This window comes from Typopeltis vanoorti, chromosome 12, assembly GCF_054136105.1.
Source record: "Typopeltis vanoorti isolate ZY-2024b chromosome 12, IOZ_Tvanoo_1.0, whole genome shotgun sequence".
Taxonomy (NCBI): Eukaryota; Metazoa; Arthropoda; class Arachnida; order Uropygi; family Thelyphonidae; genus Typopeltis; species Typopeltis vanoorti.
Window position 1 is genome coordinate 67,359,015 of NC_143560.1, and position 424,653 is coordinate 67,783,667.

Here is a 424,653-nt window from a genome sequence, read left to right on the forward strand (position 1 = left end):
ACTTAAACAAATGAGAGAAGATGGATGATTGATTCATTTTGGAGTGCTATAAAAGATCAAAATGCACAGAGCTGATCAAATCAGTAATCAATAGACCAAATAAAAAGAAAATACTCATGAATATAATGGCTTTCATTATATCTGGTACCCTCCTGCACTTAAGAGTATATATGCTGGTCAGTCAACGATTGATGCTCAGCCATTCATAACACATTCATTCACTTTTTTTTTTATTTACTGAGTAAATAACATTCATTATATAATATAACTTTCTCATTATTCCCATTTTCATGCATAATTGTGCATAAATGTGCAGCATGCATAATTTCAGTTAAGTTAAAACATGCTACGCCACTTTATTGATCAACACAATAGTTGTTTATGCATGCATGTGTAGAATATTTCCAAGAAAAACTTATTTCCCAGTTTTTCAAATATAGTTTCTTTGTTAAGTACAAATATCATTCATCAGAACAATTGATTCCCACATGTGTGGATCATACTAACACTAACAGCATTGTACGTAAACGTACCTGCTTATTTTGAATTACTGCCACAGCAGTAAGGCTATGAGGTGTATTATGTCTGTTTATTGTGTATTCTGGCAAGTTTGTATGTTTTGCAGGATGAATAAGTTTCAAGAGGAAAAAACACTGCTACCTTCATGTGAGAACTGGTAAAGATGCCTTCACAATAGGCTAGGTTACAACCCAAAACCGATTTGCCAATTTCTAACTTTATTTATTAAGAAGGATGGATCATTTTATCGAGATGTGTGCAGAATCATGATTCAAATAAGTAGCTGAGATATCTGTTGGGGTAATAATGACATTTGGAATTAGTTTTAATTACAGTTAAATACTTATCTGATATTGATACTTATCTGATGTTGACAGTCTGTAATCCAAAGTCCACTTAATGGTCTGTAGTAGAGGTCATCAAATGGCATATTGCAAAATATACAAAACCAGCTGAAGAATACATTCATTTGAGATATAATCTACTGACCTTGTGATATTTTAACCATTCATAATCAGAACATTTTGGAAAACTTTTCCAGAAAAAAGATGCATTTTTCTAATGCTTTGCTTTCCTTTACAATATAAATGTATAATTATTCTACTTAAGTAAATAATAAAATGAATTAAATCTTTTTTGTAAATGTTTTTTGTAATATATTGATATGACATTTTATATTTCTGCTGCTAAGGTTTCTGGACTTCAGTTGATTATTCGTAATATGGACCAAAAAGAAAACTAATTGTGATCTTTGGCTTGCAAATTCTTAGGTAGTAGATCTAAAGTTCTGATTGATGTATTTTGCAACTTTGAAGGCATAATCTTGCATTATGGTTAGGTAGACTTTAATTTGTTTTTGAATTAAACAAATTGTTAGGCTAGAGAAGGATGGGCAAAGGCCAAGCCTTTCTACTTCCTTAAGCTTTCAACCAAAATTTGATTAATAGAGCGCATGGTCTTCTAAATCAGACTTGTTTTTTTAAGATTCATGCAATCTTTAATTTTCCTGATTTTTTAATTCGGCAATAAAATTTGAGAATAATTAATTGTAAAGGTTCTGGGTTTGTTTGATCTGACTTAATGTTGGAAGGAACTGCTCAGTTTTGAAAGGATGAGACTTGGCCTGCTATTCAGGGAGCTTTATGTGTATCATTGCTTGTTCCTTGTATATGTTTAGTACTGGTATAACGTGTTCGAATGTGTAATTCTTGTCTTAATAATAATTATAGTTGAAGAAAACAACAGAATAGTATAAAAGTGAGTCCACAGATTGTTTTATTGTAATAAGGCTTCTATTTTAATCTTCTGAAACCATATTATATAAATGTTTTTGAAATACCTAGGCTATTTTTGTTAAAAACATGACATTATTAATGTTACTGGAAAATAGAGGTAGTAAGTATTAACCCATTCCTTTTTTGGTTTTATTCTATTGCTTTATTTGGAATTTTTCAATGCATTTTGCTACCAATAGGTATCAAAATGTATTGCTACCTACCGATGGTTTTATGCTGGCCAAAAACCGTGTCGATTTTGAAGTAGAGATGCTTTGCCTCCCAAGTTGTCTGCTGGATTTGCTGTCTTAATGGCTATCATTTTATGATGCAGTCTGGTTATTCCAGGATATGTGGATATAACATGTGCATTGAGTTAAAAGGCTCTTTTTATTCAGCATATGAAGTATTTGATTTTTTAAAAAAAATTACACTTGCGTGCAACATTTGTAATTGGAATATATTCATTTGTAGAGAATATAATTCCCAAAATAAATGTTGATTAAAAAAAAAATGAGTGATATGAAGTAGGGGCCTCAAGAATTTTTAGTTGTACAGCAGTACCTTGCATAGCATGATTTTGAACAGTGTGGGTTTCACTAAAGGCACGGTTATAAGTTTTAACAGTACCGTGCATCACCAACATTCCGACTCTACTAGAATAGTATACTGTAGTGTTTAGTATACCACAGTAATAGTTGTATCGATACATGCTTCAGTATTTATTTATATTTTATTTTATTTATATATTTAGCATTATTTCAGCTTTGATGTAGCAAAGTTGTGAACACGCTACAATTTTTTTTTTCTTTTATTACATATGACTATCTGTTTATACACAGTTATGGTGGGAAGAGGAAATGCAATGAAACTTGTGAACTTAACAAAGATAAATGGCTAACACTAGAACAAAAACTTTAAATTTTTGAGTGCAACAATAATTAATAGGAAAGATCAAATCAAAACGCATGGAAGAGCCATAGTATCTTATATTACAAAAATTATTGTTAAACAAAAATTCTGCAACAAATAATAAAATGAACATCTTTTGATGATATGAAAATTGCAATCAGAAAAAAATTCCATTAATTCAGATGATATTCAAACTAAAGCAATAAGTCTCTATATGACAGTAAAAGAAAATGAAGATAAAGAGGAAACTTTTTCAGCGAGTTGTGGCTAGTGTTATAACTTCAAAAGTTATTTTTTATAACTTTAATTTCTGTTGCACTTGTAGTAAACAAATGCATGATTATTGTTTTTTTTTCCCTCATCAATACTGTAATTGTCTGTTTAGAATGCATTACACTATAACATTATAATAATGTTTGAAACAGTGTGGTTTTGCATAGCACGGAACTTTTTCAGCACCTCTTAACTGCACTATGCAAGGTATTACTGTATGTAGATTTTTAAAGTATTGTACCTGGCAGCTATAATTTTTCGATAATTGAAATTTTGCTACCAAATCATGCAAGTCAAATTCTGCAGTGCTGAAATTATTGACACTAGATGCTTAAATTCATATAAGTAATTTTTTATTTATTGCCTTGTCATTCTTTTTAATGTGAATTATTCTTGAATATCAGGATTTTTATGTTTATTTGAATTTTCACAGTACTGTTTATTATTTATTATTATTATTTTTTTTTTTTGTTTCTCTGTTTGTTGAGTGTAAATTAATATTAGCCCAGTCAGGTTTGACTTCCTCACCTGGCCATTGCTATTTAAGTGCAGTTTCAGCTCTTTAGCTGAAATGCTGCACTTAACATATTATCTAAAGGTGTGTGGGACAGCATTGGCCTATAAAAATGAGCTAAATGTTGTTATCTACCGTTGGGTCAAGGGTTTTTAAGCATTTTTTCAAAGCCATCTACTGAACCAACTTCTTATATTTCTCTTTCATTTCATCTGCAGACTTACTGACTTGTGTTTTCCATGAACTACAACCTCCAGCTGTTTGTTTTTTGGGGGGAGAGTAGGTTTCTTCCTTACCACTTGCCCATACACACGAAAGCTTTTGCACCTTTTCCTATGTTTTTTTTTTATATTTTGAAATAGTTTTGTAGATTGTAGTTGCTGCTTAGACTATTTGTGATTAGAGAAAGAAAGTTTTCAGAATTAGAAGCATGAAGATATGGGTTTTCTCTCTTGCTTGTTACTTCCTTTGTCTATTGTAGTCTAAGCATTTGCACAATAAAATAGTCTCAAGATGCTTCACTATTAACTCCCGCTTATTATCATGAAAAGTAATTTGGTAATTGTGATCTATAAGCAAAAACTTAAAATAAGCCAGATTTCAATAATATATCTCTGTTTAAAGATACAAGCAAAAAATATTTGCAACAGAATTATTTTGCTATTGCAATAAAATGTTGCAATATTAATTATATATATGAAATAGATATATGATAAAGAATGTATAAATAAATTAAAAGCAAAAATTCATCTCTAGTATGGGAAACAAATGTTTTTAGTAACTGAGCAAACATTTTTATCTGCTAGAAATTGCATGTTTTGAGTAATAAATTTGTAATTTTGTTTAGTTAAATATTACATAAGTGATCACTGTAAGATTCATAATGAACAGCTTTTTAATCAACATTTTTTTTTATTAATAGTTGAATGAATTTTCATAATTGCCATTGCAATATATTTTAATAAAAATGTAACAGAACTGTAAAAAAGTTAAATGAAACAAGAAATGTGCATTGAAGAATACAAAAGTTTTGCTTTGACACTCATGGAATATGGTTTACTTTGTTGTATTTAGTTTCAATCAAAATGTATTTTGAGATTGCATATCTGTATCTAAATTTCTGATAAAAATTGTAAACAAAGTAAATGGAAAATAAGTGAGCATCATGGAAGAAAATTGAAAACATGGTTTATAAACCACTAAAGGTATGACGAACAGTACTCAGAAAGCACAGTCATCATATTTGTTATCAGGTGGTTATAGAATGATTTCATTTCAAGGAACTTGTTTTAATATATAAATTTGGCATAATAAAAATAAACACTTCGACCTTGTTTGCTGACTTGCTTATTGGCAGTTAAGTTTTGAGACAAGTTTTATAGATTTGACTATTTGTGGTGTTTAGTTCAAGGTAGAAAGTATTCAGAACTAAGTGTATAAGGCATGGGAATATGGGTTTTCTCTCTTGCATATTAGTCTAATGTTTCTCGACTAAAACTTATTGTGACTGAGTCAATATTTAATTTTTTTTTTTAATGATGCAGCTCTAAAATGCTTTGTGTAGCAGGCTAAGATAAAATATAACATTCAGTACTGTTTTTGATTCTTGATTTCAGCTAATAAAATGATTGTGATGATTAACATGATTGTCTTAGATATTCATATGGGAAAACTAACTTTGCATATGTACATTGCTTAATTTATTTCAGAAAGTGCTAAAGATAATGAAAATAATTCTTGCAGATATTTAATTTTGTATTGGGTTCAAGACTTCAGGCCACTGAAAAGATTGGCATTAGTCTGTGGTTGAGAAACACCAGACATTATCAACATTAATTTCTTGCTTCTAACTTTACATGAATCTTGTTATGTGTAGTAAATATATCATTTAATGGAAAAGAGTGTGAAGCATAAAATATCCATTCAGACGATGTATACCCTGTAGGAATGTTTATAAACAAATTCAGAAAGCCCAAAAAATTAAAATAATTTTATTAATTTTTTTTTTTAAAACACAATCTTTTTAGCCAGTCAGGCACACTGTTCAATGATAGTTCTCAATTCTTACTTACTGTCCTCTTCCATCGGGGACGGGTTGAGTCTTCCACGTTTACACAACAACCTCCAGGAGTCTCGGTTTCTTGTGTGGCTGGTGAGCTGTCTATATGTTTGTAATCCAGAGTTGACCTTGATTGTTATCTATTTAGTTCTTGGTTAATATTAGTTAATTAATATTTCTTTTCCTGGTTTCCAAAGGTTTTCCGTTTCATCTGTTTGAGTTCTATTTATTTCTTCAGTTATCTTATTTTTTAACTTTTCCATGTGGAGTTTATCAATTCTATTTCTTTTATACTTCACTTGGAATTTTATCTGCATCGTTGCAGAGAGGAGTTCATGGTCTGTAACCAGATCTAGGCTTTTGAGTGTTCTTACGTTTTTGATTGAGGTTTTCCATTTACTTCTAATTAGGATATAATCTATACAATTTCATATTTCTCTATCTGGTGAGGTCCAGGTGTATTTAAAACTAGATCTATGGTAAAACACAGACCTAGTTTTAGGTCTATGTTTTACCATAGACTTAAAACTGAGATGACAAGGTTGTTTTCTTTGCAGAAAATGAGCATAGTTTTTCCCCTTTCATTTTCAGTTTCAATTCCAAATTTCCCCATTACATCTTTTAGCTCTTCTCTGAAAGTTCCAATCTTAGTGTTGAAATCTCTGATTATGAGTAAGATGTCTCTGGACTTTGTATCATCTGTTTCTTTTTGGAGATCGTTGGAGAATAGTTCGATGTCTTCTTCACTGTGACTCGCGTCCGGTGTGTAAATCTGGATAACCTTTATGTGTAGTCCTTTTTCTTTGGCTTTTAGACTAATTCCTATTATTCTGGATGAGAGACCTAATATCTGTTACACTTGCAGTAAGATTTTGTTTTATTAGGATTGCAATTCCTTCTCTATGTACATTGTCTCTTTTTCCTGAATAGAATAATTTGCCCTCTGGTATGTTTAAGCATCCTTCTCCTTCCAGTGAGTTTCTGAGATTCCTATGATATCCCACTTTATCCTTTTCAGGTCCTCTTGTAGAATTTGGAGTTTTCCTGCTTTGTATAGAGAGCTGATATTTACAGTAGCTGTATACTTATCACATTTTGCTTACCACATAGACGATTTCTCACCAACACTATGTGAGGCTCATGTTAGCGCGTTGGCTACCCCTCTCAATTCTTATATGGTATTATATATGCTAACATGTTGTTGTATGTAGGATTTAAAAAAAAAAAACAAGAAAGAAAGAAAGTTTAAATTTAAGCTAATCTTGAAATTTTTCACAACTGGAAAAATCTGTTAATGACCCATCAGTAAGTAACTTAACTGAGTTTTGCATAGTGTCTTGTCATCATTTAGTAACACAGCCTTAATTAAATAAAATATCTTAATTTTTTGGGGTGAATGAATTAAACACTAAGTGCATTTTCCTCCTTGTCTAAATACTTGGATATTACATGCTTAATTTTATGCAGAATACATATTTATAATAGCACAAGTTTAAGAAAAATTTGTTTTAATTAAAGTTCAGCAAAGCTTGCCACTGTCTGTCTTATCCATAAATGCCTTTTATTATGCTTCATTTCCTTTCAAATTGCCATTAGGTATAAAAAAACTAAGGAGTCTCCATAGCTCAGTCAGTAGTGAGCTAGCTGTTCCCATATGTAGATAGTAGTTTTTTTTTTTTTTTTGCTTTGAGGTTGTTCATTGTTCTTCTGGCCTTAGTTGTTTCTGCTATAATTGCAAAATACCACATCCAAAAACTAGCCATTTGGCATAATTCTTAAACATTGAAACCCAATTATTGATAAGAGTTAGGTTTATTTGATAAACCTACTCTTATCAATTTCATAAATATGATACTTTTCACAATTTTCATATATAATTTCATAAATATTCAAAAACATAATTTTATGGAAGTAAATAAAATTCCTAAACATTTTTCATTAATACTCAACTTCTAGACAAGCATGTACATTTTTTTTTTCTCCAGCATGATGTGAACTTCTAGCCTTTCTTCCCATTACCAATATTTGCCTCTTGTCCAAGAGATTAGTTGCTCATATTTGGTAGTTCTATCTAAAATTAGGTTAATTAGTTATCTGTATTCCACTTCACTCTGTCAGATAGTTATGTTACATGTATCTTCTATAGATATTTTTAGTTATTGTTAGAACTTACATCAGTAATTTTTGTCCACTTCTAATCACTCAGCATACAAAAAATCCATTCAGAGTTCAATTCACGGAATAAAATTCCATTTTTCTTCTTTTGTGGCTTACAAATCATCTGCCTTAAAGTATATATCTGTTTTCTTAAAACATTCTTGCAAATGAGCAAGTTTCTGAGTGATGGATGATAATTTCAGTATATTACATGAAAGTTATTCTAAAGTATATCTTGTTGTTATCACATATTAAAGTGGAAACACTCAATTACTATTTTTTATTTCTCACTTTTAAAAAAAGAAATTGTATATAGATTCGAGCAAATTAAGATTTTTTTTTTTTTGGGGGGGGGGTTTAACTTAATGTTACTTCATTCAGTTACGCTGACTTTTAAATAGTCATCAAGAGATTTTAAAATCATATGGTAATTTCTAGCAGGATTATCTTTTTTAAAATTAAATATATTTGTTCACTTTGGGAAAACAAATTATTTTGTTTTTAAGGGAATATTATGAATTGCTGCATTGCGATAGTTGGGGGTGGGTTTGATACCTGCAGGTGAAACTTTTTTCCTTTAACATCTTCAAAAATATGAAGAATGAGAATAGATTGACAGACAAAGAGCAGGAATTGTTGAGTTACTGTACTGTTTAAATTCTGCCTGATGTATTCCATATGAAGCCCCTCCCCATCTCGTTCTTAATTATATTAAGCATGTTGTTTTCCATTGGACCATGTCTATATTGGGACTAGATGAAATTTGTTTTTAGCCAGATGGGCTTGCTGAAAATATTTCAATCTTCAGTTACAAGAGAATTATTAAGCTTACAGAAATATTTTTGAGTTTAGTGAATAATTAAATATATAAAATGTCACTAAATTTATAGTATCTTCCTCTCATGTAAGTGAAACCTTTGAAAATGTCCATTTTTATTTATTTACTCTTTTATGATACTGTAAACCTGAAGTACAATTATTAACCTTTTAAAAGCATGAGATTATGTGAAAAGTTATGCCATTACATATATGTGTGGTATTAAATTTTGTTATAGATTCATAAACTATTCTCAGAGAGGAAAGAAAATAGAAATGTGAGCTGTGAATAGTTTCTCTTATTTTTTTTTGTCTGACATTGTTATTGTTGCTTGAAATTTTAATTTGAGAAAAGTGTGTATATAATTTGAAGTTATTCCATTTGAATTATATTAAATCAGTTTATTATATGTTTTTTTTTTCTGTTTTTCTGATATGCTTTTTCAAAAAGGGCACAGCTCAGCTATTTCTGATCCTTTTTTCTTAATAAGGTGGGATTTGTGTGTGTGGAGAGAGATGTTTACTGGCATGCTAATGTGATTACTTGACTTTAAGGAAGTAAATGTCTTGATTATGATGTTACACTGCCCTTTTATTATTATTATTATTATCATCAGCCTCTTATTCCTGCACAGCTAGGGGCCAGTAGCTGAGAATTATAAAATGTGCGTTCTGTAATTTTTATAAGTATGGTTTAGTATTTTATGTCATATTTAGTATGTTCATAATTATTTCAATAAGATTAGTAATATGTATATAAATTACTGTTTTTGTTTTATTTACCATTGGATAGAGATATTTCTGTTATACGTCATCTGCAGATCAGTGACACTCCTTGTATGTGATCTAGGCTAAGGTGTTATATGCTAACCCATGTTAGGATTAAAACCTGAAGGGGGAGGGGAAGGATGCACATAAATTTTAATACAAATATATAGTGGCCTGTAACTCAAAATTTCATTTTTAATGCACATAAAATATTCAATAATAATACCTGTGTATTACTTTATTTTGATACTGTTTGTATTCCTTACAAAGAAGGCCATTAAATATTTGCTTAGCATTTCTTGGTTTTCTTTAATTTTACTCAAAAAAGAATAATTACATTAAAAGAATGAAAAAAAAAGTTGTTTTTTAAACTACAAATAGAATTTTCAGTATAGTTTCTTGGTCATAACTGTAACTGTACATCTCAAAATGAGAACAGAATTAACATTTAAATATGAGAATTCATGTGGAATATGAGTTGGTATAAGTATGTGGAGAGGTTGATTTCTAATGCCATTAGTCTGATGCATAGAGCAAATTTAGAAAAGTAGCATATACAAGAAATGATGGTTAGGATAGTAAGGAGTTTTTAGCAAGATTACATTGAAAACATTGAAAAGTTTGAAGTAGTTATTGTTGTTAGACTGATGAATCAAAGCTTAGAGAGGAGAGGGGGGGGGTAATGGATCCTTTGTCTGGAAGATACAGCAGTATATGCAAGATCTTATTTGTTTCATTCACAAAATCGAATAATCATAAAGTCCTAAGAGTATGCTTGCAGACTGACTACCTGCCTACCTCTGATATATATGAAAGACTACAAGCGACAAAAGAAAAAGTTGGTCTTTCTGAGATTGTAGGAATGTTGCTAACTTGTAAGCAGGATGGAAGGAAACTTGCAGGTTTACAGCATGCAGAAGACTGGACAGATGTAACACTGGTAACATGACGCTAATGTCTCAAACCAGGCATCCAAAGGTACCAAGCCCCCTGGATCACTTGCAGTAACCATGATAAAAACACAACTCAGAAAACTCCATGCTGGCTTGATTGTCGCCTGGAATAACAAGGATTGTGTTGCTTGTTTGGGAGGAGGGAAAGCTTCAAAAAATAAGTTATAGTCCCCTAAACAACACTCTCAAGATTTGTTCCTTAAACATAGGACTATCTAAATCCTATGTTTATAGGATTTAGATAGTCCTGAAGTCATTGGAAAAATAGCCAAAGACAAAATGATTGACGTCCTGGCTCTCCAGGAAATCCACGTGCCCGACACAGCTCTCAATAGACTAAAGATCCCAGGCCTAATTCTTGTGTCTTATAACTGCCATCCCAAGCATGGCCTGGCAACCTACATCCAGCCTGGTCTCAAGGACATAATCCAACACATGGCTGATGCAGAATATTCCATAAGTATTAAAATTCAAAATACCACCATCACAATCCTGGCCGGACCAGATGGACTGGCCACCACCTCACCCTGCTATCTATGTTGGTGACTTCAACCCTCATCACACCATGTAGAGCTATTCCTCTAACAACCAAGATGGTGATAATCTAGTTAACTGGATGGATAGATATAACCTGTATTTGTTCTGTTCCATCTGGCTGAGTGAAGAGTGCCTTCTTGCTTGGCATTGTAGATCAAATACAGGTTATATGTATCCATCCAGTTAACTAGATTATGTCTCTGAAGATCACCCTCTGCCAACAACCAGAACCATCCTCAACAGATTCTGTAACAGCCAGTATTGTCCTACACTAATAGAGACAGGTACATCAATCCCAATCATCAGCGGAACGTATTTGATAAGCAAATTGTGAAGGACAACACATCTGTGTTGTCCTTCACAGAATTTGATAAGCAAATTGAGCAAATCATTACAGCAATGCCACCCACCCCTAATTGCTATTCCAGATTTGTCAAACTAATCAAAACCACAGCCAAAGCCTCTATTCCTAGAGGCTACAGAAAACAATACATCCCATGTTGGAGTAGGGATATCGAGGAACTTTTAGCAAATATGAATAAACTGAAGATCCAACTATTGCTAAGGAGCTCATAACAATGCTTGACATAAACAAAGGAAAGATGGATCTCAACCATCCATGAACTTAACTTCACACCAAATCTAGCCAGAAAAGCTGGTCACTTCTGAGAAAATTAGGGGAAGTGGGCAGAACCAACAACATACAACCCACCAGAGATAACTCCTGATCAAATGGCTAATCTGAAAACCTCCAAGATAAGTCCCAGCTCTACCAGTAAAATAACTGTGTGACCTTCCATCAGAAAAAAATCTGAAGATGGCCTCTGATCTTCCTTAACTTGTACAGCTAGTTTCTCTTGAAGAGGTACAGGAAGCCTTAAAACTCACCAAGAATGGCGAGGCTGCAGGAGTGGATAGTATCCTCCCTGAGTTTCTAAAACATCTCAGCCAATGAGGTCAAACACGGCTGGCTGCCCTTTTCTCAAAAATTATAACTGGAAAACTACCAAAACTGTGGCAGGAAGTCAAAATAATTGCTGTGCCCAAACCAAGGAAAGATCCATATAATGTCAAAAATCTATGCCTATCTCGTTGCTTTGCTCCACCTTTAAGCTCTTTGAACGAATTCTCCTTAAAAGAATTTCATCACTCATCGAAAGAGCACTCCTGATTGAACAAACTGGCTTCAGGCCAGGAAGAATTTAAATTCTGAGTCACTTTCATCCACCTAACATCAGCTTATGACACAGTCTGGATCAGGGGCCACCTAAAGCTAAGAAATATAAGGTGCAAAACTACTCTCCAGCTTTTTGAATCCATTCTCTTCAACAGAAAGATCCGGGTCCATATTGGTGGAAAAAAGAGCAGGCCCAGATTCCTCTACAACGGTCTTCCACAGGGTTCTGTGTTATCCCCTTTACTATTTAACATCTACGTGTCTGACTTACCACATACCAGCTCAAGCAAATATGCCGATGATCTCGTGATCCTACATCAGTCTACCTCCTTTGCCAACCTGAAGCAACCTTGAACACAGATCTGAACATCCTGGAAGTGTACTTCAAGCAGTGGTACCTGAAACCAAATCCAACAAAAATTATCCACAGCATTCCACTGAACAATGCAGAGGCAAATCTACCTCAACCTCTCTCTTTCTGTGGCAAAATGGTAGAACATGAGCCTCACCCAAAATACCTTGGAGTGAGCTTGGACAGAAGCCTAACTTGTAAAAGGCACATCACCAACCTGTCCAACAAAATTGAAACGAAATAATATCATCTCACGGCTTGCTAGAACAACTTGGGGTTGTGGTGCTGATGTCTTAAGGTCATCTGCACTAGCCATTGCATTCTCTGCAGCAGAATACTGTGCCCGTGTCTGGGAAAGAAGTGCACACACACACCAACATTATAGACACCCAGCTAAACTTTACCATGTGCACAATTAGTGGGACACCGAGAAGTACCCCTCTCCTCTGGCTGCCTGTCCTATCTAACATTGCTCCACCAAATATACAGAGAAGATAAGCCTCGATTAAAGTATTTAATAAAGTAATGAGCAACCCGCTCCCGTCCCTGCACCCAGACTCTCATAAATCCACCTAGTCTTTGCCTAAAATCAAGAAACCCTTTCTGGTCTGGACGAACTCCCTTCAGCTGCCTTACCATCAACACCTGACATGTGTAGAGAACACTGGTCCAACATTCTTCCAACAAATGGTTTCCTGGTTGAAGATCCTTGCTCCACAGCCTGGTTTTGCCCTTCCTAGGAAGATTTGGTCATCTATGAATAGGATCAGAACTAACCAGGGCAGATGTGGTTACTACTGCATAAATGGAGACTCAGACCACCCTCATTCCCCTGTGGCCCAGATGATCACTCATATTCTGAATAACTGCCCAAGGTGCAATTTCATGGTGGTAGCCTCCAGGACATCCACGAGGTGACAGATGAGGCCCTGGATTGGCTTTCTGGTCTGGACATTGACCTGTAGCTGCTTTTGCCATAAGAATAAATAAATAAAAAAAATCTCAGAAGTGAGATCGGTTATAATCGTTCTAAAGAAACATGGAATTAAGAAACAAAATTTAATATTGATCATTCTTCGAATGATCAATATTAAATTTGCACAAAATCGTAAAGTGTCATGCTGCGAAAGAAGCAAATATTAAGAAACAAACTGGGGCTCTTAATAAATTTGTTAAACTATTAAAATATTCTGATGCAGATTGTAACCAACTCGATACATCAGAAATCAGTGTTGAAGAACCGTGCACATCACCCAGTTTACATGAAAGTACTATTGCAACTATTGACCAAGATAACAAGACGCATGATTTAAGTGAAAAACAGTTAGGAGAAGATTTAGTTGTAGTTGACCATGAAACTAACACGTTGTTAGTCTCTGTAAATTTAGAAGATCCAGGTGAATGGTGAAATATTGATGAAAAATTATGAGTTGTTTTAATTGAAATGGGGCCTGTTCAAAAGAAATATATATATCCCAGAGATATATATATGGTCGTAAATTTGACGACACGTATTATATTATAATAGAAAAATGGAAAACAGGGAGCTCGTGCCAAGAACATGGCTCATTTATTCCGAAACTTTAAATTCTGTTTTTTGCTTTTGTTGCAAACTTTTTGCACCTACTGAATCAAGTAGTCTTGTAGAAGGTTATAACGATTGGAGAAATATAAGTACAACTTTGCAAAGACATGAGACTAGTTTAACACACATGAAAAATTACTTAAAAAATTTAAAAAACAAAACTATGCTTTGAGTTTGGTAAAGCATGATAGAAATGGAAAAGAAACATTGGACGAGTGTTTTAGAACGCTTGATTGAAATTGTAAAATTCCTTGGTAGCCAAAATTTAGCTTTTCGCAGATCATTTGATAAATTATATGAAATGAATAATGGCAATTTTTTTAAATTAGTCGAACAGTTTGTGAAGAGTACACTATTTGAGTAAAGACAGCCAAAATGAAATATTGGAAACTTTCAGTAATGTAATCAGGGATACAATTTTATTATCAATTCGAAAATCTAAATATTATTCCATAATTTTAGACTGCACACCTGATGCAAGTGACCATTATTATTCGCTTTGTTTCCTGTGACAATGGAATTGTCAAGATCAGGGAAAACTTTTTAGGTTTTGCAGATATATCGGATTCCACAGAACGTGGTTTATGTGGAAAAATGGAACATTCCCAATGAAGACATGCGAGGTCAAGGGAGGGTATGACAATGGGGAAAAAATATGGGCTCCAAAATTTGCTTTTGAACAAAAATCCTCGAGCTTTTTATGTGCAATGTGCTGCTCATACTCTAAATTTAAGCATTTTACAAGTTACTAAGAATTTAGTAACTTGTAAAATGCAAGAATTTTTTTAAACTTTAGTTCAAATAAATTTCAACTGTAATTAAAATTCATTTTAATTTTGTTAGCGCTTTGGGTCGGTGAGAAGGCTATAATCGCTGTATTGTTATATTCAACGACTAAGGTGAAGTGGCTTTATCAAAATTCGCTTTAACTTTTGAGAATTTTTTGAATATTTGGGGTTTTTAACGATTATCCTGCCTAATCAACACCCCTGGTTCGTTACATTTAGCGAACCAACGTGTGGCTGTTCTGTCAAAGAAATTTTAAAGAAATTTAATTTAAAAAAATTTTAAAGAAATGCGGAGAACCGACCAGGGCTTCTGACCTAATGTCCAATCCTCACCTTCTCGTGGTGCACCCTGTTGGGTATCTACTTTGATACTGAACGAACGAGGATGGGCTGACAATTTGGGATTTAGCCGACCAAATTGTATTCTTATTGGTTAAACCAAAATAAAAAATGATGGTACAACATGACAAAATTTCATGCCGGCTGGGGCGTCGCCCGGTTAAACAAGGCCCCCGTTGTTTTCGCCAGGGAACCAGGGCGAACAGCGAAAAGTCCGCTACTGGAACAAATCTGAAAACAAACCCCAACTCAACATCACCAGAGTTAAAGATCGGTACTATCAACGTAAGAAGCCTGAATGGCAAAGAAATGGAGCTAGCTGAGGAATTAGATAAGTACCAGATCGACATAATAGGGGTGACTGAAACAAAAAAGACCAAAACTGGTGAGATCTTTCTGAGCAATAAATACAAAATGTTATATTCAGGCAATGACAATCAAGGAAAAGAAGGAGTAGCCATAGTATTCAACACAAAATACGAGGCTAATCTTGAATGGCAGTCAGTCTCAAGTAGAGTAATGTGGGCAAATATGAGAATGGGGAACTGGACAATGAGACTTATTTGTGCCTATGGTCCCACAGAAGGTTCTACTAAGGTAGAAGTGGAGGAATTTTTTGAGGCTTTAGAAAAAGCAACTGACACAATGAAAAAGGAAAAGTTGGTCCTTGTTGGGGATCTAAATAGCAGAGTAGGAAATGATTGTGAGACATACAAAAATATTTTGGGAAAATTTGGAGAAAAGAGCAAAGCTAATAATAATGGCAAATATCTGTTGGATTTCTGCTCAGGACATGGACTGGTTATTACTAACACCATGTTCCAACATAAAAATGTGCACAAATTCACATGGAGAGAAGAGGCTAAGAATAAGAAAAGTCTCATTGACTATGTTATTGTTGATAGTGATGTTTTCTCCCTGGTGCAGGACACCAGAGTGTACAGAGGATTTGAAATTGGAAGTGATCACTATTTAGTCATGAGCAGGATAAAATTGAATTTCATATTGAAAAGAATAACATGTAAGAAAGTTTTAAAGCGAATAAAAGTTGAGCAGCTCTCAGATGTGAACTGTAGACTAAAATACAGAAATATTATTGAAAAGAAAATGAAAGTGTTTGAGAACAGGAATCAAACCTTGGAGATTCAGTGGCAAACTCTGAAGGAAACATTGATTGATTCTGCCAGAGAGGCATGTGGTGAGGTTGTGTGCAAGGATAAAAAAATCAGAACTCCCTGGTGGACACAGGAAGTTAAAGAGGCAGTGAAGGAAAAGAAGAAAGCATATCAAAAGTTCCTGGCAAATAAGTCAGCTTTGTCTCTTACAGAATACAGAGACAAATGTAAGAAAGCTAAACAGTGTGTAAAACTAGCTAAACAAAAGTCATGGGAGGACTTTGGTAAGAATATAGAAAATAAATATCAAGAAGGTGGCAAAATATTCTGGAGGTTGTTGAAGAAGCTTAGGAATGGAGGAAAGAGTGCTATAAAAGTAATTAGAGATGATAAAGGTGAAATGAAAACAGGAGAAAAAGATATCCTTGAAGTATGGAGTAATTACTTTGAAAAACTGCTAAACGAAACAAGCAGTGATGACAGCACAGTGATAAAAAACACTGACCAGGCATGCAGTCAGGAATACATATCCATACTTGAAGTAGAAAAAGCCATCAAAGGCTTGAAATGTGGAAAGGCAGCAGGAGTAGATGATATTCGACCAGAAATGCTGAAGTATGGTGGTATAAGAGTCTTACAGTGGCTGCACTGCATAGTTCAGAAAGCCTGGACAGAGGGACAAATTCCTGATGATTGGAGTAGAGCTCTCATAGTACCCATATATAAAAAGGGAAATAAAACTGAATGTGAGAATTACAGAGGTATTTCCCTACTGAGTGTTCCTGGCAAGATCTATGCAAGTATACTTGAGAAACGGTTGAGAAGAATTGTGGAAGAAAAGCTTGGTGAAGAACAAGCTGGATTCAGGCCAAATAGAGGCTGTCAGGATCAGATCTTCACTTTACGACAAATAGTCGAGAAAGCATGGGAATATAACAAAGATCTGTATTTAAGTTTTGTCGATTTGGAAAAGGCATATGACAAGGTGCCAAGAGAGAAGCTATTCAATACGCTGCAGTTATATGGTGTCAATGGAGCATTATATCAAGCAATACTTAGTCTTTATTTGAGTTGTGAGTCAGCAGTTAGAATTGAAGGAAGTACAGGAAGATGGTTTAATGTTAAATCTGGTGTGAGACAAGGATGTACATTATCCCCTCTGTTATTCATTATCTATATGGATCACATTATGAAGGAATGTGGTATTAAACCTGATATCAAAATTGGAGATGTTAATGTCAGCTCTTTGCTTTATGCGGATGATGTTATACTTCTAAATAAATCCACTACAAGTCTGCAAGATTCTCTGACTAAATTGAATAGCTGTTGTAATAGATATGGTATGAAGGTTAGTAATAAAAAGACAAAGACAATGAAAATAGGCAGAATCATTGAAAATGTCAACTGTGTTGTGAATGGAGAACCTGTGGAACAAGTAAAACATTTCAGCTACTTAGGCACAATTTTTACTGAAGATGGTAAACTAAATATAGAAATAGACAACAGAATCAGCAAAGCTGGTATCGTGGGAAGTCAATTGAATAAATTCATATGGAATAAGAAAGAAATTAGTCGGAACACTAAATTAGCTGTATACAAGACTGTGTTCAAACCAATTTTAACTTATGGATCTGAGAGCTGGGTCAGAAGTAAAACACTTGACCAAAGACTAGAGACCGCAGATATGAGAATCCTGAGAAAGATTAGAGGCGTGAACAGATGGCATCAATGGCAATATCATATTAAAAATGAGGATATTAGGAAAGAACTTGACATTGTCAGCATCCAGGAATGCGTTAGCAGAGCTAATCTCAGATGGTATGGTCACTTAAATAGAATGGGAGAGGAAAGATTAGCAAAACAAGTGTTCTCTGCCAGGTTGGCAGGAAAACGACCCAGAGGAAGACCAAGATATAGGTGGATTGATACGGTACAAAGTGCCTTAGACGATAGAAATATAAGATCTGATAATGTTGGAGTCTTGACAAGTAACAGACTGATTTGGAGGAAAATTGTAGATAGGAAGTTAGTAATGATGTAATTTTTTCATATAGTACTGTCATATCCTGTACACCCCTTGAGGGTACATGGCAGGAATTTGATGATGATGATGATGATGATAAAAGAACCACACATGCCCGGATTGTTACAGGGGCACTTAGATAGAAATTGCATGCGGGTGGCAAAGACCCTAGCACCGGTTTTGTATATATATATATGAGAAACTAAAATTCTAATATTTTCCAGACTGGAAAGATGACAGAAATGATATCTGATTGTCTTAGGTTAAGCAAACGTAAGAAAGGAAGCTGTTATCAACATGTAATTCCAAAATGAATTTGAATGTTAAAATCTTTGGAGGAAAACATATTCTGACAAAAAATATAAAATATTATGTTTTTTTTTCTCCAAGGGCAAGCTACTTGAGATTTAACTTTCTGAAGACTGGAACAACTGGTCTCCATCTGTTGGCTATCACTAATAGTGAGCCCAGCTATCAATGACTCAAGGGACTTTTGAGGGAAATATTACAGCAGATGAGTACCACTATCTTATGGCCCTAAACCTTATGCACGAAATGTGACTTCTATGGTTGAGTTTTTTTTTTTTTTTGAGAGCTTAAAAACATGACGTACAAGGAAGGCAAGTCTTACTTGCCTATGTCAACAATTGATTAACTTGGAAACCAGCTTAATAACAACCAAGAAAAGTTCCTACAAAAACATCATCTACATAATGGAACAATATTGACTGTTCAAGTGTACTGTTCAAAGTATTCCATATGGTGGGCAGAAGTAGGAAAGAATGGAGAACTCTTGCCATTCCATCACTTTGTCCATAGGCTTTTCTGAGATAAAATATAACCAGTGTTGTTAATGGCAAAATCGCAGCCTCTGTAGGTCAGTTGGTTTTGACAGAGCCCTTTGGTGGGAAAGACCCAGGTTTGAATACCATCTATGATGTGAAGAACCTTTATCAGGTCTGATATTGAGACCACATTTTAAGGTAAATAACGAATTTAATAAAAATAAATTTGTTATTTACCTTTATTTATAGTTCATAAAAAATTATAAAACAAAAGACTAGAAACAGTTAATTACGCATATTAGATGTTATCAGAGCTTCACAGTTGGTACATACAAATAGGTAACCACAATAAAAATGTAAAATTCATGAATGTATGTGTGTGTTGGAACACTGCTTGTTGTCATGTTCTGTGGCATTGCATGTATCATATCCTAGGTTCATGGCATTTTTAACAAATTCACTCTTGACTTGTAAGATTGAGCTTTGATTTTTGTTACATTGTGCTAGTATCCTTAGCATTTGCAATGCTTTCTTGCACTTTCTTGTAAAACAATTATGATCAATATAAGGCATTTTTGTTAGTTGCCAAACTACTTGCTGGCTTGTGGAAGTTGTGTGGGATGTCAAGCCTAATTTATGCTGTCATCTTTTTTCACTGTCTTTTATGTGTTCAGACATGCAATCTCCCCTGACCTTCCTGTTTGGCCTACATAGCAAATGCCACAAGAGTAATGAATCTCATAAAGCCTTGTTTTCTCATAGGATGATGTGGAGGTTTTGGTGGATGTAAGAATCTGGAGATTTTATGCAAAGGTAAAAAATACCACTTTAATGTTGTGTGATTGTGTTCTTAAAATCTTGTATAAGTAAAGGAGGCGTATTAAGAATTTTGTTGAGCACTTTGAGTTCATAACCATTAAGTGCAAGGTTCTGTTTTGGGTAGTTCTTTTAATTGACATGCTGTATCTCGTAATGTTTTAATCATGCTTATTTTTTGTAATGGATGATGGTTTGATGTGGCATTTAAAAATCTTCCCTTGTAGGTTTTCTGTATAATTAAAGGATAATCTTTTTTTCTTCTTTGTTTATTTCAACAAAGATATCAATGAACAGTAATTTGTTGTGATCTTCCAGTTCAAGAGTGAATTTTATATTGGGATTCAAACTGTTGAGATATCTTTGAAATTGCTACAGTCAGAGGATGAGTCTCAATAGATCACAGTGTGGTGGCTGTTCTTCTAAGCATGGCACCCAGACCAGTGCCCAGGTCAGTTTTGGATGACTCAGTGCCTGCATGTCACACCTAAATGGTGTGGTGTAGGAAGCAGTGGATGCATAGTCTCAATGGCTGCCTTAATGCTTCCATTCTAGTGGCCTCATTGCCAGAGTGATCGCACCGTAACGATATGAAAGCAACTCTGGCTAGCACTGCCTTTTAACACGCAAGGCATGAATAGTATCGGTGCAGCGGTTAGACGGGATTCTGACTTAGAGACGTTCAATCATAATCCCACAGATGAGCTTTGCACTACTGGTTACTTGATCAAGCACATGTACCAAGTGTCCGAACCTGCAGTTCCTCTCGTACTGAGCAGGATTATTATCGCAATGATTAGTTTTAGTTCTCAATGCATTTGTGCTCCATGAACCTAAAGGCGTTTAGTTCTCAATGTATTTACCACAGTATGACTATTAGCCATACTTGAGACTACTTATAAATTCTAGAGACCTGTATTATTAAGATCACTGTCAGATTTTCGTAACCTCACTGATGCCAGGTCAGGGCCAACCATGGTTAGGCCAGTCGAACTTGTACCTATTTCTGTTTTTGTCTTTATTATTATTATTCCTGATACCTCCAAGGAGTCCGAAGACTCATCGTGGGAGGACATCTACAACTATCTCTACACCTAACCGCTACTACGAATCATCTCCATCAACGCCATCTACCGCCCACCTCCAACACAACTAGTAATTTTTGTCTGTAAATTGCGTGTGTTCTGAAGGGCCGATTTGTATGTATGCGGGATGAAAAACCCGAGTTTCTGGGAGAAAAAACCCTGCTACCTCCGTATGAGATCGGCTAACTCACCTTCGAATTGAAATCGACCAGATAAAGATTCCTCCCGTGGCGACGAGAATCGAACTTAGGCCTATTCCAATCGAAGGGCGCAATGTACCGTCGTTCTTCCAATTGCGCTACGGAGGCGCTTTTAGTTTGCCAAGAACATGATCATGGTTCTTTTTCTAACCCATCTTATTATAACTTATGTACTGCCTTATGTCTAATTTAATCTATCTTATTTCTAATAGCTATACCCCCACTACTCATATGCAGGAACCTTATTTTCATTTTATGTATAATTTTCAGAGTAAATCATTAGTGGTGGATTCATCCTGTCTAGTGCACCAATACAGTTTAATGAGATCACCATCGTTAGAGAGTTAAACAAGAATTTCCACCAATTACTGTGCTGGAGTAGGACTTAGAGTTTGAATGGAGTACATCACCTCCTTGAAGAACTAACAATGATAGCCGATATATAGTTATCACTAGATAGCTGATTCCCTACATTCAGCACGTAGGTGTATGAGTGGGTTAGCAAATTCCCATGTTTCTGAGAGTAGCACTCAGCATTTTCTCTACAGGATCCTCGATAGATCCATTGTTACTGAGCAAATAATGAAAATATCGTCATTGTAATGTAAACAAATTTTTGGTTTATTCTGATAGTTTTTGACTGCATTTGTTTAAAAAATTTTCCATAATCAGATTGGGTAAGACTGGAGAAATGAGGAGAATGCCAAGTCCTTTTTGTTCTCAATATTTAAACTGAAATATGGAAAGTATTTAACTGCATTGCTACTGGCTGATTTATGGGATATTATTAACAGATGTTTACATCCAACAGACCCATAGTGGTTTCCAATAAAAAGCAATATAATTTGCTAAAAAAAAATGTTTAACTTGCAACAAGAAAAAGAAAAACATCTAGATCATCGAAAGGTTGTTATCAATCTTTCTTCCAAAGTCTTATCTAGAACCAAAGAAAATCTTTTAGTGAGAGGTTTTAATTTTGACTTATTATTACGGGTTACTCCATGGAGTCCTTAGACTCGTTGTGTGTGAAAGGAACGCATTAATGGAATATGTTAATGCAGGGAGTGTTAAGGATTTTAAGATTCAGTATGATAATATGTTGTCAGAATGAACCTGTTGACCCCATGGATGGTGCGATGATAACAATAATGCCTTCAAGTGTAAATTATTATTACGATGCACTCCATGGAGTCCTTCCTCATTGAGGGAGGCCCTAACCATCATGCCAAGCACTCTCCAACATTTGCGCAGTGTCTGTCATTCTTTGCTCTGAACTCATTCACAGTCATGGTACCCACAACACACACTGGCAACCTATTCCATACATTCACCAGTCTCCAAGCAAAAAATCTAGCTCTAACACACTTGTGAGCAAACAAAGTTTGCGCCTGAAAATATCTTCAGGACTGGGATAAGGTGGTACAACACCGGGCAACTCGTTGCAAAGGTAGAGCAAGCTAACATCACTCCTATCTCAGTATCTTCCATAATGCAAAACACATCTCCTTGTGTTTTGCATTATGGGAGGGGCCACTACCCAGACTAGTTTCGACCTTAATTGAGGTGTCTTCAGTGGGAGCCAGGTCCAAGCAGAGATACTAGGCAGAAGCATTAGCATGGTCATCTCTACCTTTAGGAGTTGCCAAACAGTGTGCCACCTTTTTATTAAATTACTCTGGATTTAGAGAAAGATGTTGAAAGTTTATTATAGTCTAACCAAGTGAAAAATAAACTTTTAACACACTTGCTAACTACACTCATGCTCAGTTTCCAAGGATAGCCCTTAGTTCTTCCACCACCAGATCTGCTTCTTCTATTAATCTTGTAAAACCCCCTTCAGTAAGTAATGTCATAATCATATCACCCCTTTTCTGCCTGTCAACCAATTTCTGTAACTCACAAATTTTCAACCTGTTCTTGTAAGGTTCATTCCAGAGACCTGACACCATTTTGGTCACTTGCCCCTGGATCCTCTCCACCTTTTCCTCATTGCCAAGAAACCCAGATGACCAGATCTGCACAGAGTAGTTAAGATAAAGAGGAATAATAACTTTCTTTGTCTCTGCTCATCAAAGTATTCTTCAGTAACCAAGTATTCCGATGAGTTTCTTTATCCAATTTTGCTATGTGCCCTCTAAACTTCAACTCCCTATCCACCAACACTCCCAAATCTCTGGATTTGTCAATTTCCTGGAGTACATTTCCATCAATGTGGAATACAGCTGGTTATCTTTTCATCCTAAAATGCATAACTTTACACTTTGCCACATTAAACTGATATCCATTTTCCTTTTGCCCAGACTGCCAGTCTATCAAAATCATTCTGCAAAATTTTAACATTATCTGTATTAACTATGGTCTACCCAATTTTGCATCATTAGGAAACAACTGTCAGTTCCTTTCAGATTCCTACCTATATCATTACTGTACAAATTAAACAGCAGCGTGCGGAAAGGCTCATGTGTTCGTCACACATGTTGATTGTATTTTAACGGTATAGATGTGAACACAGATTGATAAGAAAATAACTATTTATTAACTTAAATGCTAATACTTCACTGATATTATATCCAGCATCTTCCGAGCACACAAACAAAGTTTGTTACAGTAGCGAGACAACTGCAATCCGGTGTAACAGTGGGACTAGTATGAGTAATTGTAGCGTTGCAACACAAAGACTAAAGTCCTAATTAGGTACCATCTAAGTTTAAAAAAAAAAAAGAAAAAAAGATTAATTTGGTCTTAGGATGACTGTCTCCCAAATCTTTGGTAGATTTATACAGCCAAACTTGTTGAGATTTGGAGTATGTTTCAAGGCTTCTGTTGATTCCAGGAACAACCTCTGACGTGTAAAAGCTTCTGTGCAGTACTTTTGTTTTTTTTCAATTGATCCTGTGTGCAGGGATATCCAAAGCATGGTCTGCCAGACCCAACTTGCCATAGTGAAAGTGTGCCGGATATATTTTTTGTGTTCACTTTTTTTTTTTTAAAACTTAGACGGCACTTAATTAGGACTTTAGTCTTTGTGTTGCATGCTACAATTACTCATACTAGTCCCACTGTTACACCGGATTGCAGTTGTCTCGCTACTGTAACAAACTTTGTTTGTGTGCTCTGAAGATGCTGGATATAATACCAGTGAAATATTAGCATTTAAGTTAATAAATAGTTATTTTCTTATCAATCTGTGTTCGCATCTATACCGTTAAAATCAAATCAACATAAACAGCAGTGGTCCAAGAACAAAGCCCTGTGTTAGTCACAGGCCTTCTTCTGGACACTACTCCTGAATAAACTACTTTCTGATATCTCTTCATCAACCACCCTCTTATCCACTTCGCCACCCCTATTTCCATCCACATGTGCTGTAGTTTATTGATTAGAATTCCATGTGGTATCCTGTCAAAGACTTTTGCAAAGTCCAGCAGCATTACTGTAAATCCATTACCTTTTTCAAACTCAGCTGTCACTGTATTATAACACATGAACAAGTTGCTGAGGCTTGACATAGCCTTCACAAAACTGTTACCCCCCCCCCCCACACAGTATTCTATATCTGTCTATCCATGCCTGTATTTTGCTCTTGACTTACTTCTCTAGTACTTTGACAAACAACTCCTGATATGCTGATCAGATGGTAATTTGCCACATCAGTCTTGAAGCCTCCTTTATATAATGGAACTATTTTCCCCTCTTTCCATCCCCTTGGGACTAACCCAGAGCTGAGACTTGATTGAACAATATGGTCAACAATTTCCTAGCACCTTTGCGTAAAACTCAAGCTGGTATACCATCTAATTCCATAGCTGTATTCACATCAAGGTTCTGTCATATGTTATGCACCTCCATTTCATTTACCTCAGTTCCTATATATGTCTTTCTCATTACTGCAATATCTCCACCTGGATGATATACTCAGTGTTCACTTAGTAATTCTACTATTTTATCTGATTCATTTACCTCACCATCATCGGCATTCATTAAAATCGTTCTGCCATAAACATTCTTCCTTTTACTTGCACCATATCAAAAGAGCTGTTTGGAGTAATCTTTATCCTGTACTGCCAATTTCCTTTCATTCCTGCTACGCATTCCTGCCTTTCTTACCACATTAGTTACCCTTCTGGCCAGTGCTTTGTACTGCTTATGTGCCTGCTGGTCACCTTTCTCCTTGAATTCCCTCCACATTTTTTTTTTTTTTTTTTTTTTTTTTTTTGTAGCTCCAGCTTAATAATGATATTCATCCATTTTACTCTCCTTGAAATACTCCTTTACCACTTCCCATGCACAACATCCAGTCTTTGCAGTTTCACATCCATGGTTCTGATCCAAGCAATTTCCTAAGCTTGTCATACTTACCAGCCCTGTAATTCCACATATATCCTTTCTTAACTGAAAATTATACACGATCGGCCACCTCCCAGCTCAAGACCATATGATCACTCTCATCAGTTGGTGACGATGTGGTTATATTGGCTATAGGCAAATTCTCTGATGCAATGACTACATCTAGCACTCTCAAGCCCTTAGTATATTTTATCACATGCTGTCTCTGGTAATTATTCCTTAGTAACTGCAAAAATACCATTTCTTTCCTCAGATATGTCCTCTCCTCCTCCTTCCAATCCATGTTCCCATAGTTGAAATTCCCCATAATAATTACCTGTCCTCCACTCGAGTCTATAAAAGATGATACATACGAGCATCAGCTGGTATGCATCATCTTTTCCATCCCGTTTATAGAAAACTGTATATTTTGTTCTGTTGGCCTCTATCTCACATCAAATAGCCTCAAATGTGCTATTTTCACTGGCCTGAGGAGGGCTCAATCCATCTTAAGGGATGGGGAGAGCCCATGTGAAATAAATTGTTCATGGCAGAGTTGGGGGCAGGAAACTTAAAGAGCAGAGACAGGCAGCTCAAGCGAGAGATTTGTGCACAATTCCCACACAGGGAGTGCCCAGATGCTAAATTAAGTGTAGCTTTGGCAGTCCCTCCCCTCCTGGCATGCTGCTATACTCTGACTTTCCTCTAGTACCTAGCATGCAGAAACTGCTTTACCCTCAAATAGAGAAAGTACTAGCTTCCTAATTAATAACTGTGTTGAGCATTCTCAGGAAGGCCTTCACCTGCAATGCATTAGGGACAACAACTTACTCTGGAGATGAGATTCTCATGCTGGAGGCTTAATGAGTAAAGAAGTATTTGGAAAGGATTAAAAATACTACTTAATTCTTCCAATATTTTGTCTCAGTCACAGACATCTTGAGGGAGTATGATATAAAACTTGCAACACAAAACTAAGGGAAACACATGGGTTAAAGATGAGTCCTAACTGAGGCTTTTTCTTTGCCATCCTTTCTGAATATTTCTCTTGGAAGAACAAAATTAACAATGAGAGGGCAGCACTATTTGTTCTCTCATTTCTCTGCCAATTTTTCCATTGGAAGATTTTAAAAATAAGCTCTTGACATCAGCCCCCCCCCCCCTATCTGGCTAAAATAACTAAGATGATATGTTCTCAATGGAGCCCAATGGCCCATACACATTAAAGTCTTTCCTTTATCACCTCAGTAGTCTACATCCTAGAATCTAATTTGTGATGGAAAATGAGACTGATAGTTTAGCTTTCCTTAGATAACTTAATAATATGCCTTCCTAATAATGACCTCTCCTTCACAAAATACAAGCAACCTAGATACATTCACAAATTATCTCATCATTCCATGCTTAACGATATGGTATCATAAGAACTCTATAACCAATAGTGCCTACAATCTTTGTTCCAGTGAGGCCTCTCTTACAGCAGAACTCAACCATATATACCACAACACATTCCTATCTAATGGCTACATTTCCTACAGAATCAAAAAAAATAAAAAATAAAAAATAATAATAATATTCCATCTTTCTTCCATTCCATGACCTTTCTTCATAAGGATTTTTTGCTATCATTATCCTCTACATCTGAGGCATATCAGAAAAAAAAAAAAAATCCAAAATTTTAAAGATACAACCTCTGCACAGCTTGAAACTAACTACCCTTATCCATTCCTCTAAGGACCAACATCATCATCTTCTCTCTCATATTCCTAGTATATATATAGTCTCCTGTTCCTGCAAGTTGATTACTATGCAGACAAGATCAGCCACCCATCAGCTTAGAAGAATATAAAAAATATGTATGCAATCATGACTATGGTCAGTCAGGTTTTGCAGTCTGTGCTTTAGACACCATATAACCAATTAGGAAAAAACATCATGTTCCATCACAGCAAGTTTTGAAGAAAAAGAGTATTTTTAAAATCTGCAGTTTCCCCCAGCATAATCTGAATAAATATGGATGCATGAAATCCTTCGAGATTACAGTTTACAACCGAGGTCTCCAACATGCACCCACAGAGGGTGACCCACTTAGTTAAGACTCTAGTCTTACATCCACGTGTTTCACTTAGTTTTGCATTGTCTTTGTATGGGTGTTTCAAGCTTCATGTTATGCTACCTGAACATGTGACTGTGACAAAATACTGGAAGAATAAAGTGTTTATTAATCCTTTCCCAGTGTTGTTTTATTCCATTAAGCTTCGAACATGAGTTCCTTCCAGCACTTAAGCCTTAACATATACACATGCATGCATGGTTTTTGAAGATGAGACTTCACAGCTCCAATAAGCAAGACAGTGGTATTTCACCAGGCAATGCAAAGACACTGTCGCCTATGATTACCATCTGCTCCTCATAGTTCTCCCCAACTTTGCATCACCTTCAAAAAAACTGCATATCTCTATTACTCCCAGTTTCATTGTCATATGAGATGAACAATAATGGTCCTAAAACAGTATCCCACTTCCCCATATATAACTTGTTGATACCAGACCAAAAATTACTTATCCATTTTACCTAACCTGATCCATTTCAGTTTAGTTACTAACTTGTGTGACAATCTATCAAAGACTTGCAAACTCTAAATATACTGTTATATGTGTCTAGTGCATTTGTTACCTTATAATGTAATATGTAAGTAGATTACTAAACATGATGTTCAAATTTTATATATATATATATATATATTTTTTATTATTATTTATTTTTTCTTTACTGCACTTAAACATTTGTGCTATGAGTATTGGTTTCTTTCCAGCATCTAATTTTATTCGTCTTCAAAGAATAATTAGTTTTCCAAAATAAATCTCATGTATATATTCACTTATCTTAATTCCAAAAATAAGATAAGTGAATTATCTTATTTTTGGAATAAAATAATTCACTTATCTTATTCCAAAAATAATATCAAATTCTCGTGGAAAGACTTAGACGTTGGTTATGCATTTTTTGCTAAGTAATTTAAGGAAATTACAACGTCACTTGGCATTCGTATAGTGAAGGTATGTAAGTTCTTTTCACTTAAACTCTGATATCATCCAGGTATAGCTACTCACTGATGAGACCTCAAAAAAGGTTGAAACCGGTCTGGGTAGTGACCACTCCTCATAATGTAAAGCAATATTACATCTCCTAGGAGCTGTGTGTTTTTACATTATGAGAAAATATCAAGGATAGTGAGGGAGCTTGCTCCACATTTGCTTCGAGTTGCCTTGGTGTGGTACTACCAGATGGTCCCTTATGCTTGGATTCGCTGATAGTTCATCAGCATGAAACTCTTAGATCGTAGTTTTTGATCTTAGAGTTTTGCATACTGGCTGTGAAATAATAAGGGATTTCTATCCCCTTAATTTAATATTTGGATGAATGAACTTAGTTAGTGCAATGATATATGATAGTGTTGTTAGGTGTTCATAACTGTATATGATCTTGAGTGGACCATGATGTGAAGGTCTAGACATTGAGAAATTAATATTTTTCTCCCAAACTGTTGAATAAACAACAGTTTTAACCATGAATGCTACATAACACTTAATACTGAAGGAAATGTAATTGTATTAACATTTTTACAGTCATTGACTTCTTATTTTAGTCATCTTATTTTATTGTCCTAATCAAAATAACTACATGTAAAATTAATACTAAAATAGTTATTTTCATCTGATTTTAGTGGAAATGAAAATTGCTTGACAATATATCTTCAAAGTCATACTATTAATTTTCATCAATTCTCAAGTTATTTCATACATACAAATAGATGGGCATTATTAAAGATAATGTGATGTAACATTTTTGATTCCTCTATATACATATATATTTATTATTTATTTTTTTGGTATGGTCATGGGCTATTCCTGATGTTTTCACCTTCCAACTCAAAAAAGCAGAATATATAAATTGCATGTATAACACATTCATGGAGTCAAAAGGCTTAGTATATGTATGTGTGTGTGTGGGGGGATCACAAAGTCATGCACATAGCTCATGCAATCATACATTAAACATTCACTATTTATGTGATCACCACACTGTCAGACTTTGCTCCACACATGCCAATCACTCTTCATGCAAAAAAACTGCTGCTATTTCTTTACACCTTTCTTATACAGCTTCCAGGGATGATCTCTTATTCTATCCCTGTGTGTTAACATTCTATGAAAAATCTGTTCCACACTAGTCTTGTAACAACTTTTACTGACTTATGTCTCAATCATAATTTTCAAACTATATAAAAATATTTCAAAGTTATATAATTTATAGATCTGTAGAAGGATGAAATATCTTTGTACAGTTTTAAACTTTATATAGTTTAAAACATAAATTGGTAAGAGATAGTAAGAGGTTTTAAACTTTATGTTGTTTAAAAATTCTTGACTTATATGTCTCAATGATAATTTTTAAACTATATAATGAAATATTATCTGGTTAGTTTCTTAGATGTACTGAAAAAGTTAAAACAAATCTGCTACTTTGGTGGAAATTTTTCTCATCATTTTCTGTTCAGTTCCAAGTTAGTCACATAATATTGTCAGATTTCATCTAAAATTATTCCAGTTATGCAGATATTAATCTGGATAACCAGATTTGAAATTCTGCTTCACTCATTTATGTTGCATTCAGATTTACCTTTGTGTCAGGTGGTTAAATGCAGAAATTTCCTCAGGTTGGATCCATGTGATCTGATCTGGATTTCTTAAAGGAAGCAAAAAGAAAAAGAGAGATTAGCTTGAAATTTCTCTTTTCTATTATTATCAACCAATATAATTACCATCCACTGGAGACTGAACTTCATTTAGTAAAAAATCATAATTTTGATGTGATATTTTGAAAGAGTTTATATTCTTCTTAGGAAGTTGGGTCCAGTCTTGAATTCTATTTTTTTGCATATTTCATTTTGCTTTGTCCTCTTATTTTAGCCGACAAGATTGCTGAGCAGTTGGTGTATCCATTCCCCAACCAACAGGCCATAGGTTTTAAAAATAAATTTTGAATACATAAGTTTCTGTGGTTTATCAGTTCTGGAAAAAAAAAAAGCTTTAGGTATTTGAGACCACGTTTTTAGATAAATAACAAGTTTAATAAAATAATAAAATAAACCTTGACAATGTGAGTCATCAGACTTACATCGTCAGGGTTAGCAAAAAAGTTATACATGACAAAAGACTAGAAACAGTTAATTACACATATTAGATATTATCAGAACTACGATTCATAAATACAAGTAACCAAAATAAAAATGTTAAATTCATTACTGTATACATGTTGGAACACTGATAGTTGTTGCTGTCATGTTCTAAGGCAGTGTTTCTCAACCTGTGGTCCGTGACGATGGGACAGGTGGTCCGCAGGCAGACTTCAATTAAATAAATATATATTTTTTAGTTATCCAAAGAAATTAAAATTGAATAAGTAAAAATTATTGAAATCAAATGGAGACAAAAAAAAACAAAACAACAAATAGCATCAGAATGTTCAAAGGCAGAAGCCATAAAACTATATTGTTGTTCACTTCACTCCTCTTATTACTCATCATTCTGGTGCTACAATAATTTGTAGCAGCAGAATGATGAATAATAAGAGGAGTGAAGTGAAACACAATATAGTTTTATTGCTCCTGTCTTCTCTTGCTGTTTTGTCAGATTTGAAGTGAACATGTGTTATCCACATTTCAATCAATTGCTTGTTGTTTATTGGTTTTTATTACTGAAGGTTTTCCTCCTTCAACCAAGACTCAGTATACCTTCAGAAGTGCTAAATGATACTTGGACAAAGTGTGTCGTTAGTTAACCACAGTGTTTATATATTTATATATTTTTCAGAAACGTTTTTTAATAATGGAAAAGTGGCTTAGAACTAGGACTTTGAAAAGAAGAGCAAATAAAACAGCTAATGCTTACCCTAATTGTGATACACGTATTGTAACGGCGAGTAAATCTGATACTATTAAAGTAGAAGAAACACACAGTTCAAAGAAAAAAATACAGTAGGAAATATTACAGTTCATATTCGTAATTCGGGTTTACTTGGTGTGGAGATGAAAGTGAACAGAAACCAATATGTGTTTTGTGCTATGAAGTGTTGTCGAACGAGTGCATGAAACCTGCGAAACTTCGACATTTAGAAACTAAACATTGTGATGTGAAAAATAAGGAAATTGAAAAACAAAAAAAAAAAGCCAATTTCAGCGATGCTTAGTGACATTAAATCATGGGAAAGATGTAGTTTCGACCATGGGTTCGATTAATAGCAAGGCACTGGAAGAATTATCTAAGAGATTAACTTAAGAGATAGATGGAAGCATCTATCTCTTAAGTTTGCACATAGCGAAAACAGGGAAACCTCATTCAATCGGGGGAAAATTTACTATTTCCAGCTATAAAAGATGTGGTAAAAACTTGTTTGCTAACAAGTTACTAAAATATGTTGATTTGACTCCTCTTTCAATGACACTATAGGTTGCAGAATTAATGATATTGGCAAGTGACGTAGAATCTTATTTAATCGAAATGGTTAAGAAGAGCCCTTATTATTCATTACAAATAGACAAGGCTACTGATGTTAGAGATGATGCGCATGATAACAATATTCTGTTTTGTAGAACTGTCACCCCAAACAACTGGAGAAGAAATATTTCCCACTCTCAATAATTACATAATACACAAAGGGATCCAGTGGGAAAAATGCATGGGCTTCTGTTCGGATGGCACTCGCACCGTTACAGGCAGGCATAGTTGGGGGTTGTTTTTATGGTCAAGGAAGTGGCTCTGTATATGAATCAGGTATATTTCATACATAGGGAAAGGTTGGCCTCCAAAGGAATGCCGCCAGAATTTAAAACTGTGCTATACAACGCTGCAAAGCTAGTTAATTTTATTAAGGCTCGACCGTTAAATAACATTATTTTCAGTACTCTGTGATGAAATGGGCAGTGATATATACAATTTTGCTTCATTCTGAAATTCGCTGGCTTTCCAGGGTCAAAGTACTAACAAGATTATTTCAATTAAGGCACGAAGTTTTATTGTTTGTAAATGAACGTAATTCTAATTTTGCATAACTCCTTGTTGACAAAACATGGTTATCAACACTCCTATCTTGCAGACATTTTTTTCGAAATTAAATGAACACATGTTGTATCCTAGTCCACGGCAATTGGATTTTTTATGAAAGTAGACCAAACTTGGTATAGGATTGAGCTTTTGATTTTTGTTACATTGTGTGGAGATCCTTAGCATTTCAGAGGCTTTCTTGAACAATTATGATCAATATAAGGCATTTTTATAGATATTCTTTCTGGAAAATTTTCCATGTTACTCTTCTAAATAGGTAAAATAGCCATAAAAATTAATAAGGCATTTTTTTTGTTGCCAAACTAATTGATAGCCTGAGTTGATGTTAGTTGCATGGTATGTCAAACCTGATTTATGCCGTCTTCTTTTTTTCATTGTCTTTTACATGTTCAGACATGTGGATCTCTTCTGACCTTCCTGTCTGGCCTACATTATAGCAAATGCCACAAGATCAATGCCTAGTTTTTTAATGGGATGATGTGAAGGTTTTGGTGGATGTAAGATCCAGGAGATTTTATGCAATGGTAAAAGAGCCACTTTAATGTTGTACTCACTGAGCAGTGTTGCCACCTTGTCTGTAATATTCTTGATTATAATGTCTGTAATATATGATTACAATCTTAAAATCTTGTTTAAGTAAAGGAGTTGTCAGAAGTGTATTAAGAATTTTACTAGTCTTTTGTTCACAACCATTGAGAGTGAATTTATGCCTCAGATAGTGTAGTTCTTCATTCCTGTTAATTAATGAACTGGACATATTGTATGCTATATCTCGTAAGGTATCAATCATGCCTCTCATTTGTAATCGGTCACGATGTGAAGTGGCATGTAAAAACATCCTAGTTGTGGTAGGTTTTCTGTATACTGAAAAGGTCAATTATTTTTCTTCATTTATTTCGACAAGGATATCAAGGAATGGTAAGTTTTTGTGATCATCCAGATCAAGAGTGGATTTTCTGTATGGATGCAAACTATCCAGATAATCTTTAAAATGAATGAAGTCATTCACTGTTCCTGACCAAACAATAAAAATATCTATGTGACATAACCAAGTTTTTGGTTTCTTGTGATAATTTTTGATAGCATTTGTTAAGAGATTTTCTATAAAGAGGTTGGCCAGGGGTGGAGATAGAGAGAAGCCATGATATGTCTTTTTTTGTTCCCAATATTTGTCTTGAAATACAAAAAAAGGTGTTTTCCATATATAGTGTTTGAATAGTCTGTATCCTGTGGGAAAAACTTTACAAACAGATCCACTGTATCATCCCTAGGTACATTGATGAAAACACTGACTACATCTGAACTTGCTAACATGTTTGCTCTATATTTATATCTTTTACTTTTTCAATAAAATGTAAAATCTATATTTATATCTTTTACCTTTTCAATAAAATGTAAGCTATTCTTCATACATGATTCTATCTTTCTTATGTGTGAAGCTACCAGGTTCGACAGATACTCTGCCAAGTTTGCCAGAGAATCTCCCCTCTATAATTGGCTGTAATGGAATGTCTTTTTTGTGTATTTTTGGTGCACCATAAATTCTTGGGACTAATGGATGTTTTGATGATGAAGATTTTTTAAATTCTATTTGCGAATTAGATAATTAGCATTGTTCCAACACATATGCAGCAATTAATTTACTTTTTTTTTTATTCAGGTTGCTTATTTTGTATGTACCAATTGTGAAGTTCTGATAACATCTAATAAATAAATGTTTCTAGTATATTTTTGTGTATAACTTTTATACACAAAATTTTATATTCGTGTATAAATTTTGCTAGTATCCCTGACAACTTACAAAACTTGTAGGGTTATATTTGTTTATTTTATTAAACTCATTATTTATCTAAAGACATGTGGTCTCAATACTGGAAGCCTTCTACAAGAATATATTTTATTTTCCTCTAATGTAATTTTTTCCCCTTAAATTAATAAAAAAAATATAAAGAAAAAATCCCTTAGCCATCTAAGGGAATAAAAAAAAAGTATTATTTGATTTTATTATTTATTGATTCAGGATTATAATCCTTAAGGGAGAAGCCTGGATGGACAGCAACACATGGCATAGAGACAGTGGATGCTGGAAATAGTAGTGAATGATGTATTATTATTATTATTGTTCTGGGAAACTCCAAGGAGTCGACAGACTCATCGAGGGAGGCCCTAACATCATGTCTGGAACAACTATTCAACATTCACACAGTATCTATCATATCTTGACTTGAACTCATTCACAGTCGTAGCACCCACAACAGACTCTGGAAGCTTATTCCACTCATTCACCACTCTCCAAGTGAAAAACCTAGCTCTAACACCCTTGTCAACCATGCTCTTGCCCAGCTTCCATGCATGGCCCCTAGTCCTCCCACCACCAGTCATATTTTCAAAAATATCTTCTGGATCAATCTTATAAAAACCCTTCAGTAATTTGAATGTCTCAATCATATCACCCCCTCCTTTGCCTATCGTCCAATTTCTGCAACCCACAAATCCTCAACCTATTCTCATAAGGTTCATTCCACAGTCCTGCCATCATCTTGGTCACTCGTCTCTGGACCCTCTCCACTTCCTCCCCATCACGAAGAAACCCTGGTGCCCATAACTGGGCACAGAAGTCCAGATGGGGTCTTATCAAGGCTCGATACAGAGGAACAACAACTTGTTTGTCTCTGCATGTTAAAGTATTTTTCATAAGCCAAGTGATTTGGTGAGCTGATTTAGTCAATTTTGCAATGTGCCCCCTAAACTTCAATTCCCTATTCACCAACACTCCCAAATCCCTGGCCTCATCAATCTCCTGGAGTACGGTTCCACCAATGCGATATACTGCTGCTGTTCTTTTCACCCCAAAGTGCATAACCTTACACTTTGCCACATTAAACTGACATCCATTTTTCCTAGCCCAGTCCTCCAAACTATCCAAAATCATCCTGTAAAATTTTGACATCCTGTGCACTCACAATTGCTCTACCCAACTTTGCATCATCGGCAAACAAGTGAACACATCCTCTCAAATCCTTTCCAATATCATTGATGAACAAATTGAAAAGCAGTGGTCCAAGAACAGAGCCCTGCAGCACACCACTGGTCACAAGATGTCTTTTTGACTCCACTCCTGAATAAACCACTCTCTGGTATCTCTCCCTCAACCACCCTCCTATCCATCTCACCAACCCTATATCTATCCCCATCTGCTCCAGTTTACTGATTAGGGTTCCATGTGGTATCCTATCAAAGGCCTTGGCAAGGTCCAGTAGTATCACTGTAAACCCATTACCCCTATCCAGTTCAGCCGTCACTGTGTTATAAAACGTGAGCAAGTTACTGAGGCATGATCTACCCTTCACAAAACCATGTTGTCCCTAATACAATATCCCATTTTCATCTATCCAATCCTGTATTCTTTTCTTGACTAATTTCTCTAAGACCTTGACAATGATTCCTGATATGCTAATCGGTCGGTAATTTACAACAGCAGTCTTGGAACCACTTTTATGCAGTGGAACTATTTTCCCCTCCTTCCACCCGCTCGGGACTAACCCGGACCCGAGACTCAAATTAAACAAAATGGTCAAGGGTACTGACAATTCTTTAGCTGCTTCTCATACTACACAAGCTGGTATACCATCCAATCCGACGGATTTATTGACATTGAGGTTATGCAATAGACTACTCACCTCCACTTCATTCACCAGAATTCCCGTATAATCTACTGGTTTATTCGTTTCTGCAATGTCACCTCCTGGATGATATATTCTTGCAAAGTGCTCACTCAGTAACTCAGCTATCCCAACTGATTCAGTTACCTCCCTACCATCGGCATTCTTTAAAATCATTCTGCCATGTACATTTTTCCTTTTACTTTCTACATATCTAAAAAACTGTTTAGGATTCTCTTTAGCCTGCATGGCCAATGTTCTTTCGTAATCCTTTTTTGCTTTTCTTACCACACTCGTCACCCTTCTGGCCTGCACTTTATACCGTTCATGTGCCTGCTGGTCACCTTTCTCCTTAAATTCCCCCAATAGTTGTTTCTTTTTTTGCAGCTCAAGCTTAATGGTGTTATTCATCCATTTAACCCCTACTTGATTTATTATTCGGACTCTAGGTATACAGTCAGCCATTGCTTCATGCAAGCACTTCCTAACTACCTCCCATGCACTATCAACTTCTAGTCCTTGCAGTTGTACATGCCATGGCACTGAGCTAATCAAACTCCTAAGCTTGTCATACTTTCCCGCCCGATAATTCCACATGCACCCTGTCTTAATTGAAAATTCTACACCTTTAGCCACCTCCCAAGTCAAGACCCTATGATCACTCTCACCGATTGGTGGCAATGTGGTCATATTTGTTACAGCCAAATCCTCAGATGTAATTACTAGGTCAAGCACTCTCTGACCCCTAGTATTTTCCATTACATGCTATCGCAGATAGTTATCCCTTAATAACCGCATAAAATCCAATTCCTTCCTCCCGTGTGTCCTCTCCTCACTCCAATCAATGCGGCCATAGTTGAAATCTCCCATAATAATCACCCTCTTTCCACTCATTTCTTCTATTTGCTTGTGCGTACTGTCACCACCATCTTTTCCATCACCTGGTCTATAGCAGCACCCAATTGTATATTTAGTTCAGCTAGCCACAATCTCACACCAAATTGCCTCAAATGTGCTCTTTTCTCTATCCTGCAATTCAACTTCTATTCTCCTTGGCTGTAGCTCATCAGCTATCATCAACAATACTCCCCCCCCCCCATTTTATTCTCTCTGTCATTCCTGAACACACTATACCCATCACATTCAATCCCACTAGCTATATCATCTACAGTCAGCCATGTTTCACTAATACCAATAACCTGTGGTCTGGAAGTGCCAACCATGGCCAAAAACTCTTCCTTCTTGTTCCTAATACTCCTAGTATTAGTGTACATGAATTTAAGACCCCCATTAGCCCCAACCCTACCTTGATGCCTTATATTAACTATCCCACTCTGGTTTGTTGTCCTTATTTGCTCTAGCATATTATATTCATTCTTACATTCAACTGCCTCCCTAAGGACTGTATATCTACTCCCCCCCCCCTTAACAAATCTAGTTTCCCTGAATTTGCACATTCACTACATTCAGCAACACTCTCTCAAGTCTTCTTACACCATAACCATTCAAATGCAGGCCATCCATCTTATATAGATCCTTTCGCCCATCAAACTCACTCCACACGTTCACAAATTCCACACCACTCGTCATACATAACCCACGCATAAAGTCATTCGCAATCATGGTCCTCCTTTTAAACATTTCACTGTCATACCGTGGCAAAAGACTAATCATTCTAACTCTCTCACTCTTTTCTTTTGCTACCTCAAACAATTCATTCAGGTCTTCTATCATTTCCATTTTATCTCCTTTCAAATCATTCGTACCTGACACAACAATCATTTCTTTCACCCTTTCCTTTTGCTCTCTAATAGACTCAGTTACGTCCTTTATGGTCGCACCAGGTTGGTACGATTTTGTCAAATCCTCTACTAACACACCTCGTACTAACGAGTCTCCATACAGCACTCTATCCTTCATTTTGTTCATGTTCACATTCATACGCCTATTTTTCCTGTCATACCTTTTATTACTGGTTGGTTCATTCAGTCGACTTTTGTTCATGCACTCTAGCTGCTGTTTTGCCCTTTCTATCGCACCATTCAACAACGCGATCTCACTCAATGCATCTATCTCATCTTTTTTTATTCTCTGAGAAACGATTAATACTATCATTCACACTCTCATAATTCTCATGTACAACCTTGCCGTTTCTTGTCATATCGCTATTTTCTTCATTCTGAAGTTTGACAAAATTATCACACTCACGATCCGAAATACACTTCAATTCCTCATTCTCCCTACATTTTCTACACATATTCAATCCTTTATTGTCATCTATCCACACTCCGACCGCACTTCGCAAAGCGTACATTTCACAGCTAGTACACTGACTCATTTCTTTTATACTACCGTTCTTTGATAAAGATGGCGAACCATCATTACTGGCTGCCATTTTCCTTCGTACAGGTGCCATAATTATTGCAACATGTTTTATCAAATAATAAGTTATAACACACCAAAAACACACAAATAGACAAGTATGAAGATGATCAGCATAGAAATGGAATAGATTGGAATGTGGATGGGGAAGTTGAGACAACAGATTATGGTGTAAGCAGTGATAAGGTAATTGGGCAAGTGTGGTGGGTAAATCACAACCACTACTAACAGGAATAGAAGGATACAGTATTTTTCACGAGGATAGAAAGGACAAGAAGGGAGAGGGGAGGGGGATGCTGATGATGATAGGGGAATTATGGCCACATTAGGTAGACATGAAAGAGGGAAATAGTGGCAATGGTTATGAGGGTGGAGGTTGACAGGAAAACATATTTAGTGGGATGTTGCTATAGACCAGGGAATGAAGAAGGTGATGATGAAGAAATGTATAAACAACTTAGGTTAAGTGAGCATATGTGGCAAGTAGAAGGAAGAATATTATGGTAAGATGATGACAGAAGTATAATAGTAACTGCTGCAGAAGACATTGTTGAGGTATTAAGTGATCAATTTATAAGGGTGGAATCATGAGGAACTTAAGTGTAGAGTACATAGGAGAAGATGGCTTAATTGTGAGTGAGCAGGAGGCATTTGAGGAAATAAACTTAATGTCAATAATGATAGGATTTGATAACGTATTACCATGCATCTTAAGGGAATGTACCATTAATAAGAGTCTTGCAACAGCACAGGTTCCAAGGGAAGTGGAAGGAGGGTAAAATTGTTCCACTGCATAAAGGTGGTGATATGGTTGTAGCTTCAAATTATAGGCCAATCTACAGTTGTGGAAAGTACTCGAGAGAGAGAGAGATTGGTAAGAAGTAGGATACAGAAATGGGTTGATAACAGCAGTATTCTCTGTGGTTATCGGCATAGGGGGGTTTGTTAAAGGAAGATCATGTTTTACTAACTTATGTACTATAACAAGGTGACAAATACCTTGGACACAGTAGATGCATATATAGTGGTGCACAATAATGCATACGAGGCCTTGATCAGGCCTCATATGGATTATTGTGCATAGATTTGGTCACCAGGTTTTCATGGTGATGAGATTTGTTAGTAACAGGTCCAGAGAAGATTGACAAAGGTGGTCAGTGGTCTTTGGAATCTGTACACATTTCAAAGGACAGATTGACAGAATGTAAATTGCAAAGCCTCCTGAATAGGAGGAGGAGGAGGAGTGGGAGGGACATAATTGGGACATATAAGCTAATCAGGGGTTGTTATCAGGTTGATATGGAGAGATTTTTCATAGAAAGGGAGGCGGGGGGGGGGGGGGAGAACAACAGGCCATACCTAGAAACTGTATAAGGAGGGTGTGAGCAGAGGAGTGATGAGAAGGTTCTTTACATGGAACGAATGCATTGCCTGAGTGTGTTGTGAATGTAGACATTGAATCAGTTTAAAGCCCGGTTTGATGAGTCTTGTGTGCGATAGTGTACCTCCTAGAATGAGTCTCTGACTCGATGGAGGTCAGATGATGATGATGATAATAATAATTTTAAACTGCATATGTATAAGTACCAAAATTAGTAAAATACTTTTTTAAAAAAAATATTTTATTAGGAATGTTTATTTATATGCTAATAATATACAATTTATTAAGTATATTAATTAGTTAACTGAATTAAGAAAATTTAGAACTTTATTACTTCATTGAGTTAAATATTAATATTTGTGATTTACATAAATTCATAGTGACCTAGTAGTGTAAAGAATCAACAGTGTTTACATCTCTCCAGAATATTGGTTCAGTGGTCCCATACACAGAGGTAAGGCTTAGATGGAGGTCCTGAGAGGCAACGATTCAGCTCTTTGCAGCCAGGCGGTGCCCAATTCTACCAAGGAAGGGAAAAAAAAAGTGAAATGACCACTGTTCAGTGCATCTACATTATTAATATCTATTGAAAATATATAGAATACACCTCTTAAAAGAAATGAAAACTGGTTTTGAGGATAACACAAAGTGCAAATACCTGGGATGTTTGAATAAACTTATGGCTTTTATTTATTTCTTCTTTTAGCTTTAGAATGCTTTTTTTCCAGAGTTTTGGATAACAATACAGTAAATTGAAATTTTCATTTCTTTTTTGTTTATCCCCCCTCTAAAAAACAAACTGATGTTTGTTTTTTGGAGAGGGATAAGTTAACTCCATATATTTAGGCATACTGTAGGGGTAAATGATTGTCAATTTTCATTACTTGATATGAGGTCATCACCCTGTTTATTAAAGGCCTGAAGGGATTTGGAAATAAAGTTCCATATTGAGTCACTGCTGGCCTGGTTGGCCAAGTGGTTAATGTATCTGCTCTAGTCACCCCATTCATTACTTCTGTTATTAATTTTATTGCCTTCTCTATATCTAGGTTGAAAAGTAAGGGTGACAAAGCACAACCTTGTCTTACACCTTTCCTGTATTCATATCTTTATTTATTATTTAATTAGCCTGTCTCTCCAGTCTATTCCAATTTCCTTCAATATCTGCATAAGCTTGTTCCATTGTACATTATAAAATGCCTTTTCAATCTATACAGGTGTTGTATGTAGCTTTATTTCAATTCTTTACTTCAATTCTTCAGTCTATTATTAGGCTAGTATTACTTCTCTAGTTCCTTTACCATTCTGGAATCTAAATAACATTCAGTATCTGATTTTATTTTATGCTTTGCTATTATAGCTCCGTAACAGGCCACTAGGCCTAATACATGAAAGGAAGAAGAAGCTTTGCTATATTTTGTGACCTTTAAGACATGATCGAGTAGGATTTCTATTATTATTAAACAAGACCTCATGGAGTCAAAGACTCATCTAGGAGGTCCTTTTATCTCACACACATCTCATCATACCGTGTCTTAAACACATTCAAACTCCTTACAGACACCACACTCTCAGGCAAGGCATTCCAATCACTCACAACTCTGCACGAAAAAAACCTGCCTCTCACTCCCTAATCACACCCTCTTTATACAGTTTCCAAGGATGACCTCTGGTTCTCCCCTCATCTCCCACTATTCTCTATAGAACTTCTCCACCATTGATACTATAACAACCCCTTACTCTATCATATCTCACCTCTTCCTTCTCTCCACTAGACTGCAAATTACATCTTTTCAATCTTTCCTCATACTCGACATTCCAGAGGTCAGAAACTACCTTAGTCAGTCGCCTTTGGACCCTTTCCAACATCTCTTCATCTTTCTGAAAACCAGGTGACCAAATCTGGGCACAATAGTCCATGTGTGGCCTAATCAAAGCCTTATACAATGGAACAAGAAACTCCCTACTTCTACACATCAGTGTCCTCCGCCCGCATCATTCCCAGAAGTCTTTGTGTTGTCTTAGCAATTTTGGTGATGTGTCCCCTAAATTTTAGATCCTTATCCACTATCACCCCCAGATCTCTTATTTCCTCTACTTCCAACAATATATTCTCACCAAGCATAAATTCTGCATCCCATCTTTGTTTTCCAAATTTTAAAACCTTACATTTTGCAACATTAAGCTCACACCCCCATTTGCTTGCCCAATCACTCAATTTATTCAAGTCTTCTTGCAAGGCCACAACATCTTCACTACTCTTTATGGTTCGTCCCAACTTTGCATCATCTGCAAACAACTGAATATCTCCATCCAAATCTTCGCCAATATCATTAATATACAAGTTAAATAGTAATGGCCCTAAAAGAGACCCCTGAGGCACTCCACTAGTGACTTTCCTTTTCCTGGATATTGCACCCTCATACACAACTTCTTGATACCTATCAGATAGCCAGTCTCCAATCCAATGCACTAATCTAATATCCAACCCCATCTGCTCTAGTTTGACTGTCAATGTATCATGAGGCACTCTATCAAAAGCTTTTGCCAAATAGAAGTATATTACTGTGTATCCTTCTCCTCTGTCCAAGGAAGCAGTCATTTTATTGCAATAAGTAAGGAGATTACTAAAACATGACCTCCCTTTCGCAAATCCATGCTGTCCATCAAAGATTATACCATTGTTGTCAACCCAACTCTGGATCCTAGTTCTCACAAGCTTCTCCAACAACTTAACCACAAAACCTGACACACAGATAGGCCTATAGTTTGATGCTTGAGTTCGATCACCTCCTTTATGAAGTGGCACAATCTTGCCCTCCTTCCACTCTTTAGGAACTTGACCAAGTGCAAGACTCGTATTAAAAAAATATGCCAAGGCAGGTGTCAACTCTCTGGCACATTCCTTCAGAATATGCGGTGATATATTATCAAGTCCCACAGCCTTATTTACATCTAGCTTACTCAACTCCCCAAACACCTCTTGCTCACTTACAGTCAGTCTCTCTTCCCCATCATCAACTGCTCTTAATCTCTCCATGAAGTCACATTCACAAGATTGAAAGATCTTTATTAACTGCTCATTAAGTATCTCCAACACACATTCTGCAACAGCTGTCTTTATACCATTTCCTCCAACCAATGTCATCCTTCCATAATCATTCTTTCTTTTGCTGGCTACAATCGAAAGAACTCCCTAGGATTCTTTTTTGGCTTCATTAGCTAACTGCTGTTCATACTTGTCTTTAGCTACTCTCACCAACCAAGTCACCCTCCTTGCCTGGTCTTTGTAGACCTCATGAAATTGGTTACTTCCACTTCTCTTATGCTGCCTCCACAATGCCCTTTATCTCTGTATTGCATGCTTAATCTCTTTATTCATCCATCTCACACCTACCTTATTTAACCTTCTCACCCATAGTATACATTTAGACATTGAATCTACTAAATAGTTTTTGAAAATCCCCTAAGCTGCATTGATCTCTTTTCCAGTTAACACCTCATTCCATGCTACACCCTCAAGCTGTCTCCTGAGCTCTTCAAATCCCCCCCCCCCCGTTGTAGTTCCACATATACCCTTTTTTCACAGGGGTCCTTGCACTGCTGGCAACCACCCAGGTAATCACCTCATGGTCACTTTCACCAATTGGTGGATGATTTGACACCTCATTGATAATTACATCCTCCGATGATATGACCAAATCCAAGACCCTTAATCCTCGTGTGCCCTCTGTTACATACTGTCTGAGGTAGTTATCCCTCAAAAACTCAAGAAACTCATTTTCTTTACTTCCAGTTGCTATCTCTTCATTCTAGTCTATATTGCCATAATTAAAATTACCCATAATGATCACCCTTTTTTTATTTGCTTGGCTTATTTGACTATACATTTCACTATCACCACCATCCACATTACCAGGTCTATTACAACATCCCACCAAGTATTTGATTCTATTCACCTCTATCTCACACCATACTGCCTCAAAACCACTGGCCCTATTTCCCTCTTGCATATCTGCCTTGTATGGACATAACTCTTTCTCTATCATCAATAGCACTTCTCTCCCTTTTTACCCCTTCTATCCTCACGAAACACATCATACCTTTCCATCTCTATTCCTGTCAGGATGTCATCCTCATCTAACCATATCTCACTTATTCCGACAATCTTTGGGTGAACAGACGCAATTAGTGCAACCATTTCATCCGCCTTGTTTCTTAGACTTCTAGCATTGGTATACAAACGCAACAACTGATTTCTGGATCTACAGCTAGTTCCACTGATACCATTCACTCGATGTGATCTCTCCATGCTGGACTGGGGCCATTTCCCTTTCTGCTTCTTCATTTTAGAACCCTTTGCAATTCCATCTGTTTCCTTTTGATCCCTGGTCATACCATAACTTTCCTGCCTACAAATGCTCTCACCCCCTCTTGGAGCATCCACCTTTCTTACGCTGTGTACCCCTGTCCACCCTGAGTCTCCCCATTTCCCTGCTCCTCTTGCACACCCATTCTCTCATTTTCTATACTCATACCACTCACTTCCCCATTTATTTCCACTTCTTCAATCTCTCCTGTCTTACTCTCCTGCTCTTCCACATCACTCCCCTATCGATCTGATTCATTCTCTCTATTCACTTCTCTACTTTCCAGCAGCAGTCTCTCTAAGCGACTCACGCCATAACCACTCAAATGCAGTCCATCGCTCCCATACAGCTCTCTTCGTCCCTCAAACTCATTCCACACATTAACAAGCCGTACTCCTATCTCCTCACACATTTCAGCCAGAATATCATTCATAATCCTTGCTCTCCACCTCATTTCACCACAATCATACCTAGGCAACACACTGACTACCCTTCCTGTTACACTATTCTCTTTTATCTTTCCAAGCAGTCTCCTGACATTCATTTTGACATGCTCTTTGTTCTCTCTCAAATCCTTTGTACCAATTAATACAATTAACTCTTTTGCTCGCTCCTGCCTCATATTCAATGCCTCAATCACTCTACTCATTTTACTGCCTGGAAAACATACCTTTGCATTTTATCCTCTAGCACACCTTTAATAACGGAGTCGCCATACAACGCCACTCACTCATCTTTCCTTAACTCTTTCATGCCATCATGATTTATTTTAACAGTTTTGACCTGAATTGTCTTAATTTCATTCCGCATCCATTTAATTTCTTGCTTCATCCAATCCAATTCACCTTCCGAACCTCGCGACACATTCTCTCTATCATTAAATCTTTCTAACTCTCGACCCCCTCTTCTCACTTTCCCTCCCATTCATCCTTCTTTGTTTCCGTACTTTCGGTCCAACATACGTCCAACTTACACTATCATTCTTCACACTTTCACTCTCATTTATCTTTCTTTGTTTACGTACTTTCGGACTAACATACATCCAACTTTCGCTAGCATTCTTCTCACTTTTACTCTCATTCATCTTTCTTTGATTCAGTACTTTCGTTCCAACATGCGTCCAACTTTTGCCATCATTCATTCTTTTTTCGCTATCATTTATTCTTTCGATTTTTTTTACTTGCGATTTATGTATCACACCATTTCTACTTTCATTCATTGTGTTTTGTGGAAAAAGAGGTGGAAAAACTCAATTTTGTGTTTTTCCACCTCTGTTTCGTCCCTTTTAACATCAGTTACGGTTGTCAAATCACTCTTTTTCTTTTTTCCTGATTTTTTTAACATTTTTTCGCCTATCTTTCAAACATGCACTCACGACACAATCGGTACTAGCACTTTCTGTCATCAATTTCATATTCACATTAATCATTTCCTCGTTCAGGTCACACTTCACACACAACCTTCTTCCATCCGTACTAAACATCCACAAATCATTTATGTAATCGAAGGAATACATATAACAGACCTCACACTTAACGAAACGAGTGAAATCTAAATTAAAATCATGGATTGACAATGCCGCTGCAATTTTTTTTTTTTCTCTGCAGGTTATTATTATTATTGTTCCAGGCAACTCCAAGGAGTCGACAGACTCATCGAGGGAGGCCTTAACATCATGTCAAGAACAACTATTCAACATTGACACAGTATCTATCATACCTTGCCTTGAACTCATTCACGGTCGTAGCAACCCCAACAGATTCTGGAAGCTTATTCCACTCATTCACCACTCTCCAAGTAAAAAACTTAGCTCTAACACTCTTGTCAACCATGCTCTTGCCCAGCTTCCATGCATGGCCCCTAGTCCTCCCACCACCAGTCATTTTCAAAAATATCTTCTGGATCAATCTTATAGAAACCCTTCAGTAATTTGAATGTCTCAATCATATCACCCCTCCTTCGCCTATCGTCCAATCTCTGCAACCCACAGATCTTCAACCTATTCTCATAAGGTTCATTCCACAGACCTGCTATCATCTTGGTCACTCGTCTCTGGACCCTCTCCACTTCCTCCGCACCACAAAGAAACCCTGGTACCCATAACTGGGCACAGTAGTCCAGATGGGGTCTTATCAAGGCTCGATACAGAGGAACAACAACTTGTTTGTCTCTGCATGTTAAAGTATTTTTCAGAAGCCGAGTGATTTGATGAGCTGATTTAGTCAATTTTGCAATGTGCCCCCTAAACTTCAATTCCCTATTCACCAACACTCCCAAATCCCTGGCCTCATCAATCTCCTGGAGTACGGTTCCACCAATGCGATATACTGCTGCTGTTCTTTTCACCCCAAAGTGCATAACCTTACACTTTGGCACATTAAATTGACATCCATTTTTCCTAGTCCAGTCCTCCAAACTATCCAAAATCATCCTGTAACATTTTGACATCCTGTTCACTCACAATTGCTCTACCCAACTTTGCATCATCAGCAAACAAGTGAACACTTCCTCTCAAATCCTTTCTTATATCATTGATGAACAAATTGAAAAGCAGTGGTCCAAGAACAGAACCCTGCGGCACACCACTAGTCACAAGCCATCTTTTAGACTCCACTCCTGAATAAACCACTCTCTGGTATCTCACCTTCAACCACCCTCCTATCCATCTCACCAACCCTATATCCATCCCCATATTCTGCAGTTTACTGATTAGGGTTCCATGTGGTATCCTGTCAAAGGCCTTGGCAAGGTCTAGTAGTATCACTGTAAACCCATTACCCCTATCCAGTTCAGCCGTCACTGTGTTATAAAACGTGAGCAAGTTACTGAGGCACGATCTACCCTTCACAAAACCATGTTGTGCCCCATACAATATCCCATTTTCATCTATCCAATCCTGTATTATTTTCTTGACTAATTTCTCTAAGACCTTGACAATGATTCCTGATTTGCTAATCGGTCGGTAATTTACAACAGCAGTCTTGGAACCACCTTTATGCAGTGGAACTATTTTCCTCTCTTTCCACCCCCTCGGGACTAACCCAGACCCGAGACTCAAATTAAACAAAACGGTCGAAGGTACTGACAATTCTTTAGCTGCTTCTCATACGACACTAGCTGGTATACCATCCAATCTGACGAATGTATTGAGAGTGAGGTTATGCAATAGACTACTCACCTCCACTTCATTCACCACAATTCCCGTATAATCTACTGGTTTATTCGTTTCTGCAATGTCACCACCTGGTTGATATATACTTGCAAAGTGTTCACTCAGTAACTCAACTATATCAACTGATTCAGTTACCTCCCTACCATCGGCATTCTTTAAAATCATTCTGCCATGTACATTTTTCCTTTTACTTTCTACATATCTAAAAAACTGTTTAGGATTCTCTTTAGCCTGCATGGCCAATGTTCTTTCGTAATCCTTTTTTGCTTTTCTTACCACATTCGTTACCCTTCTGGCCTGCGCTTTATACCGTTCATGTGCCTGCCGGGTCACCTTTCTCCTTAAATTCCCTCAATAGTTGTTTCTTTTTTTGCAGCTCAAGCTTAATGGTGTTATTCATCCATTTAACCCCTACTTGATTTATTATTCGGACTCTAGGTATACAGTCAGCCATTGCTTCATGCAAACACTTCTTAACTACCTCCCATGCACTATCAACTTCTAGTCCTTGCAGTTGTACATGCCATGGCACTGAACCAATCAAACTCCTAAGCTTGTCATACTTTCCCGCCCGATAATTCCACATGCACCCTGTCTTAATTGAAAATTCCAAACCTTTAGCCACCTTCCAAGTCAAGCCCCTATGATCACTCTCACCAATTGGTGGCAATGTGGTCATATTTATTACAGCCCAAATCCTCAGATGTAATTACTAGGTCAAGCACTCTCTCTGATCCCTAGTATTTTCCATTATATGCTGTCGCAGATAGTTATCCCTTAATAATCGCATAAAATCCAATTCCTTCCTCCCTTGTGTCCTCTCCTCACTCCAATCAATGCGACCATAGTTGAAATCTCCCATAATAATTACCCTCCCTCCACTCATTTCTTCTATTTGCTTGTGCATACTGTCACCACCATCTTTTCTATCACCTGGTCTATAGCAGCACTCAATTGTATATTTAGTTCTGCTAGCGACAATCTCAAACCAAATGGCCTCAAATGTGCTCTTTTCTCTATCCTGCAATTCAACTTCTATTCTCCTTGTCTGTAGCTCATCAGCTATCATCAACAATACTCCTCCCCCCCCCATTTTATTCTCTCTGTCATTCCTGAACACACTATACCCATCACATTCAATCCCACTAGCTATATCATCTACAGTCAGCCATGTTTCACTAATACCAATAACCTGTGGTCTGGAAGTGCCAACCATGGCCAAAAACTCTTCCTTCTTGTTCCTAATACTCCTAGTATTAATGTACATAAATTTGAGACCCCCAATAGCCCCAACCCTACCTTGATGCCTTATATTAACTATCCCACTCTGATTTGTTGTCCTTATTTGCTCGGGCATATTATATTCATTCATACACCCAACTGCCTCCCTAAGGACTGTATATCTACCCTCCCCCTTTAATAAATTTAGTTTCCCTGAATTTGCAAATCCACTACATTCAGCAACACTTTCTCAAGTCTTCTTACACCGTAACCATTCAAATGCAAGCCATCCATCTTATATAGATCCTTTCACCCATCGAATTCACTCTACACATCCACAAATTCCACACCACTCGTCTTACATAACACACGCATAAAGTCATTCGCAATTATGGCCCTCCTTTTAATCATTTCACTGTCATACCATGGTAAAAGACTAATCATTCTAACTCTCTCACTCTTTTCTTTTGCTACCTCAAACAATTCATTCAAGTCTTCTATCATTTCCATTTTATCTCCTTTCAAATCATTCGTACCTGCCACAACAATCATTTCTTTCACCTTTTCTTTTTGCTCTCTAATAGACTCAGTTACATCCTTTATGGTCGCACCAGGTTGGTACGATTTTGTCAAATCCTCTACTAACACACCTCGTACTAACGAGTCTCCATACAGCACTCTATCCTTCATTTTGTTCATGTTCATATTCATACGCCTATTTTTCCTGTCACACTTTTTATTATTGGCTGGTTCAATCAGTCGACTTTTGCTCATACGCTCTAGCTGCTGTTTTGCCCTTTGTATCGCACCATTCAACAACACGATCTCACTCATTGCATCTATCTCATCTTTTTTATTCTCTGTAAAACCATTAATACTATCATTCACACTCTCACAATTCTCTGGTACAACCTCGCCGTTTCTTGTCATATCCCTATTTTCTTCATTCTGAAGTTTGACAAAAAATATCACACTCACGATCCGAAATACACTTCAATTCCTCATTCTCCCTACGTTTTCTACACACATTCTCTCCTTTATTATCAGCTAACCACACTCTGACCGCACTCCATAAAGCGTACATTTCACAGATAGTACACTGAATCATCTCCTTTACATTACCGTTCTTGAAAGAAGATGGTGAACCATCATCACTGACCGCCATTTTCCTTCGTACTGGAGCCATACTTACTAGTAACGTATTTTATCAAATTATAAATTATAAACACCAAAAACACACAAACAGACGCACTAAGATACGCAAGGCAAACAAAACTACACAATATTAAAGTAAATTTATCAACGATAACTGAAAATAACGCTTATCTTATCAGGAGCTTTCACGAACACTACACACTACGAATTCCTCTAGCGGCGACTTCCCGACATAGATTATGTTATAAAACACTTTAGCACACTAACTACACTAATAAAACTACAATAATATACTAAAATTACACAATTAAATCTAACAAAATATTTAATAAATCAACAAAAATCACAAATCTTTCAGGAGCTCTCCAACAGTACGTCTCTTCACCAGCTAGCCTAGATCTAATAATAACGATTTCGTAATTTAGTTTAGGCAAGGAAAAAACCCCCACACTAATAATAGCGGTAGCGTACAACGTTTACAGCCGCTCTTACTTAAACAATTACGCATATATACTTAATTATTCCTAGTAAAACTTATCTGAATCAGGAGCTCTTCAAATCGTGTCCGCAGCGCTTGGCCCACTAGCGCTATGTCACCTTTATTACTAAAACTGTCATCAGTCACCCTCATTCTCCTGGATACTGGAATGTCTATATGTTCTGATATGCAGTATCAGAACATATAGACATCAGAACATATATGTCTGATGTCTGTCTGCCATTCCCCAGATTCATATCAATTACCATTTACTGCAACTTATGCAATAGATTTTTGCAAAATATTCTATCAAATGCCTTTGGGTCCAGAGTAGCATGGTGTAATCATTTCCTTTATCCAGCTCACCTGTCACTCTATTATAAAAAAATGAGTAAATTAGACACAACCTACCTTTCAAAAAGTTGTGCCCCACCCCCATAAATAGTATCATATTCCTGTCCATCCATTTCTGTACTCTGTCATTAACCAACTTTTCCAATTTGCTACGTCTGTCTTGGAGTCTCCTTCATGAAATGGAACTATTTCCCCTCTTTTCATCCCCTTGGGACTATGCAGTTGTTTGCTGATGATGCAAAAAACTGGGGAAGGCCATAGTTGATTAAGGTGATGTAGACATTCTGCAGGGTAATTTAAATAAATTGGTAATGTGGGCAAAGGATAATAGCTGCCAATTTAATATTGCAAAACGTAAGATTATGCACTTCAGGATGAAAAGATTACATACTTAATATCATATTGATGGTACTGGATTGCCGGAAACTAATGAGGATAGGGATTTTTGGGGTGATGGTGGACAGAGAGTTGAAGTTCAGAAGGTATATTACAAATTAACTAAAAGAATTACTTGAATGTTGAAGAACACATTGACATAAAGATAGAAATTATTATTCCTCTTTATAAGGGCATAATATGGTTTCATTTTCACTACCGAGCATAATTTGGTCACCTGGATTTCTTGAAGATGAGGAGATGATGGACAGGATCGAGAGACGAAGCTGGTAAGGAGATTGATATAAAGATGAATAGCATGTGGGTTGTCAGGCAGAAAAGAGGGAACACGATAGAAACTTACAGGGTTTCTGTCACGTGCCCTCATGATAGAGATTTCTGTAAGATTGATACGAAATAAATTTTTTGATATGTGATAAGTAGAGAAACAAAGGGAACTAGGGGTCACCTTTGGAAGTTCTGTAAGAGTGTGGTTGGTAGGGATGTGCAGGTGGAGAGGGGTGAATGACTAGATTGAATTGCAAGAGGTAGTTGCTGAGTGCCCTGACTAAATGAGTTTAAGGACAGGTATGATAGGTATTGTGGGAAATAACGTGTGGGTAATAAGTCCTGACTGCATGGAGATACCCATGTAATAATAACAATACTGACAAGTAGAAATAAAGTATTGAAGAAATAAAAATAAAGTATGAGGCCAGAGACCAAACATGGCACTTTTCAAGTCATTTCAGGTCTCTAGCAAACAGGATGTGGTTTCATATAGTGATAAAGATCATCTATCTTATAAAGATTCAGGTTCTTTTCTTTGTTACTTAATCACCTTTATAATATATAATGTTATATAACTTGGAATATGAAAAGTAAAGTGAAAAAATAAAAAAAGTGAGAAAATAATGAGATAATAAACTGTGAGTATGAAAGAAATGCACCTGTTCAACAATAATTTTGAAGTATGCTGACACTTGGGATATTACTCCATTAGTATCAGGGAACCTAACAATGTCAATGTCCATCACAATGCAATGCTGGCACACAAGATCCCTTAATTCATGTTTCTTTCACTGGCTTTGTTATAAGCATCCAGTAACTAGAACTGTGATTCATCAGACCAGGCAATTTTTTCAATTGATTAAACTATTGTTGGTATTCCTCTACCCACTGTATCTGCTTATTTTTACCTATTTATTTTTAGCCGGCAAATTTTCTGAGTTCCACACTGATAGGCATGGAACTCAGGGAGGTTGCATGCTGCTGCATTCCCTTCCACAACAGTGTAATGCTCTCTGATATGCTGCTTTGGAGATCGCTGTTGTATCATGCTACTGTTTGACTAGCTGTGGGCCATCTATTAGACTTAATGATTCTTGTAATCTCCCACTGGTCTCTCACATCATCAAGCTTTTTTTTTTTAATCATCAATTTCTTGATATGCACTCTTAAGGAGTGTACAGGATACTCTGATAGTATTACATGATGAAGTTCCCATCTACAGTTTTCCTCTAGATATAAGTGAGAAATATATTACAAGGGCTGTTTGAAACGTTTGGTAAAAAAATAAGTTAAACACATTTTTTTTTTTGGAAAAAATCACCTTTATTTCTCAACTTAGTCTCCATCGAGGTCTACACATTTGGTCCTGCGAGTTTCCAATTTTTTTATCCTATTTAAAAAAGTAGGATTTGTCAAATTGTGCAAAATAGTCATTGACAGCCTTGATGACATCCTCGTTCAAAGAAAATTTTTTCCACCAAGCCAAATTTTTAAGTTTGGGAACAAGAAGAAGTCACACAGGGCCAAGTCTGGAGAATACAGTGGATGTGGAACCAATTCAAACCTCAATTCATGCAATTTTGCCATTGCAATGGCCGATGTGTGTGATGGTGCATCGTCTTGATGAAAGAGCACTTTTTGTGCACCAATCTTGAGCATTTTTTTCTTCAGTTCTTCATTTAAACAGTCCAACAATGATGCATAATAGACTGCTGTTATTGTCTTACCCTTTTCCAAATAGTCTATCATGATAATTCCTTGGGAATCCCAAAAAACAGTGGCCATCACCTTCCCAGCTGACAAAAAAGGTCTTCGCTTTTTTCAGTGCTCTTTCACCGAGCATTGTCCACTGTTTTGACTGTTGCTTGGACTCAGGTGTGTAGTGGTGGATCTAAGTTTTGTCTGCAGTCATGAATCAATGTAAAAAAATCCTGTGAATTGCGATTAAATATCGCCAAACACTGCGTTGAAATGTTTTTTTCGCATGCATTTTTGATCAACAGTCAACAGTTGTGGCACCCGTCGCATGCATACAGCTTTTTCATGTGTAATTTTTTGTACAGGATATTATACACCTGCAGCAATCTCACACGCTTTCACTTGGTGGTCTTCCATAATGATACCATGAATTTTGTCAATCATTTCCTTCATAGTGACCTCAGGCGTCTGAGTGTGCTTCATCTTTGATGGACTTATGACCATGTTTAAACTCATTTATCCAAAAATAAACAGTCTTTAATGCTGGTGTAGTGGCCCCATGAACTGCATCTAACTCGGCTTTGATCTGCGTGACTGTCCACTTCTTCAAATAAAAGTGTTTTATTACTGCAAGAAACTCATTTTTCTCCATTTTTATGAAAAATGCGAACACAGTAATTTTAAATTGGTAGTTCATATAGTTTTTGTCTTGTACCTTGTCATAACAGATCTAAAAAACTTGACATAACAACTCCTAATTGGCCAGAATCCTCTTCCCCTTCTTGTTCTCCTCCCCCACCAAAGACATACAACTGGCATTTGGATGTATAGGTAAAGATTTGGATGGAGATATTCAGTTGTTTGCAGATGATGCAAAGTTGGGATGAACCATGAACAGTAGTGAACACGTTGTGGCCTTACAAGAAGACTTGAATAAATTCAGTGATTGGGCACAGAAATGGAGATGTGAATTTAATGTTGCAAAATGTGTTTTAAAATTTGGAAAACAAAGATGAGATGCAGAATTTATGCTTGGTGAGGATATATTGTTGGAGGTGGAAGAAATAAGAGATCTGGGGGTGATAGTGGATAAGGATTTGAAATTTAGGGGACACATACCAAAATTGTGAAGACAACACAAAGGCTTCTGGGAATGATGCGAAGGACACTGACATGTAGAGGTAGGGAGATTCTTGTTCCATTGCATAAAGCTTTGATTAGGCCCCACATGGACTATTGTGCCCAGATTTAGTCACCTGGTTTTCAGAAGGATGAAGAGATGTTGGAAAGGATCCACAGGCGATTGACTAAGATAGTTTCTGACCTTTGGAATGTCGAGTATGAGGAAAGATTGAGAAGATGTAATTTGCAGAATCTGGTGGATAGGAGGAAGAGGGGAGATATGATAGAGACCTACAAGTTGGTAAGGGGTTGTTATAGGATCAATGCTGGAGAAGTTCTATAAAAAATAGTCAGAGATCAGGGAAGAACCAGAGGTCGTCCCTGGAAACTGTATAAAGAGGGTGTGAGTAGGGGAGTGAGGAGCAGGTTTTTTTCATATGATGTTTTCGTATGATGAGCTGTGTGTGTGTGTGTGTGATAAAAGGACCTCCCAGATGAATCTTTGACTCCATGAGGTCTTGGGGTAATAATAATAATAATTTGCTGAATGTTTTTCAGTTGGAATGAGAGAGTTGTATGAATGATAGAAAAGATGAGAATAGGATAAGTGGAAGACAGGAAATGAGTGTCAGATATAGGAATGATAGAAGAGGAAAGAATGGAAACAGCAGGAGAGAGGAAATGGGAGGAATGCAAGGGAGCACAGGGACTAGGGATAGAGTGATGTCCGGAAGGCAGGTAAGTAGGGGAGCACAGAGAGAAACTATTACAGGAGAGATAGAGAGAGAGAATGAGGGATGCATGTGAGCAATCGAGGAATAGGATGGTAAGAGGTGTAATGTATGGGGGACTCAATGATCTGTGGTATTCAAGATAGGATGCGTGAGGAGTGTTTGCCAGGAGGAACGATAGAAAGTGTGGCTATGGCAGTTAAGAGAGGTGAAAGGGATGGATGAGATGATTGTGATGGTGGGAACAAATTACTTGAGTGGTGGTGTAAATAGGGAAGCAAGAGATATGAGATTCTTGCTTGAGGTTCTACGAAAGAAGACACAGAGAGGAAAGATAGTGTGCATGTTGCCTAGGTATGATAGTGACAAGCTGAGCAGAAGAACAGTGATATTGAATGGCATAATAGCAAGAATGTGTCACAAGAGAGGATTGGAATATGTGGATGTTTGGAGTGTGTTTGAGAGCAGAGAGGAATTGTATGCGAGACACTGCTTGCATTTGAATGAAGAAGGACGTAGGCATCTGGAGAGATTGCTGTTCTGAATGAGTCAGAGTGTCCCAGTGTGGATGGTAGCAGGGGTGGCCTCTTGCAGGAATGGATACTCGGGAGAAGGGGGACGACATCACGTAAAGCTGAGCCCAGTGAAGTCTAGAGGGGATAATGCTGGGTATACAAACAATGGCATTTTTATGCTTTATACTAATGTCAGGAGTATTCAGAATAAGGGAGAGGAATTGGGGCACTGATAGCATCAGCTTGGCCAAAGATTATTGGGATCACCTAGACATGGTTGACAGAAAAGGATATAATAACAGGAATAGAAGTTGCTGGGTACAGCATTTTTCGGCAGGATAGGAAGGGAAAGCGTTGTAGTGGAGTACTGCTTATGATAAGTGACGACCTATGTCCTCTAAGAGTGGAGGTTTTGGAAGGCTGTGACACTAATGATTTTGAAAGCATATGGTGTGAGGTGGAGGTGAGCAAGACAGGATATTTAGTGGGGTGTTACTACAGCCTAAGAAGCACAGAGGGTAGGGACTAGGAGATGTTGAGACAGTTGAGCATGGCAAATGCAAGAAGAATGATTGTTATGAGAGATTTTAACTACAGCAGTATAAATTGGGGAGAGAAAGATGCATGTAGCAATAAGGGAATGGAATTTCTAGAATTCTTGAGGGACAAGGCAACATGTAACAGAGGGAACAAGAGGTTCAAGAGTTTTGGATTTGGTTATAGCATCAGAAGAGTTGATAATAACTGAGATAACATCTCTCCCACCAGTTGGAGAAAGTGACCATATGGTTTTCACTTGGAAAATGAATAGACATGCAGGAGTATCAAAGAGATGGGGACATATGTGGAATTATAAAGCAGGTGATTATAATAGTCTTATACATCAACTTGGGGAAGTTTCGTGGAGGGAGGAATTGGAAGGCTGGGATATCATTAGTGCTTGGGAAATTGTGAAGGAATATTTCTTAGCAGCAATGGTAAGCTGTATTCCACGAGTGAAGAAGAGGACACAATTTGGAGTAAAGTGGATGACAAACAATATTAAACAGGAACTGCATGCGAAAAAGAGGCTATGGAAGAGATATAAGGAGACAGGTGAAGAGAAGATGCATGAAGAATATAAAGCACAGGCCAGGGGAGAGTGACTAGTATGGTAAGGAAGGCGAAACTGGAACATGAGAAAAGATTAGCCTTTAGATCCAAGGAAAATCCTAGGGAATATTTTAGTTATATGGCCAGCAGGAGGAGAAATAACTGTGGAAGAATGACATTGTAAGATAAAAATGGGAATATAGTGATTAATGCAGATGACATAGTGGAATTGTTCAATGAACACTTTATTGGAGTATTTCATCCTGGAGGAGTCAATTTGAATACTAGAGGGATAGGGCAGGTTCGAGGTTTAGAGGTGCAGGAGGAGAGTGTGTTCCACATACTGAGTACTGTGGATGTTAGTAAAGCTGTGGGACTGGATGGTATTTCGCCATGAGTTTTGAGAGAATGTGCTAAGGAACTGACAGTGCTCTTGACCTGACTTTTCAATGAAAGTCTTCCATTCCATGGGAAAGGTGCCCATGGAATGGAAGGAAGGTAAGATAGTGCCATTGCATAAGGGAAGTAGCAGGCTGGAAGTGCCTAATTATAGGCCAGTTTGTGTGTCTTGGAGAAAGTAGTGAGGGACCGTATACAGCATTGGGCAGATGAGGGTAATATTATCTGTGAGAGTCAACATGGATTTGTGAAGGGGTGCTCTTGTTTTAGCAATATGATAGCCTTTTATGATAAAGTTACAAGAGCATTAGATGAGGAAAAGGCATACTGCCATTTTCCTAGACTTAGCAAAGGCATTTGACAGGGTGCCACATGAAAAGCTGATATTCAAGTTGCAGCACATGGGTCTGGATGTCAGATTGGTCAGCTGGATTCAGGATTGGCTGTCTGATAGGTATCAGAGAGTTGTGTATGGTGGAGCAGTTTCAAGGAGGCAGAGAGTTACAAGTGGGGTCCCACAGGGCTCAGTACTAGGACCTATATTGTTTAACCTTTATATCAATGACATTGCCAGTGGATTGCAAGGGGATATTCAGTTGTTTGCAGATGATGCGAAGCTGGGAAGGATTATTAGTAATAGTGCAGATGTGGTAGCCATGCAAGAGGATTTAAATAAGCTAGATAGATGGGCAAATGAATGGGGGTGTCGGTTTAATGCAGCAAAATGTAAGGTCTTGAGGTTTGGAACACATCGATGGGAAGCTGCATACTCTATGGGAGGAGTTAAACTGGAGGAAGTAGGGGAGACAAGAGATCTGGGGTTGATGATTGATAGAAACCTGAAATTTAGGGACCATATTGCAAAGGTGGTGAAGGCAACATAGAGGATTGCTGCAATAATGACCTGCAGAGATAAAATGGTTATCATTCCATTGTATAAGACTCTGATCAGACCACACTTAGACTATTGTTCTCAGATCTGGTCCCCAGGATTTGAAGGGGATAAATTAACTGTGGAAAGGGTACAAAGGAAGATAACAAAGATGGTGTCAGGACTGTACAATGTTAGTTATGAGGACTGGCTGAGAGAGTGTGGACTGCAGAGTTTGGTGGATAGAAGGAGAGGTGATATGATTGAGACTTTTAAACTGTTGAGAGGTGGTTACAGGGTTGACACTGGGGAGTTCTTTCGCTTGGTTGAACAGCGGGAAGGAGTTATGAAAGGAAACTGCGAGAAAGAGGGTGAGGAGTGGTTTCTTTACATGGAGGGTGGTTGATCCATGGAATGCATTGCCTGATGGAGTGGTGAGAGCGAGAGCGGTCTTCTTAGAAAGGAGCTCCCACGATGAGTCTTTTGACTCCATGGAGGCCTGAATAATAATAATAATAATATTAGCACACCGGGTGCTACATAAATATCCCAGCAAGAAGGAAGTTTCTATGGTGCCTAAACTGGAATGTCTGGTAAGCTAATTATACCATGCATCAAATCACTCAAGCACATTCTTAATACATTATTACACTGAACTATGTGTACACATGCAAACTCAAAATCCTTTGGTATTTGCCTACCTACTCTATATGGCTTAGAATAAACAACATATGATTTGACGTAACTCAGTCAAATCTTGTGTCACAAATCAATTCTTCACTGTCAGTACATATCACAGACAGGAAGAAAGAGAAAAGGCTTGATATTGACAATTTATTAAATGAAAAGATAATAAATATTCAATGTTCTTCTTTTATAGCCAGAGGCAGGTCTTATTTTAAAAAGAATGGGAGTGAGGAAGTTCTTTGCATGAAAAGTGGCTGGTGAGCAAAATGCATTACCTGAAAGTGTATTGAGTGCAAAAATTGTAAATGGGTTTAAGGTGTGGTTTGATGATATCTTTACATGAGAGTATGGACCTAGTGTAATGAGTCTTCTGACTCCATGGAAGTCTGAAGTTAATAATAATAATAGAAAGAATAGGCAATGGCTGCTGAGGTGAAGGTGGTCTTAGAATTACAGTCTCTCAATTTAGATAAATGAATGCAGTTTTATTTGCTGGAATGAGGAAAATGTTTTGCTGTCAACTTTGAAAATAGCCTTTCAGATTTGTAAGGACCTCTATATATATATATATATATATATATATATAATATATATATATATATATATATATATATATATATATATATATATATATACACACAGACACACACACACACACACACACACACACACACACACACACACACACACTGGTGACCAAAACCTAAGGATGAACACTATTTCTGAGGATTACAACTGCAAATTCAGATGAATCAGCTTGTGGCAATTTTTATAACTGATGATTTTGAGTAGAAAGCATACACATAATTCAAATTTTTGAATCACATGCAAAGGGATCATGTGGTAGCACTCAACAGGATAAAAGGCAAAATGCTGCAATAAGCAAATTATGTTTGAAGGAAGCTCCTTTTTGTGAAGGAATAAAGTTTCAAATTTTGGATGTCTTCTAATGTCTCAAAGACATCAAGATGACTATTTGGGAAGAATTACTGGAGAGCTTGAAGAAAGCTGCAGAATTAATGCTATTGCCAGAGAGATTAGAATCTCACATAGCATTGCATCTAGGCTGTGGGCAACATTTCAAACCAATGTAATGTGTTCCAGATGTTTGCTAAGAGGTCGCCCTTGCTTTACTACAGAGCATGAAGGCAGATTTTTGGTTATAACAGTAAAATGTAACTGACACGCAACAGGGTCAGCTTGCAAGTAGTTGACTTTATTCAACCACAGGCATGCAGATATCTCAACAAACTGTGACAAGATGTCTGCGACAAGTAGGCCAATATGCCTGAAGGTGTGTGGTCTGCATTCTTTTATCCAAAAATTGGACAAGACCAATTAGCTAATGTACTCTTTACAGATGTGTCATTTTAACCTTTCTTCCAATTTCAGATGCCATTTGATCTGGCATGAAAGTGGTACTGCTTTCATGAGAATGTTCTTGAAAGAGATAGATACAGCAGTACTAGAGTCATGATGTGGGGAGGCATTATGCTTAATGGATGCACGGAGCTACCAGTACTGGAAAAAGGGACTATAACTAGTGAACAATATTGCAGCAAATTTCTTCAATGTCATGTTTGATTGTTCAATGGTGTTGCAGGCAAAGAATTCATTTTTATGGATGACAGTGCCACACATCACACTGCACATGAGCAGTGGAGATACTTCTAGAGACCAAGGATATTAATCAAATCGAATCACCAGCATGCTCCCCAGATGTTATTTCCATAGAACACAGTTGGGATGCAATCGGAAAATACATTACTGCTTGAAATTCCCAAAGTTTTCTGTAAGCACTGTACATTAATTCTTTAACTACATCCTTAAGGAAATTTGTAACTTTTGCCAAAAACATATTACAATTTATTTTGTATGAAATTTATAACACATTTTTTATGTGATATAATGTATTACTATGCTGGCAATAAATTAATGTCTGCATTTGGCTGTAGTCATGAAAACTTTTTCATATACAGGCAAAAATGTAGTTCATCTTTAGCTTTTGGACACCATTATGTACACACACACACACACACACATATATATATATATATAACATCCATTTGCATGGATGGGCTAAGGATTAGATCATCTGGAAATCCTGCTCAAAAAACTAAACACAGGCTTTTTTCAAGCTGCTTCAGGCCCCAATAAGCCTAGTGGTGAGCTTGCATCAGGCAATGAAATCATTACTATCTAATCAAGCATACAGTACTGTATAGTACAGTTGTTTTCTTCTATCTAACAGAGAAGCTTAGGTGTTAACGGTTATTCATGACTTATTTTTAACAGTATTAACAACACCAAATGTTGGTGTTGCTAATAGTTAAAAATAAGTCATGTTTTCTTCTATTTGAACCTGTGTATGAAAGGATGTCCAAAGCATGACTTACCAGCCATAATTATGGCAGCATATATATTCTTATGCTCTTCGAGGTAAATATTAGCAATATTCTGTCTGTTAAAAATAGTTTAGGCACATGATACTTTATACAACTCTGGATGGGCCAAAGGATGGATTTTGTTGTTAGGAGAATGAATAAGGATTGTAGGGCAAGCATTACAAATTTTGCTAAATTTAGATTTAATATGGGTGGTATCACAATCTGAATAGTTTTTTACTATATACATATATATAAACGTTTTTTAAAAAATTATTTTCTTTTATATATCAAGCTCATGCATGAGAGATAGAAGAACCTACAGCACATCAGTGTATTGTATGTGTGGTGTGTGTGTAGAGAGAGAGCAAGTGATTATTATTATTATTATTATTATTATTCAGGCCTCCATGGAGTCAAAAGACTCATCATGGGAGGTCCTTCCTAAGAAACACAAAGTCTATCATACCACTCCTTAAACTCATTGACCGTTCTCGCTCCCACCACTCCATCAGGCAATGCATTCCACGGTTCAACCACCCTCCACGCAAAGAAACCACTCCTTACCCTTTTGCTCACAGTTTCCTTTCGTAACTTCCAGGGATGGCCTCTTGTCATCACTCCTTCCCGCTGTTCAACCAAGCGAAAGAACTCCCCAGTGTCAACCCTGTAACCACCTCTCAATAGTTTAAAAGTCTCAATCATATCACCTCTCCTTCTTCTATCCACCAAACTCTGCAGTCCACATTCCCTCAGCTGATCCTCATAACTATCCTTGTACAGTCCTGAAACCATCTTTGTCATCCGTCTTTGTATCCTTTCCACAGTTAATTTATCCCCTTTAAATCCTGGGTTCCAAATCTGAGAACAATAGTCCAAGTGTGGTCTGATCAGAGACTTATACAATGGAATGATAACCCTCTTATCTCTGCAGGTCAGTGTCCTTTTCATAATTGCAGCAATCCTCTGTGTTACCTTCACCACCTTTGCAATATGTCCCCTAAACTTCAGGTTTCTATCAATCATCAACCCCAGATCTCTTGTCTCCCCTACTTCCTCCAGTATAACTCCTCCCATAGAGTATGCAGCATCCCATCGATGTTTCCCAAACCTCAAGATCTTACATTTTGCTGCATTAAACTGAAATCCCCATTCATTTGCCCATCTATCTAGCTTATTCAAATCCTCTTGCAGAGCTGCCGCATCTGCACTACTACTAATAATCCTTCCCAGCTTCGCATCATCTGCAAACAACTGAATATCCCCTTGCAATCCACTGGCAATGTCATTGATATAAAGGTTAAACAATATAGGTCCTGGTACTGAGCCCTGTGGGACCCCACTTGTAACCCTCTGCCTCCTTGAAACTGCTCCACCATACACAACTCTCTGATACCTATCAGACAGCCAACCCTGAATCCAGTTGACTAATCTGACATCCAGACCCATGTGCTGCAACTTGAATATCAGCTTATCATGTGGCACCCTGTCAAATGCCTTTGCTAAGGCTAAGAAAATTGCATTATATACCTTTCCCCTCATCTAATGTTCTTGTAACTTTATTATAAACGGCTAGCATATTGTTAAAACAAGAGTGCCCTTTCACAAATCCATGTTGACTCTCACAGATAACATTAACCTCATCTGCCAATGCTGTATACGGTCCCTCACTACTTTCTCCAAGATCTTAACAACTACTGATGACACACAGACTGGCCTGTGTACTGTATGTGTGTGTGTGCGCGTGGAGAGAGAGCAGGTGATGGTTGGGAAAGAAGTTTATTGACATTTTTCTTGAAAAGTTGGAGGTTGTAGTTATTGGGGACCATTTTATGGAAAGGCAGACGGAACAAAAAAGAGGAAGAGGAGAAGCCGGTTTAGTGTGTTTGCAGTTTGTACTGATAATGCATGTTGAACAGTTGCTGCTCTTATATTAAAAAGTCCAGAAAGTGGTGGAATTATGGAAGCCATTTCAGTGGAACAGTGTTAATGGAAGTATCTCTGGAAAAGACATAGATCTCAAACAGTGCATCTGTGAAACAAAGATTGACATGATGTGTTGCTAGTGGTAATATCTTGGGATCCTAAGGCATGCGCTTATGTTCCAAAGAGGCTAAAACTTCAAAAAGGTAGAATATTTAAACTTTGCTAGTTTAAATCCAGCAAAGTTTCATCAGACTTCATAACTTCAATTATTCCTAACAGGATTACTACCATTAAAAATTAACATGACTAGTATTCTGAGTTTTTGCTTACTCTTAGAGCAAATTAGTTAGAAAGAGCAATAAGAGATCTTTTTGAGATCATTCATGTTCTTTAACAGAATTTTTTTTAACACCTGCTGTTATAGAGTTTCTGAAACTGATATCAGCTGCTTCAGAGACAAGTTAATTTAAAAATCAGCATTCATTTTAGAAATTAGGGACTTTACAACTGTGTTATAAATAACTATTTTAATTTCCCGACGTTTCGACCTTCATATTAAGGTCATCATCTGGAGTATATCCAAATATACAAGGACAAGCTGAGTTACAATTCACACAGTAAGCTAAAGAAACAATGATTTGATCACTGGTTATTTCACTGACATGACCTGTTGAAAAAAAAAAAAATACAGATAACATTACAAATTAATTATTTAGAAACTACATCAAAGCTAAATTCTATTTAAGATAACATGAGAGAAACATTCTTTCTTATAGATAGTTTTCTTACAGTAACAATGATGTCCTATTTTTAGCATTACAATTGTTATATTAGATTTAGGATTCTGGATTATCTACAGTCCTGTTTATTATTATTATTATTATTACTACCCAAGACCTCATGAAGTCAAAGACTCACCTGGGAGGTCCTTTTATCACACACACATCTCATCATACCGTGTCTTAAACACACTCAAACTCCTTGCAGACACCACACTCTCAGGCAAGGCATTCCAATCATTCACAACTCTGCATGAAAAAAAACCTGCCTCTCACTCCCCTACTCACACCCTCTTTATACAGTTTCCAGGGATGACCTCTGGTTCTCCCCTGATCTCCTGCTATTCTCTGTAGAACTTCTCTACCATTGATCCTGTAACAACCCCTTACCAACTTGTAGGTCTCTATCATATCTCCCAACTTCCTTCTCTCCACTAGACTCTGCAAATTACATCTTCTCAATCTTTCCTCATACTCAACATTCCAGAGGTCAGAAACTACCTTAGTCAGTCGCCTTTGGACCCTTTCCAACATCTTGTCATCCTTCTGAAAACCTGGTGACCAAATCTGGGCACAATAGTCCATGTGTGGCCTAATCAAAGCCTTATACAATGGAACAAGAATCTCCCTACTTCTACACGTCAGTGTCCTCCATCCGCATCATTCCCAGAAGTCTTTGTGTTGTCTTCACAATTTTGGTGATGTGTCCCCTAAATTTTAGATCCTTATCCACTATTTAACTTATTTAACCAGATCTCTTATTTCCTCTATCTCCAACAATATATTCTCACCAAGCATAAATTCTGCATCATATCTTTGTTTTCCAAATTTTAAAACCTTACATTTTGCAACATTGAACTCACATCCCCATTTGCCTGCCAAATCACTCAATTTATTCAAGTCTTCTTGCAAGGCCACAACATCTTCACTACTCTTTATGGTTCGTCCTAACTTTGCATCATCTGCAAACAACTGAATATCTCCATCCAAATCTTCACCAATATCATTAATATACAAGTTAAATAGTAATGGCCCTAAAACAGACCCCTGAGGCACTCCACTAGTGACTTTCCTTTTCCTGGATATCGTACCCCCCATACACAACTTCTTGATACCTATCAGATAGCCAGTCTCCAATCCAATGCACTAATCTAATATCCAACCCCATCTGCTCTAGTTTGACTGTCAATGTATCATGAGGTACTCTATCAAAAGCTTTTGCGAAATCCAAGTATAGTACTGTGTATCCTTCTCCTCTGTCCAAGGAAGCAGTCACTTTATTGTAATAAGTAAGGAGATTACTAAAACATGACCTCCCTTTCGCAAATCCATGCTGTCCATCAAAGATTATACCATTGTTGTCAACCCAACTCTGTATCCTAGTTCTCACAAGCTTCTCCAACAACTTAACCACAAAACCTGACACAGAGATAGGCCTATAGTTTGATGCTTGAGTTCGATCACCTCCTTTATGAAGTGGCACAATCTTGCCCTCCTTCCACTCTTTAGGAACTTGACCAAGTGCAAGACTCGTATTAAAAAAATATGTCAAGGCAAGTGCCAACTCTCTGGCACATTCCTTCTGAATACGCGGTGATATATTATCAAGTCCCACAGCCTTATTTACATCTAGTTTACTCAACTCCCCAAACACCTCTTGCTCACTTACAGTCAGTCTCTCCTCCCCATCAGCAACTGCTCTCAATTTCTTCATGAAGTCACATTCACAAGATTGAAAGATCTTTATGAACTGCTCATTAAGTATCTCCACCACACATTCTGCAACAGCTGTCTTTATACCATTTCCTCCAATCAATGTCATCCTTCCATAATCATTCTTTCTTTTGCTGGCTACATATCAAAAGAACTTCCTAGGATTCTTTTTGGCTTCATTAGCTAACTGCTGTTCATACCTCTCTTTAGCTACTCTCACCAACCAAGTCATCCTCCTTGCCTGGTCTTTGTAGACTTCATGAAATTGGTTACTTAAACTTCTCTTATGCTGCCTCCACAATGCCCTTTTTCTCTGTATCGCATGCTTAATCTCTTTATTCATCCATCTCTCACCTACCTTATTTAACCTTCTCACTCTTGGAATACATTTAGACATTGCATCTACTAGATAGTTTTTGAAAATCCCCCAAGCTGCATTGATCTCTTTTCTAGCTAACTCCTCATTCCATGCTACACCTGCAAGCTGTCTCCTGAGCTCTTCATAATCACCCCCTCCCCCCCTTGTAGTTTTACATATACCCTTTTCTCACAGGGATCCTTGCACTGTTGGCAACCACTCAGGTAATCATCTCATGGTCACTTTCACCAATTGGTGGATGATTTGACACCTCATTGATAATTACATCCTCCGATGAGTATGACCAAATCCAAGACCCTTAATCCTCGTGTGCCCTCTGTTACATACTGTCTGAGGTAGTTATCCCTCAAAAACTCAAGAAACTCATTTTCTTTACTTCCAGTTGCTATCTCTTCATTCTAGTCTATATTGCCATAATTAAAATCACCCATAATGATCACCCTTTTCTTATTTGCTTGGCTAATTTGACTATACATTTCACTATCACCACCATCCACATTACCAGGTCTATAACAACATCCCACCAAGTATTTGATTCTATTCACCTCTATCTCACACCATACTGCCTCAAAACCACTGGCCCTATTTCCCTCTTGCATCTCTACCTTGTATGAACATAACTCTTTCTCTATCATCAATAGCACTCCCCCCCCTTTTGTTACCCCTTCTATCCTCACGAAACATATCATACCCTTCCATCTCTATTCCTGTCAGGATGTCATCCTCATCTAACCATGTCTTACTTATTCCGACAATCTTTGGGTGAACAGACGCAATTAGTGCAACCATTTCATCCGCCTTGTTTCTTATACTTCTAGCATTGGTATACAAACACAACAGCTCATTTCTGGATCTACAGCTAGTTCCACTGATACCACTCACTCGATGTGATTTCCATATGCTTAGGATTTTTAGACCATCATTATTGTTCAGATTGGGGTGGTTGATAAGAATCTCACATGCTTCCTTAAATTTGCATTCATACCATGTTTCCATGTGATGTAAACAACTGGTGCTTTTGCAGTCAATTCTATGTAAAGTGTTCAGGGCATGATCAGAAAGGATAATTATTATATTTAATGTGTTATTTTTGTTCCTTTTGTCTAATAGGAATTGTGCATTCTTATTTCTGTAGTATTCTGTTTATTTTATCTGATGTCCCTTTAATGTAAGGAATGGTTATAGTTTTATTATAGTCTGGTTTATCTTTGGTTTTTATTGAAGTTTTGTAAAGAATTTTGTTAATAATGTTTTGGCTTTTTTTTTTTTCTCTCATTTTATCTTAAATAGAATTTAGTTTTGATGTATTTTCTAAATAATTAATTAATTTGTAATTTTATCTGTATTTTATTATTTTTTTTTCACTACAGGTCATGCCAACTGGTGATCAAATCATTGTTTCTTTAGCTTACTGTGTGAAATGTAACTCAGCTTGTCCTTGTATATTTTTATATACTCCAGATGATGACCTTAATATGAAGGTCGAAACATTGAGAAATTAAAATAGTTATTTATAACATGATTGCAATGTCCATAATTTCTAAAATTAATTAAAAAAAAAATGAATGATAGATAAATATGCAGGTTCCTGAGAAGAATGTATTTTTAAGTGGGGCAATACCAAGGCAACTCATGCTGAAAGTTGAACTCTCATAAACTTTTGATCACTTTCAAAACGTTTATAATTTCAGAAGGCAAACCTTGTTTGCTTACTTGGCTGTAAAATATTACTTATGATAAATTTCATAGTGGAGTTGATCAAATACTAAGAGTTTTTGATCCCCCTCCCCAATGTTATATGTGTAATTATTATAGTCAACTTTCACTTATAATGAAAACTGTGATAGCAAACTCATTCATTCACTATAATAAAGTGAGAAACATTTTGGTCTGTATAAATTTGCTATACTTAGATTTGACTGTATTTACTAATTTTCCTTTTATATATAGTTTTTGTCTTAAGGAATATTTTCTTGACTATTAACAACAAAACAAAAAAAAATTACCATTGCAGCTTCATCACACCAGTTTAGTTGTGGTTCTGCATAAACTAATTTAGATTTATGTATTTCAACAATGTGCATTATTGTCTTCATGGCACTTTTGTATTCTGCAGTGTTACTTCTATATAACAGAGAAGAAAAAACTGTTAAGAAATTGGAATATTTAGAAATATAAATCCAAATAACAATTCAGAAAGTTGAATCATTTTATTTGATAATTTGGCAACAACATTTGATTTTTCAAAAATAGTTGAATATAAAATCACATTACATATCGTATATGTTAATCAATTTGATTGATTTGGTATGCAGAGCTCTACGATGCTTAAGAAAACTCTTCTTCTTCTTCTTCTGCAGATTTTCCCACTTAAGTAGGGTCACTGTTTGTGGTGAGTCTCCTCCACAACCTCTTGTCTTACGCTGTAGCCACATCCAAGTTCTTCATCCTCAAGTCCTCCTCCACCATCTCCCTCCATCTCTTCTTTGGCCATCCGCGTTTCCTCCTCCCCTGCACATCCATCTGCATGACCTTTCTTCCCACATACTCTTCCTCCCTCCTTATCACATGACCAAACCATCTCAATCTTGCCTCCTGTATCTTTGCTCCTAAGTTCGTAACTTTCACCATTCCCCTTACATAGTCATTTCTCAGACGATCCTTTCTGGTCACACCACATATCCATCTAAGCATTCTCATCTCTGCTACCTCCATCCTGCTGATGTTATTTTTCCTCAGGGCCACAGTATCCATAGCATACATCATAGCTGGTCTCACAACTGTCCTGTAGATTTTGCCTTTTAGATTGATCGGTATCCTCTTATCGCATAGCACTCCAGCCATCTCTCTCCAGTTCTTCCATCCTGCATCCCACTTCCTTCTCAGCCTCACCATTCTTTCATTGTTGAACCTAAGTATCTAAAGTCACTGATCTTCTGATGACATCTCCTTCCAGCTCAAGATCTGTCTCCTGGTTGCCATCCACATTGCAACACATATACTATGTCTTACTTCTGCTCAGTCTCATACCTCTCTCTCTTCCAGTACTTCCCTCCAACTTTCCAGTTTAGCTGCCACTTCTTCTCATGATTCTGCACACAGCACGATGTTATCTACATACAATATAGTCCAAGGTGTGTCTTTTCTCACCTCCTCTGTCACCACCTCCATCACAATATTAAACAGGAACGGACTTAATGCTGACCCTTGATGCAAGCCAACTGTCACTGGAAACTTTCTCTCTCTCCCAGGCAGAGAAAAAAAATTGTAATTTTATTGTAATTTACAATTTTAATTTTATTACAATAAAATAATTTGTTTTAGAAATTGTAACTTTATTCCTCTGTAATTCTTACAGTCTTGGGCATCTCCTTTACTCTTGTAGATGGGGTGGCCAAAATTTTAGCCTACAAAAATCTAGCTCTCATATCCTTGCAAACCACATTCTCATCCAACTTCTAAGAAGAGTGACCCTCCCCCCCCTCCATTATCTCCCTTTGTGTTGTGTCATGTATGGAAAATTTCCTTCATATACTACAAATGTCCTTTAGTAATTTATGTTTTTACTGTCAGCTCTTTCACTTTTTCTCTTTGTATTCTGGGAAAAATATGAATATATATATATATATATATATATATATATAGGAAGATTGATTTACTTGGTTGATATACAAGGTTGATTAAAAAAAAAATTGAGTGACTAGAAACCGAGAAAAATGAAAACAAAGTTTAATAGCACACCTAGTTTCAGCTTGTATCAGCCTTCTTCAGGTGCACATTAAAAAAGAAATAACCAGCAAAATTTAGAGGAAATAATTGTAAACATCACGGAAAGTTAGTGCATATATATTCAACGTTGAAGTCTGCACATTTACCTTAATAAAGCTGTCTTTCATTGTATACTTTTCGGTTTGTCATTATTTTGTTTTCTCAGAATTAATGCCTAATTCAATTTCTAATGATTTAGTTGTTAGATCTTCTATCATTTCTTTTAACACTTTCACATTGTTTGCAATAATAAGAATATCATCCGAAGATCTTAGGTTGTTTAATTTAATTCCATTAATATTGACTCCTTTATTGGGCCATTCTAAATTGCTCACCATATGTTCCAGTGTTAATGAGAAGAATTTGTTGAAGAAATGATGTCTTCTTGTCTTATTCCTTGATTTATGTGAAATTTTTTGCTTATTTCATTGAGAATGATATTTGCTGAATAAATGTATTATGTCAATATATTGTTATTCAATGCTCATTCAGTGTTATTCAATAATCGCTAAGGGCTTCTATTATTGATGATGGTCTTATGCAATCAAAAGCTTTTTTAAAATCTATGAAGGCCTTGTGAAGAGCAAGGTTGTAGTCATTGTATTTTTCAATAAGCAGGCTTATTGATTGAATATGATCTATTGTACTCAAGTTCTTTCTGAAACCAGCTTGTTCAGAAGGTTGTATTGAATTGAGTCTTGTTTCTGATCTATTGGTTATAATTCCAGTGAAAAGCTTAAAAAAAGCCATTGTCGGTCCCAACCTGGATGAGAAAGGAGGCAGGGGGGGGTAACAACCTTGTGTAAAAACCGGGGTTCAGTTAACCCAGCTGATAGCACCCAGTAAAGGGTTATGCAATAAGATGAAGAGAAGTCAACACCCATTACATTGGATGAAGACATTGAGTCCCAATGGTTGAATGGGAGGATGAACTTACAGTGATGTCTGTCTCCACATTAGGAGTGGCCTTTTAAAATGCTGGCAGAAGCAGAGAAATGCATTTCACATGACATCTGGTATGCATGGGAAATTAGATCATCAAACTCCCCCCCCCCCCTTCAAATGCCAAAAAGATTATAGTACTTAGCAGATATTTCTTCAGCTGCATTCTTCAACAGATAGACCATTGAACTCTGTGAGGAAAGTACTTTTGCTCCAGTGTGTGTTGTGTGCCCATGATTTGAACAGAAAAAGCATTAACAGTTAGGAGTCAGTTTTCTTCATTGTCTTCAAACAGATGTTGATAGTATTTATAAGTCAAGGATGTCTTAATACCAGTCAAATTTGTAGCTAGCCACATTTTCATTCCAAAACCTAAAGATTATACCTATTTTCTTGGTTAGTACAGACTACAAGATCCTTTTTTGCATCATCAACAACAAGCTCAAAAACAGGAATCAGATATATAATCAAAAGCATGACAGAGTTATAGGCCAATCTACTTGGCTGGTAAGTGCAAAAAAAAAAAAAAAAAATCGAATGCAGTTTACTCTTGAAGTAGAAAAGGATCATCATATTAATTTTATACCTCCTTATTCTTCGTCAGCCAGATCTAAGCCTTTAGTGTTCTGTCTTTCAAAAGAAATCGCACCAGACTTATAAAAAGCTCTCTATTGTTAATTCAGTGTTCATAATATCTTATATGATGTCCTTGTTTATCATTATAATATCTATTATAATGATAAACAAGGTGCTAATTGGATTTCATTCTTCAATAAATCTAGATAGATTTAATTCTCTGTGGAGAGTAATATTCAAGCAATAAATAGTCTGATATGTAGTTTTCTGCATACTCTTGAAAATTGTATATATTGGATGAGTGGCAGATGATTATTTTATCTTATGTTTTAGGTAGAGACTGTAAATGATGGTTTGTATAGAAACAAAAGGTATTTGCATACTTTGTCTCTTGCAATCCACATGGAACAGATGCTAGTAGTCATCTGATTGTAGGTAGGCTTATCAGATGACAGCTGTGTTTACAAGGCAAGTCAGATGTATGGTTAGAGGTAAATAAGATAACCTACATTTCTCGGTCTATAAAAAAGAAGACTCATATAGGCCATTATATCCATGCTGAATCTCATCACCATCCCAGTCAAAAGGCAGGAACTACTAAAACACTGGTTCATCGGGCCCACTCCTTTTGTTCTTCAGATGATCTATTACAGAAAGAACTGCAATATATGACTTCTTCCTTTCTATCTAATGGATATAAGAATTCCTTCATCAAAATAGCTTTGAGTAGTTTTAATATGTCTTCCTCTTGAAATACAGAAGAAATATGCGTATTCCTATCCCTTATGTACAAGGCATTAGTGAACGTATAGCAAAAGTTTTAAAACCACTGAATATTTTTGTTGCCTTTCGACCTTTCAGAAAAATCTCCACCTTTCTCACTTCTCCTAAGGACAACCTTCCACATCTTAATTATCCAGGTGTCTACCAGATTCCTTGCTCTTGTGGATTATCTTATTTCGGACAAACAGGAAGATCTGCCTCTATTCGGCTAAAAGAACACCAGTCTTATATTCAATACCTTGAACCTGAACAGTCTAGACTTGCAGAACATGCCATCATCACTAGACATAGAGTTCATTGGAACAAGACAAGAGTCCTTCACAAAAGTCTCTTCCTCATGGAACGTCTTTATAAAGAAACATGTGAAACTCTACTTCACTCTCCTAACTTAAACAGATCCGATGGTTTATGTCTATCCCTTTTATGGGATAGACGTAAACCATAGTACTTTATAAATCAGCTATCTTTTCTAACTTTTTATTGTATATATCATTTTTTTTTTTTTGTTATGAAATTTATTGACCTTTTTAGTTATCTTTACACTAGCTACTTAGGTGGCGCTTTTTGGAATTGTCAGTTATTATTTAATTTAAGCTTAAAATGTACTGAAGATGCCTGTGACACACAGGCGAAAATAATACTATTAAATAATCTTTTTACGTGAGTTTTTCTGTTATTAATTTTGTATTTATATGTCTGCTCATGGTATTCCATTATTAAAACTTATGGTTAGAGGTCCATGTATGTTTCAGTGCATGCAAAGATATGGACTGATATGCCTGATTGTGTAGAGCTTCATCAGCAGGATGTTATGCCACAGCCTTCATTAGATATTTGCATCTAGTTTGGTATGCACCATTTAACTTCCACTATGATCTACTATTACTGTGAGTAATAATAGATCATAGTGGAGAGGTGGGTGCAGTGACATAAGTGAGCTATTTATTTTCCTGTGGCTGGTAGGTAGCAGAGTTAGATGTGCAAAGTGATTTGATTTGGAAATTAGGTGTAGGTGCATATGAATTTTTGGTTGGGGGAGGGGGTATGGGTACCTTGTACTCTAGCAAGTCTAAAAATGGTTTTATGACTGCCACTTTCACTTGTTGGTACAGTGATTTTTGAGTATTTTTCACTTTAGGTTCTTAATTATAATATCTCTAATGATTTCAATTCCTGCTCAGTTTCACATAGAGAAGAGAAAATGCTATCCATTTTTCAGGTGTAATCAATGATGTATCAATTAATAAACAGAGACTGCAGAGCTGGGAGGGATGTCCTTCAAGTGTGTGTGTGTGTGGGGGGGGAGAACTTCTTGGCCTTTCCAGCACTTGATAAAAGTCAGATAGTTACTGATGTATTGGCCATTCTGAGGAGTGCAGGTAGCATGAGATCTCTGGTAGCGTTTTTTTTTTATTTTTATTTATTTTTATTTTTTATTTATTTTTTTTTTTTAAGAATATATTTCAGAATAGGTGAATAGTGGTGTGTGTCACCTGCAGTCTCAAGGAAGAAGATGATTCTGAAAGATGCATTGTTGGTTTCAAGATAGGGAGAGAGAGAGAGAGATTGATCTCTGACACCCTTGTAAAGTCTTTGAGAGTATTGAGTAAGATTTCCAGCTTTTTTTGTTCCATAGGAAATGTGTAACTGCTGACTTAATATAGTGGAGGAAATTTTCAGGCAGCATGAGTATTTTGAGAGAATGCTGGCTACTATCTTGTTTATGATTATCATCACTCTTAAAACGTTATGCCTCTTATCACTCTTAAAATGTTATCCTGGGTAGACTTCAGTTGATTTTGATTAGGGAATTGGTTCTGTTTTCCAGTTCCCTATCCATAATCTAATGCTTTTTTTTTTTTTTCTTGAATTTAATTTTGCCCCTGAATATATTTTGTGTGTTGAATGAATAGTTTAGTTTTTCCTTGCTTTCTATTACAACAGTGATGTGATTGTTATCTGCACATGCTATTAGAGTGTTTTTCCAATGTGAATCCACTACTACTCCTGGCTAGTAGGCTGTTGTGTAATTTTTCCAGGGAGGTTCCATGGCAAATAAGATAGCATATGAACTGTGCAATGTAAATCTGCCCACCTGGTTGGCCGAGTGGTTAGCATATCTGCTCTCCAGCCAAGAGGCTGCGGGTTCGAATCCAGCCAAGGGCATGGATGTATCTGATGGTCTTTCACCTTTGTACATTCATTCATACAATTATACAAACACTCTCCCAAGATGGACTGAGTCATCATGGGAGTAGTAGACCCAACCCTCCCATAATGGGAGAGGTCTTTACCCCGTAGTGGGGAAGATGTAGGCTGAGGAGAAAAAAAAAATAATGCAAATCTGTATGATTTCAAAGCTTCAAAACGATCCTCATGTTCAACTCTGTCAGAAGCTTTTTCTTGATCAAGGAAATTTTTTGAGAAACTACTTAACATTTCCAGCATATTCATACACTTCACTTTTTCTTAGCAGATTGGTCAGTGTGTTTGTTCAATATGCTAGTATTAAATTAGAGAAATATCTTTACCAATGCTATATTATACTGAATCTGCACTGAAACCTGCAAAATTTATAACTAATAAAAAGTGTATGTCAGTTTATATTACCATTTAAACTTTTTTAATTTCATTAGTTATTTAAAAACGTTAAGTATTTAAAAGTTCACCCAATCGGATATTTTTCTCCAGGGTCTCTACCGATATGAAATAGAACTGGATTACTAGTATAATTTTTTTGTTCATGACTTGTTATTCCATCTACTTGTTGACCAGGACAGAAATCAATTCCCTGAATAAGTTAACAAAAACTGGCATTAGAATTGATGTGAAAATCTCATTATAGTATATCATTATACTATATATATACACAGGTATCCAAAAGCATTATTTTCATTATTTTTAGAGTTAAATATTTTAATACTCTTAAGTCCCACATGACTTAAGAGATTCCTACTTCTCTTGAGAGAGGTTGGAATCTGGATGAAGTATATTTATTCTATACCTTTTAATTATCTGGTTCTCACCTGTAAAAGGTTTATTTGTAAACCTATAGTACATTCATACCATGGGAGGGCTAAGATTTTTTTCTTTTATTGATTTTATATATATATATATATTTTGTATTTTTATTTATTTTTACTTAGTCCAAAAACCTTGTTCTAGAGACCAAACATGGAACTTTTTCAAGCCACTCAGGCCTCTAATGAGCAGGTTGGTGTGGTCTCACACCAACCAATGAAATTCATCTTCCACCTAAAGATAATCACAAACATCCATGCTCACAGCAGAATTCAAATCTACAGCATGTTGATTGGAGAGTGGTTATAGAGGATACAGGAAACTTTAGCCAAATATTATTAGTAGTAATAACATCAAACCTCCAGGAGTCAAAAGACTTAATGCAGAAAGTCAACTACTCTGGCATACATGATTATCAAAATGTGCCTTATAAATTCACAGATTCTGTATTTATTTCACATTCACCGCTCTCAGGCAATGCATTCTACTCATTAGATATGCTCTATGAAAATAACCTGCTCTTCACTCCTCTGCTTAACCCAGAGGATAAAACAAGAGACCTTACCCAGACACTGTATAAGGAAGGTCTCTTGTTTTATCCATGTCTCTCTCTATTTCTCTCAACTCTATGGAAAACTCCTCCACATTAATTTGGTAACAATCTTTCACCAACTTATATCAATTATATATCTCATCTTCTTCTATTTACAAGGCGAGCCTCCATAGTTCAGTTGGTATAGATGAAGCCCTTTTGTTGGAAAGACCTAGGTTCGATTCCTGTCCATGACATGAGGAACCATTATGTGATCTCTTTCGACGAAAGGTGAGTTAGCCGATCTCATACGGAGGTAAAGGGTTTTTTTCCACCCAGAAACTTGGATTTTTCATTCCCCAAAACAGGCAAATTATTGTTATAGCATGAAGATAATCACCAATATAGCCAGGTGACCATATTTGTGCACAAAAATCCAAATAAAGCCTTATAAAGTGAACTATCATGTCAGCATTCTTCATGTTATAACTGGCCCGTGAACACACATGGATTACAGTCAGGAATACTTAAGATCCAGCCATTTGCCTGATTCGTCAGCTATGCTGGTCCTGAGCCCTGATAAAAATAGGGGGATTGAGATGGTGACTCCCTAAACGGGGCTCACGGCCATTGTATCAGTGTATATTAAATAAATAAATTTACAAGACTATACAAATTGCATTCACTTCACCTGTCTGCATATTTCAGATTCCAAAGACAACACCATCTTAATTTATCTGAACTCTAAGCTATCCTCATTCCTTTGAAATTCAGGTGATAAGATCTATGCAAAGTAGCTACATGTGGCTACCACATGCAGACCTTGTATAATGGAAACATAACCTCTTCACTTCTACATAATATTAGTGAAGTGCTTCAACTCATTCAATGTTGGAGCACTCATCGTTCATTCCAGCAACACATTTTGCTCGTTCACCATCTGCTAGACAAAAAAATCTGTATTTCACCTCTTTACTTACATACCCCTTTTACAGCCTCCAGGAATGACCCCTAGTTCTTATATTATCCATTATCCCAGGGTTTCTCAAACTCTTCACAGAATAGGTGTTCTCGCAGAAGTTCTAGAATTTGTCATTTTAGTTTTGTAAGCATTTTTCATGAATAAATATTTTATAGTAGAAATATTCTGAGGAGAATAATATTCGTGAATATGTTGAAAAGCTCAGACCCAGAACACCTAATAACATCTGTGTAGCGTTAATTTTCACACATCAAAACCTTTCAACATTTGGGAAAGGGAATACCGCTGTTTATGACGGGTCATAAAAATTGCCTGCAAGCCGATTACAACAATGGATGGCATGTTCTCAAAACTGAATGAAATAACATCTGTGTTGCAAATGTCAGTGACCAATCAGCAAGGAAGTATAAAATAAATTTTTCCACTGAAATTGATGATCAAGATAGTCTGTATCTGGTTCTCAGATCTAGTAATACTGAATACTTTCTTCGCAAGTTTGTACTGCAGAGTGTAAGTGCTTGTTTTGAAACCGGAGTGCTGTGATTTTTTTAAAAGTAATAGGAATACAGATTTAAATTCTAATATGAATAAGAGACAAGGCATTTTGTTTAATTTTGGTATTAAGAAATCTCTTATTGAAGGTGTTTGTGATGGAACAGATAGTGAGTCATCCACCTGAAGCCTACAAAGATCTCCAGGATGTACAAAACGAGGGGAAAACTATCAGCACACAGGAGAAAAAGTCTGCATTCACTCGTAAGTACTTATAATAATATTATAAATATATTTGGTGATCAGAATAGGATATGTCAATGAAAATCAGAAAATTAATTTAATGATGGTTTATTGATGCTTTAATTAAATCAATTAACTTAATTAAAACATCAATTAAATCAAACTCTAATTAATGTTTAAGTCTACTGTTGATGATAGCTGATGTGTTGCAGCCAAAGAAAGTAGTATATCATGATGATAGACATGTGAATGAGAGTTCATTTGAGGCAGTCTGGTGCGAAATAGTGACCAACGCAACCAAATATACAGTTGGATGCTGCTATAGGCCAGGGAGTACAGGGGGAGATATTGAATTCATGCATCAGCAACTTAGTGCAATGAGTGAAGGCTTAGTGATTATTATGGGGGATTTTAATTATGGTGATATCAATTGGAAGGAGAAAATATCACGTAGCAAAAAGGAAATGGAGTTCATACATCTGCTACGAGATAATTACTTGAAACAGCACGTAACTGAAGGGACACGTGGTGTGAGAGTGTTGGACCTGGTTATTGGTTCAGAGGTTATGTGCATAAGTAAGGTGACCTCGTTACCTCCAGTTGGTGAAAGCGATCATGTGGTATTGACTTGGGAGGTTGCAAAATCTGTGGATTTTTCTATTAAGAAGGGGTATGTACGAAACTACAGGTTAGGCAATTATAACAAGCTTCGGAGTGAGCTTGCAGCCATCCCATGGCAGAACATATTGCAAGGGAAAGATGTTAGCAGTGCTTGGGATAAAATCAGTGGGTATCTGAGGAAAGCAATATCAGATTGTGTCCCCATGGTCAGGAGGTCAAACAAGGCAGGCATTAGATGGATGAGCAGTAGTATCAAGCTTGAACTACAAAAAAAGAAAATGTTATGGAGAATTTACAAGGAGAAGGGCGATCAGGACACCCATGAGCAGTACAAGGCTCAAGCTAGGAAGGTTACCAGCATAGTAAGAAAAGCTAAATCAGATTATGAGAAGACCTTAGCCAAAGAGATCAAGGGTAATCCCAAAGAGTTCTTCCGCTATGTGGCAAGTAAGAGGAAGAATGACTTCGGAAGGATAACCTTAGTGGGTGCTGATGGTATTGAGGTGACAAAATCAGATGTAATAGTCGAGTTACTGAGTGATCACTTCTCAAAAGTCTATCACCCAAGTGAGGATATCTCTATACCTATAGCAATACCTAATGTGAGAATTGAAGCTAAAGAATCAGAGGTATTAAATATATTGCGAAACTTAAATGCAAACACTGCGGTAGGCTTAGATGGAATATCAGCTCGGGTGTTGCGTGAATGTGCAAATGAATTGTCAACCCCTCTTACCTGGATATTTAATTTAAGTTTGAACTCTGGTATGGTCCCTAGGGAGTGGAAGTTAGGCAAAGTGGTTCCTTTGCATAAGGGTGGCTCTAAAACTGCAGTATTGAATTACAGACCAATCACCATCTCAGGAGTAGTGGTAAAAGTATTGGAAAAGTTGGTTAAAGACAAAATTCAAGAATGGGTGGATCAGGATATGATACCCTATAGAGGCCAACATGGTTTTGTTAAAGGTAGATCCTGCCTTAGCAATCTATTAACTATCCATAATAGAATAACATCAGAGTTGGACAAAGGAACTGGCTACACAGTGGTACTTCTGGATTTTGCTAAGGCTTTTGACAGGATACCCCATAGAACACTGTTATGCAAATTGGAGCAGATGGGAATGGATATTAAATTGGTGATATGGATAGGAGAATGGCTCAGGGAGAGATACCATAAGGTGGTGTATGGAGGAGCCGAGTCCAGAATGAGGCAGGTGACCAGTGGTGTGCCTCAGGGCTCTGTGCTTGGGCCAATGTTGTTTAATTTGTATATAAATGATATAGGAAACGGCTTAAAGGGAGATATTCAGTTGTTTGCTGATGATGCAAAGTTGTGTAGTGCAATAAAAAATCAAGCTGATGTTGAAAGTTTGCAGGAGGATTTAAATAAGCTGGTAAAATGGGCAAAAGAAAATGGATGTCAGTTCAATGTGGAAAAGTGTAAAGTCTTGCATTTTGGGATTAAAAGATTACCAGCTGTGTACTACATAGATGGAAAGGTACTCCAAGAGATTGATGAGGCTAGGGACTTAGGGGTATTGGTAGATAAGGAGATGAAGTTCAGAGGACACATTGCTAAGGTGTCCAAGATTGCACATAGGATTACTTGGTTGTTGAGGAACACACTGACATCCAGAGATAAAGAGGTTATTATTCCCCTTTATAAAGCATTGATACTTCCACATTTGGATTACTGTGCTCAGGTCTGGTCACCTGGATTCCTTGGAGATGAGGAGGCTGTGGAGAGGGTTCAGAGAAGAGTGACCAAGTTGGTGAGTGATATAAAAAATGCTCCCTACATTGATAGATTGAGAGCTTGTGGATTGCAGAGATTGGCTGATAGGCGAAGAAGAGGGGATATGATAGAAACATTCAAATTACTAAAAGGTTTTTATAGGATTGATGCAGGGGAAATGTTTCAGCTGTGTGATAGTGATGGAAGAACAAGAGGTCATCTCTGGAAATTAAAGAAGAGTGTGGTTAACAAAGGTGTCAGAACAAGGTTTTTTGCCTGGAGGGTGGTGAATGAGTGGAATTCATTGCCTGACTTTGTTGTGAGCTCTTCATCTGTAAATGAATTCAAGAAGAGATATGACAGATATTGTTTTGCTAGTTTGGGTCTCCCGCGATGAGTCTACTGACTCCATGGAGATACCCGTAATAATAATAATAATAATAATAATAATTATTAATTAATAATAAAAATCAGCTAAATTACCAATTAATTATTAATTAATAAATTACAAAATAACCAAGGTGTTCGATGAAAATTTCAGGATTTGTGAAGTGTTCCATCATAGAAAAAGTTTGAGAAACCCTGCATTATCCTATGCAATAATTCCCCTGCATTTGATAGGCTCCTTTCATCAGTTTATACATTTCAATCATATATTCTTTCTCCTTCTATCTGCTAAGCTCTGAAGACCACATTTCCTCAATTTGTCCTCATATCAATATTCCAGAATCCTGAAACAGTCTCAGTTATTCAATTCTGCACTCTCTCCAATGTTTCCCTATCACCAATATAGCCAGGTGACCATATTTGTGCACAAAAATCCAAATTAAGTCTTATACAGTGGAACTATCATATCAGCATTCTTCATGTTATAACAATAATTTTTTGAGTAACTCTAACAGCTTTCGTGATGTGCCTCCTGAACTTCAGTTTCTTATTTACTAAGATTCCCTGCTTCCTCCACCTCCTGAAGCAAAGTTCTTCTAATGTGGTAAACCTCATTCCATCTTTTCTGTGCCAAAGTACATAACTTTAGACTTAGTAACATACAAATTCTTCAGCCCAAAAGTATCAACTTATTCAAATCCTCTTGTAACAACAACACATCAGAATTTCCTGACATTACTCATCCTAATTTAGTATCATAAGCAAACAACCGAATATCTCCTTTCACACTATTAACTATATCATTGATATATATAAGTTAAATAGCCATAGCCCCAGAACAGAACCCTGTGGCATCCTGCTCATCCCTGTCCTTTATTTTTTGGGACACTGCACCTCCATATATAACTTGCTGGCTCCTATTAGTCAACTAACTTTGTTACCAAGCTACCAAATGACTAGTTCCATCCTGCACAATTTCAAGTAGTATATCATGTGGAACTCGATCAAATGATTTAGCAAAATCCAAATAAATCACTGTATAAGCATCTCCCATTTAATGTCACTATTATAAAATGTAACAAATTTACTAAAACATGACAATCCCCTTGCCAGATTTCTGTTGAACAACCAAACCAAATCAAGGATACAATAAGCTGTTTTGCACATTCCCTGATGGTGATATCTGATCCAATATCACAACCATATTAACATCAAGGTTACTTAAAATTCTAAACACTTTCCATTTTTGACCTATCAGTTGTATGGTCTCCTTCCTATTCAACACTACTCTTAGTCCCCCCCCCCACATGAAATACACTAAAAATATACTCATTAAAACATTTCTGCCATATCTTCAGTAACACAGAATTCTCTAGGGTTTTGCTTTGCTACTTCAGCCAATCTCTTTTCATATGCCAATTTCTATTTCCATACAATTGTCACCTTCCTAAGTTAAAGTCCACATGTCAAAGTCTTCCTTGTCAATGCCATAATCCATTGTGATATACTCACAATGTGAATCCTAAACTTCAAGTTTACTACCAGATTACTCATCTTTTCCATTGTCTTCAAAATTTCTCCATTAACCATATACTCTATATTCCATCTTGTAGTTCTTCTGAACTTTGTATCATTTACAAACAGCTGTATATCTCTGGATATTCATGTCTCAATATCATTAACATGCAAGTTAAACAATAATGGTTCCAAAACAGCCTCCTGTAGCATATCACTAGCGACGTTATCTTTTGAGATCCAACTCTTCTATACACAAACAACTGATATCTATCTGAGAGCCAATCACCTTTGCCTAATGAATTCACCTTGTTGTAGTAGATAAGATGAGAGAAATCATGTTAAAATATGATTTCCCTTTAACAAACTTTTCTGCTGACTATCACAGAGAATACTACTGTTATCACCCCAATTCTGAATCCTATCCCCTCATCAGTCTCTCCAACACCTTAGCCACAACTCCAGACACAGACTGCCTATAATATAATATATATCCTTAGTCTGATCATCTGCATTATGAAATGGTACAATTTTACCCTCTTTCCACTCCTTTAAGATTTGCTTTGTTGCAAGACTGTAACAGTAGGTATGATAAGGTAGTTGTTAATTCCCTGGAACATTCTATTAAGATACATGGTGATATTATTATTATTTGACACCTCCAGGGAGTCCAAAGACTCATCGAGGGAGAGTGTGCCAACAGCATTAAATGATTGGTCCCCTTCCAACTACTAACCGCGCTCAAACTTACTTAACTGAACCATTAGTAGCAGAGGCGCTACCAATCAACCAACCTTTGCCGGCAAAGGTTGGTTGATTGGTAGATATTTCGATATTTTGTCAAGTCCTACTTGCCTTATTAACATCAGGATTAATGAATTCATCACATACCTCATGCACTGTCAGTACTCTTTCACCCTAGCTGGCCTGGCTGGCTGAGTGGTTAGCGTATCCGCTCTCCAGCCAAAAGGCTGCAGGTTCAAATCCCGCCATGGGCATGGATGTTTGTGATTGGTTATGAAAATACTAGTGGTGGTGGTTGGCGGTAGATGGCGTGGGTGTAGTTGTGGTTTGTTGGTGGCTTTGAGTGGTACAGAGAGTTGTAAAATAGGTGCCCTCCCTCGATGAGTCCTTAGACTCCCTGGAGGTGTCAGGTAATAATAGTAATTACTCTCTATTCATGATATACCTTGATAAATTGCTTAATCTCAAATATATTCTATGTAGAAATTAGCAATCTACCATTTTCATTCATTACCATCATTCTCCCACAATTATTTTTTTTTTTTAAATATCTGCCAGACATCATAAGAACTGTATAGAATTTTCTGCTCACACTTCACTTTTGCTATCCTTACTAACTTACCAACATTATTTGTGTTAGTATTAATCCAAATGTGCCTTTTTCTTCCAGATTTCATGCTTAATCCTTTCATTCATCCATTTTATTCTTATCTTATTTAACCTTTTCACTTTTGGAATACATACAGATATTGCTGTTGATAAATAGCTCATGATCAATACCTGGGTAGCATCTATCTCCTTTCCACCAAACTGCTCTTTCCATACAATAGCTTCCAGTTGTGTCTTAAGTTTTTCATAATCACTGGACTTGTACCAGGTATATCCTTTCCTCACAGAAGTTCTCATATGATCTTCTACAATCCAAGTGATTGCCTCATGGTCACTCTTGCCAATGGAAGGAAGAATTAGACACACCATTTGCAACCGTATCCTCTGAACTCTTTACCCTCATGTACCCTCTGTTACATATTACGTTAGATGGTTGTCCCTCAAAAACTCAAGAAATTCATTTTTCTTATTTCCAGATGCTATCCTTCATTTAATGAATATTACCATAATTAAAATTACACGATGATTATGCTTCTCTTGCTCACTAAGAAAATTTGCCAATATATTTTTTTGGTATCCGGAGAGTTCATCGAAAAACAGTTTACCGAAAGACAATTCATCGAAGCCAATTCATCGAACAACAATTCATCGAAAAAGCAATTCACCGAATAAACAATTCATCGAAAATCAGTTTATCGAACAACAATTAATCGAAAAAGCAATTCATCGAAAGACAATTCCCCAAAAAAGCAATTCACCGATGAGCAGTTAATCGAAAAGACAATTCATCGAAACGCAATTGATCGAAAAACAACAATTCATCGAAAAATCACAATTCATCGAATATACAGTTCACCGAAAAATGAATTATAAGGCGTGTGGGGGCAAAGATGTGTGTGCAATTTTTTTTTTTTTTTTTTTTTTTTTGTTTTGGATTATTTTGAGAGGTATTTTATATTATTTGAGAGGTATATATATCTTTTTATTATCCTACTATTTATAACTATTATTTATCCTACTTCGTTCGGAAAGCGAATTTTTGGCGGGGCATACTGGTTGCAGTGAATGATATCCACTGAGGCGGGTATAGTTGAGATGTTAAAAGAACATTTCATAAAGGGATTTCATCTTCGTGAAATTTTTTAGCTCATATTCTAACCGTTGATGAAACATGGCTTCGTCACTATGACCCAGAGAACAAACAACAGTCAATGGAGTGGAGACACAAAGGTTCTCCATGGCCAAAGAAGTTTCGAACCAAACAGTCAGCAGGGAAAGTTCTTGCCATTGTCTTTTAGGATATGGATGGTGTAATCCTTACCTTACCTCAAGAAAGGTGAAACTGTTACAGCAGCTCTGAAGGAATTGAAGGAGGTACTGAAGGAAAATCGGTTCGAGAAACTAAGCAGAGGCGTGTTACTTTTGCAGGATAATGCACCTGCTTATGAAATCCAACAGACAATATACGACTTGGGATTTCAATATCTACCTCAAACACCATATTCACCAGGACTGGCCCCAGGGCCAACCCTAGAAATTTTGTCGCCACGTGCAGTAGCATATTTTTCCGCCCCTTCCCCTTAAAAAAAACTATTTTAATGACGTCTTAAAAGCCATGATATTAATCTAGGCTTCAACATCTCTGATCATAAATTCTAAATAGCAGCATTAGCTAATAAAAATTCATACGTTAATGAAAAAGGATCATAAACTATATTTTTTACAGAGAGAGAGAGAGAGAGATTTGCTCTTAATGTGCAGTATAATAAAATGATTCGAAACGTGTTATTGTACTTCGGGATCTTTTAATTTTTAAAGGGGGGGGGACACAAAAATTTTGCACTCAGGCGGCGCAAACCCACGGAACGGCCCTGAAGATCAGTCACTAAGAGTTGTGTAGATTCTAGTTAATTGTTAAGAAAAGTTAATTGCTCTCCACATGTTTACTTGTGGCACCAAATAATGAATGAATGATTCCAGGAAAAACAAAAGTTTCTTTTCCAGGCATTAAAAAATACACAGCCTATATATTTACAAATAAATCAATTGTAAGAATAAATTGCTGGTAGACAGTTTCATTTCCTGATCATGTTATCAGGAAATGAACGTTTATGCTAAGAAAGAAGATATATATATATATATATATATATATTCAAGATACCAAGTAATTTTATATTAACTTTGTTTTAATCCTATTTCCCAAGTAAGCAAACAGACAAGAAAGTCAAGTTTGCGCCTGTAAGTAGTGCAAGTCCAAGGCAACTCTTGGTAGTGCCAGTCGAGGCATAATATATATATATTAGTTAATTAGTTATTAGTATTATACACACTAAGAAAAGTGATCAGAACTTTATCCACCTTTACCAAGAGTTGCCTCGATTGGCACTACCAAGAGTTGTCTTGGACTTGCACTACTTGCAGGCGCAAACTTGACTTTCTTGTCCGTTTGCTTACTTGGGAAATAGGATTAAAACTAAGTTTATATAAAATTATTTGGTATCTTGAATACATAATATACCCAAGTTAAAAAACGTTATATATATATAGTTCTGTAGTACGCAAGTTTACATTACTGAAATACATGAACTTAATTAAGAAAGGAATATTAGCCACATTTTTTTACATAGAGAAAGCAAAGCATTCACTATGAAATTTCTTCACGTACCATGATGCACGGATGTCAAAAATAGACTGGACGTATAAATGCTTGTAATCTTTTTTTGTTTTTACTAAATTTAAAAAATTAAAATAAACATCGATATTTCTTAGGCAACCAAAACGAAACGAGAGAGAGTGTTCGCTATGAAATAGTAAATTGACGGAAAGAAGAATAAACATCGATATCGCCCTATCTAAGTAAACTCAAAGAGACCACACATAAAAATCAGAATTACATTAGTTGGGATGTCTTTCTAAATATAAAAAATGAATTCATTTACGGCGCCATACCATTTTTGCAGAAAATGTTGTGATATTTTCAGCTATTTTGCCTAGTTAAAGTTATGTTTGCAGCTTAGCATCATTCTACATGTCTAGAAAGAGTGATATCTAGTGTTAAGGGAAAAAACAATAAATTGATAATTTCGAATGACTGCACAGGAGCCCTCAACTATCGCGAGAAAGTGCAGTTTCTGTGGACATCTGACCTATGGTTCAAATCTTTGAACGATAGTTGTTTCAGATGTCGAATAAACTGTAGATTATTAAGTGTGTGTGGTGTTTTCGTTTTCTTCCCAACAGTAACCCTACCGGGAGGTTATTTATTGTTTATCGTATGACAATCTACATAAAGTTATAAAAGTACATTTACAAAAATGGGTACAGATATGTAAAAAGTAAAATAAAAAAAAAGTGTAAATGATAAATAATTACAATAAAACAGGCAGTTACACGTTTGACGGACAGCGCACTTATAAGTTAAGATCATGTTCTCTGATCCAGTCTATAGAAGGCGGTGTCGCCTCTAGGAAGTCGCTCCTTTGACCTGTATATGCGCGAAGACTGCACTCAATGCAAATATGATGGATTGATTGGTTCGGGTGTCCATAGTCACACTCCGGTGAGGGAATTTTCCTCCACTTGTACAGAAAGCTTGCACATCTTCTATTGCGTACGAATCCTGTTCACTGTTATCCATGTCTTTCCAATTCCAAACCCGGGATACAGGGGCACGCCGGCCATATGTGCAATGTGTGCGACGCACACAGGCGCCAGGATAGTAAAGGCGCCAAAGAGGAGGAAATACTTTAAAAAAAAACGTTTTTTTTAAGTGATTTTTTTATTGGAGGGGAGGATAGGAGCGCCAACTAAAGTTTTGCACACAGGCGCCAGACACTACTGGCGCGCCCCTGCTGGGATGTTGAGGCAGCAACTATCAAACTAAATTTTGAGTTGAGCATTAGTATTTATGCTCCACACTCGTTTCCATTAATTTTTAGTATTTTAATTAATCATTCTCAGATGTTTATCTTCACGAAGAGTGAGCTTTCTTGATTTCAATCTGTTAAGCTATAGTTTTGATATGTCATTATGTATAGGCAATACAGTATTTCTGAGTACTTTGTCATGTTCTCGTGAACAAGCATCACTTCTTAGATTTGGTGGTATTATGTTGCTTAGCATTGTAAGCCAATAAATAGGAGTTGTTTTAATGGTTCCAGATATAAGTCGCATGGTGCTGTTAAGCTGACCGTCAATTATCAATGGTAGTATAGCTCCTGTATATATTGTTTTCAGGGCTCATTGGCCTAATCCCTCAATCTCAATTTTCAATCTCTTGTTATCCTAGGTATTTTAGCTGACTGGCTACCTCGAGAACTTCGACCTTTGGAAAGACCGTTATGGGTCGTTTTGATTATTTGAGACAGATGTGGAGTATTTTAGTCCAGCGCTTCCCAAACTGTGGGCGCGGCCCCCGGAGCTGTTAGTTTTGTTGAGAAGTCTCAGATATAAGTTGCATTGTGCTGTTAAGCTGACCGTCAATTATAATTGACGGTCAGCTTAATTGTTTATTTATGAATAATTGTTTATATATGAATAATTATTCACTTAAAAGTGAATAATTATTCATGTTGCGGAAAAGGTAGATAATAGATAATATATTATTCATAAACTGTTATTTGTGTTTCTTTCTGGTTTATCTTTTAAAAGTTCTTATATTATCACATTTTTGAAATCAATGGCTGAAATCAACAGTTTCACCATTGAATATAAAGTTGCATCGTAAACGAAGAATTTAAAGAATTTTTGTAGAACGCACTTAGAACTTTTACTAGATAGCTCCAAGCATCACAGTTTTCCATAGTGTCAATAGCAATGGGAAACCTAGGGCATACCGCCTTTTCGCAATTAAGAAAGAAATGTAATCAAAAATTATGAAATTAGCTCAGATTGAGATTTTAATGAGATACAACTACATATCCTATTCTGTGCAGTTAAAAGAAATCGTAAGGAGAACGCTGAAGTTATCACAGATATTTAATATATTTAACATTTAATTTCATTTCCATCTCCTAATGGGGTATTAAGGTTGAAGTTATTTCCATTGTCGAAGTTCCTTCAGAATTCAGAATTTTTGTAGAATACACTTAGAGCTTTCACTAGAAAGCTACAAGCATCACAGATTCCATAGTGTGGCCCATATATTTATTTATTTATTTATTTATTATATTAAAAGCAAGCAGGCCAGAAGAACATATTTAATATTCACTTAGACATTACACAGTCATCGAAGGCTTAGTCCATTCGGCCGAAGCATATTTATGCCACAGATGTTTGCATATGGAAAGACATTAGTGTGAAACCCATAAAATTCAAATGAAGAAACTACACATATGGCATCCTCGAAAACATTTAGTTGTTTAGGAATATACCCTAAGATAGCAGTTTGAGAGCGATCAACCACAAACAAAACAAGAAACCAAAAAAAGTCGCATCACGAAGCTGCAGACAAAAACTCAAAATAATTAACACAAACAGAAATCTTGAATGTTTAATTTAATGCGACGGATTTCACGCCCGTTTGTATCTTATAGCTTGATTTGATTTTTAATAATTTGTAAAATTATTAAAACTACACTTTCAACTTGTGAACTACACTTTCCAGTTGTCATGGCGGATAATCAACAGCTTATAATATAATATATATAATATAGTATAATTATATGTAATATAATATAATAATATATATGTGAAAAGTTTTTTAACTTGGGTATATACTATGTTAAAGATACCAAGCAATTTTCTAAACTGGGTTTTAATCCTTTTTCGCAAGTAAGCATACAGACAGATTAGTGAAGTTTGCGCCTTAGGTAATTTCAGGTTTGAGGCAGCTCGTCGTAAAGGTGAAGTAAGCTCTGATCACTTTCCCTTAGTATCTCCCCTAATGATAATAATCCTCTAATGACCACATGTAATAATCCAAAACAGGAAAGAGAATTGGTATACAAATGCAGTGTTTAAAATGAGTAAATTAAAATGAATAAATAAATAAGGATGCACTAACAAAGATTATCGGGAACTAGAAGACTAGATTTCAGAAAAATAGATAATAAAAAGAAGTATAGAAAACAACAAAAACGACTGTCTTCAGTTTACAATGTAGAGTAATACTGCTTAAGAAACTTGCGGTGTTATGTTTTGAATAGTATTCCAAAATAAATGCACATTATTGCAAAAATTGAAATGTAACATAATGTATAATATAATACGTATAATAATATATATAATATATGTCACTGAATAATTGTATTTCCTTACTAATTCTCATATGATTAATTTATTATCAGTATACGAAAGTTGCTGGTAATTGCAATTACATATGGAAAATAACGGGAATATAAAAGTAGGGCAAGTTTATTACATTATACATATTATAAAAGCAAGAGAAAATGCATCACTACCAGCCTAAGTGTAAATAAGTCACTTAAACTGAATGAAAATGGAAAAGTTATTTGGAAAAAAAAAGTTCAGCAAAATCAGATAACATACATATAAACTATATGATTCATTTACAGTGTAATATCATATCACTGAAAATCAATCCGCGCGGTTAGCCTAGTGGCTATGCGCTTCGCAACCGTACTCCTGGGGAAGGAGTGTCCTAGGTTCGATTCTCGTCAATGACGTGAGGAGCTTAAGGAAATATCCAATTGTCTAGTAAATTTTCTGGAAAGCTCCATTGAGGGATCTTGGGCGTGGACAGCAGGGTTTTTTCCACCAGTTTATCTGGTAGTTTTCATCCCGCAAGCAGGCAAACCGGTCCAGTGAACATACACGGATTACAGTCAGGAATACTGACCCAGCCATAGGTCTGATTCCTCATCTGTTCCGGAGCCCGGATAAAATTTTGGGGGGAATGAGATGGTACCGTACCTCCTCATAAAGGGGACTCACGGCCGTGTATCATCATACGATTATTATTATTACTGAAAATCGATTAGTTTCAATACTTGGTAAATAAATTTGTTGACAAAAATGATAAATTTGTTGGTAATAGGAATTTTTATCTACAATATTGATCTTAGCATAAAGATGATAACTAAAATATTTAAATAATATAAAAAATATTTAAGATGCGCATGCAAATATCTTGTCTAATTTTAGTTCTTGGCTAATTCTCTACAAATGATATGTGTATGTATACTTGTAAATTAATAGTAAACAGTTATGTAAATTGCATAAAAATGAAAAAAAAAAAAATAGAACAATTTCGGCTTACAGTAGAGGTCAATTTTTTTTTTTTTTTTTTTTTTGCATATTCTTAAATAGTTTAAAGTTCCACATTGGGCAGGAATGAAGTCTGCTGACTTGGAAGGTAAGATACAAATTGAAGTACAGGTAACTCTCGTATAACGCGGATGTTAGGTTCCACAAAAATACCGCGTTGTATAAATCGCGTTATGCGAGACTCAAATCACATAGAAAAAGTAGGTTTAGGTTCCCAAATCGTTTTTTTCTTTTTTTTTAAGATTATAAACAATGACATATTCAGGTAATTCATGTAAGTTAAGAAAACATAAACTATGCAACAAATACATAGTAAAAAATTATAAAAATTATAAATTGTATGTATACTTCATAGATGTTCTTTATTTATATATGCAATAGTTCTTATTGTATACTTCGGCTGGTTTAGTTATGAATTCAAGAAGTCAGTAATAAGACCTTGCTTACCACTATGCTACAATTTTTTATTAAGTTCATAATACGGAACTAAACAAATATCCAATTGTCTCGTAAATTTTCTGGAAAGCTCCATTGAGAGATCATTATCCATAAAATAACTTTCTTGCCAAGTCTAATCCTATTGCTAATTTCTTTAAACTGAATTCTTTAACGGACTCATCACAATCATAATCTTTGGCAGAACTTTCCCCGCCATTTGATTCGACGTCATCTTTTAATTGTACCAGTTCCTCCTCGTTTAACCCCCCCCCCCCTCAACGGTCAGGACGTCTATAGGCGTCCAGATAAATCTGGATACGATGAATGCTATCTGTTGAAGTTATAAGAAGTGCAATTCGGCCAGCATATCCATTAGAAGGTGTGATAAACCCTCCCGCTGAAGAGAACAGTTAATGGGATTATCTCACGCTCATAGCTGCATCTCAGTTGTCTATAACAAGGAATGCAGTTCCTCGTTCTATGCTGGGTAACTGAATCCTAGTTATATTGGATAAACTAAAAATATAGAAATTATTTTTATTTTCTCTTTTTCTTGTACAAAGCAATTTTAATGCCTGGACAAAATAAAGGTTCTTGCATAGTTTCTTCATTTAAATATTGCCTTACCTTGGAACACTAATTTCATTTTTATTTATTTTTATTTTTTTGCTAATTTTTTTCTAATCGCTTACTCCACAAAACATTTTCTTTGTTCTCGAAAAAAAATAATTCACGATAGTTATTTGATATATTTGAATTATTTTTGAAAAAAACAGGCTGCGGAGGTTCAAGATTATGTTATATTTTTGTTCAAAATCATGTTTTGAAGATTTCCTGAAGGACGTGCTTGAGCGACTCTGCTTTATAGAGAATAAAATGAAATTCTTTAATCATATCACTAATTTTTTTCTTTATATTGTGATCTTTTTGGTTTCCCTGTATAATTGGTCATTACAAAATGAAATTAAAGGTTATGATTTAAATTGATATGTATGTATTTTCTGCTAGTTCAGATATACTAATTGTATCAGATGTTATAATGGCAAAAATAGTAAGAAAATAATCATTTACACTTTCCTTCCAAAACACAAAGAAAGGACATTGTAAATTCACCCAATGAAAAAGAAAATATTACATATTTTTCTTGTTGACTGATTTTTTTTTTTTTTTTTTTTGTAGTACAAAGAAGAAATTACTGCCCATAAGATGGTAGAATACAAGAGGGCAAAAATCTGTAGATTGATTACATTATAACTAATAGAGATATGTCAGAAAAAAATTATTTATGAAAGAGTTCTAGCATCAGCAGATTTATTAGACGTTATTACTCTTGTATAAATATTTTTTTCTTCCAGTTTAGATACATGGCATTGTTGTATTTACATTAAAATGATTGGACATGTTTCCCCAAGTGATTTACGTTTGTAACAGTTGTTTTGCGAACGATTTATAAAATAAATTCTCTGAAATATCTGCAGATTGAATAAGTCTATAACCCCCCGCCCCACCAAAAAATAAGATTATGCATATGTTCCTTTTCTTTCAAAAACAATTCAAATCTTCTTTTTCAAGATAATTGAAAGAAATAATTTATAATTTTTCGATAATAAAAATGAAACTGATCATTATAAATTAAGAACTTATTTTAGATAAATACTGTATCAGCCTGTGAAAGAAATGTCTATATTTATTTCTATGTTAGGATGTCTACTAATCAACAATTGAAAACAAAACACGACATTCTTGATGTAATTCGCACTACAGCTTGAGGCACTTTAGTGTCCCTTCTGGCTAAGTGTCCTCTCTTCTTTCTCAGTAGCACCCAGAGTAATCTAAGCCTTTACCCTTTTCCTCCAGCTAAGAGGATTACTATCAAATATTTCTAAGACGTAGTATTTCTAAGACGTATTTTACTTCAGAAATAGCAACCAGCATCTGAAGTAGAAGTAAAAATATTTAGATTATTTTAAGAAAAAGAAACAAAAATCTGAACTTTCTACTGAACTTTCTTTTGTGGTATGCATATAAGCAGTTTTACACGTTGAAAAAATAGCATAGTGTTTCTAAAATTTCAAATAATTTCAGCAGACAGTAGAACAGTTGATTTTAGATGGCAAAGAAAGAGTACAGAATTAGAATCTGCACGGTACAACAATATTATTCTCTTATTTCTTTTGTCAAAATGGTAAAATGAAGTAAGAGATTTTGAATACTATCTGGAAACTTTTCAAACCTGTAGAAATTTAGAGTGGTTATGTAATCGAATTGCAGGAGAGAATAAGGAGGGGAGAGGGGCGTAAGCATTAGAAATTCTTCAAAATAAGCATACATTTTGAATCATTCTGTATATGATATCCTTCATATTATATTTTCAACATATCTACAATGGTTACGCACTGGATATTATCGTAATATGCATCCTACAAGAAAAAAAAAAAAAAATATATATATATATATATATACTCTCATATAAATCCAGTATAAGTCTGCTTGCCTAAATAAACTGAATAAATGCTGTATTAAATTTGGTATAACAATCAACAATAAAAAGACGAAATGTGAACTGCATCCTGAATGGAGAACTTACAGAAGAAGCATAATATTTCAGCTATTCAGGCACAATTTTTAGTAAAGTTGGCAAATTTAAAATTTTAAATATGGAAATAGACAACAGAATTAGCAAAACTGGTATGGTAGGAAGGAAAAAGAACAAAGTTTCATGGAATTAGAGAAATTATTCAAAACACTAAAACTAGCTGTATACAAGACAGTGTTCGAACCAGTTTTAAAAAATTATGGATCTGAAAGCTGGTTTAGAAAAAAAAAACACTATCAGTCTAGAGACCGCAGATATTAGAGAGAAAGATTAGAAGCGTGAATAGAGGGCATCAATGGCAATATCATATTAAAAACAATGATATGAGGAAAGAACTCAACATTGCTAGCATTGAACAATTTGTTAATCTCAATACATTAGGTTTTTTTTATTTTATTTATTTATTTTTTTACTGTCAGCAGCGCTTATGTCTTATCAATAATAGAAGATCTCAAAAATAAAAAAATGCTAATATTTTGTTGTAAATCAACTTCTTATAACACAGAGAAGTATTCATTTTTACTCAGGAATTGATAAATTTTTACTACTTCTGTTTTGTCCGATGAAAATGTCCATGTACCATTAAAGAAACTTTCACTTCAACAGATGCTATAATGCAGAAGCCAGAAAAACAGGTGGCTTTGTTTAACACTGAATACGGTAAAAAGACATTTATGTATTGCGATGGCAAATAAGTTTGTTCAGTTTATGCGTTAGTAAAAGTTTACGCCTTTACGAAATTTATCTTCACTGCATTTACTTTTCATATCGGTATCAATGCAATATCATTTCAATTTTCTAGCGAATAACATTTTCAGCGAATTTTTTCTGCAATCAATAGTTCGCGAGATGAATTTTTCTGATTTTTCCTCGCGATGAATTGTTCGGACACGAACATAGCCATATGTAAAAATCGGAAAAAGTAATCATTTGGGAAAATAACTCTTTTACTTAATTATTTATACACAAATATAAATATACGCAAAAGAAGAAATCCATCGGAATCAAATCGGGACTGCGCGGTGGCCACAAGCAGTGGGATACGCGCAGTCGCCATAATGTGGAGTTGCTCCATCATGTTGGAAAATGAGGCCCTACACATTCTCAATCTGGGGAAACACAAATTTCTCTAGCATATTTAGGTATGCCACTCTCGTAATCGTCTCCTCATGGAAAAAATGGCTCAACAATGCGATCATGCATGATCGCATTGTTGAGCCATTTTTTCGAACCAACTCGAAAATTCCAAATCAGAAAACTCAACTTTAAGAAACATCTCATCTCTGGAAAATGGAAGACCACAAAAAAACTTGGCGTGAATGTATAAAAAAAAGTTCTCCATCCTAAACTTATTTTCATCAAAACTGCAGAAACCGAGAAGAGAAAAATTCTACAGCTCATTTAATGAAATTGCTGAAAAGGACTTCAGCATCCTACGTTTATCAAGGATGTCAAGTGCAAAATTTGGTAGAACGAATTTCTTAGCCTATTCCTCCCCTTATTAACTGCAATTACATGTTTTCGAGGTTATTCGGGAGATAAGTGCATGCGGTACTCCTGTCTTCCCTACAGATAAATCGCTAACTGTACAATGAAGCAGGATGTACACTTACATTAAATGCTCTAAAATGCAAGAAAATAATTATTACGTTTCAATGACCGCTTCCATATGATGTCTGTATCATGAGTAACGTTCCACATTGTTACTGAACATTTTCTAAACAATAGTTTGCAAGAAAAATGACTTTTCGATGAATTCTTTCATAATTCATCGAAAATTTTTCGGTGAATTGTTTTTTCGATGAATTGCATTTTCGACGAATTGTCGTTCGATGAATTGTCATTCGAGGAATTGGTCATTCGATGAATTGCCTTTTCGACGAATTGCCATTCGTTAAATTGCCGTTCGGCGAATTGTTTATTCGGCGAATTGCTTTTTCGATGAATTGCTGTTCGATGAATTGCATTCGGTGAATTGTCTTTCGATTAACTGTTTTTCGATGAATTTGCCGGTAACCATTTTTTTTGTCTACATCCTCCATGTTTCCTGGCCTATAGCATTATTCAACTAAATATCTCATCCTGTCACCCTCATCCTCAAACCATACTGCTTCAAAACCACTGCTACCATTTTCTCCTTGTAACTTTGTATGGGAATAATTCTCCTATTATCATCAAGTGCACTCACTCACCTTTCTTGTCTTTACTGTCCTCATGAAAAACATTTTAGATTTCCATTTCTTCCAGCCAGGATATCATCCTCATCCAATCAAGCTTTACTTATTCCAACTATTTTCAGGCAAATAATCAAAGCAACAATTTCACCTCCCTTTCTCATACCCCTGGCATTCATAAATAAGAACAGTAGTTCATTTTTCTTGTTTTATAACCAGTGCTACTCATGCCATCCCCTCGACTGTGACTTTCCCACATGTTTCTGCTGAGTGACATTTACAACCCCTTATTCCACATATCTCTCCAGACTAAACTACTTCCTATGCATCCAAAGTCATTCCATTTCATTTCTATAGATAGGCGTCAGAAGTTTTTTAAGTTTTTTAAGTCTCTATGACTTCTCTAGAGACTTATGACTTCACATCAATTGGCTTAGTATCCTATAATGCAAAAGCACATATCCTTTTGGATATGTAAAATGCTATGTATTATTGGAAAGGGTCACTACCCAGAGCAGTTTTGATCTTTACTGAGGTCTCCTCACTGGAGAAAGACCCAGAAGAGTTGAATTAAGGTTGAATTAATGCTGAAGCCATATATTTCTCATTTTATTCCTTACTCATTAAACTTGGATAATCTTTTATTTAAGTTTGTGCATGAATATCTTTACAACTCAAGAATATAATTTCCTGCATGTTTAATTTGTAACCATGTGAAAAACGTTCTATGTCTATCTAATCTAGAGTATTTTAATAATAATTGATATACTTTTTACTACTTGTATATGAGAAATATACACCTTCTGCACTAAATCAACATTGATATCTCTTCTTGGGTTTAGCTCCACTAGTGACATTTAATAATGTTCATCTTTGGGCTGCTTGCTTCCTGGAAAGTAGAATAGTTCTGCTCAGTGGTAGGTTTTGCCTATCACTGAGTGGAGCCACTAATGAGTTCAGAATTACTCCTGTCCTGGAGTAATGAGCTTAATAGTGGTCCTTATGGGTCATTGTGAGATTCAGAGTGATCTTGTAGATCACTCAAAGTTTTTGGAGGAGCCCCCCCCTCCATCCCACATTTAAACAAAGCTTCCTAGGAAGTAGAGCAGTTGTTCTTTGGTAGGTTTTTGCCTGTCACTAGGTGAAGCCACCGCTGAGTTTCCCGCCCTGCAGTAATTCAGATCAGGAGTGATGACTTTAGTAGTAATCCTTTTGGGTCACTCCCTGTGTTTTAGAGTGATCTTGTAGATCACTCAGTTTTTGGAGTGGTACCCTCACTTTAACAGTACTTTGATAAAAGTCGAAACTGGTCTGGCTAGTGGCTCTTACGATAATGCATCCAAAAGATGTTTGCTTTGCATTATGGAATACTTCAAGTATCTTCATTAAGAAGATATTTCATGTCCAAACTTTGCTTATGCTTGGATCAAAGATTAAACAAGAATATAATTTTTTGGCAAATTTAATTTAATTCCATTCCTATGTTGATTATCCCCGATACATACATTGTTTTCAGAGTCTGCTCTTGTTACATCATGTCTTCCTGCCCACTCTAACTTCCCCCATTTCCTAGTCCATCTTTTTCTTCTGTTCTTACATTCTCATTTCCCACACCATTCTCCTCTTCATTCATAAACACTTTTGTCTTACCTGTTTCACTCTTCTGCTCTTTCACATCTCCTCTGATCCCTTGTGCACGTCACTCGTTATACTTTCTTCTAGCAGTGGTTTCTGCACTTGATTCACATCAAATCTATTTAAATATAATCTGTCTCTTTTATCCAATTCCATTCATTCCTTGAATGCATTTCTACACATCAACAAACTGCACCCTTTTCTCTTCACACACCTGCTAACATACCATTTATGATTTTTGCTTGTCATCTCAAGTCATCATTGTCGTACCTGAACAACACACAAGCAACCCCCCCCCCACTGTTTCTCTCAATAATCACATGATATCCTTTCACACATTCCCTTATGTCTTTAGTTGATTGTAAATTATTATAGATGTAACCTGAACTTGTACAGTATTAACTTCATTTTTTGTTGTCATATTTTTAAACCAGCTCCCTATTATTCATATATGTGGCATATTACTTTAAATATTAGAAATTTTAGAAACTGCCTAATAGGCAATTTCAATATCATTGTATTAATCCTTGATCTGTTGACAGTTTGAACTTTCTTTCAAACCAGGTTTTGGTGTGGTGTAGGGACTTAGTGCCTTTCCAGTTGATTCTGTGACATGTTTGAAGGGCATGGTCTGACAGGCCTTTTTTACCATAGTGGAGGAATTTAATGTGCTGTTTGTGTTCATCTTTTCTTATTGGGAAAGTGCACCCTGTTTCGTCTATGTAGAGTAGATTACAGGTGCACTGAATTTTGTAAATCCCTAGATGGGCAAGGTAGGGAAGGGGATGGATCTTTGGATGAGCTGAGTATACTTTTTAATTTTACAAGAGGTTTGAAGGTTGCCTGAATGTTGTATTTATGTAGTGTATCAATTTTTTCTGATTCCCCTAATGTATGGTATGGCATGCTTGTAATATTTTTTTGCTTTTAATGGTATTATTGTAGAGGATTTTGTGAACTGTTTTTTGTTGTAGCCATTTTTATAAATGTTTGGCTAATAATTTCATATTCTTTCTTCAGCACCTACTTATTGGAGCAAATCGTTAGGACTCTATATTTGAGGATACTGATAACCCCTAGTTTTTGTGCTGGATGGTGGTATGAATTTTTGTGTATGTATTGGTCTGTGTGTGGTGAAGGTTTGTGGTAGACCATGAATGAAAGGTATCCTGAGGGAAAATGTGTGAAAAGTGTGTCTAGAAAAGGAAGAAAGTTATTGTTTCCAATCTTGATGGTAAATTGGTTAGGTTTGTGTTGTTTGTTCAGGTGGCTTAGGAATGTATTAATGTTTTGGGGCTATGAGACCAAATGGCAAAAATATCATCCACATATCTGTTTGTTTAACCTTTATATCAATGACATTGTCAGTGGATTGCAGGGGGGATATTCAGTTGTTTGCAGATGATGTGAAGCTGGGAAGGGTTATTAGTAGTAGTGCAGTGTGGCAGCCCTGCAAGAGGATTTGAATAAACTAGATAGATGGGCAAATGAATGGGGGTCGGTTTAATGCAGCAAAATGTAAAGTCTTGAAGTTTAAGATACATCGATGGGAGGCTGCATACTTGATTGGAGGAGCTGTACTGGAGGAAGTAGGGGAGACAAGAGATCTGGGGGTGATGATTGATAGAAAAGCAAAATTCAGGGAGCATATTGCAAAGGTGGTGAAGGTAACCCAGAGGATTGCTGCAATAGTGAGAAGGATGCTGACCTGCAGAGATAAGAGTTATCTTTCCATTGTATAAGACCCTGATCAGACCACACTTAGACTATTGTTCTCAAATTTGGTCCCCAGGATTTGAAGGAGATAAATTAACTGTGGAAAAGGTACAGAGGCAGATAACAAAGATGGTTTCAGGACTTTTAGTTATGAGGATCGGCTAAGGGAATGCGGATTGCAGAGTTTGGTTGATATGATTGAGACTTTAAAACTGTTGAGAGGTAGTTACAGGGTTGACACTGAGAGTTCTTTTGCTTGGTGGAACAGTGGAAAGTAGTGATGATAAGGGGCCATTCCTGGAAGTTACGAAAGGAAGCTGTGAGCAAGAGGGGGAAGAGTGGTTTCTTCTTATGGAGGGTGGTTGAACCATGGAATGCATTGCCTGATAAAGTATTGAGAGGAAGAACGATCAATGAGTTCAAGAAGTGGTATGATAGACTTTGTGTTTCCTAGGAAGGACCTCCCATGATGAGTCTCTTGACTCCATGGAGGCCTGAATTATAGTAATAATATCGAGCCAGACTTTGGGTTTCAGGCTTGCCTGAATCTAGAGCTTTTGCAATTTTTAAAATTTTATTTTATTCTTTCATCATCTGTATGTTATTATATCTATAAAAATTTATTTTATTTCATTAATTTATATTTGTATATAATTTTTATCTATTTATTTAATTTTTTTCTCACCAAAGGTCAGGCCAGGGTAAACTTCTCAGCCCACTACCATTATACCTTGGCAAAACACAATTTCCCCTCTCACACTATTTTGTTTTGCTGTGTCTTGCAACACTCACAAACTCTGTGCTGCCTCATTAACCCTTCCTCATAAATCATTTGCTCCTATCTGCATGATCAACTGTTCTGCACTTCCTCTCTTCTCCACTCCACAGCTTTAGTTACTCTTCCTATCATTGCTCCTCTCAGACATACTTTTAATACCTTCTCTATTTTCATATCTTTCATCATAGAGCCCTCATATACAGCACTACACTATTTTCTACCATTCCACTGCAATCATTCAATCATTTCACCTTCCTTCTTATGACTCTAATCACCAATCTCTTCTCTAAATGTTCTATCTCACTCTGAGCATGCCTGAATTTGTTCCTCAACCTTGCCATTCTTTCTTCATAATATCTTCACTCATGTTCCTATCTTTCACACCAACTTATTCCCAGCCTTTGTTTTTCTAAAATTCCACTATTTTTTATATCTTATTACTCTCAGCTGTGTCATTCACCACATTTGTATCATATTTGTTATTCCTGATTTTTACTCTGTTCTACTGCTTACATCATTCATGTTACCATTAACTGCTTCTTTTACCAGATCATTTGCCTGCTTTTTCATAACTTTTTTACTGCTCATTTCCTGTTCTTCCACGTTATCTCTCTTTGCTCTCAGATGAGCTCTCATTCTTGTTACATTCTCTCTCTCTACTTAAGTCTTACCTTAAGTCACCAATACATCATCACCCATCAACTTTGTATTCAACCTGCACTTCACACACTCTCCTTTCTTTGCACGTACATAATCCAATGAATACAGTAAACACACCTTGCATTTCACAAGATTACTAAAATCAAAATTGAATTCATTAACAGACAAGGTGACTACTATCTTTTCGATGACTGTCAGTATATGTTGGTCTACTTTTAGAAAACTAAAACAAACACTCACAGACACACCATGCACATATTATAAATACTACAAGCACACAACTTCTACAGAAGCTCTTACACAAATGCATAAAAGCCAACAGTTAAGCAACCAAAAAAACTTATCAGACCTACAGAATTCCTGCTGAAGTATGTATAAGCTTTATGTAAAAACTGATATTTTTGCATAAAATTCTGGAGTTGGTTAATTTTTTTCTCTCTGCTTTCTCATATTCTACATGTTTATTGCATAAAATTTATCATCTGGGGATTTTTGAAATATTGCATTTTGTTCAATTAAGTCAGAACTCTCATATATTACATATAAAATTTATTTAAATTATTGGCTAATTTAATTTGCATTTGCTCAATTTTTTAGACTGAGCCAGAACTCGTTTTGTATATTTGTTCAATTTTTTTCATTTGAGCAAAACTGAACAAATTATTTTATATACTTAGGTAGTTTACTTATATATAGGTAATATATGGCAGGCTGAAAGTGGTCAAATTCTAGGTTTAAATGCTGTTCAGACAGTAAGAACATTTATATGAACTTTTTTAACTGGAGACAAGTTAACATTTATTATTATTATTATTATTATTAAACAAGACCTCATGGAGTCAAAGACTCATCTAGGAGGTCCTTTTATCTCACACACATCTCATCATACCGGGTCTTAAACACATTCAAACTCCTTGCAGACACCACACTCTCAGGCAAGGCATTCCAATCATTCACAACTCTGCACGAAAAAAACCTGCCTCTCACTCCCCTACTCACACCCTCTTTATACAGTTTCCAGGGATGACCTCTGGTTCTCCCCTGATCTCCCACTATTCGCTGTAGAACTTCTCCACCATTGATCCTATAGCAACCCTTACCAACTTGTAGGTCTCTATCATATCTCCCCTCTTCCTTCTCTCCACTAGTCTCTGCAAATTACATCTTTTCAATCTTTCCTCATACTCGACATTCCAGAGGTCAGAAACTACCTTAGTCAGTCGCCTTTGGACCCTTTCCAACATCTCCTCATCCTTCTGAAAACCAGGTGACCAAATCTGGGCACAATAGTCCATGTGTGGCCTAATCAAAGCCTTATACAATGGAACAAGAATCTCCCTACTTCTACATGTCAGTGTCCTCCTCATCATTCCCAGAAGTCTTTGTGTTGTCTTCACAATTTTGGCGATGTGACCCCTAAATTTTAGATCCTTATCCACTATCACTCCCATATCTCTTATTTCCTCTACTTCCAACAATATATTCTTACCAAGCATAAATTCTGCATCCCATCTTTGTTTTCCAAATTTTAAAACCTTACATTTTGCAACATTGAACTCACACCCCCATTTGCTTGCCCAATCACTCAATTTATTCAAGTCTTCTTGCAAGGCCACAACATCTTCACTACTCTTTATGGTTCTTCCCAACTTTGCATCATCTGCAAACAACTGAATATCTCCATCCAAATCTTCGCCAATATCATTAATATACAAGTTAAATAGTAATGGCCCTAAAACAGATCCCTGAGGCACTCCACTAGTGACTTTCCTTTTCCTGGATATTGCACCCCCATACACAACTTGTTGATACCTATCAGATAGCCAGTCTCCAATCCAATGCACTAATCTAATATCCAACCCCATCTGCTCTAGTTTGACTGTCAACTTATCATGAGGCACTCTATCAAAAGCTTTTGCGAAATCCAAGTATATTACTGTGTATCCTTCTCCTCTGTCCAAGGAAGCAGTCACTTTATTGTAATAAGTAAGTAGATTACTAAAACACGACCTCCCTTTAGCAAATCCATGCTGTCCATCAAAGATTATACCATTGTTGTCAACCCAACTCTGGATTCTAGCTCTCACAAGCTTCTCCAACAACTTAACCACAACACCCGACACACAGATAGGCCTATAGTTTGATGCTTGAGTTCGATCACCTGCTTTATGAAGTGGCACAATCTTGCCCTCCTTCCACTCTTTAGGGACTTGACCAAGTGCAAGACTCGTATTAAAAAAATATGTCAAGGCAGGTGTCAACTCTCTGGCACATTCCTTCAGAATACGTGGTGATATATTATCAAGTCCCACAGCCTTATTTACATCTAGTTTACTCAACTCCCCAAACACCTCTTGCTCACTTACAGTCAGTCTCTCCTCCCCATCATCAACTGCTCTTAATCTCTCCATGAAGTCACATTCACAAGATTGAAAGATCTTTATGAACTGCTCATTAAGTATCTCCACCACACATTCTGCAACAGCTGTCTTTATACCATTTCCTCCAATCAATGTCATCCTTCCATAATCATTCTTTCTTTTGCTGGCTACATATCGAAAGAACTCCCTAGGATTCTTTTTAGCTTCATTAGCTAACTGCTGTTCATACCTCTCTTTAGCTACTCTCACCAACCAAGTCACTCTCCTTGCCTGGTCTTTGTAGAACTCATGAAATTGGTTACTTCCACTTCTCTTATGCTGCCTCCACAATGCCCTTTTTCTCTGTATTGCATGCTTAATCTCTTTATTCATCCATCTCACACCTAACTTATTTAACCTTCTCACCCGTGGTATACATTTAGACATTGCATCCACTAAATATTTTTTGAAAATCCCCCAAGCTGCATTGATCTCTTTTCCAGCTAACTCCTCATTCCATGCTACACCTGCAAGCTGTCTCCTGAGCTCTTCATAATCACCCCCCTTGTAGTTCCACATATACCCTTTTTTCACAGGGGTCCTTGCACTGCTGGCAACCACCCAAGTAATCACCTCATGGTCACTTTCACCAATTGGTGGATGATTTGATACCTCATTGATAATTACATCCTCCGATGAGATGACCAAATCCAAGACCCTTAATCCTCTTGTGCCCTCTGTTACATACTGTCTGAGGTAGTTATCCCTCAAAAACTCAAGAAACTCATTTTCTTTACTTCCAGTTGCTATCTCTTCATTCCAGTCTATATTGCCATAATTAAAATCACCCATAATGATCACCCTTTTCTTATTTGCTTGGCTTATTTGACTATACATTTCACTATCACCACCATCCACATTACCAGGTCTATAACAACATCCCACCAAGTATTTGATTCTATTCACCTCTATCTCACACCATACTGCCTCAAAACCACTGGCCCCATTTCCCCCTTGCATCTCTACCTTGTATGGACATAACTCTTTCTCTATCATCAATAGCACTCCCCCTCCCTTTTTACCCCTTCTATCCTCACGAAACACATCATACCTTTCCATCTCTATTCCTGTCAGGATGTCATCCTCATCTAACCATGTCTCACTTATTCCGACAATCTCTGGGTGCACAGACGCAATTAGTGCAACCATTTCATCCGCCTTGTTTCTTATACTTCTAGCATTGGTATACAAACACAACAACTCATTTCTGGATCTACAGCTAGTTCCACTGATACCACTCACTCGATGTGATCTCTCCATGCTGGACTGGGGCCATTTCCCTTTCTGCTTCTTCATTTTAGAACCCTTTGCAATTCCATCTGTTTCCTTTTGATCCCTGATCATCCCATTACTTTCCTGCCTACACATTCTCTCACCTCCTCTTGGAGCATCCACCTTTCTCACGCTGTGTATCCCTGTCCACCCTGAGCCTCCCCGTTTCCCTGCTCCTCTTGCACACCCATTCTCTCATTATCTATACTCATACCACTCACTTCCACATTCATTTCCACTCCTTCAATCTCTCCTGTCTTACTCTCCTGCTCTTCCACATCACTCCCCTCTTGATCTGATTCATTCTCTCTATTCACTTCTCTACCTTCCAGCAGCAGTCTCTCCAAGCGACTCACACCATAACCACTCAAATGCAGTCCATCGCTCCCATACAGCTCACTTCGTCCCTCAAACTCATTCCACACATTAACAAACTGTACTCCCATCTCCTCACACATTTCAGCCAGAATATCATTCATAATCCTTGCTCTCCGCTTCATTTTGTAGAAATGGCACAGCTTTTTCTTCTAGAAACTCAGGTATTCTCTGCATGTAAAACAGACCAACTGGTCAGAGAACACATTCACCCACCCACAACAAATTATAGAAGTATATCATTAAATGCTTTATTATTATTCCAGATAGGGTTAAAAGGAGTCAAGTGTCACAGATTGCTGAGCCTCATATGGACAGAAAGATGGAACAAAATCTTCCCATATTTAATAATAATAATAATAATTATTATTATTATTATCTGAGACCTCCAGGGAGTCAAGGACTCATCAAGGGAGGCTGTAAATTACCCAACCCAGCTATCATACCTTCCCTTAAATTCGTTTACACTAGATGCACTCACTACCCCTAAGGGCAAATTATTCTACTCACTCACTGCTCCCTGGGAGAAAAATGTAGCTCTTACCCCTTTCTTGACTGAGACCAAACTTAACTTCCATGGATGCCCCCATGTTCTCTCCCTGCCTTCCATATAATGAAAAATTTCATCATTTGAAATGCTATAACACCCATTCAAAAGTTTATAGACCTCTATCATAACCAGAGTCTGTAATCCACATACTCAATCTATCCTCATAATCTAAATCCCATAATCCGGATATAATCTTTGTAACTCTTCTTTGCACCCTTTCCACAGCTTCTTTATCCCCTTGGAAGAAGTCGGGAGACCAAATCTATGCACAGTAACCCAAGTGTGGTCTTATCAAAATCTTATAAAGAGGCAAAATTACTTCCTTATCCTTACATGTCAAGGTTCACTTCAACATAGAAATTATCCTCTGAGTTGTATTTGCAACTTTTGCTATGTGACCTTTGAACTTTAAATTCTTATCCACCAATACACCAATATCCCTTGCCTCTTCAGTTTCTTGTAGCATAACCCCGCTAATATAATATGCCGCTGGAACTCTAATCATGCCAAAGTGCATAACTTTACACTTACTAACATTAAACTGACAGCCATTTTCATTTTCCCAGATTTCCAGTCTATTCAAATCATTTTGTAATTGCTGAATATCAGTAGCATCCCTGATTGCCCTGCCTATCTTCGTATCATCAGCAAACAATTGCAAATCTGATGATAGACCCTACTTGAGGTCTTTAATGTATAGATTGAACAATAATGGCCCAAGGACCGAACCCTGAGGTACACCACTGGTTACCTTTAAATCTGGTAGATTCACACCCACTGTATACCACTTTTTAATCTACCAGAAAAATCTTCATTCTCATACTGCTGTTCCTCATCATCATCAATTTCCTGATATATATACCCCCAAGGGATGTTCAGGTTACTATGACAGCACTACATGTTTAAGTTTACATTATTAATCTCCTATTTTCTCCAAATAAGTCTATTACCTTGTGAGCACACCAATATTGTCATATCTAACATTTCGTGCTTCCTTAGAAGCACGAAATGTTAGATATCAAATCCTGCTTTGCTAACCTTTCTTCATCCATTCTATTTAAGTGGCCATACCACTTTAGATTAGCACTGCTGACACATTCTTGAATGCTAATAATGTCAAGTTCCTTTCTAATATCTTCATTTTAATATTATTATTATTATTATTCAGGCACCTCCATGGAGTCCAAAGACTCAATGCGAGAGACCCAATCCATCATACCTCTCCTTCAACCCATTAACACACAAAGCACTCACAACTTACTCTGGCAACACATTCCACTCATTCACAACTCTCCAAGCATTTTTCTGTGGTACCATAGGCACAAATCGATTTCATTGTCAATATCCTCATTTTGAAGTGTGCTCACATAGGTCTACTTGAAACTGTATTCCAATCAAGAAGTTTATCTCCATGTTTGGTGTTGAATGCTATTGTTATTTCTTCCTTTCCTTGATTGTTATAATCCAAATATAACATTCTATATTTATTACTTAGTAATATTTCACCTGTGTTTGTCATCTTTCTTTCAGTAATGCCAATTATGTCCATGTTGTACTTTTCCAATTCTCCTACAAGTTCAATTTCCTTTCCATTAATACTTTTTATAATGGTTCAGATTTTCGGACTACTGTTTTACATCAAAAACAGCAATATCAGAAATGAATAAATAGAGCATTTATATTTAATACACTGAATAAGTTATTCAAAAAAAGTTAAGAAATACATACTTAAAAACATTTAAGCTTAATGTGTAACTTTTTTTTTTTTTTTTTTTACTAGAGTGATTTTAAAGTCTAGTGGAAAAAAGGAATGAAACCTACTGTCTTAAACTGCCATAAAAAGTTTGTCCAACACCAGAAATGTGCCTTATACATGTTATATCTCACTGCCATCAATTCATTGCCTCTGTAATAGAATACTGGCCTGTAAAAAAAAAAAAAAAAAAAAAAAAAAAAAACATAATATAATATAAGATATTCCTCTGGAGGGGGATGAGGGGAAGCAAAAAAAAAAGACTTTATTTGACAATTGAAATCTACAAAGGGACTGGAAAGTTTTGGTAAACACCTAGAACAAAAATGATATTAAAGCAACTGATATAACCGCAAGAAAGATAAAGAACAATTATTACAATTTGATGAAACACGAGGGTTTTAATTATTATGTGACATCTCCAGCATCGGATGATTGATCCCCTTCCCCTTCCTTAAGATATGTTCTTTATTGTGGTTTTATTGTTACTTTAATATCATTTTTGTTCTAAGTGTTTATCAGAACTTTCAGCTCCTCCTCGTATGAAAAATACTTGAAATCTGTTACCGGCTGCATTTCATAGCAAGTTTGTTTGCTCAGCAAATTGAGTTTGTCCATAATACAATTAGGAGGTGATTGCAGTAAAGCAAGTAGCAGAGTGCATTGGGGATGAATGAAATTAATGAACTAACAAAATTAACGTAATTAACATACTCTAAAGTTGAAATGGTAAAGATGGGAATTAGATGAAGTATGTATTACATGGGATTAGATGATTGGACATAATGAAATGGTGCAAAGGAATCAAATAAAAGAGATAATGAACAACTTTACAGATACTTGTTTAAATGGGAAGAGGATTAATAATGATTGTAGAAACAAATTATTTCATTGGACAGAAAGAGAATGTGAGGATGTATATTGTTTTGAACAAGTTTAAGGATATTTCTTTAAATGGGAAAGAGGATTAATAATGGTTGTAGAAACAAATGATTTCATTGGACAGAAAGAGAATATGAGGATGTATATTGGAAGATAATTCTGGAGAGAAGGAAGGATAATAGTATCACAGGAAAGGTAACATATTACCCAGTGTATTACAGTGATGATTTGAGATGTAAGTAAATATCATGGATAACATATTAGCACAACTGTGTGAAGAGAAATTAGTGCAGCTTGTGAAGAATACGATGTACTAAATGAATCTGGGATACAGATGAAACTGTATGAAAATGATAATTTACATTTGAATGGATTTATTGTGAGTCAATTGGAGAGGTTATTTCAGGAAGGGAGAGTGATAAGAAAGGTGAACAAGTGATATGACAGAGTAGGAAACTGACAGGCAAGACTGAAGAAGTGATAGTGAATGAACAGGGAAAGAAGACTGGTGTGAAATCAGTGGGAGGAGTAAGAAATGAGAATGAGAGAACAGGGGAAACAAAGAAGTCACAGAATAGAAAGACATATTTTAAAGAGAATGGATGCCAGAAGCATTAGTGAGTGTGTGCATGGTGATGGTTAATGTATGAATGAGATGGCCAGAGATGAAAAGGGAGTACTCAGGTCTGTGAAAAAATATAGAGTAAGTAGTGATAACAAGAAGAGATCAAGGTTAGTTGTAGAGAAGTCAGCTGAGGAATGTGTAGGACTGGTTATAACCAGAGAAATGTTACTATGTTTGATTATGAATACTAGAAAGTATTAGAAGTAAACATGATAGGAAACTATTGCATTAATTGAGTTAATTTGCTTAAAAATTGTTGTTGTAAGTTAAACATTAGATGAGGGTGATATCCTGACAGGAATAGCGATGGAATGATATGATGAATTTTCATCAAGATAGGAAAGGCAAGAAGAGAGAGGAAAGTGCCATCGATGACAGCAGAGGGCCATGCCTGCACTAGATGGAGACATAAGTTGAAAATAGTGGTAGTGGTTTGATTACGGGTGATTTTAATTATGGAAAAACAGACTGGAATGAACAGATGTCTAGGAACAAGGGAAATAAATTTCTTGAGTTCTAGGCACAACCTACCTGCTTCCTCTAGGCAACATGATGGATAGCACACAAGGAACAACTAGCAAGAATGACTGTGAGACAATTACCAGGCTGATGACCAGCTATGTAAGAACTTCAGTGAGAAAAGGATATTTGTGGAACTACAAAGTTGGAGATTGTGGACAGCTCGAGAGACATCTTGAAGTAATAGTTCCAAATGAACAGTTGGAGAGAAAAGAGATCAACGATGCTGGCAATTTTTCAAGAATTATTTAACAACGGCAATATCTGAATGTGTTCCAAAGATCAGGAGGTTTAATAGGTAGGTGTAAAATGGATGAATGGAGAGATTAAATATGCATCGGAAAGATGAGGCATTATGGAGGCAGCATAATGCAAGAAGTGATAATCAGTTATACGAGGATTACAACACAGTAAGCTAATAATAAATTTAGTTCATTACCGGCTCTTTACTTCATGTAGATCTTACTCTTAAATAAATCCAGTACATCTGCAGGAATCTATCCTTATCTAAACTGAATAACTACTGTAACAAATTTACAATAACATTAACAAATAAATAAAAAATTAACAATAACAAATGCCAGCCTGGTTAGCCAGGTGGTTAGCATATCTGCTCTCCAGTCAAAAGGCTGTGGGTTCAAATCCCGCTGTGGGTATGGATGTTTGTGATTGTCTGTGAAAGTGGTAGTGGTGGGCGGTAGATGACATTGGTGTAGTTGCAGTTCATTGTAATTAAGACAGAGAGTAGATGCCCTTCCTCAACGAGTCTCTGGACCTCCTGGAGGTGTCACGTAATAATAATAATAAAAAATTTGGCATTAAAATCAGCAATAAAAAGACAAACTATGAAAATAGGCAGGCTCATTTTTTACTTCACTTTTACAGATTTCTCTCCTTGTCAATGGTTACCTTTTATTGTGTGGTACTAAGATTTCCTGGTGACCCATTGATCATCATCTAAATTCCTTTCTCTCAAAGTTAGTTAAGGCTTCCCACATTTTCTTCTATCTGGAGGAGATCGATCAAATACTTTTTCTGTCCATCTCATATATAACATCCTTTTGACATGATCACTCATTCCAATGTAAACATTTTCCTTCCAGTCTTTCTACAACAGAAACTAGCCAGTGCATCTGTTCTTTGATGATTCCATTCTGAATTAATAGGATCCTAGAGATATTGCAGCTCATTCTTAGTCTATCCACATAGCCTTTGTTTCTGTTACTGTGTTAGTGACCATCCTTCAACTCTGTGTATCAAACAACTTTACTTTTGAAGATGATCCTTATAATATTCTTTTGCTGTTTCATGTACTTCTCAACTCCACAGGATCCCATTTATCATATACAATGTTCTTCTCACTTATGCAATAATACACTTCTTTCTTCCAAGTGCCAGATTTATGCAATATTGTCCCTGGATATTTAAAGTGCTCAACCTATTTTATTTTTCCTACTTCTATATCCATGTCATAAGTATCTCCTCCCATCAACAAATATTCTATTTTTCAAGATTTATCTTAAGTCCTTTCAATTCACATTTAACTTTTTATTAACTTTTTTAGTTATATATTGTACATCATCTCTGTCTCATGCTATTATCACCTGGTTTTCAATGGGACACTCATCCCTTGACAGGATATATCCTAGACTCTGAGTATCTTCACTAAATAAATTTTAAAAAGGATTGGAGACATTTCACATCCCTATCTTAATCCTCTTGTTGCTGAATTCTTAAATCTTTCATGTGACTTTGACTGTTGCCCAGGCAGAAACTGTCACAGATCTTTATTTGCTTGATAAGTGATGGTTCATCTACTCCAAGGTTCCTAAATATCACAGTATGGAGATTCACATATCAATACGGAGACCCTGTTCAACAAAGAAGTTGCAAAGGATCCAACTAGTTGACCATCTGGCTTTGATCTCCTTTGTTGCTCCTGGCAAACACTTAACTATCTTTGAACCAGAGAAGAAAGGACCTTGTCATGCTTGCATTCCTTGGGGAGCATCATTTTGACACTTGCTTACAACTGTAGAGCATCAGTTCAGACAATGACTTACATCATGAACTGCATTGTATGACTTACATACAATGCAGTTCATGAGCTTTCCCTAGCAGCCCAAGTGAGCATATCAATGAAGGCAGCTGAGTGGATGATGAATTTGGATATAAATTTATGATACAAATGATGACTCACCATGTGACTATATGTAATGGTTTACTCTTATATTTTATATCTTTTGTTCCTTAAGATAATTTGAATTTTAATTGTACCTGCTCTGAACTATGCAATAAATAAAATATTATTATTATTATCATTGCGTGACACCTCCAAGGAGTCCAAAGACTCATTGAGGGAGGACACCTACTCTACAGCTCTCCATCTCCACTCAGTCCACCAACTGTAGCAAACCGCATCATCTACACCAATGTCATCTACTGCTCACCGCCACCACTAGTATTTTCACAGACAATCACAAACATTCATGCCCATGGTGGGATTCAAATCCGCAGCCTTTTGGCTGGAGAGCAGATACGCTAACCATTCAGCCAACCAGGCTGGCAAAAATATCATAGTTGCATAATTGGCTCTAAGTCATATGTCTTTTATAGGTCTATAAAACACCAAAAACCAGATGGAGTTTTAGTCCTTTCATACTTGTCTTCTCCGATATCTAGCCAATTATGAATGTGTTATCCATGCAGGACTTCATCCCCTGTATGTCCATCCTACCATTCCAATATGTTCATATGAACATATTGGAATGGTAGGAATGGTAGATTCATATTTTATTATTCTGTTTAGGAGTCTGCTAATGAATGCAATTATAGTTATTCTGCTATAATTATTTAAATCCAAATGACTGAAATATGTGACATAATTAAATATTTTTGTTATAATTCTAAATATGTTATTATGCCCACTGTTTTTCCATAATTCCATTGGTATTCCACTGAGTCCTGCTGCTTTATCATTTTCAAAATCAGTTCCATCATTACATTACGATGCTTTGACTTCCAAAAAAGCATTTCGGATTCTTCTTTAGAGTGCTTTTTTTTAAAGTAAGCATTTCCAAAAATAATTTTTTACAGTCTTCACTGTTATTACTATATGACACCTCCAGGGAGTCCAAGACTCATTGAGGGAGGACACCTACTCTACAACTCTACCCTACAGCTCATTCTAACCGCAAGTATACCAATGCCATCTACTGCCCACCACAATCACTAGTATTTCCACAGACAATATCACAAACATCCATGCCACAGCGGGATTCGAACCCGCAACCTTTTGGCTGGAGAGTGGATATGGTAAACACTCAGTCAACCAGGCCAGCTTTATGTTCAATATAAAGTTACAATTATTCAGAGAATGAATTATTCTGATTGTTTGCTGTTCTCCAAGCAAGCTTTGCTTTTCCATATCCTACTGTATGCTAAATTCCATAGCATACATTTTCCTACACTTTTCCTTCACAGTAAGTCATACAACCCATTTTGTCTCCAGTTTGAGGACCTTATAACATTCTAAATATCCACTTCCCTTTTGAGAAAATCAGACAGGAACAAACTGAGCATGAAAATCATCAAGATAATTTCTTACTAAAACTCTTCTCATTTATCTATTGCAGAAACAAACCACAATATAGGACAGATAAGACTGACAAGGCAGACAAAGAAGAAAATGCACCATTTCTGACTAGCAGATATCTGGAGCAGTTAGTGAAATTCTTTTAGCTTTCCTGTGAGGATTTATGGATGTCTTAATTTTAAGAGCTATATTTGATCTTCTTCTTCTTCTTCTTCTGCAGCTTCTCCCACTTAAGTGGGGTCACTGTTTGTAATGAGTCTCCTCCACACCTTCCTGTCTTGGGCTGTCACCACATCCAAGTTCTTCATCTTCAAGTCCTCTTCTACCAGCTCCCTCCATCTCTTCTTTGGCCGCCCACGCTTCCGCCTTCCTTGCACATCCATCTGCATGACTCTTCTTCCCACATATTTGTCCTCCCTCCTCATCACATGACCCTTCTTCCCACACATTTGTCCTCCCTCCTCATCACATGACCAAACCATCTCAACCTTGCCTCCTGTATTTTCGCTCCTAAATTCGTAACTTTCACTGTAGGGCTATATTTGTATAAAAATGAAAATGTTTCCAACTATGATAGCAAATAGGACTTTTGCTCTCAAACTATCCAGGAAAAAAAAAGGTAGTCTGATTTCATCTACTAAAAAAATCTCATTTCAAAAAATTAAATACCTTCTTGGCTAACTGCAATGTATGTGCATCTCAGTTACCTGCTCTTTGTTTTTCCAGTGAACAAATTAGAAGTGAGAGATATACCATCGAGTACCAGTCCTTGAGGAAGAGGGAGATCTACAATTTCCAGGACAGTTGGAAACAAATCCATTATTGTTGCTACCTGATCAGAAACCTATAAATAAATCAGTCACTGTAAATGGCACAACAATTTTTCTGCACAACCATTTAATAGTAATTATCATAGCCTTTCAATAATAACAGCTACAAACACAACAAATTTTAAAGTTTGCATACAACATGAAAAAATTACTGACAGTCAATATCTCATTAATTGTTATGCAGTAATTCTTAACTAACTAAATATTTACCAAACTTCTAAGAGTGACCTATTGTTCTCTCCTTTCTTGTCAAGTACTGAAAAATTTCTGCCGCATTAATTATATAACTCCTTTAACAAATTATATTTATTTATCATATCCCCTATTTTCCATTTGCCTACAAGATTTTGTAATCTACATATTTTCAAATCAATCCTCCTGGAAAACATTCTACAAATCTCATCATCTTGGTCACTCACCTCAAGGCACTCATGATTTTTGAATGAGTACCTTTATGAATGATTCATAAAGAAGCATAATCATTTCCTAATTCCTACTTGGCAGCATATTTTTCAAAATTCAAGTGGCCTCAAATATTGAAAAATACACTAGCAATTTTGCAATATATTGGCTGAACTTCCAACTTCATCCCAAACGTCTTGAATTTCTTGCAGTACAGCACCCATCTATGTAAGGTGCGTAATGTTAAATTTAGCCAGATTAAACTGGTAATCACTGTGCCTTGCCTGCCTGCACTTGCAATCTGTTTAAATCATCCTGTATGATCTGATCTCTGCATCACCCTTTATTAGCTACTGTTCTCACTAATTTAGTGTATCCTTCTTTGCTCATTTGCATAACAGTGTTTTGTGTAGTATCTTCTCAAATGGTTTTGCAAAGTCCTGCAGTATCATGGTGTCCTTTTTTACTTCCAATGCACAACTGACATCATTTCCCCTCTTTATCATTTCTACATAAGAGGGTTCAAGACCTATAACATGACACTGCCATATGTGGACAAAACACTGGTCTGCACTTGAATGTGTTTGGTATCAGGATTCTCAAAAAAGTTATTTATTGGTGTGGGATCTAATACAGAGAGTCCGGGAAACTAGATTATGATGGAAGGAATGGTATGACATGTAAGAGCAACTAAGTTATGCAACTATATCCTGCACATATCCACAAGTTTAGCAACTTGTTGGTTACCTTCACAGAGTTGTCGATCATCCTGTTTAACTCTGTCCATAATCACACCCAAGTCCCTGGCCTCATCTGTTTCCTGCAATTCCGTTCCATCAACATAGCACACAGCTTCTGATCTCTTCCCAAAATGTATCACCTTCCACTTCACCACATTAAACTGGCAGCCATTTACCTTTGCCTATACTGCTAGTCTGTTAAAGTCTTCCTGCAGGATCTCTGTATCACATTCATTTACCATTTCTCTTTCCAGTTTAGCATCATTAGCAAAAAAACTGAATGCTTTCTGTCAAATCATTTCCTATATCACTGATATACAAACCAAGTACTCAGCCCTGTGGTACACCACTGGTCACTTGCCTTCTTTTGGATTCAACTTTACCATAAATCACTCTTTGATATCTGTCCATCAGCCACCCTGTAATCCAAATCAGATTCATATCCATTCCCATTTGTTCCAATTTATGCAATAGATTTCTATGTGGAATCCTGTCAAATGCTTTTACAAAGTCTAGCAATATCACTGAGTAGCCATTTCCCCCTTATCCAATTCCACTGTCACTTGATTATAAAAAGTAAGCAAATTACTAAGGCAAGACCTGCCCATTACAAAACCATGTTATCCCTTATAGAGTATCATATTCCTCTCCACCCAGTCCTGAATTCTGTCTTTCACCAATTTCTCCAATATACCTTAACCACTACTCCTGAGATAATGATTGATCTATAATTTACTACTTCTGTCTTGAGCCTCCTTGATGCAATGGGGCTATTTTGTCCTCTTTCCACTCCATTGACATCTTCCCAGTACCAAAGCTTAAATTAAACAGCTTGGTTAGAGGATTGATAATTCCCTTGCACATTCTCATAATACATGGGCCAATATGCATCTAATCCCATGACTGTATTTGTATTGAGGTTCCACAATATTTTAAGCTCTTACATTTCTTCAACCTCTTTTCTCCTATCGTTCATGTCCCCACCCAGATGGTACACCCCTGCAAAATGCTCACTCAGTAATTCAAATATCTGGCTTGGTTCTATTACTTCTCTGTCATTACCTTGATGAACCTGTAGTTTCAGTCAGGATTTCTCCATGACTGCAGGTTGTAAAGAGTCCAGCTATTCCTGTCTTGGGCTTTTCTTCTCCATTTTCTTCCAACTTTCTTAATCATTGGATCTTCCCACCTTAAGGCTGGTCTTCCAGGTTTCCTTTTGGCATCTCTTGGATACCAGTTTGTAACTCTGACTGTCCATCTGTTGTCTCTCATTCTGGCGAGATGTCCTGCCCATCTTCTTTTGCTGTTGTAGATTGTTTTTATTATATCTGTGAGTCCAGACTTCTCCCTGATTTCCATCTTCTTTTGCTGTTGTAGATTGTTTTTATTATATCTGTGAGTCCAGACTTCTCCCTGATTTCTGTGTGTCTTACGTGGTCTATTTTGTTAAAATGCATATTCTTCTTTCTATTGCACGTTCAGTTGTTATTAAGCTTTGTTCTTCTTTTAAAGTTGTGTTCCATGTTTCACTGCCATAAGTTAATGCTGGTAGGATGTGACTATTGAAAAGATGGGCTCTTATGTCCATATCTATGTTTTGGTTGGTAATTGTTGATTTTATTTTGTTGAAAGCTATCCAAGCAGCTCTTTTTCTCCTTGCTATTTCATTTGATATATCATTATTCATTTTTATGGACTGGCCGAGGTAGATATATTCTTCAACTTTTTCGATGGTGTGAAATTCTAGAGTGATTATATGATCTCTACAGTATTTGTTTTTCATCCATCTTGTTTTGTCAGGGTGTATTTCCAATCCAATTTTTTGGCAGTTTTGCCTTATTTTATTCAGCATTGATTCTAGGAGTTTGGGTGAGTGAGATATTAATACCACATCATCGGCGAATAATAGGATATTTATTCTCTGTCATTAGCACTTTTTAAAGTCATCCTCTCACAAGAAAGGTCTCACTCTCACATGCACAGCTCATCATACCTCAACTTAAATGCATTCACTGTCCCTGCACTCACCACTTTCAGGATAACTCACCACTCTCCATGGAAAAAATCTACTCGTCACCCCCCCCAACCTTGCTCACACTCACCTTATAGAGCTTCCAGGGATGACCTCCTGTTCTTCCCCCTATCTCCAGATATTCTATGAAAAATCTCATCCACATTATTCTGGCAATTACTCCTAACAACTTTTATGTCTTGATCATGTCTCCTCCCTCTTCCTTGTATCCACTAAGCTCTGTAATTTGCATTCTCTCAATTTGTCCTCATATTCCACATTCCAGAAACCAACTTAGACAATTGTCTCTGAACCCTGTCTAACATCTCACCATCCTTTTAAAAACCTGGTAACTAAATCTGTACACAGTGACCCATATGCAGCTGGATTAAAGCCTTGCACAATGGAAGCAAAAAAACTTCACTTCTACACGTCAATGTTCTCTGTATCATTACCATACTCTGTTGTATTATCCTCACAATTTTAACAAAATATCCATGAAATTTCAAGTCTCTGTCCACCATCAATCCCAGATCTTTCATCTTCACCACCTCCTCTAAAATATCCCCACCAATCCTATACTCTGCATTCCATCTTTGCTTCCCAAATTTTAAAACATTACACTTCAATATTAAACTGACATTCCCCCCCCCCCCCCACACACACACTTGCCCACTGCAATGGTGTATTTAGGCCTCTTGCAACATCTGCTCTACTTCTCATAATGCTCCCCAACTTTGCATCATCATTTGCAAACAACTGTATATCACCATTTAACCCCTTTCCAATGTCATTTGCATACAAATTAAATATAGTGGCTCCAAAAAACAGACCCCTCAGGTCAGTGGCGCACTCAGGATTTAATCTTGGGGGGGTCGAGTTGAGTAGATGATTTGAGAATACATACTACGTATTGCATATGACCTATGACTGAGCATTTGCAGTAATCACCAATACATGATACTTGTGATTTCCTCTGGCTGGCTCGGGAATAGCGATCGGAGCTTGCTCCACCCTTTCTATGAGTTGCCTCAGCTTGCACTACCTTAATGGATCATGTGCTGCACTATCCAGATATTTGCTTACGCTTGGAATCGCTGAACTTTATATATATAGTTTCTATATTCGGCATGAAACTCTTTGAGTTTCTTATTTGGCTAAGAAACAATATGGGATATAATATCCCTTAACTTAAATAAGTTCATGTCGCCGAATTGAAGCCTTTGGCTCTTCATATAATTAGTAATTAAATACAGATCTTTGTTATATTCTCATGATTTCTCAACTATTTGTCATAAAGTAAAAATCTGATCCTGACAGCCTCTATTTGGCCTGAATCAAGCTTGTTCGTCACCAAGCTTCTCTTCAACAATCCTTCTCAATCATTTCTCAAGTATACTGGCATAAATCTTACTAGGAACACTCAGTAAGAAATACCTCTGTAATTCTCACATTCAGTTTTATTTCCCTTTTTGTATATGGGTACTATGAGACCTCTACTCCAATGATCTGGAATTTGTCCCTCTGTCCAGGCCTTTTGAACTATGCAGTGAACCACTGTAAGACTTTTATACCTCCATACTTGATTATTTCTGGTTGAATATCATCTAAAGATGCTTTCCACATTTCAGACTTTTGATGGCTTTTTTTCTACTTCAAGTATGGATATGCATTCCTGATTGTATGCCTGTTGAGTGTTTTTTACTACTGTGCTGTCACTGCCTGTTTCATTTAGCAAGTTTTCGAAGTAATTACTCCATACATCAAGAATATCTTTTTCTCCAGTTTTCATTCTACCTTTATCATCTCTAATTCTCTTTACAGCTCTTTTTTTTCCCCATTTCTGAGCTTTTTCAACAGCCTCCAGAATATTTTCCCACCTTCCTGATATTTATTTTCTAAGTTCTTACCAAAGTCTTCCCATGAGTTTTGTTTAGCTTTCTTACATTTGTCTCTGTATTCTCTAAGAGCACAAGCTGACTTATTCACCAGGATCTTTCAATATGCTTTCTTCTTTTCCTTCGCTGCCTCTTTAACTTCCTTTGTCAACCATGGAGGACTGATTTTTCCATCCTTGTAGACAACCTCATCACATGCCTCTCTGGCTAAATCAATCAATGTTTTTTTCAGGGCTTGCCACTGAATCTCCAAGGTTTGGTTCCTGTTCACAAACTCTTTCATATTTTCTTGAATAATATTACTATAATATTACCAGTCTATATTACCATAATTGAAATTACCCATAATGATCACCCTTTTCTTATTAGCCAGACCAGTTTGTCTAAACAATTATTTTTCACTGCCTTCCACATTACCAGGTCTATAGCAACACCCTGCTAAACATTTCATCCTGTCCACCTCCACTTCACATCATACTGCTTCAAAACCCCTGTCAGTATTTGCTCCTTGTACCTCCAGCTTAGATTGGCCCAACTCCTCTGTCATCTTTCTTTCACTATGCGTTATTCCCGTTTCCTATGCAGGGTCTGCGTGTTACTTAGATGCGACTTCTTGTTAGTACCACTCCCAACCGACCTGTTGCCTAGTCTGCCGCTGGGGGGATATATTCTTGACTGTATAGGCTATGTTCATGGGGCAGGTTTTGCCTGCTTGTGGGATGAAAAACACCAGATAAACTGGCGGAAAAAACCCTACTGCCCAAGACCGGCTAACTTGGCTATACCTGAGGAAGATCCTCAAGTCTTTGATGGGAATCGAACCTGGGACACTCCTTCCCCAGGCATATGGTTGCAAAATGCAAAGCCACTAAGCTAACCGTGTGGACCCTTCCCCTCCCTTTTTGCTCTGTCCATCTTCATGAAAGACTAGATATCCCTCCATCTCTATCAGAATGCCATCCTCGTTCAACCATATCTCACTTATATAACAATTTTTGGGTGAATGAACTCTATCAATACTTCAATTAAGTTTCCCTTGTTTCAAATACTTTTAGCATTTGTAAACATACACATTAGCTCATTTCTGTTTCTATAACAAGTCCCACTAACCTCACTTCTTGGATATGACTCCTCCACACACCCCATCCATTCCTGTCTATCATCACTGATATTACACCCCTCCCCAGAACTAAATATCATTCCCACATCCTTGACTGTCTTAATCCTTTCTTGTGCACTCACACATCTACTCCTGAAACCATCATCTACACTTTCACACAGACTTCCCCTCATCCACTATGCCATGGCTCTGCTGAAAGCTGACTCCTCAGTTTATCATAATCACCTGCTTTGTAATTCCACATATATCCCTCCTAAAAGAAAATCCTGTATGTCTGGCAGTCTCCAAGGTTAGGAGTTCATGGTCGCTTTCTCCAAGCAGATGTAGCATAGCTAGATTGGTTAATGTTAAGTTCTCTGATGTAATGATCAGATCCAGCACTCTTGAACTTCGTGTCCCCTCTATTACATGTTGCCTCAGGTAATTATCTCTCAGCAGGTGTCTAAATTGAAATCCATAATTGAAATCCTATAAATAATTACTTGACCTGTACTTATGATGCTAATTTGCAAGTGCATGTCAGCTATATTCTCTCTGGATTATAGTAGCAACCAATTACATATTTAGTCCTGCTGGCTTCTATCTCACACCAGATAGCCTCAAATTAAATTAACTGCCCTCTGTGTCCCTTTCCTCCCAATTTACTTCTCCTATTTTTGGCTTTAATTCTTCTGCTGTCATCAGCAAAACCCTTCTGCCATTCCTGTTGCTTCTGTACTCTCTGAAGACACTATATCCCTTGCATTCTATTCCTATGTCCATATCAATTTTGGTCAACCACATCTCACTAATGCCTTAACTTTTGGCCATGTTGTGAAGTAATTTGATGGGTAGTAATTCAAAGTAACGTCATATGTTACTTAGCCCACTAAAGTTAAGAATGTGGGGTGCTACATTTTGCATCATGTGATCACTCTCCTACTTACAAACCTCTACATTGCTTGGACCCATGTTTCCCTGCATCCCTCCTAAACATTCTAGTTTCCCTGATTTTGTACTTCCAAGCTTTCACTGAACAACACTTTCTCAAGACTCCTAACACCAAATCCATTTAGAAGAAAGCTATCCACCTCATATAAAATCCTTCCTTCTATCAAACTCACTCTACAAATCCAAAAACTCCATACCTCCTGTGCAATTTGTGTATCAAAAATATAGAATGCTTCATGATTTTGCATATCATCCTTGGGCAGGGTTATTAAGATTAGTATTGCTTCTCTAGTTCATTTATCATTCTGGAATCCAAACTGATCTTGATCAAAACAACATTCAGTTTTTTATTTTATTCTATGCCTGACTTATATTCAGTATGATCTTTGAGGCATGATTGAGTAAACTTTGTGTTCAATAATTTTTACAGTCTGTTGCATTTCCTTTCTTGGGCACTGTTACCATTACACTTTCATAGAAATCATATATCATTATTATTATTATTGTGATGATTCAAGCCTCCATGGAGTCACATGACTCATTGTGGGAGGCTCACTCTAGAAAACAAATCTATCATGCCACTCCTTGAACTCATTAATCATTTGTGCTCTCACCACTCTATCAGGCAATGCACTCCACAGTTCAACCACTCTCCATACAAAGAAACCATTTTGTATCCTCTTGCTCAAAACTTCCTTTCTTTTCATAACTTCCAGGAATGACCCCCTTGTCCTTGTTCCTTCCCCCAATTCCATGAAATGAAAGAACTCCGCAGTGTCAACCCTGTAATATTACCTCAACAGTTTAAAAATCTCAGTCATATCATCTCTCCCTTCTTCTATCTACCAAACTTTGCAGTCCACATTCCCTCAGTCTATCTTCATAACTAACATTGTACAGTCCATAACAAAGATGATATCCAACTCTGCAGTCTTTCCATGGTTAATTTATCCCCTTCAAATCCTGGGGACTAAATTTGAACACCATAGTCCAGGTGTGTCTGATCAGGGCTTTATACAATGGAATGACAATTCTTTTATCTCTGCAGGTCAGTGTCCTTCTCGGTGTTGTAGCAATTCTCTGGGTTACCTTCACCACCTTTGCGATATGTTCCCTGAATTTCAGGTTTCTATCAATCATCAACCCCAGATCTCCTGTCTCCCCAATAACATATTGTGCACGTGATCAATGATTTCTGGTATTGTTACATTTTTTGGACGTCCTTCACATGGATCATCTTCAAGGCTGGTACGGCCGCATTTAAACTCAGCAGCCCATTTCTTAATTGTCGAAAATGAAGGAGAAGAGTGCCCATAAACTTTTATGAACTTTGAATGAATTTCTTTTGAGATTAAACCTTCTTTTACAAAGAATTTTATATCTACACTATACTCAATTTTATCCATTTCAAGAGATGCAGACAACACTTTTGCTTCGGACAGCTGTAAAAAACAAACTACTTGATAGAATAACTTGCAATTTCACATGGATGATTATGATAGATATACCAACTTAGAAAAAAAAATCTTGCCAACAGTGCTGCCATCATGGTTGAGGCCAAGAACTTTTCGGACCGCCCTCGTACTTTGGACATACTGGTAGATCAGTTCATCAGTAGATCAGATCTACCTCGAAGAACACAAAGATTACCTCCAAAATCATCTGTATGGCAAGTCAGGATTAAGAGACCATGCTCTGAATTCTTTTTCAAATGGAGAAAAACATTTATGTTACATAGAAGTCGTTATAGGTCTGAGAGACTATATTCAACCTCAACAAGTATTGCTGAATAAATTTACCAAAGATCTAGGAGGGTATTATTTTAAGACCTAATAGCTTGGCTTCTCTAAATTAACTTTATGGTTATCCAACCCATAAAGTGCACTGCGTAAATTGTAACTGAAAACATTTCTGTTTTCAGTTACAATTTGAATTGTTTTCCACATCAGCAGAACACATCAGTGCTCTGATGTGTTCTGATGCTGGGTAAAAAACAGCAAAATATTAGTGAGTTTAATAAATGTGTTTTTCCTCTCTTGGTGTTATCTATACTATGAAGCATTATTATGAATGATCAACAAAACCTAATCCTTTCCTCTATTCACTTATATTATTAACTCTGGTTGTTCATATGCCTCTTCTATCTCATGATTTTCCTAATTAGTTGTTGGTGTTAAATTGTGAATGAAGCTATGTTATGTAATTTATTTTTTTTCATTCACATTTAACATTGCTTATTAAATATTAATCATGGCTTATATAAAATTATTTATTATTCCTTAATTGAGAATTACTAATTAAATATTTATTCAAAACTTGACCTATTATTAATTTATAAAATAATAAAATGTATAGAATTTTGTATAACCAAATATATATGATGTATCGTAAAGTGTTATTTTATATTTAACTGTATACGTAATCAAAAAGTTGAAGAAGTAGCTTAAATATTCTGTTGTTCTTATTTATGAAATATTTAATGTTATGTAATCACTCATGTAGTAGTAGTAATACAGCATACATTACATTAGCGAAATGTTTACGTTTAGTCTATTGTCATGGAGACGCACGCGTAAACAACCACGAGTGGAGTAGAGCGTGGCATTCGAACGGTAAGGTGGGAGTGAGGGTCATATAGAATATAGAGAAAAAGGGTAAAGAAGAAGGAAGGTCATAGATAAGATAGAGAGGAAGAGAAGAATTATTATTAAGGAGTGAGGAGAGAGTTTTACGGAACCAAGATTATAAAATCCTCAGGGCAGAAATTTATGAGTATAGTGTTCGGAAGTGAACCTAGTAGTGAAACATAAAGTTTAATGTTATAAGTGAAATCTGCTGTTGTTATGAAGAAAGGTTGATACCGTAATCAGATAAAAGGAAACTGGACAGTCAATGTGAAAATTCTGATTATTTCCAGTTAATCTGGATTACGATTAAATTCTATGTTGCCCTAGGAAAACGTTATATTGATTACTTGGAGGAAGGTGAACTGGAAAAGATATTAGTACCTAATTACTGTTATTTGGAATAGTGAAGTGCGACTTACAGTAATACAGTTTAAACTATGGAGAATATTTGTTATGTGTGTTCCGCTAATGTTAATTAAGTTAATTCGTAAGTGCTCTCTCAATAATTTGATGTATTGAAGAATTTGTCTGGTAAGAGTAGTTGTATAAGTTTTTCTATTCTAGCATTAACTGTAATATATTTCCGATGCTCAAGGTCCGGGAATATTGTTGCTTGGAATATAGCTTACGTAGTTCATTGCCTGCTGTGAATATAAACATTGAGCTGATAGATTTGTGAAGACTGAATAAAATGTGAAATTGTTATATTAACTTGAGATAAGAAGATTTGTGTTTTTAAGACTGTGAACAGTATATGAAAGTTAGAACATTGAATTGGCATCAGTGACCTAAGAAGATGTGTTAAGTTAATTGTATAGTTCCATTTTAAATAGAGTTCTTGTATTTGTTAACCATATTATATATTAAATGTTTTATTTTGTTAATCTAAATATTGTGTTTGCCTGAATTCCTTATTATTGCACCGTTCATAAATATTCGAATCTTGCGGGAACCCCAAGTAAAAATGATAATAAATAATTCGGCCTAATGAGAAGACTGCTAAACTAATTTAGAATTGATCCTACTATTTACATAGACTAATCTAAGAATAGGGTGGTGCAGTATAAATATAAATTTCCCTACTTTTGGATCGGTGATCACTTCGCAATTAGTTATTTTAATTATAAAAGTGACTAAGACTAGATGGTAAATTAGAACACGACAGAAAAGAGTCGTCACGACATTGGCATGTATACTTGAATTATGGCAGGATCCACTTTGGTTGCTTTTAAGGTTATCATCAGTATTCTGCCATTAAGGTGATAAGTATTTTTTATTAGTTCACTCCTCCAATCTTTTCTTAGCAACAAACCTACACTATTTTGTCCTTTCTCTCCTCCACTATAGATGATTTTGTAGCTTCCATTCCAGTAATCACCACTGCCCTTCCATCTTCCATTTTGTTCTTTCTCTCATCCACTAGAGATGATTTTGTAGCTTCCATTCCAGTAATCACCACTGCCCTTCCATCTGGTTTCACTAACTCCTAGAATTCCTACATCTTCCCCCCCCCTTGCTTGTTCTTTCAATTCTTATAATTTTCCTACTTTCAGCAATGTTTTCACATTCCAAGTCCCAGTCTACAGTGGTATTTTTTTTTATATTCCTAATATACTCTTTCTCTCACTAGGCAATTTACTATTTCTTCTCATTTATTCATTATGTATAGTAGATTTACTGTATTTTATGACAAAGATTCTTAGCATCCCTGTCCCATTAAAGAGACACCAGGAATTTGGGGTCATGGTTTGAAGTTTCCTCACCATAGTAGGATACAGTCTTCTAAATCAAATTGGTTATTCCTAATGAACCTCAGCTGGTGACCTCAACAATTATTGTCCATCTCAGCTGCCCAAACTATACCACATACCTGGTATTTTTATAAGGAAATTACAGTGTAGAATATATATATTAATTAGAATAATTTAAGTAATATTTCCAGTATTCCAGAAAAGTCAAATTGCCATCATTAGGTCTCAATGTACAAACTGATGTGCATGCAGGCACTATATTGAGTAAGTAACAATGAAGTAGGGAAACAAAAAAAAGTCAGACCTAAAGTCCTAAGTAGTGCTCCCTAGTGGGCTGGATTAGATGTTCTTGTTGGGTTACTGTTCTGAGGATGAGTCCTTCCTAAATTTTGAACTTAAATTTGTTGATGTTTGGATGGGTTCTTAAGGCTGTGGCAGATTCCAGGAAAAAGTCTGCTTCATTTGTATTTGCTCAGTGAGTATCACATATAAATGTTATTTGTAACATCAGCACAAATTGCAAAGAACATCTAATGTAGTCCACTAGAGGACACTATTTAGGATTTTAGACCTACATTGAGTTTGTCAGTGCATGTCAGTTTGTACATTGTTCCCTATTCATGGTAATTTGACTTTAATAAAATAGCAAAAACAGCAATTAAATAATTATTCTAATTAATATATATTCTGTGTTGTAATTTCCTTAAAAAATACCAATATGAACAATTAACATATAAGCCTGCTCACAACCAAATATGAACCAAAAAATACTAATATGAACAATTAACATATAAGCCTGCTCACAACCAGACCTTCTGCCACAAGGGCAGGTCTGGTTGTACAGGGCTTGTACATTCATCAGAAATGATATCTCATGCTCAGAGAATGCAGTCTTGACCCCTCCATTTGATATACTCTGATCCAAAATCTCCTTACCAAACTTTGTTGCATCCATTGTTGTCTCTATTGCCAGACTGTGATAACCACTCTGAATTCTTTGAAGACCTATCTCTAGAGCTGGATTTTTTAGTCAAAATACTACAAAATAGTGAGATCATCTTCCTTGGGGGAGTTCAATGTTCACAACTCAAACTGGCTTCCTTCTCTAATTCCACTGATCAAGTAGGCACAGGTGCCTATCCCAGCAACAATTTAACATGGACTGCTCTACTCATCCCACTAATACCCTAGACCTTTTCTTAACATGTTCGCTGCCAACTACGAATATACTCGTAGTTGTTATATGAGCCTCACAAGCCAACTACGAATACACTCGTATGTCAAATATCCGTGGGCAATGAGATTACTCGTACTAACCTTGAAGAAGTGAAAGTGCTTGGTGTGTGGAGCATAGCAGTGAACGTGTGTATACTCGTAGTTGGTATAGGAGCCTCACAAGCCAACTACGAATATATACTCATATGTCGATTACCACCGGTGACGAGATTAATCGTACTGACCTCAAAGAAGTGAAAGTGCTTGGCGTGTGGTAACAAACTATGCCCGAGGAGCATGGCAGCGAACGTGTTAAGTTCTCTTTATAAATACACATCGATGTCAGTTCTCTTGTTATCTCAGACTACAACTTCATCTAAGTTTCCTTCATTAAGGAACAACCTTCACTCAACCATTCTCAGTCATATTCAGTTGTTTGCTGATGATGCAGAGTTAGGTAGCGCAATAAAAAATCAAGCAGATGTTCAGAGTTTGCAGGATGATTTCAATAAGCTGGCAAAATGGGCAAAGGTAATGGATATCAGTTCAATATGAAAAAGTGTAAAGTTATGCATTTTGGGATTAAAAGATTACCAGCTATGTACCACATTGATGGAATGGTACTCCAAGAGACTGATGAGGCTAGGGACTTGGGGGATGACTTTTATCACTTTTTTGGAATATCTTGAATGTAGACTTTTCAGTGCTAGAGTAAATGTCAGTTGAGTAGGACATATTGAAGAGGTTATAGTGATATAGGTTTGTTGTTAGTTCTGGAGGCACAATTTTCTTTGCACAATAGGGAGGGCTTCAGAATGTCAAAAAAGAAGTCACCAGAGGCAGATGACTTCTTTTTGACAAAAGATTTCAGATAGGGTGGGGTGAGTAATTCTTGATAAAGTAGTAGATGTGTTGCCTTAGTCCAACATACAACATCTGGAGGAAAAGAGCGATGTTATCTCTCTTTTCCAGGGCCATTAGTCATAACCTTTATCCATCACTCTCTCATATTCAGATGATACCATTGTAACATCACATAAAAACAAGGCTGAATTACAGTGGTACCCATTTGAATGTGAGAATGGTGGACAGAAGTTGTGCTCAATGGCCTTGGTGAGAGAGCAGAAGATTTGACTGCCATTTGAACATGAGGTATGCTTGCAGCAATCTTCCCTTTTCAAAACCAATTTAGATTTATTGATGAGTTTTTTTTTTTTTTTTTTTCCAGTTGTGAGCTACACTATAGGTCAAGTGTGATACCAGAGTTTTGGTCTCGAGCCACTTGTGATTTGACGATTTTTTTTTTTTTTTTTGGGGGGGGGGGGGGGCTGCTTTGGTATACTTGTTGAAGAAACATGGCTTGGATAGTGATCAGGTATTTTGAATGAAAATGGTGGTGGTGGTGGGGGGGGGGGGGTGAATGTCTTCATTCCAGTAATTATTTCTGTTATCTTTGAGCATGCATTTGGACCTGGAAAATGGAAGCAGTAGTTAAACCATGGAAAAGAAGAGTAGAAGTCACAGAAATCATTCCATTTAGCACCCTGTAATGCTAGAAGACATTATTACTATTATTACAGGTATCTCCATGGAGTAGTCAGTAGACTCTTCGCGAGAGACCCAAACTATCAAAACAATATCTATCATACCTCTTCTTGAATTCATTTACAGACGAAGAACTCACAACTGAGTCAGGCAATGCATTCCACTCATTCATCACCCTCCAAGCAAAAAATCTAGTTCTCACATCCTTGTTAACCACACTTTTCCTTAATTTCCAGGGATGACCTCTTGTTCTTCCATCACTATCACACAGCTGAAATATTTCCCCTGCATCAATCTTATAAAAACCTTTTAGTAATTTAAATGTTTCTATCATATCCCTTCTTCTCTGTCTATCATCCAACCTCTGTAATCCACAAGCTCTCAATCTATCAATGCAGGGTGCATTTTTTACATCACTCACCAACTTAGTCACTCTCCTCTGAACCCTCTCCACAACCTCCTCATCTCCAAGGAATCTAGATGACCTGACTTGAGCACAGTAATCCAAATGTGGAAGTATCAACACCTTATGAAGGGGAATAATTACCTATCTCTGGATGTTAGTGTGTTCTTCAATAATCAAATAATCCTCCAAGAAACCTGGAATACTTTCTGCTCATGATGCTGCTTCTCACCCATATAATTTGTAATAATATAAATCTCAAATCCAAATTGCTCACATATTTGGGATAGAGCACCCAAAACCTCTCTAAGATTGCTGAATGCTTTACAGAAAAGGACAATCATTTCAATCAATGACCCCGTACTCTCATAGGTTCACTTCAATCACTCTCACAGACATTCAGTCACTTTCCTACATCTCTTCTCTATAGGTACTTTCATGGACAATATTCTGCAACACATTGCCCACCATCATTTTTCTTCTTTCTTCCAAGACTGTAATAACAAGAGCAGCCACTAGTCTACATACATTTACTGTCCAGCTCCAAATTTATTGAACCAACTACTCTTTCATTCCATCTGCCTCTGGTCTTTTGAACAGCCTCCCTCACTTTGTCTTTTCCAGAGACTATTAACCTTTAACTGTTCAAGAAATATATCAACAGATTTCTTCCTTCTTCTCATCCTCTTATCCACATATAGGACTGATATGCTATTCCATGACCTTTCATGTATAGATCTGATAAAAAAGCTTCTGTAGCTCAGTCAGTATAGATGAGGCCCTTTGTTGGAATGACCTGGATTTGAATCCCATCTAGGATGTGAGGAACTATTATCAGGAATTGAAGCTAAGTTAATCTCATATGGAGGTGCCAAGGTTTTTTTCAGTTTTTCATCCCACAAAGCAGGCAAACTGGTCAGAAGAATACCCACAATTTACAATCATAGTACACAATACAGATGGGATCAACAGCCTTCTAAGATTTCTAAGAAGCCAAGTTATTTGCTGTGATAGGCCATTGATTGATGAAAGGGAAAATGAAAAAAAAAAGAACATTAATAATAAAATAATTCCATCCATCCATCATCAGAGGGTGTGTATGTGTGAAAGAAGATGCACACAAATTCAGAGACATGATATTTAATAATTAAGATTAGACAGAATTACATCAGAATTTTAAAACTAACCTGCCCAGGTGGAATTTTTCCAGGCCACCATGCTATAGCTGGTTCTCTCATTCCTCCCTCAAATGTTGTCTGCTTTCCACATAAGAAGGGTCCATTAATCCCAGCTACATCATTTATATACATAAATGAGTAAATAAAATGCTTGAATATTAATCATAAATATTAAATATGAAAGATATTTAATGAAATGATACAAAAGAATTAAATATGAAAAATATGTGATAATTTATACAGCATCTGGAAATTTTCAAGTAACATATGGCCCAATCCAAATTCATTACAAAAATGAAACAAATGAACTATAATAAATATTTGACTCAGATTGCTAGATTCTAATTTATGTATTTTATAAAACTGCAACTGAAATATTTTTATGACAATGCTGTTTGTATCTGTTGGCATTTGACAGTAAGTGTTATCTGTGTGGTGTGAAGTTGAAATAAACAAGCTAATATATCTGATAGGATGCTGTTATATGTCATGGAATGCAGAGAATACTGATTAGTTAGGCATATAAAAAGAAAGTGATCCTGATGGCAGACTTTAATTACAGGAATATAAAATGGAAGGAGGAGGGTGTATGGGAACAAGGAAAGTGAGTTTGTTGAATTTCTAAGAGATAAATATCTTAAGCAGCATGTGACTGAAGCAACTAGAGGCTTTAATGTTTTGTGATAACTTCACAAGATGTAGTTGTTAATGAGGTGTTAACACTGTACTGGTTGGTGAGAGTGATCATGAGGTGCTTGTTTAGGAAGTGATGAAACAAGAAAAGGTTACTGCCAAAAATGTGTGTGTGTGTATATATATATATATATATATGTGTGTGTGGAAGTATAGAGTGGGTGATTATAGGAAGCTCTGTAGTCAGAGTTTATATATAGAAGCAATATATAGAAGAGAGGCGAGTATTAGGAGAATTGGAAGTGAAGGAAAGAGGTGTATCAGATGTTGGTTGGGTTAGATGTGAATAAGGCTGTGACATATCATCACGTATTCTTAAGGAATGTGCACCACAGTTGGCTATGCCCTTTATCTGGTTATTTAAGGGAAGTCTTCCATTAGGTAGCGTTCCTAAGTGGTTCCTAAAGCATGGTTCTAGGACAGAAGTTTCCAATTATATACCAGTCTGTAGAACTGAGGTTGTGGTCAAGATGTTGAAGAGAGATTGGTTAGGAATAGAATACAAGATTGGATTGATGGACATAGCATTCTTTATGATGGTCAGCATGGATATGTAAAGGTAGGTCCTGTTATAGCAATTTGCTTGCATTTTATGATAGGGTAACGTGTGTGTTAGATAAGGGGGAATCATATACAGTGATATTCTTGGACTTTGCAAAAGCATTTTATAGATTACCACATGATAAGTTGGTGTACAAGCTGCAGTGGCATACCCCAGTGTTCTGTTCTTGGGCCCTACTGTTTAACTTATTTGTAAATGATATATCATTTGGACTGACTGGGGATCTGCAGTTGTTTGCTGATGTTGCAAAGTTGGGGAGAATTATAAGTAGTACTGCTGATGTTAATTCCCTTCAGGAAGATTTGAATAGACTTTTTACTTGGACAAAAGAGTGGGGTTGTAGTTTTAATATTGATAAGTGCAAGGTGTTGCATTTTGGAGTGCAGAAAAATAAGGCTGTTTACTATATTATTATTAATTAATAATATAGTACACAGCCTTATTTTTCTGCACTTCAAAATGCAACAATAAAAGGTTGTGTACTATATCAATGGTGCCGTACTGCATGAAGTGGATGAGATTAGAGATTTGTGAGTGATGTGCAGCCTTTGATAGTGTTGCAAAGGCTGCACATCATAGTGCTGCTAATCAGAAGTGCTCTAACATGAAGGGATAAGAAAGCGATTCTGCCACTGTATAAAGCACTGGTCAGACCACACTTGGACTACTGTGCTCAAATCTGGTCACCTGGTTTTCAGTGTGATGTGGAGACATTGGAGAGGGGTCCAGAGGCAAGTGGCTAAAATAATATCAGAACTTTGGACTGCTGGCTATGCAGAGAGGTCGAAAAAATGTGGATTACAGAGTTTGGTGGATAGGAGGAAAAGAGGTTATATGATAAAGACATTTAAATTAGTGAGAGGATTTTATCAGATTAATCCAGATGAGATTATAAAAAAATTAAAACCAGAGGTCATCCCTGGAAGTTATGTGAGAGTGTGGTGCAGAGGGATGTGAGGCGTAGATTTCTCACATGGAGGATTATCAGTGAATGGAATGCATTACCAGAATGTGTTGTTAATGCAAGGAGTGTTAAGGCACGTACTAAGGCAAATGATGTGAAGTCATTAGCTTCTATATACAAGATACCCTGTCCTGATTATATTTCAGGTGCAAACTTTGTTTCTTACACTTGGATAAAGGATTAAACCAAGTATATAATTTCTTGGTATCTTTAATCTGAAGGAGTATTAAGGATTTTAAGATTCAGTATCATGAATATGTTGTCAGTTAAATAAACCTCCTATGATGAATCTGCCAACTCCATGGAGGGTGTAATAATAATAATAATAAAAGGCAAAAGAAGGTTGCTCCAGTCAATTCCAGACCTCAACTCAATGAATAATTTGAGTTGAATTATTCATTGATGCAGATGCAGTCTAGGAGTTGATGTATAAAATTTGCAGGAAAAGCCCTTTCAACTTATGATAAGAGTAAAGTGTATATCAAGTTTGATAATCCTGATACCATTGAAGAGATATTGAAGTTGAACAGTCACAGATGGTGGATGATGGATAAACAAATTGAAAAAAAAAACCTCATCATTGGATCTTCCTCTTAACATGTTAGAATAATAGCCTCTCAATTAACTTGACTTGGTATCTAATTAATGCTAGGATAAGGTGTTTGGTTTGGTTTGGTTTATAGCTTATTTGGCACAAAAACTACAAAGGTCATACTGTGCCATATTAAGGTTACAACTATACATAAGCAGTTAAATAAAATTGTAAACAATATGCCATTACAAAAATTAGGTTCCACAAAGCAGAATCTACATATAAACAGAACTGCTGCAGAGGGCACAGCAACACACAAGGTTAAAGGTCACAGTAGTACAGAAATTGTCAACAATACAAGTTAATGAACAAAATGCATGTACAAGACACCAATCTATGCACTATCTATGTATAGATAAAATTATAACAAATGTTTTTACAGCACTACATAAATAGGCAAACAGGAATTATTATACAATATGCATGCATAAAAATTAATTTAGCAATGTGGTATCTACATATAAACAAAATTACAAGAAGGTTAAACAAATATGCAAAGTGTCCTATAGCAATACATAATTAGTTGAAAAATAAACTAGTAAATAACATGTATGCACAAAAGTTAAGTTAAACAGTGCGGTATCTACATATAAACAAAATTACTGCCGCATTTATGGCAGTAAATGCTGCAGTAATTTTATGGCAGTACATAAATAGATAACAATACAAGTTAAAAAACGAAATGCATGTACAAAACCAAGGCAAGGAATGCAGTATCTACATATAAATAAGATTATAACAAATGCTATTACAATAGTACATAAAGAGTCAAAGAGGAATTACTATGCAATATGTATGTATAAAATTAAGTTTGGCAATGTGGTATTTACATATTAATTACAACAAGGTTACACAATACAAGATCAAAGGCTACAGAAATACGATTGGTCAAAAATTAAACTAATAAATAATATATACATTAGTACTTAACCCTTGCACAAATATATCACAAAATATAACATATTTTGTAATATATACATACAAAAGTTAAGTGAAGCAATACAGTATTTACATATAAACAAAATTACAGTCAAATGTGTATAAATGTTTGTATAAATTAATTCTTTGTAAAAAATTAAAACCATCATGCAATCTGCCTGAGTGTATATGGCCTGGCCAGATAGGCAAAAATTTCATTCCTCTCTCTCATGCAAAGCGCTGGCACTCCACCAGTGCTCATCAGCCCTCATTAATAAGAACGTGTAAGATGACTGACCTATGCAGAGCCTAGCAAGAACAACTTCCTCTCTTCTCTTTATATGTTGACTAGAATGTATTTGTTTAATTTCAGGTTTAATGTCATATAATTTGTTTGTTAATGCTTTCTGTCATGATGACTGCCATTGAACAATTAGCTTTGATCCTATAATCTGTCGGTAGTCTGTATATGGTACTGGCAAACAGTATGTGGAGAAAATATGAACTGATTTAACAACTGCAGCCTCATTTCCCTTAATTCCAGTGTAGCTAGGAATCCAACACAACTGAACAAAATTAAGGATTTTCATTTTGTGAGACAGGTGTAACAACCTCATAAAGTACTGGATGTGGATTATACATAGGAGAGGAGATAGCCTGTAAAGAGCTCAATGAGTCTGTATAAATTATACACTTTTGGTAGCAGTTTTCTTTTATATGCACAAATGCAAGCTGAATGGCATGTAACTCTGCTGTATAATTACTGCAATCAGGTGGGATCTGGTTGGAGATAGTAATGTCAGGAAGCACAGCCAACAGAAGTATTAGTTCTTGAACTATCAGTATAGATAGGCAAGAAATCAGAGTGTGCTGATCTGTGGCTTTAAACAATTAGAGGTAGACAGATGGAGTATGAGACTTCTGTAGCTGACAAAGTAAAAGGTTGCAGGATGGCGTGCAAACCTGCCATGGAGGGATGCTGTTATGTGACCTGTGATGGATGGAATCCAACCATCACAGGTCACTCTGTCCTGCAGAACCATAAACTTGAGATTCATAATCCAGCTTTGAACGTATAAGTGAATGGTAAAGATGGAGCAATGAAGCTCGATCAGCACCCCACTTAGTAGAAGATAGAGTGCGAAGGAGGTTCAAAATTATCTTGTACTTTTCTCTTAGTTGATAAATATGTGCTAGAAATGTAAGTTTTCTGTCAAAGATGAGTCCCAAGAACTTGGTTTCTGTAGCTACTGGAATAACAGTGCATCCCATTCTTAATTCAGGGTCTGGGTGAGGAGTGAATTTTCAACAGAAGTGTACACAGACACTTCTTTCTGTTTAAAACCTAAACGCATTATTAAGAGCCCACAGAGAAACATGAACAATTGCTTGCTGAAGTTGTCTTTCAATTACACTCATGTTATCTAGGTTATAGAGGTATTTTAATATGGCACATCTCCAGGCTGTGTCATAAGCTTTTTATATGTCAAAAAAACTGATACAAGGTGTTCTTGCTTCAGAAATGCATCTCATATACAAGTTTCTAAACGAACCAAATGGTCTAAAGTTGAACGATGTCTATGGAACCCACATTGTGTATTGGAGAGAAGAATATTGCTTTCTAAATACCAGAGAAGTCTGGCATTAACCATTTTCTCTAGTATTTTACAAAGACAGCTAGTCAGAGCAATGGGTCAATAATTATTTGCTTGTGTTGGATCTTTTCCTGGTTTTGGGATAGCAATGATCATTGAGTTATGCAAAGAATTTGGAAACTTTTCCTCTGTAAGTATTCTATTGTATAATAAGAGAAGGAGATCCATAGAAGATGATGATAGATGTTTTATCATTTCGTAATGGATGTCATCAGGCCATACTGCATTAGGGTGAGATAGTAGGAGAGCCTGATGACATCCATTATGAAATGATAAAACACCTATCATAATCTTCTATAGATCTCCTTCTCTTATTATACAATAGAATCCTTACAGAGGAAGAGTTTCCAAATTCTTTTTAGTTCCTCCTTAACAAATGGCTATTGTATGGTTCAAGAATATTGTTAGAAAAATTTAGCCTTTGTTTCTTTTGCTGTTCTTTCAGAATTAAAAATTCAGGACGATATGAAGCTGTTGCTGAGATTCTGGCAAAATTTTCTCCCAAAGTGTCTGAAATGGTTTTGGGATCAGAAATAACACTTCCATTATGGCCTAAGGTAGACAAACAATGTGTTTTATATTTGCCTTTCATTTTCCGGATTTTATCTCATACAATATTTGGACTGGTCATTGATTAATTGATGTAGTAAATTGGATCCATGATTGTTTTTGACTCTGATGTCTCACATATCGTGCTTTGGCTCGAGCATGTTTGAAGGCTATAAAGTTTGATGTGGTGGGATATCGACGATATATGTCCCATGCTCTGTGTTGGTCTTTTTTGGCTGCCTGACATTCTGGATTCCACCAAGGCTTTGGATAGAGTGGAAACTGAGATGATGTTTTCTGGATGGAGGCTGTTGCTGCCTGGACAATGCACTCTGTTATATACTTTACTGCTTCACTGATAGATATTTGACTGATGGTATTATATTAAATTTTACAAGATGAGAAAAAAGTGTTCCAGTCAGCCTGGTCCATTTCCCTTATAGGTATCTGTGTGGGTGAACATGGTTCCTGTGAAGACATTGTGCAAAGAACAGGAAAGTAATCACTTCCATATACGTTCTCTTCAAGATCCCACGTGAGCAGTGGAAGAATGGAAGAGGAGTAGATTGTAAGATCAATTGCAGAATATGAATGGGTAGGCATATGAAAGAAAGTATCGAGTTTATTATTATCAAGGATTCTTTCAATGATTCGACCTCATTTATTAGTGTTGGCACTGCCCCACAGAGTATTGCGATGACCATTAAAGTCACCTATCAAAAGTATGGGTTCAGGCAGTTTGCAAGATAAGGTTATCAAGATCAATTTCATTTAACTCAGCACTTAATGGTAAATAAATTGAACATACTGTAATAAGAAATCCCACAGAGAAGTGAATCGCTACTGCTTCCAGAGCAGTATTAAGTTGGACATGATGGAAAGGAATATGACTACCCACTAGGATAGCGATTCCTCCATAAGCAGGACCACCTCCAGTTCTGTCCTTGAGGGTCCTCATTGGGTCTTATGTATGTTTCTTGTAGACAGAAACTGAAAGGTTTGTGTTTCTGCAACAAAATCTTGATATCATCGATATTCTGGTGAAATCAACGACAGTTCCATTGCAGAAATTTTCCTATTGTTTTGATTTTATAGACGTCTAGTTTTCGGAAGGGTGAGGGCTTACCTTTGTCATATTTATATTTATCAATTGTTTTGGGGAAGTATGGACGACCAGTATCCATCTCTTCTTCTGGTAGAAGAAGAAATGGATACTGTCTGATGTGTTAGGGTCAGTTGATGAGTTTAGTTTACTTTCAGTGGGTACCGATGTATCCATTTTTTCTGTGGGAGTGTCTGGTAGTTTATCTTTGAGTGATATCTTTGCCATAATTTTTTTGACAAGTGGGTTTTCATCGAGTGGGACATTTTTGGAGCTGTCTCTGGAGTAAGGCCATAGATCATGTGATTGATGCATTAGTGATCATAAGGTGCAGGTATGGTAAAATTATCGGATTGTGGAACAGACATATAAGTTTGAGTTGCTGTTGGTACTTCCTTAATTGTTATCTTCTCAGCAAAAGAGGATCTTAGAGCAGGTGTAATAGTGGCTAGCTTTCTTTTTGCATCCTGATATGTTATGTTTTGCTCTGTTTTCATTCTTTGTATTTCTTTTCATCTTTTCATTTATGACATGCACAAGAATAAGTCGAATGATCTCCCTGACAGTTGACACATTTAGCTTTGTTTGCACAGTAAGATTTGTTATTATGTTCTTTACTACCACACTGGGCACAGGTAGTAGTAGAACCACGATAGACACTTTGGGCATGTCCATATCTCTGACATTTAAAGCATCTCAGTGGGTTAGGGATGTACAATCTAACAGGGCAGCCGAAATACCCTGCTTTTACAGATGTTGGAGGTTTAGGTGTATCAAAAATAAGGATGATGTTCTTGGTTGGAACCAGGCGACCATCCCTATATATCAGGATGCACCTCACACCCATCACTTCTTGATCTTTAAGTTCTGAACACATCTCCTCATCAGGAACATCAAGGAGATCCCATTCTGATATCACTCCTCTACAGGAATTTAGTGTTTTATGAGGTGTTACTGTAATTTCTATTCCACCCATTGTTGTTGCTCTCAGTAGTTTCTCGGAATGTTGCTGACGCAATGTTTCCACAAGGACATCTCCAGAATGCAGTTTCTTAACAGTTTTGGGAGGTCCTGCCAGTCCTCCTAAACCCTTTTAAATAAAGAAGGGTGACATTTTCCCTATTGGTTTTTCACCTGTAGCATGAATGATTAAAAATGTTGGTACATTTATACCGGTATCATATACATTTTGTTTTTTACTTTTGTTTCCATATGCTGTATCTATGGTATCGTACTTGGTTGAGACGTTGTTAGGGCCCCCCTGAAACATTTGAGGATGGAGGATTCATGCTCAAGGAGTTTTTGGTTTGGCTCCAGAGCTCCTCACCCACCACAGAGCCACACATGGACACCCACTGCCTGGCAAGCAATGACTGCACTCAGGAGTGGAATGCCAGGGCTACCCTGGACGCTATACCAGCACTGCAGCAAGAATAGGATCCTGACACCAGACCATAGGGTGAGAGACTTACTGCAACACTGTTGACCCTTGCAGGCAAGCCCACTAGCCGACTGATCCTGGCTGGGCCATCCAGGACAGCCCATCTTGCCAAAGCAAGGGCCAAAGTAGTTAATGCAAGACTACCAGGATCCCCCTTTCCGGATGTCCATGGGTTGCACTGCATGGCAAACACGCCGACAGGGCATTGGATCCCAGTGATGGTAGTCTGGAAAAGGATAGTGAACAAGACTCAGGAGAAGTAGGGCAAAGAATGCGGGAAGAAAAACAAAGGAAAAGAGGAAAAATGAAAAGGGCCAGTACCATCACTGGGAGGTCTCATCCACCACAAACAGGTACCCCACATGAAAGGGATATAGTACTTAATCATACTAAGACATTCTGTTATATTTATGTAGCACTTTGTCATATCTGGCTAGTTTGTCTATTTTGTAAAAAAAAAAAAAAAAAAAAAAATCATGTTTGTAGGAGAAGAAAACATGGCACTTATGTGAAACCACCTTTTTCTTATGGCTTTACAGCCCAAATCGAGGTTTGTCCTCCTAGATTTGTTACTTCCAGTCTTGTCTGTCCAGAACTTACTTCTCGAGCTTGGACATTGCAATATGTTGCCGCTATCTTGACTAACAATATCTATCCATCTTGTTCTTGGTTTTCCTCTTGGTCGCTTGCAAAGAATTTTACTATTTATAACCTACTTAAGAGTACTGTCATTATTATTATTATTATTATGTGACACCTCCAGGGAGTCCAAAGACTCATTGAGAATTTCTACAACTCTCTGTCTCTATCACTCCACCAACCGCAACTACTTTCATCATCTACACCAATGCCATCAACCTACCACTAGTATTTTCACAGACAATCACAAACATCCGCCCATGGCAGGATTTGAACCTGCAGCCTTTTGGCTGGAGAGCAGATACACTAACTACTCGGCCAAGCAGGCCGTCATTTTCCATATGAAAAGCATATTCTGTCTACAGCAACTTTTTGACCTTCATTCAATTAGAAACTGTTCTTTATAGAGTTAATATAACTCATTCTTGTATCTGATCCTCCAGAGACCATTATTAATATTCACTAGGTCAAATATTTTTCTAAGGATTTTCCTTTCAAAAGCTAAAATCAAATTCTCCACCCACACTGGTAAATATCCAAGCTTGAAGCTTGGATATTTATAATAACAATTAGCAAATTATTAATTTATATATTTGTACTTTGGTTCTTCCAATTGATATATTTTATGCTGAATACACATGAGAGAGAGAGAGAGAGAGAGAAAATCAAAAGCTTGATTACCCCCTTTATTCAATTCTGCACTTGTATCATCTCATTTGGTAGGCTCATGATCATTACTCCTAAATATTTAAATTGTTCCACTTTTTTCTATTTGAAGGTTCCCAATTTTCATACTTGTAATTAGATAACTGATTCAGCCTGGTATTAATCATTATTTTGGTTCTTTGTTGATTAATTTTTGGCCCTATCTCATATGCTAATTTTTCTTGTTCCAAATATGTTTCTTCTGCTTTCTGTATGGTTTTCTTGATATGATGTTAATGCTAACCATGTATGCTAAAATCTGAACTGATTTGTTCATTGGCGTGCAAGTATCTACTGGCAACCATCAGAGAATGTATTCTGAAGCTAGGCTAAAACATATTGGAGCTAGACTATCTCTTTGTTTTAATCCATGAGTTGCTGGAAAGGGATCTGATAAATCATTTTGTATTTTAATCTGTGATTAAATCTTGTAAGTCTTACTAGCTTATCTGGTATTCTAAAGTGTATCATAATCTCATATAATTTTTCTCTATTACGATATACTTTTGAATACTGTCATATACTTGATGGAAATCAACTAAAATTTGATGGATATATATTTATATCAGATTCCCAAAATATACCTAATAATTGTTTAACTACACATATCGGTCACTGAATAAGAAACCTTTATGAAAATGTACATAAACATCACTTACACAGCATATATGCACAATATATACTGTTGGTCAAGTGTATTACTTAACCAACACTTAGTCAAGTACATCACCAACTATTTAAGAATGTTACTGGTCAGTAATCATTAATAGTGTTGATCACAATGGGAAAAACAAGGGATCTTTCCCATTGTGATCAACACTATGTGATCATTCGATAAAGGGCTTATTGTGGGTGCCTATCTGACTGGAACCATGATTTTGAAAACAGCAGAGCTGACTGGTTTCTCAAAAGGTGAAATATTCTGGGTGTTTAATCAGTGGAAAATTAGCCCACATTGCTTGTCTAAAAGGTGTAACTGTGGTCCTAAGACAGTCTGTCAGGAATGAGATTGCAATCAGCTGAGAAAGCTTGTATGGACTTCCTGTGTGCAGCAATTGAACAAAGCATTTAATGAAGACCATTTCCGACCCATATCTTGGCGAACTATGCGCAGGGAATTGAAGAAAGGATCACTATCATTGCCACAGCATTAAATAAAAGTTTCTAATTCAGTGGTTGGTATATGTATGTGATAAATTGTAGATTTGCTTTCCCAAAATCTGCCTGGTAAACACCAATTATCTTCTACATAAATGTTCTTCAAAATAGAAGTGAATACTTTGTTGTACATAACAGAGACTGTTATGTACAAAACTGTTTTGTCATTCTTTTTATATATTGGGCAGATCAGACTCTTTCTCCATTTTTTTTTTTTTCATTTACTCTGTTACATATGGTTAAAATAAATTTGTATATGTGTGTTGTCGGAAGTTTTTCCACTTAGTTATACTCTAAATTAAAGATACCAAGAAATTATACACTTGGTTTCACATCACTAAGGCAAGGGATGTGAAGTCATTAGCTTCTTCATATGAGTTGTCCCAGTCCTGAAAATAGTTCAGGCACAAACTTGTTTGCTAACACTTGGATAAAGGATTAAGCCAAGTATATAATTTCTTGGTATCTTTAATTTATTGTATATGTGTATGAAACTGAATAACTTGAAAAAGACTGTAAAAAGGTTCCTTCTTCTCAGGCAAAATTAGAATCCATATTTCATCTAAATGTTAGTGTGTCATTACTATGTATACTTTGAGAGCACTTCGAAACAATCAAATCTTCTAAAATATAAAACAGATTAGAAGTATGCTTTAATAACTTTTAAACTTTTAAACTTTTAATAATATCACATACATCAAAGCTGCACTGAAATTTCTTGCATTATATTTAAAAAAATTGTAACTGTTTAGTATATGATATCATTCTTTACCTAAATATTAATTAAATGCTTAAGAAAATGACTCACCCATAGTTTTGCTTATGAGTGCTGCACCATTATCAGAAGTAAAAAACACAAATGTGTTATTTTCTATTCCCAAAGACCGAAGTGTTTTGAGGATGACACCAACACCATAATCTAATTCTAGAAGAGCATCTCCATATCTGAGTAGGAAAAAAAAAAAGCAAGCATTAAATCCAATCAATGAGTAATTTTGCATAAATCTTGATTTGCAATTTGCAGAGAACCGTGTTTAAAATCGCAGTGGTAGGATATGGCCACCACTATAGTACAACTTCCATAGCATTTTTTCTAATGCTGACAGAATCTAATTAAGCATCTTAATTAGATGCAAAAAATAAAGGTGCATAAAAATTATACCAGAGGGTTGTCGGAGATAATTCCAGCCATGCCTGTTGCAGCATTGCCCACAACTTCACCTCAGACATCAGTCCCAGATACATGGATTTGATGTCTTGTTTTACAGCTTACCCAGAAAGATTTGATTAGATTTAAATCTAGGGACCTTGGTAGCTACTAGATGGTCCCAAACTCAGATGAAAGCTCCTTGAGCCATGCCTGGGTGGTTGCAGCCCAGTGGGTTGGCATTTGTCCTTAAACAGACCATCAGCTGCACGATGTGCAAAAGTCATGAAAGTGTGTAGGTGATCAGCACCAGCACATTCTGGTAGTTCACAGTGTTTAAGTACCTCTCCAGACACACTAAGGGACCTAATGTGCCAAATGCGAAGGCTCCTCAAACCATCACAGAGCCACCACTTCCTTGAACAGAGCCAACCTGGCACAATGGGGCCATGGCCTCATGCTGTCAATGCCACACTTGCACCCTCCTGTCAGCTTTGTACAACTGATAATGGAATTCATCAGACCACACAACTCTGGTCCACTCTGCAGAGGTCCAGTTTTAATTGTCCTGACACCATGTGAGGTGCAATGTCCAATGACAAGCTGTCAACAGTAGTACATGATTAGGGCATCGGCTCCAATAGTGTGAAGAGCACACTGTACCATTTGCTTGGACCTCTGACATTAAAACAGGATGTGATTTGTGCTGTTGTTGCCCTGTGGTTGGTCTGTATGAACCTGGACAGTCTACATCGATCTCAGTCATCAAGGGCATGTGGTTGGTCACCACTTGCTCGCTGGGCACTGGTACGTCTGTCGATGGTATACTTGAGGTAGCCCTTTGATACAGTTACCCTCAAGTACCTCGGGGTTCTTACCACTTTGGTGATAGAATGACCCATCTGTCTTGCACTGATAATACATCCATGATCAAAGTTGCTAAGATTGCCATATTTACCCATGTTCAATAATGCAAATATATTGTTGGGAAGACCTGATATCTGCCTATTTACTGTCTGCATTCTGTTGTTCGGGTACATTTCGCTTTGCAGGGATGGGGGGTGATAGTGACAACTTTCCATCACCCCTATCTCTAATGTTTTGTCCGTTATGTGTGTGTGTGCGCGCACGCGCGCATGTGTGTGTGTGTGTGTGTAATTAGTAAAAACATGGAAAAAAATCCTTAATCCACTCAGAATATGAATGTACTAGGTTTCCAAAAACTTTTCAGGAATGGAAGCCAAATAAAACAACATTTAGGCTTCTTTCTTTTTTCCTCAAGAACATAGAAACTGTTCAGTGTGTATAACACTGGTAAACAGAATGTATTCCAAAAGACATATTTCGGTGATTACACCACATTTTTTTATTATTATTCAGTTCTATAAAACACTGAAATAATAGTTCCCGACAAGTTTCGTAATATCGTAGGATTTACATCTTCAGGGGTAAATAGTATAACTTAAAGTTTAAACAAGAGAATTAATAAATACAAATCATAACTGTCTGGCTATTCATAAAACTCAAATAACAGAATGCAGATATATAACGTTATTCACGTTGAACAATACTGGACGATGTCACGTGTGCTTGTTCTCTTCATACAGTCCGAGCTCAGATTGAGGTAGATTTTTTATTAGAGCTGACCACACTTGATGGAGAATTAAACCTTGATTTTTATTGCATTGGGTTGGGTTTTTTAGCATATTAGCAGCTTCTTTAAATTTTCTTATATAACTGTTGTTTTCTATGTATGACATCGTCGTTTTTTGCCAGAGTACATCGTTTCCAGTGGAAGTGGTATGGAAAGCAAGACCCGTTTTTTTCTCTTTTGTATTGTACGTCTTTTTGGTGTTCAGCCATGCGTATTTCTCCAGATCTTCCTGTCTGTCCTACGTAGCAAATCCCGCAAGAGCAATGGATTTTGTAGACTCCTGGTTTTTTAAGAGGATGATGAGGTGGTTTTGGTGGATGTAGGAATCTTGAGATTTTCTCCATAGGAAGGAAGGCTACTTTTATGTTGTGTTTGTTCATTAATTTGGCTAGCTTGTCTGTAACATTTTTGATATAAGGAAGCGAGATTGCATTTTTGTAATCCTGTTTTATTGTGTTGTTAGCTGGAGGCATTTTAAGGATTCTCTTGATGGTTTTTGTTTCATATCCATTCTGTTGGAGGATTTGTGTTAAGTATTTTAGTTCCTCATTACATCTTTCTTGTGTGCTGGAGATATTGTATGCTCTGTCTCGAAGAGTTTTAATTAAGCTTATTTTTTGTGAAGGATGGTGGTGTGAGGTTGCATTTAGAAATCTTCCAGTGTTTGTAGGCTTCCTATGTACTGAGAAGGAGAGTTTACTTTCTTCATTAACTTCTAATAGAATATCCAGAAAAGGAAGTTTTTTATTTTTTTCTTGTTCTAAAGTGAATTTTATGGTGTGCAAATTGTTGAGATAATCTTTGAAATTGATAAGTTCATCTGTTGTTCCACTGAATATGAGGAAAATATCGTCTACATAGCGTAGCCATATTTTTGGTTTTTTATGGTAATTCTTAAGAGCATTGTTTTCAAATTTTTCCATAAATAGGTTTGCTAATACCGGTGATAATGATGAACCCATGGCCAGCCTTCTTTTTGTTCCCAGATTCTATGTTTATAGGTGAAAAAAGGTATTGTTTATACAATGTTTAAAAAAAGATTCAAGATGTCCGGAGGGAAGAGATCTTCTAGGAGATTCAAAATTTCTTGTCTCGGGACGTTTGTAAACAAGCTGATAATGTCGAGACTTGCTAAGATGTCTGTTGGACCAAAATGTATATCTTTCACTTTTTCTATGAAATGTTTACTACTTTTTATGAAGGAAGATGTTTTTCCTATATGTTGTGAGATCATGTTGGTGAGGTATTTCGCCAAGTTGGAAGTCGGTGAATCTCTTCCATCTACTATTGGTCTTAAAGGTATATCTGTCTTGTGGATCTTTGGAACACCATATATTCTTGGTATCAAAGGATGTTTTGATTGTAAGCATTTTTTAAGTTCTTCTGTCCAGAGAGGCACTTTTTTTATTAGATCGTTTGTTTTTTTTGTGTGTAGGCCAAGTCGTGTCTCTCTCTCTATGGGTTTGTAGGTGTTGGTATCTTCCAGGAGACTTTTCATTTTGTTATCATATTCTGTAGCATTTAAAACGACAGTTGCATTGCCTTTATCCACTTTTATTATGACAATATTTTTATCATCCTTTAAATTTTTAAGGCAAACGTATTCATTGTGAGGTAGGTTCCTACGAGGTAATCTGCTTTTTAATAGTAAAACTGTACTTTCTATACGGATAAGATCTGCCATGTTGTCCGGTAGATTTCTAATTCCTTTTTCTATTTGCTATGATATCAATTTTTGGAAGGAAACGTGGGGTTAAGGCGAAGTTAAAACCCTTGAGTAAAAGATTATTCTCCTCTTTTGTTAGGACTCTTGAAAAAAGATTAATAACTACTTTTGAATGATCTAGTTGTTTTTTATGTATTTCTTTCTTCTAAAGGAGTATGTTGAACTTATTAATTAATGTATGTTTCTTCTATTCTGAGATCACTATTGCTTTGTTAAATGTAACACTATCGATGTTGTTCCATAGGTAGGATGGAAGAGATGTGGCCAGTTCATTATGAAGAGAAAAAGTGTTATTACTAATTAATGCTAATTCAGCTCTAGTGGCTGTAATTCTTTCTCTTAGAAAAGCTAGTTCCATTTTATGATAAATTCTGGAGGCCTTGTTTGTGTGGAATATGCGTTTGATTTTGATGAATTTCGGGATGACTTCGTTATCTCTGCATCAGATGAGGAAAATTAGACGATTAATGAAGTTGAGATGATTAATGCATAGTTTCTCTAGTTGTATACTCTGGCAAAAAAAACGACGATGTCATACATAGAAAACAACAGTTATATAAGAAAATTTAAAGAAGCTGCTAATATGCTAAAAAACCCAACCCAATGCAATAAAAATCAAGGTTTAATTCTCCATCAAGTGTGGTCAGCTCTAATAAAAAATCTACCTCAATCTGAGCTCGGACTGTATGAACGAGAACAAGTACACGTGACATCGTCCAGTATTGTTCAACGTGAATAACGTTATATATCTGCATTCTGTTATTTGAGTTTTATGAATAGCCAGACAGTTATGATTTGTATTTATTAATTCTCTTGTTTAAACTTTAAGTTATACTATTTACTCCTGAAGATGTAAATCCTACGATTTACGAAACTTGTCGGGAACTATTATTTCAGTGTTTTATAGAACTGAATAATAATAAAAAAATGTGGTGTAATCACCGAAATATGTCTTTTGAACCAATTAGCCACAGAAGTTTATGCCTGCAAGAATGTATTCCATCCAAATTACAGTGCTTTCAACAGCCGTTTGAATTAAAAGATATCATTTATCATGCCTGTAATTTTTGTGAATTTAATTTTATGTTTAGGTTCAGCTTCTTCAATGTGGTTTATATTACTGCCAATATAATTAAAATTAGTAACTTGTTGAATTGATTTGTGATTCAGCACAAGTTTGTTTCTTATTGGTGTAACTGTCTTGGTAAAACTGGTGCAAGAAGTGAACTGGCAGAGTTTGAAAGAGACACTGTCCTGCAACATGACATAGGATGTCATGTTGAAGGCCTATCTATTTGGCATATTGTTGACAAATTGGGCCTCCCAGGTCAATAATAAGTGATACCATACTGAGATGGAAACACAGGAAGTCAACTGCAAGTGCTACCTGCAGTGTATAACCCACCACACTCACTGAATGTCCCTGTATGGTGCTATGAAGGATATGTAAAAACTGCAATTTGTCACCCAACACATTGAATGTAGAGTTTCAAGCATCGACTGGAACATGAATCTGCACAAAATCATTCAGAACTGAGGCTTACAACATTGGTTTCCATGGTAGGACCACACTATGCAAGCCCCACATTACTCGAACTAACATACAGTGTTGTCTTCGGCAGTGGTGCAAAGAGCATGCACAGTGGAATGTGGAAGCTTGAAAAGCTGTTACGGAGCAACAAATCACTCTACATCCTCTACCTAGCAGATGGATGGGTGTGGGTTTGGAGAATGTCTGGTGAACATCTCTTACTATAACTCCAATTATGAAATTCAGAGGTGGTGATGTGGTGGTGGTATGGTCCTGTTTTTCTTGGTTTGGCCTCAGTTGAATCTCTGTTTGTGATGCCATGAACACTAAACTTCGAGAGGTAACTGAACATTCTGGACAATGCAGTGCTTCCTACTTTGTGGAGTTTCTATGGAACTGACCATTTTCTCTTTCAGCAAGACAATGCACTATGTCATAAGGCTGCTGCTGTAACTGCGTGGTTTGTGGACATGAATGTCACCAAACTTGACTGGCCTCCGCAGCGTCCTGATTTTAACTCTATTGAATATCTGTGGGATGAACTGGAACATTGGGTGAGGTCAAGGGACGACCACCCCATAACAGTCTAAGAACTCATTACATGCCTACAGGAAGAATGGTCTAAAATTCCTATTGATTGATATTGTATGCTTGTGGAAAGTATGCCCCTTAGGATTGCTGTAGTCATTGTAGAGAAAGGAGGACCTACATATTATTAATGTGGACGCTATGACTGTTTGTTCCTCACACTACTACGGTGTTTGTTGACTTCTTTCCAAGCGGCATATATAGAGCTAACTGTAGTTAATCTTCTATATTAGCAATTAAGATTTGATCATCTGCATATATATAATAATGTATTTAGTAAGTGATTTGGTTCTAATTGAATTTCTGTGTTACCGTATTTATAATTGGCATTCTTTTAACGACAAACAGCTATTATAATGGATTATAATGATGGTGGCTAAAGAATTTATTCTTTATTAAGACCTTGGATAAATAAGCCATTTATTATAAAAAATGTCACTGAAATAAAGATTCTAGCAATGCAAGATAACTAGCCTGCCATTATAATGCCGAAAGTTTTTTCACTTGGTTAAACTATTAATTAAAGATGCCAAGAAATTATATTCTTGGTTACATCCTTTATCCAAGTGTAAGCAAACATAATAGTTTGTACTTGAAGTCACTTCACGACTTGGCTACTTGCATGTAGAGGCTAATGACTTTGCATCTGTCTCTAATCCAGAGTATTTTAGTAATAAGGTGTGACACCTTTTGGCTACTTCTATATGGAAATATGACTTCTGCATTATTTCAGCATTGGTATCACCTCTGGGTCTGGCTAGTTATCTCACTGATGAGACCTAGTAAAGAGAAAAACCAGTCTGGGCAGTGGCCCTTCACATAATGCATAGCATTATATGTCTTTTTTTTTTTTTTTAAATAACGAAACTTGTGGTGCGATCATAATTAAAAGAAACAAACGTATTAACCACAGTGAAAATTATTTAATTGTAAATATTTCATCCTAAGTATCTTATGACATCATCAGTACAGTAGTTTAAAACAATAATAGGAATAACATACAGTTAGGGCGCATGATTACAATAGAATCTCATTAAACGTGCTTAACGTGTTATAGAAGTAAAAAAAAAAAAAAAAAAATTATTATTTAACACAATTTTGTATGACAATTTCCCATACTTTAGGAACAGTAAGAACGTTGTTGCGGTTTAAGTTTACTACACAGACCAAACTTAAACTGCAACAACGTTCTTACTATTCCTAAAGCATGGGAAATTGTCATACAAAATTGTGTTAAATAATTTTTTTTTTTTTTTTTACTTCTGTAACATGTTATGCACATTTAATGAGATTCTATTGTAATCATGCACCCTAACTGTATGTTATCTCTATTATTGTTTTAAACTACTGTACTGATGATGTCCTAAGATACTTAGGATGAAATATTTACAATTAAATAATTTTCATTGTGGTTAATACGTGTGTTTCTTTTAATTATTATACATGTCTGTAAGGATATGTGCTTTTTGCATTCTAAAGCAAATTGATGTCAAGTCGTTAGCCTCTATATGCAAGTAGTCCAGTCATGAAGTGACTTCATGCACAAACTATGTTTGCTTACACTTGGATAAAGGATAAAACCAAAAAATATAATTTCTTGGCATCTTTAATTTATATTGCAATTACAATGTTTTATAATGATAGTTACTAAAGAATAAATTCATTAGGAACATTGGATAAATAAACAACTATTTATTATAAAAAAATATAGCCATATAATGATCCTAATAATTCAGGATAACTAACCTGCTGTTATAATAAAGGTATGCATTTAGTTTCCTATATATGGATTTCATTATTTATATACACGTTTTGAAATTGTACATTAACTTTCACATACAAACCACGCTTGCTCTTTCCTAAAAACATTTTGGAAGCATAAGGTGGTGCATGGGTGGAATCTGGTGCCCATAACAAGAAAAAGGGATGGTTAAGTTTGGTCTCATTTTTTATAAAATCAACAGCTTCCTAATACAAATGAAAAAGAAAAAAAAAATGTATATCTTATTTATTTGTGCTTATTATAGTAATTAAAATATATACAATTAATTAAATAGTAATAGTACACTGCAGATATTTTCTGCAATTTCTTACTTGATTAAGTTGATGAAAATATCAAAGTTAGATGAAAATTCTGAATTCACTTGATAAGACAACTCTACTTACACTTCTGTTATCATGGAGGTGATAAATTTAGTTGGCCTATAGCTAACTATATTTATTTAGCTATTACATTAATAAGCCAATATTTTGCCTATACAGAAACAGATTTAAATCAGGGAGACTAATTTTGGAATCCACCATAGCATCACAACATTTCTCAACCTTAAACTAATTAAGCTGCATCACATTGCCAAAAATCTGAAAGATGATAGTTCTGAAATCTTCAGCAAGTGTTCATCATCATACCCACAGAAAGCACCAATTAAGACAATAGGAGTCTACCTTTTACAATCTGTCTGTGTGTGTGCCTTCCCATTAGAGTGCCTGTGCATGCGTCAACATTTTTTTATGGAAGTTTTTTCATTTGGCTATGCTACTAACTGGTCTGGGTAGTGGCCCTTCCCTTAATGCATAGTATTATACATGTCTGGAAGGAGATGTGCTTTGCATTATGGGAGATACCAAGGCAAGTGATGAGAAATTATACCACCTTTACCACGAGTTGTCCCAGTCCTGAAAGTACTTCAGGTGCAAACTTTGTTTGCTTACACTTGGATAAAGGATAAAACCCCCTATATAATTTGTCAACATCTTTTTTGTCGAAGATGCTTCAGTGACACAAGGTGAAATATTGCTAATCTACCTAGTAATCTAAATTTAGAAATATTAATAATCTGCTTAGCTAAATAAATTTATTTAGTTAATTATTAGCTTTAGACAACTATTTTTTTTCACCAAACAGTGATAATCAACATCCAAGCATTCATACTACACTACTTAGAGAAGTGGAATCATCATCAAATTCCTGCCATATACCCTCAAGGGGTGTACAAGATATGATAGTACTACATGAAAAATTTACATCATTACTAACTTCTTATCTACAATTTTCCTCCAAATCAATCTGTTATCTATCAAGAATCCAACATTGTCAGATCTTATATTTCTATCTTCTAAGGCATTTTTACCATATCAATCCACCTATATCCTGGTCTTCCTCTGAATCTTTTCCCTTCCAACCTGGCAGAGAACACTTGTTTTGCCAATCTTTCCTCTCCCATTCTGTTTAAGTGACCATACCACCTGAGATTAGTTCTACTAACACATTCCTGGATGTTAACAATGTCAAGTTCTTTCTTAATATCCTCATTTTCAATATGATATTGCCATTGATGCCATCTATTCCCACCCCTAATCTTTCTCAGGACTCTCATATTTATGGTCTTTAGTCTTTGGTCAAGTGTTTTACTTCTGACCCAGCTCTCAGATCCATAAGTTAAAACTGTTTTGAACACTGTCTTGTATACAGCTAATTTAGTGTTTTGGCTAATTTCTCTCTTATTCTATATAAATGTATTCACTTGACTTCCTACCACACCACACCAGGAGCAAGTAAAACATTTTGCCTAAGTAGCCAAAATGTTTTACTTGTTCTATAGGTTCTCCATTCACAATGCAGTTGATATTTTCAATGCTTCTGCTTATTTTCATTGTCTTTGTCTTGTTATTGCTGACCTTCATACCATATCTATTACAACAGTTATTCAATTTAGTCATTGAATCTTGCAGACTTGTAGCAGATTTATTCAGAAGTATAACATCATCTGCATAAAGCAAATAACTGAGATTAAGATCTCCAATTTTCGATATCAAGTATAATACCACTTTCCTTCATAATGTGATCCATATAGATAATGAATAACAGAGGGGATAATGTACATCCTTGTCTGACACTAGATTTAACATTAAACCATTTTTCCGTACTTCCTTCAATTCTAACTGCTGACTTACAACTCAAATAAAGACTAAGTATTGCTCGATATAATGACCCATTGACACCGTATAACTGTAGCGTTTTGACTAGCTTCTCTCTTGGCACCTTATCATATGCCTTTTCTAGATCTACAATACTTAAATACAGATCTTTGTTATATTCCCATGATTTCTCAACTATTTGTCGTAAGGTGAAAATCTGATCCTGACAGCCTCTATTTGGCCTGGATCTAGCTTGTTCTTCACCAAGCTTTTCTTTCACAATTCTTCTCAACCGTTTCTCAAGTATACTTGCGTAAATGAGGTATTGAAATCCAATCACCCACCAATTGGTGAGAGTGACCATAAAGTGATTACCTAGGTGGTTGCCAGCAGTGTCAGGAGTGGAACTACATGGGGGGGGGGGGGTAGCATGGAATGAGGAGTTAGCTGTAAAAGAGATCAATGTAGCCTGAGGAATTTTCAAGAACTATCTAGTAGAAGCACTGTCTAAATGTATTCCAAGGGTCAGAAGGTTAAATAAGGTAGGTGTGAAAAAATGGATGAATAAAGAAATTAAGCATGCAATACAGGGAAAAAGGGCATTATGGAGGCAGCATAAGAGAAGTGGTAAAAACCAATTCCATGAGGATTACAAAGACCAGGCAAGGTGCGTGACTTGGTTGGTAAGGGTAACAAAAGTGAGGTATGAGCAGCAGTTAGCTAATGAAGCCAAAAAGAATCCTAGGGGGGAATTCTTTTGATATGTAGCCAGTTAAAAAAAAAAAAAAAAAAAAAAAAAAAAAAAAAAAAAAAAGAATGATTATGGAAAGATGACATTGATTGGAGAAAATCATATAAAGACAGTTGTTGCGAAAGATATAGTGAAGATACTTAGTGAGCAGTTCATAAAGGTCTTTCAATTTTGTGAATGTGACTTCATGGAGAGATTGAGAGCAGTTGGTGATGGGGAGGAGAGACTGACTGTAAGTGAACAAGAAGTGTATGGGGAGTTGATAAACCAGAATTTTAATAAGGCTGTGGGACTTGATAATATATCACCACGTATTCTGAAGGAATGTGGCAGGAAGTTGACATCTGCTTTGACATATTTTTTTAATATGAGTTTTTCACTGGGTCAAGTTCTTAAGAAGTGGAAGGAGGGTAAGATTGTGCCGCTTCATAAAGGAAGTGATAGAACTCAAGCATCAAACTACAGGCCTATCTGTGTGTCAGGTGTTCTGGTTAAGTTGTTGGAGAAGCTTGTGAGAACTAGGATCTAGAATTGGGTTGACAGCAATGGTATTATCTTTGATGGACAGCATGGATTTGCTAAAGGGAGGTCATGTTTTAGTAATCTTCTTACTTATTACAATAAGGTGACTGCTTCCATGGACAGAGGAGAAGGATACAGTAATATACTTAGATTTCACAAAGGATTTTGATAGATTACTGCATGCTAAGTTGATAGTCAAACTAGAGCAGATGGGGTTGGATATTAGATTGTTGCATTGGATTGGAGACTGGCTATCTGATAGGTATTAACAAGTTGTGTACGATATCCAGGAAAAGGAAGATCACTAGTGGTGTGCTTCAGGGGGTCTGTTTTAGGACCACTACTGTTTAACTTGTATATTAATGATATTGGCAAAAATTTGGATGGAGATATTCAGTTGTTTGAAGATGATACAAAAGTTGGGAAGAACTATGAAGAGTAGAGAAGATGTTGTGGCCCTACAAGAAGACTTAAATAAATGATTGGACATGGGAATGGGATTCAAGTTCAATGTTGCAAAGTGTAAGGTTTTAAAATTTGGGAAACTAAGATGGGATGCAGAATTTATGCTTAGTGGTGATATCATGTCGGAGGTGGAGAAAATAAGAAATCTTGGGGTGATAGTGGATGAGGATCTGAAATTTACGGGACACATTGCCAAAATTGTGAAGACAACACAAAGACTTCTGGGAATGATGTGAAGGACAATGACTTGTAGAAGTAGGGAGATTCTTGTTCCATATAAGGCTCTGGTTAGGCCACACATGGACTACTGTGTGCAGATTTGGTCACCTGGTTTTCAAATGGATGAAGAGATGTTGGAAAGGGTCCAGAGATGATTGACTAAGGTAGTTTCTGACTTCTGGAATGTCGAATATGAGGAAAGATTGAGAAGATGCAATTTACAGAGTCTAGTGGATAGGAGAAAGAGAGGAGATATGATAGAGACCTAAAAATTAGTAAGAGGTTGTTATAAGATCAATATTGGAGAGGCTCTACCAGAAAACAGTGGGAGATCAGTGGAGAAGTGGGGTCATCCCTAGAAACTGTATAAAGAGGGTGTGAGCAGGGGAGTGAGAAGCAGGTTTTTTGCATGCAGAGTTGTGAATGATTGGAATGCCTTGCATGAGAGTGTGGTGTCTGCAGAGAATTTGAGTGTGTTTCAAGTGTGGTATGATGAGCTCTGTATGATAAAAGGACCTCCTAGATGAGTCTTTGACTCCATGGGGTCTTGAGTGATAATAATAATAATAAATCTTATCAGAACACTCAGAAGAGAAATACTTCTGTAATTCTCAGAAGTGGGATTTACATTAAAAAAATGTAAAGAAATTACCAAAATTAAGCAAGACTGCTAAGGAATCAGATAATTATTATACATGATATTTCCATGTAATTCTAGAAGAACTTATTATTATTATTATTACCCCAAGACCTCAAGGAGTTAAAGACTCATCTGGGAGGTCCTTTTATCACACACATATCTCATCATACCATGTCTTAAACACACTTAAACTTCTTGCAGACACCACGCTCTCAGGTAAGGCACTCAATCATTCACAACTCTGCATGAAAAAACCTGCCTCTCACTCCCCTACTCACACCCTCTTTATACAGTTTCCAGGAATGACCTCTGATTCTTCCCTGATCTCCTGCTATTCTCTGTAGAACTTATCCACCATTGATCTTATAACAACCCCTTACCAACTTGTAGGTCTCTATCATATCTCCCCTCTTCCTCCTCTCCACCAGACTCTGCAAATTATATCTTCTCAATGATAGAAGTTGTTTATCATGAGAAGTTGGTCCACAATCCATTCAATTCTATCCCATCCATCAAGTATACTTACCACTGTGTCAGTTATGTATTTTCTGTAGCTGATTTGTCTGTTTTATGGGACAAACTCAAATTTCTCAAAGAAAAATTCTGCTACCTCTATATGTAACTGGCTAACTCATTTTTAATTGAACCTAATATACATTGCATAACAAAATGGCTAACTGGTATGATTTCCTTAATGATATAAGAATTTTTTTTTATAGACTTGAATCATTTGAACAACAGAATAGTACAGGGTATGTGCCAAATTTGAATCCCACTGTACAAATAGAACAAGTAGCAATCTTCACTACTTATTCAGAAATATTGTTGATGTAAGGTATGAAAGTATCTCTAAACGAGCAGCAATGATCATAAAAAAATACCAACTTATCACTACCTTCAAACCTATTTACCAAATTCATAATCTGTTGCTTTCTCCAAAAGACAAACTCTTAACAATAATGCTACCTCGAGTACACCAAGTCCTGTGTTCATACAATCTAACATACTAAGGGCAAACAGAAAGATCAGTCTATAAATGTATTTCTGAACAACAAAAACCACATAGGTTCATCAAACCTCACAAATCAGGCCTGGCAGAGTATGGAATTGAAAATGCAAACCATGGGGGATCCTATGAAGAAAACACAAAGCTTTTACACAGATCTATGTACAGATATGAAATGCTATTCAAAGAAAGTAGTGAAGCTCTACTTCATAAACCAAATCTTAATTGTAATGGCTGCCTTACAATCCCAAAAGTTTGGGAAATTGTTATAATCAATTGTGTTAAATTGATTGGATTATAATAATTAATTTAATTATCATTTCAGCCCAATAGTTTTAACTTGACAAAGTTAAAACTACTGAAGTACAGAAGGACTCAAATTTGGTATACGTGATGTACTGTTCTGTTGTTCAAATTCCTTGCCATTGTTCTTTGCTCTCACTGATGATTATGTTTTACAATATGCAAGATTAAATATTTGTGAAATAAATATTATTTGCTACTGTGGCACACGTGTGAATGTTTAATTATGGAAACTCCATAGGTAAATGCTATACAAGTTAATAATTTTAGTAATTAATTTTGGTTATATCTTACTTTAGACTAAAATTGCACGCACTCACATGTGCGTGTGAAATTTAATATGGGATATCATTTAGAAAAAAAATCTGTCATGACACTGATGCATACAAGGAAAATGGCAGCTATGGCTTCCTTGTTCATTGAGTCTAGTATGAGGAATTCTGTATGATGTAGTATATGTTCTATGTATTCGCTGCTAGGAGTGAATGATTTATGATACAAAAGCAACAGTGGTGAGAGGATGTGTTGTAAAAGTTTTTTGTGTGAGTACAAGAAAAGTGAGTCATGGAAAGTGGGAAAATGAAGTAAAATATTAACAATGTAAGAAAATTAGCAAAAGTGTTCTGGAGAATGTGGAAATAGTAAATGATAGTACCTGAAATATGAATGAGAGGATGAAAGAAGTGGCTGAAAATAATGTAGATGATGAGGTGACAGTTAAGGAGTGAAATAGTGCATGACGTGGCATCCTTCAAAGGACAAAATGGGAGCTAGAGTGAATGGAGGAATCATAGTCATGTGGTACAGGATTTGGGTGAATGAAAGAATGAATGAGAGTTTGGAAGTGCAAAATCAGGGAAACTAGAGATATTAGGGGAGATGTAATCAAGCATATGTCTGGTGGCCATACATGGTATAAATGAGTGTGCATACAGAAATTATTATACAATGCTGAATGCAATTTCACAGTTTTCAGATTCAAATGGACTGGTAATGACATTACATAAGGATAACTGTGGGTCCAAGGGAATGTTAAAATGCATGTACATGAATCCCCGAAGTATCAGAAATAAGGGAGAGGAGTTTTGAGCATTGGTCAGCTCAGCTTGCCCAAAAATTATAGGCATCAGTGAAACTTGTTCAACAGAAAATGATATAGTTACAAGGATAGAATGTAAAGGATACTGTATTTTCAGGGAGGATAGAGAGTGTATTGCTGATGATAGCAAAAGAACTATAACTAACAAAATTAGAAGTTAAAGAGAATTTTAGGTCAGGGGGAAATGGTTCATTTGTAAGTTACCTGAAGAAGCTGATTATAGGATAAACAAATTAGTTGAATAATTAAACAAATTTTTGTGGCCAAATACAATATCATTATTTGGTATAAATGAGTGTGCAAAAGATAACAGAATTTTGCAAAAACTGCATATTATCTGTTGGGATTTATATATAAAAAAAAACTCTTATTATTATTTTTATTAACATCTGACCTCCATGGAGTCAGAGACTCATCATGGAAGGTACACACTATTGCACACAATGCTCATCCAACTATGCTATGAACTGATTCAATGAGTCTACATTCAAAACATGCTCAGGCAATGTATTCCACTCACCAACCACTCTCCATCCAAAGAACCTTCTCCTCATTAACTCTGCTCACAATCTCCTTATACAGTTTCCTACAATGGCCTCTTGTGCAACCCTCCCCTCCCATTCTATGAAAAATCTCTTCCATGTTTATCTGATAACAATCCCTGACTAGCTTATATGTCTCAATAATATCCCCCCCTTCCTCATATTCACGAGACTTTGATACTTACATTCGCTCAATCTGTCCTCGTACTCCACATTCCAAAGACCACTGACCACCTTTGTGAATCTTCTCTGGACCCTTTCCAAAATATCCTCATCACTATAAAAACTCTGCAACCAAAAATCTGTGCACAATAATCCATATGAGGCCTGATCAAGGCTTAATACAATGACATCATAACCTCTCTATTTTTGCATATCAGGGTCCTTCCCATCATTGCCATTATTCAAAGTGATATCTTCACAACATGGGCAATGTCTGAATTTCAGGTCCTTGTCCAAAATCACTCCTAGATCTCTCATCTTTTCTACTTCCTTTAAAGTTTACCCAACAAGTGTATACGTTGCATCCCTTCATTGCTTACCAAATCTCAAGCCTTACACTTTGCAACATTGAACTGACAGTTCCACTTAGCTGCCCATTCATGTAATCTATTCAAATCCTCTTGTAAGGCTAACAACTGCTCGACTCTGCATTGCACTCCCCAATTTTGCATCATCTGCAAACAGCTGCATATCACTAGTTAAACCCATCCCAATATCATTAACAACAATGGCCTCAAAACTGACTCCTTCAGCATACCACTAGAGACCTTCCTCTTTCGAGACACTGCGCCCCGTATACAACTTTCTGATACTTATCTGTCAGCCAGTCATTGATCCAACTCAGAAAGTCTTTTATCCAATCCCATCTGTTTCAATTTAATTACCAGCTTGTCATGTGGCAATCTATCAAAAGCTTTTACAAATATATATATATATGCATCTCCCTTGTCCAAGGTTTTTGTCACCTTGTTATAGTACATAAGTAAGTTAATGAAACATGATCTCCCTTTAACAAACCAAAGCTGATAACCACAGAGAATACTGCTGTTATCAACCCATTTCTGTATCCTACTTCTCACCAATCTCTCCAGTACTTTCACCACAATTCCAAATATACAGATTAGCCTATAGTTTGAAGCTACAGATTTATCACCACCTTTATGTGTTGGAACAATTTTATCCTCCTTCCGCTCCCTTGGAACCTGTGCTGTTTCAAAACTCTTATAAACAAGCATGCCAATTCCCTGGAACATTTTCTTAAGATGCATGGTGATATATCATTAAATCCAATCACCTTATTGACATCAAGTTTATTTATTTTGTCAAATACCTCCTACTCACTCACAATTAAGCCATCCTCTCCTATGTCCTCTACACTTAAGTAGTACCTCATCCTGATCATCACCCTGATCAGGATGAAACACCCTTATAAATTGATCAATGAATACCTCAACAATGTCTTCTGCAGCAGTTACCATTCAACTACTTTCATCCATTAACATTATCTTACCATCATCATTCTTCCTTCTACTTGCAACATATCTAAAAAACTCTAATGTTTTTCTTCACCTGATTTGTCATTTTCTACTCATACACTATTGTTTTCCTTGCTAACTGAGTCACTCTCCTGGCTTGTTTTTTTATTATCTTCATGTAACTGATTATTACCATTATTCATCTTGTGCTTCCTCCAAAGTACCTTCTTTTCCAGATTTCATGCTTAAGCTCCACATTCATCCATTTTACACCTACCTTATTCAGCCTTTTGGCCTTTGGAATACATTCACAGATCGATGCTGTTATGTATTTCTTTGTCAGTTCCCATGCATCATTTATTTCCTTACTGCTGAACTCCTCATTCCATGTTATAGCTCCAATCTGTCTCCTAAGCTTGTCATAATCAGCAGCCTTATAATTCCACATATATCCTTTCCTCACAAAATCTGCATATGGCTAGCCACAACCCAGATGATCTCTTCACGATCACTTTCACTAACTGGAGGAAAGTGTGAAACCCCTCTCATAATTACATCCCCTGATGAAATGATCAGATTTAGAACTCTCAATCCTTGTGTGCCCTTCTTCATGTGCGGCCTGAGATAGTTATCTCTGAAGAGCTCAAAAATTCATTTTTCTTATTCCCAAATGTTATCTCTTTATTCTAATCTAATATCATCATAATTAAAATCACCCATAATAATTACCCTTCCTTTTTTCACTAATCCAAGTTGTTTATACATTTCTTCATCACCACCTTCCACATTCCCAGGCCTATAGCAACATCGAACTAAATAAGTCTTCCTGTCAACCTCCACGTTACAGCACACTGCTTCATAACCATTTCACCATTTCCCTCTTTCATGTCTACCTTATGTGGATATAATTCTCCTGCTATCATCATCAGCATTCTCCCTCTCTTCTTATCCTTTCTATCCTGGTGAAAAATACTGTATCCTTCCATTTCTATTCCTGTTAGAACATCATCTTCATTCAACCATACTTCACTTATTCTAAATGATTTTGGGGTGAACAAACTCAATCAGTGAAACCATTTCATCTCCCTTATTTCTGATACTTCTGGCATTTGTAAACAAATACAGTAATTTATTTTTAGATCTATAATCAGTCCTATCCAAGCCACTTGTTGGTTATGATTTCTCCACCACCTACAAAATCACCTTTATCACTACTTACCACATATATCTGCTGAGTCTCAACTTCCCCACCCACATTGCAATATACTCCATCTTCATACACACACTTTCAACATCCACTCTCCCTGTGCCACGTGTTCCCATCCACCCAGGATCCTCCCTATTTCCCTGTTCCTCTTTCATTCCTGTTCTCTCTTCATTTCTCGCACTACTACTGTTTCCACTGCCAAGCACTTCTGTCTCTCTTCAATGTCACTCTCCTGATTTTTCCCTTCATCTCTTTGTTTTGATCTATTGCATGCATCACACACTGTACTTCCATTCCACACTTTCTCCAGTGCACTCACTCCTACCAACCTATCACGCCTATATAATTTCATTCTTCCCTCAAACACATGCCATACATCCACAAACTGTACTCTCTTTTCCTCACACAGCTCCACTAGCACACCATTCATGATTTTGACTCTCCACCATAATCATCTTCATCATACCTCAGCAACACACTGACAACCTTTCCTACTACACCGTTATCTTTCATTCTTCTCAATAGCCTCCTGATATTCACCCGCACATCCTCCTTATATTCACTTAGATCATCTGTACCCACAATCATGACTAACTCTCTTGCTTGTTTCTTACTTATGTCCAACACCTTACTTATTCTACTCATTCTCCCACCTGGATAGCAGACCTTATGGAATCTCCATATATTGCTATCCTGGAATCACTCATCACCTCTTTTATTCTATTTTTCTTTCATTCCATTCTCTTGCACACTTTCATTACTTTTCACTAGACATCTAGCACCACTCTGTATATTCCTCATTTGATTTTTCATTTTCAATAACTGTTTCATCAAATCTTCCATTCCAACAATTTCACTCTCTGCTTATGTAGGAAAAAGAATCGTTTTTGAAATCAGGCATAAACAAACTAAAAAAAGTCATTCGTTATCTGTCCACTTGCTACCTTCTTGGGTGATTCATTCCATCACTCTCCAAGAAAAAAAAAAATTAAATTAAATTTAAAAAATTGTAATTTATCAATCCTTGCTGTCCCTTACTTGTGGAACTTCTAGGGTGGATGGCCTTTCTCAGTGCACGTGTTAACCTTTGAAAACTAACCTCTAAGTCTTTTGTGTTGCTCCTACCAAAGAGCCATGTAGCAAAGATTGCAAATACAACTCACTTGGACTATTGTGCACAGGTCTGGTTTCCTGGCTTCCGTTGTGATTCTGATATACTGGAGAGTGCAAAGGAGAGTGTTAAAAATGATATCAGAATTGTGGAATACTGATTATGAAGACAGACTGAGAATTTGTAGACTGCCGACACTAGCAAATAGGAGAGAGAGGGGTGATATGATTGAAACTTATAAACTTCTGAAAGGGCCATACAGGATTTCAATTAATGGAATTTTTCAATTTATGAAGGGTGGGGAAAGGACAAGAGAGCAGCATCCTTGGAAGCTGAGAATGAATGCTGCTAAGAAGGGGGCAAGGGCTAGATTTTTCTCTCATATGGTGGTGCATGACTGGAATGGATTGCCATTGGATGTTGTGAGTGCAAGCAGTGTGAATGAATTCAAAAATAAGTATGATATAGTTAGCTGGTGCATGTAGTATGTGGCCTCTCTTGATGAATCCCTGACTCCCTGGAGGTCTCTCTTAATAATAATAATATTTTTTTTTTAACTTTTCCTATTATTGTTATTTATTTTTTACATAATCTGGAAACCCTACTCTAGAGATGAAACATGAAACTTTTTCAAGCCACTTTGAGCCTCCAAATTCATCTTCCACCTAAAGGCTATCACAGACATTCATGCCCATGATTGGTGAGCAGATATGCTAGTCACTCAGAAAACCTAGCAGGCAAATTTGATAAGCACCTCTCAACAACTTATGTCACCTATCCTCCTCTAATCTGCTCACAGAGGTAGGCTATATTTCCTCAATTTGTTCATATGATATGGTATGGCAAGTGTGACAACAGTTTTAGAGCTATTATTAACTAATATGTTAATGATACTGTGGGGGATTTCAGAGAATATGCAATTGTTGATAAAGAAGCATAAACTAAAGAGCTGTGAGCAGTACAATGGATGTTGTGTTTCTTATAAATAGATCTATAGGTGAATTTGAACAAAAGGATTGTAGGGGGGGGGGGAAGGAACATGGATGAGACTTCAAAATCATTGGTGCAATGTGTAAGGCTTTGAAATGTGGAAAGTAAGGCTCACAAATCGGGTATACAACTGGTCAGGATGTGCTGAAGAGATAAGAGACCTGGAGATGATGGTACACAAGGATTTGAAATTTAGTGGCCACAATGCTAGAACTGTGGAACAAACAATTAATTAAGACAGTGATGAGAAGAAGATCCCTTGATCAGGCTATATATGGATTACTGTGTGTGTAGATTTGGTCACCTGATTTTCAAGAAGATGAAGAAATTTTAGTAGCAGGTCCAGAGAAGAATAACTAAGATAATGTCAGGCCTGTTAGGTCTCCAAAATGTTGAAATGTAACCATATTTAAAGGAGTATATTATTTGTACAGCCTATCAGAGGATGATGAAGACAGAAACATAAAGTTCCAAAGGATTTGTACTAGAATAATGCAGAAGTTTTCATGGAGTTCTTCTTCTTCTTCCTTCCCTCTTCTTTTACCTTGTGGTGTCGAGGATTTTCTATTCACTTAACCACTTAATAAGGTGGTTAGTCCTATGTCTGTAGGTGTGTATGTTCATGGGCCAGTTTGCCTGTTCTGTGGAACGAAAAACCTGCATTTCTGGATGAAAAAAAAAAAAAACCCTACCTCCAAGTGAGACTGGCTAACTCATCTTTAGTTGAAAGAGACCAGATAAAGGTTCCTCACATCACTGACGGGAATCAAGTCCAGATCATTCTGACCAAAGATCAATATATATATATATATATATATATTGATCCTACACATGAGAAGTCAAGAGACCTGTAGGCACATCAGTGCCATGTGTAGGGTGCAGATGAGGATTGAGATATGAGGGGAGGCTGAAAAGTTAATTCTGATAAACACCTAGAACAAAAATGATATTAAAGCAATTGATATAACCACAAGAAAGAACATATTTTAAAACCCTTTAATCCCCATGTTTCATCAGACTGTAATAATTTCTTCTTTTATTTTAGGATATATAAGAAGACATGTCAGAGGTTTTAAAGAAATTCAAAAACAAAGAGGTTCAGGCCATCATCAAGTTTTTCATGCTGCAAGAAAAGTCACCAACTGAAATTCACCAAATTTGCCTTTAGGAGCCTGTGCCCCAGTGTATGCAGTAATTGCCAGATGGGTGGCCAAGTTTAAAACTGGGCATCCTGAGACAACAGATGCCCTGAGGTCAGGAAGACCTTCCACAGTGATCAGACCTGAAAACATTGCAGTGCAGCTATTTATTTATTTATTCTTATGGCTACATGAAACTGGTAAGTGAAAAATACAATCACAATTTCCAGAAACAAATGATAAAAATCTTAACATATAAAAGTTCATTACATAAAACACAACCTGCTCACTAAGTCTTTCTTTTTTTTTTAAAAATATAAAGCAAAAGTAACTTGTTATAATTAAGCCAGGGACAATTATCTTCCTGCTGCACCAAGTATGACAAGACTGCATGTTCTCACAACACTTCACAACATAAAAGTGGCTGTATCCGAGGTTTAAGTAGAGATCAGTTGTGTCTTGTGTGAGAAAACTTGATCCATTAGAGGAGGCCCATTTCACACTGTATCATCATCTTCTAACATGAGGAGTTCTGCTGATACCATGATGAGGACTATGAGAGTGACTACTAGAATAACGTCTTTGTGGTGAGACGGGACCGTGATCTTCTGTTCACGTGGTCTTCTATCATCAAGGATCATAGTGCAGCTATGATCCTTGATGATAGACAAATACCAGCCAAAAGCATTGCAAAGGTTCTGGGGATATCCAAGGAATGAATTGAGGTCATTATTCACCAACATCTGGAGATGCAGAAGCTCTCAGTTAAGTGGGTCCCCAAATATTTGAATGTCAACCAAAATTAAGAACATGTGCTATCATTTCAAGGGATTTTGGATCCTTTATGAGAAATCAGGTGCAAATTTTTTGGCTTATATTATGACTGTTGATGAAACATGGCTTCATCATTATGACCCAGGGACCAAATAACAGTCAGTAGAGTGGAGATACAAAGGTTTCTCCACAGCCAATGAAGTTCTGAACCCAAAAGTCAGCAGAGAAGGTTCTTGCTATTATCTTTTGGGATATGGATGTGTAATCCTTACCAAGTACCTCAAAAAAGGTGAAACTGTTACAGCAGCAGTTTATCTAACAACTCTGAAGGAATTAAAGGAGATACTGAAGGAAAAATGCCCTGGGAAACTGAGCAGAGATGTGTTGTTTTTGCAGAACAACACAGCTGCTCATGAAACCCAACAGTAAATACACAACGTCGGGCTTTCAATGTCTGCTTCACTTGCACTATTTGCCAGACCTGGTCCAATCTATTTCCTATTCCGAAATTTAAAGAAACACTTGAAAGGAACAAAATTTACCACAGATGATGAAGTGATATCTGCTGCTGATGGCTGGTTTGTGCAACAAGGGAAAGACTTTTTTCTTTAAGGATTGCAAGTGATGCAGCAGTGTTGTAACAAATATATAACACTTCATGAGGAATATGTAGAATAATGTGTAAATTATATAGTTCTACCTCAATTCCTTCACAGTAATTATTGTAGCTTTTCAGCATACCCTTGGAGAAGTTTATTGATATATTTTTTGAAGAGCTGTAAGTTGTAATTGTCTGGGAAAACTCCATGAGGAAGGCTGTTCCAGAGGACAGAGGTGGACAGAATAAAAAAGGAAGAGGGGAAGCAGGTTCAGTGTGTTTGCAGTTTCACAGTAAGTGGATGTTGGGCAGCTGCTGCTCTTGTATTAACAGGTGCAACAGAAAGTAGAGGAATGATAGTTGCCAATTCACTAGAGCAGTGACCATGGAAGTGTCTGTTCTACAGGTACCCCCTCTCTCACAGTGCTGAAACACACTTCATCTGTGAGATAAAGGTTGAAGTGAATCTGTGAGAGAAGGATCATCAATGAGCCTAAATGCTTGCTTCTGGACAGTATAAAGGATATTAAGGGAAGTTTGAGGTGTGCCACTCCCAAATATATGAACAGTATTCTAAGCATGGGCAGATTTGTGATTAGTATATAGTTAGTAGTTGCTTGGATGTAAAATAGCCTTTTGAAAAAAAAGAGAATGCCTAATTCCTTGGATGCTGAGGAGGCTATTGAAGTGATGTGTTTATGGCAGGAAAGACTGAAGGTAAACATTAGTCCAAGCAAAGAGATTTGATTCTGTTTGGTGATTTGTGTATTATTGCAAGGTAGGTGAGCTGGGGCTGTGCAGTTAGCCTAGTGGCTGTGCACTTCGCAACCGTATGTGTGATGAAGGTATCCTAGGTTCAATTCCCATTGGAGATGTTAGGAGCTCAAGGATCTTCCTCAGTCATAGCCAAGTTAGCCAGTCTTGTGCACAGCCAGTAGGGTTTTTCCCCCAGTTTAGATGGGGTTTTATCATCCTGAAAGCAGGCAAACCGGCCCCATGAACACACACAGACTACAGTCATGAATAACTCCAATAGGGATGAAGCAGAGGAGTGGTGTGCCAGCTGCATTATTTCGCCATGACTCCTCATTAGGAGGAGACCCAACCCGTCTGAATCAGATGGAATGGAGAGGTAGATAGATAGTAGGTGAGCTGGGATCTCTCTTGCAAGAGAAAAGGCAAGACTGTATTTTGGTGGCATTGAATATGACAAGGTTATCCTTGTCCAATTGAAGGATAGTATGAAGATCAATGTTTAGGGCAATGGTTATAGATGATCTTGTAGCCTGAGATGTCCGAGTACTGCAAGGTTTGTTAATGAGTAGGATGACTTCTATCACCCTTCTATCATCAGCAAAACTGTGGATAGGATTAGTGGTTATTGTGAGTAGGTCATTTATGTACAGAAGAAAGAGAGTAGGTGATAAGAGAGAGCCTTGAGGCACTGCAGCATTGGAGGTGAAACTTGAAGAGAGAGGGAGCCATGTACCATGACTGGCAGAGTATGACCAGAGAGAAAGCTGGCTACTCAATTACAGAGAGTGGCAGGGAGACCAAAGGATGACAATTTGTTTAGTAGGCCTTGATGCCACACATGGAAAGCTGTAGAAATATCAAAGGTGACAGAATCCATACAGGTGGTCGCTGATTAATTTGTGGGCCTCTAAGTAGTGGAGGCATTGGCTATTGATGACCTTCTCCATTATTTTGGAGAGGACTAAAATGACAGCAATTGGTCGGTGGACTTCTATCACCCTAGGATTGATATGAGATTGCTTCCATACATTGGGATAAGTACCAGATATGTATAATATTGTATACAGACAAATGCAGGATGGGTGTTAACTCTGGAGCACAATGTTTGAAAACAATTGGGGAGATGCCATCAGAACCAGAAAACGTTTTAGTATTCAAGTTATTTAGTAGTTTTCTGATGACTTTTTATTGAAAAACTATAGGAGGCATACAGTGCTTGGATTCAGGTATGGTAGAAGGTGATTTCCCTTGGTTGTCTGTGCAGGAAATTGAGCAAAAGATGATTCCAGGAGGTCAGCTTTATCTTTGGGTAAAGTAACAGTGGTGCCATCAGAATGAGATGATGTGTTTGATGGCTTAGCAAGCCACTAGAAGGCACTACTTCCAATTGGACAGGAGGTGAGTTTTCTGCTGATGGCCTTTATGAAATCGGATTTGGATCTGCTGATGACTGATTTGCATACATTGCTTGCTTTGGTGTGTATATGTGTGTGTGTGTGTGTGTGTGTGTGTGTGTGTGTGTGTAGAGTATGAAGCAAGCCACTCGCAGCAAGCTAATTTTTTTTCTTCGACTGCTTTGGCATATTTTTGGTTGAAACAGGGCTTGGAAAGCAGATGAGGATTATGTCTTGAATTGGGGATGAAGCCACTACCAGCAAGAATAATTTCTATAACTTATTCACCGCAAGTGCTAGGGTCAGATGATGAGTGAAAATGATAGATCAAGAAAAGGAGATGCAGAAATTCTGGACTTCATCTCAGTTGGCTCGTTTGTAGTGCCAGAGGAAATGAGGTTGGGGAGAGCCATTCTATGAAAGAGGAGACTTGTACAAGATTGTGGTCAGAGTTGCTGAGAGGAGAGGTGACCTCTACAGAGTATCTGGAAGGAGAACTAGTTAAAAAGAGATCCAGAGTATTTGGAGAGTGAAGTGGGTTATCAGGAATTTGAGTAGGTAGGTATACAATTTACATAGAGAGCATAATATCACTTCAAGATAGATTTGCTAAAAAATCCTAAGATCTATTACAAAAAAAAGTGTTAAAGGAATAGAGGCATACTGTAAGATACTTAGTTAGGACTTCAGTCTTTCTATATCATAAGAGTATAGAGGAATGATGCACAAACAGTGTCATGAGATATGAGCAATATAGAGAATTATGCATTTGAAGGGCAGTGGAATCAAGCACCTACACACACACACACACACACACACACACACACACACACACACACACACACACACACACACACACACACACACACACACACAGCATTTTTTTTAACCTTTATATTTTTATTGCTGCCTTGTCATATAATTGCAGGTTCATTTGATCATTAATTTTCAGCAACTAAAAAGTCTAAAGGAAGTTTTAAACAATGTGTCTCTAGGCATGCATCAATTTACTTTCATTTAGGCTGTCTGGTTGCTGGCACAATCACACTGAATCATTTGGTTCACACTGTTGGCATTAAAAGTTAAAAATTTAAATAGTTCAAACCAAGTGGTCAGAACTCTCTGCTAAACTTCAGAATCATTCGAATTTTAAATTGTAACAATATTCAACAATTATTTCCTCAGCTGTGTTCTATACTTCTTTAATCTATATTTGTGTAACAGCATGTGATGGATGTAGAGGTTATACACACGAAGTTGGGTTTTATGCACTTGTGGACCTCAAAACAAACAACAACAACAACAAAAAAAACTGTCTTCTTTACATAGAGCCCCATCTACAGCTAAAAATAATAAATATAGAACCAGATTTCAGACTAATTTTTCCTAAAAACAATTCTATTTGTCTCATTAAACTTTTTTATAATTAAAAATTTAAATATTGTAATTTTTGTTTCTACTTTATGTATATTGGGATTCATATAACTAAATATGTATTTAATTAAAAAATATATTTTGCAAGTTTGTAATTTATTATAATGCAAATGTTAAAAAATAAACACCTTTATTAATTATTCATGTGAATGATTTGAATGAAATATAACTTCTCTCAAGCTGCCTTTGCCTGAGAGGAGGAATGCCAGTATTACTAAAATTTTAAAAGAGGTATGCGAGGAAAGTTTGGGAAATGCTGCCCTAGAACATTCATTTACATTCACTGTTGGCATTAAAGGTTCATAAGTATCATGTGGAATAAATGATAATTAAATGATCAAGAATATAATTATACTTACTTGGATAAAAAGCTGAGTCAGATTTGATTCCCCAGTATTTAAATTTATTTGAAAGTCTTCATAGTATCTGAAATAATTAAGATTCATTTAATAAAAATATAAAAAGGAACACATAATTTAAATAGAAAAATAGATTATTTTTAATTTAAGAATGAGATTTTAAAAGACACTTTAGTATCCAATTCAAAATATGGATATCTCATTCTTCTTTAATACAGAATGTTAAGATATATAAAATGCACTTCTTCATGAATAGAAATCTGAATCAGCTGAACTTAAAATATGGATATAACCATGTTGGTTTACTTTATTAAAAAATAAAAAAAAAGTTTTAAGGAATTCAGAATTCAGAATTCTGAAGATAAATAATGAACACAAAATTTTATCAAAAATAATGAATACAAAATCACAAAATCAAAATTATATATGGGAGCGGCAATGCTTCCAGCTAGAGGAAGCTAGAACCAGTGATAATTTCAAAGTAAGTAAGAAAATCAGCAATGAATGAAATACAGTAATTGAAGAAGATGTAAAGGAAGTGACAGTGTATTGTCTTAGAATGTAGAAGTGAAAGTTAGCAAAAGCAAGAATGTAGAAAATAGAGAGAGTAAAAGTGTTGAACAAAAGAATAGTATGACTGATGTAAAGAATGAAGAGTTGACTGCAATGAGGGAGATAGTTCAGTTGCATGGAGTGGTATATAGGGTGAAGAATGAGCTGGAGTGAATGCAAAAATGTCTGGCATGTACATCATCTAATAACAAAAAGAAAGAAATGTGAGATGAAAAATGAGGGCTTAATCAAGAGAGAAAAAAAAATCAAGGAGAGAGTGTTGTATGGTGATTCAATCATAAAAGATGTGACTGATAAAGTTTGACAAAATTATGCTTTCCTAGTGCAAAAATTTCCTGGAATGAATAATTTAAAAGGAGAAAAGTATGGCATGAGAGAGGACTTGAAAGAATTACTGGAAGTAGCAAAAGAGTGAGAGAGTTAAGGTAGTGAGTCTGTTGCTGTGATATGACAGAGTAGAGCTGAGAAGGAGGGCTAAAACAGCAACTGACACAATTTCCCTCCAAATTAGTCTATTATTTAATTTCTAATACTGTCATATCAAACATTTCATAATTCTAATGCGCTTCTGACTGAATCAATCTGCCTAGATCTTAGTCTTCTTCTAGGTTTCTTTTTCTGCCATCTTGGTATCAAACACCTGTTTTGCTAACCTTTCCTCACCCATTCTATTTAAGTGGCCATACCACCTTAGTTTAGCTCTCCTAATTATTTTCAGAACCCACATATCTGAGGTCTTTAATCAAGTGCTTCAATTCTAACCCAACTCTCAGATCCATAACTTAAAACTGGCAGCCAGCCTGGTTGGCCAAGTGGTTAGCGTATCTGCTCTCCAGCCAAAAGGCTGTGGATTCGAATCCCACCGTGGGCATGGATGTTTGTGATTGTCTGTGAAAATACTAGTGGTGGTGGTGGGTGGTAGATGCCACTGGCATAGTTGCGGTTCATTATAGTTTGTAGATTGTGAGTGGTGGAGGAGATAGAGAGCTGTAAAGTAGGTGCCCTCCCTCGAAGAGTCCAAAGACTCCTCGAGGGAGGGCACCTACTTGTGGAGGTGTCATGTAATAATAATAATAATAATAATGAATACCGTCTTGTACACAGTTAGTTGGGTGTTTTGTCTAATTTCTCCTTATTCAATATAAATTTATTTAGCTGGCTACCCACCATACCAGCTTTGCTTATTCTGTTGTTAATCTGACATCTTCACTAAAAACTGTGCCTAAATAGCTGAAATATTTTACTTGTTCTATAGGATCTCCATTCAGTTGAAGTTTTCTATGTTCTTGCTGATTTTCATAGTTTTGGTCTTTTTATTGCTGATTTTCATGCCAAATTTGTTACAGCTGTTAGAGAATCCTGGAGACTTACACTATATGTGTTTAGGAGTACAACATCGTCTGTATAAAGCAAAGAGATAAGTTTGACATCTCCAAGTATAATATCAGGCCTAATACCACTTTCTTTCATAATGTGATACATATAGATGATAAATAAGAGTTCAGATAAAGTGCATCCTTGTCTTACCGCTGATTTTACATGAAATCATCTTCTGGTATTTCCTTCAGTTTTAAGTGCTGACTTGCAACTTAAATATAGACAATGTATAATGCTCTGTATAATGTTCCATTTATCTTATATAACTGTAGTGTTTTGAAAGCTTTCAATCCACCTAGGCCTTGGTCTTCCTCTGGGTTTCTTTCCTTCTATCTTGGTATCAAACACCTGTTTTGCTTTGCTAACCTTTCCTCATTTATTCTATTTAAGTGAATTTTTTTTTTCTCTGGGCACCTTGTCTTTTCTAAATCTACAAAACTTAACTACCGATCCTTATCATATCCTCATGATTTGTCATAAAGTGAAAATCTGATCTTGACAACCTTTATTTGGCCTGAACCCAGACTATTCTCTAAGCTTCTCTTCCATTATCTTTCTCAACCTCTTTTTAAGTATGCTTGCATAAATCTTACCTGGAACACTTAGTAGAGAAATTCCTCTGCAATTCTCATATTCAGCTTTATTCCTATTTTTTTTTTATTGGATAGGAAGTATTAGAACATTTCTTTTTTTGATGGCTTTTTCTACCTCAAGCATTGATATGTACTCCTCTTTGCATTCCTCTTGAAAATTTTCTAAGGTTCTGTCACTGCTTGTTTTGTTTAACAATCTTTCAAAGTAATTACTCCTGAGATCTAGGATATCCTTATCTTCAGTTTTCATTGTTGACTTTCTTCTTCTTCTTCTCTCCCGTAGTTATAAATGGACCGTTGGGTCACTCATGGCTGGTAGATGATATTCTTTGTTAGCCTCCTCCAATCATCTCGGTTGAGAAAGGGAGGAATTTGTCCATTTTTTTGATGTTATCAGTACATTTTAATCGAGGTCGGCCCCTAACCCTTGATCCCGGAACGATTCCTTCTAGTGCTTGCTTTGGAATGCCATTAGCTTTCTCCACATGTCCGAACCATTTCATCTGTCTTCTTCTGATGACTGTCAGAATATTTTTCCTTTTTCTCCCATCTATTGAATCAATCAGTTTTTGGACATTTTCATTGGTTTCGTGAGCGGTATAGGGAATTCTCAAAAATCTTCTGTAAGTTTTCATTTCAAAAGACAGGAGTCGCCTCTCATCTTCCCTCAGTAAAGTCCAGGCCTCACAACCACAAGAGGATAGAATTCACCAAGGTGTCAATTACTCTTAGTCTGGGTGTGATTGCTATTCTGTTATCTCCCCACAATGGTTTTAAGGGCCACAGTTGCCTTAGCAATTTGGTATTTATTGTCCATTTTTGAATGACCATCTTGACTCAACGTGCTTCCTAGATAAGTGAACTTGTTTACATTCTCAATTTGTTTATTGCCAATTTGTATCTTTAAGAATTCAGTGTCTGATTTTGATGTTATCATTGTTTTTGTTTTTTGTAGGTTTATGTATAATCCATATTTTTTTAATGTTCTGAAAATGTGGCTGGTTATCCCTTGTAATTCTTCTCCACTTTCTGCCAGAAGATCGATATCATCTGCTAAATGTAAGTTATTTATTCTTAATCCGCCAACTATTATTCCAGTGTCATATTCATGAAGAGCTTTATCTATGACATATTCCAGAAAACAATTAATGTGCTTATAAAAATAATGTGCTTATTCCACTAAGTCAGAGAGTTATTGCAATACAAAATTTTGACACACTGTCCCTTTGTAGCTCCAAATATAGTTGAACTGAAAACTGGAACAGTTCGATAATTTTTATTTAAAGTTTCAAATACTAAATCTAAGTAAAATTCATCACATAGGGACTAGTGTAGGGACGTCACATACTAACACTACTACAAGGGTTTCTGAAAAGTAAAGTAATATTTTTTTTTTCCCTTAACAATGGTGAAAGGGAATGAGATAAAACATGGTGGACAGATGGACCCATTAATAACGTTCCAAAAGACCTCCCCCTCTGCAGTTTAGCGCTGCTGTCGCCTCCCAGTTAATTCCAGTTGCAAGATGGCAGTTATCATTCAAGTGTAGTCCAAAACCAGTGTCTGTGAAGTTATTCATATTTTTTGCAAGCAAAAGGGGGGGCTTCATAAAATGACATTCACCACGAACCGGTTGCTGTGTATGGTGAAATGGTGATGTTAAAGAAGCAGGTGTGTTTCGGGTGTAATGAATTTAAAGCAAGCCGTGTGACATTGAAGATCAACATTGGGTGGGCAGGCTTTCAGTGAGTAAGACAGAAGACTGGTGAGTAAAACTGCATGAAATGGCACAAATGGTGAACTTGAGTAAGTCCACTGTTTACAAAATTGTTCACAATGTCCTTGGCTTTTGAAAAGCGTGCTTCTATTGGATGCCTGACAACTGCCAGAGGAGCACAAGGCAGCACACATGGGGATGTGTCTAGAGAATCTATTGTGATACAAGCAACAAAGGTGAGGATTTTTTCGCTCGCCTAATCACAGGAGATGAAATGTGGTTTCACCACTTTACTGCAGAAAGCAAACAAGACTCCATGATCTGGAAACATCTGCAATTTCCTGTGTGCAAAAAATTCAAAATTGTTTCCACTTTCCGAAAAGTCATGTCCATAGTGTTTAGGATTGCCAAGGCATTCTGTTGGTGGATTTCTTGTCAAGGGAGGAACAGCTAGTGCAAAGCTTTACTGTACAATGCTGGACAAACTGAAAGCCAATATTCGAACCAAACAACTAGGACTCCTGACAAGAGGTGTGATTTTGGTGCACAACAATGCTATTCCACACACTGCACACGGCATGTAATTGACATAAACTAGTGCTTTATTTATGTCATTTATATGCATACATGACTGCAACATTGTTTAACCATTACATGCAATCTACAAGTGATAAAAAATAAGGCAGTGATTCATTAACAATATGCTGTATGATGGTGGTCTGGCAAACAACATGTCATATGATTGAAGTATTTCTGCATTATTATTTTCGGAGCTCCCTGTAGTCATCGACTCATTGCAGGAGAATCTCCATCACACACACACACACACACACACAGCTCATCATACAGTGACTTGAATGCATTTATTGTCTCCACACCTATCACACTTCTGGGTATACATTTCAACCAGCCACAACTCTCCACAGAAAAAATCTACTTCTTAGCCATTTGCTCATGCCCTTTTTATACAGCACCTAGGGATGGCCTCAGAAAAATCTGATTCACCTTAATTTTGTAATTACCCACCAACTTATATGTCTCGATCATACCTCTCCTCCTCTCATCCTTCTATCTGCAATTTGCATTCGCTCATTCTGTTTTCATACTCAACACTCCAGAGACCAGAAACCACTTCAGCCAATCATCTTTTGATCCTTTCCAACAACTTATCATCCTTTTGAAAATCTACTGACCAAATCTATGCACAGTAATCCATATGAGATCTGATGAATGCCTTATACAAAGGAATCATAACATCCTTACTCCTACATGTTAGTGTTTTCCACATTATTGCCATAATGCACTATGCTGTTCAGGTCCTAATCCACCAACATCCCAGATCCCTCATCTTCTCTACCTGCTCTAAAATATATATCCCAACAGTCATATACTCCACATGGGATATCTGGGTTTCTCAAACTTTAAAACCTTACATGTCACTACATTGAACTGGTAGTCACATTAATTCACCTATTCAGAAAGTCTATTCAAGTCCATTTGCAAGATGTTGTATCATCCCAACTTCATATGCAAACAATATCATAATATTGATAATCAATATTATGATATTGTTTATAAACTTCATAATATCATATGCAAACAATTGCAGATCACTATTCAAGAGCTTCCCAATATTATTCACATACAAATTAAATGGCAATGGCCCCAAAACAGACACTTGAGGAACACCACTAGTGAATTTCCGCTTTTGGGATATCGTGCCCACCATACGCATCTTGCTGATACCTCTCAGACATTTAATCTCCGATCCAGTACGTTAATCTACTGTCTAACCCCTCTCTTCCAGTTCAAGTTCAGCAGCTTGAGAAAAAAAAGAAAAAAAAATCGATGTTTGGTCTCAAGAAAAGATTTATTAAAAGATATTTTATATAATCTTTTCAAGATTGTGTAAAACACAATTAAAATGCATGAAATGCATATGCCAACTCAAAACAAAATTGCCACACACATTTACATAACATATATAAAGGAAATATTATGCTAAGCTTCAACAGTATCACAAGCTAATCCAATAAAAACTATTGCAGGTTTTTTTTTTTTTTTTGATAAATAAACTATTGCATTTTGTGTCTTATAATAATTTTTTGGTGAACTGTTCACTTGATGATTTTCTGTAGTTTACTATACTATATTTTCGAAAATTGTGATTTTTTGATCTTCTCTGGACAAGTGCATAACTTTACACTACACAATTCAAATGACATCTGCATTCTTCAATCCAAAATACCAAACTGCTCAAATCCTCTTGTAAAAACAACACATCAGAACTTCCTGACATTGCTATTGTTATTGTAGCATCTTCAGCAAACAACTGAATATCCCCCCCACACAAAAAAAAAACTATATCATTAATATATAAATTAAAAGTAGATCCAGAACAGAACCTGTGGTACCCACTTGCTACCTTCCTTTTTGGAACACTGCACCCCCCATACACAACTAGTTAGCTCCTATCAGTGATGGCTGGCTGATAAGTCAACCATATCTATAACTTTTTTCATCGCTACATCTGATATACTATCCTATCCTTCCCATCCATCTCTTAGGAGAGGTTGAGCCACCCCCCCCCCAAATGTGGGACTTACGATGAATTAATGCAGCCGGTTCGTCACTCCTCTGCTGCCTCCACTAAGGGTGATATTCATGACTGTAATCCATGTGTGTTCATGGGGCCGGTTTGCCTGTTCTGGGGGATGAAAAACCCAAGTTTCTGGGTGAAAAAACCCTACCTCCATATGAGACTGGCTAAGTCACTTTTTGTCAAAAGAGACCAGATAAAGGTTCCTCACATCACTGACAGGAATCGAACTCAGGTCTTTCTGACCAAAGGGCTTTGTCTATATCGACTGTGCTACAGAGGCTTGGAACATTTGATATACACAAGAATAAAATACAAGAAAATCTTGAAACAAATCTGATACACACACAACAGTGTACAGTTTGACATTACTGATTGGGATTTATGGAGTGGTACTATTTTTCTTTATTTCCACTCTTCTGAGATTATTCCTGTTATCAGACTTCTGTTGAACAATCATGTCAAGAGCACTGCCAGATCTTTCGTATATTCCTGTAATATACATCCATCCAGTACTACGGCCTTAGAAGATTAAGCAACCTTAACATCAAGGTTGCTTAATCTTCTAAGCACTTCTCATTTTCCTGAAATGTCAAGTATTTTGTCCTCCTTCCTATTGTTATTTGACACTACTCCTAACTGCCCTACATGAAATACACTAACAAAATTCTCACTGAATATTTCCACTATATCTTCACTAGATGCAACCCATGTTCCAACTCCAGCAATTAAAGTCAGTCTTTCATATTCGCCCTTTTTTCTACTAGCAACATAACTGAAGAATTCTCTAGGATTTTACTTTACTACTTCACCCAATCTCTTTTTATATGCAATTTCATCTTTCCTTATTACACTTATCACCTTCCTAGCCTGCACCATATACTCCTCTTACTGATGAGTGATATTCTGTTATTTATGCCTTCCATAATTTTTCTCTTTTCTCAGAAGCTCCTGCATAATTCCATGATCCATCCATTTCATCCCTATATTAATTATCATCCTAACCTCAGGAATACAATCTGAGATTTTCCATAGGTAACTGATTTTGGATCAAATCCAAGGCACTGCTGATTTCTCTTTCCTTCAAATGATCAAGCATTACACATAACCAATCTGTTTCCTTAATTTATTATGGTCCCCCTGCACTGTAATTCCACACACATCTCTTGTTCCATGAAGCTTGTACCAGCCTAGCTACTCCCCCACATCAAATCCATATGATCACGTCCCCAATTGGTAACATCATAGTGGCATCTTTTATTATTACTGTACGAGGCAATATTATTAAATCCAACACGTCTCACATGTTGCTTCAACCATATGCTACATATGGTAATTGTCCCTAAGTAGCTCAAAGATTTCAATCTCCTTACTCATCCATGTTATTTTCTGTGCTCAGTCCCATTATTAATAATGGCCTCACCAGTCTCATCTTCTGAACATTTCAAAATTGTCTCCCTCTGCATTTCTTGGCACCTGTAGCAACACCTCATTAAATATTAAAATTTGTTCTTATCACAATCACACACCAATCTTTACTATTTTCTTCAAGTCCTACATGTCAAGGACACAACTCTTCTCAAATCATCAGTAATATCCCACCTACTCTTTTATTATCTTTTTGCAAAATGTATATTTTATTCCCATGAGTACATCAAGCTCTGTTAACCACATCTCACTGACATCAATGATTTATAGACTGACTGACTGACTGTACCAAGTTAATATTCTAAGTACAAAATTATCAGCCCAGTCCTTGCCATTTATTTCAGTATCCAGGTGAGCGTGGTTGGGAACTGGATCAAAAGCCACAATTGGTCGCCGACTGCTCTTATTTGACCTATTATAACTTTAGTTTTAAGTCCACTATAATTGACTATAATTTTATTATACACAGATATTCAACAAAATACAGTCTGCTAAATTTGGAGGATTTATTCATTTGATGAAAAAAATGAGAGTACTTTAAAAATAGTAAAATATATCCAGAAATAGTGTAATTTTCCTCCTTTGACTTCTCCTTTTTCTCCACAGGTATCTTTACACAGTTGCATCATTCAACTGATTTTGACAAATGTAGAATATAGTTGTTTCTTGTACTACTGAAGCTCTCTTTAGTAGTATGAGAAACAACTATATTCTCATACTACTGAAGGTTCTTTAGTAGTATGAGAAATGCCCAGACATATGCCCTCAGACAGAGGAGAAGGATACACAGTAATATACTTGGATTTCGCAAAAGCTTTTGATAGAATACCTCATGATAAGTTGATAATCAAACTAGAGCAGATAGGGTTGGATATTAGATTAGTGGATTGGATTGGAGACTGCTATCTGATAGTTATCAACAAGATGTGCATGGGGGGAAGCGATATCCAGGAAAAGGAAAGTCACTAGTGGAGTGCCTCAGGGGTATGTTTTAGGGCCATTACTGTTTAACTTGTATATTAATGATATTGACAAAGATTTGGATGAAGATATTCAGTTGTTTGCAAATGATGCAAAGTTGGGACGAACCATAAAGAGTAGTGAAGATGTTGTGGCCTTGCAAGAAGACCTGAATAAATTGAGTGATTGGGCACAGAAATGGAGATGTGAGTTCAATGTTGCAAAATGTAAGGTTTTAAAATTTGGAAAACAAAGATGGGATGCAGAATTTATGCTTGGTGAGAATATATTGTTGGAGATAGAGGAAATAAGAGATCTGGGGGTGATAGTGGATAAGGATCTAAAATTTAGGGGAAATGTCGCCAAAATTGTGAGGACAACACAAAAGCTTCTGGGAATGATGCGGAGGAGACACTTACATGTAGAAGTAGGGAGATTCTTGTTCCATTGTATAAAGCTTTGATTTGGCCACACATGGACTATTGTGCCCAGATTTGGTCATCTGGTTTTCAGAAGGATGAAGAGATGTTGGAAAGGGTCCAAAGGCGACTGACTAAGGTAGTTTCTGACCTCTGGAATGTTGAGTATGAGGAAAGATTGAGAAGATGTAATTTGCAGAATCTGGTGGAGAGGAGGAAGAGGGGAGATATGATAGAGACCTACAAGTTGGTAAGGGGTTGTTATAAGATTAATGGTGGAGAAGTTCTACAGAAAATAGTGGGAGATCAGGGGAGAACCAGACGTCATCCCTGGAAACTGTATAAAGAGGGTGTGAGTAGGGGAGTGAGAGGCAGGTTTTTTTCGTGCAGAGTTGTGAATGATTAGAATGCCTTGCCTGAGCGTGTGGTGTCTGCAAGGAGTTTGAGTGTGTTTAAGATGAGTCTCTTAAAGATGAGTCTCATCTCAGATGAGTCTTTGACTCCATGAGGTCTTGGGGTAATAATAATAATAATAATAATAATAATAATATCCATGAATTATGTTTCTTCATGTGATTTCAACCAAATCTGAAATATAATTGATTTCTGACCACTATTTACATTCCCTTGAGAACTGCAGCCAACTCAAACAAAAATGAAGCAGGGAGAGGTGGTAAGGGAGGATGACATCCTTTGTGGGCATCTTTAGAAATCTTATCATTCAACCAATTTCCATCATACCCATACAGATATAACTGTTTCTGACATTGCCAAAAGACCTATGAATAAATCAGTCCAAATGGACTAAAATGAAGGAGGGGGAAGAGAAGCGAATTTAGAAGTTACCTTTTCCACATTTTCAGATCCCTCTACACACCCGCATCACTCAGCTGATTTTGATGAAAAATTCAACCTAATTGAACTAAAAATGAAGGGGAAGGGTGTCTATTTCTCTGCAGAAACCATGACAGGTCACAACTGTTTTTAGTCAAAATCACTCAGCTGATTTTAACCAAATTTACAGTTGTTTCATAAGTTACTACAAGTCCCTTGAGAAATTCAGCTTAATTGAAATAACTAAAAGAGAAGAGGATTTGTTATAATTATTATTATTACATGACTCCTCCAAGGAGTCCAAAGACTCATTGAGGGAGGGCACCTACTCTACAACTCTCCATATCCATCAGCCACAGCAAACTGCATAATCTACACCAATGGCATCTACTATCTGCCACCATCAGTAGTATTTTCACAGACATTCACGAACATCCATGCCCACAGAGGGATTTGAACCCACAGCCTTTTGGCTGGAGAGCGGATACGCTAACCACTGGACTTCTCTGGAGAAACCATGCCAGATCACATTGTTTATTGTTTTCAATCAACTTCTATGTTGTTTCTTACATTGTTTATAATACTCTGAGAAATTCAGCCCAATCAAACTAAAATTTTAAAAAATTAGGAGAGGGGGCTTCTAAGTTGTTTTTTAATTTGTTCACCATTTCCTAAGGTTTCTGCACAACTAAAATAGAGAACATGGTACCTTTTTGGAGTTCTGGGTGGGGGGGGGGGGACTACTCCTCTACACTCCACTATACAACTGGTATTTGTCTGTGTTCTTCAGCCAATTTATAACTTGTTATAAAGGAAGGAAAATAAAATAAAATTCCAAAGACACTGCTACAGTTCATTCACCATAGAACAGTAATAGCTACAGGTATTCAACAAACAATGCTACAAATCATTTAACAGGTCATTTGCTTCTCATTCAATTGATTTTGGAAATTTATTCCTAAATGTTTTATTTATATAAAAAAATAAGAGGTACTTACAAAAATAAATCACAAAAGTGACTACGTACCAAAGCAATACCATTATAATAACAAACACAAACATCCTATAGAGTAAATTATTTTAAATTATTAAAATAAATTATTAATTGCTGGAATTGTATTTTACTTCTTGCCTCTAAATTATTATTAATAAATAATACCTCTGTGGAGTCCAGGAATCATTATAAAAGGCCACTCCATACCATTTATCTACCTTACAATTGCATTTTTGTCTGTTAATTGTATGTGTCCTCTAACCAGTTTGTCTGTTTTATGTGAGAAAAAAAAAACAGTTTTCTAGGAGATCAATCCTGCTGCCTTTGTAAATAAGACTGGCTAACTCATCTGCAATTGAAAAGCTCTTATAAAGATTCTTTGCATCCTAGTCATATTATATATGTGTGTGTAATAATCAAATGTTAACATTATAACAATGTTACTAAAAAAACATGAACTCATTTTGGATGATTTCATTAATACCAAACAAATGCCAGTGAATAAAAAAAAATAAACACCATTATAAGAAGGGCATTCTGAAAATAATATTTTCAATGATAGCTCCGCCCAAAAGAGATATGTCAGTAAAAAATAAAAAAAAATCTTGTCAAGTATAATATACTTGACAAGAAATTATCATTATTATTATTATTTAGGCCTCCAAGGAGTCAAAAGACTCATCACATCCTTGTTTTAATACTTTATAAAAAGATAGTTTGAAGTCCACTTTATTTTTAGATACCATTTCCCAACATAATCTCCCTCCCTTTCAATATAATTTTTTCACTATTATTATTATTATTACACCCTCCACGGAATTGGCAGACTTATCGTGGGAGGTTCATTCAACTGACAGCATATTTATCATATAGAATCTTAAAATCCTTAACATTCCTTGCATTCTGGTAATGCATTCCATTCACTAACAATTCTCAATGTAAAAAATGTACTCCTCACACTCTCTCTCTTCACCACACTTTTACATAACTTCCAGGGATGACCTCTGGTTCTTCCACTCTCACCTTCTACTCTTTTTATAATCCCCCTCTGGATTAAGCTGATAAAATCCTCTTACTAACTTAAATGTCTCTATCAAATCATCTCTCTTCCTCCTATCCACCAAACTCTGCAATCCACATTTCAACTTCTCTCCATAGCCAGCATTCCAAAGTTCCAATATTGTCTTAATCACTTGCCTCTGGACCTTTCCAATGTCTCCACTTCACATTGTAAACCAGGTGACCAGATCTGAGCACAATAGTCCAAGTTTGGCCTGCCCAGTGCCTTATACATTGGCAGAACCCCTTCCTTATACCTACATGTTAGAGTACTTCTTATCATAGCAGCACTACAATGTGCAGCCTTTGCAACACTAGCAATATGCCCTCTAAACTTCAGTCTACTGTCAACCATCACTCCCAAAGCTCTAATCTCTTCCACTTCCTGCAGTATGGTATGGCACCATTGTAGAGTACACAGCCTTATTTTTCTGTACTCCAAAATGCAATACCTTGCACTTATTGATATTAACACTACAACCCCACTCTTTTGTCTAAGTAAAAAGTCTATTCAAATGTTCCTGAAGGAATTAACATCAGCAGTGCTACTTATAATTCTTCCAAACTTTGCAACATCAGCAAACAAATAAAGATCCCCACTCAGTCCATGTGATATATCGTTTCCAACAAGTTAAACAGTAGAGGCCCAATAACAGAACCCTGGGGCATGCCACTGGTTACCTCCTTTTTTTGAGACACTGCTCCATCATACACAACCTGCTGGTATTGTTCAGAGAGCCAATCTCCAATCCATCTAACCAATGTACTATCTATTCCCATCCTCTGTAGCTTGTATACCAACTTAAATGGTAATCTATCAAACGCTTTTGCAAAGTCTAAGAATATCACTGTATATGATTCTCCCTTATCTAACACACTTGTCACCTTATTATAAAATGCAAGTAAATTACTAAAGCAGGACCTACTCTTTACAAATCCATGCTGACCATCATAAAGAATGCTATGTCCATCAATCCAATCCTGTATTCTATTCCTCACCATTCTCTCCAACACCTCAACCACAGATTATGTGAGGCAGTTATGCAGACTTGCCTATAGTTGGAGATTTCTGTCTTACAACCAAGCTTGTGGAGTAGTACTATTTTGCTGTCTTTCCACTTCTTAAGAATCCTACCCACTGCAAAACTTTCATTAAATAACCAGGTCAAGGGTATAGCCAAATGTGGTGCACATTCCAATAGAATACGTGGTGATATATCATCCATTTCCACAGCCTTATTCGTATCTAACCCAACCAACATCTGACACACCTCTGATTTTGTCACTTCCAATTCTTCTAATACTTGCCTCTCTCTGCTATATATTGCACGGCATCATTTACACCAGTATAATATATGCTGATGAAGTGCTCATTCATTCCACTATATCCTTTGCAGCTGTTAAGCTGCTGCCATGACTATCGACCAATGCTAATCTGCTATAATTATTCTTCCTCTTGCTTGCCATGTAGTGGAAAAATTCCCTTGAGTTAACCTTGGCCTGAACTGCCAATCTTTTCTCATACTGCACCTTTTCTTTCTTTGCCATGCTTGTCACCTTTCTAGCCTGCACTTTATACTCTTCCTGGATCCGATCACCATGAACTGTCTTGTACCTCCTCTGTTACATTTTCTTTTCCAGCACAGCTTGCTTGATTTCACTATTCATCCATTTCACTCCTACTCTATTACTCGCTTAACCCTTGGTATGCAGTTATACGTTGCTTTTGTCAGATACTGCCTTATGAGTTTCCATGCATTGTCAACATCTTTTCCGCTCATCAACGTACTACTGATTATAAATGACTACAGAGCTTTCTATAATCACCTGCTTTATACTTCCACATGTATCCATTTATGCCAGTAACCTTATCTTGTTTCATTACTTCCCAAACAAGTACTTCATGATCACTCTTACCAACCGACAGCAGTGTCAAAACTTCATTAACAACTACATCTTGTGAAGTTATCACCAAATCCAAAACATTAAGCCTCTAGTTGCTTCAATCACATGATGCTTAAGATATTTATCTCTCAGAAATTCCACAAACTTGCTCTCCTTGTTCCCATACACTATCTCCTCCTTCCATTCTATATTCCTGTAATTTAAGTCTCTCATCAGGATCATCTTCTTTTTTACATGCCCAACTAATTTGCCTAACATTTCGCAATCAGTATTCTCTGCATTCCCTAGCCTATAACAGCATCCTATGAGATATACCAAGTTGTTTATTTCAACTTCAAACCACACAGATTCAAAATCTGTGCATGCATTATCAACTTCCACACTTTGTGGACACAATTCCTCTGCAATCATTAACAGCATTCCCCCTCCTCTTTTCACATTTCTATCCTGACAGAAGATTACATATCATTCTAATTCTATTCCCAACATCACATCCTCCTAACACAACCAATTTCACTTATTCCAGTAATTTTTGGGAATACTGTCTCAATCAATGCAACAAACTCAGCTCTCTCATTTCTCTCAGTTTCTTGTTTCTTTATGTAGCAAGTTTTTTTCAAAGTTGTCATAGTAAAACTCTTCTGATTGTAATCAGAACCATTTTCTCTCCTTGCTTTTACTTTTTCATCATTTTCAAAATGGACACCCTTGTGATGCATTTTCAATTTAGGAAGTAGCCAGAAGTCTGAATGTGCCAATTGTGGGATGTAGGGAGAATGTTCCACAACTTTATTCACTTCCATGGCTAGTTCCTAAATTGAAATTGCATCAGTGATATTTATTTTGAAAATGAAAAGGTCAAAGCAGAGATGAGAAAATAGTTCCAAAAACAACAACCTGAAGAATTTACTATTTACTATAACAGTATATGAAAAATAAAGTAAGTCAAGTAAAAAAGTTTTTTTTTTTTGGTGGGAAGCTATCAAAATGGAGAAATTACTTTTCGAATGCCCTCATAACTAATAAAAAAGTAAAAATAATGATGAAGACAAACCTTCCAATCATTTTGTTATTTCTATAAACAGGAATATTTGGGACTTTCTTGTTATCATAAGGTCCAAAATGATTATTCGGAGAACCAAAAAATTCATGGAAGCCATGTAAATGAGGAAGATATTTCTCATGATGACCTAAATGCCTAAAAAAATGATATTCAACATAAAGACTTAAAAAGAAATCTAAAAAAGAAATAAAGATATAGTAGGTGCATACAAATATGTAGTCAAAATAAATTTATGACCATTTCTAATGTGTCAAGTTAAATATGATAACAGAAGCATCTCAAATTTTTTGTCAACAAAATATTAATTATCAAAGTGCAATTTATTTTTTTATATTTTATCTCTGTTAAAAACTACAACCAATGCTCAACAGACAATGGGCTGCCTTAAAATGACTGATTTCCCAATGAATTAATTACTTTATATTTTCATGATTTCTTCCACAACCAAAATAGATATTGGCAGCTAGCTCTTTTGTCATATAAGCCTACGTAAACTTGAATAAAAAATAAATCTCATAATGTTTTTTATTCCAGGGAGTAAGCAAGGCATTTAACCCTAACTTTTGTGGAAACTGGTGATGAGGGAACTAATCTTTACCCTTAGCCAATCACAAATAGGTCGTTCAGACTAGTAGTCAACTAACTTGGGAGCTAGTCTAAGGAAGGCTTAGAAAATTTCCTCTAGTCAGCAGCTAGAATTTAATTTAGAATGGTCTTTCTTCAGACAGTGTAGCAAAAGCAATTACCATAAGGTTATATAAGCTCTTAATTCATTAATGGAATCATCAATACTATTAAGTGGAACAGAAATATGACATTGTCACCTTCAGACCACCAGATTAGCTGTACTTTTTCAGAACAAGAAATTTAGTATTTCACATTTTAATCATTCCATTTCAAAGCAGAAATACACTAAAAAGTAATACTGTTTTAAAATAAATAAGCATTCTTGTAAACTGATTTTTTTTTGCAACATGATTATGTCGCATTATTTTCTATCTCCTCTAGATATACATATTCTATGCTCATTACTCATATTGAGAACAAATCAATGTTTATGTGGAGAAGTTGAAAGCCAATAGATATCATTCCTCAGATAATGGAAAATAAATGTTATATGAGATATGTTATACTTTTTTTTTTGTTATTTTAACAAACCACAGTAGTTTTCACTGAGGTTGTTTGATCACTAGAAATAATACAGAAATTTCTATTACTTTGATGTTATTAAAATCTCTATAACATTTCTATTATCAAACAATATACTTCAAAATACTTTTTTTCTTATAAAAACAGTACTACACAAAGGAGTATAAAACAAATTTTTGTCTTTTCATGTACGAAAAAGCACATTTTATCTTTAAATACAACAGGATCTAAAATTTTTTTTGAGTATTACTGTATTGTCAGAAAACTGTACATTTTAAATGGTATTTACTTATTTATTTATATATTTTATGAAAAGGAACTATATCTATCTGGTATAATCATAATAAGCTGAGAAAATGTATTTTTCTAGAGTGTAATAAGATATTATGTTTGCGAAAAAGATTGTTTTATGCATTTTTAGAGGAAAAAAAAACTGTTTTGATTTAGTTTTTGTATTTTTCTAGAGTATAATAACAATTATGTTTGTGAAAAAATATTGTTTTATGCATTTTTAGAAGAAAAAAAACTGTTTTGACTTAGTTCATTCATAATTTGTTTGTCTATTTTGGACTTATCAGGCATATGCAAGGATGTTGGCATAAGTAAGGCACTAGATAGAAACAGATATCTGTGAGTTCTCCAACTGTGTCATACAGACTACAGAGAAAACTATACAAAAATACATGAATATGTTGGGACCTCAGATTGTGGGCATTATTGAGACCTGGCTATCAGAGGAAGACATAATTGGATCTGAAGAAGGTTTGAAGATGAATAAGGAGAAAAAAAAAAAAGAAAAAAAGAAAAAAAAAAAAGAAAATTAAATGGCTTGAGTTAAGCATGGAAAAGTCACATCAAATAAGTGGAGTCAGTGGAACTAGTTATAGATCCAGGAATAAGCTGCTGTGTTTGTATACAAATGCTAGAAGTGTAAGAAACAAGGCAAATGAAATGGTTGCATTAATTGAGTCTGTTCACCCAAAAATTGATAGAATAAGTGAGACATGGTTGGATGAGGACGATATATTCTGACAGGAATAGAGATGGAAGGGTATGTGTTTTGCAAGGATAGAAAGGATAAAAAGGGAGGGGGGAGTGCTATTGATGACAGAGAAAGAATTAAGTCCATACAAAGTAGAGATGCAAGAGGGAAATAGTGCCAGTGGTTTTGAGGGAGTATGGTGAGATAGGGATGAATAGAATGAAATACTTAGTTGGATGTTGTTATAGACCTGGTAATGTGGATGGTAGAGACTATGAAATGTATAATCAAATTACTCAAGTAAATAAGAAAAGGGTGATTATTATGGCCGATTTTAACTATAGCAATCTATTCTGGGATGATGAGATAGAAACTGGAAGTAAAGAAAATGAGTTTCTTCAGTTTCTTGAGTTTTTGAAAGACAACTACCTCAGACAGTATGTAACAGAGGGTACACGAGGATTGAGGGTCTTGGATTTGATCATCTCATCACAGGATGTAATTGTAAATGAGGTGTCTAATTATCCTCCAGTTGGTGAGAGTGACCATGAAGTGATTACCTGGGTGTTTGCCAGCAGATGAGGACCTCTGTGAGAAAAGGGTATATGTAGAACTACAAAGCTCAGGTGTAGCACGGAATGAGGAGTTAGCTGGAAAAGAGATCAATGCAGCTTGGAGGATATTCACGAACTATCTACTAGAAGCAATGTCTAAATGCATTCCAAGGATCAGAAGGTTACATAAGGTAGGTGTAAATGGATGACTGAAGAGATTAAGCATGCAACACAGAGAAAAAAGGCACTATGGAGGCAGCATAAAAGAAGTGGCAATAAATAATTCCATGAGGATAACAAAGACCATACAAATAGGGTGACTTGCTTGGTAAGGGTTAGAAAAAAGTAAAGTATGAGCAGCAGTTAGATAATGAAGCAAAAAAGAATCCTAGGGAGTTCTTTCAATATGTAGCCAGCAAAAAAAAAAAAATTGGTATAAGGACAACTACTGTGGAAGATATAGTGGAGATACTTAATGAGCAGTTCATAAAGGTCTTTCATTCTTGTGAATGTGACATGAAGATATTGAGAGCAGTTGATGATGGGAAGGAGAAACTGACTGTAAGTGAGCAAGAGGTGTATGAGGAATTGAACAAACTTGATGTTAATAATAAGGCTGTCAGACTTGATAATAAATCACCACATATTCTGAAGGAATGTGCCAGGGAGTTGACATTTGCCTAGACATATATATTTAATATGAATCTTGCACTGAGTCGAGTTCCAAAGGAGGGCAAAATTGTGCTGCTTCATAAGGGAGGTGATAGAACTCAGACATCAAATTATAGGTCTACTTGTGTGTCAGGTGTTGTTGGTTAATTTGTTGGAGAAGTTGGTAAGAACTGGGATCCAGAGTTGGGTTGACAACAATGGTATTATCTTTGATGGACAGCACGGATTTTCTAAAGTGAGGTCATGTTTTAGTAATCTACTTATTTATTACAATAAGGTGATGGCTTCCTTGAAGAAAGGAGAGGGATACACAGTAGTATACTTAGATTTAGCTTTTGATATATTACCACATGATAAGTTGACAGTCAAACTAGAGCAGATGGAGGGGTGGATATTAGATTAGTGCATTAGATTGGAGACTGGCTATCTGATAGGTATTAGCAAGTTGTGTATGGAGGAGCAATATCCAAGAAGAGGAACTCACTAGTGTTTCAGGGCTATTGCTGTTTAACTTGAATGCTAATGATATTGGCAACGATTTGGATGGGGATATTCAGTTGTTTGTAGATGATGCAAAGTTGGGATGCACTATGAAAAGCAGAGAAGATACTGTGGCCTTACAAGAAGACTTGAATAAATAGAGTGAATTGGCATGGAAATGGGGATGAAAGTTTAATGTTGCAAAATGTAAAGTTTTAAAAACAAAGATGGGATATAGAATTTATGCTTGGTGGAGATATATTGTTTGAGGTGGAGGAAATAATTGATCTTGGGATGATAGTGGATAAGGATCTGAAATTTAGGGGACACATTGCCAAAATTGTGAGGACAACACAAAAAATTCTGGGAATGATACAGAGGACACTGACTTGTGGAAATAAGGAGATTTTTCCATTGTATAAGTGCCTACTGTGCCTTATATAAGCATTATATAATACCTACTGTGTCTAAATTTAGTCACCTGGTTTTCAAAAGGACAAAGAGATGTTGGAAAGGGTCCAGAGGCGACTTTCTAAGGTAGTTTCTGATCTCTAGAATGTCGAATATGAGGAGAGCTTGAGAAAATGCAATTCACAGAGTCCAGTGGATAGGAGAAGAGGGGGAGATGATATGATAGAGACCTGCAAATTAGTAAGGGTTGTTAACCCCTTACTAATTTGCAAACGGTGAGAGATCAGGAGAGAACCAGAGGTCATCCCTGGAAGATGTGAGAAGTAAGTTTTTGTGTGCATGACAAAAGGACTTTCTAGATGAGTCTTTGACTCCATGGGGTCTTGGGATAATAATAATGATGACTGGTATCAAGTGTAAAGATACAGTATTTTTAGGAAGGACAGACAGGACAGATGGGGGGGGGGAACATGTTGCTAATTATATTAGCTGACTTGAATCCAGTTAGAGCTCAGATCAATTACTACAATACTAGAACAATGTTTTTCATGTGACAGTGAATTTGAAGCCATCTGGTGTGAGGTGGAGACTAACAAGATCAAATACATAGTGGAGCATTGTTACAGACTTAGTAGATTGCTAGTGATGAAGAAATGAATCACCAAATAAAGATGATCGGTGTGAAACAAGTAATCATAATGGGGGACTTTAATTATCTAAACTCTGATTGGTTGCAGTCAAATCTCATAAGAATGAAACTGAATTTATTGAGCTGGTGTGAAACAACTTCCTCAAGCAGCATGTTACAGAAGGAACTCAAGGTCAAAGATTATTAGATTTGATTATAGTATCAGAGGGTGTTTCAGTTAAAGACATAACTATTCTTCCTCTGGTTGCTAAGAGTGAACATGCAGTACTAACTTGAGAAGTAGCTTAGTTTACGAATGTTCGATTCCGAAAAGTTTGCATACTAAACTACAAAGCAGGAAATTACGATGAACTGAGGAGTATGCTGGATTCTGCACCATGGTATCAGTTGTTAGATGGGCAGAACATTGACAGTGCATTGGAAGCTAAAAAATACCTAAATGATGTGGTATTGGAACGTGTCACTAGAGTTCAAAGAATAAATAGGATAGGAGTCAAATGAATGTGTAATCTTATTAAGATTACACATTCATTTGACTCTGCAAGCTGAAGGCAAAAGAATTCTATCATTATGCTGCAAGTAAAAGAAAGAATAACTCCTAATGAATGGATAGTGTGCATGTAACAGATGCAGAAGAGATTGCTCAACTAATGCAGAAGAGATTGCTCAACTTTATTGCTCAGTTAGTTGAGCAATAAAGATTGCTCAACTAACTGCATCTGTTACATGCACACTATGAGATTTGACTGCAACCAATCAGAGTTTAGATAATTAAAGTCCCCCATTATGATTACTTGTTTCACACCGATCATCTTTATTTGGCGATTCATTTCTTCATCACTAGCAATCTACTAAGTCTGTAACACTTTGATAAAAGTTAACTACCTGGTATATGCAACATTGCATTCAAAGCTACCTCTCCACTGGATGAAGAAACTCAGGTGTATGAGGAGTAAGTATTAGAGCAGTTGCACAAACTGAATATGAATTCTGCAATAGGAACTGATGGGATATCAGCATGGATGCCAAAACAATGTTCAACTGAACTGGATATTCTCTTGACTAGGCTAGACAATTTGAGTCTCAGAACAGGGAAGATTCCACAGCAATGGAAGAAATGTATAGTAATCCCATTGCACAAGGGTGGTGTAAAGACAGATGTATCCAACTATCGACCAATCAGTATCTCAGTAGTGATGGTGAAGATTTTGGAAAAGTTGGTTAGGGTTTGCATTCAGAAATGGATTGATAGAGCATCTCTACTTTACATGGGTTTACTAATGGAAGGTCACGTTTTAGCAACTTTCTCACATTCTATAATAATGTTATCACTGAGTTAAACAAGGGGAATGGCTACACCATGATACTTTTGGATTTTGCTAGGTGTTTTTGACAGAATGCAGCATGGACGACTGTAGCATAAATTGGAGAATATGGGATTGGATTACTGCCATGGATAAGAGGATGACTGACTGACAGATATCAAAGAGTTGTATATGGAGGTGTTAATTTGCAATATTCAAGGTAACCAGTAGTGTGCCTCAAGGATCAGTCCTTGGTCCATTTTATTCAATCTGCACATTAATGATAATGGGAAGGATTTGGCATGCGACATACAGCTATTTGTTAATGATGCTGATTACCCTACAAAGATAGGTAGGGTAATCAGGAGTGCTGCTGATATGCAGTACTTGCTGAATGATTTGAATGAGCTAAAATTGTGAGCATGTGAAAATGGCTGTCATTGCAATGTTAATAAATGTAAGGTCATGAACTTTGGTGTGATGAGATATCCAATGTCATATTATATTGGCAGGATTATACTACAGAAGAAACTTATCATGCTAGGGATCTGAGTTTTATCACACAAGGAGTTGAAGGTCAAGAGCCATATAGCAAAGGTTGCAAATACAACTCAGAGGATAATAGCAATGTTGAAACAAATCATGACATAAAGATAAGAAAGTCATTTGGCCTCTTTACAAGGCTTTGATAAGACCTTGCTTAGACTATTGTGCAGAGGTCTAGTCTCCTGGTTTCCATGGTGTTTCTGATACAGTGGAGAAAGTGTTAAAAATGATATCAGGATTCTGAAATACTAATTATGAAGACAGATTGACATTTGCTAAAATGCAGACAGGAAGAACAGGTATGACAGCCAGTGCAGGTAATAATATGTGACCTCCCTCAATGAGCCCCTGACTCCCAGAGAGTCAGGATTAAGAAAGACTGCTTAATAATAATAATATTAACCACACTCTCAGGCAAGGCATTGCAATCATTCACAACTCTGCATGAAAAACCCATGCTTCTTCACTACCTTGTTCACACCCTCCTTATACAGCTTCCAGGAATGACCTCTTATTCTCCCCCAATCTCCCAATATTTTATGAAAGATCTCTTCAACATTGATCCTGTAATAATTCTAGCCTTACCAACTTGTACATCTCTGTCATATAACCCATTGTCCTCCTATCCACTACACTACGTAAATTGCATATTCTCAGCCTTTTCTCGTATTCAACATTCCAGAGATCAGAAATTACCTTAGTCAATCGCCTCTGGACCCTTTCCAACATCTCTTCATCCTTTTGAAAACCAGTTAACCAAATATGCACACAATAGTTCATATGTGGCCTAATTTAAACCTTATTTTATTTCTACAAGTTAGTGTCCTCTGCATCATTCCCAGAATTTTTTGTGTTGTCCTCACAATTTTGGCAATGGGTTCTCTAAATTTTAGATCCTTATCCACCATCATCCCAAGATCTTATTTCTTATTTCCTCCACCTGCAACAATATATCCCCACCAAGAGTAAATTCTACATCCCATCGTTATTTCCCAAATTTTAAAACCTTACATTTCACAACATTGAGCTGGCATCTGACTCCTGTGCCCATTCACTCAATCTATTCAAGGCTTCTGTAAGGCTAGAACATCTGCTCTACTTCTCATAGTTCGTCCTAACTTTGCATCATCTGCAAACAACTGAATATCCCTACCCAAGTCTTCCCCAATATCATTAACACAGTTAAGCAGCAATGGCCCTAAAATAGACCTCTGAGGCACACCACTAGTGATTTTCCTCTTCTGGGATATTGCACCCCCATACACAACTTGATGATATCTGTAAGATTGGCAATCTCCAATCCAATGCACTAGTGTAATATCCACCCCCATTTGTTCTAGTCTGACTATCAGCTCATCATGTGGTAACTTATCAATTTCTTGTGGAATTGATTATTATCACTGCTTTTATGTTGCCTCTATCATGCCTTTTTTCCCCTCTGTATTGTATGCTTAATATTTTCATTCTTCCATTTCACACCAACCTTATTTAACCTCTGGCTCTTGGAATACCTTTAGACATCACTTCTACTAGATAGTTCTTGAATATCACCTAAGCAGCATTGATCTCTTTCCAGCCAACTCCTCATTCCATGCTGCACTGCAAGCTGTCTTTTGAGCTTCTCATAATCACCAGGCTTGAAGTTCCACATATACCCCTTTTCTCACAGAAGTCCTAACACTGCTGGCAACCACCCAGGTAATCACTTCATGGTTACTCTCACCAACTGGAGGAAGATTTGACACCTCTTTATAATAACATCCTCTGATGAGATGATCAAATCCAAGATCCTCCAATCCTGGTGTGAATTCTGTTACATACTGCCTGAGGTAGTTGTCCTATTCTTGCCTATTCTTTTCTACTTGTTGTCCTATTTGTAGCTTTTCTTGCTCTACCTTTGACTGATTTTTGAGGATGCTCATTTTCAACATATGAATAATGTAATCTAATAACTTACATTAATTTAGATATGCATTTAGCACTTACTACTGTATAAATATATTAATTTAATGTACTGTGGGATATTTTGTTTGCAAAAATTACTTATTAATGCTGACTTGCACCATTACCATCCTGCAAAAATTAGGAGTAATTAGCAGTTCATAACCACAAAGCCAGTCTTCATTTCAGTGAAATCAAATCAGCAGTCTTTTGCAGACTTCCATCAATGAATACAATCTTCACATGGTGAGGTGCTTGCATTACAACAACCACAACAAGAATAAAAAAAAAATCCACTAGAAATCACACTAATTATGAAGAAGTGTGATTTCTAGTGGATTTTTTTTATAGCTTTGAATGACAATCCCAATGTCCTTTTATTTCTAGGTTTTGAAATATTATTATTATTACAGAAGGAATTTCTAAGAAAATCCAGAAATCCTACATACAAAAATAAAAGGACTTTGGGATTGTCATTCAAAGCTGTTTCTCATAACATTAGTCTCACAAAAATAGATATCCTACTCCACAGTAATTACATATTATGATACACATACTGGCCCCTGAATCAGAAATCTTTATGAAGGATGTACATAAACGCCACTTACTCAGTGGCATTTACATACATATGTAAAACATATATGCAAAATTACGTACAAGTGTATATGCAAAATACTTGGTGAAGTGCATAACCATGTGTTCTAGACAACTATTTAAGAATGCTGCTGGTAAGTAATCATCAATAGTGTTGATCACAATGGGGAAAAAACAAAGGTTTTTTGGAGTTTAATAAAGGGCTTATTGTGGGTGCCCATCTGGTTGGAGCCACAATTTTGAAAACAGCAGAGCTGACTGGTTAAAGGAGGGATATGCTGGCCTGGTTGGCCGAGTGGTTAGTGTATCTGCTCTCCAGCCAAAAGGCTGTGGATTCGAATCCCACTGTGGGCATGGAAGCTTATGATTGTCTTTGAAAATACTAGTGGTGGTGGTCGGAGGTAGATGGCATTGGTGTAGATGATGAAGGTAGTTGGGGTTCGTTGTAGTTAGTGGATTGAGTGGTGAAGACAGAGTTGTGGAGTAGCCCTCCTTCGATGAATCTTTGGACTCCCTGGAGGTGTTTCATGATAATAATAATAATAATAATAATAATAATATCCTGAGTATTTAATCAAGAAAAATAACCAACACTGCTTGTCTAAGAGGTATAACTGTGGTCCTAAGACAGGACCACAGGAATGAAACTGCTGTTGTCTGAACAAACAGAAATTCCTGTGTGCAGCAGTTGACCAAAGAATTTAATGAAAGGCATTCCTGACCCATACCTCACTGAACTATATGCAGGTAATTGAAGAGGATCAGTATTGGCAATTGCATGCATATATAAAAACCACTGATTTCTGCAAAGAACAACAAAGTTTGTCTACAATGGTGTCAGAACACCGTGACTAAACACTAGTCACGGTGTTCTAGTGTTTAGTCACGGTGAAAAAGACTGGGGAAAAAGTCATGTGGTCCTATGGTAGGCAGAGAGTTTGAAGGGAGCCGCCATGAAGCAATGACCCCAGCTTGCCTTGTAAACACAACTCAAGGTTCTGGAGATGGTGTTATGGTGTGGGTATGGAAGAGGTGCCCTGATATTGCTGAAAAGGTGGGTGTCCTCAAAGGAATATCTGAACATTGTTGCCAATAAACCCTTTCTTAAGTGAAAATCTCACTGCTTGACAGGTCAGAACTGTAATAATCACATACACTTCCCATCTGGAGACCAAGTGGCTAACTTGTGGAAAAATCCTCTTCAGGTAATTATCTCTTAGTGACTGTTTAAATTCCATTTTCTTCCCTCCAAGTGACCTTACCTCTTTCTGAACTATGTTCTTATAATAATTACTTACTCTGCACCCAGTTTACTAATTTGCTGATACATGACATCTTCTACATCTCGGGTCCTATATTGGATTAATTACACATTTTGTCCAGCAAACCTCTATCTGAAAATAAATAGCCTGAAATATATTACCTCCCATGCATCTCTGCCTTTCTACTGAAAATATTATACATACTCTTTACGTTCTATCTCTATATCACCCTCTGTTAACCAAGTCTCATGGATGCCTATAATGTGTGAGCAAGTTAATTTAATCAATGACTAAAACTTCTCCCCTTTATTCTGAATAGCTCTGTCATTAGTATACATAAATTGGTATCACTCTGATTCCCTAAACTACCCTTACATCTTGTAGACTGTTCCATTCAAATTCCAGACTTGAGAAACTACATTTAGCCATTTTGATTATTCTCATGCTCACTCACTTCAAGGGTCCCTTATACACATGCTCATTTGCATTCCCCCACCAGAAGTTCTAATTTCCCTGAGTTTATCATCCAAACTCCCACTGAACAAACTTACTCCAGGCACCAAATCTATTCAAGTACGATGGACTGCATTTAAATGAATTTAGTGTGAGAGTAATAACAAATTAACAAAAACCTAAGGAAGTAAGAGTTGATGAAGAAAAGGAGAAAATAAATGCCTACAAATGGAGAGGTTAAGGTTAGTGTGAGAGAGTAAAATGAGAGAGGAGCAGTCTCGTCTATAAGGGCTGCATTGAATGTAGCTCCAGTGTTGAGAATACTAGTGAGTAGTACTGGCTAGTATACTCAATGCTGGAGCTGCATTCAATGCAGCCCTGCAGCCCTTATGGATGAGCCACCACTGGAGAAGAGAATTGCAAGACAAAAATTATTTAAATCCAGGTGGACAGGAAGACAATCTGAGAAGAGTAAATGTTGAAAACAGTAGTAGCATATACAGGCAGATAACAAAGGAATGGGAAGGTCTGAGATGCTAGGAGAGTATCTGAATGTAGGAAAGATAAGGATAGGTGTGATGGAGAGGAATGATTAGGAGATAGATGTGAAGGATCATCATCCAAGGATGGTACTATAAATACAGATGACAGGTTGCATGAGAAGGACTAGTTTACAGAACTAGAAAAAAATTACTATGTTTGTTTATGAGAGTCAGGAGAATCAGAAATAAGATGGAAAAATTTGTTGTTTTCATTAAATTCACCCACCCACTCAAAAACTGTTGGAAGAAGTGAGACATAGGAAGAGGTGAGAGTAACATCCTGACAAGAACAGAGATGGAAGTATGATGTTTTCATGAGGACAGGGCAGGCAAAGAAAAGAGGGAGAATGTTGCTGATAATAGTAGAGTTATGCTAATGCAAGAAGAAAATAAGATACTGTTTTGAAGCAGAATGGTGTGAGGCAAATGGATTCAGAAAAAAAGGAGGTGTGTTTAACCACCCAACTGGCCAATATATATATACGTCCAGGTCACCATGGATGCGAAGTGCATATTAAAATTGTAATACCATTGATATTACATTGAAATATATGATTGATATGAAGTCTAGAGGAGTGATGTGTTTTATCCATATTGACGGTGACATGGTTAATCATTATAGGTACACACACACACACACACACACACACACACACACACACACACACAAGAATGAAAAGATGGCATCTGGGAGACAAAGAGAATGAGTTTTTGAGGGGGAGACTACCTTAGGTAGTATATAACAGAGAATATATGCAAGCTGCAAGCCTTAGATTCAATCAATCATTGTATTTATAGGTGATAAATCAATCATTTATAGGGGATAAATTTACCACAGTTAATTTATCCCCTATAAATGCACACATTACTATAAATTCCTCTTAAATCAGTGAGAGTGATCATAAGGTGATCACTTAGGAAGTGGCCAAACATATCAGGACTTCTGTGAAGAAAGCAAAATACATGAAACGACAAGGCTGGTAGTTATGGAAAGCTGAAGCCTATCAAGAACTATTGCTATACAGGAATGTATTCCAGAAGCCAGGAAATTAAATATGATAAGCAGTAGCATGGTTATGTTACTTGTACTGTTGGTGAAGTCAGAGCTACAAGTCTTTTTTCATTGTGGCATTTTCAATGATTATTAAAGTATCATCTTATTGGCAACCCTCTGACATGGGGGTGCTCTTGAAAACTGATCAAGTGCCACAGTGTTCCTATGCTTCTGAAGGTAGATAAAATATTATTATTATTATTATTATTATTATTATTATTATTCTTTAGGTTCCAAGGAGTCAAAAGACTCATAGCAGGAGGTTCTTCCTAGGAAACACAAGTCTATCAAGACTCATCGTGGGAGGTCCCTCCTAGGAAACACAAAGTCTATCATACCACTCCTTAAACTCATTGACCATTCTTGCTCTCACCACTCTACCAGGCAATGCATTCCATGTTTCAACCACCCTCCATGCAAAGAAACCACTCCTCACCCTCTTGCTCACAGTTTCCTTTCGTAACTTCCAGGGTTGGCCTCTTGTCATCACTCCTTCCCGCTGTTCAACCAAGCGAAAGAACTCCCCAGTGTCAACCCTGTAACCACCTCTCAATAGTTTAAAAGTCTCAATCATATCACCTCTCCTTCTTCTATCCACCAAACTCTGCAGTCCACATTCCCTCAGCTGATCCTCATAACTATCCTTGTACAGTCCTGAAACCATCTTTGTTATCCGCCTTTGTACCCTTTCCACAGTTAATTTATCCCCTTCAAATCCTGGGAACCAAATCTGAGAACAAGAGTCTAAGTGTGGTCTGATCAGGGTCTTATACAATGGAATGATAACTCTTTTATCTCTGCAGGTCAGTGTCCTTCTTATTATTGCAGCAATCCTGTGTGTGATCTTCACCACTTTTGCAATATGTCCCTGAATTTCAGGTTTCTACCAATCATCAACCCCAGATCTCTTGTCTCCACTGCTTCCTCCAGTATAGCTCCTCCAATAGAGTATGTAGCATCCCATCGATGTGTCCCAAACCTCAAGACCTTACACTTTGCTGCATTTAACAAACACCTCCATTCATTTGCCTATCTGTCTAGTTTATTCAAATCCTCTTGAAGGACTACCACATCTGCACTATTACTAATAACCCTTCACAGCTTCGCATCATCTGCAAACAACTGAATATCCCCCTGCAATCCACTGACAATGTCATTGATATAAAGGTTAAACCAGTAGTTCTCAAACTGTGGGGCACGACCCCAAGGGCGGGGGCCAAAAAACTTAAAAGGTTGGCACGGCATACTTTCCTACAGATAAAAATTAAAACTACCCTAAATCAGTTTTAAAAATAACAACAAAAAAATACAGAAAGAAAAACTTTTGATGATATAGGTTTTAATTATTATGAATTTCAAAATAACTAATAATTATTTTCTTCACTCGCACTTATAAAACGCCTGTGTCAGAGGCAGTGTTGATAGTTCAGCAGGGGCCGCATCCTCTTCTAGGCAGCACTATACACACACAGCTGAAAGCAGAGACTTAATGAGATTAGGCCTAATATTGTGATACTTTAATTATTTTGTGTCAAAAACTGTTAAATAGTATGAATAGTATATAGAAAACACAAAATAAACTGAATAAAACATCAAACTTAGTATAACTTCTATTTTGATAAATAAAACCGTTCGGGGGGGGGGGGGGGGGGGCTGACAGTGTTTTCTCTTGTTAGGTGAGGCTCAGAGGTAAAAAGTTTGAAAACTACTGGGTTAAACAATATAGGTCCCAGTACTGAGCCCTGTGGGACCCCACTTGTAACCCTCTGCCTCCTTGAAACTGCCCCACCGTAGACAACTCTCTGATACCTATCGGACAGACAATCCTGAATCCAGTTGACCAATCTGACATCTAAACTCATGTGCTGCAACTTAAATATCAGCTTATCATGTGGTACCCTGTCAAATGCCTTCGCTAAATCGAAGAAAATAGCAGTATATGCCTTTCCCTCATCTACTGCTCTTGTAACTTTATTATAAAAGGCTAGCATATTACTAAAACAAGAGCACCTTCTCACAAATCCATGTTGACTCTCACAGATAACATTACCCTCATCTGCCCAATGTTATATACGGTCCCTAACTAATTTCTCCAAGAAACAACTACTGATGACATAAACAGGCCTATAATTAGACACTTCCAGTCTGCTACTGCCCTTATGCAATGGCACTAGCTTACCTTCCTTCCATTCCCTAGGCACCTTTCCCATAGCCAGACTTTCATTGAAAAGCCAGGTCAAAGGAGGTGTCAGTTCCTTAGCACACTCTCTCAAAACTCGTGGTGAAATACCATCCAGTCCCACAGCTTTACTGACATCCAGAATACTCAGTATTTGGAACACGCTCTTGCAGTCCAAACATTGCAGTTAGCAGTGACCTAACATAGATAGTCCATTTAACCATCAGGATCTAACAATCCTGCCAACATCTTTGATCTTTTTCTAAATATGCTGCAGATATCAGTTCTCCTCTTGGTAACTCAGACCACTTCTTGTCCAAGCTTCCTTTACTATGCAACATGACTTATCAATTCTCAGTCTCATGTATCCTTTTGGCATTAGTATCTTCATTATTCTGATCAAAACACGAGTTTATCTGTAAGTAGAAATAATTCTAACTGAAATGAAGGCATTCACTCACCACCCAAGTCATCAAAAAACCTGGAGAACCATTCAAGATTTGTGACAAAGCTGTAAAAAGAAAAAAAAAATTAATACATCAAAAGTATCTTGAGACCAAAAGTCCTGTTTTGCACTCAGCCTTACCTGTAGCTCAAAATGCAAAAAATAAATAAGAAATTAAAAAAAAAAAAAAAATCCATATCTGATTTAGAAATGAGCAGAAGCACAATCTAGTCTTCTAATCCCTTGCCACAGGGCTCATGCCAACTGGGTGACACATCTATCCTCTAGCTTTCACTGCTCACTCAATAGAAGACCCATGCTAACCATTATTCACACAATAGCTATAATACTTCTCTTTAAACTCATTTAGTGCTTTTCTAGCCAAAAAAAAAAATTCAGTCTGCAAACCAATGCTAACAATACTCTTATACAAGTTACAGGGATGACACCTTGTTCCCTCTCTATTTGTCATGTACTGAAAATTTGGGGTGCTTAAGGGTCAAAGTTGTATAACTGAGAGGAAACCTCCACATAGCTTTAAAGGAATGCAGAGTACTGACCTAATGTTCAATCCTTACCTTCTCATAGTGTACACTGCTAGGTAGTACCTTGTTCATTCAGTACCTGGATACTGAATGAACAAGGATGGGCTGGCAATTTGGGATTTGGCCAACCAAATTTTATTCTTATTGGCTTAAACCACAAATAAAATGATGGTACAACATTACAGAATTTCATGCCGGCTAGAGCACTGCAAGTAAACAAGGTCCCTCTTGTTTTTTGCAAGGGAACTAGGGTGAAGAGCAAAAAAGTCAGCTACTGGAACAAATCCTGAAACACACCCCAACTCAACATCAGAGATCAAGATCAGTACTATCAACATAACAAGCCTGAATGACAAAGAAATGGAGCTGGCTGAGGAACTGAATAAGTACCAGATCGATATAATAGGGATGACTGAAACAAAAAAGAAAAAACTGAGATTTTTCTAAGCAATAAATATGCAATAACAATTCAACACTAAATATGAGGCTAATCTTGAATGGCAGGCAATATCAAGTAGAGTGATATGGGCAAATATCAGAATGGGGAATTGGACAAAGAGACTTATTTGCACCTATGGTCCCACAGAAGGTTCTACTAAGGTAGAAGTAAAGGAATTTTTTGAGGCTTTAGAGAGAGAGCAACTGACACAATGAAAAAAGAAAAGTTGGTCATTGTTGGGGATCTTAATAGCAGAGTATGAAATGACTGTCAAACATGCAGAAATATTTTGGAAAAATTTGGAGAAAAGAGCAAAGCTTATAATAATAATGGCAAATATCTGTTGGATTTCTGCTCAGAACATGACTGGTTATTACTAACACAATATTCCAACATAAAAATGTGCATGAGTTCACATGGAGAGAAGAGGCATGAAATAAGAAGAATCTCATTGACTGTGTTATTGTTGATAGTGATGTTTTTCCACTGGTGTAGGACTCTAGAGAGGATTTGAAATTGGAAGTGATCACCATTTAGCTTTGAGCAGGAAAAAACTGAATTTCATATTGAAAAGAAGAACATGTAAGAAAGTTTTAAAGTGAATAAAAGCTGAGCAGCTCTCAGATGTGAACTGCCGACTAAAATACACAAGCATTATTCAAGAAAAAATGAAAGATGTTAAAAATACCAAGCTATTTTAAACCTGGTTTTACTCCATTTCCCAAGTAAGCAAACAGACGGATAAGTCAAGTTTGCGCTTGCACGTAGTGTGAGACTAACTGACCCACAAGGTAGTGCAAGTCTAGGCAACTCATGGTAAAGGTTGAATAAGCTCTGATCACTATTCTTAATATTTATCCTTAATGCAAAGCGCATCTCCTTGAGGAGATGTATGATGCTATGCATTAAAGGCAAGGGGTCACTACCCAGACTGGTTTCGACCTTTATTGAGGTCTCATCAGTGGGAGCCAGGCTTAGAAATACCAAGGTTAAGTAATACAGAGCTTATAAGTATTTTATCAAAATTTTTAAAATAGTTTAAAAGTTTAAAATAGCTTAGTATCTTTAACATATATTATACCCACGGTAAAAAACTTTCTACAAAAAAAATGAAAGAGTTTGAGAACTGGAACCAAACCTTGGAGATTCAGTGGTAAGCCCTCAAGAAAACATTGATTGATTCAGCCAGAGGCGCATGTGGTAAGTTGTCTGGAAGGATAGAAAAATCAGAACTCCATGGTGGAGAAGAAAGTTAAAGAGGCAGTGAAGGAAAGAAGAAAGCATATCAAACATTTCTGGTTAATAAGTCAGCTTGTGCTCTTAGAGAATACAGAGACAAATGTAAGATAGCCAAAAACTGTGCAAAACTAGCTAAACAAAAGTCATGGGAAGACTTTGGTAAGAACATAAAAAAAAAAATAAATATCACAATGGTGGCAAGATATTCTGGAGGCTGTTGAAAAAGCTCATAATTAGAGGAAAAAGTGCTGTAAAAGGAATTAGAGATGATAAAGGTGACATGAAAACTGGAGAAAAATGAGAAAATGTGCTAAAGAACCGACAGCCAATGACAATCAAGGAAACAGGCAATGACAATCAAGGAAAAGGAGTAGCCATAGTATTCAACACAAAATACGAGGCTAATCTTCTTGAATGGCAGTCAGTCTCAAGTAGAGTAATGTGGGCAAATATGAGAATGGGGAACTGGACAATGAGACTTATTTGTGCCTATGGTCCCACAGAAGGTTCTACTAAGGTAGAAGTGGAGGAATTTTTTGAGGCTTTAGAAAAAGCAACTGACACAATGAAAAAGGAAAAGTTGGTCCTTGTTGGGGATCTAAATAGTAGAGTAGGAAATGATTGTGAGACATACAAAAATATTTTGGGAAAATTTGGAGAAAAGAGCAAAGCTAATAATAATGGCAAATATATGTTGGTATTTGCCATTATCAGATGGTATGGTCACTTAAATAGAATGGGAGAGGAAAGATTAGCAAAAACAAGTGTTCTCTGCCAGGTTGGCAGGAAAACGACCCAGAGGAAGACCAAGATATAGGTGGATTGATACGGTACAAAGTGCTTTAGACGATAGAAATATAAGATCTGATAATGTTGGAGTCTTGACAAGTAACAGACTGATTTGGAGGAAAATTGTAGATAGGAAGTTAGTAATGATGTAATTTTTTCATGTAGTAATGTCATATCCTGTACACCCCTTGAGGGTACATGGCAGGAATTTGATGATGATGATGAACCGACAGCTCCGTTGACCTAACTTTTCAATAAAAGTCTGGTTGTGGGAAAGGAACCCAGGGAATGGAAGGAAGGTAAGATAGTGTTCTTGCATAAGAGTGGTAGCAGACTGGAAGTGTCTAATTATAGGTCTGTTTGTGTGTCATCAGTAGTTGTTAAGGTCTTGGAAAAATTAGTGAGGGACTATATACAGCATTAGGCAGATGAGGGTAGTATTATCTGTGAGAATCAACATTTGTTTTGGATTTGTTAAGGGGCACTCTTGCTTTAGTAATATGATTGCCTTTTATAATAAAGTGACAAGATCAGTTGATGAGGGAAAGGCATATACTGCCATTTTTTTTGGATTTTGCAAAGACATTTGACATTTGATAGGGTGCCACATGATAAGCTGATATTTAAGTTTCAGCACATGGGTTTAAATGTCGGGTTAGTCAAATGGATTTAGGATTGGCTGACTGATAGGTATCAGAGAGTTGTGTATGGTGGGGCAATATCAGGGAAGCAGAAGGTTAGTGGGACCTGTATTATTCAACCTTTATATCAATGATATTGCCAATGGATTGCAAGGGGACATTCAGTTGTTTGTGGATGATGTGAAGCTGGGAGGGGTTATCAGTAATAGTGCAGATGTAGCAACCCTGCAAGAGGATTTGAATAAACTAGACAGATGGGCAAATGAATGGGGGTTTCGGTTCAATGCAGCAAAATAAAGTCTTGAGGTTTGGGATCCATCGATGGGAGGATGCATACTTAATTCGAGGAGGTAGGGGAGACAAGAGATCTGGGGGTGATGATTGATAGAAACCTGAAATTCAGGGAGCATACAGCAAAGGTGGTGAGGGTAACCAAGAGGATTGTTGCAATACTGAGAAGGACGCTGACCTACAGAGATAAAAGAGTTATCATTCCGTTGTATAAGACCCTGATCAGACCACACTTAGACTATTGTTCTCGGATTTGGTCCCCAGGATTTGAAGGGGATAAATTGACTGTGGAAAGGGTACAAAGGTGGATAACAAACATGATTTCAGGACTGTACAATATGAGTTATGAAGATCGATTGAGGGAATGTGGACTGCAGAGTTTGGTGGATAGAAGAAGGAGAGGTGATAGGATTGAGACTTTTAAACTGTTGGGAGGCAGTTACAGGGTAGACATTGGAGAGTTCTTTCACTTGTTGGAACGGCAGGAAGGAGCAATGACAAGTGGCCATCTCTGGAAGTTACAAAAGGAGGCTGTGTGCAAGAGTTTGAGGAGTGGTTTCTTTGCATGGAGGGTGGTTGAACCATGGAATGCATTGCCTGAGAGAGTAATTGGAGCAGGAACGGTCAATGGGTTCAAGGAGTGGTATGATAAGCTTTGTGTTTCCTAAAAACGATCTCCCATGATGAGTCTTTTGACTCCATGGAGGCCTGGATAATAATAATAAAAGATACCCTTGATGTATGGAGTAATCGCTTCGATTGCTGAATGAAACAATCAGTGACAGGACAGTGGTAAAAAAACACTCAACAGGCATACAATCAGGAATACATATCCATAATTGAAGTAAAAAAAAAGCCATCAAAAGTCTGAAATGTGGAAAGGCAGCAGGAGTAGATGATATTCAACCAGAAATGCTCCAGTATGGAGGTATAAAAGTCTTGCAGTGGCTGCACTGCATTATTCAGAAGATCAGAAGGCCTGGACAGAGGGACAAATTCCAGATGATTGGAGTAGAGCTCTCATAGTATGCATATACAAAAAAGAGAAATAAAACTGAATGTGAGAATTACAGAGGTATTTTCTACTGAGTGTTCCCAGTAAGATTTATGCAAGTATACTTGAGAAATGGTTGAGAAGGATTGTGGAAGGGATGCTTGGTGAAGATTCATGGCAAATAGAGGCTGTCAGGATCAGATTTTCACTTTACACAAATAGTTGAGAAGGTCATGGGAATATAACAAAGATCTGTATTTAAGTTTTGTAGATCTGGTAAAAACATATGACAAGGTGCTAAGAGAAAAGCTATTCAAAAAGCTACAGTTATATGGTGTCGATGGGGCATTATATCAAGCAATACTTAGTCTTTATTTGAGTTGCAAGTCAGCAGTTAAAATTGAAAGAAGTACAGGAGGATGATTTGGTGTTGAATCTGGTGTCAGACAAGGATATATATTATCCTCTCTGTTATTCATTATCTATATGGATCACATTATGAAGGAAAGCAGTATTAATCCTAATATCAAAATTGGAGATATTAATCTCAGCTCTTTACCTTGTGCAGATGATGTTATACTTTAAATAAATCCAGTACAAGTCTGCAAGATTCTCTGACTAAATTGAATAACTGTTGTATTAAATTTGGTATGAAAATCAGCAATAACAAGACAAATACAATGAAAATAGGCAGAAGCATTGAAAATATCAACTGCATCATGAATGGAGAACTTTATAGAACAAGTAAAACATCTCAGCTATTTAGGCACAATTTTTAGTGAAGACAGTAAATTAAATATGGTAATAGACAACACAATCAACAAAGCCGGTATGGTAGGAAGTCAAGTGAATACATTAAATGGAATAAGAGAGAAATTAGTTAAACACTAAATCAGCTGTATACAAGACAGTGTTCAAACCAATTTTAACTTATGGATCTGAGAGCTGGGTTATAAATAAAACACTTGACCAAAGACTAAAGAACATAGATATGAGAGTCCTCAGAAAGATTAGGGGCATGAACAGATGGCATCAGTCGCAATATCATATTTAAAATGAGGATATTAGGAAAGTTAGCATTCAGGAATGTGTTAGCATATATAATGTCAGGTGTTATGGCCACTTAAACAGAATAGGATAGGAAATATTGGCAATCCTGCCATCCTCTATATGTATGAAAAACTTAAATGATTTAAAAGTTTACTTTGAATTTTATGATTTTATGGAAAGCAAATGATTTAATGAAGTGATGTAGAATTTACTTTTCTGGGGATATATTGTTTTTTTTTTTTGGGGGGGGGGAATAAGAGTGGAAATAAGGAGGAAATACAAAATAAGATCATGGGGTGATGGCATATAAGGATTTAAAATTTAGAGGACACATTACCAAAACAGTGAAAACAACACAACACGTTCTGTCAATGATATAGAGCAAAATGACTTGTAGAAGCAAGGAGATTCTGGTTCCACAGTACCTTTATAAGGCCACAAGTAGACTACTGTGCACTGATTTGATCACTTGGTTTTCAAAAGGATGAAGTTATATTGGAAAGAGGCCCAGAGGCAATTGACTTAGGTAGTTTCTGGACACTAGAATGTTGAGTATGAAGAAAGTTTGAGAAGATGCAATTTGCAGAGTCTACTTGATAGGAAAGAGAGGGTTGATATGATAGAGATGTACAAGTTGGTAAAAGATTGTTATAGGATTAATGTTGAAGAGGTTTTTTGTAAAATAGTGGGAGATAGGAGAGAACAAAAGGTCATCCCCCCTGGAAGCTGTATAAGGAGGGAGTGAGAAGCAGTTTTTTTTGCATGGAGAGTTGTGAATGATTGGAATGCATTGCCTGAGAGTGTGATACCTGCAGCGAATTTAAACGTAAGGCATGATCAGCTGTGTGTGTTTGACAAAGGGATCTCCTATGATAAGCCTTGAATGCCATGGGGAATCTTGGGAGAATAATAATAATAATCAGTCAATTCCTCCTCAAATTCTTGTCATTGACTCATTAGCGATCATGGCTCTTCTTCTCATTTCAGTCCTGTCATACCGAGGTAGCAGACTCATAATGTTTTCTTTTGCACTCTTCTTTTTTATTTCTTCAAGCAACTTATATCTTCTCTGATTGCATATTTCTCACCTTTCAAATAATTTTTTACTGCCAAAACAATCAACTCTTTCACTTCTCCTCCATACTAATGGCTTAACAACATCCTGATTCTTTGCACCTGGGAAACATGCTTTCTGCACATTCTCATAAGTATATCTCTTATCACAGAATCTCTATACAATATCATTTCCTTACTTCTGGTTTGTTGCTATTACATAATTACATGGAATGTGGACTGCAGAGTTTGGTGGGTTGAAGAAGGAGAGGTGATATGATCGAGACTTTTAAACTGTTGAGAGGCAGTTACAGGGTGGACATTTGGGAGTTCTTTTGCTTGGTGGAACAGCGGGAAAGAGCAATGACAAGAGGCCATCCCTGGAAGTTACTAAAGGAAGCTGGGCAAGAGGGTGAGAAGTGGATTCTTTGCGTGGAATGTGGTTGAACTGTGGAATGCATTTCCTGAGAGAGTGGCAAGAGCATGAATAGTCAGTGAGTTCAAGGAGTGGTATGATAGATTTTGTGTTTTCTAGGATGGACCTCCCACGATGACTGTTTTGACTCCATGGAGGCCTGAATCAAAATAATAATAATAATAATAATAATAATAATAATAAAAGTAAAAATTTACATGGAGAAACTATACAAATAATAAGAAACACCTCATTGACTATGTTATTGTGAATAGAAGATTTTCACTGATTCAGGATACAAGAACATATGGGGTAGGGGGTTTGAAATAATTTGAAATAGGCAAGGGATCTGGGGGTGATGATTGATAGAAACCTGTAATTCAGTGAATATCTTGCAAAGGTGGTGAAGATAACCCAGAGGACTGCTGCAATACTGAGAAGGATGCTGACCTGCAAAGATAAGAGTTGTCATTCCATTGTATAAAGCCTTGTTCAGACCATACTTGGACTATTGCTCTCAAAATTTGGTCCCAAGGATTTGAAGGGAATAAAGTAACTGTGGGAAGGGTGCAGAGGCAGATAACAAAGATGGTATCAGGACTGTACAATGTTATTTATGAAGACAGGCTGAGGGAATGTGAACTGCAGAGTTTGGTGAAAAGAAGAAGGAGAGGTGATATGATTGAGACTTAAACTGTTGAGAAGTTGTTACAGGGTTGACAGTGAGGAGTTCTTTTGTCTGGTGGAGCAGGGGAAGGATCGAGGACAAGGATCCATTCCTGGAAGTTATGAAAGTAAACTGTGAGAAAGAGGGTGATGAGTGGTTGATGATGGTGCCTTAATCAGGCAATGCATGGAGGGTGATTAAACTGTAGAATGCATTGCCTGATAGAGTGATATGATAGACTGTGTTTTGTAGGATGGACCTCCCACAATGAGATTTGACTCCATGGATGCTTGAATCATCAACATTGTAAGAATAAATAGCTGTGTCTGTATTAGTAATTATGGGTCAGTCATCCTGAAATGAATCTACAGCATATCCTACAGATATGCTTATTCCAGAATGACTTAAACAGACTCGAGACTAATAAAGACATAATTTCAGACTACTCATTAAAAATCAATGTATAAAAATATGATTTTTCTTTATGTATGATGCTTAATGAATTATATGTTTTATACAATAAATTAAGATACCAAGAGATTATACTCATGGTAAAGGTGGTACGACTTCACATCACTTATCTTAGTATCCCATAATGCAAAGCACATCTCCTTGCAGACATGTATAATGCTTTGCATTATGGGAAGGGTCACTACCCAGACCAGTTTCAACCTTTATTGAGGTCTCATCAGTGGGAGCCAGACCCAGAGGTGAAATACCAAGGTTGAAGCAATGCAGAAGTCTTATTTTCCTATATGAGTTGCCAAAAGATGTCACACCTTATTATTAAAATACCTCTGGATAAGTGATAAATAGTTGTTGTTGAAAGTCTTTCACTTGGTTATACTATAAATTAAATACACCATTTGTACATATCAGATAACTGACTAGAAGAGATAAAGTACATTTCCTACCATTTTCCAATGATCTTATTAGAAAAATATTTATCTTTCAAGACTTCTGATATAAGAATTTCTTCCTCAGGTATACCTCCCATTATATTTTGTGGAGTATAAGCTTAAGAAAAAAAACACAGATTAGAAAAGCATTATGGATTTCTTTATTGATAAATAATTAGCACATAACAGGAAAAATTATACTATTTATCAAGTAACAGATAAAAAGAAATTAAGCACATAAATTATAATTTAAAAAAAACATTTATTTAGGCTATTAAAGATTTACTCTAATTTTTTGAAATGAAATGTTTCAAATATCAAATATTGTATACTTGGATTTTGCAAAAGCTTTAGATAGACTGCCACACAACAAGCTGGTAAGCTAACTGAAACAGATGGGACTGGATAACAGACTTCAAACTTGGATCAGTGACTGGTCAGATAGGTATCAGAAACCTGAAAGAGGAAGGTCACTAGTGGTATACCGAAAGGGTCAGTGTTTGAGCCATTGTTGTACAATTTGTATATTAATGATATTGGGATGGGTTTAATTAGCGATATGCAGATGATGAAAAACTGGGGAGAGCAATGCAGAGTCAAGCAGATGTTATTGGCTTTACACAAATACTTGAATAGATTGTAAGAATGGGCAGGTAAGTGGAACTATCAGTTCAATGTTGCACAGTGTAAGGTTTTGAAATTAGGTAAGCAACGATGAAATGCAAAGTATAGATTCTTGTTGGGTAAACTTTAAAGGAAATAGAGGAGATGTGAGAGATCTAGGAGTGATGGTGTTCAAGAACTTGAAATTCAGACATTATCCAAGTTGTGAAGACGTCACTTTGATAATGCAATGATGGGGAGGACCCTGATATGCAAAAATAGAGAGGTTATGATGCCATTGTATTAGGCCTTGATCAGGCTTCATATGGATTATTCTGTTGATGAGGATATGTTGGAAAGAGTTCACAGAAGATTCACAATGGTGATCAGTGGGCTTTGGAATGTGGAGTACAAGGATAGATTGAGTGAATGTAAGTTTCAAAGCCTCATGAATAGGAGGAAGAGGGGGGGGGATATTATTGAGACATATAAGTTAGTCAAGGATTATTATGGAAGAGATTTTTCATAGAATGGAAGGGGGGGGGGTTCACAAGAGGAAATTGTAAAAAATTGTATAAGGAGAGTGTGAGCATAGTGAGGAGAAGATTCTTTGCATGGAGAGTGGAATGTATTGCCTGAGCATGTTGTGAATGCAGAGTCAATGAATCAGTTTATAGCACAATTAGATGAACATTGTGTGCAATAGTGCATACCTCCCACAATGAGTCTCTGACTTTATGGAGGTCAGATGGTAATAATAATATCTGTGCCGATTCTCAGCCATATTCAAACTAAAGTTATGCAGCTCTGACGTCAATCCCCAATTCAGGTTCATTTGTGCACTTTTCTTGTTTAAGATTCTATATTTTGCAAGCTGTAAGTCCAGGTTCTCAATATGTTCAGCCTCTAGATCAGGTTCCCAATATTTTTCTCAGTCTTCAAATTTGGTCCTATCTTATACATTTCCCTACCTCTCAGATCCAAAGTTCCAAGCTCTTACAACTACCCTTAAATTAGAATTCTGACTCAAGTCATTTTATGGTTCTATTGGTGATGTTCTGTTCATCACTGAATTTTGCTACATGTGCTCAACTAAGTTTGTGGCAAAACACTAATTACCTTGTACGAAATACTCTGCTACCGCTGTATGAGGCCAACAAACTCACCTTCAGTTGATAAAGCTCTTATTTTAGAGAAATAGTTCTCAAATAGGTGACAAGAACTGAATCTGGATCTTTTCCAAAGAGTGGATGTTGCCATCTTTACAACTACACTACAAAAAGATTGCAGTTTATTGTTCTATCAGATAGAAAAATATCTTGAAAAACGAAATCCATTCATGAGTACAGGCAAAACCATCAGGCTTTTAAACCACTACTATATGCCATAATACTGAAAGTGTGCATTTTCAGAAATAAGACAAGAAAGATCATGAATATAAAGAACATCCACAAAACAGCTGTGATAAATATGTGATATTATATGATAATAATAATACTTTGTGGTCACAAATGGATGACCATACAGATTAGATATGAAGAAATGGTAAAGGTAAAATGTAGAAATTATTTATGAGGATAGGAAACTGAGAAGAGCAATGACACAAAAAGTTTCAGTGTCATGAGAAAATATCTGTATAGGAATGGACTAAATTATTACATTTAGCAGCAGGCAACAGAAGATAATGGATAAGCAGAAAACAAATACTTCATGTGCAAGAAAATAAGGTGCAAGAGTAATCTTTGGCACTTTCAGACTACAGGTTGTTGGTATTAGTGAAACATGGCTGACAGAAGATGATAAAGCTAGTGGGATTGAATGAGACGGGTATAGCGTGTTCAGGAGTGACAGGGAGAATAAAAAGGGAGGAGGAGGGTTATTAATGATAGCTGATGAGTTGCAGCCAAGGAGTATAGAAGTTGAACTGCAGGATAGAGAAAAGAGCACATTTGAGGCTATTTGGTGTGAGAGAGTCTAGCAGAACAAAATATACAATTGGGTGCTACTATAGACTAGGTGATGGAATAGATGGTGGGGAATAGTATGCATAGGCAAATAGAAATGAGTGGAAGGAGGGTAATTATTATGGGTGATTTCAATTATGGTAACATTGAGTGGAAAGAGGAGAGGGCACATGGGAGGAAGGAATTGGATTTTATGCGGTTATTAAGGGACAACCATCTGCAACAGCATGTAGTGGAAAATACTAGGGGGCAGAGAGTGCTTGACCTAGTAATTGCATCTGAGAATGTGGCTGTAGCGAACACGTTGCCACCAATTGGTGAGAGTGATCATAAGGTCATGACTTGGAAGGTGGCTAAAGGAGTGGAATTTACAATTAAGACAGGGTACATGTGGAATTACCGGGCTGGTAAGTATGACAAGCTTAGGAGTGTCCTTGGCTCAGTGCCATGGCATGTAAAACTGCAAGGGATGGATGTTGATAGTGCATGGGAGGTGGTTAAGAAGTGTCTGCAGGAGGCAATGGTTGACTATATACCAAGAGTCCGAATAATAAATCAAGTAGGGATTAAATAAATGAATAACACTATCAAGCTTGAGCTGCAAAAAAAGAAACAATTGTGGAGGGAATTTAAGGAGAAAGGTGACCAGCAGGTGCAGGAACAGTATAAAGCTCAGGCCAGGATGGTAATAAGGGTGGTAAGAAAAGCAAAAGCGGATTACGAAAGAAAATGGGCCATGCAGGCTAAAGAGAATCCAAAACAGTTTTTTCAATATGTTGCAAGTAAAAGGAAAAATGTTCATGGCAGAATGATTTTAAAAAATGCTGAGGGTAGGGAGGTAACCAAATCAGTTGATATAGTGGAATTACTGAGCGAGCACTTTGCAAGAGTATATCATCCAGGTGGTGACATTGCAGGAATGGAAGAACCAACAGCTTATACTGGAATTGTGATGAATGAAGTAGAGGTAAATAGTCCATTACAGAACCTCGATATTAATACATCTGTGGGATTGGATGGTATACCAGCTTGTGTCGTATGTGAAGCGGCTAAAGAATTGTCAGTGCCCTTGACCATTTTGTTTAATTTGAGCCTCGGGTCTGGGTCGGTCCCAAGGGAGTGGAAAGAGGGGAAAATAGTTCCACTGCATAAAGGTGGTTCCAAGGCTGCTGTTGAAAATTACCGGCCAATCAGCATAACAGAAATCGTTATCAAGGTCTTGGAGAAAATAGTCAAGAGGAAAATACAAGATTGGATAGATAAAAATGGGATTCTGTATCGTGGATAGCATGGTTTTGTGAAGAATAGGTCATGCCTCAGTAACTTGCTCACGTATTATAACACAGTGATGGCTGAACTGGATAAGGGTAATGGGTTTACAGTGATTCTACTGGACCTTGCTAAGGCCTCTGACAGGATACCACATGGAATTCTAATCAGTAAATTGCAGCATATGGAAATGGATATAGGGCTGGTGAGATGGATAGGAGGGTGGTTGACGGAGAGATATCAGAGAGTGGTTTTTTCAGGAGTAGAGTCCACAAGCCAGCCTGTGATTAGGGTGTGCCACAAGGATCTGTTCTTGGACCACTTCTGTTTAATTTGTTCATTAATGATATAGGAAAGGATCTGAGAGGAACAGTTAATTTGTTTGCAGATGATGCAAAGTTGGGTAGGGCAATAGTGAATGCAGATGATGTCAAAATTTTGCAGGATGATTTGGATAGACTGGAGGTCTGGACTAAGGAGAATGGATGTCAATTTAATGTGGCAAAATGTAAGGTGTAATCTTTTCACCCCAAAATGTATACATTTTGGGGTGAAAAGATTAGCAGCAGTTTACTACATTGGTGGAACTGTACTCCAGGAAATTGATGAGGCACGAGATTTAGGAGTGTTGGTGGATAAGGAGTTGAAGTTTAGGGGGCACATTGCAAAAGGGGTGAAATCAGCTCATCAAATTACTTGGTTGCTGAAGAATACGTTGACAGGCAGAGGCAAGCGGGTTATTACTCTGTATCGAGCCTTGATAAGACCCCATCTCGACTACTGTGCCCAGATTTGGTCACCTAGGTTTCTTCTTGATGGGGAGGAGGTGGAGAGGATCCAGAGGCGAGTGACCAAGATGATAGCAGGTCTGTGGAATGAACCTTATGAGAACAGGTTGAGGATTTGTGGGTTGCAAAATTGGTTGATAGGTGGAGGAGGGGAGATATGATTGAGACATTTAAATTACTGAAGGGTTTCTATAAAATTAATTCAGAAGATATTTTTGAGAACAGGGCTGGTTGTGGGAGGACTAGGGGACATCCATGGAAACTGGGCAAAAGTGTGGTTAGTAAGGGTGTTAGAGCTGGGTTCTTTACTTTTAGGGTGGTGAATGAGTGGAATGGGCTGCCAGAGTCTGTGGTGGATGCTGTGACAGTGAATGAGTTTAAAGCGAGGTATGATTGATACTGTATGAATGTCGAATAGTTGTGATGAACATGATTTGGGGCCTCCCTCGATGAGTCTAAGGACTCCTTGGAGTTGCCCGTAATAATAATAATAATAATGATGATGATGATGTACTGAAGAGATGTAAAAGAGTAAATTAGGTCGTAAATGAAACCAATTAGTAAGACTAATTTTCCAGTTTCTTCAGAGAAAAGTTGCAGAAAATACAATAATATTGAAAATATGACATTCGTATAATGTAACAGGGTAGAGATGTATATCTAACAAGGCTTATGCAATAGCATGCAGCTGCACTTAAACAGTAGGCTACATATTATGCTTATTAAATAACTTAAGGAATTTACAACATACAAAGGATATAAATTAAATTAAACAATTAAACTTTAATCTATATTTCCAATATTTCGGCAACATCACGTTGCCATCTTTACAGGAACTTAAAATAAAGACACGTGAATGCAGGCACTACACACAGCAAAATGAGGATGAAGCAGGAAGCTATTGTTTCTCCTAAAAGTCCTGATGGTGTCCCCCCCCCCTTGCAGGCTATGTAGATATTCTTGGCCGTAGGGCTGAAGGTCTTCTGATTTATGTCTCCCAAATTTGGGGCAATCTCATGCAACCAAATTTGTTGAGGTTTGACATGTTTCTTAGGGCTGAGGCTGATTCCATGAATAGCCTTTCAAATTTGAATTTACTACGGTGTATTACCGTGGCTTTCTTCCACCGTATTCTGTGGCATGTATCCAGAGCATGGTCTGCAAGACCAGAGTGGTTGTACTGGTGAAACCAGATGTAGTCGTTGTATTCTGAAATTCTGATATTCTCTGTCCTGCCTGTTTGGCCAAAGTAGGACAGCTTACAGCAGCAAGGGACTTGGTATACACTAGGTAGATTTTGGGGAAGTGATTGGTCTTTAGTGGAGCGGATAAGGGATGTCAATTTTCTATATGGCCTATAATATGAGGTCAAGTCATGTTTTTTTAGGATTTTGGCAATTTTTTCTGAGGTGCCTCAGATGTAGGGAATGGTGATGGATTTAAAGTAATCCTTGTTGTGAAGGGGAGGGGTTGTGGTTTACTGGTTTCAATATTTTTTGGATTTTTTTGGTGGGGGGGGGGGGGGCAGCATTGGCTGAGAAAGTGTTGAGGATGTGGTTTAGTTCTGTGGTTAGGGCATTGCCATTTGAACAGATAAGTTTAGCCCTGTTTTGTAGTGTCTTCATAACTCCATATTATTGTGAAGGGGGGGGGGTCTATAAAATGAGAAAACCAAGGTTCCATCAGACCGGCGGGTGACTAGAGCCATGTGGCCAAATTGCGAACATATGATCAACGTAGCGAAGCCATATGGTTGGTTTTTGTGGGGCAGACTTTAAGGCTTTCTCTTCAAAAGTCTCCATAAAGAAGTTGGCCAAGGGTGGGGGAGAGTGATGAACTCATGGCTGTCCCCTCTATTTGTTTGTAGAATTTTCCTTGCCAAATGAAATAGCCTGAGTTCATTGTGAACTGAAATAGGGCTGAGATATCGGGAGGAAATTTAGCTTGGATTAGCTCTAAGGTTTCTTTGAGTGGGACATTTGTGAATAAGGAGGAGACGTCAAAACTGACCATTATGTCAGTATGTTGGAGTGCAAGGTTTTCTATGCTGGCTTTGAAGTGGGCTGAGTTTTTTTATGTGTGATGGTGTGTTGCCAGTATAATGTGTGAGCACTTTGGCCAAATGTTTAGCTAATTTGTATGTGGGGGAAATCAATCAAAGATGTACATCAGAAGACCTTCAGCCCAACGGCCAAGAATGCCTACATAACCCACTAGAGGGCACCATCAGGACTTTTCGGAGAAACAATAGCTTCCTGCTTCGTCCTCATTTACTGTGTGTAGTGCCGGCGGGCACGTGTCTTTATTTTAAGTTCCTGTGAAGATGGCAACGTGACATTGCTGAAATATTGGAAATATAGATTAAAGTTTAATTTTATTTATATCCTTTGTATGTTGTAAATTCCTTAAGTTATTTAATAAGCATGTATAACCAATGTCTAAGCCTTTCTACGAGAAAGGCTACATATTAATATTTTATTTTCTATTTAATTTATTAATTGAAATTTTGAATGCATTATAAAGAGTACAAATTTGAACACACCTGGGTAGGTTGTACCAATACAAATACCAATAACTAAAGAGTATATAGCACTGAGTTGGTTGGCCGAGTGGTTAGCATATCCGCTCTGCAAGTTCGAATCCCATTGTGGGCATGAATGTTTGTGACTGTCTATGAAAATAGTGATGGTGGTCGGCAGTAGATAGCACTGGTGTAGATGATGAAAGTATTTGCAGTTAGTGGAGTGGTGGAGATGGAGAGTAGTAGAGCAGGTGCCCTCCCTCAATGAGTCTTTGGGCTCTCTGGAGGTGTTATGTAATAATAATAATAACGATAATTTTTTTGCCAGAATGGTTGGCCAAGTGGATAGCGTATTCGCTCTCTAACCAAAAGGCTGTGGGTTCGAATCCCACCGTGGGCATGGATGTTTGTGATTGTTTGTGGAAATATCAGTGGTGGTCGGCAGTAGATGGCGTTGGTGTAGTTGCATAGTTGGGGTAGTTACGTAGTTGGTGTAGGTGGTAATTGAATGGTGGAGACGGAGTTGTAGAGCAGGTGTCCTCCCTCCCTCAATGAGCACTTGGACTCCCTGGAGGTGTTAAATAATAATAAATTATTCTCCATTATCGATTTTCAAGAAAATGAAAGAAAACCATGCTGCTCAGAATTTCCTGCCTTAAGAACTGACCAATATGTGATAAACATGCAATGATCCAATCTAATCTCACCATAATAGCAATTAAATAAGATAAATTACTCTCTCTCTTACTCTCAAATCACCTAACCTCCACTTGAAATTTATTTTGTGAACCATGCAGCGTAGTCATACTGGTGGGATTAGGCTAAGGATCTTGAAGTTTTAGTGGGTAGGAAGTCGAAGTTCAAGGGCCATATAACAAAGATTGCAAGTACAACTCAGAGGATAACAGCAATGCTGAAACTTTTGACATGTAAAGATAAGGATGTCATTTTTCGTCTTTACAAAGACTTGATAAGACATCACTTGGACTATTGTGCATACGTCTAGTCTTCATGTTTCCTTTGCAATTCTGATACAATGGAGAGAGTGTTAAAACTGATATCAGGAAAGTGAAATACTGATTATGAAGACAGATTGAGAATTTTTAGGCTACAGATACAAGCAAACAGGAAAAAGAGGGGTTAATATCATTGAGACTTACCTACTTCTGAAATGGTTATGCAGAATTTCAGTAGATCAAATTTTTTATTTCATAGAGAGAGAGAGTGGGGAAGGGATGAGAGGACATTCTTGGAAGCCAAGAATGAATGCTGTCAAGAAAGAAGCAAAAGCTAGATTTTTCTCTCACAGAGTGAAATGGACTACCATTGGATGTTGTGTGTGCAATTAGTGTGAATGAATTCATGAACAAATACGACTGCTAGTGTGTGTAGTATGTGACCTCCCTTGATGAGTCCTTGACTCTTTGGAGGTCTCTCACTCTTATTAATGAGTTTTCACCTTCCAGTATGTGATGAGAATATCTTGGAAACAGCCAGCATACACCTAACTAGACATCATTCCTACTTCTGGCTTGTTATGTATATTTCATGTGTTTAGTTTTTTCTTAACTTTTTTTCGTAATTTATAGTTTTTATTTTTTTCATTTATTTATGTTTCATTCTCCAATTTCATAATTTCATGCACAAGTTTTGGTCTTTATTTTTCAAAATTTTTTTAACCTCTTACTAATTTTAAACTCAATTTTAAACTCAGTACTACCTACTGAAATCGTCATCTCTGCCTCCAAAGTATCCGGGTATGTTCCAATATGTACTTTTTATAACACATTCAGAATTTCAATCAATAATAACTTATATAAATTAAGTGGATATTAAATCCAACATCATTTCAAAGCCGAATACAGAAATTATGAAAGTTCTGTGCAGAAACTATAAAAGTTTCGTGTGGAAATTGACCAGAGAGCTTGCGGGAATACACTGCTGCCATACTATGAGCTGCACAAATGCTAAAAGCACCCATATATTGTCTTCTATTGGTCCATTTGATAGGTTTCACTAGTCTGACAGCTGTTTCAAACTCATTGTTTTCGTCAGAGACACTGTTTAAGTAAAGGTCACTCTCTAAAAATTAGACGATTCCACAGAGGCCACTCAAAAAGAGTGAACGAAAGATTGTCCAACTCAATGTTGGTTACACTCAGGCTCACTCCACCACTGAGCAGAACCACTCATATTCCAGGGAAAAGCACCCACTAACATGGTCCCACATGGAACATGCCAGAAAGCACCCTCCCTGGAGACTCAAAATGCTCTCTCAGGCAAACCCCTAAGCCCTCTCACTGGGAGCCAGACTAGGCAGAAACCTAAGAGAGCAAACACTCTCAGTACTAGGGAACTTGAAGTGTTGGAAAGGTGTATTTTCCATAAGCGAACTGTCGGTCAGTGCATAAAGTATTTACTAAAATAAATAGCAAAAGGCTTCATTTCGGCAATGCAAAATCATATAAATTAAGTGGATATTAAATCCAACATCATTTCAAAGTCGAATAGAGAAACTATAAAAGTTTCGTGCGAAAATTGACCAGAGAGCTTGTGGGAATACACCGCAGCCATACTACAGGTTGACCTAGCCGAACCTAATAGGAAAAGCATGAACACTAAAAGCTCTCCCGCAAGCTCTCTGGTCAATTTTCACAAGAAACTTTTAGTTTCTTCATGAAAGCTTTGAAATGATGTTGGATTTAATATCCACTTAATTTATATAATTTTGCATAGCTGAAATGAAGCCTTTGGCTCTTTATTTTAGTAAATATAATACTTTATGCACCGACTGAGAGTTCGCTTACGGAAAGTACACCTCTCCGACGCGTCAAGTTTCTTAGTACTGAGAGTTTTTGCTCTCTTAGGTTTCTTCCAAATCTAGTTCCCAGTGAGGGGAGCTTAGATTTTGGGGGGGTTTGACTTGAGGGAGCATTTTGAGTCTCCAAGGAGTGTGTCCCATGAGGGGCCTTGTCAGTGGATGCTTTTCCCTGGAATATGAGCGGTTCTGCTCGGTGGTAGGATGAGCTTGTTACTGAGTGGAACTACTTTACGTCAAATTACTTATCTTTTTTTTTTTAACTTGATTTCTTTCACTTGCTGTCTGCTATTACTACTAACAAATATTCCTTAACCACCTCCAATAGAGAGGTAATCTCTCTATCTTCAAATTCCTCTATTCACGAAACTACCCGAAACTGGTTTTAAAACTATTAAAATAACCTTCTTTACACTTCCACATAAATTCCTTTCTCCTTGATGCTTTTGTATGTCACTCTAACCAGGAACACAGAAGACATCTCAGTTACAATCAGGACTTCTGATGCTATGACAAACTCCAAAACTCCTTCACAATATGCTGCCTAGTTTTCCTTCCCCCAACACTTCCAAATTCCCAGAGAACCATAATCTTTCCAAATCCTTCCATGTTCAAATAAAATCTATTTCTTGCATATATAGCTATCTTTATCATGAAATACAAGAAAAGATGGGTCTAGAATATGTATATTCTAGACCCATCTTTTGAAACTAAATTAAATTAAAGATGCGAAGAAATTATATTCAGGGTTTATTCCTTTATTCAAGTGTAAGCAAACAAACAAACGTAAACAAAGTTTACAACTAAGCTACTTGTACATAGAGGGATAATGACTTCACATTAATTGCCTTAGTATCTCATAATACAAAGCACACACATCATTTTGGATGTGCATAATGCTAAGTATTATGGAAAGGGCCACTACCCAGACCGGTTTTGATCTTTATTGAAGTCTTATCAGTGGGAGCTAGTCCCAGAAATGATACCAAGGTTGAAGTAATGCAGAAGTCATATATTTCCCATATACAAGTAATGGAAAGGTTTTTATTATTTGTATATGGGAATATATGAGTCTTCACTCAGATAATCATGTATTCAGTTTGAAGCAGTAGCTCTTCAATATCAAACAAAGATAATTGTCTTGAATGGTAAGCAATATCAAGTAGGGTGATGTTGGTCTACATAATAGGGAGTTGGACAATGAGACTTATTTGTGCCTATGGTCCAATAGAAGGTTCTACTATGGAGGAATTTTTTGAGTCATTAGAAAAGGCAGCTGACCCATAGAAAACAGAAGAGGATAAAAGCTACATAACTATAAAAGTTGGCCATTGTTGGAAATGTAAGCAGAGTAGGAAATGAATACAAGATATTTAAAAATGCATTTGGAAAATTTGGAGAAAAAAGGTAAAGCTGATAATAATGCTAAAGTACCTACTGGATTTCCATTCTAGACACAAACTAGTTATCACTAACACCATGTACCAAGAAAGATGTGCACAAATTTTAGCTATGTGGCCAATAGGAGAAGAAATGATTGTGGAAGAATGACATCGTTGGATAAAAATGGGAATAGAGTGACTGATGCAAAGGACATAGTGGAGTTGTTCAATGAACACTTTATTGGAGTTACTGAAATAAGAGCCAACAGGCTTCACTTTGGCGAAGTAAAATTATTCAAAATTAAGTGGTTATTGAATGCCACATTATTTCTTAGCTAAATAAGAAACTCAAAGATATAAGTTCTGATCATTGAAACCGTAGTATACATTTAGGTCTACCTACTCACTGATGGGACCTCAAAAAAGGTTGAAACAGGTCTGGGTAGTGACCTTCTCTCATAATGTAGAACAGTAATACATCTCTTAGGAGCTGTTATTAAAGAACATGTAAGTCCACAGTAATAACTTTTAATTAATAAATAAGGTACAGATATTTCATACTGAAACTAATAGTACATCTTCAGTGTTACAAACAGATAGGAATGGAATACAAGTAATGAACATTCGGTGGATCACCTATTAAAATACATTGTTGTCGCGAGTTAGGAAATGAAAGAAATTAATAAATAATTAATATTTAAGATAATTGGCTTTTTAATGATTACATAAAATAAAAGTCTCCCAGATCTTCGAGAGAGAGAGAGAGAGACAATCATTTCGATTTAAATTCGGTCGGTATAAAATAGCTTCACAACTTTCTTTAAAGAAGCGTTCGTTTTTGAACCTGCATCTACAAAGGAGAATAGCTTTATCCCACTGGATATTATGAGTAGTGTTAATACTGTGTTGTGCTAGACCAGACTTCTGAGGTTTGTTGTAATCAATATAATATAATAATACTAAGAAATACTAAAAACAGTGGTCAGTTCTTACTCCACCTTTACTACAAGCCACCCTAGCATTGCACTACCAGGTATTGGCTTACGGTTGGACTCACCGATCTTTATTTATATAGTTTTCTATATTTGGCATGAAACTCATAGATTAGATACACAATAAATAACGGAAAAAACTCACGTAGAAAGATTATTTATTAGTATAATTTTCGCCTGTGTGTCACAGGCGAAAATTATACTAATAAATAATCTTTCTACGTGAGTTTTTTCCATTATTTATTGTGTACCGATATGTCTACTCACGGTTTACCTCTTTTAAAACTCATAGACTAGATTTCCTATCTTTGAGTTTCTTATTCAGCTAAGAAATAATGTGTCATTCAATATCCACTTAATTTTGAATAATTTTACTTTGCCAAAGTGAAGCCTGTTGGCTCTTATTTCAGTAATTGTATTTGTGCACTTTTTTTGGCAACTCGTACAGTAAAGATATAAGTTCTGACCATTGAAATCTTAGTATTTCATTTAGGTCTACCTACTCACTGATGAAACCTCAAAAAAGGTCGAAACCGGTCTGGGTAGTGACCTTCTCTCATAATGCAGAACAGTAATACATCTCCTAAGAGCTGTGTTTTACATTATGGGAAAATATTAAGGACAATGATTGGAGCTTGCTCCACCTTTACTATGAGTTGCCCTGGCATTGCACTACCAGGTGTTGGTTTATGCTTGGACTTGCCAATCCTCATTTATATAGTTTTCTATATTCAGCATGAAACTCATAGATTAGATTTCCTATCTTTGACTTTCTTATTCGGCTAAGAAATAATGTTGCATTCAATATCCACTTAATTTTGAATGACTTTATTGGAGTATTTCATCCTGGAGAAGTAGGTTTTAATACTAGAATGATAGGGCAAGTGCAAGAGGAGAATATGTTTCAAATACTGAGTACTCTGAATGTCAATAAAGTAGTGGGACTGGATGGAATTGTGCCACTGGTTTTGAGAGAATGAAAGTCTGGCCAAGGGAAATGTACCCAAGAAGTGGAAGGAGGTAAGATAGTGTGATTGCATAAGGGTGGTAGCAGACTGGAAGTGTCTAATTATAGGCTAGTTTGTGTTTCATCAGTAGTTGTTAAGATCTTGGAGAAATTAGTGAGGGACCATATACAGCATTGGGCAGATGAGGGTAATGTTATCTGTGAGAGTCAACGTGGATTTGTTAAGGGGCGAGGGGCACTCTTGCTTTAGTAATATAATTATGTTTTATAATAAAGTGACAAGACAGCTGAGAGAGAAAGGCAAATTCTGCCATTTTTTTTGGATTTTACAAAGGCATGTGACATTTACCACATGATTAGCTGATATTTAAGTTGCAGCACATCAATTTAGATGTCAGATTAGTGAAATGGATTCAGGATTGACTATCTGATAGTATCAGAGAGTTGTGTGTGGGGGAGCAATATCAAGAAGGCAGAAGGTTACAAGTGGGGTCCCACAGGGCTCATTACTGGCACCTGTATTGTTTAACCTTTATATCAATGACATTATCAGTGATCTAACTGATAAGCTTAGGCGTTGATGGTTATTCATGACTTATTTTACACGGTATTAACAACACCACAAACACTTTTATCCACAAGGATGTTTTATTAACGCTAATATTTTGCTGATTTTCAACTCAGCATCATCAGAGCACAACACACATGTAAACGCGATAGTGAGTGAGTGAAACAATATAATTGCAAAAGACAAAAGATCTAAAGTCCTATTTTTGGCACCCTCTAACGAAAAAAAAAAAAAAAAAAAAAAAAAAAAAAAAAAAAAAAGGCAGCAGTTATCCAGGATTTTTCTTAGGATCACCGTCTCCCAAATTTTTGGCAAATTAATGCAACCATATTTGTTAAGGTTGGGAGAATTCTTCAAAGCCATTGCTGACTCAAAAAATAATCTTTCAGATCTATAACGACTCCTAAATAGCACATTCGTTTTCCTCCATCTAATCCTGTGTGAAGGAGTGTCCAAAGCCTGCCAGTCCCGACTTGCCATAGTAATAGTAGCGAATGTATCTTTCATGTTCTTCCAGGCGGATGTTCACTGATCTTCCTGTTTGCCCATAATAGGCCAAGTCACAGTCACATGGAACTTCATACACTCCTGGGTGTGCTAAAGGGTGAAGTTTATCCTTTGGCAAGCGGATCAGAGTTGCCAGCTTGACATGAGGCTTGAAGGTGGTGCGAAGGCCATGTTTCAACAATACTTTGGCTATCTTTTCCGATGTACCTCTGATACCTCCGATGTACCCCATTCCCTATATCAGAGGTACATCGGAAAAGATAGCCAAAGTATTGTTGAAACATGGCCTTCGCACCACCTTCAAGCCTCATGTCAAGCTGGCAACTCTGATCCGCTTGCCAAAGGATAAACTTCACCCTTTAGCACACCCAGGAGTGTATGAAGTTCCATGTGACTGTGACTTGGCCGATTATGGGCAAACAGGAAGATCAGTAAACATCCGCCTGGAAGAACATGAAAGATACATTCGCTACTATTACTATGGCAAGTCGGGACTGGCAGACCATGCTTTGGACACTCCTTCACACAGGATTAGATGGAGGGAAACGAATGTGCTATTTAGGAGTCGTTATAGATCTGAAAGATTATTTTTTGAGTCAGCAATGGCTTTGAAGAATTCTCCCAACCTTAACAAATATGGTTGCATTAATTTGCCAAAAATTTGGGAGACGGTGATCCTAAGAAAAACTCCTGGATAACTGCTGCCTTTTTTTTTTCGTTAGAGGGCGCCAAAAATAGGACTTTAGATCTTTTGTCTTTTGCAATTATATTGTTTCACTCACTCACTGTCGCGTTTACATGTGTGTTGTGCTCTGATGATGCTGAGTTGAAAATCAGCGAAATATTAGCGTTAATAAAACATCCTTGTGGATAAAAGTGTTTGTGGTGTTGTTAATACCGTGAAAAATAAGTCATGGACATTATCAGTGGATTGCACATGGATATTCAGTTTTATGTAGATGTGAAGCTGGGAAGGGTTATCAGTAATAGAGCAGATGTGGTATCCCTGCATTTGAAATAAACTGGACAGATGGGCAAATGAAGAAGAGGGAGGGGGCGTCAGTTTAATGCAGCTAAATGTTAAGTCTTGAAGTTTGGGATACACTGATGAGAGGCTGCATACTCTGTTGGAGGAACTGTATTGGAGGAAGTAGGGAAGGCAAGGGATCTGAGGGTGATGATTGATAGAAACCTGAAATTCAGAGAACATATTGCAAAGATGGTGAAGGTAACCCAGAGGATTGCTGCAATACTGAAAAGGAAGCTGATGTGCAGAGATAAAAGAATTGTCATTCCATTGTATAAAGCCCTGGTCCCAAGGATTTGAAGGGAATAAATTAACTGTGAAAAAGGTGCAGAGGCAGATAACAAAGATGGTATCAGGACTGTACAATGTTATTTATGAAGACAGGCTCAGGGAATGTGGACTGCAGAATTTGGCAAATAGAAGAAGCAGAGGTGATATGATTGAGACTTTTAAACTGTTCAGAGGTAGTTACAGGGTTGACACCGGGGAGTTCTTTCATTTGGTGGAACAGAGGAAGGATCGAGGACAAGGAGCCATCCCAGGAAGTTATGAAAGGAAACTGTGAGCAAGAGGGTTAGGAGTCGTTTCATTGCATGGAGGGTGGTTGATCTGTGGAATGCATTGCCTGATAGAGTGGTGAGAGTACAAATAGTCAGTGTTTTCTAGGATGGTTCTCCCACGATGACTGAATCATAATAATAATAATAATAATAATAATAATAATAATAATAATAATAATAATGTACATGGAGAAATTATACAAATAATAAGAAAAACATCTCATTGACTATTTTATTGTGAATAGAAGATTTTCACTGGTTCAGGATACAAGAGCATATGGGGGAGTTGAAATAGTAAGTGATTACTATTTACTTTTGAGCAGAATAAAATTCAGCATCATATTGAAAAGAAAAGTGTGTAAGAAAGTTTTTAAAAAAATCAAAGTTGAGCAGCTTTGAGAAGTAAACTATATAATTAAAACGCTAAACTAAAAACCTCGAAATCTCAGTGACAAACTCTGAAGACATTGATTGATTCAGTCATAGAAACATGTGGTGAAGTTGTCTATAAGGAGAAAAAAAAAATCAGAAATCCATGGTAGACTCAAGAGTTAAAGAAGCAATCATGGAAAAGAAGAACACATATCAATATTTCCTAGAAAGTAAGTCAGCATGTGCTCTAAAATAATATGGAGAAAAATGTAAGAAAACAAAGCAGTGTGTAAAAGTACAAATGTCTTGGGAAGACTTTAGTAAGAATAGCAAAAATAAATATTGGTGGCAAAATGTTTTGGAAGCTAACAGTTAGGATTGGAAAAAAATAGCCAGAACTCTAAAGAAATATAATCTTTGCACTGCTTTCAAACCTCATTTGAATTGAAGTTGAAAGTTTATTTTTCACTTGGTTAGAGTATAATAAATTTAGTTTAATCCTTTATCCAAGTGTGAGCAAACAAAGTTTGCGCCTGAAAGTATCTTCAGGACTGGGTTAAGGTGGTACACACCAGGGCAACTCGTTGCAAAGGTGGAGCAAGCTACCAACACTCCTGTCTCAGTATCTCCTATAATGCAAAACACATCTCCTTGCGGATATGTCTAATGTTATGCATTAAGGGAAGGGCCACTACCCAGACTAGTTTCGACCTTTATTGAGGTCTCTTCAGTGGGAGCCAGGCCCAAGTGGAGATATCAGGCAGAAGCATTAGCAGGTCATCTCTACCTATAGGAATTGCCAATTGGTGTGCCACCCTTTTTTAATAATTTACTCTGGATTTAGAGAAAGATGTTGAAAGTTTATTTTTCACTTGGTTAGAGTATAATAAATTTAGTTTAATCCTTTATCCAAGTGTGAGCAAACAAAGTTTGCGCCTGAAAGTATCTTCAGGACTGGGTTAAGGTGGTACACATCAGGGCAACTCGTTGCAAAGGTGGAGCAAGCTACCAACACTCCTGTCTCAGTATCTCCTATAATGCAAAACACATCTCCTTGCGGATATGTCTAATGTTATGCATTAAGGGAAGGGCCACTACCCAGACTAGTTTCGACCTTTATTGAGGTCTCTTCAGTGGGAGCCAGGCCCAAGTGGAGATATCAGGCAGAAGCATTAGCAGGTCATCTCTACCTATAGGAATTGCCAATTGGTGTGCCACCCTTTTTTAATAATTTACTCTGGATTTAGAGAAAGATGTTGAAAGTTTATTTTTCACTTGGTTAGAGTATAATAAATTTAGTTTAATCCTTTATCCAAGTGTTTTGCATTATAGGAGATACTGAGACAGGAGTGTTGGTAGCTTGCTCCTCATTTGAATTGGTTGTTCTTATCTGCTCTCTAAGGATCAACTTCCTCTCCTCTGTTTCAGTGTTTACAAGGTTCTGTGTTCTTGCAACTTATCATATTATGTTCAAAGTAAATAGTAAAGTAAAGGAGATCTACCAACATATCAATATTTCCTAGAAATTAAGTCAACATGTGCTCTAAAATAATGAATATGAAGAAATACATCTGCCTCATGAATATGGCTAGTCATGCTTTGCTAACCATGCCTTGGATACTTGCACCAAATCAGATGGAAAAAAAAAAAAAAAAAAAAAAAAACACTGTGCTTCGCTGCAGAAAATACAAATACATAAATACTTTTTTTTTTAAGAATCAGCAGCAGATTTTTAAAAAAAACAGCCTAATCTAAATAAATATGGTTACGTTAAACTTCCGAAAGTTTGGGAAACATTAATTGATAGGCCTTAAAATCTGAACAAAATCAGAGTATTCCATTCTATGAACTTGACCGAACTGCTGGTAGACAATAGGAAATGGTGGAATGTTTGGGTAGCCTGCAGAAAGAAAACCTGCATGGTGGTATATGTAGGAATACCACAATAGTATATTTGATGGCATCTGTGCAGTATTGTGAACCCTAAGCCTCTAAGAGTGCTTCTGTTTGCAAATCAAAGGGTCATTAGGACAGCCTGATGAGTGCTATGCAGATTCTCCCACTGTATAGCACATAACAGAGATAGCCATTGATAATGCAGTGACAAGGGTGGTACATTTGCCTCAAAACAGAGACTAGGGATAGGTGAAGTTTGAAATGCTCCAATGGCAATTCTTAAAGATTGATGGTGGGCAGGATCCAACTATTGCATTATGCTTTCTCTTTTATGCAGAAACACAGTCATATGACTCATAATGAAGTTTCAATCTACTCAGTGCATGGTACAAGTGGAACAAAGAACATCTGTATGCACACCAAGAGATGGGATAGAGGATACAAAATATGTTTATCACTTTATAGTATTTACCTTGTAAATTCACTAAAAACACACAAAAAATAAGATACTTAGAACCCCAAGTAAGGAACAAAATATGATTAACTCAGATTTCACCATCACTGAACTCAGCGCTACCATAAACCTATTAAAAACTAGAAAATATGCAGGCCTCGATGATGTCTGTAATGAACAGATTAAACATTTTGGAACAAGGACTAAAGAGTGGTTATTAAACCTATACAACACTTGCCTCAGAACCCTAAGGATACCAACTATCTGGAGGCATTCCAAAGTTGTGGTCTTTCTGAAACCAGGGAAAACTCCAACCGAAGCAAAAAATTACAGACCTATATCACCACTCAGCAACCTCTTTAAACTCTATGAATGATTAATTTTGATTAGGCTACAACCCCTAATTGAACTCCATCTTATTGCTGAGCAGGCTGGCTTTAGACCAGGCAAATCCTGCACATCACAAATTCTCAACCTCACTCAATATATAAAAAATGGTTATGAGCAAAACGAGCCACAGGAGTAGTCTTTGTAGACCTAACTGCAGCATATGATACCATAAACCATCTCACACTCAGAAATAAAATATACAGAATAACTAGAGACTCTCGCCTTGTCCTCCTGATCCAATCACTCTTGGAAAACAAATGCTTTTACATGGACCTTGGGGGTAGGAAGAGCCGCTGGCACCACCAAAAAAATGACCTCCCTCAGGGAAGTGTGTTATCACCATTACTTTTCAACATCTATGTCAATGATCTCCTCATCTTTCCAGGAACTATAAATTTTATCTATGCTGATGACCTTGCCATAGCTACTCAGTCAAAAAAATTTCAAGTCCATTGAAACTACTCTATCACTTGCCTTAAATAGTCTAACCACATACTATACCTGCAATCAACTAAAACCAAACCCCTTGAAAACCCAGACTGGCCTTTTCCACCTTAACAATAAGGAAGACAACAGGAAGCTACAGATTTCTTGGGAAGGCTCTAATATAGAACATTCCTGGAACCCAATCTACCTCAGTGTGACTCTTGATCACACCCTCTCATATAAAACCCACATAGAAAAAACAAAGGCAAAAGTGAATGCAAGAAACAACATACTAAGAAAGCTTACCTCCTCCAAATGGGGTGCAGACCCTAGCACACTGAGATCTTCTGCCTTGGACCTTTGCTATTCTTCTGCTGAATATGCCTGCCCAGTATGGTCCAGATCCTGCCAGCTGAAAAACTTGATCCAGCATTGAATGAAAGCTGCCGCTTAATTACAGGATGCCTGAAACCAACTCCACTAAAAGACCTGTATACTTTGGCTGGTATTGCACCCCTTCAATTCAAAGATCTGCATTCTCAGCTGATGAAAGAAGCAGACAAATGAATGATGAACGCCACCCACTGTTCAGCCAGACCGCAGTGCCCCAAGGACTAAGATCCCAACATAGCTTCCTGACAACTGTTGAATCACCTAAAAACCTCCCACAGACAAGACTTCAACAATGGCTTGCACTATATCCTGAAAATAATACTGGTATTCCAACAGCCAAACATCTTCCACATGGTGCCCACTTGGACTGGAATACTTAGAAAAGCCTAAACAGACTCTGGACGACAGGACGCTGCAAACAAAACCTCATCAAATGGGGCTACCTCACTGGCCCAGACAATTGTATGTGTGGGACAACCCAGTCCATGGAACACCTTCTTTCTTGTCCCTTTCTTCCATTGCCTTGTGCAAAAGAGGACCTTATATCCTGCACAGAAAGAGCAGTTGATTGTGCAAGATACTGGAGGAACATCTGACGATGTTTATTGTATATAAGATATGTATAGTTTCCTTTTTTTCATATTTAATTATTATTCCCTGTATAATTCACCTACCAAATGTAAGCTGATATCATTGTAAAGTAAGTATCCTAATTTTTGTAAATCATGTTGTACCACCTACTTACTACTGTACTAACTTGTGTTTGGATACGAAATAAAAATAAATGTACCTTGTATATGAGAAGGAGAAAACTAAGTTTCTTATCAAATGAGCTCCAAGAACATGGCTTCTTGGGCAACTAGGACTAAAATTTATCCTAACCTGAGTTCTGGATTGTAATGAAGATCATATCTTCAGCAAAAATGCCCATAAACTGTTCTCTGCTAGGAAAATCTCAAACCATGTGCCCATTTTGATAGATGGCCAATGGCATGCTACAGGCATCTTTCTATGACACTCATATTATATTATTATTACCCAAGCCCCCATGGCGTCAAAGACTCATCTAGGAGGTCCTTTTATCAAACACACAGCTCATCATACCGTGCTTTAAACACTCAAATTCTCTGCAGACACCACACTCTCAGGCAAGGCATTATAATCAATCACAAATCCATGAAAAAAACCTATTTCTCACTCCCCTATTCAAACCCTCTTTATACAGTTTCCAAGGATGACCTCTGGTTCTCTCCTGATCTCCCACTATTTTCTGTAGAACCTCATCAGCACTGACCCTATAACAACCCCCTTAATAACTTGTAGGTCACTACCATATCTCCCCTCTTCCTTCTGTCCACCAGACTCTGCAAGTTGCATCATCTCAATTTTTCCTCATATTTGACATTCCAGAGGTTAGAAACTACCTTAGTCAGTCGCCTCTGGACCCTTTACAACATCTCTTCATCCTTCTGAAAACCAGGTGACCAAATCTGGACACAACAGTCCATGTGTGGCCTAATCAAAGTCTTATACAATGGAACAAGAATCTCCCTACTTCTACAAGTCAGTGTCCTCCGCATCATTCCCAGAAGCCTTTGTGTTATGTTCACAATTTTGGCTATGTGTCCACTAAATTTCAGATCCTTATCCTCTGTCATCCCCAGATCTCTTATTTCCTCCTCCGACAATATATCCTCACCAAGCATGAATTCTGCATCCCAGTTTTGTTTTCCAAATTTTAAAAAACCTTACATTTTGCAACATTGAACTCACATCCCCATTCCTGTGCATAATCACTCAATTTATTCGTCTTCTTGTAAGGCCACAACATCTTCTCTACTCTTCATGGTTCATTCCAACTTTGCATCACCTGCAAACAACTAAATATCTCCATCCAAATCTTCACCAATATCATTAATATACAAGTTAAACAGCAATGGCCCTAAAACAGACCACTGAGGCACACCACTAGTAACTTTCCCTTTCCTGGATACTGCTCCCACATACACAACTTGCTGATAGCTATTAGATAGCCAGTCTCCAATCCAATGCACCAATCTAATATCCAACCCCATCTGCTCTAGTTTGACTATCAATTTATCATGTGGTAATCTATCAAAAGATTTTGCAAAATCTAAGTATATTAGTGTGTATCATTTTCCTCTATCCATGGAAGCAGTCACCTTATTGTAATAAGTAAGTAGATTACTAAAACATGACCTCCCTTTAGTAAATCCATGCTGTCCATGAAAGATAACACCATTGTTGTCAACCCATTTCTGAATTCTAGTTCTAACAAGCTTCTCCAACAACTTAACTACAACACCTGACACAGAGATAGGCCTATAGTTTGATGCTTGAGTTTGATCACTTCCTTTAGGAAGTGGCACAATCTTGCCCTCCTTCCACTCCTTAGGAACTTGACCGAGTGCAAGACTCACATTATAAAAATATGTCAAGGCAGGTGTCAACTCCCTGGCACATTCTTTCAGAATATGTAGTGATATATTATCAAGTCCCACAGCCTTATAAACATCTAGTTTACTCAACTCCCCATACACCTCTTGCTCACTTACAGTCGGTCTCTCTTCCCCATCATCAACTGCTCTCAATCTCTCCATGAAGTCATATTCACAAGATTGAAAGATCTTTATGAACTGCTCATTATCTCCGCCACAACTTCTGCAACAGCTGTCTTTATACCATTTTCTCCAATGAGTGTCATCCTTCCATAATCATTCTTTCTTTTGCTGGCTAGATATTGAAAGAATTCCTTAGGATTCTTTTTGGCTAACTCCTCATTCCATGCTACACCTGCAAGCTGTCTCCTGAGCAATTCATATCCCCCCCCCCCCTGTAGTTCCACATATACCCTTTTCTTACAGAGATCCTCACACTGCTGGCAACCATCCAGGTAATCACCTCATGGTCACTCTCACTAATTGGTGAGTGATTTGACACTTCATGCATAATTACATCCTCTGATGAGATGACCAAATCCAAGACCCTCAATCCTCGTGTACCCTCTCTTACATACTGTTCTGAGGTAGTTATTTCTCAAAAACTCAAGAAACTCATTTTCTTTACTTCCAGTTGCTATCTCATCATTCCAGTCTATATTGCCATAATTAAAATCGCCCATAATGATCCCTCTTTTCTTATTTGTCTGGCTTTTTACCCCTTCTACCCTCACGAAACACATCATATTCTTCCATCTCTATTCCTGGTTAGATGAATAGATGAACATGGTTAGATGAATACGACATCCTGTCAGGATGTCGTATTCATCTAACCATGTCTCACTTATTCTGACAATTTTTAGGTGAACAGACTCAATGAGTGCAACCATTTCATCTACCTTATTTCTTACACTTCTAGCATTTGTATATACACAACAGTTCATTCCTGGATCTACAGCTAGTTCCATTGATAACACTCATTTGATGTGATCTCTCCATGCTCAACTGGGGCCATTTCTCTTTCTGCTTATTCATTTTAGAACCCTCTTCAATTCCAACTGTATCCTCTTGATCCAAGGTCATCCCATTCTTCTCTTATCTACACATGCTCTCACATCCTCTTGGAGCATCCACCTTTCTCACGCTGTGCATCCCTGTCCACCCTGAGCTTCCCCATTTCCCTGTTCATCTTGCACACCCATTCTCTCATTTTCCATACTCATGCCAATTACTTCCTCATTCATAACCACCTCTTCAATCTCTCCTGCTTTTCCACATAACTTTCCACTTGATCCAATTCATTCTCTATATTCACTTCTCTACCTTCCAGCAAACAGTCTCTCCAAGTGACTCACACCATAACCACTCAAATGCAGTCCATCACTCCCATACAGTTCACCCTTCAAACTCATTCCATACATTAACAAATTGTACTCCCCTCTCCTCACACATTTCGGCCAACATACCATTCATAATCCTTGCTCTCTGCTCATCTCACCACAGTCATACCTAGGCAACATGCTTACTACCCTTCCTGTCACACTATTCTCTTTTATCTTTCCAAGCAGCCTCCTGATATTCATTCTGACATGCTCTTTGTCCTCTGTCAAATCATTCGTACCTATTAAAACCATCAACTCCTTCACTCGCTCCCTCCTCATATCCAATGCTTCAATCACTCTACTCATTTTACTGCCTGGAAAACATACCTTGTGCATCCTCTCATCCAGCACCCCTTTAATAATGGAGTCGCCATACAATGCCACTGGTTCATCTTTTGTTAACTCTTTCGTACCTACTTAATTTGTTTTAATCATTTTTACCCAAATTTTCTTAATTTCACTCCACATCCATTTCAACTCTTGCCTCATCCAACCCAATTCAACTTTTGAATCTCGCGTCACATTCTCTCTATTATTCAATCTTTCTAATTTTCAAACTCTTGACTCCTGCTTCACACTTTCACTCTCATTCATCCTTTTAAGTTTCTGTACTTTCGGTCCATGAGTCCAACTTTCACTTTCATTTATTCTTTCCATTTTTCCCACTTTCGATCCTTTCGTCATGCTATTTCCAGTTTCTTTCGTTCTCTCAATTTTGTTTTCGTCTGCTACATTCGCTTTGCTTTCGTTCTTTTTACTATCCATGACTCCTGCTTCACACTTTAACTCTCATTCATCTTTTTGAGTTTCTGTACTTTCAGTCCATGAGTCCAACTTTTGCTTTCATTCATTCTTACCATTTTTCCTACTTTCGATCCTTTCGTCATGCTATTTCTGGTTTCTTTCTTTCTTTCAATTTTGTTTTTCCTTTCGCCACATTCACCTCACTTTCGTTCTTTTTACCATCCATTACGGTTTTCAAATCACTCTCATTTTCTTTTTCAATGCTTTCTTAACAATTTTTTGCCCACTATGCTTCTCTTTCGAATGAGCACTCATTCTTCCTGTGACATTCTCACTACTAACACTTTCTGTCATCAAATTCGTTTTAGAACTCATCAAATCCTCGTTTAGCTCACACTTCGCATATACCCTCCTTCCATCAGCCCTAAATGTCTACAAACCATCTATGTAATCAAAAGAATACATGTAGCACACCTCGCATTTCATGAAACGACTGACATCTAAGTTAAAGTCATGCACTGACAAAGCCGCTGCCATCTTTCCTCTGCCGGTTACTACTCTAAGGGGCAAAAATAACGAATTTGTAATTAAGTTTAAGCAAAATAACCCACACACTAATAATACTAGTAGTGCACAACTTTTATAGCAGCTCTTACTCAAACAGTCACTCATATAGAATTAATTATTTCAAGAATAACTTATCTGAATCCAGAGCTCTTCTTACACATCGGCGCTACTGTTGCCTCACGAGCGCCCTCTCCAATATAAATGAGAAAAGATGGTAAACTCATCCACATAGAGGGTTTTACTTACAGGTGCAGGACAGTGTTTGGTTATTGAGTATTTTAAAAGTGTGACACTTAAAACAACCCTGTGAGATGCCCTCCTCTTGGATATACAGCTGGAAGAGCTCCCACCTGGACCTGGAAGATTTGGCTGGAAGAGTGGTTTACTCAGGAGTAGAGTCCACAAGATGGCCTGTGACTAGTGGTGTGCCACAAGGATCTGTTCTTGGACCACTGCTGTTTAATTTGTTCATAAATGATATAGGAAATGATCTGAGAGGAACAATTCATTTGTTCGCGGATGATGCGAAGTTGGGTAGGGTAATAGTGAATGCAGATGACGTCAAAATTTTGCAGGATGATTTGGATAGATTGGAGGTCTGGGCTAAGGAGAATGGATGTCAGTTTAATGTGGCAAAATGTAAGGTTATGCATTTTGGGGTGAAAAGATTGGCGGCAGTTTACTGCATTGGTGGAACCGTGCTCCAGGAAATTGATGAGGCACGAGATTTAGGAGTGTTGGTAGATAAGGAATTGAAATTTAGGGGACACATTGCAAAAGTGACCAAAACAGCTCATCAAATCACTTGGTTGCTGAAGAATACGATGACAAGCAGAGACAAGCAGGTTATTGTTCCTCTGTATCGAGCCTTGATAAGACCCCATCTAGACTACTGTGCTCAGATTTGGTCACCTAGGTTTCTTCTTGATGGGGAGGAGGTGGAGAGGATCCAGAGGCGAGTGACCAAGATGATAGCAGGTCTGTGGAATGAACCGTATGAGAACAGGTTGAGGATTTGTGGGTTGCAAAAATTGGTTGATAGGCGGAGGAGGGGAGATATGATTGAGACATTCAAATTACTGAAGGGTTTCTATAAAATTAATTCAGAAGATATTTTTGAGAACAGGGCTGGTTGTGGGAGGACTAGGGGACATCCATGGAAACTGGGCAAAAGTGTGGTTAGTAAAGGTGTTAGATCTGGGTTCTTTACTTTTAGAGTAGTGAATGAGTGGAATGCGCTCCCTGAGTCTGTGGTGGATGCTGTGACAGTGAATGAGTTTAAGGCGAGGTATGATAGATACTGTATGAATGTCAAATAGTTGTGATGAATATGATTTGGGGCCTCCCTCGATGAGTCCAATGACTCCCTGGAGTTGCCCGTAATAATAGTAATAATAATAATAAAATGTTCTTGATAAAAAGAGGGAAGCTTCATCTGAGACCAAAGTATGTGCAAGTGTTTCAATATTCCAAATCTCCAAGCAGTATTGTATGTTTTTTTTCATATCAAAGAAAGCCAATACTAAGTGCTTGCATTTTAGGAAGGCATCTCTAATGGATGCTTCCAGCTGGACTAGATGATCAGTTGTTGAGTGATGTTTGGAGAATTCAGATTTTGTTCTGGAAAAAAAAAGGCTGTTTCTCTCCAGAAACCATAAAAAATGAAGATTAACTTTTTTTTTCCATAATATTACACAAGCGGCTAGTCAGAGAAACTCACTGATAATTTATTGCGGATTTTGGATCCTTCCCTGGCTTAGGAGAGGCAGTAATAATCTCCTTTTGCCAGGTATCTGGAAACATTTCCTCACAAAAAATTCTTTGAACAGGTTCAATAGGTGATCCACGGCAGACAGCAGCATATTTTGATCATCTCAAGATGTATGTTATCTGGTCCAACAGTAGTTGGGTGATATCTAAGCACAGCATTTCTTGTTTTATGAATGGTGTTATACTGTTCCATACCATACTGCTCAAAGAGAACAGAATTTATTGTTTTTATGCTTTATAATTTTGGGTAAAGAATTCTGGAGGATAAGAAAATATTGCTGATATTCTTCTCTCTTCCATTATCTATGTGGATGATGATGAGGCCGAATGAAATCATTTCACTTCTGTCTGTCCCTGGAGAGTGCAAACAATTCTGTCCAGTTTGGTGTTGCTTGTTGTGATTTGGTTTTCAGGTCCTCTTTTATTTTGTCTATCCATCTAATTCTGGGCTGCCCTTTGGATCTTTTACCTTCCATCATTGTATTCAGGGCTGCTTTATATGGTAATCTTTCTGTTTCCATTCTGGTCACATGGCCAAACCATCACAGTCTTCTCTCATGGATTTTGCTGATACTGTGGCAAAAATCTCCCCAAGAGTGTGCCAGCAATTGCTGTTGGGTCAGCAATTGTACATCTGTTATCAAGGATGAAAAGTAGACAGGTAGTATATTTGCCCTTCATTTTCTGGATTTTATTTCAGGCTTTTTTGCTGTTGGTTGCTCTTATTATAGAAGACATATTAGATCTAGGATTCCTTTTTGCTCTGATGATGATGGATGTGTCTTATTCAGGCACATTTGAAAGTAAAGAGTTTTGTTGTGGTGGGGTAGCTACAAAAATTCTAAAGTCTTTCTTCTGTGTTTCTTTAGCTACTATGCAATTAGCATTCCACCACGATTTAGGGAAATATGGAAATGTTTAGGAACTGCAGTTGTTACTGTCTGTGTAATATATTCTGTCATATGATTCACTGCATCACTGATAGGAGATGAGTTAACTGTTGCAGAATCAAATTCTGCTAACGAAGAGAAGGTGAGCTAGTCAGCCTGCTTGATTTTTCCATTTTGATATTCATGATTTGTACATAATTGCCCACGCAAAAACATAGACATCATTTCCTTGTGATGTCTATGTTTTTGTGTGTTCCCTGAGTTCCCAAAGAAGTTGTTATCAGTTTCCCACTTAAACAATGGGAAGAAAGAGAATGAGCAGACCATTAAAATTACTGGCAGTGAATGTTTCAGGTAGGCACAGGAAGCAAGTGTTGCTTCCTGTATTCAATAGTGAGAAGTTTGTCATGCATACACTCAACAGCTCTTCCTATGATGTTAGTTTGGGCATTATCTTGAAGAGTGTTATGTCCATTTAAATCTCCCATTAAAAGTAAAGGTGACGGTAACTGGATATAACATCATCAAGGTGATTCTGATAGATATCTATAACAGGAGATAGGTAGATGCAGCAGACTGTTATAAGAGATCTTATAAGAAATCAGAATGAGAGTTGGATGGCAACTACCTTTATATTTGTACTAGGGGGGCTATGCCCCCCCCGGCACCTACGGGCCCCCGGACTGGTAGGCTGGTTCTCCTTGAATTCTGATGACTCAAATTTTGAAAACTCGAAAGGGGGGGTTCTGTCCCTGCTGGCACCTACAGCACCCAAACCCCTGAGTTCCAGACTGGTAGGCCAGTTCTCCTTGAATTCTGATGACTCAACACTTAGGGTAGCCCCTGAGTTTCAAATAACTTGACAAAAAACGTGACACAGAAATGTGACACAAAAACATTACATAAAAAGGCTTATCATTTTATATTATTGAGTAGATTAAGTAGAACTTGCTTGAATGATGAATTTATGAATGATGGTTACATTGTATAATGCCAGATTGTTACTGGACTTCAGTGATGTTATTGATGTTTTGATGGAATCTATGATGATTCCATTGTAGAAATGTCTATTAATAGATACAAAGGCATGTCCTTCTCTGCTGTGCATGTTCCATTATTTTTTTCCACTAGTGGATTCTCATCTGGTGGTACTATTTTTGGAATATCATCAGGAGTGACCCCATATTGATTTTTTTTCTTTGATGTGGTCTAAAGATAAAGCAAGTATATTATATCATTCAAGGATATTGTAGATGTGAGAAGGTGGAACCAACTTAAGCATTAAGGTCCCTACTGACACTTTCTTTGGAATTGCCTTCTTGGCATAAGTGAACTTTTGCGACTTGCAGTATGCTGCCTCTTCACCTCCATTAGAGGCAGTACACTGCATAAGGGATGCTCTGCTTGGTTTTTATTTTTTTTGAATCTCTTTTTCATCCTTCCACTTTACGCATGCTCAAGAGTAGGCTAGATGATCTCCTCATAATTAGAGCATTTCAGTGTTTTGCTCATATCATCTTTGTTCTCATGATCTTTACTGCCAAATCAGGCACAGACAGATGAGCCATGATAGGCAGTCTAAGAATCACCATACTTCTGATATTTAAAATGGTGCAAAGAATTTGGGATGCAGACTGAGCAATTGAGATATCCTGCTTTCACAGATGTTAGTGGTTTAGTGCATTGAATGTATGGAACCAGGTGACTATCCCTATGGACGAGTACTTTTCTTTCTTTATGGCTGTCACTTGTTGGTCTTCCAATTTGGGGCAGATCTCTTAGGGAACATCAAGGAGGTCCCACTCAGATATTATTCCTCAAGATTATTCTTCAAGAGCAGTTCAAAGTTTTGTGTGTGGGGGGGGGGGGTAACTTCAACTAGTAAACTAGTATTCTCAAACAAATGTTGCACAAAGGAGTTGCTCTAATTGTATCAGCATCGTTTCTATAAGAATGTCCCCTAAATGGAGTTTCTTCACTGATTTTGAAGATCCTGCAGATAACAAAAGAATGTTATCTTTCCAAACCCTTCTAGATGAAAAAGGGTGATACTTCCCAAGTGGACATTTGCCAGTTGAGTGCAATATTAAGAAACTGGTAAGTTTATTGCTGTCTCTGATGTTTTTTGATTTTGTTTCTGATTGATGTTAAAATGGTTTCTGGACATGGATGAGGCTTGCTGAAGGTAATAAACTAATAAACCTTGATAAACTAGAGGATAAAAAATTATTCATACTCAAAAGGAGTTTGTTTCAGTGCCACAGCTACCCATCCATCGATGCCTACTTTCTGGCAAGTAATGACTGTATTTAGGAGTGGAATGTCAAGGCTAATCCCCAGGTGCAATACCAGCACATAGCAATGTGCTGGTATTGCACCTGGCCCCATTATTGGACTATGGGGAAGAAGACCACAACACTATTGACCCTCACAGGCAAGCCAACCAGCTAATTGTTCTTGGCCAGGTCATCCTGAATCTGAAGCAGAGTCCAAGTAATGTGAGACAACCAGGATCTCCGATTCTGGATGTCCACAGGTTGCATCATATGACAAACATGGCAGCAAGGCACTAAAACCTAGTGATGGTGGTCTGAAAGATAAGATAGTACAAAAAACTCAGGAGAAGAGGGAAGAAAAGCATAAAAAAGAGTGAAAATGAAGAGAACTAGTACTATAATTGGGAGGTTCCCTCCACTGCGAACAGGTGCTTCACATGGAGGGAATGTAAGGTGAATATGCATGACATTAGAAGAGTGAAATGCAAGGAGGTAAAAACATAATATAAAAATAGTGGACAAAAACAAAAAAACAGTATATGACTGAGAAGAATGCAAGAAATGCAAGAATGGAAAAGTAAATAACTATCCTGGCATAAACATACAAAAAGACTTTGTATCCACTTTCATTCAAACTTCTCACCTGTACAACTATTAACAACATTTCATAAACCCCAAATCTACCTAAACTTAGAATGGGGTGCATCCAAAACCTCTGTGCATATGTATGTGTGTGTGCGCGCGCGCACGCGCACACACACACACACACACACACACACACACTGAGTGCTTTCTCATACAATCTCTGATTCTTCAATACATCGTTTTTATAGTTATTTTTGCGGGTTCTGCTACATTAAAGGGGTCACTACCATTCTTCCTGTTTCCTGTAATCATGAGACTTTAAGAACACAAAAGACATGAGCTTGTCAACATTCATATGCTGTTAAAAGTCCCAACTTATCACACTATATTTCTGTTCTTTCATTTCATCCACCTCTGCTCTTTGGAACAGCCCTCTCCAACCCATCTTCCTAAGTGAATACAACCTCCAGCTATTCAAGAACCATATTAACAGATTCCTTCTTTCTTCCTAATCACTTCCTATATTTGACACTGCTGTATTATAGGTTTTGCTATAAAGTAGCAAAACAAGCAGTAAATAAAATTAAATGCAAAAGGAGGGAATGAAAGAATGATATTGTGATGTTGGAGATTCTGTGATTGTGAATATACTACATGTGAGTGACAAAAGAATGTTATCTAGATGTGAAGGAATGGTTGTGTTGGTCAGAATGAGTTATATGAAAGGAGAAAAGCATGGTATGAGAGCAAAAAAAAGTCATTATGGCAAGTCTGTGCTGCTGTACAGTGTGCCCATTAAGTAATGAGATTGATTTTTTACAGACAAAGGACAGACCTTTGAATAAAAGTAACAAATCTGTTTATAGTTTTGACTGCTAGAGTGTGTTGTAATCACAGGTGCAACTTTCAAGTTAGGTGATGCAGCAGTTTTCATTTGGCAACCATTGAAATAAGAGTGTGTGAGTGGAGTGTGTCAGAAGTTCCATCATCACAGAGCAAAGAGCTGTGATAAAATTTTACTATAAATTAGGAAAAACTGCTACAGAAGTGTAGACCTAAAGAAACTTTATGGTGATCAACTGAGCCGTGTACGGGTGTTCTGCTGGTTTTCACCATTTAAAGAGGGAAGAGAGTCCCTAGAGAATGAACCATGCTGTGGATGGTCAGTATCTGCATGGACAAATGAAAATGGTGGAAGCTAATAAAACTGTTGCCATTGACAGGAAATAACCACTAGGCTGCTCTCTGTACAGCTTGGTGTAGGTAAGGAAATGGCCAGATTAATCTTAGAAAGAGATTTGCATGAGAGGAAAATTTGTTCAAGATTTGTGCCACAAGAGAGAGCACCAGGTTGCATGATGTTTCATCCATGCAGTTGATCAAGATGATGTTGCAAGGAATTGTTACCAGTGATGAAAGTTGGTGTTTTCAGTTTGATCCAGAAACAAAATGCCAGAGCATGGAACATTTTCTCGCTGACAGAAGAAAGTCAGGTTGCAAAATCATGTGTCAAAACAATGGTCATTTTTTTTTTTTTTGATGCTTCTGGAATTATCCACTACAAATTTGTTCCTGAGGGCATCACAGTGAATGGTCAGTATTATTTAGAAGTAATGCAACATTGGTATGCCCACATGTGACATGCCAGGAAAGAACAACTGTTCCACAACAACAACAACAACAACAACTGGTTTCTGTTGCACAACAACATGCCTACACACTGTGTGCTGCCTGTGAAGTAGCTTCTAGCTTTGAAGTTGATCTGTGTGATCGAACATCCCCTCCCTTTCACCAGATTTGGCTCCTGCAGACTTTTTTTTTTTCCCAAAGATGAAGTGTGCCTTGAAAGGGTAGTGCTTCAGCGACACTGAGAACATCCAATGTGGTGTGATCCAGACAATGAAGGAGATTGTCATTCACGGCCTTCGAACATCTGCATGACAGATGTAAACATTGTGTGGAGTTGGAGGGAGATTATTTTGAATCTGTGTAATTGGTAAATCCAAATATAGTTCTTTGTTTGGATATAATAATTGTTGTCTCTTACTTAACAGGTACACTGTATAACAGGAGAGAGTTGAAAAGGTAGGTTATGATTCAACATGCAGACTGAACTAGAAATGGTGTACAGTAAGATGTGTTAATTTTGATGGATTTGTACTTACAGCATGACTTACACTTGAATGAATCTAGTGAAATTATTGTTCTGACAGAGAGTGTGAATGTCAAAAGTTATGTTAAGGCAGAGAAGTTGAGCACCTGCACAAGGGTAAATGATTGTAGTGATGAAGTGAGCAATCAACATTACAACTGCAATGACAAAGAGCCGTGAAAAAGTGATAATGTGGAAGTGATGATTCTGAAGAATGGAAGGATAGGTGTGTCTTGCATGAAAAATATAGCAGCAGTAAAGAGGAAATGGAGAGATGCTGGTCAGGCTCTAAAAGTTGCATGATTACCTATTAGCCAATGAATGACATTTTTTTTCCCTGTGTGACTCCTACCTGCCTAACAAAAAGGTTGTGAACCTTCAGAACATATTTGTCATGTCATACACATTTAATGATATCAAAAGCATCAGGAACAAAGAGGAGTTCATTCAATTCTTATCTGTAAATTGGCTGAAGATCATTGACATTAGTCACACCAGGTTAACAGAAAATGATACCTGTGCAAGAATAGAATGTGACAGGTATAATTATGTGTATTCAGGGAAAATAGAAAAAACAGAGGAGGAGGAGGAAGAATGATATGGATCTTTGGTGAGGTAAAGGTTAAAATGGTATAATGGTATAAATGATCAACTATATAGTTTGATGTAGCTAAAATCTAGGAACTTCAGAGGAGGGAAAACATGAATCCGAACATGGATAACTTAGATTAATGAATAGAAGGGCAATTGTTATAGGTAATTTCAACTTTGAGGATATAGAACAGAGTTAGAAAAGCATGTGCATGGAGAAAAACAGAATTTATACAGTTACTCAAGGATAGTTACCTGAGACAGCAAGTGATAGAAGAGACACAGTGTAAGACTGATGGATTTGATGGAGAAAGGTTTGGAGAAATGAGCTTTTGCTCTTGACATTTTTAAGAGCATATTCTCAATAACAAGAAAATATATTCTTCTTTTAATTCATCATCCAAGCATATACAAACCAAATTTTGCATGTGAAGTATCTTCCCGACTAGTCTACCTCTATGCAAAAGCTCCTGACTTTACATCATCTGCCTCAGTATCCCATAATGCAAAGAACACTTCCTTTCAGATGTGTATACTGATATGCATTATGTTCCAGGTCACTACCCAGATCACTTTGTAAGTAATGGGAGTCATCTCCAAAAACTAGGTGATCCCTCAAATCACTCTAATCTCTGTGAGTAATTCAAAGGATCATCATAACTCTGACTCCTGATCACTCCAAGATACTTGGTGGTGGTTCCACTCAATGACAGGCAAACCACAAGTAGACCAAGTGGATATGATAGAGATATACAAGATATTTAAAGCTTTTATTATAGGATTGATCCAGATAAAAATTTGCAATACATAACTAGTGAGGGAGAACTAGAGGTCATCCCTGGAAATTGAGCAAGAGAAATTGTGTGGAGAGGGTGAATGAGTGAAATGTGTTATGAGATGCCAGAGTATGCTGTGAGTACCTTGTTGGTGAATGAGTTCAAAACAATGTATGACAGATATTGTATGAATGTTGGTTAGTACTTTCTGAAATGTTTAAGGCCTCACTTGGTGAATCTTCAGATAACTCCATGGAGATGCCTGTGTAATCCGTAGTGCAATTGGAAGAACGATGGTACATTGCACCCTTCGATTGGAATAGGCCTAAGTTTGATTCTCGTTGTGATGGGAGGAATCTTTATCTGGATAATTTCAATCGAAGGTGAGTTAGCCGATCTCATACGGAGGTAGCAGGGTTTTTTCTCCCGGAAACTTGGGTTTTTCATCCCGCATACAGACAAATTGGCCCTTCAGAACACACGCAATTTACAGACAAAAAAATACTAGTTGTGGAGGTGGGTGGTAGATGGCGTTGATAGAGATGATTCATAGTAGAGGTTCGGTGTAGTGGTTGAAACAGTTATAGGTGTCCTCCCGCGATGAGTCTTCGGACTCCTTGGAGGTGTCAGGAATAATAATAATAATAATAACTGAACCTTAAACTCATTCATATTTTTGCATTTGCACATCCTCTGACAATGTGTTCCACTCACCTACCACACTCAGTGTAAAAAAATCTATTCTACTTTTACAATGTTCAGGAATAGCTTATTATTCTTCCCCTCTCATCTTCCAATCAATGTACAGTCCCTTACATATTAATCACGTAAAATATGCTTGTCAACTTCAATAGCTCTATTCACATCTTTTCTGCCTATCCATTAAACTTTCCCATTAACATATCTTCAACTTCTCTCCATAGCCAACATTTGAGAATCCTGATATTCCCTGAATTATTCACTTCTACTCTCCAGAGTTTCCTTATTGCAATGGAAATGAAGTAAATAAATTTGTGTAACAGTCCATGAAAATATGTTCATGATTATGTTGTATTTAGTAGTACAACAACTTTCATTTTCCTACTTGTCGGTGTCTGCTTTAGCAATGTATTGTATAGTCTTTTCAACTCTTGAAATGTGCCCTCTGCACTTTAAGACCTCTGCCAACCATGATCCCCAAATTTGAAATATCAACCACACTACTAAAGCACATATCAACAATATATACAGCCTTATACTTTTCTATTCCTAAATGGAACATCCTGCACATTGACTTATGATTCTTCCCAACTTTGTTATGTATATTAGCTTGCTTGTTATTTTGTAGTTTAATATAAAAAGGTAGACCTACTTTTTTTTTTGTTTATAATCTGAGCAACATGAACTTCAAATTCAGAAACCTTTTAGGTTATATTAACAAATACAAATTTTATAGCAAAAAAATTAACAAAGCTTACCATTCCTAGCATGAGAATTATTGGTATAAAAGCTATTTCGAATTGGAAGTCTTCCTGTCAGAAGTGCAGCTCTGGCTTAAAAAATAAATAAATAAATAAAATTTCAATAATAATATTCACAGTAATAAATTCACACTTTTAATGGATGAATGAAAATGCATCATTTTATACCTTAAAAATGTAGATAAGTTAATTTTTCTTATTAATTTTAGCAACTATTATAAATAACATGCAATTTTAAAAAAAAATTGATCTTAATAGTGTATCAAAAAACATCTCTTTTTTCTCTCTCCCTCTTTCTTTTAAACACCCTGGTATGTATTTCCAACTTTTCAAAAACTAGCAAGTAGCCGGTCTCCATCCTTAGTCTTCTGATAGCTGAGTTCATGATTATGTTCATTGAAAGGTTAGGATACAAGACTGTAAAAGGAATCAAAGATGATAATTATTATTATTATTAACATCTGACCTCCATGGAGTGAGACTCATTGTAGGAGATACACACTATTGCACACAATGCCCATCCAACTGTGCCTTAAACTGATTCAATGTGTCTATATTCACAACACACTTAGGCAATGCATTCCACTCACCAACCACTCTCCATGCAAAGAACCTGTCCAACACTCTTATGCTCACACCTTCCTTATACAGTTTCCAATGAATGGCCTCTTTGTTCTACCCCAATCTCCCATTCTATGAAAAATTTCTTCCATGTCAATGTCAACCCAATAACAACCCTTAACTAGTTTATATGTCTCAATCATATCCATCCCTCTTCTTCCTATTCACGAAGCTTTGATACTTACATTTTCTCAATATGTTCTTGTACTCCACATTCCACAGACCACTGACCACCTTTGTGAATCTTCTCTGGATCCTTTCCAACATATCCCCATCACCATGAAAACCCGTCAACCAATTTTATGCACAATAATCTATATGAGGCCAGATCAAGGCATTATACAATAGCATCATAACCTCTTTATTTCTGTATGTCAGGGTCCTCCATATCATTGCCATTATCTGATGTGATGTCTTCACAATTTGTATGTGGCCCCTGAATTTCAGGTCCTTGTCCACATCACTCCTAGATCTCTCATCTCTTCTTCTTCTTCAGTGGTTCTAACAGGCACTTAAGCACCCATGACCTTCCAACTATACTTGGACCTCACAACCGCAACCATAACTTAAGGATACGGTAATTAGCCCCATGCCTCCCAGTGTGTCCTATGTCTGTAGATGCGCATGTTCATGCGGCCAGTTTGCCTGTTCTGGGGGACAAAAAAACCAAAGTTTATGGGTGAAAGAACCCCCCCACACACCTCCGTATGAGACCACCTAACTCACCTTTCATCAAAAGAGACGAAAGGTGAGTTACTGGCCTCATGTCATTGAGAGGAATCAAACCCAGGTCTTTTCAACCAAAGGGTTTCATTCGACTGAGCTACAGAGGCTCTCTCATCTCCTCTACTTCCTTTAAAGTTTCCCAACCAAGTGTATACTTTGCATCCCATTGTTGCTTACCAAATCTCAAAACTGTACACTTTGCAATATTGAACTGACAGTTTCACTCACCTACCTATTCATGCAATCTATTCAAGTCCTCTTGTAAGGCCATAACATCTGCTTGACTCTGCATTGCTCTCCCCAGTTTTTCATCATCTGCAAACAGCTACATATCATTTGTTAAACTCATCCCAATATCATTAACATACAAAATGAACACCAATGGTTTCAAAACTGGCCCCTGCAGCACACCACTCTTTTGGGATACTGCACCCCATATATAAGTTTCTGATACTCATCTGACAGACAGTCACTGATCCAACTCAGAAGTCTGTTATCCAATCCAATCTGTTTCAATTTATTTAACAGCTTGTCATGTGGCAGTCTATCAAAAGCTTTTGTAAAATCCAAGTACACCACTGTGTATGCATTACCCTTGCTCAAGGTATTCATCACCTGGTTATAGTACATAAGTAAGTTAGTAAAACATGATCTCCCTTTAACAAACCAAAGCTGATAACCACAGAGAATACTGTAGTTAACAAACCATTTCTGTAATCTACTTCTCACCAATCTCTCCAGTACCTTCACAACAACTCCAGATATACAGATTGGCCTATAATTTGAAGCTACAGCCCCTTATCACCACCTTTATGCAGTGGAACAATTTTACCCTCCTTGGCAGAAAAAAGACCCAGAGGAAGACCAAGATCTGGGTGGATTAATATAATAAGAAGTGCCTTTGAAATATAAACTCTGACAATATTGGAGTCCTAACATATAACAGATTAATTTAGAGGAAAATTGTCAGCATAAATTGATAATGATGTAACCTTTTCATGTAGTAATATCCTGTACATCCCCATCTCCCCAAGGATGGGGAGGTGGAGGGTGTACAGGATATTATTCCCCATAAAATCCCTGTATCTATTTGTTGATGAAGAGGATTTTCTGCATAAATCAGTGTGGGTATTTTAAAGGGAACAATTTACTTATATTTGGAGAAGAAATGAGAGATGTCAGTATATGGGAGAATCATATACTATAAGTTTTTTGGGACTTTGTGAAGATATCTGGCAGACTGCCATGTAGCAAGTTGATGTTCAAGTTCAGGGAGGCTGGTATAGATAACAGGTTAGCAAAATGGGTCTTAAACTAGATGTATGATAAATATCAGCATGTTATGTATAGGAAAGAGGAATGAGTGGCATGTTGTATATCTCATGTTGTGTAGGGCTGGCAATGAACAAAAGAGAGAGCAACTCTTTTTTTTTTTTTTTTTGTTTAAATGTTCGGCCCATACATGAGAGGTTGGTTGATCAACTTATAGTACATTAGAACCGTGTTTGGGAAGTTCTAATTCTAGGATTATTAGTTCAATTTGTTAAGTACAAAGTTACATACTCTGGGGAAGATGTAGAATGCTATACTGCATTGATAGAGCTATGCTCTAGCAGTGGAGAAGATGTGAAAAATATAAAAAAAATAAATAAATAATAACGAGCTTGAAATACATGCAGCATGCCACCAACATATACTTTAGCTTCACGAAGAATCCTTAACGTGTGGACAGACTTATGTGTTTGTCGAACATGAACTGGGAGACAGTCATATTAAGAAAAAACTAGCACTTTTCTAGGACTCTATATGATAGCTTTTATTATAACTAATATATGATAGTTTTTTTTTTTTTTTTCAGATAGAGGGCGCCAAAATTAGGACTCTAGTCTTTGTGTTGCTGCTACAATTTTGTTTAAGTACACCATGTTGTTTTAGTCTCGCATATTGTGACAAACAGTGTTTTTGTGCTCTGAAGATACTGGTTATAACACCAGCGAAATATCAGCATCAAGTTAATAAATTAATTATTTACTTAGTTTCTGTGTTCTATTATACTGTTAAAATAATAAACAACACGTTTAGCTTCACGAGTTTATCAATAATTTCATAACATGTAAAGTTGATAAATGACTGCATCCAGAACTACTGTGCACAAATCACTTGGTTTCCCGGCATAACTTTTCAGAAAGAGAGAGAGAGAGAGTCTATGAGCAAGCAAATAAGGCAACATATTCAAAAGCACATTAGATTTTATGGTTTTCTGACCAGGTTAGTATATCTCCTTTCCAGCCAAGAGGCTGTGGGTTTGAATCAAACCATGGTATGGAAGTTTTGCAAATGTCTTTAGGTAGAAGATGAATTTCACTATCAAGGGTGAGACCTCTATCATTATACATCTTCATTTTCATATCACTATTGTTCCCCTACTTATTGAAGACCTGAAACAGCTTGTAAAAGAAGTTCCATGCGTGATCTCTAAAGTAACACTCCACAGGATCCAATGGCAAAATGCTAAGCTGCAAGAAAAATACGTACTTAATCCCTCATTAGGAGAACTCAACCAGTCCTAAGGGACAGTTGAGGAAAGTGGGGAACCCCACACAAACAAATAAATTAAATTAATCTGAATTAGAGATAGATATTGAAAGTTTTTTCACTTCGTTATACTATAAATTAAAGATTCCAAGTTTTTCACAGCTTAGCATTTTGCCAGGTTAGTGTTTTCAATTCCGTGTTGTGCAAACCCAGATTTGCGAGGTTTGATACTCATTTCTACAAAAAAATCAACACCCAGCATCCTTGTATCAGATTCATACTAGAAAAAGAATCATCAATAGGTATTTTCTTTCTTGATGTAAACATCCAGGGCCGGCTCTACCAACGGTGCAAGACGTGCATTTGCACAGAGCGGCAAGTTTTTTTTGGGCAGCAAAGTTGGCATAAACTATACTAAAAATAAGGGAGAAGGGGCAGCAAAATATGCTACTGCACGGGGTGGCAAAATTCCTAGGGGCGGCCCTGTAAACATCTAATATAAGCAAGATGGATCCATTTCCACTTCTGTCTACCAAAAAACCAATTTTTTTCAGGTTGTTATATCCACAATACATCAACTCACCATTCATTTCAAAAAACATGGTATTTAAAATCTTTAATATTCAGAGCACATTTGTTCGAGATTTGTTATGAAGAATCTCTAAAACAAGAATTGGAAATTGTCACAGAAACAGCCTTACTAAAACGGATATATAATCCAAGAATAACACAAAAAATAATCAACTACTCTCCTATAAATAAACACAGACAAGAAGAAGCCCACATGACTCCTATACCATATATTAAGGCATCTCTGAATGTGTAGCAAAAATTATGAAAAAATATAAACTCATTGCTACCAATAAACCCATCAATCAAATTCTCAACTTGCTACATTCTCTAAAAGACACTTTCACCAATGATGCTACATGGTATATACCAAGTACCATGTTTGTGTAACTTGTCTTACTATGGACAAACAGGAAGACCTATAAATAAATGTATCTCTGAACATCAAAACCACATCCGCCTTATCAAGCCTCACAAATCTGATCTTGCATAACATGAATTGAAAATACTAACCACAGGCTCCAATGGAAAAACACCAAGTTACTACATACATCCACATATAAACATGAATAGTTATATATAAAGAAAGTGCTGAAGCCTTACTTCATAAACCTCATCTTAATCACAATGACTGTCTCACTATTCCAAAAGTGTAGGAAATTGTTATCCTCAATTGTATTCAGTAATTTATCTGCTATATTTCAATTTAATTTCAGACCATTAGTTTTTAATCCATGAACACATGACTGCATATGTAGGATTCCAATTCAAACATGCGCACTACTGTTTTTTTTTTTTTTTTTTTTGTTCGTTAGTTGTACTGATGATGCCTTATGACATATAAGACGAAATATTTACATAATAAAAAAGTTATTTATTCTGGCATACATGTTATTCTATAGTTATGGATACCTCACAGGTTTCACTATATATAAAAAAAAAATCAGAAAAGAGACTTTTCATAAAGTGAAGGAAGAGACATGAATGAAAGAGACCATCCATGACATTCACATAAAACTTATATGGATATGGTGAATATAGGAGTGTAAAACAGATTTTTTATTTGGATAGTAACTGGAACACACTGCCTGAGGATTTTTAGAGTATGTATACAGTAAATCACTTTAAAGTAAAATTTATCAGACATGATGCTGGTTAAGATGGACCTCTCGCAATAATCTTCTGATCTCTAGAGATTTAGAAACATTAGTAGACTTCCACATTTGTTCATCACAAAGATTTCTTTATTTGAATGCCTATGTTTTAGTAACTCATCAACCTAGCTTGTAAATTTTAATTTTAAAGGTGTTTTTATTGAATTTTAAGATTCAGTTTGATAAATATGTTGTCAGTTGAATGAATCTCACATGATGAGTCTGCTGACTCCATGGAGGGATGCAATAATAATAATAATAACAATAATTGAACAGAAAATAAAAACACAATCGAAAAAAAAAAAGTGATTTATTTAAAAATTGGCATTAGTATTCTACTACTTAATTAGCTTAAAGCTGTATTGGATGTGAATGTGAGGTCTTATTGAGTACATCTCATGTCTAATATAGCATCACTGCTGTGTGACGGTTATATTCAGTGTTATATTGTGGTGTAAAGTCACAATTCCTTATTATTGTTCGAATGTCCAAATGCCCTGCATGTTCTTTCAGTATTCTATGGCATCTAAAAAAAAAAGCCTCCTTAAAAAGACATGGTGTCTGATTGTAGTGGTAAGAGACAATCACTGTATCTCACAGTTCAAAGCATGTATTTTCTCTATTGTATGAAATGGTGGAATGTGACACTGACAGTCTCGTGGATGTCAATGTACTTTATCTACTGGCATGGTATCTTTGGGGATATTAATTTAGTAAACTAATGTAACCTTATCACTGTATTTTTATTTTGTTTGCAATTCTTAAAGATACATTTCCCATGAAAATGGTCATTCTTGGAAGGATCCTGTGAACAAAAGGAAATAAGCATCATATTATTTTGTATAGTGAGTGGTGGTGTGGAGGAAGTATGGTGCACTGCCTGTGTAGGTATAAAGTGTGGTGATGGTGAATGAATTAATGACAAAGCTAACAGGGTTATGTACTTTCTAGAGAATGAATCTCTTTGACTTTGTGCAGGTCTAAAATAATAACAAGCAACCTTTAAATTAATCATTTCATTTTACGAGTTGTTGTTGTTTTTTTTATCTGCGAGACATTTTGAATGATAACATAATAATCAATGATAAAAAATTAATCGAACAGTATTATATTGAATTAATGCATGCCAAATTTTTACATATCATAAAATTCTTTATCCATATACGTAAGTTTCAGAAAACATTAATAATATTTACTAAAATAAAGAGCCAAAAGGCTTCATTAATAATATACTTACAAGGTGAACAAAGTGGATTGCCAGTATAAAAGTCAGTGAAAAGCATTCCTTCATGTGCCATTTGGTCAATATTAGGTGTGTCTTTTACAGGATGTCCAAATACGCCAGGATCTCCCCATCCCATCTACGTGTTTAAAAAAACTGAAAGCAATTAGTTTCCTTTCTTTTTCTTTAGTGAAATATGATCAACTTTTTTTTAAAGAAATCTAAGCTTTTTGATCCATTAAATTTATTATCTTAAGTGAACTCTGTGTGGCAACTATAACCTCTGTTCCCTTATCCCACAATACAATAATTTTCAATAGGTCTGACAAAAGCTTTCATTAAGTAATGGAAAACTCTCACACCTGCTTACTGGAATTTGCAGAGCAACTGTTATATCACTGAGCGAGATCATGATGAACAATTAATAACCACTTTCCACATGATGAGAGTTGAAATGTTCCAATGGAAATAATGGAAAGAATAAAAACTAAGCTTCCATAGCTCAGTTGGTTTCGACAATGCCCTTTCTGGAAAGAATGGATTCAAATCCCATTTATTATTATTACATGACACCGCCAAGGAGTCCAAAGACTCATCGAGGGAGGGCACCTACTCTACCCCCTCACCGTCCCCAACACTCAGTCTACCAACCACAGCTAACTGCATCATCTACACCAACGCTTTCTACTGCAATCACAAACATCCATGCCCATGGCGGGATTTGAACCCACAACCTTTTGGTTGGAGAGCAGATATGCTAACCAGGGTGGCTTCTGTTCCCTATCCCACAATACAATAATTTTCAATAGGTCTGACAAAAGCTTTCATTAAGTAATGGAAAAACTCTTTCCTCTCACACTTTAGGGCATGAAGAATCATTATCAGGGCTTTTCAACTGAAGGTGAGTTAGCTAGTCTCATATGGGAGTGGTCAGGTTATTTCTCCTGGAAACTCAGGTTTTTCATTCCACAAATAGGCAATCCAGCCAGAACACACAATTATGAGGCAGAATTAACCATCCTATCGGAGCATTAATTAGGTTTCCAAGTAAGCAAATCACTTGACTATGACAGGCCACTGAGTCTGACACAAAAGAAAAATGAAAAATAAAAATTTGCAATCACATAACAAATGAAAATGACAAAAAATTTGTTTGTTTGAAAATCATTGCTTTGTAACTGTCCTGTATATATATTTTTACAAAATCTCTATACAAAATCAGACTCCACATTATATGAAAGAAGATACAAAAGAGAAGATTTGAAAGTTGTTTATTGAGGCAAAAGAGAAGAGCAAAAGGGTTGAGATTGTGATTTTTTGCCACAGTATGGCAGCAGTGAGCTGAGGTGGAGAGTTGTTATTGATTTGATTCAGTGAGTAAAATGTGTAGGCAAAAGAGTATATAGTAGTTGATGTATGGGAAAATTTTGATAGCCAAAAGTATTTCTACTTACAGGATAGATTACACTTGAATGGGTTTGGTGTTAGGTGCTAAAAGAATCTATGGTTCAATGAAAAATGAAAAAATAGTTGGGGAAATTAGGTGTGTAGAGGATGTTCTTTCTCTCTCTCTCTCTCTCCAAATTTTCATAACAATGCAGATCTTCGTTACAGCTGTAATTCACCCACTCTCTTCCTCATATACATAAGTGATCTGCTCTCAATGAACTCAAATGCTATTCATAGTTTTGCTGATGATAACACTCTCTTCGTTCATATTACTCATGTATACAACAAACTTTGCAGTGCTCAAACATCTCACGCTTCAAGATCATCTACAATTGGTGGCTTAAACAGTGATTTCCATACATTCCTTCAACAAGTGGGGAAATAACAACCTAGTCATTTCAACCTTCAATGCTTCCAAAACACAGTTTTAGCCTTTTTTCTTGCAAAATAAGACCTTTGTTCTTCTCACTTATCTTTAATAATACTTAACTTAATAATCAATACCACATCTCTTCTTAGACTGATTCTTACTCATAGCCATTTCCTCTGCTTCCAAAAACACTTGGCATACTATTCTTTAGCTGAAGACATCTTTTTATCTGTCCAGTTACTTACTCTGTACAAATCCCAAATTTGTCCAACCTTGGAACAATGCTCTCGTATTTGGGGCAGTGCACCTAAAACTTCTCAAAAAATTCTTGATGGTGTTCAGAAGAGAGCAGTTTGGTGGAATGATGTCTCCTCTCTCAGAGACGTTCTTTAGCTGCTGCCTCATCAACAGCCATCTGCATTGTGTCTACTATGGGCACTATTCAGCAGAATTGCCATCCATTGTCTCCCATTTCTGCTAAACTTATAGCAACACAAGTAACCACTGCCCAACATCCTTTTGCAGTTGAACTGCTGACTCACTGAACCTGTTACTCCCAGTCATTTCATTCCACCTACCACAGTTTTATGAACAGCCTTCCCCATGAAGTATTGCCAAGGACTACAACTTTGAGGTTTTCGAGAGAGGAATATCAACAAATTACTTTGCTCTTGAAAAAAAAAAAAAAAAAGGTCTGATTTAAAAAAAAAATAAGTGCCTGAAACTAAGTGTAACAACAGAAAGAATTCCATGCAAATTCATCAAAAAACAGTTTACTGAATGGCAATTCTCAGCAAAGGACAATTCATTAAAAAAAGCAATTTGTTGACTAAACAATTCATCTAACAATTGAATGAATGGGAATTCCTCAAAAAGGCAATTCATCTAATAAACATTTAACAAACAACTTGTTGCAAAATCAAAAAAAAAAAAAAAAAAAATGTAATTAAATTTGCTGAATTTCTTTCATAATTCAGTGAAACAGTAATTTTCTCAAAATAGTGTTTTAAAGTGTTTGGTAACAATACCTAAAGGTCTCTGTACAGCTCATTCAGTAGAATGAGCTGAACAAAGTTCTTTGGTCAGAAAGACCTGAGTTCAATTCCCATCTATGATGTGAGGAACCTTTATTTGGTCTTCTCTTTCGACTAAAGGTGAGTTAGTCCTCTACCTCTGGTCTCATACAGAGGTAGAGGGTTTTTTCCACCCGAAAACTCTGGTTTTTCATCTCTCAGAACAGGCAAACCGGTCCTGTGAACATACATGGATTTACAGCCATGAATACTGACAACAATATGCAGAAGAGATAGGGTCCTCACCACGTGGTTACACCCATAGTTAACCATGAATCACATCATGGTAGTCAACCTCCTAGATAGGAGACAACACATCAGTGGTAACACTATTTATCATTACTGAAGATGCAAACAACATGTAGGTGGTAATCGAGACTTGTAATAATTATTTTGCTATATTTTAGAACATTATTCCGTAAGCATACATGCTACTTCATCGTGTAGATGGTGTTTTTATCTCTAAACAACACTTTCATTCTACCTAATTTTCTCACAACTATAATGGTCAGTTCAAAATCAAAAGTGATAAATCTTAGAACAGAACAGATCTTAACTACAATTTTTTTTTTTTAAATTTCATCCAGCCAAACCAAAGCAGAATTATTAATATCATTTTGAAACGATTCCAAAAATTTTCTAATAAAATAAGCCAGTTGTAATTGAAACTAAAAATTGCACAGACTTCAAGTACGTTTCACAAATCCTGAAATCATTTCCACTAAGTCAAAGAGTTATTATTATTATTATTATTCAGGCCTCCATGGAGTCAAAAGACTCATCGTGGGAGGTCCTTCCTAAGAACATAAAGTCTGTCAAGACTCATCAAGGGGAGGTCCCTCCTAAGAAACACAAAGTCTATCATACCACTCCTTAAACTCATTGACCGTTCTCGCTCTCACCACTCCATCAGGCAATGCATTCCACAGTTCAACCACCCTCCATGCAAAGGAACCACTCCTCACCCTCTTGCTCACAGTTTCCTTTCGTAACTTCCAGGGATGGCCTCTTGTCATCACCCCTTCCCGCTGTTCAACCAAGCAAAGGAACTCCCCAGTGTCAACCCTGTAACCACCTCTTCTTCTTCTATCCACTAAACTCTGCAGTCCGCATTCCCTCAGCCGATCCTCATAACCAAAAGTGTACAGTCCTGAAACCATCTTTGTACCCTTTCCACGGTTAATTTATCCCCTTCAAATCCTGGAGACCAAATCTGAGAACAATAGCCAAAGTGTGGTCTGATCAGAGACTTATACAATGGAATGATAACCCTTTTATCTCTGCAGGTCAGTGTCCTTCTCATAATTGCAGCAATCCTCTGTGTTACCTTCACCACCTTTGCAATATGTCCCCTAAATTTCAGGTTTCTATCAATCATCAACCCCAGATCTCTTGTCACCCCTACTTCCTCCAGTATAACTCCTCCCATAGAGTATGCAGCATCCCATCGATGTTTCCCAAACCTCAAGACCTTACATTTTGCTGCATTAAACCGATACCCCTATTCATTTGCCCATCTATCTAGCTTATTCAAATCCTCTTGCAGGGCTACCACATCTGCACTATTACTAATAATCCTTCCCAGCTTCGCATCATCCGCAAACAACTGAATATCCCCTTGCAATCCACTGGCAATGTCATTGATATAAAGGTTAAACAATATAGGTCCTAGTACTGAGCCCTGTGGGACCCCACTTGTAACCCTCTGCCTCCTTGAAACTGCTCCACCATACACAACTCTCTGATACCTATTAGACAGCCAATTCTGAATCCAGTTGACCAATCTGACATTCAGACCCATGTGCTGCAACTTAAATATCAGCTTATCGTGTGGCACCCTGTCAAATGCCTTTGCTAAGTCTAAGAAAATTGCAGTATATACCTTTCCCTCATCTAATGTTCTTGTAACTTTATTATAAAAGGCTAGCATATTGCTAAAACAAGAGCGCCCTTTCACAAATCCATGTTGACTCTCACAGATAACATTATCCTCATCTGCCCAATGCTGTATACGGTCCTTCACTACTTTCTCCAAGATCTTAACAACTACTGATGACACACAAACTGGCCTATAATTAGACACTTCCAGTCTGTTACCACCCTTATGCAATGGCACACTCTTACCTTCCTTCCATTCCCTGGGCACCTTTCCGGCAGCCAGACTTTCATTGAAAAGCCAGGTTAAAGGTACTGTCAGTTCCCTAGCACATTCTCTCAAAACTCGTGGTGAAATACCATCCAGTCCCAAGGCTTTACTGACATCCAGAGTACTCAGTATCTGAAACACACTCTTCTCCTGTACCTCTAAACCTCGAACCTGCCCTATCCCTCTAGCATTAAAACTGACTCCTCTAGGATGAAATACTCCAATAAAGTGTTCATTGAACAATTCCACTATGTCCTCTGCATCAGTCACTCTATTCCCATTTTTATCCCACAATATCATTCTTCCACAGTGATTTCTCCTCTTACTGGCCACATAGCCAAAAAATTCCCTAGGATTTTCTTTAGATCTTAGGTCCAATCTCCGCTCATATTCCAGTTTCGCTTTCCTTACCACACTAGTCACTCTTCTGGCCTGTGTCTTATATTCTTCATGCATCTTCTCTTCACCTGTCTCCTTATATCTCTTCCATAGATATAAGGAGAGATATAAATAGTAGCCTCTTTTTTGCATGCAATTTCTATTTAATATTGTTTGTCATCCACTTTACTCCAAAACGTGTCCTCTTTTTCACTCGTAGTATACAACTTACCATTGCTGCTAACAAATATTCTTTTACAATTTCCCAAGCACTAATGATATCCCAGCCTTCCAATTCCTCCCTCCACGAAACTTCCCCAAGTTGACGTCTAAGACTATTATAATCACCTGCTTTATAATTCCACATAAGTTCCCGTCTATTTGATACTCCTGCATGTCTATTCATTTTCCAAGTCAAAACCATATGGTCCCTCTCTCCAACTGGTGGGAGAGATGTCATCTCAGTTATTTTCAACTGTTCTGATGCTATAACCAAATCCAAAACTCTTGAACCTCTTCCTTCTGTTACATGTTGCCTAAGACATTTGTCCCTCAAGAATTCTAGAAATTCCATTCCCCTATTGCTACATGCATCTTCCTCTCTCCAATTTATACTACTGTAGTTAAAATCTCCCATAACAATCATTCTTCTAGCACTTGCCAAACTTAACTGTCTAATCATCTCCTGGTCCCCATTCAATATATATATATTGGATGTATATATAATGTATAAAATGTATATATATTGCAATATATACATTTTTGTAAGGGTTTCAAATACCAAATCTGAGTAAAATTCATTCCATAATGAGTGGTGGTCAGGTGTCACATAATTGGTTAACAATAATAATTAATAAATATTAATAAATCAAATAAATATTTGATTATATGTCTTAATTAAGAATGTAAGCATTCCATGCAATGAAGCATGGAATGCATCCAGGCTGATATAATGTAATAGTAAGTAAATTGCTATAAACAAATTTTCTGATGGAACAAATAGCAAGAATCCATTAAGCAGACAAATTTTGAGCAATCCTAAATAGACTCTTTGAGTGTTTAATAACCCAGTTAACTATAAGAATTGACTCATATGAGCAGATTTAAAAAATATTTAAGTTTTTTTCAGATTGAGTTCAAAATTCTCATGTTGATGAGATCAATATGAAACTTGCAATATTCTATTACAATGAAGAGATTGATGAAAATTTTTTTAATGATTGCTTCAACTCAAAGGCAAAGCTGGCAGTCACAAGATAATTTGCAATACTCAAAAGTTCTATAACTCATTCATGAATAACATCTAACTAAGCTTTTTCCAAATTTTACAGCTGTCTTAAAATGATTTATATGACTGCTAACTCCAGGCTGTGAAGTAGAGAGAGAGCCCTCAAAGCTTTCATTTATAAAAATTGAGTTCTCTCTCTCTCTACAATAGTTAAAGAGAGATTGAATTATTTCAGTACTTTATCAACAGAAAATGACATAGCAAGAACACTATCATACGACAAGACTGCATAGGAGTATGCTGCCAGAAAATGTAGAAAAAATAATATTTTGTAAAGTTAATGAAATAATATCAATCCTTTACAAACAGAATATATCATTTGTCTTTTTATCGCTTTTCTGGTTATGATATTTCCTGCTATCACATTTCTTTCCTACCCTCGACACTTCATTTTTGATAAAAGGGACCTCCCCCCCCCCTCCCTCCTCCAACAGTTCAAGCTTCAGAGACTCCAAAATGTAGATCCAACAGCAATAGTTCATTGGCAATAGTACTACTGGCACTATTGCCAGTGAACCATATGGAATGATTATTATTAATGTATTTACACTGGAAATTGCAAAATGCAGATATTCTGATCTGACTGCTAATCAATCAAACGGATGAAAATGAACAAATAAATACTGATGTATATTATGCTACTATTGCTTCGAGCTCTTTAGTGTGCCTTCTGAGAAAGTGTCCTTCCATTTATTTCTCAATAGCAGTGAAAGTAATCTAAGATTTCAACTTATTGCTGGGACAAAGAGAATTATTTCCTAGTATTTCTAAGACATAGCTTATTTCAGAAATAGCAACAAGCACTGAGAAAAGTACTAATATCTACAACTAAATTTTATTTTTTTTTTTAAAATAACATTCAAAAATAAACTTTCTTTCTTTTGTGGTATAAAAGATTAAAATATAACATGAAGTGTATTTGTAAAATTTGGAATAATTTAAGCAAACAGCTGAACAACTCATGGAAAAGAAATTAAGGGATAAAATACTCAGACTGCAAAGAAATCGTCCAGTTTTAGAAGCATCACTTCAAAATACAACATTTTATTTCTTGAAATGGTAAAATGAAGTGATAGGTTTTGAATTAACTCTCTGAAACTTTATAAAAGTAACGATTATTATTATTCAGGCCTCCATGGAGTCAAAAGACTCATCGTGGGAGGTCCCTCCTAGAAAACACAAAGTCTATCATACCACTCCTTGAACTCATTGACCGTTCTTGCTCTCACCACTCTATTAGGCAATGCATTCCACAGTTCAACCACCCTCCATAAGAAGAAACCACTCCTCACCCTCTTGCTCACAGCTTCCTTTTGCAACTTCCAGGGATGGTCCCCTTGTCATCACTCCTTCCTGCTGTTCCACCAAGAGAAAGAATTCCTCAGTGTCAACCCTGTAACTACCTCTCAACAAGTCTCAATCATATCACCTCTCCTTCTTCTATCTACCAAACTCTGAAGTCCACATTCCCTCAGCCGATTCTCATGACTAACACTGTACAGTCTTAAAACAATCTTTGTTATCTGCATCTGAACTCTTTCCACAGTTAATTTATCCTCTTCAAATCCTGGGGACCAAATTTGAGAACAATAGTATAAGTGTGGTCTGATCAGGGTCTTGGAATGATAATTCTTTTGTAGGTCAGCATCCTTCTCAGTACTGCATCAATCCTCTAGGTTACCTTCACCACCTTTGTAATATGTTCCCTGAATTTCAGTTTTCTATCAATCATCACTCCCAGATCTCTTGTCTCCCCCTACTTCCTCCAGTACAACTCCTCCAATCGAGTAAGCAGCCGCCCATCTCCATGTATCCCACACTTCAAGACTTTAAACTGACACCCCAATCATCTGTTTAGTTTATTAAATCATCTTGCTGGGCTACCACATCTGCCCATCTGTTTAGTTTATTCAAATCATCTTGCAGGGCTACCACATCTGAACTATAACTAATAACCCTTCCCAGCTTCACATCATCTGCAAACAACTGAATATCCCCCTGCAATCCATTGACAATGTCATTGATATAAAGGCAATTATATCAATGACCTTCTGCCTACACAACTCTCTGATACCTATCAGACAGCCAATCCTGAGTCCAGTTCACTAACCCGACATCTAAACCCATGTGCTGCAACTTAAATATCAGCTTATAATGTGGCACCCTGTTAAGTGCCTTTGCAAAAAAAAAAAGGCAGTATATGCCTTTCCCTCATCAACTGATCTTGTCACTTTATTATAAAAGTCAATCATATTACTAAAACAAAAGCACCCCTTGCCCCTTAATAACTCCATGTTGACTCTCACAAATAACATTACCCTCATAAGGCATATTCCAGTAATTGGACCACATTTTTTTATTATTAAGCTAAAAGCACAATAAAGAAATAAAACCCGACAAGTTTTGTAAGTCGTTTGACTTACATCTTCAGGGGTAAAAGGTAACTTAAAGTTTAAAACAACAAAAAAAGAGAAATTATTCAAAAAATAGTCCATACTATACAGTTGTAGCTGTCTGACTGTTCATAAAATTGAAAAATCAGAATGCGGATTCAAAGCAGTGCTAAGTTTAAACAATGCTGGATGATGCCACGTTCTGTTGTTCACGTTCATAATGTCCAAGGTCTAACTGAGGTATATTTTTTATCAAAGCTGACCAAACTTGGTGTAGAATTAAGCCTTGGTTTTTTATTGCATTGTGTTGGAATTATAAGCATGTTTGCAGCTTCTTTAAATTTCCTTATGTAACAGTTTTTTTCTATGTAAGATATGTTTGTTTTCTGCCAGAGTACATTGTGGATGGTGGTATGGAAAGCTAGACCTGATTGTTCTCTTCTGTTTTGCACATCCTTTTGGTGTTCGTTCATGCGTATTTCCCCAGATCTTCCTGTCTGCCCTATGTAGCAGATATTGCAAGAACAATAAATTTTATAAACACCTGGTTTTTTAAAGGATGATGTGGAAGTTTCAGGGGATATAGAAATCTTGATATTTTTTCCAGTGGTAGAAAGGCTACTTTGATGTTTTTGTTTAGTAATTCAGCCATCTTGTCTGTAACATTCTTGATATATATGGAAGTGTGATAGCATTTTTAAAATCTTGTTTCTTTGAGATGCTTGTAGTTGGTGTGTGGAGGATTTTTTTGATAGTCTTGGGTTCATAACCATTTTTTTTTTGAGGATCTGTGTTAAATATTCCAATTCTTCATTTCTCTGTTTTTCTGTGCTGGAAATATTATAAGCTCTGTCCCTCAGGGTTTTTATTAGACCTGTTTTTTGCGAAGGGTGGTGATGTGAGGACACATTAAAAATCTTCCTGTGTTGGTGGATTTTCTATATATTGAAAAAGAAAGTTTATTATCTTTTTCATTGACTTCTAATAGGATGTCAAGAAAAGGAAGTTTTCTAAGTTCTTCTTGTTCTAAAGTAAATTTTATATTCTTATGTAAATTATTCAGGTAATCTTTGAAAGCTATGAGTTCATCTGTTGTTCCTGGCCATATGATGAAAATATCGTCTACATAGCGTAGCCAAATTTTTGGTTTTTTATGATAATTGATTAAAGCATTATTTTCAAAATTTTCCATAAATAGGTTAGCTAAAGCCAGAGAAAGGGAAGAGCCCATAGCCAATCCTTCTTTTTGTTCCCAAAATTTGTCTTGATACATGAAAAAAGTATTATTTATACAATGTTTATAAAGATCTACGATGTCTAGAGGAGAGAGGTCTTCAAGGAGATTCACAGTTTCGTTTCTTAGAACATTTGTAAACAGGCTGATAACATCCAAACTTGCTAAGATGTCTGAAGGTCCAATGTAAATATCTTTTACCTTCTCAATAAAATGTGCACTGTTCTTGATGAAAGAAGATGTTTTTCCTGTGTGAGGTAAAATCATGTTGGTGAGATGTTTTGCTAAATCAGAGGTCGAAGAATCTCTTCCATCCACTATCGGTATTAAGGGAATATCTATCTTAAGTATTTTTGGTACACCATAAATTCTTGGAACTAATGGGTGTTTTGATTGTAAAGTTCTTTTAAGTTCTTCAGTCCAATTAGGCATCTTTTTAATTAGATCATTGGTTTTATTGTGAGTGCGCCATGTGGGATCTCTGTCTAAAGGTCTATAGGTATTAGTATCTTCAAGAAGAGTTTTCATTTTATTGTTATAATCTTCAGAGTTCAAAACTACTGTTGCATTCCCTTTATCTGCTTTGATTATAACGATATTTTTGTCCGATTTTAATTCTTTGAGGGATGTGTATTCCTTGTAAGGAAGGTTCCTTTGAGGTAATTTGCTTTCCAATAGTAATGCTGTGCTCTGTATGCAGATGAGATATGATGAATGACCAGGTAAATTTCTTATTCCTATTTCTATTTGAGCGATTATGTCAATTTTTGGTAGGAAACGTGGTGTTAAGGCAAAGTTGAAACCTTTCAGGAGTAGATTTTTTTTTTTATTCTTGATAGGACTCTTGAAGAAAGGTTAATAACTATTTTGGAATAATCTAGGTGTTTTCTTTGTTTTTCGTGAAGAAGTAAGTTAAATTTTTTGATTAAAGTATGCTTCTTCTGATCAGAAATTGCTGCAGCTTTGTTATAAGTGATGGTGTCTATGTTGTTCCACAGGTCGGACAGAAGAGATGTGGCTAACTCATTATGTAGAGAAAATGTATCTCGGCTTATTTATGCTGTCGTGACGACTTTCTTCGTGTCGTGGTCTAAATTACCATCTAGTTTCAAGTCACTTTTATAATTAAAATAACCAATTGCGAAGTGATCACCGATCTAAAAGTAGGGAAATTTATATTTATACTGCGCCACCCTATTCTTAGATTAGTCTATATAAATAGTAGGATCAATTCTAAATTAGTTTAGCAGTCATCTCATTAGGCCAAATCATTTACTATCATTTACACTTGGGGTTCCCGCAAGATTCGAATATTTATGAACGGTGCAATAATAAGGAATTCAGGCAAACACAATATTTAGATCAACAAAATAAAACATTTAATATATGATATGGTTAACAAATACAAGAACTCTATTTTAAAATGGAACTATACAATTAACTTAATACACGTTCCTGAGTCACTCATTCTAATTCAATGTTCTAACTTTCATATACAATTCACAGTCTCAAAAACACAAATCTTCTTATCTCAAGTTAATATAACAATTTCACATTTATTCAGTCTTCACAAATCTATCAGCTCAATGTTTATATTCACAGCAGGCAATAAACTACGTAAGTAGTATTCCAAGCAAATATATTCCGGTCCTTGAGCATCGGGGATATATCACAGTTAATGCTAAAATAGAAAAACTTATACAACTACTCTTACCAGACAAATTCTTCAACACATCAAATTATTGAGAGAGCACTTATGAATTAACTTAATTAACGTTAGCGGAACACACATAATAAAATTTTTCATAGTTTAAACTGTATTACTGTAAGTCGCACTTCACTATTCCAAACAACAGTAATTAGGTACTAATATCTTTTCCTGTTCACTTTTCTCCAAGTAATCAATATAACCTTTTCCTAGGGCAACATAGAATTTAATCGTAATCCAGATTAACTGGAACTAATCAGAATTTTCGCATTGACTGTCCAGTTTCCTTTTATCTGATTACGGCATCAACCTTTCTTCATAACAACAGCAGATTTCGCTTATAACTTTAAACTTTATGTTTCACTACTTATAGGTTCACTTCCGAACACTATACTCATAAATTTCTGCCCTGAGGATTTTATAATCTTGGTTCCGCAAAACTCTCTCCTCACTCGCTTAATAATAATTCTTCTCTCCTTTCTGTCTTATCTATGACCTCCCTTCTCTTTCTGCTTTCTCTATCTATGACCTTCACTCCCACCTTAAGTTCGAACGCCACGCTCTACTCCACTCATGGTTGTTTACGCGTGCATCTCCATGACAACAGACTAAACGTAAACATTTCGCTAATGTAATGTATGGTCTATTATTACTCATGAGTGATTACATAACATTAAATATTTCACAAATAAAAACAACAGAATATTTAAGCTACTTCTTTAACTTTTTGATTACGTATACAGTTAAATATAAATTAACACTTTACGTTACACCATATATATTTAGTTATACAAAATTCTGAACATATTATTATTTTATAAACTAATAATAGGTCAGGTTTTGAATAAATTTTTAATTAGTAATTCTTATTTAAGGAATAATAAATAAATTTATATGAGCCATGATTAATATTTAATAAGCAATGTTAAATGTGAATGAAAAAAAATAAATTACATAACATAGCTTCATTCACAATTTAACAATGCTAATTCTGATCTAGTGGCTGAAATCCTTTCTCTCAGAATCGCTAGTTCCATTCTTCAGTAAATTCCATTCTGTGGTCCAATTACCGGAATATGCCTTATGACTTCGAAACCACAGAAACCTCCACTTACAGCATTACTCTCTTCTGCCCAATGTTGTATATGGTCCCTCACTAATTTCTCCAAGATCTTAACAACTACTGATGAAACACAAACTAGCCTATAATTAGACACCTCCAGTCTGCTACCACCCTTATGCAAAGGCATTATCTTACATTCCTTCCATTCCTTGCATACCTTTCCCATAGCCAGACTTTCATTGAAAAGACAAGTCAACGAAGTTGTCAGTTCTTTAGCACATTCTCTCAAAGCCCGTGGCGAAATACCATCCAGTCCCACAGTTTTATTACCATCCAGAGTACTCAATATTTTATTTTATTTTATTATTATTATTTGACATGTCCAGGGAGTCCAAAGACTCATCAAGGGAGGGCACCTGCTCTACAGCTCTGTCTCCACCACTCAAATCCACCAACTGACTGCAACTACACCAACGCCATCTACCGCTGCTACTATTTCTACAGCCAATCACAAACATCCATGCCCACAGTGGGATTCGAATCCACAGCCCTTTGGCTGGAGAGTGGTTAGCATATTTGGAACACGCTCTCCTCTTGCGCCTCTAAACCTCAAACTGCCCTATCCTTCTAGTGTTAAAAATAATGTCTCCACAATGAAATACTCCAATAAAGTGTTCATTGAACAACTCCACTATGTCATCTGCATCAGTCACTCTATTCCCATTTTTATCCCACAATGTCATTCTTCCACAATCATTTCTACTCCTATTGGCCACATAGCTAAAAAATTCCCTAGGATTTTCTTTGGATCTTAGTGCCAATCTCTTCTCATATTCCAATTTAGCTTTCTTTAACATACTAATCACTCTCCTGGCCTGAGTCTTGTATTCTTCATGCATCTGCTCTCCATCCCTCTCCTTATATATCTTCCATAACCTCTTTTTCACCTGCAGTTCCTGTTTGATATTGTTTGTCATCCACTTTACACCAAATTGTGTCCTCTTCTTCACTCGTGGAATACAGCTTACTATTGCTGCTAACAAATATTCCTTCACAATTTCCCAAGCACTAATGATATCCCGGCCTTCCAATTCCATGCTCCATGGAGATGCCCAAAGTTGATATCTAAGACTATTATAATCACCTGCCTTAAAATTCCACATATGTTCCCTTTTCTTTGATACTCCTGCATGTCTATTCATCTTCCAAGTCAAAATGACATGGTCACTCTCTCTCCAACTAGGGGGAGAGATGTCATCTCAGTTATTATCAGCTCTTCTGATGTTATGACCAAATCCAAAACTCTTGAAAACCTCTTGCTTCCTCTGTTACATGTTGCCTAAGGCATTTGTCCCTCAAGAATTCTAGAAATTCCATTCCCTTATTGCTACATGCATCTTTCTCTCCCCAATTTGTCCACTCTCTCTCCTCTTGCGCCTCTAAACCTCAAACTGCCCTATCCTTCTAGTGTTAAAAATAATGTCTCCACAATGAAATACTCCAATAAAGTGTTCATTGAACAACTCCACTATGTCATCTGCATCAGTCACTCTATTCCCATTTTTATCCCACAATGTCATTCTTCCACAATCATTTCTACTCCTATTGGCCACATAGCTAAAAAATTCCCTAGGATTTTCTTTGGATCTTAGTGCCAATCTCTTCTCATATTCCAATTTAGCTTTCTTTAACATACTAATCACTCTCCTGGCCTGAGTCTTGTATTCTTCATGCATCTGCTCTCCATCCCTCTCCTTATATATCTTCCATAACCTCTTTTTCACCTGCAGTTCCTGTTTGATATTGTTTGTCATCCACTTTACACCAAATTGTGTCCTCTTCTTCACTCGTGGAATACAGCTTACTATTGCTGCTAACAAATATTCCTTCACAATTTCCCAAGCACTAATGATATCCCGGCCTTCCAATTCCATGCTCCATGGAGATGCCCAAAGTTGATATCTAAGACTATTATAATCACCTGCCTTAAAATTCCACATATGTTCCCTTTTCTTTGATACTCCTGCATGTCTATTCATCTTCCAAGTCAAAATGACATGGTCACTCTCTCTCCAACTAGGGGGAGAGATGTCATCTCAGTTATTATCAGCTCTTCTGATGTTATGACCAAATCCAAAACTCTTGAAAACCTCTTGCTTCCTCTGTTACATGTTGCCTAAGACATTTGTCCCTCAAGAATTCTAGAAATTCCATTCCCTTATTGCTACATGCATCTTTCTCTCCCCAATTTATACTGCTGTAGTTAAAATCTCTCATAACAACCAATCTTCTTGCACTTCCAAGCTCAACTGTCTAAACATCTCCTGCTCCCTACCCTCTGTACTCCTTGGCATGTAGCAACACTCCACTAAATATCCTGTCTCGCCCACATCTATCTCACACCATATGCTTTCAAAACCATTAGTGTCGCTGCCTTCCAAAGCCACCACTCTTAGAGGACATAAGTTATCACTTATTATAAGCAGTATTCCACCACTGTGTTTTTCCTTCCTATCCTGCCCAAAAATGCTGTACCCTGCTACTTCTATTCCTGTTATTATATCATCTTCCATCAACCATGTCTCAGAGATCCCAATAATATTTGGTCAGGCTGATGCTATCAGCACCACCAATTCAGCTCCTTTAATCTGGATACTCCTGGCATTAGTATAAAAGTTATGAAAATATGAAAATGAAAATAAGACAAATAGTAGTTATTTATAATTCAATTTCTGAAGCAGGTAATATAACCAGGAATCTTCAAAATAAGCATAAAATTTTGAATCAATCCATACTGTATAGGATATGTTTCATATATTTTCATTAGTATCACTAGAAATATCATTTAAAGTAAAGCCTCCAGGACTTTACCTTGGAATAAGATCCTAGGGACAGTTCTTGAAGGTCAGTATGAAGTAACAACTTTGAAATAATGTTTTTTACAAACGGGAATGTGGATATTCACAATTTGGTCCTGTGATCCCAGAGCCTCCATAGCTCAATCGGTATAGGCGAAGGTCGGAAAGACCTGGGTTCAATTCTCATTCATGACATGAGGGACCTTTATCTGGTCTCCTCGATTAAAGGTGAGTTATCCAGTCTCATACAGAGGTAGAGGGTTTTTTCACATTGAAACTTGGGTTTTTCATAGCTCAGAACAGGCAAACTGGCCCCATGAACCCACACAGATCTACATTCATAAAAAAATACATAAATCCCTCATTAGGAGACTCAACCTGTCCTAAGGGATGGAGAGTAAAGGGGGGGGGGGCTATACATAATAAATCAGTGATCCCAACTCTTTTTTAAATGATAAGATTCGAGGTTATATGGTGAGTGTTTGGTGTAATTTAGCGCTCATGTAAAATTGGTGATTTTTGGTGTTTTTTGTGTGTGTGTGTTTTCCTTAGAAAATTGGTTTTATAGTATATTAGAACGATTTTCGTGTTTTTAGAGTATTTTGTGTGTCATTATAACATATTTTATTGGGGCTGTCACCGCTAGAGGGATCCGTAGTGTGTAGTGTTCATGAAAGCTCCGGATAAGATAAGTATTATTTTCAGTTATAGTTGATAAATTTATTTAATATTGCGTAGATTTGTTTGCCTTGCATCTCTTAGTGCATCTTTTTTTGTGTGTTGTTGGTGTGTTATAATTTATAATTTGATAAAATGCGTTGCAAGTAAGTATGGCTCCAGTACGAAGGAAAATGGCGGCCAGTAATGATGGTTCGCCATCTTTATCAAAGAACGGTAGTATAAAAGAGATGATTCAGTGTACTAGATGCAAAATGTACGCTTTGCGGAGTGCGGTTAGATGATAATAAAGGAGTGAATGTGTGCAGAAAATGTAGGGAGAATGAGAAATTGAAGAGTATTTTGGATCGTGAGTGTGATATTTTTGTCAAACTTCAGAATGAAGAAAATAGGGATATGACAAGAAACGGCGAGGTTGTACCAGAGAATTGTGAGAGTGTGAATGATAGTATTAATGGTTTTACTGAGAATAAAAAAGATGAGATAGACGCAATGAGTGAGATTGCGTTGTTGAATGGTGCGATACAAAGGGCAAAAACAGCAGCTAGAGCATATGAGCAAAAGTCGACTGAATGAACCAGCCAATAATAAAAAGTATGACAGGAAAAATAGACGTATGAGTGTGAACATAAACAAAATGAAGGTTAGAGTGCTGTATGGAGACTTGTTAGTACGAGGTGTGATAGTAGAGGATTTGACAAAATCGTACCAACCTGGTGCGACCATAAAGGATGTAAATGAGTCTATTAGAGAGCAAAAGGAAAGGGTGAAAGAAATTATTTTTTTGTGGCAGGTACGAATGATTTGAAAGGAGACAAAATGGGAATAATAGAAGACCTGAATGAATTGTTTGAGGTAGCAAAAGAAAAGAGTGATACAGTTAGAATGATTAGCCTTTTGCCACGGTATGACAGTGAAATGTTTAAAAGGAGGCAATAATTGCGAATGACTTTATGCGTGGGTTATGTATGACGAGTGGTGTGGAATTTGTGGAGGTGTGGAGTGAGTTCGATGGGCGAAAGGATCTGTATAAGATGGATGGCTTGCATTTGAATGGTTACGGTGTAAGAAGACTTGAGAAAGTGTTGCTGAATGTGATGGATGTGCAAATTCAGGGAAACTAGATTTATTAAGGGGGGGGTAGATATACAGTCCTTAGGGAGGCAGTTGAATGTATGAATGAATATAATATGCCCGAGCGAATAAGGAAAACAAATCAGACCGGGATAGTTAATATAAGGCATCAAGGTAGGGTTGGGGCTAATGGGAGTCTTAAATTCATGTACACTACTGCTAGGAGTATTAGGAACAAGACGGAAGAGTTTTTGGCCATGGTTGGCACTTCCAGACCACAGGTTATTGGTATTAGTGAAACATGGCTGACTGTAGATGATATAGCTAGTGGGATTGAATGTGATAGTGTGTTCAGGAATGACAGAGAGAATAAAATGCGGGGAGGAGTATTGTTGATGATAGCTGACGAGCTGCAGCCAAGGAGAATAGAAGTTGAATTCCAGGATAGAGAAAAGAGCACATTTGAGGCCATTTGGTGTGAGATTGTGGCTAGCAGAACTAAATATACAATTGGGTGCTGCTATAGACCAGGTGATAGAAAAGATGGTGGTGACAGTATGCACAAGCAAATAGAAGAAATGAGTGGAAGGAGGGTGATTATTATGGGAGATTTCAACTATGGTCGCATTGATTGGAGTGAGGAGAAGCCACATGGGAGGAAGGAATTGGATTTTATGTGGTTATTAAGGGATAACTATCTGCAACAGCATGTAATGGAAAATACTAGGGATCAGAGGGTGCTTGACCTAGTAATTAGGCTGTAACAAATATGATCACATTGCCACCAATCGGTGAGAGTGATCATAGGGTCTTGACTTGGGAGGTATCTAGAGGTGTAGAATTTTCAATTAAGACAGGGTACATGTGGAATTATCGGGCTGGAAAGTATGACAAGCTTAGGAGTTTGATTGGTTCAGTGCCATGGCATGTACAACTGCAACGACTAGAAGTCGATAGTGCATGGGAGGTAGTTAAGAAGTGTTTGCATGAAACAATGGCTGACTGAATAATAAATCAACTAGGGGTTAAATGGATGAATAACACCATTAAGCTTGAGCTGCAAAAAAAGAAACAACTATGGAGGGAATTTAAGGAGAAAGGCGACCGGCAGGCACACGAACGGTATAAAGCGCAGGCCAGAAGGGTAACGCAGTGTGGTAAGAAAAGCAAAAAAGGATTACGAAAGAACATTGGCTAGCCTAAAGAGAATCCTAAACAGTTTTTTAGATATGTGGCAAGTAAAAGGAAAAATGTACATGGCAGAATGATTTTAAAGAATGCCGATGGTAGGGAGGTAACTGAATCAGTTGATATAGTTGAGTTACTGAGTGAGCACTTTGCAACAATATATCATCCAGGTGGTGACATTGCAGAAACAAATAAACCAGTAGATTATACGGGAATTCTGGTGAATGAAGTGGAGGTGAGTAGTCTACTGCATAACCTCAATGTCAATACATCCATGGGATTGGATGGTATACCAGCTCGTATCGTACGAGAAGCAGCTAAAGAATTGTCAGTACCCTTGACCATTTTGTTTAATTTGAGTCTCTGGTCTGGGTTAGTCTCGAGGGGGTGGAAAGAGGGGAAAATAGTTCCACTGCATAAAAGGTGGTTCCAAGACTGCTGTTGTGAATTACCGACCGATTAGCATAGCAGGAATCATTGTCAAGGTCTTAGAGAAATTAGTCAAGAAAAGAATACAGGATTGGATGGATGAAAATGGGATATTGTATGCTGGACAACATGGTTTTGTGAAGGGTAGATCATGCCTCAGTAACTTGCTCACGTTTTATAACACAGTGACGGCTGAACTGGAATGGGGTAATGGGTTTACAGTAATACTACTGGACCTTGCCAAGGCTTTTGATAGGATACCACATAGAACCCTAATCAGTAAACTGGAGCAGATGGGGATAGATATAGGGTTGGTGAGATGGATAGGAGGGTGGTTGAAGGAGAGATACCAGAGAGTGGTTTATTCAGGAGTGGAGTCTAAAAGACGGCTTGTGACTAGTGGAGTGCCACAGGGCTCTGTTCTTGGACTGCTGCTTTTCAATTTGTTCATCAATGATATAGGAAAGGATTTGAGAGGAAGTGTTCACTTGTTTGCTGATGATGCAAAGTTGGGTAGAGCAATTATGAGTGCACAGGATGTCAAAATTTTACAGGATGATTTGGATAGTTTGGAGGATGGGGCTAGGAAAAATGGATGTCAATTTAATGTGGCAAAGTGTAAGGTTATGCACTTTGGGGTGAAAAGAATAGCAGCAGTATATCGCACTGGTGGAACCGTACTCCAGGAGATTGATGAGGCCAGGGATTTGGGAGTGTTGGTGGATAGGGAATTGAAGTTTAGGGAGCACATTGCAAAAGTGACTAAAACAGCTCACCAAATCACTTGGCTTCTGAAAAATACTTTAACATGCAGAAACAAACAAGTTGTTGTTTCTCTGTATAGAGCCTTTATAAGACCCCATCTGGACTACTGTGCCCAGTTATGGGCACCAGGGTCTCTTCGTGATGGGGAGGAAGTGGAGAGGATCCAGAGACGAGTGACCAAGATGATAGCAGGTCTGTGGAATGAACCTTATGAGAATAGATTGAAGATTCGTGGGTTGCAGAAATTGGTTGATAGGCAAAGGAGTTGTGATATGATTGAGACATTCAAATTACTGAAGGGTTTCTATAAGATTGATCCAGAAGATATTTTTGAAAATATGACTGGTGGTGGGAGGACTAGGGGCCATGCATGGAAGCTGGGCAAGAGCGTGGTTGACAAGAGTGTTAGAGCTAGGTTTTTTACTTGGAGAGTAGTGAATAAGTGGAATAAGCTTCCAGAGTCTGTTGTGGGTGCTACAACCGTGAATGAGTTCAAGGAAAGGTATGATAGATACTGTGTGAATGTCGAATAGTTGTTCTTGACATGATGTTAGGGCCTCCCTTGATGAGTCTGTCGACTCCTTGGAGTTGCCCGGAACAATAATAACAATAATACGCACTTCTGAACCCAGTTAATGGACTACAATCTAACAACTGAAAAAAAAAAGCCAAAGGAAGGAAAATGTTATACACACACACACACACACACACACACACACACACACACTGAAATTTTCAAATGAAGCAAACAGTGTCAGCAATACATATGCTCAAATTTCGAGGTATAAAAGTTTTACAGCAGCTGCACTGCATAATTCAAGAAGGCAAGCCAAACTTTGGATAACTGGAGTAACGTTCTCATAGTACCCGTCTGTAAAAAGGGAAATAAAACTGAATATGAGAACACTCCCTACTGAGTGTTTCTGGTAGTATTTATGCAAGTATACTTGAGAAACAGCTAAGAAAAATTGTGGATGGGAAGCTTGATGATGCTAGATTCAGACCAAATAGAAATTGTCAGCATCAGATTTTCACTTTAATACAAGTAGTTGATAAATCTTGGGAATATAACAAGGATTTGCATTTGCAAATTATATCTTGGTTATACTATAAATTAAAGATGCCAAGAAATTATATTCTTGGTTTAATCCTTGATTATTATTATTATGTGAGACCTCTAGGGAGTCCAAAGCCTCATCGAGGGAGAGTGTGGCAACAGCATCGAAAGATATACCCCTTTCAACTACTAACCACGCTCAAACTTGCTTAACTTTTTGCATGTGCCACTAGTAGCAGAAGCTCTACCAATCGACCAACCTTTAGTGTAAACAAACAACGTTTGCACCTGAAGTAATTTCAGGGCTGGGCAACTTGTATATAGAGGCTAATGACTTCACATCACTTGCCTTAGTATCCCATAATTCAAGGCACATATCCTTACGAACATGTATGATGTTCGTAAGGATATAAGGCCAGGAAGGGTCACTACCCATAGTAGTTTTGACCTTTATTGAGATATTTTTAAGTGCAGGAATACCTCTCCAAAAACTCATGCGATCCCTCAGATTACCCAACAGTGAGTGACCCGAAGGATCATTTAACTCAACAGTAGTTCCACTCAGTGACAGGCTCACCCAACCACCGAGAAGAACCCTGAGGGATAGCTCTGCCCAATGGCAGACTCACCCCATCACTGACAGAGTCACTCATATCTCAGGGAAAGCAACCACTTCAACACAAAAGCACATCAGTGAGAGCCAGATGTAGAAGTGATACCAAGATCGAAGTAATGCAGAAGTCATATTTTCATATACGAGTTTCCTTATTATTAAAATACTCTGGATTCAAGATAGATGTTGGAAGTTTTTCCACTTGGTAATACTATAAATTAAAGATGCCAAGAAATTATATTCTTGGACCTCAATAAAGATCGAAACCGGTATGGGTAGTGACCCTTCCCATAATGCATAGCATCATACCTGTTAGTAAGGATATGTGCTTTGCATTATCGGATACTAAGGAACAGTGGCAGCCCATACATAAGCACTGCGACACTGCAGCACCCCCAAGGAAAAAATGAAAAAATTAAATTTTGTTTGTGTTTATAAATAATAACAATGTTTACAACATTATATAAATGCAGTACAATATGTTAAAGGTTACAGCTTATGTTTTGACATTGATTGAATAATTAATAATTAATTAATAATTGGAATTGTTTGATTAACACTTTAGATTACAAAACGAATGCACTGTGATCTAACGCCGATATTTGTTTGCTCTTGTCATTGCACATTACATCATTCCCAACCGTAACTGCTCAAACGGCAGTGTATTTTTAGTATGCTTACGCACCTTATTTCTGTGAGATATGAAATGTTTATTATTGGTGCGTGATGAACAATTTTTTGTAAATCTTATTTTATTTTGTTAAAATAACATATAATTATTTATTTATTATAGATACAAGTCTGAATTATGACGAGTGTCACTGTTGAAAATATGAAAAGAATAATATTTTTTCAATTATCGTTACACGAAACAAATGCACTGCGATCTAACGCCGATATTCATTAGCTGTCGTTGCACGTAACGCCATTAGATACACTGCCGCTTGGGCAGTGTATCTTATGCCTGCACTTGTTATTTCTGTGAGATATGAAACGTTTATTATTGGTGCTTGTTTGTGGTGAACTATTTTTTTGTAAATATTATTTTATTTTGTTAAAATAACATATAATTATTTATTTATTATCGATACAAGGCTGAATTATGATGAGTGTCACTGTTGAAAATATGAAAAGAATTATATTTTTTCAATTATCGTTACACGAAACAAATGCACTGCGATCTAATGCCGATATTCATTTGCACTTGTCATTGCTATTGATACGAAACTTTTATTATTGGTGTTTGTTCATGGTGAGGATGAAATATTTTTAATAAAGTGTATTTTAATATGTAAATTTATTTATTAATAAATTCATTACTGATTAGGAAAAAAAGTTTTTTTTTTTTGTATATGCAGCACCCCCCCCCACTTAAAATTTTCACCGGCCGCCACTGCTAAGGAAAGTGTTATGAAGTCATTAGCCTCTATATATGATTTGATTAGTCTTGAAATTACTTAAGCACAAACTTTGTTTGCTTACACTTGGATAAAGGATCAAACCAAAGAATTTCTTGGTATCTTTAATTTATGATTTGTATATAAGTTTTGTAGATTTTGAAAAGGCATACAAAAAGGTGCCCAGAGGAAAGCTCTTCAAAATGCTACAGTTAAATGGTGTAAATGGGACATTATATCGAACAATACATAATTTATAGCTTAAACAGCGACTAAGAGTTAGAACTGAAGAAGGTATAGGAAGATGGTTTGATGCTAAATCAGGTGTGCAACAAGGGTGCACATTGTCTCCACTGTTCTGATAAAAGATTCTTACATGGTTCTACCTCAATTCCTTCATGGTGATTATCACAACTTTTCAGCACATCCTTGTATAATATATAGATCACATTATGAAGAAAAGTGGTATTATATCTGATATTAATATTATTACATAGCACCTCCAGGGAATCCAAAGACTCATCGAGGGAGGGCACCTACTCTATAACTCACATCTACCTTCATCATCTATAACAGCGCCATCTACTGCCGATCGCCACCACCACTAGTATTTTCACAAACAGTCACAGACATATCCACGATGGGATTCAAACCTGCAGCCTTTTGGCTGGAGAGCAGATATGCACCACTTGGCACCAGGCCAGCTATTTCCATATTCAATTTGATATCTGATATCAAAATTGGTGATGTTAATATTAGCTCTTTACTTTATGCAGATGATGTCATACTTCTGAATAAATCCAGTGCAATTCTGCAAGATTCCTTGGCTAAAATGAATCTTCTTCTTATTGTGCTATCTTCTATCGAAGGTCAGCGACCATCTTGGTGAACAAACTGCGCTCTTGTGCTAATCTGAGCAGTTGTGCACTGCTCTTTCCTGTCCACATCTTGATGTTGTCAAACCATGATATTCTTTTTCTTCCTCTAGTTCCTTTGCCATCAATTCTTCCTACCAAAATGGTTTGTAGAAGTTGGTTTTTGCTGTTTCTCATAATGTGGCCAAGATATGATGTTTTTTGTTTCTTAATTATTTGTACAAGATGTTTAGCTTTGCCAATGGATTTTAAGACATCTTCATTGGTAATTTTTTCTGTCTATGATATCTTTAGCATTCTTCTGTATAGCCACATCTCAAAGGCTTCGATTTTCTTGATGGTTGTAGCCTTCAATGTCCATGTTTCAACTCCATAGAGCAGAATAGACCACACGTAGCATTTCAGCATTCGGCATCTGACTTCCATGTTTAGGTCTTTATTGCAGAATAGTGTTCTCATTTTCATGAAGGACTGCCGTGCAACTTCAATCCTTGTCTTTATATCTATTTCTGGATCCCACCATTCATTAAGCCAGCAACCAAGATATTTATATCTTGACACTTGATCAATATTTCTCCCATTGAGTGTCAGTTTCATTGATGAGGCTGGATGTTTGCTGATGATCATGTATTTTGTCTTGTTGATGTTTATATTTATTCCCATTCTTTGGCTTTCTATGTATACTCTGTCAATGAGTTTTTGGAGATCCATAATATTATCTGCAATTAGCACGGTGTCATCTGCATATCGTAGGTTGTTAACAATCTTTCCATTTATTGTGATTCCCTCTGGACATTCTTCCAATGCTTTTTTAAAGATTACCTCTGCATATATGTTGAACAAGAGTGGTGAGAGCACACATCCTTGTCTCACTCCTCTTTTGATGTTAATATCACTGGTGGTAATGTTGTCTAATTGAACGGTAGCTGACTGATTCCAATACAGATTTCTTATTAGTCTTATGTCTTGTTCGTCTAGCCTTATTTGTTGAAGGACTTCTATTAAGTAAGTGTGTCTGACTTTGTCGAATGCTTTTTCAAAATCTATGAAACACATAAAGACAGATTTCTGTTTTTCTATGCATTTTTGTATCAATATTTGGGTACAGAAAAGGGCCTCTCTAGTACCAAAACCATTCCGAAAGCCGAATTGTGTTTCACTTAGTGTTTCTTCGCTTTTTCTATAAATGCGATTCTGAATTACTTTCAAAAATATTTTTAATGTTTGGCTCATTAGACTAATAAGTCGGAAGTCACCACAGGAATTCGCTTTGGGTTTTTTTGGGACAGTAATAAATGTAGATTTGAGCCAATTTGATGGAAATTCATCACTTTCATATATTTTATTAAATAGTTTTTCAAGAAGTTTGATGTTATCTGGTTCTATTAATTTTAAAAATTCTGTTTGCACACCATCTGGTCCACTGGCTTTTCCTGTTTTACTTGTTCGTATAGCATTCTCTATTTCGCATTTCATGATTGCTGGTCCTTGAATGTTATCTTTTATATTTATAGGCTTCTGTCTAGTATCATTGAAAAGTTCTGTTACATATTTTATCCAAATCTGTGCTTTATTCTCTTCTTCTAGAACTATTTTTCCATTTTCGTCTCTTAGAGACACTATTTGCTTTTTCCTCAGTTTTCCGGAAATTTCGTTGATTTTCTTATACAGATTGAAATTATCATGTTTCTCCTGAAGCAGTTCAATTTCAGTACATAAATTTTTCATCCAATTTTCCTTGGCTTCTTTTATTTTTTTCTTGATGATGTTATGTGTTTCTGTATACCTGGCTAGGTCTTTGTTTTTGTACATTCTTCTTGTATCAATAAGAGAAAGAATATCATCTGTCATCCTAAAACGAATAACTCTTATAATAAATTTGGTATGAAAATCAGCAATAAAAAGACAAAGACAAAAAATAGATAGGAACGTTGAAAACATCAAATGTATCCTTGAATGGTGAACTTATAGAACAAGTAAAACGTTTCAGCTATTTAGGCACAATTTTTGGTGTAGATAACAAATTAAATATGGAAATAGACAACAGAATTAGTAAAGCTGGTATCATAGGAATTAGTTGAATATGTCAGAGCTATACAGTTAACAGCTAATTGTATACAGCTAATTTAGTCAAAGCACTAAATTAGCTGTATACAAGACAGTGTTCAAACCAATTTTAGTTATGGATGTGACAGCTGGGTTAGAAATAACTTGCTCCAAGACTGGAGAGCATTAGTGGAGTGAACAGGTGACATCAAATGGCAGTATTGTAATAAAGATGAGGATACTAGGAAAGAACTAATTGTTAGCATTCAGGAATATGTTAGCAGAGCTAATCTCAGATAGTATGGTCACTTAAACAGAATGGGAGAGGGAAGATTAGCAAAACTAGTGATCTTTGCCAGGTTGACAGGAAATAGACCAAAAGGAAGACCAAGATGGAGGCAGATGGATACGTAAAAAGTGCATTAGAAGTAATATTAAGGTCTTGACAAATGGATTGATTTGGAGAAAAATTTTGATCAAAAGTTAGTAATGTTGTAACTTTCTCATGTAGTAAGAAAGGTACTTTGAGGGTACATGTCCGGAATTAGATGCTGATGATGATATATACATACACGTGTGTGTGTGTGTGTGTGGAGACCTCAAAGTAAGTGAGTGAAAAAAATTCCATGTTTGTTTGCAAGATACAAATATACAAGATACACATGAAAGAGAGCGAGGTAAGTTAATCAACCCCAGTAATGAAATGTCATTATTATTTCATTACATGTGTAGAATTACATAAGGAATTTAATATCGAACACCTATATTTTGTGATGAATAACTCATCACATCATCAGAGGGAATACACAAATAGAACAGTTACACAAAGCTATAATGGAATGACAATGCTTGTTATAGCATGCTTCTGTTTTGCTACTCTCCAGCCAATCACATGATACTATTAGGAACCTGTGGGGAAACTGAAAACATAATCATTAACACTGTTATAAACAAATATAGCCAAAGGGCAAAGCAGTGCAGAGCTCGTTATAAAAATGTAAACGTACGTATGTAAAAATTAGTCTTTTTTTTTTTTTTTTTTGAGAAACAGGAAGTTGTAGATCCAGTATCATGAACTGAGCAGTTTGCCTAGCAGAGAAAGTCATCTCAACTAAATGTAGGGTTTTTTTGAAGTAAAACTGAAGCTTCTACTTCAAAGTAGATATTATTATTGTCATTATTCCCACTCCAAGACCTCACGGAGTCAAAGACTCATCTGGGAGGTCATTTTATCACACACACAGCTGATCATACCGTGTTTTAAATATATTCAAACTCTTTACAGACACCACATTCTCAGGCAAGGCATTCCAATCATTCACAACTCTACATTAAAAAAACCTGCCTCTCACTCCCCTACTCACACCCTCTTTATACAATTTCCAGGGATGACCTCTGGTTCTTCCCCGATCTTCCACTATTCTCTGTAGAACTTCTCCAACTTGTAGGTCTCTATCATATTTTCCCTCTTCCTCCTCTCCACCAGACTCTGCAAATTACATCTTCTCAATCTTTCCTTATACTCGACATTCCAGAGGTCAGAAACTACCTTAGTCAGTCTCCTTTGGACGCTTTCCAACATCTCTTCATCCTTCTGAAAACCCAGTGACCAAATCTGAGCACAATAGTCCATGTGTGGCCTAATCAAAGCCTTATACAATGGAACAAGAATCTCCCTACTTTTACACGTCAGTGTCCTCCGCATCATTCCCAGAAGCCTTTCTCTTGTCTTCACAATTTTAGCAATGTGTCCCCTAAATTTTAGATCCTTCTCCACTATCACCCCAGATCTCTTATTTTCTATACCTCCAACAATATATTCTCACCAAGCATAAATTTTGCATCTCATCTTTGTTTTCCAAATATTAAAACCTTACATTTTACAACATTGAACTCACATCCCCATTTGCTTACCCAATCACTCAATCTATTCAAGTCTTCCTATAAGGCCACAACATCTTCACTACTCTTCATGGTTCGTCACAACTTTGCATCATCTGCAAACAACTGAATATCTCCATCCAAATCTTCACCTATATCATTAATATACAAGTTAAACAGTAATGGACCTAAAACAGACCCTTGAGGCACTCCACTAGTGACTTTCCTCTTCCTGGATATCGCTCCCCCATACACAACTTGTTGATACCTATCAGATAGCCAGTCTCCAATCCAATGCATCAATCTAATATCCAACCCCATCTGCTCTAGTTTGACTGTCAACCAATCATGAGGTACTCTATTAAAAGCCTTCGCAAAATCCAAGTATATTACTGTGTATCCTTCTCCTCTGTCCAAGGAAACAGTTACTTTATTGATAATAAATAAGTAGATTACTAAAACATGACCTCCCTTTGGCAAATCCATGCTGTCCATCAAAGATAATATCATTGTTATCAACCCAACTCTGGATCTTAGTTCTCACAGGCTTCTCCATCAGCTTAAACACAACACCTTACACACAGATAGGCCTATAGTTTGATTCTTGAGTTCGATCACCTCCTTTATAAAGTGGCACAATCTTGCCCTCCTTTCACTCCTTAGAAACTTGACCGAGTGCAAGACTCATATTAAAAAAAAATGTCAAGGCAGGTGTCAATTCCCTGGCACATTCTTTCAGAATATGTAGTGATATATTATAAAGTCCCACAGCCTTATTAACATCTAGTTTACTCAACTCCCCATACACCTCTTGCTCTCTCCTCCCCATCATCAACTGCTCTCAATCCCTCCATGAAGTCACATTCACAAGATTGAAAGATCTTTATGAACTGCTCATTAAGTATCTCCACCACACATTCTGCAACAGCTGTCTTTATACCATTTTCTCCAATCAATGCCATCCTTCCATAATTATTCTTTCTTTTGCTGGCTACATATCGAAAGAACTCCTTAGGAATCTTTTTGGCTTCATTAGCCAACTGCTGTTCATACCTCTCTTTAGCTACCCTCACCAACCAAGTAACCCTACTTGCCTCTTGTCTGCAGACCTCATGGAATTGGTTATTTCCACTTCTCTTATGCTGCCTCCACAATGCACCTTTTCTCTGTATCCCATGCTTAATCTCTTTATTCATCCATTTCACACCCACCTTATTTAACCTTCTAACCCTTGGAATACATTTAGACATTGCATCCACTAAACAGTTTTTGAAAATCCCACAAGCTGCATTGATCTCTTTTCCAGCTAACTCCTCATTCCATGCTACACCCTCAAGCTGTCTCTGAGCTCTTCATAATCACCTCCCTTGTAGTTCCACATATACCCTTTTTTCACAGAGGTCCTCACACTGCTGGCAACCACCCAGGTAATCACCTCATGGTCACGCTCACCAATTGGTGGATGATTTGACACCTCATTTATAATTAAATCCTCTGATGAGATGACGAAATCCAAGACCTTCAATCCTCATGTGCCCTCTGTTACATACTGTCTGAGGTAGTTATTCCTCAAAAACCCAAGAAACTCATTTTCTTTACTTCCTGTTGCTATGTCATCATTCCAGTCTATATTGCCATAATTAAAATCACCCATAATGATCACCCTTTTCTTATTTACTTGGCTAATTTGATTGTACATTTCATTATCACCACCATCCACATTACCTGGTCTATAACAACATCCCACCTAGTATTTGATAGAACAGTTATACAGAGAGATGTGAGGCCTTTCTGCAATGCCTAAATTTAAACAGATCTAATGGCCTTTGGTCATGGGAAATATTATTGTATCAATCTTCTGTAAATTCCTACTTATTTTATTATATTTATTTATTTTTTTTTAAATTAGGAATATTCTTTACTGTCTTACTTGCTCCGTAGTGGTACTTTTTAAAAATAATCCTTTATTGCATTTTGTGTTCCTTTGGTAACATACTGAGAATGCCTTAAATACCAAGGCAAAAATTTTACATTGATTAAAAAGGATAACAAAAAAAAAAAAAAAAAGTGCAGAGGAACCTTTGACTAGGCTGTTTGATTTGTCTCAGCTCTGGCAAAGTCCAAAGAGAATGGAAGGAGGGCAAAATAATTCCTTTGCATAAAGAAGAATCTAAATCTTGGTAGCAAATTACAGACTAATTGTTATTATAAATTCAGGAATGAATGGAAAGAATATGATACTCTATGAGGCAGCTTAGCTTTGTGAAGGGTAGGTCATGCTTTAATAATCTATTAACTTTTTATAATAGGGGACAGCCAAGTTGGATAAAGGGAATGCCTACATGATATACTGCCAGATTTTGGAAAAGCATCTGACAGGATACCACATGGAACTCAATCATGCAAACTGCAGCAAATGAGGATGGATATGAAACTGGTGATATGGATAAAAGAGTGGCTGGTGGACAGATACCAAAAAGTAGTAAATGGAGGAGCAGAATTCAGGAGAAGGCAGGTGACTAGTGGTGTGTTACAGGGCTCTGTGCTTGGATGGCTATTTAATTTGTAATTTGTATAAATGATATAAGAAATAATTTGAAGGGAGATGTTCAGTTTTTACTGATGATGCAAAGGTGGGTAGGGTAATAGTTAATTAAGGTGATATAGAGAACTTGCAGAATGATTTGAATAGCAAAATATAATGGATGTTAATATAATGGGGAAAAGTGTAAAGTTATGCATTTTGGGATACAAAGATTACAAGCTGTGTACCACATGGAGGAAACCGTACTCCAGGAAATTAATGAAGGCAGAGATTTGGGGGAGGGGGGGTAGTAGTCATAGTAGTAGTAGTAGTTAGAGAGTTGAAGTTTAGAAGGCATATTGCTAAAGTAGCCAAGGTAGATCACAGGATTGCTTGATTATTGAAAAAACACACTAACAAACAGATAAGGGAGCTATCATTCCTCTTTATAAAGCATTAATATAACCACATTTTGATTACTGTGTTCAGATCTGATCACCGTGATGGGTTTCCTGGAATGAGGAAGTGGTGGAGAGGATCCAGAGGCGAGTGGTCTGTGGAATGCTTCTTATGAGGATAGACTGAGGGTTTGTGGATTTCAAAAGTTGGTTGATAGGTGAAAAAGTGGTATGAAATTAGAAACACATTTAAGTTACTTAAAGGATTTTATAGGATTGATTTCGAAAAAATATTTCCCCTGAAAGTTGGATAAAAGTGTGGTTAGCAAGGGCTTGAGGACTAGATTTTCACTTGGAGAGTGGTGAATAAATGAAATGGGTTGCCCGAGACAGTTGTAAGTGCTTGTCTGTTAATGGTTTCAAGGAGAGGTACGATAGATATTGTGTTGATAGTTTGGGAATCCCATGATGAGTCTTAGGACAAGGGGTCCAAGGTGAGCTCCATGATGAGTCCTTGGATTCCTTGGAGGTGTTACATAATAATATTTTCCATAATTATATAAAATACACATCAAATACAGGGCATATGCATATAGACTGAAATGAAAATTTCAGAGGGAAAAAAAACCAGCTTGATATACATATCTACATAAAATATACAAGGAGAAAAATATGTAGATAAGCTTTGAGAGCATCACAGTTAATCCAATTAAAATTAAAGTTGTTCTTGATAAAAAGACCCCACACATCTTATAATTAATTTTTTGCAAACTGTTCATTCGATGATATGTAGTTTTGATGAATTGTTGGTTTCAATGATTTGCCTTGCAATAAATTTTGTTTTCAATGAATTGATGATCAACAAACTGTCATACAATGTAACAGGCTGATACATTAACAATTTATTAAGTGGTCCAAAGCCAAGGTCTGTAAATCCTAACTTTCCATGTTCATGAAACTGGATACAGTCAATATGTTCTGTTTTAATTTGTGTAGAACAGCATCTGTCATTTGCAATTTAAACTGCATGAAGAAGTAATCTTGCTAATCTCCTTGAAGAGAGCATAGCATGAATCTTTCCTTTCTACATGGAAAAAAAGAGCTAACTTTCAAAGTGGAAAAAAGGAGGTAGAATAATTAAACTTTTTTAAAATGCATACATGAGGTCTGAGCTGTATATCATTGGAATGTTGAGAAGAAATGTTGGGTCTTTCCACAATGTCTGACAACTCCTAAGAACATCACTCATATTATATTCCAGAGGAAGTGTAAGAAAATTTAAATTAGGACTCTGCAAGAGGTTTTTAAATGAGCTTCTGAGATTTCTGTAGTTATGATAAATTCTTGAGTTTCATTAGAAGACCACATAATTTTAATATAAAATCTTAGGTTCTACATTTCTTTTCTAGTTTCATATACTTATATACTTTTTTGTAAACTTCAAATAGTAGGAGGAGTAACAGTAGGGTAGTCTGGTGAAAAAATCTTTTTCCACAAGAAATTAAAATCTTGCTTCCAAACACCTGTTAGTTCAGAGAATTGCTCAAGCCAAAATATATAATGTGGAATTAACTTTGAGACCTATTGTAGATATTAAAGCGTCACTAACCTTCAATCTCTCCAAACATTTGTTAAAGCTGATAGATGTTTAGAGAGATTGAAGGAAAAACAGTCCTTTATAAAGAAACAGTTTACATTTCAACAAAAAAATGAAAAAATTAGTGACAGAACCATCTGATCTTCTAGCAATCAAGATGATTCAAGATGTCACAAATATATCCACTGAGTATCATCCTATTCTTCAAACGCTGCATAGAAAATGCATTTATCCAGTTTCAAGAAAATACTATGAACAAAAACAGAGCCTTGCCATGGGCTCATCCTCATTTCCACTTTTAGAGAATGTATTTATGGACTCATTATTATTATTAACATCAGACCTCCATGGAGTCAAAGGACTCATTCAAAATGATTTACACTTATTTATAAGTGATACATAGTTGAATGGAACAACATCCTGAGAGGAATAGAAATGGAAGGGTATGATGTTCTTCCTGAAGACAAAAAGGCCAAAAAAAAAGGGGGGGTAGGGTAGTGCTGTTGATGATAGAAAAAGAGTTGTGCCCATGCAAGGTAGAGATACAGGAGTGAAATAGTGACAGTGGTTTTGAGGCAGCATGGTGTGAGATAAAGGTGGAGGGAATGAAATAGTTAGGTGTTGCTATAGGCCTGGTAATGTGGAGGACAATGACAAGGAAAATACATAAGCAAATTAGCCAAGCATACAGGAAAAGGTTGATCATTATGGGTGGTTTTAATTATGGTAATATAGACTGAGAAGACAAGACAAGATCTGTTTTGGGACCATTATTGTTTAACTTGTACATTAATGACACTGGGACCAGCTTAACTGCAGATGTGTATTTGTTTGCTGATGATGCAAAGTTGAGAAGAGCTACAAGGTGTAGAGCAGGTTGTGGCCTTGGAGGATCTGAAAAGACTATGCAAATGTGCAAATGAGTGGAAAAATCAGTTCAGTGTTGCAAACTACAAGGTCTTGAAATTTGGTTGGCAAGACTGGAATGCAGAGTAAACAATTAATGGAGAAATTTTGAAGGACATGGAGGATATGAGAGATCTGGGAATGATTGTGGACAGAGACTTGAAGTTTATGAGTCACAGTGCTAAACTTTTAACCCAGTCACTGGGTAGGGCAAATTAGTCTTCTCAATGCCGGTCCCAAGCCCAGATAAATGGGGAGGGTTGGCGTCAGGAAAGGCATCTGGCCATAAAAAAAACCATGCCAAAACCAATGATGAAATGTTGGATAACAGAGAAAGGACCACGGCTAGGGCTTCCCCCATAAGCGACGCGCAGTTCTGTCGCCCGAGGACTGTGAGAAGTGTGCTAGGGCTACTGAACCAAGGACAGGTTCGGCTAAAGAAGTGAGTCCAACAGAAAGAGAGTGTGTGTGTAAAGTAAGAATTGGGTCGCTGAATGTGGGTACGATGAATGAGGAGAGTAGGGAGATAGTAGACATGATGAGAAGAAGGAAGCTGAAGATCTTGTGTGTGCAGGAGACAAGGTTGAAGGGTAATAAAACAAAGGAGCTGGCAGAGGGATATAAACTGTTTTATAGCGGTGTGAATGAGAAGGGAAGAAACAGAGTTGGAATTATCATCGATAAGGAGCTGAAGGTGGAGTCTGCGAGGTGTGCTGGAAGAATGATCGGATTATGAGCGTTAAGCTTGAGATGGGAGGAAGTGTGGCTACTATAGTGTGTGGCTACGCCCCACAAGTAGGTTGCAATGAGGAAGAGAAAGAGACATTCTGGAGAGAATTTGATCAAGTAGTAATGGGAATCCCTAATGGTGAGAGAGTGATCGTCGGAGCAGATCTGAATGGGCATGTAGGAAGGCGACGAAGCGGTGAAGAAAGGGTACATGGGGGTTGGAGTAGTGGTGAAAGAAATGAAGAAGGTAAAAGAATCATAGAATATGCTGTGGCCTTCGATCTGGCTATAGCTAACACGTGGTTCAAGAAGAGAGTTGGGCATCTGATAACTTATAAGAGCGGGGATAGAATGAGTCAGATTGACTATATTATGTGCCATAGGAAACATCTGAAGGAGGTGAAAAACTGTAAAGTGATTAATGGAGAAAGTGTAGCGGCACAGCACAGGTTGGTTGTGGTAGACTGTGATATAAAAGGGGAAAAGAAGAATAGACGGAAGTGGCAGATAGAGAGGAGAATAAAGTGGTGGAAATTGGAAGAGGAAGGCCCGAGGAATAAGTTTAAAGAAAAGGTATTGCAAGAAATGAAGTTACCAGAAGATGTGGAAAAATGGTGGGACATTAATAGTCAGAATATTAGAAAAATTGGAGAAGAGGTGCTTGGTATAACATCAGGAAAGGAACCACCTGAGGATAAGGAGGCATGGTGGTGGAATGAGGAGGTGCAGTTGGAGATCAAGGAAAAGAAAGAGGCAAAGAAAAAATGGGACATGACTGGAACTAGAGCCGACAAGGAGGCATATAGATTAATGATTAATATAGATTAATATAGAGAAAAATGCAAAGAGAGCTGTGGCAAGGGTGAAAGCGAGGGCAGTTGATGAGATTTATGAAGAACTGGAGAAAAATGGTGGTGAAGCTCAGTTATTGAGAATAGCAAAAGCCAGAGATAAGGCCTCAAAAGACATAACATCAGTCAAGCAGATAAAGGATGCCTCATAAGTAGTATTACAAGAGGAGGACAAAATCAGAGGAAGATGGAAAGAATATTTCCGTAAACTACTAAATGAGGAGAATCCGAGAGAGAGAGAGGTGTGAGGATGGAGAGGCAAACGAGAAACCGGTGCAAGACATAAGTAGAGAGGAAGTGGATTGGGTACTAAGAAAAATGAAGAATGGAAAGGCTGTGGGGGAAGACCAGATACCTGGGGAAGTGTGGAAAAGTTTGGGCAGTGAGGGTGTGGATATGTTATGGGATCTGATGAGGAAAATAGCCCAACAGGAAAAGATACTAGAGGAATGGAGGAAAAGTATTCTCGTCCCAATTTACAAAGAAAGAGGAGATGTTCAAGACTTTGGCAACTATAGAGGGATCAAGCTGATGTCACACACATTGAAGATATGGGAAAGAGTAATTGAAGGAAGGACACGGCAGGAAACGAAAATTGGTGAGGAGCAGTTTGGATTTATGCCAGGAAGAGGGACAACGGATGCGATATTTGCGCTAAGGTGATTGATGGAGAAATATAGAGAGATGCAAGTGGATCTGCACATGGTGTTTATAGACCTGGAAAAGGCATACGACAGAGTGGCAAGGCAGGAGGTATGGAGGTGTATGAGGAAAAAGGGGGTGTCGGAGAAGTACGTGAGGTTGGTGAAGGAGATGTATGAGGGAACAGAAACTCAGGTCAGGTCTAGTGTCGGCATGACAGAAAGGTTCCCCATTGTGGTAGGGCTACACCAAGGGTTAGCTCTGAGCCCCTACCTCTTTGACCTAGTCATGGATGTACTAATGGAGGATGTCAAGAAGGAAGCACCATGGAGCATGCTGTTTGCCGATGACATTGTTCTATGCGAATCATCCCAAGAGAAGCTTGAAAATATCCTGGAAGAGTGGAGAAAAGCATTGGAGAAGAGAGGCATGAGAGTTAACCGGGTGAAGACTGAATATATGTCAACGGGGAGTGACGAGGATATGGTCATATGACTCCAAGGTGAAAGGCTAATTTCAGGGAAGAAATTCAAGTACCTTAGGTCGGTTGTCGAGAGGAATGGTGACTTGGATGAGGAAATACAGCACCGAATAACATGCAATTGGATGAATTGGAGGAAGATTAGCAGGGTCCTTTGTGACAAGAGAGTGAGTTCTAAGAGGAAAGGAAAGCTGTATAAGATGGTGGTGAGGCTGGCGATGCTCCATGGTGTGGAGACGTGGCCTATAACCAAGGCACAGGAGAGGAAGATGGAGGTAGCGGAGATGCAGATGTTGAGATGGATGAGTGGTGTGACAAAGGACAGGATAAGGAATGACTACATCAAAGGGACGGTTAAGGTGGGACCAATTGGCAAGAAGATACAAGAAAGTAGGCCGAGGTGGTTTGGATATGTAGAGAGGAAGGGTGAGGAGTATGTTGGTAAACGAGTAGAGTATATGGAGTTGGAGGGAAGGAGGGAAAAGAGGCAGGCCCAAGGTCAGGTGGAGGGATAAGGTGACAGAGGATCTTAGGGAGAAAGGATGGAGTCTGAAGGATGCCCTGGATCAGAGAACTTGAAAGAGGAAGGTTAAAGATCGGTGCACCGACCCCGTTTAACATTGGATAAGGCATAGTGAAAGAAAAGAAAGAAAAAAGAAGTGCTAAAATTGTAAAAACATCCCAACTGGTTATGGCACTAATAAGGAAGACATTGACATGCAGAAGCAAAGAGGTAATGTGGCCTGATCACAAACATTACCTCTTTGTTTGTGATCAGGCCACAAATGGATTACTGTGCACAGATTTGGTTGTCTGGTTTTCAGGGGATGTTGGAGAGTATCCAGAGAAAGTTTACTAAGTTAGTGTCAAGTCTTATGTGAGGATAATTGAGGGAATGCAACTTACAGAACCTTGTGAATAAAAAAAGAAGAAGATATATGATTGAGATATATAAGCTAGTGAGGGATTGTAACTAGATTAATGTGGAAGAGATTTTTCATAGAGTAGAGAGAGGCAAGGGCAGAACTAGAGGCCATCTCTGGGAGCTGTACAAGGAGGACGTGAGCAGAGCAGTGAGAAGCAGGTTCTTTGCATGGAGAGTGATTGGTGAGTGCAGAAACTGTGAATGAGTTTAATGCACAGTTCAATTTTCTTTTTGCATGAGAAAGTACTCATTGTAGACCTCCTACAATGAGTACTTTAACTCCATGGAGGTTAGAAGTTAATAATAATACTCTGAAAGTAAAGAAAATGAATTTCTCAAGTTTTTGAGGGCCAACTACTTAGGCAGTATGTAACAGAGGGCAAATGAGGATCTAGGGACTTGGATTTGATAATTTCATCAGAGGATGTCATTATAAATGGTGTGTTGTATCTCCTTCCAACTGGTGAGAGTGATTATGAAGGTGGTTGCCATCTATATGAAGAAAGGATATATGTGGAACTCTAAGGCTATAGAAAGCTCAGCAGACAGCTTGCAGCTGCATCATGGAATGAGGAGTTGTGTGGCAAAGAGATCAATGCTGCTTTGGTTGGTGCTATTCAAGGACTATCTAGGAAGTCCTTGAATAGCACCAATTTTCCAATTGAATTTTCCAATTAGAAGAATAGTGCAATGTTCCGCTATTCTTCTAATTGCGCTATGGCAGTTAGAATGAAAATATGATAAGGATAACTGCTGCAGAGGATATAATTGAAATATTACATGAACATTTCATAAAGGTATTTCATCCTTGTGAATGTGACATCATGCAGAGTTTGTGTGCAGAGGAAAGGGAGAAGGATGAGATACTGGGTATAAGTGAGCAGAATGTATATGGGGAATTGGACTGGGTTTTTTGTTTGTTTTTTATGTATATCTATCTGCACACAAAAGGTTACAAGATCTATAAGCTGGTTACTGCTGTGGGGGGAAAGCAAAAGTATAAGAAGAAAGGAGGAATCTGCTCACATTTTTGTTTGAAGCTGAAGGTTGTATTCTTTGGAGAAGGCTGTTCGAAAGAACAGAAGCAGATGGAATGAAACAGGAGGCAGTAAAGTTGTTTTGGTGAGTTTCAAGATGCACTGTAAAAGGGCGTTGGTTAGTAATAGCTCTGGTTCTAATAATTTTTGAGAAAAGTGTAGAAATAATAGTGACCAATTCAACAGAGCAAACTTTATGTTAATAAGGCTATGGGATGTTTTGAGGGCTTGTGACAGGGAGTTAACATCAGCCCTGACATACATGCATGTTTAATATCCTAATTAAACATTCAGACATATGTCACAGTAAAAATATGATATTTATTTTACAAATATTTCTTTCTTACGTATCGTAAGACATCATCATCAGTGAGAGTGAAGAACAATAAAACAACACAGAGTATATGCCAAATTTGAATCCCTCTGTACAAGTAGTTACACATTTGTTAAAACTGTTGGGCTGAAATGATAAACTAAATTAATTATTATGATACAATTTATTTTACACAATTGAGTATAACAATTTTCCAAACTTTGGGGATCATAAGGCAATACGATTAAGTTATGGTCAATGAAGTAGAGCTTCAGAACCTACTTTGATTAGTCTTTCATACCTGTACATAGATCTGTGTAAAAGTTTTGTGTTTTCCCATTGGATCCTATAGTTTGCATTTTCAATTCCATGTTGAGCCAAGCCAGATGTCTGCAGTTTGATGAGCTGGATGTGGTCTTGATGTACGGAAATACATTTGCAGACCGATCTATCTGTTTGTTCATAGTAGGGCAGATTGTATGAAAATGGGACTTGGTATACTCTAGGTAGCACCATTGTTAAAGAGTTCATCTTTGGGAGAGGATAACAGATTATGAATTAGTTAATAGGTTTGAAGGTAGCAATAAGTTGAATGCATGACTGTTTAATTATGTTTAATGTTTAATGTGAAACTCCACAGGTCTCACTGCATAAGAGTAAGTGTTATTCCTGCATGAGAAACTACAGCACATAAGAGCAATCTACTAGGAAATTTACAACTGAAACAGGATAAGCTACATGCTAGAATCTCATTTTTAAAGAAATGTAGATGTGCTAAGCTAATACCAACCTTTGCTACTAAAACATAAGTCATTAAATCACCAGGTGCTCATAAAATTTACATTAAACTGTGTAGTAGTGGAGAAGGAGAGTTATACAGTACGTGTCCTCTCACGATGAGTCTTTGGACTCCTTGGAGGTGTCACGAATAATAATAATAATAATAATAATAATAATAATAATAATAATAATAATAATTAAAGCCAGCCATTCTTTATTGCTTAACCAACTATGATGAATTTCAAAAAAAAAAAAAAGAAAGGGAATTAGCATTAAATATTATAAAAACATCAGAAATTAAAGCAGATCCATCAAATATTTAAGTAACAACTTACGGAATGTTGTTATTAATATCTCAAAAAAAGCAGGCAAAAGAGGCCTTGAAAAAAAGTACCATAAATCTAAATAAAAAATTTGCAATGCTACTGGAATGAGTGCAAAAAAACACATCCAAATTATCTGTAGACAAGTGGGTTGTTAATCTATCTAGCTGCCCATTAACAAAATATAAACTTAATGTCCTAGCATGAGGCCATAAGTTTGCCATTTCCACCAAATATATTCCTTATCTAGATTTCATGCACAACATTGAAAAGAACATCAGTCATCTCTCCAGTGATCAAGCCAATATACTTTATTTTGAGGTTCGCAAAAATCATTTATGGTGCGAAACCACCTGAAATGAATATGCCACCTTCTGAACTGAACTGAAAGCCCTAAGGCCTTTAGCAATAACAATATAATCATTACAAAGATGAGCCTCTAGCTCATTCAGTATAGACAAAGCCCTTTAGTCAGAAAGACTGGGTTCGAATCCTGTCCGTGATGTGAGGAACCTTTATCTGGTCTCTTTCAATTAAAGGTGAGTTAGCTGGTCTCATTACAGGGGTAGAGGGTTTTTCCCACCTGGAAACTTGGGTTTTTCATCCCTCAGAACAGGCAAACTGGCTCGTGAACACACACACATGGATTTATGGTCATAAATACATACTTAACCCCTCATTAGTAGGGCTTAACCAGTCCTAAGGGATGGATGAGGAATGAGGGAACTTCATACAAATAAATTAAATTAAAAATTACAAAGGCAGACAAAGGAATCATCAGAGTAGTGTTTAACACCAAATTCTATGAACAAAAAATGGAATTACTCTTATGTGATCATTCATATAATATTATGGAGTGTATCTTCTAAGATTAATTAGAATAATCCTATCAAAAGCCAACTTAACAAGCTTAACAAGCTATTGGACGAAACAATATTCATAGACCAAGAAATTTTTAAAAAACTCAGAACTTACTATGAAAGATCTTCAAGAATATATGGGGCACCAAAGCAACACAAAAGTAATTGTTCACTTAGGCCTATTGTTGATTCCATAGGCAATCCAATCTGCAAGGTCTCAAGATTCCTTTCTCCATTCTGTCATTGGCCACTCAGCTTCTGCAATAAAATATTCCACAGAATTTTCAACAAGAATACAAGACATCAAACTGACATCTTCAGATTATAATGGTTAGTTTGATATAATGTTCCTCTTCATGAATATATCACATAACTAAACAACAGACCTAGCCCAAGAATTTCGAGAAGAAATAATGGATCTATTTAAATTCACAATCACATCAGAATACTTTACATAGAAAGAACAGCTATACCAACAAGAGGAGAGAACTGCTACCACCTAACCAAGCATTTTTTATCTGGAACATCTGGAAGTAAGAATCTTTGTTCTTGACCCAAAACCATCTATTTGGTTATGGTGCATTATTATTACATGACACTTCCAGGGAGTCCAAAGACTCATCGAGAGAGGGCACCCACTCTACAACTCTCTGTCTCCACCCCATCATCTACACCAATGCCATCTACTGCCCACCACCACCACTAGTATTTTCACAGACAATCATGCACATGCATGCCCATGGCGGGATTCAAACCTGCATCCTTTGGATGGAGAGTGGATACGTGAACCACTTGGCCAACAAGGTTGGCATAGATGACATATTTGCAGTATGGAATCACAAAGAGCAAGAACTCCATTTATTTTTACAAAAAATTAACAATCTACATCTCTGAATTAAATTCACATTAGAAAAAAGAAACATCAAGTGGAATTTCCTTTCTTGACATTCATATCCAATAGAATCTTGATGGATTGCTTTCTACTACCTTTACAATATATTCACAATACATCGAATATCATACATCTCAGAAATATGGTATCATAAAATCCTTAATGACCAGAGCACACAGGATTTGTTCTTCTGAAGTGCTGTTCAAATAGGAAATGGAAATCATGAAACAAGCAGCTCTACTAAATGTATTCAAAATAGTTAACACCACTCAAAAACAACATCCAAGAAAAGAAAGAAAGCTACAGAAGACTCCCATATACCTTACATCAAAGGCATCTCTGAACGAGTTGCAAAGATTATAAAAAAATACCAACCTATCAATAATTTTAAACCAATAAACCAAGTTCATAATCTGCTGCCCTCTCCAAAAGACAAACTCAAAACAATGATGATACCTGGAATATACCAAGTCTCGTGTTTATAAAATGAGTCATACTATGGACAAACAGGAAGATCAGTCTATAAACTTATTTCTGAACATCAAGACCACATCTGGCTCATCAAACTGCAGAAAGAGGGTTGGTTCAACATGAAATTGAAAATGCAAACTATAGGATCCAATATGAAAACCAAACTTTTACACAGATCTACATACAGATATAAAGGCTATTCAAAGAAAGCACTGCAGCTCTAATTCATAGGCCATACCTTAATCGTAACAATTGCCTTAAGTTCCCAAAAATTTTGGAAATTGTTATATTCAATTGTGTAAAATAGATTGTATCATAATAATTCATTTAATTTATCATTTCAGCCCAATAGTTTTAACAAGTGCACAACTACTTGTACAGAGGGATTCAAATTTGGCACATATGCTGTTCAAATTCCTTACCATTGTTCTTCATTCTCACTGATGATGCTTTACAAGACAAGAGGCAAAATATTTGTAAAGATAAATATTATATTTTACTGTGGCACACATGAAGGTTTAATTATGGAAATTCCACGGGTCTTGCTATACAAGAAAATGTATAGCAAGATCTGTGTCAATATTCAAATTATAGGCCAATCTATGTGTCAGGAGTTGCAGTTAAAGTGCTAGAGAGGTTAGTGAGGACCAAGACTCAGAAATTAACAACAGTGGCCTTCTCTTTGATAGGCAGCATGGATTTTCTAAAAGAAGGTCATGTTTTAGTATTCTGTATACTTATTATAGTAAAGGGACGGGTTCACTGGACAAGGGAAATGCATATACAGTGGTATACTTAGATTTTGCAAAGGCTTCTGATAGATTGCCACATGATAAGTAATAATTAAACTGGAATGGATGGGGTTGGATAATTGATTAGTGCATTAAATTGGAGATTGGCTATCTGATAAGTAGCAGCATGTTGGATATGGAGGAGTAATATCTCAGAAGAAGAAAGTAGTGGTGTGTATAAGGTCTATATAAGGGTCATTGTTGTTTAACTTGTGTGTTAATGATATTGGTGAAGATTTGAAGGGGATATTCAGTTGTCAGCAGATGATGCAAATTTGAGAAGAACTATGAGATGTAGAGCAGATGTTGTGGCTTTTGCAAGAGAACTTGAGTAGACTGAGTAAATGGGTATTGGAGTGTAATTCACAGTTCAGTGTAAGGTTTTTAAAATTCAGAAAACAAAGATGGGATGCAGAGTATACAATGGATATTGATATATTGGAGGAGGCAGAGTAAATAACAGATTTAGAGGTGATGGTGGATAGGAGCCTAAAATTATGTGAGAAGAGCACAACAAATTCTGGTAATGATGCAGAAGGCGCTGACTTGTAGGCATAAGTAGATTATGGTTCCACTGTGTATAAGGCCTAATTACGCCACATATGGCCTACTGTGTACAAATTTGGCCACCAAGTTTTCACAAGAATGAAAAGATACTGAAAAGAATGAAGGCAGATTCTGTTAAGTATGAAGAAAGTTAAGTATGAAGAAAGGGTGAGAAAATGCAATTTGCAGTCTAGTGGATATGAGGAGGAAGAGGGGGGGGGGGATGTGATAGAGACATATAAGTTGGTAAGCGGCTTTTATCAAATTAATGTTGAAGAGATTCTTCATAATAGAATGGTGAGAGATAATCAGAGGTGATCCTTGGAAGCTGTATAAGGAGGGTGTGTGAGAGAGCAAAGGAGTTGCTCTCTCTTCATGCAAAAAAACCTGAGAATTCAGGTTTTTTTGCATGAAGAGTGGTGACTGACTGGAATGTATTGCTCAAGAGTGCAGTGACTGCATAGAATGTGAATGTATTTAAAGCACTACGTGAGAAGTTGTGTGTGTGACAGAGGGACCTTACACCAGTAGTGTTGCTAGGTTATTTGGCACCCTTGGCAAATTCATAACTATGTTCATAGCATTGTTTTTTGCACATGAATGTGTGTGATATTTGATAAGGTAAAATATTGGTGCGCTTTTGATAATGGAGCCCTTGACACTGCTTGCCCAGTGTGCCATAGCATTCATATGTCTCTGCCTCCCAGGATGAATCTTTGACTCCATGGAGGTCTAAAGATAATAATAATAATAACAATAAGATTGGTTTATAGGTAGAAAAGAGAAGATAGAATAGAAATATAAATTACTATGGGAATAGTACTAAATGAAGATATTATACAACAAATATAGAAGAAATTTTTCAATACATGTCAGAAAGGGAGTAAACAAGGGATCACTCCTGGAAGTTTAAGTTGATTGGCAAGTATGCTGAGTACTAGAATTTTTGCTTGATGAGTGGTGAAAGTGTAGAAAGGGTTACTGGTTGTGAGTGCAATTCTAGTGAATGAGTTTATTAATGGGCTTTCCACGATAAGTCTTCAGACTCCACAGAGATGTGGGAATAATAATAATAATTATTAAAAGTTAATACAAGTTATTTAAAGGGGTTTTACAGGATTGATGCAAAAGGCATTTTTCAATATATGGCATGAAGAGAGAGAACAAGCGGTCACTCCTGGAAATTGTTTACATGAGTATGGTCAGTTATCAAGGGTATTAGGACTAAGACAAGGTTGTGAATGTTTTGTCAGTAAATGTATTCAAGGAGTGCTATGATATGTATTGTGTGAACAATGGTTACAGTGGGTCTCACGATGAGTCTTTGACCTCCATGGATGCCGGCCTGGTTGGCTGAGTGGTTAGCGTATCAGCTCCAGCCAAAAGGCTCCGGGTTTGAATCCCGCCATGGGCATGGATGTTTGTGATTGTCTGTGAAAATACTAGTGGTGGTAGTGGACAGATGGTGTTGGTGTAGATAATCAGGTTCGTTGTAGTTGTGGATGAGTGGTTGAGATGGAGAGTTGTAGCGTAGGTACCCTCCCTTGATGAGTCTTTGGACTCCATGGAGGTGTCACGTAATAACAATAATTATTATAGTCCGTGGGGTTAGCCTAGTGTCTTTCCTTCCCCATATGCCTGGGGAAGGAGTGTCCTGGGTTCGATTCCCATCGCCAACGTGAGGAGCTTAAGGATCTTCCTCAGCCATAGCCAAGTTAGACAGTCTTGGGCGTGGACAGCAAAGGCTTCCCCCCCCCAATTTATCTGGGGTCTTTCATCCCGCAAGCAGGCAAACTGGCCCTGTGAACACACACACATGGATCTACAGCCATAAAAATACTTAATCCCCCCCCCCATGAGGAAGCTCAACTTGCCCCAATAGGGACGGGGGAGAAAAAGGGAGGGAACTCCATATGAATAAATAAATAAATAAAATAATTCTCATTATTATTATTACTATTAGTAGTAGTAGTAGTAGTCATAAGCTGGGATCAAATTCCATAATGGGGATGGATGTTGCAAATGTTTTAAGGTGAGAGATAAACATCACATGGTGTGAGAAAACCACCTTGATTAATGGAGTCTTGAAGTGGCTCGAAAAAATTTTATGTTTGGTCTCTGAGGAAGGATTTCCAGATTATTTAACTTGCAACCTACCCATAGTATTAATACTGTGGTGTAATACAAAGATTCACATAAAAACAAATAACTGAAGTTCATAGAAGATGGTGTAAAAGTGGGTAAAATAGCACAAAGAATCATATGAATGTTAAAAAAAACTCAACAATTCAATTAGATATCCTTCTTTATAAGGCCTTCATGCAAATACATGTGGATTACTTTGATCAGATTTGATTGATTTTGGATAAGGAAGTGATAAAGAAAATTATTCAGTGGTGAGTGACTAATATGGTCACCCACCTCTGAATTAGATCTGTGAAATGTCCAAGGTTTGACTGAAATTTTGTAGGTCACCAAAATTGGTTGATAAATAGAAGCAGATATGGCTTGATATGCCATATGTTTCTATCATATGGCACTTCTGCCTTATAACTGGTATGTTGTGGGTTCGAAATTCGCTGGGGAATGAATGTTGTTCCAGGTGTAGTCTCACAGACATACAATGAAACTATACTGTTGCTCAGTCACTCACCCTAAAGTTTCCTTATCACTTATATATCCCAGTGAGCAGATCCAGAAATAAAGATGTGGCCATCTGGATTTATTAGTACTACATACAGTGGGACTATCATTCTTATCCCGGCTTATCAGTGTCATTTTCATCATGTCAGCAATTTTCTGGGTAACCTTTATAACTTTTGCAATGTGTTCCATGAAAGTCCACTCTCTATCTATTAACATCTCCAAATCCCTTGCCTCTTCCACATCCTGGAACAAAATGTCTCCAATACTATATCTTATTTTATCTCTTTTGTTCAAAGTGCATAACTTTACATTTCGCAAAATCAAACTGATATCTTACTCATCTGCCCAAATTAACAATCTACTCAGATCCTTGTGTGACAACATGATGCCAGAATTGCTAAAAATGCTCTTCCCAATTTAGCATAATCTGGAAACAAAATATTTCCCTGCAAACTTGAACTTGAAAAATTATCAAAATATATAAACCACAACAGCCCCAGAATAAAACAGAATCCTGTGGTGCTCTGCTTGTGATCTCTCCATTTCAGATATTTTACCTCCATATAAACCAGTAGCCCTAGAATAAAACAGAATCCTATAGTGATCTGCTTGTGATCTCTCCATTTCAGATATTGTACCTCCATATAAACCACAGTAGTTCCAGAATAAAACAGAACCCTGTAGTGCTCTGCTTGTGACCTCTCCATTTCAGATATTGTACCTTCATACAACTCACTAGGTAATAATGGCCAACCATCTCTGTAATAAATCCACTACCTGACTGCCCATCCTCATCATACTCAATTTCAATGCTAGTTTGTCAGCATTCTATCTAATGCTTTGCAAATTCTATAAAATATCACCACATAATGAGGCTAGAGATCTGAGTGTGATGGTGGATAGAGATTTGAAATTCAAAGGACATATTACAAGAGCTTGCAACATGCTTAATACAGGGAAACTGGTCTGGGTAGTGACTCTTCCCTTAATGCATAGCATTATATATATGTGCAAGAAGATGTGCTTTGCATTATGGGATACTGAAGCAAGTGATGAGAACTTATACCACCTTTGCCAAGAGTTGCCCCAGTCCTGAAGGATACTTCAGGTGCAAACTTTGTTTGCTCACACTTGGATAATGGATTAAACCAAGTATATCATTTCTTGGTATCTTTAATTTATAATTATAACCAAGTGAAAAACTTTCAACAACAAGGGAGTCTATAAGACTGGCACAAAAGAAACTTTTCAATAAATTGGGAACAGGAGGAAAACAAGGTGGTCAAACTTGTAAGTTGTCTAAGAGTCATACTAAGAGTTAGTAAGGGTGTGTAGACTAGGTTCTTTACTTGGACAGTGGTGAATGAGTGGAATAGAATTCTGGAGGTGGTTGTGAGTGTCCCAACAGTGAATAAGCTTAAGGAGATGTACAATAGGTATTGTGTAAACGGATAGTGTGGGTCTCCTGCTATGAGTCTTTTGACTCCATGGAGTACCCATATAAATAATAATAATAAGCACCTCCTCTGTTCAATACACTTGTAATCCTATTATGAAACATAACCAGATTACTGAAGGAAGAACTCTCTTTAACAAACTCATGTTGCTATAGAAAGATTTATATTCTCATGAATCAAAGTTTATTATTATGTGACGTGACACCTCCAGGGAGTCCAAAGACTCATCGAGGGAGAGTGTGCCAACAGCATCGAACGATTGAACCCCTTCCAACTACTAACCACACTCAAACTTGCTTAAGTTTTTGCGTGGGCCAATAGTAGCAGAGGCTCTACCAATCGACCAACCTTTGCTCTACCCCTAACCGGCCTCTAACATCATTATATCTGATTCAAAAAATTGCCTATAGTTTGACTTCACTGACTTGGATTCTTTTTCCCTCCTTTCATTTCTCTGAGGCTTGCTACGCTCTTGTTGAACAATCAAGTCAAGCTCGTCTGTACATTTTTTAATAATATGTGGCAATATCTCACCTACTCCCACCTGAATGCTTGTATTTCCTGTTCTCGCCCCACTGCTATTCCCCCCCCCCCCACAACTCCCAAACTAGACAAACATAGGACATACTGGGAGGCATAGGGCTAACCACCTTATCCTTGAAGTGGTTGCAGTTTCAAATTGTAATAGGCCATGTCTAATATGAACGTAACGGGCCACTAGGGCCTTATGTGAGTAAGGAGGAGGAAGTACTGTGTATACACACACAACATACATAATATATATATATATATATATATATATATAATTTACCTAATTTAAAAATGACAATCTTATGCACAGGATTAACCGGTTTAGGTTCTCTGCAGTTAGTCAGAGAGGTTACATGCTCATTGACTGTTGAGATAAATTACTTAAGAATAGCAGTTGTTATAGGATGATATTACTTTTCATATCAATCACAGTTATAACATGATACAACTTACACAAAAATAACAGTTGCCATAAGACAATATTACATATTTACATGAAAGTAACAGATGATCATCATTCACGCTGTTAAGCATGAAAATCTATTTCTTTTCCCTTTCTTTGGGAAGGGGGAGGAGCAATGATGTCACTTCTATGTTGAAAAATGGACTGTGATGCAGTCATTCTGCTCAGCCAGAAGTTCATTCCTTGGATTCCAGTCATAGGGTGTTGTTTTGCCTGTGGTGATGATGCTCATGTAGGATATGACTTCTCACCTCATGTTTAAATGTTGCAAGGAGAAGGTCAGCTTCCTCTCTCTCTGCGAAACTGTTGTGCTGTCTGGTTTTGTATTCGATCTGCCACTACTCTTCATCACTACTTTAGCAGTGATGAAGAGTAGTGGCAGATCGAATGATTTTTTTGACTCTGCATGGACAAGATGGAGATATTCCTCTACTGTATGAAGACAACTGCAGGTTAAGACTTCTGTTTCCTGAGATGAATTGATTAATTGGATGTTGACGAGGAATTCTAAGTAGATATGCCGAACTGTTCCTGCTCAGTAGTAGAACAGACAGTTATCTGAAACATCTGGGTTGAATTTCCATAATATGGTTAGAGTGGGTAGTGAACTGTGCCACATTCTCCACTGAATATCTGTGTTAGGTTTGGTGGCTCTTGTGCAATATGGTAAGTCCCAGTGAAATAGTGTTTGGTGGAATGATGCAGGATTTTCCAATGAAGTGCTTTGGTTGGACTTTTCTCTATTAGAGTGCTGTAGATTTTGTTTATATTGCAGGGTGTAAGTCTCTTCCATGCATTGTTGGTTTTTATCAAAAAGAGAGGCAGTGGATCTTCTGCATTAGGAGGACTGAGCCCCTCTTCCTTTAAGCCATCGGTTCCCAACAGGTGGTACAAGTACCCCCGGGGGTACTTGCTGGGCTGTTCAGTGGTACACAAAAAAGAATTAGTAATGGCAGAAAAACAAGTAAAGTAAACAAAATGCAAAACGTTAGTTATGTAACAATAAATGTTAAGTTTGAATCACCGCTAATGGAGACACTTCAAAACTAGCTCACATTAGTGAATGATGATGTGGTAAGGGCATGGCAATGAAGCCCTCCCCCAAACCACTCTTCTACCAATCATTATGCATTTCATGCATCACTTTTGTCACCCATCCTCCTTTCCAGAACAATTGTGTGTTACTAAGAAATGACCTTTGCGATAATGACCCTTCCACTCACTTCCATTTGTGACGTTTCTAGAACTTCTCCAAAAATATAAATACATCCATAGCCATACTGTTTGATCAGTTCAGTTATTGACTATTTTTCAATTGAAAGTGAGTTAGCTGATCTCATACGGAGGTAGCAGGGTTTTTCCTCCCGGAAACTTGTTTTTTTTTCATCCAGCATACAGACAAATTGTCCCTTCAGAACACACGCAATTTACAGGCAAAAAATACTAGTTGTGGTGGTGGGCGGTAGGTGGTGTTGATGGATATGACTGGTAGTGGAGGTTCAGTGTAGTGGTAGAGACAGTTGTATAGTAGGTGTCCTCCCGCGAAGAGTCTTTGGACTCCTTGGAGGTGTCAGGAATAATAATAATAATAATAATAATAATAATAAGTGTGTTGTCTTTAATTGTGATTCTTTTCAAGTAGTTTTTTTATTTAATGTTTAATAGTTTCAGTTATTATTGTCAGTGATTTTTAAGCATGTCAGTTATGGATCAGTGGTTGAAAACAGGAACGGTTAAAAAACCAAAACTTGATGTGGATTATAACCCATTGCCAAGTACTTCTCAACATGTGTCTGCAGCTACGAGTACACCCACACTGGGAGATAGTAAAAAGGTGCATGCCTCAGGTACTACACAGAAGAAAAGGAAATACTGTGAAGAGTACATTAATATGGGTTTTCATTTGTAGGGGATGATGACATTAAGATAGGTACTGAACAAAAGTGTCAGTATTTAAAAACAGGTATTTTAAAAATAAGGGGTACAATTTATAGAAATGGGTTTAAAAGGGGTACACAAGTGGAAAAAAAGTTGGGAATCACTGCTTTAAGCAATCAGGCACAGCAGCTTGAAAAACAAATTTCACAGTGTATATCTGCTCAGCCTGATTGATATACACATATCATCATGCCAAGTTCAGTGGCCTGCAACAGCCAAGTAACTTGGCTTCTTGTTAACCTAATTAATGGTCCAATAGGACAGCTACATTGTGTATTATTGGTTGTCAATTGCATTCTTCTGGCCAGTTTGCTTGTTTTGTGCAATGAAAACTCTGAGTTTCCAAGAGGAAACTCAGGTTTTGTATGTATGTATCCTATAATGCAAAGCATAAACACCCTTTCAGATGTGTAAAATGCTATGCATAATGGGAAGGGCCACTATCCAGACCAGTTTCGACCCTTGTTGAGATCTAATCAGTGGGAGCCAGATCCAGGAGAGATACCAAGGTTGAAGTAATGTGGAAGTCATATATATCTCATACACAAGTAGCCAAAAGGTGCTATACAATGTTGATAAAAATCGCTGGGGGAGAGAAAGATGTTGAAAGTTTTTTTACCTTGGTTCTATTACATTAAAGATACCAAGAAATTATATACTTGGTTTTAATCCTTTATTCAAGGAAGCAAAACAATGTTTTACACACAAGAAATATATTCACATCTGAGCCACTTATATATAGAGGCCAATGACTTCACATCGCTTGCCTTAGTTTGTATCCCATAATGCAAAGCACACATCTTTTCAGAAGTGTAAAATGTCATGCATAATGGGAAGGACCAGTACCCATTATGCATAGCACTCTACAGCACTTTAATAGAGAGCAGTCCAACCAAAGCACTTCATTGGAAACTCCTGCATCATTCCACCAAGTAATTTTATATAAATAAACTTGGTTTTAATCCTATTTCCCAAGTAAGCATACAGACAAGTAAGTCAAGTTTGCACCTGAACATAGTTCAAGTCTGAGGCAACTCATAAAGGTGGAGTAAGCTCCGATCACTTTCCTTAGTATTTTCCTCTAATGCAAAGCACATCCCCTTGTGAAGATGTATGATGCTATGCATTAAAGGCAAGGGTCACTACCCAGACCGGTTTCGACCTTTATTGAGGTCTCGTCAGTGGGAGCCAGACCTAAAAATGCCTAGGTTGAAGTAATGCAGAGCTTATAAATTTTACCTAAACAAGTTGCCACAAGGTGCTTTGACCTTATTATTAACTAAAATCTCAGGATGAGAGATAGATGTAGAAAGTTTTTTTACCTTGGGTATACTATGCATTAAAGATACCAAGTAATTTTATATAAATAAACTTGGTTTTAATCCTATTTCCCAAGTAAGCAAACAGACAAGTAAGTCAAGTTTGCACCTGAACGTAGTTCATCTCTCATCCTGAGATTTTATTTAATAATAAGGTCAAAGCACCTTGTGGAAACTTGTTTAGGTAAAATTTATAAGCTCTGCATTATTTCAACCTTGGCATTTTTAGATCTGACTCCCACTGACGAGACCTCAATAAAGGTCGAAGCTGGTCTGAGTAGTGGCCCTTGCCTTTAATGCATAGCATCATACATCTCCGCAATGGGATTATTATTATTATTATTATTCGTGACACAAGGAGTCTGAAGACTCATCGTGGGAGGACACCTATTGTACAACTCTCCATCTCCACCACTACACTGAACCTCTACTACCAATCATCTATATCAGCGCCATCTACCGCCCACCACCACAACAAGTGTGCTTTGCATTAGAGGAAAATACTAAGGAAAGTGATCGGCGCTTACTCCACCTTTACCACGAATTGCCTCAGACTTGAACTATGTTCAGGTGCAAACTTGATTTACTTGTCTGTTTGCTTACTTGGGAAATAGGATTAAAACCAAGTTTATTTATATAAAATTACTTGGCATCTTTAATGCATAGTATACCATAGATAAAAAACCTTCTGCAACTATTTCACTGGGACTTACCATATTGCACAAGAGCCACCAAACCTGGCACAGATATTCAGTGGAGATACCAAGGTTAACTGTTAACTTCTTTACATGATAGACTGAGTTCTTGACTCTTTATCCCTTTATCCGAGTTCTTATTTGTGGGTGGGTGTTTTACCCGCTCTTTGTGAGCATTTTGTGTTGTTTCAGCTTTCTTTTGCAATGAAGGCTTTTGGTCTTCTATTATTATTATTACGTGGCACCTCCAAGGAGTCCAAGGACTCATCAAGGAAGGGCACCTACTATAAAACCACACACACCACTAAATCCAAAAACTACAGCAAACAACATCATCTATGATGCCTGCAGGTTAGCTTCTCGGTGTAGATGGAGTTTCTGATGAACAAGGAAGTATATAGGACCATTCTTAGGCATTTGTTCTAGATCATTTGCAGTCTTTGGATGTTTCTTTTAGTTGTGTTTCCCCAGGCTGGTGAGGCATAGGTTAGTTGAGGTCTTATCACTGATTTGTAGACGAAAATTTTGTTGTTTATGTTTAAGAGGCTGCTCCTATTCAGGAGTGGATATAGTTGTGCTATGGTCTGGTTGGCTTTAGTAGAAGCACTATCAATGTGTGCGTGTATTGAAGTTTAGGCTTTTATTGAGCTGAACTCCTAGGTATTTGGCTGGTTTGTGCCAAGGGATGGTTTTTTCAAACATTTGTATAGTTGTATTCAGTTCTGCTTTCCATCTGGTGAATAATAGTGAAGAGCTTTTTTCTGGATTGATTGAGATGCACCGTTTGCTGTACCAATTCTCTAGATCATTGATTGCTATCTACAGTTTGTTTATGGCCAGTTTGGTCAGAGGGATCTGACCCTGATGATCAATTCATCAGTATAGAGGGCAGTTTATTTATTTATTCATATGGAGTTTCTCCCGTTCCTCCACCATCCCTTAGGTCTTGTTGAACCTTCCTCATGAGGGATTAACTATGTATTTTTATGACTGTAGATCCACCTGTGTTCATGAGCCGTTTTGCCTGTACTGAGGGATGAAAAACCCTAGTTTTTGGTTGGAAAAAACCCTCTACCTCCATATGAGACTGGCTAACTCACCTCAGATGTCATGGATGAGAATTGAACCCAGGTCTTTCTGACCAAAGGGCTTCAACGATGTCAACTGAGCTGCAGAGGCTCATGGGGGGGGGGCAGTGATAGGTGGTGGGGACCACTTTGCGAGATTTGCCATGTGCATGGAGAAGAGTAGGGAGGGCAGTAGAGAGCCTTGGGGGACTCCAAGGCTCTCTACTGCCCTCCCTACTATGATTTTTCTTTGAGTGGATCTTAATTATATTTATTTTTATCCTAAATTTTCTGTTGTTCTGATATGACTAGATGAATAGAACTAGTGGTAATGGGATTCCTATTTTAAATTAATCCATAATGCTAGATTCTGTCGAATGCCTGAGCTACATCCAAGAAGATTGTGCCAGAGTGCTGGTGCCATTCGTATCCTTGGGTAATGTATTCTATGATTCTGTAGATTTGTTGAGTTTGGAGTGCTGTTTTCTAAAGCTGAATTGTTCGTCTGGTATGACGTGGTTGTTTTCTGTGCCTCTTGGATCTGTGCAAGTATTGCACATTTGGCTATATTGCCTATGCAAGATAGTAGGCTGATGAGTCGACAGTTCTGTGGAAATTATCTTTTCCTGGTTTTGGAATTAGGAAGATGTCTGTAAGTTTCCACCATTCTGGGTAGTGATTTAACTGTAGGATGGTGATGGTCACTAGATGCATAATACCCTTGCATGAGAGAAGTTCCATTCCTTTGTTTGTGATTCTGTCTGGGGCCCAGGGCCTTCTTGGTAAGATACCAAGGTTGCAGTAATACAGAAGTCATATACATCTCATATACAAGTAGCGAAAAGGTCCTATACCTTATTAATAAAAATCTCTGGATGAGAGAAATGTGTTGAAAGATATTGGCTCTACCAATTATGCATAGTATTTTACACATCCGAAAGGGTGTGCGTGTGTGTGCTTTGCATTATGGGATACATACCAAGGCAAGTGATGTGAAGCCATTAGCTTCTATATACAAGTAGGTCAGATGTGAATATATTTCATGCTCAAAACATTGTTTTGGTTCCTTGGGTAAGGGATTAAAACCAAGTATATAATTTGTTGGCATCTTTAATGTATATGCTTTCAGTACTATATATTTTACTATATTTCTGGACTTTTAAGGTATGATACCATCATTTTTATATACATTCTTATTATTGCATGTCCGTGTGGTTAGCCTAGTGGCTATGCGCTTTGCAACCATATGCCTGAGGAGGGAGTGTCCTGGGTTCGATTCCCGTCGTCAACGTGAGGAGCTTAAGGATCTTCCTCAGCCATAGCCAAGTTAGCCAGTCTTGGGTGCGGACAGCAGGGTTTTTCCCCAGTTAATCTGGGGTTTATCATCCTGCAAGCAGGCAAACCGTCCCCGTGAACACACGGATTTACAGCCATAAATACTTAACCCCCCATGAGGGGGCTCAACTCACCCCAATAGGGACGGGGGAGAAAAGGGAGGAAACTCCATATGAATAAATAAATAAATAAATTATTGCATGACACCTCCATGGGCACTCTACTCTGCAAGACACAACCCTAGACATGACAAGCAAGATAGCAAGCATTTTTGACAACAGTGTGTAAAATTTTACATCGACGTTTTGCTTATTTTTGTTTTATTTCTCTTCTTTAGAACAGTCTTTTCTCTTGATGTTTTTTGAAAATTACAACAAATTGTTCAACATCAATAGACTCCTTCGGAGTTGTAGAGTAGGTGCCCTCCCTCGAGGAAGGAGTCCTTGGAAGTGCCACATAATAATAATGGATTAAAAAGTGCCATTTCTAGAAAGGTATGTTAACCAGCACGTTAAAGCCTTACTCCTAACAGTACAGTGTAAAGTTTGCCGCCCCCCCCACAAACTTTACAACAGTTCGCAATTGCAACATCTATATATATTTATCATGTATAAATAAAGATATTTTCGGATATTTCATTCGGGTACGAATGAATTGAAAGGAGATAAATTTTTTATGAGAGAGGACTTGAAAGTATTGTTAAAGGTAGCAAAAGAAAAGAGTGACAGAATTAGAATGGTGAGTCTGTTGCCGCGGTATGACAGAGAGGAGTTTAGAAGGAGGGCCATAATCGCAAATGACATCATGCACGGGTTATGCAGATAGTGTTGTGTGAAATTTGTGTATGTGTGGAATGAGTTTGATGGGCGAAAGGATTTATACAAGATGGATGGCCAGCATTAGAATGGATTTGGTGTGCGGAAACTGGAAAAAGTGTTGCTAAATGAAGTGAAAATGGATGTACAGAACCAGGGAAACTAGAACTACCAAGGAGGGAGGGGGGGAGTGGATATGCAGACATCAGTGAGACAGTAGAGTGTAAGAATGTATATAATGTACCGGAGCCAGTACTAAGGACAAAAAATCGGAATGGGATAATTAGAATAACGCATCAAGATAGGGATGGGACAAAGAGACCACTGCATTTCATGAATACTAATGCCAGGAGTATTAGGAACAAGAAGGAAGAATTTTTGGCCTTGATTGGCTCTTCCTGGCCACAGGTTATTGGCATTAGTGAAACATGGCTGACGGAAGATGATATAGTTAGTGGGATAGAATGTGCAGGTTATAGTGTGTTTAGGAGGGACAGAGAGAATAAAATGGGGGGAAGGGTGTTATTGATAATAGCTGATGAACTGCAGCCAAGGGGAATTGAAATTGTATCACAGGATAGTGAAAAGAGCTCATTTGAGGCTATTTGGTGTGAGATTGAGACTGGCAGAACAAAATATACAGGTGGTTGCTGCTATAGACCAGGTGATGGAATAGATGGTGGAGATAGTATGCATAAACAAATTGATGAAATGAGTGGAAGGAGGGTAATTATTATGGGGGATTTCAACTATGGTAACATTGATTGGAAGGAGAATAGGACACATGTGAGGAAGGAAATGGATTTTATTCAATTATTAAGGGATAACTATCTGAGACAGCATGTAATTGAAAATACTAGGGGCGTGAGAGTGCTTGACCTGGTAATAGCATCTCAGAATTTGACTGAAATGAATATGACCATGTTGCTACCTATTGGTGAGATCTGGGAGGTGGCTAAAGGTGTGGAATTTTCGATTAAGACAGGGCAGTGGCGCACCCAGAGGGAGGGGGGGCGGAACCCCCAAAGAAAAGGAAAAAACACTAGAAAAATTTCCAAAAATCTTTTCCTAATTAAAATTCATTTTTTTTATTTATGTTGTGTGCTACTTATGAATTAGCGATTACTGCTGATGCTCAGTTATAGGTCGTATGCGATGTGTAGTGTGTATTCGCAAAACGTCTACTCAACTTGGCCCCCCCCCCAAAGGTTAAATCCTGAGTGCTCGGCCCCCCTCCAAGATAAAATCCTGAGTGCGCCACTGAGACAGGGAATATGTGGAATTACCATGCTGGTAAGTATAACAAGCTTAGGAGATTGCTTGGATCAGTGCAATGGCATGTACAACTGCAAGGGCTGGATGTCGATAGAGCATGGGAAGTGTCAAGGAGTATTTACAGGAGGTTATGGCTGATTGTATACCTAGGGTCCAAATAGTAAAACAAGTAGGGGTTAAATGGATGAATAACACCATTAAGCTTGAGCTGCAAAAAAAAAAAGAAACAACTGTGGAGGGAATTTAAAGAAAGAGGTGATCTGCAGGCACACAAACGGTATAAAGTGCAGGTCAGAAGGGTAACAAGTGTGGTAAAAAAAGCAAAAGCAGATTATGAAAAGAAACTAGCTAAAGAGAATCCCAAACAGTTTTTTCGATATGCTGCAAGCAAAAAAAAAACTGTACACGGCAAAATGATTTTAAGGAATGATGATAGCAAGGAGATCACTGAATCAGTCGATATAGTGGAGTTACTGAGCAAGCACTTTGCAAAAGTATATAATCCAGGTGGTGACATTGAAAAAATGAAGGAACCATTAGTTTATACAGGAATTGTGATGAATCAAGTGGAGGTGAATAGTCTATTACAGAATCTTAATGTGAATACGTCTGTGGGATTGGATGGCTTACCGGCACGGGTCTTGCGTGAAGCAGCTAAAGAATTATCAGTGCCCTTGACCATGTTGTTTAATCTGAGTCTCGGGTCTGGTTTAGTCCAAAAGGTGTGGAAAGAGGGGAAAATAGTTCTACTGCATAAAGGAGGATCCAAGACTACGGTTGCAAATTACCGACCGATCAGCATATCAGGAGTCGTTGTCAAGTTCTTGGAGAAAGTAGTCAAGGGAAAATACAGGAATGGATTGATGAAAATTAGATACTGTATGTGGGACAGCATGGCTTTGTGAAGGGTAGATCATGCCTCAGTAACTTGCTCGAGATTTATAACACAGTGACGGCTGAACTGGATAAGGGTAATTGGTTTTCAGTGATACTGCTGGACCTGGCTAAGGCATCTTACAGGATACCACATGGAATTCTAATACATAAACTATAACAAATGGGAATGGATATAATGTTGGTGAGATGGATAGGTGGGTTGTTGATGGAGAGATATCAAAGAGTAGTTTATTCAGGAGTAGAGTCCAAAAGATGACCTGTGACTAGTGGTGTGCCGCAGAGTTCTGTTCTTGAACCACTGCTGTTTAATTTGTTCATTAATGATATAGGGAAGGATCTAAGAGGAACAGTTCATTTGTTCGCTGATGTTGCAAAGTTGGGTGGGGCAATAGTGAATGCAGAAGATGTCAAAATCTTGCAGGATGACTTGGATAGATTGGAGTTCTGGGCTAAGGAGAATGGATGTCAATTTAATGTGACAAAATGTAAGGTTATGCATTTTGAGGTGAAAAGATTAGCAGCAGTATACCACATTGGTGGAACTTTACTCCAGGAGATTGATGAGGCCAGGGACTTGGGAGTGTTGGTGGATAGGGAGATGAAGTTTAGGGGTCACATTGTAAAACTAGCTAAATCAGCTCATCAACTCACTTGGTTGTTGAAAAATACCTTGACGAGCAGAGACAAGCAAGTTATTGTACCTCTGTACCGAGCCTCGATAAGACCTCATGTCAACTACTGTGCCCAGATTTGGTGACCTAGGTTCCTTCTTGATGGGGAGGAGGTGGAGAGGATCCAGAGGCGAGTGACTAAAATGATAGCAGGTCTATGGAATGAACCATATGAGAACAGGTTGAAGATTTGTGGGTTGCAGAAATTAGTTGATAGGCAGAAAAGGGGAGATAAGATTGAGACATTCAAATTGCTAAAGGGTTTCTATAGGATTAATTCAGAGGATATTTTTGTGATCAGGACTGGTGGTGGGAGAACTAGGGGACATCTATGGAAGCTGGGCAAGAGTGTGGTTTTCAGGTATGTTGGAGCTGGGTTCTATACTTTTAGAGTGGTAAATGAGTGGAATAAGCTGCCAGAGTCTGCTGTGGGTGCTATGACGGTGAGTGAGTTCAAGACAAGGTATGATAGATACCGTGAGAATGTCGTATAGTTGTGTGGATATGATGTTTAGGGCCTCCCTCGATGAGTCTAAGGACTCTCTAGAGTCGCCCATAATAATAATAATAATAATAATAATAAATGCTGTGTAAATGCACATATAAAAATATATGCTTCATAATGCATTCCTTCAGACATGTTTTTTTGTGCGTGATTTATGAAGCGAAATAACGAATATTAAGTCCTATTTCTTTTTATTTTCTTTTTTGAATAAGCGGAAGCATCAAGGCAGCCGCTGAGACTATGCAGCCTATATTTCCTACGCCGCACCATGAAGGTGCAGCCGTGCGGGCAACAAATCATCCACAAACGACCTCGATCTGGGTGTCGTGCTTGGAGAAGCAGAACCGTACTGCGATCTGTTGAGACTCATCCTCTCACTGGAGGATTTGATAGAGACAGTCTGGATCATAATATTAGGAATAAGGTAGTTTAAGATAGATATAAGTTGGGCTTAAAAGGGGATAATGAAATTGACCAAATCTACTAGAAAAAAAGTGCATAGTTCGAATGGTCTAATCCATGGCTGGCCCTGACCTAGTGTTAGCGAGGTTGCGAACAATCTGGAGAGAATCTCGAAAATACATGTCTGTGTAATTATGAGTAATAAGCGGTGGCGAGTATGGCTAATGGTTATACTTTGGTAACTGCACGAACTCAATGCCTCTAGGTTCTAGATGTGGGATGATGACTGAACGCCTCAGAATCCCGTCTACCCACTACAAGGATACCGTTCGCGCCTCGCGCGTTGAAAGGCAGCGCTAGCTGGAATTGCTTTCGTACTGTTACGGTGCGATCGCTCTGGCGATGAGGCCAATAGAACGGAAGCATCTAGGCAGCCGTTGAGACCATGCGGTCGCTGTTTCCAACGCCGTATTCAGGTGTGACGTGCACGCACCAAATCGTCCGCAGACGACCTAGGTACTGGTCTGGGTGTCGTGCTTAGAACAGCAGCCACTATACTGCGAAGTTATACAGTATTTTCATTTTTCCAGTATTTTTTTCTACCCCTCTCTCTCAATTCCCTAAGCAGCACCAACATATATTTTCATTTTTCCAGTATTTTTTTCTACCCCTCTCTCTCAATTCCCTAAGCAGCACCAACATATATTATTTTCTAAATTAGGAGATAGCATTTACAAACTATGAAATTTTGATGACACGATTTCTTATCTGCTTGAGTACGTTATCGCCAAGATTGCGAAAAGCAACACGGAGGACAATGCCCAGCGAAGGTGACTGTATTACACCAAGAAAGTATACATCTCCCCTCCTATTTTTTTTCTATATTTCTATATATTATAATATACGCATCTTGAAAATTCTAAAAGAAATAAGTTTTAATTTTTCCATAAGTAATAGTCAGTAATCTCTCAAATGTGTAAAACAGTATGCAATTTCACAAGAAAAAAGCATTTTTCAGCTAGAATACTTTTGCGGAGAGGGGGGGGGGTTTGCACACATTCATTCGCTTAATAAAGAAGTTAATGCATAGCGTATCAGCTACTTACGTCATCCATTAGCATAATAACAACGTTCGGTATTGCGCAACATGTTTTAAAATAAAATACTGTACATAAGCACAAAAATATATACTTATATATTTTTACAGTTATCACAACCATACTGCCAGTATCTGTTATTCCTTCCAACAGTTAGTAGAATTTTTTTTCTCCAAATGTGATATATACTAACAGCAGTCATGTGATCTATTACAAAAGATGACCCTACATTTTCGACTATAATCAGTACATAATAAGAAAATAGTATTAGCTTACAGCTTGAATTATAATGAAAAAGGAAAGTGTGTCATTAGAATATTAAACTTATAATAATAATATAAAAAATATAAATAAAACAATGTTATATTCAGTTTTATTTGTATTCTTGATATTAATAGTTTCATATTCAAATAATACACTTTCATTTTTATTTGCAACTTAACAGAATTTCAGGCATAGCATCATCATCATCATTAGGACCCCCCCCTTCCCCCCACCTACGATTTACATATTTGGCGCGATAACGAAGTACCGCCTGATATAATGTCACGTGCGGCTACCATTGTCGCACCCAGGGGAGGCCAGGGGGACCGTTTCCCCCCAAAAAAAAAGAAAAAGAAAGAAAACACTAGAAAACTTTCCAAAAATCTTTTCCTAATTAAATTTTTTTATTTTATTTTTATTTATGTTGTGTCGTGTCTTGTATTTCTATACTACTTATGAATTAGCGGTCACATTAGGTGGGAATACTCTATAGCTCTTGGGAATCACGGCCGCTGTGAACGCAAGGCGAACGAGGTAGCGCTGGGCGGACCGAGCGCTACTTCGTTTGCCCGAGCCAGGCCAGAGGAGATCACTGGTATGTAGTGGCGATCACTGCAGATACTCAGTCATAGGTCGTATGCCATAAGTAGCGTCTATTCTCAAATGGTCTACTCAACCCCCCCCCCCCCCCAAGATTAAATCCTGAGTGCGTACTGGCGACTACTATAAATGGATACGCCTATCCTTGACGAAATCATGGATTTCGGATTTTGCGGCTAGTATTGAATTTAGATAAGATTAATTTTTCGATGTGAAATAGCTTATTTTGTGTTCCGTAAGTTACTTGATCAATACTTTAGTGTTTGTGAAATTCAGTAGTTACTTAACATGTAAGAATTTTATTTAAATTATGGAAAATCTCTAAACAGACGATTTAGTCCAAAATTTGAGCAAAAATCACTTTATCTTCTTAAAAACTATTGAAGAAATTTGAAATCGAGTGATCTGGTTATTTAAATCTATATTCAGTGACAAGTAGTGACCCTGAAGGTGACGATACGGGAACAGAAGATAAGATGAAAAAATAAATCTAGTGGTCTCCCCACCTAGAGAATTGCAGGGAGAACATGCTCGTAAACGAGCAAATGACTGAAAAGGTACTCAAAGATGATCAAATGGATGATGACACTCCTGCAACAGATACTTCAAGCACCGTTAGAGAGAAGGTTCCTCCAGTCATTCTACGTGATAAAATCAAATGAATGTCGGTCATATCAATCAAGGACCAAAACGTCGCCTACTCATGAGCAAAAAATACAGATGGCACAAAAATTCAGCCTATTACAGTTGGCAATTACAGTCAACGAACTAAATTGATGGATACGCTTACTTTACAATATCATAAATTCTCCCTAAGTCGTGAAAAATCCTAAACGTTGTACTTAGGGGAGTCAATGAGGATATTACCTCAGAGGAGATTGCAACAGATCTTATCAATCACGGTTTGCCTCCGATTAAAGTAAGTCGGATGTATAAAGCCGAATTCATCTTTCTCTTCTGCTGTACGGCCAACTTGTGGAGCGTATACACATACGACGACCAGTTGCGCCTCTCCAAGACCCAGTTTCATTCGCATGATCCTGTCTCGCCATTTATCTGGTCCCAAGCCCGGATAAATGGCGAGGGTTGACATCAGGAAGGGCATCCAGTCATAAATCTTCACTGCCAGCTCCAGATATGATTAAATGAGTCGAAAAGAAAGTGATACAAGGGCTAGGGCGTACCCCTTAAGCGACGTGCGGCCATACCACCCGACAGCTGCGAGAAGTGGACGAGGGCTACAGCATCAAGGGCGGTTGCAGTTAAAGAAGCAAGCCCAGCCAGTGGAGAGAATGTTGCGAGTGGGAGCATTGAATGTTGGAAGCATGACTGGAAGGGGAAGAGAGGTAGCAGGCATGATGAGGAAGAGGAAGTTGGACATTTTATGCATGCAGGAAACAAGGTGGAAGGGAGAAAAGGCAAAGGAACTAGGAGATGGGTATAAATTGTTCTACTTTGGAGTGAATAAAGAGGGAAGAAATGGTGCCGGAATTGTGGTGTGTGGCAGAATGAAGGGAAAAGTACTGAAATTGGGTAGGAAGAACGACAGGATCATGCGAATGAAACTGAGTCTTCGAGAAGAGCAACTGGTTGTCTTATGTGTATACGCCCCACAAGTTGGCTGTACAGCAGAAGAGAAAGATGAATTCTGAAACGTGCTAGATGAAGAAATGAGGGAACTGGAAGAAAACGAGATGGTAATTGTCAGAGGAGACTTGAACGGACACATAGGGAGACATAATAGGGACTGTGAAAGGGTGCATGGTGGCCATGGAGTGGAAATGATGAACCAGGAAGGAGAGAGGATTTTGGACTTTGCAGTAGCGTTTGATCTGGCAATTGTGAACTTCTTCTTCTGTAAGAGGGAATAGCATTTGATAACATTTAAAAGTGGCTACAATAGTTCACAGATTGACTACATTTTGACTAGAAGAAAACATCTTAAGGCAGTAACAAATTGTAAAGTAATCCCAACAGATCAAGTGGCACAGTAACACCAGCTGCTGCGCCAGTTGGAAGCCATGGGAGGAAGAAAATTAAGTGGTTTCGCTTAGAGTGTGAGGAACCGTTTCAGGGAGAAGGTGTTAGAGCGGATTTCGGATAGACTAGAAAGTGTACAAGACTGGTGGAGACATAATTCAAAAGTAATTCTAAGCTGTGCAATTGAAATGCACAGCTTAGAATTAATAAAATTAGGAAGAATATTATGGAGGGATGTGGACATAAGAAACAGATGGAGAATATACTTTGAGGGACTTTTGAATGAGGAAAATGCGAGGACTCACAGAGAAGATGGGCAGCCTTCTGAGGGGATGGTGCAGAACATCAGTAGGGTGGAAGTGAAGGAGACCAATAAAAGGATGAAGAATGGAAAATCGGTGGGCCCAGACAGGATTTCAGTGGTGGCATGGAAGGCTCTGGGGGAAGAGGGAATTGACCTGCTGTGGGACCTGTTAATAAAAGTTTGTTAACAGGAAAATATATCAGAGGAATGGAGGGAAAAAACTCTTGTCACCTACAAGGGTAAATGGGATGCACAAGACTGTAAGAATTACAGAGGAATAGAGTTGATGTCCCACATAATGAAAATCCTAGAAAGAAGTTCTTGATGGAAGACTGAGAAAGGAAGTGGAGATTGCAAAGGAGCAATTTGGCTTCATGCCTGGTCGATCGACCACAGATGCTATCTTTGGAATACGACAGATTGAAAAGTTTCGAGAGAAGCAACGGGAGCTACATCTGGTATTTATTGATCTGGAGAAAGCGTATGATAGAGTACAAAGGCAAGACGTCTGGAGGTGTCTGAGGGCGAAGAAGGTACCGGAGAAATATGCCAGGTTGGTGCAGATGTACAGAAATGTGAAGACAAGTGTTCAACCCTGCCTGAGAGTGATAGAAAGTTTTCCAGTGACAGTTGGCTTGCATCAAGGATCTGCATTAAGTCCGTTCCTGTTTAATATTGTGATGGAGGTGGTAATGGAGGAAGTGAGAGAAGACGTGCCTTGGACTATGTTGTATGCAGATGACATCGTGCTGTGTGCAGAATCAAGAGAAGAAGTGGCAGCCAAACTGGAAAGTTGGAGGAAAGTACTGGAAGAGAGAGGTATGAGACTGAGTAGAAGTAAGACCGAGTATATGTGTTGCAAAGTGGATGGCAGCCAGGAGACGGAGCTGGAAGGAAATGTCATCAGGAAGATCGGTGACTTTAGATATTTAGGTTCAACAATGAAAGAGGATGGTGAGGCTGAGAGGGAAGTAGGATGCAGGATAAAAGCAGGATGGAGGAACTGGAGAGAGATGGCTGGAGTGCTATATGATAAGAAGGTGCCAATAAATCTAAAAGGCAAAATTTACAGGACAGTAGTGAGACCAACTATGACGTATGCTTTGGAAACTGGAAAAATAACATCAGCAGGATGGAGGTAGCATAGATGAGAATGCTTAGGTGGATGTGCGGTGTGACCAGAAAGGATCATCTGAGAAATGACAATGTAAGGGGAACGGTGAAAGTTACGAACTTAGGAGCAAAGATACAGGAGGCAAGGTTGAGATAGTTTGGTCATGTGATGAGGAGGGAGGAAGAGTATGTCGGAAGAAAGGTCGTGCAGATGGATGTGAAGTGGAATAGGAAGCGCGGACAGCCAAAGAAGAGATGGAGGAAGATGGTGGAGTAGGACTTGAGGATTAAGAACTAGGATGTGGCTACAGCCCAAGCAGGAAGTTGTGGAGGAGGCTCACCACAAACAGTGACCCTAATTAAGTGGGAAAAGCTGCAGAAGAAGAAGAAGAAGGATGTATAAAGCTGACAAGAGACTGGTGCTGGTAGAAATTCATAACTCTCACAAAACCATCTACGAGTTAACTTCGATCTGAGATCTCAGGATTATTCCTGAATCTCTGAGAAAAAAAATCAACAGGGCAATGCCACAGATGTCAGAAATTTGGTCATGCTCAGAAGCTATGTAGAATTGACTACAGATGTTTGAAATGAGGTGAAAACCACTCAACTTAATACTTCTGCCAAGGCCAGATGTGCCAATTGCACCTGCCCTCATTCTGCAAATTACAAAGGATGTAGCTTCTACCCAAAAAAACCAAATGACAGTGAGAAATAAACATACTTCCTCTGAACTTCTCACGCAATTAAAGGAAGCTGAACACCTTCCGAATCAAACAATATCTAAAAACCAAGAAGTACGCTTCAATCGAGCAAAACCTACGCCGATGCGGCACGTTCCAAGAAAACAACATACCATGAACAAACAAATCCCAACCTACGGTTATTACCTCCGATCTAGCTACCATGCTTCAAGATTTTAGTAAATCAAGCCAATTACTGACCTCTACAAAAATATTCCTAAAGAAATACACTCCATTCTAACAGCACTTAGCAATGAATAGAAATGAAATTCTTCCAAACTCTCTCCTAATCGTTGCTTGGAATGCCAACGGCCTCTCCATCAAAATTACTAAACTACAAGAATTCGCAGTTAGATACAACCCAGATTTATTCTATTCAGTGAGACACATTTAAAACTAGCAAACAATCCGTAATTAAGAGAATTCCTGATGTACAGAAATGACAGACTTGATTTCCGAGGTAGTGGCACTGCCATTTATGTTAAAAACTATCTTAAGCATAATGCCATAACCAAATCACAAACTTAGAGATTACAGGCATCGAAGTATATACCAATACAGCTAGTAAACTTAAAATCTACGCTGATTATAATTCACCTGGCAAAACTTTACTGATGACTGATTTAGAAGCCATTCTAGGCACTAAAGACTCCATCATAATCAGCAGTGATCTGAATTCCAAACGCTTGGCTTGGAACAGTAAAACGACTAATAAAAACGGTCGTATACTAAAACAATTAGACTGGGTCAAACCACATTTAGTCGCCGGTCCCACAGAGCCTACTCATCATGGTCCTTTTGGCAGTTTAGATATTACTGTCCTATGGAACATCAAATACCAATATTAGTTACAATGAACGAGCTGTCTTCAAATCGCAACCCCATCTTACTGAAATTGGGCAATTAGGAACAATTATCTCCCCCTCATTTCTTCATAGCTTGGGAAAAATTATCCAAAGTATACCCGAATACATTGGTCCAGTACCCACCATAAAATCAAAGCAGGAGATTGATAAAATAATAGCCAACCTCATAAATCAAATCATTAGTAGCAGCCGCCAAAACTATAACTATTTACAAGCCTAACCGTCTTACGGAAAATATGAATCTAATCAGGAATAATAACAAAGGCAGGAAAAGATATCACAACACACATGCTCCACAAGATAGACAACTCCTCAACAAATTGAACAATCTAATCAGAGAAGCTCTAAGAAATCAAGAATGGGAAAATAAGTTAACATCTTTTAGGCCTTAAGATCATTCAATTTGGAAATTTTTAAAAAATCTCAGAAACAAATATGAATTTACATACTTCCCTGTATGTAAACCGACCATGGTTCAACACACACACACACACAGATGTTGGAAATGCTGAAGCTATAGTTAATAATCTGGAAAAACAGCGAAGTCCAGCATATAAAAACATGAATATCAATCTAGTTTACAAGGGTTATCAACATGTTAGACGCCCCTTAAAACAACCTAACAACAATTTAGAACTGATCAACCCTATTTCTCCAGCAAAAATAATTAACATCATCAAACATGTCAATAAAAAATAGCACCAGGAAGTGGCGACCCAGTGGGTGACAGGGGCCCTTCCCCCCAAAAAAAAAGATAAAGGAAAAAAAAAACAGTAGAAAATTTCCAAAAATATTTTCCTAATTCATTTTAATTTTTTTTTTAAAAATTTATGTTGTGTCGTGTCTGCTATTTCTATACTACTTATGAATCAGGGGTCACATAAAGTGGGAATACCCTATAGCATTCGGGAATCACGGCCGCTGTGGACGCAAGGCGAACGAGGTAGTGCTGGGCGGACCGAGTGCTACTTCGTTTTCCCGAGCCGGGCCAAAGGAGATCACGGGTACCATGTATTGGCGATCACTGCAGATGCTCAGTCATAGATCGTATGCAATGCGTAGTGTATATTCTCAAATCGTCGACTCAACTCCCCCCCCCCCAAATAAATCTTGAGTGGTCGTCCCCCCCCTCCTCCCAAGATTAAATCCTGAGTGCACCACTGGCACCAGGTCCGGATGGCATCACAAAGAAAATCATCAAACTGCTCCCACGCAAAGCTGTACATCTCGTCAATATCATAAGATTACAGTATTTTCTTCCAACCTGGAAAATTTCCAACATTATACCAATTCACAAGCCGGGCAAAGATCCACAATTGCCCGAAAACTATCGATCCATCAGTCTGTTGTCCAATTAGGAAAAATTTCCGAAAAGATCATCCTTTGAAGACTGTAAGAATTAACAGACAAATTAAATATCATTTCGAACTAGGGTTGCCCCTTTTGGTAAGTCTAAAGTGGGACACACTTATCGAATATGAAAGTCTATCCATCCCCTAAATGCATAAAATGAAAAAGCCATAGTTGAATATGTAATTCTAACCTTATAAAAAAATTAAAAGATTGAATACATTGATACCGGTATTAGTGATTTAATAATATTTGTATTTTAAAGTTTAATTTGTATCATTTTACCTTAAAAATGAACAAAATTCACTATAATATAACTTGAAACACTTTTAATTGGGAGAAAATACTGAGGAGCACAAGTCTACCTGTTCTTAAAATTCAAGATTTGAGACTGTGCTTCTTATTTGATTTAGCTGCTTCTAAAAGCTGTCTGTTTTGTTTCACTCTTACAAAGTCCTTGCAAGTATCAGAACAGGTAGACTTGTGCTCCTCAGTATTTTTTCCCAAAAGTGAAATGATGATTTCACTTTTTATGAGCGCTTGTTTCTTGAGTCTGTCCAATTTTAAGTTCATAAGAGAGAACACCCTTTCTACAAAGGCAATTACTACAGGAATGCTTAAAACAAACTGTATGAGCTTATAGAGAATGCTTTCATTACCAATAATTCTGAATAATCTCCTTCCATTTCATACCTAAGGTCTCGCCTGCTGTGTAGTCCACTTTAGTGGTATTTATTTTGTCACAGCTCAAGCAGAATTCCTCGTATAACTCATCCTAACAATTCACTTTGGAGGTTTAAGTTCTTCAGCAGACTAAAAAGATTGTTTTCTGTGAAGTCGAAAGATTTCTCCAAATGGCTACAAGCTTTCTCATAGAACTTGAGAAAGTCTGGCTTGCACTGATTGCTTTGTTGAGGGATCATGGTTTCTAATACCTCTTCAGTGGCATTTCCAAAGAACCTGTCCTCTTGTTTTTTAAGAAGTTTGTTTCGTAAAACACTCAATACTTCAAATGCCTCTGATACACTCAAATCTTCTTTTTTTAGGAGTTTAATACATTCTTCAAAAATGGTTGAAACATTTGAAAAAAAAAGTAGAGTTTGGCTTGCTGGATGGCTTTCTTGTCATCAAATATTTTCCTCAGAAAAACAGGACATTCTTCAATGCTTTTAAAGTACTCTCAATAGCATCCCAGTTAAGTAAAAGTTTATCAGCTGCAGGCTTCAAGGAAAGCCATCTAGTACAAACATGCCTCAGAACCTCCTGCCATTCTAAACCAAAAATAACTCTGCAACTCTTTTCTCCTTTTGGGGGAACAAGAAAAGTGGTTGTAAACTTTGAGAACTGTTTCTTATCTTTTTAGTGCATCACATGCTTGCTTACACGTGTTATGTATGATGTGGGCTGAACAATTAGCTTTTATTATTTTGTTATTTGCCTTAGACAATAACTGATACACTAAATGTTTATTCCCAAAATTAACACTGGCATTGTCTGTACTGTAGCTAGTGACATTGTTCTAGGCTCAGGGAATGAAAGAAGAAATGCTCTTGAAGCCTACTTTTGATATTTAAAAAAACTGAATCTGAAGTATCTTTTGGATCCTCATAAAAATCAAGAACCTTGCATTCAATGCCCTTTTCAGCGATGAAATATCTTATACAAGAGGCCACATTTCTGTTTCTTCTGTTACTTGCATCAGTAGCTACACAAAAGTAACCAACTTTTTTTTAGATCTCTGGTAACTTGGGAGATTGATTCAGGGGACATTACATTGCAGACAAGCATTTCAGCCTTTGTCCTACCACACTGAACCTTTAAAGCAATTTCAGAGACATTAAATATAACAGGACACATTTTATTGGCACAATCCATACTGTATTAACGGAAGCAAATATTACGAATGCTTTAAACGAGTTTGTTCCACATGGCTTCAACCATGAATATTTCCCTTCCCAAACAGTTCTGCACACGCATAAATGCTTCATTTTTTTGCTTTTCTTCTATTTTTCACTGTCACTTGAGGAACTAGACATCGTGAAACTAATGTTGTGCAATACTCCAGTTCACTATCGGTGACTAATAATAATAATAATAATAATAATAATACTCCAGTTCACTATCGGTGACTAATGTTTTTCGGAAAGCAATTCTGAAAAAAAAAAAAAAAGAAGAAGAAGAAAAACAATACATGGCTTCAACCATGGATATTTCTCTTCCCAAACGCTTCGTTTTTTTTTTTCTCTTCTCTTTTTCACTGTCACTTGAGGAACCAGACATCGTGAAACTAATGTCATGCAATACTCCAGTTCACTATTGGTGACTAATGCTGTGCGGAAAGCAATCCTGAAAAAAAAAAAAAAAAAAGAAAGAAAGAAAGAAAAAGAAAAACAATAGTAGTATCTCACAAAACTTAAGAACACTCTAACACTCAATCATCGATCATAATAGTAACTTACCTCTTGCTCTGAAAAAAATGCCACAACTTCTCCTTTAAACAATAAAAATTCGAGTCAAACTCGACGTAAAAAACAACAAACTCGTAGCGTTCATTCGTTGACGTTAAGTAAATTCATGAATCATATGTATCCAGATTCTAGAAGGCTATGATAATGTATAACATCACTGGCAGTGATTTCACTGCTGCCAACATAACATGCAATAATTATGGCGATAAATCACATAAGCAATCAATAACACCCAGCAGCTGTTTATTTTCCAATAAGGGAAGTATTATATTTTCAGTAAATGTTTAATTATTCTGAGAGAACTAGTTTGAAAATTCAAACTGTTTTCTTCAGAAGTGAACAGTTAAAAATAGTATTGAGTTAAGATATTAAAAATTTGCTATGTAATTGGATGAACGATGGTACACTGCGCCCTTCGATTGGAACAGGCCTAAGTTCGATTCTCGTCGTTACGAGAGGAATCTTTATGCGGACTTTTTCGATCAAAGGTGAATTAGCCAATCTCATACGGAGGTAGCAGGGTTTTTTCTCCCGGAAAAACAGGTTTTTCATCCCGCATACAGACAAATCGACCCTTCAGAACAAACGCAATTTACAGACAAAAAAGACTAGTTGTGGTGGTGGTGGTGGGCGGTAGATGGCGTTGATGAAGATGACTGGTAGTAGAGGTTCGGTGTAGTGGTGAAGACAGTTGTATAGTAGGTGTTCTCCCCGGATGAGTCTTCGGACTCCTTGGAGGTGTCACGAATAATAATAATAATAATAATATTAATAACACATTACATAGGCCATGAACGCGCTAATTTCATATTACAAGTAAAGATTATAAGTTAATCGAATCCCAACGAGCATTACAATCTACGTCATCTGAACAGAATTTGACCAATGAGACCCCCAAAACAGATATTTTTGCGTGTTATACATTATGGATACAAATTTACAAATGACGCTAACGCTCACTAAGCATTTCTTTTGCATATTTTGTAAGTCTTTGGCAGGGCTGCCCCTAGGAATTTTTGTCGCCCGTGCAGTAGCATATTTGGCCGCTCATTCCCCCTTATTTTTTCGTATAGTTTATGCGAATTTTATCGCCCGCCCCATCCCCATTATTTTTTGTATAGTTTATGTGAATTTTGTGCCCAAAAAACTTTCCGCCCCGTGCAAATGCAAGCCTTGCACCGTCGGTAGAGCAGGCCCTGTTCTTTGGGATAATTTGGTGTCTTGCCATATAAGTTGTCCTGCTTAAGTGTAATTCGGGACGCTGAAAATTCTCTTGAAATTCAAGATGTCCCGCCTAATTCGGGACAGGTGGCAACCCTATTTCGAACGTGCAATTTGGCTTCCATAAAAATAATAGTACTGTACCACAATTATCACTACAGGATTCAATTGGAAACATCACACTGGTGCTGTATTTCTGGACATTGCGAAAGCATTTGATAAAATCTGACATCTATACAAACTCATCAGAACAAATATATAAATATGATACGTCTAATCAAACCATACCTTACCGATATAAAAATGCACGTTAAGATTAGTAGAACAAACTCTACCCAACGCAAAATTTTAGCTGGAGTTCCACAAAACTTCTTATTGGCACCGCTTTTGTTCTCAATCTACATGGCAGATATCCGACAGAAACCTGTAGCGTCCATCACGGCTTTATACACAGACGATACGGCAGAATTAACATGATCTCTCCATCCTTACCTTGTAACCAAGAAACCTCAAGACAGTATCTATATACTAGAAAAATCGCTTCAGATTGAAGACTGCAACTAAACCCTCAAAAAGTGCAGCCATACTCTTTACCAGAAGGCTAAAATCCCCCAAAGGAAATATTCAACTATTTAATACCGAAATCCCATGGCAAACAGAAATTAAATATCTCGGGATACAATTAGATAAAATACTGCGTTTCAGTAATCACATCAGGCTCATCTGTGCGATAGTATCTAAAGCTATCGCTCAACTCTTTCCCATGATTAATCGACGCAGGAAATTAAATACAAAGAACAAACTATTACTATATCAGATGGCGTTTAGACCCATAATTACCTCTGCCTAGCCAACCTAGAACCATACTTCCAAATTCAACATACGAAGGGTATTAAAAAAAAAAAAGACCAAACTTTTTAAATACGCGCCAACCGGCCAGAGCCCGCGTTGCAGCTACTGAGCGCACCTAGCGGGGGTTTTTAGCTGCAAATGCCATTTCCCCCTTTCTGTTATGAACATTAGTCGCCGAGTTACGTCCGCTGAGCACGTGCACAAGCTGTTCATGGGATTAGTGACAATGAAATAGCTTGAAGACCAACATGTGTGTGTGTGTGTGAAATTTCGCTGCATACTTGGTAAAAATTGTACAGAGCCATTTCAATTGATAAACCAAGCATATGGGAAGGACTGCATGATCTGAGCGCAGTGCTACAAGTGGTTTAAGCGTTTTAAAAAAAGGCAAAACATCGGTGGGTGACGATCCCAGGCGTGGACGACCTTCCACATCAACAGACGACGACCGTGTCGAGAGACTTCGTGCTGTGATTCGTGGAAATCGTCATTTAACTGTCCGAGAAGTTGCTGACCATCAGCTGAAGGTCAAATTTTGACTGAAAATCTTCAGATGCGTGGCGTCAGTGCAAAATTCGAGCCGCGTTTGTTGACTGACAATCAGAAAGAGGATCGTCTTGAAATCAGTCAGGAACTGTTTGCCAATGCAAATTGTAATGAAAACTTTCTTAAGAACATCATCATAACAGGAGATGAGACGTGGGTTTATGGCTATAATGTTGAAATCAAGATGCAAACGTCACAGTGGGTGGGGAAAGGGTCTCCTCGACGAAAAAAGCACGGATGAGTCGGTCAAAGATCAAGGTGATGTTGGTTGTGTTCTTTGACTGGAAAGGTATTATCCATTATGAATTTGTACTATGTGCTCAGATGGTAAACAGAGTTGTATCAGGAAGTTTTAGCACGTTTGAGATGCTGTATGCAGAAAGAGGCCTGAATTGTGGGATAACCAGACTTGGATGTTGCACCATGACAATGTACCGGCTCAAGCGTTGCTCCTCATTAGCAGTTATATGGCAAACCATCAGACATCCGTCGCGTCCCATCCACCATTTTCTCCGGACTTAGCACAAGCAGCCTTTTCCTGTTTCCCAAACTTAAAAACCACTTTGAAAGGACGTCGTTACCAAACCATAGAGGGAGATTCAGGAAAATGCAATAAGAGAATTATGCAGCATCACAGAAAATGAGTTTTTCCAGGAAACATTCCAACAATGGAAGAAACGTTGGGAACGGTGTATTGGCAGTAGATGGGGCAGTGCTTAAAATTTAAAATGAGCAATAGTTTTTATACCAAAAGTTTTTTTTTTTTTTTGTAACACGTCTTGTACTAAGATTAACAGTGCGAAACAAGTGCTTGTGGATGTTATTAGATGCTCCATGGTTCATTGCATACCAATATTTCATACATTTCCTCATTACTTCACTCTCTACAGTAAAGTTCTTTTCAAATGTGGATATGCACCCAAATGAACTGTCGGTAAGCATCACCCTTTTCAAGTACTGTTGAAGTTCAAGTGCAAGTAATCGGTAAATGCTTGTCAGTAATGGGGAAACGTGGCGACATAAGTTCATCAGACTGCGGGCAGATAATTGGGATCCAGAAGAAGCTGCCAGTATTTTGGAAAAAACTGCACTTGTTGGTTGCTTCCATATTGTATCAAGGATGTACCAGGACTAGATTAACCATGAACAGTCATTCAGCAGAAGAGCTCACATTGATCAGCCACGCATGGTTGATCCTAGGTGAGCATCGAGTGTCATGACTGGTATCTCAGCCACGACGTGCAAGTCCCACAGCTCACCCACCAGTACAATAGCACGAGCAGTTCGATACATTTAAATATGCACCATGCCTCGTACCTAGCTTCGCCTGGGGTTTCACAGCCGGAGACCAACAGGGGTATCCACGATGACGGCCAGGCACTGCAAACGCCTCCTCACGTGAGACAAGAAACGTCGGAAACGGATCCTCGACAGATGAAAAAAGGTCGTCTGGAGTGCTGAGTCCTATTTGCGAACCATGCTGATGGCCGGGTTCGTATTTGATGTGAACAACATGAAGCCTTAAAGCCTGGTTGCAGAGTTAGGGTTGAACAGGCTAGTGGACGTGGTGTTATTGTTTGAAGTGCTTTTTCCTAGCACACCCTAGGTATGTTGGTTATCATTTCTCAAACATTGAATGGTGAAAGCTACATGTACCTGTCAGCCGACCATTTCCATCCATATCTACAGGAGGTCTACCCCGACCACAATGCCATTTTTCAAGGACAATGTACCTTGTCATTGGGGTCGTGCAACTACTGAGTGGCTGGAAAAACACGACATGCTAGAACGGCTGCTGATCCTTCCCCGCAACGGAATGAGCATGAACTGATGGAGATTCTGCAGAGGACATGGGCCGCGTTATGTAAGGAGGATGTTCGACACCTTGTGGAATCTGTTCCTAGGCATCTGCGAACTATGATTGCACAGAGAGAGGGACCAACGTGTTATTAGATGGGTGTTCCTAATGCAAAGCGAACTCAGTTATAAGAGACCAGCACATGCATTTTTTTTGGTCGAACCCGACTACACCAATTATTTTCAAACTCACATCTTACTGGAATGTGCCATACATAGGGGAAACAGGGTGCATCATCCAAATAAGAAAATACGAACATAAACGGCATATTAAATTCCTCCACTATGGTAAAAGAGGCCTGTCAGACCATGCACTTCAAACATGTGCTTTTCAAACTTTTCATGTTGGTGACACACTTTTTAGCCGCGAAATTATGTTTAGACAAACATAATTTCGCGGCACAGTAATTCAGTCTGATGTGCCTCTCATGGGTTACGTGGCCAGATCACATTAGTTTTAAGTATATGCTTTTACAATTATACTTTGTATAACTTTTAGCTTTATTTAAGAAACTCTTCCTGTTCATCCGATACCAGGTTAATAAAAATTCACTATTTATAGTAAGTGATTAATCACTTACTCCTTTTAAAACTGATCCCATCATTACTATAACAAGCAACTCCTTTTGATATTTGATAAGATCGAATATCATATAACTCCTTTAAAGATTGCGTGACATAGTTAGACTATACTCTTGTCTTGAAAGCCCGCCACAGTCTATTAGCAAACCAAACGACACAACCTATCTCATGAAAACCTTTCATTTTTATTAAAAATATATAATACAGTATGATCGAATAAAAAATACATCAAGTGAGCTAAAATGATTCTCTCTTCTTAATTTTTCAATGTATTTAATATAGGGAAAACAGATTTCATAGCTCGCTTGTTGAGTTTTTTCGATCATACTGTATTTATATATATATATATATATATAATATAATAAAATATACAAAATAAAAATATATATCAAAATCAGCTAACGCCTATTTGTTCCCGTATAAAAATATATAATATATTTATTTCCAAGATTAATGTCATTATTATAAGAAATAGAAAGAAATATATAATAATAGAATTTTAATGGGATATATGAGCTGCATGGGATGAACACAGCTTTTCAATATTTGGTGGAATAGTAGATAAAGACACTCAATGTCTTTAAGTTTGCCATCGTTGAAAAGGATACTTCACACATGTATGTAGTGGAAAACTGCAAAAGAATTTTTAACGCTTTTTTACCTATGTTTGGATGCATTTTTGAAACACGAATCCAAAAGTTTTCTAAATCACCCTCTTCATACATCATTAACAGACTTCGATCATTTTTTATTTCAGCTAATTCTTCTTCTTCAATAAGTGACAAGTTAATCGCTGGAGTTGAAAAAAATGGATTTCTGCTCCAATCATAATCTTGTATTTCAATATTTGGGAAGTAGTGATGAATTTTCTTTCCAAGCATTTTTAAATGGTCAACAATTAGCAAGCTGATATCAGTCTGCAGTTTTGGAAAACATTTCAAAATTTCCTTTTTTCACTTTCCTTTTCCAAATTTCTATCTTCTCTCATAGCACAAATTTTATCCACCGCTGTTGTTTACTGGTGTTTATTTTATTCAAGTGTTCAAATATGTCAGCAAGATATGCCAATTTTGTGCACAATAATTTGTTTTGAATTAGATCGCAGAATTCATTTTGTTGATTTTCCTCAAAAAGTTTAAGAATCATTTCCCTTAATTCATATACACGACAAAGAACTCGACCTCTTGACAGCCAATGAACTTCTGAGTGTAGTAAAACCCCAACGAAAACGAAACTGATGGGGATGGTTGCATGCAAGTCGGTATAGACTCAGGGAGGGGATTCCGAGTGGTTGACAAAATATCTTCTTTAACGGAGCTAACTAAAAGTCGTACCGGTACGTTGTGAAATGGAATCCGCTGTGGAAATTTTCAGCAGTTATTCTGTTTAACGCTTTATGTTCGCGAGCCACAGTTTGGAAAGCTGTGTTACAGAATCAACTGGAAAGGCACCAAGTCTCTACAATACACCAAAACCTGGTTTGAAAGAAAGTTCAAGGAAGCTTGTGAGATGCTGAAACATCATCCGAATCTAAACAATGAGGGATCAGTAATTCAAAGAATCTAGAGTACCTATCTGTAACTTATATAGTATCCAGAACATGATAACAAAACCCCAACACAAGAAAACCTTAATGCAAGAGGACTGTAGATGTGTTTGACGTAGTTCCACTATACAACTTTTATAGTGGAACTACACTAAACACATCTCTGCAGTCCTCTTATATTAAGGTTTTTTTTAATATAAGAAAAACTTTTAGATTTTTTTTCCTCTTCTGTATATCATTATACCTACTGTATATGTATAAAAATTATTTTATTTCGTTAATTAACTTATATTTATGTATTTTTTTAAATTTAATATTTATTATTTTATTCTGAGCCTGTGTAGCTCAGTGGATGTGGCGTTTGCACACCACCGCGCTTGGCCGCACGAAGGAAGACTTCGTTTCGAGTCTAGTCGGCGACTAGAGGAAATTTTTCTAAGCCTTTTTTCGACCGGTTCCCGAGTTAGTCGATCTCTGGCACGGGCAAGCAGGTTTTTCCTCCCGAAAACTCGGGTTTTTCGTCCTGTAAACTCAAGAAAATCGACCGTAGAACCCACATTATTTTTCAGACATTAAATATATTGTGCTAGGGTTAGGGACCACGAGATGGCGGCACATTTGAGCTGTCTCTCTTCACTGCGTACCACTTAATTAGTGATAGCTTTGGGCCATCTGTCTCTGATTGGGTACCAGTGGAGATTGAACTGCCCACTCAGTCTCCAAAAGTTAGATAGGGCTAAATGGCCTCGCCTACTCCCGTATACGGGAATAAAAAGGCGTTAGCTGATTTTTTTTTTTTATTCTTTTGATCAGAGGTCAGGCTAGGGTAAACGATTAACAAAGCATTTAGATTTATCTCACCTCTTTGTAGATACTTATAACTTTGTGTCCTGTGCATATGTATATTTTCCTAATGATGGCTTCAACATAGAGGGCGAAACTTCGTGTGGTACTTTCATAATTACAAAGTAATCACTCCAACGTGTATTTTTGTTTCCATAAATTCTTCACAATGAATGCTGGCCACCATATAATCTTAAAAGAAACAATTACTATAATATAAATTTAACGTTACGAAGGACGAACTTTGTAAAATTAGCTCTGATTAGAGGCTGAGAAGCTGGGCTGTGTGGCCAAGGGGTTAGCATTTTCACTTTCCAGCCAAGAGGCTGCAGCTCGATCCTGCCAAGGACAGGGATGTTTGTGATTGTCCTACTAACTCTGCATGGAAAGTGCATCTACGACTTAACCACTTCTAGCAGAAAGTTTCACTCTCAAAACTCAATGAGTTATGGTAACATCAAAATGACATGACATGTGAATAACTAAACGGGCTAAGAATGAAGCACAACGAAATGCAATAGGTCTCTGTGTGGCCCTGTGGAAACAGAGTTTGCATCCAAAACCTGTAGGTCGCTGGAGGAAAGAGCATTCTAAGTCTTAACATTCTTTAGTCGCCAACTAGAAAAACTTTTTCCTAACTTGAATAGGTAGGGTTTTTAACCTAGCAATTCAAGATAATTGACCGTAAAACATACTATTTCAGTCAATAATATGTTCAAGTTAGGGACAATGAAAATGGTGGCAACTGCATGCCATATTCTCTTCAATGAATGCACTTGAATATCATTGATAGTCTTGGGCCAGCCATCTCCGACTGGCTAAGTGGAGATTGACTGTCCACCAAACTCCAAACGTACATAGGGCAAAAACCGGACTAACCCTTTAGAAAACAAGACATTAGCAGATTTATTTTATTTACAAACTTCGAAAAAAAATCTCAATTTAGGTTTACATGAATTTTTTGGTGCACATGAGAGGAGATGGAATTCGATTTTTATCAAAACAGCACATAGCTGAAAGTTTCACGCAGTATTTTAAACCAGCCGGTTATGCAAAAATTCAACTTGTGTGTGAGCTGGACAGCCATTAATGTTTAAATAGCTTTCCTACCACTTTTTTGATAAATACACAAGCTTCCATAAATTAAGGAAGAATGAGAAAAATCTCGGGGAAAAATGAAAGGCACATTATGTAAAAAGCTATGAGTCACGTTATCATACACAAATGAATAGCACAGACAGGGGGTATACGCAAATGAGCCACGGAATAAAAGGGGCATTTTAGAGTGGTTTTCCATATTGTCTCTGCAGTGAGAACATGACATCTTGAGATAGCAAAATTCTTGGATATAGTTGCATGATATTTAATCAATGAATTCAGCAGGCAAGCCATCATAAGACTAGAGGCCATCCAAAGTCAGGCAGAGGTAGCCATATGATTGAATGCGAGCTGTTTCATGGTTCACACATTCACATCCAGATACAATGATGGTCACATGCTGTAACTTGGGCAGTGGGGTGACCAATATTTCCTATTATTGCTTGCTGAAACAATAGTGCTACCTAGAATCAGCTACATAAACATTAGAATCTGTTTTCACATTTGCAGAAGGCTGTCTGTGTGCAAAGCAACTGGTCCTTGTCCCCCACGCAACAGAAAGAAATGTTTGAAATAGGCCAAGTTCCATGGAAATGGACCCAATATCAATACGAGTTGTTATCCTTCACAGATGAGTCCCAATTTGTTGTACAATGCGATACCAGACATGCTCTGATCCCGAGAAAGCAAGGTTTGCATTATCATTCCTCTAATCTAATATTTGTGAGAAACTTATGAAGGCAGTAGTGATGGTTTGGGGAAGCGTCTCGTTGCGTCTATGCATCGACCAGAATGTGCTTCCTACTGGAACCATGAACGCTGCAACTTATAGAGACGAGGTCACGGACCCCCTACATTCATCTGTAGCTACAATAATAGACATTTATCATGATTATTATTAAGAGTGACCTCCAGAGAAAGTCAGGAACTCATGAAGGAAGCCATACTATTCGTACCATCTGTAATACCTTGAATTCATTCACACTACTTGCACACACAACATCCAACGGCAATCCATTACAATCACACACCACTCTATGAGAGAAAAATCTAGCCCTGACTCCCTTCTTGACAGCATTAATTATCAACTTCCATGGAATGCCCTCACTTCCTTTCCCCACCTTCCATAAAATGAAAAATTCCATCTAGTGCTATTCTGCATAACCCTTTCAGAAATTTGTAATTCTCAATCACATCACCCCTCTTACTCCTGTTTGCTAGTGTATGCAGCCTACAATTTTTCAGTGTCTTCATGATCTGTATTCCACAGATTCCTGATGTTATTTTTGGCACTCTCTCACAATACCATGGAAACCTTATCAAGACATTCTAAAGAGGCAAAATGACTTCCTTATCTTTACAAGTCAATGATAATTTTAGTTTTACGATTATTCTCTGAGTTGTATTTACAATATAAAACCTTTGAACTTCAACTTCCTGTCTACTAAAACTCTTAAGATTCCTAGCCTCAGCAGTTTCTTCAAGCATAATCCCACTAATATAATACATTAGGTATCTAATCACACCAAAGTGCATGAATTTACATTTATTAATATTGAAATTACAGTGATTTTCACATGCCTACAATTCCAGCCTATTCAAATCCATCTGCAAATACTGCTTATCAGCAGCACTCCTGATTACCCTACCTGTCTGCATCATCAGCAAACAGTTGTATGTCACATGTCAAATCCTTCCCAATGTCATTAATGTACAGAATGATTACCAATCGGCCAAAGACTAATCCTTGAGGCACACCACTGGTTACCTTGAATCTGGCAGATTCACATCCAACATGTATGACTTTTTGATATCTGCCAGTCAGCCATCCTCTTATCCATGACAATAGTTTATAATCCAATCCCATATTCTCCAATCTTCCATGCTGTATTGTCAAAACAACAAAATCCAGAAGTATCATGGTGTACCTATTCCCCTTGTCTAACTCAGTGGTAACATTATTATACAATGTAAGCAAGTTGCTAAAATATGATCTTCCCGAAAGTCACGATGTTTATATCAAAGTAAAGATGCTCTGTCAAACCATTTCTGAGGGCAAGCTCTGATCACTCTTCCAAAATCTTCACTACCACGCCTGAGATACTAATTGGTCAAGAGTTGGATACACTGGTCTTAGCACCACCCTTGTGCATTGGGATTACTATACATTCTTTCCACTCCTGTAGAATCTTCTGCATTCTGACACAAATTATATAAACTGGTCAAGGGAATAGCCAGTTCACCTGAACAGTCTTTTAGCATCTGTGCTGATATCTCATCAGTTCCTATTGCAGAATTCTTATTCAGTTTGCACAACAGCTCTAGCAATTCCTCCTCATCAACATGAGTTTCCTCATATGGCAAAGAGGAAGCAGTGAGTTTAATGTTGCATATACCAGGTTGATAGCTTTTAGCAAAATGGCTGCTCATTAGTTGAACAATCACTTCAGCATCAGTCACCTGCATTCATTACAGTTATTCTTTCAAATTCATTCTTTCTTTTACTTGCAGCATAACGATAGAAATTTTGGGGTTGTCTTTAACTTGCCAAGCAAGTTTCTTTTAATACTTAGCTTTTCGCACACTTGTGAGGCCTGCTGCTTATAATTATCATCTCATATAATCCTTACGCACACGAGATTCCTTCCACATTATCATTTTCTTACGAATCCCTTATTTATATTACATATCCATTTCACACTCCTACTCTATTTATTCTTCAAACTCTAGGGATACATTCTGATAGTGCATAATTTAAAGATTTTAACCACTTCCCACTCACTGTCGATATTCTTCCTATTCAATAACTGATACTATGCCACAGAACCCAGCATACCCCTCAGGTGATCATAATTTCCTGCCTTGTAGTTTATCATGTAACCTTTTTCTGAATGGAACATTCATAAACTTAGCCACTTCCCAAATGAGTACGGCATGATCACTTTCACCAACCAGAGGCAGAATAGCTACGTCTTGAAGTGAAACCCCCTCTGACATTATAATCAGATCTAATGCTCTTTGACCTCGAACTGATTCAGTCATATGCTGCTTGAGGAAGTTACCTCGCAACAGCTCAATAAATTCAATTTCATAGTACTCAATGTCTAGATAATTAAATTCCTGCATTGCGATTATTACTCCTTTCCTATCCATCATATTTATTTGTTGGTACATTTCTTCGTCACCAGCAACCGATCCACCAGGTTGGTAACACACCATTGTGTATTTAATCTTATTCTACTCCATATCACACCAAATAGCTTCAAATTCACTGCCACATGAAAAATTGTTACTAGCTAGTATTGCAGTCATAGGTCTCAACTCTAACTGGATTCAAGACATTTGATGTCATTTGCAGCATGCTTCCTGCTCTCCTGTCTCTCTCTATCCTTAAAAATACTGTACCCTTGGCGCTCAATATCAATTAGTGCATCTGCTTCTGAAAGGCAAATCTTACTAATGCCTACATGAGGTCCCAATATATTAACCAAGGATAATATATTGGGACCATTATATAATGGACATTAAAAATTACCTGCATGATCATACACTTGTCTGTCGTATGAATGACAGTCTGACAACTTGGAGATATGTTCTTATCTAATTTCTTACTTATGCAGAAATCGTTACACATGATTGACAGAACCCACACTACCTTAGACAATAAAGTGTTACATGGCATTTACCAGCCATGTCAGAATTAACAGAAACTGATATTCCTAAACATGACAATAGCCAATCACAGTCTCATTAAACAGGACTGTAGGGTTTCACCAAGTGATTAATCTTTATGTTGAAATTAAAAATAATGCAATTATAATTTATGATATAATATAATATGTGCAGCGTGTTATGTAAGGTGGTAGGAAAGGAACTCTCATCTGCAAAATCGTGAACAGCGACAAAGACGTTTCCATAAACTAAGGAACAGAAAAATCATGCTAAAAAACATTAACGCCTTTGATTCCCTTACAGGAAGTAGGTGAAGTCGTTTTAGCCCTATCTAACTTTTGGAGATTGGGGGGGGGGTTCAATCTCCATCAGTGGCCAATTAGAGATAGCTGGCCTAAGAGTATTGAGCATCCAGTGAAGAGAGGCTGGATACTCTTAGGGCCAGGTATACTGTGCAGTGTCAAATAAATATCAACCATATTTAAATGGAATGATGCAGTTAGTAATTTTGACCAATGCTATCGATGTATAGATAATACATTTAAATGCATTACTAACAGTTAATAATCTTTAGAGAATGTTATACTTTAATACATTTTTTTTATTGTAGTTTGTTACTATTATAAAAAGATTTAAATTGGCCATTAAAATCAATAGTCACACCCAAAAGATGTAATTCAAATGAATTCTTCAATTTCTTCAAAGAAGAAATTACTTTTTCTTCAAAAAAGTCATGAAAATAATTTCACTTTAAATTTCATTGAAATGAAGTGCACCATATATATATATATATATATATATATAATACGGTTTTCTTTTTTTTAATCAGACATACAGAACGTTAACATGTTTCATAACAAATCAAAGAAAAAAACATTATTTCACACAAGATATGGAATCAAAGAGACTAATGAAGCTGCATAAGCCTATCACACAGCAAAACATACATCTATAGTTTTGGGAAATGGAACTAGATTTAATGGTTTCCATGTATTGCTGAACAATAATAATAATAAATGGTGTCTGAGAAAAGTTTCTTGCTCCCAAACAAGCAATAAATTTGAATGTTGTCTCCTGTGGGCAACAGAACAAGTAATTATTGATTAAATCAAATTTGTCACAATGGTAGTTCATAACTCCAATCATATCAATATAAAAATAGTTCCCAATTTTAATTTATCAGAAAAAGGGAGTCAAATAAAAGTCTTGGAGTTTATTAATTTACCTGAAAAATGGATACTGGAGAAATATCAGATTTAATCAACACATTTTAAATCTTTTGATAAATGCAAACTATTGGAAAAAAAAAAGAAAAAAAAAACTGTTTCTCAGTGGATAATTCTAATACTGCCGAAAAGGAAAGAAAAACCTCTTGACAAAAATTTGGAAACGTACAAAGAGAAATATCATTGGAATGGGATGCTATGCACAATGTCATGCAAAGTGCTACAGATTGTTTGCAAATCAACTTTCAAAGTATTATTTACAAAACTTCATATTTATACTATAAGGTTTGAACTAAAATCATTTTGTGAGTTTGGTTACCTTTATTGCCTGTTCTGGATGGAGCAACAGACTAGTAATTGTTTTAAAATAATAAAATCATATTTCTGAAATCATCGATAAATGTCCAGCCATAACATTTTTTATATTAATATGTTTCTTACACAATCAAACTCCTCTCATCTCTGGTTCTTAGAGATGAAAAACAAGACATGTTGGCATTTGAAGTAAGATCTGAGATTGAAATCTTTAGCTAAATTAAAATTAAACACAACGAAGAATATTTACCTGTAACTATTGAAGAGTGATTAATGATGGTTTATCAATGAATACAGTAATAGAAATACATACAAGAATTGGTTCTTCCTTTTGAACAATTCCATGTCCCAGGAGTGGTAAAATGTTACTATCTTGAAAACGAAAATCAGTCAACATTAGCTCAAGTCATGAACCAAGATAATTTATTTAACAAATTCTGCTTACCAGTAAAGTTATATTGAAGGAAAAAAATTGCATTTTAGTATATTTGTCAGACTTCTTTCCAATATTTCCAAAATTAAATCCTTTTGAGAATATGACAATCACTGTTGAATTTATTGACACTGTCTGGTTCCATTCAGAAGATTTTCCTCATTAGTGAATTGATTACATATTGACACAGAAAAATCAATAATAATTATAAAAACCCATTCCAAAGGAATGAAGTGCAAATTATTTTCAGAAACTGTAAAGAAAAACAATATTAAAAAAAAAAAGATACATTCTTCTGAAAGAATAAGAGCAAGAAGACATCTACTGCATCAGCCAAAATTCCAAGAAACAAACTTCCAGGACTTCAGGTGTGACAGATAAATTTTGAGATATTTAGAGTATGTATATTAAATTTCACTTTCTTGCTTTTTATAAATTTATCTCCTATAATTACATGCTTGATTAACTGCTAAAAACAAAATTACTTGACATTAAATATTGTAAAAGGCAAACAAGGATACCCTTTTAGGTACCTAATTTTGTTCCAATTTGCAATGATTTTTGTAGTCAAAAATAGTAAATTTAGGTTGCTGAAAATAAGTTTTAAAAGAATTGTTAAAACAAAAAAAGGGGACAGTTTGAACTATCCCCCCCAAACAGTTGATGCCCCCTTTTTTGTTTTAAATTCTATCCTGTAATTAATTAACAATGTTGAAGCACACATGTTCATGGTTATGGTGCATTTATCAGTCTGTGAGACATGAAGAAAAAAAACTCACACATTTCAACTGTAATACATGCCCATTTATTACTTATTTATGATACATAATCATTTTTGCATGCTTTCAATTCTAACACTTATTTTCAGGGGGGGGAAAGTAAAAAGTCAGTTTTTTCTGTCCCATTATAAAAAATATATTGAACATCAATGCATAAACTCTCAATAAAATAAAACTTTTGTCAACACAAATTAAATATATTAATTGCTTTTTTTTTGAATTCTGACCGACTTCAAAGCCCTGGTAATGGACAGGCCTGTGATTTATCACATAGCAACTGAGAAAGCAATCTAAAAACATTTAGGTTTTATTTTTAGAATCTACATAAGAAAATTATATATTTCGGGAAAACATATGAAAATCTGTAATACTTTATCAACTTTAGAAATTTTATTATTATGTAACACCTGCAAGGACTCATCACGGGGGGGGGGGGGGGGGGGGGGGGAGACACCCCACTCCACACAACCCATTGTCTACATTACTTAATCCTCCATCTAATACTCGCTACTATCTACACATTAAACCATAATCCAACTATAAAGTGCTGTCTACCACTACTAATACAACATTCTGTATGCAGATTGCATGGGTACTGGGGCCAATTTGATGGAATGAAAAACCAAATTTTTCAAGGGGAAAAACCCCCACAATCTCTCTATGAGACTGGCTAACTCACTTCAAGTGAAAATGTCCATATAAAGATTCCTCTATTCAAGATGAGAATTGAACTGAGGTCTTTTCCAATAATTATTCTCATAATTATGTTACAGAGGTGCTAATCTGCTACTAATGATTTAGGTTCTACATATTCTATAACTAGGTATAAAATTAACTATACTGCCATCTACTGTGCATATATTTTTGGGTTATGTCTCCATTTGATGATTATTTAACTGTATGCACTCAATATTATTCTCTTACCAGTCATATTCCATTACAACAAAATAAGTGATAATCAACAAAACAGGCATTTGTAATGCCTGTTTTGTTGAGTATGTCTTAACAGGCACAAACAATGAGTAAGGTAAAAATACAGACTATTTACTTATAACATACATATTATAGAAATAGAATTAATATTAAATAAAATTGTTATTTTAGCAAGAAATATTCAACCAATTCTTTCTGCTCATATATTTTGATGAATGTTTGGTGATCAATCACTGCATGAGAATGTGAGAGAAAAGATTAGGTATTTTTTCTTTTCCATGTTATATCTGGCAGCCATAACATAATTATATGAGATAATTTAAATAGTTTCTTCCATCACAGCCTGTGTTCACACAAATGCTTGTATTATAGCCAAAGTGAAAGATAATCTAAATATTACAAACATCACAAGGATGTTGTAGAAAATTTTTGTACTTGGTTATAACGTAAACTATAATAAACCATAAATCTATATTCTTGTTTTAAGGCTTATCCCAATTGTAAGTCAATAAATTTTGTGCATGAAGTTTCTTCACAACTGATCTACTTATATAAAGAGGATGATGACGACCTGACATCAGTTACTTCAGTATCCCATAACAGAAAGCACACTTTCATTGTGACGTGTATATTGTTATGGATTATGGGAAGGGTCACTATGTAAGCAAGTTTCAAACTTTGAGATATGATCAGTGAAGCTAAATTTTCAGGAAGGTAATGAAATTAAATCAATGCAAAACTCACATTTTCCATATACAAGTAACAAAATGGTGTATTACCATGTTATTAAAATACCCTGAATTAAAAATAGTTGTAGAAAGTTTTTCCTGCTCTGATGCAAAGTAAATTATAATAGAAATTATATTCTTGAATATTTTGTGAGTGAAGATGCTTCAAGAACAAAATTTTGTAGAGCAAAGGATTAAAATAAGAATATAATTTCTTGTCTATTATAATTTATCATGAGGACTAGAAGATTCCTTTGGCAGAAAATCAGAAAATTTATTTGCATAAATCTTCCTCACTAAAGTCAAGTGAGGAAGATTATGAACATAAGTCACTTAAAATTAGTGACTTTCCAGAGTAAGCAATAGCCACTAAAAATCCTCCATTCTGAATTGTAGCGGCTATTGGTTATGTAATTAATACCAACAACAACATATGAAAATTATTTTTAGAAAGTTGAAAAACAGAAAATCAGTGAGTACAGATAATTCAAAATAAACTATTAAAATGTGAATAAATAGATGAAGGAAAACTAAGATCATGTGTTGTAGTCAACTGAAGTTTGAGAGAGTTCCATGAATTCTGTTCATATGATCAGAATATCCAAATCCAAGTTCTAAGAACTCTTCTCCAAATTAATACTAGAGATCAGGCTAATAAACTATGCAGGCAAGCCAATTTAATTTCACATTTCTGAGTCTGTTAAGTTTCTTTTGAAGATCAATAATCTATTATTTACTGTAAATTGGTGTATCATCATTAGACCCCAAACACATCATATTAACATTTACTACAGCATAACAGCTTAAAAAAAAAAAAGTTTTTAATTATATCTATGTAGATTTTACTGCCAGTTTTCTTTGGCTATATCCTCTCTCCTCAAATTTTGGAAATGGATGTCATGATCCCACCTCTTCTCTGAGTTACTTTTTTACATATAGTTTCCAATCATATTTTGCTTATAAATGCCATGACCAAAAAGATTGCACATATAAATTCTGACCTGTATAATTTTTAGATCTGTCATGATGAGTTTCAACAACTTATCTCAATGGAATAAAGAAAGAACTACTTGATATGGCTGTACTGGTTGTTAAACTACTTCCATATCAGTTGTTTAAATAGTATAACAGTAACTTCAATAAGCAGTAAAAATTAATTAGTGGCAAATTCTAATATGAACTTATTAATTAGTTCAATCTAACTGTCGTAGGCTGTCATGACAAAAACACTGACATATGGGCCTCCTACCATAGCAACATCTAAGAAATATTCACAGCATACTATTTGCAAGTTTCGCCCAGTGGAATGGCATGCAGTGTGGCTGCACGTTGTGCTTCTTTATCACAATCCTTGAATTATGTAGTTGCTACTGCTTCTAAGACGTATAGGCATTATTTTTATTGTTAGTAAGTCGTAATTTTTTGTGCAAGTAGTAAGAGTTCAAGATTTGATAAATATATATATTCAAGAATTTATAATAAAATATTAAAGTGAATGCTTAGAATAAAGACACAACAAAGTTTTGATATTGAGAGTTTATTTTTCACTTGGTTAGACTATAATAAGTTTAGTTTAATCCTTTATCCGAGTGTGAGCAAACAAAGTTTGTGCCTGAAAGTATCTACAGGACTGAGCTAAGGTGGTGCAACACCAAGACAACTCGTGGCAAAGAGGGAGAAAACTATCATCACTCCTATCTCAGTATCTCCCATAATGCAAAGCACATCTATTTGTGGATATGTGTAATGCTATGCATTAAGGCAAGGGCCACTACCCAGACCGGTTTCAACCTTTATTGAGGTCTCGTCAGTGGGAGCCAGACAGAGTAGTGGAGACACCAAGGCAGAATCAATGAGAGGTCATCCCCACCTATAGGAGTTGCCAAAAGGTGTACAACCTTATTATTAAATTACTCCGGATTCAGAGAAAGATCTTGAGAGTTTTATTTTTCACTTGATTAGAGACTATAATAAGTTTAATCCTTTATCCAAGTGTGAGCAAACAAAGTTTGTGCCTGAAAGTATCTTCAGGACTGAACTAAGGTGGTGCAACACCAAGGCAACTTGTGGCAAAGATGGAGAAAGCTATCATCACTCCTATCTCGGTATCTCCCATAATGCAAAGCACATCTCCTAGTGGATATATGTAATGCTATGCATTAAGGCAAGGGCCACTACCCAGACCAGTTTCAACCTTTATTGAGGTTTCGTCAGTGGGAGCCAGGCACAGTAGTGGAGACACCAAGGCAGAATCAATAAAACCAGTCTGGGTAGTGGCTCTTGTCTTAATGCATAGCATTACACATATCCGCAAGGAGATGTGCTTTGCATTATGGGAGATACTGATAGAGGAGCGATGATAGTTTTCTCCACCTTTGCCACGAGTTGCACCACCTTAGCTCAGTCCTGAAGATACTTTCAGGTGCAAACTTTGTTTGCTCACACTTGGATAAAGGATTAAACTAAACTTATTATAGTCCAACCAAGTGAAAAATAAACTCTCAACATTAAATTAAGGGGATAAAAATCCCTTATTATTTTACAGCCAGTATGCGAAACTCTGAGATCGAAAACTGCGATCTAAGCGTTTCATGCCGAAGAACTATCGCTGAATCCAAGCTTAAGTGAACACCTGGTAGTACAACATCTTTCTCTGAATCCGGAGTAATTTAATAATAATGTTGTATTTACCCCACCTATAGGTGGAGATGACCTCTTATTGATTCTGCCTTAGTGACTCCACTACTGGGCCTAGCTCCCACTGATGAGACCTCAATAAAGGTTGAAACCGGTCTAGGTAGTGGCCCTTGCCTTAATGCATAGCATTACACATATCCACAAGGAGATGTGCTTTGCATTATAGGAGATACTGAGATAGGAGTGATGATAGCTTTCTCCACCTTTGCCAAGAGTTGCACCACCTTAGCTCAGTCCTGAAGATACTTTCAGGCACAAACTTTGTTTGCTCGCACTTGGATAAAGGATTAAGCTAAACTTATTAAAGTTTTGATATGTTTTTTAATGTTCCTTTTTAAATAGGAATTAGGAATTTCTTTTAATACTGTGCAAGAATCAGTACAAAATATAAATAATTTGTATTTCTGGAATGAAAAAAATTGATTATTTCAATAAAAAATGAGTAGCTTATTGCTATTAAGCAATAATAAACAATTTGCTAGTGATGTAAATGGTGCTCAAAGATGTGCTTGTTAAAAATGTTGAACACTTGAATCTTCCATCAGGTAATCATGTTCTGTTCAAGCCCAACAGAAAGGACAATTGTAATCATGAATTAAGAAAAAAAAAAGAAAAAAAAACACCAGTTTCACACAAAAAAGCATTTGAAATAAAAACTTCTGAAAAAAATGTTTTATCATAGTGTTGCTAAAGAAAACAAAAAACATTTAGAAAGTACCATCAGAATTTTATTATATCACCATTGTATAGCTAAAAATAATAAGAGCATTTTCAGACATGAAATATTTAATAGAACCTCAAAACATTGTTGCAAAACATATCTACTGAAATTAGAAATTTTTTTGGAAAGCTTATAAACAAATGTAAAATTTTTGGTTATTATCAATGAAGCTTCTACTTTTTCATATAAGTGTGTTTTAAAAGGTTTTTGCTGATCTCAAAGAGATTTGTTGAAGGAACCAAATCTGAAATATTATATCAAACTTTACTGCTGGTGATTCAGAAAAATGGTTTCACTGAGAAATATTTACATCACAACTATACTGGATTTTGTGCAGATTGTACCATCTAGGAAGAAAGTTTGGAGTTCAGCCAAAATTATTATTATTATTATTACATGACACCTTCAGGGAGTCCAAAGACTCATCGAGGAAGGACACCTGCTCTACAACTCATCTGCCAACTGACCGCAACAACACCAATGCCATCTACTGCCAACCACCATCACTAGTATTTCCACAGACAATCACAAACATCAATGCCCATGGCAGGATTCGAATCCGCAGCCTTTTGGCTGAAGAGTAGATATGCTAACCACTCAGCCAGCCTGGCTGGCCGAGTAGTTCCAGACGTTTCAGTTTGGCATTGTAAGTCACCATATTCAATTATCTTTGGATGATGCAATAAAATATGTAAATCAAGTAAATGATTTTAATTTTTTTTCTTGATAAACTTTATATCATTACCATACATCAAATAAAAATATGAGAATTAAATGTAACATCTGCAGGGCTGTGAATCCAAATGATAAAAACTGGAAGACTATTTGGATCTTGATGGGTAGCCTGTAATGGTGTTACAAAAGCAGTTTGAAAACAAATCTTATTAAACCTTGCAAATTCACTTTAACAGAAAAATGGGAACGATTATACGTTTGGAAAGTGAAATTTTTGATCTGCCTTGAATAAATGATATTCTAAACAGATGTCAATAATTTAACTTTATAGGAAAGAAATATTTCAGTTATTAAAACCAATTAATTCAATGAACAATAAAAGTGAATGAATATATAAAACTACATTAAGGAACCTACGAAAGTAAAATGGAAGATCTTATAGAAACAAAGAAATATGATATACCATTGCACACAAAACAAAGTATCGATTCCAAGAGAAAAATTATTAAATTGTCCAAAACATTATATGAACATACATTTGTTGTTTAATGAACAAAAGTGAAAAATGAATGAACTTAACAAAAGTTCATTATATTTTATTGAATCCTGAAACCTGGCCAATGATGTTTGTAAACATGAACTGAAGATGAAATCTTCAGTTTCCATCTTAAATAAAATTAAATCAACTAATCAAATATAACATTCCAATAAATGGTTTTTGTGACAAAGATGGTTTCAGGACTGTACAATATGAGTTATGAGGATCAACTGAGAGAATGTGGGCTGCAGAGTTTGGTAGATAGAAGAAGGAGAGGTGATATGATCGAGACTTTTAAACTGTTGAGAGGCAGCAACAGGGTAGACATTGGAGAGTTCTTTCACTTGGTGGAATGGTGGGAAGGAGCAATGACAAGGAAACATTCCTGGAAGTTACGAAAGGAGGCTGTGCGCAAGAGGGTGAGGAGTGGTTTCTTTGTGTGGAGGGTGGTTGAACCTTGGAATGCATTGCCTAAGAGAGTGGTTGGAGTGGGAACGGCGAATGGGTTCAAGGAGTGGTATGATAAACTTTGTATTTCCTAAAAATGACCTCCCACGATGAGTCTTTTGACTCCATGGAGGCCTAGATAATAATAATAATAATATAAAAATTTCAGTATTACATGTGCTAGAAAACTTCTGAATGTTACTGCTGTTGGTTCAGCAGAAGCTGAGAGAAGATCCGGCACAAACAATATCACTGATGTTAAGATAAATTCTTTACTTATTGACATATGTCACCTAATGACTAGTTGAATGTTGCCCCTGTCAAAGCCAGGATTGACACAGGAAACTGCATCATGACTTTCCATTAAATTGATAGTCATTAGGTGATATCAACAAGTAGAGAATATGTCTTAACATTAGGAATATTGTTCGTGCTGAATCTTCTTTTGGCTTCTGCTGAACAACAGCAATAACATTCAAAATTTTTCTACCGCTTGTTGTAATACTGAGATTTTTACATTTTCTATATCTCTATTATCAATTGTCAGAAAAATCATTTACTGGAATGTTATGAATAATTTACACTGCAACTTATTTTATTGCTTATCACTTGGTAAGCAGTTTATAATATATATATAGCAAATTTATTTAGAGTATAATTTTTTTTTTTAATTTTTGATCATCATCATCAAATTCCTGCCATGTACCCTCAAGGGGTGTACAGGATATGATAGTACTACATGAAAAATTTACATCATTACTAACTTACTATCTACAATTTTCCTCCAAATTAGTCTGTTACTTGTCAAGACTCCAACATTATCAGATCATATATTTCTATCATCAAAGGACTTGGTACAGTATCAATCCACCTATATCAGGGTCGTTTTCCTGCCAACTTGGCAGAGAACACATTAGTTTTGCTAATCTTTCCTTGCCCATACCACCTTAGATTAGTTCTGTTAAAGCATTCCTGGATGCTGACAATGTCAAGTTCTTTCCTAATATCCTCATTTTTAATATGATATTGCCATTGATTTTTGATTTATATATTAATGTTCTGGTTGTTGAATATTTTGAACACCACCCATGGTATTAGCTATCTTTTCAGATGCATATCCCACTTCTCCCCAGAAGTATCTGAATTATTTAAAATTACAAACAAAAAGGTGGGGCAATGATATTCTCCTCTCCCCCTTCTTTGGCTAATTTTTATACAAAATGTTTAGAGAAACTCTCAACACAGCTACACTCAATGCTTTGGCCTGGCTGCACTAGACAAATGTATTTGCTATCTGGTCCCATGGACCAGATACATTATTCATGTTTTTAATACATTTAAACAGCGAATGCAATAAAATAACACTTCACAAAAGAAAATCATGCACCTGTCCACTCTTGCTTGATGTATCAGTCACATACATTTCAAATGGTTCATTATCATTTTGTATTTATTGAAAGACAACATACACTGGAAGATACTTAACAATCACATCATCAACCATAACAATATGGTACTATTAACTCAGTCAGAGCGATTTGTTTTAATGAAAAAGATCTTATCACAGAAATCAACAATCTTTGCCACACATTTTTAACCAATGGCTATAACCAGGAAGTAATAAAAGAACTTCATCCTTCATAGCATTCAGGTGAATAACTTGGCCTACTATGGCTAGACAGGAGGATATGTAAACATCTGCCTTGGATGCTTACATATGCTCCTGATGTAAATTTCATCAGATGATCCTATAAAACCAATTCAAAAGTTTATAGACATCTATCACCCCCTCTTTCTCCTGTTAATCAGAGTCTGCAATATACACACAATCTGTTCTAATAATCAAAATCCCATAATAATGATATAATCTTCGTAACTCTTCTTTGTACCCTGTCCAGCTCATTGCAAATTTGCAACACAAAATCAGAATTTTATCTTCAATTTAAACTTTTCATGGCTCATTTATCATATCTCTGTATATACATGAATCTTCTCTGCATTTGCATTATTTTTTTTTTTGTGTGTACCATTTTCCTGTAACCTTAATGAAGCTATTAGATATTTAGACGGTGAAACTTGTAGATATTATTTTATTATTTTAGATGATGATCATAATAAACCTAATAAAGTATGATTTTCACTGATTGCTTAAAGATTGGACAATAGTGCATATTCTTAGGTTTCTGGATAAGGAGATACTTCCTTGTACATTTCTTTATGTAATAATGATTGTGTGGAAAATATGTTCTGCTGCATTATGCATAATACTAGCAATGTTTTTGTGAATTCCTACTAAAATCTTCTCCCAGAAAATCAATGCATTAAGCAGTGAGGTAGCTTTGCAAACTCACTGCTTCATCGGTTCCATTATTCTTCCATTACTTTTCCCTCAATGTTGATTTTCTTCATATCTACTTTCATAACAGCAAAGTCAACTTCCACAGCAACTTCAATGTTCACAACACCAGCTGGCTGCCCACTTCCAACTGTGCAGATCAAGCAGGCAGAGAGGCTGAGACATTTACAATCACAAATGATCTCACACAAATTGTTCACATACCCACCAGAATACCAGACAACCCCAACCACTCCACAAACACTGTGGATCTCTCCTTTGCTAATGACCATATCTAAGTACACTGTGAATGTTATGTATCGACTAGGCAGTTCAGATCACAGTCTAATGCAGATCTCTTCCCCATTGAGCAACATATGCAAAACTACTCACATCCACTCCACACATTATATGGCATTACTAGAAATCCAAGTGGAATTTCTTCTGCAACTTCTTTGCATTTTATCCCTGATCAGAATACTGTTTCTAAACTCCATGTTTAGAAACAGTCCTATGTGCAGAACAAATCACCAAAATAATTTTGTCAACGCAGAAACATTTATTCCCCACTTCACCCTAAATTACCATCCAATATCTGAGCCCTGCTTCAGCCATACCACAGGTGCATCAGTATTGTACACATTGAAAACTGACTTTGAGAACTAAAAGCAGGAAACTTGCATCCTGCACAAATGGCAGCCATGCCTTCTGGGCTCTAGCCAAAGCTGATCATGAACTTCTGCCCAGAACTACACCCAACACTGTTACACCCAGATAGTACAACTGCATCATCATCACCCATATAAAAAGCCAACCTCTTGGCTATCTACTTCTGCTCCAATTCTTGCATAGCTGATGATGGTAAATGTTCCCCAACCATTCCAAACACTCAACACCATGTTTGACCTTTCAAAAGCAGCAGATCAGAAAATTTTGCTCAAATTGGATACCAAAAATGTCTTCTGGCTCTGACGGTATTCCTATGAGCTACGCTTCAGAGTTGACTCACGCTCTATGCCATCTATTTACACTTTCTTATTCTATTGGTATCTATTCTGCAGTCTGGAAATTAGCCCTTTACCTAGTCTATCCATGAATACTATTACAACTTGAACAGCACATAAATTTTTAATCTATTAGTAAATCATTTACAGCTTTCAGCATATAAAAAAACCACACGTATAATGTGCATATGACAGCACTCAATGTTTGAAATGTCCCTCCCTTTGCCTTCACGTGCCCAAAGTCTGTGAGGCCACATATCGATGGTGGCATGTACATCTAATGTAAATGCTGCAACTGCTCACTCATAATCCCTCTTCAGGCTGGCGATGCAGTGGTATCATTTCTTGCAGGCTACTCTCTCAGGCTCTAACTACAATATGAAGTCCAATGGATTCAGGCACATTCATCCTCAACCACTGTTGTGTGGTTCTTGCCTTGTGTGCAGGGGCTGAGTCCTATTGGAAGGTACACTGCCCACTGTGAAACAAGTGTTATTCACGAGCTGTACCACAGATTCCAAGCACAGTGTCTTCATACACTTTGGTGGAGGTTTTGATCCCTTTCTCACAGAAATGGAGCTTGGATACCCCCTGATACATCACCCTCCATCAAACTATCACTGAATTGGGGTGATGACCTCTCTGAATCTTGGGTACTATGGCAAGTGCTGTGTGACTATCTGGGGCATGTACCCTATCGTGTTGGTTGTTAAAACCTCTTGAATGGTGAAAATCTCATCTATGAAGAGGAAATCTCTGAGTCTTTGTCCAACCACTGTTATGTGGTCCACACCTTATGTGCAGGGGTCCAAGTCCTGTTGGAAGGTCTACTGCCTACCATGAAACAAGGTGTTGTTCATGAGCCATAGAACAGTGTCTTTATACACTTTGGTGGAGATTTTGATCCCTTTCTCACAGAAATGGAACTCCCACCTGATGCGTCACCCTCCATCAAGCCATCACTGATGTGGGGTGATGACCTCTCCGAATCTTAGGTGCTATGGCAAGTGCTGTGCGACGATCTGGGGCATGTACTAGATTGGTTAAACTCTTGAATGGTGAAAATCTTCTCTTCTCATTTGTGAAGAGGAAAGTGCCTTTGATTTTTATCACCTTCTGCAGCATAAGTTGTGGTGTTAGGAAGTGTCCAGTAGAATAACAACAGGCTCTCATCCCAGGCCTTCACACACACACATAAGCGATCTACTCCAGCTGACTGCAATCAAATATACAGTTTTGCTGATGACAGTAGCACACTGTACCTCTTTCAATTTAACAAACCTTGCGAAGCACAAATCAACCACAACCTGCAGAACTCTAACCTCTACTACCTTAAATTCTGAACTTTACAACATTCATTACTATGGTTTGGATAAACTTAACTTCAATGCTAGCAAAACACAACTCTGTATTATTTTCCACCTTACCCAAATCTCTCTTAGCACAAACATATCACAAATATTGCCTCCTCTGCATAAAAAAGTAGGTTCTCTGTTGCTCCAAACAGCTTCTAACCCTATACAAAACACAAATATGCCTAACCATTGAATACTGCTCTAAATGGGGTGGTTTCCCCAACAGCCTCCATAAAAATGCAGGATTCTATACAGAAAAGAGCAGTCCAATTGATTGATAACCTGTCTCTCCCTAATACACTCCATTCATTTTCACACAGGCATTCAGTTTCCACAGTCTGCATCTTCTATAAAAACTTCTATGGCTGCTGTTCATCAGAATTGGCATTAATAATTCTCCCACCCTCTGTCAAATCCATGCAACAGCCAATCAACATCCTCTCACAGTTCAACTCCAAACCCATAATACAAATTTTTCCTTCTCTTCATTCATCCCCTCCACTGCTGCCTCTCTGGAACAGTCTGCCATCTCATGTTTCCCAAGGAATACACAATCCACAGATTTCCAAGTAAAATGTGGACAGTTTCTTATGGTCCATTTGTGGTACTAGCGTACTATATGTTGACCAACTTTTCATTGATGAGTTCTCATCCATGAAATAACGTTACACTTGAAGCTCTCATCCATAATAACGTTACACTTGAAGCTCTGTATTCCAAAATTGTATCCAGTATTCTATTTATGATACCAGAAGGTTAAGTAGTAACAATTAATTCAATTTATTATTATATACTTCTAAAATTGAAGTGATTCGAAATATTTATTAGCAGCATTTGTCACTGATTAGAAATATTTGTGTTCGAAAAGAGCATACATAATGGAAGTAATCATATGGAATAATTGTGATATATAATGTGTATCCCATTTGAAAAAAAAAGTTTTTTGAGGCACAATTTTAAGATGATTTATTTTAAAATATCCTTGTCTTCATTGGTGGTGTACATACTACCACCTAGCTGCTCCATGAACAAGTATGTGCATAAGGAAAGACTCAGTTTAAAAGATAATAACAAATTAAGTGAACTTCAAAGCTATTTGTAGTAGCTGAAACAATCTCTAATGCACCAGATGGGTTCTGCATTATTTATACAGCTAGTCAAAACTACCAGTTGAACTTAATAAACATAAATTCTAAAGAAAATTATAAGATTATATATAGTGCGGTATTAATTTTCAGTGTCTGGGGGCAGAAATGAAATATTTTTAATTTCAAGCAATTCATAAATTGCAAAATTGATTTCGGTAATTGATTCGGTAATTTCGGTAAATCTATTTGCATATATTAATTTGATGCATAGAGGTTCTCATCCATTTTGTTGGTGACCTCTAAGGGATACAAACCATAAAATGGCAAAAAGGTGGTACAACAGACATGCATTACAGTGAACATAAGTTGATGTGCTTAATGAAATGAGGAAAAGACCTGGCCTCAGTCCTACAGAACTAATGCTATTAAGCTCACTATTGAAAAAATAAAAGCACCAAATCTTTGCAATAATTAACTGAATTTTCTCATAAATGACATAACAAAATACAGCTGTAAGAAGTAATCTGGAAAAAGTGCTGCATAAAATTTGTTTTTTTTATGTTAAAGCTAGAAAATAAAAGAAAAGAGAAAATTGTAGCCAAAGTAAAAAAACAAAGAAAATGCTAGGAAACAGAACAAAGAAATGGTGGGAAATCATATGATAAACAGCAGAACACAAAGGAATGGCAAGAACTATACATAAAGCAGATAAAATGATGACATGAAAAAGTACAAATGAAAACAAATTAAATAAAAGAAAGAAGAGATCTACACGAGTATGAAATTATAAAAACTAAAATGAATCGATTTCTTAAAATTTTGAAACATTACATTAGATTAGCCTAAATTGTCACTTACCTGAAATCTTCACAGTGAAAACTAAATATGTCTGTGCCATTAAACAAAAATAATCTGAAAACTTCAGCACTCATTCATCTTTATAATTGGTCACCTAGGGAAAGGATACAAGTAATGAACAGCTAGCTCACATTAGTCAGCCCAAGGGAAGAGAAAAAGTGATTAGCATAGTTGATGTGAACAAATAAGTTTTCTAATGAGACAGAGACCTAATGTCCATCATTAGGTGTTGTTCAGAAGTGATCAGATGAAAACAATTATTTTGTGAGAAATAAGATAGGAATCATGCTTTGTAAGCAGAACAAAGAAATAGTGGGAAATCATATGATATGCAGAACACAAAGGAATGGCAAGAACTATATATAAAGTAGACAAAACCTTGTTATGCTAACAATGTTACCAGAATACTGTTAAAAATACTTGAGAGATCAAAATTCAAGGCAAAACATGCAGATATCCCAGATTTCATCTGACAAAATGAATGCAATGCATTTTCATTGCTGATATACAGAAGGAAAAAAAAAATGAGAGAAATAGTCCTTTGATATTTTAGCACTGTTCTCAGAGTTTCAGTATAAAGAGCTACCCACCATTACACATCCACACACTTTTGTGTGTGGATGTGTAATGGTGGGTAGATAGATAAAAGTCAGTATACCATCCTTTTCAGTATACAGCAAACCCACTCACACAGGCAGATACATTCACAAACTTTCTCATCAACCCCCCTCTCAACACAGAGCCTATAACCTCTGTTTCAGTGAGGCCTTTCTTGCAGCAGAACTCAATCATATACATCCCACTTCACCTAATGGTTATAGTTACCACAGTATAAAAAATAAATAAATAAAATAATAATAATCAATCCTGTCCCAATCCATGAACTTCTCTTTAGAGAGATTTTAATAATGCTCTCACCATTCCCTATGTCCGAGACACATCAGAAAAAAATAGCTAGAATCTTAAAGAATTACAATCTTTGCACCACTTTCAAGCTCCACTTAAAATTAGTTACCCTTATCCAATCTGCTAAAGACAAACTCCCTCCCTACTCTCTCTCTTTCTTAGTTCCTGGTGAATATAGTTCTTTGTTCCTCAAAATTGGCCTACTATGGACAGACAAGAAGATCAATTACCAGCCACATTTATATAGATGATATACTCCAAAATAAATCTGCTACAAGTTTTTAGACATTTTAAACTGAATAAGTAATGTAACAAATCTGATATGAAAATCAGAAATAATAATAATAAAAACTATGAAAACAGACAGGACACAGAAAATATCAGCTTCATTCTTAATGAAGAGCCTATAGAACAATTACAACATTTAAGCTATTTAGGTATGCAAGTTTTTAGGAAAGATAGCAAATTAAATATGGAAACATAACAGAATACAGCATTTGGGGAAAAAAACAAGTTTTCTTCCAAATTAATTATTTAATAGTAATAGTTCAAAATTAATTATGTAGTATAATTATTATCAAAATATTAAATCACATCCTATTTCTTATCTTAGAATGAAACTTCTTTTAATATATTCGTATATTATTATTATGTATATATTATGTATTATTAATATAATGCATTATGTTCACTAGCACTGAAGGTAGATAAGAAACTTGACTGATAATTCTGTTTTAAAATGTAAAATTTCACAGAAGTGTTCCAGTTTATTAATTTTAGTCTAAAATCAGAAATGGTGTTCTGAAATTCATTCAGAACACCATTTATCTGCAGTACCTTTGTAACAATCAGAACCATGTGCAATTTGGCTGAGGAGAAGACATGGCCTTAGCCTAGTCATGGAGGCATGAGGAATCTTTATAAGAACTTTTGAATTGAAGGTAAGTCAGCTAGTTCCTTGATCCACCCACCTCAACACCCACACAACTAGACCTACATGGCCTATAGCTTTAGTTACTTTTCCATAGCATTAAACAACCAACTATCTGCAAAGCTGAAGTATGATGAAACAACCTTCCCAACAGGTAGAGAATAAAGAAAAAAGGAGAAGAGAGATGAAAACTTTAAAATTACAATTAATATTATCTGTAATTACTTACAAAAAGCCCACTGTGCTTGCTAGTCTGTCTGTTTTGTAGGAGCAAAAAGCAAGTTCAGTTCAATTATGTGTGCTGATATAAATATGTTAATTAGGCAAGGATATAGTGCACTATGATACCGATAAAACATAATATAAATGCTACATTTCTAATGGTGACTAGATTTTTCTAAACAACAATCTTACAATTATTTAAAATGACCTAGATTTTTAGTGTTTTCCTTTCAAACAGAAGGAATAAATATTGTATTACAATCTTTACATAATAAGATCCTAAGATTAGAGCAGTGTGTGGCATATATACTACCACAATTATTCAGGTTATAAATTTACAATCAACTCGACTGAATCGATCTTATAGCACTCAAGCAATTAAAAACTTTGATACTGAAATCAATTTTGTCCTGGATAAGAAATTAGAAACTGGAAATTCCAAAGCAGGGTGAATAAGTAAACCACATCTGTCATTAAGTTAGAGGTTCTTAACAAATATTACACATCACATATATGCTATGATTAAATATGCTTAATTGATAAACCAAAATACCTAGCTAAAATAAATAAGTAGTTGTATGCAAGTTGCAAACAATGCAGCATCACAATCAAAAAAATTCTTCAGCGATGAGGAATGGGGGGGGGGGATATAAATTTTCACCACTTCTTACCTAACAAAGTATTAATAAATGTCAAAGTATCAAAGCCTAGAGAAAGGAAAATTCCTTTCTCACAAAAGGGAAGCTTACATGGAGGATGTGAATTTTCTTTTCTGAGAGAAAGTGGGCAGTCTTTTGCTATTTCAGAAACTCAGAGATAGCCACTGTCAGATCTGTCATCTTACATGCAATTTAGTTGAGTTAACCAATAAAAACCTGGCAATTTTGCTTATAAATACACAAAGATTTTATCAGTTTTACATATAAATATACACACACACACATTGCAACTTTATATCCAGAATTTTTATACTATCATAATTTTTTTTAAAGGAAGCACTGAATATTGAATAATGTCTTGAATATTTCACATGTAAAACTACATATAATAAAATAACCACACCCCTTTCCTATGTTGAGAATTTCTATACTTACAACACAGGGTAATAAATGTCAGTGCATATTCATTCGAATTGATAGCAAATTAATTTATCAACATTCACCATAAATACAAGTATACACACACATAAACTAGCACTAAATTAGCTCTTTCTGTGATAAAAATGCTCACACCTATATTCCCCAACAGAATTATTTAAAAGAATAAGAAGCTTCCTAGCACGAGGAAGTACAGCAGTTATTTTTTCTATCCCTTCTGTAGTAACATGAGTGTCAGTTACCTTCACCCACTTCAAGCTCCCAAGACAGCTAATCATATTAGTGAGTCCAATATCACTTATTCCAGTGTTTGTTAGACAAAGAGCCTGAAGTCGACACAGGGTAGTATTTGAAAGAAAACTAACAGCATTATCAGTTGTCCAAGTCCTCCCAAGGAACAATTTTTCCAATTCAGAACAATTATCTGCGATGATATGCAAGGACTCATCTGAAATACTTGTTCCTTCTAAATCTAGAACTTTAATAGTAGAAATTCTAGACACAAGCAGCCTAACACCACTGTCAGTAATATAATCACAGTTTTCTAAGTACAGCTGCTGAAGATCAGTAAGCCTTGTGAAAAAAGGTATATCGTGATCTGAAATACACCAACAGTGACTAACATCTAAACACTGGATTTCTGGTAATGTTGGATGACTTGCGCTACAAAAGAACTGATCAGCATGAAAGAAAGACTTGCGAAGAGACAGTGTTTTCAAATTCTGAGGCAGATCTTCCACAGTTATATCAGTCCAATTAATGTGCTTTGCAACAAAAGCATTTTCTATGATCAGAGTGCCTAACTGTGGACAACGCTCCCTAATCTCATTTATAACCTTTGGAGTAAGAAATGGCATCTTGTGCAATTGAACACCACACACGTGTAGGTAAACAACAAATGGAGGTAGTATGGAAGCTAATTTTTCCATCTGGTGTGTAGTCAAACGTATATCCTGAGCTTCTATATTTTTCCATAGAACATGAGACCTTGTTAGTTGATACCATCGCTGGCACACTCTGAAAAATAAATAAATTTAGCAAATGCACATTCAAGATGGTTAGTGTGTATTTGTTATCCAGAAATAGTTTCTATATTAATTTTATTTTCTTTAAATATAACACACTGTGATGATGATTAAGATATTTTATAACTTATTTTAAGATACTTTGACTTACAAAATATGTGGACACCTTGGCAGTATTAGACAACTGGAATTTGTGTTTCATATCTCTCCTGTAATACTTAACTATCTGTGGTGTAATTATCAAACTTACAAATGTATTACCAAAAAAGAGTGTTTTATATGTTTATACTATTTTTAACATTTGAAGAAACTGCAGCAATGATTTCTACAAATAGATGAAGCTGAATACATGTATTTACTACTGAGCTAAAGCAATAAAAAAAAATTTCTTTTTATGAAACCGAAGTTTCAAAATTTTAAAATTGAATTTTTCAAATTTAGGAGATGGAAGCACACTTTGAAGATAATGTGCCGTAAACTATCTGTTCTAATGCAGAACTTCTGTCTGAACTACTAATGGATATCCAAATAAACTCAGAAAGAATAAATATAAATAGTGAAAAGAGTGATCTAGCTAATGAAAAGAAAAGATAGACCCCCCCCCCCCTCACACAAGTATATTACAGCTAGCTGCTCACAATTACTCACCATCACACTTCGAAATATCAGTTTTATAAAAAGCAATCTTATGCTGGCTCAAATTTGGTACTGAATTTTTTATTTATTTTTATTTTTTTTGAATATCACTTCTTTATATGTGAAAAGAAATTAAACTATAATATAAGAAAATTAGTGAATACAACTTTTTCAATATATACAGAGTGATTCTACATCTCAAAACTAATGAAAAGTCACAATAAACATGGGTTTGGAACTCTCATTTTGAGATGCAGCCCTTGTAGGTGAAGACTGCTGATAACATGCAAAGGACTGACAACTTAACTTTTTTCACTGCCAAGAAACAGAAGCCAGTCAAACTTTCCTTGCTGACTCATGCAAAATAGCAAAACCTTATGCTATTTGTTTTCAAATCAAAATTAACTAAAACTGTGACAGTTATAAATTATGTTTTATTGAAAACTCAATGGAGGTGGTACAGAAAATGATACTGTATGATAATTTTCAAAATAGGGGATTGACAGACAAACACACACAGGTGCATTAATGTAATTATTATTATTACGGGTATCTCCATGGAGTCAGTAGACTCATCGCGGGAGACCCAAACTAGCAAAACAATATCTGTCATATCTCTTCTTGAATTCATTTACAGATGAAGAGCTCACAACAAAGTCAGGCAATGAATTCCACTCATTCACCACCCTCCAGGCAAAAAACCTTGTTCTGACACCTTTGTTAACCACACTCTTCTTTAATTTCCAGAGATGACCTCTTGTTCTTCCATCACTATCACACAGCTGAAACATTTCCCCTGCATCAATCCTATAAAAACCTTTTAGTAATTTGAATGTTTCTATCATATCCCCTCTTCTTCGCCTATCAGCCAATCTCTGCAATCCACAAGCTCTCAATCTATCAATGTAGGGAGCATTTTTTATATCACTCACCAACTTGGTCACTCTTCTCTGAACCCTCTCCACAGCCTCCTCATCTCCAAGGAATCCAGGTGACCAGACCTGAGCACAGTAATCCAAATGTGGAAGTAACAATGCTTTATAAAGGGGAATAATAACCTCTTTATCTCTGGATGTCAGTGTGTTCCTCAACAACCAAGTAATCCTATGTGCAATCTTGGACACCTTAGCAATGTGTCCTCTGAACTTCATCTCCTTATCTACCAATACCCCTAAGTCCCTAGCCTCATCAATCTCTTGGAGTACCTTTCCATCTATGTAGTACACAGCTGGTAATCTTTTAATCCCAAAATGCAAGACTTTACACTTTTCCACATTGAACTGACATCCATTTTCTTTTGCCCATTTTACCAGCTTATTTAAATCCTCCTGCAAACTTTCAACATCAGCTTGATTTTTTATTGCACTACACAACTTTGCATCATCAGCAAACAACTGAATATCTCCCTTTAAGCCGTTTCCTATATCATTTATATACAAATTAAACAACATTGGCCCAAGCACATCTGAATTCTCTCCTTTTCTTCATAGGGTACTTGAACACACACACACACACACAGGATTTTTCCTTTTTTAGTGTGAGAAGAGTCTTACTTTCAATCTAAAGGATTGGTAACCAGGTGATGCGCATAGCTGCTGTTAGTGTATGGAAGTTTTGAAAAAATTTTTCTTATGAGAATCAGTTGAAATTCATCTGGAAGTATTATAATCTTTCCTGTTTAGTTTTGTACAGCATCTGAGAAATTAAAGGTTATGTACAGGAGGTGAAAAAAATAACTTTCTATACTACTTCAAGGTCTGGAGCAAACATTCAGTAGAACTGATGACAGTATTTGCTCCCATATTGTTACTGTATTTATTAAACAATGGAGAGGGCTTCATTATTAGCTGATTCATCTAACAACTCTCTCTCTCTCTCTCTTTCCTAATGATTTCATGCAATTTTCTTGATTCATGGTCAGAATTCACAACTCTTGTTATTTCTACTATCCTGAGAAGACATGGACCATATGATACAATGGCTGGGAGATTTCTTCTGCTATCCTTTCTTTTAGTGTTGCACGGTGATCAGCATTCATTTTAGAAATTATGGACTTTACAACCATGTTATAAATACCTATTTTAATTTCCCGACGTTTCGACCTTCATATTAAGGTCATCATCTGGAGTATATACAAATATACAAGGACAAGCTGAGTTACATTTCACACAGTAAGCTAAAGAAGCAATGATTTGATCACCAGTTATTCTACTGGCATGACCTCTAGTGAAAAAAAAAAAAAAAAAAAAATATATATATATATATATATATATATATATATATATATATACACATACACACACACAGATAAAATTACAAATTAATTATTTAGAAACTACATCAAAGCTAAATTCTATTTAAGATAACATGAAAGAAACATTCTTTCTTATAGATAGCTTTCTTACAGTAACAATGATGTTAAAAATAGGACATCATTGTTACTGTAAGAAAACTATCTATAAGAAAGAATGTTTCTTTCATGTTATCTTAAATAGAATTTAGCTTTGATGTAGTTTCTAATTAATTAATTAATTAATTTGTAATTTTATCTGTTTTTTTTTTTTCACTAGAAGTCATGCCAGTAGAATACCCAGTGATCAAATCATTGTTTCTTTAGCTTACTGTGTGAAATGTAATTTAGCTTGTCCTCGTAGTATATACTCCAGATGATGACCTTCATATAAAGGTTGAAACGTCAGGAAATTAAAATAGGTATTTATAACACGGTTGTAAAATCCATAATTTCTAAAATGAATTTCTTCTGCTATGTGCACCGGTATAAATATTTTCCTCCTGACAGTAGACGTAGACAGAAGTGCAAGTTGAACTGAATTATATTCATAACAGATATGTTTTGGTGGAAATTTTTTAATGCGAAAGTGTGCTTGAGAATACTGAAGCGCAAGACACCTTTTTAAACTGCTCAAGGTAACTTGAGTTTAGCAGTGAAAACTAACCATATGATTATAAATAACCAGAATCACATGCAACATGTGCTTGGAATTGCATTCAGTTTACATCTAAAATGTGTCCCACACAAGTAGCAGCTGTTATTTATTTCCGTGGTTTTAAATAATATGTCAGTGCTTTATAATGGAGGGAGAGTTCACATTTACTGAATTGGCTGATATGCACTTTTATCAAGTGATGCACATATGCCAACAGAATGCATATGAAGCATATCAGCTTATTAAGAGGCTTTCCCTGTGTCATCAAATTTCACGACCTCAAATATGCACTTGTCTTGATCATTGCCTCTGTAAGCAAGGCACAGTTTCTGCACCATAAAATGAAGAACTGTGAAGGTATGGAAAACTGAGGAAAAATATACTGCATCTGGTGGAATGAAAATTGACTCAGTAGCAGATGAAAGATGATGGCCCCCAAACAGTTGTATGAAGTGTCCCACATGAAAATGCTTTATCCATATCATTTCTAGCATATTCAAGATTGACTAATACTAAAAAATATTAATCATCATCGACTTTGATTAGTATTTTTTTTCAAGGATTTCTACAACAATGAACATGGGACCAACAATTTCACTTGTGCTTTTCACAGTAATATTCATTTGAAATAGCATTTTCAATTATCACAGAAATAACAGATGGGGCCAGTCAAATTCCACATGCAATTATTCAGTGAAAACAATGGCAACAATTCTCCATTAATGTGTGAGAAAGTATCCTTGGAGATTAATAGGGACATATGTTTTGTCAAACAGGCATACCTGTCCTTTGTACCATGACTTCTTGCAACACCTGATAGAAAACATTCTATGATGAGCTTGATGACATTCTATTGGTGTGCAGAAGAAACATGGTTCATGGATGACAGAGTTCCATCATGCTTCAATCTTGTGATGACCAAGGGTTTTCAAAAGGTCGTCTTCTGGAAGATGAAAGAGGTTGACTAATTAATTGCACGATAACCCTTAATTTGTAAGATTTAATATCACTGGTATATGATCAAGGGGGAAAATGAACTGCACTGTAATTAGATAACATACCATCCAGGAAGTTTGAAGTACAAGAAGTTGTTAATGATGAAATGTTTCAATTGCTGAGTGGCTAGCAACAGAGATCATTTTGAATACCTGCCGTGACATGTTTATTCTATATTTCCTTTGCCAGTTCCAAAGGGATTCATCATTATTTCTTAACATTTCGTTTTTCATCTGTTGCAGGTAGTCATTGTTCGTGCTTCCACAAGGGGCTGTTATCTCAGAAATTTAACATTTCTGAACCCACTTTTTGGGATTTTTTTTTTTTTTTGTTAGTTTTTATAAAATATGCTTTAAAGTTTATGATGGGATGTGGAATCATCCTGTATATAGAGTAAGATATATACTATATTCACTTTATATTCATAAATTTTTAATGAAATTTACAAGTAAATAAAATATGCAAATGATGCCACTGTCCTTGAACTGTGATCAAAAACATCTTCATGTTTTTGATCACAGATGAAAAAGATGAATGTGGAAGTGAAAAATCCTGATCCTGTGTGATGACTGTATGTTCTGGGTAGTTTCCCTATTTTTCTGGATGAAAAACCACCCTCCACTTCTGTATAAGATCAGCTAACTCAACTCACTTTCAATTGGCAAGCCTTAGAGAAGGCTTTTCTTTGTTTTCCAGATTGGATATAACTTTGTCATTCTACTTCCAGCAATCTTTCCCTTCTCCAAATGATTTTATTAATTTGTTTTAAATCAAAGCTGAAATACCACAGATTTCAACTTCTGAGAACAAAATTCTCAGAGGTATTTGCAGGAAGCTCAGCTCTGCATAATATACTTTTTCTCAAAAAATTTTATTCTCAATTGTATTTTAGGGATCACAAAACTGCCAATCATTCCAATAGGTGAGGGTAGAAGTATTAATTAATAACTATAATAGCTGACATCAGAGAGTAAAAAAAAAGAAGGACATTACTATGCCAACAAATGCCTCCTCAGAAATTTACACTTAACCTATCGGCCATGGTGGATGAAATAGTGATACCAAATTGCACTTCTTATCCGTGTTAATCAATAGGTGTTACAGATTCGTATCTAGATTTTGCTGAACGTCTATAGCCGTCATGGCTGGTTGGGGTGTCAAAGCTGTCACTGTTATGTTGCTGAAAATTAAAGCATGGCCAACTTATGACTACAACCAAACTATTGTTAAAAAAAACGAGCAAATGCAAGGAGAGATAGTATTGTTGTCAAGAGTAGGTTAGCTGTCTTATCACCACGCTTCTATCTTTTTTTTTATTTTATTTTTAAAACTGACAATTTTAATATGAGTAACATTCTCTATGATAATCAACAAATCACAAACCAAGCAAACAAAGTTTGCACCTGAAAGTATCTTCAGGACTGGGGTAAGGTAGTGCAACACCAGGGTGACTCCTTGCAAAGGTGGAGCAAGTTACTATCACTCCTATCTCAACTTGCTTCACCTTTGAAAGGAGTCGCCCTGGTGTTGCACTACCTTACCCCAATCCTGAAGATACTTTCAGGTGCAAACTTTGTTTGCTTACACTTGGATAAAGGATTAAACTAAATTTATTATATTCTAACCAAGTGAAAAATAAACTTTCAACATCTTTCTCTAAATCCAGAGTAATTTATTAAAAAGGTGGCACACCATTTGGCGACTCCTATAGGTAGAGATGACCTTGCTAATGCTTCTGACTGGTATCTCCACTTGGGCCTGGCTCCCACTGAAGAGACCTCAATAAAGGTCGAAACTAGTCTGGGTAGTGGCCTTTCCCTTAATGCATAATATTAGACATATCCGCAAGGAGATGTGTTTTGCATTATGGGAGATACTGAGATAGGAGTGATAGTAGCTTGCGCCACCTTTGCAAGGAGTTACCTTGGTGTTGCACTACCTTACCCCAGTCCTGAAGATACTTTCAGGCGCAAACTTTGTTTGCTCACACTTGGATAAAGGATTAAACTAAATTTATTATATTCTAACCAAGTGAAAAATAAACTTTCAACAAATCACAAACCGCAATGTCATATTATGATAATGAATCTATTTTTAGCTAGATAGCTCTATGTAACACCGACCTAAGTGTAATGTAATCTTTCAAAAATGTGAATTGAAATGGAAAAGGAGAATGCAAAACACTATGTTTCAAGAGGACCTATAGGAGATATCACTTCCATTTGTGTGAAATTTTTTTCCCACATTAAGTGTTGACTGAAATACAAAAATGTTTAACTGTCAATACTTCTCACAAATTTGGATTTAATTCATTTATAAATATTCATTTATATTTAATTCATTATTAATGATTGGGTTCAAAAATGCTTGTTTTCTCTCATAGATATGATATTTTCAACTAATTAGCCTCTAACTGGGAGTCTGAGTCAGGACTATCTGGTGAAAAGACGAGCTGTTATGAAACTCCTGAAAGATCAGTGATTTTTGTTGATTTATTGAGTTTTTTTAGTTAATTGGTGTATTTTAGTACATTATTGTAGTTTTTTAATGTATTTATTGTACTCAGTGGCATAGCTGGGGGAGGGGGGGGGGAGTCTGGCCTGGGTGGCACTTTTCACATAAGACACAATTTTGTTTTTTGACGATTCTTTTATTTATGCTAACTTAGTAATTTTTATTACTTAATTAATAATTAGTTTTTAACAACTATACTTACAACTAAAATAAACATAGTGTTTTAATTTATTTCCCTATACATCATTTTGACTTTTTGTAGATTTTTAGTGTATTAAGAGGGGTGGCAAAAGCTCTAGCTATGCCACTGATTGTACTGGTGCATTTAATAACATTAATTGCAGAAATCTGTTAGTTTTTAATAGTCTTAAGAATGTAGCCACTCACTATAAACAGGGCAGCATCTAAAACACAAGTTGTTACTTGTGTTTAAGATGCTGCCCTGTTTATAGTGAGTGGCTTTTACACTACTACTGAGGAGAACCTTCGTCCCATTGAGCAGAAACATTGCTGCAGTGATGATAATATAACCAAGGATAACTGGACATCAGAAATCCTGATGAAAAGATATTAGAAAATTGACCAGCGAATTAGAAAAATGTTTAATGAAACTTTTAGGATAAGAAAAAGGATCAGAACAAAAAGAGATAGGAAAGCACTGATAATAACAAGGTAAGTCGATTAAAATCTAAGAAAAAAGAAGTGACATGGTAAGGTAATTCAATCATAAAATCCGTACTTGCTGAGGGAGTCGATACTTTTAGCTTCCTGGGGATGGAAATGAAAGATATCATAAATGCATTAGAAAAACAGAAAAGAAAAGTAAAAGAGATGGTAGTTCTTGTTGGAACTAATAATTTAAGTAGCAACAAATATAGTATGAGAGAGGAGAAGGATGGCGATGATAGCAAATGATTCAGTGCACGGGCAGTATAGAAGAAATGATGTGAGTTTTTGGATGTGTGGAGTGTATGATGGCAGAAAAGATTTGTATAAGAGGGATGGCCAGCACTTGAATAGTTTGGCATCAGGAGCATGTAAAAATTACTGACTGGGTTGAGACCTAATGCAGAGAATCAGGGAAACTAAATAGTCATGGAAAAAATGTGAGTGAAATGTAGCTATGATATGCAAACATGATACAGATATGAAATGACTAAACATGGTTATGCATCTGCCAAGAAAGTGATTATGTACGCTTTGGGTTTAGACCTTTTGAGTATGTCCAGGAATGGAAAAGAGAAAGTTCTACAACAAGGCCAAAAGATCAAATAACTTAATTATGAAAAAAGTCCAGGTGGTAATTTGTTGTCTATATAAAAATTTCAAGAGCATCAGAAACAGAGGTTGAGTTCATTGCTTTATTGAATACGTTGTGGCCTAAGATTTTTGGCATTAGTGAAACTGACTATCAGAATTAGATATTGTTAACTGTGATCAAGTGTAAAGGGCACAGTATTTTTAGTAATGCCAGAAGAGATAGGAGAGGAGGGAGAGTACTACTTATGATATCAAACAACTCCAGTCCAGTTAGGGTAGAAATGCACAAAAACAATAATGGTAATAATGTCCCTGCAGTGAGTTTGAGGCTATCTAGTATGAAGTGAAGGCTGACAAGATGAAACATATGACAGGGTGTTGCTACAGACCTGATGGTTTAGTTGCAGGGGATGATGAAAAAATACGTCGCCAATTTACACTGCTGGGTACTAAATGAGTGATCATTATGGATGACTTTAATTATCTAAACACTGACTGGGTAGAAGAGAAAAATTTTATGATAAGAATGAAGCAGAATTTATTGAGTTGTTGCAAGTTTCTTAAGCAGCATGGTGAAAGAAGTACTCAAGATCAAGGAGTGTTAGATTTGTTCATAGCATCAGAGGGGGGGGGGTTCTGTTCAGAATATGACTATTTTACCATCTCTTGGTGATAGTGATCTTGTGTGCTTTTCTGGGAAGTAGCTAACTGATGTTCCAATTAGGCAGGTTGCATGCTGAACTACAAAGTTGGAAATTATGATCAACTTAGGAGAATTATATCTTTGGTCTCATGGTGTCAGTTACTGAATGGGAAATCACCACTGTGTGGGAATCTTTGAAAAAGTGCTTAAATGAGGTGGTATCTGAATGTATTCCTAGAGTTCAAAGAATAAATAAGGTGGGAGTGAAATGGATGTGCAACCTTATTAAGCATGAGAGATAATTATGTGAAAAGGATATTCTAAGAATAAGAGTGAGTGAGGTTACAAAATATATAAAGTGCAGGCCAGAAAAGTAATGAGTATTGTGCAGAAAGCTAAATTGGAATATGAAAGAAATTGGCTATGCAGGCTAAAAGGCAATCCAAAAGAATAACTATACTGGATGCAGATGGTATGCTAGTGTCAGAAACTAATGAGATTGTTTAATTAAGAGGTAATCATGAGAATGAGTTGAAGAACTGCTGCATAACCTGGATAAGAATTCAACAACAGGAACAGATGGATTATCAGCACATATGCTAAAGGCAAGTTTGGACAAATTGGCTAGGCCTTTGACATGTTTATATAACTTGAGTCTCAGCTCAGGAAAGATACCACAGGAATGGAAGGAATGAATGTATGATGGTTCCATTGTACAAGGGTAAAATATGCAAAACTGATGTGTCTAACTACCGACCTACCAGTATCTCTGGTGTGGTGGTGAAGATTTTAGAGAAGTTAAGAACTCACATATAAAAATGGGTAGACATACAAGCTACACTCTGCAAGGAACAGCATGGATTTACTAAAGGAAGGTTATATTTTAGCAATGCCTTCATATTTTATAACAATTAGGGCTGAATTGGATAAAGGGAATGGATTACACTATGATACTGTTGGATTTTGTTAAGAAATTTGAAAGGATACCACATGAAATTCTGTTAACTGGAGAATATGGGTTTGGAATATAAACTCTTGACTTCGATAAGGGATGATTAACAGACAGATATCAAAAAAAAGTGGTATATGGTGGGTATGAATCTGCCAGATTTAAGGTGACCATTGGTGTAGCCCAGAGTTCAGTAATTGGGCTATTGTTGTTCAATACATTAATGACATTAGGAAGGGTTTAACAGGAGATGAGATGTGCAAATGTTTGCAGATAATGCTAAGATAGGTGGGGGAATCAGTAGCAGGGATGCTGCTGATATTCAGCACTTACAGAATGATTCAAATAGGCTGGAAATTTGAGCAAATGAAAATGGCTATCACTTTAATGTTAGTATGTGTAATTGGGGGGGAGGGGGGGGGGGTTGGGGAAAGCAACAATGAATTACCCTGTAAAAATCTCACCAGGAATACTTTGTGGGCAAAGCCTACAAAGTTATCTACTGTCAGAAACAACTGAAAGGGAAAATCAATCAGTCAGTCATGTGTAAAGTAATGTACTTTGGTATGATGGGATTTCCAATGGTATATTATATATTTTTTTTTATAGCAGAATTATGCTATAAAAAAAACCGATGAGGCTAGGGATCTTGGCATAATGGTGGATAGGAATCTGAAGTTCAAAGATCACATAGCTAAAATTGTAAATACAATTCAGAGGATAATTGTGATGATGAAGCAAACCTTAATATGTAAGGATAAGGAAATCATTTTGCCTCTTTACAAGGTCATGATAAGACATCTAGGCTACTGTGTGCAGATTTGGTCTCCTGAGTTCCAAGGGGATAAAGATGATGTGGAAAGGGTGCAAAAAAGAGTTACAAAGATTATATCAGGATTACAAAATTTAGATCATGAGGACAGATTGCAAGTATGTGTACTACAGGCTAATTAACAGAAGAGGAGTGATATGATAGAAGTCTACAAATTTCTGAATGAGTGTTATAAGATACCACCCGATGAAATTTTGCGTTACATGGAAGGTGGGGAAAGAACACGGGGGAGGGGGGGAGCATCCATGGAAGTTTATTTTCAATTAAGAAAGGTGTGAGAGTTAGATTCTTCTCTCACAAAGCAGCGGGCAAGTGGAATAGTTTTCCTGTTGAAGTATTGAGTGCATCTAGTGTGAATGAGTTTAAGGGAAGGTATGACAGCTGGTTTGGATGATGTATAGTCTCAATCATAGACTCCTTGGCTCCCTGGAGGTCTCATATAATTTCATATTTCATTCTTATTGTATTTATGTTGATCATATTTAAATTTGGTTTATGGAGAACAGTTACAGAGCTTTCTTTGTTGAGCTTTTCTAGTAAAAACTGGCTTCTGCAGAGAGCTTTTACATGGTTTCAACAGACTGCTTGGATAAAAATTGTGCTGTGCAAGACCACAGTTTTGTCTAATTCTCAGTAATGAATATAGTCTTTGTATTCTTCTAGTCAGGTGCTTGCCATTAATTTGGCTAAAGTACGAGATCACAAACATAGCACCTTGTAAAGACTTAAGCAGGAGAAATGGATTATGTTTGTCCTTAAAAAGTTTTAGCCAGAATTGTGGTTAAAACTAGAACTGAAATAGCAGAATATTATGTCTGTTAATGGTGTATGTTATCTGGCCCAGTTTGCCTGGTTTGAGAAATACCACCCCAATATGAGATCAGCTAACATGCCTTCAATTGAAACCAACTTTATAAAGGCTCCTTGTACATAGTGGAGCCTCCACCTACTGCATGCCATATAGCACAGGAGTACTGTTTGTGGGTGTATGCCATCTTATATAACATAGGAGTCTGGCAGCATTTTTGGTGATGTCTTAGATAAAAGGAATGGAAATCCTATATTCAATAAATGATTAAGATACTATTTATTTGTTTATTGAGACAGCCATTGTTCATTTGTTAATTTGATGGACTGCAATTCTGTTTGTAATAAGCTATCAGCAAAACAATATATGCTTGGTGGATTATGGTTTCAGTTGCGCCTGACTTTTGGATTAGACTATTATCCAGTTGACTCAGTATATGAAGGTCTAAGAAAAGAATCTATCTAATCTGAGATAGATTGAACTGTTATGTAAGGTGTGCAAATTGTAATGAGGAATATCAGTGAAAATATTGCCCACATAGCACATCGACACTGATGGACAGGAAATGACTTAGGAAAGAGTTGTTTGAAATTTGCACAAAACAATTGAAACTTACAGAGAGATCTTTAAACTATTATGAGGAAAGTCATTCTTCAATAATTCAAGGATTAGAAAAGAAATATTATCAGAGAGAGACTATATTCAAGGGCATATTCATTTGTGTTATTCCTCTGTTATACAGTGATGGTGTGATCTTCAGTTATATTGAGACAGACTGTTACTAGTAACTCATTATTTGCTCTCGGCTTTCTCATGAACATGGTAAGGATATTTGTATAACTAACTAACTTCCCAACTAGTATATCTGGTTATGTTCTACCATTATCTTGTCTTCTCTTCCCAGTTATGTAGTTTTCCCCTTTAAGTAACCAAATGGGCATCCTGTATACATTAAGATGCAAAAATTTGATTATGCTGCATACCTCTCTATATGACCATGTTTCTGATCATCCTGACATTTTGCCTACCTTGATAAAACCATTCCATGGTTGTATGAAGGAAAACAATGCCAATGCTTTCTTCACCAATTCAAATTGCTCTTGAAATGATACGTTTTCAAATGCAATTGCCATTTTGAAACATCCTTTATTTCTTGTGCTTGTTTATCTAATTTTTGCAGATCTGATAGTCTGCCCATGGTAGTTAAGGTTTTAAAGTGCAAGATGTTCCTTCTATACTCATAGAAGGAACTTAGAATGAAATATATGCTTTAATGGTTTAAGAGTAGAAAATTTCTGTGCTGAGAGTAAGAATGGGAGTTCTATTTCTATAGGATAAGTGAAATTTTTAGATATGCTTTTTATATGAGATTGCTGTATGACAAATTTCTTCTGCTGAATTTTGCTTTCTGTTGTAAGCAAGAAATACCTGCTTTATTGATGCAGATGGAAAGCCATTTCACAGAAAGTCTGAAGTGATATGCTCATAATCATGTTTTTCTCCACAACTTTGTCTCCACTACTCAATCCACCAACTACAGCAAACTGCATCATCTACACCAACGGCATCTACTGTCCACCATCACCACAGACTAATATTTTCACAGACAATCACAAGCATCCATACCACAGCAGGATTCGAACCCACAGCCTTTTGGCTAGAGAGCAGATATGCTAACCACTCGGCACTGATTCACTTCCAATAAGGAACATGGAATGTAAGCACACTATGGACAACTGGAAAATTGCAGTTGCTTCAAGAAGAAATGAAGAAATAGAGATGCAGCATCTTGGGTATTTCAGAAATGAGATGGACACTGTCAAGAGAAACAAATCGTGGAAGAGTTTCTCTGGTCAGGAAACACAAGTAAGCATGAAGCAAGCGCAGGGTTCCTGCTAAGTAACAAGGCCTGTCGGGCAATGATAGGATACAAACTAGTTAGTGAAAGGATAATGGTTGCAAGATTCAGTGCCCAACCATTTAATATCACAATCATTCACGTATATGTGTCCACTGCAGAGAGTGCAGAAAGACATTAAGAAATTTTATAGAGATCTACAACTAGAAATTGATGAAGTGCCAAAGCAGGATATACTTATGCAAGATGCAAAGATTGACAGAAATAACCTGGGATGGGAAAAGGGTATGAGAAAATTTGGATATGGGGAAAGAAATGAATGGAGAGATGCTTCTGGAATTTGCCACTGATAATGACCTGATGATTTGCAATACCAAATTCCAATAAAAAGATTGTCATAAATGGACACGGTGCTCCTTCGATGGCAAGAATAGGAATATGATCGATCTGATATTAATAGACCAGAAATGAAGAACATCAGTTCAACAGTGCAGATCATTCCAAGAAGCTGATGCTGATTCAGACCCCAGCTTAGTGATTGCGAATATAAGACTAAAACTGAAGCAGAAGTACAAAGGAGAGTTCCAAAAAGCTAGAGACATCTCAAGACTAAATAAGGACAGGTTAAGAAAAGCATATCAGGACATACTGGAAACTAAGCTTAAGACCACAAGTGAAAAACAAAATATAAATATAAGAGCAGAACAACTGACTACAGTACTAAAAAAAGCAGTAGAGGAAGTAATTCCTGAAAGAGAGAAGATCAACAAGAAATGGATAACTCAGGAAATCATGAAATTGGTACAAGAGAAAAGGGAACCGAAACTTAAGAGATATTTGAGAGACAGCAGATGAGTTATACAGTCAAAAATGCAATGAAGTATGGAAAGCAGCAAAATCTGATAAAGCCAAATGGCTGGAGGACCAATGCGAAGACACTGAACAGTACTATTGAGAAAACAAATTAGAGGTCTATAAACTTATAAGAAATGTCAATAGGAAGTAGCAAACAAGATCAGTAGCAGTCAAAGATGATAAAGTATTGATGGACACGAAATCATACACAGATGGACAAGATATTGCAGTGAACTATATAAAAATAAACTAAATAATACTGTGACAGAAGTAATCAAAAGAACTAAAAGCAATCTCTCAACCAGCAGAGATCTTTGAAAATGACATCTTGGAAGAGGAGGTGAGCAAGGCTATAAAACATCTCAAGAACAATAAGAGTCCTGAAAAATGACAACATAATAGGTGAGATGGTAAAATATGGGGGAGAATTGGAGAATTGATAATATTATATCATAGGTTGTGCTATAATATCGTCTTTATTTTTAACAAATAATGAAAATTAATAATGAAAACAGATATACAATTTTCAAATCGGGACAAAGTATTTTCATCTGCAATACAGGGTGCTTCTTTTTGAAGCACCCTGTATTGCAGATGAAAATACTTACAGAATGCCTGAAGGGTCATATGGAGGTACGTCTTCCTGATGAGCAAGCTGGATGCCACATGACTTGGACAAAAGAGGTAAAAATTAGAATTGTCAGAGCAACAGCTATCTTAAAAGTCGAGCTATAAAGATACATACTAAACTGTGTATTATGGAAACTTTTATCTTCAGCAGCATGCCCTATGGATGTGAGGCCTGGGTACTCCTGAGAAAATCTGAAAGGAGGATATTAGCATTTGAGAGGAATGATATAGAAAGATCTTGAGAATAAGCTGGATCCAGAAAGTGAACAATGAGGAAATATATATATAGATGAATACAACCAAAAGAAAACCTGATTCAGAAAATAATCAAAAGGAAACTCCATCTATTTGACCATATATGTAGAATGAACGATGAGAAGAAATTAAAAACGCTTCTGTTTAGGATGATTGAAGGAAAGTACAAAAGAGGAAGACCAAATGGAGTGTGACATTGTCACAACCCCATTTGGGCTGATGGGGTGTGACATTGTCAAATGGTGCGAAAACTGTACACAAACTGAGTCATCTTGCACAAAATAGAATGCAATGGAAGAATCATATCAAGATGGCATCAGACACGTATTGGCATTGAACCCATGGTTGTTGTTTTGATGTTAGCTATATTGACAGCTTCTTCTTCTTCTTTTTTGTTTTGTTACGCTTCTATTGTTGATGATCCAGATGTAAGACATGATAATAGCCATTTAATTTTTAAAGGTACCTGTGGCATGACTATAAACAATAAATTACATGATAACTACAGTAATTAACTTTAATGAAATAAAAGTACAAATATTTCGTACTGAAAATAACAGTACATTATCAGTGTGTAGAAACAAGCAAATCAAAGAAAAGGGAATACAAGGTACATACAGCAGTCGGCGTTTACCAATTAAAACCTGTTGCCTCATGCTAAAAATTAATATTAATAAATAATATTATTAAAAACTATTTTTGATGGTTATATAAAATAAGTTCAGTGGATGTGGCATTTGCACACCATGGCACTTGTCTGCATGAATGAAAACTTCTTGGTTTCGAATCTAGTTGGTGACTAGAGGAAATTTTTCTAAGCCTTTTTATGACCGGTTCCCAAGTTAGTTGTTCTCTGGCATGGGCAAGCAGGTTTTTTCTCCCGGAAACTCGGGTTTTTCGTCCTGTAAACTCAAGAAAATCGACCGTAGAACCAACATTATTTCAGACATTAAATATATTGTGTTAGGAACTATGAGATGGTGGCATATGTTGAGCCGTCTCTCTTCACTATGTGTCACTTAATTAGTGATAGACTTGGGCCATCTATCTCTGATTGGGTAGATGGAGATTGAACTGCCCACTCAGTCCCCAAAAGTTAGATAGGGTTAAATGACCTCGCCTACTCCCTACATGGGAATAAAAAGGTGATAGCTGATTTTTTTTTTTTGACATAAAATAAGAATCTCCCAAACTTTTGGGAGAGAGAGAGAGACAATCGTTCCGATTCAGATTTGGCCGATGTAAAAGGGTTTTGCAACTTTCTTTGAAAAGCTGTTCATATTTAAACCTGCTTCTATGGAGAAAACGAGCTTCACCTCACTGGATACTGTATTTAGTGTCAATACTATGTTGTGCTAGACTAGACTTTTTTTGAGGTTTTATGTATTCGATGTAATATTGATGTTCATTAATTATTTTTTCCATAGAACGGTCTGTCTGCCCAAAGTATGTTAGATTGCATTCACAAGGTATCTGGTAAATACCACCTAACGATAGAGGTGAACAGTTTGTCTTTTGTAGATGGCAACAGATGTTTGTATTCCCATTTCTTTGATTTGCATGTTTCTACACACTGATGACATTAGGGGAACAAACTGTGGAAAAGGTCAATAAAAGTCACTGCAGTCATCCCAACTGGCACTGCTGTAGCATCATAGGATACAAGGCTGTGTGTGACTGACTGGCTAGGTGAAGGTCTATCTAAAGTGAAGGAAACACAGGCAGAGTTATAGTCAGAATTACCAAAATGAGATATGATATATACAGTATATTTGGAGGGTACGCCAGTTAAGAAAAGGCCCAGAATGTTGAGAGAATAATGACAAGTATCTGGACAATTTGTGTGTTAGATCATCACTAACAATAATTCTTCTGCATCTCTTCCAGCTAATCTTAATCTATGCTTAATTCCCTTCTTAAGAAAGGGAAAGCCAATTTGAATTACCATATTTACTCGAATATAACTCACCTCGCGTATATCTCGCACCCCTGATTTTACTTTACAAAAAAGAAATCAAAAATTTTCGCATATACCTTGCACATGAAAAAAACTTAAAACTTTAAGAAATAGACAGTGAATGTTATTGCAGTTCCAGATATTTTGGAATTCAGTTGAAGAGAATCAGCATTTCAACTCAATAATAGTTGCTTGCCTTTGTTGAGTCATGCAATCTTTTATTAATACTGCACCGATCATATATATGCATGTATTCATAGCTTTACTATTTCCTGGCCTATCTTTGCTGTCCATTTGGTGCACCACTTTCACTTCTCAGTAGTCATTTGTGAATATTCATAATGCATCGCAAGCCTTGTAAATTACTGGTAATTTTTGCTTGAAATATGGAGAAACATTCAAGTTACAGTGCTGGTTTTAAACTCAAAGTTATGATAAACTCAAAGATCATATGATTCCAAAATGATAAAAGGACAAGCAATAATGAAACAATTTCATTGAAACTGTTTTAATTTAATTACAGAAGCGTTGTCACTAAAGATTCAAATATATCGCATGATAATGGTTGATCGCAGAAATGACATAATTAAAATTTAAATGCATTCATTTTATAAATAATGTGAGTAATATAATGAATAATGAGAACTTAATTATAAACATCAATTTAGTTTTTCCCCTGAAAAACTTTAGTTTCTGAAAATCCCAGCATATATTTTGCATCACGATTTTTTAACTTTAATTTTGGATAAAAAAAAGTGTGAATTATATTCGAGTAAATACAGTATGAACATCGATGTTTCCAAAACAGATGATTTTCCTGTTTGGGAAATCTGATTGTAGAACATGAACCTTTAGAAATAAAGAAGTCAGCACAGTGATCAGAATTTGGAGTGATAAAGGCAGCAAAGTCTCTCAGGAAATTTCAAGCCAGAGCAGATGATAAAAAGAGGATTCTACCTTTAACAATCTCTGGTATGGAAAATCGGATCTGACAAATGCACATATATCACTCTTCTTATGGAAGGAATCATGCAGAATAGCTTGGATAGTGAAGATGAGTAGTTGCTAATACTGTCAGCAGAAGTAATGTGAAAAATAGCAGATTGGGTTTTGATGCACTTAAGTAGCAGTGGATGCAGAATTTGATGGAAGTTTTTTCCACTTGGCTATGCTACCAATTATATATTTGGTTTAATCCTTTATCCAAGTGTAAGCAAACAAAGTTTGCGCCTGAAGTATTTTCAGGACTGGGGCAACTCATGGCAAAGGTGGTATAACTTCTCATATGTTGTTCCAGCCATGAAAATACTTCAGGAGTTACACTTGCATAAAGGATTAAACCAAACATATAACTGGCAACATAGCCAAGTGAAAAAACTTCCATCACCTTATCTCTAATCCACAGAATTTTAATAAGGTGAGACAACTTTTGGCAACTGGTATATGGAAATATGACCTCTCCATTACTTTCACCTTAGTATCACCACTTCTAGGTCTGGCTCTCCCACTGACGAGACCTCAATAAAGGTTGAAACCAGTCTGGGTAGTGACCCTTCCCTTGATGCATAGCATTATACATGTTCGCAAGGAGATATGCTTTGCATTATGGGATACTAAGGCAAGTGATGAGAAGTTATACCACCTTTGCCATGAGCTGCCCAAGTCTTGAAAATACTTCAGGCACAAACTTTGTTTGCTTACACTTGGATAAAGGATTAAACCAAATATATAATTGGGTGTAAAATTTCTTTACTATTTTGCATTGTATTTTTTTTTGGGGGGGGGGGGATTAAGAGGTTTCCTCTCTGATGTGCAGTGTCGCCCTTATTTTTGAAGATCAATGATGTCAGAAACTTACAAAACAAGAGCATGCAGTATGGGTGCGAAAACGGCATGAATCATGCATACAGAAAACATCCTCTGCTGTTGCTATATTCAGTAGATGTATCTCCTCCTGGATAGGATCTTGGAGAGCAAGTGGCTTGAGGATTATTTTCCAGCTACTCAGGGAGCATTCTGACATGTTACCATCAGGTTCAACAAAATTTACTATCTAGTAGTTTGGACTGCAAAACTGCTTTACTACTATTTCTTGAACAGATGATGTACTGGTTTCTAGTTAACTATAGTGTTAACCAAAAGCATACTTCCTCTAGCATAGGTATGTCAACTGGACTCCAACTAGTAGAAAACTCTGCCTGTGAAACACTGATGTTCTGCCTGTTAGTTGGTTTCTGGAGTAGGATCACACAGTTTATCTCACTCTCCCTCTCTCTTCACACGTGCAGATGATCCTACTCCAGAAACCAAACAAGGATAAAAATAAGTGGCATGTGGCTGGTGTTTATAAGGTAAAGAGTCATCACCAGTCCATTAATGGCTCAATGCTACCTCATTGAATAGTTTATTTCAAAATAATTATTTGAGAGATTTTCTTCAGTTTTCATATACCTTTATTTGCTTTAATTTGTTTTGTGATACTCTTTTCTCCATATCTAAGCTTTCTTAGTCCTTCTACAACAAGGCTGTAGAGTCCATAATTTGTCAAAAATGAATGATACTCTATTGCGAAACAGCATGGCTTTGTAAAAGGTAGATCCTACCTCAGTAATTTATTCACATTTTATAATAAGGTGATAGCAGAAATGGATAAAGGAAATGGCTTCACCATGATAATGTTATACTTTGCAAAGGCATTTGACAGAATAATACTGCATGGAAAACTATTACATAAGTTATAGCAAATGGGAATGGATAATATGAGGCTAGTGGCTGATAGACACCAGAGGGTAGTATACAGTGGAGTGGAATCAAGACGAATGAGGATGATTAGCAAAGTATCCCAGAGCTTTAATTTGTACATTAATGATATAGCCGAAAATTTGAAGGGAAATATTATTATTATTACCACCGCAAGACCTCATTGAGTCAAAGACTCATCTGGGAGGTCCTTTTATCACACACACACAGCTCATCATACCGTGTTTTAAACACATTCAAACTCTTTGCAGACACCACATTCTCAGGCAAAGCATTCCAGTCATTCACAACTCTGCACGAAAAAAAACCTGCCTCTCACTCCCCTACTCACACCCTCTTTATACAGTTTCCAGGGATGACCTCTGGTTCTCCCATGATCTCCCACTATTCTCTGTAGAACTTCTCCAGCATTGATCCTATAACAACCCCTTACCAACTTGTAAGTCTCTATCATATCTCCCCTCTTCCTCCTGTCCACCAGACTCTGCAGATTACATCTTCTCAATCTTTCCTCATACTCGACATTCCAGAGGTCAGAAATTACCTTAGTCTCCTTTGGACCCTTACCAATCTCTTCATCCTTCTGAAAACCCGGTGACCAAATCTGGGCACAATAGTCCATGTGTGGCCTAATCAAAGACTTATACAACAGAACAAGAATCTCCCAACTTCTACACATCAGTGTCCTCCGCATCATTCCCAGAAGCCTTTGTGTTATGTTCACAATTTTGGCTATGTGTCCCCTAAATTTCAGATCCTTATCCACTGTCATCCCCAGATCTCTTATTTCCTCTATCTCCAACAATATATTCTCACCAAGCATAAATTCTGCATCCCATCTTTGTTTTCCAAATTTTAAAACCTTATATTTTGCAACATTGAACTCGCATCTCCATTTCCGTGCCCAATCACTCAATCTATTCAAGTCTTCCTGTAAGGGCACAACATCTTCACTACTCTTCATGGTTCGTCCCAACTTTGCATCATCTGCAAACAACTGAATATCTCCATCCAAATCTTCACCTATATCATTAATATACAAGTTAAACAGCAATGGACCTAAAACAGATCCTGAGGCACTCCACTAGTAACTTTCCTTTTCCTGGATATCGCTCCCCCATACACAACTTGTTGATACCTATCAGATAGCCAGTCTCCAATCCAATGCACCAATCTAATATCCAACCACATCTGCTCTAGTTTGACTGTCAACCTGTCATGAGGTACTCTATCAAAAGCCTCTGCGAAATCCAAGTATATTACTGTGTATCCTTTTCCTCTGTCCAAGGAAGCAGTCACTTTATTGTAATACGTAAGTAGATTATTAAAACATGACCTCCCTTTAGCAAATCCATGCTATCCATCAAAGATGATACCATTGTTATCAACCCAACTCTGGATCCTAGTTCTCACAAGCTTCTCCAACAACTTAACCACAACACCTGGCACACAGATAGGCCTATAGTTTGATGCTTGAGTTCAATCACCTCCTTTTTGAAGTGGCACAATCTTGCCCTCCTTAGGAACTTGAACAAGTGCAAGACTCATATTAAAAAAATAAGTCAAGGCAGGCATCAACTCCCTGGCACATTCTTTCAGAATGCATGGTGATATATTATCAAGTCCCACAGCCTTATTAACATCTAGTTTACTCAACTTCCCATACACCTCTTGCTCACCTACAGTCAGTCTCTCCTCCACATCACCAACTGCTCTCAATCTCTCCATGAAGTCACATTCACAAGATTGAAAGATCTTTATGAACTGCTCATTAAGTATCTCCACCACACATTCTGCATCAGCTGTCTTTATACCATTTTCTCCAATCAATGTCATCCTTCCATAATTATTCTTTCTTTTGCTGACTACATATCGAAAGAATTCCTTAGGATTCTTTTTGGCTTCATTAGCCAACTGCTGTTCATACCTCTCTTTAGCTACCCTCACCAACCAAGTCACCTTCCTTGCTTGGTCTTTGTAGACCTCATGGAATTGGTTATTTCCACTTCTCTTATGCTGCCTCCATAGTGCCCTTTTTCTCTGTATCCCATGCTTAATCTCTTTATTCATCCATCTCACAACCCACCTTATTTAACCTTCTCACCCTTGGAATACATTTTAGACACTGCATCTACTAAACAGTTTTTGAAAATTCCCCAAGCTGCATTGATCTCTTTTCCAGCTAACTCCTCATTCCATGCTACACCCTCAAGCTGTCTCTGAGCTCTTCATAATCACCTCCCTTGTAGTTCCTCATATACCCTTTTTTCACAGAGGTCCTCACACTGCTGGCAACCACCCAGGTAATCACCTCATGGTCACGCTCACCAATTGGTGGATGATTTGACACCTCATTTATAATTAAATCCTCTGATGAGATGACGAAATCAAAGACCTTCAATCCTCATGTGCCCTCTGTTACATACTATCTGAGGTAGTTATTCCTCAAAAACTCAAGAAACTCATTTTCTTTACTTCCTGTTGCTATCTCGTCATTCCAGTCTATATTGCCATAATTAAAATCACCCATAATGATCACCCTTTTCTTATTTACTTGGCTAATTTGATTGTACATCTTATTATCACCACAATCCACATTACCTGGTCTATAACAACATCTCACCAAGTATTTGATTCCATTCACCTCTATCTCACACCATACTGCCTCAAAACCACTGGCACTATTTCCCTCTTGCATCTCCACTTTATATGGACATAACTCTTTCTCTATCATCAATAGCACTCCACCTCCCATTTTACCCCTCTGTCCTCACCAAACACATCGTACCCTTCCATCTCTATTCCTGTCAGGATGTCATCCTCTTCCAACCATGTCTCACTTATTCCGACAATCTTTGGGTGAACAGACGCAATTAGTGCAACCATTTCATCCGCCTTGTTTCTTAGACTTCTAGCATTGGTATACAAACGCAACAACTGATTTCTGGATCTACAGCTAGTTCCACTGATACTATCACTCAGTCGATGTGATCTCTCCATGCTCGACTGGGGCCATTTCCCTTTCTGTTTCTTCATTTTAAAACCCTTTTCAATTCCAACTGTTTCCTCTTGATCCCTGGTCATCCCATTCCTTTCCTGCCTACACATGCTTACCTCCTCTTGGAGCATCCACCTTTCTCATGCTGTGTACCCCTGTCCACCCTGAGCCTCCCCGTTTCCCTGCTCCTCTTGCACACCCATTCTCTCATTTACTATACTCATACCACTCACTTCCCCATTCATAACCACCTCTTCAATCTCTCCTGTCTTACTCTCCCGCTCTTCCACATCACTTCCTACTCGATCTGATTCATTCTCTCTATTCACTTCTCTACCTTCCAGCAGCAGTCTCTCCAAGTGACTCACACCATAACCACTCAAATGCAGTCCATCGTTCCCATACAGCTCACTTTGTCTCTCAAACTCATTCCACACATTAACAAACTGTACTCCCATCTCCTCACACATTTCAGACAGCATATCATTCATAATCCTTGCTCCCTGCTTCATTTCACCACAGTCATACCTAGGCAACACGCTAACTACCCTTCCTGTCACACAATTCTCTTTTATCCTTCTAAGCAGCCTCCTGATATCCATTCTGATACACTCTTTGTCCTCTCTCAAATCATTCGTACCTATTAATACTATTAACTCTTTTGCTCGATCCTGCCTCATATCCAATGCCTTAATCACTCTACTCATTTTAGCACCTGGAAAACATACCTTGTGCATTTTATCCTCCAGCACACCTTTAATAATGGAGTCGCCATACAACGCCACTCGCTCATCTTTCGTTAACGCTTTCATTGCATCATTATTTATTTTAATAGTTTTTACCTGAATTTTCTTAATTTCATTTCTTGCCTCATCCAATCCAATTCAATTTCCGAATCTCGCGATACATTCTCTCTATCATTCAATCTTTCTAACTTTCTAACTCTCAACCCCCTCTTCTCACTTTCACTCTCATATTCGGTTGTTTGATAATGATGCAAAACTAAGGAGGGCAATAATTGATAAATGTAATGCAGATATCTTACAGGTGATTTAAATAAACTGGCGGCGTGGACAAAGGACAATGATTGTCAATTCAATGTTGTAAAATGCAAGGTTAAATAAAATGCACGTCAGGATGAAAAGATTATACACTAATATCATATTGATGATACCAGTTTACTGGAAATTTATGAGATTAGGGATTGGGGAATGATGGTGGATAGAGATTTGAAATTCAGAGGATATATTGCAAGAGTTGGATAAATAGCTCAGAGGATTACTTGGATGTTAAAGAACACACCGACATGTAAAGATAAGGAGACTATTATGCCTCTTTATAAGACCATGATTTGGCCATATGTTGACTGCATTTCTTAGGGGATTGGAGGTGGCAGAGAGGATTCTGAAAAGAGTGAACTAGCTGGTGACAGGCCTGTGGATTGCAGAGTTTAGCTGACAAGCAGAGGAGAAGTGATAAAATAGAAACTTATAAGTTACTGAAAGGAATTCTATAAGATTGAGACAGAAGAAAATTTTCAACATATGAGGAGTAGAGGGAAAACAAGAGGTCACACTTGGAAGTTGTCTAAGAGTGTGGATAGTAAGGGTTTGCAGACTAAGTTCTTTACTTGGTGAGTAGAATGGATTGCCAGAGATGGTTGTGAGCACCCAACAGTGAATAGGTTTAAGTAGATGTATGATAGGTGTTGAGTTAATGAATAGAGTTGGTCTCCCATGATGAGTCTTCAGATTCCATGGAGTATCCATATAAATAATAATAATAATAATAATACTGCTTTGTATTATTGCTATTATAAATTTTAAATTACAGGAAACAGAATAATATAGTAATTATTTAGGTGATTAATATATACAATTAGCAGCATGTATATGCTGCTAACTGTGTATTATTGTTTGTTGTTTATTATTACTGTTCAACTGGATGAGCTGATAAAGGATGGCAATGTTAACATGAACTGTTAAACATGTTGGTATTATTAATTATTACCAGACACCTTCATGGAATCCAAGAACTCCCTGTGGGAGGGAACTACACCACCATTACTAAACCATCTATATACTACATAAACCACCACCCACACTTCATCTACTGTCTATTAGTAATATTTATGTTTGTTAATTGCAAAAGTTCTTTGGCCAATTTGCCTATACTGGATGAAAAACTCAAGTTTCTGGAAGAAAAAACCCTGCTACCTATTTTTGTATGAGATTGGCTAACTCTCCTCCAACTGAAATAGTCCATATAAGGATTCCTCTTGTCATGACAAAAACCAAATCTAGATCTCTTTCCCAATCAGAGCAAATTGTCTTTTTTTTCCCTTTCAAATTCAATAGGGATGCATGTTTGATAGATAACTGGCACTGTTGAACATCTTGAAATTGCAAAGTAGTTATTCTAGTGCATGACTCATATCTTTTGAAATCCATTGTTATTCTACATTCTTTCTGCTCACTAAAGATGATGTGCTGTATTCAGATCAAAATGGTGATTTAATAAAGTGTCACAAGAAGTCAGTCACAAAAGTCAGTCAATAGAGTGGGAAAAATATTCTGTGTTGTGTATCATTTTTTTTTTCAGTTAAAACACAGTGGTGATAGCCAATATACACAATGTGCCCATTAAGTAATGAGACAATTATTATATCAAAACAAAGAACTACATTTGAAATTGTCAATTACACAAATTCAAAATAATCTCCCTCCAATTTCACACGTTTACATCTGTTGTACAGGTGTTTAAAAGAATGGCAGAAGTCCTGAATGGGAACCTGGATGAAATATACTGGATGAAAAACTCAAGTTTCTGGAAGAAAAAACCCTGCTACCTATTTTTGTATGAGATTGGCTAACTCTCCTCCAACTGAAATAGTCCATATAAGGATTCCTCTTGTCATGACAAAAACCAAATCTAGATCTCTTTCCCAATCAGAGCAAATTGTCTTTTTTTTCCCTTTCAAATTCAATAGGGATGCATGTTTGATAGATAACTGGCACTGTTGAACATCTTGAAATTGCAAAGTAGTTATTCTAGTGCATGACTCATATCTTTTGAAATCCATTGTTATTCTACATTCTTTCTGCTCACTAAAGATGATGTGCTGTATTCAGATCAAAATGGTGATTTAATAAAGTGTCACAAGAAGTCAGTCACAAAAGTCAGTCAATAGAGTGGGAAAAATATTCTGTGTTGTGTATCATTTTTTTTTTCAGTTAAAACACAGTGGTGATAGCCAATATACACAATGTGCCCATTAAGTAATGAGACAATTATTATATCAAAACAAAGAACTACATTTGAAATTGTCAATTACACAAATTCAAAATAATCTCCCTCCAATTTCACACGTTTACATCTGTTGTACAGGTGTTTAAAAGAATGGCAGAAGTCCTGAATGGGAACCTCCATCAGTATCTCTGGTGACATGCATTGGACGTCCTCAATGTTGCTGAAGCACTCTCCTTTCAAGGCGCACTTCATCTCTGGGAAAAAGAAAAAGTGTGTAGCAAGTTGTCGTGCGACAAAAACCAATTATTGTTGTGGAAGAGTTCTTTCTTAACATGTCGCATGTGGGTGTACAGACATTGCATTACTCTTAAATAATACTGACCATTCACTGTGGTGCCCTCAGGAACAAATTTGCAGTAGATAATTTCAACAGTGTCAAAAAAAAAAAAAAAAGATCACTGCCTTGACATATGATTTTTGCAACCTGACTTACTTATGCCGAAAAGAAGACGTTCCACGCCATTCCACTCTGGTGTTTTGTTTCTGGATTAAACTAAAAACACTAATTTTCTTCACTGGTGACAATTCTTTGCAATACACTATGATCTTGGTCAATTACATCAATGAAATTTTTACAACCTGCAATCCGATGCGCTCTCTGTTTGTATGTCAATGTGTGCGGCACAAACCTCAAACAAATCTTCCTTCATCCTCCAGGGACTCCTTCCCCCTCATTAAATGTTAAAAAACAGCAGAACACTTGTGCACAGCTCAGACAGTCATTACCATAAACATTTTTTTTTTTTTAGGTTTAGTACACTTCTGTAGCAGTTTTTCCTAATTTACAACAAAATTTTATCACAGCTCTTTGCTCCATGAAACAACTTCTGACATGCTCCACTCACACACACTCTGCCAACTGCTGTGTCACCCAACTCAAAAGTTGCACCTGCAAATTATAACATACCCTAGCAGTCAAAACTATAAACATGTTTGTTACTTTTATTCAAAGGACTGTCCTGTAAAAAATCAGTCTCATTACTTAACAGGCACACTGTGTATATATAGCTCACCTACTGATGAATTTTCTTTCAACTTCCAGCACTAACTCTTAGCTAATAATAATAATAATGGCAAGAAATTTTTTTTTTATTTTGCTCACACCCACGAAAGGTTATTTACAAATCTATAGTATAATATAATTGGTACCACGGGTGAACTAAGGATTCCCCCCCCCCCATTTCTATCAATTTTATTTTATTTTTGGTATTTTTCATTTAAGTGGAGTGGTGGTCCCACACTGAGCACTGAAATTCACCTCACACCTAAAGACAATCACAAACATCCATGTCTATGGCGGGATTCAAACTTGCAGCCTGTTGGTTGGAGAGTGGGTATGTTACCCATTCAGCTAACCAGGCCACTTGCTCTATATTACTGTCAGGGCAAGAAGTGATAATTACTCACACTATGTGCCAACATAAAAACATGCATAAATTCACACAGAAAGAACTTGCAAAACAAGAAACAACTTTATTGGTAGCAATCTTTAGATTGGTATTTTTGAGTATTTAATTCCAGTTGTATATCTTCAGAGAATTTTTTTCAGTATCTTCTTTCTTCTAGTGCATGGCATGTAATAATAGTGAGATATTCACTTTTTATTTAACTATTAATGTAATAATTTAGTTGCAGATGTAGAAATAGTTCTCTAATTTATGGGATGTTTAAGACTAAAAAATGACTTAAAGACTTTTAAGACTTAAAAATAAAAGAAGCCAAGGAAAATTGGATGAAAAATTTATATACTGAAATTGAACTGCTTCAGAAGAAACATGATAATTTCAATCTGTATAAGAAAATCAACGAAATTTCCGGAAAACTGAGGAAAAAGCAAATAGTGTCTCTAAGAGACGAAAATGGAAAAATAGTTCTAGAAGAGAATAAAGCACAGATTTGGATAAAATATGTAACAGAACTTTTCAATGATACTAGACAGAAGCCTATAAATATAAAAGATAACATTCAAGGACCAGCAATCATGAAATGCGAAATAGAGAATGCTATACAAACAAGTAAAACAGGAAAAGCCAGTGGACCAGATGGTGTGCAAACAGAATTTTTAAAATTAGAACCAGATAACATCAAACTTCTTGAAAAACTATTTAATAAAATATATGATAGTGATGAATTTCCATCAGATTGGCTCAAATCTACATTTATCACTGTCCCAAAAAACCCCAAACCGAATTCCTGTGGTGACTTCCGACTTATTAGTCTAATGAGCCAAACATTAAAAATATTTTTGAAAGTAATTCAGAATCTCATTTATAGAAAAAGCGAAGAAACACTAAGTGAAACACAATTCGGCTTTCAGAATGGTATTGGTACTAGAGAGGCCCTTTTCTGAACCCAAATATTGATACAAAAATGCATAGAAAAACAGAAATCTGTCTTTATGTGTTTCATAGATTTTGAAAAAGCATTCGACAAAGTCAGACACACTTACTTAATAGAAGTCCTTCAACAAATAAGGCTAGACGAACAAGAAATAAGACTAATAACAAATCTGTATTGGAATCAGTCAGCTACCGTTCAATTAGACAACATTACCACCAGTGATATTAACATCAAAAGAGGAGTGAGACAAGGATGTGTGCTCTCACCACTCCTGTTCAACATATATGCAGAGGTAATCTTTAAAAAAGCATTGGAAGAATGTCCAGAGAGAATCACAATAAATGGAAAGATTGTTAACAACCTACGATATGCAGATGACACCGTGCTAATTGCAGATAATATTATGGATCTCCAAAAACTCATTGACAGAGTATACATAGAAAGCCAAAGAATGGGAATAAATATAAACATCAACAAGACAAAATACATGATCATCAGCAAACATCCAGCCTCATCAATGAAACTGACACTCAATGGGAAAAATATTGATCAAGTGTCAAGATATAAATATCTTGGTTGCTGGCTTAATGAATGGTGGGATGCAGAAATAGATATAAAGACAAGGATTGAAGTTGCACGGCAGTCCTTCATGAAAATGAGAACACTATTCGGCAATAAAGACCTAAACATGGAAGTCAGATGCCGAATGCTGAAATGCTACGTGTGGTCTATTCTGCTCTATGGAGTTGAAACATGGACATTGAAGGCGACAACCATCAAGAAAATCGAAGCCTTTGAGATGTGGCTATACAGAAGAATGCTAAAGATATCATAGACAGAAAAAATTACCAATGAGGATGTCTTAAAATCCATTGGTAAAGCTAAACATCTTGTACAAATAATCAAGAAACGAAAAACATCATATCTTGGCCACATCATGAGAAACAGCAAATACCAACTTCTACAAACTATTTTGGTAGGAAGAATTGATGGCAAAGGAACTAGAGGAAGAAAAAGAATATCATGGTTTGACAACATCAAAATGTGGACAGGAAAGAGCAGTGCACAACTGCTCAGATTAGCACAAGAGCACAGTTTGTTCGCCAAGATGGTCACTGACCTTCGATAGAAGATAGCACAATAATAATAAGAAGACTAAAAATATATATATATATTAAAATCGTGCATTTTACAAGAGTATCATGCTGATAAAATATTAGAAAAAAAGGAAATATTAAGTGGATAAAATATTCATTATGTACCAAGTTTTTTTTTTTTTTTTAAACATCTTTTTGAGTAAGATCACAAAGCATTTCATTTGATTATTTTTTGGGTAAAAACAATTTGAAAATTGTTTAGAAGGGCTGCTAGCTCAGTCTAATTCTGGATGACTAAAATTCTCATAGTATCTGTCCATAAAAAAAAAAAAAAAAAAAAAGAGAGAAATAAAACTGAATGTGGAAGGGAAACTGAAAAGGCTTTTCCTATCATGTTAAAGGTAAGATTGATGTAGCATACTTGTGAATAAGTTCAGAAATATCATAGAAGAGAAACTTGGAACAAAACATGCTAAGTTCCAGTAAAAACAGATGATTAGAAAAACAGATTTTTATCTTAAAACAAACAGATGAGAAATTCAGTAAGAAGCACCTTAGAAGATTAAAATCTGATCAGCGTATTGTAGACCGGATAAATAATAACTGATGAATTAAACTCGATATCAAAATCAAGGTTATTAAACTCTGCTCTTTACCACATGGAAATTATTACACTCTCACCTAAGTAAATCCAATGCAAGACTGTTATATTAAGTTGAATTGAATTGGCTCTAAATTAAATCGAATAACTACTGTAACAAATTTGGTATAGAATAAGCAATAAAAAGACAAAAACTATAAAAATAGGTATGTGGAAAACAACTGCAAATAGATATATGGAAAACAATGTATTGAATTTACTCGTTCAATGGGTTCTCAAAAAGAACCCACTGAACAAGCAAGATATTTCAGCTATTTTTGGGTACAATTTTTAAGAAAGACAGAAAATTAAATAGGGAAATAGATAACTGGAAAGTTGTGAGCTTGCTGAATAAATTCATTTAGAATAGGGGAGAAATTAGCCCAAACACTAATAAACCAGCAATACACAAGATAGTGTTCAAAACATTTTAACTTATGGATCTGAGAGATGGGTTAGAAATTTAATAGCTGATAGACTGCAGACCACAGATACAAATTCTGAGAAAAAGAAATTAAACGAAGTGAACAGATGGCAAATGGCAGAATCATATTGAAAATGAAGATATTACAGGAATGTGAGCAGAGCTAATCATGGTGTAGTCACTTGTAGTCAGAATGGTGGAAGAAAGGTTAGTAAAACATGTATTTGATGCCAAAATGGCAGAAAAAAGACCTAGAGGAAGACCAAGATTTAGGTGGAATGATGGTGTATTAGAAGATCAAAATACAGGATCTGAACAACATTACTGCAGACTTGATAAATAACACATTAATTTAAAAGAAAATGTTAGGAGGTTAGTAATAATATCAACTTAACTGTTATACGTAATCATGGTATCCTGTACATCCAAATGGGGATATCAGAAATTGATGACTTGAATTTCATAAGCAAATAGAGTATTCTACTGTACATAGATATTAACTATATGCTTAAAATGTTTCAATGAAATCATATGGCACATATTACCAAATTTTTAGAAACAAAATAATTAAATATTTCTTACCTGCCCATCCTGCATACATCACCAAACTGAAGATAACTAAAAATTTTTATTAAAATAACATCTGGTAAATCTTCAGCTTGAAGTACAGTCATAGTATCCTGAAGCATCAATGCTGAGCAAGATGTTTACTGTTTTATACAAATATACAGTTTTAAAAAAAAAGTACATAAAATTCTTAAATTCTTAATTTTTTTAATAAAATGAAAAATGCTGAAATAATGCAAGCTTTATATAAACAAGTTCCTTCTTAAATAAATGTTGTAATTCTATGCAATAATGATTATGGAACAACTCAAAATACATTAAAATACTGATGATAACTATAATTTGGATGGATTATTTTGTCGATCTTATCAGATATTATTCACACATCCAAATTACAAAACACAAATGTATAGCAAAAAACTAGATGAGATAGTTTTTACTCTGTGAAAAACCTTAGCTAAGCATTAGCACTCTCTCTCTAACTTAATTGAGATTTCAAAATGTAAAAGTTCAAAAAGTGATTATTATAGTTTTAAGGAACATTTTCAGACAAGCAGTTTTTAGGACAATTAGGATTTTTTTTATTTTAAAATACTTCTGCTAACTTCATTTTACCCTCTCTTGTTTTTATCTGCATTCATGATTGCCTAAGGCCTTGGGCTTTTAAAGAGTTATGCCCAAAGGCAGTTTTTTTACAGTGATTCCAAATGTTTTGATCTATAGCACACAAGAACTAAGTATGGAGGAAAAAGCTTATTAGAAATAAATCTAAAGGCCTGCAGGTTATGTCTACAAAACATAGTTATAATATTTCAAAAGATATCAGTAAAGAGTATCAATAATGGGAAAGAAAAATTTGTTCCAAGATATGGCAGTTAAACTGAAGAGATAGCTGCTTGACAAATGTATCTTAAAGATTTAGAAGAAAGTGAGAGGAGAGGGAGGTTAAGAACCACTGATGCAAATTTCACAAATATCAACTATGGAAATATCTAACAATGCAGACACGAGGAAGTGAATGTATGAGAAAATAGTGATCAATGAGATGGGTCAACCAAATAATTCTATTTTGTATCTAAGAATCTGCTGAAAACTTTAACTTCTGAAGTGGTACTTCACAACTCAGAGCAGTATTCTTTGGTCAGACAAGAGGATAAAAAAGCTGTGGAAAGGGTGCAAAGAAGAGTTACAAAGATTATTATTATTCTTATTTATTATTTATGCAAAGTAGTTCCTTTGCATAAAGGCGGCTCTAAAACTGCAGTAGTTAATTACAGACCAATCACCATCTCGGGAGTGGTGGTAAAATTATTGGAAAAGTTGGTTAAAGACAAAATTCGAGAATAGGTGGATCATCATATGATACTCTATAGGGGCCAACATGGTTTTGTTAAAGGTCGATCCTGCCTTAGCAATTTATTAGCTTTCTATAATAGAATGACATATGAGTTGGACAAAGGAAATAGCTACACAGCATTACTTCTAGATTTTGCTAAGGCTTTTGATAGGATATCCCATGGAATACTGTTGTGCAAATTGGAGCAGATGGGGATGGATACTAAACTGGTGATATGGATAGGAGAATGGCTCAGGGAGAGATACCAGAAGGTGGTGTATGGAGGAGCAGAGTCCAGGTTGAGGCAGGTAACCAGTGGTGTGCCTCAGTGCTCTGTGCTTGGGCCATTGTTGTTCAACTTGTACATAAATGATATAGGAAATGGCTTAAAGCTAATGGATGTCAGTTCAATGAGGAAAAGTGTAAAGTTATGCATTTTGGGATTAAAAGATTACCAGCTGTGTACTACACTGATGGAATGATACTTCAAGAGATTGATGAGGCTAGGGACTTAGGGGGTGTTGGTCGATAGGGAGATGAAGTTCAGGGGACACATTGCCAAGGTGTCCAAGACTGCACATAGGATTACTTGGTTATTAAGGAACACACTAACATCCAGAGATAAAGAGGTTATTATTCCCCTTTATCAAGCGTTGATACTTCCACATTTGGATTACTGTGCTCGGGTCTGGTCACCTGGATTCCTTGGAGATGAGGAGTTTGTGGAGAGGGTTCAGAGGAGAGTGACTAAGTTGGTGAGTGATGTAAAAAATGCCCCCTACACTGATAGATTGAGAGCTTGTGGATTGCAGAGGTTGGTTGATAGGCAGAGAAGAGGGGATATGATAGAAACATTTAAATTACTACAAGGTTTTTATAAGATTGATGCAGGGGAAATGTTTCAGCTGTGTGATAGTGATGGAAGAACAAGAGGTCATCCCTGGAAATTAAGGAAAAGTGTGGTTAACAAGGGTGTGAGAATGAGGTTTTTTTGTATGGAGAGTGGTGAATTAGTGGAATGCATTGGCTGACTCAGTTGTGAGTTCTTCATCTGTAAATGAATTCAAGAAGAGATATGATAGATATTGGTTTGATAGTTTGGGTCTCCCGTGATGAGTCTACTGACTCCATAGAGATACCCATAATAATAATAATTATGGAAATGATTATTAAGAGAGAATGATTCTGTGTACGTCTGGTTTGAACCTATCAAGCATGTGTAAAGATATCTAGTTCCTTCCTTATGCAGACAAGAACAGAGATCTGCAAGTTGTCAAACTGTGTCACGCAGACCACAGATAAGGGTATACAAAAGAGCATGCAGGTAACTTATGTCTGTACACGAATGCTGGAGTATCAGAACAAAGGCATACTCTGTTGCCTTCGTTAATATATTATTACCACTGAGTCAGACAAGGAGAATGGGTATGCCATGATACTTTTGGATTTTCCTAGGTGTTTTTGACAGAATACAGCATGGAAGGCTGTAGCATAAATTGGAGAATATGGGATTGGATTATAAACTATTCCATGAATAAGAGGATGGCGGACTGACAGATATCAATAAGTTGTATATGAGGATGTGAATCTGCAAGACTCAAGGTAACCAGTAGTGTGCCTCTAGGATCAGTACTTGGTCCGTTATTATTCAATCTGACCATTAATGCCATTTGGGAAGGATATGACATGCAACATACAGCTATATTCAAATCATTCTACAAGTACTGATATGCAATACTCGTAGAATGATTTGAATAAGCTGCAACTGTGGGCATGTGAAAGTGGCTGTCATCAATGTTAATAAATGTTAGGTCTGTACTTGATGTGATTAGATATCCAATGTTGTATTATATTGGTGGGATTATGCTAGAAGAAACTTGACATGTAAAGATGGGGAAGTTACTTTGCCTCTCTATAAAGGCCTTGATAAGACTTTTTGGACTACTGTGCAGAGGTCTAGTCTTCTGGTTTCCACAGTGATTCTGCATACAGTGGAGGGGGAGAGAGAGAGAGAGTGCAAAGGAGAGTGTCAAAAATCCTGATATTGACTGATATCAGGATTGTGGAATACTGATTATGAAGACAGATTGAGAATATATAGGTTGCAGACATCAACAAACATCTGAAATACCAACTTCTGAAAGGGTTATACAGAATTTAGTAAATTTAATTTTTCATTTTATGGATGGTGGGGAAAGGATGCGAGGGCATCCTTGGAAGTTGAGAATGAATGTTGTCAAGAATGGGGGGGCTAGATTTTTCTCTCAGAGTTGCATGTGATTGGAATGGATTGCTGTTGATTGTTGTGTGTGCAAGCAGCGTGATTGAATTCAAGAACAGATACAAGAGCTTGTGTGAATGGTAAGGTCTCCCTCAATGAGTTCCCAACTCTCTGGAGGTCTCTCTTAATATTATTATTATTAATAATAAGAAATGCATTAGACTAGTCTTGTTTATTTTGCATGAGAGGAGGACAGAAGATTCCAGAAACTAAAACTCTGCCAAATCCATTTGAGAATGTCAAACTTAGTTTCAAGTAAAACAGCCTAAATTAGTGTTTTTCAAAGTGTGAGTTGTGATCCACCAATTATCAAAATAAGTTGTTTTTTTTTAAAATAGTCTTACAGATTAATTGGAGTTACCAATGATAGCCATTTTCATATTTTTAAACTCAAGACATTTTGATGAAATTAACAACTTTTTAGTTTGATGCTTAATTAAATGTGACATTACAATCATTTGGTAAAAAAAAGTTTCCAAATCAACCTACAGACCAACAGAAATGGTGGAAAATCTGCATGCCACCGAGTGGTTTTTTTGTGGTATCAAGTTATGGTCAAGAATATAATGAGAAGATTATGTCTCAGTTTTATGCAAGAAGTGTGTGTTGAAATAGTTTATTATTAAAAGTGTTTATTAAATTATATTTATTGTTTCTTTTAACAACTGTTAATCTTATGTTAGCCATATTATTTGGATAATGATATTCAAGCGTAGTATTAAATAATATAAGAACCTCATTTATTCAAGGTTAAACGTGCAAGCTGAGTCATTATTCATAAAATGGTTCCTTAAGACCATTTTTCTTTGTCTCTTGTAACAGTCTTGTGTCTACTCTGTGTAATCTGAACTTATATTACCATTTACTTAATTTGCTGTGTTTAGTTTTACTTCAGAAACCTGAAGGAATTTGCCATTTTAATCAAATTAGCATAAACTGTCCATAAAAATGTTGCTTTATTATACAAGCTTAGCAATGCCTAATATTTCCTGAGGTGACAGTGACTAAAAAAAAAAAGTTTGAAAAAGACTGTCCTAAGTGAATGCTCTTCGCCTGTGTGATGGGATTTCAACATGGGGCTAGAATGTGTTACTCTTTGCATAACAGAGGAATATCACATAAATGAATTGGAATAAATAAGATCCATCCACAGGTATTATTTATTCTGGTGAATGGATTTATTAATCATAGTATTATCTACAGACCTACACTTACCAGCCACTCCAAAGTAATGTCAAATATCTACTTTTCACTTCCTTACTCACACAAACCTTATACAACTCAGAGAGATGACCTCATTCTTTCATATGCTATTACTCAAAGTAATATTTCTCTTTCTGATAGGCAACACTCAATTTTATATCTCAAATCATATCATCTCCTCACAAACCTGCTAGGCTCTGAAACATTCCCTCAGTTTTTCCTCATACTCAACATTCCAATCTCAAGAGAGAGAGTCCCAGTCACTCATCTTTTTCTCTTGCTCTCTCTGTTTTCTTATCACTCTGGTTCAGGCGATTATAACCAAATCTGTGCACAGAAATCCAGATGTGGTCTGATCAATGCTTTATACATTGGCAATCACTTCTTTATCCCTAGTCAGGATTCTTTGCATAATGATAGAAATTTCCGAATCACTTTTAAAAATTGGTGGATTAGGAGGTGAAGTCAACTCCTCTCCCCCTAATCGTGCCCTGATTCCCTGCTGACTCCACCAAGCACAAAAAGAATTGGACCAAACTCTAATGAGCCATTCCAATACTTTTGCCAATACACATGACCCACAAACTAGCCTGCTATTACTGATTTGATTTCTCCTTATGCAGTGACACTAGTCTTCAGGGGACTGTTCCACTTGCCAAACCTACCAGTCATAATATGCTAATTCCTCCATCCTCACTACACTGAACACTTGCATGAATTATACATTATGTTCCTTGTGCAGATGGTAAGTATTCTCTGCTTTTTACCTCCTCAACATCCCTGTAGCATCTGCATAGTTTCACAATTCATCCACTTCACTACATATATATATTTTTTTTTAATCATTTAACTTTAGGAATGAAATCTAACAATTCTATCAACATGCGACTAAATGACTGCAAACTAAGGCTCAGAAACTAGTAATCTCCATCCCTTGAACTGATCACACACCACAGTAAGTTACCACTATCTTTCCTGATTCCATCATAGTCTTCTGCTGTGTGGTTCTACAGATTTTTTTTCTTTAGGGAAGCTTGCACCTACCCAGCTACTTCCCATGTTAAACCATGTGAAATCCAACACTTATGTTACTTCCATCACATGTGTAAAATTGTTATCCCTAAGCAACTCACACAAGTCTCCTGCTTCTATAATTATATTACTTATCACTTGCCTCTCACTCACCAATCCTGTTTGAATAAACATTTCAAAACCACTGCTCTATATTTCCCAGCAGTAACAGCACCTGATTGAAAATCAGGTATGTTACCTCACTTGATCACACCAAATAGTCTCCAATCTACTATCACCATGCCCCCATATCCTCTGTTTAAAGAGGATATCTCCACCCCACTCCTCTTATCCTTTTTCTCCCCTTTTTGAGCCCTATTCTTTCAAACCTATGCTGATACTCCTCTTCTCAACAGCAACAAAAACTCAGTTGTATATTACAATTCTTTCTCAGATGCAAACCATCTCAAGCAAACAGCTCGCCCTCACTCTCAAATTTCTCCCACACACCCACATATTAGGCCTATTTTCTAAATTTTTTTTCCTAATTTTTGAAAAAATTCTACAAATCAAAGTCAAACTTCATCATTTGTAAGTAACTATGATAATTACTTCCCCTTGTTACATACAACCCAGTCCTTCTTGCTATCTAGTTTTTGTGCAATTAGTAGGTGTGATTATTCAAATCTTGTCATGCCAGCAATCATTATAATATGCTGCCAGCTTTGTTCAGAGAAAGGGAAAATTCTGAAAAAAAAATTATATAATTATCAACTACTGATGATAGGAAAAGGATACTACATAAAACAGTGTAACCAGTTTATTACTCATGCCTACTCAATAGCAAACAGCAGCCTCTAGCATTTAGAGCAACCTAAACTTATCAGGATATGGATTACATAAGGTGCTAAAATCACATCACAAGAATGCTGGCCAATGCAGACTAGCACACCCTGCAGTTGCCTCAGACTTAGCTGTGGAGGATTCCTATCATGAGAAGCCCATTCCAACTCACTGCACAGTTATACAACTGAAATGTAATCTGGTAACTGAGCAGGTTACCAGATTACATTTCTCTTGCTCCAAGACCCATTCCAAATGATCATTACATGATATAATGCATTATCCTGCTGAATATAAACATTATCAAATGATTAAGCTGCAAGCATAAACGAATGCATCCGCTAAACAACACTGTTCAAATGAGTTGTGGCATTTATATGTTATTTCAGAGAACCTAATGTGTAATAAGCATGAACCTATATGTTGCCATTCTGGTAATAATTCCACTGATTTCTGCTACTGTTGCCATACCCTTGCTATATCATGAGTATAAAACAACTGAAAAGGATTGGGCCGAATGATTTCCCTGCTCCTACTCTATAAGCTCTGGCAGTTCATTAAGGCCTTCTGATATTGGACTCCATTCACTAGATAATGGACTGCACATTGTGCTGCTCCTTTGTAGATGACTGTTGCACTGAACAAATTATGGTTGTCTGTTAGACTATACAATTTGCATATTCTTCCAATTGTTCGTCACATCAAAACACTTGTTATTTGCATTGTTCCTTGAGATAAAAAACTGGTGTTTCCTGCCTATGTACATATGCACATGTATCTGCTTTAAATTAAAACATTATCTGTTTTATATTAAAAAAAATTAAAAAAAAAAATATATATATATATATATTAGTCCTTAATGCAGCATGTAGTAACTGAATGAGAACTATATAATTCTACAGTTGGTGTTAATTTGTTTCTGATAGATGGTAGGCCTTACACCTTATAAAGGTACAGATACCATCATCAATTCCTGATGTGCACCCTATGAGGGTACTATGACGGTACTGAATTAATCTTATATTATTATTACTAGCTTTCTATTAACAATTTTCTTCAAAATTAACCTGTTATTTGTCAGGTCTTCATTTTGTTCTTCTAAGACACTACTAATTGAATCACTCCACTTGGATCATGGTTTCTAGGCCTTTTCCTACTATTCTTTTGGCATGAAACACTTGCTCTGCTAATCTTTCATCTCTTAACCTGTTTAAGCAACCATGCCACCCTAGATTAGCTCCTCACATCCTCTTGAATGCTAACACTGTCAAATTCCTCTAATATCTTCATTTTAATACGATTTGAAAATGATGATGCCATCTGTTCAATACCTTTTTTCTTCTCTCAGAAATCATTTCTATGGTCAAGTCATTGATTAGCTGGTTATATTTTCACCCTAACTCTAATAACCATTGGTTAAAATTGGTTTGAACAATGTCTTGTATACTGCTAGTTTAGCATTTTGGCAAATTTTTCTTATTACATATAAATCAACTGGGTCTCCCATTGTACCAAACTTCGTTTATATATGGAATTAAATATGGAATTATTATATAGTTCCATATTTAATTTACCAGCAGTTGTGTACCTAAACAGCTGAAAATGTTCTACAGATTCTCTGTTGAGAATGCAGTCATATTTTCTATTTTCACAGTTTTTGTCTTTTCATTGCTGACTTTCATAATAGATTTGTTACATTACTTATTCAGTTAGGGTTTTGAAAACCTGTAATAGGTTTATTTAAGAGTATAACCTCATTGGTATAAAGTAAAGAGCAGAGTTTAATATCTAATTTTGATATTAGGTTATATCGGTGTCCTTTATAATGTGCTCCACATAGGTGACGACATACACTGCTTGGAAAGAAGTCAACGGACACCATAGCGTGAGGCACAAACAACAATGGTGCCCACTTTACAGGGCATACTTTCCACAAGCGCACAATAGCGATCAATGGGAATTTCAGACCATTCTTCCTGTAGGAATGTAATGAGATCCTGGACTGTTGGACTGTTGTGGGGCAGACATCCCTTGACCTTACCCAATACTCCAATTCATCTCAAAGATGTTCAAAGATGTTGAGATCAGGGCTCTGTGGCAATGCACATGTCCACAAACCATGCAGTTACAGCAACAGCATTATGACACAATGCATTAAAAGTATGAAGCATTACATTGTCTAGAATGTTCAGATACGTCTCAGAGTTCAATGTTCCTGACACCACAAACAGATGACTATCTGCTCAGTAGAAGGTGTAGCATGATTTGTCACAACATAACACTGCTTTCCAAATTTCCACATCATGCTACATGCTTTTTGCACCACTGAATATGATGCTGCATGTTGGTTCAGTTAATGTGGAGTTGTATATTGTGGTCTTACGATGGAAACCCATAATGTGAGCCTCAGTTCTGAATGCTTTTGTGCAGATTCATGTTCCAGTTGATGCCATGAACTCTGCATTTAGCATGTCATCCCACAAATGCTGTTTTACATATTATCCTTCTTAGTACTCTATGGTCACATCTGGTGAGTGTGGTGGGTCATCCACTGCAGGTAGCACTCTCAGCTGACTCCCTGTACTTCTATCTCAGTATGGTATACCTAACTGACTTGGGATGGTCCAATTTATCAACAATTTGCTAAACAGATAGGCCTGCAACATGGCATCCTATCATAATGCCGCTTTTAAATTTCATCAGTTCCCTTCCTGCAGCCATTAGAGTCAGACACAATTGCACTGACTTTTAGTGTAACATTCCTCCAATTTATACCAGCTACAAACACGTGACATTACACGGTATGATACACCTTGCCCTCTTTCCAAGCAGTGTATTTACAGAGGAAATGGCATGCATTGTTTTATACCTGATTTTATCTACACTACACTATCTTTCCATTCTTTAATTCTACCTGCTAACATAAACTCACTATTGCTATATTGATCCATATAATCAAGGCCTAACTCTATGAGTCTTGATAGACTTGTGTTTCTTAGAAAGGACCTCCCATGATGAGTCTTTTGACTCCATGGAGGCCTGAATAATAATAATATATAACCTAGATAAGCTACAGCACAGGACCTCACATTATGCGGGCCCGCTTAAAAATTAGTTTAGAGACAACAACAACAGCCTTAAATCTGGCCCTGTATATAAATATGTCACATTTACACCACATAACTGTAGTGTTTGAAAGCCTTTACCTTATGCACTTTTGTTGGATCTGCAAAATTAATTTCTTTTTTTAATCTGACCATCACAAACGGTTGCAAGACCTATAGCATATTAGTGCTGTGTGTGTGTGGACAAAATACAGATCCATGTTTTATTCCCATGTTTTCTCAACTACTTGTTCAGAAATAAAAATCTAGTCCTGACAACTCCTCTTTGGTCTGAATCCAGCTCAAGCTTCTTGGCTGCTGTTCTTCAACAATTTTTCATTAATCTCTTTTTAAGTAATATTTGTATATTTGAGCATACAACCCATCTCTGAAAACTGCTTAACCAATTATTTTTAAAGTTTTCCCACATACTTTTCTTTTCAGTATGATATTCATATTTTTCCTACTAGAAACTGATCACTTCCTGTTTCAAATCCTCAATATATCCTCTGAACCAGTATGAACATATTAGCAATAGCAAATGAATGCAGTGAATACCTCCTCATTTCTAACATGTTCTCTTCATGTATACTTAGGCACATTTTATTTTAGAAGACTGTCAATAATACCTAGTCCATGTCATGAAGAGAAATCCTGCAGATGCCTACCATTGGTATTAGCTTTACACTTCTCTTCAAAATTTTCCAAGATATTTCTATGTCTGAGACACATTTTCTATATTGTTGTTTAGGCCTCCAAGAACTCATTTTCTTTACATCAGCTGTATTCGCTTATGAGTCAAAAAAATTCTTCATCTTCTCTAGTAGAACTTTAAGTGGTGCATAAGCACCAATAAGCTTCATTGTTCAAGTTCCCATTTTGGAATTTTCCTACATCTTCATGTTTGGTGTTAAACACAACAGTTTCTCCTTCCTTCACTTGATCACTCTTACCCAGATATAAGTTCTTATATTGTTATTTAGAAATATTTCACTTGTTTCAGCCTTTATCTTTGTAACACTACTTATGTCAATGTGGTATTTTTATTTCTTCTACTATCTCTTCCTCTTTTCCATTTATGTTTCAATGTTCTTAAATCACATTAAGTTTAGGTTGTCCAAGCAGCTGACCTATTACTGTGTGCCCTGGTTCCCTTAAAACAGTGGACTTTATGAATTTAAAAAACACACACAGCAGAGGAGTCAAATTTGTTGGCTTTAATTTCATTTCCGTCTAAAGTTAATTAACAAACCAATTTGAAAATTGACATGATTTTAATTTAAAAATACATGTGGGATCATTATCACGTGACACCTCCAGGAGTCCAAGGAGGACACTATGCCACACACATCTTGCCATCTCTCTATTACTTAATTCTCCTGCCATCACAACTACCATCAGCACTATCACCACTAACAACGGTATTTTTTTGTTTGTAAAGTGGATGTGTTCTGATGGCCGATTTGCTTATGTGGAAGAGATTTTTCAAAGACCTGAGGAAAACAGGGAGAAAACAAGAGCCCTTCACTAAAATCTGAATAAAGAGAATATGAGCAGAGGAAAGAAGTTTTCGCACGTCAACTGGTTGGTGAATGCAATGTATTACCTGAGTGTGATGAATGAAGAAATGAATGATTTTAATGGTCTGATGAGCATTGTACAGAACTGTAGGATCTTTCAAGATGAGTCTTGACACAACAGAGCTCTGATGATGATGAAAATATACAAGCCAAAAGAGGGCTTCTCAAGTGTACATTTAATTTTATAAATAAAAATGCCAATGCATTTCAATGGTTGTGCAAAAAAAACCAGCACTCAGCGATTAAAGGAATGAACTGTTTTATTGTTAAAAGACTTACATTTTCATTTGAAATCCTAACCTCAATTAATTCAATTTTCTTTATAAGATTCATTTCTATCTGCAGGGCTACCTAAAGTAAAAAATTGCTTTGGTAAATTGTTGCTTCGATTCATTGAGAAAGTTATCAGAAAACAATAAGAACATTTTACTTGATTGTAGATTACATTAATTACCATTTAATTGTCATTTTTTGAATTATCATTCAACAAACAAGCTGGTTACCAAAGAAATATAATATATATATATATATATATATATATATATATATATATTATTTATTTATTTATTTATTTTAATTTTATTTTTGTGGTAGAAACATCGCTCTTCAGGCTAATAGTGACCACAATAGTCTATAAATGTACAAGGAAGAATTGCATGTGACCGGCCACTCATAGAAAAACAAGAGGTTTCTGTGGATTCAGATCTCATCTTTGTGTGCATAATAATTCACTGAAACCGATTTTGACACTATACACAGTTTACAAATCTGCTGTTAAAACCCAGGGGGGATGACAGCAGCTTTCCTGATCCTATATTTTGATAAACTTTCTCAATGGATTTTTTTTATTATTATTTTGTACAGGAATTATCAAGCTAAAATCATTTGTTGTATTCTACACGCTGCAAAGTATATATAATTCAATAACTAAATTTATACTCAGTCTGTACTTGTCATGACAGTATCCTCGGTATGGAGCGGACAAGATCCCTTTTTACTCTGATGAAATGTGTCAATAATGATTTCTGTATTGATGTTACGGGATTGTTAAAAGTATTTAACAAAGTATTAAGGACATGACCATATCCTTAAAATGTAAACTTACATAACAGAAAGAATCAATGTAAATTGGTTCGAAACCTCAGACTGAGACGTCAAACTTCAGTAAAAAATAATTTTACAGATAATAATAACAGCACCATATTTACTAACACTTTTTTGGTAAACCCACCGAAATATGTTATCCATATACTTTCCCATTCACAGTTCAACATTTACAAATACTTTTTTTTTTTTTTAGTAGACATACCTAAAATATGTTATCCATATACCTTTTTGTTCAGCGTGTAACAATATCATCAGGAAACACCATACTTGCTTAAAACGGGAATAAGAAAACGAAGAACCGAACAGAAATACATATAATAGCTCATATGTCCAGGCAAATTCAATGCGTCATTAAAACAACATATACTACTGATACGTGCATGCATTTCGCTTCAGAAAGACAAAAGCATGAACTTGATATTTCTTTTTTGCGAAAGTGGAGTTCCTAAGATCATATGACAAGTTCTCATTCAAGCTTTTGCTATCACAATAATCAAAAACAAAAAGAAACAAAAAAAAAAAAAAAGATATACGACACATTAATAATTGCATATTATTTCACAGTCCAACGTACAGGCGATATTTTCTTGCAGATAAACATTACATGCACGTTTCGGATATTTTCTCTCGATCTCCATCAATTTCCTTGATGATCTAGGGACTCCATGGAGTTGCCATGTAATAATAATAATAATATACGGTCTCCTGTTTTTTTTTTTTAATCGCAAAATAGGCTTTTATAACTTAACAGCAAACCTCATCTGGGGTAGTAGCTTCTGATTTCTACGTTTTGTTTTGCATTTTGGTAGATTATTGGTTGCTGTTTTTAATTTACGGCATAACAACAAACGAAAAGTTGTAGCGAAGTGCTCTCCCTCGATGAGTCTTTAGACTCCTTAGAGGTGTCAGGAAATAATATCAAGTGATGTAATGAGGACAGGGTATTGTATCTGTAAACTGCATGTGGTCTGTGTGTGTGTGTGTGTGTGTGTGTGTGTGGTTACAGAATGTAAAACACGAGTTTCTGAAATTTGATAGGCAAGGGCGGATGCAAAGTATAGTTATACAATTACTATGCATATACTTGTACACCAACCTTAAAGAAGTTGGGAGATCTGGGAGTGGGAGGCAGTCATGAATCTGAAGTTTAGAGGTAACATTGCTCAAGTTGTGAAATATCAAATTAGATTATGGCAATGATAAGGCGATATTGACGTAGAAGGCCTAAATCAGGTCTCATATGAATTACTGTGTGCAGATTTGGTCACCTGGTATTCACGAAGATGAGGATATATATTGGATAGGGTACATAAAAAAATTCAATCAATAATGTTGGTTTCAATCTGTGGAATGTGGAGTATGAAGATAAACTGAGGGAGTGTCATTTGCAGAGCCTCGTGAATACTAAGAGAACGGGAAGATATGATTGAGGATTTGATGAGGGATTATCTAGTGACCAAGATAATAATTATTATTATCCTAAGACTCCTCTGGGAGGTCCATTGTCATACACACAGCTCATCATACTGTGCCTTCAACACAGCCAAATTCTCTGCAGACATCACTCTCAGGCAATGCATTCTGATAATTCAGAACTCTTCATGCAAAAAACCTACTTTACACTCCCTTGCTCACGTCCTCCTTATACAGCTTCCAGGGATGACCACTACTTCTCCCCTGACTCCAACCAAAAAAGAACATTGTATAGTTTGAAAAAAAAAAAAGGAAGGCATTATCATATTGAAAGCAGATAAGGGAAATTCAACAGTGATTTTAAATACATCAACCTACCGTGTCCTAGTCACAGACCCAATACTAAAGAACCACAATGATACCAACGATTTAATACATCACATGATGAACTGGTCTATAGACTTAAAACGAAGATCGAAATCCATGCATCCACTAGCACCAAGACTATATAGCGCTCCTAAGGTACACAAAAAAGGAATACCACTACGCCCGATTGTGGATGGAATCAGTTCGCCAACTTATCTGTTATCTAAGCACCTGGCAGGCCTCCTCAAAACCACACATCCATAATTCGGATACTAATATACGAAATTGGCAACATTTCGTTGAGGAACTGAACAACATTTCTATCTCCAATACGGATTTACTCGCCAGCCTGGATGTTACATCTCTATTCACTAACATCCCTGTGGAGGAAGTCATCAACATTTTAGGAAGTTTGTTCCCACAAGACATTACTTCTTTGTTCTGTCATTAACATCAAACTTTTTCTTATGAAATAAAACCATATATCAGCAATTGACTGGCCTTGCAATGGATTGCCCCCCCCCCTCTCCATCTTGTGCTGATCTCTTTATGGAGGATTCTGACGTGTAGCTCAGTGGATGTGGCGTTTGCCAACCACGGCGCTTGGCCGCACGAAGGAAGACTTGGTTTCGAGTCTAGTCGGCGACTAGAGGAAATTTTTCTAAGCCTTTTTTCGACCGGTTCCCGTGTTAGTCGATCTCTGGCACGGGCAAACAGGTTTTCCCTCCCGGAAACTCGGGTTTTTCGTCCTGTAAACTCAAGAAAATCGACTGTAGAACCCACATTATTTCAGACATTAAATATATTGTGTTAGAGTTAGGGACCACAAGATGGCGGCACATTTGAGCCGTCTCTCTTCACTGAGTACCGCTTAATTAGTGATAGCCTTGGGCCATCTATCTCTGATTGGTACCAGTGGAGATTGAACTGCCCACTCAGTCTCCAAAAGTTAGATAGGGCTAAATGGCCTCGCCTACTCCCCGTATACGGGAATAAAAAGGCGTTAGCTGATTTTTTTTTTTAATCTTAACTCAAACAGACCCTAAACTCACAGTATGGTGGAGATACGTGGACGATATCTTTATCGTTTGGAACCATACAAAAAAGGACCTCTTCGGCTTTCTTAACAAAATTAACTCTCTACACCACCCAATGAAATTCACTCTAGGAACTTGAAAAAAATAACCAATTATCATTTCTGGACACTTTAATTAAGTAGCTTCCGAATGGTGATATCAACCTCTCAGTTTACCGTAAACCTACCAATAGAGGACGTTATTTACATTTCACTTCCTGCCACCACATTTCACAGAAACTTAGTATTGTACACATGTTGAAGCAACTGTGCCTCTCTCCTTACAACAGACAACAAGACCTCCAGGAAGAACTATCCCTGATATCCACTAACCTTACCATGAATGGATTTCCTCGAAGACTCGTCCACAAGATATTTTTCTCTGAACCCCGACAAAGACAACAAGATAATGTACGTTATTTTACTACCATCGTCATTCCATACTTAGGGACAGTTTGCAATAAGATTGCTAGACTCCTTAGACCACATAAAATAAGAGTGGCCTTTAAACCCACAGAAACGATTAGACAATTCTTAAGATCTCCAAAAGATAGCCATCCTTTCTCCAAATATGCTGGAGATTATAACATACCCTGCTCGTGCGGCTTGGATTACATCGGCCAAACTTCAAGGAGTCTTGAAATTAGGCAAAAAGAACACATGGTGACGTCATAATAACAGAGAAGAAAAACCGCGGTTAGCTTTTCATTTCTCAAGAACGAACCATACCATAGAGTGGGATAGAAGCAGAATTCCTTACATGGAGGAGGTCTTCCGCTCCCGAATTTTTAAGGAGGCCACAACAGTTGCCCACTGTATACAAAACCTTAACAGGAACCAAGGACTAATCTTTCCCGCGATCTGGAAGACCCTTATCAGATCCTTCAACTAGCCAGAACTGAATTATAGTGCCAACTATAGAACGTTCCTAAATAACAACAAGTGATATCATCCATGCTCTATGAATATATTGTATGCGCTCTGTTCCTTGTTTAATATAATTGGAATCGGTTGATTATAGTTTGTAACAGTTTTTTACTTTTTAGTGCCTTACATCAGTTATGTACCTTGAAGATGCCAACAGCCTTAGTCGGTGAAACTAGTTGGTATAACTTAGTTGTTTATTATATGCACTTGATCAATATAATCCGTTTAAAAGTCATTCCAGAGCTTTTTGGTCAAGAAAATTAAACGTTTTTTTAACAAGATGTCATTTTGCTTCTTTACAAGGCCTTGATAAGACCTCACTTGGACTATTGTGTGCAGGTCTGGTCTCCTGGTTTCCGCTGTGATTCTGATATAGTGGGGATAGAGTGTAAAGAATAGGAGAGTGTTCAAAATGATATCAGGATTGTTGAATACTGATTATGAAGATAGATTGAAATTTGCAGACTGCAGACACCGGCAAACAGGAGAAAGAAAGGTGATGTGATTGAGACTTACAAACTTCTGAAAGGGTCATTCAAGATTTCAGATGATTGAATTTTTCAATATATGGAGAATGGGGAAAGGACAAGAGGGCATCCTTCGAAGCTGAGAATGAATGCCGCTAAGAACGGGGTGAAGGCTAGAATTTTCTCTCATAGGGTGGTGCGTGATTGGAATCGATTGCCATAAGATGTTGTGAGTGCAAGCAGTGTGAATGAAGCTAAGAATAACTATGATAACTGGTTCCCCATGTTATGGCAGGCTGCGTATCATAAGAGGCGATAAATGGAGACCCAGTCACTGGGGAGGGGTATAACTGAGTCCACTTCGAGGGTTGGGCGAAGGGCTAATCATCCCTCCCTGTAGAAATGATTTGATAATGAAAACTGCAAATCTGTATGAACAAATGCTTCTAGCGATAGACGTGACTTGAGAAACCCCAGAAGACGGTTTTCTGGCCTGTCTGAAGAGGCAGGAAGGACGAACTGGGTAGATGCAAGAGCAGCTGCCAGGAACACTGGTAGATGGAAAATCAACGTTGTGGGCTTATGTTCCAGTAGACATGGAAAGCATTGATGACGTTGATAACTGGTGCGTGTGGTATGTGACCTCCCTCAATAAGCCCCTGACTCCATGGAGGTCCCTCTTAATAATAATAATAATAATAATAATAATAATAATAATAATAATAATAATAATAATAAACTCAGGTGTATGAGAACGAGATATTAGAGCTGCTGCACAAATTGAATAAGAATACAGCAATAGGGACTGATGGGATATCAGCATGTGTGCTAAAAGAGTGTTCAGCTGAACTGGTTTTCCTTTGATGAGGCTGTTTAGTATGAGTGTCAGAACGGGGAAGATTCTGCAGGAAAGGAAAGAATGTATGGTAATTTCATTGCACAAGGGGGTGCAAAGACCGATATATCCAACTATCGACCAATTAATATCTAAGGAGTGGTGGTGAAAAATTTTGAAAAATTGGTTAGGGCTCGCATTTAGAAATGGGTTGACAAAAATCTCGACTTTCCAATGAGCAGCATGAGTTTACTAAGGTAAGGTTATGTTTTATGTTTTAGCAACTTTCTTGCATTCTGTAACAATGTTACCATTGAACTAGACAAAGTGGACGGATACACCATGATACTTTTGCAATTGCTAAGCCTTTTAACAGAATACAGCATGATAGATTATTGCATAAATTGAGAATATGGGTTTGGATTATAGAATTTTAAAGTGAATAAGAGGATGGATGACTAATAGATATCAAAAAGTGGTCTGTGGGGGATGTGAGTCTGCAAGATTTAAGGTAACTAGTGGTGTTCCACAAAGATCAGTGCTTGGTCCACTGTTATTCAATCTATACATTAATGATATTGGGAAGGATTTGATAAGCGACATACAGCTATTTGCTGATTCTGCAAAATTTGATAGGGTAATCAGGTATGCTGTTGATATGCAGTATTTCAGAATGATTTGAGTAGACCGGAATTGTAGGCATGCAAAAATAGATGTCATTTCAATTTCAGTAAATGCAGTGTCATTCATTTCAGTGTGATTACATATCCAATGTCTTATTATATTGGTAGGATTATGCATGATGAAACTGATGAGGCTAGAGATCTTGGAGTGTTAGTAGATAGAAAGTTGAAGTTCAGGGGCCATGTAACAAAGATTGCTAATACAACTTAAAAGATAATTGCAATGCTGAAACGAATGTTCACATGTGAAGATAAGGATGACATTTTGCCTCTTTACAAGGTCTTGATAAGACCTCATTGGACTATTGTGTGTCTGGTTTCATTGGTAGTGAAGATAGTGCAACGGAGAGTGTTAAAAATGATATGAGTATTATATCATTTTTAACACTAGTATTGATTTTTAACATTTTTAACATAGTATTGATTTCACTGGTTACATTGGTAGTGAAGATAGTGCAACGGAGAGTGTTAAAAATGATATCAGTATTATGGATTACTGATTATGAATACCGATTGAGAATTGTAGACTGCAGAATGCAGATACTAGAAATAGATGAAATCTATTTCTAGTATCTGCATATCATATCATATCACCCTGATATGACCCTCAGTCATATCAGGGTGATATGACTGAGGCTTTCAAACTTCTGAAAGTGCCATACAGGATTTCAATTGATGGAATTTTTCGAATTATAGAATGTGGGGAAAGGACAATAGGGCATCCTTGGACGCTGAGAATGAATGATACTCAGAAGGGGATGAGGGCTAGATTTTTCTCTCATAGAGTGGTGCGTGATTGGAATTGATTGCCATTGGATGTTGTGAGTGCAAGCAGTGTGAATGAATTCAAGAATAAGTATGATAGCCTGTGTGTGTAGTAAGTGGCCACCCTTGATGAGTACCTGAATCCCTGGAGGTCACTCTTAATAATAATAATAATAATTTTTTTTAAACATTTTATTATTTCTCAGATAAATTACATACATTATATGAAGACAATTATGCATAGCAAATACTTTCTCGTAGATAATTTTTTTAAATAATAATAACAATAACTGTTTACAACATATATTATTATAATATTCATAATGATGATTATTACAGATATTTCTTTGCAATTTTACACTCTATATATACAATATCAATGGATATAATCACTCCATATTGCATACTTTTGTTACAGTTATTACATACATTTGATTACATATGATACATTACTTACATTTGTTTTCATATGATACATTACTTATATTTGTTTACATATGATACTTACATTACATACTTTAGATTACATGTGATACATCTTGGATGAGAACTAATTTCTCTGCTTTCATCCTCGAAGCTTATATGTAAGCTTATCTGAGGATGACACCAGTTGGTTATTATTTATTTATTTATTATTTATTTTTTGCTGTGTTGGGAAGCTACGAAATCTATGATTGAGAAATTCGCGCGCGCGCACACTCTCTCTCTCTCTCTCACACACACACACACACACACACACACACACACACACACACACACACACACACACACACACACACACACACACACACACACACACACACACACACACACACACACACACACACACACACACACACACACACACACACACACACACACACACACACACACAAACTTGGAATGCATTGATGCGTCGCTGAACTGGAAGCCTGAACGAATATATTGTGTTTCATTAAGTTTGTATGGTATTTTTGGGTGCGTGTTTCTGGTTCATTGTATGTCCTTAGAACTCTTTTCAGGCTATTGTAGTTTTTAAGGTTTCTGTATTCAAAAGATAATTTGTTTATCATGTCTGGGATGTAGAAGTTTCGCGTGGCCTTTCGGTAGTGATTATTTAATTTATATTGATATTTAGTAGTCTAAGGTCTTGCTATATGGTATGTATTTCTGACTGGCCTGTAGTTGGCATCGAAATAATGTTTTAGCAAAGTTGCATAGTGACATAAATGTTTTGCTGTCAGTATTTTGTGTTCTGTCATTGCAATGTATATAAGGTCGTTATTTTCTCTTTGTTCCCAAAATATCAGGTTTATCATTTTGTACTGTAGCGACATTAATCTATTTAATTTGTAGGGTGCACAGAAAGCAAGGTTGTTATAGCGTATCTGAGTATATTTTGGCATAGTGCTTTGCATATTAGTTTTTTTTAGGCGGATGGGAACTATGTCTTTTAAGTTACTGTAGAGTTTGTCACTTATTGTTCGGAGTTTGTTGTGTAGATAGTTTATGTGACTATTTCAGTTCATATCTGCATCGAAGTAAATTCCAAGGTATCGTATTGTTTCAACCTGAGTGATTGTAGTGGTTTTGCTATTCTGTGTGTTTTTATGTTGGAATGTGGATGTTGGCTGGTTATATATTTGTTATCAACTGGTCGAATCAGTGGATGTCTGAATATCATTAATTTTGTCTTTTCTGAGTTTAGGTGTATGGAGTTTTTTGTGAGCCAGTCTATGATCAGATTTATGTCATGTTGCATATTTGTTTGGGCTATGCTTGCGTTATTGTGGATGGATATTATTGCGGTATCGTCTGCGTATTGGAATATCTTACCTTGGAGTGGTAGCTGATTAATATCGTGCGTGTAAATGTTGAATAGAGTTGGGGAGAGTACAGCTCCCTGTGGTACTCCACAGGTTACTGGTAGCTCTCTGCTTCGGTTTGACCCGATACGTGTGATATGCTCTCTATTTTGAAGTAGTTTGTAAACCACCTGTGAAGAGGACCGTCTATTCCAACATGCCTCAGCCTTTCTAACAAGGTTTGATGTGTAAGTGTATCGAATGCTTTAGTTAGATCAATAAAGACTACCATGGCAATTTTGTTTTTGTCTAAGGTGGAATTAATTACGTCTGTAAAGTCTTCCAAGAGAGATGTTGTTCTCTTATTATTTCTATTGTGTTTTGGGGATAATATGAAAGATCTGAGTGTATCCTGTGAGTTTCTTCAATATGATCCTCTCCATAATTTGATTGATAATTGGTAATGTTGCAATGTTGCTATGGGTCTGCGATTGCTAATTAAATTTCTTTTTCCATGTTTGTATATGGGTGTGATTATGGCGGTGTTTAGCATACTTGGTATCTGTCCTGTTTTCAATATTTTATTTATTAATTTTAGTAGGATTGGACTTAAACTAGTTGCATGTTGCTTTATATCTTTTGGTCTGATACCATCAATTCCTGGGCCTTTGTTTGGTTTGATTTGATGTATTGCAGAGAGAGAGAGAGAGAGAAGTTCTGCTTCTTTTATGGTTGGGAACCATAATATCTGTTTTGATTGTGGACCAAGTGGAGAGTCTCGTTTTGTGATTGAGGGAATATTTCTGTGGAGTTCTTGGATGGAGTCTGCAAAGTATTGGTTAAAGTCATTTGCTAGTTGTTGGATAGGTTTTGCGTCTTTCATTAAGCTGTGTTTTATGGTTTAGGAGGCGGTGGTGTTGGGAACAAAATCTAGCATCTCATTGATCAGATGCTAGGTTTGTTGCATGTTGTTTTTGTGCAGAGGTTAGTTTGTCTCTGTAGCAGCTTCTTTTTGCATTTCTGATTTGTGTTGTAAGACGATTCCTTGTTATCTTATATTCAGTTTTTAAAGCTGTGTTCTTTGGATATCGCTTTAATTCTTTCTATAAAGCGTCCTTTCTGTGTATTTCTAGGATTAAGTTTTGTGTTATCCAAGGATTTTGTGTTGTTTTTGAAAGAATTCTGACTTTCTTTATAGCTTTCTTATATATTTCCTGCAGTGTGAGTTTAATGTTGTTGTATAAGATATCTGCCGAATCTGATGCCAGGTGTTCCCAGTCTGTTTTTCTTATTTCGTGGTTGACTATTTCTTCGTCTATTATTGTTTTCTGTCTCTTTTCTTCCGTGGGACATTGCATAGATATTGTCTTGGTGTGCTGGTTTAGAGTGGTGAAGTAATGGTCTGCTACTTTGCACTTTATGACTGATGCAGTGCAACTGTTTAGTGGTGCTCGGACGTTTATATGATCTAGACAGAAGGCAGTGATAGTATTTCCGAATATTTCTTCTCTATTACATGATGTTATTGTTGGTATTAGATTATACATGGATAGCGTGTCTAGGTATTGTACAGTGTTGTTCTGGTTTTCGTTTGCAATATTTTTGTTTATGTCGCCAATTATCATTAGGTATTTGGTTGAGCATATTTCTTGGCTTAAAAGCCAGCAATTGAGTTCGTGCAAGAATTTTATCTTGTTTAGGTTTAGTGACCTGTAAATAGCATTTAGTATTATGGGATGCTGTTTATTGATGGTATTAGTGATTTCGAGGTAAAGGGTTTCAGCATGCTCAAACTAATAGGCTGTTTCTTTTGCAGTTAATTTTTGTTTGATAAATATTAATATTTCACCCCCCTCTTTTTGTTTGGCGGAATGATCTATGTTGTTGGAAGCCTGGAATTTGGAAAGCAGTAGCTTTGTCATTAGTTATGGATACTTCTGTAAGAATCAATATATCAATAATATCAGTGTAATTCCTAAGATAAGCCTGAAACAGTAACCAATGCTTTCGGATGCTTCTAATGTTAATATGCAAGTTGAGAGACCTCTCGCTTGTACTGTGTGTTGTTTCCATGCATTAAGCGATTCGAAAGTACAATAACTGATGTATTCTGGTGTAATTACATCTATCTGATGGTTCACATTCATTTTTGTTGTGTTGAGATCTTCTTATTGAACTAAGTTGGAGTCTTTTTTTCACTTTGGCAGCCTATCTATATCTTCCGAGCTTTTTATTTGTATAGACTTTGAAGTCTGTTACTTTCTCAAGAATATTTTACCTCTTTGATCCATAAAAATTGATACTTTTTTTCTGTTTTTTCTTTTCTTGCTTGGTTCAAAAGATTCTGATTGAAAGGTGTTATATACTCAGATAGAAAGATTGGCGTATTGTCTTGCGATGCATTTAAATCCTTAACTACTGTTTTTTTTTCAGTCTGCTGGCTTTTATGAGATTGTCTCTTGTAGCCTTGCTTGTCAGAGTAACTATGACTGGTGTGGGTCGTGGCGAGCCTTGTTTTTTGTTCTTCCTGGGAAACCGATTTATGGTCTGAATATCATTATGTTCTAGGGGTGTGTCAATTGCATGGCCTAATTTTAAAACTACGTCTCTGAGATTTTCTGTGGATTCGGTTTCTGGAAGACCGTTTATGACAATGTCTTCTTTATGTTGTTGTTGGTTTAAAACTTCGTATTGTAGTTTCAGGGAATTAAATTCTTGACTGAGTTCCAATGTGTATTTTATCAGTTTGTGCTGCCTGTCACTTAATGCGTTAATGCTGGTTTTAATGTCTTTTACAGTTTGTAAGACTTCTTCGTCTTTTGAATTATTAAATTTAACAAACTCTTCATATTCGCTAATTTTTTTGATTATTTGTTTATTCTGTTTATCAAATAGTTCTTGGACAAGATCTACCAAGCTTGCTTTTATATTTTCTAAACCTTTTTCTAGTAATAAATTTACGGAACTCAAATTATAAGACTCACCGGTATTTTTTTTTGTCTGTTCAGTTCATCGTCCGATTCTGCCTCTGGCATAATCAGTTGCATCGTGGGTGGCGGCGTTTCTGTGTTCTCTCTGCAGTATAGGCATTTCCATTCCTCTCGCTTGGCATTGGATTTGCGTGGCCATGTTGTTTCTGAGAATCTGGAACATGTAAAGTGAAGATTCCTAAGGCATACCCTTCAGGTTATATGACTTCCATCGGACGATAATTCCTTCAGGCACTTGTTGCACTTCATGGCTCACCTTTCTTCCCTTGGACAACTGTAAAGATGGCGACGTCCTTTGTTCTATGCTCGTTAGTGACCATGGTGAACTCTTCTCAATTTTCAGCACACTCAAAATTTGGGTTTCACTTGGCCGATTTCGATGAATTATATAGCACTGTCTTGCGTGACAAGAAGCGTTACTTTGTGACACTTTTATATTAACAACAGGAGTTTGAACCACATTAAAGTATAAAAACTGGACCAGCGATACAACCATACAACCGTTTGTATGCCTACACCCTCTGTGTAATAATAATAATAATAATAATAATATATTGGAGACAGATAATGGAAAGTAATAATAAAATAATAAATGATAAATCTGTGTAATAATAATAATAATAATAACAATAATATAAAAGAAAGATAAAAGAAAGATAACAGTGAAATAGATTGGATAAAGGTTGAAGAAGCATTAAGGAAGATTAAAGATGAATGGATGATTTGCCTGTTCAATTGATTAAAATTTCTAGTCATGGATTGGAATGCCCCTTTGATATCTTGAGACTGATATGAGAAAAGAAGATGATGCCTGATGATTGAACTAAGGCTATTATTGCACTAATATATAAATAAGGCTCAAAAGCACAATATGGATAAGCGAAGGAGAACAAGGACAAGGATAAAATTAGGAGAATAAAGATATGTAAAAAATAAATTAAGGTCTAAGTTTTAAGTTTTGAAATGGAAGACCAACTGTTGATTTTTATTTTGGAAAGAAAGGCCAACTGTTGATTTGATTTCTGCTCTAACGGACATAATGGAGAGGCCCTGAAAATTTGGAAGAAGCTAATTTATTGCATTTCCTGATATGGAAAAAGGCTTTTGATACAATGAAAAAGACTGCAAAGCTGTGCAACGTTTTGGCAGGAGAAAAGAATAAATAGTTGTAATCAAAAATATGTTAAATGGAACAACTGTGGGAGAATAAGTTTGGTAGTTAGGTGTGGTTTACGTTTAATAATTGATTGTGACATGGAACTCTTATTTTAATTGGCATTTTTTGTTGTGGGGATAAATAGTGTTCTAGATATGCGTCATGTCATGACCCCAAAGAAGGAATGGCTATTTGCCTGTGATTGGCAACTTGTGTACATTCAGAAATTCTAGAGAAGAACCTAGACAAATGAAACAGTGGGATACAGAATGTTGTGTTTCCAATTAATATCAAGGAGTGCAAATGCATTTTTCAAAGTATTGAAAAATGCATTTATGTGATAACGTCAAATAATTAGGATGTGTATTTTCTAGTGGTGGATATTTACGAAATAGATAAAGTGATATCAAGGAGGATTTCACTAGGATAAATGATTTTTAAACAGTGTAGGTAGCTTATTTGGAACAGTGAAGTTTCACCATAGTGTGTGTTTTGGTGAAATGCTTTGAACATACACATTTCTATGAAGTGGATATCTATTGTTACCGAAAATAGATGAGTAATTTGGTTACAAGTCTTGAATTAAGGAGAATTATAATTATTTAATGAATGAATCTTACTGCATACGTAATAATGAAATGCACTATGGCTGAATTTATCTGCCTTTCTTCCCTTTTCTAGTTTAGTTTAGAAAAATTAATATCATACAATTATTCATTTTGGACATGTGTATGTACAGAATACCTCCTAACAGGTCTCTTCAAATTCTCTAAATAACATATTTTCAGTTTTTGTGCAAGCATACAACAAACAGTATATTCTACATAAATATACAAACTATATAACTCAGGATTATTTTTATATAATCATAATTTTTTATTATCATATAGAGTATTTACATATACACAATTAAAATTATTATTACATTTCCTGTTCAGTACGAAAATTCAGTACATAGTAACAAGGTGATCAAATTAAAGTGTCCCTGTTTAAGGAATTGCGGAACGTCATCCAAATTGCGGAGCGTGTTCCAAATGGTGTGAAACTTTGTAGGATTACATTGTGCGTCATGGGGAAGCGATATCTAAGAAAAACGTATTTCCATGATGATTATGACGAATAAAGCGCCACCACGGACAGTCTAATCATCAAATGCATGTATCTGCATATCACACAATTCTGCATTTGCCAGAAGTTTAAAAAGATGGGCAAGGGATTTTGTCTTCATTCTCGTCGATAATACCATCCACAGTGATGGCACTACCCTTCCGACAACATGCTTTGTTTGTGAAACTGTACTATTATATTGCTGTTTCTGCACTTCCCGAATTTCGTCGTCTGAGCAAATGTTGACGAGATCCACTAATTTCATATGCTCTGCGACGGATGGTTAGCTGTTTTGAAGAAACCAGATCGTTTGGAGTTAGACCTGGCAGAGGTCGCAGGCCAGTTAGTTCTCAACAAGTGAATGAAGTTGCTACAGTCATTGTGAGCAGGTCATGGAAAACAGCGTTAGTTCCTGCAGTAAACGTGCTGTATCAAGACACATGGATGTGCCTTACACATCTGTCTGGAAAATTCTATGGAAGATTCTGCATTTCTGCCTGACACAGGAGAACTCCTGATGATTTTGTTGGGAGATGAGGCTCACTTTCACCTGAACAAATCTGCAAATATCCACAATTGCCGGGTATGCACTACACAAAACTCGCATGCAATCCAACAAATTTCCTTGTATTCACTCCAGGCAATTGTCTGCTGTGGGTTTACAGCATCATTTATAATTGGACCATTCTTTGCTGAAATTCGCCAGTCAGGTCCTGTCACGTCACTTACTGCAGAGAAGTATCGCGATATGATGAACGATTTTGTTGTGCCACATCACAACAGCACCTGTACATGGATTGAGTCATTTTCATACAGGATGGGACACGTCAACATCGGTCGATCAGTACAGAACCTTCGAGAACATTTAACTGAAGTCAGCGTGAACAGCAGTGCGTTTCCCACTGCATGGTCGTCTTGACCACGTGATCTGACCCCCCCCCCCCGTGAGGTCTGTCTCTTGGAATTTCTCAAAGACAGGGTTTATCGGTGTCATCCTGATAACTTTCCAACACTGAAAGACAGTAACGCAGCATGTGCGCAACAGCAGTCCTGATCAGCCGTTGATCATACTGTACATCCTTTGCACAGTATGATCAACAGCTGATCAGGACTGCTGATCAGCGTTTTATGGCATAATTTATGGCATACCAAGAAGGGCAGCAGATTGAATAGTACAGTCAGTAAATGCATTATGGAAGTGAATAAACGTGTTATTTATGCCTGAGCCACTTGTCTCCTTCTTATACATGCAGAAAAAATTACTATATCTACATTCGGTACATAATCCAGCGTCCATCGGTGGTGAATTTTGAAACTACTATTTTTTTCTTTTTTTCTCAGATATCGTTTGCGCATAACGCACAATGTATTTCTGCAACATGTAGCATCATTTGAATCACTGAGTGGCGCTAATATGGCCTTAAGCAGGTATCCTTTAATTTTGATCACCTTGTACATTAATATCTAAAACAAAAAACAGTAATGCCTTTTATTCCCTTATAGGAGTAGGGGAAGCCGTTTATCCCTATCTAACTTTTGAAAACTGAGTGAGCAGTTCCATCTTCACTGGTAGCCAATCAGAGATAGTTGGCCCAAGGCTAACATCAATTTAAGCGGCCCGAAATCGAAGTAATGGCGGACGGCGGCCATAATTAATTGTGATTGAGACGGAATAGTCGTGAATTGTGATTAGTAGTGGAAGAAGTGATGAAAGATATAAAACTATGAATTCGCAAACAAGTAGCAGTAGTATATATATGTAAAGTTTTTTGCTAAGTACTATTATTCAGAAATCTTTAAGTGCAAATTTTCGCTTCCTGTGCTGGTAGATCGATTAGATCTACGGGATATATGCTGGTAGATCGATTTCATCTATGGGATATTTATATTGGGTTCTAGTACCCACTTCTCAAATTTTATTCTAAAAAGATTATTACCTCCTATCAAACATAACAAAACCTCTAAATTAAACCATATTCGAGGAGGTATACAGAGAATTTATAAGATTAGGAAAATTTTGTTAAAGATGCCAAGCTATTTTAAATCTGGTTTTACTCCATTTTCCAAGTAAGCAAACCGACAAATAAATCAAGTTGGCGGCTGCACGTATTGCAAGTCTAGGTGACCTGCAAAGTAGTGCAAGTCTAGGCAACTTGTGGTAAAGGTGGAATATGCTCTGATCACTATTCTTAATATTTACCCTTAATGCAAAGCCCATCTCCTTGAGGAGATGTATGATGCTTTGCATTAAAGGCAAGGGGCTACTACCAAGACTGGTTTCGACCTTTATTGAGGTCTCATCGGTAGGAGCCAGGCTCAGAAATACCAAGGTTTATTGAGCGACAACTGGCCAGGGAAAGTAAAGCTGTTTGATACATTCCGCCCGCCCCCAACAGTCACAGAAGACAGAATGGATGATTTAAATGACGGAAGTATGCTGACTCAACCAGAATTAGGACACACTCCACAAATCTAGAGGATGCTACATCCCTAGATAGCACTCAGCAGTTTTCGGAAACCAATACAAAATTCCAAATAGTCAAAAAGAAAAGGAAAATCTCCTCTACTGCAGATTCACCCAAAACAGATAGAACCAGATAGTGAACCTAAAGAAAGGGTACCCCCAGTCGTCCTAAGGGCCAAAGAGCATTGGACATTCGTTACATCCGCACTGAAATCTTCAGATATCACCTTGACGATATCGTCGATATCTAACAAAGAAGGAATACGTATACAGCAAAAAACGTCGTCAGACTACAGAAAAATAACCTAAATTCTAGACAACAACAACCTGCCATACCACACATTTGCAGTGAGAAGAATCTAAAAGTGGTATTAACAGTGGTAACTGAAACAATACAGATAGGCGAAGTCACAGCAGATCTCCAATTTAAGGGTTTTAGCCCAATTAAAGTCAGCCTAATGCGGAGAGCTGATAAAACAACCTACCCTCTAATTATAGTGGAAATAAGTAAAGACCAAAATCATATATACAATCTTTAGACCATCTGTGATCTAATCATAAAAGTTGAATCATTAAAGCATAAATCAACTACAACGCAATATCATAGATGCCAAAAATTTGGGCACACACAACGATATTGCAAGGCTGAATTTCGTTGCGTGAAATGTGGTGGCAAACACGCAACAAATGAATGCCAAAAACCCTGCAGACATCCAGCAAAGTGTGCAAAATACGGAGGCCCACACCCTGCAAACTAAGGGCTGCAGAGTAAAACCGAAAGACACAACTCAAAACCAGCAAACCTACACAAGAACGCACATCCTCCCATCAAAACACAATCTCCACAATGGATGGAAGATCGTATGCTGAAGTTACAAGATGAACCTTCCTAAAATACCCAAAACCAAACCAGTCACAGTAAACCAACAAACCTATCCTACTGAACATAACAAGTTACATACGTGAAATGCTTGCTGAACTCCGACAAACCAACTCAACTCAAGAAGCCAAGGATATCATCTTAAGGCACGCACAGTCACTCCGTGTTGAAATGCTTAATGGATAGGGCAAAAGAAATCCAAAATCACTATATATTGTTAGCTGGAATTCCAACGGTCTATCAAACAAATTACAAGAGCTCAGGAGTTTACAGCAGAAACAAAAGCAGACATCATCCTCATAAATGAGTGCAACTTTGTCCAAGTGACAAGATCAGAATTAACAGATATATCACTTACCGTACAGACAGATCCTATGCCAGAGATGGAGGCACCGCCATCTTTCTGAAAAAAACAAAACATAATTCAATAGCCAAACCCCAAACAGAACACATGGAAACTACAGGAATAGAAATACATATGGAAGACACAAGCAGCATCAGGATATATGCAGCCTACAACCCCCAAAATAAAAATAAAAAACAACCTCATTGAATCTGACTTAGATATGATATTAAATACAGGCAGAGAAGTGATCATAGCTGGAGATTTTAATGCCAAACATTCAATCTGGAATAGCAGAAACTGAAATATCAACGAAAGAATACTCGACTCTTATACCACTTCACGAAATATAACAGTGATAGGACCCAGTGAACCCACACATTAAGGAACAACCAACCGTCCTGATGTATTAGATATAGCTATATTAAAAAACATAGCGCACAGCTATCAAATACAAGCACTCAACGACTGAAGTTCTAATCAAAATCCCATATTAAAACTAGGCACCATACAAGATTTAACGGGAAACATCACCACATTTATAAATTGGAAACAACTTCCCTCAGCCTTCCAGGAAAATATTGGCCCAATACCGCATATAACATCAACCGAAGATATAGAAAAAGCAGTGAAAACACTTGAAAAACAACTACTGACAGCGATAACACAGGTAACAAATATAACCAAATATACACCATCAAATAAACTCCCAGAGGATATAAAACATATTATCCAAAGAAGAACAGATTAAGAAGACAATATCAGAGAACAGTGGACCCAGCAGATAAACAGATAAACAGTGGACCCCTGCTGTGTGGCTGTTTGGAGGGGCCCTTATATTTATATGATCAATGCAGGTTGAGGTTGTTGTGTTTCCGACTATCTCTTCTCGTGTATACGACTATATGGATGGGGTTATGTTATATGCCGATAATAGGTCTAGGTATTGTTTTGTGTTGTTATTTATGTTACTAATGTTTATATTAATGTCTCCTATTATTATCAAGTATTTTGAGGTGCCTACTTTCGTGGCTGAAAGCCATCTGTTCAGTTCTTCTAGGAATTTTGTGGTGCTTAAGTTGGGTGGTCTGTATATTGCGTTTAATATCAGGGAGTTTTCTTGTTTGATGTTTTTAATTTCGATGCATATGTTTTCTTCGTATTCTAATTTATAGTTTATTTCTGTTACTTCTAGTTTATGTTTGGTAAATATTATTATACCTCCGCCTCGTTTTGTTTGTCTGCAGTGTTTGTGTTGTTGGAAGTGTGGCATTTGGTAGGAGGATGCCTCTTCGTTTGTCGTAGATACTTCAGTCAGTATTAAAATGTCTATTTCGTCTATATCTTCCTTCAAATAAGCTTGCAGGGTCAGCCAGTATTTTTGAATGCTTCTGATGTTGATGTGGAGAATAGATAGTCCTTTTTTGGGGATTGTCAGTTGTTTCCATTCTGATATTGATTTCAGAATGTGGCAATTATCATGTTCCGGAGTGATTATGTCTGCTTGATGGTGTGCATTCATGTTGGTTGGGGTGCTGGTCCTTCTTTACGAGTTGTCAATATTCTTTTCAATGTGACAGCCTGTTGAGGTCTTCTACGGATTTTATTTCGATTGGTTTTGAGTCTTGTGTCTTTCTAAGGAATATTTTGCTGTCTCTTATCCATATAAACTGGTAATTGTTTTCTGTTTTTACTTTCCTTGCTTGGTAGAATATTTTCTGATAGTGTGGAGTAAGGTATTCAGACAAGTATATTGGGGTGTTGTCGTGGTCTCCTTTCAGATCCTTTACTACTGGATTTTTAATCCTGCTAGCTTTTATAAGTGTAGTTTTTGTTAGGCTGTTGGTGAGTCGCACTACGACAGGAGAAGGATGGGTAATATTTTCTCTTTTCCTTTTTTGTGGTAACCGATGCACTGACTGGATGTCTCTTGGTTCAATGGGGGAGCCGATTTTTTGGCTTAGTTGTATTACAGTGTCTCTTAGAGGTTCCGTAGCTATTTCTGGGAGACCATTTATGAGGTCATTTTTGTGCTGCTGTTGGTTTGAGAGCTCGTACTGTTGCTTTAGAGAGTTTAGTTCTTGCCATAGGTCCGTTGTCTCTTTAATTAAATTATGCTGTCTTTCAGTTAGCTCTTTGACGCAGTTTTTAATTTCTCTAACGGTCTCTAACATATCTTCTATCGAGTTATTATTAAATTTAATAAATGCCTCGTATTGGTTAAATTTTTCTGTAATTTGTGCGGTATGTTTTTTAAATAGTTCTCCAACAAAATCGATTAAACATTCTTTTAGGTTTTGTAATCTATTTTCAAGTAATGCATTTAAAGATGGCTCACCTGGGTTTCCGTTATTGTTTTCTTTGTTTTTAATTCCCTCTGTTGTTGATAGCTGTTTACTGCCTGCGGTTGTTTTCTGCGTTGGCTGTTTTCTGCCTGCGGTCGAAGGCGACGTTCCTTTGTTATCTCTGCAATGGGGACACTTCCACTCGTCACGATTCTTGTTTGATTTTCGCTGCCAGGTAGTCTCGGACAATCCTGAACATAAAAAATACATGTTTCTTTGGCAGTTCCTACATGTTACATGGTTTTCTTCCCCCGTTAGGTCTTCTTGGCATTTGTAGCACTTCATACTTCTTGTTTGACGATCTTGCTGTATTTTCTAATATGGCGTCTTCCTTTATTCTCTTCTCGCGTAGTTGATCAACGTATACTTCGAACTTTGAATACTTATATTTTACTTATTACTTAACAGATACTTACAGTTTTTACATCTATATCTTGAAGAACGGAGTTCACTGATGTACTCTAAATTTTAATTCACAAGAAAAGATCTACTTTGCAACTTAAAATATGGGAGCATTCAAAATAGCGTGCTTGTGACTGCTTGCTGCTAAAGCGCCCTCTAATAATAATAATAATAATAATAATAATAATAATAATAATTCAGTACAACATCAAAGTGTGTTATTATGCAGCGTATTTACAAATATACTATTAAAACATTTTTGTTACATTTTTTATCACTACAAAAATTCAGTATACAAATTACTGAATACATTCGTTTTTGATAAATTTATTTGTTTGTTCGGTGGCGTTTCTGCTGTCTTCCTCGTATCTTATGCTGAGCTTGCGTGAGGTTGAGTCCGGGGGTTTTTGAATCTCATTAGTTTGGTTTTTTTCAGTGGTTTCCAGTTTTGCTGTTTCCAGTTAGCCAGTTTGTGATCAGATTGATGTCGTGTTGCATATCTGTGTATGTTTGCGTCGTTGTCAATGGAAACCATGGTCGTCGTCTGCGTATTGGAAGATATTGCTTTTTAGTGGAAGTTGGTTAATGTTGTATGTATGCAGGGCCGCATTTATACTTTTGGAGGCCCGAGGCACAACATCATTATGAGGCCCTCAAAAATAAGCATATTTTTAGTTTATTGAAAATAAAAGTCAACATTTCTATAATAACTCATTTTAATAACACAATACAACATTGGTATACATGTATTTGCATTTTAGAAGAGTATAAAAATAAATCAATTCGATTTTAAAAAAGTATAAAAATAAATCAATTCGATTTTAAATAAAACAATTAGTAACTAAAAGCTTTTTTTTTCTTGCTTTGGTTTTAGCAAATATATCTATAATGTCATCATAATTGATCGAGTCCATTACATCTGATTCAATGCATAATAACGACAGGTCACTTGTTTTATTTTGGTGCAAGTTGCTTCTTAAATAATTTTTTATTCGTTTCAACACCGAAAATCAGCATTCAGCACTTGCATTTGAAATAGGCATCATCAAAAATATTTTTCAAATTGTTTCTACGTTCGGAAAAGTAGACCTTAACCCATCGTTTATAAATTTGTACATGTTTTGAATTGAAGAATTTTTTTCCTTTATCATTATTAAAAATTGCTTAACTTCATCAGTAAATTTTTCTGGATCAATATCAGTTCCATAAGTTTGTAAAATTTTATCAATAATAGTCTTGTACTTGTCTTGATCTATACCTTCCTTCAAAAAAATGTCAAACATATATAATATGTCGAAATAGCTTTTTGTTTAATTAGCTTATCGCAAATGACATTAAAAGTGTTCACAGTGAAATTTTCTTTCCCATGTAATATAATCTCATTGTTAGATGGTGAAACTTCGTCACTCATTTTTTTTTTCATATTTTAACTCTTTCCTTTTCATCTTTAAATTTTGTCTCATCTGTTAATAAATTTGCTTCTTCATTTACAGCAGCAAAACTATTTCTTATATCTAAAATAAAACCAACTAAAGAGTGTAACAAATTATTAGCTAAAAACAAATCCATATCGGGATCTTGTAATCGAATAAATGCTACTAGTAAATCTCTTCTACTAGAGATTTACTAGTAGCATTTATTCGTTGTAAAATTTTGTTCCACATAATTAAAATTGCTGTTTCTGCTTTATCAAAATGTTCAGCCAATGATGAGCTCTCTAATTTAGAAATATGTTTTTCATGAGAAGAAATGGATAGTTCAAGTAATGCGTCTTTAATTTGTTTATATCCACGTTTCAAAGCCAATATAGCGTCAGCTCTTGCGGGCCACCTCATTTCACTTAGTCTTTTAACTGTTAAAGATTTTTTTTTTTTAATGTTTAAGGGGTATACCCCATCTTTTTGTTGAAGATGAAAAGTAATTATATACATTTTGAATAAAACAAAAATATTGCACTGCTTCCGGACAAGATTCCGTGGCATAGTTTCCAATTAAATTTAAGGAATGACTAGAGCACGGCACATAATGTGTGCAGAGGGACTACGTTTTTTCAGCATAGCTTGTAAACCTGTATAGATATCTTTCATATTGGCAGCGTTATCATAGCTTTGCCCTCTGCACATTTTTATATCCAAAGATAATTCTTCTAATTTTTTTAATACTACCTCTTCTAAATATAAGGAATTATGTTGTGTAATTCTGATGAACCCCATAAATGTTTCTCTAATGTCAGAATTTGCGGCAACATAACTAAATATCATAGTTAGTTGGTCATTATGGGCAATGTCTGGCGTTGAATCGAGTATTATTGCAAAATAAGCAGCTTCCTTAATTTCTGATATTAATATTTCTCTTGCTTTTTTTAGCTATTAACGCTATGAATTCATCACAAGTATGGTAAGAAAGATAATTTGATCTACCAGAACCACAGTTGCCGTACATTTTCATGTGATGTTTTGAAAAATCATCAAATTCACTTAAATAATGTAAACACGATAATTAATTTCCGCAAGAATCAAAAAAAAAAAAATCACTTGTATTTCCTCCAAATGCTAGCCCTAGTTTACTCAGTAACTTAATGGTAGCTATTATTCTTTTTAAAACCTCTCTTCAATAATTTTCTTCAGATTGTATTTGTTTGATCAATTCAGAATCGATTCGACTATTTACAGAACTTGATTTTCTTTTGCGATATGTGCACATCGCTCGTATATGCTCAGTAGAATGCTCGTGATCACATAAGGTTCGTGTTATATTTCCCCAGTCATTAAAACCCTTCATTAAGCTATTATTTGACTTAGAAAACAATTTACAAACAAAGCAGTAAATTGCTTTGCTGGTTTCTGAAAAAATTAGCCACTCTCGTTTCTCCTTTGTTCCATTCGCCTTTTTACAGTAAAAATGTGATATATTTACATATCTGACATATTCTATTGCGTTCTGTATATTCGTTTTTTTAATTTTCGATTTTACAACATTCTGGGGCATATTTATTAAAATATACTCGATAAACTGTTCATTAATAGTAAATGGCCACACTGCTATATCGGTAGGATAAGAGATGGCTTGCTTGCTGGTAAGTACAGACCCCGATTGAAAATTTTCTTCAGAATCCTCTTGATTTGTTTCATTTACTTCTTTCTCTCCTTCTATGTTTTCCACATCATTATGATGTTCTTCATTTTCACTTTCATCTCCTCCTGATAACGATACCAAAGTTTCATTTTCATTCCGAGAACTGTGAAGTACAACTTCAGTTCTACGAAAGTCTTCATTTTCAGATCGCAAACAAAATTGCCCCCTTTTGACTATTTAACTGTTTTTCATTTTCTCTAAGTCGTTTTCTTTTACTAGCTCCGGATTCAAATTTTCTTGGCATCATTATGTGTATGAATCTATCAAAAGTGATATATATATTTATTAAATCCAAAATAAACATATAAATATAATAGACAATTACGTTAAAAGCTTAAAAAATACAAAAATAGAAACAGTAGTATCTTGTTTTGTTAAAATAAATGAGTAACAGTAAAATAAGAATAATAATTAATTGAATAATATATTCTTACCGACACTACTTTAACCATATAATTAGGTATATACATTTGTATACAGTATATTGCTTTACAAGTACTAGCCAAATAACGGTAAACTATCAGTTTAATTATTTTTTTTAAAACTGATAGTTATTCTACGATTCCTTTACTGTTCTACGATATTTGACCCTTTTTGGCGCACAATTCATTTATTGTGTCTCCTCCCAAAAATATAAACGAATTTCACATGTATACAATAAATATTAATATTAAAAAAATCTTGGTAATATTAAACTAGCAACCTTGTAAGTCATTTTATATAAATAAATGACTAACTTATATCGATGGATTATAAATAATTATGCAACTTCTACGATACTTTATATTTAACATTAAATTTTCTAAATAGTTTAAAATCTTTTAATGTAATTCTAAATATATATATATTATTTACACTTTTAAATATTCCATGTAAATGAATCATAATTAATTTAAAGAAAGATGTAATTAAATTTCAATTGCAGTGTTGATTATTGATTTTGAGAATATTGATTTTGTTTGACAAGCTTCGTTGACAAGCATCATAGTTGCTACAAAAATTCTGAATACCGAAAAAATATTAAAAGGTATGGTAATAATTTAGTATAAGGATAAAAGTTTTTTTTCTTTTTTTTTTAAATAATTTAAATGCTATCAAATTAAGCTTGCTAATCAAGGTAAAAATTGGAACTCCATGAACTGTAAAGTTCAGATATTCTCACTAAAAATAAAATTTTGAATTTACAGTAATAAAAATTATAGCAAAAATCATCATATTTATGGAATTACAACATTTATTTATTACAAGATTTATTCAACTCCAGCTTTGATTTTTTTATGTTGCAGTAATAAGCATAATAATTCCAGCTTTAGTTAAAACGTAGAGGCAATAAATAGTAACGATAACTTGCTATGCTCACTAACATCCAATTTTTTACTCGACATTTTACCCTAAAATCACTAGAATCTTGATGCACAAAAAATGAACTGAAAAATCAATTTAATTTATAAATACTAATAAACTTGAAATTCAAATGCTCTATTTATGTGATATAGAAACTGCTCTTACCCAACTAATTAATACAAATATCAGCAGCACACAAAAAAAACATCTGTTTCAAAATGATCACAAAAACTTTCTTTAACTCAAAAACTTATTTACTCTCTTTACAATTTCAACTTATTAAACTTCTAGTATACTTGCAAAGAGGTTAGCCAACTCTCTATTAAGTTATTGTTAGAAACTGCATATCAACTTCAAATATGGCAATAGATACTCTTAATGACACTTCTTGCTACTGTTAATCTAAATCTTAATTGTCCAACTAAAACACATTATAAGAAGAATTGTACAAAGGCATATAACTTACAAAAGCTCTGTATCGCACATTCAGTCAAAGGTCTTGCATAAAAAGTTCTAAGGCAATTCTCTCCTCTCAGATCTTGACCTTCTTTCAGGAAATCTGACATCAAAAATATCTCATCGGGAAAATAGTGGACTGTGAACTGCACCCTGTGGTACTCATATTCAGCTCTGGCAAAAAGTTATTCTCCCAAGGCAAAAAGAAAAACTTCCAAGCGAAGGTGGTTCGGGTAATTTTTGTCTTGCCTTTTCTCCTCTGCTTGAGCTCGCCACAAATGCCTGGACGACTGCCTCCTTGTTCTGCTGCCTCCACTAACTCGAATTGCTGCCAACTGCCAACCAAGATTTCTCTCTGTCCTGGAAGCTTTTCTCCCGCGATTGGAACATCTCTTTTCAGACTCGAAGCCTTCTCTTAAGACTGGAACTGGGAAGCTCCTCTTTGGCAACGTCTGGAAACGGGAAGCCCCCTCTCTCTCTCTCTCTAGATCCGGGAAGCCCTATATGCTTGGCTCTGTCCCCTTTTATTATGCCTTCTCTGAGACCTCACACGAAGTTTGTAACCCCCAAAGAATTAGGCATGATTCTTTCTATTTAAGTTTCAAGTTATTGAAACTTAAGCGCTCGATAATTTGATTGATTACCGATAATATGGAGACTGCCTGTAGTTACTTTTTTTTTATGTTTTGGTCAGATTCTGTCTATTCTTGGCCTTCTTTTGTTACTGTAAGGAACCTCATTGACTGGATTGCCCATGGTCCTAGTAGAGAATATTTCTTTGTGTGAAGGAAGAATGTTTCCTGCAGTTTTTGGACAGAGTTCACATAGTGCCCATTAAGGTTGTTTGCCAAATATTTGAGGGATTTGGGCTTGCAGCAACGCTGTGTTTTACCGTTTCAGAGGCAGTGGCTTTGTGCGTATTGTCTAGAATTTCATTGATCAGGTGCTAGGTTTCCTTTTATGTAGGCTTTTATGTGACATATGTACCGTTTTGAACGGGAGAGTACCTTTTTTTTCATATTTCCCAGCCGTACCGTCATTTTAATAAAAAGGTCAGTTTTGTCCCGTTTTTAGTAATAATTATAAATATTACTTTAATATTGTTCAATCATAAATTATTATTCATAACCTATAATTGTGAGATTACTCGTGCTATTCGTATGCTGAAAAATAATAAGGCTCCAGGATGGGACTGGATTCTGGCGGAGCTTCTGAAGAATGGTGGGGGACGTCCTGCTGGAGCAGTTGCACCAGCTCATCTTGTTGCTCTGGCGAGAAGAACGGCTGCCGGACGAGTGGAAGGAGTCGCTGATCACCCGTGTATATAAGAAAGGATATGTCTCAATGCAGCAACTATAGGGGTATCTCACTGTTATCAGCGCTCATCTTAATTGGTCCAATGCTATTAATTGCAGGATAAATTTGAATACTTCTGCATAGAGTGGGGGGAACAATCTGCTTTATGATTGATTAGAAAACAACAATGAAGGAGAATGCTATATTTGGTTGGTATATTTAAAATACTCAAAGATGAAAATATGTGAACCATCATTTATGACGTGAGAACAGGGAAGAATAAGTGTGAGTAGAAACACTTTCACTAATGGTAAAGAATAATTAATAATTATCATTTGTGATATGTGTGTCCTATAAGTTGCTGGGTAGAGCAAACTAGCATGATCCTATAAATTCTAAACATGAATAAGTGAATTTATGATGGAATAATTAAAAAAGAAAAAAAAAGCTTATGAAGAAAAGAGAGAGAGAAAGTATTTCAGGAATAAATATGGTTTGATGGAGCAGCAAATCATCTCGTAAAATTTGTTGCACATATTATGTATATTTCTCTGGTTTGTGTATATTTCACTCCATTTTCCAAGAATTTTATTTTGTTTACTGAGACTCAATATACATAACATTCGATCATTATCGGAATTATCCACACTTTCGGGAATCCTAAATTCATTATTTATTTTATTTTTTTTTAATATCAGCGGTTCTTCTGTCTTATCAATCTCACATATGCTGGTATTTTGTTGTTGATCAACAACGTCTTATAATACACAGAATATCCGTTTTTATTGAAGAATAGATATTTTTTACTGTCTGTTGTTTCCGAAGACTGGAATAAAAATTATTATTATTATTATTATTATTCCTGATACCTCTAAGGAGTCCGAAGACTCATCGCGGGAGGACATCGTCAACTGTCTCCACACCTTACCTCTACTACGAATCAACGCCATCTACCGCCCACCTCCAACACCACCACAACTAGTAATTTTTGTCTGTAAATTGCGTGTGTTCTGAAGGGCCGATTTGTATGTATGCGGGATGAAAAACCCGAGTTTCCGGGAGAAAAAACCCTGCTACCTCCGTATGAGATCGGCTAACTCACCATATACCGTTAAACCTTCGCAACCTCAAGAAATGCTATACTGCACATGCAAAAGAAAAAAACAATTAGCATATTTCTCCTAACATCCACTTTCAAATTTTCCGTTCCAGAAAACATGCGTAACAGCTGTTTGCAATGTATATCGGATACGAAAAGCGCTCAACATATGACAAGTGACAACGTTCAATTGGATTGGTTGACATAATAACCAATCACAGTCACTAGGTGCTGAGTGAGCTCAAAATTTTAACTTACCCGACCCCGCCTTCTCAGCGATTTAAAAATATTAGAAAGCTAAGAATTTGACCCACTGCACCCTCTTTACATCTTTTCGAATGGCTCAAAGGTGTATGCATTTCGAATTCGCGTTAATACCCGGGCTATTACCGCGAATATGACGCAATGTTTACGCAGCGAAAGTGCCTTCTTCATGAATCATTAATGCTTTCTTACCCTCCTCAAGAGGACAATGAAGCATTAGTACAGTATATTCAGGGGGATAGTCCTAAAGGAAATAGTGCTAGGGCTCTACCTTGGAAAATCCTGGGCACGAAGTGCGACATTATTATTATTATTATTATTATTATTATTATTATTATTATTATTATTATTATTATTATTATATTAATTTTAATTAAATTATATTATATTATATTATATTATTATATTATATTATATATATATATATATATATATATATATATACATATATATATATATATATATATATATATATATATTATATCATTATATAATAAATAAATATATTTTAATTAATATTATATTATATATTATAATAATATAATAATAGCGGCAAGCTACTATTTTTTGACCGAAAGCTGGAACTGCGTTATAAGTCTCATTATTATAATTCTTATAATTTATTATAATGAATTTAAAAATTTTGATAGTTTTAAAATAGTACCAGGGCATCGCCCAGGAGCGCCCTGGCCCGACTACATCCCTGAGTATATTGTGTTCAATTTTAGGAATCTGCGAAGTCTGCAAACAACTGGGGTATCTTTAATAGGAATAAATGTAAAAATATAATATTGGTGATACTGATATTTCGTGATGAGCACTGCATACCTAGCACACCGGGAATATTCGCCCCTGATATATATATATATATATATATATATATAGACTCATCGCGGGATAACCTAAACCTACATTGATGCACTAACCATTATTCACACGATACCTATCATACTTCTCCTTAAATTCATTTACAGATGAAGCATTCACAACGACCTTTAGCAACTCATTCCAAACATTGACCCCCATCCAAGCAAAAAATCTAGTTCTTAATACTTTTATTAACCACACTCTTACACAAATTCCAGGAAAGTCCCCTAATTCTCTCTCTTCCTACACTGTACTAGGTTTGATTAAAAGAGAGCTGCCTTAAAGTGAGCTTTGCAGTCCCATACTCCACATACGAGAATAACAATGCTTGATATTAAAGTAGCCACGTGCCAAAACAAACAAACAAACAAAATATTAGCAGTCTAATTATGTACTTATTCATCTTCACATAAGCCATACATCGGCTTCGAAAGATATGAAAAAATTAACAGATATACTTCTAATATATAGTACTTACTATTACTATTATTATAATTACACATATTTTAATATTTTTAAAAAATGAACGCCCTTAGCATTGTGCAATAAATGGATCAGAAAAGTAATAGTTATAATACCTTAACTTTGCATATATTAGAACTCTATACACAGGATAACAATAATCAATTATAGTATTAAGCATATAAACTAATGTGTATCTACTACAAAATTACTAATTATATACTTTAATGGGTCCTCGTGGATATGCGCTTCACAACCATAAGCCTGGGGAAGGAGTGTCCTAGGTACGATTCCCGTCGGTGACGTGATGAGCTGAAGGATCTTCCTCAGCCATAGCCAAGTTAGCCGGTCTTGAGCATGGACAGTAGGGTTTTACAGTTTATCCTGGGATTTTTCATCCCGAAAAGCAGGCAAACCGACCGGGGCGTAGGGCTGACCACCTTATCCTGTGAACGGCTTGAGGTCCGATGATTAATAAATCCTCGACACCGCAAGGTAAAAAGAGGGAAAAAGGAAAATGAGATGAGTTACTCTAATGGCACGTAAAGCATCTTCATTTCATAAATGTTCAAGATTTGCTTCCAAAAAAAAAAACTTTTTTTTTCGAAAAATGTAAACAAAATGATAAATGTATTACTATGATTATTGTACTTAGTGTATACATATACATTATATAATATTAAATTGAATTGAATTATTGAATACTAAA

General features: G+C 36.6%; 2 protein-coding genes across 3 annotated transcripts; both read right to left on the reverse strand.

Moving 5' to 3' along the window:
* Window positions 1-40,234: 40,234 nt before the first annotated feature.
* On the reverse strand, window positions 40,235-395,370 carry LOC150100863 (N-acetylgalactosamine-6-sulfatase-like). 2 transcript variants are annotated; one of them, XM_090401082.1, is made up of 16 exons: window positions 395,222-395,370; window positions 382,570-382,697; window positions 347,098-347,191; window positions 248,934-249,057; window positions 242,088-242,162; window positions 206,557-206,659; window positions 182,294-182,437; window positions 166,782-166,848; window positions 147,917-148,044; window positions 140,239-140,375; window positions 128,462-128,565; window positions 112,510-112,646; window positions 106,250-106,352; window positions 74,376-74,497; window positions 67,644-67,761; window positions 40,235-40,445 (listed from the first exon to the last, which is right to left on the reverse strand). In XM_090401082.1, the coding sequence occupies exons 4-16, from the start codon at window positions 249,055-249,057 to the stop codon at window positions 40,359-40,361; spliced, it is 1,449 nt and encodes a 482-aa protein (XP_090257208.1). In that variant the 5' UTR covers window positions 347,098-347,191; window positions 382,570-382,697; window positions 395,222-395,370; the 3' UTR covers window positions 40,235-40,358. The 2 variants fall into 2 exon arrangements, with proteins under 2 accessions (XP_090257208.1, XP_090257207.1); XM_090401081.1 differs by lacking the exons at window positions 347,098-347,191; window positions 382,570-382,697; window positions 395,222-395,370 and adding an exon at window positions 309,070-309,243.
* On the reverse strand, window positions 350,358-394,277 carry LOC150100864 (F-box/LRR-repeat protein 12-like). The gene is made up of 3 exons (XM_090401924.1): window positions 394,192-394,277; window positions 382,570-382,697; window positions 350,358-351,270 (listed from the first exon to the last, which is right to left on the reverse strand). Exons 2-3 carry the CDS (start codon window positions 382,674-382,676, stop codon window positions 350,358-350,360), a joined length of 1,020 nt encoding a protein of 339 aa, XP_090258050.1. The 5' UTR covers window positions 382,677-382,697; window positions 394,192-394,277.
* Window positions 395,371-424,653: the final 29,283 nt, after the last annotated feature.

What these genes read in the sequence shown, in the direction of transcription:
- LOC150100863 (XM_090401081.1), bottom strand. Translation starts at nt 309,183, where the DNA reads ATGGTTGTGATAACTGTAAAAATATATAAGTATATATTTTTGTGCTTA. An exon ending in TGACTCAGCTTTTTATCCAA is followed by an intron (nt 148,045 to 166,781) that starts GTAAGTATAATT and finishes CATTTGTATTAG; the next exon opens with GAAGCTGTTGATTTTATAAA. An exon ending in GGAAAGAGCAAGCGTGGTTT is followed by an intron (nt 140,376 to 147,916) that starts GTATGTGAAAGT and finishes TTTCCTACTCAG; the next exon opens with ATATGGAGATGCTCTTCTAG.
- LOC150100864 (XM_090401924.1), bottom strand. Translation starts at nt 382,676, where the DNA reads ATGCTTCAGGATACTATGACTGTACTTCAAGCTGAAGATTTACCAGAT. An exon ending in GATGTATGCAGGATGGGCAG is followed by an intron (nt 351,271 to 382,569) that starts GTAAGAAATATT and finishes TTTATTTTTCAG; the next exon opens with AGTGTGCCAGCGATGGTATC.